The following is a 576,716-nucleotide window of genomic DNA, read 5'->3' as shown; positions in this document are numbered from 1 at the left end:
GTTTTTTAAATTTGATATTTTATTTTAATTTGTTAGGTTTCTTGTCGTTTTATTGGCTGTACACCGCCCTGAGTCTTCGGAGAAGGGCGGTATAAAAATATGAATAAACAAATAAATAAATAAATAAAAACAGAAGCACGTGTTTGTGATTCTGCTGCGGCTGAAAAACATGACGTTGAGATTGGGGGGGTGTTATACCTTCTCTTAGGCTTTGCACTTGAGCTTCCTGTTCCTGTGTAATAACATGTATTCTATTGGCTGTTGTCACACTCCCATGGGGCCCTGTAGGGGTCGTGTTTGTCTGAGCTAAGATTGGTTGAAGTTTGGGCTGCTGATGCAATGTCCTTAGGAGATTGTGCCATGTGGTGAGCTCTGCTGCTAGATGGGTTAATCCTATTATTTCCTGGAGGGTCATGTCAATCCCATCACCCTGGAGCTGGAGGTCTTTTGTAGATAAGCTGGTCCAGTCTTTCTTTTTTTTTTTATATAAATAATTTTTATTTCCATTTTCCAACATCATATTTATGTACAAACTATTATCCATCATTAATCATTAATTTTTATTTATTACTGATTCAGGCCTGCCCGATTGCCACTTCCTTTCTTCACAACCTCCCTCTCTACCCTCTACTACTTTCCCATCCTTCATCTCCTTCACTTTACTACTTCCTCTCCTCCTTCTCCACTCCTCCCTTCTTCCACCCTATCTAACCTTCTTATTCCCCTCCTCCTTCTCTACTCTTTCCTACCTACTTTCTTCCCTCCTTCTACTCCTCTCTCCTTTTCTTCCTGAAATGGCAGTCGAGCATCCCCAATATCATTTAAAAATTTTTAATTTCATATCTTCAAAAATTACTGTACATTAATAATCAATCCATGTATCATTCCCCCCCCCCTTCTCCCCTCCTCCCCCTTCCCCCCCAGACTTCCCAGAGCAAATACCGGGTATTATGACCAACAATCACAAACTAAAGTATACAAAATATACATAATCTCCCACCTTTAAAAATTTAAAACTTTAGATCCCCTCACAATAAAAATAAAAAGATAGGAAAGAATAATAAAAAAGAAAAGAAAAGAAAAGAAGCAATACCAACTTCACACATTACTTCTTCTTACAGTCCATTTTTAAAATTAATCCATCTTCTCAAATTCAATTTTTTTCCCCACTTGTATATTCCTTCAGATTTCATAAGTTCATTTCTCAAATTACTGTCCATCTTCTCGAACTCAAATTTTTATCACTTATATATTTCTTCAATTGCCATAAAAGTTATGGCAATTACTAGTAAAAGTTATGAAGTTAAGGTGGAAATATTATATTTGAGAGATTTTATTTGAAATGATATTTGATTGATGGAGTAGTATTGGAAGATTGGATATTAAATCTTATGACAATTGAAGAAATATATAAGTGATGAAAATTTGAATTTGAGAAGCTGGATTGTAAATTAAGAAATGAACTTATGAAATTTGAAGGAATATACAAGTGGGTGAAAAAAAAATTGAACTTTAGAAGATGGATTAATTTTTAAAATGTCCGTTCTTCTTACAGTCCATTTTAAAAATTAATCCATCTTCTAAAGTTCAATTTTTTTTCACCCACTTGTATATTCCTTCAAATTTCATAAGTTCATTTCTTAATTTACAATCCAGCTTCTCAAATTCAAATTTTCATCACTTATATATTTCTTCAATTGTCATAAGATTTAATATCCAATCTTCCAATACTACTCCATCAATCAAATATCATTTCAAATAAAATCTCTCAAATATAATATTTCCACCTTAACTTCATAACTTTTACTATCTATAAACGTATCATTTAAAACAAATAATCATTTAAACTACATCCACAATATAACAGTAAGCAGTTAAAATCATTACATCCACATTATCTAAATTCATAAATTTCACTTTCCATCCTTCACAATTGAATAATATCATCCCATAGATTTATACCATACAAATAGCAAATAACAAAAATCCTATAATTTATATCCTAAACAAATCAATTCCAAAAATTAACCATAATCATCATATTCACATCTTAAACATTCCTCCCCTCTCCCATTCTATTTTCCATCATTTCCAAACCAATTAACTTAGCATCTAACAACAAAGGATTCCCACTCTTTAAAACATTAATATAAAAATGTCTCGCTTTCATAACTGAATTAAGAAAATACTTTCTGCCTCTAAAATTCACTGACAAACCCATTGGGACTTCCCATCTAAAATATATCTGATGTTTCTTAAACTCATCCACTAAAAAAGCAAATTCTCTTCTCTTTCTTAACATTTTAGGAGGAATTTCCTTCATCATTTTTATATCTTGTCCCAATATTTGAAATTTATTTTTATAAAAGGCTTGCAAAATTTCATACCTAACCTTTTTAGTTGTAAAATAAATAACCACATCCCTCGGTACTCTATTTTGTCTTGCCCACCAAGAATTAACACGATAAATTCTTTCAATATTAGTCTCAAAATCTTCCGGCTCCACACCCTTTATCTGAGCAAGGGCTTGCGTAAAAATCTCTTTTAAATTTTCCTTCCTATTTTGTTTCAACCCCCTCACCCTTATAGCATATTCCATTAATCTATATTGTAATATTACTCTTTCTTCATCTGCCCTATCTACCTTTGCCTGTATATCTTCCATCTTATTATCTAAGTTCCAATTGTTTTGATTTTTTTGAATTTCTTCTATTTTCCTTTGCAACTCTAAATTAGCTTTATTAATTTCTGCAAGATCATCCTCCATCTGAATACAAGAGCTCAATATTTGCGCAATTGCATCCTTTACCATTTTCATTTCCCTCTTCTGCTCTTCCACCACTTCCTTAAAATCCAACATCTCTTTCTCTATTTCATCAAATTTTTGATCTATTTCTAAAAAATGACTCTCCAAAAACTCCTGTAAAGAATTTCTTAATTCCTTTTTAATTTCTTCTTTTAATTTTTGAATCTGAGCTGAGGAAATTTCAAAGTTTTTAATGACTTTTGGCACTATTTGCTTAAAAGCCATTTTTTAAAAAAAAAAAAAAAGCTTAATAATGGATCAAGAAGAAGGGGGGAAAAATTTAAAAAGAAAAATTCAAAAAACTTTTCTTCTAAATCACTATAATCCCAAAGAAGAAGAAAAAATATAAATCATAAGATTCTCGTTTCTTCCATTTAGTCAGTATCTTCCTATATATCTTCTATTTCGACACTAGCTGTTAGTAAGCATTTCTTTAACTTTCGTTTTCAATACACACATTCCACAAAACCGCCATTTGCTTTCTTCTCTCCTATCTTTGCAGCAAATATATCCTCAGGGGCTTGCAGTCTTCTTACAAACAAGTGTTAAAACTCCAGTTTCTGCTCCGTCCACGTTACAGTCCATCATAAATCAACTCCAGCCGTGGAAATTGGACGCTTCGTTTGTCCGCCATAAAGGCAGAAGCCTCGCCCAGCCAGGAGCTTATCAGGCTATGGAAGGAGAACTCCCCGTAAGCCTTAGAAGCTTATTAGGGTGTCTCAACTTCAACCTGAATGCTCATCTTTCCTTCTTTGCCCGAAGGAGAGAATTCCAAGCTGTCGGACCCAGATTTACGATGTCCTGACAGCTCTACTGACTAGGGAGTTAGCAGCTAAATCATAGCTGCTCTCCACGAAGCGGAGCCATACCGGAAGTCCCTGGTCCAGTCTTTCTTAATGGTTTTTTTTTAATATTTCCCAAAATATTTCATTCTTCTAGGAGAGCAGTGGGTGCTAAGTTTCTACAATAGTATTGGGTGTATGTGAAAGCTGAGGGGGAAAAAGTGAGGTGTGAAGCATTTATTATTTGCAGCATCACCAAGAGTGTCTGATGACTTTAGTTTAACACTCTGTTTCCACAGAATCTTGCGTTGTCCTCTGGAGATGATTACCCAGTCTTGTCCTACTGATTTCCATACTGGAAAGCAGGCACAAAAAGCCAGTGATGGGACTAACCATCATTATGGTGATTGTTTTTTCTGTTATGCTAAAAACAAGATGGGTTCCACTAAGGACTGCTAGTGAGGAAATGCTCATAATCTCCCAAAGTGCATTTTTATATAGCAATAAATCATGTATTTGCTACCACAGAATGAAAAATCCTATTGATCAACTGTTCCATTTTTTACTCATGATGGATTTTTCTCCATAGCATAATGTATTGGAGCACATGGTCTAGAGTACTTCTAAACTACTTAATTTGGCTTCATGTTTTTCCCCGGATACTCTTTTGTAGCTCAATACATTTATAAATCCAGAATGAAAAGCAGGAGTTGGTGGCAAATCATCTTGTATTGTTGCCAAGAATAGAGAGTTTAAATAATTAGTAATGTCAATGAAACGGCAACATTAAAAATAATAGAAAATATTGGTTTAATTTCACAGAAAGTTATTTTTCTATCAATATGGTTAAATATAATATATACATCCATCTAAGATACAGCTATCCTCTATAAGCAGCCATCATCTATAGAAGTGTTTCTAAAGCTTGGCAACTTTAAGATGTATGGACTGTGATTCTAACTGCCTGAAGAATTCTGGGAATTGAAGTCCATACATTTTAAAGTTGCTAAAGTTGAAAAACATCACTCTGTCTACAGTCTATGGGGGCTGGTAGCTTCATTATCCATTATGTTTCATCCAGAAGAGGGAATATACTATTTTAAAATTAGAATAGGTAAATATCCTTTTAAGCTGCCTCAGGTATTGTCTTGGAATAGGCTGAAGTCTATGTCTAGAACACATGCATTAAAAATCATTACTGGGGCATATTCATGCTTTTGTTAGAGGGACATGTGGCTACGTCTTTAGAATTAGAGGTAGTCTTCAACTTGCAACCATTCATTTAGCAACCACTTGATGTTACAATGGCATTGAAAAAATTACTTATGACCAGTCCTTGCACTTATGATCATTGCAGCACCCTCATGGTTACATGATCAAAATTCAAGTGCTTGGCAACCAACGTGTATTTACAGTGGTTGCAGTATTCCTGTGTCATGTGATTGCCATTTGTGATCTTTCCAGCCAGCTTCCAAAAAGAAGACTCAGTGGGGGAACCTGGATTTGCTTAGTGACCATGTGATTCACTTAACAACTGCAATGATTAACTTAACTGTGGCAAAAGTGGTAAAGTTGGTCGTAACTCACTTAACAGCCACCTTGCTTAATAATAGAAATTCTGGTTCCACTTGGATCATAAGCTGAAGATTATCTATAGTCTCAAGTGTTTACTATAGAGATCATGCTCTTGTGTTTACTATAGAGGTCATGTCAGTGGTGGGATTCAGCTGGTTTGCACTGGTTTGGCAGAACCAATACCTAATTTTTTTGTTGAGTTTGGCGAATCAGTTATGATAAATCTGTGTTTTCCAGAACATGTCTGGTTTTTGTTCAACTTCCTTCCAGTCAGGAAAAAATCCCTTCCCAAAAGTCCCAGAGAGGAGCGATGGAAACCAAATGGAGATGCAGCAGCTTCAATCATGTCACTCCATTGAAAACTACCGTGTTTCCCTGTAAATAAGACCAGGTCTTTTGAAAAGTCCCATTAGGTCTTATTTGGGGGGGATGTCTTATTTTACAGCAGGCTGCGGGGGCAGTGGGGCCAGAGCATAAGGCGGCAGCCTAGGGCCAAAGTGCTGGCAGAGCACCAGAGGGTCAGGGAGGGTGCTGAAGCGAGTGGTTGTCCTGCCTGCAGCACCCATGCCAGCTGCCTCTTCCCTGGCAGAGCTGCAATGCCACTGCATTTAAGTGCTGATAGATGTCAGCCTTCCCTCTGGCAAGCCCGGACAGTTGCTAGAGAGAGACAGGCCCGTTTCAGCACCTGGTGGTGTCGTGTCCCACTCCTCCGCTGACGGCTGGGTCCGGAAATCCGAATCAGGCTTGCCTCTGCAGCTCTGCCCAAAGTCCTAGCAAAGTCCTCAGAGCAGGCAGGAGACCAGTAAGTGACTTCAGCAAGATAAGTTTGACTTTTGCCTGACTCAGAGACTGCCAGAAAGTAGCTCCTTTATATAGGCCATGGGGTGTGGCTCCATGACTCAGCACTCATTAAGGCCTGCCCCTCCCTTCCCTCTGTTGCCTCCGCCTCTCCAATCTTCTGATGCGAGGGTCACTCCAATCAGCTGTTCTTGGGAGTAAACCCTCCTCAGGCTCACCTGCTGTGGAGGAGGGGGAGGGGTCTAGCTGCTCCGTTTGCCTGGGCATGGAGTCAGGGCTGGGGCAGGGAGATGCTCCTTCTTCTGCAGTTTGTGGGGGCATGGAGCCAGGACTTGGGCCGGAAGGCATACATTCCTCAGTGTTGGGGAGCAGGTAAGAAGGCCCTGGCTGCTCTGAGGGCGGGCAAGACACAACAGGTGGCCAGATTCCCTCATTTCATCCAAGCATTTCTTTGTTAACCTGATTTCCAGCTCTGTCACGTTTCTCCATCGTGTTTCTTGCCATCGGGTGCAGGGAAGCAAAAATTTGTGGGACCAAAAAAAAAAAGTTCAATCAATCAATTCTAATTTCTCATGAAAAAGTCCCACAAACTTTTGTTTCCCTTCATATGATGGTGAGAAATGTGACAGAGAAATGCGACGGAGCTAGAAATCAGGTTAGCAAAGAAATGCTTGGAAGCAAGGGCACCTAGGTGGTGGTGGATGGGCAAGGTCCAGGAACAGGGAGAAGAAATAAGGAAAGCAGCCTCCTCCTTCCCTTGCGTGGGCCACTCCATTTCCCATTTCTCCATTGCAGTGCAGTGCCCAAGATCCACTTTGACAGCGGAGGTGTGTGTTGGGGGATAATCAGTGGTGGGATTCAGCCAGTTCGCACCACTTCGGGAGAACCGGTTGTTAACTTTCTAAGCAGTTTGGTGAACTGGTTGTTGGAAGAAATCATTAAGGCAGAGAACCAGTTGTTAAATTATTTGAATTCCACCACTGGGGATAATCAATCTCCATTCATGGCGTGGCTGCTGACCAATCACTGCATCACCTCTTGGGAGGGCAGCACCAACTGTCAATGCAGCTGCGAGTAAGGCATAAGACAATGCTGCCCAGCAGACCAGCCAAGCAGTACCAAAATGAGCGCTTGAAGCTTCCAGGAACTACAGGGATCCACACTTGCTCTGAGGAGTCATCCTCCTGCTTGAAGTTTTGAGTGCTGGGCAGGACCTCTCCCTGCTTCCCTTCCAGAACAAATTGTCTTTACAGAATCAAGCCGTGGATGATCATGGGAAGTGTGTGTCTAGAAGCAACCTCTCCCTGTAATGAGAATTGCAGGCAATGCTGTGAGGGATCAATGAGAGTTTCTCAGAATGGCAAGAGCTATAGTTCCCATCACCTTCAGAAAGCCTGGGCAATGGAAACCTTAGGCCAGGCTCCTTGCAGCTGAAGCAATGCGGCTCACTCAGGGTCAGGTTGGTCAGTGGGAGGCTTGTCCCACATGTGTGGCGGAGATGGAGGACTGGGATGGGCCATGCCTCTGGGGGCTGCTTTGGGCTGCGGGTGAGAGAGAGAAGCTGAGAGAAATTGAGGCTCCGGCTAGCTCCCACCCCCACCCGCCTACCAGTTTCCCCAATCCAAGGCAGGAATAGAAAAGAGGTAGCCTCTGCTTGCCTCTGCCCCTAGCTCTCTTAACATTCAGGCCACCTCACAGCCCTAACAATCAGACCCTAACATTAACCCTTTCAGTATATCATTTTTTAATACATAAAATGGTCATTAGAGCAGAGAACTGGTTGTTAAATTATTTGAATTCTACCACTGGATCATGTCCTGGAAAAAAAGTAAAAACAAGTTATACTGTGAAGTTTCACATAGTGAATGAAAATATTTATAACAGTTAAGTGTTTTGATTTGAAAATGTGCATACAGTATGTTAATCCCAGTCACTATGGTAACCAACTAATTCTACATAGTGACATACAAGCCAACAGAGCTGATGCATTCCTTAGGATGAGTCAATGTCTCACTGAAATCAATGCACACTCTTGGGGAACTAATCCAACAAATCCATGTTACTTTTAATACAAATCAAATATTCAATACAATTTTGAAGATTACCAAATCTACACTTATCAAAAATATATTCACAGACCAAATGTCCCAATATATTTCAGTACAACTATTTGATATACCTAGAAGGCCAAGTTATTAACTCTGTCTTTGTAATGTGTTTTGATATAACAAGAAATGGAAGCAGAGAATGGCTTGACAAACAGATGAGGTGAGGCTATTTTAGTAGAAATGGAATTGGTTTCCCCTGAATTTTATGGGACAAACTAAATGAGTCACAGTTGGCAAAACTACTTGGGTGGAGCACTTTGAAATCTGATTAATAAATATTATTTCCTGTTCAGCTTCATCAAGCTTTCACAAATAGTGTGATGTTTGTTTATTAAGCCATTCAGAAGCTGTACTTAATGAAAGTGAAAGTGCTTTACTATTAAAGATGTCTCATCCTTTTGGTGGGGATGAGATTTATCAGGGTTCCAAGTAACACCCCCAATGAAAGAAAACTCCGATGGCTGAGTTTCCTCAAAGTTACATTTTATTAGAGATGTCATATTGGCACATCTGAGAAAACCTGAATCTGAAAGTTTCCAAATTTCCCCCACCCAAAGAAAAGTTCAAGTCCCTGCCCAACACCATGTCCATCACATGGTCCAATCAAGCATAGTCCCAACTGGAGATGCCTCCCAGGTCCAGGCTGTTGTCCTTGACTTCTTGAGAAAGGAATGTTATTATGACTATATATCACTCCACACAATTCCCACCCCCCAGTTTCCCCCAGTAGTAAATGTGACAGGTCTGAAGCCTAATACAAAAGATGGTTTCCAGGCTTGACAGGCCACCCCCCCACCCCTGGTCAGAAAAATGTATCCTGAAACGAGAGTAGCATAGTAGTTAATCATTCAACATACAAACCACCTCTCGAGAGGTGGGTTGCTACCGGTTCGGACCGGTTCGGGAAAACTATTAGCAGAAATTTGGCATGGTTTCTCAAACCAGTAGTGACCTCTGGCTGGACATGCCCCCGAACCGGTCCCCAGTCCCCACTGACTCACCCAGCCCACCTGATGCTCGCTCTCCCTGCCTGCCCGCCCACCCCGCCCAGCCATTTTTTCATTGGCATCCTTCAGTCTCAAAAGACTATGGTATCGTGCTCTGGAAAGAGATCCTAAAACAGCATCTAGTGTGACTAAAAAGGCCAATTCAAGAGAGGCAATCCCTTCCACACTGAGGGCAAATACATTCTGTCCCCTGTCCAGCCCCCAGATTTTGCTGGTTCCGGGACTGCCTCTTTGCCTCAGCCTGCTGAACAAATGTCTCTTTGAATTGGAGAAGGCCATGCTATGTCTTTGGCCTCCAAGTTGAGCGATTGGAGGTTAAGGTTTCCCAGTTGTTAATGTCCATTCCCAGGGCCTTTAGGTCCCTCTTGCAGATATCCTTATATCACAGCTGTGGTCTCCCTCTGAGGCACTTTCCCTGCACTAATTCTCCATGCAGGAGATCTTTTGGAATCCGACCATCTGCCATTCTCACAATATGCCCAAGCCAGCATAGACGTCACTGTTTCAGTAGTGTACACATGCTAGAAATTCCAGCCAAGTCAAGACTGAGCTATTTGGAACTTTGTCCTGCCAGGTGATGCCAAAAATACGTCAGAGACAGCGCATATGAAAGGTGTTCAACTTTCTCTCCTGCTGTGCGTAAAGGGTCCAAGACTCACTGCAGTACAAGAGTGTGCTCAGGACGCCGGCTCTATGCCCCTGGATCTTTGTATATTCTGTCAGCTTCTTATTAAGCCATACTCTCTTTGTAAGTCTGGAAAATGTGGTGGCCACTTTACCAATACGTTTAGTAAGCTCAGTATCTAAAGAGAGAATGTCAAAGATAGTTGAGCCAAGGTACACAAACTCATGGACGACCTCCAGTTCTTGTGCAGAGATTGTAATACAGGGAGGTGAATCCACGTCGTGACCCATGACTTGTGGTTTTTTTCAGACTGATTGTTAGTCCAAAGTCTTGGAAGGCCTTACTAAAACTGTCCATAAGTTGTTGAAGGTCTTCAACAGAGTGAGCAGTGACCACAGCAGCAGCAGCAAAGAGGAAATCCCGTAAGCATTTCAGCTGGACTTTAGACTTTGCTCTCAATCTAGAGAGATTAAAGAGTTTTCTGTCTGATCTGGTCTGGAGGTAAATACCTCTGTTGCAGTTCCAAAAGCATGTTTCAGCATGATAGCAAAAAAGATCCCAAATAAAGTTGGCATGAGGACACAGCCCTGCTTCACTGCACTTCGAATATCAAAGGAATCTGATGTTAAGCCATCAAAAACTACAGTGCCCTTCATTTCCTCATGAAAGGACCTGATGATGTTGAGGAGCTGAGGTGGACATCCAATCTTGGGGAGAATTTTATAAAGGCCGTCCCTGCTAACCAAGTCAAAAGCCTTCATAAGATCTATGAAGGCTGTGAAAAGTGGCTGTCTTTGTTCCCTGAATTTCTCCTGCAACTGTCTAAGGGAAAATATCATGTCAGCAGTGGAGATGTTGGCTTGAAATCCACACTGTGATTCTGGATAGACTCTGTCTGCAAGAACCTGGAGCCTCTTCAGTACGACATGGGCAAACAGTTTCCCTACAACACTAAGAAGAGAGATGCAGTGATAGTTGTTACAGTCACCTCTGTCATCTTTGTTCTTGTACAGTGTGACAGTGTACAGTGCATCCTTCTTGACCTTCCCTCCAACAAAGACAGAAGATTTCATGCAGTTCAGTGGGGATGTTCTCTTTGCAGCACTTCAGAACTTTGGCAGGGATGTTATCTTTCCCGGATGCCTTGCCAGAGGCAAGGGAATCCAGGACCGCATTTAGTTCTTCCCAGCCACTACTTGCAGAATCTAGCCACATACTTCTGCTTACCACTGCTGGCAAAGCTAAGGCCGAAGGACATGGGCCAGGGGATGGGTGAGGTAGAGGAGAGCTGGGGGAGAGGTGATACCAGCAGTGGGTGGTGGACCAATGCATGCGAGGAGGGAGGCGAGCATATGGGAGATGAGGCACCAGAGCTCTTCCTGTGCATTTTCCCAAGCCAGCCTGGCCTGCGAGGGAAGCACGTGGGAGATCATGGCACCAGAGCTATTCCTATTCCTATTTCCCCGCCGGCCTGACCTGCATGGGAAGCACATGGGAGACCCTAGCTGCAGTTTACTTGTGAGCACCATTGGCCAGGAGAGGCAGGGAGAGAGGCCAATGGTGCTCACGGGTAAATTGAGGCTCCTAAAGGGGGGGGGTCGAGCCTCCCCATCCACAACATCTACACCTGAGGGCATCACTTGCAGACACTTCCTGAGCCTCCTGTCCCATGCTCTTCCTGCTGCTGCTTGACCTCCTCGATGCATGGAAGCAGGAGGCAGTGGTTTCTTTTGCTGCCTGCAAGCTGCTGTCTGTGAGCAGCAGAGTGAGTAAGCCAGTAATCTGCCGGGTGCCAGGTGCCGGGTGCCTCTAATCTGCAGTTTACTTGTAAGCATGGTGCTCCGGTAAAATGCGCATCTCCCACTGGGAGCAATTTGGGGTGGCAGGTGGGGCAGGGGATGGGGGGGCTCGGCAAGCTTTGCAGCTGCATGGCTACAAAAGTTGCCAGGCTGGCTCCCCTCTCCCTGCTGGCCAGCACCTCCCAAAGCCGCCAACATTGCATGCAGCTGCTGCGCTGGGACTGATAGGGACAGCAGCAGCCCTCTCCTGGCTGGGGTGGGAAAAAAAGGAGGGGGACTTCACAAACAAAAGAGAATTCTCTCTTTTGGCACTGGAGCCAAAGCTAAAAGAAACTGGTTGGGAGAAAAAGAGTGAGGGTAGGAACAGGGAAGGGGCAATTTTTTCATTGTTTTAACTCAGTAGCAACATCCTTCCCAGCCACTGCTTTCTCTGCTCAGCAGCAGAGCTGCTTTTTTTTAGGTTAGTCCCCTTCTTCCCAGGAGAGAGAAGAGAGGAAAAAGAAAAAGCAGGGGGTGTGGGATGGTGGGGGTGGGTGGGGGTGGGGGTCATCTTAGTCCCAGCCAGTTGCTGCTTCCTTGGGTCCCCTCAACTTTTCAGTCTCAGAAAGCGGCTGAAAAATGCCCTCCTCCTGTTTTGCAGCCATGCACCATTTTCTGCCCTTGCCTCTTCCCCATTATTTGGTTTTTCCTCCCACCCTGAAAGGAGTTTCAAGCAAAAGGAAGCGGAGGGGGAAGGGGGAAGAAGGAATTGGGAGTGGGAAGGGATTAGGAAGAATGAGAATGAGGAGAGCTTCCCTGTTCAGGGAAGGCTCGGAGTCCGGAATCCAGAGTGCGCCTTTCCCCTTTTCTCTTGCAGTGCTTTTATTTCCAAAGGGTCCCCCCCCCCACAGTCCACTCTCTTTCCCTAAAAATGGAGCTCTTGGTCAGAAGCTGGCAGTGTGTAATGAAAGCAAGATTTAAAGTAAACAAAGTTGAGCTAGTTTGTAAGGAAAACAAACACTGTCAAGGTTCAGTGCAAATCATACTAGTATTTCAAACTAATGAGTGTTAATATCTGGTTAAAATGGGTAGTACTTCCATTTAAAGAAGAAAAGCATAGCTCAGACATTGCTATGATTTTTTGCTCCTATATTCTGTTATTTAAATATAAATTTTGTTAATGTAGAAATTTTACTTACAGCCTATTAAACAACGGAGCTAGCTGTCTACTTGCAATCATGTGTATCTATTAGGAGTAAATCCCACTGAAAGAGTAGCCTTACTGCCAAGTAAACGTGCAAAGGCTTTATGTAGTTGAGAGATAGGGTATTGATTAGTATCAGGTGTATTATAGAGAGAAATGAGAACTTCTGTAATAACAGATATTTTGTGCCCAGACCAGAGGTGTGTGTGTGTGTTTGTGTGTGTGTGTGTGAGTGAGAGAGAGAGAGAGAGAAGAAAGAAACAAAGAAAGAAAAAGAAAGAGGAAGTGTGTGTGAGAGAGAGAAAGAAGAGAGAGAGAGACAAAGAAAGAAAGGGAGAAAGAGACAAGAAAGAATGGAAGGAAGGAAGGAAGGAAGAGAGAGAGGGAAGGAGGGAGGGAGGGAGATAGAGAGATGAGAAAGAGAAAGAAAAACAGAAAGAAAAAGAAAAAGAAAAAGAAAGAGGAAGGAAGGGAGAGAGAGACAAGAAAGAAAGAGACAAAGAAAGAAAGAGAGAAAGAGAGAGAGAGAGAAAGAAAGAGAAAGAAAGAAAGAAAGAAAGAGAAAGAAAGAGAAAGAGAAAGAAAGAAAGAAAGAAAGAGAAAGAAAGAGGAGATATAGAGACGAGAAAGACAGAGAAAGAAAAGAAAGAGGAAGGAAGGATAGAGAGACAAGAAAGAAAGTAAGAAAAGAAAGAGGAAGGAGGAGGAGGAGATAGAGATGAGAAAGAGAAAGAAAACAGAAAGAAAAGAAAAAGAAAAAGAAAGAGGAAGGAAGGGAGAGAGAGAGAGACAAGAAAGAAAAAGAGACAAAGAAAGAAAAAGAGAGAAAGAGAGAGAGAGAAAGAAAGAAAGAAAGAAAGAAAGAAAGAAAAAGAGAAAAAGAAAGAGAAAGAGAAAGAAAGAAAGAAAGAAAGAAAGAGAAAGAAAAAGAGGGAGATATAGAGACGAGAAAGACAGAGAAAGAAAAAGAAAGAGGAAGGAAGGGATAGAGAGACAAGAAAGAAAGTAAGAAAGAAAGAGGGAAGGAGAGAGAGATAGAAGAGAAAGAAAGAGGACGGGAGAGAGAGACAAGAAAGAAAGAGACAAAGAAAGAAAAGAAAGAAAGAGAAAGAAAGAAAGAAAGAGAGGAGAGAGAGATGAGAAATAGAGAAAGAAAAGAAAGAGGAAGGAAGGGATAGAGACAAGAAAGAAAGAAAGAAAGAAAGAAAGAAAGAAAGAAAGAAAGAAAGAAAGAAAGAAAGAAAGAAAGAAAGAAAGAAAGAAACAGAAAGAGAAAAAGAAAGAGAGAGAAAGAAAAAGAAAGGAAGGGAGAGAAAGTGTGTGAGTGAGAGAGAAGAAAGAAAGAAAGAAAGAAAGAAAGAAAGAAAGAAGGAAGGAAGGAAGGAAGGAAGGAGAGAGAGATACAAGAGAAAGAAAGAGGAAGGAAGGGAGAGAGAGAAAGAAAAAACCCTCTGTGCTATTATTTTTAATTGTTCCATTATTTATCATGTGTTAATATTTTACACTATCTTTACACCTAGAGTGATTTTACTGCTTTTCTTTTGCCTGGGACTACCACATATTTTTCAGGGATTTACATGCATTCAATGTCTATAGTCCAGAGCATAAATATGTGTGTGTTTATTTTGTACATCAGGCTGCATAAGTCCATCTTAATATGCTATTCCTGGTATGTGATGTTTTGTATACATACAGAGAAAGAAGCACTCTTGTGATCTTTGACTTTTAGGCTTGCTGTCAAACATCAGCCATAATATTAATTACTGTTTTGAACAACATGCAGGTTGTATTACATGAATGGCTATTTTATATGTGAAATTATGATCGAAATATTTCTGCACCTATATTGGTTCTCACTGCCAGGAAGTTTCTCCTTAGTTTTAAGTTGCTACTCTTTGTTCAGTTTCCATTCATTGCTTCTTGTTTGCCTTCTGGTGCTTTGGAAAATACATTGCCTCCCCTTCTTTCTGGCAGCCCCTTGAAAGCCTTTTGCCTTGAAAGCATGTGAGCCATTTCCTCCTTTCAATGGTCCATGAAAGTACATCTATAGTATGTAGATAATAAAGTTGAAGAAAGGTGAACAACATTTTTACAGAACTATAGATACATTGAGGCTGGATGTGACAAGGAATGCCTGGGAGGGGAGGGGCCAGATGAGGCACCCCATGACATGAGTGACATTGAGTTGGCCACGCGCGCCCAGCCACATGACCATCAAGCCATGTCCACTGTCACATGACTATTAAGCCATGCCCACAGAACCGGTAGTAAAAAAAAATTAGAACCCACCCCTACACCTCTCCCTCCCCCAGGGGGACTCTTTGGTTTATCAGGAAACATCAAGGAATTGCTTTACTAGTCTATCTGCTTTGACATTCCAACTTTTAACCCTTGTGGCCTCAAATAAAGGGTACCCTTTCCAATGTACTAAATATTGTAATCTACCTCTATACAATATAGAGTCTAAAATTTTCTTTACTTCATAATTTACTTCTTTACTTCATAATGGGTTTCTCCTTGCACTACAATAGGTTTAGGGGGTGCTTGCGTTGTAGTCTTAATCTAGAGTTTATGGCTGGCTTTATTTATTTATTTATTTATTTATTAGATTTCTAGACCGCCCTTCTCCCGAAGGACTCAGGGCGGTGTACAGCCTTATTAAAACACATAGGTACACAATAAATTTAAAATACATTTAAAATGAAATATTTAACCGGCCAAATTAAAACTAAAAGCGGTCAAAAGACCTATATAAAACCCTAAAATATAAAATTATAAATAGATTAATACAGTTTAAAATTCAGTTAAAACTAAGTTAAACTAAAATATCAAATTAAAATAATATTTAGGCTAGTCCCGCCTGATTGAATAGCAGAGTCTTCAGTTCCCGCTTGAAGGTACGGAGGTCGGGAAGTTGGCGTAACCCAGGAGGTAACTCATTCCATAGGGTCGGTGCTGCCACAGAGAAGGCTCTCCCCCTGGGGGTCACCAGCCGGCACTATTTGGCTGATGGCACCCGGAGCAGGCCTGCTCTGTGGGAGCGCACAGGTCGTTGGGAGGCTATCGGTGGCAGAAGGCGGTCTTGTAAATAGCCCGGTCCTAAGCCATGGAGCGCTTTAAAGGTGAGCACTAACACCTTGAATTGCACCCGGAAGGCTACCGGCAGCCAGTGCAGGCCGCGCAGGATAGGTGTTATATGGGAGCAACGTGATGCTCCCACAATTACCCGCGCAGCCGCATTCTGGACTAGCTGGAGCCTCCCGGTGCTCTTCAAGGGGAACCCCATGTAGAGAGCATTGCAATAGTCCAGGCAAGAGGTAACGATGGCGTGAGTGACTGTGCGTAAGGAGTCCCGGTCAAGAAAGGGGCGCAACTGGCGCATCAGGCGATCCTGATAAAATGCTCCCCTGGCGACGGCCGTCAAATGTTCTTCTAAAGACAGCCGATCGTCCAGGAGAACGCCCAAGTTGCGCACCCTTCCCCTGGGGGTCAGAACTTCACCCCCCACAGTCAGCGAAGGCGTAAGCTGACTGTACCGGGACACTGGAACCCACAGCCACTCTGTCTTGGTAGGGTTGAGTTGGAGCCTATTCCTCCCCATCCAGACCCGCACGGCCTCAAGACACCGGTCCATCATCTCGACAACTTCGTTGGGGTGGTTCGGGGTGGAAATGTACAGCTGCGTATCATCAGCGTACAGATGATAATCCACCCCGAAACCACGGATAACCTCACCCAGCGGCTTCATATAGATGTTGAACAGGAGAGGCAAGAGAACCGACCCCTGAGGCACCCCACAAGTGAGGGACCTAGAGGTCGATCTCTGCCCCCCTGCCAACACCGTCTGCGAACGGTCAGAGAGATAGGACGAGAACCACCGATAAACGGTGCCTCCCACTCCCAATCCCTCCAACCGCCGCAGCAGGATACTATGGTCAATGGTATCAAAAGCCGCTGAGAGATAAAACAGGACCAGGACAGAGGAACATCCCCTGTCCCGAGCCCTCCAGAGGTCATCCACCAACGCGACCAAAGCCGTCTCGGTGCTGTAACCAGGTCTGAAGCCGGACTGGAATGGGTCTAGAAAGACAGTTTCTGTCGTGTCCCACTCCTCCGCTGACGGCCGGGTCAGGGAAATCCGAATCAGGCTTGCCTCTGCAGCTCTGCCCAAAGTCCTAGCAAAGTCCTCAGAGCAGGCAGGAGACCAAAAAGTGACCAGCAAGATAAGTTCGACTTTGCCTGACTCAGAGACTGCCAGAAAGCAGATCCTTTATATAGGCCATGGGGTGTGGCTCCATGACTCAGCACTCATTAAGGCCTGCCCCTCCCTTTCTTCTGTTGCCTCCGCCTATCCAGTCTTCTGATGCGAGGGTCACTCCAATCAGCAGCTGTTGGAAATAAACTTTCCTCAGGCTCACATGCTGTGGAGGAGGGGGAGGGGTCTAGCTGCTCCGTTTGCCTGGGCATGGAACCAGGGCTGGGGCCGGGGGGTGCTCCCTCCTCTGCAGCCTGCTTGGGCATGGAGCCAGGGCTGGGGCTGGGAGATGCCCCCTCCTCAGCCTGTCTGGGCATGGAGCCAGGGCTGGGGCCGGGAGGACATTCTTCAGCATTCGGAAGCAAATAAGCAGACCCCAGCTGCGGTGAGAGCGGGCAAGACACAACAGTTTCCTCCAGGTATTGGGGAAGCTGATATGCCACCACACTCTCAACAACCTTCGCCAAAAAGCAAAGGTTGGAGACTGGACGATAGTTCGCCAATACAGCTGGGTCCAAGGAAGGCTTCTTGAGGAGGAGCCTCACCACCGCCTCTTTCAGGGCGGCAGGAAAGGTGCCCTCCAACAAGGAGGCATTGATAATTCCCAGGAGCCAGCCTCGTGTCACCTCCCATGTGGCCAGTACCAACCAGGAGGGACACTGGTCCAATAAACATGTGGTGGGATTCAGCCTAGCTAACAACCTGTCCATGTCGTCAGGAGTCACAGGATTGAACTCAGCCCAAATAATATCCACAGGACTTGTCCCCATCCCCTCGCCTGGATCTATCCAGTGTCCAGCCCATCCCGAATCCGAGCGATTTTATCGGACAGATACTGTACAAAATCCTCAGCACGCCCCTGCAAGGGGTCCTCCCGAGCCTCCTGCGAGAGCAGGGAGTGGGTCACCCTAAACAGGGTGGCTGGGCAGTTATCCGCCGATGCAATAAGAGCAGAGAAATAGGTATATTTCGCCGCTTTTATCGCCACTAGATAGGTCTGAATACATGACCTAACTAGTGTTCGGTCAGATTTGGTGCGGCTGGACCTCCAGGCACTCTCTAGGCGTCTTTTCCGGCACTTCATCTCCCTCAACTCCTCATTATACCAAGGAGCTGGGCGAATTCGGCGCCGGGTCAGAGGCCGCAAAGGCACGACACAGTCCAAAGCCCCGGCAGCCGCCCCTTCCCAGGCAGCCACCAGTCCTTCGACCGAGTCGTGAGCTAATTCCCCAGGAAACGGCCCAAGCTCCGTCAGGAACCTCTCCGGGTCCATCAGGCGCCTGGGACGGAACCATCGAACCGGCTCCGGCTCCCTTGCTCTCTTTAGCAAGCTACAGTGGAAAACTGGATGTATTTTCCCTAGAATGCTTGGAAGGTTCAGATGAACTGTCACTGGGTTAATTACGTTCACTATTGGGAAAGGACCTAAGAATTTAGGTCCCAACTTCTTGCTAGGCAGCCTATGTTTTATGTATTTGGTTGACAGATAGACCTGATCTCCCACACAGAAAGTGGGTTGAAGAGATTGGTGTTTCTCAGCTTGTTTTTTTTATGCTTCAGTAGCTTCTGCTATTGCCTTCTTGGTGTTCTCCCAGCCTTTTCTCAACGACTCCATCTACTCATTCAGGGACATAGAACAGGGAGGTTCCCTGGGCAGTTGAGGCATAGTCACAAAGTCCATTCCGCTGGTAACCTGGAAGGGGGTTACTTCGGTGCTGCTGTGCACAGCGTTGTTGTACGCCACCTCCGCAAAAGACAATAGGTCCACCCAATTCTCCTGTTGATAATCCACATAGCATCCCGAAGAAGCTGTAAAGTGGGCTTGTTTTGAAAACAAATCAATTACTGTCCTAAGGTAGTTTTTTTCCTGCTTTTTAAATTTATTCTTCTATGTGAATGTCTATGGATGATTTTATTCTTTAACTTGGACTGGACTGGACTGAAAATTTCCATTTTATTCTTTTTTAATTTTTCAACTCTTAGTGCCTTTTTAGAACAATTTTTTCCTGGCTTTGTTTTTTGTCTATTTTTCCTTTTTCTTTCTTTCTATTTTTATTCTTTTGTGTATTGTGCAGTGGATATGAAAAGGAAGGAAAGTGGAGAGAATAAGCAACATTGCCATCTAGTGGACTGAGAATATTGTTTCTTTTTCTTTTCTTTGGTTTAAGAAAGTAACAACTGTGTTCACTTCAAGGACTCTGAGCCTACTTTAGATAAGATAGTGGGGAGAGCATTAAAGACTTGTTGCAAGATTGTTTATTCAGGTGTTCTTCTGGGAACTATCAGTGGCAGGAGTCTAAAACTGAAAAGGAGAAGATTGCAGTGACTCTGGAAAGAGAACTGTAAATATTATTTGAGAATTAACAAAAGAATTTTTCTCCTTTCCCTCTTCAGCCTTTCTCTTTTTTCTTTCCTTTTTTTTTTTTTTTTTTTTTTGAGACTGAACGTGGCTAACACCCTTCTGGTTAATTGGATTAATACATTCAAGAGTCTGAAGATTTTTTCTTCTACCTTTTTGTCTTTCTTGTTCTTTTTGGTTTTTCCCTTTCTTACTGTTATCTGGAAGAATTTTTGCTTTACTTATAAGTGGATTAAGGTATAGAAGAACCTGAAGACTACGTCAAAATGAGTAGAAAGACAACAACTATAGGTTCTGCTGCATCAACTCCCTCTTCTTCACCATCTGGGGGACAACGATCCATACAATGTCGCAACAGGAAAAAGAATGAGAGAAGGAAAAGGAAGTGCAATAGCAGATGATCTGGCAAGGAATTCAAAAAACCCAAACAAGAGTGGAGAATATTGAGCAAAGAACAGAAAAAAAAGATGAAAAAGTTGAGAAAATACAACAATGATGAAAAATGAGGATAGACTCCAGAAGATCGAGGAGAAAGAAGAACAAAGAGATAAAAAAATCAGAGACACTGACAGTAGATTAGATGAGGTTGAAAGAGACAAGAGCGTCATACTGGGATGGGAGATGGATAGATCAGAATTTTACCTCAGATTTCAAGATATAGAAGAAAAGGGAGAAAACTTGGCAGAAAAAAAAATGATAGAAATTTTAGCAGAAGCACTAGAAATTAGTAGAGAAAAGATGACGGATGGCATAGACAAGGTATTTTGAGTATATACAAGATATGCAATGAGAAACAAACTACCAAGAGAAATCCACATAAGATTCACCAAAAAATTGATTAAAGCACAAATACTGCAAATTGCAAGAGAGAAAACATTGAACTATAAGAAGGAAATTGTGGTTCTTAAGCAAATACCAAGAAGAGTGAGAAAGATGAGAAGAGAATATCATTTTTGACCAAAATACTACTTCAGAAAGGCGTGAACTACAGATGGCTGAAACCAGAAGGCTTGGTGTTTACATTGCAACAACAAAAATATAGAATAGATTCAATTGATAAAGCCAAAGCATTTTGTGCAGAATACCTCAGAGAGAAAGAAGTGGAGATAAGAAGAGAAAACATACTGATTGAATTACAACAAGAAGAACTATTAGCAATGATTGAAAAAGAAGACGGTGCAGTGGGTGGTAATGTGGAATATAGAGAACAACGTGAACCGAGAGCAAAAAACCCTTCTTATAAAGTATGAACATGGGAGAGCTTCCCGGGTGGCGTCACGTTGGTGTGGAGAGGAAGACGGGACTCCGTTCTTTTTGCCTGATTTTTTGGGTCTGGAGACCAGCAACGGTGAAGTTGGACCCTGTAGAGGACAGCAAAAGAAAAGGGAACATTTGGAGGCAATGGGGTGAAGGGGTGAAGGGCGATCCCCTGCTACGGAGGGTGGATTCCCTGAAATCCGACACAGAAGAGACCAGCTGCTCCTTCAGCTAGGTACAGAAGCATGATGGCCTGAGCAAATGGCGAGGAAGTGAAAGAGTGATAAACAGCAGGAAGTATCATCGGTAAAAGTTTAAGCAGAAATAGGACACCGTACTACTTCTCTAAGCTGAGGAAATCTGCCAAGAAGTGATTGAGTGAGTTCCCAAAGTGTGAAAAGCAGTGCCTAAGAGGTGGGAACAGAAAAGGGGGGAAAAAGTTAGCAGAAAGACACAGTATCGAATGGACCGAGAGTGAAAGTATTTACGTATTGTGAATGGTGATCTGAAAGACTGCCGTGCTTAAAAACTGGGAGATTTGCTGTAATAGAGAAAATAGTGTGGGATTTTATACTGAGAGCAGAGGAACAACAGATCATTTTTGAAAAGGAAAAAAAAGAGAGAGACGAAGAAGCTGTGGAGAAGGGACAGTGACTGTGCAATAGCAACCATTTCCCACTTTGAAGAACACTAAGTAGCAGTGAATTTAGAAAGCATAAAGATTAAGGAAAGAAAAAAAAACTGATTACTAGGGTGATAACTCTGGAGTGGGATTTAATTATAATCAATTGACTATCTTTTATATATTTTATATATTGATATAGTTCTATACCTTTTATTGAATAGATTCTAATATATTAATTATTCCCCCCTCTCTTTTTCTATATACCTATATTTAGTTAGAAAATACTTTCTTTTCTATAGATTTATAAATTGATGATAGAATTGGTCTTGCTTCTTTTTTCATTATGTTTATATTTGTTAAACTGGATTGATTTAAGATATTAATTTAGGATTAATTTAGGATATTGTATGTTTGATTTCAAATAGAAAAAATAGGTAAAATTAGTGCTGTATATAATATTTGACTGGTATATTACTAGTGGATAGTAAACAGATTTTACATTTGATTAGATTACATTTGCATTTTATTTAGTATAATCTTTGGCAGAGATAAAAGGTAGACCTTTCTATAATATAGGATTAAACTCTGTATGGTACGGTGGAACAATTTCTTTCAGGTACTCAAAATGTCAAACACATCCAAAGTTATGAAAAAAGCTAAGAAAGCAACCCCAGGAACAGCCTCTCCTGCAGGACAAAAATTAACAACGGATATGTCAAGTGCTAAGAAACCAGGATCAGTCCCAACACTGCAGAATATACAAATAGCATTAAACATGATTCAGGAAGTAATGATGAAAACCCAGGAGTCGGTGACTAACAACCATGAAGAAATGAAAGGAGACATTAAAAAATTGGATGATAAGGTGGAAAAGATTCAAGAAATGATAGCAAAAAATGAGCAAAGAATTTAACAGGTAGAGGCAATAACAGAACAAACTGAAAAGAAGCTGGAAGACATGGCAGAGAAATTAATAGCAATAAACAGAGAGATGGAGGAGACAATAATCCATTTAGAGTTAGAGAGATCTTTCAATTTAAGATTCCAGAACGTAAAAGAAAATAAAGAAGAAGATCTGTGTAACCTCATGACGGAAGTGTTGGTGGAGTCACTGCAAATGAATAAACAGGAAATCCAAAATAATATTGTTGAAGTATATCGTGTACATACCAACTATGCGCGACAACACAGACTTCCTTGTGAAGTCCATGTAAGGTTTACAAAAAAAATCAGTACGAGATGAAATTTACAGAAGAACAAGTTAGGAAAGTTATTTACATCATTAGCCGAATCCAAAAAATGGGGAATAGTAGCATACATAAAGAAATGGCTAAGGCCTAAACAATTGTTCGCAGACAAATAGGGAAGGACATTACTGATAGAAATTTATATAAAACAAAAAAAAGAGTAGTCATTGCAATTTTATATGCACCAAATATAAAACAGAAAGAATATTATAGCAGATTATACAATTAATTACTAACACTAGAATCTGATAATATTTGTATACTAGGAGACTTTAATTGAGTGGTAGATCCAAAAAAAGACTATAAAACAGGAACAAAAAAGAATCACAATAGGAAAACCCTACCAAGGGGTATTTTTCAAAGAATTAAATTTGAAAGATACATGGAGAGAAAATAATCCACAAAGACCCAATATACTTTCTTCTCCAATTTCCACCAATCGTGGTCCAGAATAGATATGGCAGGGATGGACCTGGAAACAACAAAAGAAATATTGGAAATAGAAATTGCAAAGGACATCTGGGCAGACCACAGTCCAATAAAAATTAAATGGAAAGGAGAAATAAAAAAGAAAGGGAGGTGGACCATGAACCAGAGGGTGATTAAGGAAAAAAGTTATATTATATATGTAAAAAAAGAGCTTGAATTATTTTTAAAAGAAAATTGGAACGAACAAACTACCACCCAAAACCTATGGGACACACTAAAAGCACACGCGAGGGGTATATCGGTTGCATATACAGCCCAAAGAAGTAAAAATAAAAAGAAGCAATATAGAGACCTCCAGGAAAACTGGGAGAATTAGAACTTAAATTACAAGAACAACCCTTAAATCAGGAAATTAAAGAACAGAAAGAAATTACCAAACACAAATTAAATCTAATTACACAGGAAGAAGTGGCGCAAAAGATTAGAGTAGTCAGACAAAACTATTTCAAAAATGCCAACAAACCGGGTAGATGGCTTGCTCACAAACTAAAAAAAGAAAAGGAAAAGAAATTAATATGAAATTTAGAAGATGAAGAAGGGACAGTACACTTTCAGAAAGACAAACTGAAAACCATAGTGACTTTCAAGCCCTGTATAGACAAGAAAAAATAGATGAAAATGATGTTGAGATATTTTAATAATAATAATAATAATAACGGAGTTGGAAGGGACCTTGGAGGTCTTCTAGTCCAACCCCCTGCCCAGGCAGGAAACCCTACACCATTTCAGATAAATGGTTATCCAACATTTTCTTAAAAATTTCCAGTGTTGGAGCATTTACAACTTCTGCAGGCAAGTTGTTCCATTGATTAATTGTTCTAACTGTCAGGAAATTTCTCCTTAGTTCTAAGTTGCATCTCTCCTTGATTAGTTTCCACCCATTGCTTCTAGTTCTACCCTCAAGTGCTTTGGAAAATAGTTTGACTCCCTCTTCTTTGTGACAACCCCTGAGATATTGGAACACTGCTATCATGTCTCCCCTAGTCCTTCTTTTCATTAAACTAGACATACCGAGTTCTTGCAACCGTTCTTCATATGTTTTAGCCTCCAGTCCCCTAATCATCTTTGTTGCTCTTCTCTGCACTCTTTCTAGAGTCTCAACATCTTTTTTACATCGTGGCGACCAAAACTGAATGCAATATTTCAAGTGTGGCCTTACACTTGGAATAAAGTGGTATTAACACTCCACGTGATCTTGATTCTATCCCTCTGTTTATGCAGCCCAGAACTCTGTTGGCTTTTTTGGCAGCTGCTGCACACTGCTGGCTCATATCTAAATGGTTGTCCACTAGGACTCCAAGATCCCTCTCACAGTTACTACTATTGAGCAAGGTGCCACATATATGGTACCTGTGCATTTTGTTTGTTTTGCCTAAATGTAGAACCTTATTTTTTTCACTGTTGAATTTCATTTTGTTAGATAGTGCCCAATGTTCAAGTCTGTCAAGATCTTTCTGTATCTTGAGCCTATCTTCTGGAGTGTTGGCTATTCCTGCCAGCTTGGTGTCATCTGCAAATTTGATGAGTTCCCCATCTATCCCCTCGTCCAAGTCATTGATGAAGATGCTGAAGAGTACTGGGCCTAAAACAGAGCCTTGGGGTACTCCACTGCATACTTCCCTCCATTTACTCCATCCCTCCTATTTAAGAGAGAGGAGTCACCCAACTATACCAGACCTAACTAAAGAAATATTAAATGGGAAAATAACAATTAGCTGAGTTGAAAAGGGCAATACAAAAACAAAAAAATAACAAAACTCCAGGCCCAGATGGAATCCCGGCTGAATTTTATAAGAAATTCCATGAATGATTAGATAAATTATTATTACAAACATATAATGAAGTATTAGAAAATGCAAAGATACCAAAATCCTGGACAGAAGCTTTAATAACACTTATTCCCAAAAGTAATACCGAAAAACATAAGATTCAGAACTATAGGCCGATCTCACTGTTAAATGCTGATTACAAGATATTTATGGCCATAATAGCAGAGAGGATTAAAGGTATATTAAACGAAATTATTAAACCAGACCAAAATTAGTTTTTGCCCAATAGATATATCAAAAATAATATGAGAACCATCATAAATGTACTTGAATATTATGAAGCCCACCCAGATAAGCAAGTAGCTCTGATATTCTTAGATGCGCAGAAAGCTTTCGATAACCTGAACTGGGATTTTATGATCAATCAATCAATAGAAATGAATTGGGGGGAAAACTTCATAGAAATGATTAGAGCAATTTATTCCACCCAGAGAGCAAAAATAATTATAAATGGTGAATATACAGAAAGCTTTAATATGAAAAAGGAGTATGACAGGGATGGTCTCTGTCCCCCTTATTATTCATTCTATCCATAGAAATATTAATGTCACAAATTAGAGAAAATTCAGAAATCAAAGGATTAAAAATTAAACCACAGGAATATAAAGTCCAAGCATTTGCCGATGATCTGGTATTAATTATTGAAGAGCCCCTAGAATCTGGACAATTACTAATTGAAGATATAAATCAATTTGGCAAAGTGGCAGGGCTCAAAATAAACAAGGATAAAACTAAAATGTTGACCAAAAATCTAACAAATAAACAAATTGAGAAATTAGAGGAGAAAGTGAGGATTTTGAGTGTCAAAAAAATTAAATATTTAGGAATACAGATATTGGCAAAATGCACCACAATAAAAAAAGATAATTATGACACACTGCTACAAAAAAATAAAAGGATTTAGAAACCTGGTCTAAATTGCAAATAGCGATGACTGGTAGAATTTCAACGATTAAAATGAACATATTACCCAGATTGTTATATCTGTTTCAAGCTATACCGATTAAATTAGAGAAAAATTTCTTCAAACAATTAAATAAAACCACAACAAAATTTGTTTGGTCAAGGAAGAAACCTTGTATCAAATTCAAAATATTGCAAGATAGCAGAAGTAGAGGCGTCTTTAGTCTCCCAAATTGGGAGCTCTACTATCAGGCCACAGTGCTAACATGACTTAAAGAATGGATCCAGCTACAAAATAAACGAGTACTAACGATAGAAGGCCATGATCTCCCGATTGGCTGGCACAGTTTTCTCTGGGATGGGAAAAATAAATGCCATACATATTTTCAAAGACACATATTAAGAAATGCCCTTTTACAAGTTTGGGAGAAAATTAAGAAGGATCATTACACAAAAGTCCCAGTTTGGCTATCAACTATGGAAGCAATATTACACCCAAATACCATGGATTTGAGCAAAATGATAAGGTATGCAGAGCTAGTCAATGAAAAAGGGAATTAAAATCAATTCAAGATTTGAAACAACAAGGATTAAACATGAATGGTGGCCATATCTACAAATAAAAACCAGATTCAAGAAAGATCAGGAATTTAAAATTGTATTATGAAGCAGTTGTCTTATCATTAATTACTGATTGGATTAATTTAACTGAGGAAAGAGTTTTGAATATAGAAGGTTATGGTTTGTTATATGGGTGGCATGCCTATTTATTATATGATAAGAAAGTAGATAAAATATTTAAAAATAATATAATTAGAAAATGCAAAGATACCAAAATCCTGGACAGAAGCTTTAATAACACTTATTCCCAAAAGTAATACCGAAAAACATAAGATTCAGAACTATAGGCCGATCTCACTGTTAAATGCTGATTACAAGATATTTATGGCCATAATAGCAGAGAGGATTAAAGGTATATTAAACGAAATTATTAAACCAGACCAAAATTAGTTTTTGCCCAATAGATATATCAAAAATAATATGAGAACCATCATAAATGTACTTGAATATTATGAAGCCCACCCAGATAAGCAAGTAGCTCTGATATTCTTAGATGCAGAAAGCTTCCGATAACCTGAACTGGGATTTTATGATCAATCAATCAATAGAAATGAATTGGGGGGAAAACTTCATAGAAATGATTAGAGCAATTTATTCCACCCAGAGAGCAAAAATAATTATAAATGGTGAATATACAGAAAGCTTTAATATGAAAAAGGAGTATGACAGGGATGGTCTCTGTCCCCCTTATTATTCATTCTATCCATAGAAATATTAATGTCACAAATTAGAGAAAATTCAGAAATCAAAGGATTAAAAATTAAACCACAGGAATATAAAGTCCAAGCATTTGCCGATGATCTGGTATTAATTATTGAAGAGCCCCTAGAATCTGGACAATTACTAATTGAAGATATAAATCAATTTGGCAAAGTGGCAGGGCTCAAAATAAACAAGGATAAAACTAAAATGTTGACCAAAAATCTAACAAATAAACAAATTGAGAAATTAGAGGAGAAAGTGAGGATTTTGAGTGTCAAAAAAATTAAATATTTAGGAATACAGATATTGGCAAAATGCACCACAATAAAAAAAGATAATTATGACACACTGCTACAAAAAAATAAAAGGATTTAGAAACCTGGTCTAAATTGCAAATAGCGATGACTGGTAGAATTTCAACGATTAAAATGAACATATTACCCAGATTGTTATATCTGTTTCAAGCTATACCGATTAAATTAGAGAAAAATTTCTTCAAACAATTAAATAAAACCACAACAAAATTTGTTTGGTCAAGGAAGAAACCTTGTATCAAATTCAAAATATTGCAAGATAGCAGAAGTAGAGGCGTCTTTAGTCTCCCAAATTGGGAGCTCTACTATCAGGCCACAGTGCTAACATGACTTAAAGAATGGATCCAGCTACAAAATAAACGAGTACTAACGATAGAAGGCCATGATCTCCCGATTGGCTGGCACAGTTTTCTCTGGGATGGGAAAAATAAATGCCATACATATTTTCAAAGACACATATTAAGAAATGCCCTTTTACAAGTTTGGGAGAAAATTAAGAAGGATCATTACACAAAAGTCCCAGTTTGGCTATCAACTATGGAAGCAATATTACACCCAAATACCATGGATTTGAGCAAAATGATAAGGTATGCAGAGCTAGTCAATGAAAAAGGGGAATTAAAATCAATTCAAGATTTGAAACAACAAGGATTAAACATGAATGGTGGCCATATCTACAAATAAAAACCAGATTCAAGAAAGATCAGGAATTTAAAATTGTATTATGAAGCAGTTGTCTTATCATTAATTACTGATTGGATTAATTTAACTGAGGAAAGAGTTTTGAATATAGAAGGTTATGGTTTGTTATATGGGTGGCATGCCTATTTATTATATGATAAGAAAGTAGATAAAATATTTAAAAATAATATAATTAGAAATGCATTATTGAGGGTTTGGAGGAAATATCAATATAAATTAGATGGAAAGATTCCAATATGGGCAATCCCGAGACACATGATAGAAAATATAAATATATATCAAAAGATGGAGGTAGTTACCTATAAAGAACTTCTTTGTATGGAAAAGGGGGAATTACAATTAAAATCTAGAGAAAAGATGGGGGAAGAAGGGAAAAATTATACATGGTTCCAATATGGACAATTACAAGCTAGATGGAAATTAGATCAAAAAATAGGTGCTAAGCAAATTGAGGATAATTTGTTAAAACAAATGAGAGATCAAGGCCAACAGCATATTAAGAGGTTGTATAATGTATTAGTAGAAATAGACTCAGAGACTGAATTGGTTAAGGATTGTATGATTAAGTGGGCACAAAATTTTCAGCAACCAATAATGTTGGAAACTTGGGAAAGAATTTGGGTGAGGAATGTTAAATTTACACAAGCGCAAAATATGAGAGAAAAATTTTATAAGATGTTTTATAGATGGCATTTAGACCCCAAAAAATTGTCATGTATGTATCCTAATGTACAGGAGATGCGATTGTGAAGATGCCACTTATTATCAATATGGTGGACTTGTAAAAAAGTTAAAGCATTTTGGATTAAAGTATGGTGGATCATGTAGAATATTTTGAAAAAGAAGATTAAGTTTACCCCGCAGTTCTTTTTACTAGGAATAATTATGGATTGTACAGCTATAGAGACTAAATTGATTTTGAACTTAATAACAGCCGCAAGACTTTTGATTGCCCAATATTGGAAGAAAGAAGAATTACCTACAATTGAAGAATGGACACTTAAAGTATCAAATCTGGCATAAATGGCAAAAATCTCTGCTTACTTGAAAAACTATACACAAGAAAAATATATTTTAGAATGGAAAATGTGGATTGATTATATTCAAAATAAGTATCAGATAAAAAAATATCGAATAGCATATGAGTAAATTTAGGAAATAATTTGTATTAGATATATTTCTGAAGGAGAGGGGAATTGAGAGTGTGCCTAAGTGTGGAGAGACTAGAGATTATAATTTAGGAATTATTTAGATTATGATTGTTAGTTTTGATACCCTGCATTTTGTTCTGGGAAGTCGGGGTGGGGGGTAAGGGGGAGGGGAATTGGGGGGTTGAGGCTAGTGATGGAGTGATGGTTAATGTACAGGGATTATTGAAGATGTATAAATATAATTAATGTAGGGTCGGGTCTGCCCAGTTGTCATTTTAGAACGGTGGGGAGGGGAAAAAAGAGAGAGTAGGAGGTAGGAAAGAGGAGAAGAGGAAGGAAGAGGGGTAGAACAGGGAGAAGGAGTGTAGGGTGGAGGGAGGAGAGGAGGTAGATAAGAGAAGGAGAGGAAGGTTTGGAAAGTAAAAGAAGGTAGAAGAGGGAAGAGTGTTAAAAAGGGGGGGGGTGACTGGGCAGGCCCGACTAATTGTATATAACTGTACATTGGATGAATTATTTGATATGATTGTAAAAATAAAACTTTTTTATAAAAAAAAAAAAGAAAGAAAGATCAGGAACAATATGGCATAAATAGAGAACAATTGGATATAGACAAAATTCTATTAGGATTGGGGGGGGGAATGATCACAAAAATTTACAATTTCCTCTTAAAATACAAAATGAAAGATGAAACAGTAAAAGAAATGATGATCTGTTGGGCAAAAAACTTCGGGCATAATATAGAATTAGAAAAGTGGGACAAATTGTGGGATAAAAATTATAAATTAACAATGGCAGTAGCCTATAAAGAAAATTTGTATAAAATGTTTCATAGATGGCATTTGGCACCAGTGAGATTGGCCAAAATGTTCCGAAATTTACCACTGAATTGTTGCAGATGTGGGTACAAGCTAGGCACATGCTACCATATGTGGTGGATGTGCCCTAAGATAAAAAATTTTTGGCAAAAAAATAAAAATTGGCTAGAGGGAATTACCCAACTAAAAATGGAATTTAAACCGGAATTCTATTTATTAGGAATAATTAACCCAAAAATAGATAAATCTTTGCAATACCTAATACTTCATATATTAACGGCATCAAGGATCACTGTCGCATATGGATGGAAACAAAACAATGTTCCAGGAGAGGAAATAATAATCCAAAAAATCTTACAGCGTGCAGAAATGGACAAGATGACGCTCGAAATTAAGGAATGGGAAGAGTTGGAATACTACAAAGTGTGGAATAAATTATATGATTGGTTAGAAAAAAGAAATCAAAATAATAAATTGGAATGTTAACCTAATTAAGTTAAAATTAGGAAGTGTAAATCATTGAATAGTTTTCTGGATAAGGATGGATTAGTAAATAGATACCAATGTACCATAAGCATGTAAAGGATCAATTGAATAAAAACAGAGAATATATATTTATGTCGATACGGCAAGCTGTAAAATAATATATGATGTAATGCTATGTCTGTTATGTGTTTTTATGTGTTTTTGTTTTTTGTTGTATTTTTCTTTCTTTTTAAAAGTTGAGTTTAACAAAAATTATTTTTTTTAAAAAAGTATGAACATGGAAGAGAAAAAATTGATTGCAATAAACATAAATGGACTTAATTTAGCTACCAAAAGAAGAAAAATATTCCATAAATTAGAGAAACTAAAATCTGATGTAATCTGTTTACAACAACTACATATCAAAAAACAACATGAACATTTATTGGTACAGCCAAAGTTGGGGAAAATATTTGCTTCATTGCCACAATGTAAGAAAAGAGGAGTAGTCTTATATATAAAAGATACAATCTCAGCGGAGCAAGTTTATGCAGATGAAGATGGAAGAATCTTGATGGTGGAAATAACAGATAACAACAGGAAAATACTGCTAATAGCAATATATGCTCCAAATGACAATCAAGAAGATTTTTATAGAAAACTATACATGAAAATAATTGATTTGTGTTATGTATTTGAATTATTGGAGGGAAATTTGGGCGGGAAAAAGCACGTTTCTGATTGGCTGATGCCTCAGCCAAAATACTATATAAGGAGGACTGTTTGCCAGTTGCTTTCGCTGGGTTCTCACAATAAACTTAAGAGCTGTTGTCACCAATGAATGTCTCCTGCCTCCTCATTGCCCAAACATAACAATGGCGACGAGGATGGGATGAAGTTGGCAGTGAGACCGAAAAAGAGCTGAAGTGGAGAAATAGATTAGAACCCAACCAGTTTTAGGGCGGCCGTGTAGATATGATCGGAAATGTCTAACTACATGCCGCCAGCGCCATTTGACCCAGCCAAAGAGAAGTGGGGGTCATACATGGCTCACTTTGAATGTTTCCTTGAAGCTAACGAGTTGCAAGGGGTATCAGACAATCGGAAGTGCACATACTTCTTGAGCCATTGCGGGCCAGAAGTATTTGACACCGCCGAATCGTTATTGGAACCGACGCCTGCCCAGTCAGTGCCCTGGCCAGTGTTACAGACAACGCTCAGAGCGCACTATGCCCCGGTGCCATCAAAGTTCATGCAGAGATATGAACTCCGACAGAGAGTCCAACGCGAGGGCGAATCAATCAGCGTGTACATGGCTGCATTGAGAAAAGGGCCGTGATAGCTCAGGCTGGTAAGAAGCCTGTTATTAGAACACAGCAGCCTGCAATTACTGCAGGTTCAAGCCCGGCCCAAGGTTGACTCAGCCTTCCATCCTTTATAAGGTAGGTAAAATGAGGACCCAGATTGTTGGGGGGGCAATAAGTTGACTTTGTAAATATACAAATAGAATGAGACTATTGCCTTATACACTGTAAGCCGCCCTGAGTCTTCGGAGAAGGGCGGGATATAAATGTAAATAAAAAAAAAAAGCCGCAACCCACTGCGAATATAGGGATTTAGAGGATTCCCTCTTAGAGCAGCTTATCTGTGGAGTTCGGGACATTCGGTTGCAGTGGCGACTCCTCACCAAAAATAACTTGACTCTCACGATCGCCCTAGATGAAGCTAGGGCACATGAACTTTCCACTAAAGCTGCTGAAACTTTACAAAAGTCAAAGTCGTTGAACTCATCAGCTAAAGCGACACTAGTCCACAGTGAGGAAATCCAGTCCGAGTGCGATGGTGAGAGTGAGGAAGAGGTTTTCCAAATAGGGAAATCAGAAAGGAGTGACAACGATGAGTGCGCGAGTTGCCGAGGCCATCACCAGCGGCAGAACTGTCGTTTTAAAGAAGCCATCTGCCGCAAATGTGACAAAAAAGATCACCTGGCACGTGTGTGTTTGGCTCTTCAGCCATGCCGCCAAAAGTCCCGAGCCGAATTTAAACCAGTCTATCAACAAAATCCCAGCTCTGCGAGACGGCCACCTATTGGCTCAATCAAAAAGGACGCGAAGTCCAACCACACCACAGTACGAGTGGGCCAAGCCTCAACGAAACCAGAAAAAAAGATTTTTACAAGAGCCTGCATAGAAGGGGTGCCATGTAAAATGGAAGTCGATACCGGATCATCAATCACAATCATGTCCTGGGATACGATCACCAAGAACCTCCCAAGCGTCACGAAGCGTCAATTGCAACCTCAGAGACTGAGAGTCCAGGACTATCAGGGAAACCGGATCCCTGTCCGAGGCATCACCACAGTTCGAGTCAAGTATGGACAATATACAAAATCTCTACGAGTCACCATCGTAGATGGACATCTGCCGAGTTTGTTAGGTCTCGATTGGTTCTAGGCCCTAGGAATGGGCATCACCGGAGTCTACAGTGTCGGAGGCGACCTGAGAGAGGAACTGCTACAGGAATTTGAAGACGTGTTCCAGGACAGGCTGGGCAACTATGTGGGGACCCCCATTTCGCTGTTTGCACTGGCTTCCTGTGATCTTTCGGGTGCGCTTCAAGATTCTGGTTACCACCTTTAAAGCGCTCCATGGCTTAGGACCCGGGTACTTACGGGACCGCCTGCTGTTACCTTTTGCTTCCCACCGACCCGTACGCTCACACAGAAAGGGTCTTCTCAGGGTGCCGTCCGCCAAGCAATGTCAGTTGGCGGCCCCCAGGGGAAGGGCCTTCTCTGTTGGAGCTCCTACGCTTTGAAATGAACTTCCCCCTGGTTTACGTCAAGTGCCTGATCTTCGGACCTTTCGCCGTGAGCTGAAAACGCACCTATTTATTCAAGCGGGACTGGACTGAAATTTTATTGGGGTTATTTATATTTTAAGATTTTAAATTGTTTTAAAATTTCGGCCACATTATAATATGCTTTTTAATTTCTCTTAATGTTTATATATTGAATTTTACTTGGCTGTACACCGCCCTGAGTCCTTCAGGAGAAGGGCGGTATAAAAATCGAAATAAATAAATAAATAAATAAATACATTTCATTTAATTTAGATCCAAAAATAGCTCCGATTCGGCTTAAGGCCAGGAGGGTTCTCTTTGCCCTAAAACCCAAAACTGATAAAGAATTGGACAAGCTAGTTAAACAGGGCATTGTAATTCCAGTTGACCACGCCAAGTGGGAGACACCAATAGTAACACCAGTTAAACCAGATGGATCTGTCTGTATTTGTGCCGATTACAAGGCAACACTAAATAAGGCATTGCAGAAAAGCACATACCCTGTCCCCATAGTACAACACTTGCTGCATTCGCTAGGACCAAGGCAAATCTTTGCCAAACTTGATTTGACTCAGGCTTATCAGCAGTTGCCTGTTGATAATGACACAGCTGAGGCACAGATGACAGTTACACACAGGGGTGCGTTTAAGTGCACCAGACTCCAGTTTGGGGTCAGTGTCGCCCTGGATTGTTCCAGAACCTCATGGAATGTTTATTGCAGGGACTACCAGGGGTAGTTCCCTATTTTGACGACATTTTGGTGTCAGCTAGTGACAGGGAAGAGCTACAAGAAAAATTGCGAAGGGTGTTGTCCATTTTCAGAGCTGCTGGACTTAAGGTCAAGCTCAATAAGTGTCAAATTGGAGTGCCCTCAGCTGAATTTTTAGGATATCAAATAGATAAGGAGGGCATTCATCCAATAGAGAGCAAGGTACGGGCAATTCGGAAAGCTCCCCCACCAAAAAACAAAGCAGAGTTACAAGCCTTTCTAGGACTTTTGAACTTTTATGCAGTCTTTTTAAAGGACAAGGCAACCGTGGCTGAACTATTGCACAGACTGCTCGCTAAAAATACCCTGTGGACTTGGGGCAGGACTGAAGCAGTAGCTTTTGAATCTGTAAAAAAGCTGCCTGTCTAGTGACAATCTATTAATTCAATATAATGGGACTTTGCCTCTCGTCCTGGTATGGGATGCATCACCCTATGGAGTAGGAGCTGTCCTCAGCCACAAGCTGCCTAATGGGGCAGAAGCCCCAATTGCATACTTCTCCCGCACTTTATCGGGAGCCGAAAGAAACTATAGTCAATTAGACAGAGAAGCTTTAGCAATAGTCTCGGGTGTTAAAAAATTTCACGAATATTTGTTTGGGAGGCATTTTGACATTGTTACGGACCATCGGCCATTGTTGGGTTTGTTGGTGGGAGACCGCCCTACGCCGATTGCCTTGTCTCCCAGACTGACCCGCCGGACTATATTCCTGGCAGCATATTCATACCGCCTGACCCACCAACAGGGCAAGGAATTGGGACACGTGGATGCTTTGAGCAGGTTTCCCTTGCCGGACACGATTCAAGACCCGACTCCGGGAACCCCAATTCTACTAATTGACTCTTTGGACACTGGCCCTGTCACTTCTGCCAAAGTGGCTAAGGCATCATCTAAAGACATTATTGTCCGCACTGTAATCGGCTGGGTGCAGAGGGGATGGCCCGTTACAAAGGGCGAGGAATTTAAACAATTTGCGACCAAATGTTCTGAATTGTCTGTGCAAGTGGGATGTTTATTATGGGGTGATAGAGTGGTTATCCCATTGCAGTTGAGGGGAAATGTATTGGATTTATTGCATGGGGGGCATCCGGGCATTGTACGTATGAAAAGTCTAGCACGGAGTTATGTTTTGTGGCCCCCTTTTGGACAAAGACATCAGTGACCAGGAAGGCAGATGCCAATCTTGCCAGGATTCTAGGCCGCTACCCCCCACGGCCCCGGTGAGAGAATGGGAGAAACCCCAGGGACCGTGGTCTAGAATTCACATAGACTTCACTGGCTCTTTTCATGGGCAAACGTTCTTAATTACAGTAGATGCTTATTCCAAGTGGTTGGAAATAATATTAATGAAAACCACAATTGCCAAAGAAGTCATAAGGGTTTTGCGGCGACTATTTGTAACACATGGTTTGCTGGACACACTAGTCTCGGATAATGGCCCGCAGTTCACTGCCACTCAATTTGAAGGATACTTGGCCGAAATGGGCATCCAACATGCCCTCTCAGCACCATTCCATTCGGCTAGTAATGGCCTTGCAGAACGTTTTGTAAGAAGTGCCAAGGAGGCACTGTCCAGGATTAGCCCAGGGGACTGGCAAGCCAAAATTGACACCTTCTTGGCCGTATAGCATGGGACACCTTGCATAGCCACCGGCCGCAGCCCAGCGGAGTTATTAATGGGAAGGAGACTCCAATGCCCATCAGATAGACTAAATCCAAATTAATCCCCTGATTGGTATCCAACAACAAGAGATAAAACAAGGGTTTTTACAATAGGTGATCCTGTTTTCGCCAGGAATTACAGTGAGGTCCCCTTTGGTTGGCGGGAACAATTGTAGAGGTCACAGGTCCCAAATCTTATTTAGTTGACATGGGCGATGGGAGGGTCTAGAAAAGGCACATCTATGAAAAAGATTGGAAGCCAAGATAGCTACAGAACAACCAGGCCCTGACTACCAAATGCTTACACCAACAGCTAACTCAAGCCCGAGGTGGCTGGAGGACTTATCTGAAAGTGGCGAAGTCCAGCGACGCCCCACAATCCCTCCAGAAGCCAGCAGGGATGACTCTGCTACTAATCCAGGGCCAGAGGGCCAATTGGAGGAGCTGGGAGGAATGGAGAGTCCCTCTGACCAGCTCGACTCCCCATCAGGGAATGAATTGCACAGGTCAGCCAGGCTCAGGAAATGCCCCGGCTACCTGCATGATTACATTTGTAAATAATATGTAAATATTAGTGTGTTCTGGGAGGGGAGGACTGTTATGTATTTGAATTATTGGAGGGAAATTTGGGTGGGAAAAAGCATGTTTCTGATTGGCTGATGCCTCAGCCAAAATACTATATAAGGAGAACTGTTTGCCAGTTGCTTTTGCTGGGTTCTCGCAATAAACAAGAGCTGTTGTCACCAATGACTGTCTCCTGCCTCCTCATTGCCCAAACATAACAATTTGGACTATGATAATATTTGCATGATGGGAGACTTTAATGGTATAGTGGACGAGAAATTAGATTACAATACACAGAAGACAACAAAGCAAAGTAGAAAGACTCTTCCAAAATCTTTTTTTAAATGATAGAGGAAATAAACTTAAAGATGTATGGAGAGAAAGAACTATAGAAAATAGACAATATACTTTTTATTCAAATAGACATTTATCATGGTCTAGAATAGACATGATATGGATGACAATGGAATTGACTTCTAATACAGAAGAAATTAATATAGAAACCAATACCTGGGCAGACCATAACCCTATGATGATGAAATGGAAAGGACAAAGGAGAAGATCTAGATGGACCCTAAATAACACAGTATTAAAAGACAAGGAATTTGTACAGAAAATAGAGAAAAAATTGGCTTTCTTTTTGAAAGAAAATAGAAAAGAGGACACATCAATATAAAATTTGTGGGATACAATGAAGGCCTATGCTAGAGGTCTGATTATTGTATGACTATACAAGGAAAAGAAATATTAAGAAAAGACAAGCTTATAAAATACTAGAGGATGATCACAAAAAACTGGAGAAAGAATTACAAAAATTTCCACAAAAAAGGACATTAAAATAAAAATGGACACAATTAAACATAAAATTAGATTAATAGAAAAAGAGGACTTAGCGCAAAAAATTAGAAGTGTGAAACAGAATTATTTTGAAGATGCTAATAAACCAGGTAGATGGTTAGCATACAAATTGAAAAAAGAGAGAGAATCAAGAAAAATAACACGGCTAGTGGATGACCAAGGACAAATCAGATATGGGAATAGAATAGAATAGAATAGAATAGAATAGAATAGAATAGAATAGAATAGAATAGAATAGAATAGAATAGAATTTTTTATTGCCCAAGTGTGATTGGACACACAAGGAATTTGTCTTGGTGCATATGCTCTCAGTGTACATAAAAGAAAAGATACCATCATCAAGGTACAACATTTACAACACAAATGATGGTCAATATATCAATATAAATCATAAGGATTGCCAGTAACAAAGTTACAGTTATACAGTCATAAGTGGAAAGAGATTGGTGATGGGAACGATGAGAAGATTAATAGTAGTGCAGATTTAGTAAATAGTTTGACAGTGTTGAGGGAATTATTTGTTTAGCAGAGTGATGGCCTTCGGGAAAAAACTGTTCTTGTGTCTAGTTGTTCTGGTGTGCAGTGCTCTATAGCGTCGTTTTGAGGGTAGGAGTTGAAACAGTTTATGTCCAGGATGTGAGGGATCTGTAAATATTTTCATGGCCCTCTTCTTGATTCGTGCAGTATACAGGTTCTCAATGGAAGGCAGGTTGGTAGCAATTATTTTTTCTGCAGTTCTAATTATCCTCTGAAATCTCTGTCTTTCTTGTTGGGTTGCAGAACCGAACCAGATAGTTATAGAGGTGCAGATGACAGACTCAATAATTCCTTTTAGGACTGGATCAGCAGCTCCTTGGGCAGTTGAGCTTGCTGAGTTGGTGCAGAAAGAACATTCTTTGTTGTGCTTTTTTGATGACATTTTTGATGTTAGCTGTCCATTTTAGATCTTGCGATATGCTAGAACCTAGAAATTTAAAGGTTTCTACTGTTGATACTGTGTTGTCTAGTATTGTGAGAGGTGGAAGTATGGAAGGGTTTCTCCTAAAGTCTACCACCATTTCTACGGTTTTGAGTGTGTTCAGTTCCAGATTGTTTCGGTCGCACCACAAGGCTAGTCGTTCGACCTCTCGTCTATATGCGGATTCGTCATTGTCTCGAATGAGACCAATCACTGTTGTGTCATCTGCAAACTTCAGTAGCTTAACAGATAGATCGTTGGAGATGCAGTCATTGGTATACACAGAGAAGAGAAGTGAGGAGAGCACATAGCCTTGGGGGCCTCCTGTGCTAATTGTACAGGTATTTGATGTGATCTTGTTTAGCTTCACCTGCTGCTTCCTGTTTGTTAGGAAGCTTGTGATCCACTTACAAGTCTGTTCAGGTACCTGTAGCTGGTTTAGCTTAGTTAGAAGAGTTTCTGGAATGATGGTATTGAATGCTGAACTAAAGTCTACAAAGAGGACCCTTGCATAGGTCTTTGGAGACTCAAGATGTTGTAGGATGTAGTGCAGAGCCATATTAACAGCATCATCTGTTGATCTATTTGCTCGATATGCAAATTGCAAGGGGTCTAACAGCGGATCCATGATGGTTTTCAAGTAGGAAAGCACTAGCCTTTCAAAGGTTTTCATGACTACAGATGTTAAAGCAACTGGTCTATAGTCATTCAGTTCCTTGATGGTGGGCTTCTTCGGCACTGGGATGATGGTAGAGCATTTGAAGCAAGAAGGAACATAGCACATCTCTAGTGATTTATTGAAAATATGGGTGAAGATGGGGGTCAATTGGTCGACACAGATTTTTAAGCAAGAAGGAGTTATCTTGTCTGGGCCTGGAGCTTTTCCTGGCTTTTGTCTGTGAAATAGGTCTTGCACTTCCTTTTCTGTCATCACTAGGGGTTGTGAACCCAATGGGATGGGGTCAGTTGTAGGAGGCTTGGCTGTTGTTGGTGTGTCTGAGATGGGGGTTATGGAGATAGGTGGCTGTAGTTTCCTTTCAAACCTGCAGTAAAACACGTTCAGGTCATCTGCCAGTTGTTGATTACCTTCAGCCTGGGAAGGAGGTTTGCCATAGCCAGTGATATTTTTAAGAGTTTTCACATGTTTGCTGGTTCATTTGCTGAAAACTGATTCTTTAGCTTTTCAGAGTAGCTTCTTTTTGCTGCTCTGATCTCCCTTGTTAGTGCATTTCTGGTCTGATTGTACAGCATTTTATCACCTTTTCTGTAGGCTTCCTCTTTGGAATGGCGTAGCTGCTTAAGTTTAGGTGTGAACCAAGGTTTGTTGTTACTGTATATTCGCAAGTTCCTTGTAGGTACACATAGGTCTTCACAGAAGCTGATATATGATGTTACAGTGTTGTGTCTCGTCCGATCTCACCACCACAGCCGGGGTCTGCTTATCTGCTTCCGAACGCTGAAGAATGTCCTAGCATGCCTCCCGGCCCCAGCCCTGGCTCCATGCCCAGACAGGCTGAGGAGGGGGCATCTCCCGGCCCCAGCCCTGGCTCCATGCCCAGACAGGCTGAAGAAGAGCAAGTATCTCCAGCCCCCAGCTCTGGCTCCATGCCCAGGCAAACGGAGCAACTAGACCCCTCCCCCTCCTCCACAGCATGTGAGCCTGAGGAAGGTTTATTACCAACAGCTGCCGATTGGAGTGACCCTCGCTTCAGAAGAATTGATAGGCGGCGGCGTCAGAAGGAAGGGAGGGGCAGGCCTTAATGAGTGCTGAGTCATGGAGCCACACCCCATGGCCTATATAAAGGATCTGCTTTCTGGCAGTCTCTGAGTCAGGCAAAGTCTAAACATATCTTGCTGAAGTCACTTTCTGGTCTCCTGCCTGCCCTGAGGACTTTGCTAGGACTTTGGCAGAGCTGCAGAGGCACACCTGATTCGGATTTCCCTGACCCGGCCGTCAGCGGAGGAGTGGGACACGACATACAGTATCTGTGAGTTCATCCAGGTCTGCAGAGGTATCTTCAAAAATATTCCAATCAGTGAAGTCAAAGCATGCCTGTAGCTTTAATTTTGCCTCCTCCGTCCAGGTCTTCTCTGATTTAATTGTTGGTTTTGTTGTTTTAAGTCTTTACCTGTAAGCAGGTACAAGGTAAACCATGCAATGATCAGAGTTTCCTACAGCTGCACGTGGTAAAGACCGATAAGCATCTTTTAGTGTTGTGTAGCAATGGTCTAGAGTATTCTTGTCTCTGGTGGGACAATTGACATGCTGAAAGTATTTTGGTAGCTCTTTCCTTAAGTTTGCCTTGTTTAGATCTCCCAAAATAATGGCCAGTGAATCAGGGTGTTTGGCTTCAGCCTCCATGATTTGGTCAGCTAGAGTTCCTAATGCCTTGTTTACACAGGCTTGTGTGGGACATAAACAGCAATTAGAAGAAATGAGGAGAATTCACGAGGTGAATAGTATGGTTTGCAGTTGATAATTAAAGTCTCTAAATTGTTGTCACAGAATTTGTAAATTACTTTTAAATCTTGACACCAGTTGTTGTTAATATATAGGCATAAGCCTCCTCCTTTCTTTTTACCAGATGTTTCTGTAATTCTGTCTGATCATTCAATCTGAAACCCTGGAATGTACAGGCTGCTATCTTCAATTGATTCATTTAACCAGGTTTCAGAGAAGCATAGGACTGCTGAATTGCGAAAATCAGAATAGTATTTGTTTAAGAGGAGTATTTTATCCATCTTATTTGCAAGTGAACATACATTTGTTAGGAAAATTGAAGGCAGAGGAGTTTTAATGTGATTTCTTAATCTGTTTAAGATCCCAGCTCGTTTACCTCTCTTCCATCGCTTCTGTCGTTTGGTTTTTTTGGTAATCCATGGCTCCATGGGAATTGCCTCCTCCTGTGTTAGAATCTCCTCCGTGTTTGTAAAGACAGGCGGGGGTGAGATCAAAGAAAGCTGCTCCTGAATAGAATAGAATAGAATAGAATAGAATAGAATAGAATAGAATAGAATAGAATAGAATAGAATAGAATAGAATTTTTTTATTGGCCAAGTGTGATTGGACACACAAGGAATTTGTCTTGGTGCATATGCTCTCAGTGTACATAAAAGAAAATGTTAAAGAAATGTTGCTTAATTTTTAGCAGATGGTCTCGTGAGTAGGAAATCTGTAGTGAGTCGCAGAGAACAATTAGAAATAAAGAAACCATAAGAGAAGAAAACAATTATACAAGACTATTATAGAAAATTGTATTTTATTTATTTATTTATTTATTTATTTATTTAATCATATTTATATACCGCCCTATCTCCCGAAGGACTCAGGGCGGTTAACAGGCACTTAAAAAACATATAAATACATAAATACAACATAAAAACAATTAAAAAACTTATTCTAAAAGCCCGATAGTTAAAACTATGATTAAAAATATAAAACTAAAACCCAATTTAAAACCCATAAATTTAAAATCTAACTCAGTCCCGCACAAATAAGTGTGTTTTAAGCTCGCGGCGGAAGGTCCGAAGGTCCGGAAGCTGACGAAGTCCTGGGGGCAGTTCGTTCCAGAGGGTGGGAGCCCCCACAGAGAAGGCCCTTCCCCTGGGCGCCGCCAGACGACATTGCCTCGCTGACGGCACCCTGAGGAGTCCCTCTCTATGAGAGCGCACGGGTCGGTGAGAGGTATTCGGTCGCAGTAGGCGGTCCCGTAAGTAACCCGGCCCTATGCCATGGAGCGCTTTAAAGGTGGTCACCAAAACCTTGAAGCGCACCCGGAAGGCCACAGGTAGCCAGTGCAGTCTGCGCAGGATAGGTGTCATGCGGGAGCCACGAGGGGCTCCCTCTATCACCCGCGCAGCCGCATTCTGGACTAACTGCAGCCTCCGGATGCCCTTCAAGGGGAGCCCCATGTAGAGAGCATTGCAGTAATCCAGGCGAGACGTCACGAGTGCGTGAGTGACCGTGCATAGGGCATCCCGGTCCAGAAAGGGGCGCAACTGGCGCACCAGGCGAACCTGGTAGAACGCTCTCCTGGAGACGGCCGTCAGATGATCTTCTAGAGACAGCCGTTCATCCAGGAGGACGCCTAAGTTGCGCACCCTCTCCATCGGGGCCAGTGACTCGCCACCGACGGTCAGCCGCGGACTTAGCTGACTGTACCGGGATGCCGGCATCCACAGCCACTCTGTCTTGGAGGGATTGAGCTTGAGCCTGTTTCTCCCCATCCAGACCCGTACGGCTTCCAAGCACCGGGACAGCACTTCGATAGCTTCGTTGGGGTGGCCCGGTGTGGAAAAGTACAGCTGGGTGTCATCAGCGTACAGCTGGTACCTCACACCGAAGCCACTGATGATCTCACCCAGCGGTTTCATATAGATGTTGAACAGAAGGGGCGAGAGGATCGACCCCTGCGGCACCCCACAAGTGAGACGCCTCGGAGCCAACCTCTGCCCCCCCGTCAACACCGTCTGCGACCGGTCGGAGAGATAGGAGGAGAACCACCGATAAACGGTGCCTCCCACTCCCAATCCCCCCAACCGGCGCAGCAGGATACCATGGTCGATGGTATCGAAAGCCGCTGAGAGGTCTAATAGGACCAGGGCAGAGGAACAACCCCTATCCCTGGCCCTCCAGAGATCATCCACCAACGTGACCAAAGCCGTCTCAGTGCTGTAACCGGGCCGGAAACCGGACTGGAACGGGTCTAGATAGACAGTTTCATCCAGGTGTAAGGGAAACTGATATGCCACCATACTCTCTACAACCTTCGCCGCGAAGCGAAGGTTGGAGATCGGACGATAATTACCTAAAACAGCCGGGTCCAGGGAAGGCTTCTTGAGGAGGGGTCTCACCACCGCCTCTTTCAAGGCGGCCGGGAAGACTCCCTCCACCAAGGAAGCGCCAGAATTGCCTGGAGCCAGCCTCGTGTCACCTCCTGAGTGGCCAGCACCAACCAGGAGGGGCACGGGTCCAGTAAACACGTGGTGGCATTCAGCCTACCCAACAGCCTGTCCATGTCCTCGGGAGCCACAGGGTCAAATTCATCCCATAAAATGTCACCAAGACCACCCTCAGCCGTCTCACCCGAGTCACCGCAATTTTGGTCGAGACCATCCCGAAGCTGAACGATTTTATCGTATAGATAACCGTTAAACTCCTCAGCACGTCCCTGCAGCGGGTCATCCCGCCCCCCCTGGTGAAGAAGGGAACAAGTCACCCGAAACAGGGCGGCTGGGTGGTTATCTGCCGATGCAATGAGGGAGGAGGCGTAGCTACGCCTCGCTTCCCTCAATGCCACTAGGTAAGCCCTATTATAGGACTTCACTAGTGTCCGATCAGCTTCCGAACGGCTAAACCTCCAGGAACTCTCTAGGCATCTTCTCCGGCGCTTCATCCCTCTCAGCTCCTCGGAGAACCAAGGAGCCGGTTGGGACCTGCGCCGGGTCAGAGGCCGCAAAGGCACGACACGGTCTAAGGCCCCCGCCGCGGCCCGTTCCCAGGCCGCAACAAGTTCCTCAACCGAGCCGTGAGCCAGCCCCTCAGGAAGTGGCCCAAGCTCCGTCCGGAACCTCTCCGGGTCCATCAGGCGCCTGGGACGGAACCAACGTATCGGCTCCGTCTCCCTGCGGTGTTGAATGGCAGTCAGAAAGTCCAGGCGAAGGAGAGAGTGATCTGACCATGACAAAGGTTCAATGACTATTTCCTTCAAGTCCAGATCTCTCGACCACTGACCAGAGACAAAAATCAGGTCCAGAGTGCCACCCCCAATGTGAGTAGGGCCATCAACTACTTGGGTCAGGTCCAAGGCCGTCATTGAAGCCGTGAACTCCTGAGCTGCTGTCGATGACGAGCCGGAAGATGGCAAGTTAAAGTCCCCCATGACTAAAAGTCTGGGGGTCTCAACTGCCACCCCCGCAAGCACCTCCAGGAGCTCAGGCAGGGCAGCTGTCACGCAGCAAGGAGCCAGGTACGCGACCAGCAAGCCCATCTGACACCTATGACCCCATCTCACAAAGAGGGATTCGCACCCGGCAATCTGAGGTACAGTGGTCTCCTTCGGCTCTAGGCTCTCTCTAATCACAACCGCCACCCCCCCACCCCTACCCTGAGCCCTCGGCTGATGGAATGCACCGGAACCCGGCCGGCACATCTCAACAAGGGCACGCCCTTCCGTGCCCAACCAGGTTTCAGCGCCTATAAGGTCCGCAGTGCCCCCCTGAATAAGATCGTGTATTAGGGGGGCCTTATTGACTACGGACCGTGCGTTGCATAGCATGAGCCGAAGGCCCAGGCTCTGAGGGTCTTGACCATCCGGGGAACGGGAAAAGGACGGGGGATCGGGGCGCGCGATCGCCTGCAAACATCGAACGCGCACCCCTCCAGGACGATATGATCCCCCCCTTCCGCCATATCTGCCCCTCCCACTTACCGTGCAAATAAAACCACCCTCACCAACAGGAACGCAATCTCCCCCCCTAACCTCCGAACCCATTAAAGGACCGTCGCGAGCGCGCGCAAGGACTGGCTCCCCACCCGACGGGCTACCCCCAACGCCCACCCTAACCCTCCCACCCCTTAAAAAAGCCCTATCTAAAAAAAACCAAAGGCTCTTTTTCTTTGCATGCCACCTCTGTGGATCCCAAGACCCGTCATTGAGGCCGGCCCTTGATAATGAAGCGGGCCATTCCTGCGAGGCGGGGGCACCTCGCAGGCGCAAGAGTTCTAAAGCAGAGTATCGCATATAAATAAATTAAAAGCATAAACAGGAGAAAGAAGACGACGAGAGGTAGTAATGTCTGGGATGGCAAGATGTAATGCCAAGTCCAAGTGGATACCCATCTTCCAATATGTCTTAAGATGGTGGCTGGCTTAAAGCTGGTACAAGATGATATGATAGGCAGAAGTAGTCTGATGGTAAAATTATTGCTACTCTGCACAAAGCTCAGTCCTGAAATCCATAACCTAGAAGAGGTGGTACTTCTCTCCCCCGTCAGCGGCGTCACAGATATTTCCAAAATAGATGTTTCCAAAGTAGGTGTTTCAAAATAGGGCTCCGGTACACCAGTCGGTCTCCAATCATCTTCCCGGAAAGTTCCAAAAATGGCCATGACCTAAAAGTCTCAAGCCAGCCATATAAAATACAAGATGACAAATGCAGATGACCCATGTTACAGATGACAATGTAACTTCTGGTCCCGGGAAGAAGCAGGCCCAGCTAGGCCAGACCAGGCCAAACTAGGCCGGGACACCTCCAGCAGGGGCCGCTAGGGGGACCCTTCACAGCCCTTCACCCCAGGCCCATCCACCGAATCCAGAAGACGACCTGGGAAAAACCAGGAAGAGCCGGAACAGACCCGAAATAGTCCGGGAACGCCAGATGTCCAAAACGGGGTGAGAAACCCAGCCGCGGCTTCCCAACAGCCAAATACAAGCCGCAGCCTCGTCCGTAACCTGATGGCCGCCATCCGCAGCTCGCCCATCCCCGGTCTCGTTCCCGGCAGCCGAGAGTCCGAAGAGGCCCGCAGACCTCTCCCCCAGCTGTCCGAGAGATGATATACCTGACCGGGGGGCGAAAACCGCTTGGCAAGCCACCTGGGTACCGCCGTCCTCTCCTCAATCTTGCTTTCGTCGTCGGCTCCCGCCCGGCCGAGTGATAAGATGGCCGCCATTCGCAGCTCGCCCTCCCCGGTCTCGTTCTCGGCAGCCGTGGGTCCAAGGAGGTCCGAAGACCCCTCTCACGGCTGATCAAGAGATGGTACGCCAGACCGGGGGGCACAGACTGCTTGGCAGACCGCCTGGGCGTCGCCATCCCCTCCTCACACAAACGTCGCCGTCTCCGGTCTCCTGTTAAGCCGCCATCTTGCGCATGCGCAGAGCCTTCACTCTATATTCACAAAAAGAGAATATAGAGGAGGAAAGTGTTAAACGATACTTGCAAAAAGTGAATTTACCTCAGATTCCTAAAGACACTGAAATGATGTTAGAAGGAAATATAACGATGATGGAACTAACGGAAGCACTTAAAAAACAAAAGAACGGAAATGCACCAGGCCCAGATGGATTACCAGCAGAATATTATAAGACATTACAGGAATCGTTGAGTCTCCCATTGTTAGATGTCATGAATTATGTTAAGGATGAAACTACCTAAGTCATGGTCAGGAGCTTATATTACGCTTATTCCAAAGGAGGATACTGATTTACAGCAAATTAAGAATTACAGGCCTATATCTTTGTTAAACTCAGACTATAAAATCTTTGCTTCAATATTGGCAGAAAGACTTAAAAGATATTTAAATAATTTTATACATTCTCATCAAAATGGGTTTCTGCCAAAAAGACAGATTAAAGATAATATTTTTTATTTTTTATTTTTCACATTTGTATACCGCCCTATCTCCCTAGGGACTCAATATGAGGATAATTCTGGATACCTTGGAATACTATGAGGCACATCCTGAAAAGGAAATGGCTTTGATATTTCTTGATGCACAAAAAGCTTTTGATAACATGAATTGGCGATTTATGCTATTATAATTGAAACAGATGGGCTTCAGTAGAAAGTTTATCCAGGCCATAGAAGCCATATACTACAAACAAATAGCAAAAGTAATGATAAATGGAGAGTCTATTGAAATAAAAAAAGGAACAAGACAAGGTTGTCCACTGTCATCTCTGTTGTTTGTACTAACATTAGAAGTGTAAGAGACAATGATTGCTTGGGGGAAAAATTTTGGGCATGGGATTGATTTAGAGGCATGGCAAAAATTGTGGACGCAAAATTATAAGATGACAATGTCTACTGCATATAAAGACAATTTGTATAAGATGTTTTACAGGTGGCACTTACCCCCAACAAGAATAGCCAGAATGCTCAAGAATAAATCAGAAAATTGCTGGAAATGGCATCAGATACCTGGTTCTTATTACCATATGTGGTGGACATGCATAGAAGCTAAAAGAAATTGGATTAAAATCCACACATGGTTGGAAAAAATGATAAAAAAGCATATAGACTTTAAACCAGAAGTTTTTTTATTGGGGATTATATCTGAAATTTATAATAGAGAATTGAGATACCTGATTGTGACTGTAATAACAGCAGCTAGGATTGTATTTGCTAAAAAGTGGAAAAATGAGAAACTACCAAGACGAAATTATTAAGAAAATAATGGAATGTGCAGAAATGAGTAAACTGACATTTGAAATTAGAGAACAGGAAGATAAGCAATATTATAAGATATAGGATTTATTTTATTAATGGCTAGAAGGGAAAATATATTTAAAAAGATTGGAGTTTCTTACAAGGGAAGATTTACTGAATGATACAATTGATTTAAGATGATGGAATAAATGATGTAATAAGATAAAATATTGACTTAGAATAATTTACATGAAATGAGAGAACAAAATACTATAGTTAATTAAAGGATCAATTGATTAAAATATTTGGATATATATTGGATGATAAAATGTAAGATTAGATAAATCAATGATATACATATGTTGAAATTATGTTGATAAAAACCTCTGAAATTCTCCAAAGTCAATTTTAATTAAAAGTCATATTTTTCTCTATTTTCTCTATTTAATTAGGGCTCTAGACTTAGGTTCCAAGCCAACTTTTGTCAGGTTTTAGGTATCATTAATTATTTCCTTCTGTTTTCATTTCCTGTTTAAATTAGCTGCTATTTCTCAATTTTTCTTTAAATGCTTGTTGGCAAAATTACTCCACGTGCCTCTTCATGAGCTGGTTTTAACTCATCCGGCTTCAATATCTTGTTCAGTACTTATGCTTTATCCTCCTGCCCGTTCTTTTTTTTTTATTCAAAAAGTTTTTATTAGTCAAAAAAAAGGTTTATACAAATACATATCAGGTATGGTAAATTTTCATTTTTCTTATCTAAAATAAGAATTTTACTCAAATTTTTTAACACATACAACAGCCATATGGCAAGCAGGTAACACGAAGTAGCTAAGTTTAAAAATTTTAAATACGTAATAAAGAAGGGTCAAGAATAAACAGAATATCGTACTAAAGAGAATAAGGAAAACCAACACAATCAATATCTTTATCACTTCCTAGTTTTGGATCTCAGAACTCTGGGTTCAGCATGACCCAACTCCAGGGCTGCAACAGCGGCAGCCGCTTCCGCCCCATGATCTATAACCTCCCCTTCTTCAATTCCTGGGTCATCTGATTCCAGGAGGGCTTTGTGTTCCTCCACATAGGCCGTAGCCTCCGCAATTGTACTAATTTTTTTCATAATGCCCTCCCGGAAAATCATCAATCCCTCTGGCATCAGCCATCTGAAGCCCACTCCTTCTGGTACAATTTGCTTGACAAAAATAATATTTCTTTCTTTTTCACGTACCTGTCTGGGAATCTGCCTCAGAATGGCTATCTCCTGCCCCTGTAAATCAGTGCCCCACTCCTATGTTTTCTAAGAATTTCATCTCTCGTCTCTTCTCACAAATTTGACATGAACCTCTCTGGGAACTGCATGCGATGCATATTGCGAATTAACTCTATAAACTCGATCCACATCCCAATTCATGAAATCAACACCTCTCCCAAGTAATTCTCCCAACAATTTAGTCACAACATCTCTCAAGTCTTCTTGGTCCACTTCTTCCAAATTTTGAAACCTAAGGAAATAAGACACTTTATCCATCTGTAGTCCAAGCACAGCATTGCCTGTCGCTCCTCTCTTTTCTGCACTGCCCGCATCTCACCCTCCAAACCTTCCACTTTCTGCTTGTTTTCTGCTGAAACTTGTTGAGTATCCTTTAAACTTTTGGATAGTCACAATTTCTGCTCTTATTTCATCCAATTTCTTGTCCATATTAGATAACTTTTCCAAAATTCTTCCATCTCTCCAGCAGTTGGTCTCTGACCTTTTGCCATTAAGGAAAAAAAAAATACAAAATCCTCAGGCAGGCACAGTATCCTTGTAATTTCCTCCGATCCACCAGGGGCACTCACAGGAGCAACGAGTCCAGAGTACAGTTAGTCAACCAGGAAGTCAAGGGAAGTGATGTCATCAAAATTCTCATAGTGAAGGCGGAAGCTGGACGCCACCACTGTTCCCCAGAAGGAGGGGGCCTCAAACCTTCCCTCCTAAATTTCTCCATCACCTCTTCTCCAGAGCTCCACAAAACCGTAATCTTCTTATTTTAAGTTCTCCTCTCCAGAATAACTCGTGCTCTTCCAACCGCAGGGGAGAAAACCCCCGCACCGGAGCACTCCACCACGACCGATATTCCCTTCCCTTCTCCTCCTCAATTCTTCTCCGTTCCTGTTCACCACCAGGCTGCTGCAGTTATAAATCCAATGCCCGGTGTCACGAACTGGCAGCAAGCGGCGACCAAAATAATGGCCGCCTGGCCTCAAACCCCGCCAAGCCTAGACGCCAGCATCGGTCCCCACAGTCCTGTATGTCGGCTGGGAGACCCCTGGCGAGCCGTCCGTGCGGCAGGTGTCCTTTTCGGAACACCTGGCCCCTGAGGGCCTCGGCGGCGGCCGGATTCGGGCACTGGAGGCAGGAGAAGCCTTCCAGACGTCCGTTGCCGCTGGACACCGGAAGTCGTCTCCCTCCTGCCCGTTCTTGTGGCCATCCCGACTTCAGGCAGCTGGTGATGGGTGCGATCCTCCTCGCTGGGTTGAGGGAAAAAAGCCGGAGCTACAGGGAATTCCCTGTCCACTCCAGCGGCTCCCTCATTCTTCGCTGCCCCTGCAGGGCAGCTATGGTCCAGACCGGACCCCCATATCGAGGTGATTTTCGGCACTCACCCTGGAGCTCTCGGGGTTCGTGTCCATTCCGTCGCGATGCTGGCCATGCCTCCTCTGAAGCCATCCCTATCATACCCCTTCTCTCTATCGCCTCCTCTGAAGCCATCCCTATCATACCCCTTCTCTCTATCAGGCTTGCTCCACAGAAGCCTCCTCTATCCTATCACCTTCTCTCCCTCAGCCTTGCCCCACCGGAGCCTCCCCTATCCTATCCCCTTCTCTCCCTCAGCCTTGCCCCACAGAAGCCTCTCCTATCCTATCCCATTGTCTCCCTCAAATTTGCTCCACAGAAGCCTATTCTATCGTGTCCCCCTTCTCTCCCTCAGTCTTGCCCTACCGAAACTGTTGTGTCTTGCCCGCTCTCACCGCAGCCGGGGTCTGCTTATCTGCTTCCGAACGCTGAAGAATGTCCTCCTGGCCCCAGCCCTGGCTCCATGCCCAGACAGGCTGAGGAGGGGGCATCTCCCGGCCCCAGCCCTGGCTCCATGCCCAAGCAGGCTGCAGAGGAGGGAGCACCCTGCCCCAGCCCTGGCTCCATGCCCAGGCAAACGGAGCAGCTAGACCCCTCCCCCTCCTCCACAGCATGTGAGCCTGAGGAAAGTTTATTTCCAACAGCTGCTGATTGGAGTGACCCTCGCATCAGAAGACTGGATAGGCGGAGGCAACAGAAGGAAGGGATGGGCAGGCCTTAATGAGTGCTGAGTCATGGAGCCACACCCCATGGCCTATATAAAGGATCTGCTTTCTGGCAGTCTCTGAGTCAGGCAAAGTCGAACTTATCTTGCTGAAGTCACTTTCTGGTCTCCTGCCTGCTCTGAGGACTTTGCTAGGACTTTGGGCAGAGCTGCAGAGGCAAGCCTGATTCGGATTTCCCTGACCCGGCCGTCAGCGGAGGTGTGGGACACGACAGAAACCTATTCTATCCTATTCCCTTGTCTTCCTCAGCCTTGCCCCCCAGAAGCCTCCCCTATCCTATCCCGTTTGCTGCTGTGAAAGTAAAACTGAAACTGAAATTCCTCTCCTCTGCTTGTGTTTTGCATTAGGAACATATTTCTTTTCAGGCGGGGAGGGGGAGTAGAACTTCTTAGCATCAGAGCATGTTAATAATAATATAGAAAATACTAATGCTCTGATGGTCATTTCGAAAAATCCTTCCTTAGTGAGCACCTAGAAGCCAACAGGAACATACATGGCAAATTTCAAGTTTGTAGGCTTTACGGTTCTGAAGTTTTTGCGATGATGCGTGAGTGGTGTTTCACTTTTATATATATAGATTGAGATTTTTTAAAATTCTAAATTCAGTGTCTCTTTTCTTCATATGAGTACAGATAGTCCTCAACTTACAACTACAATGGAGCCCAAAATTTATGTTGTTAAGTGAGAAATTTGTTAAATGAATTTTGCCCCATTTTATGACTTTTGCCACATTTGTTAAGTGAATCACCACAGTTGTTAAATTAGTAGCACAGCTGTTACATGAATCTGGTTTCCCAATTGACTTTGTTTGTCAGAAGGTCGCAAAAGGGGATCACATGACCTTGGGGCACTGCAATAGTCATAAATATGAGTCAATTGCTAAGTATCCGAATGTAAATCATATGACCATGGGGATGCTACAATGATCTTAAGTGTGAAAAATGGTCATAAGTTCCTTTTTTCAGTGCTGTTGTAACTTTGAATGGTCACTAATCGAACTGTTTTAAGTTGAAGATTACCTGTATTCCATGTCAAAGTGCTATGACAATATGACAACTGATTTGCTGAGGGCTGTTTCACTTATGCCAGAAATGTATGAATATAATTCTTCATGCAGCATTTAAGCATTTGTTGTTTTTAAAACTGAAGCTTTTTTTTACTGAAATTTATCACAAAATGCAAAGAAACAAGCAATACAATTACATAAAATTTAATTGTATTAAAGTGCACATGAACACCTGCAGACCAACACACACACCAAGCATCAAAACTAAAAAAAAAAGCCTTGGGGAATAAGAAAAAAGGGAACCTGTAGTAAGGCTAGCACAATCTAATGGCCATTCGTGTGGATAGCTTTAAAATAAGATTAGAAAAAAATCACAATAGTTAAGGCCATTGATAGCTAGACATCCTGCTTAGCAGTTGCCTCCAGGATATTCAGATTACTAATTGTTTGAAAACAGCAGTAGGAAAAATGTGTCCCTACTTCCTTTTTTGTGAACAACTAGTTCGTTACAGTTGAAAGCAACACCTTTCAACTTTTTTTTTAAAAGTAGATATGATTGATCTCCTTGGCCTATTCCTCCAGGGAGCTTACTTTTTAAAATCAGTTTTCAAAGATCAGGCACAAACTTGACTACAATGAAACAGAACAAAAGAGTGTTTGCTAGCTTTGACAATGGCTTTTTCTAAACCATTGGTTTAGAAGTGGTTGAATATGAAGTCAAGGCATAATAATGTTTTCTTTCTGAATAAAACAGTTTACCATCTGTCTGCTAATTAAGCCAGGTTTTATATAATTCTCAGCTGTGTCAGATATTAGAGAATTATTGTCAACTGATAAAATACATGATACTCATCCTCAATGCTTTGCTGGTATGCATGACAGAATGCACTGGTGTACTTAGCATACAAGGCTAATAGATAAAGGAATAGTAGACTTATGCCAGGAAATAAAATTTGCATTTAACAAGAATGAGTTAATATATAATCAGCTTGGCATACTTCATTGACACTTACTGTTAATCTGGCTTCAGCCAAAAGGATTTAGCTTTTTGATGCCATAACAAGGATGAAAATCTTTAATGATGTATTACTCTTTCAACAGTCCTTTGTATTGTGTTCTCTGTTGTGCTGTAAATTCTTATAAAAACAATGAAGGTGAGAAATATTACTCTGTAATATTTTTATGGGAGAGTGGAACCTAGGCTCAGAAAGAGAGACTCACCTGGTTCTGATAACAGCATGGCAGCCATTCCTAAGCACAACATTGTTATTCATTAACATGTTATATAAGTGGAACCAAGGCCTTAATTCTTTTTCTAAGCATATGACCCTGAGTTTATAGCTGGAAGAAATAAGGTGGCATGGTTGTCAGAATATTTTCTTGACTTCTCAAGGTGTGAGCTCTGAAAGAAATTATAGTTAGCCCTCAATTTACAACACCATTGGGACCAGAGGTTCATTGCTAGGAATATGGTGATTGAGCTGTACCCCATATGATGGTCTTTTTTATCATGATGATTAAGTAAATCCAGCTTTCCCCATTGACTTTGCTTGTTGAAATCCCACTGCCAGATCCATGAATCTGACATTCTTCAGGGGAAATGAGGAGCCCTATACTTCCTTTAGACTTTTCTATCCTTCTTTCCTAGATATCCTGTACCATGTAATTAATTGCTTTATAACTTCTAGCCTGGAACCTAGAGGCCTGGCACTTTCTCACCTTTTGGGGAATGGATGGGGAGGGAAGGCCATGTGGATTGCATTGCTCAGAAAACAAGCCTGAGAAAGTCTTATCACTTTCCCAGAGCACCCCTTACAAAAAAACATCACACCTGCAGATTGGCTAAATCCACATCGGACAGTTGGGAGGGGATTCTAACTTCTTTTATTCCTATTGTATTGCCTTAAGGACCCCAGATCCTGCTTTGCTTTTGCCCAACTATCACTTTTTTCTCAATAAAAGGATCCTTTTGAAATGCAAAGTTTCAAGAATCTTTACTTCCTTGATTAAGGGGGAGAGGCTGGGCCTTACATAAAGCAGGATCTACAAAAGTGATTAACTCGGGGAGAATTTTTTTCCCTTCTAATGAGGGGATCCTGCAAATCATGTCTGAACAGAGCAGCGAGCAGGGAGAAGGCAAATGTTGTGGGGAGACATCGACGACCCCCAACCAGAGATCAGAGCCACTTGTCCCATCGAAGACATCAAGGTGGTCCTGGAAAGCTCCAACAAGTCACGATGGTTGATTGGGGTGGGGAAGAAGGATAGCTGGGATGGCAGAACCAGGGCGGTCACCTTCACCCATGGCAGCCAAAAGCCAGATTGGAAACTGGAACTGGAGGCCTTATCCTATCAAGAGAAAGCGATCAAGGAACCACTGGGTGAGAGTCAACTTAAAAGACACGTCAATTGACTCGTGATGGAAGCATTGGAGAACTTAAACGCCAATGAAGGGGGTGGAACATGCGCCAACCAGAGATGTGGGGGAGCTGCCACCCCAGCCTCAGATCGAGCCAACATGGCAGTTGGGTCAGTTGCCAGACCAGTGAACCTGCCACCTATCGGGCCATCCCAGGAGATTGTCCCCGGTCAGCCCAGACTAGAGAGGAAGACTCCCCCCCAGATGTCAAATACAATGGAGATCTCCAGAAGTTGGGATTCTTAGCCCAAGTCCTCATGTACATGCAGGACTACGGGCGAAACTTCCCAACCCATGGGGCTCGAGTTCAAGTAGTGACCCTAGCATTAGAAGGAGCAGCCGCTCGATGAATGGTGAGACTCCACAATGCTGACACTCTAAGCTAAGAAATTTTGATCGTTTCATGATGGCCCTCTGATGCAGATTTGAAGACCCTTTGGCTGACCACAAAGCCTGGGATCAAGGCTCCAGTGACGTCACCCTCCTGCTGGGTGCTCTAACAGAGCACTCCGTGTTAGAAGATTGTAAAAGTCAGTGAAATAGAAAAAAAATCACTGTTCACTGAGTTTAGCATACCCTCTGGGTGAAAGAGGGTTATCAGAGTTGTGGAATAGTGGCAGGTCTGACAGGGGGTTTGCTCTTAAGAGCGAATTTTCCTGGATTTATGACCCCACCAAATTCCACTCCCTCCAACTTCAACACGCTCCTGTTTTTATCAGGAAAAAGGAGTGGGAAAGTCGCTTCTGCTCAAAAGGACTTATTAAATTGATTGATTTTCTAAGCAGACGGGAATTTCACAAGCGCTCGATCTTTGATGTAGAATCAGCAAGGCAAGTACCGACTCCCTTTTTGAAACTTGAAACCTTTCTTTGTCTTTGATTAATTGACTTTTAAAATGGCATCTGAAAGTGAAAGTAAAAAAATTTTAGTACGATAAAGTAGCGTTATTTGTGGATTGTTACAAACGGAGTTTTTTTATACTGAAAGGAGGGAAGGAAAGTTATTAAGTTTGAATTCCTGATTCTTTTGAAGACAGAATGGCAGCTAAACCTTTAAAGCCTTCTGGAAGAAGGGGATCTGAACCAAGTCTTGAGGAAATATTGAAAGAACAATTAAAACTTTCTGAAGATAGGCAAAAAGAGATGATGGAGAATTTTAATGCAAAAATAAGAGAAGATATTCTCATGGCAGTTCAAGGACTGAGTAAAAAATTGAGGATTGGAAGTGGAAATGCAACAGATCTCTCAGTCAAATAAGCATTTAGAAGACAAAATGAAAGGTGTTCAGAAAAAAGTGGATCAAAATGAAGATCAGGTTGTGATATTACAATATAAACTTATGGAAGGAGCTCTTAGAATTCGTGGTATGCAAGAAGAGCGAGGAGAAGACTTAAGAAAAATTATATCAGAAGCATTGGCTGAATTTATTGAAGTGGAACCCCAAGAGGTAGCTTACCAAATTGATAAAATATATAGAGTTAATTCTTGGATTGCAAGACAGAGAAAGCTTCCTCGGGACATTGTGGTTTATTTTGTGAAAAGGACTATGAGAAATCAGATTCTGCAAGTTTCATATCAGACAACTTTAAAAATTGGAGAACAGGAGCTGAAGGTGTTGAAAGAGATTCCTTCAAAGATGTTAAGAGAGAGGAAGGAATTTGCTTTTTTTACACAAGTACTTAAAAAACATCAGATTCAATTCAGATGGGAGGTGCCAGTTGGAATGACAGTATTCTATCAAGGAAGGAGATATAGAATTGACACTGTTTTAAAGGCAAAGGATTTTCTTTCTACAGTTTTGAAAGTCGAAATAGAAGTGATAGAAAAACTTCAAGAGATTCAAGAAGGCGTGGTGATCCAAGAGCCTTCATTGCTGCCAGTATTAGAGGAACCACAAGAGCAAAGGGTGACAAGAGGAGCCCTTAAGCGTAAAGAAGAGCAACAGTCTCAAAGTAAAAGCCAGGATCCCAGTATGGAAGCTGTGGGAGGAGCTAGACGGAAGATACCGGAGGAGGAGTTTCCGTTGTCTGCTTCAAAGCTTCAGGAGGCCAGTAATGGCAAATAGAATTTTGTCATGGAATGTTAATGGCTTGAATTCAGCTCAGAAAAGAAGGAAAATATTTCACTACTTGAAACAATTTAAAAATGATGTGATTTGTTTGCAAGAGACACATATAAAATTATCAGACCAAAAATATTTAATTAATTCAAAATTGGGTAACCATTTTGTTGCATCAGCTTTGGAAAAGAAGCATGGAATTGTTGTATATATCAGGAAGGATATACCAGCTAAGTTAATTGAGGCAGATATTCAAGGAAGATTTATTGCTATTGAACTGGTGATAGATGCAAAAAAGACTTTGCTGATAGGTATTTATGCACCTAACCAGCAACAAGAAAAGTTTTATAAAATGTTACATGAGAGGTTGACCCTGGGATTATAGTTCGTTATTTTATTAGGAGACTGGAATGGAGTAATTGATACAAGAAGGGATAAGAGAACCTCCTCCAAGAAGATACCTATACATGCAAAACTACCAAAACCCTTTTTTGAAATGATGGAAGACTTTGAGTTTAGAGATATATGGAGGTTACGGAATCCAGATGAGAGAGATTTTACCTTTTTTTCTGATAGGCATCAATCTTTTTCACGTATTGATTTTATTTTAATTTCTAATGACTTGCTTTCTAGGGTGAAGAAAACGAAGATATTTCCGAGGTGTTTAACTGACCATAGCCCAGTATGGATGGAATTATTACAAGGGAAAAAAGGTGGTAGAACATGGAGGTTGAATGAAAATCTGTTTAGATATGAGGATAATGTAACTTATTGTAAGAAACAGTTGAAAGAATTTTTTGATTTTAATATGTACAAAGGGACACCTATAAGAACTGTGTGGGAGGCGAGCAAAGCGTTTATTAGAGGGATATTGATTTACTTGGACAATAGGCAAAGGAATAATAAACAAAGGCAGTGTAGGTACTTGGAAGAAGAAATTCAAAGGAAGCAACAGTTATTAATTCAAAACCCACAAGATTACAAACTTAAAGAGGCTATAAAAATATTACAGAGTCAATTTAATATGTTAATGGCAGACCAGGTGGCAACGAATATACAATATGCTAAACATAATACCTTTTGTAATGCAAATAAACCTGGGAGATGGTTGGCATATAACTTAAGGAAGAAACAGAAAGCACGTGTCATACAAAAAATAGAATATAAAGGTAAAGAGATATATCAACAGGATAAAATTAAAAAGGCATTCTCAGAATTTTATACTGCACTATATGCAAAAGACAAAATATTGAATAGGGACATTTATGATTATTTGAAAGATTATAAGGTTAATATTCTAACATTAGAACAGAGGGAGGAGCTGAATTGGCCGATAGCTACTGGAGAAATAGTGGAGGCAATTAAACAATTAACAATGGGGAAAACCCCTGGTACAGATGGTCTTACAGCAACTTATTATAAAAAAACACAGGATGAAATAAGAAGAAGATAAAGTTCCTCCCACAATTTTTCCTTTTGGGAATTATAACGGATTGTACAGGGATTGAGACTAAATTGATTCTGAATTTAATAACAGCAGCAAGACTGTTGATTGGACAATACTGGAAGAAAGAAGAGGTACCTACAATAGAAGAATGGATACTGAAAGTCATTAATTTGGCTGAGATGGCTAAAATTTCAGCGTTTTAAAAGACAACAATACGCAGGAAAGATATTTAATTGAATGGAAAAAATGGATTGATTATCTACAAAACAGATATCAGATTAAGAAATATCAGATTGCCTTTGAATAATTAGAAAGTTATTTTATGTAATGGGGAGGGGGTTGGGAGATGAAAAGCTTTGGATGTGGTTATTTGGATTGGAAGGGAAAATTTTATTCTATGTTTGGTTTATGTATAACAATACCTTGTGATTGACCCGGGAAGCCGGGGGGGGGAGGGAGGGGGGAAGGGGGGTTTTTTTGGGAGGGAGGGGGGAAAAAGGGGGGAAATGTTTTTGTTTTTTAAAACTCTTTCAATAAAAAAAAAAAAAAAGCCTGGGATCATATCAGGATGGTGAAGCAAGGTCGCAGACCAGTAGCTCAATAGAATTTTTAGATGTTTTATGGGTTTTAATTTTTAATTAGTTTTTTGGGATTTTAAATGTATTTTAAATTTGGGCCAAATTTAAATAAGTTTTTTAGCTATTGTTTTATTTGTATCGTGTGTTTATGATTGTTGTTTTTATATGGCTGTTCACCGCCCTGAGTCCTTCGGGAGAAGGGCGGTATACAAATTAAAATATTATTATTATTATTATTATTATTATTATTATTATTATTATTATTATTATTATTATTATTATTATTATTATTATTAATACACCATGGAATTCCTAGACCTTGCATGCTGTGTGGATTGGCCAGAGGACATCTTGGTGATCTGGTTCAAAGACCGGCTGAATGATGACCTGTACACTGCCCAACGGGCTCCTCACTGCTCACACGAGTGGTACTTCATGGCTGAGGAAGCTGAAATAGATATTGCCAGAAACCAATACCAGGCTAGACAGATGTGGAGAAGATCATCGCCCCCGAAGGGAAAAGGGAGCCATGTAAACCACAAATTACCCCAGTGCAAAGACCATTAGCTTGCTTCAGTTGCAGGAAGGAGGGGCACTGCACCGCTGAATGTCACTCAAAAGACCCCGCTAGGAACCACAAACACCCATCTGATGGGAAACCTACAAAATTGATCCCCCGAGGGAAGGAGACAACACTGAGAAGCCGAGAAGCTGGGGAATTTCCCCCTTCCCCAACTCTGGGAGAGGAAACTCCATCACTCCCCTGAGACAACCAGAACCTATCTGAAAGTGATCCAGATGACGATCTGCTGGAAAGCAAACCTATTCAACCACTCACCCTATCTCTAAGACTGTTTATCCCTAGATGAGGGAAGTGGGAGAAAGTATCAGTTCTGCTGGACTCAGGGTGCACCTGATGCTTAATTAACCCCACCATGGTAGGAAGGCTGGGGACCTACTTGAGGAAACTAAAAAGCCCCATCATATTCTGCCAACTCAATGGGTCCATAGTGGTGGGGGGGAACCAGCAACTTTTACCACTGAACCCTTGCAAATAAGCCTAGGATGCTATAATGAGCTTTAACCTTCATAGTAGCCCTCAGAATAGAATGGCCGCTAGTCCTGGGACTCACATGGCTGAAGAAATGGAACCCTAGAGTAAATTGGAAACAGGGGTCTATAAATTTCCAAAAGCATGTGACGTTCTCAGAGACCTCAAGGGCAGAAAAAGAAAAGGGGGAAGGGAACAAAACAGTAATGACTGGCCAAGCGATGGTGACTACAGGTATCCCAGGGACTTAGTGGAGGTTTTCAGCAAAGAGCGCACAGACGAACTACACTCCCATCATGCCACAGATTACACTATCAAGATCTTGCCATGGGCCAAGCTACCAAAGCCAAAAATGTACTGTATATTCCCTAGAGAGCTCAAAGAGCTAAGCATATACAGTATATTATTGTATTTAAGATGCTTTATTAATTATCAACAGAACAACTGGACAGACCTCCTGCCATTTGCTGAAGTAGCATACAACAACTCAGTACACACCAGCACAGGGTTTACCCCTTTTCAAGTGGCCACGGGCCAGCAATTCAACCCCATGCCTGAGCTGCCCTCAGAGGACCCAAAAATCTCCTTTCTTAAGGAGTGGATCAACAATCTACAAGATACATGGCCAGTTGTCAGATTGGTCCTACAAGAGGCTAGGGCAGCTTTCAAGGCCCAAGCAGACAAAAAGAGGGCTGAACCAAACCATACAAAGTGGGAGGAAAAGTCTACCTCTCCACAAATTTTTACAGTCACTTCAACCCTCAAAGAAACTGGGGCCAAAGTTCATAGGCCCTTTCCTCATCACAAGGTTTATAAATCCAGTCACCATGTAACTACTCCTACCCATAACACTTAGACAGGTTCACCCCATTTTTCATTGTGGCCTATTAAAACTGGGGGTGACCTCTACCCTCAGACCACCTGAACCCATACCTCCAATCCCCATTATGATAGAGGGTGAACAACACTTTGAAATCAAATAAATTCTCGATTCACGCATACACCATGGATTCACTCAGTACCTAATGGCATGGAAACACCTCCCAACCTCCCAAAATGAATGGGTGGCCAAAAGACATGTTAAGGCTCCTATGCTGTTAAGGAAATTTTACCTGAAATACCCTTCTAAACCTTCCTAATAATGTGTTGTGTTTTCTATTTTCCAAGTGGACTATCCCTTTTTCTAAGGGCAATATGTCAGATCCCTGAATCTGCCATTCTTCAGGGGAAGGGCGGGGCTTATATTTCCTTTAGATTTTTCTGTCCTTCTTTCCTATATATCCTGTACCATGTAATTAATTGCTTTATAACTTCTAGCCTGGAACCTAGAAGCCTGGCACTTTCTCACCTTTTGGGGAATGGGTGGGGAGGGAGGGCCATGTGGATTGCATTGAGAAAGTCTTCTCATCACTTTCCCAGAGCATCTTACAAAAAACATCTTCACACCTGAAGATTGGCTAAATCCACATCGGATGGTTGGGAGGGGATTTTAACTTTTTTTATTCCTATTGTATTGCCTTAAGGCCCCCGATCCTGCTTTCTTTCTCAAGAAAAGGATCCTTTTGAAATGCAAAGTTTCAAGAATCTTTACTTCCTTGATTAAGGGGGAGAGGCCGCTCCCTACATCCCCTGAGAAAGTTGCAAGTGACATGACGTCAGGATGCCACAACCACTGTAAATACATACTAGCTGCCAAGCGCCCAAATTTTGATCACACAACCCATGGAGTCACAGTGACAATTGTACATTGAGGTTTGGTTTAGTCATAAATCAGTGCTGTATTAACTTATTTTTTTATTTATTTTATTTGTCACAACAGTATATATAAGCAAAAGCATGAAATAACTATATGATATATAAGCATAAATATAATCATAAATATGTAATAACTATATGAAATTGGATAAAATCAAAGGGAACATTAAAACAGGAACGGTAGGCACGTTGGTGCTCTTATGCACGTCCCTTACAGACCACTTAGGAATGGGGTGAGGTCAATAGTAGATAGTTTTTGGTTAAAGCTTTGGGGATTTTGGGAAGAGACCACAGAGTCTGGTAGTGCATTCCAGGCATTAACAACTCTGTTTCTGAAGTCATATTTTCTGCAATCAAGACTGGAGCGGTTCACAGTAAGCTTAAATCTATTGTGTGCTCGTGTATTGTTGCAATTGAAGCTGAAGTAGTCTTCAACAGGAAGGACATTGTAACAGATGATTCTATGAGTTAAACACAGGTCATGTCGAAGGCAGCGGAGTTCTAAATTTTCTAAACCCAGGATTTCAAGTCAGGTGGCATAAGGTATTTTGTTGTAATCAGAAGAGTGGAGAACTCTTCTTGTAAAATATTTCTGGGCACGCTCAATTGTATTAATGTCCGAAATGAGGTATGGGTTCCAGACAGGCGAGCTGTATTTGAGAATTGGTCTAGCAAATGTTTTATATGCTCTGGTTAGTAATGTAGTGTTTCTGGAGGAGAAGCTACGCAAGATTAAGTTTACAACTCTTAAAGCCTTTTTGGCAATGTAGTTGCAGTGGGCTTTGGCACTTAGATCATTTGATATGAAAACTCCAAGGTCTTTAACGGGGTGAGGGTCATCTACAAGGTAATGTCCATCAAGCTAGTATTTAGTGTTCTGATTCTTTTTTCCAATGTGTAAGACAGAGCATTTGCTGATTGAGATTTGGAGTTGCCAAGTTTTTGGCCATTCCAACACAAAGTCAAGGTCTTTTTGAAGGGTAGCTGTATTGTTGGTAGTGTTAAATAGTTTAACATCGTCAGCGAAGAGAACACAATTACTTATAATATGGTCACAGTGATCATTAATGTACAATATGAAGAGTTTTGGTCCAAGAACGCTGCCTTGGGGAACGCCGCTATTGACAGGAACAGGATTTGATAGAGCACTGCCTATTTTGACCACTTGTTGTCTGTTTGACAGGAATGCTGTTATCCAATTGTGGACGGGTCCGGAGATGCCATAGGATTTTAATTTTAGGAGAAGTTTGTCACGCACCACAGAGTCAAAAGCTTTACAGAAGTATATGTAAATTGGATCTATTGCTTTGCCCTGATCAAGATTTGTAGTCCATATGTTTTTGCAGTGCAGAAGTTGTAAATTACAGGATAAATTTTTTCTGAAACCAAATTGTTTATTAGAGAGTAGGTTGTTTGTTTCTAGATGGAGGATAATGGATTGATGATTAATTCCATTACTTTGCAGGTGACGCAGCATAAAGAGATTGGTCTGTAATTTTCAAATAGGCTGGGGTCTCCTTTTTTGAAGACAGGGATGACGTGGCTAGTGACCAAAGTTTGGGAAGGGAGCTGGTCGTGAAAGCTTTTTCAAAGATTATGCTTAGGGGTTCTGTTATATTAGTGGAAAGCTTTTTTAAGAAGTATGCACATAGGCCATTGGGTCCAATAGATAATGGTTTCAGTCTGCGAAGGGCCTTTTCAACATTATCTTCTGTGAAATCTATTTGTGTTAGGTCATTGTACTCATTGTTGGTACAACTGGGGAATTTTGGGTGTGAGCCATTACTGTTAACAAAGACTGAGCCGAAGAATGTGTTAAAGAGGTTTGCTTTAACTGTTTCATCATTATGTTCTTTGCCATTAGATCCTTTTTGTGGTGGGATGGATCTCGAGTCTTTAAGTTTGTTGTTCACAAAATTATAAAAAGCACGATTGGATTTTGTGCGCAGAAGGTCTTCTTCTTGTTTGGTGTGGTAATCGGTGCATTCAATTTTTATTTGGTTGCACATATATATATATCAGAGAAGCCATTGAGATAGAAAAACGCCCACACAGCATGAACAAACGAGATGACACCTCCCGCCTACCAGCCATTTGGAAACCCGCCCTTATTGACAAACGAGTCCCTAACACGAGGAATGACACCAGACCCACACTCACAAGGTCCGCACAGGATGTCACCACCACACATCCACCCAGAAAGCAGACCCAAACCCACACTGATCATGAAGCACAACCAAGGACCAGAAGCCAGACCGCAGCTGCAACATTAGCCATTTCAAACCCCTTCAATCCATTCATGCAGCAGACTGACACCCACTATGAAGATGTAGCACGACCACAAAGCCAAACAACAGCTATGCAGCTCACCAGCTCAAATCCCCCTGCAGCACAGACTAGACTGAGCACAACCAAGCCCCCACCAACACAGGACACACCCCCAGCCAATCAGAGCACAGAAAAACCCCCATCCAATCAGAGCACAGCCAAGCTCCCACCCAATCAGTTCAAACCCCCACTAGCAGTTAAAAGGAAGAAACAGCTGCGATCACACATTGCTCCCAGAAGCACGAAGCTGAAGCCTGAAGATGACGAATGAGACTTAAACGTCGCCAAGACACTTCCAATTTTACACGGGAGAAAACCCGAACAACCAAAGACCTATATACAAACACCGTGAAAACCTCAGAAAACAAATATATATATATATATATATATATATATATATATATATATATATATATATATATATATATATATATATATATATATATATATATATATATATATATATATATATATATATATATATATATATATATATATATGTAGGTCTCAGAAAACTAATTTTAATATATATAAACTAAAATTAATATATATATTAATTGAAAAGTTTTACAAAATTTTCACCCACTTTTCCCCTCCATCCCTCCCCCCTTCCAAAACCACCCTCCTCCCTCCCCCCACCGACTTCCCAGAACAAACACAAGGTATAGTTCAAAAGAAAAAACAATCATTCACTAAATTTTCCCTAACACAAATTATAATCCTTCCCTTCTTCTCAAATCCTAACTTCCCCCATACAAATCAAAGATAAATACATCCTAATCATTCAAAAACAGTCTGATATCTCTTAATCTGATATCTATTTTGCGTATATTCAATCCATTTTTTCCATTCAGTTAGATATTTTTCTTGTGTAGTGTCTTTCAAAAAGGCTGAGATTTTAGCCATCTCCATGTAGTTCTCCATGATGGGGGTATTCCCCCTGCTAATTGTATCTGATTAAATAATTCCTTAAGTGGACCTACTATCTCATTCTGTAAATTTTTATAATAAATTGCTGTAAGTCCATCCGTACTGGGGTTTTTTCCCATTTTTAATTGTTTTATTGTCAAAATAATTTCTTCAGAAGTTATAGGCCGATTCAATTCTTCCCTTTTTTCTAAGGTTAAACCTTTAGCCTTGTATTCTTTCAAATATTTATCAATATCCATGTTCAAGATTGTAACTTTAGCATATAAATTTGTATAATATTCTAAAAAAGCTTATTTAATTTTATCCTGTTGATATCTCTCTTTACCTTTATATTCTATTTTTTCTATAATATGTGCTTTTTGTATTTTCCTTAAGATATATGCTAACCACCTACCAGGTCTATTTGCATTACAAAAAGTATTATGTTTAGCATAGTGTATGTTTGTTGCCACCTGGTCTGCCATTATCATATTAAATTGACTCTGTAGTATCTTTATTGCATCTTTAAGTTTTTGATCATGTGGATTATGTATTAATAATTGCTGTTTCTTTTGGATTTCCTTTTCTAAATACCTACGCTGTTTTTGTTGTTTATGTCTCTGTTTATTATTCATATATATTAAGACTCCTCTCATAAAAGCCTTACTCGCGTCCCAAACCATTTCTATCGATGTTCCCCTATTCAAATTATCATCAAAAAATTCTTTCATTTGTTTTTTACATTGATTTACATTATCTTTATATCTAAACAAATTTTCATTTATTCTCCAGGATTTTCTACCACCTTTTTCTTGTTGCAATTCCAACCATACTGGACTATGGTCAGATAAACACCTTGGAAATATCTTCATTTTCTTCACCCTAAGAAGCAAATCTTTAGTGATTAATTTAAAGTCAATACGTAAAAAAGATTGATGCCTATCAGAAAAAAAAGTAAAATCTCTATCTTCAAAATTCCGCATTCTCCATACATCTCTCAACTCAAAATCTTCCATCATATCAAAAAAGGATTTGGGCAGCTTTGCATGTGTAGGAATTTTCTTAGAGAGAATTCTCTTATCCTTTCAGGTGTTTATTTATTTATTTTGTCACAACAATATATATAGGAATCATACAAGAGATTATATAGTATATAAACATATATGGGTAAATATAAGGAGGTATAAGCATATATATAGAAAGAAGAAAAGAAAAACAATAGGACAGGAACGGTAGGCACGTTTGTGCGCTTATGCATGCCCCTTATGGTCCTCTTAGGAATGGGGTGAGGTCAATAGTAGAAAGTTTTTATCTATTACACCATTCCAATCCCCTAGTATAATAAACGATTTATAATCCCAAAGAGTCAGTTTATCATGCAACATCCTATAGAATTTTTCTTGTTGCTGGTTAGGTGCATATATACCAATCAAGAGTGTCTTTTTTCCTTCTAATACAAGTTCAATAGCGATATATCTCCCTTGGATATCTGCTTCAATTAATTTGGCTGGTATATCTTTTCTTAAATATACCACTATACCATTTTTCTTATCCAAAGCTGAAGCAAGTGTTTACCTAATTTTGACTTTATTAGGTATTTTTGATCTGATAGTTTAATATGTGTCTCTTGTAAACAAATCACATCATTTTTAAATTGTCTCAAATAATGGAATATTTTTCTTCTTTTCTGCGCTGAATTCAAACCATTAACATTCCAAGTCAGGAATTTATTTGCCATCAATGGCCTCACGAAGTTTTTGAGCAATCAGCTGAAGATCCTCACTCCCCTTTGTCTTCGGCCTTGCTCCTCCCACTGCTTCTGCTTTTGTAGTAGAATCCTGACTTTTACTTTGAAGTTGATCCTCCTTTTCTTTACACTTAGTAGCCGCCCTTGTCATCCTTTGTTCTTGTGGCTGTTCTTGGGATAATAACATCAAAGGGGCCATATCAGCTTCCATACTCATTTGCCTTTCTTGTGGGCTTTTATCTGTTGCTTCGGGATCAACTTTCAGCACATTAAAAAGGAAGTCTTTTGCTTTCAACACAGTTTCAATACGATATCTCCTTCCTTGAAAAAACACTGTGAGACCAGCTGGAATCTCCCATCTAAATTGAATCTGGCATTTCTTGAGTTCTTGTGTGAAAAATATAAACTCTTTCCTATCTTTTAACATCTTAGGGGGAATCTCTTTCAGAACCATCACCTCTTGTTCTCCTATTTGCAACTTTTTCTGATACATGGCTTGCAGAATTTGATTTCTCATTGTTCTTGTCAAGAAATAAACCACAATGTCCCTTGGCAATTTTTTTTTGTCTAGCAATCCATAAATTAACCCTATATACTTTATCAATTTGAAAAGCAACCTCTTGTGGATCACGTTCTAGCATTTCAGCCAAAGCTTCTGATAGGATTTTCTTAAGGTCCTCATCCTTTACTTCCTGCAAGCCTCTGATCTCAAAGCACCTTCCATTGCCCAGTATTGTAACACCACCACCTGATCTTCATTTTTATCCACTTTTATTTGCAATTCTTGCATTTTATTTTCCAAGTGCTGATTAGATTGATTAATTTCTTCCACTTTCTCTTCCAAAACTTCCAAATTCTTTTCCAAACCTTGAAAAGCCATCAAAATATCATCTCTTATTTTTTTTATTATTTTCTTTCATTTCCTCTCTAGTAAGTTCAATATGGTTCATAACTTCTTTAAACCTTTCTTCAAATATTTTGGTCTGTTCTTTAAACATATCTTCCATACCCACTTCAGATCCACTTCTTGTTGTAGGTTTAGGTGGTTTAGAAGCCATTTCAATTTCCAAGTTAAAATTCAGTTATAAAGTCAGAATCAAAGATATAAAATTAAAAAAAAAATTCCTATCTTTCTTCCTTTCAATATAGAAGAGCCTCCACTTTGTTACAATCCACAAATACAGTCTCCACTTGATTACACAAACAGCTTCCAACTTTCACTTCCTCTCAGATGCCATTTTCAGCAATCTTAATTAAAACAATAGAAAGTTTATTTTCTTAAAGGGTAGAAATCAGGTTCAATACTTGCAATCCCAATGATCAATCACTTGTGTTTGTTCCGTCTGCATCCAGAAATCCAAAGAAAAATCACTTGAGCAGAGGTGGTCACTTTCTTCGTTTCCTGCTACTGCAGGAGTGTGCTGGATTTGGAGCTCAGTGGAGTTCCCTCTGAGACTCAACCCTCCAAGGCTTCACTTTCACAAAGCAAAGCCTCTGGGGAGTTCTACCACTTTTCCGCTGCTCTTTCCCTTCCCTTTCTCCCAGGGAGGGTACTTCAAGCCAGCGAGCAGCTGATTTTAGCTGTTTTTGCCGGCTTTTACGATACCTCAGCATGGGGCGCATTTTCAGGCATCCAGCAAAGAAAGCGGCGCCACCGGAAGTCCAGTTGTATATATTTTTGTAGCAGTTTCTGAAGTTGGCTACATAGCCAATTTTGTTTCTTCACCAGAGGGATTTTTTGGGGGGTATTGGACCTTTTTTATTGATATGGGTAATTTGTTTTTTCTGATTTTGGTGGTAGTTTGTGGTACGTATAGTTTAATGACTATATTGACTTCAAGTAGGAAAACTCTATAGTGGTCTTCAGCAGTGATACAGGTTGAGAATAGAATTTGCCAGTCAAGAAATGAGAGGTAGATGTTTATAAGGTTATAGTTGGCTTTTTTGAAAGTAGTTTGGAATACCATTATTATGAAGATTTTTGTAAGGGTGTATATTGAGACAAAATTCTATCATGCTGTGGTCACTATTGGAAAAGGGTTCTTTTATTTGTCGTCCATAAATTGAGTTTGCGTTGTTGTAGAAGATGAGGTCAAGGCAGTTGTTGAGTCTTGTATTGTTAGTTACTAGTTGATCAAGACCTAGATTTGTAACAGCATTGTACAGGGTAGTATGGATGGATTCAGTTGTGCATTTGTTTGTTATCCAGTTAATAAGAGGTAGATTGAGGTCACCCAGGAAGATGAGAGGATATGGGCAAGAGGCAGCCCATGTTAGTAGTGTGGTTAACATGTTCACATGTTAACTTCAAATGGTTTATTTATTTATTTATTTATTATTTATATTTTTATACCGCCCTTCTCCGAAGACTCAGGGCAGTGTACAGCCAGAATAAAACAGTAACACAACAATTAAAACAATATATCACTAAAAATCTAATTCAATTTGGCTAAAAAGTTAAAAATAATAAAATTAAAATTATAAAAACCCTATAAAACCCCATTAAAATTCCCATTAGGCCAGCCCTGCTCTATGAAATAAGAAAGTCTTGAGCTCGCGCTTAAAGGTCCGGAGGTCAGGGAGTATGCATAGCTCCATAGGTAGTTCATTCCACAGGGCAGGTGCCCCCACTGAGAATGCTCTTCCCCTGGGAGCCGCCAGCCAGCATTGTTTGGCTGACAGCACCCTAAGGAGGCCCTCCCTGTGAGAGCGCACAGGTCGATTGGTGGCAGTAGGCGGTCCCGTAAATATCCCGGTCCCAAGCCATGGAGCACTTTAAAGGTGATAACCAACACCTTGAACTACACCCGGAAGACCATCGGCAACCAGTGCAGCCTGTGCAGGAGAAGTGTTATATGGGAGCTACGAGATGCTCCCTCTATCCCCCGCACAGCCGCATTCTGTACCAGTTGGAGCCTCCGGGTGCTCTTCAAGGGGAGCCCCATGTAGAGAGCATTGCAGTAATCCAGGCGGGAGGTAACGAGGGCATGAGTGACTGTGCATAAAGAATCCCGGTCCAGGAAGGGACGCAACTGGCGAATCAGGCGTACCTGATAAAAAGCTCCCCTGGCGATGGCTGTCAAATGTTCTTCTAAAGACAGCCGTTCATCCAGGAGAACGCCTAAGTTGCGAACCAACTCCCTGGGGGCCGACGACTCGCCCCCCACAGTCAGCGATGGAACCAGCTGACTGTGCCGGGACGCCGGTATCCACAGCCACTCCGTCTTGGATGGGTTGAATCGAAGCCTGTTCATCCCCATCCAGAGCCGAATGGCCTCCAAACACCAGGACATCACATCAACGGCTTCGTTGGGGTGGTTCGGGGTGGAAATGTACAGCTGAGTATCATCAGCATAGGGTTGACAACTCACCCCAAAACCACGGATGATCTCCCCCAGCGGCTTCATATAGATGTTGAACAGGAGAGGTGAGAGGATCGACCCCTGTGGCACCCCACAAGTGAGGTGCCGTGTGGCTGACCTCTGCCCTCCTGCCAACACTGTCTGCGAGCTGTCAGAGAGGTAGGAGGAGAACCACTGAAAAATGGTGCCCCCCACTCCCAAACCCCCCAACCGCCGCAGCAGGATACCATGGTCGATGGTATCGAAAGCCGCTGACAGGTCTAATAGAACCAGGACAGAGGAACAACCCCTGTCCCACGCCCTCCAGAGATCATCTACCAACGCGACCAAAGCCGTCTCCGTGCTGTACCCAGGCCAGAAGCTGGACTGGTACGGGTCTAGATAGACAGTTTCCTCCAGGTAGCGGGGAAGCTGCCATGCCACCACACTCTCAACAACCTTCACAATAAAACAAAGATTGGAGACCGGACGATAATTAGCCAATACTGCTGGGTCCAGGGAAGGCTTCTTAAGGAGGGGTCTCACCACCGCCTCTTTCAAGGCAGGTGGGAAGACACCCTCCACCAAAGAAGCCCTAATAATTCCCAGGAGCCAGCCTCGTGTAACCTCCTGCGTGGCCAGTACCAGCCAGGAGGGACACGGGTCAAATAAACATGTGGTCGCATTCAGTCTCGCCAGTATCCTGTCCATGTCCTCGGGAGTCACAGAGTCGAACTCCCCCCAAGTAATATTCTCAAGAGCTACCTCCGTCGTCCCACCTGAATCCACCCAATCAGCATCCAGCCCGATTTTATCATGCAAATACAATCCAAACTCCTCAGCATGTCCCTGCAAGGGGTCCTCCTGAGCTCCCTGAAAAAGAAGGGAGCGAGTCACCCTAAAAAAGGCAGCTGGGCGGTTATCTGCCGATGCGATAAGAGCGGAAAAGTATTCCCACTTTGCCACTCCTATCGCCATTAGATAGGTCTGAACATGCGATCGTACTAGTGTTCGATCAGATTCGGAACGGCTGGTCCTCCAAACGCTCTCCAGGTGCCTTTACAGGCACTTCATCTCTCTCAGCTCCTCAGAAAACCAAGGAGCTGGTCGAGAACAGCACCGGGTCAGAGGCCGCAAAGGCATGACACGGTCCAAAGCCCCCGCCGCCACCCTTTTCCAGGTGGCGACCAGTTCTTCGGCTGAGCCGCAGGCTAGATCCTCAGGAATCGGCCCAAGTTCCATCAGGAACCTCTCCGGGTCCATGAAGTGCCTGGGACGGAACCATCGCACCGGCTCCGGCTCCCTGCAGCGTGGGTTTGTGGTTCGAAAGTCCAGGCGGGGGAGAGAATGATCTGACCCAATTCCAGTTCATTCAGCCACTGTCCCAAGACAAAAATCAAGTCCAGCGTGTGCCCCCCCCCATTGTGCGTAGGACCATTCACTAACTGGGTCAGGTCCAAGGCTGTCATGGAAGCCATGAACTCCTGAGCTGTCGATGATGCTTCGCCTACCGACGGCAAGTTGAAATCCCCCATGCCTAGGTGTATCAACCGCCGTCTCGGCTATCACAATGAGCAGCTCGGGCAGGGCTGCCGCCACGTGGCAGGGAGCCACGTATGTGATAAGCAAGCCCACCTGCAACCCCTGGCCCCATCGCACAAAGAGAGACTCACAACCGGCTATCTGCGGGACAGTGACCTCCCTCGGCTCCAGACTCTCGTTAATAATAACCGCTACCCCCCAACCCCAGCCTTGAACCCTCGGCTGATGAAATGCTCGGAAACCCGATGGGCACATTTCAACGAGGGGAACCCCCCCTTCTGTGCCCAACCAGGTCTCCGTAATGCCCATCAGGCCCGCACCCACCTCTTGAGTCAGATCTAAAATGAGGGGGGCTTTATTCATCACAGACCTGGCATTGCATAGCATCAGCTGGAGGTCAAGGCTCTGAGGATTCCAGCCACCTGGGGAACGGGAAAAGACAGAGGGACCGGAGCATGCAATCGCTTGTAAACAGTGAGGGCGCGCTCCCCGAACATGATATGGACTCCCGCTTCCGCCATATCTGCCCCTCCCATGAACCGTGCTGATTGAATAGCCCCCCTGGGCTCGGGCACTAGCCTCCTCCCCCAATACAACCTCCGGACCTACCTTTATATCGCGAGCTCTTGCAAGGTCTGGCCCCCTCCCTGATGGGTCTCCTCCGCAACCCATCCTAACCCTCCCTCCCCTTAAAAACCCTTTAAAAGACTTAATTAAAAAGCTCCTAAGGTTTCGTTTCGCCACATGCCACCTCTCGGGATTCCAAAATCCATCATCAAGGTAGGCCCTCGATAGAGTATTTATTTATTTATTTATTTATTTATTTATTCGAATTTTTATACCGCCCTATCTCCCAAAGGACTCACGGCGGTTCACAGCCAGATAAAAACATGCAAATAATACAGGTAAAAACAACAATTAAAAAACTTATTAATTAGGCTGAATTAAAAATATAGAATAAAATAATATAAAACCCCATTAAAAACTAAATTTAAAAACTAAAACCCTAGGCTAGCCCTGCGCAAATAAATAGATGTGTCTTAAGCTCGCGGCGGAAGGTTCGGAGGTCAGGAAGTTGACGAAGCCCTGGGGGAAGCTCATTCCAGAGAGTGGGAGCCCCCACAGAGAAAGCCCTTCCTGGCAGATGGCACCCTAAGGAGTCCCTCTCTGTGAGAGCGTACGGGTCGGTGGGAGGCGATCGGTGGCAGTAGGCGGTCCCGTAAATAACCCGGCCCTATGCCATGGAGCGCTTTAAAGATGGTAACCAAGACCTTGAAGTGCACCCGAAAGGCCACAGGTAGCCAGTGCAGTGCAGAGTAGAGCCAAGAGTTGTGCAGGTAGGTACATAATGTCTTGGAGGTAACGGAAAGGTTGTTAAAAGAATAGTCATATGTCTAGTGGTCACCACCAGGCACAGATAGGCACAATATGTATCAATTTTTAAGGATTACATATGTAAATTTATAGTATAAATGAACTTTCATTTGCTGACCTCATTTCTGCAAATGATTCTACAGAATCATGGGGCCATCGAATCATCTCTGTTTTTGTATTTTGTATTTGTATTTCATCTCTGGAAACTTTGATGATTTCGTCACGGGAGATGGTTGGTGTATTATGGCTGCTAATGATATTATGAACCTTTGTGATATCAGGTTCATTTGTGTCATCCAATCCAAATAATATAGCATTTTGATGTTTTTGTTCTCGCTCAATGGTATCTTTGATGATTATAGAGATGTTATTTGGTTGGTTGGTTGGCAGATATTTGTGGTTTTGGTTATGGTTGAGGTAATGTTTGTTGAACTGGGACAGGATTTTGATCTTTTGAGTTTTCATTTTTCTATGCTGTAATTTTTTTTCAAGATATATAAAACATGATTCTAAACATGCTAGTATATGCGCTTCTAAACTTGTCTCAATGGAATCTATGGTTGTTTGCTGTGTCTTTATAGTTTTTTCTATGGTTTGGACCCTATCAGATATAGCAATTAAGTTGTCAATTTTTGGCAAACATGATGGACATAGATGGAGAAATGTAGGATGTGCTTGTAGGAAATTGGCTACCTGTTTGTTTATTTTCAGGCAGGTGTGGTGGGCATATTTGGTATGTAAACAACATTTCTTGAATTCATCATATTCGTTGATAGATTCATTACATTTATAGCTTGTGCTGGAGTCATTGGGGTCATTGTTGATAAAGATATCTTTCGTTTGTGGGTGTTTGATGGTGGATTTTTTGGAGTTTTTGCCTGGCATGGTCAATGATCAGTCAATGTTTGACAAAATTAATTAGTCAATATCAATAATAAATCAATATCTAGCAAGTAATTAATCAGTAAACAAATTAATTAATCAATGTCAATAACTAATCAATCACACTAATTTTTCAATATGATAGTCAATTGATCAATGCTGCACTAATCACAATAATTACAGTCATACAATAAATCAATAATTAAAGTTACTCTTACCAGTTAAACTAATATATTAGTTTACTGGACAATTAATCAAGTACTATCAATCCATTACATTAATCAATAGATCTAAAATCAGTGAGTCTGTGTCAGGGATATCAGATATTTTTGTAACAGAAGCCTTGCCCTGGTGCTGGGGATGAAGCTCTGCCTTGATGTTGCGGTGGGAAGATGATCTGATGATCTGGTGATCTCTCTCACATGCTGGGATTTCTCCTTTGTTCTTCCTTAGAGCCATGTGGTTTGTATTTTGTTTTAATGGCATCTGGATCAATAATGAAATGTTTTTTGTTTTGGCTTTTGGAGTTTTCTTATTTGTTTGAATTTCTAGCCAGATTGTTTCCTGGTGAGGTAGAGGATATTAGTGGAGTTTTTGAGGTAGTTGAGAACTATTGGTCAGAGACTTCAGAGAAGTCTCCAGAGATGGACCTGAATACAAAAACAGCGATGGCTCAGTGGCACCAAAATTATGTAGAGTCATCTGCATAAATGAGATTAGCAAAAGAAAGTTCATTCAAGCCATAAACAAAATTGCCAGAACCAACCTCAGCCTCAACAAACTTAGAGCAAGACCTGATCTATGTTTTCTTCAATGGATTCGCTCCCGTGAACTTCGCACAGAACTCAAACGAAGGCAAGACAAAGGAGAAACCAACCTTTACATTGACTACCATGCTGACTGCATAAAAAGAAAAACTTACAACCAACTGGCCAACATCCAATCCCACACCAATCAAAGCATCCAACCAACCATCGCACTGAACTTCCAATCATTCGTTATACAAAAATCTCAACCAATCATCACCCAACCAACTAACCTCCATCCACCCGTACATCCACCCATCATACAGAACCCCCAACCACCCACTGTTCAACCACCCATTTATCAACAAACCGTCGCTCAACCAACCAACCTCCAACTGCCCGTTGAACAAAATCTACAACCATTTGTAGCTCAACCAACCAACCTTCAAATGCTCGTTGAACAAAATCTGCAACCATTCGTAGCTCAACCATCCAACCTTCAAATGCCCCTTGAATAGATCCTCCAAACATTCGTTGATCAGAACCTTCAACCAACTATCATCAATAAATAGGTACGCATGCCCCTTAATTCCTCTTCAACAAACGTAGCAGATCTTAAATGCAAATTGATAAATGCAAGAAGCATTTTAAACAAATTGCCTGAATTTATCCTCATGTTAAACAATAGTACATTTGATATTATATTTGTATGTGAAACATGGCTGAACTCATTCATCCCTGACTCCATTATTTCAAACAAAGAGTACCATGTTTTTAGATCAGACCGTGAAGCCCGCAGAGGAGGTGGAGTTGCTATCTTTCATAAAAGGTCCCTGAATCTAAAAAATGTTCGTTGCACATAAATTTGCTATCCCAGAAACTATTGTATGCGACCTGTCCCTTAACACCACACTTCGATTCCTACTATGCTACAGAGCCCCTGATTACGACATCGCACATGTGAACATGTTAACCTCACTACTAACTTGGGCTACCTCTTGCCCATATCCTCTCATCTTCCTGGGTGACCTCAATATACCTCTTATTAATTGAATAAATAACAAATGTACAACTGAACCCATCCATACTACCCTATACAACACTGTTACGAATCTCGGTCTTGAACAGCTAGTAACTAACAATACAAGACTCAACAACTGCCTTGACCTCATCTTCTGTAACAACTCAAACTCAATTTATGGACTACAAATAAAAGAACCCTTTTTCAACAGTGACCACAGCATGATAGACTTTTGCCTCAATATACGCCCTTACAAAAATCATCATAATAATAGTATCCCAAAGTACAATTTCAAAAAAGCCAACTATGACCTTATAAACACCTACCTCTCATTTTTTGACTGGCAAAATCTATTCTCAACCTGTATCAGTACTGAAGACTACTACAGAATTTTCCTACTCGAAATCAGTAGAGTCATTAAACTCTACGTACAACAAACCACCACCAAAATCAGGAAAAACAAAGTACCCATATCAATAAAAAAAACTTCAATAAAAAAAATCCCTTTGGAGAAAAAACAAAAAGGGACATGTAACTAATTTCAAAAACAGCTACAGAGATATATGCAATCAAATAAAAATTGAATGCACCAATTACCAGACCAAGCAAGAAGAAGACCTTCTGTGCACAAATTCCAATCGTGCTTTTTATAATTTTGTGAACAACAAACTTAATGACTCGAGATCTATCCCACCACTAAAAGAATCTAACGGCAAAGAAAATAACGATGAAACAGTTAAAGCAAACCTCTTTAACACATTCTTCGGCTCAATCTTTGATCAGGGCAAAGCAATAGATGCGATCTATATTGACTTCTCTAAAGCTTTTGACTCTGTTGTACATGACAAACTTCTCCTAAAACTAAAATCTTACGGCATCTCAGGACCCCTCAAAAATTGGATAACAGCTTTCCTGTCAAATAGACAACAAGTGGTCAAAATTGGCAATACACTATCAAATCCTGTTCCTGTAAAGAGTGGCGTTCCCCAAGGCAGCGTTTTTGGATCAACACTCTTCATTTTATACATTAATGATCTCTGTGACCATATTACTAGTGATTGTGTCCTTTTTGCTGATGACGTCAAACTATTTAACACCACCAACAATACAACTACCCTTCAAAAAGACCTTGACTTTGTATCTGAATGGTCTAAAACGTGGCAACTTCAAATCTCAACCAGTAAATGCTCAGTATTACATATTAGAAAAAAGAACCCAAACACTAGGTACAAGCGTGATGGACATTACCTTACAGATGACCCCCACCCTGTTAAAGACCTCGAAGTTTTCATATCAAATGATCTAAGTGCCAAAGCCCACTGCAACTACATAGCAAAAAAGGCTCTAAAAGCTGTAAACCTAATTTTGCGTAGCTTCTTTTCCAAAAACTCTACACTACTAACCAGAGCATACAAAACATTTGCTAGACCTATTCTTGAATACAGCTCACCTGTCTGAACCCATACCACATCTCTGACATTAATACAATTGAACGAGTCCAGAAATATTTTACAAGAAGAGTTCTCCACTCCTCTGTAAACAACAAAATACCTTATACCGCCAGACTTGAAATCCTGGGATTAGAAAACTTAGAACTCCGCCAACTCCGACAAGACCCATGTTTAACACACAGAATCATCTATTGCAATGTCCTTCCTGTTAAGGACTACTTCAGCTTCAATCTCAATAATACAAGAGCAAACAATAGATTCAAACTTATTTGGGCAATTTGAGGATGGGTTTTGGAGCTGGGCGTCTTCGGGGGCGATGGGAGGAGCCCCGGAGGGGCTGCACCCCAATGAAGATCTGGAGGGCCGCCCGGGGTCCATCGGCCTCTTCGAACTCGCGGCGGCGGCGGCGGCGGCCTGGTTCTCTTCGTCGGGCGTTGGCGCCGGTGGAACCCCGGGACTGCTGGCGGGACTTGGCGACTGGTGCCCCCTCCCGGATGGTGGGGATTTCAGTGGCCACTTTCCCGGTGGTGGGGCTTTCCCGGCGGTGATGGCCGGGCGGAGGCGGTAGGCGGCGGCGGCCTGCCCCGGTGCTTTGAGGCGGCGGATGGCCCGGTAGGCCCAAGGTGGTTTGTGGCCTTGCCCTAGTGGTGTGGATATCTGGTGGTGCCTGAGGAAGGCCCACGGGCCCAACGGATACCCCTCCATTATTTAACATCTTTAAATAACATCTTTATCATCGTTCCTCCCCCCCTTCTTCCATAGTCCACCCCTGGTTGCTTGTATGGGGTGGTGAATTGACTGAGTCAGCGGTTTGGTCATCTACCGCACATGGATTACCTCTAACTGTTTCCCATCAGGACAGACTGGTCATGGTCACTTTACCATCTGCTTTGTCATCTGCTATCATCTTGACCAGCCCAGGATGGGCCTTTTGCCGGACCTTCTCAGTGATGCGAACATTTACTGCGGCTGACCTACTTGCCCTGCGAGATGCCCCTCTCTGGGTTTGGCCTCAGATTATCGAGGCCCACCTTGAGGACGGGCTTTGGAGTCCCGAGAGGTGGCATGAAAAATAGGAGGCTTAGGGGTTTTAATTAGTTGTTTTAATAGATTTTTAAGGGAGTTTTAATGGGGATTTTAAGGGTTGGGAGGGAGGATTTGTGGTAGGGGAGAGAACCCGCCGGGAGGATCCAGCCCCTGTGCTTGTTCGCGACATTGTTACATCTGGTCTGAAGGCAGGGGAGGTTCTGTTCCAGGACTAGAGGCTGTCCAATCTGTACGGTAAGTGGGAGAGGCAGATATGGCGGAGGGGGGGGGCGTATCGAGTGTTGGGAGCACGTGCTCGATGTTTGACGGCGATCACGTGCTCCGGCCCCTCAGTCCCTACCCGTTCCTCAGGAGGCCATGATCCTCAGAGCCTGGATCTTCGGTTGATGTTATGTAATGCCCGGTCCGTGGCTAATAAAGCCCCCCTGATTTGCGATCTTATTCAGGGGGAGTCCGCGGACCTTATGGGCATTACGGAGACCTGGTTGGGTCCAGAGGGGGGGGGTTCCCCTCGTTGAGTTGTGCCCTCTGGGTTTCCGAGCATTTCATCAACCGAGGGCCCAAGGTAGGGGTGGGGGGGTGGCGGTTGTCATTAAGGAAGATCTAGAACCGAGGGAGGCCACTGTTCCTCAGATTGCCGGTTGTGAATCCCTCTATGTGAGGTGGGGCCATAGGAATCAGTTGGGCTTGTTGATCGCGTACCTGGCTCCTTGCTGCGTGACCACAGCCCTGCCCGAGCTGTTGGAGGTACTTGCCTCTGTGGCGGTTGAGACCCCCAGACTTATAGTCATGGGGGACTCCAACTTGCCATCGGCTGGCTTGCTATCGACTGCAGCTCGGGAGTTCCAGGCTTCCATGACGGCCTTGGACCTGATTCGGGTAAATGATGGCCCCACGCACATGGGGGGAGGCACACTGGACCTGATTTATATCTCTGGTCAGTGGTTAAATGATCTGGAATTAGATGATTTAGTAACAGAACCGATGTCATGGTCCGATCATTTTCTCCTTCGACTAGACTTCCGAACCGCCATCTACCATCGCAGGGAGACGGAACCTATACGGTGGTTCCATCCCAGGCGCCTGATGGACCCTGAGAGGTTCCGTACGGAGCTTGGGCCATTCCCTGAGGATCTGGCCCACGGCACGACTGAGGAACTAGTTGCGGCCTGGGAGCGGGCCGCGGCTGGGGCCTTGGACCGTGTCGTGCCTTTGCGACCTCTGACCCGGCGCAGATCTCGTTTGGCCCCTTGGTTCTCTGAGGGGCTGAGGGAGATGAAACGCCGGAGAAGACGTCTAGAGAGCACCTGGAGGTCCAGCCGTTCTGAAGCTGATCGGACACTAGTTAGGTCCTATTCTAGGACCTACCTAGTGGCAATGAGGGAGGCGAGGCGTTCATATGCCTCCACCCTCATTGCGTTGGCAGATAACCGCCCGGCCGCCCTGTTTCGGGTGACCCGCTCCCTCCTTCATCAGGAGGTGCGGGATGACCTGTTGCAGGGACGTGCTGAGGAGTTTAGTGGTTATCTATACGATAAAATCGCTCAGCTCCAGGATGGTCTGGACCGAAATTGGGATGATCCAAGCGAGGGAGAGGAGACACGTCTTGTTGAGTCCATTTGGGATGAGTTTGACCCTGTGGCTCCTGAGGACGTGGACAGGTTGTTGGGGAGACTTCACGCCACTACATGTTTACTGGACCCGTGTCCTTCCTGGCTGGTACTGGCCACTCAGGAGGTGACACGAGGCTGGCTCCAGGAGATTATCAACGCTTCTTTGTTGGAAGGGGTTTTCCCTGCCACCTTGAAAGAGGCGGTGGTGAGACCCCTCCTCAAGCCCTCCTGGACCCAGCTATTTTGGGTAATTATCGTCAGTCTCCAACCTTCGCTTTGTTGCGAAGGTTGTAGAGAGTGCTGTGGCGCGACAGCTACCCCAATACCTGGATGAAGCCGTCTATCTAGACCCGTTCCAGGCCGGCTTCCGACCCGGGTACAGCACGGAGACAGCTTTGGTCGCATTGGTGGATGATCTCTGGAGGGCCAGGGACAGGGCTATTCCTCTGCCCTGGTCCTATTAGATCTCTCAGCGGCTTTTGATACCATCGACCATGGTATCCTGCCGCGCCGGTTGGGGGGATTGGGAGTGGAGGGTACCGTGTATCGGTGGTTCTCCTCCTATCTCTCTGGCCGGTCACAGGCAGTGTTGACAGGGGCAGAGGTGGGCGCGAGGGACCTCACTTGTTGGGTGCCGCGGGGTCGATTCTCTTGCCCTTCTGTTCAACATCTATATAAAACCGTTGGGTGAGATCATCAGTGGCTTTGGGGTGAGATACCAGCTGTACGCTGATGACACCCAGCTGTACTTCTCCACCCCAGGCCACCCCAATGAAGCTGTTGAAGTGCTGTCCCGGTGTGTGGAAGCCGTACGGGTCTGGATGGGGAGAAACAGGCTCAAGCTTAATCCCTCCAAGACGGAGTGGCTGTGGATGCGGCACCCGATTCAGTCAGCTGCAGCGCTGACTGTTGGAGGCAGTTATTGGCCCCAAAGGATAGGGTGCGCAACTTAGGTGTCCTCCTGGATGAGCGGCTGTCGTTTGAAGATCATTTGACGGCCGTCTCCAGGGGCCTTCCACCAGGTTTGCCTGGTTCGCAGTTCGCCCTTCCTTGATCGGGATGCCTTGTGCACGGTCACTCATGCGCTCATTACCTCTCGCTTGGATTATTGTAATGCTCTCTACATGGGGCTCCCCTTGGAGTGCACTCGGTGGCTTCAGTTAGTCCAGAATGCAGCTGCGCGGGTGCTAGAAGGGGCTCCGCGCAGCTCCCATATAACACCGCCTCCTGCAGACTGCACTGGCTACCTGTGGCCTTCCGAGTGCACTTTAAGGTGTTGTTTACTACCTTTAAAGCGCTCCATGGCTTAGGGCCTGGATACTTACGGGACCGCCTGCTGTTACCACATGTCTCCCACCGACCCGTACGCTCTCACAGAGAGGGACTTCTCAGGGTGCCGTCCGCCAAGCAATGTCGGCTGGCGGCCCCCAGGGGAAGGTCCTTCTCTGTGGGGGGTCCCACCCTCTGGAACGGACTTCCCCCCGGTTTACGCCACATACCTGACCTTCGGGCATTCCGTCATGAACTGAAGACACATCTTTTATTCGCTGGCTGGCTTAAAGTGATTTTAACAAATTTTTAAATTCTTAGAAATTAATTTTAAATGGGGTTTTTTAGCTTATTATATATTTTACTTCTCAGGCCAATTTTAAAATAAGTTTTTTAACTGCATTTTAAATTTGTATATTGTACCGTCTGTTTTATTCTTGCCTGTACACTGCCCTGAGTCCTTCGGGAGAAGGGCGGTATAGAAATCAAATAAATAAATAAATAAATAAATAAATAAATGTTATCCGCTTCAATCTTGATTGCAGAAAATATGACTTTTGTAACAGAGTTGTTAATGCTTGGAATACACTATCTGACTCTGTGGTCTCTTCTCAAACTCCCAAAAGCTTTAACCAAAAACTGTCTACCATTGACCTCACCCCATTCCTAAAAGGACTATAAGGGGCGTGCATAAGTGCACAAAAGTGCCTACCGTTCCTGTCCTATTGTTTTCTTTCATTGTATGTGCTTGTTTATAATGTTGTGACAAAAAAAAAAGATATCCGGTATTTTTGTTGCAGAAGTCTTGCCTTGGTGCTGGGATGAAGCTCTTCCTTGATTTTGCAGTGTGGAGATGATCCAATGATCTGACGATCTCTCTCACATGCTGGGGATCTCTCTCACATGCTGGGATTTCTCTCACACGCTGGGGATTTTTCTCTTTCAAGCAACAAATCACCGAACACCTTGGTGCTGGGGATGAGGCTGCGCCTTGATTTTGCAATGGGAAGATGATCCGATGGTATGGCGATCTCTCTTACAGGCTGAGGATCTCTCTCACACACTGGGATTTCTCTCACATGCTGGGGATTTTTATCTCACGCTGGGGATTTTTCTCTTACGGTGGGTATTTTTCTCACATGCTGGGGTCAGGATTAGGATCAGGAGTTTCAGGGCTCTGGGGAAAATGATCCGGCGATCTGTTTTACTTGCTGGGATCAGGATTGATATCAGGGGCTTCACACTGGGGGATCAGGGGTTTCAGCACACAGGCGCTCTGCCGAGCATCAGGGCTTTTTCCCACTCTTTCCCATGGGAATTAAGTGTTCTGCTGAGGAATCAGGGGCTCCAGCACTCCAAGTTACTTACTGGAATCAAGCACTCCAGGAATCAAGTGCTCTACCCAGGGATCACTCGCTAGGGAATTCTAGGCCGGAGGGTCTTGGGATTTATTCGGAGATGCTCTGTTGATCAATTCTCTTCATTGATCAAGGCTTCAAGGTAGGGACAAGATGGGAGCCTCACTCACGATCTATTGACCAGCAGGAGCGAGAGCTTCACCTTCCTATCTGAGTGCTGCCATAATAATCACACAATAGATACAAACTCATGGTAAACTGATACAAATTAGACTGCAGAAAATACAACTTCAGTAACAGAGTTGTCAATACCTGGAATGCACTACTTGACTTTGTGGTTTCTTCCCTAAATCCCCAAAACTTTAACCTTAGACTGTCTACTGTAGACCTCACCCCATTCCTAAGAGGTCTGTAGCGGGCGTGTATAAGCACATCAGTGGGCCTACCGTCCCTGTCCTAATGTTTTCTTTTATTCATATCCTTTTCATGTATTTATAATTATGTTTACACTTGTATCTGTCATAAAATACATGCTTGACAAAATAAATAAATAAAATAAAAATAAATAGAAACAAATTCTGTTAACAAAGGAATTTGTAGGGGATGGGAAATTTGGAGGAGCTGAAATTGCTGTTTATTTCTTACATTATCCCTAGCTTCTGCTGCTTCATCCACTATTAATTTCATTTTAGAATGAAAAGGGCTTAAAGTTGCAAAAATAATACTTCTATACTAAAGGGGCATTTCTCAGAATTCTGCATTGTCTATTTAATGTAACCACATGGGATGATCACAGAACACATAACATAACATAATAACAGAGTTGGAAGGGACCTTGGAGGTCTTCTAGTCCAACCCACTGCCCAGGCAGGAAACCCTACACCATTTCAGACAAATGGCTATCCAACATTTTCTTAAAAATTTCCAGTGTTGGAGCATTCACAACTTCTGGAGGCAAGTTGTTCCACTTGTTGATTGTTCTAACTGTCAAGAAATTTCTGGGCTTCCAGTCGGCGCCATCTTCCTCACTGGGTGCCTAATTAAGGCGCTCCGCACTGGATATCATAAAAGCCGGTGAAAACAGCGAAGAACAGCTGTTCCCAGCTTCAATTTCCCTCTCTGGGTGAAAGAGAGAGAATAGAGCAGTGGTGGGGAGTGGTAGATTCCCCCAGGGGCTTTGTTTTTGTTATGCAGAGTCCCGAAGAGTTGAATCCCATTGAATCCTGCTAATCTCTGGTCTTCAGAGCACTCCTGCAAAAGCAGGAAAAGAGGAAGGTGTCCACCTCTGCTCAATTGATTTCTTTTTGTGGATTTCTACATGCAGACGGAAGAAGCACGAATGAACAATTACTGGATTGCAAGTATTTTTGATTTCCTGACTTCTACCTTTTAAAAAGAGAAACTTTTTTTCTCCTTGTTTTAACTGACTGTTTAAAATGGCGTCTGAGATGAAGTGAAAGTAAAGTGAAATAAAGTGAAAATGAGCAGGCTGCGTAACTAAGAAGCTAGGAAACATTATTTCTGGATTGTAACGAATTGAGCTCTCCTATACTTAAAGGAGAAAGAAGTTTTTAAACTTAAATTCTCTGACTTTTAAAAATTGAAATGTCTTCTAAACCACCTAAGACTGCTGGTAGAAGGGGTTCTGAAGTAGCTTTGGAAGATTTGGTTAAAGAACAAGAGAAAGTCTTTGAGGAGAAGTTTAAGGAGATGATGGAGGACATAAAAGAAATAAAAGAAGATAATAAAAAGATAAGAGAAGATATTTTGATTGCTTTTCAAGTTTTGGCAAAAAGACTGGAGGGGGTGGAGGAGGAGGTGCAAGAAATTGCCCAGTCAAACCAGCAACTAGATAATTGAATGGGAGGAATGCAAATAAAATTGGATAAAAATGAAGATCAAGTGGTGGTGATGCAGTATAGAATGATGGAAGGAGCTTTGAGAATTAGGGGGTTTAAAGAAGAAAAGGGGGAAGACCTAAAATAATTTTTATCAGAAGCCTTTGCTAAATTTATTGAACTTGATCCACAAGAGGTTGCTTATCAAATTGATAAAATTTACAGAGTTAATTCTTGGATTGCCAGGCAGAAGAAACTTGCTAGAGACATTGTGGTTTATTTTTTGAAATGGACAGTGAGAAATCAGATTTTACAAGTTGCATATCAGAAAAACCTGAAAATAGGAGAACAGGAGCTGAAGGTTTTGAAAGCGATTCCTCCCAAGATGTTAAGGGATAGGAAAGAGTTTATATTTTTTACACAAGAACTTAAGAAGTACCAGATTCAATTTAGATGGGGAGTTCCAGTTGGTTTGACAGTATATTATCAAGGAAGAAGATATCGTATTGAAACTGTGCTTAAGGCCAAAGATTTTCTTTCTACTGTGCTGAAAGTTGAAATAGAAGTAATAGAAAAAAGAATTCAAGAGACTCAAATTGGTGTGGAAGCTGAGGTGATCCCAGTGATGTTACCATCTGAGGACCAACCACAAGAACAAAGAGTGACGAGGGGAGCCCTCAAGCGTAAGGAAAAGGAGCAACAAACTCAAAGTAAAGCTCAGGATTCTGCTACAGAAGCGGTGGGAGGAGCAAGGCCGAAGATACGGGAGGATGATCTTCAGCTGATCGCTCAAAGGCTTCAGCAGGCCAGTAATGGCAAATAAAATTTTGACACGGAATATTAATGATTTGAATTCAGCTCAGAAGAGAAGAAAAATATTTCATTATTTGAAACAATTTAGAAATGATGTGATTTGCTTACAAGAAACACATATTAAATTATCAGATCAAAAATACTTAATAAATTCAAAGTTAAGTAAACATTTTGCTGCCTCTGCTTTGGACAAAAAACATGGTATAGTTGTATATTTGAGAAAAAATATACCAGGCAAGTTAATAGAGGCAGATATTCACGGAAGATATATTGCCATCGAACTTATATTAGAAACAAAAAAGATTCTTTTGCTTGGTATTTATGCAGCCAATCAGCAACAAGAAAAATTTTACAGAATGTTGTATGACAAGTTGATTCTATGGGATTATAAATCATGTATTATATTAGGAGATTGGAATGGAGTAATAGATACACGAAAGGACAAGAGAATTTCTTCTAAGAAGATACCTGCACATGCAAAGCTGCCTAAATCTTTTTTTTTGAGATGAGAGAAGATTTTGAATTGAGAGATGTATGGAGACTGCGGAACTCGGAGGAAAGAGATTATACTTTTTTCTCTGATAGGCATCAATCCTTCTCACATATTGATTTTATTTTAACTTCTAATGATTTGCTTTCTAGGGTGAAGAAAATTAAGATATTCCCAAGATGTTTGTCTGATCATAGTCCTGTCTGGATGGAATTGCAATATGGAAAAGAAGGCAGAAGAACATGGAGATTAAATGAAAAAATTTTTAGATATCAGGAAAATGTAAATCAATGTAAAAAGCAGATGAAAGATTTTTTTATTATAATTTGAATAAGAAAACATCGATAGAAATGGTTTGGGATGCCAGTAAGGCCTTTATGAGAGGTGTATTAATATATATTAACAATAGACAGAGAAATAAGCAACAAAGACAGCGTAGATACTTAGAAGAGGAAATTTATAAGAAACAACAATTACTAATATATAACCCGCAGGACAAAAAGATTAAGGATGCAATAAAGATATTACAGAGTCAATTTAATATGATAATGGCTGACCAAGTGGCAACAAATATACAATATGCCAAACATAATACCTTTTGTAATGCAAATAGACCTGGTAGGTGGTTAGCATACATTTTAAGGAAAAAACAAAACAACGTATTATAGAAAAAATAGAATATAAAGGTAAAGAGAGATATCAACAGGATATAATTAAGAAAGCCTTCTTAGAATATTACATAAATTTATATGCTAAAGATAAAATACTGAATATGGATATTGATAATTATTTGAAAGATTACAAGGTTAAAAGTTTAACTTTAGAAGAAAGGGAAGAATTAAATCGGCCTATAACTTCTGAAGAAATTATTTTGGTAATTAAACAATTAAAAATGGGGAAAACTCCTGGTACAGATGGGCTTACAGTAAGTTATTATAGGAACTTACAGGATGAGATGTTAGGTCCACTTAAGGAATTATTTAATTAAATACAATTAGGAGGGGGAATTCCCCCTTCGTGGAGAACTTCTTTTATTTCATTGATACCAAAAGAGGAACAGGATTGTTCTAAACCTGTGAATTATAGGCCAATTTCACTTTTAAATAATGATTATAAGATTTTTGTTAAAATAATAGCAAACAGATTAATGTTAGTTTTACAACGTAGAATTCATACTGATCAATCTGGATTTATAAAAGGGAGACAGATGAGGAATAATGTTAGGCAGATTGTAAACTTATTGGAATATTTAGAAAAGAAAAATTTTATATCAGCAGGATTTATCTTTTTGGATGCAGAGAAAGATTTTGATTGATTGCATTGGGACTTTTTATTTAAATTAATAGAAAAAATGCAATTTGGAGATGGTTTTATAAGAATAATTAGAGCAATTTATGGAGAGCAAACAGCCCAGATAATAATTAATGGTAACTTAATAGAAGCTTTCAAGATTGCGAAAGGAACAAGACAGGGATGTCCTTTATCACCATTATTGTTTATTTTAACTCTGGAGCCACTATTGGATAAAATACGAGAATCAAAGGAGACAGAGGGAATTAAAGTTAGACAACATGAATATAAAGTGAGAGCCTTTGCAGATGATTTGGTGATTACTCTAACAAATCCTATAAATTCAAGTGTATCTCTGTTGGACATAATTGATCGATATGGAAAGGTTTCAGGGTTTAAGGTAAACCAGGATAAAACAAAAGTGATAATAAAAAATATGACCAAAATTATTTTTTTGGATGCGGAGAAGGCCTTTGATCGATTGCATTGGGATTTTTTATTTAAATTAATAGAGAAAATGCAATTTGGAGATTGTTTTGTTAGAATAATTAAAGCGATTTATGGAGAGCAAACAGCTCAGATTATAATAAATGGTAGTTTGACAGAAGTTATTAAGATTGCGAAAGGAATGAGACAGGGATGTCCCTTATCACCACTATCGTTTGTTTTGAGTCTGGAACCATTATTAGATAAAATACGAGAATTAACGAAAATAGAGGGAATTAAAATTAGACAATATGAGTACAAAGTTAGAGCTTTTGCAGACGATGTAGTGGTTACTTTAACAAATTCTATAAATTCAAGTAGATTTTTGTTGGAAGCAATTGATAAATATGAAAAGGTATCAGGATTTAAAATAAATCAGAATAAAACAAAAGTGATAATCAAAAATATGTCTATACAACAGAAACAAGAACTAGAGGAAATAACAGGATTTGAGGTGCTAAAAAAGGTTAAATACTTAGGGGTTTATATCAGCTCATCGAACAAGAAACTTTATAAGAATAATTATGACTTGTTATGGCAAAAAGTTCAGAATGATATGAGTGTCTGGAAAAAATTGCAGTTGTCGCTATTGGGGAGGATTGCGGCTATTAAAATGAATGTGTTACCTAGATTTTTGTTTCTGTTCCAGATGATACCAATAATTAAGAAAGATAAAAATTTGGAGGATTGGCAGATTGGGATTAATAAATTTATATGGCAGGGTAAAAAGGCGAGGGTTAAAATGAAAATAATACAGGACTCACGGGAAAGAGGTGGTTTAAAAATGCCTAATTTTAAACTATATTATGAAGCAGTAGCCCTTTCAGTAATAAGTGACTGGTTTAATTTAACGGAGGAAAGAATTTTGAACATAGAAGGTTATGACTTGTTATATGGATGGCATGCGTATTTATTTTATGAAAAAAAAGTGGATAGGGCTTTTAAGAATCATGTGTTGAGAAGTGCTCTTTTGCGGATCTGGAAAAAATATTCTTATAAATTAGACTACAAAATTCCTATATGGGCGAGCCCCAGACATGCAATAGAGAATATAAATATAGAACAGAAACAGGAAATGATTACTTATAAAGAACTTTTGTATGCTGAAGGAGGTAGATTGCAATTAAAATCATTACAAGTATTAAATGAAGAAGGGAGGAATTATACTTGGTTTCAATATGGGCAAATAAGTGCTAGATGGAAAGAAGATCAAAAAATTGGTATAATGCAAAGGAAGGAAAATTTAATAAAGCAAATTAGAAATCAGACCCAGGAGCATATAAAGAGATTGTATAATGTGTTGCTTGAAATAGATTCGGAAAAGGATTTGGTAAAGGACTGTATGATAAAATGGGCACAGAATATTCAGGAACCAATAATGTTGGAAACATGGGAGAAAATCTGGGTTAGAAATGTTAAGTTTACACAAGCACAGAATTTAAGGGAAAATTTTTATAAGATGTTTTATAGATGGCACTTACAGTAGATCCCAAAAAATTATCATGTATGTATCCTGATATCCAAGTGAAATGTTGGAGGTGTGATTGTGATGACGCTACATATTTTCATATTTGGTGGACTTGCAAGAAAATTAAGGCCTTTTGGATAAGAATTTGGTGGATTATTCAAAATGTACTGAAGAAGAAGATAAAGTTCCTGCCGCAATTTTTCCTTTTGGGAATTATAACGGATTGTACAGGGATTGAGACTAAATTGATTCTGAATTAAATAACAGCAGCAAGACTGTTGATTGGACAATACTGGAAGAAAGAAGAGGTACCTACAATAGAAGAATGGATATTGAAAGTCATTAATTTGGCTGAGATGGCTAAAATCTCAGCTTTTTTAAAAGACAATACGTAGAAAAGATATTTAATTGAATGGAAAAAATGGATTGATTATCTACAAAACAGATATCAGATTAAGAAATATCAGATTGCCTTTGAATAATTAGGAAGTATTATTTTATGTAATGGGGAGGGGGTTGGGAGATGAAAAGATTTGGATGAGGTTAATTGGATTAGAAGGGAAAATTTTACTCTATGTTTGGTTTATGTATAACAATACCTTGTGATTGACCGGAAAGCCGGGGGAAGGGAGGGGAAGGCGGTTTTCTGGGAGGAGGGGAAAAAGGGGAAAATGTTTTTGTTTTTTAAAACTTTTTCAATAAAAAAAAAATGACCAAATAACAGAAAGAAAAATTAGAGGAAATAACAGGATTTGAAATTGTAAAAAAGGTTAAATATTTAGGGGTTTATATTATACCATCAAATGTGAAATAATAATAATAATAATAATAATAATAATAATAATAATTATTATTATTATTATTATTATTATTATTATTATTATTATTATTATTATTATTATTATTATTATTATTATTATTTTATACCGCCTGTAATGTATCTTTAAGAGTTTTGGAGGGAAAACTGAGCGGGAAAAAGCATGTTGCTGATTGGATAAAGCCTCTGGCTAAACTGTATATAAAGCGAGGATTTTCCCAGCCCGAGCCGCTGGGTTCACCATATAGTAAAGAGCTGTTGTCACTATCCTGGTCTCCTGCCTCGTTATTGCCGAACTTAACACTGGCGGCGAGGATGGGATCTCGAGGCTAGGCGCCAGGAAAAGCTGAACTCACCAGGAAGATGAACCCAGCAAACAAGGCGGAAAGCAGCGATGTCCAGCTACACACCAGCGCCATTCGACCCAGCTAAGGAAAATGGGGTCATACATGGCTCGTTTGAGTGTTTCCTCGTGAGCGAACTCAAGGAGTCTCAGACAACAGGAAGCGGCGTATTTCCTGAGCCACTGCGGTCCAGAGGTTTCGACACACAGAATCGTTGGCGAGCCAGCGCCCGTCGGTGCCGTGGCAGACTCTACAGACCGTATTGAAAGCCCATTATGCACCAACGCCGTCCAAGTATGTGCAGCGGTGCAGATTCAGGGGCGTAGGCAGCAAGAGGCGAGTCCATCAGCGTACATGGCAGCCCTGAGAAGCCTCGAACCATTGCAGTGCGAGACTTGGAAGAGGCATTACTGGAGCAACTCATTCGTGGGGTCAGGGACATCCGTTTGTGGCGGCTGCTGTCCAAAAGCAACACGCTGGCAAACGCCTTGGATGAAGCCAGGGCTCATGAGATGTCTACCAGCGGCGGAAACCCTACAAAAGCAGGTCGCACCAACGGCTGGTGCGAAATCAACCCGGTCCACAATGAAGAGGTCCAGGCCGAGTCGGACGGTGAGGAGGAGGAAGGAGTCTTCCACACGGGAGGCGGAGAAAGAAGACCGGGGTGACTGCGCGAGTTGTGGAGGGCAACACCAACGACAACAATGCAAATTTAAGGATGCGACTTGTCGGTGCGAAAGGAAGGGCACATAGCACAGGCCTGTCGAGCACCCCAACCTTCCAAAAATTCAAACTGACCAACCAGAGCGGAACGCGAAGCGCCCGTGATTGGTCAATTCAAAAAGGCGAAGTTGAATCAGACTGCCGTGAGTGGGTCACGCAGCAACACGCCTAGAAAAAATCTTTACGAAAACAAAGATTGAGGGGTGCCGTGCCGATTGGAGGTGGACACCGGCTCAGCGATCACGATCATGTCCTGGGACACTCTCGTGAGCCTTACCCGCCATCATAAGCGCAAGCTGAAACCACAGAACTTAAGGTACAAGACTACCAAGGGAATCGCATCCCTGTTCGAGGGGTAACGTCCGTCACGTCGGTATGGACAATACAAGAAAACTCTGCCCATCACCATAGTCGATGGGACCCTGCCAAGCTTGTTGGGACTGGACTGGTTCGAGCATTGGGCATGGGGTGACTGGAATCTTCAGAAACGAAGTCAACCTCAAAGGCACTCATGAAGGAATTTGGGGCGTTTTCAGAGACTGCCTGGGCAAGTACACGGGACCCCTATTTCTTTAACTTAGACCCACAAGTTGCCCCTATTCGTTTAAAGGCTAGGAGGGTCCCGTTCGCCCTAAAGCCCAGGATTGACCGGGAACTGGACAAGCTAGTAAACCAGGAATTCTAGTGCCAGTTGACCATGCTAAGTGGGAGACCCTATAGTCACCCCAGTCAAACCGGACGGGTCGGTCCGGTTGCGCTGACTATAAGGCAACGCTTAACAAAGCGTTGCAAAGAGTGCTTACCCGTCCGGTGGTACAGCACTTACTGCACTCAATGGGGCAAGGGCAGGTTTTGCCAAGCTAGACTTGCCCAAGCCTATCAACAGCTGCCTGTAGATAGCAGCACAGCGAGCGCAGACAATTGTGACTCACAGAGGGGCTTTTAAGTGTACCGGTTACAGTTTGGGGTTAGTGTGGCTCCAGGGTTATTTCAGAACCTAATGGGCGGCTATTGCAGGGACTACCAGGGTGGTACCATACTTTGGACGATGTACTGGTATCCGCTGAGAATCTAGAGGAATTAGGGGTAAGGCTGCGAAAAGTTTTGGGCATTTTCCGGTCTGCGGTCTCAAAGTTAAACTGAACAAATGCCAGATCGGGGTTGAATCTGTGGAATTCCTAGGCTACCGGATAGACAGGAAGGATTCACCCACTGAAGCAAGGTACGGGCCATCAGGAAGGCCCGGTTCCAAAGAACAAAACGAGTTGCAGGCATTCTTAGGTCTGGTCAATTTCTTGCGGTATTTTTAAGAAATAAGGCAGCAGTAGCCGAGCGCTTCATAAATTACTAGCAAAGACGGCTGCATGGTCTTGGGGAAAGGCGGAAGCTAGGGCATTCGAAGGGTAAAGAATCTCCTATCGGTGATAGCCTCCTTATCCAATACAATGGCGCTGCCATTAGTGTTAAGCTATGCATCTCCCTATGGGGTGGGGCTGTGCTCAGCCACAGGTTGCCAAATGGCACAGAAGCCCCTATTGCATATTACTCCCGAACAATGTCATCAGCTGAAAGGAATTATAGCCAGCTAGATAGGAAGCCTTGGCTATAGTCTCCGGAGTAAAGAAATTCCATGAATATGTATTTGGTCGTGATTTGAAATCATCACGGACCATAGACCTTCTAGGCCTGTTGGCAGGTGACCAACGCCCGTGCTTTTCGCAGACTGACCAGATGGACTATCTTCCTAGCGTATTCTTACAAACTACTACACCGGCCAGGAAGGAATTAGGGCATGCGGACGCCCTGAGCAGATGCCCGTTACCAGAGACTATCGAAGACCCCACTCCGGGACACCAGTTCTGCTAATTGACTCTTTGGACTCTGGCCCAGTCACATCCAAAGAGGTGGCTCGGGCCCGTACAAGGACATTACAATAAGGACTGTAATTGGTTGGGTACAAGAGGTTGGCCCCGCTGCATGGCGTTTTAAAGAATTTGTGAAAAATGTGGGAACTCTCAGCTCAAGGGGTGCCTGCTATGGGGGATCAGTGGTGATCCCGGAGAAATTGAGGAAAAGGTATTGGAGCTCCTTCACGAAGGCCACCCAGGGATCGTGAGAATGAAGGGTCTAGCGAGAAGCTATGTGTGGTGGCCCTTAATGGACATGGAAATTGCTGAAAGGGTAGGAAATGCCAGGCCTGCCAGGAGTCAGACCGCTACCCCCAACGGCCCGATTCGAATGGGAGAGACCCCAGGGCCCTTGGTCTAGGATCCATATCGATTTTGCGGCCTTCCACGGCCAAACCTTTCTGGTAGTAGTCGATGCCTACTCCAAATGGCTGGAAATCATTCTCATGAGATCCATGACAGCCGAGGCCGTGATTTCAGTCCTCTGGCACCTATTTGTAACCCACGGGTTGCCCGACACTTTAGTCTCCGATAACGGCCCGCAATTCACGGCAACCCAGTTTGAGGGTACTTGGCAGAGGAGGGCATCCGGCATGTCCTCTCGAGCCTTTCCACCCTGCGACGAACGGCCTTGCAGAGCGTTTCGTTCGGGCGCAAAGAAGCATTGTCCAGAATCAGGCCAGGCGATTGGCAAACAAAAATCGATACATTCCTAGCAGTCCAACACAGAACCCCTGTGTAACAACTGGCCAGCCGGCAGAGCTATTAATGGGTGAAGCTTAGGTGCCCACTAGACCGTTTAAACCCAAACTACACCAGAGTTACAAAGGGGCACACGGTAAAACAAGAGGATGGCAGTAGGCGACCTAGTGTGGGCACACAACTACAGCGAGGCCCGACCTGGTTAGCAGGAAAAATCCTAGAGATAACAGGACCAAAATCATATCTAGTAGAGATAGAGGATGGCGGGTATGGGCGCCACATAGACCAAATAAGGAAGCATAACGGTAAATCAGAATCAGGCGAAACAGGCCCTGACTATCCAATGTTTGAATCCACAGCTGACTCAAACCCGGGCAAACGCGGACTTATCTGAGTTCAGGAGGTCCAGCGGCGCCAACCGGTTCCTCCTGAAGACAGCAGGGCGACTCTGCAAATAATCCAGGGCGGATGGCCTAGAGGAGGAGCTGAGAGGAACAAACAGTCCCTCCGGTCAGCTCGACTCACTCCCAGAAAATGAATTGCGCAGGTCCGAAAGAGTCAGGAGACGCCCAGTCTACTTGCGTGATTACGTAGAAAAATAAGATGTTAATTCTATGTAAATATTGGTAAAGTGTTCTCTGGGAGGGAAGGAGTGTAATGTATCTTTAAGAGTTTTGGAGGGAAAACTGAGCGGGAAAAAGCACGTTGCTGATTGGATAAAGCCTCTGGCTAAACTGTATATAAAGCGAGGGTTTTCCCAGCCCGAGCCGCTGGGTTCACCATATAGTAAAGAGCTGTTGTCACTATCCTGGTCTCCTGCCTCGTTATTGCCCGAACTTAACACCGCCCTTCTCCCGAAGGACTCAGCCAGATAAAATCAACAATCAATGGATACAATACAAATAAAAACAGTGCTAAAAATCTTATTAAATTTGGCCCCTAAATTAAAATACATAAAACCATAAAACCCCATTTAAAATTAAAAATACTAATACTAATTCTATGCCAGTCTCGCGCGGAAGAATAAATACATCTTCAGCTCAGCTCAGGTCCGGAGATCAGGAAGTTGACGAAGTCCTGGGGGAAGCTCGTTCCAGAGGGTAGGGGCCCCCACAGAGAAGGGCGTCCCCCTGGGGGTCGCCAGCCGACATTGTTTGGCTGATGGCACCCTGAGGAGGCCCTCCCTATGGGAGCGCACGGGTCAGTGGGAGGCAAACGGTGGCAGAAGGCGATCCCATAGATAACCCGGTCCTAAGCCATGGAGCGCTTTAAAGGTGGTAACCAACACCTTGAAGTGCACCAAGAAGACCACAGGCAGCAGTGCAGCTTGTGCAGCAGGAGAGGTGTTATATGGGAGCCACGAATGGCTCCCTCTATCACCTGCGCAGCTGCATTCTGAACCAACTGAAGCCTCCGGGTGCTCTTCAAGGGGAGCCCCATGTAGAGAGCATTGCAGTAGTCTAGGCGAGAGGTGACGAGGGCATGAGTGACCGTGCATAGGGAATCCCGGTCTAGAAAGGGGCGCAACTGGCGAATCAGGTGTACCTGATAAAAAGCTCTCCTGGAGACGGTCGTCAGGTGTTTTTCAAAGGACAACCGCCCATCCAGGAGAACGCCCAAGTTGCGCACCCTCTCCATCGGGGCCAATGACTCGCCCCCAACAGTCAGCCGCGGCTGCAGCTGGCTGTACCAGAATGCCGGCATCCACAGCCACTCCGTCTTGGAGGGGTTGAGCTTGAGCCTGTTTCTCCCCATCCAGATCCACACGGCCTCCAGACACCGGGACAGCACTTCGACAGCTTTGTTGGGGTGGCCTGGGGTGGAAATGTACAGCTGAGTGTCGTCAGCGTACAGTTGGTAACTCACCCCAAAACCACCCAGCGGCTTCATACAGATGTTGAACAGGAGAGGTGAGAGAACCAACCCCTGTGGCACCCCACACATGAGGCGCCTCGCGGTCAATCTCTGCCCTCCTGCCAACACCGTCTGCAACCGGTTGGAGAGATAGGAGGAGAACCACCGAAAAATGGTGCCTCCCACTCCCAAACTCCCCAGCCGGCGCAGCAGGATACCATGGTATCAAAAGCCGCTGAGAGATCTAAAAGGACCAGGGCAGAGGAATAACCACTGTCCCGAGCCCTCCAGAGATCATCAACCAATGCAACCAAAGCCGTCTCTGTGCTATACCCAGGTCGAAAGCCAGACTGGAATGGGTCCAGATAGACCGTTTCATCCAGGTACTGGGGTAACTGACGTGCCACCACACTCTCAACAACCTTCACCACGAAGCGAAGGTTGGAGACGGGACGGTAATTTCCCTAAACAGCTGGGTCCAGGGAAGGCTTCTTGAGGAGGGGCCTCACCATTGCCTCTTTCAAGGTGGTAGGAACAACACCCTCCATCAAAGAAGCATTAATAATCCCCTGGAGCCAGCCTCATGTAACCTCCTGTGTGGCCAGCACCAACCAGGAGGGACACGGGTCCAATAAACATGTGGTGGCATTCAGCCTTCCCAGCAACCTGTCCACGTCCTCAGGAGCCACAGTGTCAAACTCATCCCAGATGTTCTCAACAAGACTTGTCTCTGTCATCTCACCTGGATCTACCCAATTGTGGTCCAAACCATCCCAAAGCTGAGCGATTTTATCATGCAGATACTTACTAAAATCTTCAGCTTGCCCCTGTAGCGGGTCATCCCGAACCTCCTGATGTAGGAGGGAACGGGTCACCCGAAACAAGGCAGCCGGGCGGTTATCTGCCAATGCAATCAGGGAGGAGATGTAAATACGCTTAGCCTCATTCAATGCCACTAGATAGGTCTGAATAAATGACCTAACTAGTGTTCGGTCAGCTTCCGAATGGCTGGACCTCCAGGCTCTCTCTAGGTGTCTTTTCCGGTGCTTCATCTCCCTCAGCTCCTCGGAGAACCAAGGAGCCGGTTGAGTTCTACACCGGGTCAGAGGCCGCAAAGGCATGACACGGTCCAAAGCCCCAGCCGTGGCCCGTTCCCAGGCCACGACTAGTTCTTCGGCCGAGCCGTGGGCCAGATCCTCAGGGAACGGCCCAAGCTCCATCAGGAACCTATCCGGGTCCATCAGGCACCTGGGACGGAACCAACGTATAAGAATAATTATGAGGTCTTATGGCAAAAAGTTCAGAAGGACTTGATGGTTTGGAAAAAATTGCAGTTAGCGTTGTTGGGGAGAATAGCTGCTATTAAAATGAACGTTTTACCTAGATTTTTATTCCTCTTTCAGATGGTACCAATAATTAAGAAAGACAAAAATGAGGAATGGAATTAACAAATTTATATGGGAAGGTAAAAAGGCCAGGGTTAAAATGAAAATAATTCAAGATTCACGGGAAAGGGGAGGCTTAAAAATGCGTAATTTTAAATTATATTATGAAGCAGCTGTTCTCTCTGTGATAAGTGATTGGTTTAATCTAATGGAGGAGAGAATTTTGAATATAGAAGGTTGTGATTTATTATATGGATGGCATGCATATTTAATTTATGATAAAAAAGTGGATAAGGCTTTTAAAAACCATGTGTTAAGAATTGCTCTCTTGCGTATCTGGAAGAAATATTTTTATAAATTAAATTATAAGGTTCCCATGTGGGCAAGTCCTAGACATACAATAGAAAACATAAATTTAGAACAGACTCAGGAAATGACTACATATAAAGATCTTTTGTATACTGAAAGCGGTAGTTTGCAGTTAAAATCTTTGCACGTATTAAAAGAAGAAGGGAAAAATTAAACTTGGTTCCAATACTGGCAATTACGTGCTAGATGGAAGGAAGATCAGAAAATTGGTATAGTCCAGAATGAGGAAAATTTGGTAAAGCAAATTAGAAATCAATCTCAGGAACATATAAAGAGATTGTATAATGTGTTACTTGAAATAGACTCTGAAAGGGATTTGGTAAAGGACTGTATGATAAAGTGGGCACAAAATTTTCAGGAGCCAATATTATTGGAAACTTGGGAAAAAATTTGGGTTAGAAATGTTAAATTTACACAGGCACAGAATTTAAGGGGAAAATTTTATTAAATGTTTTATAGATGGCATTTAGATCCTAAGAAATTATCGTGTATATATCCAGATATGCAAGCAAAATGTTGGAGATGTAATTGTGATGACGCTACATATTTTCATATTTGGTGGACTTGTAAAAATATTAAGGCTTTTTGGATAAGAATTTGTGGATTCTACAAAATGTTCTGAAAAAGAAGATAAAGTTCCTACCGCAAGTTTTTTTGCTGGGAATTATCACAGACTGTACAGTAATTGAGACTAAGCTGATTTTAAATTTAATAACAGCGGCAAGATTACTAATAGGACAGTATTGGAAGAAAAAAGAAGTACCTACAATAGGAGAATGGATATTGAAAGTTGCCAATTTGGCTGAGATGGCAAAAATCTTAGCCTTTTTGGAAGATAATACGCAAGAAAGGTATTTAAGTGAATGGAAAAAATGGATTGACTATATTCAAAACAGATATCAGACCAAGAATTATCAGACTGCCTTTGAATGATTAGGATGTATTATTTTTGATTGTTTTGGGGGAAGTTAGGAATTGATGAGAATTGAAGGATTATAATTTAGTTAGGAAGGAACATTTTTTAGTATATGTTTGCTTTATTTTTACTATACCTTGTGTTTGTTCCGGGAAGTCGGGGGGGGGAGGGGTGTGTGGGAAGGGAGTGGGGAGGGGGGAAAGGGGGAAAAAATTTTGTAAAACTTTTTCAATTAAAAAAAAAGAAATTTCTCCTTAGTTCTAAGTGGCTTCTCTCCTTGATTAGTTTCCATCCATTGCTTCTTGTCCTGCCTTCAGGTGCTTTGGAGAATAGCTTGACTCCCTCTTCTTTGTGGCAGCCCCTGAGATATTGGACCACTGCTATCATGTCTCTCCTAGTCCTTCTTTTCATTAAACTAGACATACCGAGTTCCTGCAACCGTTCTTCATATGTTTTAGTCTCCAGTCTCTAATCATCTTTTTGCTCTTCTCTGCACTCTTTCTAGAATCTCAATATCTTTTTTACATCGTGGCGACCAAAACTGAATGCAATATTCCAAGTGTGGCCTTACCAGGGCATTATAAAGTGGTATTAACACTTTATAATGTTCTTGATTCTATCCCTCTGTTTATGCAGCCCAGAACTGTATTGGCTTTTTTGGCAGCTGCTGCACACTGCTGGCTTATATCTAAATGGTTATCCACTAGGACTCCAAGATCCCTCTCACAGTTACTACTATTGAGCAAGGTACCACATATACGGTACCTGTGCATTTTGTTTGTTTTTTGCCTAAATGTAGAACCTTACTTTTTTCACTGTTGAATTTCATTTTGTTAGATAGTGCCCAGTGTTCAAGTTTGTCAAGATCCTTCTGTATCTTGAGCCTATCTTCTGGAGTGTTGGCTATTCCTGCCAGCTTGGTGTCATCTGAAAATTTGATGAGTTCCTCATCTATCCCCTTGTCCAAGTCATTGATGAAGATGTTGAAGAGTACTGGGCCTAAAACAGAGCCTTGGGGTACTCCACTGCATACTTCCCTCCATGTGGATGTAGTTTCATTGGGGACTACACGTTGAGTGTAGTTGGTCAGCCAGTTATGTATCCATTTGGTGGTGATGCTGTCTAACCCACATTTTTCTACTTTATCTAGTAGTAGGTTATGGTCTACTTTATCAAATGCTTTACTAAAGTCCAAGTAAATTATATCGACAGCATTCTTCTGGTCCACTAATTTTGACATTTTGTCAAAGAATGCAATGAGATTAGTGTGGCATGATCCATTTTTGACAAACCCATGTTGGCTTTTGGTTATTACATTGTTTGCTTCTAGGTGTTCAGTGATTCGTTGCTTGATTAACATTTCCAGAATCTTCCCTGGTATTGAGGCTGATAGGTCTGTAGTTTCAGACCTATCAGACCTGTAGTCAGGCTGATAGGTCTGTAGTTTCCTGGATCTGTTTTTTCCCCCCTTTTTTGAAGATGGGAACTACATCAGCTCTTTTCCAGTCCTCTGGCAGTTCCCCTGTGCTCCAGGATCTTTGAAAGATATAGTTCAGTGGTTCTGAGATCTCGTCTCCCAATTCCTTCAGAACCTTGGGGTGTAATCCATCCAATCCTGGTGATTTGAACTCGCCTAGGGTAGACAGGTATTCACTTACCATTTTTTCCCCTATTTTAACTTGTGTTCCTAATCTGTTTTTTGTGGTGCTGTTTTTGATAGGTTGGATTGTTTTTTCCTTTTGTGTAAAGACAGATGCAAAAAATGAGTTAAGTAGATTTGCTTTCTCCCTGTTGCTTGTCACCTTCTTGCCACTTTCTCCCAGCAATGGACCAATTGTTTCCTTGACTTTTTTCTTGTTTTAAACATGTTGGAAGAAGCTATTTTTTATTTTTGTCGCTAGCCTTTGTTCGTTGTGAGCCTTAGCTTTCCTCACTTCATCTTTACAGGCTTGGGCTATTTGCTGACATTCTGCCTTAGTTATTTGCCCCTCTTTCCACTTTTTATACTTGTCCTTTTTGTCTTTCAATTTGTCAGATAGTTCTTTATGCATCCATGCTGGTTTCTTTTGAGATTTATTATTTTTCTTCTTCATTGGTATTGTGCTAGACTGTGCTTTTATAATCTCACTTTTCAAAATTTCCCAAGCTTCTTGAGTTGTTTTCCCCTTGAGGATTCTCATCCATGGAATCCCTCTCAAGCTCTAAGTTTATTGAAATTAGCTCTCTTAAAGGTCAAGACTCTAATTTGATTTTGTTCTACTACTTGTGTTTGCATAATGTTGAATTCCAGTATTGCATGATCACTTGCCCCCAAAGTTCCTGTAACTTCAACACCTTCTATCATTTCATCTCTGTTAGTGAGAATTAAGTCCAATATGGCTGATCCCCTTATTCCCTTCTCTACTTTTTGGGAAACAAAGTTGTCTGCTAGGTTTGTTAGAAACCTATTGGATCTTCCACTTGGTGCAGAGTTTGGCTCCCAGTTGATGTCAGGGTAGTTAAAATCCCCCATTACTACTGTGATGTGCTTCCTACATACCTTAGTTAACTGACTAGCAAAAAGTTCATCTACTTCCTCTGTTTGGTTGGGTGTCCTATAGTATAGACCTATGGCAATAACATTTCCCCCCCACTTTAATATTGACCCAAATGCATTCAAGATAATTTTCATCATTGTTGTGCTCTATTTCTGTAGAGATGTAGTTATTTCTTATATATAGTGCAACTCCACCTCCTCTTTTATTTGGTCTATTTCTTTTAAATAATTTATATCCCTCTAGCTGTATGTTCCATTTGTCAGTTTCATCCCACCAAGTTTCTGTAATGGCAACAATATCATATCTGCCCTCATTTACTTGAATTTCTAATTCACCCTGTTTATTCCTCATACTCTGTGAATTGATGTACAGACATTTGAGTTCATTTTGATTGACCTTGTGTTTACTGTCTCCATAACCTGTGTTGTGCCTGACTGCCCCTACTTTCTTGCCACCTGTTTGACTAGTGTAACACAAACGTATAAATTGGTAACTTCCCATGTTGTACTTTTCAGCTCTAGACAATCATAGTATTTGCAGAGTCCTTGGGGGAAAGGTATTGGTGGGGAAGCATATTCCTTTTTTGGAACCACTCATCAAACAAAGAATCAGAACAAAAAAGGTATCTGGTCCCTATACAGTGGATTCAAAGCATCCTTAACTTTGTCTTTTCCTCCAAGATATAGGCTATGTACCAATAGCTTTGCCCTCCCCCCCTTCTTATTTTGAATTTTCTGTCCAAATGTAATTGGATTTTTTGACATGGAACCAAAAGTATCAAGGCTCAGACTGTCCCTTCTTCTGTCCTGGACAAGACATTTTATGATGATCCAGTTTTCTTCCAGATAAATATTTGATGGGTATTTAGTTATGGGGAAGGTGATGTCTCTTTCAATAATAGAAATGAAAACTATTTTATTTTAACCAGAAAAGAAATAAAAATATACAGAGAAAATTTGGATAAGAAAATGAAGAGAAAAATCAAGAAATGCTATTACAAAGTTTTTCTTTTGTATTGTTGCTAAACTTAATATTTCAAAAGCAGAAAAAAAATGAAGGGGCATAAAAGTGCGTTTATCATGTTTTTCTTAGAACAATTCGCTGAACTCTACCTTGTTCATCATTATTTTAGGTAGTAATTTATCAAATCAAAAACACAACATGCAAAATTTGCAATAATCTTTATATTTTGGTCACTTGTAAGTTCAAAAAACAGAGGTGAATTTTTGGTATGGAATCATTTCTCAAATGAAGCAGCTCAGTGAAACAGAACAGTTGCTAAGCAAATGGTTGTAAATCAAAGACTATTAGTATTTACATAAGGTGCTTGGGCAACCCCATGCCCAGCCATTCCACAAGCTTAAGTGATTTAAGATTGGTCTTCGCACTTATGACCATTGCAGAATCCCTGCGGTCGTGTGCTCAAAATTCAGGCACTTGGCAACCAGCATGTATTTATGATGGTTGCAGGGTCCTTGGGTCAAATGATTGCCATTTGCTATCTCTTCTTGCTGTTGGCTTCCAACAAGCAAAGTTAGTGTAAAAAACTGGATTCACTTAACAACCATGGCAGTTTGCTTAACAACTGTGACAAAATAGGTCATAAAATTGGGTACAACTCATTTAATGACTGCCTCACTTAGCAACAGAAGTTCTGATCCTAATTGTGGTTGTAAGTTGAGGACTACCTGTACAGTTTTAATAGATTGTAGTAATGGGATACGGTTGGTACAACTAAAGAAAGATTTGTAGAACTTTGATACCTGACTCATGGAGGTGGATTAGGTTAGTTAAATCAGATTTAAACCCAAGTGTCTTGGAATCAAATTTTTGCGAAAAATTTTTGGAGATGAGGTGAGGGGCTAGGTGAGATGAGTGGCCGGGCAAGGCAAGGCCGCTTCAATATGAGTGATGTCGAGTTGGCCATGCCCACCCAGTCACATTCCCACCTAGCCATGCCCACAGAACTGGTAGTAAAAAAAATTAAATCCCACCACTGCTAAGATAGAACTAGAACTCAGAGTCTTACAGTTTCTAGCCTGGTGCTTTAACTGCTATACGAAACTGTCTCTCCCATAAATGAGAGGGGGGTATTTAAAGTATTTACAGAAGAGTTTCTTCTAGTTTAGTTTAGGCAACTCCATAGTTGTATACATGGATTATATCAGTAGGTGCTGTCAATGAAGTTGCCTTCTGGAACCAGATTATCTACTCCATTGATTCATGATTAGATTGTACTCAATAATTCAGTCTGCAAATGCAAATGTCAACCATCCCAGCTGGCACATCCCAAAAAAGAAACTCCTGGCATGTAAGAACTACCAAGAGTAAAACTTTATTGAGAGATCCATTTAAGTACATCAGAAGCAAAGTCAGCTCTGAGGTTTTCCCTCAAAAACCCACATAGGTAAAACCAGTGGTGGGATTCAGCCAGTTCGCACAAACCAGTAGATGTGGGACCCGAGGTGGAGGGGAGGGCGAGCGGGCACTGATCGAGGCACTGCCATCAGGGCTCCATTGGGAACCGGAGGCGGCAGTGCCAGTTTCAGGACTCCTGAGCAGGTCCTTAAGCAGGGCTTTGTGCATCCTCAGGAACCTCTTTAGGTTCCTAAGACAGTGCCTCTGGGCACCAACACTGCCTCAGATACTGCACTTTGTCACTTCATTGCCATCACACACACCCCAGGTCCCCTTCGCTCCCAGCATCAAGTTTCTGGTTTGGTGGAGGAAATGGGGGCAGCTCAGCCCAGTCTTGTTTCCAGGCTGATGAGGCTGGGTCACTGGGAACCATTTCCAACTTGCTTCTCTTCTCAGGAGGTGAGCTTGGTGAGAAAAAGGCCATCTCCCCCTCCCTCCTTAATACACCATTGGAGGCTGGGGTCGTGATGTTGATTTCCACCTTCTTCCACCTGCTTCCAATATCTCTCAACACCCTGTAACTTTCTCACCTGGCTGGAAAGCCTCTCCCTTCCCCATCCCGATCCAGAACTGGAAGTCATCACACCAGCCTTCTGCTTGGGACCTGCCAAGGGCTACTTGCCTTGCCAACCCTTGTGAGCAGTGCTGTGACCGGGTCTGCTCCACAGCGGTCTAGCAGGGGAAGAAGGGAAAATGGAAAAAAAGTGCCTTGCCCTGAACACACTGTTAAGTATTTGAATTTTTGGAGGCAAATTTGGGCGGAAAAAAATACGTTTCTGATTGGCTGATGCCTCAGCCAAAATACTATATAAAGAGGACTGTTGCCAGTTGCTTTCACTGGGTTCTCACAATAAACTTAAGAGCTGTTGTCACCAATGACTGTCTCCTACCTCCTCATTGCCCGAACATAACATTGGCGACGAGGATGGGATGAGGTGGGCAGTGAGACCAAGAAAGAGCTGAAGCAGAGAAATAGTTTAGAACCCAGCCAGTTTTAGGGCGGCCACATAGAAACGATCAGAAATGTCTAACTACACGCCACCAGCACCATTTGACCCAGCCAAAGAGAAGTGGGGGTCATACATGGCTCGCTTCGAATGTTTCCTTGAAGCTAACGAGTTGCAAGGGGTATCGGACAATCGGAAGTGTGCATACTTCCTGAGCCATTGCGGGCCAGAAGTATTTGATACCGCTGAATCGTTATCGGAACCGACGCCCGTCCAGTCAGTGCCCTGGCCAGTACTACAGACGACGCTCAGAGAGCACTATGCCCCGGTGCCTTCAAAGTTCATGCAGAGATATGAACTCCAACAGAGAGTCCAACGCGAGGGCGAATCAATCAGCTTCTATATGGCTGCCTTGAGAAAAGACGCAACCCACTGCGAATATAGGGATTTAGAGAATTCCCTATTAGAGCAGCTTATCTGTGAAGTTCGGGACATTCGGCTGCAGAGGCAACTACTCGCTAAAAATAATTTGACCCTTACGATCACCCTAGATGAAGCTAGGGCACATGAACTTTCCACCAAAACTGCTGAAACGTTGCAAAAGCCAACATCACTGAATTCCTCAGCTAAAGCGACACCAGTCCACAGTGAAGAAATCCAGTCTGAGTGTGAGGGCGAGAGTGAAGAAGTGGTTTTCCAAACGGGGAAACCAGAAAGAAATGACTGCGATGAGTGCATGAATTGCGGAGGCCAGCACCAGCAACAGAACTGCCGTTCTAAAGCCATCTGCGAGGTGTGACAAAAAAGGCCACCTACCATGGGTGTGTCGAGCTCTTCAGCCGTGCCACCAAAAATTCCAAACCAAATTTAAACCAGCCTATCAGCAAACCCCCAGCTCTGCGAGACGGCCACCTATTGGTTCAATCAAAAAAGGCACGAAGTCCAACCACACAACAGTACGAGTGGGCCAAGCCTCAACGAAACCGGAGAAGAGATTTTTACAAGAGCCTGCATAGAAGGGGTGCCGTGTAAAATGGAAGTCAATACCAGATCATCGATCACAATCATGTCCTGGGATACGATCACCAAGAACCTCCCAAGCATCGCAAAGCATCAATTGCAGCCTCAGAGACTGAGAGTCCAAGACTACCAGGGAAACCGGATCCCTGTCCGAGGCATCACCACAGTTCGAGTCAAGTATGGACAATATACAAAATATCTACTGATCACCATCGTAGATGGAAGCCTGCCCAGCTTGTTAGGTCTCGATTGGTTCCAGGCCCTAGGAATGGGCATCACTGGAATCTACAGCGTCGGAGGCGACCTGAGGGAGGAACTGCTACAGGAATTTGAGGACGTGTTCTAGGACAGCCTGGGCAAGTATGTGGGGACTCCCATTTCATTTAATTTAGATCCACAAATAGCCCCGATTCAGCTTAAGGCTAGGAGGGTTCCTTTTGCCCTGAAACCCAAAATTGACAAAGAATTAGACAAACTAGTTAAACAGGGCATCTTAATTCCAGTTGACCACGCTAAGTGGGAGACACCAATAGTGACACCCATTAAACCAGATGGATCTGTCCGTATTTGCGCCGATTACAAGGCAACACTCAATAAGGCATTGCAGAAAAGTGCATACCCTGTCCCCATAGTGCAACATTTGCTGCATTTGTTAGGACCAGGACAAATCTTTGCCAAACTTGATTTGGCTCAGGCGTATCAGCAGTTGCCTGTTGATAACGAAACAGCTGAGGCACAAACGATATTTACGCACAGGGGTGCGTTTAAGTGCACCAGACTCCAGATTGGGGTCAGTGTCGCCCCGGACTGTTCCAGAATCTCATGGAATGCTTATTGCTGGGTCTACCGGGGGTAGTTCCCTATTTTGATGACGTATTGGTGTCAGCAAGTGACATGAAAGAGCTACGAGACAAATTGTGAAGGGTGTTGTCAATTTTTAGAGCTGCTGGACTTAAGGTCAAGCTCAATAAGTGTCAAATTGGAGTGCCCTCAGTTGAATTTTTGGGATATCAAATAGATAAGGAGGGCATTCATCCAACAGAGAGCAAGGTACGAGCAATTTGGAAAGCTCCCTCACCAAAAAACAAAGCAGAGTTACAAGCCTTTTTAGGACTTTTGAACTTTTATGCAGTCTTTTTAAAAGACAAGGCAACCGTGGCTGAACCACTACACAGACTGCTAGCAAAAAACTCCCTGTGGACTTGGGGCAGGACTGAAGCAGCAGCTTTCGAAGCTGTCAAAAAGCTGCTGCCTAGTGACAGTCTGTTGATTCAATATAATGGAACTTTGCTTCTCATCCTGGTTTGTGATGCTTCACCCTATGGAGTAGGAGCTGTTCTCAGCCACAAGTTGCCTAATGGGGCAGAAGCCCCAACTGCATACTTCTCCCGCACTTTATCGGGAGCAGAGAGGAACTATAGTCAATTAGACAGAGAAGCGTTAGCAATAGTCTCGGGTGTTAAAAAATTTCATGAATACTTGTTTGGGTGGCAATTTGAAATTGTCACCGACCATCGGCCATTGTTGGGTTTGTTGGCGGGAGACCGCCCTACGCTGATTGCCAGTCTCCCAGACTGACCCGTTGGACCATATTCCTGGCAGCATACTCATACCGCCTGACCCACCGACCGGGCAAAGAATTGGGACACACGGAGGCTTTGAGCAGGTGTCCATTACCGGACACGATTCAAGACCTGACTCCGGGAACGGCAAGTCTATTAATTGACTCTTTGGACACTGGCCCTGTCATTTCTGCCAAAGTGGCTAAGGCGTCATCTAAGGACATTATTACCCACACTGTAATTGGCTGGGTGCAGAGGGGATGGCCCATTGCAATGGGCGAGGAATTTAAACAGTTTGCAACCAAATGTTCTGAATTGTCTGTGCAAGGGGGATGTTTATTATGGGGTGATAGAGTGGTTATCCCTTTACGGTTAAGGGAAAATGTCTTGGATTTATTGCATGTGGGGCATCCGGGCATTGTACGTATGAAAAGTCTAGCACGGAGTTATGTGTGGTGGCCCAAGATGGATAAAGACATCAGTGACCGGGTAGGCAGATGCCAAGCTTGCCAGATGCCAGGTTACCCCCCACAGCCCTGGCGAGGGAATGGGAGAAACCCCAGGGACCGTGGTCTAGAATTAACATAGAGTTCGTGGGCCCTTTTCATGGGCAAACGTTCTTAATTGTAGTAGATGCTTATTCCAAGTGGTTGGAAATAATATTAATGAAAACCACGACAGCCGAAGCAGTTATAAGGGTTTTGTGGCGACTATTTGTAACACATGGGTTGCAGGATACACTGGTATCGGATAATGGCCTGCAATTCACTGCCACTCAATTCGAAGGGTACTTGGCCAAAATAGGCATCCACCATGTCCTCTCAGCACCATTCCATCTGGTTAGTAATGACCTTGCAGAACGTTTTGTAAGAAGTGCCAAGGAGGCACTATCAAGAATTAGCCCGGGGGACTGGCAAGGCAAAATTGACACCTTCCTGGCTGTACAGCATGGGACACTTTGCATGGCCACCGGCCGCAGCCCAGTGGAGTTATTAATGGGAAGGAGACTCCGATGCCCATTAGATAGACTAAATCCAACTTATTCCCCTGATGGGTATCCAACAACAAGAGATAAAACAAGGGTATTTACAACAGGTGATCCTGTATTCGCCAGAAATTACAGTGAAGGTTCCCTTTGGTTGGAAGGGACAATTCTAGAGGTGACAGGTCCCAAATTGTATTTAGTTGACATGGGCGATGGGAGGGTCTAGAAAAGGCACATCTACGAAAAAGATTGGAAGCCAAGATAGATACAGAACAACCAGGCCCTGACTACCAAATGCTTACACCAACAGCTAACTCAAGCCCGAGGTGGCTGGAGGACTTATCTGAAAGTGGCGAAGTCCAGCGATGCCCCACAATCCCTCCAGAAGCCAGCAGGGACGACTCTGCTATTAATCCAGGGCCGGAGGGCCAATTGGAGGAGTTGGGAGGAACGGAGAGTCCCTCTGACCAACTCGACTCCCCACCAGGGAATGAATTGCGCAGGTCAGCCAGGATTAGGAGACACCCCAACTACCTGCGTGATTACGTTTGTAAATAATATGTAAATAGTAGACTAAGTGTTTTCTGGAAGGGGAGGAGTGTTATGTATTTGAATTTTTGGAGGGAAATTTGGGCAGGAAAAAGCACGTTTCTGATTGGCTGGTGCCTCAGCCAAAATACTATATAAAGAGGACTGTTGCCAGTTGCTTTTGCTGGGTTCTCACAATAAACTTAAGAGCTGTTGTCACCAATGACTGTCTCCTACCTCCTCATTGCCCGAACATAACATTGGCGACGAGGATGGGATGAGGTGGGCAGTGAGACCAAGAAAGAGCTGAAGCAGAGAAATAGTTTAGAACCCAGCCAGTTTTAGGGCGGCCACATAGAAACGATCAGAAATGTCTAACTACACGCCACCAGCACCATTTGACCCAGCCAAAGAGAAGTGGGGGTCATACATGGCTCGCTTCGAATGTTTCCTTGAAGCTAACGAGTTGCAAGGGGTATCGGACAATCGGAAGTGTGCATACTTCCTGAGCCATTGCGGGCCAGAAGTATTTGATACCGCTGAATCGTTATCGGAACCGACGCCCGTCCAGTCAGTGCCCTGGCCAGTACTACAGACGACGCTCAGAGAGCACTATGCCCCGGTGCCTTCAAAGTTCATGCAGAGATATGAACTCCAACAGAGAGTCCAACGCGAGGGCGAATCAATCAGCTTCTATATGGCTGCCTTGAGAAAAGACGCAACCCACTGCGAATATAGGGATTTAGAGAATTCCCTATTAGAGCAGCTTATCTGTGAAGTTCGGGACATTCGGCTGCAGAGGCAACTACTCGCTAAAAATAATTTGACCCTTACGATCACCCTAGATGAAGCTAGGGCACATGAACTTTCCACCAAAACTGCTGAAACGTTGCAAAAGCCAACATCACTGAATTCCTCAGCTAAAGCGACACCAGTCCACAGTGAAGAAATCCAGTCTGAGTGTGAGGGCGAGAGTGAAGAAGTGGTTTTCCAAACGGGGAAACCAGAAAGAAATGACTGCGATGAGTGCATGAATTGCGGAGGCCAGCACCAGCAACAGAACTGCCGTTCTAAAGAAGCCATCTGCCGCAGGTGTGACAAAAAAGGCCACCTACCATGGGTGTGTCGAGCTCTTCAGCCGTGCCACCAAAAATTCCAAACCAAATTTAAACCAGCCTATCAGCAAACCCCCAGCTCTGCGAGACGGCCACCTATTGGCTCAATCAAAAAAGACACGAAGTCCAACCACACAACAGTACGAGTGGGCCAAGCCTCAACGAAACCGGAGAAAAAGATTTTTACAAGAGCCTGCATAGAAGGGGTGCCGTGTAAAATGGAGGTCGATACCGGATCATCAATCACAATCATGTCCTAGGATACGATCACCAAGAACCTCCCAAACGTCACAAAGCGTCATTCGCAACCTCAGAGACTGAGAGTCCAGGACTACCAGGGAAACTGGATCCCTGTCCGAGGCATCACCACGGTTCGAGTCAAGTATGGACAATATACAAAATCTTTACCGGTCACCATTGTAGACGGTAACCTGCCCAGTTTGTTAGATCTCGATTGATTCCAGGCCTTAGGAATGGGCATCACCGGAGTCTATGTCGGAGGCAATCTGAGAGAGGAACTGCTACAGGAATTTGAAGACGTGTTCCAGGACAGCCTGGGCAAGTATGTGGGGACTCCCATTTCATTTAATTTAGATCCAAAAATAGCCCCTATTCAGCTTAAGGCCAGGAGGGTTCCTTTTGCCCTGAAACCCAAAATTGACAAAGAACTAGACAAGCTAGTTACACAGGGCATATCAATTCCAGTTGACCACGCTAAGTGGGAGACACCAATAGTGACACCAGTTAAACCAGATGGATCTGTCTGTATTTGCGCCGATTACAAGGCAACACTAAATAAGGCATTGCAGAAAAGTGCATACCCTGTCCCCATTGTGCAACATCTGCTGCATTCGTTAGGACCAGGACAAATCTTTGCCAAACTTGATTTGGCTTAGGCATATCAGCAGTTGCCTGTTGATAGTGAAACAGCTGAGGCACAAATGATAGTTACACACAGGGGTGCGTTTAAGTGTTCCAGACTCCAGTTTGGCGTTGGTGTCGCCCCTGGACTGTTCCAAAATCTAATGGAATGCTTATTGCAGGGTCTACCAGGGATAGTTCCCTATTTTGATGACGTATTGGTGTCAGCAAGTGACATGAAAGAGCTACGAGACAAATTGTGAAGGGTGTTGTCAATTTTTAGAGCTGCTGGACTTAAGGTCAAGCTCAATAAGTGTCAAATTGGAGTGCCCTCAGTTGAATTTTTGGGATATCAAATAGATAAGGAGGGCATTCATCCAACAGAGAGCAAGGTACGAGCAATTTGGAAAGCTCCCTCACCAAAAAACAAAGCAGAGTTACAAGCCTTTTTAGGACTTTTGAACTTTTATGCAGTCTTTTTAAAAGACAAGGCAACCGTGGCTGAACCACTACACAGACTGCTAGCAAAAAACTCCCTGTGGACTTGGGGCAGGACTGAAGCAGCAGCTTTCGAAGCTGTCAAAAAGCTGCTGCCTAGTGACAGTCTGTTGATTCAATATAATGGAACTTTGCTTCTCATCCTGGTTTGTGATGCTTCACCCTATGGAGTAGGAGCTGTTCTCAGCCACAAGTTGCCTAATGGGGCAGAAGCCCCAACTGCATACTTCTCCCGCACTTTATCGGGAGCAGAGAGGAACTATAGTCAATTAGACAGAGAAGCGTTAGCAATAGTCTCGGGTGTTAAAAAATTTCATGAATACTTGTTTGGGTGGCAATTTGAAATTGTCACCGACCATCGGCCATTGTTGGGTTTGTTGGCGGGAGACCGCCCTACGCTGATTGCCAGTCTCCCAGACTGACCCGTTGGACCATATTCCTGGCAGCATACTCATACCGCCTGACCCACCGACCGGGCAAAGAATTGGGACACACGGAGGCTTTGAGCAGGTGTCCATTACCGGACACGATTCAAGACCTGACTCCGGGAACGGCAAGTCTATTAATTGACTCTTTGGACACTGGCCCTGTCATTTCTGCCAAAGTGGCTAAGGCGTCATCTAAGGACATTATTACCCACACTGTAATTGGCTGGGTGCAGAGGGGATGGCCCATTGCAACGGGCGAGGAATTTAAACAGTTTGCAACCAAATGTTCTGAATTGTCTGTGCAAGGGGGATGTTTATTATGGGGTGATAGAGTGGTTATCCCTTTACGGTTAAGGGAAAATGTCTTGGATTTATTGCATGTGGGGCATCCGGGCATTGTACGTATGAAAAGTCTAGCACGGAGTTATGTGTGGTGGCCCAAGATGGATAAAGACATCAGTGACCGGGTAGGCAGATGCCAAGCTTGCCAGATGCCAGGTTACCCCCCACAGCCCTGGCGAGGGAATGGGAGAAACCCCAGGGACCGTGGTCTAGAATTAACATAGAGTTCGTGGGCCCTTTTCATGGGCAAACGTTCTTAATTGTAGTAGATGCTTATTCCAAGTGGTTGGAAATAATATTAATGAAAACCACGACAGCCGAAGCAGTTATAAGGGTTTTGTGGCGACTATTTGTAACACATGGGTTGCAGGATACACTGGTATCGGATAATGGCCTGCAATTCACTGCCACTCAATTCGAAGGGTACTTGGCCAAAATAGGCATCCACCATGTCCTCTCAGCACCATTCCATCTGGTTAGTAATGACCTTGCAGAACGTTTTGTAAGAAGTGCCAAGGAGGCACTATCAAGAATTAGCCCGGGGGACTGGCAAGGCAAAATTGACACCTTCCTGGCTGTACAGCATGGGACACTTTGCATGGCCACCGGCCGCAGCCCAGTGGAGTTATTAATGGGAAGGAGACTCCGATGCCCATTAGATAGACTAAATCCAACTTATTCCCCTGATGGGTATCCAACAACAAGAGATAAAACAAGGGTATTTACAACAGGTGATCCTGTATTCGCCAGAAATTACAGTGAAGGTTCCCTTTGGTTGGAAGGGACAATTCTAGAGGTGACAGGTCCCAAATTGTATTTAGTTGACATGGGCGATGGGAGGGTCTAGAAAAGGCACATCTACGAAAAAGATTGGAAGCCAAGATAGATACAGAACAACCAGGCCCTGACTACCAAATGCTTACACCAACAGCTAACTCAAGCCCGAGGTGGCTGGAGGACTTATCTGAAAGTGGCGAAGTCCAGCGATGCCCCACAATCCCTCCAGAAGCCAGCAGGGACGACTCTGCTACTAATCCAGGGCCAGAAGGCCAATTGGAGGAGCTGGGAGGAACGGAGAGTCCCTCTGACCAGCTCGACTCCCCACCAGGGAATGAATTGCGCAGGTCAGCCAGGATTAGGAGACGCCCCGGCTACCTGCGTGATTACGTTTGTAAATAATATGTAAATAGTAGACTAAGTGTTTTCTGGGAGGGGAGGAGTGTTATGTATTTGAATTTTTGGAGGGAAATTTGGGCGGGAAAAAGCACGTTTGTGATTGGCTGATGCCTCAGCCAAAATACTATATAAAGAGGGCTGTTGCCAGTTGCTTTCGCTGGGTTCTCACAATAAACTTAAGAGCTATTGTCACCAATGACTATCTCCTGCCTCCCCATTGCCCGAACATAACACACACCACGCTTTCCCTTTGCCTGAATCCATCTGTGAGTCCCAAAGCTGGGAAGAGGATCATCACCCACTTTCTTTGTAGTCAACCTTATTTTGCAGCAGTGGCATGTCTGGGTTGGGGGGAGGGGTTGGGGGAGACTATGAAGTAAGCTGAGTGTGTGTGTGTGTGTGTGTGTGTGTGTGTGTGTGTGTGAGTGTGTGTGTGTGTGTGTGTGCATTCGCGCGCTGTCTCTCTCTCTTTTTTCCTCTCCCTCCTTTTTTGTTCAGGAGAAATCTTGATGAATCAACCCAATTAAAACCAAAGCCGTGAATTAAGCATCCCCCCTTTTTTATGTGCAACAAATTGCAAAACTTTCTACATTTATTCCTCCCTCTGTCTCCATTAAATTCACCAGAAACATTGTTAAAAAGAGGGAGGGTGTATTTTGCCTCTAGCTGCCAGCTCTCTCTCTCTCTCTCTCTCCCTCTCTCGTGACTATCAGGGTCTCCCATTTAGCATGGTCTACAGACTCTAAGATCCCTTGCACAATTAGCTTGTCTAATTGGGCATCTATCTTGGGCCAGAGAGCAAGAGGAACCCTCCTAGGCTTCATTCTAATAGAAGCTACGTTGGGGTCAAGGTTAAAAGATATGGCTTTCCCCATGTACTTGCCCAAAGTCCCACCGAACACCTCTGCGAACTCCTTCATTAAGTCCTTGATGTCATTGTCATAGATGGCATGAATGCCCATCATGCCCAGGCCCAGGGTCTCGAACCACTCCAACCCCAGCAGGCTTGGTAGGTTGTTATCCAAGATGGTCATCTGCAACTGCCGGAGAATTCTTTGAAGCTGATTTGGAAAGAGCTGCTTCCCTTGGTAGTCTTTTAAGATCATCCTTTGGGGTTTTAGCTGTGTCTTTCTCACCCCAGGGACTCCTACCTTGATTGTTCACCAGGATACCATGGTCAGGTACGATCCAATGTCCACTTCCATCTTGCATGGGTGTCCTTCGATGTGTACCTCGACGTGGATTTTTTTTCCTTTGTTGCCGTTGGAATGGCTGATAGTTGTCTGATGGGCTTCCTTGGTGTCTCTGGTTCTCTCTTTTTGGCGGCTGATCCTTTGGAACTGTGGTCTCCTGGGTCTGTCTGGGTTCTCAGTCTGCCACATGGTCTGTCAAGGTCTGTACATGGCTGGCTGGCTGGCTCGACATGCTCTGGCGATATGCCCTTTCCTTTCGCACCTCTAGCAAATGGCGTCCCGGAAACTGCAACTAGAACTGGGATGATTCTCTTCACAGCCTGTGCACATCTGCGGTCTCTCCCTCATCTCGGTTCTCAGGACTCTCTTCTCAGACTGCATCCGATGTATGTCCTCGTCGTCATTGGTAGACTCATCAGTTTCCCAGTGCTCCTGGTTCATGCTGGTGGTTTTCAGCTGCCCGTTGGTGCCTCCTGTCTTCTGGATAAGCTGCTGTCATTCGATCTGTGGCTTCAGCTGCACAGTCACACTTTTTCTAAAGCGATTTTGAATGTGAGGTTCGGCCTGGATACTAATCGCCTTTGCAATTGCAGGTTTCTGAGTCCAAAAACCAATTTATCCATCATGGCCTCCTCTATGTTGCTGAATTCACAGCGCGCTGCAGTCTTCCTTAGGGCTTCAACATATTGATTGATGGTCTCACCTTTCTCTTGGTCCCGATAGTAAAACTCATGCTTTTAAACCATCGGAGAGGATACAGGAGCGTAGTGAGCCTGGAATGCTTCTTGCAACATCGGTCATGGCACAGTCTGCAGGTCAACAGGTTCTGAAATGGCTTTGGCCATGTCAAGGACTTCGGGTCTGCAGTAAATCAGGAAAAGTGCCCTTTTTCTGTTGTCTGAGAGTCCTAGCAGGTCGTTGGCTTCCAGAGAACAATGGAATTTAAGCATGTATTTTTTCCATGTTTCCCTAGCCGGATTGAATGGAGCTGGTGGAGCATAAGTCGTCATCCTGGTTTCGATGTGGTTCAGCTGCTGGATAATGGTGGATGCCACGTGTTGCTCCTTCTGTTCAGCCTGAGTCCTTCGTCCTTTTCGATCCCACCTTCATCACCAGTGTTAGATCGTGGGAGGCAATGAAGAGGCAGGACGACAGACAATAACTTCATCTCTTTATTTGTCGTGCCCCACTCCTCCTCTGACGGCTGGGTTGGGGAAGTCCGTATCAAGCATGGCTGCAAAGCCTCTGCAGCTTTGCCAAAGTTCTGTCAGAGTTCTTAGGGCAGGCAGGAGACCAGGATGTGACTTCAGCAATCCAAGTTAGACTTTGCCTGACTCAAAGAATGCCAGAAAGCAGATCTTTTATATAGGCCATGGGGTGTGGCTCCATGACTCAGCACTTATCCAGGCCTGCCCCTCCCTTCCTTTTGCTGACGTTGCCTCTCCACTCTCCGGAAGCGTGGGTCCCTCCAGCCTCCAGCTGCCAGTAATTCCAGCTCGTGACTGGCTTCACACTCCCCAGGCTCACATGCTGTGGGGGAAGGGCCCAGCTGCTCCGTTTGTCCGGGCATGGTGCCAGGACCGGGGGCTGGAGGCATGTCAGGCCATTCGTCTTGCTCGGTCTGTCTGGGCATGGTGCCAGGACTGGGGGCTGGAGGCATGCCAGGATATTCTTTTGCACTATCAGTGTCCAGCAGGAGATGAGAGGGGCCCGGCTGCAGAGATGGGGGCGAGCGAGGCACAACATATTTAAGTAAGTGACTTCTGTAAAGGCTTAGCCGGTAGCGCTCCCTTTTAAAGGGAGCTGTCCCACCGATTCAGCCACTGACAACGCTTTACTTTTCCCTCCATTTGAATCCACCAATCAGTGGCAGGCCCTGTTTGAATCCACCAATCAGAGGTAGGCATGCAAATGTCCAGCTAAAGCTGGATCTGAGTGAAGACTACATCCCTAGCTTCATTCACTATTTACATATGTAACAATGGGGTTACTGGACGTGTCAGAGTTTGTCACAGAAATTAAATCCAGAAAGCACAAACAGGCAGACTAATGCAGCAGAATTCATTAACTTCTTTATATACATAATAAAACATGAGGATAAATGTACAATACCAATACAGATTCTTTTTCAATGTAGCAGTTACAAGCAAAACACACAGGCAGCAGTACAGCAAAGATGCAAATTCAGACTGGTTTCAGGTTCATTTCGCAGCACAGCACAGCACAGAGCTGAGCCATGCCCAGCCTCCAAACTGTTTCAGCTCCCATTGGCTAACTTAGTTGCTATGCCTATTCATTGGCTGGCCTTGTTACCATACCTCTGCCAGTTCATGAATAATCTGACAGGATGCTTCTGTCCCTGTAATGTTTCCTTTATATATATTTATCTTTCAAAGCAGATTGGGATGTGTGTGTGTGAGAGAGAGAGCAAATTAGTGGGGTTTGTGTTTGTCTGCTTATAGACAATCTCAATGGGGTTTATATAATTTGAAATATGTTCGTTTTAAATAAAAGTAAGAAATAATATTGCTGGAACTAGTAACAAAAGGTCATTCCATGAGTTAAATGCATCAGAAATCAATTTACATAAAGGTTTATGGTGCATTCAGAGAAATGCAATGCTAACGGCTTTTAGAGTGGTTCTCTTTGCCAAATCTTGGGGTTTTTAGTTATAGTCTTCATTAATGCAGTTCTCAGTCTGGTTCATTGTGTGGTCATCTGAAACATATGATCAGGAGTTATTTTGAAGGAAATCCTGTTTTATTCTTTTTTTAATGGCCTATTTTAAGGAACCTGAAGCTGCTGCTGTAATGAAGTTAGGCAAGTGACAAGAAAGTTTGTGCTCTTTTTCCCTTGGGGACGGGGTTCTAATTAAATAGATAGATGCCTTAGGTCCATGATGGCAAACCTATGGCATGTGTGCCAGAGATGGTACATAGAGCCCTCTCTATGGGCATGCGTTGCTGTATCCTGAGACATTGGCCTAACCCAGCCGTGGCCGATGCCAACCTTGATAACATGAGGCCTGGCAGGGTGGGAATGGGATCTGGGAGGAGAGTATGATGGAAATGGGGACAGGCCTACAGCTGAGGAGCGTGACCCCCTGGCCGGCTGTTGCGGGGCCAGGAGGGTGCACACAAGCTCAGATACTCTCCTCAAATGATCAGCCAGGCTTGGCCAAAGTACAGCAAAGGCATGCGAGGTGGGCGGGTTGACAGCTGATGGGTGAAAGTCTTTGGTGAGAGTGCTTCAGCTTTTTCCAAGCCTTGGGTGGGGGGAGGCAAGGAGCAGGAGACCGGTAAACACTTTTTGTGCCGAGAATAAAAGTTTCTGGGACCCTGACTCTCTGCAACAGAAGATGGGTGCCTGAATCTGTGTGATATTATAGTACCCAGGAGCACCCATTCTCGGCACAAAAAGCATTTCCTAGCCAACTCTCCTCTCCCTTCCTCAAAGACAAAGAAACAGAGACACAAGAGAGGAGACAAATGTTTGCAAGGTAAGTGAGTCCTTGTGGCAGGAAGGGAGGGAGAAGCATGAGGTATCTTAGTGGGTTGGGGAGGCCTTGAGGGTCTGTTCTATCACTACCCCCCCCCCAGTCCCCTTCCCCATCCTCATGTGCACATTGGTATTCTTGAATTGTGAAGAAAGTATCCCCTCCTTATGTGTTGCAAACAGCTATTTTCAGTGGGGAAAACAGGACAAAGCAAGTGGGGAAAAATAGTTTCCTTTGCTATATTTCCAGTCTGAATTAGACCATGGCAGGGTCCCTACAGGAGAGCCCTTCTAAGGATTATGTATTAATAGAAAAGCAGCTAACTTACCTCTGTTCTTAAATGCTAAAGCTGTTGCAAATAAAAAACAGAGGAGCTCTGATCAACTATGAGAGCCATCATTTTGACAGTTTTGCTGTACTGTAGTCTGTGGACGCCCCCATGAAAGGCAAGCATGGGATCAACTGACCCTGATTTGTTTTCAGTCTTTTAAGTGGCTACAAACTACTAGCAAAAGGGTCTGCCTTCGCACTTGACCACCACCAGCAGCCCTGCTGCCTTTTGCCATCCCCTTGTCCCCTCCTCCTAACTTTCCTGGTGGTCTCCCATCCTATCACTGAGGATGTTTTGGTTACAAAGCCAGGTCTCCTCATAAGGAGAGGGAGTCGGCCTCCCTCTGACCCACATACTTTGCCCTCCTGCACATACGAGCAACCTGGCTAAGGAGAGCAAGCAGTGGGAGCTGGCCATGCCCACCATGGCCACGCCCCCCCGCAAAGTCAATCACAATCCTGATGCGGCTATCATTAAAATTGAGTTTGACACAGGGATGAAATGCTTCCGGTTCGGACTGGATTGCCCAATCCAGTAGCAATGGCAGCAGGTGGTTCGGAGAACTGGTAGCAAAAATCCCTGCCCCACCCCCACGTGAGCCACACGATCATCAGAGGCTTTTTTTTAACTTTTAAAAGCATTTTTTCTTCGGCCGAAAAATGCTTTTAAAAGAAAAAAAAAGCCTCTGATGATTGCGCAGCTCAGCTGGGATCATAGAACCCTTTAAAAACATTTTTTCTTCAGCCGAATGGGCTGTAAAAAAATGTTTTTAAAGGGTTCTGGAGATCAGGCAATTCAGCTGGGATCGTCAAAACCCTTTGAAAGCATTTTTTCTACAACCTCTTCCATGAAAGAGGCTGTAAAAAATGCTTTAAAAGGCTTCTCTGGCGATCCCAGCTGAGTTGCCTGATCATCAGAGGCTTTTAAAAGCATTTTTTCTCTTTTTTGGCAGAAGAGGTTGTAGAAAAAATGCTTTTAAAAGTAAAAAAAAAAGTTGGCCACCCCCATTCAGTCACATTACCCCCCCCCCCCAAGCCACACCCACAGAACCGGTAGTAACAAATTTTACATTTCACCCCTGGTTTGACACCCCTGGACTAGCAGATGACCTGAGTGCTGCATGTGTTGCTCTTAAACTTAAAAAGTATGAGCCAAGGTTAGAAAAAATATCAGCATGCATACAACAAAAGTCACAATCAAAAGCATGCCAAATGCAAACTTTTACCTTTCAATAAAAAGTTGTTTCATTCATTGAAACCTCTGTTATTGTGGTTTTTCAGAGAAAAGACATTAATCACGTATGAGTTTTTCTTTTCTAAACTAAAACCTCATTATTCAGGTTAAATTGCTGTGTTGGGCACTTTGCGATAAATAAGTGGGTTTTGGGTTGCAGTTTGGGCACTCGGTCTATAAAAGGTTTGCCATCCCTGCCTTAGATTGAGTAAGTACAGTTTAGGAAGGACAAAGGCAAAATGGACTAATAAATTGGCCACGTCCACCCAGTCACATGACCACCTAGCTTCGCCTACCCAGCTGGTCATAAGGGCACAGAACCAATTGTTAAATTATTTGAATCCTACCACTGGGTAAATTTATTTATTTATTTATTTATTTATTTATTTAGATTTTTATACCGCCCTTCTCCCGAAGGACTCAGGGCGGTGTACAGCCAAATTATAAAAAACAACACAATGTACAATTAAAACAAAAACTTAAAACAAGCATAATCCATAAATGGCCGAAATTTAAAACAAACAAATTTAAAACCCTTAAAATTTATAAATAATAACCCCGATTAAAATTGTTTAGAATTAAAAATTTAAGCCAGTCCCGCTTGAATAAACAAATGCGTTTTCAGCTCACGGCGAAAGGTCCGAAGGTCGGGTAATTGGCGCAAACCAGGGGGAAGTTCGTTCCAAAGGGTAGAAGCTCCTACAGAAAAACCCCTTTTCACCCCGGGCTGCCCACAGTTCATTGTCCACCAGTTGCAGTCAGTATTTTTGTTTTGGGAAAGCAGTCTGCAGCAGCTAGTAACTCTGAGAACTTGGCCTTGGTCAGTATCTCCTCTCTGGTGGCAGAAGACTCTCATGCATTCCTTAGCCCTCCCCCCTCCCTAGGAATTTACCAAGCCCCCTCCTTTTTCTGTTTGACAAAATGCAAGCTAGAAGTTGATATAGGCCAGTGTTGGCGAACCTATGGCACGCGTGCCGGAAGCAGCACACGAAACTGTCCTGTGCCGAATGTGCGGCCTCGCCAGCTCCCCGTTGCATTCCTGCACTCAAATGTACACTGGTCAGCTGACTATCCAGTGTGCAGTGCCAGCGGACCCCAGAAGTGCGGTGGTCCATCGCACATGCGCGAGCCAGCACCCGGCCTTCCAGGTTGGCATGCGTGATGGATCGCCACACTTCCGGGGTTGCCAGCACCGTGCTGCAATGGCCAGCTGACCAGTGCACGTTTGAGCGCAGGAACACGACGGGAGCCAGCAAGGCCATGCATTCGGCACGGGACGGTTTCGTGTGCCACTTCTGGCACGCAGACCAGCACGCAAGAATGCCAAAGGTTTGCCAACACTGATGTAGGCAATGATGAAAGTGAGTCAGCTTTGAAGGAAATTGCTGCAAAGCTTATTCTATTGCTCTTCTTGCATGCTATTGTACTGAAAGAATTAGAGCATACACAGGGTGTAACCTAACTCAGCTTTTGTTATTCCTGCTATTCCTGCTGAGGTGAAGCTCCATTGTAACCTAATGTACCACCAGCAAAGATAAAGCCTCCAGGCTAACTGCCAAGCTTAGCCTTGCTAAGTAACCTTGTAATGTTAAAATGTGAATTCTGTCTCCTGTAACAATCTAATGTGAGATAACAACCCTAGCAAGCTCTGGAAAATGTGTATTCCTTTTCTTTTCTTGTTCTATTGTTCCCAAGCGCTGGGAAAATCATGAGCTTTTGCATGAATTAATGCAGGAGTTGGCAACCTGTGAGTCCGGAGCTGCAAGCGGCTCTTTGGGCCCTCTGCTGCAGCTCCCTGTCCCATCACTGGTTGCCCCCCCCTCTCACCCCTCTTATTTCTTTTTTGAACTCCAGCCCAAAACGGCAGGAAGCGAAGGCTGCCTTACGCACAAATGTGGCACATGCGCACGCTCCTGGCTCAGCCAGAGCTGGCCAGGGAGTCACAAGAGGGGAGGGAGGAGAGTGCAGGAGTGAAGCTGCCTTGTACCTGCCTTCATGCCACATTTGCATGTAAGGCAGCCTTCACTTCCTGACGCTTTGGGCTGGAGTTCGCACCCTCCGCGCTCAGCCGAAAAGCTGCTGGGGGTGGGGAATGACACGGCAAGGTGATGGCTGGAGCATTAGTGCAGGAGAAAAGCTGTGTCCTGTTAAGACCCTCCTAAGAAGCAGCCGCCCACCCCGCACGCACCTTTGCTGCACTTTGGCGCTCGCTTGAGGAGGGTCTCCCCGCCGGGTGAACATGCTCCTGACTTAGCCACAGCTGGCCAGGGGGTTACAAGAGGAGAGGGGCGGAAGCGGATGGTCACCCGTAGAGAGGGGGAGAGAGGGTGGGGAGATAGGGAGAGTGATATAGAGAATGGTTTTGTGGCTGGGTAGGCATGGTTAGAGGTCATGTGACTGGGTGGGAGTGAGTGACATTGAGTTGGCCATACCCACCCAGGTTTTGTGGCTCCCTGTGTGTGTTTTTTTCTGTAGGAAACTGGTCCAAGTGGCTCTTTGAGTGTTTAAGGTTGCTGACCCCTAAACTAATGGATAAGAAATTATGTTTCTAACACAGTGATGGGTTATGTATGGACTATATGTAAACTATAAAAAGAAAAAAAGTTTTAGTTAGTGCACAGCCTTTCTTTTTCTCTCTGTCTGCTCTGTTTAAGGCAGGAGATTAAAGAGTCTGGCTTTACTTTTGATCAATAATAAAGCTGAGTATCAGTAGCCTTGGTGAGTATGTTCATATTCAGAGTTTCATTGGATTAATTCAGATTCTGAGTTGCACAAACCTAACAGAACTGTTTTGAATGCAATCCACCCTGGTAGTATTTTTATTAGAGAATACCATAGGAATTGTTCAAATAGCAAAATAAACATTGGATATTAACTGGTGCCTTCACTAGCTAGACATATATTTCAAGTGGCATTTTTTTCATGTGAAAACTCCAAACCCATTTGGAGAAAGAAAAGCATAGTTCTTTTACTATTTAAATCTTCTCTTTTCCTATCTTCCTTTCTTTAAAAAGCAACCAAAATAAGGCTACAACTAAATAACCACATGGTTAGTATCTACATCCTGCAACGGTGCAAAAAAGACGTTTATCCTCATCTCCTTGAAGCTAGGAACAATACGCCTTCTGGCTACTCATTAGGTGCGTGGAAATACGAGAAACACCAGAAGCACGAGGCAGAATCGTGCGATCCGATTCTGAAACGCCGGCAGGAGCGGTGCTTTCCTCCTGCGCTCGCTGGGAACACATTTAAACGCGGAGAAAAGGGAAGCGTTGCACATTCGCACTGTTGCCCCCTCGCGTCGAAGGCAAGCGCAGCAACCACGCCGGGGAGGGCGACGGTCGCCTCTCGGGATCCGCAGGGGGGCAGGCGAGAGCCACTTGGCTGTCACTCTGGGCAAAGGGCTCGTCTGCCCGCCAGCGTCGAAGAAGGGCAAGACGCCGAATCCTGAAGGAGACTCCGTCTCCGGCCTTGCTCCAGTAGCTTACGGCCGGCGGGGACCCGGCACACTCCATGCGCAAGATGCTGGCCGCCCTCTCCCGCCTACTGCAAGGTACGGCCGCCTCAAGACCGGTGAGTATCCCGGGGACAGGAAGCGTCGGCAGTGGCCACCGCTCGCAGGCACCCGGTTCCCTGTGGCTGGAGCCCCCTGGGATAGCCCTTGCCCGAGTGCGTGGGATTCACACGATCCTGGGTGGGCGCCTTGCATAAGCGCGCGAAAAGCGGCTCCGTTCTCCTGCCACTGTCGGTACCACCTCTGGCCTTGGTTGTATCCCGTCGCCACCCAAGCGGCCTGAGACACTTTGCCTACTGGGGCTTTCATAAGAAAAGAGAAAGAAAGCAAGGCCCGGCTGGGGCCGCGACTGGCTTGGTGTGGACCCAATTGTAACTTTTCTACTGTACATTCCCCCTTTCCATGTCCCATTACTGATAAAAAAGCTTGCACTGAAAGCCAAATCTGGCCCTAGGTTCTGACCAGGGGTGAAATCTCGGTTTTTTTTGCTACTGGTTCTGTGGGCGTGGCTTGGTGGCCATGTGACTGGATGGGCGTGGCCAACTTGACGTCACAGCATTCTGACACAGAAGCACATTCTGTCTTTCACAGAATGTCACAGAAGCCATGAGCTGCACAAAAGCACATTCTTTTTTTTATTATTATTTATTTACATTTATATCCCGCCCTTCTCCGAAGACTCAGGGCGGCTTACAGTGTGTAAGGCAATGGTCTCATTCTATTTGTATATTTACAAAGTCAACTTATTGCCCCCCCAACAATCTGGGTCCTCATTTTACCTACCTTATAAAGGATGGAAGGCTTAGTCAACCTTGGACCTGGTGGAATTCGAGCCTGCAGTAATTGCAGGCTGCTGTGTTTTAATAACAGGCTATCTTACAGCCTGAGCCATCACGGTCCTTCATTCTGCCTTTCTGAAGCTCCCAACACTTTGCGTTTCCTTCTGGCTGACTGCCCAAGCGAACCTCGGAGTCTTCTCTTGCCCTGCTCTTCATCCCTGAGGGCCGCACATCCCCCCTCCCCCGCCAATCCTCTGTAAAACCCACCCACCCTGTTTCTTCCCCCTTGCAGGGCGATCCAAAGAGGGGAAGGCAGAAAAAGCCGCCTTCCATCCAGACCTTCTCCTGCAGCCAAACGTGGCGAGCTGTGCGTGCCCTTTCCTCAAATGGGCTGTGCATAGGGCACTTGGAGAGAGCGCGAGTAGTAGAGCTCTCAACCTCTGTTTTTGTGTATGTGTGAAAGAGAGAGGGAGCAATCTGAAGGCGAGGCACCCAATCTTCTGGCAGCGGCAGGGGCGACTTCTGAGCAGCCCTGAGTCAGCCAGCTCTACCTGACCTACTCCCTGAGTCTCACCATTCTCCTTGCCCCCCCTACCCCATTCATTTTGGAACCCCGAGAGATGGCATGCCAAAAATAGGAGACTCAGGGGATTTTTAACTAACTGTTTTAATCGGCTTTTTAAGGGGAGTTTATAGAGTTTCGCGCCATCTACCTAAGATGGCGCCGACGGCTGCTTCCGTGAAATGCTCTCTAATTGTTTCTTTATTTCTAATTGTTCTCTGTGACTCACTACGGATTTCCTACTCACGAGACCATCTGCTAAAAATTAAGGAACATTTCTTTAAGGAGCAGCTTTCTTTAATCTCACCCCCGCCTGTCTTTACAAACACGGAGGAGATTCTAACACAGGAGGAGGCAATTCCCACGGAGCCATGGATTACTAAAAAAACCAAACAACGGAAATGAAGGAAACGAGGTAAACGATCTGGGATCTTAATCAAGCTAAGAACTCGCACTAAAACTCCTCTGCCTTCAATTTTCCTAACAAATATACGCTCACTTGCAAATAAGATGGATGAAATACTCCTCTTAAACAAATACTATTCTGATTTTCGCAATTCAGCAGTCCTATGCTTCTCTGAAACCTGGTTAAATGAATCAATTGAAAATAGCAGCCTGAACATTCCAGGATTTCAAATTGAACGATCAGACAGGATTCCAGAAACATCTGGTAAAAAGAAAGGAGGAGGCTTATGCCTATATATTAATTCAACCTGGTGTCAAGATTTTAACATAATTTACAAATTCTGTGACAACAATTTAGAGACTCTAATTATCAACTGCAAACCTTACTATTCGCCTCGTGAATTTTCCTCATTTCTTCTAATTGCTGTTTATGTCCCACCACAAGCCTGTGTAAACGAGGCATTACGAACTCTAGCTGACCAAATCATGGAGGCTGAAGCCAAACACCCTGATTCACTGGCCATTGTTTTGGGAGATCTAAACAAGGCAAACTTAAGGAAAGAACTACCAAAATACTTTCAGCATGTCAATTGTCCCACCAGAGGCAAGAATACTCTAGACCACTGCTACACAACACTAAAAGATGCCTATCGGTCTTTACCACGTGCAGCTGTAGGACACTCTGATCATTGCATGATTCACCTTGTACCTGCTTACAGGCAAAGACTTAAAGCCATAAAACCAATAATTAAATCAGTGAAAACCTGGACGGAGGAATCAGAATTAAAGCTACAGGCATGTTTTGACTGCACTGATTGGAATATTTTAAAGATACCTCTGCAGACCTGGATGAACTCACAGATACTGTAACATCATATGTCAGCTTCTGTGAAGACCTATGTGTACCTACAAGGAACTTGCGAATACACAGTAATAACAAACCTTGGTTTACACCTAAACTTAAGCAGCTACGACATTCCAAAGAGGAAGCCTACAGAAAAGGTGATAAAATGCTGTACAATCAGGCCAGAAATGCACTAACAAGGGAGATAAGAGCAGCAAAAAGAAGCTACTCTGAAAAGCTAAAGAATCAATTTTCAGCAAATGAACCAGCAAACATGTGGAAAACTCTTAAAAATATCACCGGCTATGGCAAACCTCCTTCCCAGGCTGAAGGTAATCAACAACTGGCAGATGACCTGAATGAGTTTTACTGCAGGTTTGAAAGGAAACTACAGCCACCTGTCTCCACAACCCCCATCTCAGACACACCAACAACAGCCAAGCCTCCTACAACTGACTCCATTTCATTGGGTTCACAACCCCTAGTGATCACAGAAAAGGAAGTGCAGGACCTATTTCACAGACAAAAGCCAGGAAAAGCTCCAGGCCCAGACAAGATAACTCCTTCTTGCTTAAAAGTCTGTGCTGACCAATTGGCCCCCATCTTCACCCATATTTTCAATAAATCACTAGAGATGTGCTATGTTCCTTCTTGCTTCAAACGCTCTACCATCATCCCAGTGCCGAAGAAGCCCACCATCAAGGAACTGAATGACTACAGACCAGTTGCTCTAACATCTGTAGTCATGAAAACCTTTGAAAGGCTAGTGCTTTCCTACCTGAAAACCATCACGAATCCGCTCTTAGACCCCTTGCAATTTGCATACCGAGCAAATAGATCAACAGATGATGCTGTTAATATGGCTCTGCACTACATCCTACAACATCTTGAGTCTCCAAAGACCTATGCAAGGGTCCTTTTTGTAGACTTTAGTTCAGCATTCAATACCATCATTCCAGACATTCTTCTAACTAAGCTAAACCAGCTACAGGTACCGGAACAGACTTGTAAGTGGATCACAAGCTTCCTAACAAACAGGAAGCAGCAGGTGAAGCTAAGCAAGATCACATCAAATACCTGTACAATTAGCACAGGGGGCCCCCAAGGCTGTGTGCTCTCCCCACTTCTCTTCTCTCTGTATACCAATGACTGCATCTCCAATGATCCATTTGTTAAGCTACTGAAGTTCGCAGATGACACAACAGTGATTGGTCTCATTCGAGACAATGACGAATCCGCATATAGATGAGAGGTCGAACGACTAGCCTTGTGGTGCAACCAAAACAATCTGGAACTGAACACACTCAAAACCGTAGAAATGGTGGTAGACTTTAGGAAAAACCCTTCCATACTTCCACTTCTCACAATACTTGACAACACAGTATCAACAGTAGAAACCTTCAAATTTCTGGGTTCTATCATATTGCAAGATCTCAAATGGACAGCTAACATCAAAAACATCATTAAAAAAGGACAACAAAGAATGTTCTTTCTGCGCCAACTCAGTAAGCTCAAACTGCCCAAGGAGCTGCTGATCCAATTCTACAGAGGAATTATTGAGTCTGTCATTTGCACCTCTATAACTGTCTGGTTTGGTTCTGCAACCCAACAAGAAAGACACAGGACCTGTATACTGCACGAATCAAGAAGAGGGCCGTGAAAATATTTGCAGATCCCTCGCATCCTGGACATAAACTGTTTCAACTCCTACCCTCAAAACGACGCTATAGAGCACTGCACACCAGAACAACTAGACACAAGAACAGTTTTTTCCTGAAGGCCATCACTCTGCTAAACAAATAATTCCCTCAACACTGTCAGACTATTTACTGAATCTGCACTACTATTAATTGTTTCATAGTTCCCATCACCAATCTCTTTCCACTTATGACTGTGTGACTATAACTTGTTGCTGGCAATCCTTATGATTTATATTGATATATTGATATCAATTGTGTTGTAAATGTTGTACCTTGATGAACGTATCTTTTCTTTTATGTACACTGAGAGCATATGCACCAAGACAAATTCCTTGTGTGTCCAATCACACTTGGCCAATAAAATTCTATTCTATTCTAAAAAAAAAAAAAAAAAAGGGGGGAGTTTTAATGGGAATTTTAAGGGGAGGGTGGGAACTGACGGGTTTGGGTTGGGGGGGATGGGGGGGAGGGTGGGGAACCCGTCGGGGAGGGTATGTCCAGTCCCAGCGCGTGCTCACGACATTATTTCAGTTGGTCCGAAGACAGGGGGGGGAGGGGATTGTGCAGAGCAGAGAGTGTTTTTCCATCTGTACGGTAAGTGGGAGAGGCAGATATGGCGGAGGCAGGGGGCCGTATCGATCTTTGGGAGCACGTGCTCGATGTTTAAAAGCGATCACGTGCTCCAGCCCCCCAGTCCTTACTCGTTCCCCGGATGGTCAAGACCCTCAGAGTTTGGGTCTTCGGCTGATGCTTTGCAATGCCCGGTCCGTGGTTAATAAGGCTCCCCTGATTTGTGATCTTATTCAGAGGGAGTCCGCGGACTTTATGGGCATTACGGAGACCTGGTTGGGCACAGAAGGGGGTGTACCCCTGGTTGAACTGTGCCCTCCGGGTTTCTGGGCATTTCATCAGCCGAGGGCCCAAGGTAGGGGTGGGGGGGTGGCAGTTGTGATTAAAGAAAGTCTGGAGCCGAGGGAGTCCACTGTTCCTCAGATAGCTGGTTGTGAATCCCTCCTTGTGAAGTTGGGCCATCGGAATCAGATGGGACTGTTGATCACGTACCTGGCTCCTTGCTGCGTGACTACAGCCCTACCTGAGCTACTAGAGGTGCTTGCTGGCGTGGCGGTTGAGATTCCCAGACTTATGGTCTTGGGGGATTTCAACTTGCCATTGGCCGGCTTGTCATCAATGGTGGTTCAGGAGTTCCAGGCCTCCATGACGGCCTTGGACCTGATTCAAGTAACTGATGGCCCTACACACAGCGGGGGAGGCGCGCTGGACTTGATTTTTATCTCTGGTCAGTGGGTTAATGATCTGGTTTTAGGAGATATAGTGAAGGAATCGGTGTCATGGTCAGATCATTTTCTTCTTCGCCTAGACTTTCAGACCGCCGCCCACCGCCGCAGGGAGATGGAACCAATGCGTTGGTTCCGTCCCAGGCACCTGATGGACCCGGAGAGGTTCCTGACGGAGCTTGGGCCGTTCCCTGAGGATCTTACCCACAGCACGACTGAAGAACTGGTTGCAGCCTGGGAACAGGCCGCGGCTGGGGCTTTGGACCGTGTCCTGCCTTTGCGGCCTCTGACCCGGCGTAGATCTCAATTGGCTCCCTGGTTCTCCGAGGAGCTGAGAGAGATGAAACGCCGGAGAAGACACCTAGAGAGCACCTGGAGGTCCAGCCGTTCCGAGGCTGATCGGACACTAGTGAGGTCTTTTACTAAGACCTACCTTGTGGCAATGAAGGAGGCGAAACGTTCTTACGTTTCCACCCTCATTGCATCGGCAGATAACCGCCCGGCCGCCTTGTTTCGGGTGACCCGTTCCCTCCTTCATCAAGAGGGACGGGATGACCCCTTACAGGGACGAGCTGAGGAGTTTAACGGTTATCTATACGATAAAATCGTTCAGCTTCGGGATACTTTGGACCAAGATTGCGGCGATCCAACCGGGATGACAGAGACACGTCTTGCTGATGTTATTTGGGATGAGTTTGATTCTGTGGCTCTCGAGGACGTGGACAGGTTGCTGGGGAGGTTGCATGCAACTACATGTTTACTGGACCCGTGTCCTTCCTGGTTAGTGCTGGCTGCTCAGGAAGTGACACGAGGCTGGCTCCAGGGGATTATAAATGCTTCTTTGGTGGAAGGGGTTTTCCCCGCCGCCTTGAAAGAGGCGGTGGTGAGACCCCTCCTCAAAAAGCCTTCCCTGGACCCAGCTATTTTGGGAAATTATCGTCCAGTCTCCAACCTTCGCTTTGTGGCGAAGGTTGTAGAGAGTGTGGTTGCATGGCAGCTCCCCCAGCACCTGGAGGTCTATCTAGACCCGTTCCAGTCCGGCTTCCGACCCGGTTATAGCACAGAGACGGCTTTGGTCGCGTTGGTGGATGACCTCTGGAGGGCCAGGGACAGGGGTTGCTCCTCTGCCTTGGTCCTATTAGATCTCTCAGCGGCTTTTGATACCATCGACCATGGTATCCTGCTGCGCTGGTTGGAGGGATTGGGAGTAGGGGGCACCGTTTATCGGTGGTTCTCCTCCTATCTCTGACCGGTCGCAGACGGTGTTGACAGGGGGGCAGAGGTCGTCCTCGAGGCACCTCACTTGTGGGGTGCCTCAGGGGTCGATTCTCTCGCCTACCCTGTTCAACATCTATATGAAGCCGCTGGGTGAGGTCATCAGTGGTTTCGGGGTGAGTTATCACCTGTACGCTGATGATACTCAGCTGTACCTTTCCACCCCGGACCACTCCAACAAAGTGGTTGAAGTGCTGTCCCGGTGCTTGGAAGCTGTACGGGTCTGGATGGGGAGGAACAGACTCAAGCTCAATCCCTCCAAGACGGAGTGGCTGTGGATGCCGGCTTCCCAGTACAATCAGCTGCATCCGCGGCTGATTGTTGGGGGCGAGTTAGTGGCCCCAAAGGAGGTGGTTCGCAACTTGGGCGTCCTCCTGGATGGACAGCTGTCCTTTGATGAACATCTGGCGGCCGTCTCCAGGAGGGCCTTTTACCAAGTTCGCTTGGTCCGCCAGTTGCGTCCCTTCCTTGACCGGGATGCCTTATGCACGGTCACTCACGCTCTGGTTACATCTAGGTTGGATTACTGCAATGCTCTCTACATGGGGCTGCCCTTGAGGTGCACCCGGAGGCTACAGTTAGTCCAGAATGCGGCTGCGCGAGTGGTAACGGGAGCTGCTCGTGGCTCCCACGTAACACCACTACTCCGTAGCCTGCACTGGCTTCCTGTGGTTTTTCGGGTGCGCTTCAAGATTTTGGTTACCACCTTTAAAGCGCTCCATGGCTTAGGACCCGGATACTTACGAGACCGCCTGCTGTTACCTTATGCCTCCCACCGACCCGTACGCTCTCACAGAGAGGGTCTCCTCAGGGTGCCGTCTGCCAAACAGTGTCGGCTGGCGGCCCCCAGGAGTAGGGCCTTCTCTGTGGGGGCACCGACGCTCTGGAACGAACTTCCCCCTGGCTTACGTCAAGTGCCTGATCTTCGAACCTTCCGTCGTGAGCTAAAAACACACCTATTTATTCAAGCGGGACTGGCATAATAGTGTTAAATTTTAATTCGGGGTTTTATTAATATTTTTAAAATTTTAAAACTAAATTTTAATTATCAGCCTTTTTGTAATTTGCTAGGTTTTAAATGTTTTAATTTGTATATATTTCTTGTTTTATCTTGGCTGTACACCGCCCTGAGTCCTTCGGGAGAAGGGCAGTATAAAAATTTAATAAATAAATAAATAAGCAGCAGCTTCCCTGCTCAGCCCCAACAAGCTATGCATCCATGGAGAGAAACAGAGAAGATCATCACTTGCAAGCAGACAAGCAGAGGTTGCAAGCGTACACCACGCTGTTGGAAAAATGAGAAGCCCTGTTGTCCTGCAGAGCCTGCTGCTGCTTGGGGGGTGGGGGGCAAGGAGAACAGTGAGATTCAAGGAGTAGGTCAGGTGACAACTATAATGAATATGTCTATTGCGAAGGCAGGCAATATGGCAATATGGTAGAGCTTCGGGGAAGGGAGAAAGCTGCTAGCTCCTTCCCTGCAGCTCTGTCATGCTTGCCTGCCTTCCACGTGGGCTTCCGCTTGCCTACCTTTGCAAGCTGGCTGCCAGGACGCCGGGAAGGCAGCATGGAAGGCATGCAAGCATGGCAGGACTGTGGGCCATGGACCAGTTCGGACGTGTGACCAGCCAACCATTGCTCCTGGTTCGGCGAACCAGCCCCAATCTCTGTTACCTATTTGCCCGAGTCGGTCCAAACCGGGAGCATTTCACCCCTGGGTCTGCCTCAGTTTACCTTCCCAATAAGCAACTGAGTCGAAAGATCATTTAAAAGCAGTTTATTAGGGTGCCCTGATAAAGTGGGATCTCTCTATGAAAATAGTTACTAGTTATAGTTAACACAACAAAGAAAATGCAAGATTGGACAGGATAAAAGTAACCTCCCCTTTGCATAGGAAATCAGTTACATGTAGTCAAACATGTTACATATTTGCATTCCATAATATCACACGTGTTCATTAAAATGAGGTCTGACGTCAGAAGGGGTGTAATTGTAAGGAAAAGGTTGTTTGGAGTTCACAAAAGAGATAAACCAGGCCCCAATTTGTACTAAATATACTTTCTTATCGAGCTAGTCTCCAGGTTGTTTATCAGTTTAGTAATGTTAAAAGCTAATAAAACTGAACATCATTTTAAAAGAGAGAAAATCCTGTTCGACATCTACATGAAGCCGCTGGGTGAGGTCATCAGTGGTTTCGGGGTGAGTTATCATCTGTACGCTGATGATACTCAGCTGTACTTTTCCACCCCGAACCACCCCAACGAAGCTGTCGAAGTGCTGTCCCGGTGTCTGGAAGCTGTACGGGTCTGGATGGGGAGAAACAGACTCAAGCTCAATCCCTCCAAGACTGAGTGGCTGTGGATGCCGGCACCCCGGTACAGTCAGCTGCAGCCGCAGCTGGCTGTGGGGGGCGAGTTATTGGCCCCAACGGAGAGGGTGCGCAACTTGGGTGTCCTCTTGGATGGGCGACTGTCGTTTGACGATCATTTGGCGGCCGTCTCCAAGAGGGCCTTCCACCAAGTGCGCTTGGTACGCCAGTTGCGCCCCTTTCTTGACCGGGATGCCTTATGCACGGTCACTCATGCCCTTGTCACTTCCCGCTTGGACTATTGCAATGTTTCTCTACATGGGGCTGCCCTTGAAGTGCACCCGGAGGCTGCAACTAGTCCAGAATGCAGCTGCTGGTAATAGTGGGGCAACTCGTTGCTCCATGTAACACCAATCCTGCGCAGCTTGCACTGGCTTCCTGTGGTCTTTCGGTGCGCTTCAAGATTTTGGTTACCACCTTTAAAGCGCTCCATGGCTTAGGACCCGGGTACTTACGGGACCGCCTGCTGTTACCTTGTGCCTCCCACCGACCCGTACGCTCACACAGAGAGGGCCTTCTCAGGGTGCCGTCCGCCAAGCAATGTCGGCTGGCGGCCCCCAGGGGAAGGGACTTCTCTGTTGGTGGTCCTACGGTCTGGAATGCACTTCCCCCCCGTTTACGTCCATTGCCTGATCTTGGACCTTTCGTGAGCTGAAAATGCACCTATTTATTCAAGCGGGACTGGATTGAAATTTTATTGGGGTATTTATGTTTTAAGATTTTAAATGGTTTTAAAATTTCGGCCACATTATAATATTTCTTTTTAACCTCTTTTTAATGTTTATATATTGAATTTTTACTTGGCTGTACACCGCCCTGAGTCCTCCGGGAGAAGGGCGGTATAAAAATCGAAATAAATAAATAAATAAATAAAAAAATAAAATAAATTAAAATACAAAATAACTATGCTAGTTAACGAACTACAAAACCCATGTCATTTGCCCCTCATACTTGTCTTAGATTGTAAAAAGAATATGTTTTTATTTACAATAAAGTGTTTGCAGTATAATACACTCTGCTTTTCTGTGATTCCCTTTCCTATGATGGGTCCCCCCCTTACATATTTTTCATCTGTGGCCAACCTGAAACATCTCAAGCGGGCCATGTGGCCCCAGGTAAAGAATCGTTACTCTAACTGACTTATTTAATAGACTAAGCAATAGCCTCAATACAGTGTGTGAATGCAAATCAGGAACAAGAGTTTCTAACCTGACTGAGCTCTTTCCCGCTCCATTTGCATGGTAGGATACCAGATGTACATTGTATACACAATTATTAGGCAACTGAGTATTTTGACCATAACATTTTTATGCATATTTTCCCACCCCCAAGCTGTATAAACTTGAATGCTTAGTGGATATAAGTGTATAGGGTGAATTTGTGTAATGAGGGCGGGTGTGGCCTAATGAGATGAACACCCTATGTCGAGGTGTGCGTACTTATTAGGCAGCTTCTTTTCCACAGGCAAAATGGGCCAAAAAAGAGATTTAACTGACTCTGAAAAGTCAAAAATTGTAAAAAGTCAGAGGAATGTAGCACTCTTGAAATTGCTAAGATATCGGGTCGTGATCACAGAAACATCAAACATTTTATTGCAAATAGTCAGCAGGGTCGCAAGAAACGTGTTGAGAAAAAATGACGCATATTAACTGCCAAAGATTTGAGAAGAATCAAATGTGAAGCTACCAGGAACCCATTATCTTCCAGTGCTGTCAAATTCCAGAACTGCAACTTACCTGGAGAGCCCAGAGGTACAAAGGTGTTCAATGTTCAGAGACATGGCCAAAGTAAGGAAGGCTGAAACCCGACCACCACTGAAGACACATAAATTGAAATGGCAAGACTGGGCCAAGAAATATCTGATGACAGATTTTTAAAGGATTTTATGGACTGATGAGATGAAGTGACTCTTGATGGACCAGATGGATGGACCCGTGTTTGGATCAGTAACGGGCACAGAGCCCCACTTCAACATAGATGCCAGCATCTAGGTGGGGTACTGATATGGGCTGGTATTATTACAGATGAGCTAGTTGGACCTTTTCAGGTTGAAGATGGACTCAAAATCAACTCCCAAACCTACTGCCAGTTTTTAGAAGACACTTTCTTCAAGCAGTGGTACAGGAAAAAGTCAGCGTCTTTCAAGAAGACCATGATTTTTATGCAGGATAAATGCTTCATTGCAGCATCAAGTACTTCACTGCATGGCTAGCCAGTAAAGGTCTTAAAGATGAAAGAATAATGACATGGCCCTCTTCCTCACCTGACCTAAACCCTATGCTCTCGAATGATTTTATTTATTCCTTTATTTCTAATTGTTCTCTGCGACTCACAATGGATTTCTTACTCACGAGATCATCTACTCACGAGATCATCTACTAAGAATTAAGCAACATTTCTTTAAGGAGCAGCTTTCTGTGATCTCACACCCACCCACCCACCCCCGTTTTACAAATGCGGATGAGACTGGAAGAACAAAGGAAGAGGCAATTCCCCTGGACCCATGGATTATCAAAAAAACAAAACGAAGGCGCAAACGGCTGGGATCTTAAACAAATTAAAAAAGAAAGGAAATAAAACCCCTCTGCCTTCAATTTTCCTAACTAATGTACATTCACTTGCAAATAAGATGGATGAAATACTCCTCTTAAACAAATACTATTCTGATTTTCGCAAATCAGCAGTCCTATGCTTCTCTGAAACCTGGTTAAATGAATCAATTGAAGATAATAGTCTGCATATTCCAGGTTTTCAGATAATACAATCAAACAGGAATTCAGAAGCATCTGGTAAAATGAAGGGTGGAGGTTTATGCCTATATATTAATATCAGCTGGTGTCAAGATTTATTTGTAATTTACAAATTCTGCGACAACTATTTAGAGACTTTAATTATCAACTGCAAACCATACTATTCGCCTCGTGAATTTTCCTCATTTCTTCTAATTGCTGTTTATGTACCATCTCAAGCCTGTGTAAACAAGGCATTACGAACTCTAGCTGACCAAATCATGGAGGCTGAGGTCAAATTCCCTGATTCACTGGCCATTATTTTGGGAGATCTAAACAAAACAAACTTAAGGAAAGAGCTACCAAAATACTTTCAGCATGTCAATTGTCCCACTAGAGGCAATAATATGTTAGACCATTGCTACACAACACTAAAAGATGATTATCGGTCTTTACCACGTGCAGCTATAGGATACTCTGATCATTGCATGATTCACCTTGTACCTGCTTACAGGCAAAGACTTAAAACCACAAAACCAACAATTAAAATTAAAATTAAAGCTGCAGGCATGTTTTGACTGCACTGATTGGAACATTTTTGAAGATACCTCCGCAGACCTGAATGAACTCACAGATACTGTAACATATGTCAGCTTCTGTGAAGACCTATGTATACCGACAAAGAACTTGCGAATATACAGTAACAACAAACCTTGGTTCACACCTAAACTTAAGCAGCTACGTCATTCAAAAGAGGAAGCATACAGGAAAGGTGATAAAATGCTATACAATCAGGCCAGAAATGTACTAACAAGGGAGATCAGAGCAGCAAAAAGAAACTACTCTGAAAAGCTAAAGAATCAGTTTTCAGCAAATGAACCAGCAAACATGTGGAAAACTCTTAAAAATATCACCAGCTATGGCAAACCTCCTTCCCAGGCTGAAGGTAATCAACAACTGGCAGATGACCTGAATGAGTTTTACTGCAGGTTTGAAAGGAAACTACAGCCACCTATCTCCACAACCCCCATCTCAGACACACCAACAACAGCCAAGCCTCCTACAACTGACCCCATTTCATTGGGTTCACAACCCCTAGTGATCACAGAAAAGGAAGTGCAGGACCTATTTCACAGACAAAAGCCAGGAAAAGCTCCAGGCCCAGACGAGATAACTCCTTCTTGCTTAAAAGTCTGTACTGCCAATTGGCCCCCATCTTCATCCATATCTTCAAAAAATCACCAGAGATGTGCTTTGTTCCTTCTTGCTTCAAACGTTCTACCATCATCCCAGTGCCGAAGAAGCCCACCATCAAGGAACTGAATGACTACAGACCAGTTGCTTTAACATCTGTAGTCATGAAAGCCTTTGAAAGGCTAGTGCTTTCCTACTTGAAAACCATCACAGATTCGCTGTTAGATCCCTTGCAATTTGCATACCGAGCAAATAGATCAGTAGATGATGCTGTTAATATGGCTCTGCTCTACATCTCACAACATCTTGAATTTCCAAAGACCTATGTAAGGGTCCTCTTTGTAGACTTTAGTTCAGCATTCAATACCATCATTCCAGACACTCTTCTAACTAAGCTAAACCAGCTACAAGTACCGGAACAGACTTGTAAGTGGATCACAAGCTTCCTAACAAACAGGAAGCAGCAGGTAAAGCTAAGCGGGATCACTTCAGATACCTCTACAATTAGCACAGGGCCCCCCCAAGGCTGTGTGCTCTCCCCACTTCTCTTCTCTGTGTATATCAATGACTGCATCTCTAACGATCCATCTGTTAAACTACTGAAGTTCACAGATGACACAACAGTGATTGGTCTCTTTTTTTTTATTGAAAAAGTTTTACAACAACAATTAAATTTTCCCCCGCCCCCTTCCCCTCCCTCCAAAACCCCCCTCCCCCCCGAACTTCCCGGAGCAAACATAAGGTATAGTTCATTAAACAAACAGTCATACATTAAATTTTTAAAATCTAACACAATTATAATCCTTCTCTCCCACATAACCTGACTTCTTCCATTAAAATCAAAAACAACATCCTTCATTCAAAGGCAATCCGAAATTTCTTAATCTGATATCTATTTTGAATATAATCAATCCAGTTCTTCCATTCATTTAAATATTTTTCTTGAGTACTGTCTTTCAAGAAGGCTGAGATTTTAGCCATCTCAGCCAAATTGGAAACTTTCAATATCCATTCTTCTATTGTGGGTAATACTTTTTTCTTCCAATATTGTCCAATCAACAGTCTTGCTGCTGTTATTAAGTTCAAAATCAACTTAGTCTCAATCACTGTACAGTCCGTTGTTATTCCCAAAAGAAAAAATTGCGGTAGGAACTTTACCTTCTTCTTCAGAACATTCTGCATAATCCATCAGATTCTTATCCAGAAAGACTTAATTTTCTTACAAGTCCACCATATATGAAAATATGTAGCATCATCACAATTACATCTCCAACATTTCGCTTGCATATCTGGATACATACATGATAATTTCTTAGGATCTAAATGCCATCTATAAAACATCTTATAAAAATTTTCCCTTAAATTCTGCGTTTGCGTAAATTTAATATTTCTAACCCAAATTTTTTCCCATGTTTCCAACATTATTGGTTCTTGAATATTCTGTGCCCATTTTATCATACAATCCTTTATTAAATCTCTTTCAGAATCTATTTCTATCAACACAGCATACAATCTCTTTATATGCCCCTGGGTTTGATTTCTAATTTGTTTAACCAAATTTTCTTCATTTTGAATAATACCAATTTTCTGATCTTCTTTCCATCTAGCCTTTAACTGTCCATATTGAAACCAAGTATAATTCCTCCCTTCTTCTTAACAGTGATTGGTCTCATTCGAGACAATGACGAATCTGCATATAGACGTGAGGTCGAACAACTAGCCTTGTGGTGCGACCAGAACAATCTGGAACTGAACACACTCAAAACCATAGAAATGGTGGTAGACTTTAGGAGAAACCATTCCATACTTCCACCTCTCACAATACTTGACAACACAGTATCAACAGTAGAAACCTTCAAATTTCTAGGTTCTATCATATCACGAGATCTAAAATGGACAGTTAACATCAAAAACATCACCAAAAAAGGACAACAAAGACTGTTCTTTCTGCGCCAACTCAGAAAGCTCAAACTGCCCAAGGAGTTCCTGATCCAGTTCTACAGAGGAATTATTGAGTCTGTCATTTGCACCTCTATAACTGTCTGGTTTGGTTCTGCAACCCAACAAGAAAGACACAGACTTCAGAGGATAATTAGAACTGCAGAAAAAATAATTGCTACCAACCTGCCTTCCATTGAAGACCTGTATACTGCACGAATCAAAAAGAAGGCTGTGAAAATATTTACAGATCCCTCACATCCTGGACATAAAATGTTTCAACTCCTACCATCAAAACGACGCTATAGAGCATTGCACACCAGAACAACTAGACACAAGAACAGTTTTTTCCCGAAGGCCATCACTCTGCTAAACAAATAATTCCCTCAACAATGTCAAACTACACTACTATTAATCTTCTCATCGTTTTCATCACCAATCTCTTTCCACTTATGACTGTAGGACTATAACTTTTCGTTGCTATCACTAAGGGTTAAATTGCAACCTATGACCATAATTTGTGTTGTAAATGTTGTACCTTTGATGAAGGTATTTTTTTTTCTTTCTTTCTTTTTCTTTTTCTTTTCTTTTATGTACACTGAGAGCATATGCACCAAAACAAATTCCTTGTGTGTCCAATCACACTTGGCCAATAAATTCTATTCTAATTCTAATTCTAATTCTATTGAGAACTTGTGGACCATTCTTAAAGGGGAGATCTATGGTGAAGGAAAACAGTACATCTCTCTGAACAGTGTCTGGGGAGGCTGTGGTTGCTGCTGCACAAAAAGTTGATCATCAATAGATCAAGAAACTGACAGAGTCCATGAATGGAAGGCTTATGACTATTATTGAAAAGAAGAGTAGCTATATTGGTCACTGATTTTTTATTTATTTTTTTGGAAATAAGAGAAATTTCTTTGTACATTTTGATTTGTTTGTTTATTATTCTCAGTTTAACAAATGCAAATAAAAAAGTGAGATCGGCAAATTTTCATTTTTTATTGAAAATAAAAATATTTTATTCATTTGCATAATAATTCTGCACACTAATAGCTGCCCAATAATTGTACACACATAGATATTCTCCTAAGAAAGCCAAAATGTCACTTTTATTTTCTTAAATATTCAGGTTTGAAGTTTATTAACATTTTGAATTGACTGAGAGCTCTGTAGTTGTTCAACAATAAAATTATTCTGCCAAAATACAACTTGCCTAATAATTGTGCACATAGTGTACATGGAAATATTCAGGCAACGCATATCCGGTAGAATTAGACTTCTGAATCTTTGCTGCCATCTCCTCATCTGGCTTTTTGCAGACTAGAACTGAAGTACAAATTAGGCAAATGAAGGCAAATACAGTATACGTGTCTCAGGATAATGTTGTAGGATCCAAATTGAGTCGGTCATCGGGACTAGAGATTTAGTCTTCCAAGCTTTTGGACTCAAGCTGGAGTCCATCCTCAGGAATGTCTCTCCAGTATGTTGTGGAGCGTCTCTGTCACACACATTCTGGAGAGAGAGACTCATGGGCTCCAACATGAGTCTAAAATAGAATAGAATTGTGATTGGACACACAAGGAATTTGTCTTGGTGCATATGCTCTCAATGTACATAAAAGAAAAGATACCTTCAACAAGGTACAACTCTTACAACACTTAATGATATTCATAGGGTACAAATTTAACACTTAATGATACAACACTTAATGATAGTCATAAGGTACAAATAAGCAATCTGGAAACAATATCAATATAAATCGTACGGATACAAGCAACAAAGTTACAGTCATACAGTCATAAATGGAAGGAGATGGGTGATGAGAAGATTAATAGTGCAGATTTAGTAAATAGTTTGACAGTGTTGAGGGAATTATTTGTTTAGCAGAGTGATGGCGTTCGGGGAAAAACTGTTCTTGTGTCTAGTTGTTCTGGTGTGTAGTGCTCTATAGTGTCGTTTTGAGGGTAGGAGTTGAAACAATTTATGTCCAGGATGTGATGTTTCTGTAAATATTTTCACAGCACACTTTTTGATTCGTGCAGTATACAGGTCCTCAATGGAAGGCAGGTTGGTAGCAATTGTTTTTTCTGCAGTTCTAATTATCCTCTGAAGTCTGTGTCTGACTTGTTAGGTTGCAGAACCAAACCAGGTGCAGATGACAGACTCAGTAATTCCTCTGTAGAACTGAATCAGCAACTCCCTGGGCAGTTTGAGCTTTCCGAGTTGGTGCAGAAAGAACATTCTTTGTTGTGCTTTTTTGATGATGTTTTTGATGTTAGCTGTCCATTTTAGATCTTGTGATATGGTAGAACCTAGAAATTTGAAGGTTTCTACTGTTGATACTCTGTTGTCTAGTATTGTGAGAGGTGGAGGTATGGAAGGGTTTCTTCTAAAGTCTACCATCATTTCTATGGTTTTGAGTGTGTTCAGTTCCAGATTGTTCCAGTCGCACCACAAGGCTGTCGTTCAACCTTTGGTCTGTATGCAGATTCATCATTTTCTCAAATGAGACTGATCACTGTTGTGTCATCTGCGAACGTCAGTAGTTTAACAGATGGATCGGTAGAAATGCAGTCATTGAGAGAAGAGAAGTGGGGAGAGCACACAGCCTTGGGGGAGGGGGCTGTGCTAATTGTACAGGTATCTGATGTGATTCTGCTTAGCTTCACCTGCTGCTTCGTGTTTGTTAGGAAGCTTATGATCCACTTACAAGTGTGTTCAGGTACCTGTAGCTGGTTTAGCTTAGTTAGAAGAGTGTCTGGAATGATGGTATTGAATGCTGAGCTAAAATCTATAAAGAGGACCCTTGCATAGGTCTTTGGAGATTCAAGAGGTTGTGAGATGTAGTGCAGAGCCATATGAACAGCATCATCTGTTGATCTATTTGCTCGGTATGCAAATTGCAAGGGGTCTCACAGCAGATCCGTGATGGTTTTCAAGTGACACAGCACTAGCCTTTCAAAGATTTTCGTGACTACAGATGTTAGAGCAACTGGTCTGTAGTCATTCAGTTCCTTGATGGTGGGCTTCTTCGGCACTGGGATGATAGTAGAGCATTTGAAGCAAGAAGGACATAGCACATCTCTAGTAATTTTTTGAAGATATGGGTGAAGATGGGAGCCAATTGGCAGCACAGACTTTTAAGCAAGAAGGAGTTATCTTGTCTGGACCTGGAGCTTTTCCTGGCTTTTGTCTGTGAAATAGGTCCTGCACTTCCTTTTCTGTGATCACTAGGGGTTGTGAACCCAATGGGATGGGGTTAGTTGTAGGAGGCTTGGCTATTCATTCTTGGTCGTATTTGAGATTTCTAGCTGCAATGGACAGCAAAGCTAGGGTTGACCCCGGGTGCTTCTCTTTGCTAATAGGCAGCCATGCTAAGTGCCTGAAGGACCCCGTCCCATCACTAATTCATATTAGTGGTCCACGGGATTTAAAGTTATGAATTTAGTGGTCCCTGAGGTCTGAAAGGTTGGTAACCCCTGTTCTAAACTATATTCCTTTATTTTGTTCTGAAATTTATATCAACCAGCTAATTTTTTAAAAAAATGTTTTATTCATAGTAACTAGCAAATTAGAACAAAAATTCTTCATTCTACTTTTTGGATTCTTTGAGAGTGAATTTGCAGGATTCCAATAAAAATCCTGTTTAAAAATTCAAGATTTAGGGGCTTAAAGAAATTATTCCCCATAATAAACCTCAATGGTCTTCTTTGTATTTAGGTTTTAATTCCGTACTTTACTAAACCATGATTTTATCAATGGTTTGTTGAATAAATCACAATTTACAAGTTCATATGACACACTGAGCCATGGTACCAACAGTAGTTAAGGTCATACAGAACAAGGAAAATTACGGTTTAACACTAGATGTAAAACAATGGTTGATCACTTTTCCCACTCTTGAAAACAATAGATGGAATTTCAATTGAAGCAAAGGTTTTCTCTATCAATACCTGTATGTTTGTTTGTTTGATTGATTGATTGATTTGCTGCCTATTCTGTTGTGGGGCTACTGTAGGTGGTTTTTAACAATAAAAAAGTTATATAAAATTGTATATATTGATAATACTAAGCCTTAAATCCACACATGACCTCTGCCAAGTAGAAATTACATAAAATGGGAGACAGGCCTGAGCCCTCAATGTCTTATTTTTGCAATGAACAAATTAGAAGGAGTGGAATCTGCAAAAAAAAATTCATTAAAGTTTTTCATTTTATGGACAAACATTTAAAGCATCAACAATTCCTTCCGTATGACGTCTCGGTGTTTTCTTCCTGGCTCCATCATTTTGTTCTTTCTTCTTTCTTCATTTCAATTTAAACTATTACCATTTTCCCACAAATACATTATTATCATTTTCTTACATAATTATCCATTGCTTATCTGTACCTTTCTTCTAACCAATGGTAAAAATTATCCCATATCTTAAAATATTCTGAATTCTCTCTTTCTTTAATCATCAAAGTTAACCTGTTCATTTCTGCACAATCTAAAATTTTTCTAATAATATCTCCTTCCAGGGGTATTTTCTCTGCTTTCCAACTTAGCGCAAAAACTGTTCTTGCTGCTGTAATTACATGTATAATCAAATAAATATTTTCTTCACTGGTAGGATCCCCAATAAAAACAACTCCGGTTTTAAATCAATATGTTGTTGGGTTATTTCTTCTTACCAACCCTTTATTTTCTCCCAATAGTTTTTGGCTTCTGGACATGTCCACTACATATGACAATAAAATCCTGGTAACTGATGACATTTCCAACATTTAGCTGATTTATCTTTAAACATTTTCGCCAGTTTCTCAGGTGGCATATGCCATCTATAAAACATTTTATGTTGATTTTCTTTATATGCAGTGGACATTGTTAATTTATAATTCCGCTCCCATAGCTGTTGCCATTTGTCTAGGTCTATTGAATATCCAAAATTTTTAGCTCAAGGTATCATAGTTTCCTTTACTTGTTCCTCTTCTAACTCAATCCCTAACAAAAAGTTATAATTTTTTTTATTAATTTGTCCTCCGTTCCTGTGAGAATCCTATCCAGCTCAGTCTTTTCTAAATAAAAACCATAAGAGTTTAACATCTTTCTGATATCTTGCTTGTATTTGCATATACATATACCAATCTCACTTTATCCCCTGTTCTTCCAAATCTTGTTTCTGCTTCAATTTCCTTCTATCTGTTAACAAGTCCCTATACCTAACAATATTTCTAAGATTAAAAGTATTTGGATGTATTAAAGCCTCCATTGTTGATAACCATGTTGAAATTTTCATATAGTATTTATTGCTAACCTTCTCCCATGCCATTAGCAATGCATTTCTCATGTAATGTCTATGAAAGTATGTATGTATCTTACTTCTCCCATACCATAAAAAATCATGCCATCCTAGTTGCAAATCATGTCCTTCCAAAGTCAATAATCTTGTATTCCTTAATTCCACCCATTCCTTCATCCAGGTCAGTTCTGCTGCCTGATAATATAGTTCCCAATTTGGCAGTCCAAATCCTCCCCTTAGCCTCGTATCCTGTACATCTTTAGACTAATTCTAGCTTTTTTCCTTTGCCATATAAATCTTGTTATCTTGTTAAGATAACAGGTTGAAAATAAGTTTTTTCATGTTTTATTGATACTGTTTGAAATAAATATAATAGTCTTGGTAATACATTCTTTATAATTGCTATTCTCCCCATGAGTGAGTGTAAAATTGTGCTTCAAATTCTCAATCTTGCAGACAGTCCAGTGGAAAACAGTGCCCGATTCCTTTATACCTTTATCACCTTTCAGGTTTCATCAAATGACACAAGAGCAACTAATGAATCTTCATTCCAAGCCCAGGCCTGAATCCTGATTTAGAGGGATCCAGATAATCAGCAGGAAGATCTTTTTGACTTGGGTTGTGTATATGAAGATTGATGCACAAATACGGATAATTGCTACAGAGCACTTTGGTGCATTAAATATAACAGCATCTGTTCTTTATTATGCTGAAATATTATAATGCAATAACTTTTTAAAGGAAGTTTTACTGTTGCATAAAAAAGAACTCTGTGCTGAATAAATAGGTGGCTGAATAAAATTGGTACTAAAATATATATTTGTAAGGAATCATTTTTCCCATATCTGTATTATGGTAGCTGATATTCTTTTCTGTTTTTGTGTTTCCCAATTCTACTGCTTTAGGGAGCTGTTAGTGAGGTAAGACCAGTATTTTAATTGTATGAATATTCATAACAAGCCATAATCTGTTGTGCAAAAAAATATATTTCGTTCTGATTTGTTAGTTATTTTATTGGTCCATTTATTTTTGGATAGAAAATTGGAATCTTGCTTGGTAGCTCTTCTAATTTTAAGCCATTCAGTTCAGTAAAAGTTATTTCTAGCATAATTATCATGCTAGACCAAAGTTAGGGGATTCAGCATTTCCTGTCAGTAGACAATTCTATTGATTTTTGCACAGTTGAGAAAACAGTTTTTGAATGCATAAAATATGAGAATTTATCTTTTTCTGGAAATGTTAGAAAATCTAAGTAATATAAGCATTGCTAAAAACTTTATCATTGCCTGTATTTTCCTATTACAGTATTATATTTCTTTTTGTGTCCTCTAAATCAGTGGTCACCAACTGGTGGTCCCACTGGTGGTCTGCGAGAAAATTTTGGTGGGCCACAGAAAAAATATTTGCATTTTTTATATTGCACTAAATATTATTTATCTTTTTAAAAAGTCATATTAGTGGTCCGCGGGATTTAAAATTATGAATTTAATGGTCCCTGAGGTCCAGAAGGTTGGTTACCCCTGCTCTAAATCATATATTCTGTGGCATTTTGCTGCTGTAGTAAATCCTGCATGAACACAAGTGGTAATAATCGATTGCACATATATGTTGCAAAATAATCACAACCGGACAGGTGATAGACTGTGTCACGTTGATGTCCTGTGATGTATTGTGATGTTTTTTGCCTTTGAGGAGCTGGGGTGGGCATGGCCTGTGCATTTTGCATCCAGCCTATGGCCTGCCAGTTCGACACCCCTGCTGTAGAGTGTTTAAGGCATTTAGTTTAAATATTCATTTTTCTTACCTGCGTTATTTTAACTTGATTCTGATTAAATTGCTTTTTTCTCCCTGCTTTTTCCATTACAAATCTTCCAAAATAGAAAATACAAATGTGTTTACGAGACCCACATAATTCAGTATAGTTCCTGTAAAATATATTGTTTATTATAATAAGTTCTTAGTATTCTATGAGCTTGATTGTTTACTTGCAGACGTTTTATGAGGCAGCTATGTAACATCATCAGCCTTACACAAATCTAGAAAGCACCAAAAATTCCACAGTTCAAACCTGAATTAGAGATATTTTCTTTTGTTAGTATCTTATAATTAATTTTTGGATTATTTTTATTTTCATATTTTCTTACTTTTATATTGTTTTTTTTTAAATTCACCCACAGTTAATTGGAATCAAGCAGCAAAATGGAATGAATCGATAATAAATACAGACTGAAATACTAGTTATAAAATATCCATTATAATTTTTAACAGTTTAAAATTGTTAGATGTAAGTTGAAATCATCTTGAAGCAAATAGGAATATTTTTTAAAAAATATTATTTTAATTTAACACCCAGCTGTATATCTATTTTTTGCCTCTTTTTTTTTGAAAGGTTGCCCGTGTGGTTGTCACTTCTCGTAATTATGCAGATTTTGCAAATGAGGCTACATTTGAAATTAAGGTAAGCAGATTAATTATTTTAGAAATTTTAGAAAACTAATACTAAACTAAAACTAATACATATTTTAGTGTTGTGCAATATATTAAAGAATCATTTGGATGTATAGTCAAACTCCTTTATATTGAAATAAGATTACAAGATATTACAAGATATATTACAAGATATATTTTTAAGTATAAAATAGAGAACATCATTTCTTGGATTGAAATACACTTACAGGAAAAGTACAAAATAACAATTTTTTAACATGCAATTTAATTATCACTAATTTTATTTTATTATTTAATTTTATTTAAATGAAAGACATATTTGCTGATTCTAAGCCGCACTGTGGTCATTCAGCAAGTTTTATAAATTATGTAAAAATATTTTTATGAGCTGGTATGAAATACTGATCTTACAATTATACTGCAAATATTAGGAGAGAGTATAATGACCATAAATAGGGAATGTGGGAGCCATGGTAAGCCTGTCCTGCTTTCTAATGTAAGAGTCCTGTTAAATTTCATCAGGTTCTACCTTTCATCAATTTCATACTTTTTGGCAAAAGCAGAACATTTCAGAGTAAAGTCTTAACAACTGCCCTGTTTAGCAATTGTTCAAAGTTACATGGTGCTGAAATAATAACTTTATCTTTACACTGATCTTTATACCTATGATAGTTGTAGCATTCCTGTGGTCAAAATCAAGTCTTTTATTCACATGGATAAACAAAAACCAAATGTAATTAGTCCCAACAAACTTGGTTCTGGCCAAGGAATCGGAATTGCTTGCTGTATACTAGAAAACGAATGGTTGTCTGTGATAGCCGGCCACTCCCAAACCCCTAATATTTATTTCCCAACCAAGGAGTGGCTGGCTAGCATCTACGTCTGCTTTTCCCTGAGAGTGGGTTTATTGTTTTCCTTTGATCTCCTCTCCTTTCCACTCTACGCATATGCGCAACTGGGATGGGCCCCATCAGTTCCTTCCTCTCACTCAGCTCACGCCCCAAAGAGAACTGCCTCTCCACCTGGGGGAGGATGGAAGGCTCCACCTCTGCCTCTGCCTCTGTTTCTTTATCAAAGCCTTCCAAAGTCTCCAAAGCGGGCCCAGGTTCTCCCTCAACCTCCTTGTCTGACTCTGCTGTTAGCTCTGCTGGCAGTCAATGGGCTACAACAGCTTCTGATAATTAGAGTTCAATGGAAAAGCCAATAGTAAAATTGGAAGTTGTGGTCATGTGATGTCTTGCTTAACAACTGGATTGCTTAGCAAAGTTGCCAGTCTTAATTGTGACTGTTAAGTGAGGACTACCTATGAGTAGTTTAGGCAGTTACAAAACTACTACAGTGGAGATTTCTATCCAGGACAGGGGTGTCAAACTCACGTTGTCACAGCATCACATGACGTATCATGACTTTTTCCCCTTCGCTAAACCGGGCATGGGCATTGGGCAGTACAGGACGCATCCAGCTCATGAGCCGCAAATTCGACACCCCTAATCTAAGAAGTGCAATAGGTTTTAAGGACGTTCTCTGGGCTCAAATGTGATGCTAGAGTAAATTGCTGTATGATTGTTTGAAAGGAAATAAGATAAGTAAAACAATTTGTAAAAATATTAAGTGTGGAGGAAGTCAGAGGAAGCATTTGGTGATAGATTGTTCACCAAAGAGACCATGATGCCTAGTTCTGGATTATTTCAACATTATATGTTCAAAAAGGTCAGAATTGCTTCAGGAAGCTGTTTAATAGTGCATGAAAATCATAATCTATTTTTGCTCCTAGTTTTTCTTCTCTTCAGAAGCTTATTGTATATCAACCTAATGGTTCCGTTTAGGTACTATAATTTACATTGCTTAACTGATCTGTGAAGTAATCCAGTATATAAGTAAATGGCTATCTCTTCTCCCAAACATTGGGCAGATCATAACCCCTTAAGAATAATATGGAAAGGTCAAAAAAAGAAAATTAGAAGATGGACCTTAAAGCCATAGATATTACAAGAGAAGGAATACATACAAAAGATTAACCAGGAATTGATCTTATTTCTTGAGGTAAATAATAAACAACATACTTCTTTGCAGAACTTACAGGACACGATAAAAGCATATACAAGAGGGGTAACTATAGCATTTACAGCAAAAAGAAATCAGGAAAAACGGAAACAGCAAGACATATTAGTGAAAGAATTAGAACAGCTAGAAAAAAATTTCAAAGAAGGCCAGGTGATGTACAACTAATTGAAGAATTAACGTTAGTAAAACATAGATTAAACCTAATAGAACAACCAGAACATGTTAAAAATATTAAATATGCAAAACAATACCAATTTGAGAATGCAAACAAACCAGGGAGGTGGTTATCATAAAAATTAAGAAAAGGAAAGTAAAGTAAAATAATACACCAACTGCAGGATAAGGTTGGGGAGTTACAAAATAAAGAAGAAAAAATTAAAAGGATTGCATTAAAATACTTTGAGAATTTATATGATCAGGAGGAAACTGAGATAGAAAAAATTAATGACTATTTAAAAGAGAAAAAGATGCCCATTTTAGAGGAAGATAAGAGAATGCTGCTAAATAAGGAAATAACACCAACAGAGTTAAAAGAAGCGATTCACAGACAAAAAAATAACCAGACTTCGGGACCAGTTGATTTACCAAGATAATTTTACAAAAACATGGGGGAACTATTAGAACCTATTCTTTTAGAACTATACAATGAGGTCCTACTGGAAGCAAAAATGCCTGTTTCGTGAAGACAAGCATATATCACAGTGATTATGAAAGAAGATACAGATCCAAATCAAATCCAAAATTACAGGCCAATTTCACTCTTAAATGCAGATTACAAGATCTTTATGGCTATTATAGCAGGAAAGATGAAAGGAATACTGAATGAGATTATTCACTCAGATCAAAATTGCTTTTTCCCTTCTAGACAAATTAGAGATAATACAAGAATAGTACTGAATATATTAGAGTATTATGAGGTGCATCCAGAAAAACAAATTTATTTATTTATTTATTTATTTAATCATATTTTTATACCGCCCTATCTCCCGAGGGACTCAGGGCGGTTTACAGCCAAGTAAAATATACACATAAATACAAGTTAAAACCCAATTTAAAAAACTTATTAAATACAGCCGAATATTAAAACCCCAATAAAATAGTCAAACCCCATTAAAACCAAATATAAAATTTAAAATTCTTGTCCAGTCCTGCGCAGATAAAAAGATGTGTCTTAAACTCGCGGCGAAAGGTTCGAAGGTCAGGAAGTTGGCGAAGTCCTGGGGGAAGTTCGTTCCAGAGGGTGGGAGCCCCCACAGAAAAGGCCCTTCCCCTGGGCGTCGCCAGCCGACACTGCCTGGCTGACGGCACCCTGAGGAGTCCCTCCCTGTGAGAGCGTACGGGGCGGTGGGAGGCAATCGGTGGCAGTAGACGGTCCCGTGAGTATCCCGGCCCAATGCCATGGAGCGCTTTAAAGATAATTACCAAAACCTTGAAGCGCACCCGAAAGGCCACAGATAGCCAGTGCAGTCTGCGCAGGAGAGGTGTCACATGGGAGCCACGAGGGGCTCCCTCTATCACCTGCGCAGCCGCATTCTGGACCAACTGGAGCCTCCGGGTGCTCTTCAAGGGGAGCCCCATGTAGAGAGCATTGCAGTAATCCAGACGAGATGTCACAAGGGCATGAGTGACCGTGCATAGGGCATCCCGGTCTAGAAAGGGGCGCAACTGGCGAACCAGGCGTACCTGGTAAAAAGTTCTCCTGGAGACGGCCGTCAAGTGGTCTTCAAAAGACAGCCGTCCATCCAGGAGGACGCCCAAGTTGCGCACCCTCTCCATTGGGACCAATGACTCGCCCCCAACAGTCAGCCGCGGCTGCAGCTGACTGTACCAGGGTGCTGGCATCCACAGCCACTCCGTCTTGGAGGGATTGAGCTTGAGCCTGTTTCTCCCCATCCAGACCCGTACGGCTTCCAGACACCGGGACAGCACCTCGATAGCTTCGTTGGGGTGGCCCGGTGTGGAAAAGTACAGCTGAGTATCATCAGCGTACAGTTGATACCTCACACCGAAACCACTGATGATCTCACCCAGCGGCTTCATATAGATGTTGAACAGGAGGGGTGAGAGAATCGACCCCTGCAGCACCCCACAAGTGAGGCGCCTCGGGGTCGACTTCTGCCCTCCCGTCAACCCCGTCTGCGACCGATCAGAGAGATAGGAGGAGAACCACCGATAAACGGTGCCTCCCACTCCCAATCCCTCCAACCGGTGCAGCAGGATACCATGGTCAATGGTATCAAAAGCCGTTGAGAGGTCTAATAGGACCAAGGCAGAGGAATAACCCCTGTCCCTGGCCCTCCAGATTGCCCTTGTTTTTCTGGATGCTCAGAAAGCATTTGACAATTTAAATTGGAAATATATGATTAGACAAATTAGAGAAATGAAATTCAGCAACAAATTTGAACAAATGATTGAAGCAATTTATTCGTCTCAAAAAGCAAGCATAATAATAAACGGAGAAATTACAAAAACATTCAAAATAAAGAAAAGAGTCCACCAGGGCGTTCTGTTTCCCTCTTCCAATACTCCCAACAAAAAGTCAGTCAAAGGCCTTCTTTTCAAGTTTATTTACATTTGGCTGGATTCCTTCTGGCACAGAGATGTTCTGGCCACGTCTACCCACGCGCCTGCCAAGTCTCTGGAGATAACTAGGAAATTATAGATAAGGCAAGAGTCACTCACGAATATATTCTTCCCTCCATTGAAACAGTTTGCCCGCGCAACTTCACTGCTTTGTCCAAGACAAAAAGCCAGGAAGCTCCGCCTCCTGCTTTATAGCCCCTGTGGGTGTCACTCCGTGACTCATCATTCTTTGCCCTTGTCCCAATGCCTCCTGTGCTGCGTGTGCCGGTCACGTCTGCGCAGTCTCGCATCAAGCCAAGATTGTTCTTGGGGCGTTGCCAAATCAGAAGAAGACCCGGGGGAATCAGGCCTTGCCAGCCTCTCCTCCTCCTCCTGGGTCGGTGCCAGGGAGGGAGAGGGCCCAGGGGAAGCAGGCCTTGCCAGCTCCTCCTCCTCACTCTCTGAATCCTCCTCCTCCAGGAGTCCGAGTCCGGGAACCTGGGTCACAACACAGGGATTCCCCATTGTCACCTCTGCTTTTCATTTTGACCTTACAGTCGCTATTGACGAAGAGTAGAGCAAATTCAGAGTTTAGGGGAACTAAAATTATAGAATGGAAGAATCTAAATTAATGGCATTTGCAGATGATCGGGTATTCTTTTTGGAAGACCCAAACAGGATCCATATTAATACAAAAAATAGAAAAATATGGGGAGGTAGCAGGTTTTAAAATTAATAAGATGAAATCAAAAATGATAGTTAAAAATGTAACAACACAACAGGAAAGGGAGTTAGAAGAAAAATTGGGATTACAGAATGTGAGAAAAATTAAATACCTAGGAATTTGGCTGACAGCGAGATGCTCTTCCATTAAAGAAGACAATTATGTAAAGCTTATACAACAAATTAAAATTGATTTGGAAAGATGGGGGTATTAAATCTATCCATACTGGGTCGGATTGCAACGAATAAAATGAATATTCTTCCAAAACTGATATATTTTTTTCAAACCATTCCCATAAAATTAGATAAGAATTTTTTCACAGAATTGAATCAAATTACAACAAAATTTATATGGGCAAAGAAAAAAGCAAGAATAAAACTATCAAACCTTCAGGACAGTAGAAGCAGAGGTGGCTTAGGGCTTCCAGACTGGCGACTTTATTATCAGGCAGCAACCTTAGTTTGGATTAAAGAATGGATCAATTTGAGAAATAAAAGATTACTCATGTTGGAAGCACATGATTTTAAAAAAGGATGGCATGCTCATTCATATTTCTTACAACATAAAATAAGAGAAGCCCTAATGCAAACGTGGCAAGAAATTAAGAAAAAACATGAAAATCCCTAATTGGGTTTTGATGATGGAAGCAATGATCCATCCCAATACTCTGAATCTAAGTAAAATGGCAAAATACAGTGAAATTCTAGATAACCAGGGGAATCTAAAAAATAGACAAGAATTGGAAGAACAGGGAATTAATATAGATTTGTGGCCTTACTTACAATTAAAATCAAGATATATAAAAGGTGAATACAGTACTGAAATTCTACCAAAACAATTAGACAAAATATTGACTGGTCTGGATGAAAAATTAATAACCAAAATGTATAATTATTTATTAGAATTTGACAGAGCAGAAGATATAGTAAAGGAACTATGATAGCCTGGGCTAGAAATATTGGGCATAATATAGAATTAGAGGATTGGGAAACACTTTGGAACAAAAATTATAAACTAACCAGATTGGCAAAATACAAAGAAAATCAATATAAAATGTTTTACTATTATAGTAAATAATAGGTATTTAGCACCTTCTAGATGGGCAAAAATATATCCAAATTTAAACCCCAATTGTTGGAAATGTGGACAAAAGCAAGGTACCTTCTTTCATACATGGTGGTCATGCTCCGAAACAAAAAAATACTGGATGAAAATACATAGTTGGATACAGGAAGTAACAGGCTTCTCCTGTACGCTGCTAAGAGAGTCCAAAGCAATGGGTTGTTAACTTCATCTGATTGGCCTGAGACTGAGTTGAATTTGTTTAAACACGCCTCCTCTTCCTGTTTAACTCCAGTTTATTAACTCAGTCGGCCATAGAGAGACTACCTCCTTTAGCTCCATTGCTTTCGACTCTTTTACCAGCACTCAGAACTTCAACAAAATTAGAAAAAAATTCTAAAAAAAGTTTTAAAGTGCCCAATTTTTTTCTCTTCATTGCTGGGAACCGGAGCAGCAGGGAAAGAGGCTCGCGCTTCGCGCGCAGCCCAGCGCCGCACAGCTGAGCCGCCCAAAGGCTGGCAGCCATTTTTTCTTCAATCCAAGCCCCTCAAGCCTCGTGGGATCGCCGGATTGAGGAACGGACATCGCTGGACCTCATCAAACTGTAAGTGGAGTCCAGCGGAGCGCAGGAGAAGCCGTAGTGTCGGCTTCGCGCTTGCAGGGAAGGAGAAAGATCCGTGGTGACGGAGGCTAGTTCCCCCTGCCAACGCTGCAATAAAAAGGGCGCCATAGGAGCAGCGGTGCCTGCTTCAAGCCATTTGGGGACCCCCTCCTCCCCAAGCAACCCCCCATGCAGCTTTGAATGCCTTGAATCCAGCTGTGGTGGCAGCTTGGTGCTAACTGGCCCTTGTGTTTGATCTTATTCCAGGATTCTCAGATCAGGGCCACTATATTATTTGGGCATATATTCCAAGGCCTCTAATAACCACTAGGCCTCACTTCCAAGATGGCGGATCGCAGCAAATCTCCTTCCCAGGCTTCTGCCTCGCCCTCCCCAGGACACCTTACTAACGTGGCTCCTCCCCCTCACAAGAGCAGATCCAAATCAAGGCCTCTGCCACTAAATCCAAGTCTTCTACTTCTCCAATCCTCTGCTGCTGCAGAGAGATGCCTCAGAAGACAACGGGCCTTGGATAGGCAATTTGATAAAGCAAAACAAAGATTAGCAGAGGAAGGCAGGAAACTTCTGTTCCACTAACTGAAGATTCTCCTCTATTAAATCAGCCTGGATGGTCTCCCACTATCCCTAGTGGTTCAGGAGAAACCAGGAAACAATTTGTACAGTTTTGGAGATTCTTCTACAGCCATGCCTGAGCCTCCACATCAGGCACCTTCTGCCACCTTCACTCCCACAGCAGCGGAGTCTCCCACAGAGAGGACAGTAATCCTGCCATTTCTCAGGATATACGCCATCTTATCATGCAAACCATTTCTCAAGGCATTGACAATGCCTTCACTCAGAGAGGTTTCCCAGCTCCATCTCCTTCGGGCAGTTCTGACCAAAGACCCCATTCTGATAGCCACCCACCCAGACCTTGCGCGGCGCACATGATCTCAACCCCTTCACATCATAGTGAGGACTCCTTTTGGGGAGGAAGACATAGCAGAGTATAATCTGTCTGAAGACGAAGAGTCTGCCCCAGACAAGCCTGCTCCTACCGGCCTTTTTCGCCATGAACTTTTTACACATTGCTACACAAGGCAAAAGTTACGGCCAACATGGGGTTGCCTTACGCCAATCTGAGGGAGATTCAGATCCGTCAGACCCCAACAAATTCCTCTTTACTGAACCAGTCTCAGAGCAACGGGTAATTCCTTCACCCAAGCTCTTCTTGGACACCATCCAACGTCAATGGGGTCACCCAGGCGCCATTCCTACCCTAGTGGCTCAGACAAAAGATGTACATGACGGATCAAGATCTTGAGGACCTCCTCAAGGTTCCTACCAGACACCCCAATTGCCACTCTAGCTTCTCCTCCAACATTATACCTTCAGATGCAGCAGAAGGTCTCCGAACGGAGGACCGCAGGGCGGAACTCTCCACCCGCAAAACCCATCAAGCGGCCACTGGGCTATCAGATCTGCCACAGCAGCCTCATTCTTTGCTAGAACCTCTTTGATATGGCTCAGACAAATGCAGGAGAGGATTCCTCAGGATGATTCCAGATTACATCAGGACATAAATAAATTGATAGCGGCTGCTGAATACACTGCGGATGCCACCCTTAACTCTGCAAAATTTGCATCCCGAGCCCTTGCCTCCAGCATCACCTCCAGGAGGCTGTTATGGCTCAGACCATGGCAAGCCGACATGAAGACCAAATGGCGGGTAGCGGCTGCCCCTTTAAGGGTGGATCTCTTTGGTGAAGCCCTAGATCCTATTTTAGTTGAGGAAAAGACAAACGTAAGATCCTTCCCCACGTCTCCAGACGTTTAGACAGACGGCCTTCTCTACCTTACCGCAGACAGCCTTTTCGCGCCCAGGATCCCGGGTTTCAATCCCCGGCCCATCAACGCTCCTTCCAACCTCCCCCTGACAGGTTTCAGGACAGACAGTCCTTTCGTGACAGGACCAGGCAATCCCAGACCAGACGTCCCTACCGTGGATCCGGCTTCCGACCTTATCGCAGGAACAAATGACTATCCCGCCAGGATCCCATCGGCGGTCGTCTCACCAAGTTCGTCCCTACCTGGTCCCACACAACAACCGATGCCTGGGTACTGCAAACCATCACCCTTGGTCTCTCCCTCGAATTCAATTCAAATCCTCCGAGGAGATTCATCCAATGCCAGATTCCCAAAGACCCCACCAAGAGGGCTCAAATGGAAGACGAGATTCAACACCTGTTATCCATCAGTGCCATAGAACCGGTTCCCATGCCCCACCAGGGGACCGGCTTCTATTCAATTCTTTTCCTGGTGGACAAAAAATCAGGCGGCACCAGAGCCATCTTAGACCTGAAGCAACTGAACCTTCACATCAAATACCACAGATTCAAAATGCACTCCCTCAATTCAATCTTAGGAAGCATCAGAAGAGGGGACTTTCTAACATCCATCGACCTCAAGGAGGCCTATCTACATGTCCCCATCAGACCAGCCCACAGACGCTTTCTCAGGTTCAGTTATGCCGGAGCCCATTTCCAATACAGGGCCCTGCCCTTCGGTCTATCTTCCGCTCCTCGTACCTTCACCAAGATTCTGGATGCCGTGGCGGCCCATCTTCGCACAATTCCAGTAAGAATGCAATGTTACCTGGACGATATATTGATTCAGTCGGCTTCCGCCCAACAGGCGTTACGGGACTTACAGGTAACAATTCAAGTCCTACAAGATCACGGTTTTTCGGTCAACAAAGCAAAGAGCCATTTAGTGCCTACGACCGAAATTGTCCATCTGGGAGCAAGAATCAACACCAGATCCTGCCAGGTGTTTCTTTCCCGAGACCGTCTCCTCAACATGAGAGACACGATAAAAAAGGTAAAGGCACTCAAGAGAGTCCCACTTTCACTGCTCTCACAGTTATTGGGAAAAATGGTCTCTTGTCTGTCGATCGTGCCCTGGGCACGTCTTCACTCACGACCCCTACAATGGCTTCTCCCACATCAAAGAACAGGCAACAGCCATACCGAAATCAAAATTCCTCTACCTCCAAAGGTAAGAAAATCTTTACAGTGGTAGCTGTCTCCAGCCCTGACAAAGGGCTGCTCATTCCAGGAACATTGCCGTCTCGTCCTCACCACGGATGCAAGTCTCTACGGCTGGGGTGCCCACCTATCAGACCAGGTGACTCAGGGTCGCTGGTCCCCCAACGACCTCAAGAACGACATCAACTGGCTGGAAATGAGAGCTGCCCATCTAGCTCTCAGGTACTTCCAAGCACAGCTATCAAACCATCATGTGCTACTGCTGACGGACAACACTACCACAAAGGCCCATGTGAACCGTCAAGGAGGCACCCGTTCCCGCATATTGATGAAAGAGGCTGCAGCCATAGGCCTGTGGGCAGAAAAACATCTTCTCTCACTACAGGCAGCCCACATATCCGGAGTCGCCAACACACAAGCGGATTGGCTGAGCAGGACGACCATCGATCAATCAGAGTGGCAACTGCATCCGGATCTGTTTCTCACAATCACGATCAAATTCGGGCAACCCATAGTAGACCTCTTTGCCAGCCCGACCAACAAACAACTTCCAAGGTTCTTCTCCAGGTTCCAAACCCCAGGAGCAGAAGGAACAGATGCCCTACGATGTCAGTGGCCCCGGGGCCTTCTTTATGCCTTTCCTCCGACTCCCCTTCTACCAAGGGTCATACGAAAGATCTTGGAACAGAAGGCAGAAGTTCTCCTCATAGCCCCTTACTGGCCTCGACGGAGTTGGTTTATGGATCTGGTGAGCCTGTCCATCAATCCACCTTGGCGAATTCCACCGGATCAGATTTCACGCCAAGGAGCCATTCTCCACCCAGAACCTCAATGTTACCAACTAGCCGTCTGGCACTTGACAGGAGATACTAAGAAAGAAAAGCATTCCATGGGGTCATCTCCACCCTTCTGGCTTCTAGACGCCCATCCACAACACGTATTTACGAGGCTACATGGTCATCATTCCATCGCTGGTGTCTTAGACATCGAATAGAACCTACTTCTGCCTCCATTAGACATATCCTGCAATTCCTCCAGGACGGATTGGACAAGGGTTTAGCCACCAACACCATCCGCCGCAGGTTGCAGCTCTTGCCACTGTTTTATTCTGTGACGGGACCTCCACACTTTCTCAACACCCCCGTATCCGACGTTTTTTGAGGGGAGCTTACAATCTGCGACCACCTCCGGTACACAGATACCCTACCTGGGACCTAACCCTTGTCCTTCAGAAGCTTACGTCTTCCCCTTTTGAACCCTTGAGCTCCTCCAGTCTCAAGCTCTTAACCTTTAAAGTCGCCTTTCTCATAGCCATAACCTCAGCCCGCAGGATCTCCGAGATCGCTGCCCTTTCGGTTAGGAAGGACTTATGCATTTTTCACTCTGACCAGGTCATTCTACGATTAGACCCTACCTTTCTCCCTAAAATAAACTCAAGTTTCCATAGATCTCAAGAAGTCATCTTACCAGATTTTTGTCCTCATCCCAAGCATCCATCGGAGCGTCGATGGCACACGCTGGACGTAAGAAGGGCCTCATGATTTACCTCAACAGAACAGCTCCTTTCAGGAAGACAGAATCTCTATTTGTCTCCTTTCAACCAAGGGCTCTGGGCACCAAAGTCTCCCCATCCACCATAGGCAGGTGGATAAAGCCTGTATTTCCATGGCCTACGACCAGCAGAAACACCATCTTCCAGGCCGCATCACTGCACACTCCACCGCAGCTGCCACCACAGCTGCCTGGGCCACCCAGGCCTCTATCTTGAACATTTGCAGAGCAGCCACGTGGGCCTCTCCTTCGCCATTTATTAAAAACTACAAGATGGACCAATTTGCCTCAGCCGAAGCCTCATTCGGTCGGAGGGTTCTACAGCGAGTTATTCCTGTTGCTGAGTCTTCCTAATCTTCCGTTCCCGCCCTAGGGATATTAGCTTGGGTATATCCCATTGCTTTGGACTCTCTTAGCAGCGTACAGGAGAAGGAACATTGGCTTACCTGAAGGTTCCTTCTATGTACGCTGCGTGAGAGTCCAACCCCTCCCTATTTAATTTCTTGTTTTTGTCTATATACAGGAAGCCAGAGGTTATCATTCCGTTTTTTTCCTGTTTTCAAATTGAGTTCGTCTTCTCCAATACCGCTTCTTCGTTAATAAACTGGAGCTAAACAGGAAGAGGAGGCGTGTTTAAACAAATTCAACTCAGTCTCAGGCCAATCAGATGAAGTTAACAACCCATTGCTTTGGACTCTCACGCAGCGTACATAGAAGGAACCTTCAGGTAAGCCAATGTTCCTTCCAGATAGAATACACACCAGAACTGTTTCTTCTAGGAATGATGAAAACAAAATATGAAAAAACAACAACATATATTATTTTACATATGACAATGGCGGCAAGATTGGCATTTGTGCAATGCTGGAGAAGCTCAAATACACCCTTTGAAAAGTTAATAATTAGAAAAATATTGGATTGCGCCGAGATGGACAAAATGACACTTGAACTGAAAGGATGGATGGATTCGGATTTTTATGTAATATGGGAGAAATGGTATAATTGGGTCGAAAATAGGAAAATGGAAATAACAGATAGTAGAATTAGTAAAAATTAGAAATTCTAATTAGAATTACAAATATAACTTAGTAAAATTATATAGAATATAGGAGAACACTAATGGGATGATATGTAAATGGTCACAATCATGGAAAAGAGTTGAATGAAAATTGTTTAATTGTTAAAATTCAATAAAATTTATATTAAAAAAATAAATGGCTATCTCTATTATTGTTGGTAATAAAATATATTAATGTGTTGTATAAATAATTGCTTTGGCTCATTCAGAATTTACTATTGACTAATTTGTTAAGTGACCATAAGTGGTAACATTAAAGATATTTTTTTCTCCTTGCCACTTGATCCACATTATATAAATCTGTCATAAGTCAAAATAATCTTATTTTTTAAGTAGAAGAATTTTTCCCCTTGCATTAAGAGCACTAAGTCCCTAAGATTTCACTGCTACTGCTCTTTCTACCCCCAGAATTTACCATCCCTTGGAAAATGGCTATGTTCCAGGATTGTGTGTATTCCATTTTCAAGGTTGGGAGTGACACCAACCTTGATTCTTGACAGAGTTGTGCAGCCCCTACAAAAACAGACTTGCATTCTCAGGGTCCTCCTGATTCACAGCTACTGCTGGAGGAGCAGGTTGAGACCACAACCAGAAGACTTTTATCAAGTTTCAGCATCAGTCAAGCTTTACACAGAATAGGATACTTTGAAGATGGTTACTCAAGCCATCGTCACTTTGCACTTGCATAGTTGATCTGCAAGTTGATCTGCATAGCACTACTTTTGAAAATAAAGTTTACCTACCTCAATTATTACTAATAACACTACCGTAAAAGGAGCTGCATTGATTATTGGTTTCTAAGTGCAGTTCAGGGTGCTGATTATTTCTGTAAAGCCTGCATAATTCAGAGCCTGAGTTTTTTATTAATTCTAAATAATTGTGGCTGCTAAACCCAAATGAAAACAAGTATCTTCTATATATGTAATTATGGCAGGAGATGGCATGTGAAGAGAGGCGTTAACAAGTAAATATCTTGTGGTTGGGGTAGATAGAGGAGGGGTGTCAAACTCAATTTCATTGAGGGCCACATCAGGGTTGTGGTTGACTTTGGAGGGTGGGGTGGGTGTGGCTGGGGTGTGCATGGCCAACTCAACACTGCACATGTTGGGGGATGCCTGTGATTGCCTGGGGGGATCTATTGTCTCCAGCAGAGGACGGTGAGAGGAGGTCAAGCACCAAACCCTTGTACACCAGAAGAGCCTTGCCATCCCTCTAAGGCCATGCGGAGGAACCCTGGATGGTGGTGCGGGCTGCCCAGAATCCTGGGCAGTGGAGGGCAAGTGCCCAGTCAGCCCTCGAGTTGCCAGGACACTGACATCCCACAGCCCAGCCCCTCTTCCCCAAAGGGATGCCTAGCTGCACTTACCTCCTCCTCAAGGCTGCTGCTGTTGTGCTCGCTCTCCTTGACTAAGTTGCTCATGGTGCGTGCAGGAGGGCAAAGTGTGTGGGTCAGAGGGAGGCCCATTATTTATTTATTTATTTATTTATTTATTTTGTCACAACAATATATGTAGGAATCATACAAAAGATTATATAGTATATAAACATATATGGGTAAATATAAGGAGGTATAAGCATATATATAGAAAGAAGAAAAGAAAAACAATAGGACAGGAACAGTAGGCACGTTTGTGCACTTATGCACGCCCCTTATGGTCCTCTTAGGAATGGGGTGAGGTCAATAGTAGAAAGTTTTTGGATAAAGCTTTTAGGATTATGGGAAGAGACCAGAGTCAGGTAAAGTGTTCCAAGCACTGATGATTCTGTTACAGAAGTCATATTTTCTGCAATCTAGATTAAAGCGGTTGACATTAAGTTTAAATCTATTAGTTGCTCTAGTATTATTGCATAATAATTTACCCATATATGGGTAAATATAAGGAGGTATAAGCATATATATAGAAAGAAGAAAAGAAAAACAATAGGACAGGAACAGTAGGCACGTTTGTGCACTTATGCACACCCCTTATGGTCCTCTTAGGAATGGGGTGAGGTCAATAGTAGAAAGTTTTTGGATAAAGCTTTTAGGATTATGGGAAGAGACCACAGAGTCAGGTAAAGTGTTCCAAGCACTGATGATTCTGTTACAGAAGTCATATTTTCTGCAATCTAGATTAAAGCGGTTGACATTAAGTTTAAATCTATTAGTTGCTCTAGTATTATTGCAATTAAAGCTGAAGTAGTCTTTAACCGGAAGGACATTACAGTAGATGATTCTGTGAGTTAAGCTTAGGTCTTGTCGAAGGCGACGGAGTTCCAAGTTTTCTAAGCCTAGGATTTCAAGTCTGGTGGGATAGGGTATTACCTCTTCTTGCAAGGAGACCTGGCTTTGTAACCAAAGCCGCCTCAGCGATAGGACGGGAGACTACCAGGAGAGGTCAGGAGGAGGGGACAAGGGGATGGTGAAAGAGCAGCAGGGCTGCTGGCGGCCAGTTGCTAAGGCAGACTCTCCCTCCCTCTCATAATCTTCCTTCCTTCCCTTTTCTTCTTTTTCCTTTCCTCTTCATTTTCCTTTCTTTTTCCTTTCCCTCTTTCCTTTTTCTTTCCTTGCTCTCTTCCCCTCTCCTTTTTACTTTGTCTTTCCTCTTTCCCTTTCTCCTTTCCTGTCCCTTCTTGGATGCTCAAATGCAAAAGGAAAAACATTTCTCAATGCCTACTTGGCTTGTGATCAAATGCCCCTTTTGCTAGTAGTTTGTGGTCACTTAAAAGCCTAACCAGGTTCAGTTTATCTCAGGCAGCTGGTGACAGCAGTGGGAGCCATCTGAACAGCCATGATCCCCCTTCCCCAGCCAGCCAGCCCCGTTCGACCTACTCCTTGCCCGGCCAGCTGGCCGACACAAAGCTTCACTGCTGTTCTTTTCCTCCCCGTCCTCCCTGCTCAAGTGGTGGAGGGCTCTGCAGGACAATGGGGTCTCATTCCTCCCCTAGTACAGCATGCTGGATAGGGGGCGAGGGGCCTAGCCTCGCAAACCTCGCTCAGTTGAAGGCTTTATTCCCGCCCTAAAACAGGTCGGTGCACGCAGGCAAGGAGTGTACCCGGGCCACAGATGGCATTGGTTCTTGTGCCCAGCCTTAGATCTGACCCACAGGGCCGCCCTGGAGCCCGTGAGCACTCAGGATGCTGCCTTGACCCCATCCCCTGGGTGTCACAAGAGGCGGTGAGCACATGAGCAGTGTCATACTGGTTGAAAGGGAAGCGCTCAGAATGCAATCAGCTTGCAAGACAAGACGGTCCCTGCGCACACTTGCGCATCTGCTGTGCACGCCCAGGGGCAGTGCGGGGGGGGGACCCCTCACTGCCTCCAGGGTAGACCTGCGGATCTAAGACTGACCATGTTCCAGCCCGAATGGTCCCCACCAGGTTGTAGATCAGTGCCTGGTTGGCTTGGGCCAGGTTGAGGCGCTATGGGCCGGTCCTTCGCTGTTTCCAGGGCGGTTCCTTGGGCCAGATCTAACCACATCACAGGCCGGATGTGGCCTGTGGGCCTTGAATTTGACATGTCTGAGATAAAGTATTTGCTAGGAGATTTATGTTATTCAGGCCTTATTGTTCAGAAATCTTTTAGCACAATCAATAGCTTTACAGAGTCAGCCTATTGCCCCCAACAATCTGGGTCCTCATTTTACCCAGCTTGGAAGGATGAGTCAACCTTGAGCCTGGTGAGATTTGAACTGCCAAATTGCAGTCAGCCAGCAGTCAGCATAAGTAGCCCTGCAGTACCGCACTCTAACCACTGCACCACCTTGGCTCCTATGATGCTAAGTGTATGAAGATACTCAAATAATTTAAAAATACAACATGACCACTTGTCTTTATTGTTTGCAGAAATATGACCTCCATCGCTTGGAAGAAGGTCCTCCTACCACAACTGTACTGACTCGAGAACAAGGTCTCCAATACTATAAGACTATGCAGACTATTCGGCGCATGGAATTGAAAGCAGACCAGCTGTATAAACAAAAGATTATTCGGGGTTTCTGTCATTTATATGATGGCCAGGTGGGTAGTAAATTTCATCAGATTTTCTGTTTCATTTTATTTAGGCTGTTATAGTTAAAAGAAGAATTCTGAAGAATTCTATGTCTCGTACAAGTATAAATAAATTCCTTGGTGGTTGAAAACGGTGAATCATTTCTAAAAATGCTGGGATTTTGTGAAGCATCTTCAGTGGGGATAGTTTGTAGTGTGTAGTTGGTGGAAACTGTATACTTTGATCGAATGGCTAATGCCAATATTTTTATTTTAGTCTGGTTACCCATGAATGGTAGAGATAGAATAGAATAGAATAGAATAGAATAGAATAGAATAGAATAGGAATAGAATAGAATAGAATAGAATTTTTATTGGCCAAGTGTGATTGGACACACAAGGAATTTGTCTTGGTGCATATGCTCTCAGTGTACATAAAAGAAAAGATACGTTCATCAAGGTACAACATTTCCAACACAATTGATGGTCAATATATCAATATAAATCATAAGGATTGCCAGCAACAAAGTTACAGTCATACAGTCATAAGTGGAAAGAGATTGGTGATGGGAACTATGAGAAGATTAATAGTAGTGCAGATTTAGTAAATAGTTTGACAGTGTTGAGGGAATTATTTGTTTAGCAGAGTGATGGCCTTCGGGAAAAAACTGTTCTTGTGTCTAGTTGTTCTGTTGTGCAGTGCTCTATAGTGTCGTTTTGAGGGTAGGAGTTGAAACAGTTTATGTCCTAGATGTGAGGGATCTGTAAATATTTTCATGCCCTCTTCTTGATTCGTGCAGTATACAGGTCCTCAATGGAAGGCAGGTTGGTAGCAATTATTTTTTCTGCAGTTCTAATTATCCTCTGAAGTCTGTGTCTTTCTTGTTGGGTTGCAGAACCGAACCAGACAGTTATAGAGGTGCAAATGACAGACTCAATAATTCCTCTGTAAAACTGAATCAGCAGCTCCTTGGGCAGTTTGAGCTTACTGAGTTGGCGCAGAAAGAACATTCTTTGTTGTGCTTTTTTGATGATGTTTTTGATGTTACCTGTCCATTTTAGATCTTGCGATATGATAGAACCTAGAAATTTGAAGGTTTCTACTGTTGATACTGTGTTGTCTAATATTGTGAGAGGTGGAAGTATGGAAGGGTTTCTCCTAAAGTCTACCACCATTTCTACGGTTTTGAGTGTGTTCAGTTCCAGATTGTTTTGGTTGCACCACAAGGCTAGTCGTTCGACCTCTCGTCTATATGCGGATTCGTCTTTGTCTCGAATGAGACCGATCACTGTTGTGTCATCTGCGAACTTCAGTAGCTTAACAGATGGATCGTTGGAGATGCAGTCATTGGTATACAGAGAGAAGAGAAGTGGGGAGAGCACACAGCCTTGGAGGGGCCCTGTGCTAATTGTACAGGTATTTGATGTGATCTTGCTTAGCTTCACCTGCTGCTTCCTGTTTGTTAGGAAGCTTATGATCCACTTACAAATCTGTTCCGGTATCTGTAGCTGGTTTAGCATAGTTAGAAGAATGTCTGGAATGATGGTATTGAATGCTGAACTAAAGTCTACAAAAAGAACCCTTGCATAGGTCTTTGGAGACTCAAGATGTTGTAGGATGTAGTGCATAGTACATTTAAATTCTTCAAATCTTTTCTGGTTGTTTCCCTCCTCCCATTTTTTTTATTTATATGTATTTTGTACCCTTAAGATTTTGCTCCCATAGTATTTGAAGATTTTTAATGATTTTTCCTAATCTGTTTATCATTAATATAATTACTGCACTGCAACTGTCTTTGCTAAGATTACTTATATATCTCTAGACCAGACATGTCAAACACAAGGCCCTCAGGCCGGATCCGGCCCGCAAGGGGCCCAGATTTGCCCTGCGGGACTGCCCTAGAGACAGCAAGGGACTGGTCCCCACTGGGCCCTGCCCACCCCGGCGCACACAGAGGAGGTGGCAAGCACGTGGGGACCAATAGAGTCCAACAACTGCCGCAGCCCACTAGCACACTTGGGTTCCGTAGCCAAGCAGCAGGTAGAGGTGCAGGGGGAAGCTCGTGATCCGGCCTGCTGAATATGCCAGATGTTCAACCTGCTGTTTGTTTTTACTTGCCTGCAGCTATCACAGGTGGAATGGAGCAGGCTACCTGGTTGGCCGAATCACATGCCGCCTCCTGTGCCTCTGCCTCCGATTGCTGCCAGTGCCAGCTGCCACCACGGGGCTTATCCCCCCCCGTCCAAACTTCTCTGCCAGACATGTGGAACAAGCCTCCCATCTGCCGCCCCACCCACAATGGCCCCGGCAAACAGGAAGGGCGGGGAGCCCCCATCCCCAAGAAACAGCTGGGACTCCCAGACCCGCTCTGCCCCCCCGAGCCCTGCCCCATGTGCCCCACACCTGCACATCTCAGGGCCCCACAACCAGGCCACCCCCACTCCACTACCTGCCTCAACTTGCTTCATGTCACAGCAGTGGCACCAGCAACAGGTATCCCCTCCAGCAGGAGCTTCACTGCCCCTCAGCCCTCTCCAGCCCAGAGAGCAAGCACAACAGCAGCAGCCTGGAGGAGGAGGCAAGCAGGGGCGGGAATTCCCCTCTGGGATGCAGGGCTGGACCGCTGGGTCCCCACACCCTGAGAGCTCAAGGACTGGGCACCTGCCGCCCAGGGTCCAGGCAGCCCATACTGCCATCCAGGGGCCTCCCATCCAGCCCAAGAGGATACACAGCAGCCTCATCTGAATAGGCAAAGCATCTGTTTCCCAGAGCTGACTTTTTGGTTTCTTCTGAACCATTGCGCAAACTCAATGATTGATATTTGTAGACAATTGTATACAAATACATTTGTCTACCTGTATGTTATGGTATCATACATGCTATGAGTTGCGGTGGCGCAGTGGTTAGAGTGCAATACTGCAGGCTACTTCTGACTGCCAGCAGCCTGCAATTTGGCAGTTCAAATCTCAACAGGCTCAACACTCAGCCTTCCATCCTTCCGAGGTGAGTAAAATGAGGACCCAGATTGTCGGGGGCAATATGCTGACTCTGTCAACTGCTTAGAGAGGGCTGTTAAGCAGTTTATAAGTCTAAGTGCTATTGCTATTGCTATTTCAATGCTGTTGGTTTGTTTTTCCACAGGAAGCTTGCTGTGTTGGACTTGAGGCAGCCATAAATCGAACAGATCATTTGATCACTGCCTACCGGGCTCACGGCTTTACCTATACACGTGGTATTTCAGTTCGAGAAATTCTTGCTGAACTCACAGGTTTGTCTAGTAGAATGAAATGTAAATATGGAAGGGACGAATACCACTGCAGATAGATCTAGAAGGTTAAGTTCTGATTGCATTTCTACAATAAAAACCATCCTAATTTGCTTAGTATATCTTTGCTCAAGTGGATAACAGAGGTCATCTATCCTTATACCAAGAGCCTGAGGTTTTAATCATTAATTCATTTACTGCTGTAAGTTTCTCTGTATTTAGAGAATTCTCTGCACCACCATTTAAACATTTCTCTTGATGCAGTAACATGTAAAATCTGGCCATTAACAGAAAGCTTATAAAGAATGTTTATATATTTTTTTTACTTTTCGTCTTATTATGGAATCTTATTAAAATTCCAATTAAGCAAAAAAGGATGGCGTGCTAAAAAGTCCTATATACTATTCATATAGAGGGTGCAGTGGCTCAGTGGTTAAAAGAGGCTAAGCTTGTCAGTTGAAAAGCTAACCGCCCTGATTCGAGACCTGAGTGCCACGCAATGGGCTGAGCTCCCATTACTTGCTCCAGCTCCTGCCAACCTAGCAGTTTGAAAATATGCAAATACAAGTAGATAAATAGGTATCACTTGGGCAGGAAGGTAACAGTGTTCTATGCATCTCAGTGTATAATCAGGCTCCCTTGACTGAGAACTGGAGCTGAGTACCATCCCCTAGAGTCAGAAATGACTGGATGGGGAAACCTTTACCTTTATATTATTCATTTGAAGTCTAGTAGAGCCCCAATATATACTCTATTTTTAATATTTCAGGTCGGATAGGGGGTTGTGCTAAAGGCAAAGGTGGCTCAATGCACATGTATGCCAAAAACTTCTATGGTGGTAATGGTATTGTTGGTGCCCAGGTAAGGTTCATTAATCAAAGTAGCTTTTTTATTGAGATGTGGATAAAGCTTTAAATGTTTGTCATATTATATTATTTCATTACCTTTATAATTCTGTGCAGGATGCTGTATCCTGGATACTTCTTTTTTGTAAACGTAACATTAGCTAAATTGCCAATTGCATAATGTGGGAACATTGCCACAAGACATGATGATGATTATAACCAATTATTGCATGACTTTAAAGACGGATTAAATGAATTCAGGAAAAGGCAGATTTATCAAGGGCACTTAATCTTGAGATTCAGTGTTATTTCTGGTTGGTGACAGCATATCTCCATATACCAGCTTGGGGAAAACAATAGGAGATGGATATGGCTGATCCTCTGTGTGCAAGCAGTCTGCACCTGATTGCCATTATAAGAAACAACAAGGTGGTTTAAGATGGTTTACCTACTACATATAATATCTTATAGGTTCCTTTGGGAGCTGGTATTGCTTTGGCATGTAAATACTTTGGGAAAGATGAGATTTGTGTGACATTGTATGGTGATGGTGCTGCAAATCAGGTAAGTTTCCAGGTTTATTCAATTAGATGCATATTTCTATACAGCACTATCCAATTTGACATAATAATATGCCTATACTTGCCTTTAAACAGAATAGGTGTGACAATACTAAGGCAGCTGGTTTTAGCTGGAAATTTCTCTGGAGTTTCTTCCCATGCTGCTATAGCAGTGCTGCCCTCAAGCTCTACAATGTAGAAAATCTGATTAAAGTAGTTTTACATGTAATGAATAAAGCAAGCAATTTCACTGCAGAACTTGCTCATATGCTGAAGGTTTGATTGTAACTTGATTTGGATAATCTTTCCTTGGTTTCCAATAAGAGGATTAGGAATTTCTAGTACTTCAGATAGATACAAGCAAATTGGACAACATCTGACAGTGAGGTTGTATCTAGACTGAAAAGGGGATAATGCCTTAGCTGTATATTTCTTTATAATGAAATAGTCACATTTGCCAACTACAAAAATATATGTAAAGATCTCTAAAATCTGTTAATATTCTTCCAGGGTCAAATATTTGAAACTTTTAATATGGCAGCCTTGTGGAAGCTGCCATGCATTTTTATCTGTGAGAACAATAGATATGGAATGGGTACTTCTGTAGAGAGAGCTGCAGCCAGCACAGATTATTACAAAAGAGGAGACTTTATTCCAGGTCTTAGGGTAAGATATTTACTATTCTCCATTTTTTTAAAGGAAAATGAACATTGTAGTAATACTTTTGAGTAAACTTCTGTTTTGTTTTGCCACTAGGTTGATGGCATGGATGTTCTTGCTGTAAGAGAAGCTACAAAATTTGCTGCTGACCACTGCCGAGTAGGAAAAGTAGGTATGAGTAGAAATGACTAATTTGCATGACTATATAGTGTGTGTCTATGTTTGCATGTTTAAGGTAGGCAGAATTTTAGAGAAATTTATTCTGTTTCAAATACATGTAACAATACTAAAGTAGGAAGTACTTTTAGCCCATTTGCAAACTACCTTGTGAGCTCCAAACCTAGTAATATGATGTAAATAGTATATGAATAATAGAAATCAACTCAAGGCTTGATTAAATCTTGCAGACTTGATCCAGTATCTTTGGGGCTATGATTATTATTGAACAATAAATCAACTTATACTTTTTATAAATAATAAACATGATGCTTAATGGTGTGATTAATTAGCATGGGAATAAGATGAAGAAATGAAGAGGCAGCATACTCAAAAAGGACACCATTAAAATACCTGCTCAACTATAGCAATAGCAATAGCACTTAGACTTATATACCGCTTCACAGAGCTTTACAGCCCTCTCTAAGCATATTGCCCCCAACAATCTGGATCTTCATTTTACCCACCTCAAAAGGATGGAAGGCTGAGTCAACCTTGAGCCAGGTGAGATTCGAACTGCCAAACTACTGGCAGCCAGCAGTCAGCAGAAGTGGGCTGCAGTACTGCATTCTAATCACTGCAAAACCACAGCTCTCAATTATAACCAAATAAATAGTCATATGTATCATTAAAGTTATGATTATCCAATAAACATCAGCATGAAGGCTATGTACACCTGTCATAGGTGAAATGAAGGAATGTTCTGTGGCAATATATGTATCCCAGTATAATATTTCAGGATCCAATCTAAGTTGGTCACTAGACTAAAGGTTTACTCTTCTGAACTTTTGGGTTCATGCTGGAGCCCATCATCAGGGAACTTTTCTCTCTCCAGAAGTGAGTGCAATATTCTGGTTCCTAATGATGGGCTCCAGCACAAGCCTGAAAGATTGGAAGAATAAACCTTTGGCCATGGTGACTGACACAAATTGGATCCTGCAAGATATTTTATGCTAAACTTCAAGAAGGACCTAGTTGCAACATTGAGAAAGAATGCATATGGGTGATGGGAAAGCAAAATTTGGAGAAAAGAAGAACCTAGTATTGCTGCAAAATTTGGATTGGGTAAATGCAATGTGAAAGAATTCCATTATCAGTTCTTACAAGGCAACTTAAACATGCAACTTTACACATGGACGTCACCATCAGTTTGATACCAGGTTATCACAGTAACTTTATATTGTGAACCACATAACCAAACAGATCCTCTCATAACAGTTCCTGGCAAATCAATTTTTAAATTAAAAAGCTCAGTGTAAATACAGGCATTCCTCAACTTAAAAGCACAGTTGGGACTGAAACGTCTGTCACCAAGTAATGTGGTCATTAAATGAGGCATGCCTGATTTTATGACCTTTTACTATAGTCATTAAGCAAATCATCACAATTTTAGGCAAATCATACAGTCAGAAAGCAAATTTGACTTCCCCATTGATTTTGCTTCCCTTTGGGAAAGTCACAGATGGTGATCCCATGACCCTAGGATGCTGCAACTGTCATAAATACATGCTGGTTGCAAAGCACCCAAACACTGATGATGTGGCTGTGGGGACACTGATGTTCATAAGTGCGAGGACTGGTCATTAGTCACTTTTTTCAACATAGCTTCAAATCATTGTAAAATGAATGGTCATAAGTCAAGGTATACTTCTAGATATCTGTCCTTCTCTATTAAATCAGGTTTGAGGGATTTTTCAGTTTTCAAAGCTTTCAGAAAATAGGAATAACAACTGCAATCAACAATTTAGTACAAATTTAGCCAACTCTCAAGAGTAGTCTGTATTTACAACTCTTACAGACAAATTATATAAATCCCAGTTATGCATTCCAAAAATAGGACATAGTATGGTAGTAGATTTATTGGGACCAAGTATAAGTTCCTGAAATTTTATTCAAGTCTAAACATTAAATATTGAATATAAAAAATACTTCAAACATATAACTGTCTTAGGGAAAATTTTTAATATTTTTATTGCTGTCTTGATCAGACCTGTGTTTTTTTAACAGAGTAAAATGAAAAAAGTTGAGAACTACTACTTTAAATGATCATCTTAAACTGTCATGCCTGTATATGTTTAGCAAAATCAAGGCATTATTTTCAAAGTTATTAAAGACTTCCATTTTAACAGGGCCCTATTGTGATGGAGCTACAAACATATCGTTATCATGGGCACAGTATGAGTGATCCTGGAATCAGGTACAGTAATTCTTTACTGTTGCATACATGGTTATTAGTGGTGAGAAAAATTATCTTGAAGCATAGATGAAGAAAAAGCAGAAAATGCAAATACTTTACAAACTAGAGGCATAAAAATTTGGTCAAGAGAATAAGACTACCAATCTCTTTTACTACATCTGTGATGGCGAACCTATGCCACGCGTGCCAGAGTGGCATGCAGAGCCCTCTCTGTGGGCACACATTGCTGCACTCCGAGACATTGGCCCAGCCATGGCCGATGCCGATGTTGCTAACACAAGGGCTGGCGGGGTGGAAATGGGATCCAGGAGGACAGCATGATGGAAAGGGGGACAGGCCTGCAGCTGAGGAGCGAGCACAAACTGCAGCGGTGGCTTCCTCCTTCTCCTCACGTGACCCCCTGGCTGGCTGTTGCAGGGCCAGGAAGGTACGCATAAGTGGGGATGCTCTCCTCAAGCAAGCAGCCGGGCTCGGCCAAAGTGTAGCAATGGCACGCAGGGTGGGCGGGTTGACAGCTGACAAACATCTTTGGCAAGGGTGCTTTGGCTTTTTCTGAGCCTGCTCCCCGGGGTGGGCGTGTGGGGTTTGGCAGAGCCAGTTTCCTTTTCCCACTGCCCTGAGCTTTACTCCTCCAGTTGAGTGGTGCTGGCAGTGGTGTTGAAGTGTGAAGGGCCTGGTGCTTCCTTGCTCAGTTGAAGGCTTAATCCAACCTTCAAATAGTAAGGCTGGCCATGGGATCGGAATCGGCCAGATGCAGGAACCAACGCCGTCTGCGGCCCTGGTGTGCTGCTCACTTACATGTGCCAGCCTTACTGTGTGAAGGCTGAACGAAGCCTTCAGCTGAGGGAGCACTGCCAGGTCAGGCCTTTCACACTCACTTCCAGCCCACTGGAGTTTGCTGGGCCAGGGCAGTAATGAGATCCTGTCCCATGGAGTCCGCTGCCGCTTGGGAGAGGAGGACAAAGACAAAGATGAGAAGAATGTTGAGGCTTTGCGCCAGCAGGCAGGAAACAGGTCAAGTGGGGTTGGCTGGCTGGTTGGGGAGGGGGCAATCATGGTGCTTAGGTGGCTGCCACTGACAGCAGCTTCCATGCCCCAACTGAAGTTGGAATTTATTGCGCTGAGGAAGAAATGAGAGCCCTGCTGTCCTGCTTGAGTTGGGAGGATGAGGAGAAAAATGACTGCTCAGTTGGCTCTTCCACCCCCCACCCTGCCATTGCCAGCACCTTGAATGCCCCAACTAAAGCAGGGATTGCACTCTCTCTCTCATACACACACACACACACACAGTTTGGAGATCCCCCTCCTCTCTCTGTATCGTGTCCCACTCCCCCTCCGACGACCGGGTCAAGGAAGTCAGTATCAAACGTGGCAAAGAAGCCTCTGCAGCTTGCCAAATTCCTTCGAGGTTTCTCAGGGCAGGCAGGAGTCCAAGTTGTGACTTCAGCGATAGAATCCGATATCAGCAAACTAGTTGAGACTTTGCTTGACTCAAGGTTGGAATGCCAAAAGCAGGTCCTTTATATAGGCTGTGGGGTGTGGCTCCATGACTCAGCATTTATCCAGGCCTGCCCCTCCCTTCCTTCTGCTGGCATCGCCTCTCAGATCTCCGGAAGCGAGGATCCTCCCACTTTGAATTCTCTTCAGCTGGATCTGCTGTCAGTAATTCCAGCACGTGGCTGGCTTCCTGCTCACACGCTGTAGGAGTGAAGTTTATCAGGCTTCTCTGTACCTCCTGACATCCTCTCCGGGCACGGGGGCAGAGCCGGGGGCTGGAGGCATGACAGGCCGTTCATCTTCATTATCAGACTCCGAGTCTGATAACAGGCCCTGGTGGAGACGGGAGGGGCCCGGCTGAGGAGAGGAGGGAGGACGAGGCACAACACTCTGTCTCACTGCGGTGGCAGTTGTACGCTTCAGTGCCTGGCTGGCAGGGCGCTCAGGTAAGCTGGTAGGGGGAAGTTCTGCACCCCCCCTTGCCTTCCTTCGTACTCAAACCCCGCCGCCTCGCTGCTCAAGTGTCGCCTGCGCCATTGCCAGCAGTTTGGGTGCCCTGGCTGAAATATGGATTGCTCTCTCTCCCATAAATACACACACATACACAATTGGATTGCTCTCTCTCTCTCTCTCTCTCTCTTTCTGTGTGTCTCACCCCATTTGTATGCAAGCTTGCTCCGTTGGAGATCTCATTAAGTAATTAAGTGGTTGGTGGGGGAGAAGCAGGAGGCTGGCAAATACTTTTCGTGCTGAGTCTGAGTCTTCTTTCAGTATGAGAGTAATGTATGCCCCCATCCATGTACAAATTCCTTTTCTTTTAAAATTGCTTGATTCATTGTCCATCTTAACTTCTTTTTTTGTCCCTTCCATGTAACTTTCATCAGATCTGATCCGCCCATGTTTAAATATTTATTTCTTGTTTGTTAGGTACTAACTCAGCTGATACCCACATCATATCTATTCTAGACCAAGACATGCCTATTTGAATAAAATGTATATTGACTTTTTGCAGGATGAATTCCTCACCAAGCATCTTGGATATTTAGTTCAACCATTTTAAAGAAATTTTTGGGAGTGTTTTCCTGGCTTTTTTATTTATTTTTCTAGTTTTGTAGTCCAAGTCTGCATCTACTATTGCATTAAAATCGCCTACAATGCATACATTTTTATACTCCAATTCTATTATTTTCCTGTGCATAGAAATCCTCTTGATTATCATTGGGGGCATATATCGACACAGTATTTGCTTATAGTTCATCATCATCTTCACCATTAAAATTCTCTCTTCCTCCCTTCCTCATCCATAAAAATTTGTTTGGCCTTTATTGTTTCTTTAATATGCAATGCTACACCCCTCTTACTTTGGTGCATAAGCGAGGCATTTAATCCCTATTTTTGTATATTCCTACAATTTTTTATGTTGCTTTCTGATGTGAATTTCCTGTAAACAAATTATTTCCTGTTTTAGTTTCTCTAATTTATTAAAAGTTATTTTCCTTTTTATTGAGGAATTAAATCCATTTATATTAATTGACATTAACTTTATTTCTTCCTCCATAATTTTACTTGTATTTTATCTCTCTTGGTTCCTTTGCCCTTGCTCCTTCTCTTATTGCTATTTCCTCCTGGTCCCTTAAGTCCTCTTTTTGTTGCATATCTCTTTCTTCCATAAACTCTTCCTCACGTCTAACCTCTCTCTCCTCTCTCAATCTCTCCTCCTCTTGCAATCCCAAATATAGATCGTAAAATTGTTCTGCCTTTTCCATTGAATCTAATATATGCCTTTGCTCTTGCCAGGTCACCAATACACCCTCAGGTATCAACCATCTAAAATTCACTCCTTTTTTAATTAAACACTTTGTCAAAAACTCTTCTAAAGTCTCTAACTTTTCTTGGAATTTGTTTTAACACTACTATTTCTCTACCTTTATACTGCATCAGGATTATCTCTTGCTCTTCAGGATCTCTATTTTATTATTTTCTTGGTGAATCTAATATATGCCTTTGCTCTTGCCAGGTCACCAATACACCCTCAGGTATCAACCATCTAAAATTCACTCCTTTTTTAATTAAACACTTTGTCAAAAACTCTTCTAAAGTCTCTAACTTTTCTTGGAATTTGTTTTAACACTACTATTTCTCTACCTTTATACTTCATCGGATTATCTCTTGCTCTTCAGGATCTCTATTTTTATTGCTTTCTTGGTGAATCTAACATGCACCTCTCTAGGTAATTTGTTTCTCATTGTGTAGCTAGTATGCACTTTGAATATTTCGTCGATCTCATTCAGAATTTTTTCCTTAGATTCCTCCATTGCTTCCGCCAGCAAATCTGGCATTATCTCTGCTAGATTTTCTGCTTTTTCTTCTTCCACATTCTGGAATCTCAAATAATAATCTGCCCTATCCATTTCTAAGGAGATAATTGTTTTTTCTTTATTTTTGTCTGCCGCTGTAAATCTATAATCCAACTCTCCCACTCTTTTCTCTGTTAAGTCTGCTTTTTCTTCTACTTTTTGCATTCGTTGTGCATTTTTCTCCATGATTTGTTCTAAATTTTCTAATTTCCCTTCTCTCCATTCTCTCATCTACCTTGCCTATTCTTTCCTTCAGATCTTCATGAAGAGCTTGTATCATAGTTTTCAATTCTAATTGCATTGCGTTAGATTTTTCTTGTAACATAGCATCCAGTGTTCTCTGGCCAGTGGGACTGAAGGTTGTAGTCAAGGATGCTGAAGACGGTGCTGATGGTGTTTTCTTCATCTTGTAATGTCTTAGTATTTGTAATACACCAAGTATATAATTCCAATTCAGTTATAATCCAAATATAAATCAACAATAAAAGGGAGAGAAAATAAAATAAAATAAAATAAAGGAAAAATGATTTGTAATCCAAATCCGAATCTTGACAATTTATATATCCTTCTTGGGATTTTTCTTTTCAGGTTCTTCAAACCCTAATCCAAATTGCCTGAGGGAGAGGAATTTATAAAATAATAATTTGTAATCCAAATCGGCCCACTAAGCTCCAAAAATAGTTATCCAATATTTATATCCCAAAAAGAGAGTTCACAGAGCAACTACAAGAAAAAAGAACTGATAACAGCCAAAAAAATAAAAAGAAAAGAAAGAAAAAGAAACTTTATTTCAAAGTGCCAGGGAAAATTTCCTCAGTCTGCTTCTGTTTATTTTACCTTTTAAGTTGCAAGAGCTACAGTATTCCACAGAAAAAACAAACTTTCCAGTGTTCTGCTCTCTTATCTTAAATTCTTCAGTCAAAACAACTCCTTATCAAGTTGGTTCACAGGCTCCCAATGTTACATCTTTTCCTTTCTCTTATGTCCTCCAATTTCCATTTTTACCTGTAGATGACACTGTTGCTCTGATTTTCTCTCTTTCGTTCTCTTAACTGTGTTGTCTCAAAACCAATTGTAAAATGCAATATTTATAGAAAAAACAAAGTTGATATAGTCACTTTTATATTAGTACACAATCCTCAACCAACTAACATCCAAAATTAGGTATGCACGCCCCTTACCTCTTCAACACCAATCACTACAGATCTCAAATGCAAATTGATAAATGCAAGAAGCATTGGTAACAAATTACCTGAATTTATCCTCTTGTTAAACAGTGGTACATTTGATATCATATTTGTTTGTGAAACATGGCTGAACTCATCCCTTACTGACTCCATTGTTTCAAACAAAGAATATCTAGTTTATCGATCAGATCATGAAAACCGAAGAGGTGGTGGAGTGGCTATCTTTTACAAAAAGTCACTGAATCTAAAAAACATTCAAGTTGCACATAAACTTTGTCTTCCTGAAACTACTGTATGCGACCTATCCCTTAACACCACACTTCGATTCTTACTATGCTATAGAGCCCCTGACTATGACATTACTCATGCTAATATGTTAACCTCACTGCTAACATGGGCTACCTCTTGCCCATATGCTCTCATCTTCCTGGGTGACCTAAATCTACCTCTTATTAACTGGATAACCAATGAATGTACAACTGATCCAATCCATACTACACTATACAACACTGTTACAAACCTAGGTCTTGAACAACTTGTAACTAACAATACAAGACTCAACAATTGCCTTGACCTCATCTTCTGCAACAACACAAACTCAATTTATGGACTACAAATTAAAGAACCCTTTTCCAACAGTGACCACTGCACGATTGACTTTTGTCTCAATATACGCCTTTATATAAATCGTCATAACAATAGCATTCCTAACTATAACTTCAAAAAAGCCAACTATGACCTTATAAACAACGATCTCTCATCTCTGGACTGGCAAAATCTGTTCGCAACCTGTATAACTGCTGAAGACCACTATAGAGTTTTCCTACTTAAAATCAATAGAGTCATTAAACTATACGTACCACAAACTACCACCAAGATCAGGAAAAGCAAATTACCCCTATCAATAAAAAAACTTCAATCAAAAAAAAATCCCTCTGGAGAAGAAACAAAAAAGGCTATGTAGCAAATTTCAAAAACCGCTACAGAAATATATGCAATCAAATAAAAACTGAATGCACAAATTACCACACCAAGCAAGAAGAGGACCTTCTGCGCACGAATTCCACTCGTGCCTTTTATAATTTTGTGAACAATAAACTTAAAGACTCAAGATCCATCCCACCACTAAAAGATTCTAACGGCAAAGAATACAATGATGAAACTGTTAAAGCAAACCTCTTCAACATATTCTTTGGCTCAGTTTTTGTTAACAGCGATGACACATATCTGACATTCCCAAATCGTACCAGCAAAGAGTACGACTTAACACATATAGATTTCACAGAAGATAATGTTGGAAAAGCTCTTCATAACTTGAAACCATCCCTATGTATTGGACCCAATGGACTATGTGCATACTTCTTAAAAAACTTTCCACTAATATAGCAGAACCCCTAAGCATAATCTTTGATAAAGCTTTCACAACCAGTTCCCTTCCCAAACTTTGGTCACTAGCCACAGTCATCCCAATCTTCAAAAAAGAAGACCCCAGCTTAATTGAAAGTTACAGACCAATCTCTCTGTGCTGCGTCACCTGCAAAGTTATGGAATCAATCATCAACCAATCCATTACCTTCCACTTAGAAACAAACAACCTACTCTCTAATAAACAATTTGGTTTCAGGAAAAAATTATCATGTAACTTACAACTTCTCCACTGTAAAAACATATGGACTACAAATCTTGAGCATATAAAACATTTGCTAGGCCAATCCTTGAATACAGCTCGCCTGTTTGGAACCCATACCACATTTCTGACATCAATACAATTGAACGCGTCCAGAAATATTTTACAAGAAGAGTTCTCCACTCCTCTGAAAATAACAAAATACCTTATCCCACCAGATTTGAAATCCTAGGCTTAGAAAACTTAGAACTTCGTCGCCTTCGACAAGACCTAAGTTTAACTCACAGAATCATCTACTGTAATGTCCTTCCTGTTAAAGACTACTTCAGCTTTAATTGCAATAATACAAGAGCAACCAATAGATTTAAACTCAATGTTAACCGCTTTAATCTAGATTGCAGAAAATATGACTTCTGTAACAGAATTATCAGTGCTTGGAACACTTTACCTGACTCTGTGGTCTCTTCCCATAATCCCAAAAGCTTTAACCAAAAACTTTCTACAATTGACCTCACCCCATTCCTAAGAGGACCATAAGGGACGTGCATAAGCGCACAAACGTGCCTACCGTTCCTGTCCTATTGTTTCTCTTTTTTCTTCATATATATATATATATATATGTTTTCTGAGGTTTTCACGGGTGTTTGTATATAGGTCTTTGGTTGTTCGGGTTTTCTCCCGTGTAAAATTGGAAATGTCTTGGCAACGTTTCGACGAAGTCTCATTCGTCATCTTCAGGCTTCAGCTTCGTGCTTCTGGGAGCAATTGCTCCCAGAAGCACGGCTGAAGCCTGAAGATGACGAATGAGACTTCGTCGAACGTCGCCAAGACACTTCCAATTTTACACGGGAGAAAACCCGAACAACCAAAGACCTATATTTATTTTATATATATATATATATATATATATATATATATATATAAATATATATATATATATATATATATATATATGTCTTTGGTTGTTCGGGTTTTCTCCCGTGTAAAATTGGAAATGTCTTGGCAACGTTTGACGAAGTCTCATTCGTCATCTTCAGGCTTCAGCCGTGCTTCTGGGAGCAATGTGTGATCGCAGCTGTTTCTTCCTTTTAACTGCTAGTGGGGTTTGAACTGATTGGGTGGGAGCTTGGCTGTGCTCTGATTGGATGGGGTTTTTGTGCTCTGATTGGCTGGGGTGTGTCCTGTGTTGGTGGGGCTTGGTTGGTTAAAAAGACCAGAACTATCGCCAAAACTGAACACTTTAACAACAGAATAATCAGAGAAGCCATTGAGATAGAAAACGCCCACAGAGCATGAACAAGCGAGATGACACCTCCGCCTACCAGCCATTTGAAACCTGCCCTTATTGACAAACGAGTCCCTAACACGAGGAATGACACCAGACCCACACTCACAAGGTCCACAGGATGTCACCACCGCACATCCACCCAGAAAGCAGACCCAAACCCACACTGATCATGAAGCACGACCAAGGACCAGAAGCCAGACCGCAGCTGCAACATTAGCCATTTAAAACCCCTCCAATCCATTCATGCAGCAGACTGACACCCACTATGAAGATGTAGCACGACCACAAAGCCAAACAACAGCTATGCAGCTCACCAGCTCAAATCCCCTGCAGCACAGATTAGACTGAGCACAACCAAGCCCCCACCAACACAGGACACACCCCAGCCAATCAGAGCACAAAAACCCCATCCAATCAGAGCACAGCCAAGCTCCCACCCAATCAGTTCAAACCCCACTAGCAGTTAAAAGGAAGAAACAGCTGCGATCACACATTGCTCCCAGAAGCACGGCTGAAGCCTGAAGATGACGAATGAGACTTCGTCGAACGCCGCCAAGACACTTCCAATTTTACACGGGAGAAAACCCAACAACCAAAGACCTATATTTATTTTATATATATATATATATATATATATATATATATATATATATATATATATATATATATATATATATATATATATATATATGTCTTTGGTTGTTCGGGTTTTCTCCCGTAAAATTGGAAATGTCTTGGCAACGTTTGACGAAGTCTCATTCGTCATCTTCAGGCTTCAGCCGTGCTTCTGGGAGCAATGTGTGATCGCAGCTGTTTCTTCCTTTTAACTGCTAGTGGGGGTTTGAACTGATTGGGTGGGAGCTTGGCTGTGCTCTGATTGGATGGGGGTTTTTTTGTGCTCTGATTGGCTGGGGGTGTGTCCTGTGTTGGTGGGGGCTTGGTTGGTTAAAAAGACCAGAACTATCGCCAAAACTGAACACTTTAACAACAGAATAATCAGAGAAGCCATTGAGATAGAAAAACGCCCACAGAGCATGAACAAACGAGATGACACCTCCCGCCTACCAGCCATTTGGAAACCTGCCCTTATTGACAAACGAGTCCCTAACACGAGGAATGACACCAGACCCACACTCACAAGGTCCACACAGGATGTCACCACCGCACATCCACCCAGAAAGCAGACCCAAACCCACACTGATCATGAAGCACGACCAAGGACCAGAAGCCAGACCGCAGCTGCAACATTAGCCATTTCAAACCCCTCCAATCCATTCATGCAGCAGACTGACACCCACTATGAAGATGTAGCACGACCACAAAGCCAAACAACAGCTATGCAGCTCACCAGCTCAAATCCCCCTGCAGCACAGATTAGACTGAGCACAACCAAGCCCCCACCAACACAGGACACACCCCCAGCCAATCAGAGCACAAAAAAACCCCCATCCAATCAGAGCACAGCCAAGCTCCCACCCAATCAGTTCAAACCCCCACTAGCAGTTAAAAGGAAGAAACAGCTGCGATCACACATTGCTCCCAGAAGCACGGCTGAAGCCTGAAGATGACGAATGAGACTTCGTCGAAACGCCGCCAAGACACTTCCAATTTTACACGGAGAAAACCCAACAACCAAAGACCTATATTTATTTTATATATATATATATATATATATATATATATATATATATATATATATATATATATATATATATATATATATATATATATGTCTTTGGTTGTTCGGGTTTTCTCCCGTAAAATTGGAAATGTCTTGGCAACGTTTGACGAAGTCTCATTCGTCATCTTCAGGCTTCAGCCGTGCTTCTGGGAGCAATGTGTGATCGCAGCTGTTTCTTCCTTTTAACTGCTAGTGGGGTTTGAACTGATTGGGTGGGAGCTTGGCTGTGCTCTGATTGGATGGGGTTTTTGTGCTCTGATTGGCTGGGGTGTGTCCTGTGTTGGTGGGGGCTTGGTTGGTTAAAAAGACCAGAACTATCGCCAAAACTGAACACTTTAACAACAGAATAATCAGAGAAGCCATTGAGATAGAAAAACGCCCACAGAGCATGAACAAACGAGATGACACCTCCGCCTACCAGCCATTTGAAACCTGCCCTTATTGACAAACGAGTCCCTAACACGAGGAATGACACCAGACCCACACTCACAAGGTCCACACAGGATGTCACCACCGCACATCCACCCAGAAAGCAGACCCAAACCCACACTGATCATGAAGCACGACCAAGGACCAGAAGCCAGACCGCAGCTGCAACATTAGCCATTTCAAACCCCTCCAATCCATTCATGCAGCAGACTGACACCCACTATGAAGATGTAGCACGACCACAAAGCCAAACAACAGCTATGCAGCTCACCAGCTCAAATCCCCCTGCAGCACAGATTAGACTGAGCACAACCAAGCCCCCACCAACACAGGACACACCCCCAGCCAATCAGAGCACAAAAACCCCATCCAATCAGAGCACGGCCAGGCTCCCACCCAATCAGTTCAAACCCCCACTAGCAGTTAAAAGGAAGAAACAGCTGCGATCACACATTGCTCCCAGAAGCACGAAGCTGAAGCCTGAAGATGACGAATGAGACTTCGTCGAAACGCCGCCAAGACACTTCCAATTTTACACGGGAGAAAACCCGAACAACCAAAGACCTATATACAAACACCCGTGAAAACCTCAGAAAACAAATATATATATATATATATATATATATATATATATATATATATATATATATATATAAATATATATATATATATATATATATATATATATGCTTATACCTCCTTATATTTCCTCATATATATGTTTATATACTATATAATCTTTTGTGTGATGCCTATGTATATTGTTATGACTAAATAAATAAATAAATAAATAAATAGTTAATAGTTCCAAATTTAAAAATTAAGATACACAATCCGGATTTCTGACTTTGCTCTTCAAACAGGTCTTTATGAGTGGATTTTTATTTTTTTATTTTTTTTTTCCTTTTGGCTCCACCAGCCTTCCTATTCCTCCAGAGCCACTATTCCTCCAGAGGTGGAAGGGGAAAACCAATTCCACCTCCTCCTTTTGAGTCACACTCTCCTCTGCTATTTCCAAGGAGGGTCTTTGAGAAGTTTAAAGAACTAAAAATCTTGTATTAAAAGTATTTCACCCAGACCGATCATACCTTTCTTCCATCTTCACACTTTTGCAGTGACTGCCCCAGCTTTGTAGCAGCTTGCAATGGTCACCTTCCCAGCTGCCAGTTTAGGGAGTTTTTCCTGATCAATTAGGGAGTTTGCAGACTCCTGAGATCGACGGAACGTGCTTTCCTTGTTTATCGCTCCTACAAGTCAATTCAGGCCCAAAAAGGACCACCCATCAGCTGGGATTTTGACGGTCCCACGGGAGCTCCCAAGGGACACATCATCTTGCTGTGACGCTAGCCACACACCTCTTTGTTCTCAGTCTTTTAAGTGGCCACAAACTACTAGCAAAGTGGCATTTGATCACAAGGCAAGTAGGCATTGAGAAATGTTTCCCTTTTTGCATTTGAGCACCCAAGAAGGGGCAGGAACGACAAAGAAAAAGAAGGAAAGAGAGCAAGAGAGCAAGGAATGAAAACGATGGAAAGAAGAGAAGGAAGAAGAAAAGAATGAAGAGGGAAGGAAAAAGAAGGGAAGAAGGAAAGAGATTATAATGAGAGAGAGTTAGGGTGTGAGGTAAATCCTGCCTTAGCACTTGACCACCAGCAGCCCTGCCGTCTTTTGCCATCCCTTTGTCCCCTCCTGACCTCTCCTGATGGTCTCCCATCCTATCACTGAGGATACTTTGGTTATAAAGCAAGGTCTCATAAGGAGAAAGAGAGGGCCTCCCTCTGACCCACATACTTTGCCCTCACACACACACAAGCAACCTAGCAAGGAAAGCAAGCACAGCAGCAATGGGAATTGGCCACGCTCACCACGGCCCCCATTTAAATTAAGTTTGACACCCCTGGACTAATAAATGACCTGAATGCTGCATGTGTTACTTTCAAACTTACAAAGGTTAGAAAAATTAGCAGTGTACAACAGCAAAAGTCACATTAATCAAATGCATGCCAAATGCAAACTTTTACCTTTCAATAAAAAGTTGTTTGATTCATTGAAACCTCTGTTATTGTGGGGGATTTTTTCAGAGAAAAGATTTTAATCATGTATGAGTTGTTATTTCTAAACTAAAACCTCATTATTCAGATTAAATTGCTGTGTTGGCACTTAGCGATAAATAAGTGGGTTTTTGTTTGCAATTTGGGCACTCAGTCTCCAAAAGATTTGCCATCACTGTACTACATAATCTTACATTATTTTTAATCAAATTATTTTCTTAAAATGAGGAAATTAAAATAGAGATTTTTCACACTGTGGATTATATCCTCTTCCTACCTTGCAGGGATCACATGATAAAACCTTGTGAGGGCAAGGGAGGTGTTGTCAAAATACATACTGGGCTTTGGATCCTATTTGGCTTGTTCAAACCAGCTACAAGCTTGCCCAGGCAAAATAGGAGTGAGTTTTAACTGCTCTCCCATTTTGCCTGGCATGCCTGCAGTAAATGGTTACATTACTGAAATTCTGAGAAGTCATGTATTAAATTAAAATTTAATTATTAAATTAAGTAGTGTATTTATTTCTTACCCATCCCTACTTCAATAAACAGTTATCATTTTAGTGGGCTTGGCATTGGAGTATTTGCAAACTAATTATAAGGGACTAACCAACGTCTTATGCAAATATGGCCCATTAATATGAATGGTTTGTACACTTTCCTGTTCATCAAAATAGTCAAAGCAAAATATGATTTGGACATGGCTTAAACAAACCATAATCTTACAATTGTATTTGTATGTAAGGTGCAGCTTGCACACAGTCTTCTGCATGAGAACTTAGATGATTGTGTACACGGCATACCTAATCATATTTCAGTTTCTTCCCTATTTTTTCTCCCCTAAATTCTGAAAGTTTTCTCTACTATTTTATAATGCATTTTGTAAATGGCCAAACTCAACCAGATTTAGGACTGTTTTTAAACTGCATCTTTTGCATTGGATTAATTTTTCAAATACTTTTGTTTTTACAATTTGAGGACTTATAGTAGAAACAAATAATATATATTACAAAAGTTTAATAAGCAGTACCACATGTACAAAATGTAAATCTGCATGTACTTTTCTCATTTCACATCAACAATTGGTTTTTAATCAGATGTTTATAATTTAATTGATAGCATTGATTTCCAATCCTGAATACTAATCTTAATTTCCCTTACGTTTGTTTTCGTTAGATCAATGAAAGACAATGAATTTTAAATGTAAGAAGAATCTTTTCCCTGCTGTTTTGTCTATATTCGTATTTTATCTTAAATTATATTCTTGCCCCTGCAAGAACAAAGCCTTGAATATCTTTGCCATATAAATAGCATAAATGACATGATCTTTTTTCATTATATTATTAACAATTTATTGGCAGAAACTGTTTTCATATGGTGTACCCACAGTGGTGAAATGTAAAATTTGTTACTACTGGTTCTGTGGGCATGGTTTGGTGGTGGGGGTGACTTGGGTAGGCGTGGCCAACTTTTTTTTTTTTACTTTTAAAAGCATTAACTTTTAAAAGCATTAACTTTTAAAAGCATTTTCAGCTGAAGAGGTTGTAGAAAAAAATGCTTTTAAAAGGTTCTGACGATTCCAGCTGAGCCATGCGATCATCAGAGGCTTTTTTTTACTTTTAAAAACATTTTCTTGGCCGAAGAAAAAATGATTTTAAAAGTACAAAAAAACCCTCTGATGATCGCGTGGGTCAGCTGGGCATGGGCAGAGCAGGTATTTTTGCTACCGGTTCTCTGAACCACCCGCTGCCATCGCTACCAGATCGGGCAATCCGGTCCGAACTGGGAGCATTTCACTCCTGGTTTACCAGTGTAATTGGCTTTTTTACAGTTACCGAACAAGAGAAGAAATTCAAGAAGTAAGAAGCAAAAGTGATCCTATTACTCTCTTGAAGGACAGAATGGTGAACAACAACTTAGCTAGTGTGGAGGAGCTCAAGGTAATAACCTTTCTTTTCACAGATTGTGAAAATTTAGAAAAAGATAGAAAAAACTTTTTCTCTGAATAATTAGTGATGAGTTGGAGGTACAAATAGTCCTCATTTAATAGTCACTTGTTCAAATCAAAATGTAACTACCTTACTAAAATAATCAACCCATGGATTACTACCTCTTTCTTCTACACGTGGGGACCAATGACACAATAATGAATCTGAAAATAATAACAGATTACAAACAACTAGAGAAGAAAGTTAATGAATTAGGAGCACAAGTGGTATTTTCATATAGACTTCCAACAAAAGGCCAACATCCAATGAGGAAGAAAGGATTTTAGAAATGAAACACTGGCTTAAAAACTGTTGTCTTCAAGAGAACTTGAGCTTCCTAGACTATGATATGCAATACCTACATGAAGGACTACTGGCAAGGCATGGACTGCACCTCACAAGAACTGCAAATAATATATTCAGAAAACGACTGGCCCAACTTATCAAAAGGGCTTTAAACTAAAATTGAGGGGGGAGGGGGCAATCTTTATGACCTTTAAAACCTAATTCCAAGCAAAAACCACTATATAACCAATCACATGAGGTAGGGAGTAAAGAGAAAGAAGAAATTTAAAAAAGAAAAAGATAATGAAGTAGAGAGTGATGGGAAAGATGGAAATCCCAGTTATAAAGTAGGGGATATAAGAAACATACCCAAGATCCATAAAGGACTCAAGTGCCTGAGTGCCTAAACTTTGAGTACAAAGTGCCTAAACTTTGAGTACTATGCTCAAAGTTTAGGGAACATATGGGGTGAACCTGAAGTATTAGTACATGAAGGTAGATATGATATAGTTGCCATTTCTGAAACTTGGTGGGATGAAACCCATGACTGGAATGTACTGATGGAAGGATACAAACTATTGAAAAGAAACAGACCTAACAAAGAGGAGGTGGAGTTGCATTGTCTATAAAAGATCACTATATCTCTACAGAAATACATAAAACCAAGGATCAAAACCTAGAATCCATATGGGTCAATATAAAAAGAAAAAAAATGATGTTGCTATAAGCGTATGCTACAGGCCACTCAACCAAGCAGAAGAAATAGATGAACTCTTTCCTAATCAATTAACAAATGTATGTAGGAAACATACAGTAGTAGTAATGGGAGACTAATTACTGGGAGACAAACTCTGCAGCAAGTCAGAGATTGAACAGATTCCTAATCAAGTTATCTAACAACTTTGTCATCCAAAAGGTAGAGGAGGGAACTAGAGGAAAAGCTATATTGGACCTAATTCTTACTAATAGAGAAGGAGTGATAGAGTTGCAAGAACCTTGGGTGAGAGTGACCATGTCATATTTGAAGTCAATATTATGCAAACACAAGGAATAGAATAGAATAGAATAGAATAGAATAGAATAGAATAGAATAGAATAGAATAGAATAGAATAGAATAGAATAGAATAACAGTTGGAAGGGACCTTGGAAGTCTTCTAGTAAAACCCCCTGCTAAGGCAGGAAAACCTATATCATTTCAGACAAATTGTTATCCAATCTCTTCTTAAAAACTTCCAGTGTTGGAGCCTTTACAACTTCTGAAAGCAAGTTGTTCCACTGATTAATTGTTCGAACCATCAGGAAATTTCTTAGTTCTAGGTTGCTTCTCTCCTTGATTATTTTCCACCCATTGCTTCTTGTCGTGCCCACAGGTGCTTTGGAGAATAGCTTGACTCCCTCTTTGTGGCAGCCTGAGATATCGGAACATGGCTATCATGTCACCCTACTTTTCATCAATTACTTTTTTGTAAACAGATGGAGAGGGGGGAAGCCTAACTCAAAGGCCTACTTTCTAGCGTTCATCATAATTTACAGAGTTTCCTCCCCAAACATAGCAAACTTTCACTTTAATATTTTTATTGAGTTATACAGTAAAATAAGATACAAAATACAAAAGAAAATTGGAAAACAATGGGGAGGGGGGAGAAGAAAACTGAGGAAGGATTAGGAAAAAGAAGTATTGACTTTCGGCTCTCTCTGTTGCAGTAAAATAAGGCATTAACATCAGATCACAACTTTTTGTTTTTTCATAATAATATAAATTAGCCATTTCTATAAGAATCTATCAGTCTAATCGGTAAAACCCAAAATCAAAGTTTCATTCTTTTCCTCTTCAAGCACAAAGTTCAGAAGCAGTCTCCATGTGGAAACAAAAGTATTTATATTCTTTTCTTTAATCAAAATAGTCAATTTTGCCATTTCAGCAACTCCATCAACTTCTGCAGTCATTCATCCACGGTAGGAATCAAAGTGTCCTTCCTTTTTTGGTCATATAATAGTCTTGCTGCTGTAAACATATATAGTGATAAAGGTCCAAATTTTTTCTCCAGGTCTTTTTCCATTAGGCCCAAATTTCTGGTTTCATCTTTATCTTCATTTTCAAAATTTTGTGTCTTAAAGTATGAATTATACTCAAAACTTTTTTTGCTTTATCACATGTCCACCATAGATGATAAAAAATCCCTTTATTTTTTCACTTCCAACATTCGTTTGACATACCTTAGATAACTTATCTGGTGTTAAATACCAGTGATACATCATCGTATTAAATTTTTTTTAGATTATAATTTAATATAAATTTTAAACCTTTCATCCACATATTTTCCCATTATTCAAGCATCACGTTATATCCAAAATTCCTTGCCCACTGAATCATACAATATTTTACATTTTCATTTTCCAAATTCAATTTGAATAACATTTTATAGATCTTAGCAATGTATGTTCATTGTTTCCCCATAGTAAAGTTTCCAATTCATTTTTTAACAAAGTCAAATCCATAACACTTTTTATCTGCTTTAAATCTTACTTACAGTTGTTGATAAGTAAACCAATGACAAACATAACCTTCTGATTCAAGTTCTTCCCTTGGCTTTAATATTGGGTCACCAGAGTTGAAAGATAAAATTTTACCATATGTCAACCAGTCTGGGTTTTCCACCATTTTTTTTCTAAAGAAAGCTTCCTGGGATGAAAGCCAAAGAGGCAACTTCATAGAGAGCCTTGTTTTATATTTATTTCAAACTCTTAGTTTGGCACGTCTAACAAAATGATTACCGTGTTTCCCCAAAAATAAAACCCTGTCTTATATTTTTTTGAACCCTGAAATAAGCGCTTGGCCTTATTGCCATGCACTCAAAAGCCCGATTGGGGTTATTATCAGGGAATGTCTTATTTTGAGTGAAACGGTATTAAAATCAATTTTTACTTTACTTTTATCATACCATAGGTAGCCGTGCCATCCAAATTTTAATTCATGGTTACTCTAATTCAGGTAACCTCTTATTCTAGAGGTTCACCCAAACATTTGACCAGGCCAGACAGCATGCATCAAAATAGAATTTTAAGTATCAGGGTTCCAAATAATAACCCCAAAACTGGTAGACCCAACTCCCCTCTTGGTTTTTTTCCCTTGCCATATAAACTTAGAAATATCCTTCTGCCATTGTTTGAATGGATTTTCGGTTGTAAGTATTATTAACATCTGTAATAGAAAAAGCTTCTTTGGTAAAATTTTCATCTTGATTACAGAGATTGTACCTAATAATGATAAGTGCAGTTTATCCCATCTTTATAAGTCCTGTTTAATATCCTCCAAAGAGGGAGGTAGTTGTTTTGAAACAATTTTATATTTGTATTTGTCAACATAACTGTTCTGACCTGGCTCCCAAACACAATGCTTGCTCCCTTTCCCCCTAAAATGGCCCCAACATACCAAGAGTTTCTGTCTCTCTCTCTTCCCACACTTGGGAAGAGAGAGAGGAAGGTTTGCTCGCTTTCTTCCAGCAGCAGACACACATACACACTCAGAAGGTGCTGTAGATTCCAAGAAGAATTCTGATAATTTCCAGACAGGATTCGGAAGTGCAGGCTATCAGTGGCTGACCGGCAGGGAGATGAATAGTTGTCTGCCACACCTATTCATCGCTGTCTCCTGCCTTTTAATCCCAAAGCTAAATTGGGGCTTTGGTAGCAGTGGTGGTTCTTCTGTCCCAAGGCCCTGCCCATAGATTCCTGCTGCTTTCCTCTGTTTTCTGCACATCCACGCATCAGGCACTGGACCCAGCTGTTCCTTCTTTTCCTCATCAGTCACCTCCAGACCTGGGGGCTGCTGACTCTCCATCTGAAGGCTGATGGACATCCCAGGCTCCACCTCTATCTCTATCTCTGACAGCTCCATTCCCTCTTCCTCCTTGGAGCTCTCAGATTATCTTGATGCTGGCCCTGACTCCTCATCTGATGCCTCGTCTGATTTGGCTGCTGGAGGGGCTGCTGGCCAAAAGGCTACAACAATAACTCCTAAATATTTCATTTTTTTCTCAACCCTAAAACCCGACTTTTTGTTATATCACTGTCCTGCGAAGACCTATTCTTGGTCAGCATTGTTGTTTGTTTATTTTAAAACCTGCCAAATTTCATCATCAAATATTCAATATTGTTTTTCAGGTTCTGTAAAAATATAGCAAACTTTCATACATACTGAACTTAAGGGCCTTTCTACACAGTAAGCAAAAAGAGACTTACACTTTTGGACACCCCACAATGGACTATGTTGTTTTTCATAATTGATTAATAGTTAAAATGGTTAACATGTTAACAGTAATTAACATGGCATTTTGAATTTTTCTATCTATTTGATACATCAGTGTCATAATCGCATTTATTAGAAAAATACCTTCAGAATTTTTTAAACTAGCAATCATAGTTGACAAATGTTTGTGTGTATTTACACCTTATATTTAGTTCATTTTCCTTTTGGCTAAAGATGGTCCTGCAACATTATAATCTATTGCTCTCTTGAATCTTGCTGCCCTTCCCAAAACATTGGTCAAATGGGAAGAAATTAAAGTTCAAAACTTTAGGAGATAATTATTATAGCTAGAGACAGAAACTACTCCTACAATATTATAATTAAATCATATGCAAATAGGTATTAAAATATGAAAATGGCTTAGCACATGTGCGTAACAGATATAAGGCCTACTTTTTTAAAAAATGATCAGGATTAAAATTTTTGTAGCTTGAAGTATCTACACTTATATTAGAACCAGAGGGTGTGGTTTTGATCCAGATTATTTGTTGCAATAACAAGGTATGTATTAGTAATCTAAGTTTAAAGCACTTTACTCTGTATTTTGGAAAGCTTTCTTCTGTCTATTAATATTTTATTGTTTCTTCTGTAGGAGATTGATGTGGAAGTAAGAAAACATATTGAGGATGCAGCACAGTTTGCCACCACTGATCCAGAACCACCTCTGGAAGAATTAGGCAATTATATCTATAATAAAGAGCCACCCTTTGAAGTGCGTGGTCCAAATCAGTGGACTAGGTACAAATCTGTTGGCTAAGAATTCTGATTAAGTAGCTAGTTAAACTGATAGATAGCATATTGGAGTTTAACTGTTACATCTGTTCTAAGTGATAAAAGCCAGATAAGATAAATCATAACATAAATTTTAGAGAGGGTGGGGAAATGAGAAATATGGAATTTTGAAAGAAAGTTATGCAAGAAGTAAATTAAAGTTTATTAAACTTCAGTTTGTTCTGTGTTACTGTATGATGAAAATTAACTTGGCTAAAATGGCATTATTTACATTAATAAAAAAGTTTCATCAAGATTTTCTAAGCATATATTTGCTTTATATATATCTTTGTTTTCTTCCCTTCATTGTTTTTCATGGTTTTGTACATTGTATTTACTTTAAAACTTAATATTTTAATATACTCAAAATATATTGATATATTTACTATAAATAATATATTCAACCTAAATTATTTTTTCTTAGTGGAACCCTGTACAATTTGAAATGCTTTGGGGTTTATCTTGCTCTTACAAAATTATATAAAACCTAATACTTTAAGTTATACAACATCCAAACATATTTTTTAAAAGCAGGCATATTAGGAAAGGTTTACATTTTACATATGAGCAACTGCATTTTGTGAAGTGAACTGTTCATGTACCTAAGCAACTTTTCTAAGTTACTGTACATGTCTAAATTTGTGTAGATTGTTTAAATAATATAAACACACAAAATTTATAATAAACTAGTCATTATTTAATACAAATAGAGCTTTTTAATTGTGCAAAACATGCAAGGCAATCAGTGTATAAAACCTATTTGGAATAAAAAAAAATTCTTACAGTCCATTAGCATCTGGCAAAAGTGAAATGCTAAACCACCATTCCCAAGACTGTATTTTGCTCTCTGTGTTTTAATATTGCATTCCAGATGTGACAGACAAGTCCGCCACTGTATGAGAAAATAAAACATCATCTTAGGTTTGGTCTACTGAAAAGCAATATTTTCTAACATTATGCAATACTGTTCTTATCGGAGTCTGAGCAGTTGCAAATCCTCCTTTGTTATACTGTTTAGAACAGTGGTAGTCAACCTGGTCCCTACCGCCCACTAATGGATGTTCCAGCTTTCATGGTGGGCGGTAGGGGTTTTGTCCGATACTGAAGCACTTTCCTTTTTTTAATTTAATTGACTTTTTAAAAAAATTTCATAGCATTATTTAAAAACATTTTCATTAGGTTTTCATAAAATTCCCTGTGACAATTTACATTTGTATTGCCCGTGCATACATTTAGTTCATGTTACGTAAGTGAAACTAAATGGCGCTATAGTGCAACCGCAAACAAAAGAGTCTCATCCCAGAATAGCTCATGCATCTCCCCCTACACCACCCAGCTGTAACAGACAAGCAGAGCTGGTAGCCGGCGCCCCCCCAGCCCAATCCATGATGCGCGGGAGGCATGCGCAGATGACAATACACGGCACATTACTGTGGAACCACTGGGCGGTTAGAAAATTTTAATACTAACAGAGATACAAAAGTGGGCGGTAGGTATAAAAAGATTGACTACCCCGGTCTAAACGCACAGAAAAAGAGAACACAAATATTCACAAAATTAAAAAAATTAAATGTGATTTGCTTGCAAGAGGTTCATATAAAAAAAGGATTCCAAAAATTATTAGAAAACAAAAAATTAGGAAGACTACATGTATCACTATCACAACAGAAAAAAAGAGGAATGGCAGTATACGTAAAAATAAATAAATTCAGAACTAGTCTATACAGATGATGAGAGGAGAACTTTGATGATAAAATTAGATACGGAATATAAACAAATTCTATTAGTATTGGTATATGCCCCAAATAAAAATCAACAGGAATATTACAAAAAAATGCATAATAGAATAATAGAACAAGAAATAGAAAATGTATGCATAATAGGAGATTAGAATGCCATAGTTGACAGTAAAAGAGATTACTACAGTAATAAGAAAAATAAAAAAGAAGGAAATATTACCTAAAGAATTTTTCAATATGGTATCAGAATTAAGTTTAAGAGATACATGGAGAGAAATTTATAAAGATGAAAAGCAATATAAGTACTATTCCCATCCACATCAATCTTGGTCCAGGATTGACTTGGCCTGGATGACAGCACTATTACAAATAGAATTAGAAAAAATAGACATAGGAATAAATGAATGGGCTGACCACAACCCGATAATTATCCATTGGAAAGGGCAAAAAAGATACAAAAGATGGACTTTAGACCAAAACATATGTAAAGAGAACGAATATAAGCAACTCCTGGAAAAAGAGCTAGAGATCTTCTTAAGTGTAAACAAAAAAGAGGACACATCGACTCAAAACCTTTGGGATACATTAAAAGCGTATATTAGAGGGGTGACAGTCTCATATATGGTGAAGAAAAGAAAATAGAAAAGGTCTCAGCAAAACGAACTACAGGAAGAGCTTAAAAAATTAGAAAAAGACTTACAGAAAGACCCCCAAAATAAAAAAATAAAAGAGGAAAGGAGAACAATCAAACATAAATTAAATCTGATAATCCAAGAAGAAGTGGCATCGAAAATAAAGATGGCTAAACAAAACTATTTTGAGCATGCAAACAAGGTGAGCAGATGGCTAGCCTATACATTAAAAAAGGAAAAGGATAAAAGAATGGTACAACATTTGAAAGATGAGGAAGAGAAAATCCAATATAAAAGAGAAGATAAGAAACGAATAATACATACTTTCTTCTCCAAACTATATACACAGGAAGAAATGACAGAAGCAGAAATAAAAAACTATTTAGAGGAAATAAATGCATGTAAACTTACGGAGGAACAGAAAGAAGTATTAAACCAACCAATCTCTGAAACAGAATTTGGAATTGCAATAAAAAGGCAAAAAAATAATAAAACGGCAGGACCAGACGGAATACCAGTTGAATTATATAGGAACATACAAAAACAGATAGGAGGATTAATGCTGGAAATATTTAATGAAGCATTACAACAAACAAACATACCTTAAACATGGACATAAGCATTAATCACATTTATACACAAGGAAGTTTCAGACCAGCAATTAGTACAAAATTATAGGCCTCTCTCTTTATTAGATTCTGATTATAAAATATAATAATATATAAATATTCAGTCAATTATTGCTGAAAGGTTAAAAATAATCTTAGACAAATACATACATTCGGATCAAAATGGATTTTTGCCTGGTCGACAAATTAAAAACAATACATGACTATAATTGATATACTAGAGTTCTATGAAGCACACCCAGAGAAACAAGTTTCACTGGTTTTCCTTGATGCCCAAAAAGCCTTTGATAATTTGAATTGGAGATTTATGATACAACAAATTAAAAAAATGGAATTTGGATCAAAATTTGAAAAAATGATTGAAAAAATATATTCAAAACAAACTGCAAGAGTAATTATTAATCAAGATATGAAAGACAGATTTGAGATAACAAAAGATGTGAGACGAGGATGCCTACTCTCCCCATTTCTCTTTATACTATCGTTGGAGCCACTCTTAAAAAAATCAGGGAAGATCGAGAGATAAAAGGATTGAAGATAAAAAATGAAGAGTATAAACTGCAAGCTTTTGCAAATGACATGGTTTTTATAATTGAGGAACCTCTAAAATCAGGCCCCAAATTGATTTAAAAAATAGAAGAATTTGACACAGTGGCAGGTTTAAAAATTAATAGAAAAAAATTAAATTGCTAACAAAAAACCTTACAAAAAAACAAGAGACAATTAGAAAATAGAATGAATATTCAGATAAAAAAAAATCTAGGGATTTGGCTAACAGCAAGAGGTTCTTCAATCAAAAAGGACAATTATGATAAACTAATACTGCAAATTGGAAAAGATCTGGAAAATTGGAAAAATCTACAAATTTCATGGATGGGAAGAGTGGCGGCAATAAAGATGAACATCCTGCCCAAAATTCTGTTCCTCTTCCAGAATCAAGCTTTTTTGATTTATTAAACATTGATTTTAATGGCAAGGGAGAAAGCCAAGAATTAGATTAAAAACTCACAAGATACCAGGAATAGAGGAGGAATAGCCCTTCCAGATTGGGAGAGTTATTACCAAGCAACATGCCTAACATGGTTAAAGAAATGGATGGAGCTGGGAAATAAAAGAATGTTAACAATTGAAGGCCACGATTTACAGATAGGATGGCATGCATTCTTATGGGGTGAAAAGCATAAAAACCATGGGTACTTTAGAAGACATATAATTAGGAATTCATTATTAATTTGGAACAAAATGAAAAAGCAACACTACATGAGAATACAATTTTGGATTTTGCCCAATGAAACACTAATGCATCCAAATTTAAAATAATCTGATACAGGGACATATTAAACGAATTGGGAAAACTAAAAACAAAACAAGAATTGAAACAAGATTTGAATAGGGAAGTTGAATGGTGGATGTTTTTACAAATTAGATCAAAATATATAGAAGATACAAAGATTAATCAGATACAACTGGAGCAAAATGAATTGGATAAAATTATATATGGGAGGGAACAAAAACTAATTAGTAAAATATATAAATTTGGGGACCGGTGGGGGAAAGAAGGGAATGGTTCTACATGAGCAGCTGGCAAGTGCATGTGTGCAGCTCTATTTTTGTATTTGCATTTGTCTCTTGCACAAACGGAGCACACATGCATGCACTTGCCTGCTGCTCACACAAGTGGGGATGTGTGCATGCACACGCTCACCCACCTCTTCTACTGCCTAGTTCCAAATGGCTCATGGCCCAGTTAGTGGGCTGTGGCCCAGGGGTTGAGGACTCCTTTGTCTAATAAGCTTGTCAGGTCCCCATAGGGACGCTGCCATTCTGGAGGAGGAAAGGGCTGGTTGTTGGAGCTGAATTCTTTGCATGCTTTCACTTTTGCTGTAACATGTGGGATTTAGGGAGGGGGGCATGTCTATGTGATAGATGGGCTTCCTCCCAGCCAGTTTCAGACTGTTACCAAGGCCGCAATGTCCTGAGAGTGAACTGCTATCAAGCTAATATCTTGGGAGTTCTCAAAACACCTTTGCGGCATTGTATTGGCTACTGATGGACAGGAGGATTGGGGTAGGGTTTGAAGAGGGAAAAATAGCCTAACGCTTTGTGCAGGAACTTCAGATTCCACCTGACTTCTCTGAAATCACTTTCTCTCAGCACAAAGAAAAATTGCCAGTTAGCAATGATGTGGCTGCAGCCTTCAAAAAAGCACTGACAATGAATGGTTTTGAGGACATAGCAATGTCTGCTCTACCCAGGATGGACTGGACTGATTGGGAGGGAACTATATGTGCCAGCCAGCCAGAGGCTCCTGTAGGGTTAATATTTTGTTCATCATGGGTTAATACTTTGTAATCATCATGTGTGTTTTGGAATGTGGATAGCACTCTTATCTCGGATGGCAAACCTCAGTTAAGCAGTGTTCCCAGCATATACAAGGATACAGGATGAAACAAAGTATAACCTGAAACATTTGTTGCTTTATCTTCCTTGCATACACACATATTCACTTGAAAGCCAATGATGTAATAACTAACCAATTGTTGTGCCTTGGAGATTCATTAACCAATAATGAAGTAACACATATGTTAGCTGAACTATGAAAAGCTATATAAACTTCGTGTGATGTTCAAAAGGCTTCGGATTTCCTGCCTGGTCATCCCTATGGCCGGCGATGCAAAGCCCTCATTTGCTCTCCAATCAGGGAAGGCCCTGAGCTGAGCTTTCTCCCCCCTTTCTCTCCTTCATCTTTCTCCCCCCTCTTTCTCTCAATCTTTCTCTCCTTAATCTCTCCTTCTCCCTCCCATCTGCGCAACCAATGGCAAAGCCGCACCTCTCTTTTTGAGAGGAAGCCAGAGGGAGCCAATCACGGTGCAGCACGGGAAGCCGTGACTGGGAATTCTGGGAGTTGAAGTCCACGTGTCTTGAAAGTTGGCGCCTCCGCAGGAAAAAGCGGGGCTTTTTTAAAAGACGCGGGACGCAGGACAAATTTGTCAAAAGCGGGACTGTCCCGCCAAAAGCGGGACGTCTGGTCAGCTTAGGTTATAATCTAAAATTTAACTGGAAGGAGAAATTGTAGCGGTCTACTTGTATTTTTCTCTACAAAATTTAAAGCTAGAAATTCAACAATACTGTTGCAATTGCTGTTAACATAGTAGCTGAGAAGTATTGGATGTTTATGGCCATTCATACAATTGGATAAATAAGTAGAAGGAAACTTCATGTGACTAGAACTGTGAAGGAAAGGGAGGGGGAAAAGTGGATCTGGCTTATGAAATTAATTGACTAACATCACCATACATATTTTCCTTTATTCATTTACCTATTTTCCTCAGTTCCATGAAAGTTTCAAATTGCTGCCCTGAAATTATCAGCAAGACTGCAAGGTTAATTCCAGAATACAGAGTTGACTGGAGCTCAAACCCTTTATGAAACCTGCAGGAACAAAATTTAATCAAATGGGTAACACAAAAAAATAGTTATCAAATCTCAATACATCACTTGTTAGATATTACAGAACTGATTCCATCTGCCCTCCTTCTCCCCCACTTCCCCCCAGGAAAGATAAGAATGCAGCCTTTAGTCATCCAATATAAGGCAGAGAAGAAAAGACATATATAATTTTTAAATTGTATCAAACTGTTTAAACAGTTCTGCCTTAAAGATAATTCTTTTAAATTATTATATAATAATACAGTATGTTTTTCAACTGCTTATTTTTATTTAATTAATGAAATAATTTCCAACATAAGATATCCCCAAAGTTAAAGTTCCAACAAACAGCTTCATTTTTTCCCAGATGGGTCTAAATTAGAACTGGGCTGACTGGGCTGTCACGTTCAGAAGAACCTAACAATGCTGCTTGTAGTGTTGTTTTAAAAAAATATTAAGTATGAGAATTTGCCACCACTGCTGAAAATGGATTTCAGTGTGTTGGAACTAATGCAGAAAAAGGCAAATATTGGACCAGATGGACTATGCGCATACTTCTTAAAAAAGATTTCCACTAATATAGCAGAACCACTAAGCATAATTTTTGAAAAAGCTTTCACGACCAGTTCCCTTCCAAAACTTTGGTCACTTGCCACGGTCATCCCTCTCTTCAAAAAAGGAGACCCCATTGAAAATTACAGACCTATCTCTCTTTGCTGTGTCACCTGCAAAGTAATGGAATCTATCATCAACCAATCCATTATCCTCTATCTAGAAACAAACAACCTAGTCTCCAATAAACAATTTGGTTTCAGAAAAAAAATTATCATGTAATTTACAACTTCTTCACTGCAAAAACATATTGTTCTGTCCCCCCACCTCAGTCCAGGAGGCACGTGAACTGACTCAATTAGCCAGCAATTTAGTCCACAACAACTATCAGCTCCAGCAGCAAACCAGCAAGTGTCTGCCAAGGTTTCCTTTATCTTCCTTGATGCCGGCATGTCAGAAGCTCATTACCGGAGCAACCAGGAAGTCAGGGACAAACATCAATCCAAGCCAAATGTTCAGTCAACTAGTTCAGCTCAAGTTTTCTCCAGTCAGTTTGGTTTGTCCGTCACGAAGTAGTAGAGCAGCCCCTCCTGCTTTTATACCCTGTGGGGTGTGGCTCCGTGACTCAGCACTTTCTAGGCCTGCTCCACCCCTTCTTCTGTTGTTCCCGCCTCTCTTGTCTACGAAACCGGGGATCTAACCAGGACTGATTGTCCACAGCTGGGTCTGGAAGCATTGCCTGGGTGGGGGAGATACAGGAGACAGATGCCTCGTCACCTCCTCCACCTGGCCTGCCTCTGGCTCCTGGAGCTGAGCCAGAGAGGCTGGCCCTGCAGAGGGGAGCCCTGACGGCCCTTCCCTCTCACTCTCTGCGTCACTTTCTAGCAGGGGGCCAGGCCCGGGGGGGGGGCTGGAGCCACAACACATATGGACTACAAATCTTGATCAGGGCAAAGCAATAGATGCAATCTACATAGACTTCTGTAAAGCTTTCGACTCAGTAGTACATGATAAACTTCTCCTAAAACTAAAATCCTACGGCATCTCAGGACCCCTCCACAATTGGATAACTGCTTTTCTATCAAACAGACAACAAGTGGTCAAAATTGGTAATGCTCTATCAAATCCTGTTCCTGTCAAAAGTGGCATTCCCCAAGGCAGCGTTCCTGGACCAACACTCTTCATATTATACATTAATGATCTCTGTGACCATATTACAAGTAATTGTGTTCTCTTTGCTGATGATGTCAAACTACTTAACACCATCAACAATACAGCTTTCCTCCAAAAAGACCTTGACTTTTTATCTGAATGGTCTAAAACTTGGCAACTCCAAATCTCAACCAGCAAATGCTCAATCTTACTTATTGGAAAAAAGACCCTAAACACTAAGTACAAGCTTGATGGACATTACCTTACTAATGATCCCCACCCTGCTAAAGATCTTGGAATTTTCATATCAAATGATCTAAGTGCCAAAGCCCACTATAACTACATCGCAAAAAAGGCCTTAAAAGTTGTAAACCTAATCTTGCGTAGCTTCTTCTCCAAAAACACTACACTACTAACCAGAGCATATAAAACATTTGCTAGACCAATTCTTGAATACAGCTCAACTGTCTGGAACTCATACCACATTTCTGACATCAATACAATTGAACGTGTCCAGAAATATTGTACAAGAAGAGTACTCCACTCCTCCGAATACAACAAAATACCTTATGCCACCAGACTTGAAATCTTGGGTTTAGAAAATTTAGAACTACGCCACCTTCGACATGACCTGTGTTTAACTCATAGAATCATCTATTACAATGTCCTTCCTGTCAAAGACTACTTCAGCTTCAATTGCAACAATACACGAGCACACAATAGATTTAAGCTTAATGTTAACCGCTCCAATCTTGATTGCAGAAAATATGACTTCAGTAACAGAGTTGTTAATGCTTGGAATACACTACCTGACTCTGTGGTCTCTTCCCAAAATCCCCAAAGCTTCAACCAAAAACTGTCTACCATTGACCTCACCCCATTCCTAAGAGGTCTGTAAGAGGTGTGCATAAGACCACAATTGTGCCTACCATTCCTGTCCTATTGTTTCCTTTCATTATATCCAATTAATATAGTTATTATATACTCATACTCATATATATGCTTATATATTGTATAATTATTTCATGCTTATGCTTATATATACTGTGTGACAAAATAAATAAATAAAAATGAAAAAATAAATAGAAAAATAAAGATCATTGAGACAATGACGAGATTATTTTAGAAGCTCAGATTAAACATTTGTATAGTTAACAAAAAGCCAGCTAAACAGAAAGGGAAGTCATAGATTTTTTTAAAAATGGAGAAAGAGAATAAAGAGAAAAACTATTGTATTTCAACATAGAATCATAACTAAAGTTTCATTAGACTTCATGGGAAGTCTTTCTATCATACAATGGAGAATTTTGTGCTTAGGATGTGATGATGTGTACCAGTTTAAATGACTTCAAAAGCTATATATTAGGTATGATAATAATGACTCAAAATTTCAGTTTCTGATAATCAAACAATCCTAGGTTGTGTTTCCTTGTTTTTGGAAGCTGGTTGGCCACTGCTAATAAGAAAACAAGGAGCTTTCATTAAATTCAGAGAGCTTTCCTTGTGATTTTATCTGCATATATTCTCTTATTATTTATTCACTTTTTATGAGATAGGATACTACAGGTCTTGGCTTACGATCATAATTGAGCCCAAAATTTATGTTGTTAAGTGAGTTTTGCCCCATTTTATGACTTTTCTTGCCAAATTTGTGAATCACTGCTGTTCTTAAATTAGTAACAGGGTTATTAAGTGAATCTGGCTTCCCCATTGATTTTGCTTGTCAGAAGATCACAAATATAATCACATGACCTCACGACACTGCATCTATCATAAATATGAGCCAGTTGCCAAGTGTCCTAATTTCTATCATGTGACTGATGTTGTAATGGTCATAAGTGTGAAAAATGATCGTAAGTCACTTTTTTCAGTTTCACTGTAACTTTGAATGGTCATTAAATTAACTGTTCTAAGTTGTGGACTACATATAACTGGTAGTGAATATGGAATTCACTAATAGAATACTCTCCTTTTCTGTTTTTATAGTGGTACTGAACCATTCAACAGCTCTTACCATTCAATGGCTTTGTCTCGGCTACTGTTGTCTTTACAGTCTGAATCAAGAAACATGTCTTTATAAATTCTCCCACATAGGCAAAACATATCTGGTGCTGGATGATCACATGTCTCTATGATCTGGAGCATTACTTGCAGTGCCTTTTCCCGGTCACCCATGATGTTCCTTCTAAAATTCAGACAAAAACATGATTTAATTACACACATACACAAACCACATAGGATGACAAACTTTTTGTTCCTAACAATATTATGTAATTATATTACCCCAATATAATTTATATAGTCTTCTGCAGTAGAACGAATAAGGATTCTTGTAACAATCTAAAGACATTTATTATATTTGTAAATGTTCTACTCCATCACATCTTTCTACTACTAATAGTTTATGCAATAATAAATTTGATGGGCTTAAGGTGTCATCAGACTCCTTGTTCTTCTACACAAACCAATCAATTTTCCATAATTTTCCTCTAGCATTTTTTCAGATTTACATATCTTCTAGAAATAGAATAGAAGACCTATGGAATCTAAAGTGACCTTAGACAGCTCTTTTCCTCTTTTTATGAATGGGTTTTTTCCAGGTATTTTGGAGTGCCAAATGGGCCTTTGAAAGATACAGTTACTGTAAAATATTGCAGAGGTGCTACTTTCTATGTACTCTGAAGTACTGAAGTAGTACATAGAGACTGAATCTAAGGTGCAGCAGAGTTCTAATATTCATTTTGTGCAGCTGTCCCTAACAAAATAAATTCAATGTGTTGCTGAAGATAAAGGTGATTTGAAAACATTTTATTTAATTATCTCAGGTATTTGGCTTTAACTGTAAAATCTTTCAACATGATGTGACAAAAAAATTTCATTAGTACTACTTTTTCAGGATCCAGACTTAAACAAATGCATGTTAATATACTGTACATAAATACCCTTTCACTGTTTACATAAAGATAATACATTCATGTGTAGAAGAAAAAATGCAATTGGCAAGCACTCTGCAGTTTAAAAGATCTTTTACAAAGACTGGTGAAGTGTTATTAACCAAATATTGTTAATGTATAATAGAAAGAAAGTTGCACATTACCAGATCTATAAACAATTCAAGTATCCAGTAAAGTCAATGCACAAACTTCATGATTTAAGGGATTCTGTAAAAGTAATAAACAGCTGGCATATTAGTTTACTAATTAATACTATTCATAACATGCATTGAATCTTTAAACAGCAAGCACACTTTCTGTTGTTAGCTCAATTGTTAAAGAATATGATAAAATTGAGGCATCGGATCAGGATCTTGTAAATGAGATTTTCCAAATCATCCCTCTTTTCTGCAAGTTACAAAAATGTATCTTTTAGAACAAAGATTGAAACTGGGTATCAGGATTAGGTAAAAGAAGTAACAATATTCTCTAAAGTTTGCAATCAACAAAAAGCTGAAAAAGTCCAGGGAATCAAGCAGAAGATATTTGTCACGATATTTTGCACATTAATGGTACTCATGATTCAGCAAGGAACTGATCCAGTGCTTACCAATAATGAATATTTTGAGTAGATTGACAATAGTTTTCAAGACCCCTATAACTACAATAATTTGCTTTAGATAAGTGGCTTAGGTAGTTCAAATGGCATATATTTAAGATATTAAGATATTTAAGGGGAGTGCATAAGCGCACCAGTGTGCCTATCATCCCTGTCCTAATGTTTCCTTTTATATATATCCATTTCATGTATTCATAATTATGTTTATACTTATATATGTTACCTATTACAAACTTGATGAAATAAAATAAATAAATAAATATGTCTTACTCCATAGTTATTGTAAGCACCTTTTGTTTGCTCAGTATATACGGTAGCAAGTTATGGTTTTCTTCTATCCTGAGTATAAATCCTAAGCATAGAGAATCTTGAAAGAAAGCCAGTCTGATCTTCAAAAAGATGGAACAGCATGGCTGTCAGGCCTGGAAACCATACTAGACTTTAGGGTTCCAGACGCTGCCACATTTTTCCCCTGAGGGGAAGAAGGGGGGCTGAGGGGTATGATAACATTCTTCAAGCGGTCAAGGTCGGATGGTGTTCACATCTGCAGGAAGAGTGGCAAGAAGATATTCGAATGAACTGGGAGAACGTGGGACCATGTGACCATCAAAGGGGTCAGGGGAGTGGGACTCTTGGGGTTTGTATAACTGGGAAAAGAATCCGGAAATTCAGTTTTGGAATTTCACTCATCGTGTGCCAGTTTCCTCATGCTAGTAAAGAACTCTGAAAAACAATGGCTTCTGAGTTTTTTTATGCAGAAGAGGTTTTTCTGGAACCTTGACATTATTCCAACCTACAACACCCTCCCACCTACAACACCCTCCCTCTTAAGACCAACCACACCCTCCACCTTTCAGCCTTCAACAATAATCAAATGCTACCGTTGTGGAAAACTAGGACATCGGGCATCAGTTTGCCTAGCCCCAACACCCCTCCCACAGGATCACCCACCAACTGCTACCCGACCACGCAAACCCCCTCGAAAGAATCCGAATACCAGTCGCTTTGCGAGACAAGCCATAGACCTCCCTACTGACCTTCCATCATCTGATTCACCTCCTGACGACTCAAATCAAGCAGAAAATGACCCAATGGTGAGTGCACCCATTCCTCCTTTTGCTATCAAAGTAAACTTAATAATTCCAGGGGGAGGGGCCAAAAAAGATTTAAAGGCTATTGTGGACACAGGATGCACCAGATGCCTAATTTCAACCTCTACGGTCGCCCAACTCCGTATAAAAACATTCTCCTTGAAACACCCAATTAAATTCCACCAAGTAGATGGAACCTTGATTGGTGGCGTTCCAGCGACCCAAATCACACAACTGGTTCGCTTAGAAATTGGAGCCCAACATGAACTTATAAGATTCATAGTAATTCCAAAGATGTCAGAATCCATCATCCTGGGTTTAGCTTGGCTGGACAAATAGGAAACCACAATTTGACAGCCAATGCGAAGAGGTAATACATGTGATGATTCCTGATAGCGAACCAGCCAGCCAAGCAATTACTCGACCGCGATCACGCCGTAGTACTAACATCCCACCAAATAAACTACTAGCGGAATTAAAATCAGCACTCACTGATGATGCTTGGTTTAAAGAAAACTTGCCAGACCTCACCTTAAGGGATGGAATACCCTGGAAGGGAACCAAGATTTATGTACCCGTCGCTATGCGGCTGCCTATACTACAGAGAAGCCACGACTCTCGCCTAGGAAGTCACTTTGGATTTTTAAAGACTCTTCACTTGGCTAGAAGACAATTCTGGTGGCCAAAAATGAAATCAGATGTCGAAGACTATGTCCAGAGCAGTGCTACCTGTGCCACCATGAAGTCCAGACCAGGGAAACCCCCTGGACTCCTACAACCCGTAGCCAAACCCACCAGACCCTGGGAAGAGATTGCCATGGATTTTATTGTTGAACTCCCACCTAGTGGGGGAAATACAGTAATATGGACCGTAGTAGACTTGTTCTCTAAACAGGCCCACTTCACTGTGTGCAGGGGATTGCCATCGGCAAGAAAATTAGCAAAGCTCTTCGTCAAACACATCTACAGACTGCATGGAGTTCCTAAAAGGATAATATCCGACAGGGGTGTTCAATTCACAGCCAAGTTCTGGAGGGAGTTCCTACGGTCCATTGGGTCGTCTCAAGGACTTAGTTCTGGATTCCATCCGGAGACTAACGGAGCGGCTGAAAAATTAAATTTGATGGTGGAACAATACATACGGTGTTATGTAAATTACCAACAAGAAAACTGGTCAGATTTGTTACCATTTGCAGAGGTCGCATATAATAATGCTGTACACAGCAGCACGGGGTTAACCCCTTTTCAAGTAACCACCGGCATGGACTTCGTTCCAATGCCTGAACTCCCTGTGCAACCCCCCACTTCCGTTTCCCTAACGGACTGGATGAATTCGTTGAAAAAAGGTTGGGAGAATACAAAAAAGGCCTTAGCTGTGACAGCTCAGAATTACAAAGCCCAAGCTGACAAACACCGTTCCCTTCAAACCCCTTTTCGCATTGGAGATAAAGTCTTTTTATCTACTAAGTATCTGAGGTTGAGAATACCCAGCAGAAAATTCGGTCCAAAATTTTTGGGTCCTTTCCCCATTGTAAAACTTATTAATCCCGTTACCGTCCAACTCAAGCTCCCTCGAATGTTGGGGAAAATACACCCGGTATTCCATACCAGCTTATTAAAACCTGCTAGACAGTCTGGTCTGAGACCTCAACCTGCCGCTCCCCCACCACCCTTGATAATCCAAGATGAAACCCACTATGAAATCAAGAAAATCCTTGACTCTAGACTATACAGAGGTCAATTACAATATTTAGTTCACTGGAAGGGATATCCATTATCTGAATCTACTTGGGTCAAAAGTTGGAAAGTAAATGCGGACAATTTGATTAAACAATTTCACGTCGCTTTCCCTGACAAACCTAAAAAACCTCTTGGAGGGGGGGGGAGAAGTGAAGTGTGGACCACTGACACTCTTCTTTATCAACTCTTTGTTTTCTTTCCTAGGATATAGCTTCTTTTCCAAGGGGGGGGGGACACCTGTCAGGCCTGGAAACCATACTAGACTTTAGGGTTCCAGACACTGCCACATTTTTCCCCTGAGGGGAAGAAGGGGGGCTGAGGGGTATGATAACATTCTTCAAGCGGTCAAGGTCGGATGGTGTTCACATCTGCAGGAAGAGTGGCAAGAAGATATTTGAATGAACTGGGAGAACGTGGGACTATGTGACCATCAAAGGGGTCAGGGGGATGGGACTCTTGGGGTTTGTATAACTGGGAAAAGAATCCGGAAATTCAGTTTTGGAATTTCACTCATCATGTGCCAGTTTCCTCATGCTAGTAAAGAACTCTGAAAAACAATGGCTTCTGAGTTTTTTTATGCAGAAGAGGTTTTTCTGGAACCTTGACAATGGCCTTGATTCTGGCCTAATTCAATGCAATTCAGGTAGAGAGGAAAAATACATACATCTAAAAAGAGACAGTTTGGTATAGTGGATAAGGTGATAAACCAGAAACCAAGAGACCATGAATTCTGATCCTCTCTTAGGCATAAAAACCAGTTAGGTAACTTTGAAGTTGAACCAATTGCTTGCTCTCTCAGCCCTCCTCATAGGTTATTGTGGGCAGTTGTGCCATCCTTTACTGTGCAATATAAAGGTGGGATATAAATACAATTATTGCTTGCTTGATTTGATTTGATTTGATTTGATTTTTATAGCCACCCATCTCAAGAAGTGACTCTAGGTGATGTGCATCACAAATATGTAAATAAAACAGAAATAACATCAATATTCAAAAATATTGAATTATTTGAAGTACCTCGACATTTTACAATCTGATTTTCAAGAAATGATCAAAAATGATTGCAACAATATCCTTAAATAATCATTTTTAATATTAAAGAATAAAAAGAAATTTGCATTGTTGTTGTTAGTTGCGAAGTTGTGTCCGACCCATCATGATCCCATGGACAACCAGGCCTTCCTGTCCTTTACCATCCTCTGGAGTCCATTTAAGCTCACATCGACTGTTTCAGTGACTCCATCCAGCCACCTCATTCTCTGTTGTCCCGTTCTTCTTTTGCCCTCAATCTTTCCCAGCATTAGGTGAGTCCTTCCTTCTCATTAGGTGGCCAAAGTATTTCAGTTTCATCTTCAGGATCTGGCCTTCTAAAGAATAGTCAGCATTGATCTCCTCTAGGACTGACCAGTTTGATCGCCTTGCAATGCAAGGGCCTCGCAGGAGTCTTCTTCAGCACCATAATTCAAAGGCCTCAATTCTTTGGTGCTCAGCCTTTCTTATGGTCCACCTTTCATAGCCATACATTGCAACTGGGAAAACCATAGCCTTGACTATATGCACTTTGTTGGCAGGGTGATGTCTCTGCTTTTTAGAATGCTATCTAGATTTGCCATAGCTTTCCTCCCCAGGAGCAAGCGTTTTTAATTTCTTGGCTGCAGTCCCCATCTGCGGTGATCTTGGAGCCCAGGAAAATAAAATATGTCACTACCTCCATTTCTTTCCCATCTATTTGCCAGGAATTGAGGCGGCTGGATGCCATGATTTTAGTTTTCTTAATATTGAGTTTCAAGCCAACTTTTGCACTCTCCTTCACCAGCATCAAGAGGCTCTTCAGTTCCTCTTCACTTTCTGCCATTAGAGTGGTATCATCTGCATATCTGAGGTTGTTGATATTTCTCCCGGCAATCTTAATTTCAACTTTTGATTCATCTAGCCCTGCCTTTCCCATTATGTGCTCTGCATATAAGTTAAATAGGTAGGACGACTGTATACAGCCTTGCCGGACTCCTTTCCCAATTTTGAACCAATCAATGGTTTCATGTCCAGTTCTCACTGTTGCTTCTTGACTCACATACAGGTTTCTCAAGAGACAAATAAGATGGTCTGGTACTCCCATCTCCCAGCTGGAATACTATCACCTCCACTAGCTTTGTTGTTGCTCAGATTTCCTAAGGCCCATTTGACTTCACATTCTAGGATGTCTGGCTCGAGGTCAGTGACCACCCCATCATGGTTATCAGGGATGTTAAGCTTGTTCTTGTATAGTTCTTCTGTGTAATTTTGCCACCTCTTCTTAATCTCTTCTGCCTCAGTTAGGTCCCTGCCATTTTGGTCCTTTATCATGCCCATCTTTGCATGAAATGTTCCCTTCATATCTCAATTTTTTTTAAAAGAGATCTCTGGTCCTCCCTATTCTATTGTTTTCTTCTAGTTCTTTGCACTGTTCATTTAAGAATGCATTCTTATCTCTTCTAGATATTCTCTGGAATTCTGCATTCAACTGGGTGTATCTTTCTCTTTCTCCCTTGCCTTTCGCTTCCCTTCTTTCCTCAAGCTATTTGCAAAGCTTCCTCATTTTGCTTTCTTGCCTTTCTTCTTCTTTGGAATGGTTTTAGTTGCTACCTCTTGTACAATGTTGCAAATCTCTGTCCATAGTTCTTCAGGCACTCCATCTATCAGATCTAATTCCTTAAATCTATTTGTCACCTCTATTGTATATTCATCAGGGATATGATTTAGTTCATACCTGAGTGGCCTAGTGCTTTTCCCTACTTTCTTCAATTTAAGCCTGAATTTGCAATGAGAAGCTCCTGATCTTGTTTTTATTGACTGTATAGATCTTCTCCATCTTTGACTGCAGAGCACATAGTCAATCTGATTTCTCTGTTGATCGTCTGGTGATGTCCATGTGTAGAGTCGTCTCTTGGGTTGTTGGAAAACAGTGTTTGCTATGACCATCGTATTCTTTTGACAGAATTCTATCATCCTGTGCCCTGCTTCATTTTGTACTCCAAGGCCAAACTTGCCTGTTATTCCAGTTATCTTCTGGCTTCCTACTTTAGCATTCCAATCCCCCATGATGATAAGGACATCAGTTTTGGGTGTTAATTCTAGAAGGTGTTGTAGGGATTCATAGAACCGGTCAATTTCATCCTCTTCAGCACCAGTGGTCAGGGCATAGACTTGGATTACTGTGATATTGAATGGTTTGCCTTGGATTCGTGAGATCATTCTGTCATTTTGGGGATTGTATCCCAATATTGCTTTTAGTAGTATACCTGATGGTCATCTGAATTAAATTCATCCATTCCTGTCCATTTTAGTTCGCCGATTCCTAAGATGTTGATGTTCAGTCTTGTCATCTCTTGTTTGACCATGTCCAGCTTGCCTTGATTCATGGATCTTACATTCCAGCTTCCTATGGAGAAAAAATCTTTACAGCTTTCACCACCAGATGCATCCACAGCTGAGTATCCTTTCGGCTTTTGCCCAGTCGCTTCACCCTTTCTGGCACTACTAGTACTAGCCCTCTGCTCTTCCCCAGTAGCATATTGGACACCTTCTGACCTGAGGGGCTCATTTTCCAGCATCATATCTTTTTTCTTTCTGGTACTGCCCATGGGATTTTCATGGCAAAGATACTGGAGTGGGTTGCCATTTCCTTCTCCAGTGGATCTCGTTTTGTCAGAACACTCTGATATGACTTGTCTGTCTTGAGTGGCCTTGGATGGCATAGCTCATAGCTTCATTGAACTACGCAAGCCCCTTCACCATGACAAGGCAGTAATCCATGAAGGGGAAATTTGCATTACTGCTGAGAAATGTATTCAATAGTATAATATATGTAAATCTATTTTACTATTAGTTCTAAGCAACTTGTTCATTACACTTGAAATTTATCAGTCTCCTAAATTGAACCCCAATCTAATAGTGTGCAAGGACTGTTTTCAAAGTAGAATTAGTGAAAGTTTATGAGAAATGGCTGAAAATATATAAAAAATGCCAGTTAAACTGAATAAAATGGGATCAGAAAATGATTTTGTTCTTTATGTAAAATTATGGTATGAAAATTAAAAATTAACTAATTGGGAGGATGTTGCCTGTTATTAACAAATATATTGTGAAGTGATTATATCTTTATGAAAATAACATCACTTTTCACAAAATACAGTCACATCATTTGCATAATGGCATAATTATATAAATGGCAACAGAATTTGTGCCTGAGGTCCAGTAAATTTGAAATTTCACTCCATGAAACTTTAACTGTGAAGCTATTTTTGAGATATCCATGGTAGTTTACTAATTGCATAAAATATCTATTTATCAAAAATTAGAATAAAGCACATAAAATTGAAGCTTACCTATTCAGTGCAAAGCCATAGTGAAATTTGATATTGTGCTCATCTGCCAAATCACAAGTTGGGAGCATTTCCAATGTTTCCACTAATTTCACCATAGCATCATAATCCTAGCAGTAGCAAAGGATAATAAAATATTTATAAATAAAACTCATGCATTAAACATTTCTCCTTTTCCTACTTTGCAAATATGGCCATGACCAACAACTCCTAAAAAATTTATACTGGTTGTCCTTAACAGGAGGACAACTGACAGAAAGATGCTCTTTGCTTACAGGGAACAACTATATAACTCTGAATTGGCCAGGATTTAGGAATTAATGCTATCTTGAATAGAATCTATCCTTGCTTTTGGTAACAAATCATTGATGTGACTCTTCTAGATGGATGGTCTTCTCTCGAGTATTTGTAACTAGCAGAAAGTCAGAAGTGAAAATTTAAAAGTAGCCTTATAGATAATATCTTTGTAAGGACAGTGTCAGGCCTGGAAACCATATTAAACTTTAGGTTTCCAGACGCTGCCACGTTTTTATCCTGAGGGGAGGAGGGGGGGTTGAGGGATAGGGTAGCATTCTTCAACGGCTCAAGGTCGGATGGTGTTCACGTCTGCAGGAAGAGTGGCAAGAAGTTCCTCGAATGAACTGGAGGAATGTGGGACCGTGTGATCATCCGAGGGTTCAGGGGGGTGGGACTATTGGGGTTTGTATAACTGGGGAAACGAATCCGGAACTTCAGTTTTGGGAATTGCACTCATCGTGTGCCAGTCTCCTCATGCTAGTAAAGGACTCTGAGAAAAAGAAAGAATGCTTCTGAGTCTTTTTTCTGAACGCAGAAGAGGAATTTCTGGAACCTTGACATTATTCCCAAAACTCAACAAAACTTTCTTTTGCTAACGGTACCCTCTCCTCCTCTCAGAGGGGGCCCGTTAGAGGGGTGCTGGGCCCCAGTCTCCGCAACCTCCACAGCGGTGCAAAGACCCAGTGAAGATGGAAGAGCAGCAAGTTGAAAACGTAGAAGGAGCCACGAAACTGGATTCTAACGATTTAGTAGAAATTGCCTATTTCCCATCTGATGACAGGACCCGAAGCCCCGAAAAGGAAAAACCTGCTTGTCCGTTTGGAGCACGCCCCAAGGACTCTGATTCATGGGTGAGCTGCCAGTTGGGAAAAAACGTTTCCCCGGGGGGGAATGGAGAGCCCCCTCCCTCTTCTCAACCTCACTGGAGGGCAATAAGACCTGGAGAATCGGGAGAGTCCCTGGAATGGGACCTGAGAAACCCCCTGATATCCCAGTCTCTATTAGACCTCCCTGAAACTTTTGAGCGGCTGGAGGTGAGACCTCGAGAGCCTTTAGCTCAGCCTAGATTCACCCTCCCTCCTTCAAACAGCAGGGAATTCAAGCAGCACCAGAAGCTTGGGGGGGATCGCACCTCCCCCCTCCAATTGATCTTTCCCGCCAGCAGAGGCCTACGCTGCCGCCAGCAGCTTCTATCCCACCTGGGTGGGCTTTCTATCCGGGACAAGGGTGGATTCAGTATCAATGGCAACCAGCTAGTTCCGCCCCTCCCTTTCCGGTGGGCCTTATTTCATCTGCTGAAGCGTCTCAAGGACTTAGTTCTGGTTTCCATCCAGAAACTAACGGGGCAGCTGAAAAACTTAATGCCATGGTGGAACAATACATACGATGTTATGTGAATTACCAACAAGAAAACTGGTCCGACTTGTTACCATTTGCAGAGGTTGCATATAATAATGCGGTACACACCAGTACGGGGTTAACCCCTTTTCAAGTAACCAGCGGCATGGACTTCGTTCCAATGCCTGAACTCCCGATAACCCCCACTTCAGTCTCCCTAACGGACTGGATGAACTCATTAAAAAAAGGTTGGGAAAATACAAAAAAGGCTTTAGCTGTGACAGCTCGGAATTACAAAGCCCAAGCTGACAAACACCGTTCCCTTCAACCCCCTTTTCGCATTGGAGATCTAGTCTTTTTGTCTACTAAGTATCTAAGATTAAGAATACCCAGCAGGAAATTCGGTCCAAAATTTTTGGGTCCTTTCCCCATTGTAAAAATTATTAATCCCGTTACCGTCCAACTCAAACTCCCTCGCATGTTGGGAAGAATACACCCAGTATTCCATACCAGCTTACTAAAACCTGCTAGACAATCCCGCCTAAGGCCCCACCCTACCGCTCCCCCACCCCCCTTGATGATCCAAGGTGAAACCCACTATGAAATCAAGAAAATTCTTGACTCTAGACTCTACAGAGGTCAATTACAATACTTAGTCCACTGGAAGGGATACCCATTATCTGAATCTACTTGGGTCAAAAGTTGGAAAGTGAATGCGGACGATTTAATTAAACAATTTCACGACACTTTCCCTGACAAACCTAAGAAACCTCTTGGAGGGGGGAGGGGGGGGTAGAAGGGAATTGTGGATCATTGGCATTTTTCTTTATCGGCTCCTTGTTTTTCTTTCCTAGGATATAGTTTCTTTTCCAAGAGGGGACGCCTGTCAGGCCTGGAAACCATATTAAACTTTAGGTTTCCAGACGCTGCCACATTTTTATCCTGAGGGGAGGAGGGGGGGTTGAGGGATAGGGTAGCATTCTTCAACGGCTCAAGGTCGGATGGTGTTCACGTCTGCAGGAAGAGTGGCAAGAAGTTCCTCGAATGAACTGGAGGAATGTGGGACCGTGTGATCATCCGAGGGTTCAGGGGGGTGGGACTATTGGGGTTTGTATAACTGGGGAAACGAATCCGGAACTTCAGTTTTGGGAATTGCACTCATCGTGTGCCAGTCTCCTCATGCTAGTAAAGGACTCTGAGAAAAAGAAAGAATGCTTCTGAGTCTTTTTTCTGAACGCAGAAGAGGAATTTCTGGAACCTTGACAGACAGTAGATATGCTGAAGGTCATTCAGATTGCATAACAACTGCTTATGTGATCCATTTTCTCAATTTCAATTTAAGGCTGATGAATATCACAGAGAAAGACACAAAATATTTCAGGAAAAGCAATTTTGAATTTAAAACAGATGTTCTTAAAGGGGAAAAATTAAGATCAGACACATCCATTTCGTAAATGGGTAAATTCTGCATTTTCAGGTAAAAGTAACATACCTGTATATCTCTATAGGATAGGAGTAAATTGATCACAATGTCAGAAGTCAGGACTTCAGTATTATCCATACGAAGTTTAATCCTAGTTCTTCTTGATATTTATCTCTAGCTTTTCTGATGTCATTTAACAGACTTTCCTTATAATATGTACTAAGGAATTAAGCACAATAGGAACACAAATTTATTTAACAGATGTCTGGCATATTAAAGTACAAAACACTGAAACCACATACTCTGGTTTCTCTTCAGGAAGTTTATGTTTACATCTTAATTCAATTTACATAGCTGCCCATCTCAGCAAGTTGTTGGTGGGTATCTTCTGAACAGAAATAAGGAATGTTATGAATGGAGAGATCCTATGTTTCTATACCATTATAATAAAAACCCAGCTCAAAATTTAAACTGAGCATGGAATTCTACAACTCTGTCTTCTTGCTTTCTTGACTAGTCAAGGCAATTAACAAATGTAAAACAATGTAACAGGTTGAAAATTAAGATTAAAATTAACAATAAAATAAATACTAAAATCATGAAACAATTCAAATCCTAATGAGGAAGTCTTTATAGTTTTACTAAATAATGAGAGAATGGGACTCCCAAAGGTGCTCCCAAAGAATCTCCATAAACAGAATGAGACATACAAAATTAGCATGCCAGAAACAGAGAAAAAGACTTTCTTATCTGCCAAAACAAGTATCTAACAGGAAAACAGAAGTGGGGTATCTCTTCAAAAAATCCTATGATTTTAACACTCAGTCAGGTCCATAACAGGATAATGGTCCCTTACATGATTAGACCCTAGTCCATTTAGTACATTAAAGGTTTAGATTAATTTCTTAAGGTACGCCGAGGGGGGACAGAGCTAGCCATGATAGACAACGACGGACACTGAATTTCTGTCTTCTCTGGACCATCGCAGAGAATGGATTTTAAAAATACAACACCCATCTGAAGATTATGGAATTTGAGAGATTATAAAATATGAGTTATTTCCCTTGCTTTCTCTTGAAGACTGAATTGTATTTTACTTGGAATTGAACATTTTTTGATATTTTTCAGAGAAGCTGTGAGCTTGGAGGTTTGATTAAGAGTCGTGAGAGGCCTTTGAAGGCGATGGGAGAGGAATGGCCCTATGATTGAAGACTGAGTAAAACTTGGAAAGAGTTTAAAGGAGTATAGCTGAGAAGATATAGCAGATTTATGAGTGTATAGCGTACAGGCTGTGTTAAGTTTGGGCAATGAAGAGGCAGGAGACCAATGAGTGGCAACGGCTCTTTAGTTTATTGTGACCCAGCGAAAAACAACCGGCAAAAACCCCTCTTTAAATACTCTTTTGGCTGAGGCTTCAACCAATCAGCAACGTGCAATTTTCCCGCCCAAAATTCCCTCTCGAAGTTCAAAATACGCTACACTCCTTCCCTCCCAGAACGCTTTGTACCTCTATTTACATAATATTTACATGCTATCTCTCTACGTAGTCACACAGGTAGACAGGGCATCTCCTAACTCTTTCTGACCTGCGCAGTTCATTTTCTGGGAGAGAGTCGAGCTGCTCGGAGGGACTGTTTGTTCCTCCCCACTCCTCCTCTAGGCCGTCCGGCCCTGGATTATTGGCTGACTCGTTCCTGTTGCCTTCAGGAGGAACCGGTTGGCGTCGCTGGACTTCATCAGAATCAGATAAGTCCTCCGCTTGCCTCGGGTTTGAGTCAGCTGCAGATTCAAACAATTGGTAGTCAGGGTCTGGTTGTTTGGTTTCTAGTTTGTTTGGTATACGTTTTCTTAACTGGTCTATGTGGCGTTTCCATACCCGGCCGTCCTCCATGTCTACTACGTATGATTTGGGTCCGGTTATGCCCAGAATTTCCCCTTTTAACCATGTTGGGCCCTCGCTATAGTTGTGTGCCCATACGAGGTCACCCACTATCATTTCCCTGGTTTTTCCTTGAATACCCTTGTACCCGTCTGGGGTATAAGTTGGGTTTAGTCGGTCTAGCGGGCACCTGAGTTTCCTGCCCATTAAAAGTTCTGCTGGGCTGTGGCCAGTTGTTACACAAGGGGTCCTATGTTGAACGGCCAGGAAAGTGTCTATTTTCGTTTGCCAGTCGCCTGGACTTATCCTAGTAGCGCTTCCTTTGTGCTCCGAACGAAACGTTCTGCAAGTCCGTTCGTCGCCGGGTGGAAAGGCGCCGAGAGGACATGTCTGATGCCCTCTCCCGCTAGATACCCCTCAAACTGATTTGCCGTGAATTGCGGGCCGTTGTCAGAGACTAGGGTGTCGGGCAGGCCGTGTGTTACAAATAGATGCCTGAGGACTGTGATTACTGCTTCGGCCGTTGTGCTTTTCATGAGGATTATTTCCAACCATTTTGAGTAGGCATCTACCACAATTAAAAAGTTCTGCCCATGGAACGGCCCTGCAAAATCTATGTGAATCCTGGACCAAGGCCCCTGGGGTTTCTCCCACTCTCTAACTGGGGCTGCAGGGGGTAGCAACCTCGACTCTTAGCAGGATTGGCATTTCCCTACCCTGTCGCTGATGTCCTTATCCATTAAGGGCCACCATACATAACTCCTCGCTAAACTCTTCATCCGCACAATCCCTGGGTGGCCCACATGCAACAGTTCCAACACATTTTCGCGTAATTTTTCTGGGATAACTACCCTATCCCCCCATAACAGACATCCCCCTTGAACAGACAGTTCTGATTGTTTTTTCGCAAAGTCTTTGAAACGCTCGTGAGTGGGCCAACCCTTTGCACCCAACCGATCACAGTCCGAATTGTAATGTCTCTATACGATGCCCTAGCCACCTGCTTGGATGTGACTGGGCCAGAGTCCAAAGAGTCAATTAGTAAGACGGGTGTCCCCGGGGTGGGGTCCTCAATTGTCTCTGGTAGAGGGCATCTGCTCAGAGCATCCACATGCCCTAAGTCTTTTCCTGGGTGGTAGAGCAATTTGTAGGAGTATGCTGCTAGGAAAATAGTCCATCGGGTCAGCCTGGGAGAAAGTGCCACGGGCGTTGGGCGGTCACCCACTAAAAGCCCTAGAAGGGGTCTGTGGTCCGTGACTATCTCCAAATTTTGTCCAAACAACTATTCGTGAAATTTCTTAACCCCGGAGACTATGGCCAACGCTTCCCTATCTAACTGGCTGTAGTTCCTTTCCGCAGAGGACATAGTCCGGGAATAATACGCTATAGGGGCTTTTGTTCCATTCGGTAACCTGTGGCTGAGCACTGCCCCCACCCCATATGGTGAAGCGTCGCAAACTAGTACTAGTGGCAACGTGCCATTGTACTGGATGAGGAGGCTATCGCTGGACAAAAGGTTTTTTACCCCCTCAAATGCCCTAGCCTCTTCTTTTCCCCAGGACCACACAGCTTTCTTTGCTAGCAACTTATGTAGCGGCTCGGCTACTGTTGCTTTATTCTTCAAGAATACCGCATAGAAATTAACAAGCCCCAAGAATGCCTGTAATTCTGTTTTATTTTTGGGGGCTGGGGCCTTCCTAATGGCCCGTACCTTGCTCTCCGTGGGGTGGATACCTTCCCTGTCTATCCTGTATCCTAGGAATTCTACAGATTTCACCCCAATATGGCATTTGTTGAGCTTAACCTTAAGCCCCGCAGACCTAAAAATGCCCAACACCTTCCTTAGTTTTACCCCGAGTTCCTCTAAGTTTTCAGCTGATACCAATACATCGTCCAAGTATGGTACCACTCCTGGCAGGCCCTGTAATAATCGCTCCATTAGGTTCTGGAAGAGCCCTGGGGCCACGCTAACTCCGAACTGGAGTCGCGTACATTTGAAAGCCCCACGGTGCGTGACGATTGTCTGCGCCTCAGCTGTGCTGCTATCTACAGGTAGCTGCTGGTAGGCTTGGGCCAAATCGAGTTTGGCGAAGACCTGCCCTTGCCCTAATGAGTGTAGCAAATGTTGCACCACTAGAACGGGGTATGCACTTTTCTGCAATGCTTTGTTAAGCGTTGCTTTGTAGTCAGCGCAAATTCGGACCGAACCGTCCGGTTTGACTGGGGTTACTATGGGTGTCTCCCATTTTGCATGATCGACGGGGACTAATATTCCCTGGCTTACTAACTTGTCCAATTCTCGGTCAATTTTAGGCTTTAGGGCGAATGGGACCCTCCTAGCCTTTAACCGGATAGGGGCGACTTGGGGGTCGAGGTTGAAAGAAATAGGGGTCCCCACGTACTTGCCCAGGCAATTCTTGAATACATCCTCGAACTCCTTCAGTAGTTCGTCTCTGAGGATGACGTCGCTCCTGTGGACCCCGGTCACTCCCATACCCAAAGCTCGGAACCAGTCCAACCCTAGCAAACTCGGTAGAGTTCCGTTTACTATGGTGATCGGCAGGGTCTTTGTGAATTGTCCATATTTGACTTGGACGGCTGTAGCTCCTCGAACAGGGATCCGATTCCCCTGGTAGTCCTGCACTCTCAGCTTCTGGGTTTGTAGCTGACGTTTAGCGATCGCTGGCAAGTCTCTCACGATGGTGTCCCAGGACATAATTGTGATTGACGACCCAGTGTCTACTTCCATGGGGCACGGCACCCCTTCAACGTAGACTTGGGTAAATATTTTCTTCTCTAGTCGTGTCGATGCGTGGCCCACTCTCACAGTGGTCTCGTTTAACTTCGCGCCCTTTTTAAATGGACCAATCCCTGGCCGCTTCGCTGCTCCCGCGCTCTGATTGGTCGGTTTGAATTTTTGGCGGGAAGGTTGGGGGGCTCGGCAGGCCTGAGCTATGTGTCCTTTTTTTTCACACCGCCGACAAACCGCATCCTTGAATCTGCAGTTTTGCTGGTGTTGCCCCACAACTCACACATCGTCCCGGTCACCTCTCTCCAGCCTCCCGGTGTGGAACACCTCTTCCTCTTCCTCACCTTCCGATTCGGCCTGGACTTCCTCACTGTGGACCGGTGTAGTCTTTGTCCCGGCACCCTGCGCGTTTGGCTTTTGCAAGGTCTCTGCCGCCTTGGTGGACATCTCATGAGCTCTGGCTTCGTCCAGGGCTATCGCTAGAGTCAGGTTGCTTTTAGACAGCAGCCGCCTTTGTAGTCTGATGTCTCTGACCCCACAAATGAGCTGTTCGAGTAAGGAGTCCTCCAAATCTCTGTACTCGCAGTGGTTTGCAGCTTTCCTCAATGCGGCCATGTACACACTTATTGATTCGCCTTCTCGCTGTACCCGTTGCCTCAATTCGAAACGTTGGATGAACTTTGAGGGTACCGGTGCTGTTGTGACCCAGGTTCCTGGACCCAGACTCCTGGACTCGGATGATTCAGAAAATGAGGGAGAAGACCTGGCAAGCCCTGTTTCTCTTGAGCCCTCTCCCTCCCTGGCACCCACTCAAAGGGAGGAGGAGGCCGCACCGCCTGATTCTCCCGGGCCTTCTTCTGATTTGGCAACGCCCCAAGAGCAGTTTTGGAGTGACGCAAGATTACGAAGACTTGATCGACGTGCGCAGCAGCGGAAGAGTTGGGACAAAGCCAAGTCATAATTGTCATGCAGTGACATCTGCAGAGACTATAAATAGGAGGCGGGACTTCCTGGTTTTTTGTCTTGGACAAAGCAATGAATTTGGCGCGAGCTAACTATTTCATGGAGGGAAGAATATATTCGTGAGTAATTCTGGCCTTATCTATAATTTCCTCGTTATCTCCAGAAACTTGGCAGGCCCGTGGGTAGACGTGGCCAGGACATGTATCTATGTAAATAAAAGGGAAAAAAAGGAAGGCCTCTGACGGACTCTTTGCTGGGAGTATTGGGGAAGGGAAACAGAACATTTTGTCCAAGACCTGACTAAAACATCTTCCACCAAAGATGGATCAGCAGCAGGTACAGCAGCAGTTAGAGCAGCTACACGCGGCTAATCAACAGCTCCAGCAGCAAGTGGCTCAATTGGCAGGCCAACTTGCTGCCAGGAATGTGCCTGCAGCCCCCCCCCATCCTCCCACCTCCTCCTCGCCGCAGTGCCCGATAACCGTGCCGGATAAGTTTTCTGGGCAGCCTGAGATGTTCCCGACCTTCTTGGGACAGTGCCAGCTCTACATGGCTATGCGGCCAGAGGATTTCCCAGACGACCGGGCTAAGGTGGCCTTCGTGATTAACCTTCTTTCCGGCTCGGCTGCTCGATGGGCCACGCCCCTCTTGCTCCAGGACAGCCCCCTGCTGGCGGACCAACAGCGTTTTTGGCAGCACCTGCGCACCATGTATGAGGACCCGTTCAATGCTGACGGCAACCAGGCGCCTTAAGGAACTCCGTCAAGGGAAACGCCCCCTGCAGGAGTACATCGCCGAATTTCGTCTTTTGTGCCAGGACTCTGACTGGAATGATGCAGCGCTGGTGGACGCGTTCCAGGAGGGACTCTCAGAGGAATTGCAAGACGAGCTGGCCCGGGTGGAGGCGCCACGGACCCTCGACAACTTGGTGCCCCTTTGTCTCCGCCTCGATGCCCGTCTGCAACGGCGACCGTCCCGTCGCACCCCCCGGGACCCTCCGTCGACATCTGCACCCCCACTTCCTGCACCACCAGCACCCAGGGTCGCCCCACGTTTTGTAACCGCTGCGGAAGAGCCCATGGAGTTGGGAGCGGCCAGACCTCGCCTAACAGCCCAGGAGCGGAACCGGAGGCGCCAAGGGGGATTGTGCCTGTACTGTGGGAGCCCGCCACCGCTGCTTCTTGCCCCAGAAAGCGAAGTGGGGCACGCACGCCGGTCCCCGAATCACAGCGTGACCCATCGGGAAACGGAGCAGGCCCGACCGGGAAACCCTAGGTCGGGCACGCATTAAGCCCCCACTGGACGCTATGGAAGTAGACTCTGGGCCCCTCGGCATCTGATTCTGGACACACGGATATGGTTGGGGAACCAGTTGACGGGCTCCAGGCGCATGCGCTGGTGGACTCAGGGCCACAACAAACTTTATGGACCAGGCCTTTGTGACCCAGTTTGCGGTCCCGTGGTTCCGTGGACCCTCCGATGCGGTAGAGACAATTGATGGACGAGAACTGGTGTCCGCCCCATTAAATTCGCCACCCAGCCTTTGCGCCTGGCTATTGGGGACCATGAGGAGGCGATCCAGTTTTATGTCACGGCGGACCTTCATTTTCCTTGGTCCTTGGGTTGGCCTGGCTTCGGACCCACGATCCTCAGGTGGCCTGGTCGCGAACGCCATCTCTTTCCCGAGTCTGCAGTGCGCCGATCACATCCGCCACACCTGTGCCGCCAGAACGCCCCCACCGCTGCCATCATCTTGCCTCCTGAGCTGACGGACTTCGCCGACGTGTTCAGCGAGAAGGAGGCGGACCGACTACCCCGCATCGGCCCCACGATTGCCCGTGGACCTTCTGCCCAACGCACCACTGCCTGTGGGACGCCTGTATTCCATGTCGGAGCCCGAGTTGGCCGCCTCAGGGACTTCCTGGACAAAAACCTGGCCCGAGGGTTCATCCGGCCTTCAAAGTCCTCTCTCGGCCCCGGTCCTCTTTGTGAAGAAGAAGACAGGGACTTGCGCCTTATGCTGTGATTACCGCCGGCTAACGCCATTACGGTGCGGAATCGCTACCCCTGCCGCTCATCCCGGAGCTACTGGAAAGGTTGCGGGAGGCCACGATCTTCACCAAGCTCGATCTCCGGGGCCTACAACCTGGTGCGGATACGAGAAGGAGACGAATGGAAGACGGCATTCGGCACCGATACGGACACTACGAATACACTGTCATGCCATTTGGGTTGACCAATGCTCTCGCCGTTTTTCAGCACTTCATGAACGACGTGTTCCGAGACATGTTGGATCGGTTCGTGGTTATCTACCTCGACGACATCCTGATTTACTCCCGGTCCAGGAAAGCCACCGCGACACGCCAGTCTGGTTCTGCAACGCTATGGAGCAACAACTCAATGCGGCTGGAGAAATGCGCTTCTTCCGGACTTCCATAGAATTCCTCGGCATATCATCTCGCCCGAGGGCATAGCCATGGACCCATGTAAAGTAGAAGCTTTGTGTAGCTGGGAAGCCCCTCGTCGGGTGAAGGATGTTCAGCGCCTACTGGGCTTCGCCAACTACTACCGGACCTTCATCCCGGGCTTCGCCACACTGACAGCTCCACTTACCCAGCTCCTCAGGAAGAAGGTTGCATTCCGGTGGGGTCCCCCGCAGCAAGAAGCATTCACAGCCCTCAAGAAAGCCTTCGTCACGGAACCCGTCCTGAGGCATCCCGACCCGCTCCGGCCTTTTGTGGTGGAAACGGACGCGTCCAATGTGGCTCTGGGAGCGGTGCTGCTACAGGCTCCGACGAATGGCGGCACACTTTTTCCCTGCGCTTACTCCCGGAAACTCAACCTTCCGAGCGCAACTACACTATCTGGGAAAAGAGTTGCTGGCTATCAAGGCTGCATTCGAGGCTTGGCGACACCATCTGGAGGGCCCGACATCAGGTGGAGGTCCGAACGGACCATCGGAATCTCGAGCACCTCACCACAGCTCGGAAGTTGAACCAGCGGCAGATCCGTGGTCGTTGTTTTGCCGGTTCAACTTCCGCGTGACCTACATTCCCAGCGGTCACAACCGGAGGGCGGATGCCCTGTCCCGCAAGCCAGAGTACCTGCGCCAAGGACCCCTTCCTCCACGGACAGTGCTGCCGGCAGAAGCCTTGGCCGCAGCACGGGAGCCAGTGGACTTGCGGGCCCAGGTGCGAGGCGCAGCGCCAGGACGCCTGGTCGCAGCAAAGGAGAGCGGAGGTGGGCCCCACGTCTCCTTGGACCTTGGAGGAGGACTTACTCAAGTTTGGGGCGATTATATGTGCCCACAGGACCACTCCGAGCCCTCGTCATGACCCAGTGCCACGACAACCCTGCAGCAGGACATTTTGGGTTCTTCAAGACCCTCCACCTGGTGACACGGACCTTTTGGTGGCCCCGAGTGCGGCATGATATACATGCCTACGTGACATCCTGCGTACCGTGCCGGCAAGCCAAGACTGCCACGGGGCCCTCCCGGCTCCTCCAGCCCTTGCCGACACCCGACAGACCCTGGGGGGCGACCTCTATGGACTTCCTGACAGACCTGCCGCCGTCCTCTGGGTTCACCACGGTGCTGGTGGTGGTGGACATGCTCACCAAGATGGCACACGTCATCTCCTGCCGCGGACTGCCCACAGCCGCAAAACGCCCGCCTCTTTCTGCAGCACATCTTCCGCCTCCATGGTCTACCGGACAGGGTGGTTTCGGACCGGAGTTCAGTTCACAGCCCGCTTCTGGAAGAGCCTGATGGCCGCGTTGGAGGTGCAGGTATGTCTGTCGTCATCGCACCATCCGGAGACCGACGGGGGTACAGAGAAGGTCATCGGTATACTGGAACAGTATCTCCGTTGCTTCATCAACCAGCAACAGGACAACTGGGCCGACTACCTGTCCCTGGCGGAGTTTGCTTTTAACAACTCTCAGCACACCTCTACTCAGATGACCCCGTTCTTTGCCAATGTGGGGTACCATCCGCGCTCTTCCTCTGGCACCACCGGACGCTCCTGTGCCCGAAACGCAGACCTTCCTGACGGAATTGCATGCGGTCCAACAGTTGGTACGTCAGCAGCTGAAGCGGGCAAAGGAGGACTACAGAGGGTCGGGCGACCGCTCCCGACGGGCAACGCCCCGCTGGCAGTTGGAGACCGGTGTGGCTCTCCACCAAACACCTCCCGTCCGACCGCCCGGTAAAGAAGTTGGACCACCGATTCATCGGCCCGTTCCCTGTCGAGGCAGTCATCAACCCGGTAGCCTACCGACTGACCCTGCCACGATCCATGCGGATCCACCCCGTTTTTCACCGGTCCCTTCTGGTTCCTGGGGCCACACCGAGTCCCCTTCGGTGCCCAACAGCACCGTCACTGTCGCCGAGGACGGATCGGAGGAATACGAAGTCCACAGCGTACGAGACTCTCGCTGGCTAAAGGGTCGTTTCCAATATTTGATCGCGTGGAAGGGATACGGGACTGATTTCTCCTGGGTAGATGCCTCCGACGTTCATGCCCCTGACCTGGTGCAGGCCTTCCATGAGCAGAACCCAGCCCGACCGCATCCCGATCGTCAGCCCCGGGGGAAGGGCCCTGCGGTGAGGGATAGTGTTGTGACCCAGGTTCCTGGACCCAGACTCCTGGACTCGGATGATTCAGAAAATGAGGGAGAAGACCTGGCAAGCCCTGTTTCTCTTGAGCCCTCTCCCTCCCTGGCACCCACTCAAAGGGAGGAGGAGGGGCCGGCACGGCCTGATTCTCCCGGGCCTTCTTCTGATTTGGCAACGCCCCAAGAACAGTTTTGGAGTGACGCAAGATTACGAAGACTTGATCGACGTGCGCAGCAGCGGAAGAGTTGGGACAAAGCCAAGTCATAATTGTCATGCAGTGACATCTGCAGAGACTATAAATAGGAGGCGGGACTTCCTGGTTTTTTGTCTTGGACAAAGCAATGAATTTGGCGCGAGCTAACTATTTCATGGAGGGAAGAATATATTCGTGAGTAATTCTGGCCTTATCTATAATTTCCTCGTTATCTCCAGAAACTTGGCAGGCCCGTGGGTAGACGTGGCCAGGACATGTATCTATGTAAATAAAAGGAAAAAAAAGGAAGGCCTCTGACGGACTCTTTGCTGGGAGTATTGGGGGAAGGGAAACAGAACAGGTGCGTAGTGCGCTCGAAGTGTTGTTTGTAGTGTCTGCCACGGTACCGATTGTACTGGCGTTGGTTCTGAGAGTGACTCCGCCGTATCGAAGACCTCTGGACCGCAGTGGTTCAGGAAGTATTTATTTATTTATTTATTTATTTATTTATTTAATCATATTTGTATACCGCCCTATCTCCCGAAGGACTCAGGGCGGTTCACAGGCATATAAAAAAGAACATATAAATACAAATTAAGAACACAAGTAAAAAACTTATTCTAACAGCCGAATTATTAAAACTAATATAAATACTAAGACCAATTAAAATCGATATAAATTTAAAATTTAAAAGTTTAAAAATTTAAAAAATCTAGTCCAGTCCTGCGCACATAAATAAGTGTGTTTTAAGCTCCCGACGGAAGGTTCGAAGGTCCGAGAATTGACGAAGTCCTGGGGGGAACTCGTTCCAGAGGGCGGAAGCCCCCACAGAGAAGGCCCTTCCCCTGGGTGTCGCCAGACGACACTGCCTAGCTGACGGCACCCTGAGGAGTCCCTCTCTGTGAGAGCGCACGGGTCGGTGAGAGGTATTCGGTAGCAGAAGGCGGTCCCGTAAGTAACCCGGCCCTATGCCATGGAGCGCTTTAAATATGGTCACCAAAACCTTGAAGCGCACCCGGAAGACCACAGGTAGCCAGTGCAGTCTGCGCAGGATAGGTGTCACACGGGAGCCACGAGGGGATCCTTCTATCACCCGCGCAGCCGCATTCTGAACTAACTGCAGTCTCCGGATGCCCTTCAAGGGGAGCCCAATGTAGAGAGCATTGCAGTAATCCAGGCGGGACGTCACGAGGGCGTGAGTGACCGTGCATAGGGCATCCCGGTCTAGAAAGGGGCGCAACTGGCGCACCAGGCGAACCTGGTAAAAAGCTCTCCTGGAGACGGCCGTCAAATGATCTTCAAAGGACAGCCGTTCATCCAGGAGGACGCCCAAGTTGCGCACCCTCTCCATCGGGGCCAGTGACTCGCCCCCAACAGTCAGCCGAGGACTCAGCTGACTGTACCGGGATGCCGGCATCCACAGCCACTCTGTCTTGGAGGGATTGAGCTTGAGCCTGTTTCTCCCCATCCAGACCCGTACGGCTTCCAGACACCGGGACAGCACTTCGATGGCTTCATTGGGGTGGCCCGGTGTGGAAAAGTACAGCTGGGTGTCATCAGCGTACAGCTGGTACCTCACACCGAAGCCACTGATGATCTCACCCAGCGGCTTCATATAGATGTTGAACAGAAGGGGCGAGAGAATTGACCCCTGCGGCACCCCACAAGTGAGGCGCCTCGGAGCCGACCTCTGCCCCCCCGTCAACACCGTCTGCGACCGATCGGAGAGATAGGAGGAGAACCACCGATAAACGGTGCCTCCCACTCCCAATCCCTCCAACCGGCGCAGCAGGATACCATGGTCGATGGTATCAAAAGCCGCTGAGAGGTCTAATAGGACCAGGGCAGAGGAACAACCCCTATCCCTGGCCCTCCAGAGATCATCCACCAACGCGACCAAAGCCGTCTCAGTGCTGTAACCGGGCCGGAAACCGGACTGGAACGGGTCTAGATAGACAGTTGTATGTATGCTCGCTTCCGATTGTCCGAGACTCCCTGTAGTTCGTTCGCTTCGAGGAAACACTCGAAACGAGCCATGTACGACCCCCATTTCTCCTTGGCTGGGTCGAATGGCGCTGGCGGCGTGTAGCTGGACATCGCTATTTTCCGCCTTCGCAAACTGGCTGGGTTTAGGAATTCCTGGTTCCTTCAGCTCTTTCTTTTGATCTCACTGCCTCAACATCCCACCCTCATCGCCAATGTTAAGTTCGGGCAATGAAGAGGCAGGAGACCAATGAGTGGCAACGGCTCTTTAGTTTATTGTGACCCAGCGAAAAACAACCGGCAAAAACCCCTCTTTAAACACTCTTTTGGCTGAGGCTTCAACCAATCAGCAACGTGCAATTTTCCCGCCCAAAATTCCCTCTCGAAGTTCAAAATACACTACAGGCTGTTACTCCCTTTTTTGAGTTGAAGTGTCGAGGCTCGGAGAAGGTGGAAGAACTAAATATTTTTAAGACAGAGACTTAATAAGGTGTGTGTGTGTAATAAAAAGGTAACTGATGCTATTGGGTTTCATTAGTTTTATTAAGTTGCATTTATGGACATAAGCTGAAAAGGATGAGATAAAGGAGGAAGTGTTGTTTGTGGACTATAGACTGTAAAACTCTTAAAAGGTCAAGAGCTCTTTTTGGATGGTTGGATGTCAAAACATAGTAAAAGTGTGGAAAGTGTTTGGCAAAGACCCAAAGTAGGCCTCAGATCTTCAGAGTTATGCCTGATTCAAGTGGAAAAAGCCTTAGAAATGGATGGGAGTAAAAAAATCACCTGAGAAATCACTGACTCAATCAGATAAATTTGATGTTCTCTTACAAGAGTAAATGAAATAAAGGGGGATTTAAAGCAAATAAATGTTAAAATGGATAGTATGGATGTAAGAATAACAGATTTGGTGATACAAAATCAGGATATGATGCAAAAAATTACAGAAGTGAGGACACAGATGGGAGAACATGATAGGGCATTAAAAAGCCAGATGACTATGATGCATCAGGTGAAAAAGGATTGGATTGAGATACTGGACCGTCAGCACTGTTCAAATTTACAGATACATGGATATCTGGAGAAAAGTGAAAAAAATGAAGCAAAGTTGATTCAAGAAGTATTGGAGTGGGCTACCTCAATCCTCCCAGATGTCCCCTTTACAAGATACGATATTGATGCAATACATAGAGTCGGCCCAAAAAGATTAGGAAGAAAACTGCTGAGAGACATTGTGATAAGATTCTGGTCTTACACAAAGAAAGAACAATTAATGCGTAAATTGTGAAATATCGCACTGATAGTGTTTGAGGGTCACTAGATACAAGTTTTTCCAGGTTTAAGCAGTGAGACTTTACAATGGAGGAGAGAGATGCATCAAGTTTGTCAACTATTGAAGAAACATAATATTAATTATAGCTGGGTTTTTTTTTTAATCCAGGGTTTTTTTTGAGATTTCCATATGGTGGGAGATTTTATAGAGTTGAAATAAAGGAGGAGGCGATGGAGAAATTAAGAGAGTTCAGAATCATTAAGAAGAAAGAAGATCTACAGGAGAAAGGGAGGCTGGATGAAGCAACCGGAGTTGCAAGTTCACTGTAGAGACAGTATATAACTTTTTGTAATAGATATATTAAGTGCTATAATATATGTTTGGGTATAGAAAGAGGGTAAAGTTTGTTAAGGGAGGTGGAGTTGGTGACTGAAGTCCATGTATGGATCGCTCGTCTTCTCTCCCCTGGAGGCCCTATGCGGCAGAGAGGAGGAAGATCTCCTGAAGAAGGGTAGGGGGACAATATATATGTTTATGGGTGGGTAAGAGTTGGGGTAATATGTATACTGTGTAGTTTTAGTTTTATAAGATTTATGTTAGAGCACATATGGAGACCAAAGGGAACTAGGACTTTTTTATTTACAAGTGATTCCTTTCAGCTAATTGCAGCTTCAGCTTCATTTATAGTGATTTCCCCACTGAGAGAGATCCTATCAAGTCTGCAGCAGAGACATGAAAACAGATTGGCTCAAGAGCTCTGGATATTCATTGAATGTTAAATTGGAGAGTGTGACTGTCATCACTCTCCAATTTAACATAGGTCTTTGTCCTAAGTAAAAGAAAGAAAATCTATAGAATCTTTTTTTTATAAACATCTTTCTCCAGTATGTGTACAGGGAATGTATGTATTGCGAACAGAAAACAATTGTATTCCACACACCAGACAAAACAGATGTTAACTTTAAAGAATGGATACATACCATTTGGTAAAATTAACAGCACTGCTTATCAGATATATTGGTTGTGGGATCATATTCAGTTCTTCAATTTATTAGTAACATTAAGGACCAAGGAGAAGAATGTCCATTCTGAATAAAAATATTTTGGTTTAATCTAAGAGTACTGGAAGACTGATGTATGGTTAAAATAGGCTCTTTTTCATATTAGTTGTGTTCTGGAATAATGCTAATTTGAGAATGTTGGCACTATGTACTCTTTCTATGCCTCACAGCATCTGCAATTACAGAAGCAAGTTATTGGTTCTCAAGGTTGTTACCCTAAGAGCACTGGTGGCAAAGACTCTGGTAAAATAACACTGCTATTCCAAGAATACAAAGAGTTAAAACAGAACACCCTCCCGATATCTTTTTTTAAAATGGTGGAGGAATTGAATTTAAAGGATGTTTGGAGAGAAAGGAATCAAGAGAATAGACAGTATACTTTTTACTCTAATAGACACTTATCATGGTCCAGAATAGATATGATATGGGTGACAACAGAAATCAGTCTTAATATAAGAAAAGTAGATATAGAAGCCAATACCTGGGCAGACCATAACCCCATGATGCTGAGATGGAAAGGCCAGAGGAAAAGATCCAGATGGACTTTAAATACTATGATTTTAAAAGATAAAGAATGTACACAAAGAATAGAGAAAGAATTGACCTTTTTCTTTAAAGAAAATAAAAGGAAGATACCTCAACTCAAAATCGTTGGGACACGATGAAAGCCTACGTAAGAGGTTTGATGATAGATTATGTAAGGAAAAGGAACCGGAAGAAAAAACAAGCTTTTAGAATATTAGAAAATGATTATAAGGAATTAGAATAAGAATTACAAACATATCCAGAGAGAAAAGAAATCAAAATGAGAATGGATTTGGTTAAACATAGAACGGCCTTGATTGAAAAAGATGATTTAGCACAAAAAATCAAAAGGGCAAAATAAAATTACTTTGAAAATGCTAATAAACCGGGTAGATGGCTAGCTTATAAACTTAAAAAAGAGAAAGAAAATCATAGAATATTTCAATTGGAAGATGACAAATGTCAAATTCAATTTATGAATGAGGAAAAGAAAAAAGTGGTCCAGAATTTTTATACGCAATTATATCAAAAAGAGGAGATTGATGAGGACGATGTGAAACAATATTTACATAAAGCAAATCTCCTCAGATTCCTGAAGATACTAAAAAGATGTTGGAGGGAAATATAACAATGATGGAACTAATGCAAGCATTTAAAAAGCAAAAAAATGGTAAAGCACCAGGCCCAGGTGAGTTACCAGTTGAATATTATTTGACTTTCCAAGAACAATTGGGCCTCCCATTACTAGAAGTAATGAATGAAGTGATGCAAAAAGGAAAATATCTGAGACCTGGACAGACGCCTACATTACTCTTATTCCTAAAGAGGATTCTGACCTTAAACAGATAAAAAACTACAGACCTATATCTCTGTTAAATTTGGATTATAACATTTTTGAGGCATTCTCATATTCAATAACATTTAGAAAGGAACTTATTGTTAGATATAATGAATTGTTAAATTAAAAGGGTGAGTTAAAAACTAAATCAGAATTAGAAGCAGATGGTATAATAATGAATTGGTTTTCTTATTTGCAAATATGATCCAGATATGAAAAAGATGTTAAAACAGAAGGCTTTTATAATAACGTAACTGTTTTTGATAAGATTTTAACAGGTCCTGATGACAATTTGATTAAGAAACTGTATGGATATTTATTAGAAGAAAAACTGGGGGAAGAACAAGTTAAAGAGACTATGATTGCATGGGGGAAGAATTTTGGTCATGGGATAGACTTAGATGCCTGGCAAAAATTACGGATGTATAACTATAAAATGACAATGTCTACATCATATAAAGAGAATTTGTATAAGATGTTTTACAGGTGGCATTTATCCCCGACAAGAATTGCAAGAATGTTTAAGGACAAATCCAAAAAATGCTGGAAGTGTCATCAGACACCTGGATCATATTACCATATGTGTGGGCATGTGTTGAAACGAAAAGATATTGGACTAAGATACACACGTGGTTGGAGAAAATGATTAAAAAACACGTAGACTTTAAGCCAGAAGTCTTTCTGTTGGGAATTATTCCGGAGATTTATACTAGAGATGTAAAATATTTGATTGTGAATCAACAGCAGCTAGGATTGTGTTTGCTAAAAATTGGAAAAATGAGAAATTACCTTTGCAAGATGAAATAATTAGGAAGATGATGGAATGTGCAGAGATGAGTAAATTGACATTTGAAATTAGAGATCAAGAAGACAAGCAATACTATAAAATATGGGACTTATTCTACAATTGGTTAGAAGGGAAAATATGTTAGAATAAGATATTAGAAAACATATGTATGAAAGAGATGTTTATTTTCAATTTGCACAAGAAGATTTGTAAACATCCCGTCAGCACAATGTAATGGTTTGATGTGAATGGTTTTTTTGTTGTTGTTGTTTGTGGAAAATAAAAAAAAATTATTTTTTAAAAAAGAGTTAAAACAGAACAATTTTTAAAATGTTCAAGAACTGATTACTTCAAAATTAGGACAGAGAAGCAAGTGTATCGCAACATTTAGAAGAGGTAAAGCAGAGTAAAAGAGTGATGCATACTTTGCCCATCACACTACCACTATGATATTCTAGAGGTAGCTGTACTTGAAGAAAAGATTTATGGTTGGCAGCCTATTCCAAATTGTAATGGAAGAAGAGAAGGATTCAAATTTTAAAAACAAGACACATGAAAAAGAAAAGAATTGTTAACAAAAAAAGGAAAAGACCAAAGTATACATGTATGTGTGTCAGTATGCTTGCCATGTACATATACAATACAAAGGCTAATGGAATGTATAATTACAAACATTCCTTAGAAAGCAAGAATATTAATTGGATAACAATTATTTAATTTTTCATGCTGAGATAAGTCTATGGAGATTCTCAATCATCCAGGTCATGATGGTCCCAAAGGTGCTTTTCAAAAACAACTGGACTTTCTTGTTTCTATCAGTTTTTTCTATCTATCAGTTCTATGAACTGAAGAATCTTTTTGGATGAGAAATGAAACATTTTCAAGGAAAAAAACCAAGGAAGTCCAGTTGGCTATTGAAAAGCACCTTTGGATCATGCTGGGATATTTCTTTAAAATCCATTAGGCTGAGTATTTTAATAATTTTATAAAAATCATTTGGAATGGGCATGCACCAATTCAGACTTCAAGGCTCTTTAAATGTCAAAAATGTTGCTGATAAGTCAATCTTTCTTTAAGGCTGTATATTAGTAATCTGTCATTTTAATTGTTTATTTTATAGGAATAAATAAGGATAAAATTTCATTATTAAATTAGACTTTTAAAAAAACAGTAGTAATGAACTTTATTGTAAGATAAAGCTTAATTTAAGTAGCAGTAAGTAAGTTTATTACAGCCATAGGCCAGAACAAATAAAAAACACTCAATAAATATACAATTAAAAATTCAAGAATAAAATAATACATATCAAATAAAATCTATGATAAAAACCAGTTATCTGTTATCTAACTTAAAATTAAAATGGTACTGACATCAATCGTGTCTAGTACCGTTCCTATGATTAAAATACATGATCTCAACCAATTGGGTCCCTTCCTAATTTACATGCATGGAAAACCGTCAGGTATGTGAGTAAATGTATTTTTCCCATAACTGTTATATATATCTCCAAAAAGTTGGCGTCAGTTGGCATCTACAATTCGGTAACCAATTTTTTCTTGTGGACATTGCAGTGACACAAAATTTTGCCACTGCACGTGTAGTAGCTGGATTTGAGTCTTGGAGGAGAAAGTCTACATAAAAGTCGTCTGTCCTCCCTGGCAATCTCACTAGTAAGGGGAGAATATATATTGACCTACATACTCTGTATAACTCACAGTACAATAAGACATGTGAGATATCTTCGACTTCTCCTTTACCACATATACATACCCGTTCTGCTATTGGTGTTTTCTTATATCTACCCTGGAGAAGTGCTGAGGGGAGAATATTAAATCTGGCTCTGAAGAAAGCTATTCTTTGTTTTGGGGAGATCAGATCATTCAGATATCCTGCTGATTCCCACACACCCTGTTCGATTTTATTCCTACTATGGAGAGACAACCTGTTTAATTCTTCTTGGAACTCCATGTCCCTCATTCTATCAATTACCACTTGCTTTGCTTTGTCAAAGCCTAGGGACATTAAGAATATCGGTGAGAGCCCGTAAGAGCCCAGCTTGTGATCTATCACCTGTTTCCAGGGGGAGGGGAAGTTGTCTATCAGCACTAGCGGGAACAGTCCCTCTGGAAAGAAATGAATCTTTAGCCAATAGATGATCATATTCCAGGCTCTTACCTGAATTTGGGGCATACCTGTCTCAATTCTTAAATAGGCATTTGGAGTTCCTTTGGGTGCAGCTAAGATGGCTCGCAGGAATTTGGTTTATATAATTTCCAGCAAGTTTTTCTTTGCAAGGATTCCTGACTGCCCCATAAAGAATCTGCACCAATGTTTTGGCTTCAAAAAGTTTTAGGGCAGCAGGTACTAATTGACCTCCGCCCATATAAAAGAAGTGTTTAATTTGAGGACCTGTTGGCTGCTTGCAATGTCTGCTCCAGGTGTGCCTTCCATGTCCCTTTCGAGTGGAAGATCAGCCCCAGATATCTAAATGTCTTAACCTGTTCCAATCTGTGTCCTTCAATTTTCCAAGCGTATTGTCTTGGTCTTTTAGCAAAAACTAAAATTTTTGATTTATCAGAATTAAGGACCAACTTATTCTGTCTGCAGAAGCCAAATGTTACCCTAATTGCTCTCTTCAATCCTATGGGAGTTTGTGATATAATAGCAGCATTGTCGGCACACAGGAGAATTGGGATTTTGCGTTGTGTTATATTAGGAGGGTGTAGATCAGGGTTCTGTAAAAAATCAATTAGGGGTTAATATAAAAGTTAAAAAGGGAGGGGGACAGGATGCAGCCCTGCCGTACCCCTTTTTGAACCCTTACTGGGCCGGTTAAAATCCCTTGAGGATTACACCTCATTTTCAAAGTGGAATTGGCATACAATTTTTGTATGAGAAAGAGGAGGCGTTTATCAATTGTAGTGCATTTTAGTTTCTCCCATAAGGTGTTCCTGGATAATGAATCAAAGGCCTGCTTAAAATCAAGGAAGGCCACGTAGAGAGAAGATTTTTTTGTGTGCGTATATTTTGCACTAAATGGTGGAGTATCAGAATATGATCTACAGTAGATCTTCCTTCTCTAAAACCGGCTTGTTCATCCTTGATTATCCCCCCTGAGATTAGCCAATCCTGGAGTTTATAGTTTAGGTGTTTAGCATACAATTTACTAATAACACACAGCAAACTAATGGGTCTATAGTTACCAGGATCATTTCTATTACCCTTTTTATGGATTGGTATAATTGCTAATCCCCAATCTCTTGGCATATGGTCTGTTTTATCTATGTATGTAAACAACGATGCTAAAAGTGGCGTCCACCAATGGTGTTATTTTTGATTATTTCTGGGAGGACATTATCAGCACCTGGTGCCTTATTAGCCTTAAGGGCTCCGATCAATCGGGCTATCTCTTCTGGTGTAACAGGGGCCAATCAGCCGTTTGGTCTAAACTAATTTGGTTCTCCTTGGTTACACAGTCGGGGTCTGTATATAAATCTCTAAAATATTCTTCCCAGGCTTGAATCAGTACCTGATTGCTTGGGGGTAAAGGGGATTTCCCCAATCCTCTGGTGATGTACCAAAAAAGGGGTGCATTTTTTGTCTTGACTGAAACAATTAATCTCTGCCAAGACTCCTTCAAAGCTGCACTTTTCTTTTCTTTTAGAAGGGTCTTATATTGTGCCTTCAACTACTTTAATAAGTGAGTGTGATCCTCAGAAAGGTCATTTTTACTTCTCTATACTCATTATTATATATCCTTTTTAAATGGACACAATCTCTATCGAACCATTTTTTGTTCTTTAAAACTGGCTTTTTGGAGTGAGCTAGTGTTCTATTAGTAAGAACCGATTTCAAATTAGAGATAAAATTTCAAACTCCTCTAAGTATGGTCCTTCAAATTCATTACTTAGTAGAGATAAATACAATTCTATGGTTTCAAGGCCTGACATCCATTTAGTAACTTCCTTTGCATTTTCTTCCGTCCATTTTATTTTGGCTCTCTAACCTGGGTAAGTAGATTGAGCCAACCCTTAGTAATTTCTTGCCCCCTGAGGGAGAAGTAAGAAGCTCAACTATAGGGGAGACCAAATCAATTAGAGGTTCAGCTGTGCCGATTATATCCAATAGAGATTTCTTTAAATTTTCTAATTTGAATAGAATGTTATCTTGTTCTTTCCTTGAGAGAGCGCCAAAAGCATTAATGAGACCGGTTTCTGTGTTGTTTACATCTTCACTGGACAAGGCTGGCTTACTCCCACTTTCTTCCTCTCTCTTTTCCAAGGTTGAGAATGCGGAAGAACCAGCAACTTTGGGAGCTCGCATGTTAAAAATTAAGGGTTTAACCCTTTCCTCACAGAAAACTCTGATAGGAAAAATTTGAAAGGAGGCTAGATGTGCCTTCATCTTGAATAACATTAGTGGAATGGTTGGCTTTTTGAAAGATAGAAGTATCCGCTTCCAATTTGGGGCCTCAGGAAGCCACTCCACAGCACGGAGCTCAATCTGCCCCCGGTGACAATGTAGAAGCTGGCTTAGGGAATTTAATATAGCACTCTTGGTAATCTAGCGTCCATGATTAATTCTATTCATATAAATTCTAAGCGCAACCTGATGTGTTTGTAGTAAGCGATCTGATTGTTCTAATTGTAGGGGAGATGCTTTACTGTCTTCCAGTGAAACTCCTCTGTTAATACCTCCTCCTCTTGGTGCCTTGACTGAAAAAGAACTATTTTTCTGTGTGGGCTGCCTCTTTTTGGCAGGCTCTCCAGCTGTTTCCCTGGGTCTTTGCTCCCCTTCCTCCTCCCTATCCTGAGTATGTGGTCCACCCAAGTCTGTTGTATGACCTTTAGTGTGGGTGCCTGTAGTCCGACGTTGTGCTTGTAGAAAAACAGCTTTTTTTTTCAATGTCTCTAAGTCATGTTGGATGGTTATTAGTTGCTTAAATATTGAAACCACGGTTAGTGCTATAATAAGGCATTGTTTTGCCATAAACTGTGTTGTATTCTCCCACGGTAAGCTCTCCACACCCTGGATTAGTTTGTTGTTAACCTTTTTAGACTTTATCTCGGTTTCCATATGAGCTGGAGCTGGACTCGTTGATTGTGAAAACAGCTGGCTGTTATTTTGCTCCCCTCCCCCCAGATTAGGAAAGTCTAGTATCTGCTGTTTTTGTCAAAACTCTTTGCCGGTCCCGTTCTAACCTCTCCAGCTTGTTGGGAATGGAGTGGGGGATATTTTTACTTACAAAACTCTTGTCAGCAAAATGCTTGTCATTTTTTGGTTGTTTTGCATTCTTCATTGGTGGGAGAGATCCCAGGCTGGTGCCTTGTTGCTTCTTTCTTTTCCCCATGCCTTGTTATTTCTTCTCAGCCAAGAACTTGTCTGTGTTGTGGTCTGTGATGATATTGTCTCCAAAACAATATTATTTAGATAAAATGGCTCCAGTGGGTATAATAAAAATTAATAAATAAAATAAACCAAGGGGAGCTGCTGCAAAAACGCTCCAGCAGCAGCAGCAGCCCCGCCCTCCTTTTTTTCAAGTAGTAAAATTGAAACTTTTAAAAGTTAAAAGTTAAAAAATGATTTAAAAGTTGATTTAAGAGTTAAAAGAGTATTTTAGATAAAAATACAATAAAAATATAGAGAGTAAAAAAGAGAACAAAGTTAAAAAGTTAAAAATTGATTTAAAAGTAGAATGTTTTTTAAAAAAGGATAAAATTAGAGAGTAAAAAGCAGAGCAAACCTCAAAGCTGCTGCTCACTCCAGCCATCTTGGCTCCTTTTCCACTTAATCACAATGACCTACTATTTCAAACTCTATCTGGAATGTTGATATAGAATCCAGCTTCAGAATTACTTTTTTACATAATAGTGTATTCATTCAAAACATATGTGAAACTACAGGCGTTTCCAATTTAATTTAACTAAGGTTAATGTCAATGGGGAAGCCAGATTCACTTAACAACCATATTACTAATTTAAGAACTGCAGTGATTCACTTAACAAATGTGGCAAGAAAAGTTGTAAAATGGGGCAAAACTCAGTTAACAAATTTCTCACTTAGCAACATACATTGTGGGCTCAACTGTTAGCGTAACTTGAGGACTCCCTGTATAACATAGCCCACTCTTAACAAAGTTTAAAGAGGTTTAAGTATTTGACATTGCCTGACTTCCATTTTTTTTTCAGTTTCAAAGCATTGGACCAAGCCTACAGCTACTGCTGAATAGGGAAATGAAAATGGAAATGTTTCTCTTTACTCTGCATCAGTTATTTTCAACATTTAGTCTCTTTATCCCTCCCCAATAGAATCTGTACTAGTGTAATAGGTAATTATATAGATCTGCTTTACTTTTTTTTTTTTTGAATAATTTTTATTTCCATTTTCCAACATCATATTTATGTACAAACTATTATCCATCATTAATCATTAATTTTTATTTATAACTGATTCAGGCCTGCCCGATTGCCACTTCCTTTCTACACAACCTCCCTCTCTACCCTCTACTACTTTCCCTCTCTACCCTCTACTACTTTCCCATCCTTCATCTCCTTCACTTTACTACTTCCTCTCCTCCTTCTCCACTCCTCCCTTCTTCCACCCTTCTTCCACCCTATCTAACCTTCTTATTCCCCTCCTCCTTCTCTACTCTTTCCTACCTACTTTCTTTCCTTCTACTCCTCTCTCCTTTTCTTCCTGAAATGGCAGTCGAGCATCCCCAATATCATTTTAATTTTTTTTTTTTAATTTCATATCTTCAAAAATTACTGTACATTAATAATCAATCCATGTATCATTTACTCCCCCTCCCCTTCCCCCAGACTTCCCAGAGCAAATACCGGTATTATAACCAACAATCACAAGCTAAAGTATGCAAAATATACATAACCTCCCACCTTTAAAAATTTAAAACTTTAGATCCTCACATTAAGAATAAAAGATAGGAAAGAATAATAAAAGAAAAGAAAAGAAGCAATACCAACTTCACATATTACTTCTTCTTACAGTCCATTTTAAAATTAATCCATCTTCTCAAATTCAATTTTTTTCCCCACTTGTATATTCCTTCAAATTTCATAAGTCCATTTCTCAAATTACAGTCCATCTTCTCGAACTCAAATTTTTATCACTTATATATTTCTTCAGTTACCATAACATTTAATGTCCGTTCTTCTTACAGTCCATTTTAAAATTAGTCCATCTTCTAAAGTTCAATTTTTTTCACCCACTTATATATTCCTTCAAATTTCATAAGTCCATTTCTTAAATTACAATCCAGCTTCTCAAATTCAATTTCATCACTTATATATTTCTTCAATTGTCGTAAGATTTAATATCCAATCTTCCAATACTACTCCATCAATCAAATATCATTTCAAATAAAATCTCTCAAATATAATATTTCCAGCTTAACTTCATAACTTTTACTATCTATAAACGTATCAATTAAAATAAATAATCATTTAAACTACATCCACAATATAACAGTAAGCAGTTAAAATCATTACATCCACATTATCTAAATTCATAAATTTCACTTTCCATCCTTCACAATTGAATAATATCATCCCATAGATTTATACCATACAAATAGCAAATAACAAAATCCTATAATTTATATCCTAAACAAATCAATTCCAAAAATTAACCATAATCATCATATTCACATCTTAAACATTCCTCCCCTCTCCCATTCTATTTTGCATCATTTCCAAACCAGTTAACTTAGCATCTAACAACAAAGGATTCCCACTCTTTAAAACATTAATATAAAAATGTCTCGCTTTCATAACTGAATTAAGAAAATACTTTCTACCTCTAAAATTCAGTGACAAACCCATTGGGACTTCCCATCTAAAATATATCTGATATTTCTTAAGCTCATCCACCAAAAAAGCAAATTCTCTTCTGTTTCTTAACATTTTAGGAGGAATTTCCTTCATCAATTTATATCTTGTCCCAATATCTGAAATTTATTTTTATAAAAGGCTTGCAAGATTTCATGCCTAACCTTTTTAGTTGTAAAATAAATAACCACATCCCTAGGTACTCTATTTTGTCTTGCCCACCAAGAATTAACACGATAAATTCTTTCAATATTAATCTCAAAATCTTCTGGCTTCACACCCTTTATCTGTGCAAAGGCTTGCGTAAAAATCTCCTTTAAATTTTCCTTCCTATTTTGTTTCAACCCCCTCACCCTTATAGCATATTCCATTAATCTATATTGTAATATTACTCTTTCTTCATCTGCCCTATCTACCTTTGCCTTTATATCTTCCATCTTATTATCTAAGTTCCAATTGTTTTGATTTTTTTGAATATCTTCTATTTTCCTTTGCAGCTCTAAATTAGTTTTATTAAATTCTGCAAGATCGTCCTGCATCTGAATACAAGAACTTAATATTTGCGCAATTGCATCCTTTACCATTTTCATTTCCCTCTTCTGCTCTTCCACCATTTCCTTAAAATCCAACATCTCTTTCTCTATTTCATCAAATTTTTGATCTATTTCTAAAAAATGACTCTCCAAAAACTCCTGTAAAAAATTTCTTACTTCCTTTTTGATTTCTTCTTTTAATTTTTGAATCTGAGCTGAAGAAATTTCAGCTGAAATTTCAAAGTTTTTAATAACTTTTGGCACTATTTGCTTAAAGGCCATTTAAAAAAAAAGGATAGCTTAATAATAAACCAAAAAAGAGAAAGAAGAAAAAATTTTAAAAGAAAATTTCAAAAAAACCCTATGTTTTAAGTCTATAATCCCAAGGAAGATGAAAAAATATAAATCATAAGATTCTCATTTCTTCCAGTTAGTCAGTATCTTCCTATATATCTTCTTTTTCAACACACTTTTGGCACTATTTGCTTAAAAGCCATTTAAAATATATATAACAAGTCAAGCCCAAAAAGAGAAAAAATATAAATCATAAAATTCTCATATCTTCCGTTTAGTCAGTATGTTTCTATGTATCTTCTTTCTTCTACTTCAACACTAGCTGTTAGTAAGCATTTCTACTTTCGTTTTCAGAGCACACATTCCACAAAACCGCCATTTGCTTTCTTCTCTCCTATCTTCGCAGCCAATAAATCCTCAGGGTTTCACAATCTTCTTACAAGCAGATGTTAGAACTCCAGTTTTTGCTCCGTCCACGTTTAAATCCGTCATTAAATCAATTCTTGTCGTGGCGGTTGGATGCTTCGTTTGTTTGCCATGAAGGCAAGTGCCTCTCCTAGCCCGGAGCTTATCAGATTATAGAAGGAGAACTTCCCACCAGATAAGGGCATCTCAACCTCAAATCTAATTGCTCAGCTTTCCTCCTTCGCCCGGAGGAAAGAATACAAGCTGTTGGACTGATTTACGATGTCCTAACAGCTTTTACAGACTAGGGAGTCAGCAGCTAAATCATAGCTGCTTTCTGCACGAAGCAGAGCCAAACTGGAAGTCCAGATCTGCTTTACTTTGATGAGACATTGTCAACAAAATAAAGGGAGAAATTCTGTTGTTTTGAAATGAAATCAATATGTACATATTGTGGAAAGACTGGAAATCACTGAACACTTCACCAATACATTAAATATTAAATTATTTTATATTATAAATATTTTTTCTGGAAAAATAAAATATAAATGTATCCTACTTTGGTAGGTTCTTCACGCACCTTATCATAATGAATTATGGAACAATTATTTCATTGGAATAACAAGTGAGATTTGAACACAGGAAGAATTGACTGATGTGAAGATACTTCAATTAAACAAAGCTACTTTAAATTTATTAAAAACAGTAGGACCGAAAAACCTAGTGCGGAACAAAATCCATTCTTCAGCACATATTTGAATTTACAGTTCTCATGCTATAAGTTCTCTCAAATTACCTATTCTATAGTATTCCCAATGTACATGTTAAAAAATAGGAGTTTGTATACTTACTGTGTTTTTCTGAGATACCACATCCTGAAAAAGAAAACATGCAATCTTATGTAAGTATAATAAATACTGCCTTTAAAAAGGTTGGTTTGAAGACTGGAAATCTTTAAATATGTGACTTTTACTATTTGATAAAAGTATTGCTGGCCTTTTAATGAAATGGATAAGAACTTAGCATACCCATTTGGCTTAAATGAAGATGAAGTTTAATTCTTAAATTAAACTAATAATCTTTTGCTTCATGCAATATCCACTTACAAAAAAATTCTCTTCAACTCTGGAATTTTATTTGAATGTAGAAATACTTAACGTGGGAATACAATAATTCAGAAATGGAAATTTTAAAAAAACCCAGAAGTTAACATTACCCGGGTTTGGGGTTTGTTTTTTGTTGTTGTTGTTGTTAATCTGATTATGACATATAAATTATAGTTATCGATCATCTTTTGTATCTTTTCATCTAATCTGGAATGTTTTTACTCATAACTATATGTTATTTTTAATGTAAATTTTGTTAAATCTCACAAGGAGGCATATAAAATCCTTTATCCATGTACGGTGGTATTACTATAAAGTCCCAAAGTATTGAAAAGTGACATAATAGAATGAAACAGATTTTGAAGTCTCTAATTTATTTATTAACTAGCTGAATACCTGTGTTCTGCTACGAAACTATGTGATCGGGCTTGATAAATCAACACTTACAGCTTGAAAATTAATGAGTAGTTATGATCGGCCTCTCGTCGCCCCTTCTCTCCCTCAGGCTTGCCCCAAAGAAGCCTATCCTATCCTCTCTTATCCTCCTTCTCTCCCTTAGGTTTGCCCCACTGAAGCCTCCCCTATCCTATCCCCCGCTTGTGGCTGTGAAAGTAAAATTGAAACTGAAACTCCTCTCCTCTGCTTGTGTTTTGCATTTGAAACAGATTTCTTTTCAGGTGGAGAGGGGGAGTAGAACTCCTTAGCATCAGAGTGTGTTAATAATAATATAGGAAATACTAATGCTCTGATGGTCATTTTGAAAAATCCTTTCTTAGTTAGCACCTAGAAGCCAAGAGGAACATATGTTTCAAATTTCAAGTTTGTAGGCTTTACGGTTCTGGCGGTATTGTGATGATGTGCAAATGGTATTTCACTTTTATATAAAGAGATTAATCAAATTTATATGGCCACCCACTCATAGGAAGTGACACTGGGCAGCATACAACAATGCAATTTCATTTCAACCAGAGATATTCCTTCCAAATTTCACCAAACCTCTTCCAAATTCACTGAATTAGTACTATATAAATTAACAAATGCAGGGATTTTTATTATTATTATTATTTTATTATTTATTTGATTTTTATACCGCCCTTCTCCCGAAGGACTCAGGGCGGTGTACAGGCAAAGTAAAAACAGGCAATACAATATACAATTTAAAATGCAAATTAAAAAACTTATTTTATAATTAGCCTAAAAATTTAAAATATATAATAAACTAAAACCCCATTTAAAATTATTAATAGAAAATTTAAAATCAATAAAATTTAAGCCAGCCCCGCGCAAATGAAAAGATGTGTCTTCAGTTCGCGACGGAAGGTCCGAAGGTCAGGTATTTGGCGTAAACCCGGGGGAAGCTCGTTCCAGAGTGTGGGAGCCCCCACAGAGAACGACCTTCCCCTGGGGGCCGCCAGCCGACATTGCTTGGCGGACAGCACCCTGAGAAGTCCCTCTCTGTGAGAGCGTACGGGTCGGTGGGAGGCATGCGGTAACAGCAGGCGGTCCCGTAAGTACCCAGGCCCTAAGCCATGGAGCGCTTTAAAGGTCGTAACCAAAACCTTAAAGTGCACTCGAAAGGCCACAGGTAGCCAGTGCAGTCTGCGCAGGAGCGGTCTTACGTGGGAGCTACTTGTAGCTCCCTCTATCACCCACGCAGCTGCATTCTGGACTAACTGAAGCCTCCGAGTGCACCTCAAGGGGAGCCCCATGTAGAGAGCATTACAATAATCCAAGTGAGAGGTAACGAGCGCATGAGTGACTGTGCACAAGGCATCCCGATCAAGGAAGGGGCGCAACTGCCGAACCAGGCGAACCTGGTGGAAGGCCCTCCTGGAGACGGCCGTCAAATGATCTTCAAACGACAGCCGTTCATCCAGGAGGACACCTAAGTTGCGCACCCTATCCTTTGGGGCCAGTAACTCGCCTCCAACAGTCAGCCGCGGCTGCAGCTGACTGAATCGGGGTGCTGGCATCCACAGCCACTCCGTCTTGGAGGGATTAAGCTTGAGCCTGTTTCTCCCCATCCAGACCCGTACGGCTTCCAAACACCGGGACAGCACTTCAACAACTTCATTGGGATGGCCCGGGGTGGAAAAGTACAGCTGGGTGTCATCAGCGTACAGCTGGTATCTCACCCCAAAGCCACTGATGATCTCACCCAACGGCTTCATATAGATGTTGAACAGAAGGGGCGAGAGAATCGACCCCTGCGGCACCCCACAAGTGAGGCACCTCGTGGTCGACCTCTGCCCCCCTGTCAACACCCTCTGCGACCGGTCGGAGAGATAGGAGGAGAACCACCGATACACGGTGCCTCCCACTCCCAATCCCCCCAACCGGCGCAGCAAGATACCATGGTCGATGGTATCAAAAGCCGCTGAGAGATCTAATAGGACCAGGGCAGAGGAGTAACCCCTGTCCCTGGCCCTCCAGAGATCATCCACCAATGTGACCAAAGCTGTCTCCGTGCTGTATCCGGGTCGGAAGCCGGACTGGAACGGGTCTAGATAGACAGCTTCATCCAGGTATTGGGGTAGCTGTCGCGCCACTGCACTCTCTACAACCTTCGCAACGAAGCGAAGGTTGGAGACTGGATGATAATTACCCAAAATAGCTGGGTCCAGGGAGGGCTTCTTGAGGAGGGGTCTCACCACCGCCTCTTTCAAGGCAGCAGGGAAAACCCCTTCCAACAGAGAAGCATTGATAATCCTCTGGAGCCAGCCTCGTGTCACCTCCTGAGTGGCCAGTACCAGCCAGGAAGGACACGGGTCCAGTAAACATGTCGTGGCGTGAAGCCTCCCCAACAACCTGTCCATGTCCTCGGGAGCCACAGGGTCAAACTCATCCCAAACCGGCTCAACAAGACGTGTTTCCTCTCCCTCGCTTGGATCATCCCAATTTCGGTCCAGACCGTCCCAGAGCTGAGCGATTTTATCGTATAGATAACCACTAAACTCCTCGGCTCATCCCTGCAAAGGGTCATCCCGCACTTCCTGATGAAGGAGGGAGCGGGTCACCCGAAACAGGGCGGCCGGGCGGTTATCTGCTGACGCAATGAGGGTGGAAGCGTAAGAACGCCTCGCCTCCCTCATTGCCACTAGGTAGGTCCTAGAATAGGACCTAACTAGTGTCCAATCAGCTTCGGAGCGACTGGACCTCCAGGTGCTCTCTAGGCGTCTTCTCCGGCGTTTCATCTCCCTCAGCCCCTCGGAGAACCAAGGGGCCGGACGAGATCTGCGCCGGGTCAGAGGCCGCAAAGGCGCGACACGGTCCAAGGCCCCAGCCGTGGCCTGTTCCCAGGCCACGACTAGTTCCTCAGTCATGCCGTGGGCCAGATCCTCAGGGAATGGCCCAAGCTCCGTCAGGAACCTCTCGGGGTCCATCAGGCACCTGGGACGGAACCAACGTATAGGTTCCGTCTCCCTGTGATGGTGAGTGGCGGTTTGGTTTATGGGAAGCTATTCTTTATACCTTCTTTGGGAGAAAAACTAATTAAATTATTAAAGTAAATTTTGATGTAAAGATTAACTTTATATATAAAAAGTAAGTCTGATATGTACATAATTTATCATTCTTGTATCATTATGTTATATGCAGTTTTGGCCATGTCTGAGATTTGGGGTTTTTTGCCATATAAAATAATCTTGAATTATAATGTATAATTATAATTTAGTTCTAATTTTTAGTATTGATTTAATATATTGTTTTACTGAATTTATTACTGATATGTATTGAATTATTCAAGTATATTCAATGCAAAATTCAATAGGGATAACTACAGATATGTACCTTATCTTTTGTTTTATTATAAAATAAATTTTTAAAAAATGTAAACATTTTTTAAAAGACACATTTATATTTATTGCAATTGATTATAGTCCAATATTTTTAAATCTTTCTAATGTAACAACAGAATAAAACATACCTTCAGTGACTGAGCAGTATCCACATCTGTATTGTGGTAAAGTATAACATTATTGGCCATGGCAAAACTTTCACGTACCCCAAGGTGATAAAAGAGGGAGGGTTGTCTGGAAAAATTACTCATATCCACTACTGCAACATCTATAATAAGAGCATGGAATAAAACTTGGGAAAAGTGTACAGTGTTATTTCTAAAGTTCTGAGTTCTGAAACTAAAACAATTTGTCCGACGAACAAGAGTTTTCACATCTGTTACTGCCCTTTTGGCAAAAAGAAAGATTAACATTAAATAATTTCTGCACAAACTCCTGAACCTGCAATATAAACTTGTATGGTGAGAGATTTCACATTTTTTAAAATGTTTAAATATACATATTATGTGTATATTTAAGAGTGTGCAACAGTGTGGCATCTGAATATTGTTCGTTTTGATACATAAAAATAGTGTTAATATTGATAATATTAGTTACATTAATAATCTATATATATAAAAGCGAAATACCACTCATGAATCATCACAAAATCTCCAGAACCGTAAAGCCTACAAACTTGAAATTTGCCACATATGTTCCTCTTGGCTTCTAGGTGCTCACTAAGAAAGGATTTTTCAAAATGACCATCGGAGCATTAGTATTTCCTATATTATTATTAACACACTCTGATGCTAAGGAGTTCTACTCCCCCTCCCCACCTGAAAAGAAATCTGTTCCAAATGCAAAACGCAAGCAGAGGAGAGGAGTTTCAGTTTTATTTTCACAGCAGCAAGCAGGGGATAGGATAGGGGAGGCTTCGGTGGGGCAAGCCAGAGGGAGAGAAGGGGATAGGATGGGGGGAAATCTGATGGATCACCTAGGATCATAAATGTTGTCTGATAACTGCTTAAGAGGTGAAAGAAAGTATATTTGATTTTGAATATATTGCCTGCAGTGAGAATATTGTTTGCACAAAAAATGGAAAAGTGAAAAAATCCCTACAGATAAAGATGTGATTAGAAAAATATTAGAAAGTGCAGAAATGGATAAGCTAACATTTACAATTTAGGAAAAGAAAAAAACTGAATATTGTTTGACTTGGGACATTTTATCAATGGCTAGCTAACAAAAACAGGAGCTAGAAACAGGGAAATATATGGAAGGACCAGTGATATAAGGAAGGTATGTTAACTTGGTCAAACAATTATTATTATTGTTGTTGTTTGTTGTTTGTTGTTGTTGTAAACATTATTTCCTAAAATGATTTTTACCCAGACAACATACTGTTCAATTAAAATTGCAATTTTTGTATGTTATAAAATAAAATAAAAACTTATTACAAAAAAAAAGAGAAAGAAAAGTCAGTAGGCTTGCCTCTGTGGGGCAAGGCTGAGGGAGAAAAGGAAATAAGATAGGCTTCTGTGGGGCTAATCTTTATATTTAGATATTAATTTTAAAATATAGGAATAATAATAATAATAATAATAATAATAATAATAATAATAATAATAATAATAATAATAATAATAATAATAATAATAATATATTTACTTTATTCATTAAATATGAAACTCAAGTCAACTGAACATTCAAAAATGCATCACAAATACCATTGACTGGTGCTAATGGTTGATATGGGTTGCTGCCAGCGTCCTAGGTATCAACCAAGTACCTTCTTAAGATGTACGATGTTCCAAGTAGTGCAGTTTTTTGCAGTTCTGCTGGTGTTATTGCAGGAAGCTGCAATTTGTTGATGTATCTTATAAAATTCTTGGACATGGTACCAAGTGCCCCGATGACAATGGGTATCACTGTTACATTTTTCATCCGTAGCCCTCTAGTTTTGATGGCCAGGTCATGATTTTTTCCAGTTCTTTTTCTTTGACTCTGGCATCTACTGGTACCGCGATGTCAATAAATTGTACACTTCGGTTTTTGACAACTGTGATATCTGGCATGTTGTGCTCCAAGTAATGATCCATCCATATTCAAAAGTCCCACAAGATCTTCACCTTCTCATTTTCTATAACTTTTTCCACTTAATGTTCCCATGACCTTTTGGATACAGGCAAGTCGTATTTTTTACATAATGACCAGTGGATTAATTTAGCAACTCGGTTGTGTCTAGCTTTGTAATCAGTTTGTGCGATTTTGCTGCATTCACATATTAAATGTGAAACAGTTTCAACTTTGTTGTTGCAAAGTCAGCAGTTTGGATTGTTGGTGGAATTTTGTATCTTTGCTTTCATGGCATTGGTTTGTAGTGCTTGTTCTTGAGCAGTGAATATTAAACCTTCCATTTCTTTCTTGATGGTTCCCATCTTAAGCCATGCCCATCTAAAGTTGTCATCACATTTTCCTTTAAAGTTTTTCAAGTGCTGTCCATGCAAAGTTTTGATTTTCCATCTATTTAATCTGTCATTCAGCTGTTTTTCCTTATATTCTGCCTTTGTTTCTGTTTTTTTTATAATGTTCTCTGTTTTCACAGCCTACAACCATTTTTCTGCACTTTGGTTCACATAATCATTCAAACCTCATTTTTCTTCTTCTACAGTTTGATGGATTTGCAATAGTCCTCTGCCCCCTATTTTTCTTGTCAGATACAACCTGTCAATGTCACTTCATGGATGTAAAGTGTGGTACATATTCAAAAGTTTGCGCGTTTTCTGGTCCAAGTTTTCTAGTTCAGCCAAAGTCCAGCTGATGATTCCAACTGAGTAGCGTATCACTGGAACTGCCCTTGTATTAATGCCTTTAATTATGTTTCTAGCATTCAGCTTTGATTTAAATATTTTGCGGATCCTCCTGATGTATTCCTTTTGCATTGACTCTTTGACTTTTCCATTCAAGATGTTATCTGCTTCCAATATGCCTAGGTATTTATAACCCTCATCCTTTGCTAATGCTTTTACTATGTTTCCATTTCCCAGTTCTATTCCTTCTATTTTTTCTGTTTTTCCTTGCTGCATGGATAATATAGTACATTTTTCAACTCCAAAATTCATTTTGATGTTGCTGCTGAACAGTTGAACTGAATTTAAGTTCAGTGGGCCTTTCACATACAGTTTTAAGTCATCCATGTATAGTAGATTGTTTATCTTCCCATGTTGGCTTGAGATTTGTTATCTTTGGAGATTTGGAGTTTTGTGTTTTGTAGGATTATTGTCAATGGAATTAATGTGATGTTGAACAGTAGTGGTGAAAATGAGTCCCCTTGGAAGATTCCTCGTTTGATGATGACTTCATCAATGTTCTCCCCATTTGCTGCTAGAACTGTTTTCCATTTTTGCATATTTGCTTTCAAAAATGTACAAATATTTTGCGGATCCTCCTGATGTATGCCTTTTGCATTGACTTTTTGACTTTTCCATTCAAGATGTTATCTGCTTCCAATATGCCTAGGTATTTATAGCCATCATCCTTTGCTAATGCTTTTACTATGTTTCCATTTCCCAGTTCTATTCCTTCTATTTTTTGTTTTTCCTTGCTGCATGGATAATATAGCACATTTTTCAACTCCAAAATTCATTTTGATGTTGCTGCTGAACAGTTGAACTGAATTTAAGTTCAGTGGGCCTTTCACATACAGTTTTAAGTCATCCATGTATAGTAGATTGTTTATCTTCCCATGTTGGCTTGAGATTTGTTATCTTTGGAGATTTGGAGTTTTGTGTTTTGTAGGATTATTGTCAATGGAATTAATGTGATGTTGAACAGTAGTGGTGAAAATGAGTCCCCTTGGAAGATTCCTCGTTTGATGATGACTTCATCAATGTTCTCCCCATTTGCTGCTAGAACTGTTTTCCATTTTTGCATATTTGCTTTCAAAAATGTACAAATATTTTTGCTGATTGCAAAGTTTTCCAAACAGGTGTTAATCCAACTGTTGGGTAATGAATCAAATGCCTTCTTGTAATAAATCCATGCCATATTTAAATTCGTTTTTCTTCGTTTTGCATTTTTTAGTACCATTTTGTCAATGAGCAGCTGATCTTTTGTTCCTCTTGATTTTTTATAATTTCCTTTTTGTTCTACTGGATACAAACTGTTTTTCATCAGATGATTGAATATTGAATTTGCCAGTATTCTTGTAAAAAGTTTGAATGTTGTTGGCAGACAAGTAATTAGGCGATAGTTGCTTGGCTCTGTGCCCTTTTCTGGATCTTTTATTATCAAGTATGTTCGACCAGCATTCTTCGCTTGTTGCATTTTGAAGCATTTGATCAAATTGAGTGGCCATGCGTTGATGGAGGCTGGTCAGGTGTTTTAGCCAGTATCCATGCAGTTTGTCCAGGCCAGGTGCACTCCAGTTCCTGACCTTCTTTGCTTGTTTTGCAGCCATGTCAGTTGTTATTACAACATTTTCCATTTTGTTTTGTGTTGTTTGTTGTTGAGTATCTTTGATCCAGAAGGCAGTGTTGTTGTGTTCCACTGGGTTTTCCCACAGTTCTTTCCAAAAATTCAAAGTTTTTTCTTTACATGGGTGAACATTAGTTTGGACTCGATTTTCATCAAGGGACTGGTAGAAGAGGTGTTGGTTTCTTCTGAACTGGACATTTTCACGATATCGTTTAATTTGTCCTTTGTATCTTTTAATTTTCTTTGCTGTTGCGATTACATGTTGTTTTAGTTCTTCCACGATTTCTGTTATTGTTTTTTCCTCCAGGTTGTATTTATTGTGTAAACTATTTTTCAGCTTTTTATTATTTAATTTTCCTTCTTTCAAGGACTTCAGATTGCTGATATCACCTCGTAGTTTTTTTATTTTATTTTCAAGTCAAATTTTCCACTTTGGTGTTCCAGTGGGTTTATTTTTTAGCATTTTATAACCCAGTTATGCAGTTATAATGGCGGCTGTGCTATACATTAGTTGGTTGGTTTCATATGGTGTGCTGCATGGGATGGAAGTTAAAATGCTGTTCATGGCAGTTAGTAGATCTTTCACTTGTTTGCTATGCATTTTGCAAATGGTAGGTAGTCTTTTTCTTTCTATGTTTTCTTTGATGTGGTTTTCAATCTTTTATTTCAGCATTTTTGCTAGACCATTTAGCTCTACACTTTCGAGTTGTTGCACAGGAGGATTTTCATCCTATATGTTGGCTTCTTCCACTGGTTGGTCAATTTGTTCAGGTGTTGGAACAGTTTCTTCAGCATGTTCTTCATTACCTGTTGTTTTCTTTTTAGCCAATCTTTCTAGATGTTGCATTTCCACATCTGTGAAAACTTTATTACGGATGATGAAGCATCTTTGATCCATTAATCTTTGTTCAGTTACATCACTTTCCGGGTGTTTTTCCTTCCACAGTTACATCATTCTTTTTTGAAATCCCCTGATTGTTGGTTGTGCGGGGTAATAATATTGGATGATTTCTCGATTTTCTTCAGTTGTCCAAGTTTTGTGCTTTTATTTTACTTGCTTTGCAGTTGCACATCTTGTTTCTCTAGCAGTAACAACTGAGCCCTGTAGCCCCTTTTTTCACTGATGTCCAGGAGCCATAACATCTGACGCAGTCTTTATTGACCTGGGCGATGACTAATCCGGTGTGAATGATGATGATGATGATGATGATGATGATGATGATTGTTATTATTATTGTTGTTGTTGTTGTTGTTATTATTTACACAAAATGACAGTATACACAGCAATGAGATAACTATGCTGGATTTTGTATCAGATCACTAGTCGAACACTTCCCAAGCATTTAGGACTGCGTGATGTATCGGCGAATTATGCGAGCAGATCCCAGTAAGGTGGCCTTCTGCAGCTGACTAATGGTGATCTTGTGAGCGCCAATTGCTTGCCTAGGTCTTTAGGTACAGCTCCCAGTGTGCCGAGTACCACTGGAACCACCTGCACTGGTTTATTCCAGAGTCTCTGCAATTCAATTCTCAAATCTTGATATCTGGTGACTTTTTCAAGTTGTTTCTCATCGATTCTGCTGTCACCAGGTATAGCAATGTCGACTATCCACACTTTTTTCTTTTCTACAATTGTGATCTCCGGGATATTGTGTTCCAAAACTTTATCAGTCTGTATTTGGAAATCCCATAGTAGTTTTGCATGCTCATTTTCAATCACTTTTTCAGGCTTATGATCCCACCAGTTCTTTGCTACAGGCAGATGGTAGTTGTGACACAAATTCCAGTGGACCATCTGAGCGACTGTGTTGTGACATTGTTTGTAGTCGGTCTGAACTACTGTTTTACAACAGCTCAGTATGTGAACAATGGTTTCATCCACTTCTCTGCAGAATCTGCATTTGGGATCATCAGCAGATAAAATGTGGATAGTCGACATTGCTATACCTGGTGACAGCAGAATCAATGAGAAACAACTTGAAAAAGTCACCAGATATCAAGATTTGAGAATCGAATTGCAGAGACTCTGGAATAAACCAGTGCAGGTGGTTCCAGTGGTACTCGGCACACTGGGAGCTGTACCTAAAGACCTAGGCAAGCAATTGGCGCTCACAAGATCACCATTAGTCAGCTGCAGAAGGCCACCTTACTGGGATCTGCTCGCATAATTCGCTGATACATCACGCCGTCCTAAATGCTTGGGAAGTGTTCGACTAGTGATCTGTGATACAAAATCCAGCATAGTTATCTCGTTTGCTGTGTATACTGTCATTGTTGTTGTTGTTGTTGTTGTTGTTGTTTTTGTTGTTGTTGTTGTTGTTGTTGTTGTTGTTGTTGTTATTATTATTATTATTATTATTATTATTATTATTATTATTATTATTAACATAATATTACCCCCTTTCTAGTTTTTACCTCTATTCTAATTCTTAATAGAACAAATCTTACATTACGAAGTATTCTATTTCTATCCATCGTCTCTTCCCTTTTTTAGTATTTCAATTCGTTGATTTTTTGGCATGTCTCCCATACTCCTCCCTTCGGATTTTTTATCTCCATGCATCATTCATATTTGATCTAAGTATTTCATCTGTCTCTACATCTACCTTTCGCTACCAAACCTTATATACGCCTATCAGTGACTCTATCCTCACTTCAGGAATGTCTTTCTGTTTATCAAGTTCTATTTTTTGATCTCTTCATGTATAATCTGTTTGATCTGTTTCATAAGTTTTTATTATCATTTTCTCATCTTCTTGTTTCATTTGTTGTTTTATCTGCCCTATCTTCTCCTCTGTACTTTCTATTTTCACCTCCATTTCCTGGGTTTCTTATTCATTTTTTATTGTCATTTGCTGAGAGTTTTCTGGTTCACAGCTATTGTCAGGCCTGGAACCCATATTACCTTGGTGTCTTCAGGATCCAGGCCTGCCACAATCCTACCATGGGAAATTGGGAGGGGGGATTGCATGAGTGAAGTAGAATTAGCCATAATAAAACTTTGCAGAGGAGTTCAAAGCCATGGTGTCCAACAGCTGCGCTGAGAAGAAATTGGAGGTTGCCTTCTGTATGTGAAGGAACTGATTGGAGCAGTGGTGGACATGTGGGAGAAGTGGGCAAGGTTTTGAACTTTCTTTTGGGTGAAGAAAACCCAGAAGCTCTCAGATTCAGGTTTTCCCAGATGTGCCAATATGACATCTCTAATAGAAGTTAGCTTTGAGGAATTGCAAGCCTCAGAGTTTGATTTCATCGGGGGTGTTACTTGGAACCCTGACAACTATAAAATGTATCAGATCCTTTATTTCCCCTTGACTCCTTGTTATAGTTTCATGCATACTTTGAAACATCAATAATATTTCCTTTTGAAATACACTTATTTTTCCTTGTTAAAGCATTTTGCCTTATTTTAATGGATCAAAAATTTACTCAATAATCTACCAAAATCCCCAAATCTCAGTTCACCAAAAAGCCAATACTGGAACAGTTTACTCAGTCCCAAAATTATTCCTCAGGATACATAATATTTATAGTTCTTTATAGTCCTCAACAGGCCAGTTTACTCTTTCTAAGTTCTCCCCACAATTTTTTTTTAATTTTTTTCTTCTTTCACCTCTTAAGCAGTTATCAGACAACATTTATGATCCTAGATGATCCATCAGATTTCCCCCTGTCTTCTTAAGCTACATAGTCAATTCTTCAGTTTTAATGATAATTCATGGTATTTGTAATCCACTCTACTTAGAAATCTTCAAAAGTCTCACAATTTGTTCCCCATCAGCCGTAAAGCAAATAAGTATAAAATAAGGTGCAGATAGGTAGTCTTCCAGGTGTTGCTTGTCTTCACTCTCTTTTCTGCCTTATCAATCTTCCGATTATTCCAAGGTTATTCCCAGCCTTGTAAAAATATAATATATATTCTTTCACGAGTAGGCACCTTCACCTAAAATTTCAATGTTACACAAAATCTAACAGCTGATTGCTGTTCTGATTTTCTTCAAGCAATTTCTTCCAATAGTCAATCAAATATTCCCAGCATTTTAAAATGCCTTTTCAAAATATTACCAATAAAATATTCCAGTCCAGTCTTTCTATGTTTTAAAACTTTATGTTCTCCCCTTAGGTTTCACTTTCTTTAGGATCTGTAAACTTTCCTGAGTGTTTATTTGCTGTTTTCTCATGGCTTTAGAGAGTCTTTCTTTTGGAATTTCTTTTCTTTGGGATTAAATCTCTGGTATAGAAGTTGAAAATCATCTCGCCCAGTTCCAGTCCACTGTTCACAAACTGCTCCAGCACATTTCTTTCCTTGGTTGTCCCAGCTTCATGGCGGCCATAATGGCCACCTCTCCTCTTTGTTGTTAGATGGCAAGGAACATCGGATCGAGCAGAAGAGCTGCCACTCTCCGCGATCTGCAAGGGGCCCCCTCCTTTCTTCATCACCCCTTCAGGGTGACTTTAGCCTCTTAGGATCCTCCAACAAGGAGTATTCGGCCTGGGTTTGCGGACCCCCGCTACCCACAACCCTCCCACAGTGATGCCAAACTGGAAGTCATGCCTAGAAATTTCAGACTTCAGAGATAAATCAGTCTTGCAACTGATAAATAAAATCAAAGATTATTTAAAAAGATAAAAGGTTGACTCAGCCTTCCATCCTTTATAAGGTAGGTAAAATGAGGACCCAGATTGTTGGGGGGGCAATAAGTTGACTTTGTATATAAATATACAAATAGGATGAGACTATTGCCTTATACAATGTAAGCCGCCCTGAGTCTTCGGAGAAGGGCAGGATATAAATTCAAATAAAAATAAACAAAAAAAAATAAACAAAAAAAAACACAATATGGTTTGCAAATATTTGGCAAAACTACCTCCCCCCTAGCCCCAGATTAACTGGTAAATGTTTTTCCACAGCTGGTGACATATGGGGAGATGCTAGAGAAACAATTGGGGAAATTGCTATCCACTTCCTTAATAGGGCCTGTACACTATGGTACCTCGAAGCCACAACAAATAAGGTACTCTGTGAGAGAAGAAAGAAAAGGGCCTGGCAGTGGAACCAGCCAAGTTTATGAAAGTGCAGTTTTCTACTAGGTCATTGACTAATACATAGTATATCAAATTAGCCATGTTGAAGAACCTTAAATTTGGATATACCCCACTGCTTCGGAATTTAAATCCCAAAGGTGCTTCTTCAAAAGAGAAGTGGACTTTGCTTTTCCTTGAAGATGTTTGAAGCTTGAAGCATTCTTGAATGAGAAGCGAAACATCCTCAAGGAAAAACAAAGTCCAGTTGCCTTTTGAGAAAGCACCTTTGGGAGAACCATGATCTGGATGACTGAAAATCTCCATAGTCATTTGGAATTTTAAGTTCTATTGCTGCATTATGCTATAGGTTTGACTTGGAAATTTTAAAAAATAAATGTTGATGGCAATATTGGTTACCATATTATTGTTTATTATTCAAGGGACTGCCTGTCCCCAAATTCATCTACCTATCTCATTAGGTAGATCTCATCTCTGGATCCCATCTGCTAGAAATGACATCTGGTGAGGCCCAGGAAGGGAGTCTTTTCTGTTGTAGTATCTACTCTTTGGAATATCATTACACTGATGATCAAAACAACTTTACGTCTACTGACTTTTCTTTCTTTTTTTTGTAATAAGTTTTTATTTTATTTTATAACATACAAAACTTTCAATTTCAATTGAACAGTGTGTTGTCTGTGTACAAATCATTTTAGGAAATAATAAAAGTGTTTACAACAATATTCATTGTATTAATATCTATTATTATTATTATTATTATTATTATTATTATTATTATTATTATTATTATTATTATTATTATTTAACCAAGTTAACATATCTTCCTTATATCACGGGGCTTTCCATATATTTCCGTTTCTAGCTCCTGTTTTTGTCAGCTTGTTGTTGTTAGTTGCAAAGTCACCGTCCGCTGGGCGGTGGAGCAGAACAGCATGAAAGAAGCTGAGGAGAGAAAAGAGAGTGACTGGAGGAGTTGAAAGGAGGAGAAAAGAAGGAATTTGAAATTCGGTAAAGATTGGAACTAATTGGATTGAGATTTGAAAGTGAAAAAAGGTGGAGTGTGGATAAACAACTTAAGCAAAGAGGCTTGGAGTGTGGATGAGATTGACAGTAACAGTGACAGTGCACATTAAGAGGAATAGACATCTTGGATGAAGGAACTGGAAAGTAGCGAATGAAAGAGGATCTGGCAGTGCAAGGAAGTAGGAAAGTGGAGAACTTGTTAAGAACCACCAAGAAACTTTAGGCTGGGGAGATCAGAAACCAGAGGTGTATATCATGTATAGTATCTATTCAGAAGTAAATAATATGGTATATGTCTAGATTTTATTTTTATTATTGTTATTATATGTTGTTTAATTGACTTGAAAAAATGATATATTATAAATTAGTGTATATAAATAGATAAATCTGATTGAAAATAGGGGTAAATAAGATTTAGATTTGGAGTAATTATTAATATTGTCTCTCTTAGTTTTCTATCTTATCTGAAATAATATATTCATGTTGATTTAGGTATTGTTAATTTAATTTATAGTGGAAATAGATATTAATAAGATTATTTCTTTATTATTAACTATATTATTACATTATTATATAACTATACTATAGTAATTAATTATACTATATTAATATATTACTTTATTATCAACATTATATCGGGTGAAATCTAAAAAATTTCCCTACCGGTTCTGTGGGCGTGGCTTAATTGGTGGGCGTGGCTTGGTGATCAGATGACTGGCTGGGCATGGCCAATAACAATAAATAATAAAAGTAATAAAAAAAGTATACAAAACAATAAGAGGTACCAAAAACCAACTTTCACACTTTACACACACACAACACAACACAACTGACTCATACACAATGAAAAAGCAGCTGCACTTCACCCAAAATGGCCCCTGCAACAAGCAGGAACCTCACACAGCCACAAAAAGCTCAAAAATCAACTTTCACACTTTACACACACACACAACACAACACAACACAACACAACTGACACACACAATGTAAAAGCAGCTGCACTTCACCCAAAATGGCCCCTGCAACAAGCAGGAACCTCACACAGCCACAAAAAGCTCAAAAACCAACTTTCACACTTTACACACACACAACACAACTGACTCACACACACACACACACACACACACACACACACAAATGCCACATACAGCTTTGTGAGATTTTGTGTGTTTGTATAGTTAGAGTGAAACACTACAGAAACACACCAAATCTCAGAAAGCTGCACAAATATTTTATTTTATTATTTTATTTTATTTATATTTTTTAGATCAGGTGTCTCCAATCTTAGTAACTTTAAGGTTTGTGGACTTCAACTCCCAGAGTTCCTCAGCCAGAAAAGCTGGCTGAGGAACTCTGGGAGTTGAAGTCCACAAGCCTTAAAGTTACTAAAGTTGGAGACCCCTGTTTTAGATAAAAGCAGCTAACTTTAAAACTTCCTTAACTTTAAATTGCTGTCTAAAAAACCCCAAATCCTTAAAAAATCCAATTAACTATTTTTTAATAGTTTACTTACCCAATTGGAGGCAGGCAGATTGAGTTGCTAGCCGATGCAACTGATTGCAGCAGCCGAAGCAAAGCAAGGCAGGAGCGAGCCCGAAATAAGCAGCGATTAAGTAAGTGGGGACAGGGCGATTGGGTGGGCATGGGCGAAAACTATTGTAAGAGATTGTTAAAAAAAATGATTTTAAAAGCCTGTGATGATCAGGAAACACAGCTGGGATCGCCAGAGGAGAAAAAGATTTTAAAAGGCTCCTCTGACGATCCCAGCTGAAGTTGCCTGATCGCAGCCCAGAACGTCTTAAAAGGATTGTTTTAACAACTTCTTCAGCCGAAGAGCTTGTAGAAAACATGTTTTTTAAAGGTTCTGGTAACCAGGCAACTCAGCTGGGATCGCCAGAGAAGCCTTTTAAAACCTTTTTTTTTTTTTTACAGAAAGAGTTCTGTTGATCCCAGCTGAGCTGCGTGATCATCAAAGGCTTTTTTTTACTTTTAAAAGGATTTTTTCAGCTGAAGAAAAAATGCTTTTAAAAGTAAAAAAAAACAAGCTCTGATGATGGCGCAGCTCAGCAGGGGCAGGGGTGGGGCCAGGGATTTTTGCTACCGGTTCTCCAAACCACCAGCTGCCAGATTGGGAGATCTGGTCCGAACCGGGATCATTTCACCCCTGCATTAAACCAATTATACTATCTAAATATTTAAGTATCTGATTATTCTAGTTAATGAAATTTTAAAAAATTGTAATTGAGGGAATATTTAACATTTAAGGGTTGATAGTAAACTCCAGGAGGAGAAAGGAAATAGAACTTTGCATGGTCTTGTGGAGGAAGTTCTTTAAGAAACTAGATATGTCAAATAAAACAACAGTGACCAAAGCTCAAAAAAAAGTTACACAAATGACTGCCTTGCCAGCCGGACAAAAACTGATAGGGGACATGCTGGAAAATGAGAAAGCAGGGACTTCAACAAACTTAGGAAGTATGCAGACAACTCGGAATACGATTCAGGAGGTACTTCTAAAAATGCAAGAGTCAACTGGGAAAAATCATGAAGAATCAAAAAATAACGTGGATGAGATGAAAGGCGACATAAGAAAATTAGACGGGAGAATGGAAGAAATACAGGAGTCAATGGTTAAGAACGAACAGAGACTAAAAGGAGTGGAAGAAAGAACACAGCAGATAGAAAAAAAATTGGAAGAGACAGAAAAGACACTGGTGACAGTGATTTGCCACACGGGATTGATGAACTGAATAGGGTGCATACTAACTATGCATGACGGAACAAATTGCCAAGGGAGCAGGGGTGAAATGCTCCCGGTTCGGACCGGCTCTCCCAATTCGGCAGCGATGGCAGCTGGTGTTTCAGCAAAAATCTCTGGCTCTGCCCCCTGCCCCTGCTGTGCCACACCATCATCAGAGGTTTGGGGTTTTTTTACTTTTAAAAGCAGTTTTTCTTCAGCCGAAAACATGCCTTTAAAAGTAAAAAAAAAAGCCTTTGATGATCCTGCAGCTCAGCTGGGATCGTCAGAACCCTTTAAACACTTTTTTTAACAACCTCTTCGGCCGAAGAGGTTCTAAAAAATAGGTTTTAAAAGGCTCCTTTGGTGATCTCAGCTGAGTTCCCCATCACCAGAACCAATGGGAAATTATGGATTTTGGGGAGAAATTTACAGACTTAATTAGAACAATTTATTCAAAACAATCGGCTAGAATAATAATGAATCGCGAAACAACAGAGAAGATTAATATAACTAAAGGGGTAAGAAAGGGATGACCCCTGTCACCCCTATTATTTAAATTGTCTTTAGAGATATTATTAATACAAATTAGGAAAAAACCAAACAATAAAGGGTTTGAAAGTGAAAAAAGGAAAAATATAAGATCCAAGCATTCACAGATGATCTAGTTTTTATCATGGAAGATCCTTTGGAGACAGAAACCATCTTGATAAATGACGTTGAAGAATTTGGTAAAGTAGCGGGGCTTAAAATAAATAAGGAAAAAACTAAAATGTTAGCAAAGAATTGTATAAAAAAACAACATGGTGAAAGGAAACTGGGGGTTCAAATTCTTAAAAGGGTTAAATATTTAGGAATATGGCAAAATGTTCCACAGTAAAAGAAGATAATTATGACAAATCATCACAACAAATACAAAAAGATTTAGATATCTGGGCTAAATTACAGCTATCTTTAATAGGTTGAATAGCCGTAATAAAGATAAATATATTACTTAAATTGTTATATCTATTTCAATTGATACTAATTAAGCTAGGGAAACAATTTTTTGAATACCTAAACAGAATGATAGGTAATATATTCGGCAGGGTGGGTGGAAGGGAAGCCCGAATAAAACATAAACCAAATGAGGCTTTGGCCTACCAGATTGGGAATTATATTATCAGGCAGCCGCAATAACTTGGTTAAAGGATTGGATTCAATTGAGAAATAAGAGAATTTTAATACTGGAAGGCCATGACCTCCAATTGGGATGGCATGTTCCTCTGGGAGGAGAAAATTAAGATGCATACATACTTCCAGAGACATCTAGTGCGAAATGCTGTGATCAATATTTGGGATGTTATAAAGAAAAATCACTATATGAAAGTTCCAGTTTGGATATCATATCAACGATGGAGGCCATAATCTATCCTAATGTATTGGACTTAAATCAAATAGTAAGATACTCAGATCTATTAGATGAAAGTGGAAATTTAAAGTCAGAACAGGATTTAAGAAAACAAAGAATAAAAATAGATTGGTGGCCATACCCACAGATCAGAACAAAATACAAAAAAGATAAGAAACAATTTGGCATATACAGAGAACAATTGGAACTTGATAAGGTATTTCTGAGATCCGGGGAAAAACGATTACCAAAATATATAATTTTTTGTTAAAATTCAAAATGGAAGAAGAAACCATTAAAGAAACAATGATCAGTTGGGCAAGAAATTTTGGACATAATATTTATCTGGATAAATGGGATAGATTGTGGGAGAGAAACTACAAGAGAATGATATCAGCTGCTTATAAAGAAAATTTGTACAAAATGTTTTATAGATGGCATTTGCCACCAGCGAGATCGGCCAGGATGTTTCCAAATAGGTCCCCGAATTGTTGGAGATGTGGTCGGAAACAAGGGACGTTCTACCACATGTGGTGGACCTGTCCTAAGATTAAGAAATTTTGGGGGAAGATGAAAAACTGGCTGGATGAAATAACAGGGCAGAAAATAGGGGGGAAAAAACCCAGAACTATTCCTATTGGGCATTCTGGAAGGGAAAATGGAAAAAAAATATACAATATATCATATTACCAGGGGTGAAATCTAAAAATTTTCCCTACCAGTTCTGTGGGCGTGGCTTAATTGGTGGGCGTGGCTTGGTGGTCAGATGACGGTGGGCGTGGCCAATAACAATAAATAATAAAAATAATAAACAAAGTATAAAAAACAATAAGAGGTACAAAAACAAACTTTCACACTTTACACACACGTAACACAACACAACTGACTCACACACAATGTAAAAGCAGCTGCACTTCACACTTCACACAGCCACAAAAAGCTCAAAAACCAACTTTCACACTTTACACACACACAACTGACAAACACACACACACACACACACACACACAAAATGCCACATGCAGCTTTCTGAGATTTTGTGTGTTTGTGTAGTTAGAATGAAACACTACAGAAACACCAAATCTCAGAAAGCTGAACAAATATTTTATTTTATTATTTTATTTTATTTTATATTATTGTGGACTTCAAATCCCAGAGTTTCTCAGCCAGCAAAGCCAGCCAGCATTAGTTGATCACTGAGAAAATAGATTAGCTAAGCAATTGATTCTGTCTGGCTGAAAGTGAAACTGGGGCTTTCGGGCTGGAAAAAAAACCATGCGTTCATCAGTAATCAGGTAAGTGCCTTAGAATCTCTACTCTTACTTGTAGAAAACATGTTGATGAGGAACTCAGGTGAGATCGCCAGAGGAGATTTTAATTTTTTTCTTTTTTAAAGTTTAAAGTCTCTGCCGATTTTAGCTGAGGGACGGGATCCTCAAAGGCTTTTTTTAACTTTTAAAGGCATGTTTCGGCTGAAGAAAAACCGGCTTTTAAAATTGAAAAAAAAAACCTCTGCTGATGGTGCGGCTCAGCAGAGGTGGGGGGGGGCAGGGGCAGGGATTTTTGCTACTGGTCCTCCGAACCAGCAGCCGCCATCGCTACTGGATCGTGCAAGCCGGTCCAAACCGGGAGCATTTCACCCCTGCATATTACACATATTGACGGCATGTAGAATTGTGATAGAACAGAATTGGAAACATCCAGATATCCCACCGGATCAAATTATAATAAAAAAATATATGAATGTGCAGAAATGAACAGGTTATTGATGGAAATGAAGAAGAGGGAAGATACTAAGTACTATCGAATATGGAATAGATGGTATTCCTGGCTGGAGAGTAAGCATAAAACTTAAGGGAGATTTTTGCCATGAGACTGAATTCTGAATAGAGGTTAAGATAATGTAAATAAGAATGTTGATTTATAGAGATAGTTAGAAGTAGAATCTGTATATAGAGGTTAAATAGGATAAGAGATAACTAATGTAGGAAAAGCTGTTATGAGTAATATAATTTTGATGAGTTTGTCTTCATGTGTTTTTTGTTTTTGTTTTTGTTTTTGTGTATTGTGGTGTTTTTTGTTTTTTTTTGTATTGTGTATTTTAACTTTTGGAAATTCAATAAATATTATTATTATTTTTTAAATAATATTTTTGTGGCTTTGTGAAATGTTTGAAGCATTAATTTTAATTCTGCTTGCATTGTATTCGTGTTCATTTTTTCCTGCTGCAGCATGCTATCCAAAGATCTTTGACTTGCTGGACTGGATGCAGCTACTGCTGCTGCTGAGGGGACAGATGTATTTTTTCTCCTTGCTTTGCTTATATTTGAGGTGCTAGTCATTTTGAGTAAACTTAAGATTGTCAAAACTTTTAAAAAGAATAATCAGCAATAACATATCAATCTTCTAGTATTTCCTCAATCCCCCATCAACTTCCACTTAACATTTTCACAAATCAAGCCACCACCAAAGTCTCCAAACCATTTCAAATTTGTTGTTATTATGGTCCAAAGAAGAGGAAAATCAAAGAAAAAAGGAAGTTCCTTATTAATCTTCAGGTTCTTCAAACCCTAATCCTTTCTTTAGATTTAGTAAATTTAATAAATTTGTAATCCACTTAGGTCTACCAAGCTCCAAAGTTTAACCACTCAGATTCATATATTACCCCCCCCAAAAAAAGTTCAAACAAGAAGGAAAAACTAAAGTTCAAAGAGTTGCACAGTTTAAAATGTTACAGTGTTTCACTCTCTGCCTCTGCTGTTTGGTATAAACAATTTCCTAGAGCAGGTGTTATTGTGGCTAACAAGCTTATCTTCAATATAGTCAAGGTCATGCTTTCACTACTTTCACTTCTCTGCAGTTTTCTCAAGTAGATGTCACTGTTGCTCTATTTCTCTCCTTTCTCTTTTGTTAGCTTAAATTGTATCATCTGCTCCAAAGCTTTTTAAAAGTTCCAGGGGTCCAAATTTCATATTCCAAAAAGTTTCAACTTAGTATTTTAAATCACCAGTCTGACTTTCTAGCTTTTCAGTTTCTTCTCCCTTTTTTAAAAAATTCTCTTTTCTCTACTTCCAGTTCTATAAATAGCTTGCAAATTTGTTCAGCGCTATTTTTGGGGGTGGAAAACAAACAATTCCACCTCCTTCTCTTTGAGTCCCACTTTTACCCAGGCTTTTTTAGGAGGTAAATTCCACAACAGGAGTTGAAAAAATCGCACCCAGATTGGTCACACTGTTCCTCAACTTCTACACTTGCTGCATTGGTCGGCTGTCACAGTTCTGATCAGGGATGCAAAGGTCAACTCCCCCCGCTGCTGGATTGAGAGCTCCTCCATGTCAAACAAGGAATATGCGGTATCCTTGTGGTCTGTGGTGTGTCCCCTCTGTCTTCATCATCCCTCCAGGGTGATTTGGGTCCCTCAGAACCTCCTGGTAGGTCGAATTCAGCACGATTCCATGGAGCCCTGTGGAGATGCGTTGTATCGCTGCAACATCAGCCCCACTTTTCCAAGCCTATCGTTTCATAAATCCTTAAAAACCTGGTTTTGTTATTGGACCTGGGGATCTGGATATGCAAAAGGGCCTGTATAGCACCTAGTTGATTGACTCCGATAGCAACCTCTCAGCTGCTGCCTGTAACTGACAAGACTAGGATTATAAAATTTGGATTTAAAGAACCCTTTTTAGAAAATTTGGATAGAAAAATATAATATAAAAGGGAGAAAAGCAGATGGCAGAAGGAAATAAGGAATATAACCTTGAAAGGCTGAAGATAAAGACTGGCTGTTAAGCAAAGAATATTTGTGGGTTTGTTGTTGTTGTTTTTTGAAGTTTTTTATTGATTTTACAACAGCACAACACAATACAAACATACATAATGCAAATACATGTATTTTCTTTTTACATGTCAGTTTCATTCCACATACTTTCTACTTTATATATTCCCCATTTTTCCTCTCTTTTATTATCTTTATCTTTATCGTCCCTTTATATAGAATAGAATAGAATAGAATAGAATAGAATAGAATAGAATAGAATAGAATAGAATAGAATAGAATAGAATTTTATTGGCCAAGTGTGATTGGACACACAAGGAATTTGTCTTGGTGCATATGCTCTTAGTGTGCATAAAAGAAATCTAGTTTTATTCATTTACAATATTTTATACATTTGTCACATTCTCTTCTCCATCATTTATTCATATTTACTTTTACTTTTCTCTAACCAATCATACCATTTGGTCAATACTTGATAATATTCTGTCCCTTCCTTTTCTTTTATTTCTTTCATTAATTTATCCATCTCCACACAGTCCAGAATTTTCTTGATTATTTCTTCCTCTGTTGGTACCTTTTCATTTTTCCAGAACTGTGCGTAGACAATCCTTGCAGCTGTAATTATGTGTAAAATCAAATACTGAATTTCTTTAGGTTCTGTTTAATATCCCTAGTAAAAACGTCTCTAGTTTCAAGTCCACCTTGTGGCCACTTATCTCTTCAGTGACATCAGCATGGAACGGGCAAGGGGACGATGCTCCGATCCTGAAGCTCAAAATATCTTCACTAGGAGCTCTTTCAGGGCATTGCTGAGCATGCAGAGAACGGCAAATTAAAGAGGAAGCTCCAGAGAAATTGAGTGGAAGGCAAACCCCCAAACAGACAGGAGCAGCACTCTTAAATCCTAGTGAAGAAAGAGCCAGTCTTTAAGATCGGCCTGGAGCACTGGTGGCCGAGAGAGTGGGAAGTGAAAAGTTAAAAGTGACAGCTTCATTGAAGAGATGTGAGATATCCTAGAAAGAGATGAGGAGGTTTTGGCAAGAGACAGTGCAAAATTAGTAAGGTGAAAACGAGGAAAGAAGGGAGTAAAGCCGAGAATGGAAAAATAGATTCCTTTAAGAAAAGCACGAAGAAGGGGAGAGTCCAAATATAGGAGTGGTTAAAATAGACAATATAAAACAAATAGAAAATAGAAAAGACAAAGAACAGATTAAAGAGAGTGTGAATTGCAGAGGAGATGGAAGATGGCATTAGGGATGGAATGACTGAATGAAAAATGGTGATTGAAGGTTTTGAGAATCTGATGTGGAGGATTACAAAAACGTGAAAGGATAATTGGGACTGTGGAGAATTCAACGTCAATAAACTCAATCAAATTTTGAGGAAAGGAAAGAAAATTACAATTAATAATTTACTGGCACCAAGAAGGGGACAGTGTTTATTGAATGTTCTGGAAATTAAATAAACTGGAAAGTGGAAAGAAGATAAGAAGAGGCACCATCTGGTGGACTGGTGGATAGATTAAAGGCAAGGAAAACCTGGAGAGAAGGCTGATGTAACATTGCAATAGACAGGCATGAATGGACAATAAGTTACAAGAAGGAAAGTGATTATAGACACTGATTTAAATGAAATGGTTTGAATGAATTGAAATAAGATATAGATACATAACTTATAACTGTATAAGTGAAGTGAGTGGAGAATAAGTATTGTATTATAAAGAAATATACTTATTTAAATAAGAGTGATAATAGATATTTAGAATATTGTATACCTATAAGTATTGCAAGTAGAGCTATAAAAGTGATAAGAATAATATAAAACATAGCATATAAGTGTGGGATAGAAAATAGGAAAACATAGTTGTTAAAATGTAGTAAAGGCAAACTTCAGCTTTAACGTAAACCTCAATACCGGTATATTGATATATGTTAATGTGGAAAAATATTGTACAGGCAATAAAGATGTCTAATACAGCAACAATAACCAAAACAGGAAAAAAAGCAGCTACAAACACTACACCAACAGACTCCAGCACAACCCAAACATCGATACTGACTATGATAGGGAAAGGAAAAACAGAACAGGCAATGAGCTCACAAAGTGTCCAGATAGCATTACAATTGATACACAAGACAATGATGAAGACCCAGGAGGCAACAGCAGAGAATGAAAGATGAAATTGGGGAAATGAAAAGTGAGATAAAAAACATGAATGATAAGATAAGGAACATACAACAAATAATGATGGAAAATGAACAGAGAATCCAAAAAGTGGAAACAAAAATAGATTAATAATCAAACGGAAATGTGGGAACAGAAATCCATGCAAATAAATAGCGATCTGGCCAAATGGATCGTATTTCTGGAAATGGAGAAAGCTTCTTATTTCCTTAGATTTCAAAACATTGTCGAAGAGAAAGAAGAGGATTTAGGAGAGAAAATGGCAGAAATTGGCGGAGATATTAGGAAAAGATAAACAAGAAATAAGACAAGACATTGATGAAATTTATCAAGTATATACAAACTACTCACAAAGGAATAGGTTGGCGAGGGAGGTACATATTATATTTACGAAATGAACAATAAGAGATGAAGTGTATAAAAGGACAAGAGAGGAAACGTTAACCTATAGAGGCAAAGAAATCATAGTATTGAAACAGGTTCCACGAAGAATAAGAGGCCAAAGACTCAATATCAATTTTTGTCAATTCAACTAATTAAATATAAAGTAATGTTTTGATGGTTGATACCTGAGGTTCTACTCGTGACATGGCAAGAGAAAAAATATAAATTTGATACATTGGAGAAAGCAAAGGAATTTTATGAACACCATTTTGTGCAGGGGGACAATCAAGAGAGCAGGGAAGAATTAGAGACTAGAAGCTATGAGGAAGAGAATTCGGAAGAAGTAGAAAGAGAGAAGACATACAAGAGAAACAAGGAAAAGAAAGGTTAGAAAGAGAAGGAGCAAAAGGAAGGGTAGTAAGAGAGACTAGAAGCACAAGAAGACAGATTAAGTAGAGAATGGGAGAAGCAATTAAGCTTTTCTCGGTAAACATCAATGGATTAAATAATCCCAAAAAAAGGACACAAATATTTAACTAAGGAAATTGGAAGCTGAAGTGATATCTCTCCAAGAGGTTCATATACAAAAAGGATATAGAAAATTATTGGAAAATAGAAAATTAGGAACATTATACACAACTTTAGCAGACAAAAAGAAGGAAGGTATTGCTATATATGTCAAGGAAAAAATAAAATCAAACTTAAGATATGCAGACAATGAGGGTAGAATTTTGATGCTGGAATTGGAGATAGAACAAAAACAAATGCTACTCATAGTAAGTATGAGTTACTTACAATAAGGCCCCCCTAATTCACGATCTTATTCAGGGGGGTGCCGCGGACCTTATAGGCATTACGGAGACCTGGTTGGGCGCAGAAGGGGGCGCAGAAGGGGGCGTGCCCCTGGTACAGATGTGGTACAGATGTGCCCACCAGGTTTCCATGCATTCCATCAGCCGAGAGCCCAGGGTAGGGGTGGGGGGGTGGCGGTTGTGATTAGAGAGAGTCTGGAGCCGAGGGAGACCACTGTACCTCAGATTGCCGGGTGTGAATCCCTCCTTGTGAAGTGGGACCATAGATGTCAGATGGGCTTGCTGGTCGCGTACCTGGCTCCTTGCTACGTGACAGCTGCCCTGCCCGAGCTCCTGGAGGTGCTTGCTGGGGTGGCAGTTGAGACCCCCAGACTTCTAGTCATGGGGGACTTTAACTTGCCATCTTCCGGCTCGTCATCGACGGCAGCTCGGGAGTTCACGGCTTCCATGACGGCCTTGGACCTGACTCAAGTAGTTGATGGCCCTACCCACACTGGGGGTCGTACACTCGATCTGATTTTTGTCTCTGGTCAGTGGTCGAGAGATCTGGACTTAAAGGAAATAGTCATCGAACCTTTGTCATGGTCAGATCACTCTCTCCTTCGCCTGGACTTTCTGACCGCCATCCAACACCGCAGGGAGACGGAGCCGATGCGTTGGTTCCGTCCCAGGCGCCTGATGGACCCAGAGAGGTTCCGGACGGAGCTTGGGCCATTTCCTGAGGGTCTGGCTCACGGCACGTCTGAGGAACTTGTTGCGGCCTGGGAACGGGCCGCGGTGGGGGCCTTAGATCGTGTCGTGCCTTTGCGGCCTCTGACCTGGCGCAGGTCCCAACCGGCTCCTTGGTTCTCCGAGGAGCTGAGGGGGATGAAGCGCCGGAGAAGACGCCTAGAGAGCTCCTGGAGGTCTAGCCGTTCAGAGGCTGATCGGACACTAGTGAAGTCCTATACTAGGACTTACCTAGTGGCATTGAGGGAAGCGAGGCGTTGCTACGCCTCCTCCCTCATTGTGTCGGCAGATAACCGCCCAGCCGCCCTGTTTCGGGTGACTCGTTCCCTCCTTCACCAGGGGGAGCGGGATGACCCGCTGCAGGGACGTGCTGAGGAGTTTAACGGTTATCTATACGATAAAATCGTTCAGCTTCGGGACGGGTTGGACCAAAATTGCGGTGACTCAGGTGAGGCGCCCGAGGGTGGTCTTGGTGACATTGTCTGGGATGAGTTTGACCCTGTGGCTCCCGAGGACATGGACAGGTTGTTGGGTAGGCTGAATGCCACCACGTGTTTACTGGACCCGTGCCCCTCCTGGCTGGTGCTGGCACTCAGGAGGTGACACGAGGCTGGCTCCAGGCGATTAAGATCGCTTCTTTGGTGGAGGGTGTCTTTCCGGCCGCCTTGAAAGAGGCGGTGGTGAGGCCCCTCCTTAAGAAGCCTTCCCTGGACCCGGCTGTTTTAGGTAATTACCGTCCAGTCTCCAACCTTCGCTTCGCAGCGAAGGTTGTAGAGAGTATGGTGGCATATCAGTTTCCCCTACACCTGGATGAAACCGTCTATCTAGACCCGTTCCAGTCCGGTTTTCGGCCCGGCTACAGCACGGAGACGGCTTTGGTCACGTTGGTGGATGATCTCTGGAGGGCCAGGGATAGGGGTTGTTCCTCTGCCCTGGTCCTATTAGACCTCTCAGCGGCTTTCGATACCATTGACCATGGTATCCTGCTGCGCCGGCTGGAGGGATTGGGAGTGGGAGGCACCGTTTATCGGTGGTTCTCCTCCTATCTCTCCGACCGGTCGCAGACGGTGTTGACAGGGGGGCAGAGGTCGGCCCCGAGGCGCCTCACTTGTGGGGTGCCGCAGGGGTCGATCCTCTCGCCCCTTCTGTTCAACATCTACATGAAGCCTCTGGGTGAGATCATCAGTGGTTTCGGTGTGAGGTACCAGCTGTATGCGGATGACACCCAGCTGTACTTTTCCACACCGGACCACCCCAACGAAGCTATCGAAGTGCTGTCCCAGTGTCTGGAGGCCGTACGGGTCTGGATGGGGAGAAACAGGCTCAAGCTCAATCCCTCCAAGACAGAGTGGCTGTGGATGCCGGCATCCCGGTACAGTCAGCTAAATCCGCGGCTGACCATTGGTGGCGAGTCATTGGCCCCGATGGAGGGGGTGCGTCCTCCTGGACGAACGGCTGTCTCTAGAAGATCATTTGACGGCCGTCTCCAGGAGAGCGTTCTACCAGGTTCGCCTGGTGCACCAGTTGCGCCCCTTTCTGGACCGGGATGCCCTATGCACGGTCACTCACGCACTCGTCATGTCTCGCCTGGATTACTGCAATGCTCTCTACATGGGGCTCCCCTTGAAGGGCATCCGGAGGCTACAGTTAGTCCAGAATGCGGCTGTGCGGGTGATAGAGGGAGCCCCTCGTGGCTCCCGCATAACACCCATCCTGCGCAGACTGCACTGGCTACCTGTGGCCTTCCGGGTGCGCTTCAAGGTTTTGGTGACCACCTTTAAAGCGCTCCATGGCATAGGGCCGGGTTATCTACGGGACCGCCTACTGCTACCGAATACCTCTCACCGACCCGTGCGCTCTCATAGAGAGGGACTCCTCAGGGTGCCGTCAGCGAGGCAATGTCGTCTGGCGACGCCCAGGGGAAGGGCCCTCTCTGTGGGGGCTCCCACCCTCTGGAACGAACTGCCCCCAGGACTTCGTCAGCTTCCGGATCTTCGGACCTTCGCCGCGAGCTTAAAACATACTTATTTAATTGCGCAGGACTGAGCTAGATTTTAATTTACGGGTTTTAAATTGGGTTTTATTCTTATATTTTTAATTATTAGGCTTTTAGAATAAGTTTTTTAATTGTTTTTAGACTGTATTTATCTGTTTTTAAATGCCTGTAAACCGCCCTGAGTCCTTTGGGAGATAGGGCGGTATATAAATATGAATAATAAATAAATAAATAATTTATGCTCCAAATAAAAATCAACAGCCATTTTTTAAAGAGGTACAGAAAAGAATATTGGACTTGTAGTATGAAAGGATTTGTATGATTGGGAATTTTAATTCTGTAGCAGATGCTCAGAGAGATTATAAAAGTATTAAAAAACAAAACAAAAAGAAGAAAAGTGTACTACCGAGAGCATTTTTTTGACATAGTATCGAGTCAAATTTGCAAGATATATGGAGAGAGACACATAGAACACATAAACAATATACATTTTATTCATACCCACATCAATTGTGGTCCAGGATCAATATGGCCTGGACAACAGCTGAAATTCAAAATGAAATAGAAGAAGTTGAAATAGGAGTAAACGATTGGGCAGACCATAATCCAATTACATTAAAATGTAAGAAACAAAATAAAAGATGGACAATTAACCAAAACTTGTGCAAAGATAAAAAATATATACAGATGTTAGAGAGGGAATTGAAAATATTTTTTCAAATAAATAAAAAGGAAGATACTTCGATACAAAACTTGTTGGATACCACAAAAGCCTATATAAGGGGATTGACCATTGCATATAATTCCAAGAAAAATAAAGAAAAGAGAGAGCAACTAGAAAGCTTGAGGGAAGAATTTAAAAAAATAGAATATGAAGTACAAAAAGACCCACAAAACAAAAAGAAAAATGGAAAAATGGAATATTACAAAACACAAGATTAATTTGATAATACAAAAAGAAATAGCACAGAAAATTAGGATAGCGAAACAAAACTATTTCAAGAATGCAAATAAAATAGGCCGATGGTTAGCATATAAATTAAGAAAAGAAAAAAGGAGAATAATACAACTATTACAAGATGAAAATGTTATAATACAATCTAGATGAGAAGAAAAAAAGGAAATAATACAAAACTTCTTTGCAAAGCTTTACAAACAGGAAGACATAGCGGATGAGAAAGTTAAACAATATATAGAGGCGACTAAAATGAATAAAATTTCTGAAGAACAAAAAAAAAAATCTTAAATAGGCCAATAACAACAAATGAATTTGAAATAGCCTTGAAAAAACAAAAGAACAATAAGTCACCAGGCCCAGATGGGATACTGATTGAGTTATATATATGAAAAAGCAAAGAATATTTGTATCAACAAGCTGTTTATGTTAGAAAGCTGAGACGGAGAATGAAACACTGAGACTTTTTAAAATAGTGTAGCTCTTGAAACTTAAGTGAAAGCTAAACAGATACAACTAACAAAAGTTGAGAACAGCAAAATATTTTCCTTCTCTTTTATTTTTTGGCTCTGTGAACTTGTTAAGTTTGGGCAATGAAGAGGCAGGAGACGATACAAGTGACAACAGCTCTTTAGTTTATTGTGAAACCCAGCAAAGCCAACAGGCAAACACCTCTCTTTATATAGTATTTTGGCTGAGGCATCAGCCAATCAGCAACGTGTATTTTCCCGCCTAAATTTCCCTCCAAAATTTCAAATACATCACACTCCTCCCCTCCCAGAATGCATTTAGCCCATTATTTACATAAAATTTGCATGTTATTTCTCCACGTAGTCACGCAGGTAGACAGGGCGTCTCCTAACTCTTTCTGACCTGCGCAAATCATTCCCTGGGAGGGAGTCGAGCTGGTCTGAGGGACTGTTTGTTCCTCCCAGCTCCTCCTCTGGGCCCTCCGGCCCTGGATTATTGGCAGAGTCATCCCTGCTGTCCTCTGTAGGAGCCAGTTGGCGTCGCTGGACTTCCTCTGATTCAGCTAAGTCCTCCGATCGCCTCGGGACTGAGCTAGCTGTTGGTTCAAATATTTGGTAGTCAGGGTCTGGCTGTTTGGTCTCTGGATTGTTTTGCACTCTTTTTCGTAATTGGTCTATGTAGTTTCCACCTCGGCCATTCCCCATGTCCACTAAATATGATTTTGGGCCTGTCACTCCCACAATTGTTCCCTTTAACCACGCTGGACCCTCACTGTAGTTGTGTGCACATACCAGGTCGTTGTTCTAGTTTTGTCCCACGTATTCTGGTACCCATCAGGGGAATATGTTGGGTTTAACCAATCTAAGGGGCACCGGAGTTTCCTCCCCATTAATAACTCCGATGGGCTGCGGCCGGTGGCCACACAGGGTGTTCTATGTTGGACTGCCAGGAAGGTGTCAATTTTGGATTGCCAATCTCCAGGGCTAATTCTGGATAGCGCTTCCTTGGCACTGCGCACGAAGCGTTCTGCAAGTCCATTCGTTGCCGGATGGAAAGGTGCCGAGAGGACATGTCGGATGCCCTCTCCGGCCAAGTATCCCTCAAACTGAGTGGCCGTGAATTGTGGGCCGTTATCAGACACTATGGTGTCAGGCAACCCGTGTGTCACAAATAGTCGCCACAAAACTGTTATTACGGCCTCAGCTGTTGTGGTTTTCATGAGTATAATTTCCAACCACTTCGAGTAGGCATCTACCACAATCAAAAAGGTTTGCCCATGGAAAGGCCCGGCAAAATCTATGTGGATCCTAGACCAAGGTCCTTGGGGTTTTTCCCATTCCTTTATGGGGGCTGTGGGGGGTAGTGGTCTTGATTCTTGGCAAGCTTGGCATTTCCCCACCCAGTCGCTAATGTCTTTGTCCATTTGTGGCCACCACACATAGCTTCTCGCTAGACTTTTCATCCTCACAATCCCTGGGTGGCCCACATGTAATAGTTCCAATACATGCCCTCGTAATTTCTCTGGAATAACCACTCTATCCCCCCATAACAAACAACCCCCTTGTACCGACAGTTCTGAACGCTTTTGGTAAACTCTTTAAAATGTTCTCCCGGTGCAGTTGGCCATCCCCTCTGCACCCAGCCGATTACCGTACGGACAATAATATCTTTGTAGGATGCCCTAGTCACTTCTGTGGACGTGACCGGGCCAGAGTCCAGAGAGTCAATTAGCAATACAGGTGTCCCTGGGTTTGGATCTTCAATAGTCTCTGGCAATGGGCATCTACTTAAAGCGTCCGCATGTCCCAAGTCCTTGCCCGGTCGGTGAGACAGTTGGTACGAGTACGCTGCCAGGAAAATAATCTAACAGGTCAGCCTGGGCGATAATGCAACTGGTGTTGGACGGTCCCCCGCCAAGAGTCCCAATAAAGGTCTGTGGTCTGTGACTATTTCAAATTGCCGCCCAGATACTCATGGAATTTCTTTACCCCAGATACTATGGCAAGCGCTTCCCGGTCTAGTTGGCTATAGTTCCTTTCTGTTGCTGACATTGTGCGGGAAAAATATGCGAAAGAGGCTTCCGAACCATTCGGTAACTTGTGGCTGAGGACAGCTCCTACCCCGTAGGGTGAGGCATCACATACCAATACTAATGGCATTGTTCCATTATACTGTATTAAAAGGCTGTTGCTGGACAAAAGTCTCTTAACGCCTTCAAATGCCTTAGCCTCAACCCTGCCCCAAGTCCATACAGAGTTTTTTGCTAGCAGCTTATGTAGTGGTTCGGCTACCGTTGCCTTATTTTTAAAAAATACAGCATAGAAGTTTACAAGCCCCAAAAATGCTTGTAATTCTGCTTTGTTTTTTGGGGGTGGAGCCTTCCTAATGACTCGCACCTTGCTCTCCGTGGGATGGATGCCTTCCTTATCTATCCGATAACCCAAAAATTCGACTGATTCAACTCCGATATGGCATTTGTTAAGTTTAACCTTAAGCCCCGCAGTCCTGAAAATTTCCAAAACCTTCCGCAATTTGACCTTTAACTCTCCCAAATCTGTGGCTGATATTAACACATCATCAAAATATGGGACTACTCCCGGTAGACCCTGTAGGAGCCGTTCCATGAGATTTTGGAATAACCCAGGGGCTACACCAACTCCGAACTGAAGTCGAGTGCATTTAAAAGCACCCCTGTGTGTGACAATTGTCTGTGCTTCAGCCGTTTCGTTGTCAACTGGTAACTGTTGGTAGGCCTGTGCCAGGTCGAGTTTGGCAAAAACCTGTCCCTGCCCTAACGAGTGCAACAAATGTTGTACGATGGGGACAGGGTAAGCACTCTTTTGCAATGCTTTGTTAAACGTTGCCTTATAGTCAGCACAAATACGGACAGATCCATCCGGTTTGACTGGGGTCACTATTGGCGTCTCCCATTTTGCATGGTTGACTGGAACTAGGATTCCCTGGTTTACTAGTTTGTCTAATTCCCTGTCAATTTTGGGTTTGAGCGCAAATGGAACCCTCCTTGCTTTTAGCCTAATCGGAGCTACCTGGGGGTCTAAATTGAATGAAATGGGGGTCCCCACATACTTGCCCAGGCTGTCTTGAAAAACGTCCTCAAATTCCCGCAACAGTTCCTCCTTCAGGTTGCCGCCGATGCTGTGAACCCCGGTAATGCCCATTCCCAAGGCTCAGAACCAATCGAGACCCAGCAAGCTGGGCAGATTTCCATCGACAATGGTGATCGGCAGGGTTTTATTGAATTGTCCATATCTCACTCTGACCGACGTGACTCCTCGAACAGGGATTCGGTTTCCCTGGTAGTCTTGCACTCTCAGCTTTTGGGGTTGCAGCTGGCATTTTGCGACTTCTGGCAGGTCCCTTGCAATTGTGTCCCAGGACATAATCGTGATTGATGAGCCGGTATCCACCTCCATCTTACACTGCACTCCTTCGATGTAGGTCTTGGTGAATATTTTCTTTTCCAGTCGTGTCGATGCGTGGCCCACTCGCACAGTGGTGTGATTTGACTTTGCGCCTTTTTTGAATTGGCCAATCCCTGGACGCCTTGCGGAACCGGTGCCTTGCTGATTGGCTGGTTTGAATTTTTGGCGGCAAGGTTGGGAGGCTCGGCAAGCCTGAGCTATGTGTCCTTTCTTTTCACACCTCCAACAAATTGCGACTTTGAACCAGCAGTTCTGTCGTTGGTGTTGGCCCCCGCAACTCACACACTCATCACGGTCACTTCTTTCCAGCCTCCCGGTGTGGAAAACCTCTTCCTCTTCTTCACCTTCCCACTCTGCCTGGATTTCCTCGCTGTGAATCGGCGTCACTTTCGCCGAGGAATTTGGCGTGTTTGGCTTCTGTAAGGTTTCCGCCGCTTTGGTGGACATCTCATGCACCCTGGCCTCATCTAGGGCTATCGCTAGGGTTAGGTTGCTTTTCGAAAGCAGCCGCCTCTGTAGTCAGATGTCCCTGACCCCACAAATGAGTTGTTCTAATAGAGTGTCCTCCAAGTCCCTGTACTCACAGTGGGTTGCAGCTTTTCTTAATGCGGCCATGTACACGTTGATCGATTCGCTCTCTCGCTGAACCCTTTGCCTTAGCTCGAACCGTTGTACGAACTTCGATGGCACCGGCGTGTAGTGTGCTCGTAGCGTTGTCTGTAGCACTGGCCACGGTACCGACTGAACCGCCGTTGGTTCTGACAGCGATTCGGCGGTGTCAAAGACTTCTGGTCTGCAGTGGCTCAGGAAGTAAGCACGCTTACGATTATCCGATACTCCTTACAGTTCGTTGGCTTCGAGGAAACACTCGAAACGAGCCATGTACGACCCCCATTTTTCCTTGGCTGGGTCGAATGACGCTGGCGGCGTATAGCTAGACATTGCTATGTATCCATCCTTGATAACTGGCTGGGTTTGAAACTAAGTTGCTCCTTCAGTTCTTTTCCTAGTCTCACTGCCTTCAATATCCCATCCTCGTCGCCAATGTTAAGTTTGGGCAATGAAGAGGCAGGAGACGATACAAGTGACAACAGCTCTTTAGTTTATTGTGAAACCCAGCAAAGCCAACAGGCAAACACCTCTCTTTATATAGTATTTTGGCTGAGGCATCAGCCAATCAGCAACATGTATTTTCCCACCTAAATTTCCCTCCAAAATTTCAAATACATTACAGAACTCTCCCTCAGAAGATATAAGGCAGTTAATGGTTGATTTTTGAATTTTGGGGCATAGTAGGCCTATGTGGATTATAAATTTAACAAGAGAGGAAAAAATACCTTTTGAAGAATAAGGAAGTCAACAGTTTAACAACTTTTGGATTACAATTTATATTTTCCCTCTCCTCTTGGATTACAATTAATAGTTTTACTTTCCCTTTTTTGTGGATTACAATTATGCTTAAATTTGTTAAAATATTTCAAAATGAAGAAAACTACATCTGCACCATTTTCAGCAGAAGCAGAAGCATCTAGCCCAGCAGGTCAAAGGTCATTATATGCTATGTTCCAGCAAGAGAAAATGAATGCGATCCAAGCTATGATTCAGACTATGCATGAAGATATTAAGGAAAGAAGAGGAAAAGTAGAGGATAAAATAGAGAATTTTCAACAAGCAACGGCTAAAAATGAACAACGCATTCAGAAAGTAAGAGAAAGCTGAACAGACAGAGAAAAGAGTGAAAGAGGTTGATTAAAAGTGTAGAAGTTCCCCTCCTATTAATTATGGGTGATTCATTTTCCATTATTTTTCAACAAAATATTCTGCATTCCCAGAAAAATTGATGAGTCCAAATCAGGAAGAGTTACTATTCCAAAATTAACAAAGCTTTTGCATGGTTCTCACATGAAACACATACACCACATATATTAAATCAATGTTTTTCTTGCTTTACTGAGATTCAAGGTATTGCAGTATGCCATGTTTTGTTTCAATTGACTTTCTCTATGCCTTTATATATGTCAATCTCCACTGTTGCTTTTACAATTTAAACTATTATCTCAAGGTATATTACAATAATTTCATAAGGGTATGAATTTCAAATTCTTCAAGCTGAGCTCCATCTGTATATCTGTTAATGCTGTGTGTTAGTACATGCAGCGCAAGAGTTTTAGAATAAAAGTATTTTATAGCTTAGTTCCTTTCTCACTGAAATGTCAAAATGAAATACGATAGTTGACATGACTTTTCCAATTATATAAAGGAGTGGCTTTTCACAGATGAATTGGTGAAAGCCAATTACAGACAAGCCAGTCTCAAAACAAATATATGAAGGAAAAGTAAATGGCTTGAAAAGGCAAGGGAGACTGAGAAACAGTTTTTTTCATTGAGCAGATATGTTCAAAAAAGAGTATGAAATTTAAATAACAAAAAGGAGTGTTAAGTTGGGAGAATGAGGAGACTGGAGACAGGCTTCAGACAACAGCTCTTTTATTCAGCAACTATGTACAATCCAACAGCGAGCCTCTCTGACAGCCTGCCCTTTTATAGGGAGCTGTCAGAGGGCTCAGCCAATCAGGTTTGAGAACATTTCCCACTCAAACTGTGGACCAGAGGGAAAACTACACAACTTATCAATATCTAACAGGGAGTATATGAAAAGGTCTATGGACACGGTAAAATTAAGGTAGATTTGCAAAGATTAAAAGATATGGAAAGATGCATTGCTTTGGATAATATAAAATGTGTTCTTTTGCTACATACATAGAAATATGAAGTGATTCCAATTACACACTGAATTTTAGTCCGAGCATGTTATTAAGAAAACAAAGAGCTACCTGAGAAGGGATTAAAATCTGCCTTTCCCATTATTGACCTTGTCTGGCCTCCAAAACTAAGCAAAGACAGATTTAGTAAATGTTTTGACAGAATACCAGTTCTGTAAACTGGACTGGGCAATCAAAAAACATCTTCAAAGGTAATGGAAAAGTCATTCTGTACTGATGCCAAGAAAACTCCATCATTTGGGGAAAATCTTCACCTCACTACCACAATGCAAGAAAAGAGGAATAGTTTTATATATAAGAGATACAATAAAGGCAAAGCTAATATATACAGATGAAAATGGCAGAATTTTGATGGGGGAAATAATAGATAATAATATGAAAATACTTTTAATAGCACTATATGCTCCTAATGACAATCAAGAAGACTTCTACAGAAAATTACATATGAAAATTATTGAATTGGACTATGAAAATATCTGCATGTTGGGTGATTTTAACGGTGTAGTTGATAGGAAACTGGATTATAGAACACAAAAGGTAACAAAGCACAGTAGAAAGATCCTTCCGAAATCTTTTTTTAAAATGGTAGAGGAAATAAATTTGAAAGATGTATGGAGAGAAAGAAATCAGGAAAATAGACAATACACCTTTTACTCAAATAGACATTTATCTTGGTCCAGAATAGACATGATATGGATGACAATGGAATTGATCTTTAATATAGAAGAAATTGATATAGAAGCCAATACCTGGGAGGATCATAACCCTATGATAATGAAATGGAAAGGACAAAGAAGAAGAACTAGATGGACTTTAAGCATTACAGCTCTAAAAGACAAGGAATTTGTACAGAAAATAGAGAAGGAACTGGCTTTTTTCTTTAGGGAAATTAAAAAAGAAGATACATCAATACAAAATCATTGGGATACAATGAAGGCCTATGTAAGAGGCTTGATGATAGACTATGTAAAGAAAAGAAACTCTAAGAAAAGACAAGTCCATAAAATGCTAGAAAATAGCCACAAGAAACTACAGGAAGATCTACCAAAATTTCCAGAGAAAAAAGATGTTAAAATGAGAATGAAATTAATTAAACATAAAATAGCTCTAATTGAAAAAGAAGACTTAGCACAAAAAATCAGAGAGGGGAAACAGAATTATTTTGAAAATGCTAATAAACCAGGTAGATAGTTAGCATATAAACTGAAAAAAGAGAAGGAATCCCGGAGACTACAATTAGTGGACAATCAAGGTCAGGTCCAATATGGGAATGAAGAGAAGAAAAAAATTGTGCAAGATTATTATAAGGAATTATATGAGCATGAAAATATCGATGAGGAAAATGTCAAGCATTATTTACAGAAAGCGAATTTACCTCAGATCCTCAAAGATATTGAAATGATGTTGGAAGGAAATATAACAGTGATTGAAGCACTTAAAAAACAAAAAAAACTGGAAAGGCACTGGGCCCAGATGGGTTGCCAGCAGAATACAATAAAACATTTCAAGAATCGTTGAGCCTCAGGGGCTTCCGGTGGCGCCACTTTCTTCGCTGGGCACCTAATCAAGGCGCTCCATGCTGAAACCTCGTAAAAGCCGGCAAAACAGTGAAAATCAGCTGTTTGCCGGCTTCAACTTCTCTCCCTGGGAGAAAGGGAGAGGACAGAGCGGCGGGAGAGTGGTAGATCTCCCCAGGGGCTTGGCTTTGTGAAGCAGAGCCCCAGAGGTCTGAGTCCCACTGAAATCCTGCCGAGCTCCGAGCTTCAGCGTGCTCCTGCAGAATCAGGAAAAGAAGAAAGTGTCCATCTCTGCCCATTTGATTTTTTCTGTGGATTTCTACATGCAAATGGAATAAACGCGAGTGAACAATTATTGGATCGCAAGTATTTCTGACTTCCTGACTTCTACCCTTTAAAAAGTGAAAAAATTTTTTTTGCCTTAACTGACTGTTTAAAATGGAGTCTGAGAGGAAGTGAAAGTGAAGTGAAGTGGAAGTGGAAGCTGGCTGTGTAACTAAGAAACGTTATTTGTGGATTGCAATGAATTGAGGTCTCCTATACTTAAAGGGGAAAAGAAAAGTTTTAAAGTTAAATTTTGTGACTTTAAAAATTGAAATGGCTACTAAACCACCTAAGACTGCTGGCAGAAGGGGATCTGAAGTAGCTTTGGAAGATATGCTTAAAGAGCAAGGGAAAATGTTTGAAGAGAGGTTTAAGGAGCTGATGGAAAATAATGAGAAGATAAGAGAAGAAATAAATGAGAATAATAAAAAAATAAGAGAAGATATTTTGATGGCTTTTCAAGGTTTGGCAAAAAGACTGGAGGGGGTGGAGGAGGAGGTGCAAGAAATTGCCCAGTCAAACCAGCAATTAGAAAATAAAATGGGAGGAATGCAAATAAAATTGGACAAAAATGAAGATCATGTGGTGGTGATGCAGTATAGGATGATGGAAGGAGCACTGAGAATTAGGGGATTACAAGAGGAAAAAGGTGAAGATTTTTAAAAAAATTATCAGAAGCCTTGGCTGAATTTATTGAACTTGAACCACAAGAGGTTGCTTATCAAATTGATAAAATATACAGAGTTAATTCCTGGATAGCTAAGCAGAAGAAACTCCCTAGAGACATTGTGGTTTACTTTGTGAAAAGAACAATGAGAAATCAGATCTTGCAAATTGCATATCAGAAAAAGTTGAAAATAGGAGATCAGGAGCTGAAGGTTTTGAAAGAGATTCCTCCCAAGATGCTAAGGGTTAGGAAAGACTTTATATTTTTTACACAAGAACTTAAAAAGTACAGCTTCAATTTATATGGGAAGTTCCAGTTGGTTTGACAGTGTATTATCAAGGAAGAAGATATCATATTGATACTGTGCTTAAAGCCAAAGTTTTTCTTTCTACTGTGTTGAAAGTTGAAATAGAAGTAATAGAAAAAAGAATTCAAGAGAGTCAAATGAGTGTGGAAGTTGAGGTGACCCCAGTGATGTTATCATTTGATGAACAACCACAAGAACAAAGAGTGACGAGGAGAGCCCTTAAGAGTAAAGAAAAGGAGCAACAAACTCAAAGCAAAGGTCAGGATTCTGCTACAGAAGCAGTGGGAGAGCAAGGCCGAAGATACGGGAGGAGGATCTTCAGCTGATTGCTCAAAAGCTTCAAGAGGCCAGTAATGGCAAATAAAATTCTGACCTGGAATGTCAATGGTTTGAATTCAGCTCAGAAAAGAAGAAAAATATTTCATTATCTGAAACAATTTGAAAATGATGTAATTTGTTTACAAGAGACACATAAGTGATGTCCTGGTGTCTGGAAGCTGTACGGGTCTGGGTGGGGAGAAACAGGCTCCAACTCAACCCTTTCAAGACCGAGTGGCCGTGGATGCCGGCTTCCCAGTACAGTCAGCTGACTCCATTGTTGACTGTTGGGGGCGAGTCGTTGGCCCCCATGGAGAGGGTTCGCAATTTAGGCGTCCTCCTGGATGCACAGCTGTCTCTAGAAAATCATTTGATGGCCGTCGCCAGGGGGGCTTTTTATCAGGTCCGCCTTGCGTCCCTTTCTAGACCGGGTTTCCCTCTGCACAGTCACCTGTTGCATGGGCCCAGAGGCTGAAGATGATTGATAAGATTTTACAGCAAACAATGTCCAGAATCAACAGCATAGAAAGTCTAGAATCAACAGCACTTTATTGAGCATCAGACAAAGTTTATATAGTTTCTCAGTTTCTCATTTCTCACCTAACATACATGTTATTTCATTATTGGTTAACTGGTCTCCAAGGCACAATAATTGGTTAGTAATTACATCATTGGCTTTTCGTGTGAATATGTGTTTATGCTAGAAAGCAAATGCAACAGTGTTTCAGGGCTACAACTTTGTTTCATCCTGTATTCTTGTATATGTTGGGAATGCTGCTTAAATGAGGTTTGCCATCCAAGATAAGAGCGCTACCCGCATTCCAAAATGCATACATGATGAATAACAAAATGTTAACCTTTCACAAACCCTTCAGTCACCCATGCCCTCGTTACGTCCCACCTGGACTACTGCAATGCTCTCTACATGGGGCTCCCCTTGAAGGGCACCCGGAAGCTCCAACTGGTCCAGAATGCAGCCACGCGAGTGATAGAGGGAGCGCCTTGTGGTTCCCATGTGACACCTCTCCTGCGCGGTCTGCACTGGCTTCCGGTGGTCTTTTGGGTGCAATTCAAGGTGTTGGTTACCACCTTTAAAGCGCTCCATGGCATAGGACCGGGTTACTTATGGGACTGCCTACTGCCACCAATAACCTCCCATCGACCTGTGCGCTCCCACAGGGAAGGTCTCCTCAGGGTGCCATCGGTCAAACAATGTTGACTGGCAGCCCCCAGGGGGAGGGCCTTCTGTGTGGGGGCTCCTGCCCTCTGGAATGAACTGCCTCCAGGGCTTCGTCAACTCCCCAACCTCCGAACCTTTCCCCGCGAGCTGAAAACTTTCTTGTTCCATTGTGCAGGGCTAGCTTAACTGCAGTTTTTAATGGGGTTTTATTTTTATTTTAGTTTTTTGGCCATTAATTGATATAGTTTTTTATATTGTTTTTAAATTTGTATTATATGTGTCTTTTAACTGGCTGTTAACCGTCCTGAGTCCTTCGGGAGAAGGGCAGTATACAAATCTAATAAATAAATAAATAAATAAATAAATACATAAATAAATACATAAATAAATAAATATTAAATTATCAAATCAAAAATACCTAATAAACTGAAAATTAGGTAAACATTTTGTTGCTTCAGCTTTGGATAAGAAAAATGGCATAGTGGTATATTTAAGAAAGGATATACCAACTAAGTTAATAGAAGCAGATATTCATGGAAGATATATTGCTATTGAACTTACATTAGAAACAAAAAAGATTCTTCTGCTGGGTATATATGCACCTAATCAGCAACAAGAAAAATACTACAGAATGTTGTATGATAAATTGATTCTATGGGATTATAGATTGTATATTATATTAGGAGATTGGAATGGAGTAATTGATACACAAAAGGTTAAGAGAATTTCTTCTAAAAAGATACCTGCACATGCAAAGCTCCCTAAATCCTTTTTTGAGATGATAGAAGATTTTGAGTTGAGAGATGTATGGAGATTGCGGAACTTGGAGGAAAGAGACTATATTTTTTTCTCTGATAGGCATCAATCTTTTTCATGTATTGATTTTATATTAACCTCTAATGATTTGCTTTCTAGGGTAAAGAAAATTAAGATATTTTCAAGATGTTTATCTGATCATAGTCCAGTTTGGATAGAATTGCAGTATGAAAAAGAAAGCAAAAGAACATGGAGATTAAATGAAAATTTGTTTAACCAGACTGCCTTTGAATGATTAGGATGTATTATTTCTGATTGCATTGGGGGAGGTTAGGATTTGACGAGAAATGTAGGAGTATAACTGAGTTAGGAGGGAAAATTTTTAGCATATGTTTGTTTTATTTTTAACTATACCTTGTGTTTGTTCCGGGAAGTTGGGGGAGGGGAGGGGATTTTGAAGGGAGTAAGGGGGAGGGGGGAAGGGGGGAGGGGGGAAGGGGGGAAGCCTTTTTTTGTAAAAACTTTTTCAATTAAAAAAAAAAGAATCGTTGAGCCTCCCATTATTGGAAGTTATGAATGAAGTGATGCAAAAGAAAAAAATACCCAAGACATGGACAGAGGCATATATTGCACTTATCCCAAAAGAGGACAAAGATACACAATGAATCAAGAATTATACATCTACATCTCTGTTAAACTCACACTATAAAATTGTTGTTTTAATACTGGCAGAAAGACTTAAAAGATATTTAAATGATTTTATACATTCTGATCAAAATGGATTTCTGCCTAAAAGACATATTAAAAATAATATGAGGATAATACTGGACACTCTGGAATACTATGAGGCCCATCTGGAAAAGCAGATGGCCTTTATTTTCTTTGATGCACAAAAAGCCTTTGATAATGTTAACTGGCGTTTTATGCTTTCACAAATGGAACAAATGGGCTTTGGTAAAATAATTATCAAGGCTATAGAAGCTATATATCATAAGCAAACAGCTAAAGTAATGATAAATGGAGAATTCACAGAATCGATTCAAATAAAAAAAGGAGCAAGACAAGACTGCCCGCCATCATCTTTGTTGTTTGTATTAACACTGGAAGTGCTAAATAGAAATATTAGAGAAGGAGAAGAAATAAAAGGTATGAAAATTCAAAAGGAAGAATATAAACTGCAAGCATTTGCGGATGATTTGGTTTTTATTATTGAAGATCCATTAGAATCTATAACTATATTGATAGATAAAATAGGAGAATGTGGAAAAGTGGCAGTAAAATAAATAAAGATAAATAATAATAATAATAATAATAATAATAATAATAATAATAATAATAATAATAATAATAATAATAATAATAATAATATTTTAATTTGTATACTGCCCTTCTCCCGAAGGACTCAGGGCGCTTTACAGCCAAGATAAAATACAATGAAAACACATACAATACTAAAAACAAACATTAAAAAACTTATTCAATTTGGCCCCATTTTAAAATAAAATCAACCCTGTAAAATTAGTAAAAATTTAAACCCATAAAATCAGCTAAAAATTTAAAAATTCAAGCCAGTCCAGCAAGACGGAATAAATAAGTCTTAAGTTCGTGGCGAAAGGTCCGAAGGTCAGGTAGTTGTTGAAGTCCAGGGGGAAGTTCGTTCCACAGGGTAGGAGCCCCCACAGAGAATGCCCTTCCCCTGGGAGCCGCCAGTCGACATTGCTTGGCTGACAGCACCCTAAGGAGTCCCTCTCTGTGAGAACGCACCGGTCGCTGGGAGATAGAAGATGGCAGTAGACGGTCCCGTAAGTATCCTGGTCCTAAGCCATGGAGCACTTTAAAGGTGGTCACCAATACCTTGAAACGCACCCGGAAGACAACAGGCAGCCAGTGCAGTCTGCGCAGGATGGGTGTTACATGGGAGCTCCGAACCGCTCCCTCTATCACCCACGCAGCTGCATTCTGGACTAACTGGAGCCTCCGGGTGCTCTTCAAGGGGAGCCCCATGTAGAGAGCATTGCAGTAGTCCAAGCAAGAGGTAACAAGAGCATGAGTGACCGTGCATAGGGCATCCCGGTCCAGGAAGGGGCGCAATTGGCGAATCAGGTGAACCTGATAAAAAGCTCTCCTGGAGACAGTCATCAAGTGATCTTCAAAAGACAAGCGCCCATCCAGGAGAGTGCCCAAGTTGCGCACCCTTTCCATCGGAGCCAATGACTCGCCCCCAACAGTCAGCCGCGGCTGCAGCTGACTGTACCGGGGTGCTGGCATCCACAGCCACTCCATCTTGGAGGGATTAAGCTTGAGCATGTTCCTCCCCATCCAGACCCGTACGGCTTCTAGACACCGAGACAGTACTTTGACAGCTTCGTTGGGGTGGCCTGGGGTGGAAAAGTACAGCTGCGTGTCATCAGCGTACAGTTGGTACCTCACCCCAAAATCACTGATGATCTCACCCAGCGGCTTCATATAGATATTGAACAGGAGAGACGAGAGAATCGACCCCTGAGGCACCCCACACATGAGGCGCCTCGGGGTCGATCTTTGCCCCCCTGCCAACACCGTCTGCGTCCGGTCAGAGAGATAGGAGGAGAACCACCGATAGACGGTGCCTCCCACTCCCAAACTCCCCAGCCGGCGCAGCAGGATACCATGGTCGATGGTATCAAAAGCCGATGAGAGGTCTAATAAGACCAGGGCAGAGGAGTAACCCTTGTCCCTGGTCCTCCAGAGATCATCAACCAACGTGACCAAAGCCGTCTCCGTACTGTATCCGGGTCGAAAGCTGGACTGGAACGGGTCTAGATAGACAGTTTCATCCAGGTATTGGGGTAATTGACATGCCACCACACTCTACAACCTTCGCCACAAAGCGAAGGTTGGAGACCGGATGATAATTTCCTAAAACAGCTGGGTCCAGGGAAGGCTTCTTGAGGAGGGGTCTCACCACTGCCTCTTTCAAGGCAGCAGGAAAGACCCCCTCCCGCAAAGAAGCATTTGTAATCCCCCGGAGCCAGCCTCGTGTCACCTCCTGCGTGGCCAGCACCAACCAGGAGGGGCACGGGTCCAGTAAACATGTGGTGGCATTCAACCTCCCCAGCAACCTGTCTATGTCCTCGGGAGTCACAGGGTCAAAACTATCCCAAACAGTCTCAATAAGACGAGTCTCGAACCTCTCGCCTGGATCTACCCAATTTTGATCCAATCCATCCCAAAGCTGAACGATTTTATTGTATAGATAACCATTAAACTCCTCGGCACGCCCTTGTAATGGGTCCTCCCGCACCTCCTGTTGAAGGAGAGAGCAGGTCACCTGAAACAGGGCGGCCGAGCGGTTATCTGCCAACGCAATGAGGGAGGAAACTTAAGAACGTTTCACATCCCTCAATGCCACTAGGTAGGTTCTACTATAAGACCTAACTAGTGTCCGGTCAGCTTCCGAACGGCTGGATCTCCAAGCACTCACTAGGCGTCTTCTCCGGTGTTTCATCTCCCTCAGCTCCTCGGAGAACCAAGGAGCTGGTTGAGACCTACGCCAGGTCAGAGGCCGCAAAGGCACGACATGGTCCAAAGCTCCAGCCGCGGCCTGTTCCCAGGCTGTGACTAGTTCTTCAGCCGTGTCGCGGGCCAGATTCTCGGGAAACGGCCCAAGCTCCGTCAGGAACCTCTCTGGGTCCATCAGGCGTCTGGGACAGAACCAATGCATTGGTTCCGTCTCCCTGCGGTGGTGAGTAGCGGTCCAAAAGTCCAGACGAAGAAGAGAATGATCTGACCATGACAAGGGCTCAACAACTAAATCATTTAAAATCAGATCATTCAACCACTGGCCAGAGATAAAAATCAGATCTAGGGTGCCTCCCCCGATGTGGGTAGGGCTGTCCACTAATTGAGTCGGGTCCATGGCCGTCATGGAAGCCATGAACTCCCAGGCCGTCAAGGATGCCACGCCAGTTGATGGCAAATTGAAATCCCCCATGACCAACAGTCTAGGGGTTTCAACTGCCAACCCAGCCAGCAACTCCAACAGCTCGGACAGGGCTGTTGTCACGCAGCAAGGAGCCAGGTATGTGATCAACAAGCCCACCTGAGTCCTACGACCCCACTTCACAAAGAGGGATTCACAACCAGCTATCTGAGGCACAGTGGTCTCCCTCGGTTCCAGGCTTTCCTTAATAATGACCGCCACCCCCCCACCCCTACCTTGGGCCCTCGGCTGATGGAATGCTCGGAAACCTGGTGGGCACATCTCCACTAGGGGGACCCCCCCCCTTCTGTGCCCAACCAGGTCTCCGTAATGCCCATAACGTCCGTGGTCCCCTCCTGAATTAGATCTGAAATCAGGGGGGCTTTGGTAACCACGGACCTTGCATTACATAACATCAGCCGGAGGCCCAAGTCCCGAGTACTCTGGCCACTCGGGGAACGGGAAAAATCTGGGGGACCGGAGCACGCGATCGCTCTTAAATAGCGAGGGTGTACCCCCGAAACCTGATATGCCCCCCCTTCCGCCATATCTGCCTCTCCCACTTACCGTATCGATAACACAACCCTGATAAACTGGAACAAAACACTCCCCTGCCACCTTCGGACCTGTTAACTTAACGCCGCGAATGCACATTGGACTTGGCTCCCTCCCCGATGGGTTCCCCCACCCACCCATCCTCCCCCCAACCCAAACCCGTCAATTCCCACCCTCCCCTTAAAATTCCCTTTAAAACTCCCCTTAAAAAAATCGGTTAAAACAATTAGTTAAAAATCCCCTAAGCCTCCTAGTTTTGGCATGCCACCTCTCGGGGTTCGAAAACCCGTCCTCAAGGTGGGCCCTCAATAATGTAGAGGGCCAAACCTGCGAGAGAGGGGAATCTCGCAGGGCAAGAAGGTCAGTCGCTGAAAATGTCCACATGACAAAAACCCGGTTAGCGGCCCCATCCTGGCCGGTCAAGATGTCACCGCCGGCTCTCCGGGTGAGAACAGTCAATAAAGTCAGTCTTAGGCGGTAGATGGTTCAAAACCGCCTAGACCAGTTACTATACCAGCATCTCCTGGACAATCCAGGGTAGTCCAGGGTGGTCTACAGAAGGGAGCAGGAACAGGGGGAGGAAGAAAGTCCTCCAGTGTCGTGGGCTCCATGGGCTTCGCCTGAGCTCTACATGGGGGTCTCCGAGGCACAGATCTTCATTTAGCCTCATCATCCCTCATCATCATCGAGACGCAATGTGGCAGAAAGATCACAAACAATCCGGGAGGGGGCATAAACAGCCAAAACCACACCCCTATTGGACACCAATATCAGCGCTCCAATGCGTCGCCGCCCACATCCATCTCTCGCGACAGCAGCAGCGATGTCGATGGCCAAGCCCTCGTGATCATAATTCCACGGCCCAGCCAGCTCGAAAAAAAGGGAGGAGGGGGCACCCCCGTCAGCACCGTTCAGCATCCCCATCAGGTTCCTTATCACCGATGATGACCTCAGGGCCATCGGAGCACTCAAGCAGCGGACAAGTCCAACTGCCCCAGCCACTGCCGGCTTCTGGGCGTCGCCAACAACACCCAGAAAATGATGTTACCGCTGATGGCGCTGACCTCCAGGCCGGGCCGCCCATGGGAGAACACCCCAGTCCAGGACCGTCTTTGCCTCTTTCGGTTGGGGGGGAGAAACACCCCATCACTCAAGCGGGGGGCCTAAGGTCTCACCAGGTCCCCCCAGCTCAAGCTAGTCCAAAAGGGCTCAGCCAGTCCGAAAGGGCTCAACCACCGCCAGGCCCTACCAATGCCGGCCAACGCTGGCACCGCCCATCCAGGCGCCGGGCCAGACCGGCCCGCCATTTCCTTCGGGGAAAATTACCTCTCCCGTGGAGCTGGACGGGGACCCACGGTCTCCAAAAGGGTCCCTCCATAGCCGGTCTGTAGTTGTCTTCCTGAACAGCCCGATTAGCCTAGAAACTCGAGCCGTTCACTTGCCAGTAAAGCCTGACTGCTGCCGCCACCACCAGAGTGCCGCTGAGGAGCGCCGCTGAGGAGAAGATATTCTGACACTCCTCCGGCGCTCCTCCGAAGCCGCTCAGCCCCGACAACACCGCTCTCCAGCTGGGAAGCTGTTCTCCATTCGGAAGCTGTTCTCCATCCGGGCAGGGACCCAAAAAATTCTAAAGGGTCCCTTCTAGCCCGGACTGATCAGGATGGGCTGCCGCCACATTTTCAGATCAGCAGCGTGGCGCCATCTTGGACATGCGCAGTCTTCAACTATTGCCTATAAAATGAAGATTTTAACAAAAAATATGTTAATGAAGCAGAAAGTTAAACTAGCAGAAAGATCAGAGATGCAGATTACAAATAAGGTTAAATATTTGGGAATATACTTGACAGCAAGATGCAGTACATTGAAAGAGAATAATTATAGTAAACTCAAACAACAGATCGTGTTAGATTTGGCAAAATGGGAGAATTTACAATTATCATTGATCGGAAGAATATCAACAATTAAGATGAACATATTGCCTAGAATTTTATATCTGTTCCAGACAATTCCAATTAGACTGGGGAAAGGATATTTTGAGGAATTGAATAAAATAATGTTGAAATATTTTTGGCAAGGTAAAAAAGCGAGGATAAAATTAAAGTTATTGCAAGATGCAAGAATAAGAGGAGGTTTTGGACTACCCAATTGAGAATTATATTACCAAGCAGCAAATTTACTGTGGATCAAGGAATGGATAACTTTAAGCAATAATAGAATATTGACTTTGGAAGGGCACGACTTGTTATTGGGATGGCATGCTTTTTTATGGTATGGACAAGCAAAAACATGGGTATTTCAGAAGACATTTCATAAGAGAGGCTTTGTTATTAAACTGGGAAGGGATTAAGAAAAGCCACTATTTAAAAATTCCAGTCTGGGTTTCAACTATTGAGGCTTTTTCATATTCAATAACATTTACAAAGGAACAAACTGTTAGATACAATGAATTGTTGAATGAAAAGGGTGAACTAAAAACTATGCAAGAATTAGAAACAGAAGGTATAAAAGTGAATTGATTTTCTTATTTGCAAATACAGTCCAGATATGATAAAGACTCTAAAATAGAAGGCTTTTATAATAATTTGACTAGTTTAGATAAAATGTTGACAGGTACTGATGATAATTTAATTAAGAAATTGTATGGATATTTACTAGAGGTTAAATTAGAAGAAGAACAAGTTAAAGAGACGATGATTGCATGGGGGAAGAATGGTATGGCAAAAATTGTGGACACAAAATTATAAAATGACAATGTCTACTGCATATAAAGAGAATTTGTATAAGGTGTTTTACAGGTGGCATCTACCCCCTGACAAGAATTGCTAGAATGTTTAAGGATAAATCTGAAAAATGCTGGAAGTGTCCTCAGATACCTGGCTCATATTACCATATGTGGTGGACGTGCGTGGAGGCTAAAAGATACACACATGGTTGGAAAAAATGATTAAAAAACACATAGACTTTAAACCAGAAGTTTTTCTACTGGGGATTATACCTGAAACATATAGCAGAGAATTGAGATATTTGATTGTGAATGTTATAACAGCAACTAGGATTGTGTTTGCTAAAAATTGGAAAAATGAGAAATTACCTATGCAAGATGAAATTATTCGAAAAATAATGGACTGTGCAGAAATGAGTAAATTGACATTTCAAATTAGAGAACAGGAAGATAAACAATATTATAAGATATGCGATTTATTTTATCAATGGCTAGAAGGGAAGATACAATAAAATAGATTTGAGAAAGGTTATTATAAGGGAAAATTTTGAATTAAATTGATTGAAAATAATGGGATGAATGATGTAATAAGATAAGATTGGCATAATTTAAGATTAGATAAATTTATGAAATGTATATGTTGAAATTGCACAAAGGATTTGTAATCGGCCCACCAACACATTATTTTTGGATTGAAGATTTTTGTTTGTTTGTTTGTGGTAAAAAATTTAAAAAACTTTTTACAAAAAAAGAAAAGAAAACTCCATCAATTGGTCCATGAAGTCACCAGGAATTCAGCTCAACTCAAACAAAACTTAATTTTCCCTCCATATAAAATCAATTCCCTTTCTTCTTTTGAGCTAAATTCACATATGATATTGCAAATTATGTAATTCACTTATTTTTGGCATCATTTGTTGAACAATCATAGATAACTTATGGCTAGGCACAAGCTTTCCCAAATATTCTTCAGATTCACATGTCTTCAGGCTTGTATATAATATGCCTTCTTCACTGCTTTCAAGCTGCATTCAGAGAAGGCGTTTAAAGCAAAAAGGGGTGATCAGAGAACAGACATTCTTCTTTAGTTCCTAAGTATTACTTTGTAACAAAGAGATAGATATCCTGCATACCTGAGCTAAAAGCAATAAAGGAATAGAGATGGCCTGGATCAAATAGAATGTGTATTAGATAACTCCTGAAACATTCATTCACCAAGGTTTAGGAATAGGGATGGCTAGAGACCAATAGAATGAATTGTTAGATCATTACTAAAATGTTTATAGATAATATTTCTTATTATCCTACCTTGTCCCGCTTTCTTCTTTAGTGAAATTGTATAAAGCTTTCTTAATCCTTTGTTCTGGGTTCTTGGCATTTTGGGCAGGACCCCTTTTCTTGAAGCGCTTAAATGAACGGCAAGAAAACCTGCATCTCATGTCTGGCATCCTTCATCGGCCTCAGCACCAGGCTCAGACCCAAATTGGGGACAACACACATGCCCAGAGTACCATTACTCCCTCTCTATTGCAGGTAGCACACTTCTGAAGAATTCTAAAGATTGCATTATTACCTACTGGCTTTCTTTCTAGTGAGTCCCTGAACAGACAGTTCACAGATAATGTAAACTGAGGCCAAAGTAGCCCATGTGATTTGCTTATGGCTCAGTGTACTTTGAACTGACCACATACTTGGCTAGACTATTCATGCATATTGTGCAAAGTCAGCAACTGTTCACAAACTCCAAGGAGAGAATGCTTTTATTGCAGACACCCAGACCTAGGCTGCAAAAACCTGGAGGAGTCCTCAAAGGCAGAAAAAATCAGTATGTTTGGTATTTGTTGGTGTGTGTGTGTGTTGCTGTGCAGAATGGCATTTTAACCTTACATGCAATAGTTGTATATGTGGGGGATGTATTTTTATTTATAGGTATTTAATGTTGAGAAAAGCTACACCTTACATGTTCGGTTTTCTCTGCCACTATTACAGAACCCCTCATGCATAGGTCAATCTGTGGTTTATCTACAATTAGCTAATCTCGGGATTATTGATCAGGGCTAAAAGTGGTGTAAATTAATCCCAGAAATTTTTTTTTTCTGTCCACCCTCTTCCCTTGCTTCTTTTTAAGAATCCAGTAACTGAATAGTTGCCTTATCTCGTGGCAGTCAGCAGACTCGGAGCTGCTGCTTCCTATGGCAGCTCATTCCATCTAAGAGCTCTAACCTGCCTATTATTGAGGACAGAAAGATGTGTGACTGGGCGAGGACTGGAGCTGGAACGCCCTCGGAGCGGCTGGAAGTTCTACCTGGGACACCTTTCTCCTCTCCCCGCCGCCACCTACTCACCTGCGTCGTAGAAGATGTCCAGCACGGCCGTTTCGCTGAAGTCCAACTTTCCCAAGTTGAGGGTGGTCAGCTGTGCTCCAGTGGCCTCATAAGCTCGCACCAAGCACAGCAATGCCCTAACTTCAGGACTCCATGCCCCAGAGCTTCCTTTCGGATTCTCGTTGACCACATACATGGCTCGGAGCGATCGCGGGCGCATGAGAGGGCCATTGCTCGCCTCTCCGCCGCCATCAGCAACGACCCCCGAGGGCTCTTCGGAAGCCATTAATGCTTTGGCGCCTTTCGGAGAGCTAACCTGCTTGGCGTCCCCGCTAAGTCCCGGCTGCTCGCCACTGCTCACATGGTTTTCCATGGGGCCTGTAGCCGGTGCTACATGGGTCAGGGCACGCAGCTGGATGCTGAACCCCGCACGCACGCCTTTCTGCCTCGAGTCCTTTTCTAAGGCTGCAGGGCGCCAAGCAAGAGGGGCAGCCGAGCAGGGCAAAAAGCAACTTTTCCAGTGTGTAGCTGAAAGTCGAGGGAGGGAAAGAACGGTGGCACGCTAGGCGGTGCCTTTCTCCTGCTGCTACTTGGAGCTGAGCTTTGGAAACCTCAGGGAGTGCATCTGTCGCTTAGCGAAATAGGGCGCTGGCTGTCGCCTGCTAGAACTTTGCTTCTAAAAGAGGTTCTCGGAGTGCAGCATATGCAGCCATGCCTTTTTTTGGCAACAGAAAATCGTTGCCTATTGGCTGTGATGTTTCCCCTTAGCCAGCAGGAAAAATGAGCAGCTGTCATTGGCCAATAGTTGACTGCTGCTATATAAATAGCAGCTGTGAGAGAAAGTTGCGTACTCTCGGTAATACTGCCTTTTTACTTGCCGTTCGTTTGTTCCTTTTGCCTGTTAGTTGTTAATAAAGAGTTATTGCTTTACCATCAAGCCTCCATTCCTTCCTTCATTCCTTGAATGAAGCACTGGCAACGAAGGTGGGATTCCTGAAGCAATGGTAGAGGGCTGGTCACAGTAGGGGAGTTTACTTATACTCTGTTCCTGTCAATCCGCATCATTCCATGGCTAACAAGGCATCTTTCGCTCCATATGAACTGGCTTACAAGACGTGGGACGTGTATGTCGAGCGATTTGACTGTTATATTCAAGCCAACGATTTCACCGAGCTCTCAGGAGATAGGAAATGTGCACATTTCCTGAATGCCTATGGCCCACAAATATTTGCAACGGCCAGAGCTCTGTTGGCTCCTCAATTGGTTTCTGCGGTGCCTTGGGTCACCTTGATGGGCACATTGAGGGCTCATTATGCGCCGGCTCCTTTGCATATTTCCAGACAGTTTACCTTTCGACAGAGGCTCCAAATGGAAAGGGAGTCCATCAATTCGTATATGGCTTCTCTCCGGACCACTGCTATAGAGTGTGAGCTCCCTAACTTGGATGACTCCCTTCTTGAGCAGCTAATATGCGGTCTGAGGAGTTTGAGATTGAAACGCCATCTCTTATCTAGAACAGACCTTACCCTCCAGTCCGCCTTGGATGAGGCACGGGCCTATGAAATCTCGGAGAAGTCTTGGCAGAGATGCACAGGGCTCTAGCCACGCACGCGGCAGCCCACTCTGCTCCAGCCACGCACGTGGCAGCTCACTCTGCTTCCATTCACCATGACGATGTTCTTTCCGATGAATTCAAGGGTGAGGAAGACAAGATGGGTCGCCTCCGAGTAGCCCCGGGAACCAAGTGGCCAATAAGCGGAAACCACAGACGGCGCCTTGCCTGGGATGCGGAGAGAGTCACCCTTGCTCGTTGTGTCGCTTCAAAACTGCAGTCTGCCGCAGATGCGGCAAACGGGGACACCTGGCTAGAGTCTGTCGTTCCACCCCACTGGACAACACTCCATCGGGTCCTTGTCCGGCTAGATGGTTCCAGAGAGGTCCTCCTGTGTACCAAGATGATTGTTTCACCATGAACCAAGGAAACACCAACCCTGCAGTGTCGATCAGCTAGGCTTCAACTGGCTCTAACAAAAAATTTTTTTCTTACTATCAAGTTAGAGGGGGTGCCCTGTAGAATGGAGGTGGGCACAGGCTCCTCTAAATCTATTATTGCCTGGAACACCTTACAAAAGATAGCTCCAAACTTCACTAAAGGTCAGTTGAATGCCTGCACCAACAGGCTGAAGGACTATCAAGGGAACAACATTCCCATTCTTGGGGGTGCCCACCTCTGGGTAGAGAAAGGTGTTTGTAGTTAAGGGTAACTTACCCAGCTTACTGGGATTGGATTGGTTCTTGGCATTGGGCCTCAACATCACAGGCATTCATTCTACCACCACAGATGGGTTCGAGGCCCTGATCTCTGAGTTTGCTGAGGTATTCGATGATTCCCTGGGTCAATATAAGGGCAACCCTATCTCCTGGAACTTTGATCCCCAAGTGTCCCTTATCAGGCTTAAGCCTCGACGGGTGCCTTTTGCGCTACGTTCAAAGGTGGACAAGGAACTGGATAAATTGATTGTGCAAGGGGTGCTGGAGCCCACCAACCACTCTAAGTGGGAGACTTCTGTCGTCACTCCCATTAAGCCAGATGGTTCAGTACGCATCTGTGGTGATTTCAAATGCACATTGAATCGTGCTTTGCAGGCACACCCTTATCCATTTCCTATAATCCAACATCATCGCCACTCTTTAGGCCAGGGGTCTATCCTTGCTAAGTTAGATATGGCCCAAGCATATCAGCAGCTTCCTGTGGATGATGCCACGGCAGCTGCCCAAACCATTGTCACTCACAGGGGTGCTTTTAAATGCCGCCGCCTGCAGTTTGGGATTAGTGTGGCCCCCGGGTTGTTTCAGAGCCTTATGGAGTGGCTCCTGCAGGGCATACCTGGAGTCGTTCCATATTTTGATGATGTGTTGGTCTCTGCCACCAGCCAGGCTGCCCTCATTAGCCGCCTGCAACAGGTTCTTACCCGTTTCCAATAAACGGACCTTAAGCTGAAAAAGTCTAAGTGTAAATTCAGGGTGCCTAGGGTTGAGTTCCTGGGGTTCCTAATTGATGCTGACGGGTTGCATCCAACCCCGTCGAAGGTGGAGGCAATAAAAAATGCCCCTACTCCTACATGCAAAGTGGATTTGCAGGCTTTCTTGGGGCTCCTTAACTTTTATAGCGTGTTCCTGCCCCATAAGGCTTCTGTGGCGGAGCCTCTTCATAGGTTACTCGATGTTAGGACTCCTTGGTCATGGGGTAAGACCCAGGCCTCTGCTTTCACTGCTGTCAAGGCTCTCCTCACCTCGGATGCCGTGTTGGTCCAATATAGCGACAGTGTCTCCCTTACTTTAGCTTGTGATGCCTCTCCATATGGCATAGGGGCTGTTCTGAGCCACCTACTACCAAATGGATCTGAGTGTTGTGACACAGGTTCCCGGACTCGGACTCCTGGAGGAGGATGAGTCAGAAAGTGAGGAGAAGGAACTGGCAAGGCCTGCTTCCCCGGGCCCTCTCCCTCCCTGGCACCCACCTAGGAGGAGGAGGAGGAGGAGCTGGCAAGGCCTGATTCCCCTGGGCCTTCTTCTGATTTGGCAACGCCCCAAGAACAATCTTGGCTTGATGCAAGACTGCGCAGATGTGACCAGCATGCACAGCAGAGGAGGCGTTGGGACAAAGTCAAAGAATGATGAGTCACGGAGTGACATCCACAGGGGCTATAAAGCAGGAGGTGGAACTTCCTGGCTTTTTGTTTTGGACAAAGCAGTGAATTTGCGCGGGCAAACTGTTTCAATGGAGGGAAGAATATATACATAAGTAACTCTGGCCTTATCTATAATTTCCTAGTTATCTCCAGAGACTTGGCAGGTGCGTGGGTAGACGTGGCCAGAACATCTCTGTGCCAGAGGAATCCAGCCAAATGTAAATAAACTTGAAAAGAAGGCCTTTGACTGACTCTTTATTGGGAGTATTGGGAGAGGGAAACAGAACATTGAGGCTCCAACTGCCTACTTTTCTCGGACTCTGTCATCGGCAGAGCGGAATTATAGTCAATTAGATAAGGAGGCTCTGGCCATTGTAGCTGCCGTTAAATGGTTTAATGACTACATTGATGCCGTTTTTTCCAATTGATCACTGATCATAAGCCTCTTTTGGGGTTGTTAGCCAGTGACAAACAGACCCCTCAGATTATGTCTCCTCGCCTATCTAGGTGGTCTATTTTCTTGGCAGCATACAATTATCAGTTGATCTATCGCCCGGAGAAAGAGCTTTCCAATGCAGATGGACTTAGCCGTTGTCCTCTCCCTCTGGGTGTCGAGGACCCTGCCCCTGCCTCATCCGTTTTCTTGGTGGATGAGCTTCCTGCCCTGATGACTGCAGCTGATATTGCATATAATTCCAAGCGTGACCCTACTCTTGTGCAGGTTCTCGATTGGGTACGACAGGGGTGGCCACGGGACCGCCTGCCGGGGGAGTTTCAACTCTACAAGACTAGACAGCATGAGCTGTCCGTCTTGAGGAGCTGTTTACTGTGGGGCAGTCGGGTAGTGGACCCTCATCCCTTACGCACCTCTGTATTACAATACCTACACGAAGGACATCCTGGCATTGCCAGGATGAAAGCTCTAGGCTGCAGTTACGTTTGGTGGCGTAGATTGGATCAGGCCATCTCAGAATGGGTAGAGAATTGCCGGAGTTGCCAACTGTCCTGGGCAGTGCCACCCATGGCCACGTCTATGAAGTGGGAGGCCCCCGGGAGTCCTTGGTCCCGGGTTCATATTGACCTGGCCGGCCCAGTCCATGGACACAACTTTCTGATAGTGGTTGATGCATACTCTAACTGGGTGGAGGCAGTTCTCATGGCATCAACCACTTCTGAGGCTATCAATATGGCGCTGAGCAAACTGTTTGCCACCCACGGTGCCTGATGTGGTAGTTTCAGATAACGGGCCACAGTTCATCTTGGCTGTTTTCCAGATGTTCATGGCTAGTTTGGGCATCAGGCATGCCCAGGTTGCGCCCTAGCATCCGGCCAGCAATGGCCAGGCTGAACAAGCTGTCTGGTCTGTTAAGGATGCCCTGACCTGGTTCGGGTCGGGAACATGGCAGGAGAAATTAATGAAATAGTATGTTGTACTACCCCATACTACCCCATGCCTGATGACCAATCGCAGCCCAGCCGAGCTTCTCATGGGCCGGCGCCTGCGAACGGCCCTAGACAGGTTGCATCCCAATTATGCCTCTGATACCCCATTGGACTCGACCAGCCGTATCAGGACCTTTACTGGGTTTTTGTCCAGAACCATGGGGGTGATCCCTTGTGGTTGCCAGGCCAAATTGTCCAAGTAACGGGGCCCCATTCTTACAGGGTGGAGCTCGAGGATGGGTGGATTTGGTGGCGTCATGTGGACCAGATTCGGGGATGTAAATTCACTGCCCCTGTAATACCCCGAGATTTGCCGGGCAGGACTCCTGATGGATTACCTTCAGTTCCTACTCTTCAGCCAGTCGGCAATTTTGACATTCCGCTACAAACAAATTTCCCGATGGCTAACTTACTGGATGGTTCAACTCTTCCATCGGCCAGCCCTCCAGAGGTGCCGCCCTCCAGCCCTCCAGAGGTGTCACCCTCATCGACCCCGGTTGTTCCTGCGGTTCTAGAGCTACCTCCTTCTGCTCAACCTGGCGGAAGCCCTGAACTGTGTCGATCGGGACGATTGCATAGGTGCTCCACATATTTGCAGGAGTATGCATGTGCCATCCAAGGGGGGAGGAGTGCAGCGTATGCAGCCACGCCTCTTTTTGGCAACAGAGAATCGTTGCCTATTGGCTGTGACGTTTCCCCTTAGCCGGCAGGAGAAATGAGCGGCCATCATTGGCCAATAGTTGACTGCTGCTATATAAATAGCAGCTATATAAATAGAGACTGGTGTCGTTCCAGTTTGTCAGGGTCGAGCTATTACTACAGTAAGTGGGAGAGGCAGATATGACGGAAGGGGGGGGGCACATCAGGTTTCGGGGGCTCGCCCTCGCTGTTTACGAGCGATTGCGTGCTCCGGCCCCCCAGGAATTTCCCATGACCCGAGTGGCCAGAGTAATCGGGACCCGGGTCTTCGGCTGATGTTATGTAATGACAGGTCCGCGGTTAATAAAGCCCCCCTGATTTCAGATCTTATTCAGGAAGGGACCACGGATGTTATGGGCATTACGGAGACCTGGTTGGGCACCGAAGGGGGGGTCCCCCTAGTGGAGATGTGCCCACCAGGTTTCCGAGCATTCCATCAGCCGAGGGCCTAGGGTAGGGGTGGAGGGGTGGCGGTTATTATTAAGGAGAGTCTCGAGCCGAGGGAAACCACTGTGCCTCAGATAGCTGTGTGTGAATCCCTCTACGTGAAGTGGGGTCGTAGGACTCAGGTGGGCTTGTTGATCACGTACCTGGCTCCTTGCTGTGTGAGTACAGCCCTGCCTGAGCTGTTGGAGTTGCTGGCCGGGTTGGCAGTTGAAACCCCCAGACTGTTGGTCATGGGGGATTTCAATTTGCCATCAGCCGGCGTAGCATCTTCGGCAGCTCAGGAGTTCATGGCTTCCATGACGGCCTTGGACCTGATTCAGTTAATTGACGGCCCTACCCACGTCGGGGGAGGCACCCTAGACCTGATTTTTATCTCTGGCCAGTGGTCTAATGATCTGGTTTTAAATGATTTAGTTGTTGAACCTTTGTCATGGTCAGATCATTTTCTCCTTCGTCTAGACTTTCTGACCGCTACCCACCACCGCAGGGAGACGGAACCAATGCGCTGGTTCCGTCCCAGGTGCCTGATGGACCCGGAGAGGTTCCTGACGAAGCTTGGGCCGTTTCCCGAGCACCTGGCCCACGACTCGACTGAAGAACTAGTTGCGGCCTGGGAACGGGCCGCGGCTGGAGCTTTGGACCGTGTCGTGCCTTTGTGGCCTCTGACCTGGCGTCGGTCTCAACCAGCTCCTTGGTTCTCCGAGGAGCTGAGGGAGATGAAACACCGGAGAAGACGCCTAGTGAGTGCCTGGAGATCCAGCCGCTCTGAGGCTGACCGGACACTAGTTAAGTCCTATAGTAGGACCTACCTAGTGGCAATGAGGGTTCTTGGCATTCCTCGTTCCTCCCTCATTGCGTCGGCAGATAACCGCCCGGCCGCCCTGTTTCGGGTGACCCGCTCGCTCCTTCAACAGGAGGGGCGGGACGACCCCCTGCAAGGGCGTGCTGAGGAGTTTAACGGTTATCTATACGACAAAATCGTTCAGCTTTGGGACGGATTGGATCAAAATTGGGTAGATCCAGGCGAGGGCTCTGAGGCCCGTCTTGTTGAGGTGGTTTGGGATGACTTTTATCCCGTGACTCCCGAGGACATGGACAGGTTGCTGGGTAGGCTGAACGCCACCACATGTTTACTGGATCCGTGCCCCTCCTGGTTAGTACTGGCTACTCAGGAGGTGACATGAGGCTGGCTCCAGGGGATTACAAATGCTTCTTTGCGGGAGGGGGTCTTTCCCGCGGCCTTGAAAGAGGCGGTGGTGAGACCCCTCCTCAAGAAGCCTTCCCTGGACCCAGCTGTTTTAGGGAACTACCGGCCAGTCTCCAATCTTCGCTTCACGGCGAAGGTTGTAGAGAGTGTGGTGGCATGTCAGCTACCCCAGTACCTGGATGAAGCTGTCTATCTAGACCCGTTCCAGTCCGGCTTCCGGCCCGGATGCAGCACTAAGACAGCTTTGGTCGCACTGGTGGATGATCTCTGGAGGGGGAGAAGGGCGGTATACAAATTAAAATATTATTATTATTATTATTATTATTATTATTATTATTATTATTATTATTATTATTATTATTATTATTATTATTATTATTAGAGAGAAAGTTGCATACTCTCGGTAATACTGCCTTTTTACTTGCCGTTCATTTGTTCCTTTTGACTGTTAGTTGTTAATAAAGAGTTATTGCTTTACCGTCAAGTCTCCATTCCTTCCTTCATTCCTTGAATGAAGCAAGGAGCATGACTGGCAGCAGCGCCTCGCCCTCCTCCGTTCAGCCTTTCATCCAGACAGTGCCAGGCGCCTGCGGTTATTAACGCCCAGCTGAGTTTGAGGGGTTTAAAAGAGATGGAGTACAGTCAGAGTTAAGGGAGAGGGCAGGGGAAGGAAAGTCGATTCGGCTCCTCCTAGGACTAGGTCCTTGGAGGAAGACCTGTCTTTCCACACACTGTACGTTGTTCTTAATATGAAAAGTTGTCATTAGACCCATTTCAGTTATTCTAGGAATGGCTAATGGGTGTCCCCCACGATGAAATCTTATAATGCGGTTATTAATTTAAAAAAAAAAAAGAGATTTGATTAGGGGAACTGATTGCTTTCAAACTGGCTGATTACTAAAATCGCTAATTTCAAAATAGGAAGTTGCAATAGGTTTCTGAGGAAAAATAAAGCTTGAAAAAGGTTACAGTGCAAAGACAAAGTAGTTTAACTTTGCTGGGGTCCTGATTCCTGTCCCTATTCAGAAAAATTCAAAACAGCATCCCCAAACCATAATCAACTTACTGCCGTAACAATCGTATTTTATAGAATTAGGAAAAATACTTTATCAAAGGCAGCCAAGGAAATATCATGCAATGATATCTTCAGTACATTCATTAGTTTCCATTAGAGCTTCAAATATAAATATGAATATTAAATATACAACATTATTTTAATAGTACTCTACAGATTCAACAATTTTATTTAATAGTTGGAATCGGTTAAGGGAGACATAAGCATGTTAATTTTTTCAATTTTGTCTTCGCTAAGGTGGAAAGGTAAGACTAGTTTTCTTCATCTACTTTTGTGGCAGGTTTTAATCTTCCCATTGTGATGAAAGAGTAGATTGTTGCATTGGTTAATAATATTAATATGAAATATTTAATTGATCTGTTTTTTAAATGAAGCCTTATGGTTTGTAGCTAAAATTATTTGAAAGCCAACTTTAATTTGGTAAAAATACTGCATCCTTTCCCAAAAAAGAAAATGAAAAGTGGGGAATCTGATTTATTTGACCAAAGATGACATATTTTTTTATGTTTAAAATCTTGCTAGTTATCTCAAACAGTCTACATTTTCCTCCCCTTATGAGGTAGCATCATACTGAGGACAGAGATTATTATATTCAATCTCTTGTTTATCACAGATCCAGTGTCTCTCTCCTGTGTTGATCCATGGCTATTCTGGTGGCTGTGAACTCAAGGGCTGCCTCTAGCTATTAATTTGCTCCAGCAGCATAAAGTTAGGGAAGTCCATTATAACAAGGTGGTAGCAGCTCAGGAGGGATACTATTTTTTCAGCAAGAAGATGGATACAATAGTGACAGCTTGTTCCTACAGCCCAGTTGTAGAAACAAGGCCTCACATCTGGTTGTCTTTGATGAAATGTTTAGCAGGCATTGGGTGCATTGGGGAGGAAATGGGAAGCTGGGGGGTGGGGGAACCCAACTCAGCCAGTAGAGAGGGGCAAGTATGTTAAAGAGATTTGGACTCTCAAAAGACACTGCCTTAATTTTTATGCTACATTGATTTGGAGAATTGATTCAGCAGATTTTCAAAATTGTTACATTAATGTACTAGATCTTTCCAGAAATCCAAATGATTGTTTCCTGAATTTGACAGCAACACAGGGTTTGATATTATCTGTGCATCAATAACTTCACTCACTAGTATTTCTCAAGTGACACTTTCCAACTCTTCTCCTGCCATGAACACATGGTTAATGCCATTTCCAAAACCCCAACAAGCTCATTTCCCACTCCCAACCCATTCAGGTCTCAATGATAAAAAGGTTCATCTTTCATCTAGACTCAAATCACAGATGAGGTTTTTTTATAACAAATCTGGCAGCAGCCATAACCCAAAGCTCCCAATGCTCAGTCAACCTGGATGCTAAACTAAAATAAGGGGCGGTTTCAGATTTCTAATCCTGAGATCAAACTTGCACCATATTTCTTTTGCCAGCAACCACCATTTTTCTTGGCTCTAATCCCTGTTGTTATCTGAATTTCACAATTCAGCAGTCCTATGCTTCTCTGAAACCTGGTTAAATGAATCAATTGAAGATAGCAGCCTGCATATCCCAGGGTTTCAGATTGAACGATCAGACAGAATTACAGAAACATCTGGTAAAAAGAAGGGAGGAGGCTTATGCCTATATATTAACAGCAGCTGGTGTCAGGATTTAACTGTAATTTACAAATTCTGTGATGACAATTTAGAGACTTGTCACCGGCTATGGCAAACCTCCTTCCCAGGCTGAAGGAAATCAACTGCAAACCATACTATTCGCCTTGTGAATTCTCCTCATTTCTTCTAATTGCTCTTTATGTCCCACCACAAGCCTGTGTAAACAAGGCATTACGAGCTCTAACTGACCAAATCATGAAGGCTGAAGCCAAATACCCCGATTCACTGGCCATTATTTTGGGAGATCTAAACAAGGCAAACTTAAGGAAAGAGCTACCAAAATACTTTCAGCATGTCAATTGTCCCACTAGAGGCAAGAATACTTTAGACCATTGCTACACAACACTAAAAGATGATTATCGGTCTTTACCATGAGCAGCTGTAGGACACTCTGATCATTGCATGATTCACCTTGTACCTGCTTACAGGCAAAGACTTAAAACCACAAAACCAGCAATTAAATCAGTGAAGACCTGGACTGAGGAGTCAAAATTAAAGCTACAGGCCTGCTTTGACTACACTGATTGGAATATTTTTGAAGAAACTTCTGCAGACCTGGATGAACTCACAGATACTGTAACATCATATGTCAGCTTCTGTGACGACCTATGTGTACCGACAAGGAACTTGCGAATATACAGTAACAACAAACCTTGGTTCACACCTAAACTTAAGCAGCTATGTCATTCCAAAGAGGAAGCCTACAGAAAAAGTGATAAAATGCTGTACAATCAGGCCAGAAATGTACTAACAAGGGAGATCAGAGCAGCAAAAAGAAGCTACCCTGAAAAGCTAAAGAATCAGTTTTCAGCAAATGAACCAGCAAACATGTGGAAAACTCTTAAGAATATCACCGGCTATGGCAAACCTCCTTCCCAGGCTGAAGGAAATCAACAACTGGCAGATGACCTGAATGAGTTTTACTGCAGGTTTGAAAGGAAACTACAGCCACCTATCTCCACAACCCCCATCTCAGACACACCAACAACAGCCAAGCCTCCTATAACTGACCCCATCCCATTGGGTTCACAACCCCTAGTGATCACAGAAAAGGAAGTGCAGGACCTATTTCACAGACAAAAGCCAGGAAAAGCTCCAGGCCCAGACAAGATAACTCCTTCTTGCTTAAAAGTCTGTGCTGACCAATTGGCCCCCATCTTCACCCATATTTTCAATAAATCACTAGAGATGTGCTATGTTCCTTCTTGCTTCAAACGCTCTACCATCATCCCAGTGCCGAAGAAGCCCACCATCAAAGAACTGAATGACTACAGACCAGTTGCTTTAACATCTGTAATCATGAAAATCTTTGAAAGGCTAGTGCTGTCCCACTTGAAAACTATCACGGATCCGCGGTTAGACCCCTTGCAATTTGCATACCGAGCAAATAGATCAACAGATTTATTTATTTTATTTATCAAACTTATATACCACACGATCTCCCGTAGGACTCAGGGCGGTTCACAGGCATATTAAAAACAATATAAAAACAATATAATAAATAAACATTAAAACCCAGTTAAAACTAAATATTATCATACCCTGATCACTAAAACAGTAAAAACCAGTAAAACCCCCATTAAAATTTAGCTAAAACATTTTGTTCTTAGGCTAGTCCCGCACGCTGAAATAATAGAGTCTTCAGTTTACGTCTGAAGGTCCGGAGGTCGGGGAGTTGTCGTAATCCCGGAGGAAGCTCGTTCCACAGGGCTGGTGCCGCCACAGAGAAGGCCCTCCCCCTGGGGGTCGCCAACCTACATTGTTTGGTCGACGGCACCCTGAGGAGGCCCACTCTGTGGGAGCGCACAGGTCATTGGGAGGCAATCGGCGGCAGAAGCGGTCTCGAAGGAAGATGATGCTGTTAATATGGCTCTGCACTACATCCTACAACATCTTGAGTCTCCAAAGACCTATGCAAGGGTCCTCTTTGTAGACTTTAGTTCAGCATTCAATACCATCATTCCAGACACTCTTCTAACTAAGCTAAACCAGCTACAGGTACCGGAACAGACTTGTAAGTGGATCACAAGCTTCCTAACAAACAGGAAGCAGCAGGTGAAGCACAGGGCCCCCCCAAGACTCCGTGCTCTCCCCACTTCTCTTCTCTCTGTATACCAATGACTGCATCTCCAACGATCCATCTGTCAAACTACTGAAGTTCACAGATGACACAACAGTGATCGGTCTCATTCGAGACAATGAATCTGCATACAGACAGAAGGTCGAACGACTAGCCTCGTGATGCGATCGAAACAGTCTGGTACAGAACACACTCAAAACCATAGAAATGGTGGTAGACTTTAGGAGAAACCCTTCCATACTTCCACCTCTCACAATACTAGACAACACAGTATCAACAGTAGAAACCTTTAAATTTCTAGGTTCTACCATATCGCAAGATCTAAAATGGACAACTAACATCAAAAACATCATTAAAAAAGAAATGTTCTTTCTGCCCAACTCAGAAAGGTCAAATTGTCCAAGGAGCTGCTGATCCAGTTCTACAGAGGAATTATTGAGTCTGTCATTTGCACCTCTATAACTGTCTAGTTCGGTTCTGCAACCCAACAAGAAAGACACAGACTTCAGAGGATAATTAGAACTGCAGAAAAAATAATTGCTACCAACCTGCCTTCCATTGAGGACCTGTATACTGCACGAATCAAGAAGAGGGCCATGAAAATATTTACAGATCCCTCACATCCAGGACATAAACTGTTTCAACTCCTACCCTCAAAACGACGCTATAGAGCACTGCACACCAGAACAACTAGACACAAGAACAGTTTTTCCCCAAAGGCCATCACTCTGCTAAACAAATAATTCCCTCAACACTGTCAAACTATTTATTAAATCTGCACTATTAATCTTCTCATCGTTCCCATCACCCATCTCCTTCCACTATGACTGTATGACTGTAACTTTGTTGCTGGTAATCCTTATGATTTATATTGATATTGATTGTTTCCTGATTGCTTATTTATACCCTATGATTATCATTAAGTGTTGTATCATTAAGTGTTAAATTTGTACCCTATGACCATCACTAAGTGTTGTAAGTGTTGTACCCTGATGAAGGTATCTTTTCTTTTATGTACGCTGAGAGCATATGCACCAAGACAAATTCCTTGTGTGTCCATCACACTTGGCCAATAAAAAATTCTATTCTATTCTATTCTATTCTATTCTATTCTATTCTATTCTATTCTATTCTATTCTATTCTATTCTATTCTAAAGCAATTATCTATCTCTCATCTCCATTTATATACCTAACTTTTTCATTGGTATCCTCACTTAGTCACTACATGTCTAGTTACACTTGCTTAGGTACATATATACACTGACTTTAGAAACAATATTTAGATTTCAGAATAATATTTTGACTTGTTTTATCTGGAAGACAAAATAAAAGTGGAAGATAAACCAGAGATATTAAAAATAATGTTTGTGATAAAACCATTCAGTGTAAAGTTTTCTTCTATTAAATAATACAACAATTTAGATATGAAATACAAGAAATAAAAGAATAAATGGAACTAACATTAACTGCTACTTTCTATCTTCTGAATACAATTTAGTCAAATTCAAAGAAAAAAGTTTCCAAAATTATGTTTACTCACAGGTCTGTCAATTTCTTTTAAAAACTTGAAAATAGAATTTCACTGTAAAATATTTTTCATCTGTAAATATGCAAAATAATTATTCCAATTCTAAAAAAAATCAATGCACTGATCAAAGAATTTCCATAAAATCTCATTTAATCTTATTTTACAAATCACAATACAATGGACTTCTCGATACAGATTTATAAAATGACAATTTACCAACATAACAGGAAGAGAAAAAGGAATTAGAATCCTGATTTCAGGGCAATCAATGCTGAACTCATTTTTCTTTAAAATAGGATTTTAAAATGTCTTAGTATTCAAGGCTTTATCTTTCAATCTACATTGTAACAATTCACAGTAAGTTTTTCAAGTGAATGAAATCAGAAACCTGTTAAGCTATTTCAAGTTATATATATATATATATATATATATATATATATATATATATATATATATATATATATATATATATATATATATATATATATATATATATATATTGTTTTCTGATTGCTTATTTATACCCTATGATTATCATTAAGTGTTGTATCATTAAGTGTTGTAAGTGTTGTAAGTGTTGTAAGTGTTGTAAGTGTTGTAAGTGTTGTAAGTGTTGTAAGTGTTGTATCATTAAGTGTTGTAAGTGTTGTAAGTGTTGTAAGTGTTGTAAGTGTTGTAAGTGTTGTATCATTAAGTGTTGTATCATTAAGTGTTGTATCATTAAGTGTTAAATTTGTACCTATGACCATCACTAAGTGTTGTATCATTAAGTGTTGTATCATTAAGTGTTAAATTTGTATCCTATGACCATCACTAAGTGTTGTAAGTGTTGTAAGTGTTGTAAGTGTTGTAAGTGTTGTAAGTGTTGTAAGTGTTGTATCATTAAGTGTTGTATCATTAAGTGTTAAATTTGTACCTATGACCATCACTAAGTGTTGTATCATTAAGTGTTGTAAGTGTTGTAAGTGTTGTAAGTGTTGTATCATTAAGTGTTGTAAGTGTTGTATCATTAAGTGTTGTAAGTGTTGTAAGTGTTGTATCATTAAGTGTTGTAAGTGTTGTATCATTAAGTGTTGTAAGTGTTGTATCATTAAGTGTTGTAAGTGTTGTACCCTGATGAAGGTATCTTTTCTTTTATGTACGCTGAGAGCATATGCACCAAGACAAATTCCTTGTGTGTCCATCACACTTGGCCAATAAAAATTCTATTCTAAAGCAATTATCTATCTCTCATCTCCATTTATATACCTAACTTTTTCATTGGTATCCTCACTTAGTCACTACATGTCTAGTTACACTTGCTTAGGTACATATATACACTGACTTTAGAAACAATATTTAGATTTCAGAATAATATTTTGACTTGTTTTATCTGGAAGACAAAATAAAAGTGGAAGATAAACCAGAGATATTAAAAATAATGTTTGTGATAAAACCATTCAGTGTAAAGTTTTCTTCTATTAAATAATACAACAATTTAGATATGAAATACAAGAAATAAAAGAATAAATGGAACTAACATTAACTGCTACTTTCTATCTTCTGAATACAATTTAGTCAAATTCAAAGAAAAAAGTTTCCAAAATTATGTTTACTCACAGGTCTGTCAATTTCTTTTAAAAACTTGAAAATAGAATTTCACTGTAAAATATTTTTCATCTGTAAATATGCAAAATAATTATTCCAATTCTAAAAAAAATCAATGCACTGATCAAAGAATTTCCATAAAATCTCATTTAATCTTATTTTACAAATCACAATACAATGGACTTCTCGATACAGATTTATAAAATGACAATTTACCAACATAACAGGAAGAGAAAAAGGAATTAGAATCCTGATTTCAGGGCAATCAATGCTGAACTCATTTTTCTTTAAAATAGGATTTTAAAATGTCTTAGTATTCAAGGCTTTATCTTTCAATCTACATTGTAACAATTCACAGTAAGTTTTTCAAGTGAATGAAATCAGAAACCTGTTAAGCTATTTCAAGTTTTATATATATATATATATAAATATATATATATATATATATATATATATATATATATATATATATATATATATGTGTGTGTGTGTGTGTGTGTGTGTGTGTGTGTGTGTGTGTGTCTGTGTGTGTGTGTCTGTGTGTGTCTGTGTGTGTCTGTGTGTGTGTGTGTGTGTGTATGTATGTATGTATAAATTAGAAACACTACTTGTCCTCCTGTTGGATTCCCACAGTGTTGAAGCTAGTAGCTATACATCTTTATTGCTAGAAAACCTCTAAGAGAACTAGAAAGGTCTAATAGGAAAACTGGGGCAGTCTGTTCAGCCTTATATTCAGGCTCAATGACTGTTGTCATGCAAGAGACACTTCCAGACAATCAGGGTCCACTTCACACTGGCATCTTAGTTACAGCAGTAGAGCAATGTTTTCCTGGTTATATAGGCTGCACTTGAGTGTTGAGTGGCAATGTTGGGGCGGCTCTTCACATGCAGAACAAGGACAAAAACTTTATTTAAATTTATTTTTTTAAAATAAATATATTATTATTACACCCAACATATTTCATATTTTAGTTTCTGCCATGTTGAAATTACACTCAAGTACATTCCATGACACAGAGATTACTACATCCAAAGGAGAATGATGTGGACACTCAAAGAAACCAAATACTCCTCCTAAAATATTCATTAGGACAGCAATATCTGATGCAAAAGAAAATAGTTTCTTTGCTGCAATAATGCCTCATCAGCTCTCCATCTCACAGTATTTTTAATAATCTTTCCCACCAATTTCCACAGCTTGGTACACATGCATTTGCATGTAAAAACACTTATTTCCACAAAAACATTCAGAATGGCATGCCAATAAAGAAATGCCATGACTATGGACTTAGGGCATTTCAAGGCCCAGAGCCTTTTATCCACTTTAATTATTTAAACTAGTGTCTATAAATCATAATACTATAACATTGCCTAGATCTCTTTGTTGCAGCACAATATCCTACACTCCTAGATTATGACTGGAAATCAAATTTGTTTTGAAAAACAAGAAGGGCTAACACTGATTTATTACATGAATGTTGTGAGGACAAAGAAATTAGTTCCATGATTTACTTTCATGCTTCAATGTAAAACACTCATCAAGATGATTTGGTCATTTTAATACAGAAATCCTAATGTTATGTTAAAATCCTGAAAGATATCACAGCAACACATTTTTTATTAGTGTGCTTGTATCAATGTTAATAAAAGAAAATATAAATGACTGATACAAGTATTTGGATGCATTTTTAAATCTCTAGCCTGAATGTTCTTTCCTGATATGAAGCTATTATTAAACACAATTGGTGGACATTTTTGGGTGTCATGGCAATACTTTTAAGTCTCCTTATCCAATAACAAATAGAGAAGTTAACAACCTTAAATGTAGATAGTTAAATGATAAAATATTAAATGTTTATATTTGATACGATAAAGTCATGTGATATTTCGTGTAAACTTCATAGTCTGTGAAAAGATAAATACTAGAATTCTATTATATAACCAAAGATGGATATTTCAGCAGGACACATATCTCACCTATTCAAGAACACTCAAGTGCAATCCTATGCATGTTTATTTACATGTGAGTCTTACTGTTTTTAATGTTTATTCTGTAGAAAGGGTACTAGGATTGTGAAATCAGACTGCAATCTTACATACCATTATCTGATAATATATTTTACTGAACTGAACAAAACCCATTCAAATACACATGTACAGGATTGCACTGTTAATGTACTATGAAAATTAGAAATCCAGCTATAATTTTGTTACAAGCACTTTTCAGAGATTGCACATATATTATGCAAACACATATACATTCCTTAGCTTTTAAAAGCTGAAATCTTCACTATCTGTTTAGAGATGTAAACACTGCTTTGACCTAAGTCATTTGGTAAGATGCCAGTATAGAAACCATTTGCCCCAAATTTGCAGGCTTACAATTGTTTAAATGAAGTTAATAGTTCTCTGCATATAATAATATAATTTTCTCGTTAATTTTATTTACAAGCACTTTTCAGAGATTGCACATATATTATGCAAACACATATACATTCCTTAGCTTTTAAAAGCTGAAATCTTCACTATCTGTTTAGAGATGTAAACACTGCTTTGACCTAAGTCATTTGGTAAGATGCCAGTATAGAAACCATTTGCCCCAAATTTGCAGGCTTACAATTGTTTAAATGAAGTTAATAGTTCTCTGCATATAATAATATAATTTTCTCGTTAATTTTTATTTTATCCTTGTTTGGTCTTAGATGATGCATATTCTGCTTACCCAAGATGTGCAAAATTGGAGATAAAAGTGGGTGTTTAACATTTGAGGTGACAGTAAGCAAAGTGAATTTTCAGAATAATCATAATATGCAATACTAGTTAAAATAAAGCTGCCTCAAACTCAGTGTGATTATTACATCATTAAGTTGAATCAAATCAGATCAAAATGGAAGATTTTGATGAGCAAGCAGTTAAAATGCTGAAAGACTGACCTCTAGTGGATAGACAGGCCTCATTGTGATAGCTACATTTCTAAAATCTGGCCTACAACTAGTTCCAATCCATGTTTGGCAAAAGAAGGCACAAATCATTGCAAAGACCAGATTTTTCTTTTTAAATATATTCTTTGTACACAAACTTAAGATTCATCTTGTCGTTAATTTTTGGACATAAGATTGCATAAATAATTGTATTTAAAATAACACACATTAAGCCGCTTTAAGAGAAACAAACCCCCTCACCCAATATCCACATTCATTTCTGGATATGCAATACAAACATTTTAAGAATCTGTGACAAAAGACAATTTAAAAAGTCAAACTCATGAAACCTATAAACTGATAAACAATTTACTTATGGAAAATATCATTAAAATAGTACCACTATGAACTAAACTGCCTGAGTTTTCAATTTGCCTATGAACGTGAAGCAGAGAAGATTTTAGCACAATATGAAAAAATTCAGTCACAACCAGTCCCATTTCAAGAAAGTGTATCACATAGAAATTTATGTTCTTCACTGGAATTTGTGTTGTGCTATTCAATTCTTGTGCTTGTTGTCCAAACAAAGAAATGTAGGCAGATCTTTTAATCATTTGGCACAAAGTTATTTTGTTTGAGGCATAAGTCTCTGTCATTATGACTTAATACATCCATCCAGAATTCACTTTGATTGAAGAACTTTCTTTATATCATTGATTTCCATCTAAAAAGAAGAAACACAGATTAAATTATATCCAACTCATTATTTTATCAAGCATTTAGACTCTCTTAATTCACTGTTCAGTCTTCATCTTCAATTTAATCTGAGAAATTATTAAGAAAGGGAATAAAATCAATATGTATAAACTGACACTATCAACAACAGGAACTCACAAGGAGAAATTTATTTTAGTTTGGCTTAAATCAAGAAAATATTGAAAGAGTTTTAGGAAAGAGACTATAAGGGGAAAATTTGACACAAGGTATCTATGGCTAGATTTTTCTTTTTTAGTTCAAAGGAGCTGCTTGGAAAGGGAGTATTGAAAGAAAATTTAAAAATATTTGCCCATGCTCTATTTTTCACACAAACTGTCTATAAAGCTATTATTTGCCTAGCCAGAAAAGCATACAGAAAACATCTAAATATTTTCTCTGCAGAAAATAGCCTATTGGTTAGAAAATAATACAAAGATGAAAAGTTTCTCTGAATAAAACACCATCTTAAATTTTACTGATTTTAAGCCTCTCAAAATGCTTTTAGATAATATTTTCTTGGCTGTTGTAAAACGTTTTTTAATAAAGTTTTTATTTTTTAACACACAAACAACATACAATGCATTTTTTCTGAACAGAATATCGGTCAGGTTTCATACAAAGTTCAGTTCTTTCCCAACACATCTTACATGCTTACATACATTTTCTCTCATTTAATTTTCCTTCTTTTATTTATCTTTCTATATCTGATCTTACCCTGGATTTCGATCTTTTATCAAACTTTTTCTCTCCCCCCTTTCTATATTAAACTCTTTTATTCCCATTTAATATTTTTACTCTTTTATATCTTCTACTTATCAAACATCAAAATCAATCATATATTTACAATTCAATGACAATTGATATAATATTAACTATAATCAAAAAAAGAAAAGAAAGTCAGTTTTTCTTTATAATGTCATTTCTAATACTTTTAGTAAATTCCATAATAATCTTTAAACACTTATGATTTCAAGTTCCATTATCAATGTTTAAATCATTTAATATATTGCCAACTCTTTTTTATGCTTTCAACTTCATTTGTGCTTCAACCAGTATGTATTTCAATTATTTTTTATTTTCCTCTTTTTTCTCTTCCTCTTCTTTTTTCTTTTTTTCTCTTAAAATTCTCTACTCTCTTTGCTTGTCCTGTATTTCCATCTACTCTCCTCCTCCCCTCTTCCCCCACTTTTATCTTTTCTCTGTTAATCCCAATATGATCATTTAACTTTGTATTTTTTCTCTTCCCTTCTTTCTCTCCTTTTCTCTTTCTTCCCTCGTTTTTGTTTGCCCTCCTAATTTGTAATATTTTTCCAATTACTCTCCTTGTTCTCCTTTTAAGAATTCCTCTTTTGCCACTGTCAATCCAGTGTAATTCTAAATCTTTTGTGCTTTTTCTTCCTTCTTCTCCTTTATCTCTTTGCACCTTTTCCCTCCTTATTTTCTCTTCCTCTTTTTCTCTTCCTCTTCTTTTTTCTTTTTTCTCTTAAAATTCTCTACTCTCTTTGCTTGTCCTGTATTTCCATCTACTCTCCTCCTCCCCTCTTCCCCCACTTTTATCTTTTCTCTGTTAATCCCAATATGATCATTTAACTTTGTATTTTTTCTCTTCCCTTCTTTCTCTCCTTTTCTCTTTCTTCCCTCGTTTTTGTTTGCCCTCCTAATTTGTAATATTTTTCCAATTACTCTCCTTGTTCTCCTTTTAAGAATTCCTCTTTTGCCACTGTCAATCCAGTGTAATTCTAAATCTTTTGTGCTTTTTCTTCCTTCTTTCTCCCTTTATCTCTTTGCACCTTTTCCCCCTCCTTATTTTTCTCTTCATCTCTCCCCATACAATCATTTAATGTTTCACAGTCAATATTTTTTCTTTGTCTTCCAAAACGCTCTCCTGCTTCATGGTTTCTCTATTTTCTTGTGTAAGTTCCAGTGCAGCTCCTAATTCTTCTGGTTTCAGTTATCCATCAGGTCTTGTAAATTATTTCTTTTATTTCTCACTTTAAAGTCATATGCATCCTTTTCATCATTTCAATTATTTCCTGCACCATTATGTATTTTCTGGGTTGTATTTGGTCTTTTGTTATCAAAGTCAAACAGCTTGCAGGCACAAAAATCCTCCCTTAAAATTCCCATCAGCCTTATCACTTCAACAAGAAAATTTTCCATAACACATGTTAGTCAGTGTAGTTTTCCCTTCCGCCTGAGGGTGTCTCTTTCCAATCCACAGTTCCAATCAACAATTAGCGAAGGTATCCAGTTGGTTTCTTTTTCTTAAAGCTGCACTTTGTTTTTCTTTTACTTTTTACCTCTCCCAAAAATTCAGTTTAAAATCTATGTCCAAATTTGTATTAAATCCAGCTAACCGGGGGAAAAGGAAGTCAGAGAAATTTCACCAAATTATAGTTTTATATCCCCCAGTCTTTTTTTTTATACTCCAGAAAAGTGTTCTGAAAATCTCCAGACCTCTCCAGCTTCTCCAGACGGGTTTTTTCCCTTTTTCTTCTACTTGGACAATCTCCAATTCAATTTTCAAAAGCCAAATTCCTTTCGGGTTTTAGGGTAAATAATTCCATTTCTCATATTTCTTGCTGTGTCTTCTCTCAATTTAGCCGCTATGCCAAATTAAAATTAAATGTGAGTTGGTGTTCACTCACCCGGCTTCAATATTCTGTCCAAATCACCGCTCCTGCTAAAAATCTTGGTTCGGTTCCTCCAGCTTAATGATGGCCGCTATGGCCACTGCCGCCGAGTTGAAGAGTTTTCTCTGACCTCCGAGGAACTTGCAGGTTCCTCTTGGTCATTCAAGGTGCCTCTCCTTCTTCTCCGTCCCTACAGGACAGATCCGGTCCGAATACCCCTTGACAGCGGTTTGTCAGCCCGGGAATTTGTGGCGCTTGCTCTTACCCGACTGTCTCACCGCAACACTTCCGGTCGTCTCTCAGCTATTGTAAAATTTAATATTGAAAAAACACTTCAAATATATTTTTCTGTTTTATTTCCTTTTTTCCTATATATTAGAATTTGTTTCATATTACAGAAAACTTATTGGACTATGAGATACAAAGTTTCGTTAAAAATCCATTATGAAGCTGATTCATGTATTCATTCATATAGAAGTACCTGTAACCGTAGCCGAATCTTTTTTTCTTCATCTAATTCAGACAACAATTGCTTAATTTCTTTCCTAGGAAAAAAACCACAAAATTTTAATGACCATATTTTCAAGGGGAGGGGACCTGCATTTTTGACAATACGTATCAATGTAAGTTATAATGTAAACTATATTACACCAGCTATAAATTTTTCTAATTTCTTTTTCTAAAATATAACTTCTCTAATGTATTTTCAGACTTTACTTGGCATTTACACACAAAATTACAACTTAGCGGAATTTTTACTACTATATTCAATAAAAGCTAAATTAATTATGAACCCAAACAGACATGATGATAAACACTAAAATCCTTTAAGATCATGTAAAAAAATACAAACATTGCTTTAATCATTCTGAACTATTCATGGTTCTTGAGCACATGTATCATTAATTACAGTAAATAGGAATATTAACCAACTTTCTGATTTCTAAGTATTTTATGGGAATTAGGACAATTCTATGTATATATTAAAAAACTGGCAAATAGAAATTTCATTTTCTTTCAAGTCTGTCAACAACATCTAAATTCAGCCTTAAACTTTAAGACCAATTCATATTTACAAGTGCTGCAAATGTTGTTAGGTAGCCAAAAATGGCAAAAAATATGTAAAAGATATATATCAGCACATTTGATGATACCATAATTAAATTCATACTGTATATAAAAATATTGGTGAGAGAAGTGCATAATGTACTTTCCAAAGTAAAACAGTTAGTTGATCCCTGGTTGGAGAAAATTTTTTTCTGACAGCCCTGCACTTGTAGTTACAATAATGATAAAATAATACAAATTTGATATAATTTAATAATGTAACTTCTTCACCATTTAGTTCTGCCCAGACATCTTAAATGCAAGTTGAGATATGACAAAATCTGAGATATGTTTATTAAATCATTATTTAATTGTTTGTTAATTTTTCATATATTTTATATATTATTTATAGGTTATTTTGCATTAATTAAGTACAGCTTTTGGTTTTCTTTTTGTATGCTGCATAAAATCAAATAATTTAATACAAGCGAAAACACAAAACTGTAATAAATAGACAGAAAAATTATGCTGTGAGATACAGCTTTGAAAGCCTTAAATTTGTAGTATTTACCTGCAGTTCCTAAGTGAAAAAGATACAGTTGAACAAGTTCATTGATAAAGTTAATGGAATTAACAACAACAAAAACCCATATTGCACTACCTGATTAATACAAGGGAAAGTATTGGAACACTCACTTCTGCTGGTCTTTCATTGTTTCAATGATAGTGCGTAGCTCTTTAACTTGTAACCTTAATTCTTCCAAAGCTGTTTCACTTTGGCTTGAATGATCAGTCTTTAGCTTTCCTTCAGTACTGAACAAAGAAGGGGAATTGGATCTGTGACTTGTGATTCCTACTGAAGTTGGATGAAGTATAGATGAAGAAGATAAGGATGAAGATAAAACACTTCCACTTGTTAAACTTCCTGGCTTTGTAGGCAAAGAGACTTTGTTATCAGACACCTGTGAAATGGATAACAAATACATTTGGAAACATACATTTGGATCAGCAAGCTATACTTTTCCAGTTGTGTTGTGTTTCAGCTACATTTGATAGTCATGAAAGAGAGAATACTTTCCCCAAATCTTTTAAGTATTCTTTTATCAACAACTAAGCATGATCTTGAGCCAGACAATCAACCATGAGAATGTTATTGGGCAGGAGAGAACCAGAAGCATTGCGGCGAGACTGGCTGGAAAGTAGCGGATTCCAACGAGCCTGGTGAAAATCCAGCCAGACAAACCACTGTCGGAGGGTCTTTGGACCGGAACCATCTTGTAGGGATGGTGAAGAAGGAGAAGCATCTCAGATGGCTAGGAGGAACATGCAGTTCCTCAGGAAGTCGGAGAAAACTCTTCGATGCGGGGGCAGTGGTCATTGTAACAATCATGAAACTGGGGCAACCGGACTAAGAATTCTGCAGGAGTGAGGTTTTGGACAGCGTATTGGTACCGGGTGAGTGATTGGCCAACTCATACAGGTAATAAAGAAACAATTTGAAATCTTTGAAAAGAGCCCTGGCATGGAAATAGCAGCTAATTAGCACTGGGGAATGTTAACAGAGGGAGAAGAATAAAGTGGAAGTAAAAACACTAAAGCCCAAAATGGAGTTTGATATTTGGATTTGGAGAGCTTAAAAGTATTATAAAAAAGAAACCCAAAAGAAAATAGTAGAGGATTGGATATAAACTTTTAAGAAAAAAATTCAACCTTAAAGGAAGAATAAAGAAAAACTTAAAACAAAAAAGCCTTGTAAATATATTTTAATTGGATTTGAAGTGGAGTGTAAAACTTGGATTTGGAATATATAAAAATTAAGAGAAAGAAGAAATCAAAGAAATATTAGATAAGTGGATTTAATACACAAATTGGATACTTTGTTAAATTGTTGATTTGAAACTTGTGGATTGAAGAGAGACATCTACTGGTGGGAAAAAAGTACTACTGAACATTTTGAAATCTGGAAAAAAAATACAATGACCTTGATCAATGAGTCGTGAGAAGTTTTAAGGAGGACTTGTTTTCTTTTCAGCTCTTTGACTTTGATAATTAAAAGAGGTGACAAACAATACAATTTTAAATTGGAACTAAAACTTAAGCAGTGTCAGCCTCCGCTTTTATTTTAAGTGTATATTTACTTATTGGAGTGTTTTACTGTTTTATTACTTCGTTAAAGGTTTTCTTCTTACTGAATGTCTTACATGATTTATGGGGGAGGGGGGAGGTTTATACTGCTGCCAGCGTTGGCTGTCATTTCAGGTGGAGGAGGAGACAGTCTTTCAAACAGACGTGCAGAGTTTGAACTGATTTGACGTGTGAATGTAACGGAAGTTGCCTGCTTCGCATTCCATCCAGACGATTGACAGAGGGAGAACATCGGAAGTGAAACAACACATGGCCAAGGAAGAAAAGGACATTGGACTAACACTGTTTGAACTCTGGTGAGAGGAGGGCTCTTGGGAGGATATAATTCTGTACAATTACAATTAGTTTCAGTTCTAGCTTTGCTTCTCTTGCAATCTGATGTGTTTAGTAAAAATTACCAATCTCTTCAAAACTGATGGAGTTGGGACTTTATTTTCTTAAACATTGATCGGAGGCAAGCTGACAAGCAGAACGTCAAAATGTGGCAGGAATTAATTGAGTTGGTTAAAATGGTACATGTATCATTTGATTTGGACAGAAAGAAATCAATAATTTTGTCAGAACATATTCAACTGGAGAAACAACCTACCAACGAGAAACAAGAAAACAGCACTGAAGACAAAGATATTGATGAACAATTAAATGATTATATTGGGAGTAACATGAAAAAAAGAGAGATCAGGAGGGTACAACCAACAAAAAAGAAAATTAAGAGAAGGAAAGGAGAGAGGAAAAGATTAGAGAAAAACATTTCTAATGATTACACTGGGATTAACAGTGGGGAAAAAGAGAAGGGGAAAAGAAAAAAAAGGAAAATAGATCAGATGGGAATATAGGACAATATAAGCGAGTAATGGACTTAAAAACTAAAGGAAGGAAACGGGAAAAGATATAATAACTATAAAAAGAAAAAAAAAGAAAAAGAAGAAAATGAGGCAATGGAACAAAAGGAGGGGAATTTTAAGAATTGGTTGGTTAGATGGACCAGGAGAAAATGGTTAAAAGGAATATGATATATGTATGGTAATGCATTATGATTAATATTGGTGATTGTAATATTTGAATAACTTGAAATATAATCTTTAATATCAATGGTAGAATGTAGAAAAATAATGGTTGTGAAATATAAAATGATATATTTAAAAGAGGTTAAGAGATGAAAAGTTAAATTAAATTGAAATGATAATTGTATTATTATGTATAGATTTGAATGAATTGTATTAATAGTAGAATTTAAAAAAATGAAAATGGAAAATGATAATTTGAAATTATTTACTTAGAGGGGAAGATGATTGGAAATGAAATGATGATAAAATTGTGAATATAATGATTTATTTAGAAAAAGAAATTTAAATGAAATGGAAGAACATGTTTTATTTAATAATAAATTCTAAGATTCAGTTCCAGTAAACTCCATGTTGTATGTTAAACATATTTTCTAGGAATCTGAAGATGAATGAAGAGTACCTTTTATTCTTATTACATTACTATGCTCTTGAACTATCATTCCACAGTTACAGAAAATTGTAATGTGTATAAAACACAGAAACTGAGATGTTAAGAAAAAAAATAACTGCAACATGAAATGAAACATCTGCCTGCCAGCTAAACATAAAATTGAAATCTATACTCATTTAATTAATCAGGAATTCAATATGAATAGATTCTATGCATTCGAAAAAAGCAACAATCAATGTCTACCTGAGCAGAAAATTTCTGTTTTCAGATATCTTGGGAGATAAAGTTTTGCTTGTTGCATAATTTGTTTTGTCTACTTGAAGAAGAGGCAATGGTGCAGTCCCTCCTAAATATGCCTTTTCAGTGTTGAGCTATATTAATCAATTACGATTTTGTCTTTAGCCTCATCTTTTTAAGAATGATATAAATGAAATGGATAATAGTCCCCTTTCAGCCAAAATAAGGTCTGGACATGGGACAAAAAGGGCAATGGTCACTCTGGTCAATAATATTAGCCCTACTTGATATAAGGAATCTTAATAAAACCAAAGCCCTACTTCTCTATAGGCAATACTATTAATCTTTTTAAACTGCCTACCAAGGTTAAGGGTAAGATATCCAGTTCTCCAATGGTTCTTCTCTTTCATAAGTAGTTGAAACAGAGTTGGAAGAATAGTAAATATTGCTATTATCATGGTTTTAGTAAGATTCCTTATATTCTGTAAGGGAGAAGCATGAAGCTGATGTAGGATTCGATTCAGTCAAGATGCATATGTGATTTTTTATTTTTGCTTCATCTTATTTGGGAGATGGAAGGATTGCTGGAATCTGAAGTTGAAAAACTACAGTAATATCCTAGCACCTTACAGATGTGCTAGGATTCCAATTTCCATGTTCACTGAGAATTACATGTAACTTAAGTAACTTACAAGTGAAATTGTAACTGTCTTTGCTTTCTTTAATGGCTCAACTACTTTATGTGATAGGGAAACTTGTTCTTCTTTCTCATCTTCAGGACTTGGTGAATCAAAAAAGTCAGGACTAGAAAGTGAAGACTGTGGAAATAAAAGAATATATTCTTTTACTTTCAAGTATTCAAAACATGCACTTACTCTATAACATTTTAGTATTGTTGTAATTAATCTGAAAGCAAAAATAATCCTCTCTTAGTCACACAGCACATAACTTCCCATTAGCTGTATGCTTATTAACATTGACTGTGGTAAGATACTGATGTGGGCCTTCCAACTATGAGTTTTTCCCATCAAAAAGTGCTGAAAGTAAATCCCATCCAGTACGGGTAGTCCTCAATTTATGATCCCAATTGATCCCAAAATCTATGTTGCCAAAATCTATGTTGCCAAGTTGCCAATATTAAAGTGAGCATTGTTCTATTTTATGACCTTTCTTCCACAGTTGTTAAGTGAACCACTGCAGTTGTTAAGTTACTAACGTAGTTGCTAAATGAATCTGCCTGCAACATTGGCTTTGCTTGTCAGAAGGTCACAAAATGTGATTTCAGATAGCAGGACACTACAACGAATTAGTTGCTAAGCATCTGAATTTTGATCACATGATCATGGGGCTGTGGAATGGTCATGTGAAAAATGGTCGTAAGTCACTTTTTTCAATGCCATTGTAATTTTGAACCATCACTAAATGAACTGTTTTAAGTTGAGGATTACCTGTAGTCCAATATCTCCTGTCATCACCATTTGATCTTAAAGGTTTTGCTTTAAGTGAAGTGAAGTATAAGTTCGGCTATCTCATGGACTTGTATTGAGTGGTGCAGTGGCCTAGAGGTGGAGCTCTCGCCTCACAATCAGGAGGCTATGAATTTGATCCTAAGTAGACTGAATATACCAGTGATGGCGAACCTTTTCAGGTGAATATATCAGTGATGGCGAACCGAGTGCCCAAACCGGAATGTGCATGTATGTGCATGCATGCGCTGGAGTGCCTGAGTGCCAGAAACCCAAAGACCAGCTGAAGATCTGGTTCAGAATCACATAACTACAAGGTTACAGTGAGTCAGAAATCCCCCTCTTTCAGTACCATCACAAGTTCACACCATCACTGAATGAATGGACATAAACCAAGGACTACTTGTAGGGATTACACTAATTTTCATCTGTTATCCATCTCAAAGCTGGTCTTCATGGTGTGCATGCGCGTGCCGGCCACCTGGTCTTCGAGTTTCCAGTGTATGTGAAGACCAGCTTTGAGATGGATAACAGATGAAAATTAGTATAATCTCTACAAGTAGTCCTTGGTTTATGTCCATTCATGTCAGAGTTTGTTGCAGAAATTAAATCCAGAAAGCACACACAAGTAAACTGATTCAGCAGGATTCATTAATTTATATACATACAATACATAAAGATAAATGTACAATACCAATATAGATTCTTCTTCAACATAGTAGTTATAATCAAAACACAAGGCAGGAGAGAACAGTTAGTTTCATTTCAGCAGAGCAGAATAGTTTCAGTTTCTCTGCACAGACTCAGAAGCTGCAGACTAAGGCAAGCCCTGGCTCCAGTCTGTCTCAGCTCCCAAACAGCTCTCATTGGCTGACTTAGTTGCTATGCCTATTCATTGGCTGATCTATTCCAGTTTATGAATATTCATACTCTGACAATTAATTCAGTGACAGTGTGAACTTGTGATGGTACTGAAAGAGGGGGATTTGTGACCCACAGCAATCCTGTAGTCATGTGAATCTGAGCCAGATCTTCGGCACCTAGCTCACAATTACAACATCACAAGCCACAGTAATTTAACTGTAATTTCCAACATTCTCTGCTGGCTTCCCACAAACAAAATCATTGGGAAAACCGGTAGGAATACAGATGTTGCAGTCATGTGACTTCTCCACTTAATGACCCATGTGGTCCTTGCTTAACAATAGTAACCAAAAATGCCAGAACTGCAGTTGCTAAGTGGCTCAGTCATGTGATGTCATGCTGTATACAAGTGTTGCTTAGCAACAGCAATTCTGGTCCCAATTACCCTTGTAAACTGAGGGTTATTTGTATTATGAATAAAAAATAATTAAAAACATCACAAAGGAAGTTAAAATATGCAGATGTTACTTACAGATGTGAATGACTGTGATGGAGGTCTTCTGCCAGTAGCTTTTGGTCTTGTAGTAGTTGGATGGCTGAGCTTCTCTGCAACTGGTACTATGGAATCAAACCCTTCCAAATCTTAAAAAACATTGAAGAGATATTAATATTACAAGTACTATGATGAAACTTTTAAAACTTAATTTCCATATTATTTTGCATTAAGTTGATATTATCAAATTGAGACAGAGGGCGGCATCTGTAAGTATTTCTTTACATTAAAGATAATATTTCTGTCTGGTCTTTAGTTAATGCTACACATCATACATCTGAAAATCATTAGATAATAAAATAGTTGAAAACGAATTTAAATATTGTTGTGTTCGGCGAGCCGCCATGTTAAATGAGAGGCGGTATCCTATTGGCTAAGACGCATGGCAACCCAATGCGCGGGAATTCGTAGTGTGTTGATTGGCTCTCCTGTTTGACAGCAGGTTTATATAAGAGCTGTCAAACGCAGGGTGCGGGCATTATTGTTTGAAGTTGGCTTTCATTAAAGGTTGTTGTTACTATGCTCGTAGTCGCCTCAGTAATTCCTCGAACACAATACACAATACTGGCGACGAAGGTGGGATACTGAGGTGATTAGCGTCAGACCGTCCAGAATTTCCCTCTTCCGATTCGAACCGGCCGTTCGATGGCTCCGCCTGTGTTTGCCCCGTTCCTTGTCAGCGCGGAGACGTGGGAAGCATACGAAGATCGTTTTGAATGCTACTTGGAAGCCCACGATTACACAGGTCTGTCCAGCAATCGTAAGCGGGCGCACTTCTTAAACGCGTGCGGTCCTGAAGTGTTTGCCACTGCCCGGGCTCTGGTGGCCCCTCTGTCCGTTCATGATGTTCCATGGGATACCTTGAGGGAGAAGTTAAAGGCACATTACGCGCCAACCCCGTCCCGAATTGCTCGACGGTTTAAATTCCGGCATCGCTTACAAGAAGAAGGGGAGCCCCTGAATCTATATATAGCTTCCCTCCGAACCGCTGCCCTGGAATGCGAATTCCAGGACCTAGATGATGCCCTGTTGGAGCAGTTAGTCTGTGGCGTGAGGGATCTTCGACTGCAGCGGCGTCTGTTAGCGATGAAAGATTTAACTCTCCCGATGGCATTAGATGAAGCACGAGCTGCCGAGATGTCGGAAAGATCTACCGCTGACATCCGGCGCTTCCAAAATTCTACCAGTCAGTCCACGGGGGTGCATCACGAAGACGACGATCCTGCTGACACCTCGGATGAGGAGGCAGAAGTGGACTGCCTGAAGACCTCACCGCCCGGAAAGAAAAGGCTGCAAAAGAAGAAAGTAGCTGCTTGCCTCAGCTGTGGGGAGTTTCATCCTCGTGCATCCTGCCGTTTCCGTTCCGCTATTTGCCGCCGTTGTGGCAAGTCGGGGCATATTGCCAGAGTTTGCCATTCTGCTGGGCAGCCGCCAGATGAGTTAAAGTATCGCGCCCCAGGGAAGCCCCCTATGGGTGAGAACCGTCGTGATGTTGCCCAGGGGCGTGGGCCCACAGAGGTCGTATTCCATCAGCATAGTTCAGCTGATTCTAAGAAACTGTCACTGACTGTAAAACTGGAGGGGGTGGCATGTCCCATGGAAATAGACACGGGCTCTTCACGGTCCATTATTTCTTGGGCTATCCTCAAGCGGGTAGTTCCTTCTTTTCTCTCATGTCGGTTGCAACCCTGCCCCGTCCGCCTTCGGGACTATCAGGGCAAGACAATTCCTGTCATGGGCCAAGGTCGTTTCCATGTGGAGACAAAAAACTTCAAAGGGTCCCTTCCCCTAATTGTTGTTAAGGGCTCCCTCCCAACACTATTGGGGTTGCCATGCGTCTTAGCCAATAGGATACCGCCTCTCATTTAACATGGCGGCTCGCCGAACACAACAAATATAAGAAGCCTTTGACTTACAACCATTTGTTTACTGATCGTTTAAAGTTACAACACCACTGAAAAAAGTGACTATGAGTGTTTTTCATATTTACGACCATTGCAGCATCCATGTGGTCATATGATCAACATTTGAATGCTTGATAACTGATTCATGTTTATGATGGTTGGGGTGTTCTGGGGTCATGTTCTGGGATCACCTTTTGCAACCTTCTGACAAACAAAGTCAAACAGGAAGCAATATTCACTTAACTATTTTACTAACTTAACACCTGCAGTAATTCACTTAAAAACTGTAGCAAGAAAAATTATAAAATAGGGCAAAACTCACTTAACAACTGTCTTAATTAACAATGGAAATTTTGGGCTCAATTTTGGTTGTGAGTTGAGGATCACCTGTAATTTATTTAGAGGTGTTAAAAAGAGTTCTTAAACAATATTTCATCTAAATTAAGAATAGATAAAATAAGATATATCTCCAGTTTTATTCCTAAGTAGGTATTTAAAAATAATTGTTATAACGAAACATGTACGTTTTAAAATTATCACTGCAGTAAGATTGTTATGTTAATTTAATAATAGCATCTTAAAAGCAATGATGAGAAATAGTTCAGAATTTCAAGCACTTACAAAATATCAAAGTAAATGGAATTCACATTTTAACTTTAAAATTGCTATTATTTCCATTAACTTCTCTTTCCACTACACTTATATTATTATTATTATTATTTATTATATTTGTATACCGCCCATCTCCCGAAGGACTCAGGCGGTTCACAGCCAAAAAACAACAAAAAACATATAATACATATAAACAGCTAAAAGAATAGACAGTTAAATTCAATTGATGTCCTAAAACTATAAGTATAAATTTTAAAACCTTATTTAAACCCCTTTTTTAAAAATCCCAATTTAAAAACTACGTTCAAGCTAGTCCTGCTCTTCGAAATAGTAACGTCTTCAGCTCGCGGCGGAAGGACCTGAGATCGGGGAGTTGACGAAGCCCCAGAGGGAGCTCGTTCCAGAGGGTAGGGGCCCCCACAGAGAAGGCCCTCCCCCTAGAGGTCGCCAGCCAACATTGTTTAGCTGACGGTATCCGGAGGAGGCCCTCTCTGTGAGAGCGCACTGGTCGGTGAGAGGCTAATGGTGGCAGTAGGCGGTCCCGTAAATATCCCGGCCCTAGGCCATGGAGCGTTTTAAAGGTGATAACAAGTACCTTGAAGTGAAACCGGAAGACCACCGGGAGCCAGTGCAGACTACGCAGGAGGGGTGTTACACGGGAGCCACAAGGTGCTCCCTCTATCACCCGCGCAGTCGCATTCTGGATCAGTTGGATAGATATAATAGATATAATAGATAGACTAGAATTTCAACAATAGCATCACTTTTGCAAATGTCTAGTATACAATTGTTTCCTCTTTTCTCAAAGAAAACCATAATTCTTTCCTTAGATCTACCCTGTTTTCCCCAAAATAAGACATCCCCTGATAATAAGCCCAATCGGGCTTTTGAGCACATGTCAATAAGGCCAAGCGCTTATTTCAGAGTTCAATAAAATACAAGACAAAGTCTTATTTTCAGGGAAACACAGCATTACCAAAATCTTGCCATTGTATTTTTGACCCTGCCCAATAATGAAGTTAAAAACCGAGTGTTACAAAGCTAAGGTAATATAAAAATGCATTTATAGAATCTAATTAAATTTGTCTTGCTGATGAGCCTCTGATATTAAATTAATATCCTTCAAGAAACATTTTGCTTTGATACTTTCACAATTTGCCAGCTGAGAATGACAGGGCACAAACAAAGTAATTCACAGATATAGCCTGACTCATACTTGTTAGTTCAGGATCTCTTGTATTTCATCCAGATGTTATTATAGTGTTAGTATTAATATTGTTTTTTAATTTAAAAGATTTATAAGGCTACCCAACTCAAATAGTATGACTTTGGGTGGCATAAAAGAAAAAAAATAAAATAGACAATACATTATACTATACATACAATACTATAAATTATAGTATTTATATAAATTATAAATAGAAGGTAACTCCATTTAATTGGCTCCTAATACCTGGGAGCCCTAATACCTGAGAGCCAGTTAGGAGTAGTGATTAAGGCAACGGGTAAGAGAGTGGGAGATTGTGAGTTCAAGTCCTGTCTCAACCATGAAAGCCAGTTGGGTGATTTTGAACCAGTCCTTCTCTCTCAACCCAACAGGAAGGGAGGGAGGGAGGAAGGCAGGCAGGCAGGCAGGCACGCTTTCCTAAAGGCAACAAGAGTTGGAAACTGTGGTATACCAGAGGAGATCATTCCAGAGAACAGGGATAACCACAGAAAAGGCATGCTTCCCAGATTGTATAAGATGACATATAGAACATGAAACTGGGAGTATGCCCTCCCTGTAAGCACTGGGGAACTACTAGAATACTGGAAAAGAGCTGATGTTCAAAAAAGGGAAAAAATAATTCAGGAAATTACAGATTTATCAGCCTAACCTCAATACCAGGGAAGACTCTGGAAAAGACAATCAAGCAACAAATCAGCGAACACCTAGAAACAAACAAAGTAATAATTTGATTTGATAAAGTAGACCACAACCTACTACTTGATAAGATAGAGAAATCTGGCTTACACAGCATCACCACTAAACGGATTCATAACTGGCTGACCAACCATACTTGACATGTAATTCTTAATGGAACTGCAACCACATGAAAGGAAGTATGCAGTGGGGGTACCCCAAGTCTCTGTCCTAGGCCCAGTACTCTTCAATATCTTCATCAATGATTTAGACAGTGGGAACTCATCAAATTTACAGATGACACAAAGCTGGCAGGAAAGGCCAATGCTCCAGAAGATAGGCTCAAGATACAGAAGGCAGATACTTGAATACTGTGCTCTATCTAACAAAATGATGAGAAAAGTAAGGTTCTACATTTAGGCAAGAAAAACCCAATGCACAGGTATAGAATAGGTGGAGACCTGGCTCAATAGCAGTAACTGCAAGAGGAATCTTGGAGTCCTAGTGGACAACCATTTAGATATGAGCCAGCAGTGTGCAGCAGCTGCCAAAAAAGCCAACACATCCTGTATTAACAGAGGGACAGAATCAAGATCACATGAAGTGTTACTATCACTTTGTAATAACTTGTTAAGACCACGCTTGGAATATTGCATCAGGTTTTGGTAAAAAAGATGCTCTCTAAAAAGAGTTTAGAAAAGTGCAACAAAGATTATTAGGGGCCTGGAGGTTAAAACATATGAAGAACAGTTGCGGAGATTGGGTAGAATAGAATAGAATTTTATTGGCCAAGTGTGATTGGACACACAAGGAATTTGTCTTGGTGCATATGCTCTCAGTGTACATAAAAGAAAAGATACGTTCATCAAGGTACAACATTTACAACACAATTGATGATCAATATATCAATATAAATCATAAGGATTGCCAGCAACAAGTTATAGTCATACAGTCATAAGTGGAAAGAGATTGGTGATGGGAACTATGAAACGATTAATAGTAGTGCAGATTCAGTAAATAGTCTGACAGTGTTGAGGGAATTATTTATTTAGCAGAGTGATGGCCTTCGGGAAAAAACTGTTCTTGTGTCTAGTTGTTCTGGTGTGCAGTGCTCTATAGCGTCGTTTTGAGGGTAGGAGTTGAAACAGTTTATGTCCAGGATGCGAGGGATCTGCAAATATTTTCACGGCCCTCTTCTTGATTCGTGCAGTATACAGGTCCTCAATGGAAGGCAAATTGGTAGCAATTATTTTTTCTGCAGTTCTAATTATCCTCTGAAGTCTGTGTTTTTCTTGTTGGGTTGCAGAACCGAACCAGACAGTTATAGAGGTGCAAATGACAGACTCAATAATTCCTCTGTAGAATTGGATCAGCAGCTCCTTGGGCAGTTTGAGCTTACTGAGTTGGCGCAGAAAGAACATTCTTTGTTGTCCTTTTTAATGATGTTTTGATGTTAGCTGTCCATTTGAGATCTTGCGATATGATAGAACCCAGAAATTTGAAGGTTTCTACTGTTGATACTGTGTTGTCAAGTATTGTGAGAGGTGGAAGTATGGAAGGGTTTTTCCTAAAGTCTACCACCATTTCTACGGTTTTGAGTGTGTTCAGTTCCAGATTGTTTTGGTTGCACCACAAGGCTAGTCGTTCGACCTCTTGTCTATATGCGGATTCGTCATTGTCTCGAATGAGACCAATCACTGTTGTGTCATCTGCGAACTTCAGTAGCTTAACAAATGGATCATTGGAGATGCAGTCATTGGTATACAGAGAGAAGAGAAGTGGGGAGAGCACACAGCCTTGGGGGGCCCCTGTGCTAATTGTACAGGTATTTGATGTGATCTTGCTTAGCTTCACCTGCTGCTTCCTGTTTGTTAGGAAGCTTGTGATCCACTTACAAGTCTGTTCCGGTACCTGTAGCTGGTTTAGCTTAGTTAGAAGAATGTCTGGAATGATGGTATTGAATGCTGAACTAAAGTCTACAAAAAGTACCCTTGCATAGGTCTTTGGAGACTCAAGATGTTGTAGGATGTAGTGCAGAGCCATATTAACAGCATCATCTGTTGATCTATTTGCTCGGTATGCAAATTGCAAGGGTCTAACAGCGGATCCGTGATGGTTTTCAGGTAGGAAAGCACTAGCCTTTCAAAGGTTTTCATGACTACAGATGTTAGAGCAACTGGTCTGTAGTCATTCAGTTCCTTGATGGTGGGCTTCTTCGGCACTGGGATGATGGTAGAGCGTTTGAAGCAAGAAGGAACATAGCACATCTCTAGTGATTTATTGAAAATATGGGTGAAGATGGGGCCAATTGGTCAGCACAGACTTTTAAGCAAGAAGGAGTTATCTTGTCTGGGCCTGGAGCTTTTCCTGGCTTTTGTCTGTGAAATAGGTCCTGCACTTCCTTTTCTGTGATCACTAGGGGTTGTGAACCCAATGAAATGGGGTCAGTTGTAGGAGGCTTGGCTGTTGTTGGTGTGTCTGAGATGGGGTTGTGGAGATAGGTGGGTGTAGTTTCCTTTCAAACCTGCAGTAAAACTCATTCAGGTCATCTGCCAGTTGTTGATTACCTTCAGCCTGGGAAGGAGGTTTGCCATAGCCGGTGATATTTTTAAGAGTTTTCCACATGTTTGCTGGTTCATTTGCTGAAAATTGATTCTTTAGCTTTTCAGAGTAGCTTCTTTTTGCTGCTCTTATCTCCCTTGTTAGTGCATTTCTGGCCTGATTGTACAGCATTTTATCACCTTTTCTGTAGGCTTCCTCTTTGGAATGTCGTAGCTGCTTAAGTTTAGGTGTAAACCAAGGTTTGTTGTTACTGTGTATTCGCAAGTTCCTTGTAGGTACACATAGGTCTTCACAGAAGCTGACATATGATGTTACAGTATCTGTGAGTTCATCCAGGTCTGCAGAGGTATCTTTAAAAATATTCCAATCAGTGCAGTCAAAACATGCCTGTAGCTTTAATTCTGATTCCTCCGTCCAGGTTTTCACTGATTTAATTATTGGTTTTATGGCTTTAAGTCTTTGCCTATAAGCAGGTACAAGGTGAATCATGCAATGATCAGAGTGTCCTACAGCTGCACGTGGTAAAGACCGATAGGCATCTTTTAGTGTTGTGTAGCAGTGGTCTAGAGTATTCTTGCCTCTGGTGGGACAATTGACATGCTGAAAGTATTTTGGTAGTTCTTTCCTTAAGTTTGCCTTGTTTAGATCTCCCAAAACAATGGCCAGTGAATAAGGGTGTTTGGCTTCAGCCTCCATGATTTGGTCAGCTAGAGTTCGTAATGCCTTGTTTACACAGGCTTGTGGTGGGACATAAACAGCAATTAGAAGAAATGAGGAAAATTCACGAGGCGAATAGTAAGGTTTGCAGTTGATAGTTAGAGTCTCTAAATTGTTGTATGGCTGATCTAGTCAAAAGAAGTAGTAAGGATGACATGATGGCAGTGTTCTAATATCAAAGGGACTGCCACAAAGAAAAGGGGGTCAACATATTCTCCAAAGCACCTGAAGGCAGGATAAGAAGCTATAGATGGAAACTAATCAAGAATCAACCTAGAACTAAGAAGAAATTTCCTGACAGTTAGAAAAAGTAATCAGTGGAATGATTTGCCTGCAGAAGTTGTGGAGTTCTTAAATACTGGAGGTATATAAGAAGAGATTGGACAACCCTTTCTCTGAAATGTTATAAGATTTCCTACTTAAGCAGGGAGTTGGACTCCAAAGTCCCTTCCAGTTCTGTTATTCTGTTAAAACCTGCTTGCATTATGAGTCATTCCCTATCTTTTTTCTACTTTATTCTCTTGAAACATCTTCTGAGACTTAGACTTAGAATAACTTTATTGTCACTTTGAATGTACACTAATTGGCACACATTAAAATGAAATTTTGTTGCATACAGCTCTCAAACCTCCAATATATACTACATAAACATGACAAAATTAATTAATTAATTAATACAAAATTATGCATATATCCACATACTCTGTTTCCCCCAAAATAAGACATCCCTTGATAATAAGCCCAATCAGGCTTTTAAGCACATGACAATAAGGCCAAGCCCTTATATCAGGGTTCAAAAAAATATAAGACAGGATCTTAATTTCGGGGGAAAACGGTATATTATATGACACAGAGAAACAACATAGTTTAGTTCGGATGTATACATGTACATAGAGAGAAAAACGAATCTTGCGAGTTTACCAGACAGATGGCATAGGGAACAAAGCACTTTGAGACATTTCTTGGAAATCTCACCAAGTATATTCATATTCTAGAACAGGGGTCCCCAACCTGTGGGCCACAGCCCATTACCAGACTGCAGGTTGCATGGTGCACAGCCACACTCATGTGAGCCTCATTGCAGGTGCCCACAGCCCCACTTGCACGAGCCTCATTGTGGTTGCCTGTGGCCCCATTTGCGCAAGCCTTGTTACAGGCATTAGCAGCCCCAATCACGTGAGCCTCATTGGAGGCCCTCATGTCCCCACTCGCGCAAATGTCACATGTGCTTGCCCATCCCACAAAATCACCCCTTCTTTCCCCCCTTCCCCTGCTCTAGGCTGCCAACCCAGAAAGATTTGGGAACTCTGTTCTAGAACGTATCACCATTTTGTTAATGGCTTTTTTATACGGGGACATAATCAAATTAGGAATGGAGAAATCATATGATATCAACAAGAATACCATTCAGAATGCGTAAGCCATAAGATACACATAAGAAAGGTTAAATGATTCTTAGAATGCTGCTGTTAAATGTGGAAAAGATAATTTGTAATTGCCCTTTTCTCAACACGATTGTACAATCTCTTTCAAACCCGACATCATTTGCAGTTCTTAACCTAATAATAAACCCAATGCGAATGTAATAACAAGACAGCAACACAATATGCTCTGTGCTAATCTCCATAATGCCCACCAGATGAGTTGTGATTAAAATTTCCAAAACATACCAAAAACAACCAGTTAAGGAAAACGTCTTTCTCAACTACAGAGTTTGTATCTTTTAAAATATGAACACTGTATACTAAAGAACAAGATAAACAGAATGATGGAATTGCCCAATTCAGAAAGCCTGCTCCTATTACAACAAAAATCCACACTATTTCTTTTTTCTTTTTCCTTTTCTTTTTTAATGAATTTTTATCTTTACATATCTCTATTACCTATTTAATAGATCTGTGACATTATTCATACAATTAGAATCAATATTCAATACATTATATACATTATATGCATTCTATTTCTAAACGTTCTATTCCTTCATGTACATTTCCATTCCTTATTTCTATTACCTATCCATTCATACCATTTCTCCCATACCACATAATATTTCGAGTCATCCTTTCCCTTTAGCTCTAGTGTGAGTTTATCCATTTCCGCACAATCAAATATTTTTTGAATTACTAATTCCTCTGGAGGTATACTATCTTTCTTCCAATACTGCACAAAAGCAATCCTTGCCGCTGTTAATATATATAACATCAAATATTTTATATTTCTATTATATTTCGCCCTAAATATCCCCAGGAAAAATAATTCCGGATTGAATTCTATTTGACATTTAATTAAATCCTGCAGCCATTCCTGTATCTTCATCCAATATCTTCGCTTCGGGGCAGGACCACCATGAGTGAAAGAAGGTACCTTGACCCTGCTTGCATTTCCAACATTTTGGATTTAAGTTTGGATACATCTTGGCCAGCCTTGCTGGCGCTAAATGCCAACGATAAAACATCTTATACTGGTTTTTTTTTTTTTTTTTGAATTTATATCCCGCCCTTCTCCGAAGACTCAGGGCGGCTTACATTGTGTAAGGCAATAGTCTCATCCTATTTGTATATTTATATACAAAGTCAACTTATTGCCCCCCAACAATCTGGGTCCTCATTTTACCTACCTTATAAAGGATGGAAGGCTGAGTCAACCTTGGGCCTGGTGGGACTCGAGCCTGCAGTAATTGTAATTGCAGGCAGCTGTGTGTTAATAACAGGCTGCATTAGCAGCCTGAGCCACTTCCCAGCCCTTATAAGCCACTGATTTAGTTATTGTATAATTTTTATTCCAGATTTCTTCCCAATCTTCTAATTCTATGTTATGTCCTACATTTCTGGCCCAGACAAAAAGGGGTTTTTCACCACCTCCTCTACCCTATCAAATTCTAGTAAATAATTAATAGTTTTCCCTCTGGATCTACCAACAGTTTATATAATTGTTGTGGTTCAATATGGAATCCATATTCTTCTGCATCCTTTTTATATCTAGATTGTAACTGTAGATATGGCCACCAGTCTATAAATATTCCCTGTTTGTTTAACTCTTGATTATTTTTGAGTTTCCCTTGATTGTCTAAAATTTTGTTATATCTGAGCATTTTGCCTACCTCTAGTGTATTGGGGTGGATCATTGCCTCCATAGTGGATAGTGTGCTGGATCTTCATATAGTGCTTTTTCTTTATGTCTTCCCATGTTTGTAACAATGCATCCCTTATTTATGTCTGTAGAACTATGAGTGTGCCTTATTTCCCTTGTCCCACAGAAAAGCATGCCACCCCTTTTGTAAATCATGCCCATCCAATGTTAAAATTCTTCTATTTTTTTAAGTTTATCCAATCTCTAATCCATACTAATATTGCTGCCTTATAGTTCCCACGTCGTGAGCTGTAAGCCATAATCATCAAAATTATGACAAATAAGGCATGAACTATCTTGCTTTGCATGTATCTCATATATTAGTTTCACCTTTTAAGTTGCATTACTGAAATAAATGAACTTTTGCACGATATTTTAATTTTTTGAGTTTCACCTGTATTTGTTTAAAAAAAGAAAAAGATTGTAGACTTTCGTTCTAAAAACACCCAACCAGAATTAAGACTCAAAAATAATTTTTAAGAATGTAATTCCAAATAACACAGCATTATTTTATTTTTTTTCTGCAAAAGCCAACCAAGCAAATTTTTAAAAATACCGAAGAATAAAAGTATTTCCAGGAACTGGCAGAGAGGAAAGTGCCTAATCTGACACTGACTTCAAATCAGTATAGCACACAAGCCAACTAAAACCCTTCAAAACAGACTAAAAGACCCAACAACTCCAGAAGAAAAAACAGGAGTCATCTGCAACAAACAATATAAGGACTAGAACAACCACTATGTAGGACAAACAGGCAGATAACTGGCAGAATGCATCCATGAACACCAACTAGTAGTCAGAAAACGATGAAAATTCTTTAATTTCACAATTTACAGACTGATGTAACCATAGTTTCAATTGGGAAAATGTGACCATCCTAGACCAAGCAAAGTCCAAAAATGCCAAGTATCAGGGTAATGATTTAAAAACTGACCAGCTGCTACAATGATGCACTGATGTAATGATGGGAATGAGACAGCAAGTTTTTTGGTTGTTATCCCTTTAAGAACCTGTATAATAAATAACAAGAGGTCCTGTTAGGGCATCTCTCTCTCGCTGTGTTCTTGCCTGCTGTAATTTACTGATTGTTTGACTTCTGCCTATAGTATGTGTATGTATTGTATATATTCTTTTGTAGATAAAAACCATTATTTATTACAAACCTCTGTTTGCTGTTATTGGTCCAAGGTTGTCTCATGAAATAAAGCTGTGTGCACTCTGACACCAAGGAATTTCTAAAAGCCTGGCACTCCGACAAGTCAGCTATCAATAGACATATAGGCATTAACAATATGTATATGTTTATGCAAAAGAAACCTGTCACCCAGCCAAAAAAGGAACAAAAAGACCCAAGCATCTCTCCTCCAGCAGTTAGCACCCAGATCAGCATAGATTAACTCTAAGGTTAACATCAGACCAACAATCAAGTAAACAACACCCCAATCAAGAAACTGCCAAAGAAACAGGGGTGAAATCTAAAAATTTTCCCTACCGGTTCTGTGGGCATGGCTTAATTGGTGGGTGTGGCTTGGTGGTCAGATGACTGGGTGGGTGTGGCCAATAACAATAAATAATAATAATAATAAACAAAGTATACAAAACAATAAGAGTTACAAAAACCAACTTTCACACTTTACACACACACAAAACACAACACAACACAACACAACTGATTCACACACAGTGTAAAAGCAGCTGCACTTCACTCAAAATGGGCCCTGCAACAAGCAGGAACCTCACACAGCCACAAAAAACTCAAAAACCAATTTCACACTATACATACACAACACAACACAACACATCTGACTCACACACACGCACAAAATGCCACATACAGCTTTGTGAGATTTTGTGTGTTTGTGTAGTTAGAGTGAAACACTACAGAAACACACCAAATCTCAGAAAGCGGCACAAATATTTTATTATTTTATTTTGTTTATATTTTTAGATAAAAGCAGGTAAATTTAAAACTTCCCTTTAAATTTAGACATAGCAATTTAAAGTTAATTGCTATGTCAAAAAAAACTCTTTTAAAAAAACCTAATTAACTATTTTTTAAAGTCCCCCCCAGTTACTTGCCCAAGGGACAAGGCAGGCAGATTGATTTGCTCACCGATGAGATGGATTGCAGGCAGGCAGATTCAGGTGCTAGCTGATGCAATTGATTGCAGCAGCTGAAGCAAAGCAAGGCAGAAGCAAGCCCGAAAGAAGCAGCAAGTAGGCAAGTGTGGACCGAGCGATTGGGTGGGCATGGGCGGGGGATGGGTGGGCAGGGATTTTTGCTACCGGTTCTCCGAACTACCCTCCCCCATCGCTACCTGATCAAGCAATCCAGTCTGAACCGGGAGCATTTCAGCCCTGCAAAGAAGCCAACAGGAAACAGCCCAACCAAATAATCTCTAAGACTACCCCCACCAACACTGATAGGCAAGCCAGCAGAATATAAAGTGACAGCAAACTGCACTCCTTACTAGCATTGACAATGTTACCTAGTTTGGGTAGAATAGAATATAATTTTTTATTGGCCAAGTGTGATTGGACACACAAGGAATTTATCATAGTGTATATGCTCACAGCGTACATAAAAGAAAAGATACGTTAATCAAGAATCATAAGGTACAACACTTAATGATACTCATAGGGTACAAATAAGCAATCAGGAAACAATATCATTATAAATCGTAAGGATACAAGCAACAAAGTTACAGTCATACAGTCATAAGTGGAAGGAGATGGGTGATGGGAATGATGAGAAGATTAATAGTAGTGCAGATTTAGTAATAGTTTGACACTGTTGAGGGAATTATTTGTTTAGCAGAGTGATGGTGTTTGGGAAAAAACTGTTCTTGTGTCTAGTTGTTCTGGTGTGCAGTGCTCTGTAGCGTCGTTTTGAGAGTAATGAAACATCTGCAAAAAAACAAGAGAGAGCACCAAGGACCCCTCATGTCAACCATGAACTACAAATGTTCTCCTTTATTAGCACTGACTTCAAAAGTTATCTTTACTATGGCAGACTTAATACAATATCAAATCCAAAGGAGCATCTCCCCTGTCCCTTGTAAATACAGCAATGAAAAAAAAAAAGGTATTTTTTTAAAACATAAAATCCTACTTTTTGAGATGTCATTTTCTATTACAATTTTCTTTTTTAAATTAAAAACAACTACACTCTTCTCTAGCAGTTTCGAAAGCATGTAAAAATGCAAGTAGAAAAAATAGGAACCACCTTTGGTGGGAAGGTAACAGCATTCTGTGCACCTTTGGCATTGAGTCATGCCGGCCACATGACCACGGAGATGTCTTTGGACAGCGCTGGCTCTTCGGCTTTGAAACGGAGATGAGCACCACCCCCTAGAGTCGGCAACGACTAGCACGTATGTGCGAGAGAAACCTTTACCTTTACCTTTACACTCTTCTCTGACTTAAAATTCAGAAAATAGGAATTAAAGGATATGCAAACCAATTACAGAAAAAAAGACTCATTTGCAATGGTACAAAACATAGTCTAATCATTTCCACAAATGTTAATATGTAAAGTTGAAAAATTAGGCCACCATACTACAACAATTCTGAGCAGAGGCCCTGCTGGCATACAAGGTGCTCTTGTACGGAATTCTACCTAGTGTGTACACTCATCTACTATTAGTCTTTTTTTTTAACCTTCCAACTGGCATATGCCTCATTCAGTGCCATTGTGTGATACATAATTTTATATTCTATAAAATAAATCCATTCTTAATATCCTGATTGACATTTGTTTAACCGATGTAAAATTCATGCTCCTTTTAGAGATTAGGTCATACCTTTAATGAAAGAATGACCTTTAAAATTGGACATCTACAATCAAACTAATAGGTAGTAAGAAAGCTGATGTTATTCTTCCTATTATGAAAGTTTTAATATTATGCTTCCTGGCAATAATCCACTAACAGACCGATTGGTTCTTATTTAAGAGACTCCTGCAAAAACACAGAATCCTTGTAAAATCATTTTATTAGTTCTCAAAATATTGCCGATGCACGTCTGAAGTATTGCAAACATTTTAGTTTATATTAGAAGATGGAATCATTTTTATTAGCATAAAAAATAGGTTTTACTGTTGCTAAGGAACAATGTTATAATAAAGAAGTTCTGAAATATTTTCAGAAGCATTGCACCGGCCAGTATGAAATGGCTCGGTTACTAAAGAATTACAACTACAACAAAGCAAACAAATGGATGCCAAGAGAATGGAGCAGTAGATGCCATTCATTCTCTCTCTTGAAAAAAGACAGGACAGACAGAAGGTGCAAAACAGCCTTACCATCATCAAGTGAAGAAGAATTACCCATGATAAAGGGATGTAAATGGGGAAAGCTTGAAGAAATATGAATGGAAAGAAAAAGAAAGGCACCACTGGAAATGTAGAGAAAAAGAAAAGAAAAAAGTGTGAGGAGAAAAGGAACAGATCTATACACATACTTAACAACAGGACTAACAGTGTTTTTTCCTCCCAAAGCTTTGCAGGTATGAATCATAGATAAAACAAAGAAAAAAGTCCCTTTGATACAACGTTCACATTAAAACAAATAATGCTTACAATCAAACCAAGACATCTTTCACTACTTCTGCTCTAATATAAATACTTGAAAGTCTGCACACCAAGAAAAAAATATTAAATAAATGCATTCTTTCGGGAGCTACAGTCGTGTGCACATGACAATGTCTATATTCATTTGACATTTAAATAAAACAATTCTATAAACAAATTAATCTCACATTTTTAGTTTGTGTACCACAGTGAAATAATATTGCAATACTATACACAGTGCAATACTATGCTTCATTTCCCTCTGTAAGAAATGAGCTGGTAAAATGAACATTTTGTTGTTTTACGATTGCTGAAGTTCAGGCTGCAATGGCTCATGGTATCACTGCCAAGTAAGTTACCAAGACGGTGGTGAGAACATTTCTCACGTCTCATATATTTCACCGTCATCTCCTTTGCCCTCCATCTGTCCTCAAATCTACTCTAACATTGCTCATAAATAATTTAATCTATTTTTATATTTCTTTTTTCCATTTTCAAGTGATTAAAAATTTTAAATATTTCCTCTAGCATCACAACAGATATATAATGCTTTCATTTTTATTATTCTGTACATAATTCTGTATCTCAAAGAAGGCTTTTATTTTCTTTTATTATTTCTAAATCTTACCAAAATATAAAAAGACTTTGAGCAACTTCATAGTATAAAAAGCAATATTAATATTTTAATTTTCTATCATTATTATTCTCATTTAGTACTCTGACCTTCACTTATGTTAACTAAATATTGCAATTGTAATTCTGATTCAAAGACAAGAAAATAATGTCACATATTAGTATTCTATGTTCTTCTCAGTCTAAACTAATGTTACAAATCTGTTGGACTTCATCAACAGCTAATATTTATAAGAAGCAAGTAATCTGGAGAATATCAATTCAAGGCTGCCTTATGGCTAATAAGAATAAATGAACCTAAAACTGCTATACTTCAGTATGTATTTAGCAAGCAAAAAGCAGAATATTAAATACATATTAAAATACATAATTCTTTTGTAATTTCATTTTTTGAAATCATTTTTTGTTAAAAAACTTGGCTTGTTATTTGAACAACGGCCTATTAAAAGCATATTAAAAATATTATCCCAAAATAAAGATTAATTTCTGCCCTATTTTAATTTTAACAGTATCAGCTTCTTGAAGAAATCATATCATAAAAGTAACACAGCATGCTACCAATGTTATGTAGTAATGCTTACAATTTAGAATACAAAGATTCTCCTCTTACAAAACCATGTCTTCTGGAGCCCAGTTGTTACAGAACTGAGTGATTGAAGCAGATGATACTAGAATATTTCCATATGAAAATGACACTTGGTTTGCTAACAGATATGTGATCACAGCAGAACACCTCACTTTCCAGCCTGAGTATACTATCTTTACAATTTAGAACACTTCTTAAGAACAGCAAATTTCTGAAAAATGTAGAAGTATTTAAATTTTCTCAAGCTAGGAAACGTGATTAAAATGCTTCACGAAGTCACCTTAATTCCAAAGTTAGTTATTACAGAGCTCTACTACTTCTTTTGAACTAATAACCATTAAAGATAAATTTTTAAAAACTCTAGTTTTTTAAATAACTTAAATAATAAAATAGCATCCAATTAAGCAAAAATTGCAAACATTTAGAATATTATGTACAACATTATTTGTTTCATCGAGATATAAAAGTATACAATGATTTTATAATAAATATGTCAACTGATTACAATTCAGAAGTACTTTTTTTATATAGCAACCTGATCATATATATGTAAATTTTACTTCAACTTACCAATATCATTGCTTCTTTCAGTGGATTCCTTTTCTAAGGTACTGGACAAAGAACAGCTCACCAAATCTACTTTTGGAATTTCATTCCTGCAGTTAGAAACAAGTGAGATGTTCATTTAAATGCTTCATTCCCACTTTTTAGCTTTGGTGAAAAAGCATTCCTCTATGCCATTCCAGTGCCACCACAAGCTGTCAGAGATATCCATCTCTCATAAAGCAGCACCCTACTTGGATTAACTTATCTTGTTTCTCCTTAACACCTGTCAAAAGAAATTATTTTAGACACACTAATATCCTAAATGATGTCTTAAATATTAGTTGTGCCTTGATACTGAAGATAACTTGTCCGTAATCTGAAAAATATTTTCAGCCTCTCTCAATCATATTAGATGAAGGAAAATTAATTCTGCAAACTCAACTGTAAAATATATGAGGTGCCCAGCTGCAACAAAACGGTTAAACACTCCCTAGGTCTGTTGCTAGAACCTTTAGCATGATTTGTATTGACATTAAGGGTTTGAATTACTAATACCTTTCTACTGACTGTCTGAAATGGGAGCTTTTTGTATTGTATAAATGGGTAGAATTATACAATTATAAGGGTTAGCTTTTCTATAGACACTAATATCTGGGGGTTTCAACTCAGAAACAGGTGGCTATATTTTTGAAAAGGAAAAGGATCATTCACATGTTATAAATTGTGCCATTTATTCCCAGACCAGACCGAACTGATGACTTTTTACTTCCCAAAATCACAAGCTCTTTAACAAAACATCCCATTTTTTGAACATTCATATTTATCTATAGTATGTGAATATTTTGATTATTATTATCATTATTCTTTCTTAAAATAGTTTAGACTCATTCTAGATTGTATGGTATGGAATGTTTATGTTTTCCTTCAAGTTAAAGATGCAGAATAGTCCAGTGCATCTTTTTCACTGGTAGATATAGTATTTATTTTCAGAACATGTCTTCTTTTGAAATGAATTATAGAATATAACATTTGAAAGGGAAGTTGGAGATCATGTAGTCCACTTCACTACCCCATCAGCCATGGTGGCACAGTGGTTAGAATGCAGTATTACAGACTAACTTTGCCCACAGCCAAGTGTTTGCTCCTGACCAGCCCAAGGTAGACTCAGCCTTCCATCCTTCTGAGGTTGATAAAATGAGGACCCAGATTGTTGCGGGCAAACATGCTGACATTTGTAAACAACTCAGAAAGTGTCGAAAAGCACTATGGCACAGTATATAAGTGCTATTGCTATAGGGGATTTAATATTGCAGCATTTTTAATGATCATCTGGCTTCTATTTAAACTCCTCTAGCATAGTCACCATCACCACCAGTCCTTGTAATGCAGCAGCTCTTACTGTTGTATTTACCCACACCCACCCCTCATGATTCAAAATGAAATTATTTAATCCCATTTCACCTTGTCTGGAATAATTCTGACCTGTCTTCCACATAATAGCCCTTCAGATACCAGAAGACAATTGTCATTTCCCCCTATGGTCTTAGCTTCCTAAACGAAACATATCCACTTTTTAATACATTTTTCCTTGCGGGACCCTTATCTCCTTGGCTGCAATTCTCCTTGGCTGCTATTCTTTGGCTGCTATTCTCTAGTCCAGTTCATCAGTTTTCATTCCTAAAATGTGATGATTAGAATTGGACTCAATAGTCTAGGTTTGGTCTATCCAATATAAAATAAAGAACAATGATTCAAAACCTCCTAGGCTATCCTGTTTGTTCAACACTTAGTTAACTGTATCTTCCAACATATTAAAAATGTCATTCCAATAAAACTAATCCTTTTCATACCTAAAAGAACAAGGGCTTTGTTCTTACATACTTACATAGTACTGACAAGAAAAAGAACAGTTTTTATCAATGATAATTGAATAACTATAAACATGACCTGACAATGTCAATTATTTCAGGCCTGACACTTTCCTTTTTGATAATTTAGCACTGATTTCATTTTTAAATATCAATATTACCAGTAATAATAGACATACCTAATGTTCATAGATGTAGACAGATCCTATTAGTTAAACACTGTAGGTAACTTCAGAAACATTCTGGCAAACAGTAGATATAGTGATCATTATGTCATCATCTCTATCAAACAGACCAAACTAATCAGAAGTTCCTTAGGAAAAAGGCTCATATCCCATAACCAGTCAGATTTGGTTATATTCTACATCCTGAAAAATTTTCAGCTATTTGGAGAAGTAGGTTTATTTCACATAAATACTCCTATAAATGGTTTTATAAGTACAATTTTTTTAAAAAAAAATCTTAATTACTACAAAAACTCAGCTAGTCTTATTTGACAATGGAAGATAATAATCATTATGAATCAAAATTATTTTATTTACATTATTTAAGTACTATGTTTGAGCTGGCAATCTTTTTAATAAGGATTATTAAAGGAATTTATATTGTATAAACTATAAAATTATTTTATTAATTAATTTTAACTGGTTTTTCTAAAGACAGGAATCTTGTAAGACCCCAAAAGGAACCAAAGCTTATTTGCTTGCTTGTTTGTTTATTAAATTTAACCACCTTGCCTCAACGTAACTCTATGCAACTCTATCACAAAAAGTCTAACTGGAAACAATAAGTAATACATCTAACTACGTTACATTACATTTTAATATTTTCTTATTGAATTATACATTTAATGTACTTAATGTAGTGCATAATACAGTATATCCTTGGTAGTCATTAAGGCTTTGGAAATGATGTTCAAATGCTGTAGTTAGAAATATCAGATTAATGCCAAAAATGATTTTTCCTGTAACGCTACTAGTGAGCAAATTGGATTTTCAAGAAGTAGGACAGAAAGAGTATAGATGCTTTTGAACTTGGTGCTGGAGTTGAATATAATACTGATAGCTAAGAAAACAAACAAAAAATCAATCCAGAATTTTCACAAAAGCTATAATAACCAATAAAAGCATAACAAAGTTGTATATTTTATAACTGTATTAAGATACTTTTTCTCAGCTCCAATCAACCAGTGTTTTTATTTTATTTATAGTTTAATGATCAAGCTCAAACTACCAAATTATGGATATATTTTGTGAAGACTCAGTACCCTTGAGAAGGCTATAATGCTGGGGAGCAAATGGATGGAAAGAAAAGAAAAGGATGACTGGCAGCAATGGATGAACTTAATAATATCAGTAATGAAATCTAAAATGCCAAGTTGGCAACAGATCATCCTGAATAAAATCTTATATAGTTATTAATGAGTTAATTAGAGAGAGCCAATTTAGTGTAGTGTTTAAGACATCAGGCTAGAAACTGGGAGACTGTGAGTTCTAGTATCAGCTTAGGAACAAAGCTAGCTACGTGACTTTGGGCCAGTCACTCTTTCAAAGCTCTAGGAAGTAAGCAATGGCAAAACTATTTCTGAAAAGCCTTACCAAGAAAACTTCAGGGACTAGTCCAGGCAGTCACCAGGAGATAATTCTGATTTGGGCATCAGAAAAATAAAAAAGGTTGATATCAACATGACAACAGATAATCATTGTAGTTAGAAACAAATTATTAGCTCAAATACCTTGTTTGAATCAGAGGCACAACTGGTCTTTCTGGTCTTCTTGGTGGCAATGTACCAGGTCTGTTCAAAGAGTTTGTTTTTGGTGGTCGAGGTTTCTTGGGTGGTATAGCAGGAACAGAAGGCTTCTGTAAATCTAACGCTTTTTGCTCTCTCTCTGGTCTTTCTTCAAATCAATTTTCCATCCAAAAGAATAAAGACATTTTTAAGCTAAAGGATCATATGCAATAGCTACAATAGTCAACAACAAAAAAACCCAAAACCCTAGCAATTGATTTACTGTCACAGCAAATATATTATAGCTAGCTGCCTAGAGTCACTGAGAGTTGGGCAGCATACAAGTTTAATAAATTATTGTTCATCATACAGTTGGATATGTAGAATGGATTTGGCATTTTTATCCATCTATTGAGTCCGTCCTGAGGAACTGGGATAGCAGATGTTATTTGATGGTATTAAAGGTATTGTTGCAGGATGTAAGCTCTTCCAAGTAAAGCTGTCTTTTGCAATTGATTAATGGTGATTTTGTCAATGTTGATGGTGGTCAAATGATGCTCTAGATGTTTTAAGATTTATCAAAGGCATATATCATTATTGGTATTATCTTTGCTTTCTTTTGCAACAATAATAATAATAATAATAATTAATTATTATTATTTTTATATTATTATTATTATATTATTATTAATTTATATTTATGTAATAATCTCTATTTGCAGATCTTTGTGTTTTGTGATTTTCTCCAATTCTTTCTCCTCTGTTCTGATTTCTTCAGTCTGCTACGTACACTATCCAGACATATTTGTCTTTATTAAATTATTAGTATATTTTTATTAACCAAATTGGATTTTTCATTTATAAGTTTAAAAAAACAGAATTAATTTTCTGATGCTAAAATTTTTCAAAGTTTTTATTTTCAACAATAATAAATGTGAATCTTAATAACTTGCTACTGTTGCTTAATTTAAGAATATTATAAAAGAATTCTTAAAATGTAACTGAAATGTATAAGTAGTTTGAATCCATTTTTCTTATATTCTAAAATATATAATTATCTAATATTTGAACCACAATTTAATGACTGGATGAATTTAATGGGGGGGGCGGTGTGTCAGCCTGCCCCAGATCAGTGTTTGAGAAAATAAAAACCCAACTTCATCATGTTGAAGAATTTGGTAATTTATATCATACAAGTCTGGATGCAGTGGAAGCAAAGCTGGAACTGGAAGTAAATCAAAACCCCAGAGTCATATTCTCTCCTGAACCCTCCCCCTACTAGAGGTCATACAGTAATAGTCCAATGTCTTCTTTCTCCTCAGCCACGTGTAGTTTCACTTCCGATATTCTCCCTCTGTCAATCTTCTGAATGGAATGTGGAATCAGCAGCTGCCGTTTCTTTCACGCGCCAACACAATTCAAACCTCTGGTTTTGAAAATGGCATTTCCCCTCTCCCCCACATACAATGTCAGCCGATGCTGGGAACAGTGAAAACCTCCCCCCCTTCTCCATAAAGCATGTAAGACAATCAGTAGAGCAAACTTTTAACAAGGTAATAAAATAGTCAGATAATCTAGTAGGAGAAATACACTAAATTAAAGTGGAGGCTGACACGGTGGTTTGGAAGGAAGGCAGGCAGGGATGAAATCTAAAAATTTTCCCTACCGGTTCTGTGGGCGTGGCTTAATTGGTGGGCGTGGCTTGGTGGTCAGATGACTGGGTGGGCGTGGCCAATAACAATAAATAATAAAAATAATAAACAGAGTATAAAAAACAATAAAAGGTATCAAAAACCAACTTTCACACTTTACATACACACAACACAACACAACACAACTGACTCATACACAACGTAAAAGCAGCTGCACTTCACACTTCACACAGCCACAAAAAAGCTCAAAAACCAACTTTCACACTTTACACACACACAACTCACACACACACACAAAATGCCACATACAGCTTTCTGAGATTTTGTGTGTTTGTGTAGTTAGAGTGAAACACTACAGAAACACACCAAATCTCAGAAAGCTGCACAAATATTTTATTTTATTTTATGATTTTATTTTATTTTATTTTATTGTGGACTTCAAATCCCAGAGTTCCTCAGCCACCAAAGCAGGAAGTCAAAGCAAGCTTTTTTTTTTCTTCAGTAGCTGAAGAAAGCATGGCACTGCCAGCCTGTAAGAGCAGTAATTATAGGTAAGTGAGGAGGGGGAATTGGCTGGGCATGGGTGGGGGCTCTTGTAAGTGGGGGCTGTTAAAAAGTGAGTTTAAAAGCCTGTGAGGATCAGAAAACTCCTCTGGGATCGCCAGAGGAGGCTTTTAAAACCTCGGGTTTTTTTCTTATTTTTTCCCCCTTCAGCTGAAGAGGGTTTTTTAAAAAAAACTTTTAAAGGGTTTTGATGATCTCTGCTCAGCCCTGCGATCATCAGAGGTTGTTTTTTTTTACTTTTAAAGGCATGTTTCGGCTGAAGAAAAACTTTTTTTTAAAAAAAACACACCTCTGCTGATGGTGCTGATGATGGGGCCAGGGATTTTTGCTACCGGTCCTCCGAAACAGCAGCTGCCATCGTTACCTAATCGGGCGAGCCAGTGCGAACCGGGAGCATTTCACCCCTGAAGGAAGGATATCTCAAGTTTGAAAGCCCATTAAATTCAAATACAGATAATGGACCATGACCTGAAGTGATGTTTTATTCCATTTGCAGAGTTAGGTAATGTAATTATTTGCATAAATTGATCCAACAATTGCATAATAATGCAAATGATATCAATTGTCCATACTGCTTCAGAAGCAAAAGCATTTGCTTGCTTTTTAGAACGGAAGTAAAAAATTTTATGGTTATATCTGGGTTCTTTGGATCAATATCTGGAGAATCAAAAGTTTTATACTAGAATAGCCTTGGATGTTCTCAAGAAGCTTTATTTATATTTCATCTAACATTTGGGGCTTTCTTTTAGAGAGAGAAATAACATGCAGTTTAAAAAAAAACAAAAGAGAAACTCATAGAACCATACTTCATTGCTGATGCTTCTGGCACTATTTTACAAGTAATCATACAAGTGGGAAATTTGGCCGCAACGGAACTGGTGGCATATGTGTCACACTCACAAATGAATTTCTACATGCTGCAATATGGAATTCCCTTATTCCTGTTCCAGAAATTATATATAACAAAGATTTTCTTACCAGTGTTTCTGAGTCTCTGATTAAAATGTTAGAACAGGCAAGATCTAAATGCAACTTGTCTTTTGGATGAAATATTAAAATATAAATGTGGTTTTCAAACAGAAGTACAATTCTTACCTTTTTCTTCTGTTCGATGAGGAAGGCATTCTGGCCTCTCAGGAGGAATCTTTTTAATTTCATGCTTTCTATCTGTAGTAGCTATCAAAAAGCATAATGTTAAACACTTAAAAAGAAGACAATAAAAAATATTTTTTCTGCTCTGCTAATTTAGTAGTTTTTAGCTTAAAATGTGATAGGCTGTTTCTCTACGTATTAGACCTGTTTAGGAATATTTTCATTTCAATTAAACTCTGTTAAACTTGGATTTATTGTGTCAGATACATTGAGTATCAAATAAAGTAAATTTCAACATTTAAAATCACAAAAAGTGATTACCACTGCTATAGCAGTTAACAGGAGTGAAATGCTCCCAGTTCAAACCGGATCAGCCGATATGGTAGCGATGGCGGCAGGTGGTTCAGAGAATCGGTAGCAAAAATCCCTGCCCTCCCCCGGCCATACTCACCCAATTGCCCATTTGCTGCTTCTTTCTGGCTCGCTCGCTTTTCCCACCCAAGTGGTAGGAATAGGTTGTAAAAATGCTTTTAAAAAATAAAAAAAAGGCTCTGACGATCTCAGCTGAGGTGCGCGATCATCGGAGCCTTTTTTAACCTTTTAAAAGCAATTTTTTACTACTTATTCAGGCGAATAGGTAGTAAAAAATGCTTTTAAAAGTAAAAAAAGGCTCTGACGATCTCAGCTGAGGTGCGCGATCATCGGAGCCTTTTTTAACCTTTTAAAAGCAATTTTTTACTACTTATTCAGGCGAATAGGTAGTAAAAAATGCTTTTAAAAGTAAAAAAAGGCTCTGACCATCACGCACCTCAGCTGTGATCGTCAGAGCCTTTTTTTACCTTTTAAAAGCATTTTTACAACCTATTCCTACCATTCGGGGGGGGGAAGCGAGCAAGCTGGAAAGAAGCAGCAAGCGGGTGACCGGGCAATTAGGGGGGAATGGGGGGCAGGGATTTTTGCTATCAGTTCTCTGAACCATCCACCACCATCGCTACCAGATTGGCTGATCCGGTTTGGACTGGGTTCACAGCTGTGGTGCAGGATCGAAGTAAATCAGTTCAGATTTTACCACTGAAAAGGAGATTCAATTCACTCCTTTGGTTTGCTTATATGACAATGATCCATCACTGTAATTCTTATTGGATGTCAGTTTACAAGTGAGTTCAGCAATATTTCAGAAATGCCCAAAGTTTATTTTATCTCTGTTTATTTATTTATTTATTTATTTATTTGTTCGCACTTTTATACCGCCCTATCTCCCCAGGGACTCAGGGCGGTTTACAGCCATATAAAACACATATATACAGAATAAAACACCAATTTAAAAAACTTATTACATAAGGCCGAATATTTAAAATAGGAATATAAATAATAAAACCCCATTAAAACCCGATTTAAAATTTAAAACATTTAAAAATTCTAGTCCAGTCCTGCGCAAATAAATAGATGTGTCTTAAGCTCGCGGCAGAAAGTTCGAAGGTCAGGAAGTTGGCGAAGTCCTGGGGGAAGCTCGTTCCAGAGGGTGGGGGCCCCCACAGGAAAGGCCCTTACCCTGGGTGTCGCCAGTCGGCACTGCCTGGCCGACGGCACCCTGAGGAGTCCCTCTCTGTGAGAGCGCACGGGTCGGTGAGAGGCAATCGGTGGCAGCAGACGGTCCCGTAAGTAGCCCGGCCCTATGCCATGGAGCGCTTTGAAGATCATTACCAAAACCTTGAAGCGCACCTGGAAGGCCACAGGCAGCCAGTGCAGTCTGCGCAGGAGAGGTGTTACGTGGGAGCCACGAGGGGCTCCCTCTATCACCTGCGCAGCCGAATTCTGAACTACCTGGAGTCTCCGGGTGCTCCTCAAGGGGAGCCCCATGTAGAGAGCATTGCAGTAATCCAGACGGGATGTCACGAGAGCATGAGTGACCATGCATAGGGCATCCCGGTCTAGAAAGGGGCGCAACTGGTGAACCAGGCGAACCTGGTAAAAAGCTGTCCTGGAGACAGCCGTCAAATGGTCTTCAAAAGACAGCTGTCCATCCAGGAGGATGCCCAAGTTGCGCACCCTCTCCATTGGGGCCAATGACTCACCCCCAACAATCAGCCGCGGCTGCAGCTGACTGTACCGGGATGCCGGCATCCACAGCCACTCCGTCTTGGAGGGATTGAGCTTGAGCCTGTTTCTCCCCATCCAGACCCGTACGGCTTCCAGACACCGGGACAGCACTTCGATAGCTTCGTTGGGGTGGTCCGGTGTGGAAAAGTACAGCTGAGTATCGTCAGCGTACAGCTGGTACCTCACACCGAAACCACTGATGATCTCACCCAGCGGCTTCATATAGATGTTGAACAAGAGGGGCGAGAGAATCGACCCCGAGGCACCCCACAAGTGAGGCGTCTCGGGGCCGACCTCTGCCCCCCCGTCAACACCGTCTGCGACCGATCAGAGATATAGGAGGAGAACCACCGATAGACGGTGCCTCCCACCCCCAATCCCTCCAACCGGTGCAGCAGGATACCATGGTCGATGGTATCAAAAGCCGCTGAGAGGTCTAATAGGACCAAGACAGAGGAATAACCCCTATCCCTGGCCCTCCAGAGATCATCCACCAACGTGACCAAAGCCGTCTCAGTGCTGTATCCGGGCCGAAAGCCGGACTGGAACGGGTTTAGATAGACGGTTTCCTCCAGGTACCGGGGTAGTTGACATGCCACCACACTCTCTACAACCTTCGCCGCGAAGCGAAGGTTGGAGACCGGACGATAATTACCTAAAACAGCTGGGTCCAGGGAAGGCTTCTTGAGGAGAGGCCTCACCACCGCCTCTTTCAAGGCGGCCGGAAAGACCCCCTCCACCAAAGAAGCATTCGTAATCCCCTGGAGCCAGCCTCGTGTCACCTCCTGTGCGGCCAGCACCAACCAGGAGGGACACGTGTCCAGTAAACATGTGGTGGCGTTCAACCTACCCAGCAACCTCTCCATGTCCTCGGGAGCCACCGGGTCAAACTCATCCCAAATAGTCACAACAAGACAGCTCTCTGACATCTCGCCTGGATCTACCCAATTTTGGTCCAGACCATCCCGAAGCTGAACGATTTTATTGTATAGATAACCACTAAACTCCTTGGCATGTCCCTGCAACGGGTCATCCCGCTCCCCCTGTTGAAGGAGAGAGCGAGTCACCCGAAACAGGGCGGCTGGGCGGTTATCTGCCGACACAATGAGGGAGGAGATGTAGCAACATCTCGCTTCCCTCAATGCCACTAGGTAGGTCCTAGTATAGGACCTAACTAGTGTCCGATCAGCCTCCGAACGACTGGACCTCCAAGAACTCTCTAGGCGTCTTCTCCGGCGTTTCATCCCCCTCAGCTCCTCGGAAAACCAGGAAGCTGGTTGAGACCTACGCCGGGTCAGAGGCCGCAAAGGCACGACACGGTCTAAGGCCCCCGCCGCGGCCCGTTCCCAAGCCGCAACAAGTTCCTCAGCCGTGCCGTGAGCCAGACCCTCAGGAAACGGCCCAAGCTCCATCTGGAACCTCTCCGGGTCCATCAGGTGCCTGGGACAGAACCAACGTATTGGTTCCGTCTCCCTGCGGTGTTGAGTGGCAGTCAGAAAGTCCAGGCGAAAGAGGAAGTGATCTGACCATGACAAAGGTTCGATGTTGTAGCTGAAGCTCAAATACCATAATCATATTTATGCCTCATATTATAAACTTAATTAAAGTCATCTGCCCTATTGCTGGAACAAGAGAATTAAGCTGAAAAAAGTCTGTAATTTCACAACTCAGATACGAAGTGTAGCATCCTAAATCAGTATTTCCTGTGCTTATTAGAATACAGAAATGCTCTTTCTAACTGCCTCTTCAAAACATCCTTCCAGACAACTTTAGTGGATTCATTCAAATGTAGGAAATAAATTGCATGCATTTATTAGCATACAGTTTGGGTGAACCTTTACTCATAATCATAATTATGCATATAAAGTAAGATTCAAAATACAGAGAATAATATATTTAGAACTGTTTGTCTGTTGTTCTTTCCAGTGCCTATACATTTTAATACATGAAACATGTTTTAGGACTTTATTTCATATTTCTTCTCTTTTATTGCTTGGGAGGAATATGAGCTGGTGTAATGATGACAGAAGCATGCTGAATTTAATTGAACATGATTTACTTGAGCTCAATAATAGAGAAATTCCATGTTGAATGGTAGAGGAAAAGAAGTAAGAAATATTACAGGTGAATTATTTAACAAAGAGAACTAATAATTAAATGTATAATTAAAATAGTGAACAGCTATATTTTCCATTTCTAGTAAGTGAAAATCTTAGAATGGAATCAAGATATTTAAAAAGCAAATGAACTTAATTTCAATAGGAACCCTAACAAAGCAACAGCTATCATTATTATGTTCCTTTAACTATAAGATGGCAAATGTCTCGGGAAAGGGGCGTGGCCAGCATTACTGCAGGACGGTGATTCTCGGGGCTCCTCGAGGATCCTGAGGATTGCCGATATTCCTGCCGTTTTGGGGATCCCTTTTTGGGATCATAGCTGTCCTGTAGAGACAGTGAAGAAAGGAGGCACAGATCGGCACGAACAGGGAGATGGCAAATTCCCTGGAGTGCCGACACCAGCCTCCGACCTGGCGGCATGGAAAGGCAGCCATTGAGCTGTCACTAGCAGGGGTGACCACGCTAAAAGATTGGAGCAGGAGAGGTGACCGAATGGAGGATTCTTACCGGAAAAGTGATTTGCCATTATATAGGTAAGAAGAAAAATCACTAAGGCTTGAAATAAGTTTTTATTTTGAATCAGGGGCTAAATTGGCATGTGGAAGTACAAATAGAAGGGGAAAAAATGGAACTTGGAAATTAAAGCCCCAGAAAAACTTTTCATTGAATTTTAATTTGACTGTTGAAGAGACTAAATATTAAAAGGAATAAAAAAATAATAACAAAAACTGAAGTCAGGAAATGATAAATTTGGTGGATTAATAATGGATACTTTGTAGCTGAAATATTTGTGAACTGGAAAGAACTATCTGCTGGAGGAAAGAAAGTATCAGAGCGTCTAGACCAGTAGTAGTCAATCTGGTCCCTACCGCCCACTAGTGTGTGTTCCAGCTTTCATGGTGGGCGGTAGGGATTTTGTTTGATACTGAAGCACTTTCTTTTTTTTTAATTTAACTGACTTTTTAAAAAAATTTCATAGCATTATTTAAAAACATTTTCATTAGGTTTTCATAAAATTCCCCATGACAATTTAAATTTCTGAAAATATACTATTTGTATCACTCACGCATAAGTTTAATTCACGTTACATAAGTGAAACTAAATGGCACTATAGTGCGACCGCAAACAAGAGTCTCGTCCCAGAATAGCTCGCACATCTCCCCCCACACCACCCAGCTGTAACAGACAAGCAGAGCTGGTACCCGGTGCCCCCCCAAACCCAATCCACGATGTGCGACAGGCATGCGCAGACAATGATACACGGCGCATTACTGTGGATCCGGTGGGCGGTTAGAAAATTTTGCTACTAACAGAGTTACAAAAGTGGGCGGTAGGTATAAAAAGGTTGACTACCCCTGGTCTAGACCAGCGTGGGAAAAAAGCATTGTTTGGACATCTGCTGTGAATTTGCAAAAGAAGGAAGGGGAGCAGAACAGATAAATACTTATTGGCATATTTTAAAGACATACTGGGTGGACTCTTCCAGAAATAAAGAAGAAATAAAGAAGAAAAGAAATATATGTACTTAAATTTTGGTTATAAATTGATTTAAAAAGTCTTTCTCCTTGTATTGGAAATATGAAAAATTGGGAGGAATTGTGGGAAATGCTTTTGGTGATCCAAGAGTCTGTGAGACATATGGCTGGAAAAGAAATCAGTGAGCAGAATACAGATGATAATACTGGGATTGATAGTGGAAAAGTAAAAATGAAGAGAAGGAAAGAAATTTAAAAAAAGAGAGAGGGGAAAATGAAAAAGAAAAGTTTGAGAAGGACAATTAAAAAAATTAAAAAGATAATGAGAAAAATAGATGATTACATGATTACACATTAGCAGTGAAAGACAAAAAAGAAGAGGAAGAAATAGAGAAAAATTGAGGGGGGACATCAAAAGAGTGACAACTAGAGAAAAGTGGGAAAGAAGGAAAAAGAAGGGGAGAAAGAAGAAAATGAAAGAAGGGAAGAAAGGGAGGAAAATACTAAGAGAAGGGGTCTGGGAGAGACTGAAAGAAAATGGTTAGAGGTAGGAGAAAAATGGACAAAAGAAAAGAAAGTAGTGATAGATTTGCTTCCTTATCTTTCTTTGTGTGTGTGTGTGTGTGTGTGTGTGGGTTAATGCATGAAATGAAAGATGATCAAAAATCCAGCAGAGGAAATTTGGACTGGTATGGTTTATTAATGAAGATAATTGAATTTTAAGATGCAAAATGGGATAAAATTGAAATGTTTGTAAATCATGTATATTTTTGGAAGAAAATAATAAGTACTGAATTTTGAATAGAAATGTTAAGATAATAAGAGATGGAAAGTTATATTAACTGATTATATGATATAAATGGAATAAGATGAAGATAATGTTAAGGTTTAAAATATAGGAGAGGAGGTTGGAAAAATATGTGTAATAATTAAGAGAATTGGGGATGTCTGGGTATTAGAGAAATTGAAAATAGATACAGCAAGAGATATAAATAAGGAGAGAGGTGGAAGGGAGAAAGAGGGAGAGAGAAAGAAAAAAGGGGAGGGTAGGGGAGGTAAGGTGACGGAAAGAAGTGTAGGAGAGAAGGTTAGAGGGAGGAAGTAGGGTGGAGGAGGAGAAGGGAAAGGGAAGTAGGGAAGGAATAGGAGACGAGGGGAGAAGAAAGTAGGAATGAAGAAAGGCGGGAAGGAAAGGCGTGTAAGAAAAGGTTGCTGTGAAAGAAATGGAGAAATGACAACCCCGAAAATATTTAAAGAATAAAAATTGAAATAGTAAAAAAAAAAGAAAAGGAATGAAAGGGAATGAATATGAATAAAAATGGAGAAATTAGAAAACTAAGGGCGAAAAAAGATGTAATTTGATAAAATAAGCAAAGAAATATTAGGAAAGGAATAAAAAGTTAGGGGAAAAATATATTTTGGCAAAAATTGTAATTAAGAAAAATATATTTGAATAGTTTGAACTGTATATGATAAGGTCACTACATTGTTTATGAATTGTGTTTGTGTGGAGGGGGGAAACAAAAAAATCAATAAAAACTTGTACAAAAAAAGATGGCAAATGTATCATCACCATAGAATAATGGAAACAGTCAATTATACTATTGATATAACTATACAGTGAGCCAACTGCCAAGCAATCACAGGGCTGCAGGAGGGGTGAAGTGGGGCAGCTGTTGGAATATAAATACATCTTGGAGGTCCATTATAATTTTGAATGGTCACTAAGCAGTGGTGGGATTCAATTTTTTTTACTACTGGTTCTGTGGGTGTGGCTGAGTGAGCATGGCTTGGTTGGCGGTCATGCAACTGTGGGCGTGACTTGGTGGTCATGCAACTGTGGGCGTGGCTTGCTGGTCACATGACTGTGTGGGAGTGTCTTGCTGGTCACGTGACTGGGTGGGCGTGGATGGGTGGTCATGTGACTCGGTGAGCATGGCCTAAGATGAAACAGATTTTCTTGAGTTGCTAAAGACAAGTGGCATTTAATTTAATAAATTTAATAAATTATTATTACTATTATTAATTGCATATATGTTTCTCCATGTTTGGTGACAAAAAGACTGCCTGTCTTAACTATTTAGAAGCTTTATTAACCATCATTTAGTTTGGAAGCAGCAGAGCAACTTCTGTTCCAAATCATTTTATCCTCATTAACCACAGACCATAGTCAGAAAAATATATAATCATTATATATGTGTGGTGAGGGTGCATCTGATAGAGTTGGCCTTCAGGAAAGGAAAATTATATGTAAACACTGAAATGAACAGCCAAGGAAAATTTGTGTCTTTTCCTGTCTTGACAGTGACTAAACCTGGTGGAACTATTTCAAAATCTTATCATCAGAAATTTGCAAACATTTGGCTTCTGCATTGAGCCTTTGCTGCTAATCTGGTAATCCTCAGGAAACTACATGTAAATATTTTCTTATTATGCTTGAATAACAAAAGTAATTGGAGGTTTTGATGAACCATAAATCATCTAGGCATCCCAAAGGATAGTGTTAAAGGTCTAAATGACAGGTAGGCCTCAATTTATGACCAAAATTGGGACCAGAATTTCCATTGCTAAACAAGGCAAACATTGTTATGTGAGCCACACATGATTTTACAACACTTTTTCCCATCACTGCTAAGCAATCCCTACAGTTAATTGAATCATGCAGTTGTTAAGCGAATCTGGCTTCCCCTATTGACTTTGCTTGTCAGAAATCAGCTGGGAAGGTTGCAAATAGCAATCACATGACCCCAAGATGCTGCAACCATTGTAAATACATGCTAATTGCCAAGCGCCAGAATTCTGATCACATGACCATGGAGATGCTGCAACAGTCATAAGTGAGAGGATCAGTCATAAATCACTTTTTTCAGAACTGTTGTAACTTTGAATGAAGACTAGACAAATGGTTATAAGTCAAGGACTATCTGTATCTGCGGCTTTAACCTTCCAATTAGCATCTAACTAGATTTCATCTGCTTTCACCAGGCACAATAGGATAATTTCCTTATTCCCAAAATGCAGGAGAATAACCCAGGCTCACAAGAAGTTGTTGTACTTCTGAGTGTTTTTCAAGCTTAGCAACTTTAAGACATGTGGACTGCAATTCCCAAAATTCCCCAGGCAGCATGAGACCTGATCATTTGATTACTCCCAAATCAGTAACATGGAAGAATTATCAAGTTTAAAGATACTGAGCATTGTATCCCTGTATGAATTGTTTTAATAAGATATAATAATAATAACAGAGTTGGAAGGGACCTTGGAGGTCTTCTAGTCCAGGGGTCCCCAACCTTTTGGACCTCAGGGACCACTAAATTCATAATTTTAAATCCTGTGGTCCACTAATATGATCTGCCTAATGACCGGCTGGGTGGGTGTGGCTAGGTGATCACGTGACTGGGTGGGCTTGGCTAACTCGATGTCACTCACATCGAGGGGCGCCTTGCCAGCCTCTACTCACTACTCCTTGCCTGCCTGCCTGGGCTCCTTAGGGCCCCAGCAGGAAGCAGTTGTTGAAAGCTAAGCAACCACGAGAAAGAGTTGCCAAACAGCTGGCTCAGTTCATATTAGATCTGACCGAGAAGGAGGCTCAGCAGAAGCACCTCACTGAGGACTAGGAGCATAGGCTTTCCAAGCAGAGGGAAGACCTGTGGGAGGGCAAGGCCAGGTACAGGCACCTGGAAGCTCAGCGGGGTGAGATGGTCAGCTAGTTCCAGGCCATGATGCAGCCCCACTAGAACGAGGCGCTCTGGCTCTTTGCCATCAGTGGTACTTCCCTCCAGCTTTCACCCAAAGTCCAACACCAGGAGGCTGAAGTAGACCCCAACTTGGAATTTCTGCTCCTCTCTGACCTGCACAAAAAGACCCTTAAGGGGGAGACTCTCTGCAGCAAACGTTCATTGCACGTATCCAGCCCAAGGACCATAGTTTGAGAACCCTTGGTTTAGTGTAATATAAAAAATGCCAATAATTTTTCTGTGGACCACCAAAAATTTTTCACGGACCACCGGTGGTCTATAGACCACCAGTTGGTGACCACTGTTCTAGTCCAACCCCCTGTCCAGGCAGGAAACCCTACACCACTTCAGACAAAGGGTTATCCAACATCTTCTTAAAAATTTCCAATGTTGGAGCATTCACAACTTCTGCAGGCAAGTTGTTTCACTTATTAATTGTTCTAATTGTCAGGAAATTTCTCCTTAGTTCTAAGTTGCTTCTCTCCTTGATTAGTTTCCACCCATTGCTTCTTGTCCTACCCAGGGGTGAAATCTAAAATTTTTCCCTACCGGTTCTGTGGGCGTGGCTTAAATGGTGGGTGTGGCTTGGTGGTCAGATGACTGGGTGGGTGTGGCCAATAACAATAAATAATAAAAATAATTAGCGAAGTATACAAAACAGTAAGAGGTACCAAAAACCAACTTTCACACTTTACACACACACAAAACAACACAACACAACTGACTCACACACGATGTAAAAGCAGCTGCACTTCACCCAAAATGGCCCCTGCAACAAGCAGGAACCTCACACTTTCACATTTTATATACACACAACACAACACAACTGACTCACACACACACAAAATGCCACATACAGCTTTGTGAGATTTTGTGTGTTTGTGTAGTTAGAGTGAAACACTACAGAAACACACCAAATCTCAGAAAGCTGCACAAATATTTTATTTTATTTATTTTATTTTTTTATTTTATTTTATTTATTTTATTTTATTTTTTTATTTTTTTATTTTATTTTTTTTATTATTATTTTATTATTTTATTTTATTTTATTATTTTATTTTATTTTATTATTTTATTTTATTTTATTATTTTTTTATTTTATTTTTTATTTTATTTTTTTATTTTTTTTATTTTTTTTATTTTTTTATTTTATTTTATTTTATTTTATTTTATTTTATTATTTTATTTTATTTTATTTTATTTTAGACTTCAAATCCCAGAGTTCCTCAGCCAGCAAAGCAGGAAGTCAAAGCAAGCTTTTTTTTTCTTCAGTAGCTGAAGAAAGCATAGCGTTGCCAGCCCGAAAGAGCAATAATTATAGGTAAGCGAGGAGGGGGCATTGGGTTGGCATGGGTGGGGGCTTTTGTAAGTGGGGGCTGTTAAAAAGTGAGTTTAAAAGCCTGCTAGGATCAGGAAGCTCCTCTGGGATTGCCAGAGGAAAAAAAGTTTTAAAGTCAGCTCCTCTGACGATCTCAGCTGAGGTTCCCTCACAGCAGCCCAGAGCCTCTTAAAATAATTGTTTTAACATATAGAAAACATGTTTTTTAAGGTTCTGGTGATGAGGAACTCAGCTGGGATGGCCAGAGGAGCCTTTTAAAGCCCCCCCTTTTCCTTTTTTCTCCCTTCGGCTGAAGAGGTTTTTTTTTAAAAAAACTTTTAAAGTGTTCTGATGATCTCTGCTCAGCCCCGCGGTCATCAGAGGTTTTTTTTTTTTTTTTACTTTTAAAGGTATGTTTTCGGCTGAAGAAAAACTTTTAAAAGTAAAAAAAAACACCTCTGCTGATGGTGCGGCTCAGCAGAGGCGGGGGGGCGGGGCTAGGAATTTTTGCTACCGGTCCTCCGAACCAGCAGCTGCCATTGCTACCTAATCGGGAGAGCCGGTGCAAACTGGGAGCATTTCACCCCGGTCCTACCCTCAGGTGCTTTGGAGAATAGCTTGACTCCCTCTTCCTTGTGGCAACCCCTGAGATATTGGAACACTGCTATCATGTCTCCCCTAGTCCTTCTTTTCATTAAACTAGACATACCCAGTTCCTGCAACAGTTCTTCATATGTTCATATGTCCAGTCCCCTAATCATCTTTGTTGCTCTTCTCTGCACTCTTTCTAGAGTCTCAACATCTTTTTTACATCATGGTGACCAAAACTGAATGCAATATTCCAAGTGTGGCCTTACCAAGGCATTATAAAGTGGTATTAACACTTCATGTGATTCTATCCCTGTTTATGCAGCCCAGAACTGTGTTGGCTTCTTGGCAGCTGCTCCACACTGCTGGCTCATATGTAAATGGCTATCCACTAGGACTCCAAGATCCCTCTCACAGTTACTACTATTGAGCAAGGTACCACATATATGGTAACTTGTGCATTTTTTTTTTGCCTAAATGTAGAATCTTACTTTTTTCACTGTTGAATTTCATTTTGTTAGATAGCATCCAATGTTCAAGTTTGTCAAGATCCTTCTGTAACTTAAGCCTATCTTCTGGAGTGTTGGCTATTCCTGCCAGCTTGGTGTCATCTGCAAATTTGATGAGTTCCCCATCTTTCCCCTCGTCCAAGTCATTGATGAAGATGTTGAAAAGTACTGGGCCTAAAACAGAGCCTTGGGATACTCCACTGCATACTTCCCTCCATGTGGATGTAGTTCTATTGAGAAGTACACGTTGAGTGCAGTTGGTCAGCCAGTTACGAATCCATCTGGTGGTGATGCTGTCTAACCCACATTTTTCTACTTTATTTAGTAGTAGGTTATGATCTACTTTATCAAATGTCTTACTGAAGTCCAAGTAAATTATATTGACGGCATTCCTCTGGTCCACTAATTTTGTCAGTTTGTCAAAGAATGCAATAGGATTAGTCTGGCATGATCTGTTTTAGACAACCCATCTTGGCTTTTGGTTATTATTTTGTTTGCTTCTAGGTGTTCGCTGATTCGTTGCTTGATGATCTTTTCCAGAATCTTCCCAGGTATTGAGGTCAAGCTGATAGGTCTGTAGTTTCCTGGATCTGTTTTTTTTTTTTTTTTTTTTTGAAGATGGGAACTACATCAGCTCTTTTCCAGTCCTCTGGTAGTTCCCCTGTGCTCCAGGATCTTTGAAAGATATAGTTCAGTGGTTCTGAAAACTCGTCTGCCAGTTCCTTGAGAACCTTGGGGTGTAATCCATCCGGTCCTGGTGATTTGAACTCGTCTAGGGTAGACAGGTGTACACTTACCATTTTCTTCCCTATTTTAATTTGTGTTCCTAATCTGTTTTTGATAGGTTGTTGTTTTTTCCTTTTGTGTACAGACAGATGCAAAAAATGAGTTAAGTAGATCTGCTTTCTCCCTGTTGCTTGTCACCTTCTTGCTACTTTCTCGCAGCAATGGGCCAATTGTTTCCTTGACTTTTTTCTTGTTTTTAACATGTTGGAAGAGGGTTTTTTTGTTATTTTTTACTTTTGTCGCAAGTCTTTGTTCATTGTGATCCTTAGCTTTCATCACTTCAGGCTCAGGCTATTTGCTGATATTCTGCCTTAGTTATTTGCCCTTCTTTCCACTTTTTATACTTGTCCTTTTTGTCTTTCAATTTATCAGATAGTTCGTTATGCAGCCATGCTGGTTTCTTTTGAGATCTATTATTTTTCTTCTTCATTGGTGTTGTGATAGCATGGACTTTTATAATATCACTTTTCAAAATTTTCCAAGCTTCTTCTTTTTTTTTTAATAAAAAGTTTTATTTCCATTTTCCCACAACATATTCAATGTATAGTCTCTTATTCAACATTAATCATTAACTTTCATTTGTTACTTATTCGGGCCTGCTCAGCTATCACTTCCTTCCTTAACACAACCTTTCCTCTTCCCTTCTCTACCTTCTTCTACTTTCTCCATCCTTCCTCTCCTTCACTGTTCTACTTCCTCTCCTCCTTCCCCACTCCTCTCTTCTTCCACCCTTTCTAACCCTCTCTCTTTCCCCCTTCTTCCTCTCCTTTCCCCCTCTTCTATCTCTCTCTTTTCCTACCTACTTTCTTCCTTCGCTCTCTCTACTCCTCTCTCCCTTCCTTCTGAAATGGCAGCTGAGCAGCCCCGATTTCATTTCAAATTATTTCTGTTTTTTAATTACATATCTTCAATCATTCCTGTACATTAATAATCCTTCATCTTCCACCCCCTCCCCCTGTTCCCCCACCTTCCCCCCAAGACTTCCCAGAACAAAGTACAGGGTATAAAATTAACAATCATAAATTAAAATACAACATAAGTCATAATCCTTCTTCTCCTCACCCTTTGTACCCTCAACTCCTCTCCCAATTAAACATATAGACTAATAAAATACAATTCCTAAATTCACTCGTAAGCTATTTGGTACTTTTTAGTCTGATACTTATTTTGAATGTAATCAATCCACATTCTCCATTCTGATACATATTTCTCTTGTGTATAGTCTTTCAATTACGCAGAGATTTTAGCCGTCTCTGCCAAATTTGATACTTTAAGTGTCCATTCTTCAATTGTAGGCAAATCTTCTTTCTTCCAATATTGTGCAATCAAAAGTCTTGTGGCTGTTATTAAATTTAAGATCAGTTTAGTCTCTATCACTGTACAGCCTGTGATTATTCCCAGTAGAAACAACTGTGGAGTAAACTGAATCGTCTTTTTCAAAATATTCTGCATAACCCACCATACTTTAATCCAAAATGCTTTAACTTTTTTACAAGTCCACGATATATGATAATAAGTTGCTTCTTCACAGTCACATCTCCAACATTTAGCTTGCATATTCGAATACATACATGCCAACTTTTTAGGATCCAAATGCCATCTATAAAACATCTTATAAAAATTTTCTCTCAAGCTTTGTGCTTGTGTAAATTTAACATTCCTCACCCAAATTTTTTCCCATGTTTCCAACGTTATAGGTTGTTGTAAATTTTGTGCCCATTTTATCATACAATCCTTAACTAATTCCGTTTCTGAATCTATTTCTATCAATAAATTATACAACCTCTGAATATGCTGTTGTCCTTGATCTCTGATTTGTTTTACCAAATTATCCTCATTTTGCCTAATACCCATTTTCTGGTCTATTTTCCATCTAGCTTGCAACTGCCCTACTGAAACCATATATAGTTTATCCCTTCTTTCCCCATTTTATCTCTATATTTTAATTGTAATTCCCCCTTTTCCATAAAGAGAAGTTCTTTATAAGTAATCACTTCCATTTTTTGATATATATTTATATTCTCTATCATATGTCTAGGGATTGCCCATATTGGTATCTTACCATCTAACTTATATTGATATTTCTTCCACAGCCTCAAAGTGCATTTCTAACTATATTACTTTTAAATGTCTTATCAGCTTTCTTATCATATAATAAATAAGCATGCCATTCATATAACAACTCATAACCTTCTATATTCAAAATTCTTTCTTCTGTTAAGCTAAACCAATCACTGATTAATGAAAGAACAACTGCTTTATAATACAATTTCAAATTAGGCATTTTTAAACCTCCTCTTTCACGTATATCTTGCATTATTTTTAACTTTATTCATGGTTTTTTACCCAAATAAAATTACTAATCCCTTTTTGCCATTCTTGCAAATTTGCATCCTTTTTAAGTATTGGAATCATTTGAAACAAAAAAAAAACCTAGGCAAAACATTCATCTTTATGGCTGCTATTCTTCCCAACAAAGATAATTGTATCTTTTTCCAGTTCTCCATTTCCTTCCGTACTTTCTGCCACAATACCTCATAATTATTTTTATATAATTTCGTATTCGAGGAAGTAATATATACTCCTAAATATTTAACTTTCTTTTTTTTTTTAGAGCAAAATTTTTTTTATTTTCCATAATAATTCCCACAATTTGACCAGTGTACAATACAATCACTTATCCAACGATCAGTCCTATACTCAAATTATACTCAATCAGGGCTGCTCGACTGCCACTCCCCCCTTTAATCCTTTCTTCCCTTCTCATCCTTCTTAAACTTTCCCCACCACCTTCTCCTCGCTTTCCTACTTCCTCCTCTTCCCACTTCTCACTACCATCCTTTCTAACCTCTATCTTCTCCTTCTTCTCCTCCCTATCCTTTCTTCTCCTCCTTCTTTCCTCCCTACCCACCTGCCTACCTACTTTCTTCCTTCTTTACTCCTCTTTCTTACCCTTTCCTTCGGAGTGTTTGCCGAACAGTCCCGTCATTACACCATTCCAACTTGTTTAATTCTACCATTATTCCTGTACAATGGCAACCAATCAGTTTATAGTCTTCCCTTCCCCCTCATTCCCCGAGACTTCCCAGAACAGAATACAGGGTATTGTAACTAACAAACATAATCTAAAATATAACATAAAACATATTCCATTTCACACCATCACACTATCAATTCCCTTCTTTCTTAAACTAATACATAGCAATTCCTAACTTCACTCAAAAACTAATTGATATTTTTTAATCTGATACTTATTTTGAATATAATCAATCCACTTCTCCATTCCAATATATATTTTTCTTGTGTACAGTCTTTCAAGTAGGCAGAAATTTTTGCCATTTCTGCTAAATTTGATACTTTACTAATCCATTCTCCAATTGTAGGTAAGTCTTCTTTCTTCCAATATTGTGCAATCAATAGTCTTGCAGCAGTTATTAAATTCAGAATCAGTTTTGTCTCTATAACAGTGCAATCTGAAATTATTCCTAATAAAAAGAACTGTGGAACAAACTTGATCTTCTTTTTCAAAATGTTCTGCATAATCCACCATATTTTAATCCAAAAGGCTTTAACTTTTTTGCAAGTCCACCATATATGATAATAGGTAGCATCCTCACAATCACATCTCCAACATTTTGCTTTCACATTTGGATACATACATGACAGTTTTTTAGGATCTAAATGCCATCTATAAAACATTTTATAAAATTTTCTCTTAAATTTTGTGCTTATGAATTTAACATTCCTCACCAAAATTTTTCCCATGTTTCTAACATTATAGGTTGTTGAAAATTTTGTGCCCATTTTACCATACAATCTTTAACCAACTCCATTTCTGAATCAATTTCAACCAATACATTATATAATCTCTTTATATGCTGTTGACCTTGATCTTTTATTTGTTTTACCAAATTATCATCACTTTGCCTTATACCAATTTTCTGATCTATTTTCCATCTAGATTGCAATTGTCCATACTGGAACCATGTATAATTTCTTCCTTCATCCCTCAATTTCTCCCTAGATTTTAACTGTAATTCCCCTTTTTCCATAGTCAAAAGCTCTTTGTAAGTGATAACTTCCAATTTTTGTAATATATTTATATTCTCTATCATATGTCTGGGGATGATCCATATTGGTATCTTTCCATCTAACTTATATTGATATTTTTTCCAAATCCTCAACAACGCACTTCTGACCATATTATTCTTAAATGTCTTGTCAATTTTCTTGTCATATATTACATATGCATGCCATCCATATAACAAACCATAACCTTCTATATTCAAAATCCTTTCCTCTGTTAAATTAATCCAATCAGAAATTAAAGTTAAAACAACTGCATCATAGTACAATTTCAAGTTAGGCATTTTAAACCCCTCTTTCCTAACGTCTTGCATTATTTTTAACTTTATCTCGGTTTTTACCCTTCCATACAAAATTATTAATCCCTTTTTGCCATTCTTGTAAATTTGCATCTTTCTTCAATATTGGAATCATTTGAAACAAAAATAAAAATCTAGGCAAAACATTCATTTTTATAGCTGCCACTCTTCCCAACAATGATAATTGTAACTTCTTCCATTTCTTCATTTCTTTAATTACTTTTCCCCACAATACCTCATAATTATTTTTATATAATTTTACATTCGATACTGTAATGTATACTCCTAAGTATTTAACCTTTTTAACTGTTTCATATCCAGTTATTCTTTCTAATTCTTCCCTCTGATGTGTATTCATATTTTTAATTATCATTTTGTCTTCTGTTGATTCACTTTAAACCCAGATACCTTACTATACTGATCAATTGTCTCCATCAAATATACAGCTGAATGTATTGGTTGAGATAAAGAACAACCAAATCATCTGCAAACGCCTTAATTTATAATCTTGATTTTAATTCTAATTCCTTTTATTCGATCTAAACCACGTATCTTACTCAATAATATTTCCAAAGTTAGAATGAATAATAATGGTGACAAGGACATCCTTGTCAGTCCCTTTCTCAATCTTGAAAGATTCTGTTAATCCACCATTTACTATTATTTGAGCTGTTTGCTTTTGATATATAGCCTTAATTGCTTGAATAAAATAATCCCCAAATTGCATTTTTTCTATTACTTTAAACAAAAACTGCCAATCCAATCTATCAAAAGCTTTTTCAGCATCCAAAAAGAGGAATGCTGCTGAAACCTGGCTGTTTCTTTCCAAATATTCAAGTAAATTTACAATTTGTCTCATATTATATCTCATCTGTCTCCCCTTAATAAATCCTGATTGGTCATTATGAATTAATTGATTCATCAGTGGCATCAATCTATTCGCTAGTATCTTAGCAAATATCTTATAATCAGTATTTAAAAGCGATATTGGCCTATAATTCTCTGGTTTAACACCATCTCGATCTTCTTTAGGTATTAATGAAATAAAAGCTGTCCTCCATGAGGCAGGAGCTTCTCCCTTTGTATTCTGTTAAATAACTCCTTAAGTGATACAATCATCTCATTTTGTAAATTTTTATAATAAGTAGTTGTCAAGCCATCTGTACCTGGTGCTTTATTCGCTTTAAGCTGCTTAATTGCAAACACTATTTCCTCTGAAGAAATTAATTGATTCAACTCTTCCCTTTGATCTACTGTAATTTCTAAGATACCGTGGTCCTGTAAATATCTATCTATATCTTTATCATTAATCACATCTCTAGAATATAACTTAGTATAATATTCTAAAAAAGCTTTTTTAATCAAATTTTGCTGATATACTTCCTTACCTCTATATTCTATTTTATCAATTATACGTTGTTTCTGTTTCTTTCTTAATAAATATGCTAACCACCTTCCAGGTTTATTAGAATTATTAAACAAATTATGTTTTGCATATTGTAGATTAGTTGCCACCTGATCTGCCATTAACATATTAAATTGACCTCTTAATATATTTATTGACTCTTTTATTTTACTATCTCCTGGATTACATACCAATAACTGCTCCTTCCTTTTAATTTCCTCTTCTAGTTCTTTTCGCCTTTTGTGCAGTCTATTTCTATATTTATTATTCATCTCTAATAAAATTCCCCTCATATAAGCTTTGCTGGTGTCCCAAACTATCTCTATAGGTGTCCCTTTATCCATGTTCAAAGAAAAAAATTCCTTCATTAGAGTTTTACATTCATTTACATTTTGTTCATATTTAAACAAGTTCTCATTCATCCTCCACGACCTCCTGGCCTCTTTTTCCCGATCTAACTCAATCCATACCGGGCTATGATCAGACAAAGTTCTAGAACAAATTTTTGTCTTCTTCACTCTGAAAAACAAATCATTAGTAATTAAAATGAAATCGAAAAAGATTGATGTCTGTCAGAAAAAAATGTAAAATCTCTCTCTTTTTCATTGCGTTCTCGCCATACATCTCTCAATTCTAAATCTTCCATCAAATCAAAGAATGCCTTTGGCAGTTTTACACGATTGGAAATATTTCTAAGACTTCTTTTATCTTTCTGGGTATCCATCACTCCATTCCAATCACCCATTAATATATAAGTTTTATAATCCCAAGATATTATTCTTTTATGTAAAAACTTATAAAATTTTTCTTGTTGTTGATTTGGTGCATAAACTCCTATTAAAAGTATTTTTCTTTTTATTTTCTCAATAAAAGTTCAATAGCAATATATCTTCCTTGATTATCCGCCTCAATTAATGTTGCAGATTAATTACTCTTTATATAAACAACTAGTCCATTCTTCTTTTCTGTAGCAGATGCAACAAAATGTATTCCCAATTTTGAATTTATCAAATATTTCTGGTCTAATGTTCTAATATGTGTTTCTTGTAAACATACAATGTCATTTTTAAATTGCTTCAAATAATGAAATATCTTTCTTCTCTTTTGTGGTGAGTTTAATCCATTAACATTCCAAGATAAAAGTCTAATTGCCATTATCAGCAATCGAAACTTTTGAAGCACCAGCCGCAAATCATATCTTTCTTTGGGCCTTGCTCCTCCACTGTTTCCGTCTTGGTAATAGCAGATTGAGCCTGTTGAGCCTTTTCTTCTTGTTCCTTACATTTGACAGCGCTCTTGTCATCCTTGGCTCTTTTGAATCTCTGATCCCATCTTAGACACATCCAACACTTGTAAAAGATCTTCTTCCATTACTATCACTTCTTTTCTTTAATTTCCTCTTCTAGTTCTTTTCGCCTTTTGTGCAGTCTATTTCTATATTTATTATTCATCTCTAATAAAATTCCCCTCATATAAGCTTTGCTGGTGTCCCAAACTATCTCTATAGGTGTCCCTTTATCCATGTTCAAAGAAAAAAATTCCTTCATTAGAGTTTTACATTCATTTACATTTTGTTCATATTTAAACAAGTTCTCATTCATCCTCCACGACCTCCTGGCCTCTTTTTCCCGATCTAACTCAATCCATACCGGGCTATGATCAGACAAAGTTCTAGAACAAATTTTTGTCTTCTTCACTCTGAAAAACAAATCATTAGTAATTAAAATGAAATCGAAAAAGATTGATGTCTGTCAGAAAAAATGTAAAATCTCTCTCTTTTTCATTGCGTTCTCGCCATACATCTCTCAATTCTAAATCTTCCATCAAATCAAAGAATGCCTTTGGCAGTTTTACACGATTAGAAATATTTCTAAGACTTCTTTTATCTTTCTGGGTATCCATCACTCCATTCCAATCACCCATTAATATATAAGTTTTATAATCCCAAGATATTATTCTTTTATGTAAAAACTTATAAAATTTTTCTTGTTGTTGATTTGGTGAATAAACTCCTATTAAAAGTATTTTTCTCCCCTCCAGTAAAAGTTCAATAGCAATATATCTTCCTTGATTATCCGCCTCAATTAATGTTGCAGATAAATTACTCTATATAAACAACTAGTCCACTCTTCTTTTCTGTAGCAGATGCAACAAAATGTATTCCCAATTTTGAATTTATCAAATATTTCTGGTCTAATGTTCTAATATGTGTTTCTTGTAAACATACAATGTCATTTTTAAATTGCTTCAAATAATGAAATATCTTTCTTCTCTTTTGTGGTGAGTTTAATCCATTAACATTCCAAGATAAAAGTCTAATTGCCATTATCAGCAATCGGAAACTTTTGAAGCACCAGCCGCAAATCATATCTTTCTTTGGGCCTTGCTCCTCCCACTGTTTCCGTCTTGGTAATAGCAGATTGAGCCTGTTGAGCCTTTTCTTCTTGTTCCTTACATTTGACAGCCGCTCTTGTCATCCTTGGCTCTTTTGAAATCTCTGATCCCATCTTAGACACATCCAACACTTGTAAAAGATCTTCTTCCATTACTATCACTTCCTTTTCTTTAATTTCGCCTTCCTTTCTCCTACCATCCGAAGATGGTGGACTTTCAGCTTTAAGCACATAAGCATAAAACTCTCGTGCTTTACTGACTGTATTAAGACGATGTGCTTTCCCTTCATAGTAAACTATTATACCAGTTGGGATGTCCCATCTATACTCAATCTGACGTTTTTTAAGTTCGTTCACCAAAAAAGCAAACTCCTTCCTACCTCTCAACATTTTGGGGGGAATTTCCTTTAGTATTAAAATATCTTGGCCAGCCGCTTGAATCTTGTCTCCTTTAAAAGAAGCTTGTAAAATCTCATTTCTCACTGTTCTAGTAGTAAAATAAATAACAATGTCTCTGGGAAGATTTCTTTGTCTTGCTATCCAGGAATTCACACGATAAATTTTATCAATATAAAAAGCCACATCTACTGGCCGAACTGCCAAAATCTCTGCAAAGGCCTCCGAAAAAATTTGCTTCAAATTCTCATTTTTACATTCTTTCAGTCCACGGATTCGTAAAGCAAGTTCCATAGCTCTATATTGTACCAAAACAATTTCATCATCAACTTTATCCATTTTACATTGAACTGCCTCAATCTTATTTTCCAATTTTAAATTAACTTTCTTTATTTCTTCTACTTCCTGCTCCAGTAAAATCACATTTGATGCCAGACCCTGTACTGCTGACACCAAACCTTCTTTAACTTCTTTATTTCCAGTTTGAATTTCTAACATCTGTTTTTTCATCTCTGACATTTCTTCTGTAATTAATTTAAACTTATCCTCTATCTGGGAAGTTTGCCAGTTCATAGCATCGTTAAGAGATTCTTTCATAAATTCTTTCAGATTATCCTGAAGTGCTTCCAAATTTAGTGATTTTGTATCTGCTGTATGTGCTGGAGACTCCGGTGTTAATGTTCCTGGGGTTTTGTAACAGTTGACTTTAATTGTTTTGCTGCCATCTCTTAAAATTTCTCTTTAACTTAATATTACGTATAAACCTTTTAAGTCTTTTTTTTTTTTTAAATCAGTCTCAGTATCTCTTCTCCCTTCTCATTACAATGTTTAAAAATTTTTTCCAGCTGGCCTTCAGCAATAAACAGCAGACAGTGAGAATTGTAACACTTTCGTTTTCAACTGCGTAGCTCATTAAAGAACAATCGCCATTTTCACTTTGAAGTCAAATCCAAAATTAAAAAAAAAAATAACAGGGAATTGATTGATTACTTGCTTTTATAATTAGAGCTCTCCTGTTTCTGTTCAGTCCAGTATTATCTTCTTTAAGTTAAAATTGGTCCCGGCTAATATTACGTATAAACCTTTTAAGTCTTTTTTTTTAAAATCAGTCTCAGTATCTCTTCTCCCTTCTCATTACAATGTTTAAAAAAAATTTCCAGCTGGCCTTCAGCAATAAACAGCAGACAGTGAGAATTGTAACACTTTCGTTTTCAACTGCGTAGCTCATTAAAGAACAATCGCCATTTTCACTTTGAAGTCAAATCCAAAACTTAAAAAAAATAAATAACAGGAATTGATTGATTACTTGCTTTTATAATTAGAGCTCTCCTGTTTCTGTTCAGTCCGGTATTATCTTCTTTAAGTTAAAATTGGTCCCGGCAGTTGGTCGCGGCAATTAGGTCTGCCGGAGCAGGAAAAAAGCCTCAGATCTGGAGCACTTTGAAGTTCTGAGGGGGCTTAACTCTTCGAGCCCCCTGGTATCTTCCAGGAGCTCTAGGGAAGCTCTACCTCTGCTTCTTTTTGCTCACCTCCGCTTCTTCTCCCGAAGAGGGGGATTTCCGAACTGCTGATTGTCGCTGTCTTAGCAGTCCAACACGATCCAGAGGTTGGTGACCAGAAAGATCACCTCCATTGCCAACGGAGCCAACCAGGAAGTCCAATATTTAACTTTCTTAACTATTTCATATCCAGTTACTCTTTCTAAATCTACTTTTTGATGTACATTCATATTTTTATTTATCTTTGTCTTTTGTTGATTCACTTTAAAACCAGATACTTTACCATACTGATCAATTAACTCCTTTAAATATACAGCTGAATATATTGGTTGAGATAAAGTAACAATCAAGTCATCTGCAAACGCTCTTAACCTATATCCTTGATGTTTAATTTTTATTCCCTTTATTTGATTTGAGCCATGTATTTTATTTAATAAAATTTCTAAAGTCAAAATAAACAATAATGGCGACAAAGGATATCCTTGTCTTGTCCCTTTCTCAATTCTAAAAGATTCTGTTAATCTACTATTAACTATTATTTGTGCTGTTTGCCTCTGATATATTGCTTTAATAGCTTGTATAAAATAACTTCCAAATTGCATTCTTTCTATTAGTTTAAATAAGAAATACCAATTCAATCTATCAAAGGCTTTTTCAGCATCCAGAAAGAAGAGCGCTGCTGGAACCTGGCTGTTTCTTTCCAAATATTCCAATAAATTTACAATTTGTCTCATATTATTTCTCATTTGTCTCCCCCTAATAAATCCTGATTGATAATTATGGATTATTTGACCCATAACTGGCATTAATCTATTTGCTAATATCTTAGCAAAAATCTTATAATCAATATTTAAAAGCGATATTGGCCTATAATTTTCTGGTTTATTACAGTCTTGATCTTCCTTCAGTTTTAGCGAAATAAAAGCTGTCCTTCACCAAGGAGGTACTTCTCCAAATTGAATTCTATTAAACAATTCCTTAAGTGGTTCCACCATCTCATTTTGTAAATTTTTATAATAAACAGCCGTTAAACCATCTGTTCCTGGTGCTTTACCCATTTTAAGCTGTTTAATTGCTAAAATTATTTATTCTGAAGTTATAAGTTGATTCAATTCCTCCCGTTGCTCTACTGTAATTTCTTGAATACCTTGCTCCTGTAAGTATCTTTCTATATCTATATCTTTAATACAATCTCTAACATATAACTTTGTATAAAATTCTAAAAAGGCTTTTTTAATCAAATTTTGTTGATATACATCTTTACCTCTATATTCTATCTTACCAATAGTACGTAGTTTCTGTTTCTTTCTTATTAAATAGGCTAACCACCTACCAGGCTTATTAGCGTTATTAAAGGTATTATGCTTAACATATTGTAAGTTAGTTGTAACTTGATCTGCCATCATCATATTAAACTGCCCTCGTAATATATTTATTGATTCTTTTATTTTTTATCTCCTGGATTATTTGCCAATAACTGCTCTTTCTTTTTAATTTCCTCCTCTAACTCCATTCTCTTCTTCTGCAATCTATTTCTATATTTAATGTTCATATGTATTAAAACTCCCCTCATATAGGCCTTACTTGCGTCCCAAACCATCTCTATAGATGTACCCTTCTGCATATTCATAACAAAAAATTCTTTCATTTGTTTTTTACATTCTGTTACATTTTGTTCATATTTAAACTAATTTTCATTCAACCTCCATGATCTTCTAACTCCCTTTTCCTGATCCAATTCTATCCAAACCGGACTATGATCAGATAAAATTCTTGGACATATCTTGGACTTTTTCACCCTAGAAAGCAAATCATTAGTAATTTTAAAAAAATCAGTCCTAGAAAATGATTGATGTCTATCAGAAAAAAAGTAAAATCTTTCTCTTCCATGTTACGTTCTCGCCAAATATCTTTTAATTCTAAGTCTTCCATCATATCAAAAAAGACCTTTGGTAATTTCGCACAACTTGAAATCTTTTGTAATCCTTTTTTGTCTTTTCGAGTATCCATCACTCTATTCCAATCACTCATTTATATAATGTGATCTATAATCCCAAAGTATTATTTTATTTTGTAGAAATTTAAAAAATTTCTCCTGTTGTTGATTAGGTGCATAAACTCCAATTAAAAATATCTTTTCCCCCTCCAATAAAAGTTCAATTGCAATATATCTTCCTTGATTGTCCACCTCAATTAATTTTGCTATTAAGCCCTTCTTTATATATATGACAATTCCATTCTTTTTCTCTGGAGTCGAAGCAGCAAAATGTGTACCCAGTCTTGAGTTTATCAAATATTTTTGATCTGAAGTTCTAATATGTGTTTCTTGTAAATAAACTATATCATTTTTAAATTGTTTCAAATAATGAAATATCTTCCTTCTCTTCTGTGGTGAATTTAAACCATTAACATTCCAAGATAAAAGTCTAATTGCCATTATCTGTAGACTGAAACTTTTGAAGCACCAGCCACAAATCATATTTTGTTTTGGGCCGTGCTCCTCCCACTGTTTCAGTTGTGATAGTTGCCAGTTGAGCTTCTTGGGCCTTTACTTCTTGTTCCTTATGTTTAGCAGCTGCTCTTGTCAACCTTTGTTCTTTTGCACCTTCTAATCCCACTTTAGATATATCCACCACTTGCAGCAAGTCTTCTTCCATAACTATAACTCCAGCTTGTTCTTGTATCTGTTTCAGCTCTTTTCCCTTCTTTGCTTCATCCTCTTTCCTCCTACCTTCTGGTGAAGGTGGACTTCCAGCTTTAAGTACATTAACATAATAATCTCTTGCTTTCCAAATAGTATTAAGACAATGTGCTTTGCCTGCATAATAGACTATTATTCCAGCCGGAATATCCCATCTGTACTCTATCTGTCACTTTTTAAGTTCATTCACCAGAAATGCATATTCTTTTCTACTTCTCAACATTTTAGGAGGGATTTCTTTTAATATTACAATTTCTTCACCAGCAGCTTGTATTTTCTCCCCCTTATAGGAAGCTTGTAAAATTTCATTTCTCACTTTTCTTGTTGTAAAATAAATATGTCTCTCAGCAACTTTCTCTGCCTGGCAATCCAAGAATTCACACGGTAAATTTTATCAATTTGAAAAGCCACATCTGCTGGTCGGACTGCTAATATCTCTGCAAATGCTTCAGAAAATATTTCTCTCAAGTTCTCCTGTTTATCTTCCTTTAACCCTCTAATTCTTAAAGCAAATTCCATCGGCCTATATTGTACCAAAACAATTTCATCATCTGCCTTCTCCACTTTAGTCTGAACCTCCTCCATTTTATTTTCCAACTTTAAATTAACTTGCTTAATTTCCTCTACCTCTTCCTCCAACAAAATCACATTTGATGCCAAACTTTGAACTGCTGACACGAATCCTTCCTTAATTTCTTTATTTCCTAGTTGGATTTCTAACATCTGATTTTTCATTTCCGACATCTGATTTTTCACTTCAATCATCTCATCTGCCATTTGTTTAAATTTCTCTTCAATAAGGGAAGTTTGCAAATTTATAGCATCATTCAGAGATTCTTTCACAAAATTTTTCAGGTTTTCCTGCAATACTTCCAAATTTAATGCTTTAGTATCTGCTGTATGAGCTGGGGATGCTGCTGGGGATACTCCAACACTTTTAGAAGCAGTTGTTTTTAATTGCTTGGCTGCCATCTTCTTTTAAGCTTTATTTCTTAAAGTTAAAATTAGTAAAAAGTCTTTTTAAATTTTCTGCAACCACAGTCTTAAAATCTCTTCCTTTATCCTTTTATAATTATATTTAAAAATCTCCAACAGTCTCTGGCAGAAATAATAACTAATTATATTTCTTCCAATTAATTCCAACTGTCCATTATCAGATAGAAACAGCAGCTTTAAACATCACTAAAAGCACTAATGGCTTTAACAAGCAGCTCTTTAACTTTCACTTTCCTTTGTGTATTGCAAGCGCCATTTTAGGTCCGCTCAAGTTGACAGTTAGTTCAAAGGAAAGCTATTTAAAAACAGAAGTTAAGGTTTGTTACTTGCAAATCCTCTTGCTAGTCCTCCTGCTTCGTTCTGTCTGCATTGAGTTCTCTTTAAAAATAATCCTTGGCACAGAGATGGTCGCGGCTTCTCATTCTGTGTAAACAGAAGCACCCTGGGTTCGGAGCTTCGTCAGGCTGGCGGGGGGCTCTCAACCTTCGGGCCCTTGGTTTAATTCCAGGGCCTCCCGGGGACCTCTACCCAAACCTGACCACTCTTCTCTCCCCCTTCTCCCGGGGGAAGAATTTTCAAACCGTCTGACAGGCAATTTGCGCTGTCAGAAATGGTTTGACGAAACCTCAGGGCAGACGATCCCAAAGGGACGTCCACGAAGCCTGCATTGCCACCGGAAGTCAAAATTTTCCAAGCTTCTTGAATTGTTTTCCCCTTGAGGATTCTCATCCATGGAATCCTTCTCAAGCTCTAAGTTTATTGAAATTAGCTCTCTTAAAGTCCAAGACTCTAGTTTGATTTTGTGTTGTGTTTGCATAATTTTGAATTCCAATATTGTGTGATCACTTACCCCCAAGGTTCCTGTAGCTTCAACACCTTCTATCATTTCATCTCTGTTAGTGAGAATTAAGTCCAATGGCTGATCCCTTTGTTCCCTTCTCTACTTTTTGGGAAACGAAGTTGTCTGCTAGGTTTGTTAGGAACCTGTTGGATCTTCCACTTGGTGCAGAGTTTGTCTCCCAGTTGATGTCAGGGTAAATAAAATCCCCCATTACTATTGTGGTGTGCTTCCTACATACCTTAGTTAGCTGACTAGCAAAAAGTTCATCTACTTCCTCTGTTTGGTTGGGTGGCTTATAGTATAGACCTATAGCAATGTCATTCCCCCCCCCTTTAATATTGACCCAAATGCATTCAAGATAATTTTCATCATTGTTGTGCTCTATTTCTGTAGAGATGTAGTATATATATTTCTTATATATAATGCAACCCCACCTTCTCTTTTATTTGGTCTATTTCTTTTAAATAATTTATATCCCTCTAGCTGTATGTTCCATTTGTGAGTTTCATCCCACCAAGTTTCCGTAATGGCAACAATATCATATCTGCCCTCATTTACTTGAATTTCTAATTCACCCTGTTTATTCCTCATACTCTGTGCATTGGTGTATAGACATTTGAGTCCATTTTGATTGACCCTGTGTTTACCGTCTATATAACTTGTATGGTGCCTGACTGTCCCAACTTTCTTGCCTCCTGTTTGATTAGTGCACATGGTATGGCACTCACTATTAAATGCTTGGTTTTGCTTGACAACAGGGCTGTCCATATTAAGATTCCATGGTAAGATTCCATACTTACCACGCTTGTGTCTCTGCTTGGACAGAACCATCAAGACACTTCTACTAGATTGCCCCTTGTACCATTTTGGGGGGCTCTGATTTAATATTGCCACCTCCACCTCACTAAATGCATGGATTGACCTCAAATGGATGTTACCTATTTTCTACTGGTGGATCAAACTGTAATATAAACTGCCCTTTCATCACAAGGACATAGCTTTAAAGAGTAAAGGTTTTTTTCCTCCTAAATATCTCTTCCAGGATGGCTGTTCCTAGTCCATTAAAATGGTCTAGAGTTAGTGCTGTCTTAAATTTAGAGATAGGTATTTGGTTTAATTATATTAGTAGTGTAAAACAGCAGAGATTGACTACCATACCTAGGAAGGCCAGCAAATCTAACTGTCTTCCTACCTCTATAACATAATTTTAAGGCTGAATATTACCTGTTTCTAGCCCATCATAAGCACTACATCACATGAAAAGCCATAACACAGCAATTTCCAATGAATTACTCAATTAAATAATAACTTTAAATTACTTTCTCTCCCGCAATCTGGGCTAAAGCAGAATTAAACCATATCTGCACCTTTGTGTTTTCTGAATCGGTTTTATAGGAAGGAGGCTTAATTTCACACCCACATCCACCAGATCTACCTCATTTAGGAAGCATGGAGGAGGTATTCAGCAACAGCAAAACTCAATATCTTAAAATGCTTTAAAGCCCAGCTGTTCAACTCCAGCAGCTTCCAGTTCCAGCTTCCTGGAACTTTTTCTCCTTGTAGCATTGAGCTCATTGGCTTTTATTTTGAAATCCAGCACTCTTGGATTTCAAGAGTGCTTGGCAGTGGTGAAATCTGAACCGGTTTACTACCGGTTTGCTGCTGCGCATGCGCATGCGCATGCACACTGTGCACCGTACACCAAATGTGAGGTGCACATGCACGCAGTGCATGCCAAAAGGAGGCATGGGGTAAGTAGAACAGCGCGCGGGGGGGGGATCAGCTCTGGCGCACAATCTTTTTACTTTTAAAAGCATTTTTTTATATTCTGCCAAATAGGTTGTAAAAAATGCTTTTAAAAGTAAAAAAAAAGCTCTTAGGATTGCACAGCTCAGCTGTGATCATCAGAGCCTTTTTTTTTAACCTTTAAAAGCATTTTTCAAAAGAAGCGGCAAGTGGGCAAGCATGGGCGGGGAGGGCAGGGATTTTTGCTACAGGTTCTGTGAACCACCACCTGCCATTGCTACCGGATCAGCTGATTCAGTCCAAACTGGGAGCATTTCACCCCTGGTGCTCAGGCTCGGCAGCCGGAGAAGCAGTGCTAGATTTAAAAAGGCAAGCAGCTCAGTGCTATAAGAAGTGCCAGCATGGCTAAGAGGGGCAAGGGGCGTGGCCGGGTGTGCAGCGCTACTGGTTTGGGTGAACAGGACAGGACGACTGAATCTCATCACTGTCACTAAGTGAGGACTACCTGTAACTGCACTTTTAACCATTTAACATGGTATGGTATATATACACAGTAGTTGAGAACATGTTAAGAGACTCCAAATGGATTGTTGTGTATTTAAGAATATATTTATTGGTGCTGTAAATTACCTGATCCTTGTTTGAAAGGAGCTGAAGGAGGTGGAGGCTTTTTAGGTCTCTAAAAGTAAAAGAAAATGAATAAATGATTATTAACAAAGAAATATTCAAGTAAGTAAAAGGAATACTTTTTTCCATTTTTGGAAATATCCAATGAGGCTATGTATCAGTAAGAAAATATTAATAGTCCTCTTGGAAGTAAAATTTGCAAGAAATATTCTACATAGAATCTGCTTTTTTCCATTGCTATTTTAAGGCATAATTTCATTAGAATAATGTATTACCATATCCAGATATTAGAGCTCTGTTTTCAGGGTAGAAATCCATTATCTGTTCTTGTTTTTTCTCTTTTAAAACCAGACATTTTATTTAGAATGTCCAGTTGATGGAAGCTTTCACAGAATAAAGTCTTAAGAGTCCTGAGAAAGCTCAATGAAAGGTGGCACCCGATAGGCAAATGATGCTATAAAATATTAATATTTATCAAATATAAAAAATGTTTGATATTGTTTTTAGAATGCCAATATGCAGATTTTATTTTATAAAACTTTGTATAGTTTTTACAGTTATTTCCATTAAATATGATTTTTTTTAAAAAAATGAATGTTTTATTATGGTTTAGATGGGCAACATTTGTAAATGATGTAAAAGTTAATTTGCTTTACAATAATAGGCAAGTTGTTCCTACCTCTTTTTCAAAATCAGGAAGTAATAGTTTTACAAAGTTATCAGGGAATACTCCTTTTTTACCATTAAGTTCTCCTTCCCACCAGCCAGCATCAATGCAATCCTATGATACATAAGAGAAAAGTATATATTGAAAGACAATTATTCTAATTTCTTGCAAATTGACAATAAACAGACAAATACTTTGAAACAGTAGTTATATGTTTACATCACATTTCTGTATAATTTTTTGACCTGAAACTCATAGCGCTTACTTCAGAAAGTGGATTTTTCTCCACATGCAATGTGCTGTTCTTACCAATATATGAAAGATCTTACTGCCATTCTCATTCTTCATTTTGTGAAACATTGGATTATTACAAAATAAGTAAACCCACAATTTGTCAGGGTTCCAAGTAATAAATCCATAGCAAGACAGACTCCGAGGCATGTAGATTCCTCAAATAATACTTCTATTTGGAATTATCATATTGGCACATATCTAGTGAAAACCAACTCTAAGGTTACTGTGGTTTTCACCTAGTTAAAAGAGAAAGTTTTTCCTCAAACCCAAAACCCATGGACAGGTTGCTGGGTAGGTTGAACGCCACCACATGTTTACTGGACCCGTGTCCCTCCTGGTTGGTGCTGGCCGCACAGGAGGTGACACGAGGCTGGCTCCAGGGGATTACGAATACTTCTTTGTTGGAGGGGGTCTTTCCGGCTGCCTTGAAAGAGGTGGTGGTGAGGCCTCTCCTCAAGAAGCCTTCCCTGGACCCAGCTGTTTTAGGTAATTATCGTCCGGTCTCCAACCTTCGCTTCGCGGCGAAGGTTGTAGAGAGTGTGGTGGCATGTCAGCTACCCCAGTACCTGGAGGAAACCGTCTATCTAGACCCGTTCCAGTCCGGCTTTCGGCCCGGATACAGCACTGAGACGGCTTTGGTCGCGTTGGTTGATGATCTCTGCAGGGCCAGGGATAGGGGTTATTCCTCTGCCTTGGTCCTATTAGACCTCTCAGCGGCTTTTGATACCATCGACCATGGTATCCTGCTGCACCGGTTGGAGGGATTGGGGGTGGGAGGCACCGTTTATCGGTGGTTCTCCTCCTATCTCTCTGATCGGTCGCAGACAGTGTTGACGGGGGGGCAGAGGTCGGCCCTGAGACGCCTCACTTGTGGGGTGCCTCAGGGGTCGATTCTCTCGCCCCTCTTGTTCAACATCTACATGAAGCCGCTGGGTGAGATCATCAGTGGTTTCGGTGTGAGGTATCAGCCGTACGCTGATGATACTCAGCTGTACTTTTCCACACCGGACCACCCCAACGAAGCTATCGAAGTGCTGTCCCGGTGTCTGGAAGCCGTACGGGTCTGGATGGGGAGAAACAGGCTCAAGCTCAATCCCTCCAAGACGGAGTGGCTGTGGATGCCGGCATCCCGGTACAGTCAGCTGCAGCCGTGGCTGACTGTTGGGGGCGAGTCATTGGCCCCAATGGAGAGGGTGCGCAACTTGGGCGTCCTCCTGGATGGACGGCTGTCTTTTGAAGACCATTTGACGGCCGTCTCCAGGAGAGCTTTTTACCAGGTTTGCCTGGTTCGCCAGTTGCGCCCCTTTCTAGACCGGGATGCCCTATGCACGGTCACTCATGCTCTCGTGACATCTCGTCTGGATTACTGCAATGCTCTCTACATGGGGCTCCCCTTGAGGAGCACCCGGAGACTCCAGGTAGTTCAGAATGCAGCTGCGCGGGTGATAGAGGGAGCCCCTCGCGGCTCCCACGTAACACCTCTCCTGTGCAGACTGCACTGGCTGCCTGTAGCCTTCCTGGTGCGCTTCAAGGTTTTGGTAATGATCTTCAAAGCGCTCCATGGCATAGGGCCGGGCTACTTACGGGACCGTCTGCTGCCACCGAATGCCTCTCACCAACCCGTGCGCTCTCACAGAGAGGGACTCCTCAGGGTGCCGTCGGCCAGGCAGTGCCGACTGGCGACACCCAGGGGAAGGGCCTTTTCTGTGGGGGCCCCCACCCTCTGGAACAAGCTTCCCCCAGGACTTCGCCAACTTCCTGACCTTCGAACCTTCCGCCGCGAGCCTGAGACACATCTATTTATTTGCGCAGGACTGGACTAGAATTTTTAAATTTTTAAATGTTTAAATTTTAAATCTGGTTTTAATGGGGTTTTATTATTTATATCTCTATTTTAAATATTCGGCCTTTGTAATAAGTTTTTTAAATTAATGTTTTATTCTGTATATATATACGTTTTATATGGCTGTAAACCGCCCTGAGTCCCTAGGGAGATAGGGCGGTATAAAAGTGTGAACAAATAAATAAATAAATAAAACAATCAGTCATGTGGTCCAATCAAGATGCTGTCTAGTCGTTGGGAGACCTCCCTCCTTCTTCCAGTCCAGGTGTGAGGATGTCCTTGGTTCTCAAGAGAAAGTATTTTATTTTGGCTACACAAACCCCTCTATCTCTAATCCCTCCTTCCTAACCCTCAGCTCCAGTGTGGCAGTGAAGCTCCAATATCCGGTCAGGTCAGCTTCAGGGTTGACATTATTATAGAATCTAGCTATATAACTTTTAATGCCACTGATTTAGTTATATAACTGATAGCTAAAGAGATTGATAATAAAATAAACTATAATAATAAATGCTGTATATCAGCACATTGTACTTTCTATGGAGATTCTCAATCATCCAGGTCATGGTTGTCTCAACGGTGCTTTTTCCAAAAGGCAACAGGACTTTCTTGGGTTTTTTTTCCCTTTGAAAACAATTTTGTTTCTCTTCCATGAAGCTTTTTCAGTTCTAACTTAAGAGTGAGGAATGGAAGGATGTTGTTCTTTGTAGTCATCTGGTTGTTAGTACTCTGAAGATCAGTTGTTAACTCTCTGAGAGTGATTGAAGACAATGAGTGCTTATCTGTATCCTCAGAGTCATCTGAATCACTAAATGAGTCATTCTCATTGGCATCCTCCATTCTCAAAAGACTATGGTATCATGCTCTGGAAAGAGATCCTAAAACAGCATCTAGTGTGACTAATAAGGCCAATTCGAGAGTGACAATCCCTTCCACACTGAGGGCAGATACATTCTTGTCCCCTGCCCAGCCTCCAGATTTCTCTGGTTCCAGGACTGCCTCTTTGCCTCAGCCTGCCAAACAAATGTCTCTTTGAATTGGAGAAAGCCATGCTGCGTCTTTAAACAGGAGATAGGTGATGTTATATCCCTTTCCCTCCATTGAAGGATGGCTGTTCAATCTTAAAAATGGTGACCTCTTTCAAACCAGTGGTCGTCTCTGTCCAAAACAAGAAAGTCCAGTTGCTTTTTGAAAAAGCACCTTTGGGACAACCATGACCTGGATGACTAATCTCCATACACACTTCAAAGGAGTCCTGGACAGAGAGAACCACTGTTCTCCACACCTGTTTACAGTCTGATTCTGATTCGGGTGATTCTGAGGCTACAGATAAGCCTCTGCATAACTCTTAAGAGTTAACCTTGCAATCTTCAGTGTGCTAACAACCAGATGACTGCTAAAAATATAAATCTTTCTATTCAGCATCAGTCAGTTAGAACAGAAGAAGCTTCTTGGGTGAGAAGCAAAATGTTTTCAAAGGCTAACATGCTGTTGCCAAGTTTGAAAAACAAAACATTGACAACACCTTCAGTGAACTGTTACCATTACTCTTTCCTCATCAGTCACTGCTTAGCTCTGATTCCATTTATTTATATGTATAGTTTACATTTTTGGCACTACTTTGTGTCACCTGAATGACATCTGCCGTTTTTATGCCTAGCCCCTAATGTGCAGGCATCACCTTGAAATTCTTTATAACCTGTTTTTGTTTTTATCACTCTGAACAATGTAGTGTCATCAGCAAATTATTCCATTAATGACGCCCAATTCCAGATCCAAGTTAAAAAGGTCCACTAGTACACACTTTAATAATGAGAAAAGCCTATTTATTCCTGTTTAATACTCTTTAGCCATTGCTTAGCCACAAGACAGCCTGCCCTTTTATTCCATGGCTACTAAACTTACTGAGAGTTGTTGATAAGGGACTTTATCACAGGCTTTTTGAAAATCTAACTAGATAATGTCTAATGGCTTGTTCTTATCCATATGTTTATTCACATATTTAAAAAGCTCTAATAGATTCATTAATAGGTCTTCACTTATTGAAGCCATGTTGGGTATCCTTGAGCAAGATTTCCTGGATCTCCCCATGAACTCTTCTTAACAATTAAGAGTTATGTTGACCACCTTCCAGACCTCAGCTACAGAAGTCCAATAGAGACAGGTTGCATATTTGAATTATGAAGTCCATAATCTCAGCTTTATGTCTGTTTGCTCAGCTTTCTTTTTCAACAGGATTTTTAAACTTTTCAGAACTAGAAAAGTCCTAATTGTCTCTTGAAAAAAGAGAGGAAATAAACTCATATTGAAATAAAATAGCCTGAAAATACCTTTTAACCTTATATTTAATATGTATTAAAAGAATTGGTTTGATAGGCAGTTCTAGATTCTGATAGTAAATTATTAGCTAATTAATTCCGTATTTTATTTTAAAAGCAACAAGAAAATCTTCCAACTATCTTCAGTAATATACTTAGCTGGGAACTAATGGTTCTTCCATATGGCAGAGTTCAATTACTTGTTTGTAATGCATAAAGAAATGAAGTTCACCCAGTTTCAGTCTGTTCTCCCACTCTGGACGCTGTGATATTTTCTTATTATATAAACTCTTGAAACAACCCACCCTAAACATTAGACATCATGCTCAAACAAAGTATTTGTTTGATTAGTTCATCCAATACAGTGTTTTTCTATAAAATGGTGTGACTGTTTATAAACAAAAATTATATATTTACCTTATTGACGAGAGTAACAATATCACCTTCTTTGATTGTTAATTCATCTTCATTCTGTGCTTCATAAGGAAATATAACTTTGCAATGCTCCTTCACTAAAAGGAAAAGTGGTGTATTTCAATACATTTCAACAACTTTAGAAGTAAATGTGAAGAAATCAAACTTGCTAGGTCAAGAATTAGAATTATATTAAAATAATTTTCAATAAACAGTAATGAAGATTTCAGCAGAAATAGCCATTGGCTACAACACTAGTTGGAAATGTTTTGTTAAACCTTGCTTTATGCCAATACTGCTCTCTTCCTGAATTTGATGCTCTGAGGAAGAATCTTTACAAATAGAAAGTGGGGAAATTTCTCCAATACTTTTATGAATATTCTGGTTTATAAAATGACTATAAATGCACCCAAATTCTTTAGAATTCAACCATGTTATTCCATTTCTTATGAGAATAAAAGCATATAACTGTAAAATTTTTAAAGAAATTTAGAAGAAGAAATTTTAAAGAAAAAATAAAGAAATAAAAGAAAAATGCACTTTAAATGTGTTTTCAGTTCATGTTCTGCTTTGGGGGAGATGAAGGAAGACAGAATCTCCAATTTTTTTATTAGTTTATAGTATAAAATATATAGTATAAATATACAAAAGCATATAGTAAGACACAAAGGGAAGGGAAGGGGGAAGAGAGAAGCATGGAAGAAAGAGGAAAAAGAAAAAAGGCTTTGACTTCTATCTCCCTCTGTTGCAGCTTTTTCCTTATCCATAAAAGTATAAACCAGCGGTGAAATCTGGCCGGATCTATCCGGCTCGTGTGAACCCGTAGCTCCGGCGGTGGGAGGCTCCGCCCACTTGCCGGGATGTCATTATGTCCCATTTTTGACCCTCGGCGCATGTGCAGAAGAGGCACGCACTCACATTCGGTAGCGAAGGTAAGTGCATTTCATCGCTGGTATCAACTAGCCATTTTTAGGGGTATATGCTTTATTTACAGTTTTTCTTTAACAACGAACATTTTTTGGTAGACAGTGTAATGACTGGGTTGACATATTTTTCACACAATGCTCACGGTTATAATACAATTACATATACAGGATTTTTATTTTCCAACTTCTAGCTTTAATGTGCTCATTATAATTATATTCTTTTATATATTGATTGATATTATACTAATATTTTCCCAACTTATCACTCAGTGTTCCTCCACATTTTCAATATCTCAACTTTCTAAAAATACCAATAAAACCAGTTGTCAATAAAATTTAATCAGTCCCAAGATTATATCTCTAAGTCCCCTGAATTTATAGCCCTTGCAAACTATATTTTCCAATATATTTTTTACATCCTGTTGATCATAATACCTTTAAATATACCTAATCCTGGGGGCGTGGCCAGTGTCGCGACGAAATGGATGCTCATCCCGAAAGCTCTGGGGTGACCACTGAAATCCCCCCCGAAATGGGGGTCCGTTGTGGACCATAGCTGCCTCGTAGAAGGCAGCGAAGAATGGGGGAGCTGCCGGAGTGACCAGGGAGGTTGCAAACTCCTTGTAGCTCCGGTCTTTTCCCCCCAACCCATTGGGGAGGAACAGCAGCCGCCATCAGCTGCTACAAAGTCGAAGACGGCCACAAGAACGGGCAGGAGGAAGAAGCACTTTTATAGAACAGAAGATTGAAATCGGGTGAGTTGTTACCAGCTCACGAAGAAATATTGCTTTTAAAATAGGCACAAGCATTGAAGAAATGTGGAACTAGCGGCTAAACTTAATGGAAATTGAAAACGGAAGGAAATAAATACCCTAAATTCTGAAAGAGAGGGCTTGGAATAGAAGTCTAGAGGCCTAATTAAATACTAAAGGAAAGTAAACTATTTTTCCAATTAAGTAAACTGCCTTGGAAGTTTTGATTGACTATTTAAAATTTATACAAAAAGAAAAAAAAGAAAGGGTATAAGAGAAAGGAGTTAAAGGAAATATTAAATTGACTTTGATGGAACATCTCAAATCCCTCTAACCTCTATATGTTGGGACTGAAACTATTAAAATGTGAGAAGATTTTGAAAAAGAGAAATAAGCAGAGATAAAGGCAAGGAGTGGTTTAACATTACAGAAATAAAATGGAGACTGTGCTAATTGAGATTGTAAATGAAAAAAGGATATTTAAACGCAGAGGAAGAAAGAGAAGAGAAATCATCTTTGTGAGTTTAAGATTATTCCAAGAAAGACTGATACACTTGTGTGAAGGAAAGACTGTGGATAAGAAAGTTGATTTTTATGATTTAAAATCTTTAAGCACAAAAGAAACTAAATTGCAATTTAGGCACGACAGAAACAAAATGGCCACTTTGTTATTTGTGAACTATAATTGTGACTAAAGAGTGACATCCAGAGGCAGAGGAAAAAATGCAAGAATCAAATGGTCTTTGTGATTTCAGCACTATTCCCAAGAAGATGGATACATTGGCGTGATCAAAAAACAGCTTTAAGAAAGGACCATGGAGGGCTGACCTCAGATTCAAATATGTCAAAGAATTAAGCAGAAATGACAATTATAGAATAATTACTAATGATTCCTTGGGGAAGGGAGGAAAGGATTATAGAAAAAGGGGAAAGAGGAAATGAGTGTTAAGGAATTTATGTTGTGAAATCTTTCTTATTTTTATTTTTTTTCTTTTCTCTTTCAAGAATATGCAATGTAATTTGAAATGATTTGTGATAAAACTTCCAAGAGAATAGTTGAATATAATGAGAGTAATTATCTGGAGAAATAAGATACCTACCCCTTTAAATTTTTATATTTCTTATTGAGAATTGATTATAATGACTTTTAGCATATGTTATTTAGAGGCAGAGCAAGATGAGAAGGGGTCTTTGTGATTTCAGGACTATTCCTAAGCAAAATGGAAATGTCAATGCGATTGCAGGGCAGCTTTAAGAAAGGGTTTTTAGATGGTCTGACCTCTGATTTAAAAGTAATAAAGAAAATGTTCAGTCCTTTTAAATTTAAGAAGCTAATAGAGAATTATTAATGGTGTATGGTTATATTTGGAACAAAGCCGGGTAGAGTAAAAAGGGTTTAAAATATGGGGACCAGACTAGATTTAAATGAATTTCAGAATGGGGGGATGAATCAGAATTGTTTTTTACTAGATATGTGTAAATAATAATAAATTCTAAGAGGGAGAAGAAAATACATTGATACAATACATGGGGGGGTGAAATTTGAAATATTTTTGAATATTGAACATATTTTATGGATGTACCTGAATTATATCCTATTCAAAATGATTCTTTTTTATGTGTATTAAAAAAAATAAATATATATATGCAAATTAGGTATATATATATACCTAATCCTAGTCTTCCACCTCCTTTGGTGCAACCAAAACAATCTGGAACTGAACACACTCAAAACCGTAGAAATGGTGGTAGACTTTAGGAAAAACCCTTCCATACTTCCACCTCTCACAATACTTGACAACACAGTATCAACAGTAGAAACCTTCAAATTTCTGGGTTCTATCATATCGCAAGATCTCAAATGGACAGCTAACATCAAAAACATCATTAAAAAAGGACAACAAAGAATGTTCTTTCTGCGCCAACTCAGTAAGCTCAAACTGCCCAAGGAGCTGCTGATCCAATTCTACAGAGGAATTATTGAGTCTGTCATTTGCACCTCTATAACTGTCTGGTTCGGTTCTGCAACCCAACAAGAAAAACACAGACTTCAGAGGATAATTAGAACTGCAGAAAAAATAATTGCTACCAACTTGCCTTCCCTTGAGGACCTGTATACTGCACGAATCAAGAAGAGGGCCGTGAAAATATTTGCAGATCCCTCGCATCCTGGACATAAACTGTTTCAACTCCTACCCTCAAAACGACGCTATAGAGCACTGCACACCAGAACAACTAGACACAAGAACAGTTTTTTCCCGAAGGCCATCACTCTGCTAAACAAATAATTCCCTCAACACTGTCAGACTATTTACTGAATCTGCACTACTATTAATCGTTTCATAGTTCCCATCACCAATCTCTTTCCACTTATGACTGTATGACTATAACTTGTTGCTGGCAATCCTTATGATTTATATTGATATATTGATCATCAATTGTGTTGTAAATGTTGTACCTTGATGAACGTATCTTTTCTTTTATGTACACTGAGAGCATATGCACCAAGACAAATTCCTTGTGTGTCCAATCACACTTGGCCAATAAAAAATTCTATTCTATTCTATTCTATTCTATTCTAATCTTAAGGTATCTGTATTTATAATAAATTCCATTTTATGTCTATATATATACTACTATTTTCCCAGTTTAAACTTATTTCCATTGTTACCATATTGCAAAATATTGTATCTCTATCCATCATCTCCCCCTTCATGGATTACCTGAAGCCATGAGCTATGCTGTGCAGGACAGGTCATAGCAGAGAGCTCTGACAAAATATGATCCACTGGAGAAGGAATTGGCAACCCACTCCAGTATCTTTGCCATGAAAACCCCATGGACAGTACAAAAAGGAAAAAAGATATGACGCCAGAAGATGAGCCCCTCAGGTCGGAAGATATCCAATAAGCTACTGGGGAAGAGAGGAGGGCTAATACTAGTAGCGCCAGAAAGAATGAAGTGACTGGGCCAAAGTCGAAAGGACACTCAGCTGTGGATGCATCTGGTGATGAAAGCTGTAAAGATTTTTTTCTCCATAGGAACCTGGAATGTAAGATCCATGAATCAAGGCAAGCTAGATGTGGTCAAACAAGAGATGACAAGACTGAACATTGACATCTTAGGAATCAGCGAACTAAAATGGACAGGAATGGGTGAATTTAATTCAGATGACCATCAGGTATACTACTGCAGCAAGAATCCTTCAGGAGAAATTGAGTAGTTTTCATAGTCATTAAAAGAATAGGAAAAGCAATACTGGGATACAATCCCCAAAATGACAGAATGATCTCAGTTCGAATCCAAGGCAAACCATTCAACATCAGAGTAGTCCAAGTCTATGCCCCATCCACTGGTATTGAAGAGGATATAATTGTCTGGTTCTATGAAGCACTACAGTACCGTATAGAATCAACACCAAAAAATGATGTCCTTATCATCATGGGGGATTGGAATGCTTAAGTAGGAAGCCAAAAGATAATCAGAATAACAGGCAAGTTTGGCCTTGGAGTACAAAAGCAGGGCACAGGCTGATAGAATTTTGTCAAGAGAATACGATGGTCATAGCAAACATTCTTTTCCAATAACCCAAGAGACAACTCTACACATGGACATCACCAGGCACAGAAATCAGATTGACTATGTGTTCTACAGCCAAAGATGGAGAAGCTTTATACAGTCAATAAAAACAAGACCAGAAGCTGACTGTGGCTCAGATCATGAGCTTTTCGTTGCAAAATTTAGGCTTAAATAGAAGAAAGTAGGGAAAAGCACTAGACCATTCAGGTATGAACTAAATCATATCCCTGATGAATATACAATAGAGATGACAAATAGATTTAAGGAATTAGATCTGATAAACAGAGTGCCTGAAGAACTATGGACGGAGATTCGCAACATTGTACAAGAGGTAGCAACTAAAACCATCCCAAAGAAAAAGAAAGGCAAGAAAGCAAAATGGCTGTCTGAGGAAGCTTTGCAAATAGCTGAGGAAAGAAGGGAAGCGAAAGGCAAGGGAGAAAGAGAAAGATACACCCAGTTGAATGCAGAATTCCAGAGAATAGCTAGAAGAGATAAGGATGCATTCTTAAATGAACAGTGCAAAGAACTAGAAGAAAACAATAGAATAGGGAGGACCAGAGATCTCTTCAAGAAAACTGGCGACGTAAAATAGATGCTGAGACTCTACAAAAAAATGCAGAGAAAAGCAACAAAGATGATTAGGGGACTGGAGGCTAGAACATATGAAGAACGGTTGCAGGAACTGGGTATGTCTAGTTTAATAACAAGAAGGACTAGGGGACATGATAGCAGTGTTCCAATATCTCAGGGGTTGCCACAAAGAAGAGGGAGTCGGGCTGTTCTCCAAAGCATCTGAGGGTAGAACAAGAAGCAATGGGTGGAAACTGATCAAGGAAAGAAGCAACTTAGAACTAAGGAGAAATTTCCTGACAGTTAGAACAATTAATAAGTGGAACGACTTGCCTGCAGAAGTTGTGAATGCTCCAACACTGGAAATTTTTAAGAAAATGTTGGATAACCATCTGTCTGAGATGGTGTAGGGTTTCCTGACTGGGCAGGGGGTTGGACTAGAAGGCCTCCAAGGTCCCTTCCAACTCTGTTGTTATTATTATTATTAGATATGAAGAGAACGTTTCATGCAAAGATGGGCATGATAAAGGACCAAAATGTCAGGGACCTAACAGAAGCAGAAGAGATTAAGAAGAGGTGGCAAAATTACACAGAAGAACTATACAACGAGCTTAACATCCCTGACAACAATGATGGGGTGGTCACTGACCTCGAGCCAGACATCCTAGAATGTAAAGTCAAATGGGCTTAGAAAATTTGAGCAACAACAAAGCTAGTGGAGGTGACAATATTCCAGCAGAACTATTCAAAATCTTAAAAGACAACACAGTAAAAGTGCTACACTCAATTTTCCAGCAAATCTGGAAAATTCAACAGTGGCCACAGGATTGGAAAAGGTCAGTTTACATTCCAATTCCAAACAAAGGCAATGCCAAAGAATGTTCAAACTATCGCACCATTGCACTCATTTCCCATGCTAGTAAGGTTATGCTTAAAATCCTACAAGCTAGGCTCCAGCAGTATGTGGATTGAGAACTATCAGAAGTAGACTTCCGCTCTGGCTCCGCTTCGTTGAAAAAGCAGTCTCATTTAGACTGCTAACCCCGCAGTCTGTAGAGCTGTCAGGACATCGTAAATCATCGTCCGACAGCTTGTAAGTCTCTTCCCTTGGGCAAAGAGGGAGAGATGAGCATTCAGGCTGAAGTTGAGACACCCAAAAAAGCCACAGAAAGTTTCTGGAGGCTTGTGGGGAGCGCTCCTTCCATAGCCTGAAAAGCTCCAGACTGGGGGGGCTCCTGCTTTCTTGCAGGAAAAAAAGTAGCGTCCAGTTTCCACGGCAGATTTTGATTTATGATGGATTGTAACGTGGACGGAGCAGAAACTGGAGTTCTAGCATTTGTTTGTAAGAAGACTGCAAGCCCCTGAGGATATATTTGTTGCGAAGATAGGAGAGAAGAAAGCAAATGGCATTTTGTGGAATGTGTGTAATGGAAACGAAAGTGAAAGAAATGCTTATTAACAGTTAGTGTACTAGAAGATATATAGGAAGATACTGACTAAATGGAAGAAATGAGAATTTTATGATTTATATTTCTTCTTCTTCTTTGGGATTATAGTGATTTAGAAGAAAAGTTTTTTGAATTTTTCTTTTTTAACTTTTTTTTGTCCGTTATTAGGTTACATTTTAAAAAAATGGCTTTTAAACAAATAGTACCAAAAGTCACTAAAGTTTTTGAAATTTCTTCAGTTCAGATTCAAAAATTAAAAGAAGAAATCAAAAAGGAATTAAGGAATTTTTTACAGGAGTTTTTGGAGAGTCGTTTTTCAGAAATAGATCAAAAATTTGATGAAATAGAGAAAGAGATGTTGGATTTTAAGGAAGTGGTGGAAGAGCAGAAGAGGGAAATGAAAATGGTAAAGGATGCAATTGTGCAAATATTAAGCTCTTGTATTCAGATGGAAGATAATCTTGAAGAAATCAATAAAGCTAATTTAGAATTGCAAAGGAAAATAGAGGAAATTCAAAAGAATCAAAACAACTGGAACTTAGATAATAAGATGGAAGATATACAGGCAAAGGTAGATAGGGCAGATGAAGAAAGAGTAATATTACAATATAGATTGATGGAATATGCTATAAGGGTGAGGGGGTTGAAGCAAAGTAGGAAAGAAAATTTAAAGGAGATTTTTACGCAAGCCTTTGCTCAGATAAAGGGTGTGGAGCCAGAAGACTTTGAGATTAATATTGAAAGAATTTATCGTGTTAATTCTTGGTGGGCAAGACAAAATAGAGTACCGAGGGATGTGGTTATTTATTTTACAACTAAAAAGATTAGGTATGAAATTTTGCAAGCCTTTTATAAAAATAAATTTCAAATATTGGGACAAGATATAAAAATGATGAAGGAAATTCCTCCTAAAATGTTAAGAAAGAGAAGAGAATTTGCTTTTTTAATGGATGAGTTTAAGGAACATCAGATATATTTTAGATGGGAAGTTCCAATGGGTTTGTCAGTGAATTTTAGAGATAGGAAGTATTTTCTTAATTCAGTTATGAAAGCAAGACATTTCTATATTAATGTTTAAAGAGTGGGAATCCTTTGTTGTTAGATGCTAAGTTAACTGGTTTGGAAACGATGGAAAATAGAATAGGAGAGGGGAGGAATGTTTAAGATGTGAATATGATGATTATGGTTAATTTTTGGAATTGATTTGTTTAGGATATAAATTATAGGATTTTTCTTATTTGTTATTTGTATGGTATAAACCTATGGGATGATATTATTTAATTGTGAAGGATGAAAAGTAAAATTTATGGATTTAGATAATGTTGTGGATGTAATGATTTTAACTGTTTACTGTTATATTGTGGATGTAGTTTAAATGATTATTTGTTTTAATTAACACATTTATAGACAGTAAAAGTTATGAAGTTAAGCTGGAAATATTGTATTTGAGAGACTTTATTCGAAATGATATTTGATTGATGGAGTAGTATTGGAAGATCGGACATTAAATGTTATGACAATTGAAGAAATATATAAGTGATGAGAATTTGAGTTTGAGAAGCTGGATTGTAATTTAAGAAATGGACTGAAATTTGAAGGAATATACAAGTGGGGGGAAAATTTGAATTTTAGGAGATGGACTAATTTTTAAAATGGACTGTAAGAAGAATGGACATTAAATGTTATGGCAATTGAACAAATATATGTGATGAAAATTTGAGTTCGAGAAGATGGACTGTAATTTAAGAAATGGACTTATGAAATTTGAAGGAATATACAAGTGGAAAAAATTTGAATTTGAGAAGATGGATTAATTTTAAAAATGGATTTTAAGAAGTAATATGTGAAGTTGGTACTGCTTCTTTTCTTTTTTATTATTCTTTCCTATCTCTTTATTTTTATTGTGAGGGGATTTAAAGTTTTAAATTTTTGAGGGTGGGAGGTTATGTATATTTTGTATACTTTAGCTTGTGATTGTTGGTCATAATACCCGGTATTTGGTCTGGGAAGTCCGGGGGGGGAAGGGGGAGGAGGGGGAGAAAGGGGGGTAAATGATACATGGATTGATTATTAATGTACAATAATGTTTGAAGATATGAAATAAAAATTTAAAATGATATTGGGGCTGCCCGACTGCCATTTCAGAAAGAAAAGGAGAGAGGGGTAGAAGGAGGGAAGAAAGTAGGTAGGAAAGAGCTGAGAAGGAGGAGGGGAATAAGAAGATTAGATAGGGTGGAAGAAGGGAGGAGTGGGGAAGGAGGAGAGGATGTAGTAAAGTGAAGGAGATGAAGGATCGGAAAGTAGTAGAAGGTAGAGAGGGAGGTTGTGAAGAAAGGAAGTGGCAGTCGGGCAGGCCTGAATCAGTAATAAATAAAATTAATAATTAATGATGGATAATAGTTTGTACATAAATATGATGTTCGAAAATGGAAATAAAAATTATTATTATTTTTTTTTAAAAAGAGAACTACCAGAAGTACAGGCAGGATTTTGTAGAGGCAGAGGAACTAGAGATCAAATTGCCAATATACGCTGGATCATGGAGAAAGCTAGGGAGTTCCAGAAAAAGCATCTATTTCTGCTTTATTGACTATGCTAAAGCCTTTGATTGTGTGGATCACAACAAATTGTGGAAAGTTCTTAAAGAGTACCAAACCATCTTATTTGTCTCTTGGGAAACCTATATGCGGGTCAAGAAGCAACAGTGAGAACTGGACATGGAACCACTGATTGGTTCAAAATTGGGAAAGGAGTCCAGCAAGGCTGTATACTATCGCCCTGCTTATTTAACTTATATGCAGAGCACATCATGGAAAAGGCAGGGCAAGATGAATCAAAAGTTGGAATTAAGATTGCCGGGAGAAATATCAACAACCTCAGATATTTATTTATTTATTTATTTATTTATTTATTTATTTATTTTTTTATTTATTTATTTTTCAAATTTTTATACCGCCCTATCTCCCGAAGGACTCAGGGCGGTTCACAGCCTTATAAAAACATAAGAATAAAAACAAGTTAAAACAACATTTAAAAAACTTATTACATTAGGCTGAATTTAAAACTATCATTAAAATAATACAAAACCCCATTTAAACTTTAAAACTAAACTCTAGGCCAGCCCTGTACAAATAAATAGATGTGTCTTAAGCTCGCGGCGGAAGGTTCGAAGGTCCGGAAGTTGGCGAAGTCCTGGGGGAAGCTCGTTCCAGAGGGTGGGGGCCCCCACAGAGAAAGCCCTTCCCCTGGGTGTCGCCAGTCGGCACTGCCTGGCGGACGGCACCCTAAGGAGTCCCTCTCTGTGAGAGCGTACGGGTCGGTGGGAGGCAGTCGGTGGCAGTAGGCGATCCCGTAAATAACCCGGCCCTATGCCATGGAGCGCTTTAAAGATGGTAACCAAAACTTGAAGCGCACCCGGAAGGCCACAGGTAGCCAGTGCAGTCTGCGCAGGAGTGGTGTCACATGGAGCCACGAGGAGCTCCCTCTATCAGCTGCGCAGCTGCATTCTGAATTAACTGAAGCCTCCGGATGCTCTTCAAGGGGAGCCCCATGTAGAGAGCATTGCAGCGAGATGTGACGAGCGCATCCAAGCGAGATGTGACGAGCGCATGAGTGACCGTGCATAGGGCACCCTGGTCTAGGAAGGGCGCAACTGGCGAACCAGGCGGACCTGGTAAAAAGCCCTCCTGGAGACGGCCATCAAATGATCTTCAAAGGACAGCCGTCCATCCAGGAGAACACCCAAGATGCGCACCCTTTCCATCGGGGCCAGTAACTCGCCCCCAAGAGTCAGCCGCGGCTGCAACAGCCACTCCGTCTTGGAGGGATTGAGTTTGAGCCTATTTCTCCCCATCCAGACCCGTACAGCTTCCAGACACCGGGACAGCACTTCGATAGCTTCGTTGGGGTGGCCCGGGGTGGAAAAGTACAGCTGAGTATCATCAGCATACAGATGGTACCTCACCCCAAAGTCACTGATGATCTCACCCAGCGGCTTCATATAGCTGTTGAACAGGAGGGGCGAGAGAATCGACCCCTGAGGCACCCCACAAGTGAGGTGCCTCGGGGACGACCTCTGCCCCCTCCGTCAACACCGTCTGCGACCGATCAGAGAGATAGGAGGAGAACCATCGATAAACGGTGCCTCCCACTCCCAATATCTCCAATCGGTGCAGCAGGATACTATGGTCGATGGTATCAAAAGCTGCTGAGAGGTCTAAAAGGACCAGGGCAGAGGAATAACCCCTATCCCTGGTCCTCCAGAGATCATCCACCAACGCAACCAAAGCCGTCTCCGTGCTATAACCGGGTCGAAAGCCGGACTGGAACGGGTCTAGCTAGACATTTTCATCCAGGTACCGGGATAATTGACATGCCACCACACTCTCTACAACCTTTGCCACAAAGCGAAGGTTGGAGACTGGACGATAATTTTCCAAAAAAGCTGGATCCAGGGAAGGCTTCTTGAGGAGGGGTCTCACCACCGCCTCTTTCAAGGCGGCAGGGACGACCCCCTCCAACAAAGAAGCATTTATAATCCCCTGGAGCCAGCCTCGTGTCACCTCCTGTGTGGCCAGCACCAACCAGGAGGGACACGGGTCCAGTAAACATGTGATGGCATTCAACCTCCCCAGCAACCTGTCCATGTCCTTGGGAGCCACAGGATCAAATCCATCCCAAACAGTCTCGACAAGACGGGTCTCAGACATCTCACCTGGATCCACCCAATTTTGATCCAAACCATCCCGAAGCTGAGCGATTTTATCGTATAGATAACCACTAAACTCCTCGGCACGCCCTTGTAACGGGTCATCACGCACCCTCTGTTGAAGTAGGGAGCGGGTCAACCGAAACAGGGCGGCCGGGCAGTTATCTGCCGATGCAATGAGGGAGGAGACGTAAGAATGCCTCACTTCCCTCAGTGCCACTAGGTACGTCCTATTAAAAGACCTAACTAGTGTCCGATCAGCTTCCGAATGGCTGGATCTCCAGACACTCTCTAGGCGTCTTCTCCGGCGTTTCATTTCCCTCAGCTCCTCAGAGAACCAAGGAGCTGGCTGAGACCTACGCCGGTTCAGAGGCCACAAAGGCACGACACGGTCTAAAGCCCCGGCCGCGGCCAGTTCTTCAGCCGTGCCATGGGCAAGATCCTCAGGGAATGGCCCAAGCTCCATCAGGAACCTCTCTGGGTCCATCAGGCACCTGGGACGGAACCACCGTATTGGTCCTGTCTCCCTGCAGTGTTGGGTGGCAGTCTGAAAGTCCAGACGAAGGAGAGAGTGATCTGACCATGATAACGGCTCAGTGAGTACATCTCCCAAAACCAGATCACTTATCCACTGTCCAGAGATGAAAATCAAATCCAGTGTGCCTCCCCCGATGTGGGTAGGGCCATCCACTACTTGCGTCAGGTCCATGGCCGTCATGGAGGCCATGAACTCCCGAGCCGATGTTGATGACATGCCGGTAGAAGGCAGGTTAAAGTCCCCCATGACCATAAGTCTAGGGGTCTCAACCGCTGCCCCGGCAAGCACCTCCAACAACTCGGGCAGGGCTGTTGTCACGCAGCAAGGAGCCAGGTACGTGACCAACAAGCCCAACTGACCCCTATGGCCCCACTTCACAAGGAGGGATTCACAACCAGCAATCTGAGGAACAGTGGTCTCCCTCGGCTCTAGACTCTCTTTTATAACAACCGCCATCCCCCACCTCTACCTTGGGCCCTTGGTTGATGGAATGCTCGGAAACCCGGTGGGCACATTTCCCCAAGGGGCACCCCCCCTTCTGTGCCCAGCCAGGTTTCCGTAATGCCCATAAGATCCGCGGAGCCCCCCTGTATAAGATCAAAGATGAGGGGGGCTTTGTTCACCACGGACCGTGCATTGCACAGCATCACCCGAAGGCCCAAGCTCTGAGGATCCTGACCATCCGGGGAACAGGAGAAGTCTGAGGGGTCGGAGCGCGTGATCGCTTTCAAACATTGAGCACGCGCTCCCGAGAATCGATATGACCCCCCACTTCCGCCATACCTGCCCCTCCCACTTACCGTATCAATAAAACCACCCTCACAAGTAGGAACATAATCCTCCCCCACAACCTCCGAACCTAATAAAGAACCGCCGCAAGCACATGTAGGGACTGGCCCCTCACCCGACGGGTTACCCCCATTACCCGACCTTACCCTCCCTCCCCTTAAAAATTCCCTCTCTAAAAAACCCCACAAGTTCTTTTTTTTCGCATGCCACCTCTGTGGGTCCCAAAACCCGTCATAGAGGCCGGCCCTCGATAATGTGGAGGGCCATTCCTGCGAGGTGGGGGCACCTCGCAGGCACAAGAGTTCACAAGAAGTGTAGTGCATAGCAACTGGAGATAAAAATCGGCAATGCAGAGGCTCCATCTCCGGATGGCCAAGATGATAACAGATGATCAAGACAGAGTGGTTGTGGATGCCGGCGTCCCGGTACAGTCAGCTAAATCCGCAGCTGACCATCGGTGGCGAGTCATTGGCCCCGATGGAGAGGGTGCGCAACTTAGGCGTCCTCCTGGATGAACGGCTGTCTCTAGAAGATCATTTGACAGCCGTCTCCAGGAGAGCGTTCTACCAGGTTCGCCTGGTGCGCCAGTTGCGCCCCTTTCTGGACCGGGAGGCCCTATGCACGGTCACTCACGCCCTCGTGACGTCTCGCCTGGATTACTGTAATGCTCTCTACATGGGGCTCCCCTTGAAGGGCATCCGGAGGCTACAGTTAGTCCAGAACGCGGCTGCGCGGGTGATAGATGGAGCCCCTCGTGGCTCCAGTATAACACCTATCCTGCGCGGTCTGCACTGGCTACCTGTGGCTTTCGGGTGCGCTTCAAGGTTTTGGTGACCACCTTTAAAGCGCTCCATGGCATAGGGCGGGTTATTCTGGGACCGCCTACTGCGACCAGATACCTCTCACCGACCCGTGCGCTCTCACAGAGAGGGACTCCTCAGGGTGCCGTCAGCTAGGCAGTGTCGTCTGGCGACGCCCAGGAAGGGCCTTCTCTGTGGGGCTCCGCCCTCTGGAACGAACTTCCCCCTGGCCTACGTCAACTTCCGGACCTTCGAACCTTCCGTCGCGAGCTCAAGACACATTTATTCATCTGTGCAGGACTGGCTTAGTTTTTTAGATTTTAAATTTAGAGGGGTTTTTAAATTGATTTTAATATCTATATTTCTTACTTTTAATTAATTGGGCAGTAGAATAAGTTTTTTAATGTTTGTTTTAATTTGTATATTGATGTTTTTATATGCCTGTGAACCGCCCTGAGTCCTTTGGGAGATAGGGCGGTATATAAATTCAAACAATAAATAAATAAATAAATAAATAAATGATAATAGACCAGAATGAGGACGGGCACAGGATGGAAACAACGAGATGACAGTCTAGATGGTAATCTGTCAGGTGCCTAGTCCAAAACATCCTGGAACAGGGGGTGGGGGTACTCCTGTCGCTGGCAATGTCTTCCTCTGTCCCCAAGCAAATCTCCTACCTACTCCCAAGGTCCTAATAGGACCAGCAGCGGCCATAAAGATCCCAAAAGGCCGGGGAGAGGCATAGATGATGTTATAACAATCAAAAACTGGCTACACGGGGACAAATCGAAAATACCTCCATCGCCTCCCCGCAGTCCTCCAACAACCACCTCCAAGCATGGCCAGAAGCAAATCCCAACCATTCCGGGGGCCAAGTCTCTCCAAACCTCTCCTTCCAAGAAGCCAGGCCTATCCAGAGGGCTGAACCTCTCCGAGAGGCCGGAGGATATGAAGGACGCCAAGTTCGCAGTCTGGCAGCAGAGAAAAAGCCAGAAGAGCCGAGGCAACGAGGCAGATGGAATAGATGGAATAGATGAAACAGATGGAATAAATGAAACATCTCCGCCGTCATCCAAATCGTCCAAGAAGCGATGGACCCAAATCGCAGCGGAGAGAACCCAGAGAATCCGGACAACACAGCCAGAAAGCAGACCGAAGGCCAACCAGAGGAACCGGCCAAAAAATCGGCCGAAAAACGGCCGAAGAAAAAACGCCGATTCATCGCCCACCTCCAGGCCTGAAAAAACATGGCCGCCGGAATCCACCACCTGCCTACCCGGCCTCGCTCTCAGCAGCTGTGAGTACGAGAAAGCTCGAAGACCTCTCCCACGGCTGCCGGAGAGATGGTCAACCGGGCCGGGGACAGCAAGCGGCTAGGTGGGCGGCCCAGGCGTCGCCATCCTTGGAGGGCCTCACAAACGCCGAAGCCGAATCTTCAGCGCTGCGCCGTCTTGCGCATGCACAGTCCTTGAGGTTCAGATATGCAGATGATACCATTTTAATGGCAGAAAATGAAGAGGAACTAAAGAGCTTCTTGATGCGGGTGAAGGAGGAGAGTGCAAAAGTTGGTTTGAAACTCAACATTAAGGAAACTAAGATCATGGCATCCGGCCCTGTCAATTCCTGGCAAATAGATGGGGAAGAAATGGAGGTAGTGACAGATTTTATTTTCCTGGGCTCCAAGATCACCACAGATGGGGACTGCAGCCAAGAAATTAAAAGATGCTTGCTCCTGGGGAGGAAAGCTATGGCAAATCTAGATAGCTTACTAAAAAACAGAGACATCACCCTGCCAAAGAAAGTGTGTATAATCAGTGTTATGGTTTTCCCAATTGCAATGTATGGCTGTGAAAGTTGGACCATAAGAAAGGCTGAGCACCAAAGAATTGAGACCTTTGAACTATGGTGCTGGAGAAGACTCCTGCGAGTCCCTTGGACTGCAAGACAATCAAACCGGTCAGTCCGAGAGGAGATAAATGCTGACTGCTCTTTAGAAGGCCAAAACCTGAAGATGAAACTCAAATACTTTGGCCACCTAATGAGAAGGAAGGACTCACTGGAGAAGAACCTAATGCTGGGAAAGATTGAGGGCAAAAGAAGAAGGGGATGAGAGAGAATGAGGTGGCTGGATGGAGTCACTGAAGCGGTAGGCGTGAGCTTAAACTCCAGAGGATGGTACAGGTTGTCGTGTCCCACTCCTCCGCTGATGGCCGGGTCAGGGAAATCCGAATCAGGCGTGCCTCTGCAGCTCTGCCAAAGTCCTAGCAAAGTCCTCAGGGCAGGCAGGAGACCAGAAAGTGACTTCAGCAAGATATGTTTAGACTTTGCCTGACTCAGAGAATGCCAGAAAGCAGGTCCTTTATATAGGCCATGGGGTGTGGCTCTATGACTCAGCACTTATCCAGGCCTGCCCCTCCCTTCCTTCTGTTGCCTCTGTCTATCAAGTCTTCTGACGTGAGGGTCACTCCAGTCTGCAGGTGTTGGCAATTGACCTCCCTCAGGCTCACATGCTGTGGAGGAGGGGGAGGGGTCTAGTTGCTCCGTTTGCCTGGGCATGGAGCCAGAGCTGGGGGCTGGAGATACTTCCTCCTCTTCAGCCTGTCTGGGCATGGAGCCAGGGCTGGGGCCGGGAGGCATACTAGGACATTCCTCCGTGTTCGGAAGCAGATAAGAAGGCCCCGGCTGTGGTGAGATCGGACGAGACACAACACAGGTCAGGAAGACCTGGAGGAACATTGTCCATGGAATCACAATGGGTCAGACCTGACTGCACAACTAACAATAACAACCATTGATGTTGATGTTTTTTTGCCATTGGTCAGAATTCTTAAGGTGAACTTAACATGGAAAATGAAATCAAAGGGACATTTCAAATAGTATATATCACTTTAATCAGTGCCTTTGCATTCCTTACATGTATTACATCGTTGTGCACTAGATTATTGCATTAGAACAGAAAAATATTCTGGATTTAGATTCCCAGGATCAAATGTAGAATATGTAAGAACCATTAGAGTCAGTTTGGTCTAGTGCAGTGATGGCTAACCTTTTTGTCATTGCATGCCAAAAGTGGGGGTACTGCGGGGGGGGGGGGAGTTCACGCACATATGCCCACACCCATAATTCAATGCCCCCCCCACGCATGTGCACACCATCCCCCCATGCTCCCCAGGTTTTTAGAAGGTGTTGGCCAGGTGGGCCCGATAGGCCTGTTTTTCAACCTCTTCCAGGCTCTAGAAGCTTTCTTGGAGCCTGGGGAGGGTGGAATGGCCTCCCCCCCACCCAGAGACCTTCCGGAGGCTGGAAATGGCCTGTTTGCTGACTTCCAGTGGGGTTAGATTTAAAGCGAAAGAAAAATCATCTCTCAGTTCCAACACGGCTCACCTTCTTCTCTCCAGCACCAGTCTTAGCTGTTGTTCTTCGGTTTTCCCAGCTTTATAGCAGCCATCTTTAGGCTGCTTCTTGCTGTGGCTAAGAGGGAGAAAGAATCCCAGGCTGGACCGGAGAGCTGTGACTCTCCCTGACCTCACATGCCCCTCTTTGCTTCATCGCCCCTTCAGGGCCCTCCAGAGCCCACAAACATGAAGAATTCAGCACAGGAAATGCAGAGACCCACTGTGTCTGTACTGCCGCGACGTCAACCAGAAGTCCTAAAATCTGTCACAAGTTTCAATATTTCCTCCTCACCAGAAAATTCATTGCATTAAAAGTTTTTCCTATATAAAATTTTGCAAAATTAAGCAAGCAGTTCTCTCTGATGTTAACCTGTTCATAGAGCATCACCATTATTTGGGTAGTTTGCACTTCTATAGTGTGTCCCCAAATTTCTTTAACCAGAATGTAATAAAAAAACCAGGAAGACTTACTCTTTGTTCTGCTATCCAATTCAATTTTTCTTGCCTCCTGGACTGTTGTAGCTGTGGGCATTCTTTTTCCAACTGTCTGTAAATATAAAAATAATTAGTCATTTAAAAAGTAACACCACTAATTATTTGCTCATCCAAATCATAATAGTTAATGAAAATATGAAGTAACTGATTTAATTCATTACCTGCCACAATATCTTTAGTTATTTTAATTTAAACATATTTTAAAATAACAAATATATTTAACTAGTTTTTGGTTCTTTGTGATTTTATTACATATATGTGTAAAAGAAATTATCAAAGTTATATAGTCACCGACATCACTGTGGCTACTCAGTAAATTATGGTATTTGCAATCATATTAAGGTTTTTTTTGATACTCGCTTGTTCCAAAGTAACTATTAACTATATTTTATTTTGATTATTTATTAACTATATTTAAGCTCTTAGTATTCTCAGTAAAAATAAAATTGTTTAAACAGAATTTAATAATTCCAGGCACCAATGCAAGGGTAGTTGCCTCTCATTGAAATACAAGAGGAAAGAATAGATATTAATAACAGAATGCCATCTGAATTCTAAATCCTTTAACCAATAACTTTATAAGTTCTATACAGTTGTTAAAAATAATAAATTTATATTCTATGGAAGCCACAGATTCAAAAGAAATCTTAGCTATTCAAAATAACAGCATTAAATTTACATGAATTAAATTACTGGATGACAGAATTTCCAAAATTCAGAATAAACAATACTTTAGTCTACATTCTTCAGTTATACACAATGTATACGTATTTCAAAGAGGAGCTAAAATAGCCAAACAACACATTGGATTACAGAGAGGAATAAGAGAAAATAGTTTTAAAAAATATTTTGGGGTGATTTTTCATTCCAAATGGATTTCGGATACACATAACCATTATTTCTCCCAACTGACCTAAAGATCATTGACCAACATCAAGCACTTTTTTTCTTTTCTACTAAAATTGCAGCATCAATAGTGCAGCACTAAGTTCTTTGAAGCAAAAACTCCGTCCAAATACTAAATAATGAACAATGTACTGAAAAGTAGCATATTACAGTAATAAAAATAAAATTAGAAGGAGAGTAAATGGTCAGCTCAGATTGGAGATACAACAATTGAGATACAACTGATTGAAGATCCAGTTTTTCCATAGAAGTTAATTGCATCTAGTTTTTGTTGATGATTATTGTTCAAATTGGAAAATTACAGTAGAATAAATACTAGAATTGTATAGGTTATCACCAGCATGTTTTAAAGTCTTCGTCGTATGAACAAACATTATCTTGATCAAATGATACGGAGCATCAGACTGAAGTCAACAAGTTATCATAGAGCGAAATAATTATTTGGGTTACAAAGGGTATTTGGAAACCCACAAACTATTGAATCATGCTCACCTTTCCCAAGCCAAGGAAAGTGTTTTTCAAAGCCAGAAACAACATGTTTCCCTCTATGTTTCTGTAAGATACTTAAAATTTCTCTAGCTGAACACATCTAGTCATGTGAAAATGAAACTACTAACCATGTACCACTATATTGTATTATCAATTCCTATAGCATATTTTATAGGGATATCCAGAAGAAGCTGTATTTTTTGGAGTATAAGACACACTTTTTTCCTCCCTAAAAGAGGGTGAAAATTTGGGTGCATCTTATACACTGAATGTAGCCAAAAACGTGAGGCATGGAGGAGGCGATGGTCTGTGGCAATCCCTGCAGCCTGGAACAGCTGATTGGGGGTATTCCAGGAGGCTGATCAACCCGCCAATCAGCTGCTCATGCTGAATCAGGCTGCAATAATGTACTGAAGCTGATCTGGCTGTTTGCTATTTGCTGCAAGGATGTGTCAGAGTTTGCAGCAGCAATCACATCCAGAAAGCACACACAAGTAACTGATTCAGCAGGATTCAATAACTTCTTTTTATATATAATATAACACATGAATAAAAATACAATACCAAAAGCAGTTTTTCCAATGTGGTAGTAAATACAAGCAAAACACAAGCAGAGGAGAGGAGTTTCAGTTTCAGTTTTAGTTTCAGAAATCAGCACAGCATGCAGCTTTAGAACAATTGAGCTAAGTGGCAATGATCAGGCTCCTTGCTGTCTCCTTCCTTGTTGCTCACACAGCAAATACTGTTTCAGTTTCCAAACAACCCGCAACTCTCTCACACACTGATAGGATGCTAGTCAGATGAATACCGATGGATACTGGTAGGCAGAGGCAGATTTTTTTTTCTTATTTTCCTCCCCAAAAACTAAGGTGCGTCTTATATTCCGGAGCGTCTTATACTCCGAAAAATATGGTATATATTATCTTTGCTGTCACTTTCAAAGAAGAATGAATAATTATTGAGTGAATGTCATTCTCTCATATACAAGAACTAAATATTGTGTGGCCACAATAAGATGACACCTCATGAAAGGCTGAAAATTTGTTTATTCTTTTTTGTTATGCTTTTATGTAATGTGCTGATGATCAAAATAAAATTGTTCATCAAGGAAAACCATTGTAATAAAGATGATATTTATACAAAAAACACATGTTCATGAAAAATATCACTAATCTGAAGCTGATATAAGATGGAGCAAATTTATGTTTAAAAAAACCCTATAAATGCAAGATTCAAATCAGATTGTGTATCCCTGAGAGATATATTCAATAAATATAACATGATAACTAGAAAACACATAATAAACCATCAGTTCTCTCTTTAGCCACTTGCTTTTTCAACCTATTTTCCATTTATAGATAGATAGATAGATAGATAGATAGATAGATAGATAGATAGATAGAAATATAGATATAGATATATATTTGTTTTCTGAGGTTTTCGCGGGTGTTTGTATGTAGGTCTTTGGATATTCGGGTTTTCTCCCGCATAAAATTTGAAGTGTCTTGGCAACATTTCGACAAAGTCTCATTCGTCATCTTCAGGCTTCAACTTTGTGCTTCTGGGAGCAATGTGTGATTGCAGCTGTTTCTTCCTTTTAACTGCTAGTGGGGTTTGAACTGATTGGGTGGGAGCTTGGCTGTGCTTTTAGGATGCGTTTGGCGGCTGCAGAGTTGGAGTGAAATCCCCTGCAACTCAGACTAATCTGAGCACAACCAAGCCCCACCCAAACAGGACACACACCCATCAATCAGACACAGCTACCACCCAATCAGTTCAAACCCCCACTAGCACGAAGCTGAAGCCTGAAGATGACGAATGAGATTTCGTTGAAACATCGCCAAGACACTTCCAATTTCTGTGGAGAAAACCCGAATAACCAAAGACCTACATATATATATATATTTGTTTTCTGAGGTTTTCACAGGTGTTTGTATGTAGGTCTTTGGTTGTTCGGGTTTTCTCCCGTGTAAAATTGGAAATGTCTTGGCAACGTTTCGACGAAGTCTCATTCGTCATCTTCAGGCTTCAACTTTGTGCTTCTGGGAGCAATGTGTGATTGCAGCTGTTTCTTCCTTTTAACTGCTGGTGGGGGTTTGAACTGATTGGGTGGGAGCTTGGCTGTGTTCTGATTGGATGGAGGTATTTTTGTGCTCTGATTGGCTGGGGATGTGTCCTGTTTGGGTGGGGGCTTGGTTGTGCTCAATTTAGTCTGTGTTGCAGGGGGATTTGAGCTGGTGAGCTGCATAGCTGTTGTTTGGCTTTGTGGTGGTGCTACATCTTCATAGTGGGTGTCAGTCTGCTGCATGTATGGATTGGAGGGGTTTGAAATGGCTAATGTTGCAGCTGCGGTCTGGCTTCTGGTCCTTGGTTGTGCTTCATGATCAGTATGGGTTTGGGTCTGCTTTCTGGGTGGATGTGCGGTGGTGACATCCTGTGTGGACCTCGTGAGTGTGGGTCTGGTGTCATTCCTCATGTTAGGGACTCGTTTGTCAAATGGCTTTCCAAATGGCTGGTAGGCGGGAGGTATCATCTCGTTTGTTCATGCTGTGTGGGCGTTTTTCTATCTCAATGGCTTCTCTGATTATTCTGTTGTTAAAGTGTTCAGTTTTGGCGATAGTTCTGGTCTTTTAAAGTCAATATCATGTCCTGTGACTTTAAAGTGTTGGACCAGGGAAGAAGTTAGTTCCTCTTTTGACTGAGTTCTTGTGTTCTTCAATGCGTGCACTTATTCTTCTGTTGGTTTTCGCCTCTAAAAAAGGGTGAAAATTTGGGTATATCTTATACACCGAATATAACCAAAAACTCAAGGCATGAAGGAGGCGATGGTCTGTGGCAATCCCTGCAGCCTGGAACAGCTGATTGGGGGTATTCCGGGAGGATGATCCACCCGCCAATCAGCTGCTCGTGCTGAATCAGGCTGCAATAATGTGCTGAAGCTTATCTGGCTGTTCGCCATTTCTGCAAGGACTGTCAGAGTTTGCAGCAGCAATCTTCATCCAGAAAGCACACACAAGTAACTGGTTCAGCAGGATTCAATAACTTCTCTTTATATATAATATAACACATGAAGTAAATATACAATACCAAAAGCAGGTTTTCCAACATGGTAGTAAATACAAGCAAAACACAAGCAGAGGAGACAAGTTTCAGTTTCAGTTTTAGTTTCAGAGGTCAGCACAGCATGCAGCTTTAGAACAGTTGAGCTAAGCCATGCCCAAGCTCCTTGCTGTCTCCTTTTTTGTTGCTCACACAGCAAATACTGTTTCAGTTTCCAAACAACCCGCAACTCTCTCACACACTGATAGGATGCTAGTCAGATGAATACCGATGGATACTGGTAGGCAGAGGCAGATTTTTTTTTCTTATTTTCCTCCCCAAAAACTAAGGTGCGTCTTATATTCCGGAGCGTCTTATACTCCGAAAAATATGGTATATATTATCTTTGCTGTCACTTTCAAAGAAGAATGAATAATTATTGAGTGAATGTCATTCTCTCATATACAAGAACTAAATATTGTGTGGCCACAATAAGATGACACCTCATGAAAGGCTGAAAATTTGTTTATTCTTTTTTGTTATGCTTTTATGTAATGTGCTGATGATCAAAATAAAATTGTTCATCAAGGAAAACCATTGTAATAAAGATGATATTTATACAAAAAACACATGTTCATGAAAAATATCACTAATCTGAAGCTGATATAAGATGGAGCAAATTTATGTTTAAAAAAACCCTATAAATGCAAGATTCAAATCAGATTGTGTATCCCTGAGAGATATATTCAATAAATATAACATGATAACTAGAAAACACATAATAAACCATCAGTTCTCTCTTTAGCCACTTGCTTTTTCAACCTATTTTCCATTTATAGATAGATAGATAGATAGATAGATAGATAGATAGATAGATAGATAGAAATATAGATATAGATATATATTTGTTTTCTGAGGTTTTCGCGGGTGTTTGTATGTAGGTCTTTGGATATTCGGGTTTTCTCCCGCATAAAATTTGAAGTGTCTTGGCAACATTTCGACAAAGTCTCATTCGTCATCTTCAGGCTTCAGCTTCGTGCTTTTGGGAGCAATGTGTGATTGCAGCTGTTTCTTCCTTTTTAACTGCTAGTGGGGGTTTGAACTGATTGGGTGGGAGCTTGGCTGTGCTTTTTAGGATGCGTTTGGCGGCTGCAGAGTTGGAGTGGAAATCCCCCTGCAACTCAGACTAATCTGAGCACAACCAAGCCCCCACCCAAACAGGACACACCCCATCCAATCAGAGCACAGCCAAGCTACCACCCAATCAGTTCAAACCCCCACTAGCACGAAGCTGAAGCCTGAAGATGACGAATGAGATTTCGTTGAAACATCGCCAAGACACTTCCAATTTTACGCGGGAGAAAACCCGAATAACCAAAGACCTACATATATATATATATTTGTTTTCTGAGGTTTTCACAGGTGTTTGTATGTAGGTCTTTGGTTGTTCGGGTTTTCTCCCGTGTAAAATTGGAAATGTCTTGGCAACGTTTCGACGAAGTCTCATTCGTCATCTTCAGGCTTCAACTTTGTGCTTCTGGGAGCAATGTGTGATCGCAGCTGTTTCTTCCTTTTAACTGCTGGTGGGGGTTTGAACTGATTGGGTGGGAGCTTGGCTGTGTTCTGATTGGATGGAGGTATTTTTGTGCTCTGATTGGCTGGGGATGTGTCCTGTTTGGGTGGGGGCTTGGTTGTGCTCAATTTAGTCTGTGTTGCAGGGGGATTTGAGCTGGTGAGCTGCATAGCTGTTGTTTGGCTTTGTGGTGGTGCTACATCTTCATAGTGGGTGTCAGTCTGCTGCATGTATGGATTGGAGGGGTTTGAAATGGCTAATGTTGCAGCTGCGGTCTGGCTTCTGGTCCTTGGTCGTGCTTCATGATCAGTGTGGGTTTGGGTCTGCTTTCTGGGTGGATGTGCGGTGGTAGTGACATCCTGTGTGGACCTCGTGAGTGTGGGTCTGGTGTCATTCCTCATGTTAGGGACTCGTTTGTCAATAAGGGCGGTTTTCCAAATGGCTGGTAGGCGGGAGGTATCATCTCGTTTGTTCATGCTGTGTGGGCGTTTTTCTATCTCAATGGCTTCTCTGATTATTCTGTTGTTAAAGTGTTCAGTTTTGGCGATAGTTCTGGTCTTTTTAAAGTCAATATCATGTCCTGTGACTTTAAAGTGTTGGACCAGGGAAGAAGTTGGTTCCTCTTTTTTGACTGAGTTCTTGTGTTCTTCAATGCGTGCACTTATTCTTCTGTTGGTTTGTCCGATGTATGTGGTGGGGCAGGTGGTGCTCTGCCACACATGTGTGTTCTGGTTTGGATACTCAGTACCGAAAAGGTTCATCACTGGCCTATATGGTTGAACTTGGAGGCCTGGTGGGCCTAAGTGGATTATAAATTTACCAAGAAAATAAAAAATTAGGATTTGAAGAACCTGAAGAATAAAAAGTAACTTTTTTTCTTTTTTTTTTTGGATTACAACAAGTATGAAACCATTTGGATAATCTGGTGGTGGTTGGATTTGTGAAAATATTTTTTTAGTGGGAAGTTGGCGGGGAATTGAGGAATTATAAGAATAATACATGTTATTACTGATTATCTTTTTCAAATTTCTTGAAGATTTTAAGAGTATCCAAAATGACTAATGTTTCAAATGTAAGTAAATTGGGGAGATCACTAAACTCCTGGTTGTAGTCAGCCACTGGTCTCTTCCCTTGCCTGATGGTTTTCATCTGGCCTTTGGCCTTCTGCTCTGCCAGGGGGTCCTCGAACCTCCTCCTCAGTGCAGTCATGAAATGCTCGTAGTTTTGCAGTAAGGGGGAGTGCCCGCTGTATAACGACACAGACTACACAGCTGCTCTTCCAGTTAGGTTCTGGGTCACAGCTCTAACTTGCGCTGCCTGCGACCAATATTCTTCCCCCCAGTCCATCATATGGTTATTCACTAATGCCAGGAACAGTCCTAGCTCCTTGGCATCGCCATCGAATTTCCCAGATGGGGGGGAATTTTAGGCTTTTCTCCTCCTCTGCGCAGCCTCACTTGGCCAGCAGGTGGCGTACGCCCTCCATCCTACTCAGCTGCCTCTGGGAAGGGGATTTCTGGTTCTGGTTCTTCCAAAATCTCTATGCATTGGGAATCTCCCCCAGTTGCTACCCTGGTAGTTCTTCATCCTCTTCTCCCTCCCCACTGGAGGACCGAATAGGGGATTCATACCTTTGGCGAGCTGCTTGCCTTACTTTCACCTCTCGGTAAAGACGCAATGCCTCGTCCAACTGGAGCCTGTCTCTGATTTCCTGCTCTTGTTTCCAATCTGAAAGCCTGGCCTTCCCCTTTCTCCTTTTAGTCACTCCAGAGGGAAGCTCTTCAGGATCTGGCTGCCACATTTTTTCTTCCAGCTGCAATTGTTCCATCCACCGGGCTCTGCAATCCTCCAGTTCAGGGTTAAAACTAACAGAAGAAATACCTCCGGGTGGCTCCTCCAGTTCAGAAGCTGGCTGGCTTCCCATCAAAGTTTTCCTTTCGACCCCCGCGGTATTTAGGTTTAAATCCTGGTTGGTCGATATGGTGAGATCCATCTTAATGTCAGGCTGCCACTGATTATATTTAGGAAAGAATACACCTTGACTTCATTTGAAAATAAAGAAAAGTACTTTTACTAAATACATCCGGACTACAGCTGTTCAAAGTTGAATCTGAGACAAAATATGACTAACATCCCATATCTGCTCGTTAGTCCCTCCTTCTCACAAAAGGTCAGGCAGGCCTGGTCCAATGCCAGCTCCTTCTTGCCCCCCGTGGTAATCTTCTTCCGAAGGTCTCCGGCTGTTTATCATCTCAGGAATGCAGGGTTCGTTGGAAAGCCCGCGCGTCTGGCGTTTATGCTGATTTCAAATCTTACTCCCCCCTCCCTCCTTCTTTTATGTCAGACGACACTCTTAAAGGGCCCTCTTCTGTTAACCTGAATAGGATAGTATACATCTTAGGTCCATGGCTATTTTACATTAACATACTGACATAGTAATCTAACTACTGAATACAAATTACACACATATAACACAAATAGAGTGAAACTTGGAGTGGAGGCTGACAGTGGTATTAACACTTCACGTGATCTTGATTCTATCCCTCTGTTTATGCAGCCCAGAACTGTGTTGGCTTTTTTGGCAGCTGCTGCACATTGCTGGCTCATATCTAAATGGCTGTCCACTAGGACTCCAAGATCCCTCTCATAGTTACTACTATTGAGCAAGGTACCACATATATGGTACCTGTGCATTTTGATTTTTTGGCCTAAATGTAGAACCTTACTTTTTTCACTGTTGAATTTCATTTTGTTAGATAGTGCCCAATGTTCAAGTCTGTCAAGATCTTTCTGTATCTTGAGCCTATCTTCTGGAGTGTTGGCTATTCCTGCCAGCTTGGTGTCATCTGCAAATTTGATGAGTTCCCCATCTATCCCCTTGTCCAAGTCATTGATGAAGATGTTGAAGAGTACTGGGCCTAAAACAGAGCCTTGGGGTACTCCACTGCATACTTCCCTCCACGTGCATGTAGTTCCATTGAGGATTACACGTTGAGTGCGGTTGGTCAGTCAATTATGAATCCATCTGGTGGTGGTGCTGTCTAACCTACATTTTTCTATTTTATCTAGTAGTAGGTTATGGTCTACTTTATCAAATGCTTTACTGAAGTCCAAGTAAATTATATCAACAGCATTCCTTTGGTCCACTAATTTTGTCACTTTGTCAAAGAATGCAATAAGATTAGTCTGGCATGATCTGTTTTTGACAAACCCATCTTGGCTATTGGTTATTACTTTTTTGCTTCTAGGTGTTCGGTGATTTGTTGCTTGATTGTCTTTTCCAGAATCTTCCCTGGTATTGAGGTTAGGCTGATAAGTCTGTAGTTTCCTGGATCTGTTTTTTTTCCCTTTTTTGAAGCTGGGAACTACATCAGCTCTTTTCCAGTCCTCTGGCAGTTCCCCTGTGCTCCAGGATCTTTGAAAGATATAGTTCAGTGGTTCTGAGATCTCGTCTGCCAGTTCCTTCTGAACCCTGGGGTGTAATCCGTCTGGTCCTGGTGATTTGAACTCGTCTAGGGTAGACAGATATTCACTTACCATTTTTTCCCTATTTTAACTTGTGTTCCTAATCTGTTTTTTGTGGTGCTGTTTTTGATAGGTTGGATTGTTTTTTCCTTTTGTGTAAAGACAGATGCAAAAAATGAGTTAAGTAGATCTGCTTTCTCCCTGTTGCTTGTCACCTTCTTGCCACTTTCTCCCAGCAATGAGTCAATTGTTTCCTTGACTTTTTTCTTGTTTTTAACATGTTGGAAGAAGCTTTTTTTGTTATTTTTTTACTTTTATTTCTAACCTTTGTTCATTGTGAGCCTTAGCTTTCCTCACTTCGTCTTTACAGGCTCGGGCTATTTGCTGATATTCTGCCTTAGTTATTTGCCCCTCTTTCCACTTTTAATACTTGTCCTTTTTGTCTTTCAATTTGTCAGATAGTTCTTTTTTTTTTTTTGTTTACATTTATATCCCGCCCTTCTCCGAAGACTCAGGGCGGCTTACAGTGTATAAGGCATCCATGCATCCATGCTGGTTTCTTTTGAGATTTATTATTTTTCTTCTTCATTGGTATTGTGCTAGACTGCGCTTTTATAATCTCACTTTTCAAAATTTCCCAAGCTTCTTGAGTTGTTTTCCCCTTGAAGATTCTCATCCATGGAATCCTTCTCAAGCTCTCTCTGAGTTTATTGAAATTAGTTCTCTTGAAGTCCAAGACTCTAGTTTGACTTTGTTCTACTACTTGTGTTTGCATAATGTTGAATTCCAATATTGCGTGGTCACTTGCCCCCAAGGTTCCTGTAGCTTCAACACCTTTTATCATTTCATTTCTGTTAGTGAGAATTAAGTCCAATATGGCTGATCCCTTTGTTCCCTTCTCTACTTTTTGGGAAACGAAGTTGTCTGCTAGGTTTGTTAGGAACCTGTTGGATTTTCCACTTGGTGCAGAGTTTGTCTCCCAGTTGATGTCAGGATAGTTAAAATCCCCCATTACTACTGTAATGTCACAGAGGTTTTCTATGTTTTTTGCCAGTTTCCAACAATTCCTTCTGCTTTCCGGTTAAAAATGTCCATTGGGGAAAACAGACTTGTTTAACAACCACAGTGTTTGCTTAATGACCACAAGGCAGGGGTGAAATGCAGCTGGTTCACACCGGTTCTGGCATTTGCGTAGAGAAAATTTTAACTGGTTTGGAGAACTGGTAGGAAAAATTTTGATTGGACCTGCCCACCTGTGTAGAGGTAAGAGGTCGTGGTATAGGGCCGTGTGCAGCAAACTGCTACGGACTGACTGCCTACGCACCTTGCATCTCTGCATTATCTCATTCTGGCTTTGATTTGCATTACCTCACTTTGACTTCACCACCAGGGCCCCTGTTTGGTATTTCAGGGGGGAGAGGAATCTACCAATGAAAACACTGTTACCTGTTTGCCTTATTCTGCTTGTAAAAATTCTATTGCATCTTCACGGCCGCTGTACACCCGCATTAGGCAAGTTTTAAAGCAACAGTTAGACAAGGGGGAGAAAATATAGAAGAAATTGTTGATATGTTTTCTGTTTGTCTAGTACACATTATGGGACAAGTAGATCAGAATATCACCCTTTGTCATATGCAATTTTAACAGAACTTAGAAAAGGAATTAGAGATATGGGGTTGGGAAGTACCTATATGCAGGGAATGTTGGAAGCTACTGGAAAAGATCCTGATTAGGCAGATATGATTAAGGCATGTCAAGATATAGGAACATCCTCTTACTAAACCAATTTGTTAGCAGCTGCTTTATCACGAGGCAGCAAGCCTCAAAGAAAGTGTTATAAAGATCTTGATAATTTACCATTCTCAAAAGAGCCAGAGAACTCTAAAAGAATTAAGAATAAAAAAGAAAAATATCTTGGCCCTACTGGGCCTCCAGAAGTTCTTTTTTCTTTTTATTGAAAAAGTTTTACAACAACAATTAAATTTTTCCCCTCCCCTCCCCCTCCCCCTCCTTCCCCCCTCCCTCCAAAACCCCCCTCCCCCCGACTTCCCAGAGCAAACACAAGGTATAGTTCAATAAACAAACAGTCATACATTAAATTTTTAAAATCTAAAACAATTATAATCCTTCTCTCTCACATAACCTGACTTCTTCCATTAAAATAAAAAACAACGTCCTTCATTCAAAGGCAATCTGAAATTTCTTAATCTGATATCTATTTTGAATATAATCAATCCAATTCTTCCATTCGTTTAGATATTTTTCTTGAGTACTGTCTTTCAAGAAGGCTGAAATTTTAGCCATCTCAGCCAAATTGGAAACTTTCAATATCCATTCTTCTATTGTGGGTAATTCTTTTTTCTTCCAATATTGTCCAATCAACAGTCTTGCTGCTGTTATTAAATTCAAAATCAATTTAGTCTCAATCACTGTACAGTCTGTTGTTATTCCCAAAAGGAAAAATTGTGGTAGGAACTTTATCTTCTTCTTCAGAACATTCTGCATAATCCACCAAATTCTTATCCAGAAAGACTTAATTTTCTTACAAGTCCACCATACATGAAAATATGTAGCATCATCACAATTACATCTCCAACATTTCACTTGCATATCTGGATACATACATGATAATTTCTTAGGATCTAAAGGCCATCTATAAAACATCTTATAAAAATTTTCCCTTAAATTCTGCGCTTGCATAAATTTAACATTTCTAACCTAAAATTTTTCCCATGTTTCCAACATTATTGGTTCCTGAATATTCTGTGCCCATTTTATCATACAATCCTTCATTAAATCTCTTTCAGAATCTATTTCTATCAACACATTATACAATCTCTTTATATGCCCCTGGATCTGATTTCTAATTTGTTTAACCAAATTTTCTTCATTTTGAATAACACCAATTTTCTGATCTTCTTTCCATCTAGCCTTTAACTGTCCATATTGAAACCAAGTATAATTCCTCCCTTCTTCTTTTAATGTCTCCAAAGATTTTAGTTGTAAATTTCCCCTCTCATTATATAAAAGATCTTTATAAGTAATCATTTCTTGTTCCTGTTCTATATTTATATTCTCTACTGCATGCCGAGGACTTGCCCATATAGGAATTTTATAATTTAACTTATAATAATATTTTTTCCAGACACGCAGAAGAGAAATTCTCAACACATGATTCTTAAAAGCTTTATCTACTTTCTTATCGTACAATAAATATGCATGCCAACCATAGGGGCCGGGATAGCTCAGGCAGTAGAGAAGCCTGTTATTAGAACACAGAGCCTGCAATTACTGCAGGTTCGAGCCCAGCCCAAGGTTGACTCAGCCTTCCACCCTTTATAAGGTAGGTAAAATGAGGACCCAGATTGTTGAGGGGGCAATAAGTTGACTTTGTAAAAAAATATACAAATAGAATGAGACTATTGCCTTATACATTGTAAGCCGCCCTGAGTCTTCGGAGAAGGGCGGGGTATAAATGTAAACAAAAAAACAAAAACAAAAATATATATAATAAATCATAACCTTCTATATTCAAAATCCTTTCCTCCGTCAAATTAAACCAATCACTTATTACCGAAAGAACAACTGCTTCATAATACAGTTTTAAATTAGGCATTTTTAATCCTCCTCTTTCCCATGTATCTTGCATTATTTTCATTTTGACTCTCGCTTTTTTCCCTTCCCATATAAATTTATTAATTTCAATCTGCCATTCTTCCAAATTTTTGTCTTTCTTAATTATTGGTATCATCTGAAACAAGAACAAGAATTTAGGCAAAACATTCATTTTTACAGCTGCTATTCTCTCCAACAAAGATAATTGTAATTTTTTCCAAGTATTCATTTCCTTCTGAATTTTTTCCATAACACATCATAATTATTCTTATACAATTTTACATTTGATGAAGTAAGAAAGACTCCTAAATATTTAACCTTTTTTACAATTTCAAATCCTGTTATTTCCTCTAGTTTTTCTTTCTGATTCTTAATCATATTTTGGTTAACACTTTTGTTTTATTTTGATTCACTTTAAACTAGGGGTTTATCTCCTAGGGGAGACATGATAGCTGTGTTCCAATATCTTAGGGGCTGCCACAAAGAAGAGGGAGTCCGACTGTTCACCAAAGCACCTGAGGGTAGAACAAGAAGCAATGGGTGGAAACTGATCAAAGAAAGAAGCAACTTAGAACTAAGGAGAAATTTCCTGACAGTTAGAACAATTAATAAGTGGAACGACTTGCCTTCAGAAGTTGTGAATGCTCCAACACTGGAAATTTTTAAGAAAATGTTGGATAACCATCTGACTGAGATGGTGTAGGGTTTCCTGCCTGGGCAGGGGGTTGGACTAGAAGGCCTCCAAGGTCCCTTCCAACTCTGATGTTATGTTAAACCCTGATACCCTTCCCTATTGATTAATTACTTCCAACAAATATACACTCGAATTTATAGGCTGAGTCAATATAACAACCAAATCATCTGCAAATGCTCTGACTTTGTATTCATGTCTTCTAATTCTAATACCCTCTATCTCCCTTAACTCTCTTATCTTATCCAATAAAGATTCCAAAGACAAAATAAACAATAAAGGTGATAAAGGACACCCCTACCTTGTTCCTTTCGCAATTTTAAAACTATCTGTCAAACTACCATTAATTATTATCTGAGCTGTCTGCTCTCCATAAATTGCCCTAAGTATTCGTATAAAACCATTTCCAAATTGCATTTTGTCTGTTAATTTAAATAAAAATTCCCAATGCAAACGATCAAAAGCTTTCTCTGCATCCAAAAATATAAACGCTGCCGGAATCTGATTTTTCTTTTCCAAATATTCCAATAAATTCACTATCTGCCTAACATCATTCCTCATTTGTCTCCCTTTTATAAAACCAGACTGGTCAGTATGAATCCTTTGTTGTACAATTTCCATTAACCTATTTGCCATTATTTTCGCAAAAATCTTATAATCATTATTCAAGAGTGAAATCGGTCTATAATTCCCAGGCTTAGTACAATCCTGATCCTCTTTTGGTATCAATGAAATAAAAGTAGTCCTCCATGATGGTGGCACTCCTCCTCCCATCAGTATCTGATTAAATAACTCCATAAGTGGACCAACTATCTCATCCTGTAACTTTTTATAATATATTGCTGTAAGTCCATCTGTGCCCGGGGATATCCCTATTTTTAATTGCTTTATTACCAAAGTAATTTCCTCAGAAGTTATAGGCCGATTCAACTCTTCCCTTTGTTCATTAGTTAAACCTTTAACCTTATATTCTTTCAAATATTTATCAATATCCATATTCAATATTGTATCTCTGGCATATAAATTTGTATAATATTCCAAGAAAGCTTTTTTAATTTTATCCTGTTGAAATCTCACTTTACCCTTGTATTCAATTCTTTTTATATTAGTGCTTTCTGTCTTTTCCTTAACATATAAGCCAACCACCTCCCTGATTTATTGGCATTACAAAAAGTATTATGTTTAGCATATTGTATATTGGTTGCCACCTGATCTGCCATTAACATATTAAATTGACTCTGTAATATCTTTATCGCCTCATTAATTTTTAAATCATGTGGATTATATACCAGTAATTGTTGTTTCCTCTGAATTTCCTCTTCTAAATCCCTACGCTGTTTTTGTAATTTTCTCCTCTGTCTACTATTAATATATATCAAATTTCCTCTCATAAAGGCCTTGCTAGCGTCCCACACCATTTCTATCGAAGTTCCCATATTCAAATTATAATCAAAAAATTCTTTCATTTGTTTTTTACATTGATTTACATTATCCTCATATCTAAACAAATTTTCATTTATTCTCCATGATCTTCTTCCACCTTCATATTGCAACTCCATCCATACCGGACTATGATCAGTTAAACACCTTGGAAATATCTTTGTTTTCTTAACCCTAGAAAGCAAGTCATTGGTAATTAATATAAAATCAATACGTGAAAAAGATTGGTGCCTGTCCGAAAAATAAGTATAGTCTCTATCATCAAAATTCTGCCTTCTCCATATATCTTTCAACTCAAAATCTTCCATCAAATCAAAAAAAGATTTAGGCAGTTTTGCATGCATAGGAATTTTCTTAGAAAGAGTTCTTTTATCTTTTCTAATATCCATTACACCATTCCAATCCCCTAATATAATAAATGTTTTATAGTCCCAAAAGTCAATTTTTCATGTAACAGTTTATAAAATTTTCTTGTTGTTGATTAGGTGCATATATGCCAATCACAAGTGTCTTTTTTCCTTCTAAAATCAATTCAATAGCAATATATCTTCCTTGAATGTCCGTTTCAATTAATTTAGCTGATATATTTTTCTTCAAATATATAACTATACCATTTTTCTTATTCGAGCAGAAGAAACAAAATGTTTACCTAATTTGAATTAATCAAATATTTCTGATCTGATAATTTTATATGTGTCTCTTGCAAACATATCACATCATTTTAAATTGTTTCAAATAATGGAATATTTTTCTTCTTTTCTGTGCTGAATTTAAACCATTAACATTTCATGTCAAAAATTTATTTGCCATCACTGGCCTCTTGAAGCTTCTGAGCAATTAGCTGAAGACTCTCACTCTTCGGCTTAGCTCCTCCCACATCTTCAGTAGTGGAATCCCGTTCCTGTCTTTGAAGTCGTTCCTCTATCTCCTTACGCCTAATAGCTCCCCTTGTCACTCTTTGTTCTTGAGGTTGTTCTGGAGGTACTGACATCACAGGTGTAGTTTCAGCTTCCCCACTCTTTTTCTCTTGAAGACTTTTATCCACTGTTTCTACATCCACTTTCAATACATTAAAAAGAAAATCTTTTGCTTTCAACTCAGTATCAATTCGATATCTCCTGCCTTGAAAAAATACTGTTAAGCCAATTGGAACCTCCCATCTGTATTGAATCTGATGCTTCTTAAGCTCTTGTGTAAAAAATCTAAAGTCCCTTCTATCCTTTAACATTTTAGCAGGGATCTCTTTTAAAACCAACACCTCCTGTTCTCCTATTTGCAATTTCTTTTGGTATGTAGCTTGCAAAATCTGATTTCTTATTGTAGAAGTCAAAAAATAAATTACAATGTCTCTTGGGAGCTTTTACTGCCTCGCTACCCAAGAATTAACCCTATATGCCTTATCAATGTGAAAATCAACTTCTCGAGGGTCCATTCCTAACATTTCAGCTAAGGCTTCTGATATAACTTTTTTAATATCTTCTTCCTTCTGATCCTGGAGACCCCTAATTCTCAAAGCCTTCTCCAACGCTCTATATTGCAATACCACCGCATGGTCCTCATTTTTATCCACTTTATTTTGGAGCTCTCCAACTTTATTATCCAAATACTGATTTGCTTAACTAATTACTTCCACTTTATCCTCCATTACTTCCAAATTTTTTGCCAAACCTTGAAAAACCATCAATAAATCATCTCTAATTTTTTTATTAGTCTCTTTCATTTCTTCCCTAAGTTGATCCTTCACACCATGAATATTATTCATAATTTCTTTAAATCTCTCTTCAGAAACTCTGTTCTGTTCCTTTAACATATCTTCTAAGTTAGTTTCAGACCCCCTTCTTGTCATGGGAGCTTTTGGTGGCTTAAAAGCCATTTTAATTTAAGTAAAGTCTCTAATTAGAATTGTAAAATCTCAAAGTCTCAAAAAGTCTCAAATTAAAGTTGTAAAATAAAAACTTTCACCTTGCCTCCTATGGAGAGCTTCTATTCAGCTAAAATCCACAAAGATGAACTTCGCTTTCTCTCACAAGCAGCCTCCAATCCACTTCCTCTCAGACGCCATTTTTTCCTTCACTAAGTTAAAGTGAGAAAAAGTTTCCCCCTTTTTTAAAAGAAGTAGAAGTCAGCTCTCTTCTTGCTTCCCCAGTAATCAATCTCTTGCATTTGTCCCCGTTGAGCAGAGATGGGTGTCTTCCTCTTGTCCTGCCTAATTAGCAGGATCGAGCCAAGTCTGGAGTAGGGCTGGATTAGGCAGGCACCCCTCCGAGACTCTGCATAACAAAGCAGAGCCCCTGAGGCAATCTTCTGCTATCCAGCCACTCTTGCTAATCTCTTTCACCCAGAGAAAAGCTTTGAAGCTGGCTAACAGTTGTTCTCCGCTGTTTCACCAGCTTTTACAGGATCTTGGTTCGGGACGCCATTCCAGATGTCCTCTGGGGAAGACGGAAGCCACCGGAAGTCCTGGGCCTCCAGAAGTTCGTTGGATGCTGTCTCCACCCAAGAAGTTCGCCCACCCAGGACTTAGCAGGTAATAAAAAATGTAAAGCCTGTCTAAATTGGAAGACTCAGATAATTTGAATTGATTAATTTGATGTGATTTCTGTTAAAAATTATTTTTTTGATATGTATCTATAATAATAGCATGTAGAATTGAATTGGATTGAATTGATTGTGATATGTCTGGCCAGCCTGCAATTAAGTAAACTTCTCAGCTTGGAGCTGTGGGAAATGGAGAAGGCCCACAATCACATTTATGATTGAACCTGCACTCTGAGTTTTTCCACTGCTTTAAGAATGAGCTATAGGTTGGCCAAGGAAATAAAAAGTGAGGATTTAAAAAACAAAATGCCACAATTCTGGAAATATTGTTTACTGGTATGTGTGTGTATGTGTGTCTATGTGTAATCATTTCCAGACCTGGAAGGAGGATGAAATCCTCTAATAATAGTACACAAAATTATTTAGAAAACAGAGCTCATTGGCTTGTGAAAAAGGTCCCTGAAAGAATTATAATGATTGGTTTGCGTGGAGTGCATTGAATGAAACATTTGTATGTGAAACTGGTTTATACAAAAAAGGTCTGATTGCAGTACAAATGTGCATATATGTGTGAAATGTGCTGAAGCTCATAAGGAATGATAAGGCGAAGTGACCTGTGAATGCCTGTGTGTTGACCCCACCTTAGAGAGATTCCCTTTCGTATAAACAGTAAGTTGTAAGGTTTTGTTGTTGTTATTGTTGTGAAGTAAGTAAAGACCCCTTGGAGAATGTGGGAGATAAATTTGTGGAAAATGTCTGTGAGTTGTTGAGGCTAGAGAAAAATGCAGAGTGGGTTGTTTTGTTGAAAGGACGCTGAGAGGCAAGAGGAGGTGAGAATTCTATGTAGTTTAAACATTTTTTTCGCCCTGTACCTCCCTCCTTCATTCTTTTACGCAAAGATTTTCCGCCCTTGGAGGAGCGGGGGGGGGGGCTGCAGGTTTTTGTTCTTTTCACCATTTTTTTCTCTCTCTGCTGAACCAGCTTGAGAAAGGCAGGGTAAAGGGCGACATCTGATACCTGCCTTTGCAGTTGCACTGTTTTTGGCTCTGAATACAATTTTGATTTTCTTTTTCTTTCTGGAAGTTTTTGAGGTTTCAAATGCTTAATTATATTTTAGAGTATTGGCTCAAAATACCTCATTTAAACTGTTCGTTTTATTTTTGAAGCTGTTTTAGAAGAGCAAAAAGTATTTTGAATGGCTTTGTTTACCCCATACACCATCCCAAAATGTTTTGCCATTTATCCAAGCCATTGCTGAACTTATAACCTTGGGGCACACTCGAGCTTGTTGTAGAAATGGGACTGATTTAATAAATATTGTTCTTCCTATCCTGAAATCTGATTTTCACTTTTATTTTCAGACTAATTTATCTCTTCAGTGTGCTTTAACTGATTATGTGGGCTGTATTGCATATCATTTGCCTAAAGATCCTTGGCTTACTTGTTTAATGACTTCCTCCTTTCGTATAAATAGTAAAGCCCACTGCTTTCTTTCTCTCCATTGTCGCAAGCTCTTACTGTTTTTTCCGATGGAGGATGAATAAGAGGAGCGATGGCTTACAAGGATCCTCATGATGATACCTGGAAAGTGTCTTACACTGCAGTGCAATCCTCGCCACAACGTTCAGAATTTTTTGCTGCTATCTTAGCTTTCTATACTTTTTCCCAACAGCCTTTTAATTTGATCTCTGACTCTCAATATGTGTGTCAACTTATTTTTTAATCTTCCAGGTGCTTATATCACACTCATGATTGACTCCAATCTTATGGCCCTATTTCTCACTTTACAGCAACTGCTACAAGTCCAGAAATATTTGTACTTTGTCTCTCATATATGCAGTCACTCATCCCTTCCTGGTCCTCTTTCTGAAGGCAATAGTCACGCTGATGCTGCTGTTCATGTTTTATCTACTTTGTTCACAGATCCATTTTTTAGTCATCCCTTTTTCCATCAAAATGCTAGGGGGCTGGCACAAGCTTGCTATATTCCACTCGATCAAGCTAAGCAAATTGTTTCATCCTGTCCCCAATGTTCTGGGGCATTTCCCTCAGAAGACACGGGGGTTAATCCCTGTGGTTTCACCTCTAATCAATTATGGCAAATGGATGTTTCCCATGTTCCCTCTTTGGCTCCATGGCTAATTGGTCCTTTAAGGACTGCCTTCACAAACAAAAAAAAATTAAAAAGGAGGGCTCTCTAGTAAACATGGTTAGGACCAGGGTTATGCTGCTGTGCTTGTACCTACAGGACCTTTGTGGATTCCAGCACGTGTTTGCCCAGCCAAGGATGTCCTGGCATCAGCCCCCGAATCCGGTTCCAGAGATGGCAGAGGTGACTCTAGAGACAGTACAGCGACCAATCAGATCCCATTGTGCCAGTCATCGAGTAACATGGGAAGATGTGAAGAATTTGACCACCAAAGTGCAGGCAGTGATGCGGCAGCAACAAGCAGAACAAACCCCTGAGAACTTGTGCGCTGCCATTTTTGCAGTTTTAACTGCCAATTCCTTAGCCATAATTTGTTTGTGCTTGACTGTTAATAACTGTACTTTGGCAACAGCAACTGTCATCCCACCCAAGCATTCGCTCGAACAACGAATGAAACAAAACCTATGGGTGCAGCTAGCAAACATCACAGAAACTGATGCCTTTTGTTTATCTGAAGCCTATGATATGGAAAATTTGCTTTCTACATGTCTAATCTTTAATGGTGCCCCTGCTGCGGTAATTCAAAACTTTACTGGTTTGAGTGGGTTTTTATTAAAAGGGAACTTTAACTATAAGACTATAGCTAGTTGCGGGAAAGTTGTGTATTATTCACCCCCTAATGCAATCACTTTGCATTCACCAGTGGTAGCGATCCCTGAAAATATAACATGTGTAAAAGGAGTTAATTGTATTTCTTCAAGCAAAAAAACCTCACTGTCTTCGCATTAGTTCACCTGTCTTAAACTGTACAGCTTTTGAAGAGTCACAGAACATTCAGCATCAGCTTAACATTTTACACAATTTGGCCTCTAATTTAAAAATTCACACTTTAGGATTTTGGTAAGAAAGTCTTTGATCTTGGCTACCTACAGGTTTATTGGGAAATATCTTACGTTATTCAGTCATCATTTGTGCTATTTTGATTGGTGGATGTTGTTTTGTTCAGTGTTTTCCCTTTTTTTGTAACATATGTATTGCTATATTTTGTCCCAAACCCCCTCACATGCTGCCTAAGGGGTAGGTTTATGCCTTGTATAAGCAACTGCAGGGATATTCCTCTCCTGATCATGACCTTTTTACTAAACCCCTGTAAGGTGATGTTTTGCCAAACAAAGCAAAACAGAGTGGGATGTAGAGGTAAGAGGTCGTGGTATAGGGCCGTGTGCAGCAAACTGCTACGGACTGACTGCCTACGCACCTTGCATCTCTGCATTATCTCATTCTGGCTTTGGTTCGCATTACCTCACTTTGACTTCACCACCAGGGCCCCTGTTTGGTATTTCGGGGGGAGAGGAATCTACCAATGAAAACACTGTTACCAGTTTGCCTTATTCTGCTTGTAAAAACTGTATAAAAGTAATAAACGCTGCGCAGGCAGTGAGAGTCATCTTTGCACCTTGCAAATGCCTGGACCCTGATTACTACACACCTGCCCTCTCCTCATCTCTCCTCTCCTATATTCTGTTTTTTATTAGTTCAGCTGATTCACGCGGCAGAGTGGATTGCCGCCTCAGCTGAGCTAATAAACAGCAAATGAGTCTTAGTCTCATTTGCCCCCAGATAGAATAATAAACTGACACTTTTTGCCGCTTTTTTCCTCTCCCTCCCCCAGCAGGGGAAGGAATACTAGCTTTAAGTAGCTTAAATGAGATGTCTGGGCATTCAACCAAGAGCAATTATCACCTCATTAAAATGTTGCACAAAGTCACAGGGCTAATCTGGAAGGGAATCATTGTGCTGAACCATTGAAAAGTGCAGGTGGTGGTCATTCAACCTCTTTCTGCTTCTCCGGGTCTTTGATTGGGGGTTTCCCCTGGAGCAAAAGCAGAAATTCCAGTGAAGATTTCTCTGTGTCTTCTAATTTTCTTCCAGAGCAGAACAAAAATGCTTCTTCCTGTGAAGGCTTTTCTGGTTCTTCATTCAGATTTTCTCCTGAAGCAAAAGAAAACCCTTTCTAATGCAGTCTTTCCTGTGTGTTTATTCTGATTTTCATCTGGACTGGAGCAAAATCATCTGGTGGCAGGCCTTAAGTAACAATCCCACACTTATTTTACTCCATGCGTGGCCCACCCACTATTTAATTTACCACTTCTGTCTGTGCCTATTTTCCAAACTGTATATTTGTCTCCCCTCTCCCTCCCTCCCTCTCTCTCCCTCTCTCTCCCTCACTCTCTCTCTCTCTCTCACACACACACACACAGAGGTCCATGGTAAAATTGTCTTCCATGAAAATAGTCCCTGGTGCCAGAAGGGTTTGAATTAGACCATGCAGGGTCCCTACAGGAGAGCCCTTTTAAGGATTATGTATTAATAGAAAAGCAACTAACTTAGCTCTGATCCTAAATGCTAAAGCTGTGCACATAAAAAACAGAAGAGCTCTGATCAAATATCACAGCCACATTTTGGATCTGAGTGGAGGGTCTGGGAAAGGTGTCAGAATAACAGAATAACACTTAGAAGGGACTTTGGAGGGGACCCTATACCATTTCAGAGAAATGGCTGTCCAGCCTTTTCTTAAAAACCTCCAGTGATAAAGCACCCAGAACTTCTGGAGACAAGCAGTTCCACTGGTTAATTGTTCACATTGTCAGGAAGTTTTTCCTTAGTTTTAGGTTGCTTCTCTCTTTGTTCAGTTTCCCCCCATTGCTTCTTGTTTTGCCTTCTGCTTCTTTGGAAAATACATTGCCTCCCCTTCTTTCTGGCAGCCCCTTAAAAGCCTGTTGCCTATCACACTCTTGGACAAAGCATGTAAGCCATTTCTTCCTTTCAGTGGTCCATGAAAGTACATCTATAGTATGTAGCAGGGGTTCTTAACCTTTCGGACCTCAGGGACCATTAAATTCATATTTTAAAATCCCGCGGACCTCTAATATGATCTGCCTAATGACTGGGTGGGTGGGCATGGCTAGGTTGTCATGTGACGAGGTGGGTGTGGCCAACTCGATATCACTCACGTCAAGGGGTGCCTCACCGGCCTCTACTCACCCCTCCCCTCCCAGACACTCCTCGCCTCCCCGCCCAGGCTCCTAAGTGCTCCAAAAGGAAGCAGTTGTTGGAGGTAAGAAAGAGTTGGCCAAACATCTGGGTCAGTTCAAATTGGATCTCACCGAGAAGAAGGCTCAGCAGAAGCACCTCACTGAGGACTAGGAGCATTGGCTTTCCAAGCAGAGGGAAGACCTGCGGGAGTGCAAGGCCAGGTACTGGCGCCTGGAGGCTCAGCGGGCTCAGATGGTCACCCAGTTCCAGGCCATGAGGCAGTCCCACTGGAACAAGGCTCTTTGCCACCAGTGGTGCTTTCCTCCAGTCTTCACCAAAGCCCCGCACCAGGACGCTGAAGCAGACCCCAAGTCAGAATTTCTACCCCGCTCCGACCCACACAAAAAGACCCCGAAGAGGGAGATTCTCTGCAGCAACACAAATGTTCATTGCACGTATCTGTCCCAGGGGCTGTAGTTTGAGGGCCCCTGATTTAGTTCAATATAAAAAATGCAAATAATTTTTCTGCGGACCATCAAAATTTTCTCGTGGATCACCAGTGGTCCACGGACCACCAGTTGGTGACCACTGGTATGTAGTTAATAAAGTCAAAAAAAAAGTAAACAACATTTTTACGGAACTATAGATATGTTGAGGCTGGGTGTGACAAGGAATGGCTGGGAGGGGAGGAGCCAGATGATGCACCCCTTAACGTGAGTGACATTGAGTTGGCCATGCCCACCCAGCCACATGACCACCCAGTCACATGACCACCCACCCAGCCACATGACTACCAAGCTACGCCCACCAAGCAAGCCACAGCCACAGAACCGGTAGGGAAAAATTTTGAATTTCAGTACTGCCACAAGGTTCACTTAACAACCATGGTGTTTGCCTAACCACTGTGAATTCCCCATGCTTAGCTGGGAAATTCTGGGAATTGACGCCCAGCCATTTTCAAGTTGCCAAGGTTGAAAATCACTGGATAGAGTCTCGTTCCTTGCTAATGTGAGGCTGGGTCTTGCAGTCTTTCAAATCAAGGTGTACTACAAGAGAAGGAGGGACTATCCTATACTGCGGTCCCCGGGGTTCTATCTTGTCCTGATGGTGCTTAACATCTGCACAGAGGTGCTGGTGGAAGTCACTGGTCCTTCAACTCCCAAAGCTAATTCAGATAAAAATATTTTTTCACTATTCAGATTAAGAATTGGAAGGGACCTTGCAGGTCATCTAGTCCAACCCCCCTCCCAAGCAGGAGACCTTACACCATTTCTGGCAGATGGCAGTCCAGTCTCTCCTTGAAAGCTTCCAGTGATGAAGCTCCCACCACTTCTGAAGACAAGCTAGCTGTTGGTTAATTGTCCTCACTATCAGAAAATTTCTCCTTATTTCCAGGTTGAACCTCTCCTTGTTCAGTTTCCATCTATTATTCCTTGTCTATCCTTCAGGTGCTTTAGAAAATAGCTTGACCCCCCTCCTCTGTGTGACAGCTCCTCAAATCTTGGAGGACTGCTATCATGTTTCCCCTGGTCTTTCTCTTCACTAGGCTAGCCATGCCCAGAGTTCCTGCAACTGTTCATCATATGTTTTAGTCTCCAGCTCCTTAGGATTCATTATGAAGCATGGTGCAATCAATTCTGGAGCAATATCATCCAATATATATTACTGCCTTTGTATGATTCCTTCAGAGATCCTGCTCTGCATTTTGTAGTGATTTGCTTCAATTCAAATGCTTCCATTGTATTTCATACATTATATTCATAATTATCATTTAAAGCAGTTCATTCATGTTATATTGTATCTATATGTTATAAGACTAACTGTAGCAGATGCTTTTATTTTTTCTTAGGATTGTTTGAAATTTAAAATCAGGTTTCTCAGTTCATTAATTTCACTTTTTTATATTTAATCAGAGATCCAAAGCTATCTAAATGAATTCTTAATTAGATGAGTATTCAGTCTTCCTAAGCTTTGTATTTTAGTGTTTATAAAGTATGGAAGAGTATAAAAAGAAAACTAAGTTCTAATTGTACTTACAAGGCTCATTTTTAAAGTTATTTTCATTTAATAATTAAGATGCTATTTCAGGACTTTAAATGAAATAATTTAAGGAAATCTTTGTCTTTGTTTACATGTCTAGCAACAGTCTTTATGCAAAACTCGCACACATTTTAAACTTAATGGTAATTATTGTGTATAACAAACATCCTGTTTATTATGAAAAAATTCTTCCTGAATAAGCTGAGATAAATAATATTTTAAATCATCCTTTACCTCAAGGCTTGTTCTGCTGCTGAAGTGTCTGAGATGAGCAGGTGGCTGAAGTTGAAATTTCTGCCCCCCTCCGACCCACCTGTACTTTGGCAATGGGACTATTTATCTCTTTTCCTGTTTTGTCTGCTGCATTGGCGCAGGGAGATGAACCTAGCTTTGCTGTCCATTGCAGCTAGGAATCTTAAAGCTGAGAATGAATGTTTGGCTACAACCAGCCCCTAGATCGACCTCCTGCAAAATCTGTCTCTCAAGGAGCCCGGCCATAGTTTTGCGCACCACTCACTGAGGCAGACGGAGGGGCTGAAGCTAACAGGTGGCCAAGCTAAGTCCCTGAAGGACCCCATCCCATCATTAGGAGTCCTGGTGCCTCAGCAAGCAAAACTTCAGCCAGGTAGATGACAGAGTTTGCAGGGGGCCTGTGCCTGCCTATCTAGCACCCGGATAGCACAAGCATTCATTCTCAGCTTTGAGATTCCTAGCTGCAATGGACAGCAAAGCTAGGACTGACCCCGGCCATGGCTTCCAGCTTCAAGCCAAAATGGTGGGAATCGAGGGCTGCCTTGGGTGCCATCAGCTGGAGCAAATGTACCATGATGAAGGCAGAATGGGCAGTGCAAAGGCAAGTTGCGCTTTGCTCCTGCACACTAAGGCTTTGGCCATCGCTAATGCTGCTTTGGCCTGCCTGCACTGCCCCCCCCTTGCCACCCTAGGACCATTACCTTTAGGGAACCGCAGTCTCAAAGATCGCGAAGCAAGAGAAAAGGCAGCTGTGTGTGCTGCCACTGCCATTCCAGATGGCTGCCTCAGGAGCAAGAGGGAATAAAGAGACCAGCCAGCAGGCAAAGGTTCACTCATTTGCTTTGCGCTCCCACCTCCACTGCCTTTTCTCTTCCTGGCTCCCCTCATCTCAGCCAGCTTTCTCATTTAGGGAGCTGCTGCAGTCTCAAAGATCGGGAGGGCTTTGTGGCAAGAGAAAAGGCAGTAAAACTTGTAAGAGTGAAGTCAAGACAGCAAAGCAAGCGATGCTTTGGACTGCTAGCTGGCCTCTTTATTCCCCTTTGCTCCCAAGGCAGCCGGGTAGCACAACATGAGGCTGCAGAGGCTTTATAGTGTTTCTGGGACAAGGGGAGCTGCTGCTGCTGCCGTTCCAGAGGGCAGGGGCAGCTGGGAGGACAGGCATTCCCACAGCCTGACCAGGCAGAAGAGCTCGGGCTGGCTGGCAGAGGGCAATCATTCTTTTGCTCATGGTTCCTGGGGGACTGGCAAGGAGTGACCGGTGGGCTCGGGCTAGGCTGGTTGGCTTACAGGGCGGTGGCAGGGATCGCTGCTCGGGGGGGGGTGCCACTGAGCAGCTCCAAAATTAAATAAAGAAAGCAGCATACTGCAGAAGGGATACTGCAACATGGCAAGGCTAGACTTCCTTTTGGGCCCGGCTCTCAGCTGCCACCCTATCACCCTCCCCTCCACCTCGGGTCTGGCATCCAACTTGTGATGGGGCAACTCGCCACTTCTGGATGGCAGGTAAGTGACCCTCGGGGGAGAACGCCATGCTGGGGCACCGTGTGGGACGGCTGAGTCTTGTTATGTCATCTCCCCCCGCTGCAGCTGTTTGGACGAGCACGGCGGGCCCCCTTCTACACTGTCAGCCTTATCTTCTCAGGCCAGGTGAAGAGTGACTTTATGGGAGGCAGCTGGGTGAGGAGTGGAGATCAGCAAAGGAAGGCTCACCACCAGGTAGAAATCAGCTGGGCTGCATGGTCAAGGCAAGCAAGGAAACCAGAGAGCAGCAACAACTATGCCACGGGCGTGACTCAAGACATTGCCCAAGGCAGGTGAGGCACAGTAAGGAGTGAGTGGGAGGGGCAGGGTGGGCAGGAAAAGGCGGGGCCAGCCAAATTTAACAACCAGTTCACCCAAACCAGTGAGAACCAGCTGAATCCCACCACTGATTTGACTGTCTCTTCTTTGTGGTAGTCCCTCAAATACTGGAATACTGCTATGAAGTCACCCCTAATTCTTCTTTTCTATAGACTAGCCAAACCCAAATCTTGCAACCATTCTTCATAAGGTTTAGTCTCCAGACCTTTGATCATCTTAGTTGCTCTTCTCTAAACTTTTTCCAAAGTCTCAACATCTTTTTTGTAGTATGGTGCCCAAAATTGCCTGTATTCCAGATGTGGTCTTACTAGGGTTTTATAAAGCAATAATAATAATAATAATAATAATAATAATAATAATAATAATAATAATAATAATAATAATAATAATAATAATAATAATATCAGGGTTGGAAGGGACCTTGGAGGTCTTCTAGTCCAACCCCCTGCCCAGGCAGGAAACCCAACACCATTTCAGACAAATGGCTATCCAACGTTTTCTTTAAAATTTCCAGTGTTGGAGCATTCACAACTTCTGCAGGCAAGTTGTTCCACTGATTAATTGTTCTAACTGTCAGGAAATTTCTCCTTAGTTCTAGGTTGCTTCTCTCCTTGATTAGTTTCCACCCATTGCTTCTTGTTCTACCCTCAGGTGCTTTGGAGAACAGTTTGACTCCCTCTTCTTTGTGGCAACCCCTGAGATCTGAATCATGTCTCCCCTAGTCCTTCTTTTCATTAAACTAGGCATACCGAGTTCCTGCAACCGTTCTTTATATGTTCATATGTCCAGTCCCCTAATCATCTTTGTTGCTCTTCTCTGCACTCTTTCTAGAGTCTCAACATCCTTTTTACATCGTGGCGATCAAAACTGAATGCAGTATTCCAAGTGTGGCCTTACCAAGGCATTATAAAGTGGTATTAACACTTCACATGATCTTGATTCTATCCCTCTGTTTATGCAGCCCAGAACTGTGTTGGCTTTTTTGGCAGCTGCTGCACACTGCTGGCTCATATCTAGATGGTTGTCCACTAGGACTCCAAGATCCCTCTCACAGGTACTACTATTGAGCAAGGTACCACATATCCGGTACCTGCGCATTTTGTTTTTTTGGCCTAAATATAGAACCTTACTTTTTTCACTGTTGAATTTCATTTTGTTAGATAGTGCCCAATGTTCAAGTCTGTCAAGATCTTTCTGTATCTTGAGCCTATCTTCTGGAGTGTTGGCTATTCCTGCCAGCTTGGTGTCATCTGCAAATTTGATGAGTTCCCCATCTATCCCCTTGTCCAAGTCATTGATGAAGATGTTGAAGAGTACTGGGCCTAAAACAGAGCCTTGGGGTACTCCACTACATATTTACCTCCACGTGCATGTAGTTCCATTGAGGACTACATGTTGAGTGCGGTTGGTCAGCCAGTTATGAATCCATCTGGTGGTGGTGCTGTCTAACCCACATTTTTCTACTTTATCTAGTAGTAGGTTATGGTCTACTTTATCAAATGCTTTACTGAAGTCCAAGTAAATTATATCGACAGCATTCCTCTGATCTACTAATTTTGTCACTTTGTCAAAGAATGCAATAAGATTAGTCTGGCATGATCTGTTTTTGACAAACCCATCTTGGCTTTTGGTTATTATTTTGTTTGCTTCTAGGTGTTCGGTGATTCGTTGCTTGATTATATTTTCCAGAATCTTCCCTGGTATTGAGGTTAGGCTGATAGGTCTGTAGTTTCCTGGATCTGTTTTTTTTCCTTTTTTGAAGATGGGAACTACATCAGCTCTTTTCCAGTCCTCTGGAATGATCTTGATTCTATGCCTCTGTTTATACAACCTAGGATTGTATTAGCTTTTTTGGCTGCTGTTGCACACTGCTGGCTCATATTCAAGTGATCATCCACTAAGACTCCAGGGTCCCTCTCACAATTACTGTTTTTGAGCCAGGTTTCGCCTACATTGTACTTATACCTTTGATTTTTCCTGTCTAAATATAAACCTTTGCTTTTCTCCACATTGAAATTCACTTTGTTGGATAGGGCCCATTGTTCAAGTTTGTCAAGATCATTTTGGATCTTGAGCTTGTCTTCTGGGGTGTTGGCTATTCCTGCCAGTTTATCTGCAAATTTGATAAGTGCTCCTTCTATTCTCTCATCTAAGTCATTTATGAAGATATTGAAGAGTACCGGGCCTAAGATGGAGCCTTGTGGCACCCCACTACTTACTTCTCTCCATGTGGCTGTAGTACCATTAAGAACTACTTGTTGAGTACGGTTTGTCAGCCAACCACAAATCTATCTATTGGTGATGATGTCTATTCCACATTTGTCTAGTTTACCAAGAAGCTTGGCAAGATTGTGCTCTACCATGCCTTACTTAAATCTAAATATAATATGTCCACAGCATTTTGTTGGTCTAGTCATTTAGTGACTTTATCAATTAATGAGATAAGATTGGTTTGGCATAATCTGTTTTTAACAAACCCATGCTGGCTACTAGTTATAACTTTATTTGCTTCTAATTGTTCGCAGATCTGTTTTTTTGATTATCTATCTATTCAGATCTATCCAAAAAATTTATTACTCAAAAGGATACAAAAATGAATCAGCTACCGTTGCAAGCTTTAGTAATAGTAGAATAATGCTACATATTACCATTGTTGACTGAAATTACATATGGATAAAAAGCTTGTGGTTTGACAGATTAAATTAAGTCAAGGAATATTATTCCAACCACAGTGTTACTCTATAGTCATTTGGAACCTTCCTTAATTTCTTGCTTATTATGTATATGATTGATTCCATCACAAACTGCACCTCACTTCATTATGACTCATAATAAATCTTTCAAGCTAAGATATCTACCCACAGTTCACACACTAGTTTTTGGGGAAAAACACAACCATTCCTTGTCTATAGAGATTCTCAGTCATCTACATAGGAGAACAAACATGTCAGGACCATATTCAGCAGTCCATCTGCATTTAAAATACACAGGCCACTCTTTTGAAGATAATGAAGTCCACATTTTGGAAAGAGAGGATCACTGGTTTGAAAAAGGGGTAAAAGAGGCCATCATATGTCAAAATTGAACAACCCTCTCTCAACAGAGGGGGAGCAGTTATGGGATTCAAATTTTTCTACTACCGGTTCTGTGGGCATGGCTTGGTGGGGCAGCACCTTACTGTGAGTGACATTGAGTTGGCCATGCCCACTCAGTCACATGACGCCCCCAAGCCACCCCCACAGAACTCAATAGTAAAAAAATTTGAACTTACAGCTACTGCAGCCTTTCTACCTATTATTTTCTGAGATGGCTAAACTCACAATCTGTCAAAGGCCTTCCGCATGCTGCCCGCTCTCCCTTCACCACGCGTCACCATGCGTCGCCCCATTTTGCCTCCTTCAGAGGCCTTACTCAATCTACCCGCTTCTTCCCCCATCATGACCACCTCTTTTTTCGTCCCACGACCTTACCTTCCTCCCGCAGCTGGCTGCCAGGGAAGGCAAACAGCCCTGAGCCGTCGCTGCTGGGCTCCCTGCCAACCCAAGCCTCCCAGCCACCACCCCTTTGCCAGCCAGAACCGAGCCGGCAGCTGTGGCTAGCTGGAGGCTTCTTGTGCCGAAAAAGAGGTGGCGGCTGCAGGCTTCTTGCACCAATAACTACCGGCCTCTGCTTCTCGAACGCACCAAAAAAGAGCTTCAGTCCTGTGACTGTCACCACCATCGCCACCTTGTTCTTCGTGCCAGCCATGCAGCAGGAGATGGGGATCTGAATGGCACAGTCAGGGCGATGGGGGTAGCATGTCACATTTCTTCTTGCTGAACACCCCTGCCAGGTCTCGGTACTCTGGGAATTAACTGGGTTCCTGGTAGTTGCTCTGAAGTGGCTTTAAGGAGCTTGTTTTCTTCAGTTTCTGCCTGGTGCTAGACAGCTCTTTCCTTCTGGCTGACTTGAGAAGGGAGAGGGCCTCTTTCTAGCCTCATTTTTCTCTCTCCCCCTTCCCCCCAGATCATCGGGTTCCACTTTTCTAGCTGGAACAATCCCAGAATCACTGCCTCTGTCATCTTCAGGACTATTAAAAACTGGATGATCTCCCAATGTCTCCATCTCTTGCTGCATTGGCTCAGTGAGGTGCGTTGCATCACTCTTAGCAGTGATCCATCAACTTGTTCAAGTCTCATGGCTTGGGGTAGTCGCTTTGCTCTGATCCTTAGCTTCAGCACTGTCAGTAGACTAATTAGGCACCTGGTGTAGCCTGAATCTATTAGGGTGTCCTATTTTCCCATGATTCCTGACTTTGGCAGCACAATTCTTGCAGGGATGACAAAGGGCGGATGGCTTCTCTCACCATTGAGTCATTTTCACCCTCATCATCGCTGACATAGGGGACAGGCTGCTGGTCCCTCGGGGCCAGAATTCCTTCTCCCTCTCTTGAAGTGGGGGAGATCTCGATGGACAGCTTCATCAAGCTTGATTTTTCCATTTCCGATATTCCCTGAGTCTTTTTCACCCCTCTGGTATTGTTGAAAAGGTGGCCAGGGTTCAGGACTCCGGGTAAGTTTATGAGATTTGGTTTAATGTCAAGGCTCCGACTAATGAACTCAAGCAAATCAGAATCCTGAGATTTAGCTCCTTTTCAAAAGTCTTCTTTAATGAGTACATCATATCAGCACAGTTTCAATGGAAAATCAAATTTAAATCTTTCCCATGGTTTCAGTATAATTAAACTAGGAAATAACCCCGTTGCTAAGTGTCCCAGATCCTGTTGGCCGATTGAGTTAATTAGCAGGCCACTCCTTTCCCAACCTTATCTATTGCCAGTGGAAATGACCTTGATTCTCATGAGAATGTTGTGTCTAGTAATGCATTCCAACCTCCTTCCCCCCTTCGCCCCTGTGTGGCAACTAAGGAACAGAGAGATGGCTGCGGTCAGGTCCAGTTCGAAGTTGACATCAATCTCAGAAGAATGGAAGGCTGAATCAACCTTGAGCCGATGAGGCTCCAACTTCTGGAAGATAACTGCATTTCTCATTTCTTAGAAAGTAGTCCTTTCAGGCTTCCAGTGACGTCACCGCTCCTGCTGGGTGCTCTAACAGGGCACTCCGCGTTAGAAGATTGTAAAAGTCAGTGAAACAGTATAAATCACTGTTCACTGACCTTAGCATACCCTTTGGGCAAAAGAGGGTTATGCAGAGCTGTGGAAAAGTGGTAGATCTAGACAGGGGGTCTGCTCTTAAGAGCGAATTTTCCTGGATTTATGATCCCACCGAATTCCACTACCTCCAACTTCAAACGCGATCCTGTTTTTTTTTCAGGAAAAAGGAGTAGGAGAGTCGCTTCTGCTCAAAAGGAATTATTAAATTGATTGATTTTCTAAGCAGACGGGAATTTCACAAGCGTTCGATCTTTGATGTAGAATCAACACGGCAAGTACCGACTCCCTTTTTGAAACCTGAAACCTTTCTTTGTCTCTGATTAATTGACTTTTAAAATGGCGTCTGAAAGTGAAAGTAAAATTTTTTAGTACAACAAAGTAGCGTTATTTGTGGATTGTTACAAACGGAGTTCTCTTATACTGAATGGAGTAAAGGGAAGTTGTTATTAAATTCCTGATCTTTTTGAAGACAGAATGGCAGCTAAACCTTTAAAGCCTTCTGGAAGAAGGGGATCTGAACCAAGTCTTGAGGATATATTGAAAGAACAATTAAAACTTTCTGAAGATAGGCAAAAAGAGATGATGGAGAATTTTAATGCAAAAATAAGAGAAGATATTCTCATGGCAGTTCAAGGACTGAGTAAAAAAATTGGAAGAGGAAATGCAACAGATCTCTCAGTCAAATAAGCATTTAGAAGATAAAATGCAAGGTGTTCAGAAAAAAGTGGATCAAAATGAAGATCAGGTTGTGATATTACAATATAAATTTATGGAAGGAGCTCTTAGAATTCGTGGTATGCAAGAAGAGCGAGGAGAAGACTTAAGAAAAATTATATCAGAAGCATTGGCTGAATTTATTGAAGTGGAACCCCAAGAGGTAGCTTACCAAATTGATAAAATATATAGAGTTAATTCCTGGATCGCAAGACAGAGAAAGCTTCCTCGGGACATTGTGGTTTATTTTGTGAAAAGGACTATGAGAAATCAGATTTTGCAAGTTTCATATCAGACAACTTTAAAAATTGGAGAACAGGAGCTGAAGGTGTTGAAAGAGATTCCTTCCAAGATGTTAAGAGATAGGAAGGAATTTGTTTTTTTTACACAAGAACTTAAAAAACATCAGATTCAATTCAGATGGGAGGTGCCAGTTGGACTGACAGTATTTTATCAAGGAAGGAGATACAGAATTGACACTGTTTTAAAGGCAAAGGATTTTCTTTCTACAGTTTTGAAAGTTGAAACAGAAGTGATAGAAAAACTTCAAGAGATTCAAGAAGGCGTGGTGATCCAAGAGCCTTTATTGCTGCCAGCATTAGAGGAACCACAAGAGCAAAGGGTGACAAGAGGAGCTTTTAAGCGTAAAGAAGAGCAACAGTCTCAAAGTAAAAGTCAGGACCCCAGTATGGAATTTGGCTGAGATGGCTAAAATCTCAGCTTTCTTAAAAGACAATACGCAGGAAAGATATTTAATTGAATGGAAAAAATGGATTGATTATATACAAAACAGATATCAGATTAAGAAATATCAGATTGCCTTTGAATAATTAAAAACTTATTTTATTTAATGGGGAGGGGGTTGGGAGATGAAAAGCTTTGGATAAGGTTAATTGGATTGGAAGGGAAAATTTTATTCTATGTTTGGTTTATGTATAACAATACCTTGTGATTGACCCGAGAAGCCGGGGGGGGGGGGAAGGGAGGGGGGAAGGGTGTTTTTTTTTTTGGAGGGAGGGGGGAAAAAAGGGGTGAAAATGTCTTTGTTTTTTTAAAAAAACTTTTTCAATTAAAAAAAAAAAGAAAGTAGTCCTTTAAAAAAATTACTGAACACCTTCCTATAACTTCCTCACTATATAGATACAGTAAAAGCTATTGTCCAAAATAATTTATTAGACTGCATCAGTGAAATTGATAATGCCAACAACTGTACCTTTAAGAAAAGGCAAAACACTTATATCTGAAAAGAATCCATAGTATCAAAATAAAATAAGCCGATTCCATTGAAAGTACTTTCAGAGACCAACAATATGAAAGCAAATCCATAAATGGTGCACATCAAGGAAAGAGCAGCCAAAGGCCAGTTCAAACAACCCATCACCATTATTTTCTATACTCAAGCATTTCTCCAATATCTAAATGTATTTCTTCTGATGATCGTCAGATGGAACTCAGATTTTGAAAGACATTTCTCAAGAGCATATAAGGACTTTATAGACAAAGTCTTTGCTTCTATAAGGACTTTATAGACAAAGTCTTCACTTCTGTGCTATAAAAAAAACTATTAACTTATTGCTTAATAAGTTAATTAACCACTGCGGTGGCGCAGTGGTTAGAGTGCAGTACTGCAGGCTATTCTGCTGATCACTAGCTCCCAGCAGTTTGGCAGATTGAATCTCACCAGGCTCAAGGTTGACTCAGCCTTCCATTCTTCCGAGGTGGGTAAAATGAGGACCCAGATTGTTGGGGGCAATATGCTGACTCTGTAAACTGCTTAGAGAGGGCTGGAAAGCACTGTGAAGCGGCATATAAGTGCTATTGCTATTGCTCTTCTTGTTCAGGTGCCAAAATGATTTCAACGAGGCTCTGTGTGTGCTAGGAAGGAGATACTAGGTTGCATTACTGACAAAGAGCCTTAGACGTATCTCATGAATCTTGAGGACAGAGGTAGAGAAGGAATGGTAAAAGATTTGAAACTGAAAGAGAAAGGAACTGTGCAATAGTGTAGCATAGATTGCAAAAAGTACTATTTTAAACGTAATTATAGTATTATGATATATTCAGGGTCTGCCATTTTGCATGATATATACAACTTACATTGGAAGGTTTAATTCAAAATAAATATTCCATTTTGGATATTAATGTGGAAGTAATCTCACAGATATACAAATCCATTTATAGAATCTGACATAAGAAGAAATTAATTCCACAACAAATTTTGAAAAGTCTAAGAGTTCCTGTAATAATATTAAAACAATCTGTAGAAAGATATTGAAGAATTCTTTATTATAGAAAAGGAATAACTACACATAGGAATGAATCACTGACATATCCTTTTAGGCAATTAGAAAGTTCAATAACATTTTTAAGCAGAGTTCCTTTTTTGACCTTGGCAGAACATCTACTCTTGAGACACAAACACACAAGTCTGAATACATGTGACTAATTTATATACCATACCTTTTCAACTGGCAGAAAATCATTATCTACTTCTATTGACCTTGGACGTAGCTTTATGGGTTTGTCCTTGAAAATGTCGCCAAATCCAATCCCCTTGATTTTCTTGGGTTGGATTGTTGCTGCTTCATTGGCTCCTTCTGATTTTGTGCTACTTGAGTCACCACCATCACTTTCTGATCCTGTAGTATCCCTTAAACCTACCAGAGGGACGAAAGAAAAAGAATCTTACTTTTAAGATTATTTTTTATAACAGTGCTATCAGCAAAATAAAAAAAAATCCCTCATGAACCAGATTAATAGTACAATACTGAAATTAATTTTGAAACATTGTTCCAAGTGACAGCACAGCAACCAGGACCAGTTTTATTATGCTTATAGAGAACATAAGGTAAGATATATATGTATGTATGTATGTATGTATGTATGTATGTATGTATATGTATATGTGTATATGTATATATGTATATGTAGGTCTTTGGTTATTCGGATTTTCTCCCGTGTAAAATTGGAAGTGTCTTGGTGACGTTTCGATGAAGTCTCATTCGTCATCTTCAGGCTGATGTTATCAGCTTCATGCTTCAAGGAGCAATGTGTGATCGCAGCTGTTTCTTCCAGATAACCAAAGACCTACATACAAACACCCACGAAAACCTCAGAAAACAAATATATATATATATATATGTTTTCTGAGGTTTTCACGGATGTTTGTATGTAGGTCTTTGGTTGTTCGGGTTTTCTCCCGTGTAAAATTGGAAGTGTCTTGGCGACATTTCGACGAAGTCTCATTCGTCATCTTCAGGCTTCAGCTTCGTGCTTCTGGGAGCAATGTTAAACTACTAGCAGTTAAAAGGAAGAAACAGCTGCGATCACACATTGCTCCCAGAAGCACGAAGCTGAAGCCTGAAGATGACGAATGAGACTTCGTCGAAACGTCGCCAAGACACTTCCAATTTTACACGGGAGAAAACCCGAACAACCAAAGACCTACATACATACATACATACATACATACATACATACATACATATATATATATATATATATATATATATATATATATATATATATATATATATATTTTTGTTTTGAGGTTTTCGCGGGTGTTTGTATGTAGATCTTTGGTTATTCGGGTTTTCTCCCGCGTAAAATTGGAAGTGTCTTGGCGACGTTTCGACGAAGTCTCATTCGTCATCTTCAGGCTTCAGCTTCGTGCTTCTGGGAGCAATGTGTGATTGCAGCTGTTTCTTCCTTTTTAACTGCTAGTGGGGGTTTGAACTGATTGGGTGGGAGCTTGGCTGTGCTCTGATTGGATGGTTTTGTTTGTTTTTTTGTGCTCTGATTGGCTGGGGGTGTGTCCTGTTTGGGTGGGGGCTTGGTTGTGCTCAGATTAGTCTGAGTTACAGGGGGATTTGAGCTGGTGAGCTGCACTGCTGCTGTTTGGCTTCGTGTTCGTGGTCATGCTACATCTTCAGAGTGGGTGTCAGTCTGCTGCATGTATGAATTGGAGGAGTTTGAAATGGCTAATGTTGCAGCTGCGGTCTGGCTTCTGGTCCTTGGTCGTGCTTCCTGATCAGTGTGGGTTTGGGTCTGCTTTCTGGGTGGATGTGTGGTGGTGACATCCTGTGTGGACCTCGTGAGTGTGGGTCTGGTGTCATTCCTCGTGTTAAGGACTCGTTTGTCAATAAGGGCGGGTTTCCAAATGGCTGGTAGGCGGGAGGTATCATCTCGTTTGTTCATGCTGTGTGGGCGTTTTTCTATCTCAATGGCTTCTCTGATTATTCTGTTGTTAAAGTGTCCAGTTTTGGTGATAGTTCTGGTCTTTTTAAAGTCAATATCGTGTCCTGTGGCTTTAAGGTGTTGGACCAGGGAAGAAGTTGGTTCCTCTTTTTTGACTGAGTTCTTGTGTTCTTCAATGCGTGCACTTATTCTTCTGTTGGTTTGTCCGATGTATGTGGTGGGGCAGGCGGTGCATGCGATTTCATATACTCCTTGATTTTCTAACTCAATTTTGTCTTTGGGGTTTCTTAGGATGGTGGATATTTTTTGGTTTGTGCAGAATGCTGTCTTGATGTTATGTTTGTGGAGGATCTTGCTGATTCTGTCTGTGGTGCCTTTTATATATGGGAGGAGAGCTGTGCCATTTTCTTGTTCTCTGTCTTGGGTTTTAGTGGGGGGTTCTTTTTGGATTAGTTTGGTAATCTTATTTCTCTGGAATCCATTGGATGTTAGTACGTTTGTGAGAGTGTGTAGTTTTCTGAGCGAAAACCTCAGAAAACAAATATATATATATGTATGTATGTATGTATGTATGTATGTATGTATGTTTTCTGAGGTTTTCGCGGGTGTTTGTATGTAGGTCTTTGGTTATTCGGGTTTTCTCCCGCGTAAAATTGGAAGTGTCTTTGCGACGTTTCGATGAAGTCTCATTCGTCATCTTCAGGCTTCAGCTTCGTGCTTCTGGGAGCAATGTGTGATTGCAGCTGTTTCTTCCTTTTTAACTGCTAGTGGGGGTTTGAACTGATTGGGTGGGAGCTTGGCTGTGCTCTGATTGGATGGGGTTTTTTTGTGCTCTGATTGGCTGGGGGTGTGTCCTGTTTGGGTGGTGGTTTGGTTGTGCTCAGATTAATCTGAGTTGCAGGGGGATTTGAGCTGGTGAGTTGCATTGCTGTTGTTTGGCTTTGTGTATGTAGCACGACCACAAACACGAAGCCTGAAGATGACGAATGAGACTTCGTCAAAATGTCGCCAAGACACTTCCAATTTTACACAGGAGAAAACCCGAACAACCAAAGACCTACATACATACATACATACATACATACATACATACATACATACATATATATATATATATGGTATATATATATATATATTTATATATATATATATATATTTTGTTTTGAGGTTTTCATGGGTGTTTGTATGTAGGTCTTTGGTTATTCGGGTTTTCTCCGTAAAATTGAAGTGTCTTGGCGACGTTTCGACGAAGTCTCATTCGTCATCTTCAGGCTTCAGCTTCGTGCTTCTGGGAGCAATATGTGATTGCAGCTGTTTCTTCCTTTTTAACTGCTAGTGGGGGTTTGAACTGATTGGGTGGGAGCTTGGCTGTGCTCTGATTGGATGGTTTTGTTTTGTTTTGTGGTCTGATTGGCTGGGGGTGTGTCCTGTTTGAGTGGGGGCTTGGTTGTGCTCAGATTAGTCTGAGTTCCAGGGGGATTTGAGCTGGTGAGCTGCATTGCTGTTGTTTGGCTTCATGTTTGTGGTCATGCTACATCTTCAGAGTGGGTGTCAGTCTGCTGCATGTATGAATTGGAGGAGTTTGAAATGGCTAATGTTGCAGCTGCGGTCTGGCTTCTGGTCCTTGGTCGTGCTTCCTGATCAGTGTGGGTTTGGGTCTGCTTTCTGGGTGGATGTGTGGTGGTGACATCCTGTGTGGACCTCGTGAGTGTGGGTCTGGTGTCATTCCTCGTGTTAAGGACTCGTTTGTCAATAAGGGCGGGTTTCCAAATGGCTGGTAGGCGGGAGGTATCATCTCGTTTGTTCATGCTGTGTGGGCGTTTTTCTATCTCAATGGCTTCTCTGATTATTCTGTTGTTAAAGTGTCCAGTTTTGGTGATAGTTCTGGTCTTTTTAAAGTCAATATCGTGTCCTGTGGCTTTAAGGTGTTGGACCAGGGAAGAAGTTGGTTCCTCTTTTTTGACTGAGTTCTTGTGTTCTTCAATGCGTGCACTTATTCTTCTGTTGGTTTGTCCGATGTATGTGGTGGGGCAGGCGGTGCATGCAATTTCATATACTCCTTGATTTTCTAACTCAATTTTGTCTTTGGGGTTTCTTAGGATGGTGGATATTTTTTGGTTTGTGCAGAATGCTGTCTTGATGTTATGTTTGTGGAGGATCTTGCTGATTCTGTCTGTGGTGCCTTTTATATATGGGAGGAGAGCTGTGCCATTTTCTTGTTCTCTGTCTTGGGTTTTAGTGGGGGGTTCTTTTTGGATTAGTTTGGTAATCTTATTTCTCTGGAATCCATTGGATGTTAGTACGTTTGTGAGAGTGTGTAGTTTTCTGAGCGAAAACCTCAGAAAACAAATATATATATATGTATGTATGTATGTATGTATGTATGTATGTTTTCTGAGGTTTTCATGGGTGTTTGTATGTAGGTCTTTGGTTATTCGGGTTTTCTCCGTAAAATTGGAAGTGTCTTTGACGTTTGATGAAGTCTCATTCGTCATCTTCAGGCTTCAGCCGTGCTTCTGGGAGCAATGTGTGATTGCAGCTGTTTCTTCCTTTTTAACTGCTAGTGGGGGTTTGAACTGATTGGGTGGGAGCTTGGCTGTGCTCTGATTGGATGGGGTTTTTTTGTGCTCTGATTGGCTGGGGGTGTGTCCTGTTTGGGTGGTGGTTTGGTTGTGCTCAGATTAATCTGAGTTGCAGGGGGATTTGAGCTGGTGAGTTGCATTGCTGTTGTTTGGCTTTGTGTATGTAGCACGACCACAAACACGAAGCCTGAAGATGACGAATGAGACTTCGTCGAAACGTCGCCAAGACACTTCCAATTTTACACGGGAGAAAACCCGAATAACCAAAGACCTACATATATATATATATATATATATATAAACACACACACACACACACACACACACACACAAGTGGAGGTAGAACAGAAATTTTTGTATTTATTTATATCTCCCAGATATTTAGCAGTGTGGAATAGCGTTATTCTAAGATCTTTCACAGGATAATAGAGCATGGTACAATCTGACTAGGATAATAATGCGCCACTATTCTTAGAATTTACACACCTAAAATATGGGCAACCAGAGGAGAGCTTCAGTTAAAATCTCAATAAATGAACACTCAATAAATGAACAAATTCACACAGCTTTTATAAGCTAAACAAATTAACTGAAATAAGCAGAAGTGATTATCAGAATCACCTTGTTCATATGTCATATGTCCATATAGAAAATCCACTAAAAGACATCCATTTTTAAATAACCATGTAATGAAAAAAATGGATATCTATTTGTCAGAAAATCAATGAAATGTTAAATAAGCTATGATTTAAAATATAGGTGAGCTAATCCATATATTGGATCTTATATATATATAAATTACAACCAATTATATAATCAATATTGCAAATTATTTAAGAGAGAAATTATTTAAGACAGAAACAGAAAGCAGAAGTTAGTCAAATATGCAATCAAATGCATATATAACATTATCTCTGCCATTATCTCTGCCAACATATTGAATCAAATATCTACCTGAGGAAATCTTGTTGAAAAGTACATCTACACCCCTTGCACAATAAAATAGATTCCTGTCTGTCCATTAAATCAATCTGATTAATTTTAATATTATCAGTGAAAAAGCCTATTCCATTTCTATTAACTCAGGAAGTAAACTTGTTTTGCCTAGAAATCACCAACCAATTTCACAAGGATACTGTGATAGCTGCATTACAGATAATTCTCTGAGCAAATAAACTCAAGATTTATGTGATCCTTTTCTGTTATAAATGTGTGTTGGAAAAAATGAAGGAAGTGTTTTAATGTGGGTGCCAGTTTGAACCTCTGCTATTCCTATCGTCCAAAAATATTTATAAAACATTAAACCTGAATATATTTGTAACCAAAATGATAGTTTATTGAAGAACTATTTTTAAGATTAAGGATATGATTATGCATAGATTTTAGATAAGCAGAACTAATGATTTAATCTACAATTTATGACTTCAGATGATACTATAAATATTCCAATAGTTCCAACAATAGTTATTAACAAAATATAGGTAAATTCCCTAATATGTAGACATAAGCAATATTGTCCCACTTAAGGTATGAAACCATTTTGAGTTTAATACATTTCAATCTGCGCAGACTGCACTGGCTACCTGTGGCCTTCCGGGTGCGCTTCAAGGTTTTGGTGACCACCTTTAAAGCGCTCCATGGCATAGGGCCGGGTTATCTACGGGACCGCCTACTGCTACCGAATACCTCTCACCGACCCGTGCGCTCTCACAGAGAGGGACTCCTCAGGGTGCCGTCAGCGAGGCAATGTCGTCTGGCGACGCCCAGGGGAAGGGCCTTCTCTGTGGGGGCTCCCACCCTCTGGAATGAACTGCCCCCAGGACTTCGTCAGCTTCCGGACCTTCGGACCTTCCGCCGCGAGCTTAAAACATACCTATTTAACTGCGCAGGACTGAGTTAGTTTTTAGTTTGGGGGTTTTAACTTGGGTTTTAATTTTTATATTTTTTAATTATTAGGCTTTTGAATAAGTTTTTTAATTGTTTTTAGAATTGTATTTATTGCTTTTAAATGCCTGTAAACCGCCCTGAGTCCTTTGGGAGATAGGGCGGTATATAAATATAAACAATAAATAAATAAATAAAAATAAATCTCAAAGTGAAGATTTTGCCTGTTCAAGGCCTAAAATAAAATACATTTTATACATGTTATTTTATACATGTTATGTTATTTTTACTATAGAACACATCATTTTGAACAAAACTTGGAGTGGCACCACAAGTTTTCTTTATGTCCTTTTTTGAAAAAAATATTCTATTTTATTCCTCTTGGGATTTTTTTTGTAAATCGGAATATACTATTCCACTTGCTCTTCCAGTCCTTAGATTAAATACAACAGAGAAAGAGATTTGTTTTGAGAGATTTGTTTGGGAAAGAAGAAACCTTAGGCTGAAGGCAATGTTTTGTCTACCTCTGTGGAAGAAAATGCAAGATTGTTTCTCCTGGGAGAAATGATATGTGGGCAGCTTTTGTCACAGCCAGGCTCAGAGATCACTGATTTTTTTATAGCTTGTCTTCAAGAATCATTATGAAATCAAGGGCTGCCCATTCCTGGCAGTTTAACCAAAAATAATGAAAAAATTAGTAAAATACTTACAATTAAATCAAATAACCATACAGCACGCCTCCATGTCTATGGTGATACTTTTAACTACATATTAAAGATTATACTAAAACACTGTTTTCACTGCCTTCTTGAACTGCATCAGAGCAAATGCCAGCTAAACATATGGAAGTATGCTATTCCAAAAGAAAGGCTGCAACTGTCTGAGCCCAACTCAAAATCTCCTTTTGGAGGGAATGTGTGTGATCTTAATCCCCTTCCCAAGTAAGTATACAGTATAAATTGATTTTACTTGAACATGATAGCCTGGAAAAGCTAAGATTAAACAATCAAAGACTGCATATGTTAAAGCTAGCATTCTGAATTGCCCCTATCAGAAGCCGGTACAGGGATTATAAAAATAATCTTATATGACTGTAAAGGTACTCACCCACCAGGCACAGATCACTACATTTTAGTACATAACATAACATAACATAACATAACATAACATAACATAACATAACATAACATAACATAACATAACATAACATAACATAACATAACATAACATAACATAACATAACATAACATCAGAGTTGGAAGGGACCTTGGAGGCCTTCTAGTCCAACCCCCTGCCCAGGCAGGAAACCCTATACCATCTCAGTCAGATGGTTATCCAACATTTTCTTAAAAATTTCCAGTGTTGGAGCATTCACAACTTCTGAAGGCAAGTCGTTCCACTTATTAATTGTTCTAACTGTCAGGAAATTTCTCCTTAGTTCTAAGTTGCTTCTTTCTTTGATCAGTTTCCACCCATTGCTTCTTGTTCTACCCTCAGGTGCTTTGGTGAACAGCCTGACTCCCTCTTCTTTGTGGCAGCCCCTAAGATATTGGAACACAGCTATCATGTCTCCCCTAGTCCTTCTTTTTGTTAAACTAGACATACCCAGTTCCTGCAACCGTTCTTCATATGTTTTATCCTCCAGTCCCCTAATCATCTTTGTTACTCTTCTCTGCACTCTTTCTAGAGTCTCAGCATCTTTTTTACATCGTGGCGACCAAAACTGAATGCAATATTCCAAATGTGGCCTTACCAAGGCATTATAAAGTGGCACTAACATTTCACGTGATCTTGATTCTATCCCTCTGTTTATGCAGCCCAGAACTGTGTTGGCTTTTTTTATCACCTGCTGCACACTGTAGGCTCATATCTAAATGGTTATCCACTAGGACTCCAAGATCCCTCTCACAGGTACTACTATTGAGCAAGGTACCACATATACGGTACTGGTGCATTTTGTTTTTTTGGCCTAAATGTAGAACCTTACTTTTTTCACTGTTGAATTTCATTTTGTTAGATAGCGCCCAATGTTCAAGTCTGTCAAGATCTTTCTGTAACTTGAGCCTATCTTCTGGAGTGTTGGCTATTCCTGCCAGCTTGGTGTCATCTGCAAATTTGATGAGTTCCCCATCTATCTCCTCGTCCAAGTCATTGATGAAGATGTTGAAGAGTACTGGGCCTAAAACAGAGCCTTGGGGTACTCCACTGCATACTTCCCTCCATGTGGATGTAGTTCCGTTGAGGACTACACATTGAGTGCGGTTGGTCAGCCAATTACGAATCCATCTGGTGGTGGTGCTGTCTAACCCACATTTTTCTACTTTATCTAGTAGTAGGTTATGGTCTACTTTAATCTCCCCATGTAAAACTCTGCAACAATCCAGTATCAAGGTAACAAGGGAATGAGTTGCCATTGCTAAGGAATTCTGTCTCTTCTTGAGCATAGACTTTAAACAGAGGACAAAGAAGTTCCAAAGGCACAATAAACATAATCCAGGTTTGGCTATGAGAATTGGACAGCTAAATTTTAATTACAGCCCTTGATTAACCACTGAAGTAATTTAGTTGAAACTCCGTTTTAGAACAGGCATATGGTCATTTCAGGAGAAGCAATACTGTCGCTAACCAGAAAATAATCTCTGAATTGGAAGGCAGTTATGTTATAAAAGTATTTGTTGCCAGGAAGAAGGAGATGACTACAGGTCTATTCACTTCATTACTCAATTTCTGCTTAGTTAGATAAGCAACTAGAAATATTTTTTCAGAGAAAGAAATTAATGTCTTTCACCCTTATAATGCCAAAAATAAAACAGAAAAACGAAGGATGCACAAGAAATACCATCCATGCTGTTTTCAGTCTGATCAAATCTGAGAATTTACGATAATGATCTATCTGTCATTTATGTAATGGTAGACTTGTTTTCAATTTTGTACAAGATAAATAATGTTGATTGGTGTTTAACAATTGATGTTAAAATGATATGGCTCTAAATTAAACACATAGCTTTATGTGTATGCTAATAATTGTGGACTATTTTTCTTACCTGAAATGATTTTAACTGACTAGGAGATTTGTAAATTACTTCACTGGGATAATTTTATAATCTTATATTATCATTTGAATTTCAAAGAAGTTACACTGTCTTCTCGTACTAGTCATTTTTAAGACACATTTGGATTAATAAATTAGACTTCTAAAACATAGGTCTTTACCATTTATGTTGCAGTGATAAAATGACACTTCTCATATAACATGTAGAAACATCATCTACATTTATAGCTATTGCACTATACAGGTAGTCTTCAATTAGTGACCATTTGAAGTTATAACAGTACTGAAAAAAGTGACTTATGACCATTTTTCACAACTGTTGCAGCATCCCAACAGTTATGTGAACAAAATTCAGACGCTTGACAACTTAGTTCGTATTTATGATGGTTGCAGTGTCCTGGTGTCATGTGATCACCTTTTGTGACCTTCTGACAGGCAAAATCAACCGGGAAGCCAGACTCACTTAACAACTGTGGTACTAACTTAACAACTGCAATGATTCATTTAACAAATGTGTCAAAAAAGGTCATAACATAGGGCAAAATTCACTTGAACAAATGTATCACTTAGCAACAGAACTTTGGGGCTCAATTGTGATTGTAAGTCAAAGACTACCTGTATTTCAAGCAGGTATTAAAACAAACTAACTTTTCTGATTATTGAATTCTTTATTGAGCTTGAACATGTATTACAAATGTTATGATTTGTGTAAATTAATGCAGCTATGTACTATGGTAAAATGCTAATGGAAAATAAATAACAGATGGCATAAAGTAGCCATCCTCTTCACATGTTGAAAATGCCATCATTTTCCAGCCAGAAAGATCAAAGACACAGTTGTGATCTGGTGTCTCTAGAATAATACTGTGTTGAAACCACATATAGAGAAAAATTCACTACTATTAAAAGTTACTTAATTCTGTAATGCTTTGTAACTGAAGACTGAAGGGTAGAATGGACAGAAGGGCAGAAATCCCAAAGCCAGGTTGAAAACCTCTCCCAACTCCAATAGGCTACAACTTGGAATGTTGTGATATACAGAATCTCTTTATAAATCAAATTAATCAATTAATTACAACATTAAATCTTTTTTCAACTGCTCCATCAGAAAAACTTCCCAACCTTTATCTATTGTAATAATCATATCTATTATTTCAAAATACACAGCTTTATTGTTCAAATGTTTTCTCTTTTTGCCCAGAATATTAACTTTCTTTAACTCCTGAATCCTTCTACTTCAGCAAACAGAGTGAAATTAGCATTGCCCTTTATTACAGGATAACATATGTTAATTATTCAGTGCCCTCTAACACTGAACACTCATTCTAATAATGAATCTATTTGTGTGGATGCAGACAGCTTTTACCATTGTGGTACAATTGTTTATGGATGATCCCAGTCTTCCACTTTACTTGGTAAGTTCACTATAAAGTAACACAACAATTGAATTTATGCACATACCAGTTTTTTAAAAAAAAATCAGAAAAAAAGTTTTACATTATTAGTCTCAAACTATTTCTTATAATTTGGAATTGATCTTTTTCCTCCCAGCATTTTTTCTTTTGCCAAAGACTTGAATGATAATTTGATAATTTAACATTTAGACAGGTGGCAGGGATATAATGAGTCTTAATCATTGGATTAGGTTTTTTTCCCCTCTGGAGTATATCTTACACTTGCACACTGTCTCATATTCTTTATTTTTTTAAAAAAAGAAAAACATGTTAATCATGTTTAAGCCTGTCCAATCCTCTTTTAAATCTCAGCAGAATTCACTATGCTACATGGCCTTTTACCCAGTTCAAAAGTAATTCTAAACCATACTTCCCCTTCCCCATATTCAACTGAGTTTCTATTCCTATAATTCATGACTTGTGATTGCAAACTATACTTTGCTAAATGAGACAAATAATTCAGATTTGTTTATTCAGCAGTTAATTAAATTAAGTTTGCTTTAGAGTTAATTCCCAATTCACTGATAATGATAAAAACTTTTAATTTATTTAGCATGGGTGCATGCTGTTTTATAACTATTTCAGTTTACTTTTATTTGGAAGTGCTTGAAAAATTCTTATTTTTAAAGGCAGGACGCACACACACAAATATAAATATAAATATAAATATAAACATACATTTGTTTTCTGAGGTTTTCGCGGGTGTTTGTATGTAGGTCTTTGGTTATTCGGGTTTTCTCCCGCGTAAAATTGGAAGTGTCTTGGCGACGTTTCGACAAATCTCATTCGTCATCTTCAGGCTTCAGCTTCGTGCTTCTTCGTACTTCCTTAAAAAGGAAGAAACAGCTGCAATCACACATTGCTCCCAGAAGCACGAAGCTGAAGCCTGAAGATGACAAATGAGACTTCGTCGAAACAAAACTGAACACTTTAACAACAGAATAATCAGAGAAGCCATTGAGATAGAAAAACACCCACACAGCATGAATAAACGAGATGATACCTCCCACCTACCAGCCATTTGGAAACCCGCCCTTATTGACAAATGAGTCCCTAACATGAGGAAAGACACCAGACCCACACTCACGAGGGCCACACAGGATGTCACCACCGCACATTCACCCAGAAAGCAGACCCAAACCCACACTGATCATGAAGCACGACCAAGGACCAGAAGCCAGACCACAGCTGCAACATTACCCATTTCAAACCCCTCCAATCCATACATGCAGCAGACTGACACCCACTATGAAGATGTAGCACGACCACGACTATGAAGCCAAACAACAGCAATGCAGCTCACCAGCTCAAATCCCCCTGCAACTCAGACTAATCTAGGCACAATCAAGACCCCACCCAAACAGGACACACCCCCAGCCAATCAGAGCACAAAAAAAACCCCAGCCAATCAGAGCACAGCCAAGCTCCCACCCAATCAGTTCAAACCCCCACTAGCAGTTAAAAGGAAGAAACAGCTGCGATCACACATTGCTCCCAGAAGCACGAAGCTGAAGCCTGAAGATGACGAATGGGACTTCGTCGAAATGTCGCCAAGACACTTCCAATTTAAACGGGAGAAAACCCGAACAACCAAAGACCTACATACAAACACCCGTGAAAACCTCAGAAAACACACACACACACACATATATGTGTGTGTGTGTGTGTGTGTGTGTGTGTGTGTGTGTGTGTGTGTAGGTCTTTGGTTATTCGGGTTTTCTCCCGCGTAAAATTGGAAGTGTCTTGGCGACGTTTCGACGAAGTCCCATTCGTCATCTTCAGGCTTCAGCTTCGTGCTTCTGGGAGCAATGTGTGATCGCAGCTGTTTCTTCCTTTTAACTGCTAGTGGAGGTTTGAACTGATTGGGTGGGAGCTTGGTTGTGTTCTGATTGGATGGGGGGGGGTTTGTGCTCTGATTGGCTAGGGGTGTGTCCTGTTTGGGTGGGGGCTTGGTTGTGCTCAGATTAGTCTGAGTTGCAGGGGGATTTGAGCTGGTGAGCTGCATTGCTGTTGTTTGGCTTCGTGGTCGTGGTCGTGCTACATCTTCATGGTGGGTGTCAGTCTGCTGCATGTATGGATTGGAGGGGTTTGAAATGGCTAATGTTGCAGCTGCGGTCTGGCTTTTGGTCCTTGGTTGTGCTTCATCATCGGTGTGGGTTTGGGTCTGCTTTCTGGGTGGATGTGCGGTGATGACATCCTGTGTGGCCTCGTGAGTGTGGGTCTGGTGTCATTCCTTGTGTTAGGGACAAGTTTGTCAATAAGGGCGGTTTTCCAAATGGCTGGTAGGTGGGAGGTATCATCTCGTTTATTCATGCTGTGTGGGCGTTTTTCTATCTCGATGGCTTCTCTAATTATTCTGTTGTTAAAGTGTTAAGTTTTGGCGATAGTTCTGGTCTTTTTAAAGTCAATATCATGTCCTGTGGCTTTAAGGTGTTGGACCAGGGAAGAAGTTGGTTCCTCTTTTTTGACTGAGTTCTTGTGTTTTTTAATGCGTGCATTTATTCTTCTGTTGGTTTGTATGTGGTGGGGCAGGCGGTGCATGGGATTTCATATACTCCTTGATTTTCTTTTTTTTTCCATAAAAAAGTTTTATTTTTACAATCATATCAAACAACTCATCCAATGTACAGTTATATACAATTAGTCGGGCTTGCCCAGTCACCACCCCCCTTTTTAACACTGTTCCCTCTTCTACCTTCTTTTACTTTCCAACCTTCCTCTCCTTCTCTTATCTACATCCTCTCCTCCCTCCACCCTACACCTTCCTTCTCCCTCTTCTACCCCTCTTCCTTCCTCTTCTCCTCTTTCCTACCTCCTACTCTCTCTTTTCTCCCTCCCCACCGTTCTAAAATGGTAACTGGGCAGACCCGACCCTACATTAATTATATTTATACATCTTCAATAATCCCTGTACATTAACCATCACTCCATCTCTACCCTCAACCCCGATTCCCTCCCTTACCCCCACCCCCACCCCGACTTCCCAGAACAAAATGCAGGGTATCAAAACTAACAATCATAATCTAAAATAATTCCTAAATTATAATCTCTAGTCACTCCACACTTAATCACACTCTCAATTCCCCTCTCCTTCAGAAATATATCTAATACAAAATATTTCCTAAATTTACTCATATGCTATTCGATATTTTTTTATCTGATACTTATTTTGAATATAATCAATCCACATTTTCCATTCTAAAATATATTTTTCTTGTGTATAGTCTTTCAAGTAAGCAGAGATTTTGCCATTTCTGCCAGATTTGATACTTTGAGTGTCCATTCTTCAATTGTAGGTAATTCTTCTTTCTTCCAATATTGAGCAATCAAAAGTCTTGCGGCTGTTATTAAGTTCAAAATCAATTTAGTCTCTATAGCTGTACAATCCATAATTATTCCTAGTAGAAAGAACTGCGGAGTAAACTTAATCTTCTTTTCAAAATATTCTGCATGATCCACCATACTTTAATCCAAAATGCTTTAACTTTTTACAAGTCCACCATATATGGTAATAATGGCATCTTCACAATCGCATCTCCAACATTTAGCCTGTACATTAGGATACATACATGACAATTTTTGGGGTCTAAATGCCATCTATAAAACATCTTATAAAATTTTCTCTCATATTTTGCGCTTGTGTAAATTTAACATTCCTCACCCAAATTCTTTCCCAAGTTTCCAACATTATTGGTTGCTGAAAATTTTGTGCCCACTTAATCATACAATCCTTAACCAATTCAGTCTCTGAGTCTATTTCTACTAATACATTATACAACCTCTTAATATGCTGTTGGCCTTGATCTCTCATTTGTTTTAACAAATTATCCTCAATTTGCTTAACACCTATTTTTTGATCTAATTTCCATCTAGCTTGTAATTGTCCATATTGGAACCATGTATAATTTTTCCCTTCTTCCCCCATCTTTTCTCTAGATTTTAATTGTAATTCCCCCTTTTCCATACAAAGAAGTTCTTTATAGGTAACTACCTCCATCTTTTGATATATATTTATATTTTCTATCATGTGTCTCGGGATTGCCCATATTGGAATCTTTCCATCTAATTTATATTGATATTTCCTCCAAACCCTCAATAATGCATTTCTAATTATATTATTTTTAAATATTTTATCTACTTTCTTATCATATAATAAATAGGCATGCCACCCATATAACAAACCATAACCTTCTATATTCAAAACTCTTTCCTCAGTTAAATTAATCCAATCAGTAATTAATGATAAGACAACTGCTTCATAATACAATTTTAAATTAGGCATTTTAAGACCCCCCCTTTCCCTTGTATCCTGCATTATTTTTAATTTTATTCTTGGTTTTTTGCCCATCCATACAAAGTTATTAACCCCCTTTTGCCATTCCTGTAATTTAATATCATTCTTAATATCATTTGAAACAAAAACAAAAACCTGGACAAAACATTCATTTTTATAGCCGCTATTCTTCCCAACAAGGATAGTTGTAACTTCTTCCAACTCTCCATTTCTTTCCATACCTTCTGCCACAATACCTCATAATTATTTTTGTATAATTTGACATTTGAAGCTGCATATATGTATACATATATATATATATGTATATATATTCCTAAATATTTAACCTTTTTAACAATTTCAAAACCTGTAGTTCTTTCTAACTCTTCTTTTTGTTGTATATTCATATTTTTAGTTATCATCTTTGTCTTTTGCTGATTCACCTTAAATCCAGATACTTTGCCATACTGATCAATTATATCTTTTAAACCAGTAGCTGAGTATATTGGTTGGGATACAGTAACAACCAAGTCATCTGCAAAAGCTCTTAATCTGTAATCTTGATGTTTAACTCTAATTCCCTTTATTCGATCGGAACCACGTATTTTATTCAGAAGAATTTCTAAAGTTAAAATAAAAAGTAATGGGGACAGGGGACATCCCTGTCTCGTCCCTTTCCCAATTTTAAAAGTTTCTGTTAACCCACCATTAACTATTATTTGTGCTGTTTGCTTCTGATATATTGCTTTAATTGCATGGATAAAATAATCCCCAAATTGCATTTTTTCTATTACTTTAAACAAAAATTGCCAATCCAATCTATCAAAAGCTTTTTCAGCATCCAAAAAGGAATGCCGCTGAGACTTGGTTGTTTCGTTCCAAATATTCAAGTAAATTTACAATTTGCCTCACATTATATCTCATCTGCCTACCCTTAATAAATCCTGACTGATCATTATGAATTATTTGATTCATCACTGGCATTAATCTATTAGCAAGTATCTTGGCAAATATCTTGTAATCAGTATTTAAAAGTGATATAGGCCTATAATTCTCTGCTTTAATACCATCTCGATCTTCCTTCGGTATTAACGAAATAAAGGCTGTCCTCCATGAAGGGGGAACATCTCCTCCCATTTGAATTTTATTAAATAACTCTTTAAGTGGTTCAACCATCTCATTTTGTAAAATTTTATAATAAACAGCTGTTAAACCATCTGTACCTGGTGCTTTACCGATTTTAAGTTGCTTAATTGCTAACAAAATTTCCTCTGAAGTAATTAATTGATTCAGTTCTTCTCTTTGATTTTCTGTAAGCTCACAAATATTTTGTTGTTGTAAATATCTTTCTATCTCTGTATCATCAATCATATCCCTAGTATATAACTTACTATAATACTCTAAAATGCTTTTTAATCAAGTTCTTTTGATAAACTTCCTTACCCCTATATTCTATTTTATCAATCGTTTGTGATTTCTGTTTTTTCCTTATTAAATAGGCAAGCCATCTTCCTGGCTTATTGGCATTATTAAACGTATTATGTTTTACATATTGTAAATTAATTGCTACTTGATCTGCCATCAACATATTAAACTGACCTCTTAATATATTTATTGATTCTTTTATTTTACTATTTCCTGGGCTATTTATCAGTAACTGTTCTTTCTTTTTAATTTCCTCTTCCAATTCCTTTTTCTTTTTCTGCAATTTATTTTTGTATTTAATATTCATTTGTATAAGATTTCCTCTCATATAAGCCTTGCTAGCATACCAAATCATCTCTATAGATGTCTCTTTTTTCATATTCATAATAAAAAAATCTTTCATTTGCTTTTTACATTCATTTAATTTTGTTCATATTTAAACAAATTCTCATTCAACCTCCATGATCTCCTAGCCTCCTTTTCCCGATCAAATTCAATCCAAACCGGACTATGATCAGATAGAGTTCTTGAACAAATCTTAGTCTTCTTCACTCTAGAATACAAATCATTAGAAATCAAAATAAAATCAATCCTCGAAAATGATTGATGCCTGTCAGAAAAGAAGGTAAAATCCCTCTCTTCTGTATTATGTTCTCTCCAAATATCTCTTAATTCCAAGTCCTCCATCATTTCAAAACGATTTTGATGATTTTCTAACTCAGTTTTGTCTTTGGGGTTTCTTAGGATGGTGGATATTTTTCGGTTTGTGCAGAATGCTGTCTTGATGTGGTGTTTGTGGAGGATCTTGCTGATTCTGTCTGTGGTGCCTTTTATATATGGGAGGAGGCTATGCCGTTTCCTTGTTCTCTGTCTTGGATTTTAGTGGGGGTTTCTTTTTGGATTAGTTTGGTAATCTTATTTCTTTGGAATCCATTGGCTGTTAGTACGTTAGTGAGAGTGTGTAGTTCGGTTTTTAGGTGTTGTTCGTCAGCTAAGCGTTTTGTTCTGGAGATGAGTGTCTTGCCTACAGAGTTGATCTGTGCTGGGTGGTGGTGTGAGAGTGCATGCAGATAGCGGTTTGTGTGTGTTTTGTTCTGGTAGAAAGAAACACCCACCACCTACCTAGAAAAAACCACTAGATCCAAAATAAAAGCCTCCCCCATCAGCGAAGAAATCCAGCAAAGAATCATTCCCAGAGAGAAATCATCCAGATGCCCTAAGCTCTATGGTCTCCCCAAGATACACAAAGAAGGAACCCCACTTAGACCCATAGTCAGCTCCATAGGCTCACCTCTACAAAACCTAGCCAAATTTCTCGCCAAACAACTATAGCCCGATGCAGAATCCATCACCTCACATGTAGAAAACTCATTCCAGTTCATAGAGATCATAAAGAAACAAAACTTACAACCCAGCGATCTACTCGTGAGCTTCGATGTTATATCCCTCTTCACCCAAGTGCCAATCAAAGAAGCCTTGACAGCTATCCAAAACAAATATAGCCTCCCCAAGCACATCCTAGATCTGACCAACCACTGCCTATCCAACACATACTTCATCTATAACGGACAAAAATACAAACAAATAGAAGGAGCACCCATGGGATCACCCCTCTCACCTGTCATTGCCAACCTCTACATGGAACACTTTGAAAACCAAGCACTAGAAAAATCTGATCACAAACCCAAACTCTGGCTCAGATACGTAGACGACACCTTCATAATCTGGCCACACAGGAAAGAAAAACTTGACAACTTCCTCACACACCTCAGTAGCCTACACCCCAAAATACAGTTCACCATGGAAACAGAAGCTAACAACCAACTTCCCTTCCTGGATGTCTTAGTCTACAGGAAACCCAATGGCTCCCTAGGACACACCATCTACCAGAAGAAAACACACACAAACCGCTATCTGCACGCACTCTCACACCACCATCCAGCACAGATCAACTCTGTAGGCAAGACACTCATCTCCAGAACAAAACGCTTATCTGACGAACAACACCTAAAAACCGAACTACACACTCTCACTAACGTACTAACAGCCAATGGATTCCAAAGAAATAAGATTACCAACCTAATCTTGGCAACGTTTTGATGAGGTCTCACTCATCATCTTCAAGCTGGTGCTTTCGGCTTTGTGCTTGTGCGAGCAAAGTATGGTTGGAGCTGCCTATAAATACTAGTGGGGAAGTGGGGAGTGTTGCTGTGAGCGGGTTGGTTGGCTGTGTGGTTTCATCTTGATTGGTAGATGGGGTGGGTGTGTTCAGATTGGTTGGCTGTTTCGTAGCATCCTATGTGGGTGTGGTCTTAGTTGTGTGCCCATTAGTCTTTTGTGTTGTAATGACCTGGTTAATGGGCTGTGTGGAAACATCCTGAGTTCTGGGAATGTGACCTCCTGTAGTGGTAATGGGCTTCTTGGAAATGTCCTGAGTTCTCGGAATGTGACCTCCTGAGTCTTGTGCTGTAACATCCTGGGTGGTAGGTTGTGTCGTAATGTCCTGAGCTTTGTTGTTGTGGCCTCTGGAGTTCTGTGATGTGATGTCCTGAGAAGATAGCTGTGATGCAGCATCCCAGGTTTTGGTTTGGCTCCGAGTCCAAGGTCTTGTCATATGTTCCTGGCGTGTGTCAGCTTGCTTTGTGTGGGGATTGGAGGGGGGCGCAGCAATGGTGGTACCAGCATGGTCTGGCTTCTGGATGGTGGTTGTGTTTCGTCTGTGGGATGGGTTTGGGTTTGAATCTGGTGAGGATGATTGGTGGTGGCGTCGTGTGTTTTCCTGGGTCCAGTGTCAATTTTCGTGGCTGGGACTCGTTTGTTGACTAAGGCTAGCTTCCAGATGTCTGGTAGGAGGGAGGTGTTGTCCCGTTTGTCCATGTTGTGGGGATGTTTCTGTATTTCGATGGCTTCCATAATTATTCTCTTGTTGTAGTGTTCAGTTTTGGAGATTAATTTGGTTCCTTTAAAATCAATTTCATGTCCTTTGGTTTTAAGGTGCGGGAAAAGGGAGGAGGTTTTTTCTTCTTTTCTGACTGAGTTCTTGTGTTCTGCGATGCGTGCATTTATTCTCCTATTAGTTTGTCCAATGTATGTGGCTGGGCAGATTTTGCATGGTATTTCATAGTCTCCTTGGTTTTCTAGCTGGATCTTGTCTTTGGGGTTTCTTAAGATATTGGCTATTTTTTGGTCTGTGCAGAAGGCTGTCTTGATGTTGTGTTTGTGGAGAATTTTGCTGATTTTATCTGTGGTGCCTTTGATGTACGGGAGGAGGGCGATGCCGTTGTCTTGTTCTGTGTCTTGGTTCTTGGGCGGTGTCTCCCTTTGGATTAGGTTGGTAATTGTGTTTCTTTGGAATCCGTTGGAGACTAATACGTTTGTGAGAGTGTGTAATTCAGTTTTCAGGTGGTCTTTGTCGGCTAGGCGTTTGGTTCTGGAGATGAGAGTCTTGGCTATGGAGTTGATCTGTGCAGGGTGGTGATGTGATTGTGCGTTTAAATAGCGGTTGGTGTGTGTTTTTTTCTGGTAGAGGTGTGTCCTAAGGAGCCGTTGGTTTTTTTGTAGATTAGGATGACCTAGGGGAGTTGGTTGTTAGCTTCTATTTCCATAGTGAATTGTATTTTGGGGTGTAGGCTGTTGAGTTGTGTAAGGAAGTTGTCCAGTTTCTCCTTTCCATATGGCCAAATTATGAAAGTGTCATCTACGTAGCTAAGCCAGAGTTTGGGTTTGAGTTCAGATTTATCTAAAGTGTTGGTTTCAAAGTATCCCATGTATAGGTTTGCAATGACGGTGAGAGGGGTAATCCCATTGGTGCTCCTTCTATCTGTTTGTATCTTTATCCATTATGGAAGAAGTATGTGTTGGTTAGGCAGTGGTTGGTCAGATCTGTGTTTGTGGGGGTTGTATTTGTTTTGGATGGCTGTCAAGGCTTCTTTAATAGGCACTTTGGTGAAGAGGGATATGACATCGAAGCTCATGAGTAGGTTGCTGGGTTGTAGGTTTTGTTTCTTTATTGTTTCTATGAAGTGGAATGAATTTTGTACGTGTGAAGTGATGGATTCTGCGTAGGGCTGAAGTTGTTTGGCAAGGAATTTGGCGAGATTTTGTAGAGGTGAGACTACGGAGCTGACTATGGGTCTGAGTGGTGTTCCTTCTTTATGTATCTCGGGGAGGCCATAAAGCTTGGAGCAACTGGATGATTTCTCTGTGGGGATGATTCTTTGCTGGAGCTCTTCACTGATGGGGGAGGCTTTTATTTTGGATTTGGTTGTTTTTTCCAGGTAAGTGGTGGGGTCTATGTTTAGAGGTTTGTAGGCGGGGACTTGGAGTAGGTTGGATAGTTTGGATTGGTAGTCAGATGTGTTCATCACCACTGTGGCGTTACCTTTGTCAGCTGGGAGAATGATTATGTTATTGTCTTTCCTCAAGTCGGTGAGTGCTTTTTGTTCTTCTTTGTGTAAGTTGCTTCTGGGTGGGTTGCTGGAGCAGAGGACGTTGGTGACTTCAAGTCTGATTTTATTGGCTTCATCTGGGTTGATTTTGGTTAGGCTAGCTTCAACTCCGCATATGATGTTTTCAGTGGGGATGTGTTTGGGGGCAACTGCAAAGTTGAATCCTTTGGAGAGAACATTGGTTTCTGCTATGGTGAAGGTCCTGTCTGATATGTTGTGTACTGTTTGTTTCATGAATTGGTGTGGAGGGGGGTTGGGCTTGTGGCATTTTTCTAGTCTGTGGAGTTTGTTGGTGTGTGTGTCCGTCTTGTGGGAGGTTTCTGTTTCGGCTCTCCAGAGGGCTAGTTGTTTAGATTTGTCCCAGAATGCTGGGTGGATTTTGTTGCTGTGTTTGAGGTGCAGAGTGAGTAGGTCCTTGTTGGTTTGGTCTAGTAGGAATCTTTTTCTGATCAAGCCTAATTCTGTTCTTTTCAGGATCCTTTCGGTGGCTGGCGTTTTAGAATGGAATTTTAGTTGGAAGGATGTGGGGATCACGTTCCTGTCTCGGCAGTTGCATAGGAATGTGAGGTCACATAAGATGGTAGCTCTTTGGACTTCGAGTTTCTTGTAGGTCCTATATATATAAATAGAATGCTCCAATCTAATTGTGCTGTTTTTCTCCTGTTGTTTCCTGATAAATGGAAGTATGAAAAAGTATTCCATCCCCCTCTTCTCCACTTCAGATCAAAGCCAGTCTTTCTCCTGTTCCACTTCACAGATGCTTGGTATAGATTTAAATGCCAAGATATAACATTGGGGGGGGAAAGTGGTTGCATTTTCATGGAGCAAGTATAATATTTAAATAGTCAACAGCATTTTGAATAATGATAAAGCTAGGAAAGTCTTTTTTTAAAAAAACGTTTCCTAGCAACTCTAGTAAATCAATCTGGGTAATATTTTAGTTATTCACATCATGCTTTTTAATTAATAGCTGAGAAAATGATAACCATTATCTCATGAATACAAAAATGGAAAGCATCTTGACTATTGGTTAACTATGCTTGATAGCAATTCATGAAAACCAGGCCATCTGCCTTCTTCCTTAGGAATTGCCTGTTCATCCAGGGGATTGATGAGACCCTGGTACCAAGTTACAAACTTACTTAGGAATACTTTTAATGTAGGAAAGGTATTGATAAGATAAAGGCCTTATCATACCTGGTTACCTTTGGTTGAACTAGGTTACTATGACTACTGAAAATGTATGCATATTGGGTTTTTTTTATGATTGGTTCATAGTAATGTACGCTGTTCAATGTTATATAAAAGGTTTATATAAAAGTTTTGAAGCCGGTGTGTACCCACTTTGGACCTTTCCACCTATCTGGAGTCATGATTGGGCCCTTACACCAGGTAAACGGCCCCAAGCTTTCTGGGACAACACAAAGCTACTACATATAGAGATAAAGTTTAGTTTATCTAGCCTACTAGATAATATGCATACTATTACTGTAAATGCCTCAATTAGCAATGTTTGTCCAAGATTTCATGAAAAGCTTCCCCCAAGATTCTTTAATTCTTAGGCTACTAAGCATTAGCTCCATTCTGAGCTCCAAAATGTTGTACTGTTGACCTACAATTCCTACAATCAATCCAATATGCATGTTTTCAGATCAAAATATCTAGCTGAACACTATAGTTTTGGGGTAATTCCCAATACTGCAAATTGTTTCACCCATGTATGTAGATTACATTCATTTTCAAAACACATGGACTGCAAATGAACTGATCATCTCACAGACAACTATGCAAGTAGCCAAACAGTAGGCAACGGGTGAACATTCCTTCATTGGCAGATGAAAACAGACACATTCAAAGAGCAGCCTTAACTTATCATTCTCTCTTTTTTCTGTTAATTAACTCACTGTTATAGCGTCTGCAGCTGTCAATCTTTGTCGGTCCCACTTTATACAGAATTGACCCTTCAAAGGCAGACTTTCCTGACAGCAGAATAAAAGAAAAGGAGAGCAGAACAAAAAGAAAGGATAGGAAAATTGAAGTAATAGCAAAAGTAAAGAGAGGAATAGTTTTTAATCTTGCTGCATTAAAGTTTCATCAGTAAAAGAACAAACTTAATAAGTAATTATAATTTCACCGTTTGCATTTCTGAGAGAAAAAAGTCAAAACTTTGTTCAGATTATGCCATTCAACAAAGAAAACCATGTATTCTTTCTGAACATTTTTAATGGTCAATAAACACCTGAAGTATAATTTCTGTGCAAATTAGCATAGGGTTGGGATGCCTTTGTTTCCTTTTTGCTCATAACACACAACAATTCTGAGTGTTTATCAACAAATTAAGTAGAACCAACTTTTCCCCTCCTCCCAAATCTGTTTTCAGAGGATTGAGAAGCTTCTCCAGAGAGCTGTTATTGCCCCCAAAAATAAAAAAATTAAAAAAAAGCTTCATTGTATGTGAAAGTATTCATGATGCTTAACTTTAACTTCACTCCTCTTTTTATAAAAGATGTAATGTATTAGAATAAAAAGTATTTTATCCTAGTACATTTGCCACTACAGGTAGTTCTCAACTTACAACAATTCATTTAGTGACTGTTTGAAGTTACAATGGCATTGAAAAAAGTGGCTTATGACCATTTTTCACACTTATGACTGTTGTAGCATCTCCACAGTTATGGGATCAAACTTCAGTTGTTTGGCAACTGCTTCTTATTTAGCATATCAGCAGTGTCCCAGGGTCATGTGATCCCTTTTTGCAACCTCAAGCAAAGTCAGTGGGAAGCTAGATTCACGTAACAACCATGTTACTAATTTAACACCTGCAGTGATTCACTTAACAACTGTTGCAAGAGAGGTCATAAAATGGTGCAAAACTCACTTAACAATGTCTCACTTAACTACAGAAATTTTGGGCTAAATTGTGGTTGTAATTCAAGGACTACTTATAGTCTTTAGTTCTTTAAGCACAGCAGAGCATATTTTATACCAAATTAAGTTCAGTAGCATCATATATTTATGAATTCATCAATATGTATTGCTTAGCAAATTTCTGTATTCAAAAAGCAATGTAAAAATAGAATTACTGATTTTGAGATGTCATTATACCTTCATTATGTCAATTTTTAAAAAATAGATATAAAAATTACTGAAAAGTTTAAATTCAGGTTTTGTGAGATTCTGCCTAAAAGACTTGCAATGATTGAAAAAACTGCTTTAATTTAATCTAGAATCCTAAGACTATTCTGAATGCTATCTTTTCAAATACCATAGTATAGTACAAATGATTAAAAAATTTAAGTCAATTCTCTTATTCAATTCAATTTATTATATAGACCAGATCAAATAAAAACACTCAGTAAATATACAATTAAAAATTCTAGTTTAAAATAATAAATAACAGCTAAAATTTATGATAAAATCCAGCCTGTCAATTATACATGGTCTAACGATACTAAAATTACAGTCCATAAACTGGGTGGCCCCGTAGTCAGTTTAATACTAAAAGGAAAAGGAATAAGCAATGCAATGGGTTTGCCACATTTGTTACATAAAATAACTATGGTGGATTAGACACCTGTTTCCGGTGAATCTCCAGTGCTGTTGTGCAAAATCTAGCCATTTGCACTGTAGTTATGGGCTGTTCATCCTTAAGCAGCCACTGGAGATAAGCAGTATTGGAATGACAGGATACCTAGCAATTATTGGAAGAATGTTGTTTTTTTTAATCACTCTGTAAAAGGAACATCGAAAGAGTATGTGATCAATGGTCTCCACCTCTCCTGAGCTAGTCTTTCAGTCAATGGTATCTTTTTATACTTGCCGTACAAGACAGCCACTGGAAGCGCATGGCACCGTGTGAGCAAAAATGCTTTCCGATGGTTTGCTGACTCCAACAGGCTAAGACAGGAGTAACAATATATCTAATAGCATCTGGAGCCAGAAACAATGGAGCTTTCCCTAAGTCCATTTGCCTTTCGATGTCCTCTACCCTTTGTCGCAAGGTTTGTTTTGCTTGGTCGTAGTCCAACTTGAATATTGAGGCTGGGGAGAAGCCTAGTTTGGCAAAGTTGGACTCAACAGCCTTGATTCATGACGAGGAGAATTTGTCTTGGAGATTAATGGAGCAAGGCCTTGCAGAAAGAAGTTAAACTTTAGCCAGAGATTTAAAAGACTCTATAGATTCTTGCTTCGACTTTTCTCAATCCTGTCTCCAGGCGCAGAAGTGCATTTGAGACACAATGCGACATTTGGAGAATTGCTCTACTGAATTTGGACTGAACTTTTTCCAATGGTGTAAAATGTGAAGCTGAGGGTCCAAACAAGGTCCCATAAGAAAACTGTGCTAATGACTTGGCCAGAAAAAGCTTAATTGTGGCAGAGACATAGCACCCTTCCTTTGTGCGGAAAAATTTAAGGATGGTGCTCGCTGATCTTTGGCCCAAGGCAGCCGCATATTCACCATGTGCTTTTCTTCAACCAGTGGCCTGGATGACCCACCTAGGTATTTGAAGGTGGTTACCTGCTCTATATTATGGCCATTTAGATACCATGAATAGAGTTTTGGCCTTTTTGCAAAGGCCATAATCTTTGTTTTCTCATAATTTATGTCCAGTTTATTGTAATTACAGTACTGGACGAGGGCTTGCAAGGCTCTTTTAAAACCTACTGGTGTCCTGGAGAGAATAACAGCATCATCTGCATAGGGGTCTAGGACTTTTTGCCTCGAACTCTTGGCGCTGCCTGTTTCTCCACCAGGGTTTCGCCTCCACGTAATTACACTTAGGCATATTGGGCCATGGCCCCTATGTCCCAGTCCCTTTGCTGTGGCCCATTTGTCATAGTACAGTTTGTGTTGGACTTTTGGGCACACAGGAGAGTTCGAAGCCAGCCAATCAGTGCAAGGGCTTTGGGGCTTTGGGAGTAGAGCGGGCGTTGCAGTTCAGAGGGAGGCTCTGTCAGTTCGGAGCCTCCCAAGGCCACCAAGAACAACGGGCGGGGGAGGATCCAGCCACAAAAGACGGGGGGAGGGGGGCTGTAAAGGAAAATTCCCAGAAAAGGGAAGGCGTTTACTAGGACAAAGCTAAACAGCCTCAGGCACTTGTTAGGAGACGGAAGGGGAGGGGTGGAAACTCCCCTATGTAGGGAATGAGGGAATTCAAAAATAAAATAGTAATGAAGGGAATAGTAATAAACTTGTTATTCTATTGTATATGTTGTGCTGCTATAAAAGTATTTTCTTTTTAAGTATTTATTTGTTAAGCATTTATAACACATGTACCTATGTAAAACGTAAGTATGAAATCAATTGTATCCTTCCGGCATTAAGATCTAAATCCTTCATAAATCCTTTTTCTTTCTTAAATGCCACCCCATTTCCCTAGGACTTAACTAACAATCCACACACCTTTTGCAGGGTTAATAGTGGACCAATAGGAAAACAAAAGGAAGGAATCTGTCTGTTGTAGGGGGATGTAGATCCAGATTAGGGTATATAACTGAGTTTTATAATGTAGTTAGATTATATGCTTTGTGGAAACTTCTTTCCATGCCTATGGTCCATATGCTTGGAGAAGGACATGTCCGCATTATCTTGTTTTTTTGGCATAGGAGAGGGGCCTGTTGAGGGTGCACAGAGACATTCCTTAAAACTGAGAGATGTAGATGTGTAATGGACGGGTACTAAGAGGTACGGGAAGTGCTGAAGAGAAGTAATCTGAGAAAACAAAAAGAGAAATAATGTATTCCTATGAGGCATCTTGGATTAGCTGAAACCCCAGAGGGCCTGTCCAATAAGTCCAAAGGAGGTGGGGCATGGGGGTGGGTGGGCATCGGGATAGGGAACTATAAAATGTAATGCTTTTGAAATTTTACGTGTGGCTTTCTGGCTCAAACTTCTTGTTGAGATCTGCTGGGATACCACCCTATTTTGCATAATTGTTTTTATTCTTTTCTTTTAATAAAGTCTCCCTGACACTGAATGGGAAGAGAAGAGGGGGAGAGAGGGGGAGAGAAAGAAAAAGAAAGAGAGAGAAAGAAAAAGAGAAAGAAAGAAATGCCTCCCTCTGAACTGCAGCCCCCGCTCTACTCCCAAAGCCCTCAAGTTCCTGCACCGATTGGCTGCTTTCAAACTGTCCTGTGTACCCAAAAGCCCGACACTAAATGTACTGCAATGAATGGGCCATGACAAAGGGACTGGGACTGAGGGACCATGGCCCAAAGTGCCAAGGCGTAATAACATGGAGGTGAAACCCTGGTAGAGAAACAGGCAGCACCAAGAGTTCGAGGCAAAAAGTCCCATTCTGTCTGCATAGAGCAGCAGGGCAATGCTTCAATCATCTATTTTTGAGGGGTAGTAATTTGGTTTATTTAACATTTTACCATGTCATTTATATAGAAGTTAAAAAGCAAGGGGGACAAAATGCACCCGTTTAACCCCCTTTTGAGTTTTGACTGACTTTGAGAGGGACCCATGCATATCACACCTCACCTTGAGGGATATTTTAGTATGTAAGGCATGTAATAGATGAAAAAGACTGTGGTCAATTGAGGCAGCTTCCAGCTTCTCCCATAGCTTAGTCCTGGTAACCGTATCAAAGGCTGCCTTGAGATCTATAAAGCTGGCGTATAATGATACAGGTCTATTTGATACGTATTTTTCAATCAGATGATAGAGAATTAAGCATTGATCTATGGTGCCTCTCCCCTCTCTAAACCTGGCTTCAGCAATCAAGTTCTCAAGATCCAGCCACTCCTTTAATTTATCTTGGAGGTGTTTGGCATAGAGTTTGCTGATTATATTGGCAGGATCATCTCTCTTTCTCTTTTTCAAAATTGGGACTACAATTGCCAAGCCCCAATCTTCTGGGAATATGGCCAGTGGAATCGATGTAAGTGAATAGCACCACCAGGACTGGTATCTACCACTCCAAATTGTTTTTTAATATCTTATTTTTCGGACTATAAGACACACCTTAATTTTTGGGGAAGAAAACAAGGAAAAAAGAATTCTGCCTTTGCCTACCAGCATCAGGATCAGCGGTGTCCTCACTTCCACTCGGATTTTGATAATGAGTAGCACAGATCTTTTTATCTGTTTAAAACAAACCCTATCATTCTATATGCATTTAACTGGAGCAGGTGGGGTGGGATGGGGGATGATTTTCATGGGGACAGAAGAGGGACTTGGCACCAAAGGCTCCCCTCTCGAGACACCTCCATCTTCCTACCTATAGCCATAGGCATTGAAAGACTGGCTTTCTCACAGCAAGGCCCAATAGAGACACAGCACTTCAGTCCTCCTGGACACTGCCATCTCGTAAACATGGTCCTGGGCTTCCCAGCAAGCCCCCTGCACCTTTGGAGCCTGATTCTGGAAGAGGCCTGGGGAAGCGCGGAGGTTGGGACTCGGTTGGTGAAGTGGGTGCTGTGCAGGGGGCGTAAGGCAAGGCGCTGCCACCTGAAAACACTGTTGCTGTGATCTCCGCTGCCTGGAGATCCCAGCTGCCTCCCCGATTCCAAAAACAGGGCGTGCGGAGGCAAAACAAGAGCGTCACATTTTTGGGTGGTTCCAGGCAGCAGAGATCGTGGCAACAGTGTTTTCGGGTGGCAACGCCTTGCCTTACGTCCCCTGCGCAACACTTGCTTCGCCAACATTTAGTGATAAAATATAAGCGTCGCGAGACCAGCTGGAAAAATTGTAGGCTCCGACGAGCTCCACGAAAATCCAGCCAGACAAACTATTGTCGGGGGTGGGGATGGGGTCTTTGGACTGGAACCATCCTGTAGGGACGGTGAAGAAGGAGAGGCGTCTCGGATGACCAAGAGGAACAGGCAAGTTCCTCAAAAGGTTGGAGGCAGCTCTTTGGACTGGTGGCGGGGGTGGCATGACCACTCTGAAGCTGGGGCAACTGGACTAAGTTTTTGTGCAGGAACGGTGTTTGAAAGAAGTACTGTACCGGGTGAGTGATTAGCCAACTCACAGGTAAAAGAAAATTTCAAATTGGAACATTAAAAGGTGTCCCAGAGCTGAAATGAGTGGCTAATTGGCACTTGGGAAATTCTATGGAGGGAGAAGAACAAAGAGAAGGCTAGAATACTGAAACCCAACAAAAGTTTTCGTATCTATAATTGGATTTGGAGAAACTAAAAATAATAAAAGAAAAGAATCTGAGGAAAAGTATTTTTTTATGTGGATTTAAAATATTTTTGACAGCTTTGACATTTAGTTGGTTTGAGAAGATTGTGGATTTGTGTAGACATCTGCTGGCAGAAAGGAAGTACTGCAATATTTGTTGGAAGATAAAAGACAAAGTACAGCTGTGACCTTGACTACGAAAATATAATTTGGAAACTGTGGGAACTTTTAAGGAGTATTCCTCTTTCTACATTGCTTGGTTTAGATTCTCAACAGCTGTGGAAGATAGCAAATCCTTAACTTGGAGTGGACTGGATAAATACTTGAATTGGATATTATTTGAAAACAAAAAGAGACTATATGGATTTTAAATCTTAATTAAATGTGACATAATTCAAAAGTGTTAACAATTTCTTAAATTGGCAATATGGAGTCTTGGATGTGTGATGAATTAATTGAGATGTTTAAAAATATGTGTGAATCACTATAGGGTAATAAAAAGTCAGAAATTTTGCTGGAACACACAGAACAGGAAATAGGGGAGGTGGTAAAAGAGAGCATAAATGAGGAACAAGAAAATAATACTGAGAGACGACTTCCGGTATCCAGTGGCAACGGACGTCTGGAAGGTTTCTCCTGCCTCCAGCGCCCGAATCCGGCCGCCGCCGAGGCCCTCAGGGGCCAGGTGTTCCGAAAAGGACACCTGCCGTACGGACGGCCCGCCAGGGGTCTCCCAGCCGACATACAGGACTGTGGGGACCGATGCTGGCGCGTCCTAGGCTTGGCGGGGTTCGGAGGCCACAGGCCGCGGCCATTATTTTGGTCGTCGCCTGGGCCGCTGTGCCCGTGACACCGGGCATTGATTTATAACTGCAGCAGCCTGGTGGTGAACAGGGCACGGAGAAGAATTGAGGAGGAGAAGGAAGGGAATATCGGTAAACGTGAGTGGAGTGCCCGGAGTGCGGGGGTTTTCTCCCGCGGTTGGAAGGAGCACGAGTTATTTTGGAGAGAGGAGAACTTAAAATAAGAAGATTACCGGTTTTGTGGAGCTCTGGAGAGAAGAGGTGATGGAGAAATTTAGGAGGGAAGGTTTGAGGCCCCTCCTTCTGGGGAACAGTGGTGGCGCCCAGCTTCCGCCTTCACTATGAGAATTTTGATGACATCACTTCCTTCGGTTTCCTGGTTGACTAACTGTACTCTGGACTCGTTGCTCCTGTGAGTGCCCCTGGTGGATCCGGAGGAAATTACAAGGATACTGTGCTTGCCTGAGGATTTTGATTCTTTTTTTCAAATGGCAAAAGGTCAGAGACCAACTGCTGGAGAGATGGAGAGAATTCTGGAAAAGTTATCCAATATGGACAAGAAACTGGATGATTTGCAAAGAGGCCAAACGGAAATAAGAGAAGAAATTGTGACTATCCAAAAGGATTTAAAGGATACTCAACAAGTCTCAGCAGAAAACAAGCAGAAAGTGGAAGGTCTGAGGGTGAAATGCGGCAGTGCAGAAAGAGAGGAGACGACAGGCAATGCTGTGCTTGACCACAGATGGATAAAATGTCTTATTTCCTTAGGTTTCAAAATTTGGAAGAAGTGGACCAAGAAGACTTGAGAGATGTTGTGACTAAATTGTTGGGAGAATTTCTTGGGAGAAGTGTTGATTTCATGAATTGGGATGTGGATCGAGTTTATAGAGTTAATTCAATATGCACGCACGCATGCAGTTCCCAGAGAGGTTCATGTCAAATTTGTGAGAAGAGAGACGAGAGATGAAATTCTTAGAAAACATAGGAGTGGGGCACTGATTTACAGGGGCAGGGAGATAGCCATTCTGAGGCAGATTCCCAGACAGGTACGTGAAAAAAGAAAGAAATATTATTTTTTGTCAAGCAAATTGTACCAGAAGGAGTGGGCTTCAGATGGCTGATGCCAGAGGATTGATGATTTTCCGGGAGGGCATTACGAAAAAATCAGTACAATTATGGAGGCTACGGCCTATGTGGAGGAACACAAAGCCTTCCTGGAATCAGATGACCCAGGAATTGAAGAAGGAGAGGTTATAGATCATGGGGCTGAAGCGGCTGCCGCTGTTGCGGCCCTGGAGTTGGGTCAGGCTGAACCCAGAGTTCTGAGATCCAAAACTAGGAAGTGATAAAGATATTTGGGATTGTGTTGGTTTTCCTTATTCTCTTTTGTACGATATTCTGTTTATTCTTGACTCTTCTTTATTACGTATTTAAAATTTGCAAACTTTGCTACTTCGTGTCACCTGCTTGCCTTATGGCTGTTGTATGTGTTAAAAAATTTGAGTAAAATTCTTATTTTAGATAAGAAAAATGAAAATTTACCATACCTGATATGTATTTGTATAAACCTTTTTTGACTAATAAAAACTTTTTGAACAAAAAAAAAAAAAAAAAAAAAAAAGAAAATAATACTGAAGAAAAAGGAATTGAATGCAAAAATCAGTTAGATGATTTCGCTGGGATTTACAGTGGCAAAAAAGGAGTGGATGGGGGAGAACATCCCCCAAAAAAGATCAATCAAAGGGTAAAGAGGGAAATAGTGGAAAGAGATTAGAAAAAACCTTAGGGAGAACTACTCAAACAATATATCTTAAAGTGATAAAAAGGATTCAGAAGAAAATATATAATAAATATAAAAAGAAAAAAGAAAAAGAAAAAAAAGACGTTAAGAGAATGGGATAAAAGGAGAAAACTATCAAGAATTTTGGAGAGACGAAGAGAAAATGGTTAGAGAAGGGAAGATTAGTGGAAAGGAGGAAGGGAAATCAGGTATATACTAGTAGATTTAAGGGAACTGTATTAATATTATTAATTGGGGATGTTCAACTAAGTTAAAGGGTTTTAATGTAAGATTTGAAAATGATGATGTATATTGCTTATAGTAAAACAGAATAGCAGATGAAATGTGAAATGGCAATTTGGTTTAATTTTGAAGACAATTTAAATTAAGAGACAAAGTTGAAATGTTAAAAAGTGGGATGGGGATTTTGAGAAATATATTCTATAATGGAGAAGTAAGATAATTAATTGATGTTATTGTAAGAGATTAGGAATTAAGGGCGGATAGTGGTACTGTGTATGTATTATATATCAAGAAGAAATTAAGATAAGATAAAGCAGTATGGAAAAAGAATATTATGGCTGAAATTGGAAACATGTAAAATGGACTTGGAAAAAAAAGAATAATATGGCAGAAGCTGAAATAACAAGATATGGTAAAAAATGATTAATTTGTGATAAAGAATTATATAAAAGAGATGAATATGGAAAAAATGGGAAGATTGGAATAAAGATTTATATATATAAGATGTATAAGATGTGACCCGGTTAACACTCTGTTCATAAAATATGTATGATGAAAGAAAAATTCTAATAAAACTTGTTTACTAAAAAATTTTTTTATAATTCATCATCATCTGGAAGACCAAACAAATCCTTCATTTCTGCTTCATAATACAAATGAACCACACATATTACATTTATGGGGAGTTTTTAATAAAAGTATACTAAGCAGTGCTGCAGTAGTTAATTTTATATGCTAGTTAATGATCCATTGAATACAAAGTAGCATAATTTTGTGACTTAAAAACACAGGATATTGTAAAGCAAAATAATAAAAATGATATATCTAGCTGTGTCCAACAGCATACGCTATTTTTAAAAAATCAAGAATTCAAGAGATCTGACACCCTAAATAATCAATAGCCTCTTGGCTTAGCTTGCCACAGCGTTGCTAGTGACCATCTTTTGCATAATTCTGAAGACAATTCCTTGGGTTTACTGACCTAAACCTGAGTTCCAGGAACAGCAGCACAATTGATAGAAAAAACTAAAATACTAAGTGTCAGGCAAAAGAAAAAAAAAAAAGCTGTTGCAAATGTACTATCATTCTTTTAACTATAATCCATCGGTAAACATTAAAAGATAGGAGCATCATTACCAAGCATAGTTCAACTGAATTTCCGAATTAGCATTTCTGTTGTGACTCCGGCTCCCGAGCCTGTCCTCACGGAGGAGGATGACTCTGAGAGTGAGGGGGAGGAGCCGACAAGGCCTCCCTCTCCAGGTCCCTCCTTTCTGGCAACGCATTAGGTGCCAGTTGAAAGCCAGGAAGAAGGTGTGTCGGAGCCCCCACTGACAGAGGGTGAGGAGGATCAATCTTGGATTGATCCCAGGCAGCATCGGAAGGAGAAGCATGTGCAGCAAAGGAAGAGGTGTGGCAGGCCCAGAGAGTGCTGAGTCACTGAGCCACACCCCACAGGGGATAAAAGCGGGTGGAATTGCTCTGTAGCCCCTGTGACGGACAAAAATTGCAAAGCATGAACTTCAGATCAGTTGTTTTTGAGTTAAGGTCTGGACTGTGTGAAGGAATTAATCTGTGTACTCTTGGCTGCCTCGGCAATGGCCTACGGACAAGTGGACTCCCGTCTCTGACAGCGATAAGGAACTTGGCAGGCATTTGAACTGTAGCTGCCAAGTCTTTTATCCACAAAGGAAATTCAGGTCGGTTGTAGAATAAATGACTGTTAGATGCTCGCTCCTGCGTTCTTCTGTGTGAGGTGGGGAGTGGGACAGAACAATTTCAGAACTTTTAGTGATGAAATATAATGGCAAATGATGGCTAAGGAAAATGAACAAAAAGTCATTCAATCAGAAAAACAACAACCGGGGAGTTTAAATATATGTGGCTTGCTAAACTTAATTTAATATTAATTCAGTTTCACCTGGCACAATTCACTGCACAACTTCTACAAATCTGTTAGATTTTGTTCATTAAAAAGGAGAAAAAGAAAATCCATTCTATAATGAAAGAATCCAGCCAAAGCTAAAATAAATGAATGCTTATACGCTTACTCGGTTTTATCAGGTGCTCTTCATGGACAATTCTAGTATCATCAGAATCAGAAAGCTCCTTTATGAAATTAGAAGGGAACATGCCAGTCTTCCCATTTAGCACTCCTTCCCACCAACCTTCTTCTACCTGTACCAAGGAAGAGAACATAGTGAATACCTACTTTTAAACCTACAGTGACAACAACAATTTTAGTATTATTACATACAAATCTCTAAATATCTATGGACAATCACATCATTTCCAATATCTTGTAAGATTTTATGGTATATGGTGCCATTCATTTGAATACACTGACATTATTGAATAGAAATATATCTCTATACCCATCAAGTCCGTAAGCAACTGTTTCTGGATGCTATTTTGGTAAATGAGAGGAGTAAGAGACTGAAGTTTAAACTACACAAAGTAAGAGGTATAGGCCTTCGAATCCTGGAATACCATAGTAATGGACCATATATGATATCATACGCCCTTAAAACAATAACCAACTTTTCACCAGTCCAAGATTTCAAGCTGTCTCAGTTTCTAAGAATATTTGCTAATTAGCTTAGCTATGTGCCTTCCTTTCTTTCCATATCTGTTATCCATACTTTGATAGCTTTCACTTTGATCATAGTGATACATTCAAGATAGCTCAATTGCCAAAGAAGAGTGAAAACGCTGAAGCATTGTAGTTCTCGACTTACAACAGTTTGTTTAGTGACCATTTGAAGTTACAATGGCACAGAATAAAGTGACTTGTGACCATTTTTCATACTGATGACTATTACAGCATCCACATAGTCATGTGAGCAAAATTCAGATGCTTGGTAACTGACTCATATTTATGACGGTTGCAGTGTCCCAGGGTCATGTCATCACTTTCTGCAATCTTCTGCAATCTTCTGACAAGCAAAGTCAATGGGGAAGCCAGATTCACTTAAAAACATCTTCATAACTTAAGAACTGCAAAGATTCATTTAACTACTGTGGCAAAAACCTAAAAAGTCTTCTTCTTGAAGTCTGGAGCCTGCATTCCAACTCACCCTTTCCTCCCCCCTTGTTCTTTGGCAAGTTGAGAAGTGATAATGGTTGCAACAGCATAAGCGCACTTCGAGGTTTTTTTTGTTTTTTTTTTTTACATTTATACCCCGCCCTTCTCCGAAGACTCAGGGCGGCTTACAATGTATAAGGCAATAGTCTCATTCTATTTGTATATTTTTTACAAAGTCAACTTATTGCCCCCCCAACAATCTGGGTCCTCATTTTACCTACCTTATAAAGGGTGGAAGGCTGAGTCAACCTTGGGCCGGGCTCGAACCTGCAGTAATTGCAGGCTTTGTGTTCTAATAACAGGCTTCTCTATTGCCTGAGCTATCCCGGCCCCTTGACACTTTTAAGCGGAAGAGATGTATTGTTGTGATGGATATTAGAGTAGGTTTAACACTTTCTTTACAGACACTATTACAAAATTTGATATAATTATATTCTAAACAAATCAGTCTAAAATTATGGCAAATATCCTAATAAAATATACATTACAGCTAATGTTTAATAAGAGAGAGGTTGATATTTATCCCTCTTCCTCACTCTGAACATATAGATTGAATAATACAGAACAATATAATTATATTTAGCAGCAAGACTTAACTAAACTATAATTAAGATATTTAGTTAAAGAATAATTAATTGATCAACAATTGATTCAAGTAGTCATCCAAGGATTATAAATCGGTTTATTTTACTAGCTTGTTAATTAACATTAAAGAATATATTTGAGTAACAGATAATTCTGTTTGAATGTGTGCCAGAATACTTATGCCAAAGTTAGCATGCAATTGATGGGCTAAATTGTAATGATCTTCATCTACAGCTTCATGAACCATGCCATGTGAATAACTGTACCAACATTTCAAAATGGCCAATATAACTATCCACCCTGTAAATCTCACAAAAGACTTGGGTTTATCAGTGATTTATTTCCTATGTTTTCTGTAGCGATGCATTATACTGATTATGCCTATATACAATAGCAAAAATAACACTATCAAGCCTCATATTTCTGTCTGGATTCATTCCTTTTTTTTTAACTTATTTTTAACTTTACAAACCATACTATTGCTTTAAATATTCTGCTCTAGTAATCCATCCATTCAACTATACAGTAATAATAATAATAATAACAACAGAGTTGGAAGGGACCTTGGAGGCCTTCTAGTCCAACCCCTTGCCCAGGCAGGAAACCCTACACCATCTCAGACAGATGGTTATCCAACATTTTCTTAAAAATTTCCAGTGTTGGAGCATTCACAACTTCTGCAGGCAAGTCGTTCCACTTATTAATTGTTCTAACTGTCAGGAAATTTCTCCTTAGTTCTAAGTTGCTTCTTTCCTTGATCAGTTTCCACCCATTGCTTCTTGTTCTATCCTCAGATGCTTTGGAGAACAGCCCGACTCCCTCTTCTTTGTGGCAACCCCTGAGATATTGGAACACTGCTATCATGTCCTTCTTTTTATTAGACTAGACATACCCAGTTCCTGCAACCATTCTTCATATGTTCTAGCCTCCAGTCCCCTAATCATCTTTGTTGCTCTTCTCTGCACTCTTTCTAGAGTTTCAACATCCTTTTTACATTGCAGCGACCAAAACTGAATGCAGTATTCTAAGTGTGGCCTTACCAAGGCATTATAAAGTGGCACTAACACTTCAGGTGATCTTGATTCTATCCCTCTGTTTATGCAGCCCAGAACTGTGTTGGCTTTTTAGCAGCTGCTGCACACTGCTGATTCATATCTAAATGGTTGTCCACTACGACTCCAAGATCCCTCTCACAGGTACTACTATTGAGCAAGGTACCACATATACGGTACCAGTACATTTTGTTTTTTTGGCCTAAATGTAGAACCTTACTTTTTTCACTGTTGAATTTCATTTTGTTAGACAGTGCCCAATGTTCAAGTCTGTCAAGATCCTTCTCTAATTTGAGCCTATCTTCTGGAGTGTTGGCTATTCCTGCCAGCTTGGTGTCATCTGCAAATTTGATGAGTTCCCCATCTATCCCTTTGTTCAAGTCATTGATGAAGATGTTGAAGAGTACTGGGCCTAAAACAAAGCCTTGGGGTACTCCACTGCATACTTCCCTCCATGTGGATGTAGTTCCATTGAGGACTACACGTTGAGTGCGGTTGGTCAGCCAGTTACGAATCCATCTGGTGGTGGTGCTGCTAACCCACATTTTTCTATTTTATCTAGTAGTAGGTTATGGTCTACTTTATCAAATGCTTTACTGAAGTCCAAGTAAATTATATCGACAGCATTCCTCTGATCTACTAATTTTGTCACTTTGTCAAAGAATGCAATAAGATTAGTATGGCATGATCTGTTTTTGACAAACCCATGTTGGCTTTTGGTTATTACTTTGTTTGCTTCTAGGTGTTCGATGATTCGTTGCTTGATTATCTTTTCCAGAATCTTCCCCAGTATTGAGGTCAAGCTAATAGGTCTGTAGTTTCCTGGATCTGTTTTTTTTTCCTTTTTTGAAGCTGGGAACTACATCAGCTCTTTTCCAGTCCTCTGGCAGTTCCCCTGTGCTCCAGGATCTTTGAAAGATATAGTTCAGTGGTTCTGAGATCTCGTCTGCCAGTTCCTTCAGAACCTTGGGGTGTAATCCATCCAGTCCTGGTGATTTGAACTTGTCTAGGGTAGACAGGTGTTCACTTACCATTTTCTTCCCTATTTTAACTTGTGTTCCTAATCTGTTTTTTGTGGTGCTGTTTTTGATAGGTTGGATTGTTTTTTCCTTTTGTGTAAAGACAGATGCAAAATATGAGTTGAGTAGATCTGCTTTCTCCCTGTTGCTTGTCACCTTCTTACCAGTTTCTCCCAGCAATGGGCCAATTGTTTCCTTGACTTTTTTCTTGTTTTTAACATGTTGGAAGAAGCTTTTTTATTTTTTACTTTTGTCGCTAGCCTTTGTTCGTTGTGAGCCTTAGCTTTCCTCACTTCATCTTTACAGGCTCGGGCTCTTTGCTGATATTCTGCCTTAGTTATTTGCCCCATACAAATACTTTGTTTTTGGTTTGGATAACAATTCAATTATTATTTTAAATGTTAAACTCTTTAGATTGGTATCTTCTTATTTGGTACTACATATTATTACTAATAAATCAATATAGGATATTTTCTTTTAATATATGCCACCCAAAGTTATTCTGGAGTTGGGCAGTTTTAAATATAATAAAAAAGTAACATATTCTTCCTCTTCAATCAGCCAAGCTATACATATTCTGTAGAATAAACAAACTTAAAAAAAAAAGGCTAACTCACAAATTATGGGAAATGTGCATAGATTTCCATTTTCCTAGCATTTTTCCTACACCAGTATAGCAACAGAAATAATAGGAGTCTCTTTTGCTTTAGAGGGGTGCTCTGCATCTTCTCATTGAATTTATTTATTTTACAATTTATTTATTAACTATGATCAGGAACTGTATTCAAAATATAAGATAAATTTGGATGCTGCAAAGCTTAAAAGCGCTACTTACTTCTCCCACTACCTCAATGATATCTCCAACTTTCAACTCCAGTTCATCTTCATTTTGAGGCATATAACTGAAAGCCACCTGACATCGTCGCCGTCTATTTCGTTCACCTACAATTGAATAAGATCCCAATATTTTTATTATTAATTTTAAAGTGAATATTTAAACAGATAGAGATGACAGAAAGATTGGATTTTACCCCTTTGAACACACATTTGAGTTCAACTTAGCACGCTATTTCTCAATGTCATAAAGACAGTCAGGCAACTTGCAATGACTACTGTTTGTCAAGCTGATAAATTGGTCCCTAGTGTTAAACTTTATAAATGATATAAAATTTGCTAGAAATCAATTTGTACTCATAGTGAGTTTTTTTTATAGTGTCTTGTATAGTGACTTGCACAGCTTTTTTCTGAAATGCCTTCCAGTCTAACCTATAATCCTGCAATTAGAATTGAAATCTCCACCAAGTACTAACCAAACCCAGTCTTGCTGAACCTCTAAGCCCAGAAAAGGGTCAGCCCAAATGTGTATTAGTGATCACTGTCTGGTCTTAGGCTACATGTTTGAATTAAGGTAGCAACGTCATGGACGTTCAGCAAAACCAGGCTTGACTACCAGTAACTAAAGTAAGAAACTACCTGCTTTAATATAAAACTTTCTCAAAGCAATGTCTATTTATTATTCCTTTGCCTTGAATAGTTATTATCTGACAGATAGGTTGTCAGGCCTGGAAACCATACTAGACTTTAGGGTTCCAGACGCTGCCACATTTTTCCCCTGAGGGGAAGAAGGGGGGTTGAGGGGTATGGTAACATTCTTCAAGCGGTCAAGGTCGGATGGTGTTCACATCTGCAGGAAGAGTGGCGAGAAGATATTCGAATGAACTGGGAGAACGTGGGACCATGTGATCAGCAAAGGGGTCAGGGGGGTGGGACTCTTGGGGTTTGTATAACCGGGAAAAGAATCTGGAAGTTCAGTTTTGGAATTTCACTCATAGTGTGCCAGTTTCCTCATGCTAGTAAAGAACTCTGAAAGATAATGGCTTCTGAGTTTTTTTTATGCAGAAGAGGTTTTTCTGGAACCTTGACATTATTCCAAAACTCATAACTTTCTTTTGCTTAACAGTACCCTCTCCTCCGCTCAGAGGGGGTCCGTTAGGGGGGTGCTGGGCCCCAACCTCCGCAACCTCCACAGCGGTGTAAAGACCCAGCAAAGCTGGAAGGGCAGCAAGCTGAAAGCGTGGAAGTAGCACAGAAGTTAGAATCTGAGGACTTAGTTGAAATCACCTACTTTCCATCGGAAGATATGACTCAAAAACCCGAAGTGGTAGAGCCTGCTTGTCAGCTTGGTGCACGGCCCAAAGACTCCGATTTATGGGTAAGCTGTCGTTCAGGAGAAAACATTTCCCTGGGGTGGAATGGAGAGCCCCTTCCCTCTTCTCAACCTCGATGGAGGACAGTAAAACCCGGAGAATCGGGAGAGTCACTGGATTGGGACCTGAGAAACCCCCTGAAATCCCAGTCCCTATTAGACCTCCCAGAAACTTTTGAGCGTTTGGAAGTGAGGCCTCGTATAAGCTCAGCTCACCCACCTCGAGAGCCTTTAGCTCAGCCTAAATTCACCTTCCCTCCCACCAGAGAGGGAGAAATTACTGAAGCTCAAAGCCGTTCCGATGAACGCAGGAAGACCTCCCTTCCCTCCTTCAGATGGCAGGGAGTTCAGGCAGCACCAGGGACTTGGGGGGGAAATCGCAACTCCCCCCTCCAATTGACTTTTCCCACCAACAGAGGCCTACGCTGCCTCCTGCTGCTTCTATTCCTCCTGGTTGGGCATTTTATCCTGGACAAGGATGGATCCAATACCAATGGCAACCAGCAAGTTCAGCACCTTTCTTTCCTGGGGGCCCCAGGCCGATTTTTGCCTCGTCAGCTGAAGCATTTCAAGGACTTCCTTCTCAGCAGCCAGGGGGAATTCCACCCCCCTTTACAACTTAGCAACCAGCCACAATAGCAATGGCCCTCCCACAAATCCCTCTTCAACCGCAAGCAGGCCAGCTAAACCCACCTGCACCCCCTCACCCAGCCCCTCCCCTTTTCAAACCAACCTTTGATGGGAATCCACACCACCTGGCTTACTTTCTCAGCAGAATTGAGACTTACGTTGAACAATATAGACATCAATACCCATCAGAAAGAAGCCTAATCAACGCCATCTCAGATGGTATGAACGTGGGGCTAGCCTCAGAATGGATAGCTCAACTACACAGTGAACGTGCACCAGAACTAAACAATGTTCACGGATTCATGGCACTGCTTCGCAACCGGTTTCAAGATGATGACCTAATTGCAGAATGTGAAACCACCTTAAAAACGATGAAGCAAGGTAACAGGCCTCTAAAACAATTTGTATGGGATTTCAGAAGGGTTGCTGGTAATCTTAGACATTGGCCAGATCGCATCCTCCTCCACTACTTCAAAGAGGCAATCGATCAAAAAATCAGAAAAGCCTGCTCCACCAGAGGAATCCCAGAACAACTAAATGACTGGTACAACGTGTCCATAGCTCTGGACAGAGAATTCAACCCCCTCCAAAGCCAATCACCAACTACAACTCCATAACGACCATCTACAAGACCCTCCCTCTTAAAACCAACCACACCCTCCACCTTTCAGCCTTCAACAATAATCAAATGCTACCGTTGTGGAAAACTAGGACATCGGGCGTCAGTTTGCCTAGCCCCAACACCCCTCCCAGAGTATCGCCCACCAACTGCTACCCGACCACGCAAACCCCCTCGAAAAAATCCGAATACCAGTCGCTTTGCGAGACAAACCATAGACCTCCCTACTGACCTTCCGTCATCTGATTCACCTCCTGACAACTCAAACCAAGCAGAAAACGACCCAATGGTGAGTGCACCCATTCCTCCTTTTGCTATCAAAGTAAATTTAATAATTCCAGGGGGAGGGGAAAAAAAAGATTTAGAGGCTATTGTGGACACAGGATGCACCAGATGCCTAATTTCAACCTCTACGGTCGCCCAACTCCATATAAAAACATTTCCCTTGAAACACCCAATTAAATTCCACCAAGTAGATGGAACCTTGATTGGTGGTGTTCCAGCGACCCAAATCACACAACTGGTTCACTTAGAAATTGGAGCCCATCATGAACTTATAAGATTCATAGTAATTCCAAAGATGTCAGAATCCATCGTTCTGGGTTTAGGTTGGTTGGACAAATGGGAATCCACAATCAAATGAGAAGATGGATTCAGGAAAATTATATGGACTTTCAGACCCTTAGACCCAATTCCCCCTGCCGAAAAAAACCTTATCCAAAATGACCACCAGAGGGAACCAACAACCACCATATCCAATCCATCTCCTAATGAACCACGCATCCGTAAAGCATACATGGATTTATCAGACGTTTTTAGCGAGGATGAATGTAACCTCTTACCCCCCCCCCCGACAAACTGACTGCGCAATTGAATTGCACCCGGGGGCAAAATTATCAAAACCCAAAATGTACTCAATGACGCCAGCCGAAATGTCTGAACTAAGAAAATACATTGACACTAACCTAGCCAGAGGGTTCATTGAACCAGCAAAATCACCTGTAGCTGCGCCCGTGTTATTTAAACAAAAGAAAGATGGTTTGCTTAGATTGTGTATTGACTACAAAAATATCAATGCAATTTGCATACAAAACACATACCCTTTACCACTTATGCACGATTTGTTGAACCACTTATCAAAAGGCAAAATTTTCACCAGATTGGATTTAAGGGAAGCCTATTACCGGGTCCGCATCAAGGAAGGTGATGAATGGAAAACGGCTTTCAACTGCCCCTTGGGCAGTTTCCAATACCGTGTCATGCCTTTTGGCCTCTAAGGGGCTCCAGCTGTTTTTATGCAACTAATTAATGAAACCCTGCACCCCCATCTCTACAATGGGGTTCTTGTCTACTTAGATGATATTCTTATCTACACAAACAATATCGAAGAACACATCAAATTGGTCAGACAAGTCCTTAAAAAGCTCCTAGCGGCCAAGCTATATGTCAAACTCTCCAAATGCGAATTCCATAAGGAATCCCTAGACTACCTAGGTTACCGGATATCAAACAAAGGTATCGAAATGGACCCAGGAAAAGTAAAAGCGGTGTTGGATTGGCAACCGCCACGCACACGTAAGCAACTTCAAAGTTTCTTGGGATTCGCAAATTTTTACCGCAAATTCATTCCTTCTTTCGCAGAAGTAGCTCTACCATTAACAGAATTGCTAAAAACTGGGCCATTACTCGCCAAACCCAAACCTAACCAACCCCTACCTTGGACAATGGACTGCCAACGTTCCTTTGAACACCTGAAACACCTATTCTCGATGGAACCAATTCTTCAACACCCGGATCCAAATAAACCTTTTGTGGTCCAAGCTGATGCAAGTGATGTAGCAGTAGCCGCTGTCTTATTACAACGGAATACTGACAACAATCTTATGCCCTGCGCGTACGTGTCTAAAAAACTGACGGACACTGAACGCAGATGGGCAGTTTGGGAAAAGGAAGCCTTTGCAGTGCGCTGGGCACTCTTCTCCTGGAGACGCTTCCTTGAAGGGGGAAAGGAACCATTCGAGGTGTGGACGGACCACAAAAACCTTGAATACTTAAAAACCCCTCGAAAGCTTTCTCCCAAACAAGTTCGATGGGCTCAGTTTTTCAAACGGTTCCATTTCACCCTCAAATACATCCCCGGCGACTAAAATCTACTGGCTGACGCCCTATCTAGGAAACCACAATTTGACAGCCAACGCGAAGAGGTAATACATGCGATGATTCCCGATAGCGAACCGGCCAGCCAAGCACTTACTCGACCGCGATCACGCCGTAGTACTAACATCCCACCAAATAAACTACTAGCGGAATTAAAATCAGCACTCACTGACGATGCTTGGTTTAAAGAAAACTTGCCAGACCTCACCTTAAGGGATGGAATACCCTGGAAGGGAACCAAGATTTATGTACCCGTCGCTATGTGGCTGCCTATACTACAGAGAAGCCACGACTCTCGCCTAGGAGGTCACTTTGGATTTTTAAAGACTCTCCACTTGGCTAGAAGACAATTCTGGTGGCCAAAAATGAAATCAGATGTTGAAGACTATGTCCGGAGCTGTGCTACCTGCGCCACCATGAAGTCCAGACCAGGGAAACCCCCTGAACTCCTACAACCCGTAGCCGAACCCACCAGACCCTGGGAAAAGATTGCCATGGATTTTATTGTTGAACTCCCACCTAGTGGGGGTAATACGGTGATATGGACCGTAGTGGACTTGTTCTCTAAACAGGCCCACTTCACTGCGTGCAGCGGATTGCCATCAGCGAGAAAATTAGCAAAGCTCTTCATCAAACACATCTACAGACTGCATGGAGTTCCTAAAAGGATAATATCCGACAGGGGTGTTCAATTCACAGCCAAGTTCTGGAGGGAGTTCCTACGGTCCATTGGGTCATCTCAAGGACTTAGTTCTGGGTTCCATCCGGAGACCAACAGGGCGGCTGAAAAATTAAACTCGATGGTGGAACAATACATACGGTGTTATGTAAATTACCAACAAGAAAACTGGTCAGATTTGTTACCATTTGCAGAGGTCGCATATAATAATGCTGTACACAGCAGCACTGGGTTAACCCCTTTTCAGGTAACCACCGGCATGGACTTCGTTCCAATGCCTGAACTCCCCGTGCAACCCCCCACTTCCGTTTCCCTAACGGGCTGGATGAATTCGTTGAAAAAAGGTTGGGAAAATACAAAAAAGGCCTTAGCTGTGACAGCTCGGAATTACAAAGCCCAAGCTGACAAACACCGTTCCCTTCAACCCCCTTTTTGCATTGGAGATAAAGTCTTTTTATTACTAAGTATCTGAGGTTGAGAATACCCAGCAGAAAATTCGGTCCAAAATTTTTGGGTCCTTTCCCCATCGTAAAAATTATTAATCCCGTTACCGTCCAACTCAAGCTCCCTCGAATGTTGGGGAAAGTACACCCGGTATTCCATACCAGCTTATTAAAACCTGCTAGACAGTCTGGTCTGAGACCTCAACCTGCCGCTCCCCCACCACCCTTGATAATCCAAGGTGAAACCCATTATGAAATCAAGAAAATCCTTGACTCTAGACTATACAGAGGTCAATTACAATATTTAGTCCACTGGAAGGGATATCCATTATCTGAATCTACTTGGGTCAAAAGTTGGAAAGTAAATGCGGACAATTTGATTAAACAATTTCACGAAACTTTCCCTGACAAACCTAAAAAACCTCTTGGAGGGGGGAGAGGGGGGTAGACGGGAAGTGTGGACCACTGACACTCTTCTTTATTAACTCTTTGTTTTCTTTCCTAGGATATAGCTTCTTTTCCAAGGGGGGACGCCTGTCAGGCCTGGAAACCATACTAGACATTTGGGTTCCAGACACTGCCACATTTTTCCCCTGAGGGGAAGAAGGGGGGTTGAGGGGTATGGTAACATTCTTCAAGCGGTCAAGGTCGGATGGTGTTCACATCTGCAGGAAGAGTGGCGAGAAGATATTCGAATGAACTGGGAGAACGTGGGACCATGTGACCAGCAAAGGGGTCAGGGGGATGGGACTCTTGGGGTTTGTATAACTGGGAAAAGAATCTGGAAGTTCAGTTTTGGAATTTCACTCATCATGTGCCAGTTTCCTCATGCTAGTAAAGAACTCTGAAAGACAATGGCTTCTGAGTTTTTTTTTATGCAGAAGAGGTTTTTCTGGAACCTTGACATAGGTTATGCCAATCTTTATTTATCTAGTCTAGAACTGAAGCTTTTGCTGCTCATGCTCCTTCTGGTCCACAAGAGAATTATTATAGGAGGGGTTTTTTAATATGAAATGCTAAAATTGTAAGTAGTGGTAAGAGTCATGATCTAAAGCAGGGGTCCTCAAACCCTGGGCTACGAACCACTACCAGTCTGTGGCTTATTTGAAACTGGGCTGCACGAGCTGTGGGCTGGTACAAATGAACGTGTGTGCAACTTGACTTGTGTGAGTGGTGGGCTGGTGCACATGCACACATGTGCACATTACCCTGTCAGTTATTCCCCTCTACCCCCCTCCAGCCAGTCCACCAAGACGCAAAGATTGGGAACCACTGAAAGAAATCTGCAGGGCTAGAGTAATCTGGACTTCTATAGCTCTACATGCTGCATGACAACTTTCCAAACTAAGAAGTGTGTCAAAAGCACTTGTTGATAGTTTTACTTTCAGGTAATCAGAAATGCAATGTTAGCATTATGAAATTCTTAAATTAGCATGTAGGACCTTTAAACTGAGAATGTTTTTTGCTCATAGTGAAAGACTAAAAATAAATTCCCATGTTTAAAGTAGAAGTTTTAAAGATATATTTAACATAATTTGTGATGCTGTATCCCAAGATGGTGAAGCTGACAGCATTCTCGGTGAAATGCTCTCTGATAGTTTTGCTGTTTTTTCTCAAGACTTAAAATGGACACCTAACATCAAAAATGTCATCAAAAAAGCACAACAAAGAATGTTCTTTCTACGCCAACTCAGAAAGCTCAAAGCTGCTAATACAATTCTACAGAGAAATTATTGAGTCTGTCATCTGCACCTCTATGACTGTCTGGTTTGGTTCTGCAACCAAACAAGACAGACACAGACTTCAATGGATAATTAGAACTGCAGAAAGAACAATTGCTACCAACCTGCCTTCCATTATTGCACAAGTCAAAAAGAGGGCTGTGAAAATATCTACACATCCTGGACATAAATTGTTTCAACTTCTACCCTCAAAACGACACTATAGGGAACTGCATACCAGAACAACTAAACATAAGGACAGTTTTTTCCCTTCATTCCATCACTCTACTAAACAAATAATTCCCACAACACTATCAAACTATTTACTAAGACTGTATTACTATTATTCTTCTCATCCTTCCTATTACCTATCTCCTCCCACTTATGACTATGTATTTTTACAATTTATATTGTTTTAGTTAGTTTCCTAGTATGATTTGATTGCTTATTTAGTATCCTATGACTATCACTAAGTGTTGTATCTTATGATTCTTGATGAATGTATTTTTATGTACATTGAGAGCTTCTGTACTGAAGACAAATTCCTTGTGTGTTCAATCACACTTGGCCAATAAAGAATTCAATTCAATTCTACTCTACTCTACTCTACGCTACTCTACTCTACTCTACTTTACTCTACTCTATCCTATTCTATAACAAAATACAACATATTGTATAGTGTTTAAATATTCTTGATGTACTGTCATATATTTATTTATTTATTTATTTATTTATTGTTTAAATTTCTATACCGCCCTTCTCCCAAAGGACTCAGGGCAGTTTACAGCCAGAGTAAAACAGTTAATACAAAAATTAAAACCAGTTTAAAAAGAAAATTCAAAATTGGCTGAACACTTAAAACCAATAAAAAACCCATTTTAAAACCCATTAGGCCAGTCCTGCACAATGGAACAGAAATGTTTTCAGCTCTCGTCGAAAGGTCCGAAGATCAGGGAGTTGGCGGATACCTGGTGGTAGCTCGTTCCAGAGGGTTGGTGCCCCCACAGAGAAGGCCCTCCCCCTGGGTATCGTCAGCCGACATTGTCTGGCTGACGGCACCCTGAGGAGACTCTCCCTATGGGAGCGCACTGGTCGATGGGAGGTCGCTGGTAGCAGCAGGCGGTCCCGTAAGTAACATGGTCCTATGCCATGGAGCGCTTTAAAGGTGGTGACCAACACCTTGAATTGCACCCGAAAGACCACCGGAAGCCAGTGCAGCCTGCGCAGGAGAGGTGTTATATGGAAGCAACGAGTCGCTCCCTCTATCACCTGCGCGGCCGCATTCTGAACCAACTGGAGCCTTCGGGTGCTCTTTAAGGGGAGCCCCATGTAGAGAGCGTTGCAGTAGTCCAGACGGGAAGTGACGAGTGACTGTGCATAAGGAATCCCAATCTAAGAAGGGACGCAACTGGCGTATCAGGTGAACCTGATAAAAAGCTCCTCTGGCGACGGCCGTCATATGCTCTTCCAATGACAGCCGTGCATCCAGAAGGATGCCCAGATTGTGGACCCTCTCTGTGGGGGCCAATGACTCGTCCCCCACAGACAGCGATGGCATCAGCTGATTATTCCGGGACGCCAGCATCCACAGCCACTCGGTCTTGGCAGGGTTGAGTCGGAGCCTGTTTTTCCCCATCCAGACCCGCACGGCCTCCAGACACCGGGACATCACTTCAACGGCTTCACTGGGGTGGTTAGGGGTGGAAATGTACAGCTGTGTATCATCAGCGTACAAATGACACTGCACCCCAAAACCACGGATGATCTCGCCCAGCGGCTTCATATAGATGTTGAACAGGAGAGGCGAGAGAACCGACCCCTGAGGCACCCCACACAAGAGGCACCTCGCGGTCGATCTCTGCCCCCCTGCCAACACCATCTGCGACCGGTCAGAGAGGAAGGAGGAGAACCACCAAAAGACGGTGCCCCCCACTCCTAACCCCTCCAGCCGCCGTAGCAAGATACCATGGTCGATGGTATCAAAAGCCGCTGAGAGATCTAATAGGACCAGGGCAGAGGAACAACCCCTGTCCCGGGCCCTCCAGAGATCATCCACCAACGCGACCAACACCGTCTCTGTGCTGTACCCAGGCCGGAAACCGGACTGGAACGGGTCCAGATAGACAGTTTCATCCAGGTACTGAGGGAGCTGATGCGCTACCACACTCTCAACAACCTTCGCTACAAAACGAAGGTTGGAGACCGGACGGTAGTTCGATAAAACAGCTGGGTCCAGGGAGGGCTTCTTGAGGAGGGGTCTCACCACAGCCTCTTTCAAGGCTGTAGGGAAGACACCCTCCCTCAAAGAAGAGTTAACAATTCCCTGAAGCCAGCCTCGTGTAACCTCCTGTGTGGCCAGTACCAACCAGGAGGGACATGGGTTCAATAAACATGTGGTTGCATTCAGCCTCCTCAGTTTCCTGTCCATGTCCTCGGGAGCCACAGTGTCAAACTTCTCCCAGATGACAGGCTCAAGAACCACCTCCGTCATCCCATCCGAAACTACCCAATCTGTGTCCAGCCCATCCCGAATCTGAGCAATTTTATCGTGCAGATATTGTCCAAAATCCTCAGCACGGCCTTGCAAGGGATCTTCCCTGGCTCCCTGAATAAGAAGGGAGCGGGTCATCCTAAACAAGGCTGCTGGCCGGTTATCTGCCGACGCAATAAGAGCAGAGAAATACTCACACTTCGCCGCTCTTATCGCCACTAGATAGGTCTGAATATGAGATCTTACTAGTGTTCGATCAGGTTCAGAACAGCTGGCCCTCCAACCACTCTCTAGGCATCTTTTCCGGCGCTTCAGCTCTCTCAGCTCCTCGGAATACCAAGGAGCTGGTTGAGATCGGCGCCGGGTCAGAGGCCGCAAAGGCACGATGCGGTCCAAGGCCCCCGCCGCCGCCCTTTCCCAGGCAGCGCCGAGTTCTTCAGCCGAGTCGTGGGCTAGGTCCTCAGGAAGTGGCCCAAGCTCCGTCAGAAACCTCTCCGGGTCCATCAGGCACCTGGGACGGAACCAACGCGTCGGTTCTGTCTCCCTGCGGTGCGGGTTGGCAGTTTGAACGTCTAACCGAAGGAGAGAATGATCCGACCATGACAAGGGTAGAGTGACTAAATCTCTTAACCGTCCAGAGACAAAAATTAAGTCCAGGGTGTTTCCCCCAATGTGAGTGGGACCATCAACTAACTGGGTCAGGTCCAAGGCCATCATGGAATCAGGTATGTTGATTTCTGAACATCATCACTGAATGTGAAAAACTCTCTAATTCCAAAAATCACATAATTATTTGTTGGTTCCATATAACCATGCTTTTAAGCCCGGGACCCTTGGTAAAAAACTGACATTGAGAAAACTACAAGGAGGTGGCCAAAGTCAAGGAAGGCCTGTGTGTACTGTACTCCATATTTTAGATTCGACTTACGTTTGATACTTTAACCATATTGAGTGCCAAAAGTTAAATCACAAATATAAAATGCATGAATATAATGCATATGCTGTAGAGGTTTTATACAGTGGTGGGATTCAACTAATTTAACAACCTGTTCTCTGCCCTAATGATTTATTCCAACAACCAGTTTGCCAAACTGCTCAGAAAGTTAACAACCCATTCTCCCGAAGTGGTGCAAACTAGCTGAATCCCACCACTGGTTTTATATTTCTCTGAAACCTGTCTACAGCAGTCTTTCCTCACAGTCCTAAACACATTTTTATTTATTTCTGTTTTTTATCTTGGTGGACTACATTCCTTCAATCTGAGATACTGCCCATCTTCTTGAAAAGTGATACACCTGCCTACAAAAACCCTTTCCTTTATATCTTGATTTCTTCATCTGCTTCCAGCCAGGTTCCCTCTTCCCAGTATAATTACATGCAGTACCTGATCACTTTAGAATTTCAGTTATTTCCTGGCCCAATGCCAAAGCTAATTCCAAAATATTGGCACAATGGCATTTAAAACCTTAGGTTTTCTTTTTTCTTTTTTTTTAAAAAAAGGAAATATGTTTCTCAATGCTTAGTAAGTTCTGTAATTGTTCTATTCCTGAACAAGGGCTGACAGACTGAGGCGAGACAGCAGTATAGGCTAATAGTTTATTCTGGCTAACATAAGTCTAAGAGGCAGCTGCTTGGCTCACAACAACAGCAGTAGCTCGGATCTTTTGACAGCTTTATAGATGGCATCAGGGCATAATGGCTTTTTAATTTTGCCATTAACATCTCCCATGCCATGAAATGTATTTTTTGGGGTGCTAGTAAGTTTCTAGCTGTCTTGAACACCTCAGATCCACAAAATGTTAAAAAATATGCTTTTCATCTATCATTTGAAATTTCTGTGTACTTGTTTGCTAACAAAAAGCACTCAAATTTATCTAGGTATGTGTCCCACATTTCTGTTGCTGGGCTGAATGTGGCAAAAGAGGGTATTGCTGCCATTCTTGTTGGGGATAGGCACCTTAGTTCTCAAAATTTCTGGATCATTGTAAGGTATTACGACTTATCGTTGCTTTTGACTCCAGCTCGGGATAGTGTCAGCTCTTGTTTCTGGGACACATCCCACCTTCGTCGCCAATTGTTCTATTCCTGAACAAGGGCTGACAGATTGAGGCGAGACAGCAGTAAAGGCTAACAGTTTATTGTGGCTAATATAAGTCTAACAGGCGGCTGCTTGGCTCACAACAACAGCAGCAGCACAGATCTTTTGACAACTCTTTTATACTCGGCGCCAACTGACACGAAACCAATCAGAGCACACCTTCGTTCCCATCACAGGAACGGAGAGGAATGGGAACAGGACGTAGCAGTAATCTTTCTTCCCTGGAACAGATAAATTAAAACAAAAGCAGCAAAATGATCTCTGGTCAAGCCAATGAGAATAGGGCCCTACCCAGTGGTGGGATTCAAGTAATTTAACAACCGGTTCTCTGCCCTCATTATTTCTTCCAACAACCAGTTTGCCAAACTGCTCAAAAAGTTAACAACCGGTTCTCCTGAACTGGTGCGAACTGGCTGAATCCCATCACTGGCCCTACCCAGAAAAATAGTTTAGGAAATTCTGATTCCATGTTGAGGGGCAAATGACATGGGTTTTGTAATTTGTTAACTAACATAGTTACTTTATATTTTAATGTGATTTGTTTTCTCTCTTTTAAAATGATGTTCAGGTTTATTAGCTTTTAACATTCCTAAACTGATAAACAACCTGGAGACCAGCTCCAGATAAGAAAAAGTTTGTTAGTACAAATTGGGGTCTGGTTTAATCTCTTTTGTGAACTCCAAACATCATTTTCCTTACAATTACGCCCCTTCTCATGTCAGACCTCATTTTAATGAACACGATATTATGGGATGCAAATATGTAACATGTTTGACTACATGTAACTGATTGCCTATGCAAAGGGGAGGTTACTTTTACCCTATCGAATCAACTTTCCTCTTGCATTTTCTTTGTAGTGTTAACTATAAAAATGAATGAAACATGGGGCTCAGGGCTCTCTCTCCTTTTTCATAGAGACATCCTATTTTATCAGGGTACCCTAATAAACTGTTTTTAAATGATCTTCTGACTCAGTTGCTTATTGGGAAGGTAAACTGAGGTAAAACCTAGGGCCAGATTTAGCTTTCAATGTAAATGCAAAATCCATGTATGATTTCATAGAGATCATGATTAACTTTTTCAGAAATATGCTATTTATTTATAAAAATGCTATTAGCTGCATCTTCTGGTAAATCCTAAGAGAAAAGGTTAACAATTCAAATTAAATAAAACCAAAAGAATTCTAACTGTAAAGTAAACCAGAAAATATTCTGGGCCTGCTACGATGGGGCTTGACTGGTATCAGCTGAAACAGTTTATAAAAATGGGTGCGTTCTAAATGACTCATATATGCCTTTCGCCTCAGTGACACGATGGGTTATAGCTATCTGTTTGATAGCAATTTCAGGAAAGCTAAAATCAGCAAAATACAGTGCTATATTTATGCTAGCAGTTGACAAGTTTACAGCAAAGAACTCTGCCCCAAACAGACTTTAAACACTTAGTGAAGAATGAGAACTAGGACATTTGACCTCTCCCACTGGTTTTGTTGGAGGATGACTACTTTTCTCTCCCTGAATTATTTTCATTATTTCTAATTTTATAAGAACCACCTTCATCTTCCCTAAATTGATGCTTTCGAGATGAGTTGGATATCACCCCTGAGATCAGCGTCAAAACTGTTTTTAAATCACCACTGGTTAACTAACACCATTTTATGAATAATATTCAGAACTGAGTAATATGTAATAATCTGTTGTCTGTTTTTAATATATTTTGTTAAAAATTATTTATTCTTTATTATTACATATTTTGTTATAATATAAAATGAAGTATTGTTAATTTTAACTATATTAAGAATATTAGTCAATCCATATATAGTACTTCTAAACATTCCTTCCTGAAGCTGCTGAATGCTAGGTCCTATACTGCTTATAGTAATCTAAAGTGGAATGGTTTGGGAGTTCCATTCCAACTAGAGGATCCGAACCCCACAGACTAACATTTTGCTACCTGTGTTGGAGGAGTCCCAGTAAAAATGAAACAAGTCATAGATAAAACTGAAAATAATATAAATATTTATTTATTGTGTAAACACATTTTGTCTCCCCACACACACATATACCAAATCAGGTGTGTGTAAGTCATGCAAAATCTTGTAAATGTGGACAGGTTATAATGTAATACCCGAATCTTCTCTGAGAGCTTAAGAGGAGGTAGACAGTTTATACCAGGAGTCACCAACCTTTTGGACCTCAGGAACCACTAATTTCATAATTTTAAATCCCATGGACCACTAATATGATCTGCCTAATGACTGGCTGGGTGGGCATGGCTAGGTCATGTGACTGGGTGGGCATGTTCAACTTGATGTCACTCACGTTGAGGGGCACCTTGCTGGCCTCTCTTCGCCCTTCCCCTGCCAGCCACTCCTAGCCTCTCCACGTGGGCTCCTTAGGGCCCCAACAGGAAGCAGTTGGAGCTAAGCAGCTGTCAGATTTGGAAGCCACGAGAAAGAGTTGGCAAAACAGCAGGCTCAGTTCAAATTAGATCTGACCGAGAAGGAGGCTCAACAGAAGGACCTCACTGAGGGCCGTGATAGCTCAGGCTGGTAAGAAGCCTGTTATTAGAACACAGCAGCCTGCAATTACTGCAGGTTCAAGCCCGGCCCAAGGTTGACTCAGCCTTCCATCCTTTATAAGGTAGGTAAAATGAGAACCCAGACTGTTGGGGGGGCAATAAGTTGATTTTGTAAATATACAAATAGAATGAGACTATTGCCTTATACACTGTAAGCCGCCTTGAGTCTTCGGAGAAGGGCGGGATATAAATGTAAATAAACAAAAAACAAAAAAAACTGAGGACTATGAGTATAGGCTTTCCAAACAGAGGGAAGACCTGCGGGAGTGCAAGGCCAGGTACTGGCGCCTGGAGGCTCAGCAGGCTGAGATGGTCAGCCAGTTCCAGGCCATGATGCACCCCATTGGAACAAGGCCCTCTGGCTCTTCACTACCAGTGGTGCTTCACTCCAGCATGCGCCCAAAGCCCCACACCAGGAGGCTGAAGCAGACCCCAAGTTGGAATTTTTCCCACCTTCCGACCCACACAAAAAGATCCAGAAAGGGGAGACTCTCTGCAGCAACACAAACATTCATTGCACGTATCTGGTCCAGGAGCTATAGTTTGAGAACCGCTGATTTAGTGTAAATAATTTTTCTGTGGACCACCAAAATTTTCTTGTGGACCACCAGTGGTCCACGGACCACCAGTTGGTGACCACTGGTTTATACTATTCTGAAAACTTTCTTTAAAATGGCTACATTAGGATAAATTATTTTTCATTCAGCTAAAGTGCTAATTTATATTGACTATGAGTTGCATTATGTTCATTGCCTCTGTCACCGTATATGTGGTACCTTGCTCAATAGTAGTAACTGTGAGAAGGATCTTGGAGTCCTAGTGGACAACCATTTAGATAGGAGCCAGCAGTGTGCAGCAGCTGCTAAAAAAGCCAACACAGTTCTGGGCTGCATAAACAGAGGGATAGAATCAAGATCATGTGAAGTGTTAATACCACTCTATAATGCCTTGGTAAGGCCACACTTGGAATATTGCATTCAGTTTTGGTTGCCGCAATGTAAAAAAGATGCTGAGACTTTAGAAAGAGTGCAGAGAAGAGCAACAAAGATGATTAGAGGACTGGAAACTAAAACATATGAAGAACGGTTGCAGGAACTGGGTATGTCTAGTTTAATAAAAAGAAGGACTAGGGGAGACATGATAGCAGTGTTCCAATATCTCAGGGGCTGCCACAAAGATGAGGGAGTCGGGCTGTTCTCCAAAGCATCTGAGGGTAGAACAAGAAGCAATGGGTGGAAACTGATCAAGGAAAGCAGCAACTTAGAACTAAGGAGAAATTTCCTGACAGTTAGAACAATTAATAAGTGGAACAACTTGCCTTCAGAAGTTGTAAATGCCCCAACACTGGAAATTTTTAACATGTTGGATAACCATCTGTCTGAGATGGTGTAGGGTTTCCTGCCTGGGCAGAGGGTTGGACTAGAAGGCCTCCAAGGTCCCTTCCAACTCTGTTGTTATTATTATTATTATTATCTCTCCCCCCACCCCGCCCCATGAACTTAATTCCACACTGTTTTTTCTTTGTTTTGTGAACCTCTTTAAGACAATTCTCTTTATGGGGTTAGCATATACCACAACAATGGAAATAGGTTTTAAAAAAGTGACTGTAAATAAATCTGTATTATCAGACTAAAGGAAACAATAAACTATAAAATAAAGCCAGCAGAAGGAAAAAAATAATTTGCAGTTATCATAAATATTACATGTTTTAGCAAAGCAAATAAATATGATTTTTCTCTTTTTATTAGATTCCTTTTTCATTTGATTTGAAAACTGTACTGCAACATTTAAAAACATCTTATATAAAAGCAGGACTGCAGTGGACATTAAAAATTAAATGGCTAGTAAAAGTTCATGGCTATAAAAACACTATCAAGAATGCTTAGGACTTAAAATTGCTGCTGTTATAACAGAACATGCTTCCTTTTCATTTCGGGGCCTTTAGAACCCAGAGGCCTAATCCCCAATTTCATACATGGCCTTCCCATTTGCTTCCATAAATCCAATTCAAAAAGTAATGCCAAGTCTTTTAGAACACTAGAATAATCTTGTAAAACTACCACTGCAAAATTGAACCAGTAATTTTGGTTCTCAGGGTTTATATTCTGGAACTTGCACATCAATTATTATATTTTATTTCGACCCTAGTGCCCTAATATTTTTCTATCTTTATCTTTAATTAGGGACTCTAGTGCCCTAATATTCGTCTATCTCTACCTTTCTTTTGTCAAAACGTATATAACCCCTTAAGAGGATCCCATCCAAGGATGACTTTATTCAAAGATTCCCAGGTTGTTCATTATTCCTACATTAATTTTTTCATTTCCCTACATACAGAATTTTCTGAACAAAATAAGAAAGAGCTGACAGCTGTTAAAACCACAATAGCTGGAGGTATATTTTTAAATATATATATAGCATAAGTGCATGGTAAAGAACACAGCTGTTTCAGCTTGTAGTTTTAAAACCAAAGCTGTTGTAGAGGCTCATGCTAGAAATTGTTAGACTTTTTAAAACTGAATGCCACAAAGATTTTAAAAAAATATTTCAAATCCTTCCACAATTTTTAGGTACAGGTGTTTAACATAACATTAAATTTATGTAAATAATTTAATAGGTTTGATATATTGTCTACATGTTTGTTTCTTATAACATTTGCCTCTTTAAGGTCTTAATGTTGGATTAAGATGTTGCAAGCTTTGTATAATTAATATTAAAAAGAATCAGCATTCTGTGATTTGGGAAGAATGTACTAAAAAAAAACAAATTTTCTAAAGTCAACACTGTCTTTTGTTCTGTCAAAACTGAATTAATTACAACTAGTTCTAGCAAAACAATGTATTTATAAAATACAGACTAAGTTAGTAAAAGGTGCACCAAACTGGTATTCTAATTCCTAGACCCACAGAAGACAATGCTGGACCTCAGAAAGCAGACCTAATTTTAAACCAATAATAATCTAAAATAAATTCTTATGGGAGAAATGCATACCAATCATTGAACATCAATTAGTTCTGTTTTAAGAATTAACAGGTATGTGGGATAATTCCAGATTAAACTGCTGCAATGCACCCCAGATACAGGTATTGTAAATGCAACAATACCTTTGAAGCAACTTGATTTCTAATTTTTGAAAACAAAACTCACACAAAGAAAATAACTTAATTTGAGACCTCAGGTCCACATATTCCCTGGAGAAGCTTTGTGTGTGACCTCTAAATAATTTCCAATTGTAGTTTGTAATGTGCCAGAAAAGAAAACTTTCATGACTGGTGATTAATTGATGTTCAATTAATTTAAATAGAAATATTGATGTGGGTAAAATGGTTAAATGTAAAAGAAATGCAATATAATTATTTTTAACCTGAACGCATACACAACTTTGAATGCAACTATAAGATAGTTACAGACAAAATGTGGCCCTCAGCTTGAAGGCAGTTGGGCATCTCAATATAAAAGATCTTGTGAAATTCAAACCACTAGTTCATGTCCTGTCATATTCTCTAATGTTAGCATTATTTCTTCCTTTTTAACCCAGCTAAAGCCAGTAATTACTTATAAAAACATTTGCTGGATTCTTATAAAAACATTATTGTCTGTCACAAACAACACTGAAATAAGAAACTAACTGCATCATAAATGTAATAAAAAAGGGATTTACGAAAGTTCATGTAGAGTATCTAGCATTATAGAAAAAAGTTACACCAGACGTTTACTGAATATATTTGTCTCACTTCATTAAACCTGTCTTCAAAATACAACTTGTTTGGTCATCTTTTGAACTCCTGTTTTCCATGCCCTGTATAGTTGTGGCTATGTTCTGTTGGAAGGAAAATCTAAGCTGGGAGAGAGACGCTGGAAATAAAATGGAGGCTGCCCACAAGGAAAGAAGGTCCGTTTATTTAGTTGCCAGAAACTTTAGTGACAGAAGCATATTTCTGCAGTGGCTGACAAATTAGCTTGGTGAGTGTAAGGATTTTTATACAGTTTTCAATATTTTGTTAATTTTGTGGTTTGTTTTGTGTGCTTTTATTATTTGATTGCTTTTACTTTTTTCCCAAAGGCTCATGGTGGATCTTAATTATCACCTTGGTCCTAATCCTGTCAGGCATATGTAATTGATTTTATCCTGTTATCTTGACCTGAACGTGTTTTACTGCAGGTTTGAAAGGAAACTACAGCCACCTATCTCCATAACCCCCATCTCAGACACACCAACAACAGCCAAGCCTCCTACAACTGACCCCATCCCATTGGGTTCACAACCTCTAGTGATCACAGAAAAAGAAGTGCAGGACCTATTTCACAGACAAAAGCCAGGAAAAGCTCCAGACCCAGACAAAATAACTCCTTCTTGCTTAAAAGTCTGTGCTGACTAATTGGCCCCCATCTTCATCCATATCTTCAATAAATCACTAGAGATGTGCTATGTTCCTTCTTGCTTCAAATGCTCTACCATCATCCCAGTGCCGAAGAAGCCCACTATCAAGGAACTGAATAACTACGGACCAGTTGCTTTAACATCTGTAGTCATGAAAGCCTTTGAAAGGCTAGTGCTTTCCTACTTGAAAACCATCACGGATTTGCTGTTAGACCCCTTGCAATTTGCATACCGAGCAAATAGTTCAACAGATGATGATGTTAATATGGCTCTGCACTACATCTTACAACATCTTGAATCTCCAAAGACCTATGTAAGGGTCCTCTTTGTAGACTTTAATTCAGCATTCAATATCATCATTCCAGACACTCTTCTAACTAAGCTAAACCAGCTACAAGTACCTGAACAGACTTGTAAGTGGATCACAAGCTTCCTAACAAACAGGAAGCAGCAGGTGAAGCTAAGCAGGATCACATCAAATACCTGTACAATTAGCACAGGGGCCCCCCAAGGCTGTGTGCTCTCCCCACTTCTCTTCTCTCTGTATACCAATGACTGCATCTCCAACGATCCATCTGTTAAACTACTGAAGTTCGCAGATGACACAACAGTGATTGGTCTCATTCGAGACAATGATGAATCCGCATATAGACGTGAGGTCGAACGACTAGCCTTGTGGTGCGACCGAAACAATCTGGAATGGAACACACTCAAAACTGTAGAAATGGTGGTAGACTTTAGGAGAAACTCTTCCATACTTCCACCTCTCACAATACTTGACAACACAGTATCAACAATAGAAACCTTCAAATTTCTAGGTTCTATCATATCGCAAGATCTAAAATGGACAGTTAACATCAAAAACATCATCAAAAAACGACAACAAAGAATGTTCTTTCTGCGCCGACTCAGAAAGTTCAAACTGCCCAGGGAGCTGCTGATCCAGTTCTACAGAGGAATTATTGAGTCTGTCATTTGCACCTCTATAACTGTCTGGTTCGGTTCTGCAATCCAACAAGAAAAACACAGACTTCAGAGGATAATTAGAGCTGCAGAAAAAATAATTGCTACCAACCTGCCTTCCATTGAGGACCTGCATACTGCACGAATCAAGAAGAGGGCCATGAAAATATTTACAGATCCCTCACATCCTGGACATAAACTGTTTCAACTCCTACCCTCAAAACGACATAGAGCACTGCACACCAGAACAACTAGACACAAGAACAGTTTTTTCCCGAAGGCCATCACTCTGCTAAACAAATAATTCCCTCAACACTGTCAAAATATTTACTAAATCTACACTACTATTAATCTTCTCATCGTTTCCATCACCAATCTCTTTCCACTTATGACTGTATGACTGTAACTTTTTGTTGCTATCATTAAGGGTTAAATTGTACCCTATGACCATCATTTGTGTTGTAAAGGTTGTACCTTGATGAAGGGTTTTTTCTTTTCTTTTATGTACACTGAGAGCATATGCACCAAAACAAATTCCTTGTGTGTCCAATCACACTTGGCCAATAAATTCTATTCTTCTTCTATTCTTCTTCTTCTTTGGTCTGTTTACTGCCTCTTGCATGCCTTTGTTAATGGATGGGCAGGCTTGAGTAATTGTTTCTCAATGACTGGGGTTACTCAAGTTCACAATTGCAACATTGTTTCTCTTTCACAGCTTGAGCTTTGTCTGGCTGTTTGCCTACAGCTGCTTTCTATTAGGGGAAGAAGGAAAAAATTGAGCTGGTGTTCTTTTACTTTTAGCAGCTTCTGTATTTCTTTTCCTGGTTTTGAGTTTTATTTTTACTACTATTTTGGGGCATTAGTCAAAGGATTGGGATGGGGTGCATTCTTACCACAGTTCTACCACATAAAACTGAAGCAACTTTATTATCACTTCCATACTGTTACTATTAACTTCTCAAGAAGAAACCAATCCTCCAGGTATGCATAAAACACTATAAATTTTTATATACAGTACGTATCTATACGTATGCAAACACACACATTTATGCTTGAAGATAAATTAATGGAAAGTTGAAAAACATCTGATCTGCTTGATAATTACATATGTCCTTATCCACCCCCCCCGCTCTCAATATTTTATATATACACAGTGTTATATTGTGGGTTCAGGTGCCGGCAAGGTGTAGGCAAAACTCTGGATAGCAGGTATTTTACTTTATTAACCTTAACATATCTAACAGCAGTGACAAATACAAACTAACAAAAAACTTTCTCCCTCTCTGTTGACAGCCCTTTTATACCTGCTGTCAACAGGCTTAGCCAATCAACACAGAGAAGTACTATCCTTGTTCTCCACTAGGGGAACGGACCCCGGGGGGGGGGGAAGAAGAACTTAGAACACGACACCCCTTCCCACCACGTTTGCGCAGACATAGTCTCGAAGATACGCTGGGCGACACCTGAATCAGCTAGAACATCGGGGCCCTGAAGCCTGCAACAACTCGTTTATTGATGGTTTCTCGCCCTGTGCTGGATTATCACTAGGTCTCTCATCTATTGGATAGTCAGAACTTTTGGGACTCTTCCCGCCGGTGGCAGGTAAGTGTCCTGTTTCACGTTCCTCTGCTTCTCGGAGTTCAGCTGGGTTTGGGTTGCTCGTGGCCTCACTATTCGGTTCTATTGGCGTTCCCTCTCCCTCGTTATCATCACTTTGTTGTTGTGTTGCAGCAAGCAATCTCATCCTGAGTTGATCCCTATGGCGCCTCCAAAACTGGCCCTGACCTATATCTACCCTAGAATAGAATAGAATAGAATAGAATAGAATAGAATAGAATAGAATAGAATAGAATAGAATAGAATTTTATTGGCCAAGTGTGATTGGACACACAAGGAATTTGTCTTGGTGCATATGCTCTCAGTGTACATAAAAGAAAAGAGACGTTCATCAAGGTACAACATTTACAACACAATTGATGGTCAATATATCAATATCAATCAATATAAATCATAAGGATTGCCAGCAACAAGTTATAGTCATACAGTCATAAGTGGAAGGAGATTGGTGGTGGGAACTATGAGATGATTAATAGTAGTGCAGATTCAGTAAATAGTCTGACAGTGTTGAGGGAATTATTTAGCAGAGTGATGGCCTTTGGGAAAAAACTGTTCTTGTGTCTATTTGTTCTGGTATGCAGTGCTCTATAGCGTCGTTTTGAGGGTAGGAGTTGAAACAGTTTATGTCCAGGATGCGAGGGATCTGCAAATATTTTCACGGCCCTCTTCTTGATTCGTGCAGTATACAGGTCCTCAATGGAAAGCAGGTTGGTAGCAATTATTTTTTCTATACGAACATGGCCCGGTTATTTCTACTATTTTTCCAGGTATCCAAAATGGTTGCCCCCCCATAGTTCCTGGCGTAAACCGTGTCATTTAATTGAAATGGCTTGTGCATGCTGATTGAATCTAATGGTTTGCTAGGGGCATACTGGGGATGGAGCCGGTCTAGTGTGATTCTTAGTTTCTGGCCCATTAGAATCTTGGCTGGACTCTTGTTAGTGGTCGGTCATGGTGTGGTATGCTGCACTAACAAATACTCATCAACCCTTTCCTGCCAATTTCCTGGGCCCAGTCTCTGTAATGCTTCTTTTGCAGACCTAACGGCTTGTTCCGCCTATCTGTTACTACGGATGGAACAGGGCAATCAAATAATGTCTAATTCCCAGCCTAGCCAAAAATGTTTCAAATAAGGTGGCCGTAAATTGGGGCCCATTATCTGACACTAGTATCAGGTAACCCATGCGTGGCAAATATTCTCCAGAGGGATTTAATTATGACCTCTGCTGTGGTAGAGTGCATAATAACTACCTCCACCCACTTCGAATAAGCATCAGCCAACACTAAGAACATCTGCCCCTGCATAGGTCCCACCAAATCAATATGTACTCGGGACCAGGGGCCCCTGGGCTCCTCCCATTCCCTCGGTTGGTCTTTGGGTGGCATAGATCTAGTTTCTTGGCACTTTTGACAGGTTGAGACCCATTGGATGATATCCCTGTCAAGATGGGGTCACCACATATAACAGCGGCCCAGAACCTTCATCCTAACAATTCCAGGGTGGCCCTGATGTAATGTAGTCAGCACCAATTTCCTCAGAGGGGGAGGAACCACTACCCGATGACCCCATAAGAGGCATCCTCGTTGAGCTGATAGCTCCATCTGCCTCGTTGCATACGGCTGCAACTCCAGCTTGAAGGGACCCTGTGGCCACCCCCTGTTGACCCAGTCCAGGACTTGGGAAATTACATTATCTCAAGCTGAAAAACGGGCAATGTCCGCAGCTGATACTGGGAATGGCAAGTCATCTATCAACAAGACTTGGGAGGCTGGCACAGGATCTGTCAGCAATGTTGGCAGCAGGCAATGGCTCAATGCATCGGCATCGGCCAGATGTTTTCCGGGCCGGTGGCTTAAAGTGTACGAGTACGCAGACAGGAATATTGTCCGAGTCATCCGCGGTGGCAGAATCTGCGGGTTTGTCGATCGCTAGATAGGATCCCTAGAAGAAGCTTGTGGTCGGTAATTAACTCAAAAGACCATCCATATAGATAGTTGTGGAATTTCTTCATGCCGGACACCGGAGCCAAAGCCTCCTTATCCAATTGGGAGTAGTTCCTTTCAGCCGGAGCCAATGTACAGGAGAAAAATGCCACCGGAACTTCCCTTCCATTCGGCAGTTGGTGACTCAGGATGGCGCCGACCCCATATGGGGAGGCGTCACATGCCAGCAATAAGGGCAATCGATCACAATATTGGGATAATACAGAGTTAGAGACAAGATGTTTGACAGCTATAAATGCTGCAGCCTATTTAGTACCCCACTTTTAGGGGGCCCCACTGTCCAGAAGCCGGTGCAATGGCTCGCTAATCAACACAGAGAAGTACTATCCTTGTTCTCCAATAGGGGAACGGACCCCGGGGGGGGGGAGAACTACACCCCTTTCCACCACGTTCATGCAGACATAGTCTCGAAGATAAGCTGGGCGATGCCTGATTCAGCTAGAACATCGGGGCCCTGAAGCCTGCAACAACTCGTTTATTGATGGTTTCTCACCCTGTGCTGGATTATCACTAGGTCTCTCATCTATTGGATAGTCAGAACTTTTGGGATTCTTCCCGCCGGCAGCAGGTAAGTGTCCTGTTTCACGTTCCTCTGCTTCTCGAAGTTCATCTGGGTTTGGGTTGCTCGTGGCCTCGCTATTCGGCTCTATTGGCGTTCCCTCTCCCTCGTTATCATCACTTTGTTTTTGTGTTGCAACAAGCCATCTCATCCTGAGTTGATCCCTATGGCGCCTCCAAAACCGGCCCTGACCTATATCTACCCTAGAATAGAATAGAATAGAATAGAATAGAATAGAATAGAATAGAATAGAATAGAATTTTATTGGCCAAGTGTGATTGGACACACAAGGAATTTGTCTTGGTGCATATGCTCTCAGTGTACATAAAAGAAAAGAGACGTTCATCAAGGTACAACATTTACAACACAATTGATGGTCAATATATCAATATCAATCAATATAAATCATAAGGATTGCCAGCAACAAGTTATAGTCATACAGTCATAAGTGGAAGGAGATTGGTGGTGGGAACTATGAGATGATTAATAGTAGTGCAGATTCAGTAAATAGTCTGACAGTGTTGAGGGAATTATTTAGCAGAGTGATGGCCTTTGGGAAAAAACTGTTCTTGTGTCTATTTGTTCTGGTATGCAGTGCTCTATAGCGTCGTTTTGAGGGTAGGAGTTGAAACAGTTTATGTCCAGGATGCGAGGGATCTGCAAATATTTTCACGGCCCTCTTCTTGATTCGTGCAGTATACAGGTCCTCAATGGAAAGCAGGTTGGTAGCAATTATTTTTTCTATACGAACATGGCCCGGTTATTTCTACTATTTTTCCAGGTATCCAAAATGGTTGCCCCCCCATAGTTCCTGGCGTAAACCGTGTCATTTAATTGAAATGGCTTGTGCATGCTGATTGAATCTAATGGTTTGCTAGGGGCATACTGGGGATGGAGCCGGTCTAGTGTGATTCTTAGTTTCTGGCCCATTAGAATCTTGGCTGGACTCTTGTTAGTGGTCGGTCATGGTGTGGTATGCTGCACTAACAAATACTCATCAACCCTTTCCTGCCAATTTCCTGGGCCCAGTCTCTGTAATGCTTCTTTTGCAGACCTAACGGCTTGTTCCGCCTATCTGTTACTACGGATGGAACAGGGCAATCAAATAATGTCTAATACCCAGCCTAGCCAAAAATGTTTCAAATAAGGTGGCCGTAAATTGGGGCCCATTATCTGACACTAGTATCAGGTAACCCATGCGTGGCAAATATTCTCCCGAGGGTTTTAATTACGACCTCTGCTGTGGTAGAGTGCATAATAACTACCTCCACCCACTTCGAATAAGCATCAGCCAACACTAAGAACATCTGCCCCTGCATAGGTCCCGCCAAATCGATATGCACTCGAGACCAGGGGCCCCTGGGCTCCTCCCATTCCCTCGGTTGGTCTTTGGGTGGCATAGATCTAATTTCTTGGCACTTTTGACAGGTTGAGACCCATTGAGTGATATCCCTGTCAAGATGGGGCCACCACATATAACAGCGGCCCAGGGCCTTCATCCTAATAATTCCGGGGTGGCCCTGATGTAATGTAGTCAGCACTGATTTCCTCAGAGGGGGAGGAACCACCACCCGATGACCTCATAAGAGGCATCCCCATTGAGCTGATAGCTCCATCTGCCTCATTGCATACAGCTGCAACTCCAGCTTGAAGGGACCCCCTGTTGACCCAGTCCAGGACTTGGGAAATTACATTATCTCGAGCCGAAAAATGGGCAATGTCCGCAGCTGATACTGGGAATGGCGAGTCATCTATCAACAAGACTTGGGAGGCTGGCGCAGGGTCTGTCAGCAATGTTGGCAGCAGGCAATGGCTCAATGCATCGGCATCGGCCAGATGTTTTCCGGGCCGGTGGCTTAAAGTGTACGAGTACGCAGACAGGAATATTGTCCGAGTCATCCGCGGTGGCAGAATCTGCGGGTTTGTCGATCGCTAGATAGGATCCCTAGAAGAAGCTTGTGGTCGGTAATTAACTCAAAAGACCATCCATATAGATAGTTGTGGAATTTCTTCATGCCGGACACCGGAGCCAAAGCCTCCTTATCCAATTGGGAGTAGTTCCTTTCAGCCGGAGCCAATGTACAGGAGAAAAATGCCACCGGAACTTCCCTTCCATTCGGCAGTTGGTGACTCAGGATGGCGCCGACCCCATATGGGGAGGCGTCACATGCCAGCAATAAGGGCAATCGATCACAATATTGGGATAATACAGAGTTAGAGACAAGATGTTTGACAGCTATAAATGCTGCAGCCTATTTAGTACCCCACTTTTAGGGGGCCCCACTGTCCAGAAGCCGGTGCAATGGCTCGCCAATCATCACAGAGAAGTACTATCCTCGTTCTCCACTAGGGGAACGGACCCCGGGGGGGGGGAGGAAAGAACTTAGAACACTACACACAGACTGGGGAGGTGGGGGAAGGGGAGAAGTAGGGGTGAGATCTAGCAGATTCTGACAGGTTCTGGAGAACCGGTAGCGGAAATTTTGAGTAGTTTGGAGAATCAGTAGTGGAAATTTTGAGTAGTTTGGAGAATTGACAAATGCCCCCTCTGGCTGGCCCCAGAGTGGGGTCCGAAAGAAGATTTTGCAATATCTTTCCCCCAGGAGTGGGGAGGGATGGGATTTTGCAGTATTCTTCCCCTGCCACGCCCACCAAGCAACAGCATGCCCACAGAATCGGTAGTAAAAAAAATTGGGTTTCACCACTGGTGAGAAAGGTGTTTGTGCTTATGTGTATTTGCATTATATAATGATGTATGTATATGGTACTCCCTTTCAGATTCTGTGATTAGGTGCTGATAAAACAAAAAAAAATCCCTCCATTGTCTGCTGCACTGATTCCTTACTGTAAGCACTAAAGGCATTGCAAAAATAATTAGATCCCACAATCGTGCAGGGTATGCACTAAGAAAAACAGTAGCACAGGAAAATTGGTAGAAAGTTGAGTACCATTTGACAATGGAAACAGTGGAAAGTTTTAGTTTTAATATAGTGTTATAGAAAAGGTAGCAAAGAGTATAAATAATAATCTATAATCTTCATAAAATGTATGCTAATATACATTAGAAGCAAAGTGTTTGATCTATGAACTATGGAATAATCAATGGTGAATGCCATTTATTGGTGTCCATTTCAGCTTTATTTCATGACAAATTGGAATTCTTTAGGAAAAAGTAGAAGGGTAGCAATTCCTATAGTTGCAATTGTATTCAGCATTCTCTGTTAGCAAACAATAGCAATCAGTTGGGTACATTTAAATCAGTATTTTGGTCAATAGCAGTTTTATCCCAAGCATTCTCATCCTACTCAATATATGATAGGATCTCTAATCTAGGACCATACTGTTGTCTCTATTATAGCAAATATGAGGGACAAGAAATAAATTGAGATACCTAGGACACACTTAAAGTATCTGGTATAATTTGTCTTTATTAAAGTTCTACAATTAAAATGTATTACCTTTTTTGGAGGTTCTAATAATTGTCTCAGACAATAGTAAAGAATTTCCATTAGAAACTTCATGCATAGATAATTCTGGTGCTTTGCTGGCAAAACTTTCTTTCTTCACTTCTTTTTTTATTTCCTGTGTAAGAAATAAAAACAAATGGGGGGGGGAGTGCCTTTTAAAATTCACATCCATGAACAGAGATGAATCATGTGATAAACATTGGAGTCTCCAAATCTGGTAAACAACTAAGAAACTATAGTATTTGATGGTACTCAAGGCTAAATAAAATAAATCAAACCATTGATTATACTGTACATGCTGGTTTCCATAATGAACTCATAAGTAGAATTATTATGTGGAAATGCAAAACTGTAGCCTTTAAAGTAACAACCTCTGAATGTTTATTTGGGAATTAGTTCCATGTCTTGCTATAGTAAGAGGAGAAGTTTTTGTCCAGAGCTACATTAAACAAAATATAAAACCCCAAACTATTATTTCTTGTGTTTCTAGCGAATGCTAGGGCTATGAGAGTTACAACACTAAGTAAACAGGAACAAACATTTTAGTTTTTTTTCTCTCTTGCGTGGGGGGTGGAGGGAATGAAAAATATACAAAACATATGTAATCGCAGAGATCTAATTTATTCTAAGGTTTAAATAATCAAAACCAAAAAAACAATAATTCAATTGAAAAATGCTATCTTTAAATGCTGTGATCTTAAAGAGCCTTGGGGCGGCATAAATGGATTTGGTAGACCAGAAGCAGCCTGTGGGTTATTCAACATAAACACAATGCCTTCTTCCACACAATTATATTAAATTAAAGAATCAGCAAGTGACATTAACAAGAAAAATAACTCTGACTGCAGGTGTATAATGCAAACTACCATCAAGGAGCCAGAGAAGAAGCTGTCTGGCAGTGAGTATGATATTTCTTATAGCCTCATCAACTGCAGATAGAAAGCACAAGCTTTGAAGAGATCTTGGTGACCAGAGATATATGGAATTGGAAGGAAGAATTTGAAGTAAATGTGCTAAGTTTTCAGTTTCTTTCTATGGACTGTGCCCCTCAGCTACAGCAAAAGTCATTCATGGAGTTTTAGAAAGAAAGTGCTGTTAAAGAAAGTCTGACACTGAACTTTAGAGTTTTTTAAAATTTTATTCTGGGCAGTTTTATCCAACATTCAATTCTTCCTGCAACCAGAATGATCTTCCTCTCTCATTTATACATACTGAGTCAAAGGATCTTCATAACAATGAACTATTAATCAGGCAGAAACAAAAAGAAAACCTTAAAATGGCAGAAACGTTATGCTAATAATGAATTATAAATTATGGTTGCTGCATTGATGTTCCACTTCTTTAAATAAATCATCAGATTTTCAAGTTTAAAAATGCCAGAAAACTACCAGCATGCAATGAATAATTTAATTGAGTATTTCTCAGTTTTGGTAACTTCAAGATTTACAGACTCCAGCTCCCAGAATTCTCCAGCCAGCATGTTGAAATCCACACATCTTAAAGTTGTCCAAGTTAAGAAACACTTAGATAATATGGAGATATATTTTGTTTATTTAATCATTTGGACTGTTTCCAGTTATGCTTTCAATATCGTTCATATGACAAGACTTTTTTTAATAAAAATTGTCAAGAATCTATTATAGTCACTACAAAGAGCTATTTAAAAAAGGCAAAAAAGGAATTTATATAACAATAAATTGTCTGAAGATATTTTAATGAATCTCACTGGCTGAAGGTTGATTCAACCTTTCTAGGTCGGTAAAATGAGGACCCAGATAGTTGGAGGCAACATGCTTATTCTGTAAACCACTTAAAGAGGGCTGCAAAGCACTATGAAGTGGTATATAAAGCTAAGTGCTATTGCTGTAGTTGTTCAAGCATTTCATTATATACAAATTACCATTAAAATCAGTCAAAACAGCTTTAGAACAATATCTAGCCCACCAAGCAGCCTTGTATGACCTGCTAGCTGTTTTGAAGGCTCAATATTGTACAACCATTGTGCCACCACTGTAATAGATGCATGGATAACCTTGAGGAAAAGGAAGAGGAGATTCCCCTAGGAAACTATCAGACAAGAAAAGCAGGAGTCGCAATTGTTTAATAGTCAAAGCAAGTAACTTAGGAAGGACCCACCATAATGTGATAGGCAAGAAATTTGTACTTTCAGACTTACAAGAGTTTGTTAAGGTAGCCTTACAATAAAGTAGAGTTAGCTCATAGAGTCGCGTTTCCTGTCAGGTTACTCACAAAGGCTGATAGCCACCAGGAAGATTCAACCAGTGCTACTATGCTGAAAGACACACTGCCACGCACTTCCAACAATTCTAGGTCTTACTAAAACTACCAGCTTTCTTTCTTTATGCTGTGCTGCTAGCTGCCAACAGCTGATTGGTACACCTGCTATTCAGTGGTGGGATTCAAGTAATTTAACAACTGGTTCTCTGCCCTAATGATTTCTTCCAATAACCAGTTTGCCAAACTGCTCTGAAAGTTAACAACCGGTTCTCTCAAAGTGGTGCAAACTGGCTGAATCCCACCACTGCTGCTATTACTTTGTGAGTCATGAATATTTTTAATATATAAATATAGCTCCTTCTCCTCTAGTTGTGCAGGCCTGCTATAACTAGCACCAAGCAGACATTCTCATGTTTTAAAAGCTAGAAAAACAAATATCAAATAACGTTATAATCTATCTTTCCTTAATTCTATAAAAATGTTTAAAGTTTGCCTATGCATTTCTTATTCATGTTTTAATCATTCTTATTCTAGAAATAGTACTGTTAAAAACTGGAATCCAATGCAGTTAGTTATATGCAGTAAATGCTTTAGTTTTTATTGTGGTTCTTTTTTACTGTAAAGGTTTAACATTGATATAAAAGATGCCATGAGATAGCAACATTACCTGGCAATTTCACATTCTACCTTCTGTTTGCTTAATGGAACTTTACTCCTACCTTGAAAAGATTTCAATAATTTGCTGTTTTTGATTTACTTACATTTTATTTTAGTTGTACATTTGGGACAGAATAGAAATTAAAAACATGACAATGTCAGGGTTCCAAATAACAGCCCAGATGAAATCAAAATTCCAAGGCCAGAGGCTTCCTCGAAGTATAGATTTATGGAATTAATAGAGGTGATTAAGAGACAAAAAACAATAAAACACCAGCACCAGATGGATTACCGGCAGAACTTTATAAAGGCCTACAAGATACTTTAGGTATTCCAATGTTGGAAGTCTACAATGAAGTATTGTAAGAGGCTAAAATACCAAATACATGCAGGGAAGCAAATATAACTCTAATATTGAAAGAAGAATCAGATAGTACAGGGATAAAAAATTACAGACTAATATCACTATTAAATGCAAATTACACGATATATGCTTCAATAATTGCAGAGAGATTAAAAATATTCTTGAATGAATTTATACATCCAGACCAGAATGGACTATTACTGAAAAGGCAAATTAAAAATAATATGAGAATTATCCTGTAATACATTCCGAAAAACAAATGCCATTGATATTTTTAGATGCACAGAAAGCATTTGATAACATAAACTGGCAATTCATGTTACTACAATTAAAATATATGGATTTTGCAGAGGAATTTATTAACATGATAAAAGTAATATATGTTAAACAAACAGCAAATGTGATGGTCAATGGGGACATGACAGAGAACTTTAACATAAGGAAAGGCATGAAGCAAGGATGCCCTCTGTCCCCTTTACTATTTATATTAATATTGGAAGTATTAAATAGAAGTATTAGAAAAGACCCAGAAATAAAAGGAATGGAAATAAAAACAGAAAAATACAAATTACATGTATTTGCAGATGACATGGTGTTCATTTTAGAAGAACCACTGGAAACTGGTCCCAAGTTAATAAAAATGATAGCAGAATATGATGAAGTGGCAGGACTGAAAATGAACAAGAGAAAACTAAAACATTAGTCAAAAATTACAGAGAAATAAAAAAAGAGCTGGTGGAGAAGATAGATATTCAGATAGTGAAGAAAAATATTTAGGAATTCAGTTAACAGCAAGATGAGCAACTATTAAAGAAGAGAACTATATGAAATTGTTACAACAAATTAAATTACACTTGGAGAAATGGAAAAATCTGTAGCTATTGATAAGAAGAACAGCTAAAATAAAAATGAATATTGCCGAGACTATTATTCTTATTTCAAACAATTCTGATAAAACTAGAAAAAAATTATTTGAAGAACTAAGCAAAATGATATTAAGATATATTTGCCAAGGGAAAAAAGCAAGAATAAAATTGAAACTGCTACAAGATACTAAACATAAAGGGGGCTTTGGGTTGCCAGATTCGGAGCTACATTACCACACCACTGCACTTGCCTGGGTAAAAGAATGGGTAAATTTGAGACATAAAAGATTATTAAATTTGAAGGGGCATGATCTCCAATTGGGGTAGCATGCTTTTTTATGGTATGGCAAAAATAAAATACATGGATACTTTCAAAGACATTTTGTTAGAAATGCATTATTGTTAGTACGGGGGAAAGTTAAAGAAAGACATTATATGAAAATACTAGTCTGGCTGAAAAAAAGAAGAAAAAACCATAGAGAATTAAATCAACCCCGTTTCAGCCTCCCCAACCTCCTCCCAGCAGTTCCTTGGGCTTCCTGGTCTACTTGTTGTGAAACTGCTTGACTAATCTATCAGCTTTCATATCCTAACTTTTCACCCAGGTGGCCTCAGACAGGGGATAGCCTTTCCAGTGGACCAAGTACTGCAGTCAACCCCGATTCAGGTGTGAATCCAAAATTTTCTTTACTTCATAGTGGGTCTCTCCCTGCACTACAATAGTTCTTGGGACTGCCTGGTCAACTGGTCTTAGCTGGGAACCTACTGCCAGTTTTAACAAGCTGCTATGAAAGACTGGATGCACTTTCCCTAATAAGTGTGGGAGTCTAAGCTGTATGGTTTATCACTTTCACTATTGAAATGGCCCCAGAAACTTAGGACCTAGCTTTCGACTTGGCCACTTCAATTTCAAATACTTTTTTTTCCCTTCAAAATATTTTTATTATACAGTTTTCTTCAGAGATGGGATTCAAATCCCGGTTCGCTATTGGTAGCATGCAAACTCGCACCCTCACTTTGCGAGCGTGTGGCACTTCTGCGCATGCTCAGAGTGTTTTTGATGGTGTCTGGGCAGGTAGGCGGAGCCTCCCACCATTGCTGCTACAGGTTCGCCCAAACCAGAGCAAACTGGTAGAAACCCACCCCCGGTTTTCTTCATTTTACCTTACAATCTTTGCTTTGCAGCAGCACTATACCAGTGTGCATCTACAGTTTTTTACTCTTATATATACTAATATATATACAGTATATAATTATCATTCTCAATATTTTTTACATCTTAAATTTTTGTAACATCTTACCATAATATAATAATATATATAATATATATATATCATTATTTTTATACTTATTTCACATTTCTAATTTGTTAATTGTCTTTCCTCATTTATTTTCTAATCTTTGCTTCTACTATCTAACCAATTATATCATACATCCCAAATTAAATAGTATTCTGTTTCTCCTTTTTCCTCGATTTCCATTTCAAATACTTTGTTGACCGATACACTTTGTCCCCAACCCAGAAAGGAAGTTGGGAGGAGCAGTGCTTGCCGGCTTGCTCTTTATAGGTCCTTGCCACTTCCCACAGGGCTTGTTTGGTATTTTCCCATCCTTTCTTCAGAGAATCCATCCAGTCATTCAGGGACATGAATGATGGTGGCTCTGTGGGCAGTTCTGGCACAGGGACAAATTCCATGCCATCGGTAATCTGAAGTGGGGTCAGGCTGGTGTTGCTATGCACGGTGTTATTATAGGCTACCTCCAGGAAAGGAAGCATGTCTGCCCAGTCAGACTGCACATAATTACTGTTCAATCATGGTGTTCACTTGTTCCACTGTTCCATTTGTGCTGAGATGGAAAGCCGAGCTGAGGCCCAGGCTGGACCCTATGGCCCTCAGGAACTTCCTCCAGAACTTTGCAGTAAATTGGACTCGCCTGTTGGAGATGATTCGTCGGGGGACCCCATGCAACCTATAGATTGATTTTATGAACATCCTGGCCAACTTCCTGGTGGAGGGCAGACCCATGCAGACACTGAAGTGGGCTTGCTTTGAGAATGTCAATCATGATCCAAATGACCATGTTCCAGCCACTGTCAAGGAGCTCAACTATAAAATCCATGGCCATTTCCTCCCAGGGATGAATTGGCTCAGCTACTTGCTGAAGGGCCTCTGGTGGCGCAACAGGCTAATGCAGCCTATTATTAACAGCAACTGCTTGCAATATTGCAGGTTCAAGTCCCACCAGGCCCAAGGTTGACTCAGCCTTCCATCCTTTATAAGGTAGGTAAAATGAGGACCCAGATTGTTGGGGGGCAATAAGTTGACTTTGTATATAGTATACAAATGGATGAAGACTATTGCCTGACATAGTGTAAGCCACCCTGAGTCTTCGGAGAAGGGCGGGATATAAATGCAAAAAAAAAAAAAAGGAGCCTAGGGGGCTTCCCTGGTCTCTTTTTCATGGCTGCAGAGGTAGTGCAGCTTTATACATAGTCCTCCATGTCTTTTTTCATTTTTGGTCACCAGAACTGTCATCTGGCTAGGTGCAGTCGAGATAACCAAAGTGCCCAGTCAATTTAATGTCATGGCTGCACTGCAGGATCTGGTGTCTCAGGCTGGTAGGGACATACAGTGTGGTCCCTTTCCATGCCTGTCCATCCTTGAGGGTCAAGGTGTCTTTCTTGTCATTGAACCAAGGGTCCACGGAGAGGGCTGTCTTTAGTTCCGCTGTTAACTGGTCACCTCAGTGGGTGGCTGTCATCAGGCTTGACCTCGGGTGGTGACTTGGGCCGCTAGCTAGGAGGTGGGGTAACAACATGGATGATCTCCTCTCGTTGACTGTTGAATTGTGAATTTCTGTATATGGCATCAACTAGAACGTTCTTTCCTCCTGAGATGTATTTTAATTCAAAGTCAAACCATTTGAAGTATTGTGCTCACCTAACTTGCTTGAGGGAAGTGTTTTTGGGGTGTTTTTAGTGCCTTTAGATTTTTGTGATCAGTCCAGACTTCGAAGGGCACTTTACTCCTCTCTAAAAAGTGTCACCAGGTGAGGAGAGCCCAGCGGATGATGTAAGCTTTCTTCTCCCAAAGTGTCCAGCATCTCTCGGTGTTGCTGAGTTTTTTGGAGGTGTAGGTGCAGGGCTGCAGCTAGCCTTAGGGGTTTGCTTGTAGCAGAACCGCCGCTATGGCCACGTTGCTGGCATTTGCTTGGACCATGAATGGTTGCTCTGGGTCAGGGTGCTTGTGGATGGGTTCCTCTGTGAATAACTTTTTAGGGCCTCAAAGGCCTACTGACACTCTAGGGTCCAGGCCATTGGTTGACTTGGCTTCGGCTTGGGGGTCCCCCCCTTTTAACAGTTCTGTGAGGGCGAGCATCTCTTCAGAGAAGGCAGGGATAAATTGTCTGTAGAAGTTGGCAAAACCTGAGGAAACTCTGAAGTTGCTTGCAGGTGCGTGGGGGTTGCCAGTCTAGGACAGCTTTTACTTTTCCTGGGTCCATTTCGATCCCTTTGCTTGACACTCAGTACTCTGGGTACTCCAGGGAGGTCTTGTGGAACTCACATTTTGACAGCTTCATGTAGAGTTTGGCTGTGAGGAATTTCTTTAGGCCTTGATGCACTAGTTTGATGTGGTTTCACTGAAGATGAGAATGTCATCTAGGTATACTAGAACTACCTTGTAAAGGTGCTCATGCAGCACCTTGTTGATTAGCTGCATGAAAACTGCAGGAGCTCCTTGTAATCCAAAAGGCACCACTTTAAACTGGAAGCTGCCTAGCGGGCAATTGAAGGCCATCTTCCATTTATCTCCTTTAATGCGGACTCTGTAGTACGCTTCTTGCAGGTCTAGCTTGGTGAACACCTTCCCCTTTGCGGTGGGCTAGCATCTCCTTTATTAAGGGCAAGGGGTAGGTGTTTTCCAAGTAGATGGTGTTGATCCCACAGAAGTCCATGCAGAGCCTCATCGACCCATCCTTCTTTTCTTTGAATAGCACCGGTTCTGTGACCCTGGATTTGGCTGGCTGGCTGAAACCCCTTGCCAATTTGATGTACAGCCAATAAAACAACAGAAATCCTAAACAAATTAAAATACTATAACAAGTTTAAAAATCTGATTCAACCGCTGTATACTTAAAATATTAGCTAATTTTTTTTCAAAAACTAAAACCCTATTAAAACCCGCTAAAACCCCCCATACTAAAATCAATCAGGCCAGCCCCGCTTGGTGAAAAAAGAGTCTTGAGCTCGCATTTAAAAGTCCAGAGATCAGGGAGGAGACGGAGTCCCACCGGCAGCTCATTCCATAGAGCCAGGGCCCCCACAGAGAACGCTCTTCCCCTGGGGGCCGCCAGCCGACATTGACTAGCCGACGGCACCCTAAGAAGGCCCTCCCTGTGAGCGCGCACTGGACGTACCGGACAATGGGAGGTAACTGTCGGCAGCAGGCGGTCCTGTAAATATCAGGGTCCAATGCCATGGAGCGCTTTAAAGGTGATAACCAACACCTTGAAGCGCACCCGGAAGACCACTGGCAACCAATGCAGCCTGCGCAGGAGAGGTGTTACATGGGAGCTACGGGGGGCTCCCTCAATCCCCCGCGCGGCTGCATTCTGTACCAGTTGGAGCCTCCGGGTGCTCCTCAAGGGGAGCCCCATGTAAAGACATTGCAGTAATCCAGATGAGAAGTGACGAGGGCATGAGTGACCGTGCATAACGAGTCCCGGTCCAGGAAAGGGCGTAATTGGTGAATCAGGCGAACCTGATGAAAAGCTCCCCTGGCAACGGCTGTCAAATGGTCTTTGATCTTGGTGCCTGGGACGGAACCAACGAACTGGCTCCATCTCCCTGCGGTGAGGGTCTGAGGTCCGAAAGTCCAGGTGAAGGAGACAAGAACCTGAAGATTTTAGATTGAATTTTGATTTTGACTTTGATCTTAAATTTGGATTTAATTTGAAAGCGGAACTTGATTGCTTTGTGATGGAACAGAGTGGAAGTGGATCAATTTCAATATAACAAATGCGGATTACAATTAAATTCAATATTTGGAGTATAAATTTTGAAATTTGAAAACAAAGAACAAGATGAAGAAAGTAACAGCACATTTATCATCATCATCAATAACAGCAGCATCCAGCTCCACGGCACAAAAGGTAGTAGATACTACAACAAAACAATAGAAAGCTAAAATGGAATTAAAAAATATGTTACAGGCAATGCATGAAGATCTTAAGGAACAAATAAACAAAGTAGAAGAAGAAATAAAAGAAGTCAAAGAGATGATGGGGAAAAATGAACAATTACTGAAGATAGTGGAAGAGAAAGCAGAATCAACAGAGAAAAAAGTGGAAGAGATGGATTATACTTACAACAAAAGACAAAAATCAGGAAAAGACTATAGCATTACAAATGGACAAGGCTGATTTTTATTTAAGATTCCAAACTATTGAAGAAGAAAAAAGGAGAGAATCTACCCCAAAAAATTGTGGTGATATTAGCAAAAGCAATGGAAGAGAGTACGGAAAAGATATTAAATGGGATTGATGAAATTTTCAGAGTACATACAAGATATACAATGAGAAATAATTTTCCTAGAGAGATACATGTAGATTTACCAAGAAAACATTGAGAACAGAGATTTTGCAATTTATGAGAAATACGACAATAAAACACAAAGGTAGAGAGATAATGGCGTTGAAACAAGTTCCGAGAAGGGTTAGAGACTTAAGAAAAGTACACCAGTTCCTGACAAAATATTTGATTAAAAGAAAAGTGAATTTTAGATGGTTGGTTCCAGAAGGTGAACTGGCAGGAACAGAGAGATAGATTGGATACAATAGAGAGGGTGGAACTATTTTATGAACAATATATAGGATTCCAAGAAGAAGAGAGATTGAGGGAAGAAAGAGGAGCTAGATATCAGGAAGAGAAAAAGGAACAACCAAAAGAGACAGCTAAAGAACAAGATGAAAGAGCAATTAGAGAAAGCAAGAGCGAAAGAAGCAAAAGAACAAAGGGAGATAAGAGCAACTAGATCAGGGGTCTGCAACCTTAAACACTCAAAGAGCCATTTGGACCGGTTTCCAACAGAAAAGAAAACACTGGGAGCCACAAAACCCTCCCTGTGCCTGACTATTTCTTGAGCGGCCACAAAACTAGCATATGTAGTTGAATTAAACCTTCTGTTTTCTTCTGAAACTTTTCGTTTCTTGGATTTATCCATGGTTGGCCTACTGGGGGTTGAAAAGCTCAATAAATCACGTGCTGGCAGGTGTCGCACATTGGCGGTTGTGATACATATTTTGAGTGACAGGAAGCCACAGCAGAGGGGTGAAAGTGCCACATGATAAACAGACTAAGAATTTGATGGATTTGCAAAACCATAAAATGAATTTAATGGAAAATGAAGATTTGGCAAAGAAAATAAAATATATAGGATTCCAAGAAGAAGAGAGATTGAGGGAAGAAAGAGGGGCTAGATATCAGGAAGAGAAAAAGGAACAACCAAAAGAGACAGCTAAAGAACAAGATGAAAGAGCAATAAGAGAAAGCAAGAGCGAAAGAAGCAAAAGAACAAAGGGAGAAAATGAAAAAATTATGAGGAAGAAACAAGAGGAACAAGAATACACTGCTGAAAAGGAAATAAGTGAAGATAAAAACATAGATGATTACACTGGGATTGACAGTGATGGAACAGAAATGGAAAGGGGGAAAGATATTTAAAAAAAGAAAAGAAGGAAATGGGAAAAGATTGAGGGGAAAAATTAAAAGAGTAAAAAATAGATGATTACACTGGGATTGGCAGTGACAGACTAAAGAGAAGAGGAAGAAATGGGGAAAGATTGAGGGGGGAAATCAAAAGAGTAAAAATTAGAGAAAGGAGGTGGAAAGGAAGAAATAAGAAAGAGAAAAAGAAGAAGATAAGATCAAGGTCTTGGTGACTATCTTCAAAGCGCTCCATGGCATAGGGCCGGGTTACTTACGGGACCGTCTGCTGCTACGGAATACCTTCCACCGACCTGTGCGCTCTCACTGAGAGGGACTCCTCAGGGTGCCGTCGGCCAGACAGTGCCGGCTGGCGACACCCAGGGGAAGGGCCTTCTCTGTGGGGGCCCCCACCCTTTGGAACGAGCTTCCCCCAGGACTTCGCCAACTTCCCGACCTCCGAACCTTTCTCCGCGAGCTTAAGACACATCTATTTATTTGCGCAGGACTGGACTAGATTTTAAATTCAAATTGGTTTTAATGGGGATTTTATTATTTTTATTACTATTTTAATTATTCGGCCAGTTATAATAAGTTTTTTAATGGATGTTTTAATTGTATTTATATGTATGTTTTTATTTGGTTGTGAACCGCCCTGAGTCCCTAGGGAGATAGGGCGGTATAAAAATATGAATAAATAAATAAATAAATAAATAAATAAATAAATAAATAAATAAGAGAATGGGAGAAAGGGAGAAAAATACTAAGAAATAGAATTTTGGAGAGACTGAAAGAAAATGGTTAAAAGAAGTAGAAAAATGAGTAGCAGAAAAGAAATTATAGTTGTAGAAATTTTAGGTAAGATGTAATTTAGAAGAAATATATATTATTGTAAAAGGAAAGTAAAAAAGGTTGAAAGGAAGTGAATGTAAGAAGTAAAAAAGAAGAAATATGCTGTTTAATGCAAAATGGAGAAGTAGATGAAATGTGAAAGATATAATAGGATATATGTTTTATTATCCGAGAATGCATGGAATGTGAGAGAATTATAGTGGATGGTAAAGAAATATATTTTAAATATGGAAAAGAATAAAGAATATGATTGAAATTAAGATATAAAACTGGGAAGAAGTAAAAAAAAAAGTCCGAGCAGTCCTGAACAACCTGAGCCGCCAAACTCTATGCAAAACTCTGTACATGTGAGTTCCACCAAGAAAAAATAGACTGCCTTGATTATGGAATATCTCACGAGGGGATAGAGATGGACCGAAAAAAAGTGAAAGCCGTCATCAATTGGAAGCAACCTCGCACACACAAACAACTACAAATTTTCCTGGGCTTTGCAAATTTTTACCGCCAATTCATTCCGGCTTTTGGGAAGATTGCCCTCCCCATTACGAACTTGTTAAAAACAAAAGGGGGGGGGGACAAACCAAAACCGAGGCAACCACTTAACTGGACAATGGAATGCCAAGCGGCATTTGAAAAGCTCAAACAGCTATTCTCAGCCCAACCGATTCTGAAACACTTGAACCTAGAGGAAACGTTTGTTATCTAGGCAGATGCCAGTGACATGACAGTGGGGGCTGTCCTACTCCAAAAGAATGAACACGGCCAGTTACAACCACGTGCCTACACCTCCAAAAAAATTAACTGAAATGGAGCAGAGGTGGGGTATCTGGGAAAAGGAGGCATATATAGTAAGGTGGGCACTCCTCACTTGGAGGTATTTCCTGGAAGGAAATAAAATCCCATTCGAAGTTTGGACTGATCATAAAAACCTAGAAGCCCTGAAAACTTCAAGAAAACTTTCCCCCAAACAAGTACACTGGGCACAATATTTTAAATGTTTTGACTTCACACTTAAGATTTCACACTTTCCCAGGGGGGAAAAACCTCTTAGCCGATGCCCTATCCAGAAAACCTCAATACAACAGCAAAAAGGCTGGAATTGTTAAAACTATGCTTCTTACATCCCAACTGGCCACAAAAGTAATCCCCTGGGCACAGGCAAAAGAAGACCAGCCCTGTCAGGTATGCCTCCGTTCAAAACTCAAGAAAGAAAAACCCAAACTCCATGTTTGTAGAGAAAGGTACTTTTACTGAGTATGAACTGATAGTAACGAAAGAAAAGCAAGATCTGAGGCTAAAGGCGCGAAAATTATATATTGAAAGTATTCCCAAATCCCTCTCCCCAAGGACCCTGGCTGAATGTCCAATCCCTAGCCCATGGTGTCATCTGAGGTACATCTTCAGTTGGCTCCATCCATCTGGTATGCCAGAACGGTTGACCTTGACAAGTCTATTTAGTTGCGCAGAAGACAATAAGAGCATCTCTCCCTTTTCCTCCCTTTTCAGTCACATCACGAGACATCTCCACCAGCTCGCTTCCCCACCAAATACCTATACCTCCCCCACCCACCCGTTACTATGGTAGCCAATAGCAAGCAAGCATCAGTGGCTGACAAGCCCACCGATAATACGACGGCTCAGAAATTTAAGGACACACTCCTTAAAGATGACTGGTTTCAAGTACACAGAAACAATTGCCTAATTAAAGACAGGTTAGCCTGGGTGGGAAACAAATTGTATGTCGATCTGATGCAACAATGCTACGATTCCAGACTTGCTGGACATTTTGGATTTGTTAAAACCCTGCATCTCATCAAAACACAATTCTGTCTTTTGCCATCTCTTAAAAAACATTGAAAGCTACGTAGCCAGTTGTCCTATCTGCGCAGCCACCAAGAGATGCCAAGGAAAATCCCCGGGACTCTTACAAACTATAGCTGAACCTTCAGCACCCTGGAGAGAGATTTCCATGGATTTCATTATAGAACTGCCAGAAAGCATGGGAAACACCGTTATTTGGGTTGCTACGGACCTTTTTTCTGAACAAGTCTATTTTATACCCTGCCAAAAAATCCCATATGCAAAAGCTCTAGCAAAAATGTTTTTTGGTGCACATTTACTATTTTCATGGTGCTCCTCAACGAATTATTTCAGATAGAGGTGTTCAATTCACTTCAAAATTTTGGTGGGCTTTTAAAAAATTTTTAGGCACCAGCCAATGCTTAAGCTCCTCTCATCACCCCCAAATGAATGGAGGGAGGGTGTTGAACGTCCTAATGGGGTGTTAGAACAATATTTAAGATGCTTTATAAACTATCAACAGGCCTATTGGACTGACCTACTACCATTTGCTGAAGTTGATTACAATAACTCAGGTTTCACCCCATTCCAGTAGCCACGGGTCAGGAATTCACCCCCATGCTAACACAGCAGCCTGACAACCCCTCCCTTAAGGTGTGGATGACAAATTTACAAACCACCTGGCCCATAGTAAGACTAGCTCTCAAAGAGGCTCGAGCAGCTTTTAAAGCCCAAGCAGACAAAAAGAGAACTGAACCCAAACCATTCAGAGTGGGATATTGTGTACACTTATCCACAAAATTCCTACAATCCTTACAACCTTCAAAAAAGCTAGGGTCCATTCACTGGTCCATTCCCCATCAAAAGAATCATCAATCCAGTTACTGTGGAATTACTCCCCCCTAAAATACTTAGACAGGTTCATCCAGTATTTCACTGTAGCTTACTCAAGCCTGAAGTCACCTCTAACATCAGATCACCATTACCCACATCCCCAACGCCCCCTTATGGTAGAAGGAGACCAACACTTTGAAATCAAATAAATCCTCAAGTTCCACACAAATTATGGGCTCCACACAATATCTAGTCACCTGGAAACACCTACCCTCATCTCAGGACGAATGTGTAGCCAAAAAACATGTTATGGCCCCTACTCTATTATGGAAATTCCACCTGAAATACCCCCACAAACTCTCTTAATTTCCTACTGTATTATATATTTCTTCTGTTTTGTGTCTTTCCAGGTGGATTATCCATTTTTCTGAGAAGGGCAGTATGTCAGATACATGATCTGCCATTCTTCTGCAGAAGGGGCTGGATTTTATACTTGATACATTTACTTTCTTTTCCTTTCTACGTATCCCATACCCTGCTTGCATTCTTGTACAACCTTTCACCTGATTTATAACTGTTGCCTGGCACCATAGCTGCCTGGCAGTTTCTCATCTCTTGGGGAATGTAAGGGAAGGCCATGTGTGCTGCAGCACCGGTAGATGGCAAAAGAAAGTTCTCTTACCTTTTTCTCAGAGCGGTCAGTACAATAACATCTTCATACCTGCAGATTGGCTGGATCCACATCAGACTGTTGGGAGAGATCTCTAATTTATTTTATTCTAATTGTATGCCCTGATGGACCTCAGAGCCTGCTTTGAATCTGCCTTGCTATCAAGTTTGCTCTAAGTTTCAAGAGTCTTTTCTTTCTTAAATAAGGGGGAGAGGCTGGGCCTTACAGCATGGTTATTTTTCCCGCTAGGGTGGGGTGGCAGCAGGCCCACCCCTATTCTTAGCTTCCTATCCTCCTACGTGATGGTGGGTGCCCATTTGTCTAACCAGGTTAGGCCCAGGATGATTGAAGTCATTGTCAGCACAACCATGAAGTGGATGAGTTTCCAGTGGCAACCCATTTCCAATCTCACCAACTCGGAATTAGCATGGCTGTTGTCCCTCCTATTACCATCCCATCGACTTGTCTAAAGTATATGGGGAGCGCCAAGGACAAGGCTATCCCTAATCTCTGGACTGTAGGGAGGCTAATCAGGCATCTAGTGGGGACTTCTGGTTTGGCGTTGTGGCAACACAGTCAGGATAGCGGGGCATCACAAAATCCTGGCTGATACCTCTTTTTTGGGGGGCCCTAAGATGCCAATGTCACCCTGGAGGGGTGACAAAGAAAGGAAGGATCCCTTGCACTATCGTATTGACACAGTGCTTAAGGCCAAAGATTTTCTTTCTACAGTGCTGAAACTTGAAATAGAAATAATAGAAAAAAGAATTCAAGAGACTCAAATGGGTGTGGAAGCTGAGGTGATTCCAGTGATGTTACCATCTGAGGAACAACCACAAGAACAAAGACTGACGAGGGGAGCTCTTAAGCGTAAAGAAAAGGAACAACAAACTCAAAGTAAAGTTCAGGATTCTGCTACAGAAGCGGTGGGAGGAGCACGGCCGAAGATACGGGAGGACGATCTTCAGTTGATTGCTCAAAAGCTTCAGCAGCCCAGTAATGGCAAATAAAATCTTGATTTGGAATGTCAATGGTTTGAATTCAGCTCAGAAGAGAAGAAAAATATTTCATTATTTGAAACAATTTAAAAATGATGTTATTTGCTTACAAGAAACGCATATTAAACTATCAGATCAAAAGTACTTAATAAACTCAAAGTTAGGTAAACATTTTGTTGCTTCAGCTTTGGAGAAAAAACATGGCATAGTGGTTTATTTGAGAAAAGATATACCAGCCAAGTTAATAGAGGCAGATATTCACGGAAGATATATTGCTATTGAACTTACAATAGAAACAAAAAGGACTCTCTTGTTTGGTATATATGCACCCAATCAGCAACAAGAAAATTTTTATAGAATGTTATATGATAAATTGATTCTATGGGATTATAAATCGTGCATTATATTGGGAGATTGGAATGGAGTAATAGATACACGAAAGGACAAGATAATTTTTTCCAAGAAGATACCTGCACATGCAAAGCTGCCTAAATCCTTTTTTGATATGATAGAAGATTTCGAGTTTAGAGATGTATGGAGACTGCGGAATTTGGAGGAAAGAGACTATACTTTTTTCTCTGATAGGCATCAATCCTTCTCACGTATTGATTTTATTTTAATTTCTAATGATTTGCTTTTTAGGGTGAAGAAAACTAAGATATTTCCAAGATGTTTGTCTGATCATAGTCCTGTTTGGATGGAATTGCAATATGGAAAAGAGGGTAGAAGAACTTGGAGATTAAATGAAAATTTGTTTAGATATCAGGATAATGTAAATCAATGTAAAAAGCAGATGAAAGAATTTTTTGATTATAATTTGAATAATGAAACATCGATAGAAATGGTTTGGGACTCAGTAAAGCTTTTATGAGAGGTGTATTAATATATCTTAATAATAGACAGAGAAATAAGCAACAAAGACAGCGTAGGTATCTAGAAGAGGAAATTTATAAGAAACAACAATTATTAATACATAATCCACATGATCAAAAACTTAAAGATGCAATAAAGTTACTACAGAATCAATTTAATATGATAATGGCTGATCAGGTGGCAACAAATATACAATATGCCAAACATAATACTTTTGTAATGCAAATAGACCTGGTAGGTGGTTAGCATACACTTTAAGGAAAAGACAAAAACAACGTACTATAGAAAAATAGAATACAAAGGCAAGAGAGATATCAACAGGATAAAATTAAAAAGCTTTTTAGAATATTATACAAATTTATATCTTAAAGATAATATATTGAATAGGGATATTGATAATTATTTGAAGGAATATAAGGTTAAAAATTTAACTTTAGAACAAGCGGATGAACTGAATCGGCCTATAACCTCGGAAGAAATTATTTTGGTAATTAAACAATTAAAAATGGGAAATCTCCTGGTACGGATGGGCTCACAGTTAGTTATTATAGGAATTTACAGGATGAGATGTTAGGTCCACTTAAGGAATTATTTAATCAGATACAACTAGGAGAATTCCCCTCATGGAGAACCTCTTTTATTTCATTGATACCAAAAGAGGAACAGGATTGTTCTAAACCTGGGAATTATAGGCCAATCTCACTTTTAAATAATGATTATAAGATTTTTGTTAAAATAATAGCTAATAGATTAATGTTAATTCTGCAGCGAAGAATTCATAATGATCAATCTGGATTTATAAAAGGGAGACAGATGAGGAATAATGTTAGGCAGATTGTTAATTTACTGGAGTACTTAGAAAAGAAAAATTTTATTCCAGCAGCATTTATTTTTCTCGATGCAGAGAAAGCTTTTGATCGATTGCATTGGGATTTTTTATTTAAATTAATAGAAAAGATGCAATTTGGAGATGGTTTTTAAGAATAATTAGGGCAATTTATGGAGAGCAAACAGCACAGATTATAATCAATGGTAGCTTAACAGAACCTTTTAAGATTGCGAAAGGAACAAGACAGGGATGTCCTTTATCACCATTATTGTTTATTTTAACTCTAGAACCATTATTGGATAAAATACGAGAAGTAAAGGAGATAGAGGAATTAGAGTTAGACAATATGAATATAAGCTAAGAGCTTTTGCAGATGATTTGGTGATTACTTTAACAAACCCTATAAATTCTAGTAAATCTTTGTTGGAAATAATTGATCAATATGGGAATGTTTCAGGGTTTAAGGTAAATCAGAAAAAGACAAAAGTGATAATAAAAAATATGGCCAGACAACAGAAAGAAAGACTAGAGGAAATAACAGGATTTGAAATTGTAAAGAAGGTTAAGTACTTAGGGGTTTATATTACATCGTCAAATGTGAAATTGTATAAGAATAACTATGAGGTTTTATGGCAAAAAGTTCAGAAGGAGTTGATTGTTTGGAAAAAAATGCAATTATCTTTGCTGGGGAGAATTGCTGCTATTAAAATGAATGTTTTACCTAAATTTTTATTCCTCTTTCAGATGATACCAATAATTAAGAAAGATAAGAATCTTGAGGAATGGCAGAAGGGAATTAACAAATTCATATGGGAAGGTAAAAAAGCTAGGGTTAAAATGAAAATAATTCAAGATTCTCGGGAAAGGGGAGGTTTAAAAATGCCTAAATTTTCAGGAGCCAATATTATTGGAAACTTGGGGAAAAATTTGGGTTAGAAATGTTAAATTCACGCAGGCACAGAATCTGAGGGAAAATTTTTATAAAATGTTTTATAGATGGCATCTAGATCCTAAAAAATTATCGTGTATGTATCCAGATATGCAAGCAAAATGTTGGAGATGTAATTGTGATGATGCTACATATTTTCACATTTGGTGGACTTGTAAGGACATAAAGGCCTTTTGGATAAAAATTTGGTGGATTTTACAAAATGTTTTGAAAAAGAAGATAAAGTTCCTGCCGCAATTTTTCTTGTTGGGAATTATTACGGATTGTACAGTAATTGAGACTAAATTGATTTTAAACCTAATAACAGCAGCAAGATTACTAATAGGACAATACTGGAAGAAAAAAGAAGTACCTACAATAGAAGAATGGATATTGAAGGTTGCCAATTTGGCTGAGATGGCGAAGATATCAGCCTTTTTGAAAGACAATACGCAAGAAAGATACTTAAAGGAATGGAAAAAATGGATTGACTATATTCAACGTAGATATCAGATTAAGAGTTATCAGACTGTTTTTGAATGATTATGATGTATTATTCTTGATTGTTTTTGGGGGAAGTTAGGAATTGATGATTGTAGGGGTATAATTAAGTTGGGATGAAATTTTTTTAGCATATGTTTGTTTTATTTTTAACTATACCTTGTGCCCGTTCCGGGAAGTCGGGGGGGGGGTTGTGAAGGGAGGGGAGGGGAGGGGGGGAAAGGGGGAAAAATTTTGTAAAACTTTTTGAATAAAAAAAAAAAAGTGACAATGATATCTCATCATAACATTGATAATAAACATATGACATCAGTGCTTACATTCATTTACTACATTTTTACAAAATTAGTAATTCTCTTGTATTTTTAAAAAATCTAACTTCTGTTTCTGCTCAATAACCATTGATAGAACGAATCCCATATTAAGAAATAGTCAGTGTCTTCCCTTCTTTAATTTTAAGTGTTAATCTGTCCATTTCTGCACATTTTAGTATTTTTTAAATTACGTTCTCTTCTGTAGGGATCTCTATGCTCTTCCAGTGTTGTGCAAATATAATTTTAGCCGCTGTTAACACATTTAGTATTAAGTACATACTCCCTTTATTATATTTTTCTGGTATGATGCCCAACAAAAATATTTCTGGTTTTAAGTCTATGAGTTCCTTTATCATTTTTTCTATCCAATTTTTGTCCAATTTTTTTTAGCTTTGGCCATGTTCACCACATGGTAATATGAGCCCGGTGTCTGGTTACAGTTCCAACACTTTGCAGACATATCCTTGAACATCTTAGCTGTTCCAGGCTGTTGGAAATCTCCACTACCCATTGCTGCCACCCATTGCTGCCGCCTCTCGGCGTCTCCATGCGCCCCATTTTTGGCCTCTATATGCCCCATTTTTGGCCTCCGCGCATCCCATTTTTAGCCTGTGCACATCCCATTTTTGGCCCATTCCAGGTGGCAGCACTTCGTCAACATTCGCTCTATAAGACGCACAAACATTTCCACCCACTTTTGGGGGGAAGAAGTGCATCTTATAGACCAAAAAATAAGGTAAGTTTTCTTTATATGCAATTGACATTGTTAATTTATAATTCCTCTCCCACAACTTTTGCCATTTATCTAATTCTATCGAGTGGCCAAAGCTTTTAGCCCACACTACCATTGTTTCCTTTACTTGTTCTTCATTCATTCTAATGCTCAGTAGATAGTTCTAGAAAAATTTATTAGCTTTTCATCTGTTCCTATTAGGATCTGATCTAATTGTGTAGGTTCTTTATAAAAACCATATGTTTTGACATCTTTCTTGTATCTTGATTATATTTGTACCTGCAGCCACCATGCTATATCAATCCCTTGACTATTCAATTCCTGTTTGCTTTTAAGTTCCCCTTTCTCACTCAGAATGTTGTTATATCTTATGATTTTTTCCATGTTAATCACATTCTGTGTATCAGTGCCTCCATCATGGAGAGCCAGACTGGTATTTTCAAATAGTGTTTTTCTCTAATTTTTGCCCATACTAAAAATAATGCATTTCTAATATAGTGTCCTTGGAAGTATCTATGTACCCTATTTTTCAGCCTATAAGACACACTAGACTATAAGACGCACCTTAATTTTTGGGGCGGAAAACAAGAAAAAAAGAATTCTGCCTCTGGTTACCACATCAGGATCAGCGGCATCCTCACTTCCACTTGGATTTTGATAACAAGTAGTGCAGATCTTTTTATCCGTTTAAAACAAACTATCATTCTATGCGCATTTAACTGGAGGGGGTGGGGTGGGGGATGATTTTCATGGGGGCAGAAGAGGGACTTGATACCGAAGGCTCTACTCTCGAGATGCCCCCCTCATCCTACCTATAGCCGTAGGCATTGAAAGCCTGGCTTTCTCACAGCAAGTCCCAATAAAGATGCAGCACTTCAGTCGTCCTGGATGCTGCCATCTTGTAAACATGGTGCCGGGCTTCCTGGCAAGCCCCTTGTGCCTTTGCTGCTCGGTCGGAGTCTGATTCCGGAAGCGGCCCAGGGAAGTGCAGAGGTCGGTGAATGGTTGGCGAAGCAGGTGCTGTGCAGGGGGCATAAGGGCGCTGCCACCCAAAACCACTGTTGCCAAGATCTCTGTTTGCTGGAGATCTCCGCTGCCTCCCCGATTCAAAAAACGGGGCATGAGGAGGCAAAAAAAACAGCATCACATTTTTGGGCAGTTCCAGATGGCGGAGATTGCTGCAACAGTGTTTTCAGGTGGCAGCGCCTTGCCTTTCACCCCGTGCAGCGCCCACTTCACCAACTGAGTCCCGACCTCCATGCTTCCCCTGGCCTCTTCCAGAATCAGACTCCAACCAAGGCAGCAAAGGCGGAGGGAGCTTGCTGGGAAGCCCAGCACTGTGTTTATGAGATGGCAGTATCCAGGAAGACTGAAGTGCTGCATCTCTATCGGGCCTTGCTGCAAAAAAGCCAAGCTTTCAATGCCTATGGCTATAGGAAGGAAGACGGGGGCATCTCATGAGTGGAGTCTTTGGTGTCCAATCCCTCTTCTGTCCCCATGAAAATCATACCCCACCCCACCCCACCCCCTCCAGTTAAATGCACGTAGAGTGGTAGGATTTGTTTTAAACAGATAAAAAGATCTGTGCTGCTCGTTATCAAAAACTGACTGGAAGTGAAGATCCCCGCCACCTGGAACTGCCAGAAAATACGACACGTGGAGGCCGACAACCTGCAAAGGGTGGGGGCCAGCAGGTTGGTGAGGCTACATTCGGTGTATAAGACGCACCCAGATTTTTACCCTTTTTGTGGGGGGGGGGAGGTAAGCCTTATACTCCGAAAAATATGATATTTTATTTTTCCCATATCATAGGAAAACATGCCACCCCAGTTTCAAGTCACGTTCCTCTAAAATTAATAATCGTTTATGTCTCAGATTTATCCATTCTTTCTGCCACGTAAGTGCAGATGCCTGGTAATATAACTCCCAATCTGGCAACCCAAAACCTCCTTTCTTTTTAGAATCTTGTAGCAATTTCAAACTTATTCTTGCTGACATTAATCTATTTAGTTCCTCAAAATATTTTTTTCTACTTTATTATTAACTTTCAAGACTTATAAACTTAAATAATTCAGAGGGAGTAAAATAACAGGCTTTGAGGATTACAAACATTATGGACTTTGAGGAACAGTTCAGTGACTGAGCAAATTCTTTTAACATTGACTTTTTGATATTCTTGAAAACCTGGGACACTGGGATTTGGATGAATTATTGAATACCTTTTAGTCAACTAAATAAAGTAAAATGTTACAACAAGAAGAAATAAATATACCCCAAATGGAAATACTATTAATGTTTCAAGATATCAAGGAAACTATAAGAAATCATAGGGAGATGATGGAATTGATGCATGATACGGATTGGAGATTGGGAATCGCCAACAAATAATAATGGATGATCAACAAAAAATTCAAACAATATAGGAAAATTCAGAAGGAGCAGAAGCAAGGAGAGAGGAGAGAAACCAACAAATGACACAAGCTGATAAAGACATAGTAAAAATAAAACAGATAAATTATTTTTTAAGAAGCCAAAATGTAGAAGAGAGCAAAAAGAAAGATTCTTTAGCAGAGACCAAAGAGATTCTGATGGTTATCTTACAGTGCAGACAGCAAGAGGCAGAGAAGACATTTAGATTAAACCTGAGTGATGTAGAGAGATACAAGATCCCAAGGGAGGAGCAAGGGAGACTGATTAAAAAATCAGTAAGAGTTGAAATACTAAAAAGGGCAAGAGATGATGGATAGATATAGAATACATCTTAATATGGGATTTGTTTTAGTAAAGACTAAAAAATAGAGCTAGAAATTAAAAACTGGAAAAAATCTTATTATGCATATTAGAAACTATTATAGTTAATATGTATAAGTAAATATTAGTTACTATTATCGAGGCTTAAAAAGTAAAAAATAAGGGATGATAGATACATAATACCCCTTAATATGGGAATTGTTGTATCAGAGTCTGGTAATAAGACACAGAAAGTAGAAATCGGTAAAACTATTTCATATACTGCCGTAATTATAATTATAATGTATATGTAAATCTGAGAAGCTGAAAGAGTATTAAAGATAAAGGTAAAGGTTCCCTTTGCACATACTATATGTGCTAGTCGTTCCTGACTCTAGGGGGCGGTACTCATCTTCGTTTCAAAGCCGAAGAACCAGTGTTGTCTGAAGATGTCTCTGTGGTCATGTGGCTGGCATGACTAAATGCCGAAAGTGCACAGAACGCTGTTACCTTCTCAACAAAGGTGGTCCCTATTTTTCTACTTGCATTTTTTACATGCTTTCAAACTAGGTTGGCAGAAGCTGGGACAAGTAATGGGAGCTCACCCCATTATGCGGCACTAGGGATTCGAACTGCTGAACTGCCGACCTTTCGATCAACAAGCTCAGCATCTTAGCCACTGAGCCACCACGTCCCTGAACATAAATATTATGTATATTTAATTAATATCATCATTGTTATCAAGATTTTGTATAAAGTAAATTGACCCAGACAATGTACTGTTCACTAAGTATTTTGAAGTAAAATTTAAAAATATATTTTAAAAAAGGCATCTAGCGCACCCAGTGTCTATAATGGCCTCTATGTCTCCTTAGGTCTCTGTTCTGGGCACCACTATTCAGGATTTTTTGGTATAGGGGCACTGTCGTCAGTGCTGTCACCTGCGGTGTTGGTAGGGTTCGTCGCTGCCGGAGTTTCCTTGCTCCCGGTTGGGGGAAGGGCAACTTCAACAGCATTCCAGGTGAACTTCCCCTTCTTAGCTGGTTTCCACAGGGTTTTCTTGGGCCTTGCCACTGTTGGAGTCCTAGTCTGAGGAACCAGAGCTGGAGCAAGGTATTTAGATGCTTGGTGCCCCTGCTGGCTGCACCGAAAACACTTAATGGTTACAGCTGGGGTCAGCTTTATTTCCTCTGGATGTTGCAAACTGGACAGCTCTTTTCGACTTCTTCTGTGAAGTGGACTTACAGTGTGGGTGGACCTCCGGGTCCACAACCACTGCCATCCGGTACCACTCCTGTATATGCTCAGGAGTGTCTCAATAAACTCAGGCTTACTGGAGGTCTAAGTCCAGGGCTGTTCTGTTTCCTTCCCCCCAATACTCCCAGCAAAGAGTCAGTCAGAGGCCTCCTTTTCTAATTTACTTACATAGATAAATGTCCTGGCCACGTCTACCCATGGGCCTGCCAAGTTTCTGGAGATAACGAGGAAATTATAGATAAGGCCAGAATTACTCACAAATATATTCTTCCCTCCATTGATAGTTTGCCCGAGCAAATTCATTGCTTTGTCCAAGACAAAAAACCAGGAATTCCCGCCTCCTATTTATAGTCTCTGCAGATGTCACTGCATGACAATCATTACTTGGCTTTATCCCAACGCTGCTTCTGCTGCGCGCGCCGGTCACGTCTGCGCAGTCTTGCATCACTCCAAAACTGTTCTTGGGGCGTTGCCAAATCAGAAGAAGGCTCCAGAGAATCAGGCCTTGCCGGCCCCTCCTCCTCCCTTTGAGTGGGTGCCAGGGAGGGAGAGGGCTCAAGAGAAGCAGGGCTTGCCAGGTCTTCTCCCTCACTTTCTGAATCATCCGAGTCCAGGAGTCCGGGTCCAGGAACCTGGGTCACAAAAAGGGCCTTCTTGAAGTAGTGGACCAAGAGGCATTCTGGCCAGTCTCGCAGTTTTCCTGCCAATCTCTGGAATTCCCACAGCAGCTCCTTCACAAGGTGGCCTTTCTGTTTGAAGTCTTTGATTTTCGGCCTCAGCCTCCTGCTTTGGCTGATGTTTTCGAACTGAGTTCTTAATGCTTCCATGAATTAGTCATCATCCCCAAGCTCAAGGGCACCTTGATTGTGCAGTTGGGCTATCCAGTCAGCCGCCTCACCCTCCATGTTGTCAGCTATAGTTGAGACCATGTCTCCATTGGACTGATACTGGTTACTGTAGCAGTCAAGGTGGGACCAGATCCGGTTTAGAACGTACGAGAGCTTCCCAGGGGTTCCATCAAATGTGGCTCTGAATCATGGTGGAGTAGCTGGGGTTGTGGTCGGTGGCACTGGTGGCGGTGGAGCTGCTGCTGGTTGAGGAACTTGTGCTGGCACGCATTAACACTGGACCCACCCCTGGCCAGGATAGAAAGCCAAACCAAGGGTTGGCTGGCGGGATACTAAGGGGTGGTTGGCACAGCAGGCCAGCCAGCCCCGGCAGTCTAGAGACTGCTCTTTGCAACAGCGAGCTGGATTGGTCTACGGGCCCAGTTGGTGAATTGACAGCTGTCAATACGGTAGATTGGGGCTGCCGTGGGAAATTTTGGCATGATGTGCTCTGCACCGAATGAAACGAGGGGATGGTGGCATTGACACACCATGCAGCCTCCTGTCCTGTTGCGGCCAAGAGCAAGCAGAAGAAGTGGGCCTCCTGTACATGGGGGGGAAATTAGGACATCCCTTGAAAATAAGCCCTAGTGCTTATTTTGCACCCCCAAAAGATATAAGACCAAGTCTTATTTTAGAGGAAATACATATCAAGTCAGCATGTTCTTTGCTTGTTCCTTCTTCTTCCTTTCTCCAATGAATGTGCATGTATGTCATAGATGTAGTAAATCAGACTTAATTTTATGATTTAGCTTCCAGTGTTGTGCTTGGTTTTATAACATTTAACACCTCTCTGTTAGTTACTCTGGCTGTCCATGGTATATACAATAATTTACCCCTGAATAATTTAATTACACTGTAATTAGAATGCCACATAAATAGTATTTGGTTCTTAAGCTTAACTTTCTTCAGACAGCTCGCAAATATAACTGATTATCTTCTACATCCAATAACTATATTACACTCCTTGAAATCTAGCACAATGCAAAAACAGTTTCATGAATAAAATTCTGCTAATTCTAGTTATCTATGAATATATAGCAATTCTGTGGACAAGGCAATGGCTTTTTCCAATGGATTTAATTTTTTCCTGAACATATTTCAAAAAAAAAAAAGGATTAGGTTTTGAGACCTGCCATGTCTGTTTGAAAGTTTACACTGTACTAAATAGAAAGGTCCAGCAAACATATAAATGCAAATATCATTGGCATTCTTCAGTCTCAAAAGGCTATGGTATTATGCTCTGGAAAGTGGTCCTAAAAACAGCATATAGTGTGACTAAGAAGGCCAATTTGAGTGGCAATCCCTTCCACGCTGAGGGCAGATACATTCTGTCCCCTGCCCAGCCCCACAGATTTCGCTGGTTCCAGGACTGCCTCTTTGCCTCAGCCTGCCGAACAAGTGTCTCTTCAGATTGGAGAAGGCCATGCTGCGTCTTTAGTCTACAAGCTGAACGATCAGAGGTCAAGGTTTCCCAGTTGATAATGTCCATTCCCAAATCCTTTAGATCCCTCTTGCAGATATCCTTATATCGCAGCTGTGGTCTCCTTCTGAGGCTCTTTCCCTGCACTAATTTTCCATAAAGGAGATCTTTCGTAATCCGACCATCAGCCATTCTCATGACATGCCCAAGCCAGCGTAGACATTGCTGTTTCAATAGTGTATACATGCTAGAAATTCCAGCACATTCCAAGACTGCGCTATTTGGAACACTGTCATGCCAGGTGATGCCAAGAATATGTCGGAGACAATGCATATAAAAGGGGTTCGGCTTTCTTTCCTGTCGTACGTAAAGGGTCCAATACTCACTGCAATACAAGAATGTGCTCAGAATGCAAGCTCTATAGATCTGGATCTTTGTATGTGTTGTGGTCCACCAGCAGCCTATGGAGCTGGCAACGAAATCAAACAGCAATGAGGCTGAGGAAAAACATGGACCAGTCCTGGAGGCTAGGGAAGGCCCAGATGAGGGCTCTGCATCAGAGGTCAGAGGCAGGGCCAGGGTCATTGGGGAGCGATGTGCAGACTCCAGAGCCTCCAGAGGCTGACAGTAGTGAGGCAGAGGAACAGGAGGAGCCTGTTCCTAATGCACATATGAGAAGAGCTACCAGAAGGCAAGAGAAGCTAAAACAAAGAGGACGACTCAAGAATAGGGCCAAGAGATGATTGGCCCCTCCCATAAGGCTTAAAAGTCCAGCAAAGGCATTTGGGGTCTTTGCCAGAAAACAACGTTGATAGCTTTGTCTTGTTGCATTTGTTTTGTGTTGGTGTCTTCTTTCTTTTGCCAAGAAAGGCCTTTGGGTTTGCCTAATTGGACCAAGGTTGGTTATAAAGCTGAGGAATTGTATTGGGAGGAATTTGTTTTAATTTAATTTGGACTAGGCTGAGAATGAGTTAATTCTCAGCTGTGCTAATAAAGTTTGTTTGTTTTTACATTGACTCAGTTTCCTACTACCTACTTGGCCCTGGGTCACAACAGTATGTTCCATTAGCTTCTTATTAAACCATATTCTCTTTGTAAGTCTGAAAACTGTGGTGGCTGCTTTACCAATACGTTTATTCAGCTCAGTATCTAAAGAGAGAGTGTCGGAGATAGTTGAGCCGAGGTACACAAAGTCATGCATGACCTCCAGTTCTTGTGCAGAGATTGTACAGGGAGGTGAATCCATGTCCTGACCCATGACCTGTGTTTTTTTCAGGCTGATTGTTAGTCCAAAGTTTTGGCAGGCCTTGCTAAAACAGTCCATAAGTTGTTGAAGGTCTTCGGAAGAGTGAGCAGGACCAGCAGCATCAGCAGTGAAGAGGAAATCACATAAGCATTTCAGTTGGACTTTAGACTTTGCTCTCAATTTAGAGAGATTAAAGAGTTTTCCGTCTGATCTGGTCCGGAGATAAATACCCTCTGTTGCAGTTCTAAAAGCATGTTTCAGCATGACAGCAAAAAAGATCCCGGATAAAGTTGGCATAAGGACACAGCCATGCTTCACTCCACTTCGAATGTCAAAGGAATCTGATGTTAAGCCATTAAAAACTACAGTGCCCTTCATTTCCTCATGAAAGGACCTGATGATGTTGAGGAGCTGAGGTGGACATCCAATCTTGGGGAGAATTTTATAAAGGCCATCCCTACTAACCAAGTCAAAACCCTTTGTAAGATCTATGAAGGCTACGAAAAGTGGCTGTCTTTGTTCCCTACATTTCTCCTGCAACCTTCTAAGGAAAAATACCATGTCAATAGTGGACCTGTTGGCTCAAAATCCACACTGTGATTCTAGATAGACTCTCTCTGCAAGCACCTGGAGCCTCTTTAGTAAGACACAGGCAAGCAGCTTCCCTACAACACTAAGATAGATGCCGCGATAGTTGTTACAGTAACCCCTGTCACCTTTGTTCTTATACAGTGTAACAATATTTGCATTCTTCATGTCCTGTGGTACTCCACCTTCCCTCCAACAAAGACAGAAGATTTTATGCAGTTCAGTGGGGATGTTCTCTTTGCAGCAGTTCAGAACTTCAGTAGGGATGTTATCTTTCCCGGGTGCCTTGCCAGAGGCAAGGGAATCCAGGGGCGCATTTAGTTCTTCTAAAGTTTGTTCACTGTCAAGCTCCTCCAAAACAGGTAGGCACTACTGTAAATATTATTTAATGCTTCTTTAATTACCACATTTTCTCTGGAATGTAACTGAGAGTAGTGCTGCACACATCTGCTGTGCTTGGTCCTGGATAACATCAGCTGTAGCAGACTTCAGAGGGGCAGATTTCTTCTGTGTTGGACCTAAGGCCTGCTTGATGCCATTATACATCCTCTTGATGTTGCCTGTGTCAGCTGCTATCTGGATCCGAGAACAAAGCTGCAGCCAATAATCGTTAGCACATCTCCTGGCGGTCTGTTGGACTTTGCTACAAGCAGCTTGCAGGATCTGTAGGTTGCTCTCACTGGAACAGGCTTTATATGCAATTAGAACTCTCCTTTTTGCCTCAATGGCTGGCGTCAGCTCCTCCAAATGGGCTTCAAAACCAATCTGCTGTCTTTCTGATCTCCTTACCAAATACTGACAAGGCAGTGTTATAAACAGCATTCTTGAAATATTCCCATCGTTCAGGTGCATTTGCTTCAGCCAGGCCTGGGAGAATTTCCTTGAGTTCTTGTGTACATTCTTCCACTTTGCCCTGATTGCGGGTCTTGTTGATGTCAATTCGTGGTCTTCCTTCCTTCTTTGAGTGATGCAATCTCTTTGTTTGCAGTTTTATTCTACTGCACACCAAGGAGTGGCTGTATCACAATCAGCACCCTGATAGCTGTGTGTGATTGTAATATTGGGAAGGTTGGAATGCCTGATAAGAAAAGTTGAGCTGGTGCCAACGCTTCAATCTTGGATGTCTCCAAGAGACTCTGTGTTGAGGCTTTGTTTTAAAGTATGTATTGCTAATGTAAAAAAACGTAGTAGCAGCAAAACTCCAGCAGGTGTTGGCCATTTTCATTCATCCTCCCAACGCCAAACTGACCTAAACAAATGGGCCAAGAACTATAATCAGCTCCAACTCTGGCATTAAAATAGGCAAGGATAAACAATGGTTCTTTCTCAGGGATTTTCTTGATAGAAGCAGCCAGATTATCGTAGAATTTGTTTTTGGATTCTACTGAAGTTGATAATGTCAGTGCATATGCACTAATAAGTGCAACCAGCCCTGCTGATGAGTGGAGCTGCGAGGAACAGGGCAGCTCACAAAGTGGTTCAGGGGAGTGGAGAGAAAGTCCAAGCTGAGGCCAAGCCTCACTGTATTGAGGACCCAGAGGTCGCTCGTTATCATCTCCCATTGGGGGGCAAATAGAGCCAATCGGCCAACAATGGGGGCTCTGGACATGTAGTCATCATGGTCTACGAAAGGTGCGACCTCCTGACCCTCAAAAGGGCTGTTTGCTCTGGAGGGTTTGCCTGGGCTGGGTGCGGTACCCTGCCCTATCCTGTTGGCATTCTGCTCGCTGAGGAAAAAAATCACTGAGTCTGCTGAAATGAAGAACTGGAATCAGATCGATATGAGGGCTTGCGATAATATGGAGTAATGCGCCTTTCCCCCTTTTTAAAGGAGGATGGAAGGACCTTTCGTTTGTCCTTATCCTCTATCAGGACCGGTTCCAGAGCCTCACCAAAAAGGGTGCCTGCCTTATCAGGGGCCGAGGCCAGCCGCCATTTGGATTTGCTTGCCAATTGCAGAGCCAAAGCATCCTCCTTGATGTTACGAAGGAAGCCAGTGCTCTAGATGCATACTTGGCTGTGGATACGGTTGCATCCATGGAAAATTGTGTGGCGGCAATCAATTTATGTAGGTCCTGGTGGAACCTGGTTTCATTGGGTAGAACCCTCTGTTGCATCTGTTGCAACCACAGTAACGATTAAAAAATGAGGCTGCAGATGCGGCCTTAATCGCCCAGTCTGAGGATTTGTGTGCCTTGCGCAATGTCAACTCCACTTCCTTATCCTCTGGCTTCAGTCCCTCCGCTATATCTCCTGATATTAATGAGGGAGAGACAAGCGATGCCATTGCCAAATCGATATTGGGCAATTGCAGATGGTCCTCCAAGCTGGTGCTAGATGATAAAAATGGTGGTCAAGGCCGTTTGGAGTAGAGAAGGACCCTGGCTATGCCCATTGTTGTTGCACCATATCAATGAACAATTGTGGAGCTGGAACATATTCCTGCACAGTGGCCGGTTTGGAAAAAAGATGATCACTGGGACTTGTAGGTCCCTGTGTGCTGAGTGAGGGGTCTAACCCCATCCCTGCAGTCACCCAAGCCTTGTGTAGAATAGAGTTAAACATGGCAGGAGGAAAAAGTCCGGAGAAAGCCGGCACATCGGGTACTAACACTTCATCCTCCGACAAGTCTACATCACCTTGACTCCCTTCTTTTATTAGTGAATCCTCTCCATCAGAAGATCCATCCTGGGATTGGGACTCCTGCCAATAGGACTGATCCCTTGCATGCTCTCCTTGAGGAAGACTAGTGGAAGACTCCACTGGAGGGACTACAGGCTTGGGATACTGTGCAATTTATCTTCAATTGCTTGAGAGACTGTCAAGTCTTGAGAGCGCAATGAGCAATTTAAAATCAGCAGGTAAATTAGAAATACAGGCCTCACCCTGCCTCAAGCCATCTGCAGTCAGTGTAAATGTTGCTAAGACCTCCTTCCTAGAGGTGGAAGGTTGAGATACAGCAGCAGTAGAAGCTGGACAAAAAACCAGAATCTTGCAGAAAAGCAGAATCAGTATTAGGAGACAAGTTAAAAGAATGCTCACTTGCTCCCTCTGGAGACAAAGGTTAGGCAGTTACAGGCAGCAACCTCTCAGTAGAACCAAAGTGGAAATTATCCCTTTCAGCCCTGTTAGGGGCTTGCTGGGGCTGCTCTTTTTCAGCTCTTTGAAATTGTTTCTCCAGAGCTTTATGTCTCCTGCTGGCTTCTTTTTCAGAAGCTTTATATTGCTTCTGCTTCCCCTGGGCCCCAGATTGGGGTGTGGCCTCCTGGAGGATTGCAACATTTGTATCCAGAATCAAATTACTGGAACGTTGTTTCTTGGATCTATGCCCAGCAACGCTTCCCGCCATTTTGCAATTTCAAAAAATGCAACCATTACAGAAACTGTTTGCAACCTCCTGTAGCCCAAAGGCCTCCTACAATCAGTATACCTAGCCAAGACTAGGCAGGGACTTAAAGCCTACCAGGCTAGCAGGAGCAAGTTGAATATGCCTAGCCTAAACTAAGCAGGGACTCCAACTGCCTCCACTGAGGCTGTGGCTCCTAGGTATGCCCAGAAACCACTAGGCAGGGACTCCATACCTCTCCTGAGGTCTCTGCCACTGAGTATGCCTAGCCGAAACTAGACTCCTTCTCGCTCCAGTGAGGAAATTAGGCCCACAATAACTTACCCAGCTCCACTGTTTGATCTGTGGGCCTGGGCAAGCAATCCGCTCAAATTCAGGCTCCTGGGGCCTTCAATATAAGTTTGCCTAGCCAAAGCTAGGCAGGGACTCTGATTGCGCTGCTGAGATCAACAATGGGGCCTCCGACGGCTCCCGCAGCCCACCTGATTAACAAAGGGAGTTGATGGTCCTGACGGCTCCCTGGCCCTTTCTCGCAGCACTGCTTCAATCCAGGCTGCTAATGGCCTAAAAGGAGGAAATCCGATGGTCCCACTGGTTTCCTGCTGCAAGCAATTGGCCGCCGGCAACTGTGAGCCTGCAGTTGCTCAGCCCTTGTCTTAAAAGGCCGATCGCAAAACATGTGATGTCAAGCCACTGCTATAAAAGGCAAACATCACTTTCAAAGTCAAAACACAGATAAACTATAAAGAAATTGAATTCTCACAATCCTGCAGGTCAGAAGTGGCCAGGAATGCTTTGAAACATCTCGTTCAGATTAAGACCGAGCCAAAACTGGGGCACGAAGGTGGAATCTTCTGGTTGGAATCATCTCAGTGGTGTGGGCAAAAGTGAATGGTCTCTGTTCCTAGAACCTGAATTCTTCACGTTTTGGGGACCTTGTGGGATGCAAAGAGCCAGGAGGGCTTTGCGGACTAGAAGGGAAGTCCAGAATGCAACAAAGTGAAAGGCAATCACTTGTTGCATGGAAGGACACCCCTGTCAAACCAATGTGAATGTGCCTGCCATTGTGTTATGGCAGACCTGAGGCTGCGATGATCCAGAGAGCAAAGGGAAGAGAAGATTTTCATAGCAGACTATGACATTTGGAATGGCTGATTATCCTGAAAATTGCAAGGCTGACAATTGCTAGGAAAAGTGAGTCCTGTTTACTTGAGAATAATTATGGAAGCCATCGAAATAGAGAAACACCCCCACAACATGAACAAACGGGATGACACCTCCCGCCTACCAGACATCTGGAAACTAGCCTTAGTCCCAGCCACGAAAATTGACACCGGACCCAGGATAACATACAACGCCACCACCAATCATCCTCACCAGATTCAAACCCAAACCTATCCCACAGACGAAACACAACCACCAGACCATGCTGGCACCACTGGCTGCTGCGCCCCCCTCCGATCCCCACACAAAGCAAGCTGACACATGCCAGGAACACATGACAAGACCTCGGACTCGGAGCCAAACCAAAACCCGGGATGCTGCATCACAGCCATCTGCTCAAGATATCACATCACAGAATTTCAGAGGCCACAACACCAAAGCTCAGGAACAAAAGACTAGGACCACACTCACACAGGATGCTACGAAACAGCCGACCAATCTGCAAACACCCACTCCATCTACCAATCAAGATGCAACCATATAGCCAACCAACCCACTCACAGCAACATTCCCCACCTCGACCAATATGCAAACACCCACTCCATCTACCAATCAAGATGCAACCACACAGCCAACCAACCCGCTCACAGCAACACTCCCCACCTTCCCACCAATATTTATAGAGAGACGACAGCTCCGATCACGCTTTGCTCACAGAAGCACAAAGCCGAAAGCACCAGCCTGAAGATGATGAGCGAGACCTCGTTGAAACGTCGCCAAGATACTCTCAACCTTACACGGGAGAAGACCCGAATATGCCAAGATCTACATACCTATACCCGTGAAAACCTACAAAAACAAATATCCCACCTCATGGGGAGGAAACCTTCCGACTGACCAGGACGTACGAAAAACTTGAAGTCCAAAGAGCTACCATCTTATGTGATCTCACATTCCTACGCAACTGCCAAGACAAGAACGTGATCCCCACATCCTTCCAACTAAAATTCCATTCTAAAACCCCAGCCATCAAAAGGATCCTGAAAAGAACAGAATTAGGCCTGATCAGAAACGAACTCCACAGGAAAAGATTCCTACTAGACCAAACCAACAAGGACCTACTCACTCTGCACCTCAAACTCAGCAACAAAATTCACCCAGCACTCTGGGACAAATCCAAACAACTAGCCCTCTGGAGAGCTGAAACAGAAACCTCCCACAAGATGGACACAAACACCAACAATCTCCACAGACTAGAAAAACGCCAGAAGCCCAATACCCCTCCACAGCAACTCATGAAACAAACAGTACACAACATATAAGACAGGACCCTCACCATAGCAAAAACCAATGTTCTCTCCAAAGGATTCAACTTTGCAGTTGCCCCCAAACGCATCCCCACTGAAAATATCATATGCAGAGTTGAAGCTAGTCTAACCAAAATCAATCCAGATGAAGCCAATAAAATCGGACCTGAAGTCACCAACGTCCTCTGCTCCAGCAACCCACCCAGAAGCAACTTACACAAAGAAGAACAAAAAGCACTCACCGACTTGAGGAAAGACAATAACATAATCATTCTCCCAGCAGACAAAGGCAATGCCACAGTGGTGATGAACACATTTAACTACCAATCCAAACTATCCAACCTACTTCAAGACCCAGCTTACAAACCTCTAAACACAGACCCCACCACCTACCTGGAAAAAACCACCAAATCCAAAATAAAAGCCTCCCCCATCAGTGAAGAGATCCAGCAAAGAATCATCCCCAGAGAGAAATCATCCAGTAAAAGTAGTCTTCTAGCTATGATAGAAAGAGCCTGTCAATAAACACATGATTATGGTTCTATTAGCATAGATTTATTTACATGTCAGGACAACATCAAGTCTTTTGATCAATTCAGAAGCCAAAATATTCAAATGATTCTATTTAGAGATTTAAAACTATGCATCTTTTATAATTGTATGTCTATTATTCTGTTTTTTTCAATCAAGCATTTTGCTTTTTTTCAGTTTACTAGGACCTTATTCCTATGGAAACTTACTGGAGAACTGCATTATAATAAAAAGATTTTGGAAAAGTTAAATTATTATTAACATTAAAAAGAGCAGTGACTATAAAATGAAGGGTGTTGATAATTTCTGAATAAAAAAAATCATTGGCCAAATTACATTTAACAGAGCTAAAACTGGAGACATTATATGAGCCTTCTCCATTTCAAGGTGCTTTTTTCCAATAAAAAATACAGTGTAAACAAAATGAGAATCACAGCAACATTTTAATAATTAAACAAACAACTAGAAACCAACAGGTTTTGTTTTCATCATCAGGGAATAGTTTTAAAAAGTCTAGAACCTTTTAGAATAGAATAGAATAGAATAGAATAGAATAGAATAGAATAGAATAGAATAGAATAGAATAGAATTTTTATTGGCCAAGTGTGATTGGACACACAAGGAATTTGTCTTGGTGCATATGCTCTCAGTGTACATAAAAGAAAAGAGTTTGGAGTTTGATATCTGAAAAAAATCTAGCTACAAAGAATTTTCTCAAAAAGGAAAAATAAATCTTCAATATTTAATAAAGAAGTAATTGGAAATGTTGGGAGCAAAATCATCTCAGAAGTGCGAGCTTTGGTTAGTGAAAAAGACTGGAAGGCCTATAAGAGACAATATTGTAATTTACAAATGAAAATATTCCAGCTGGGCGCTCAATTACCAATCATTATCCCTATAAACAAGACTCTTCTTCTTTTCTCATGAATCAGGACTGCAGTGCTAGAATCCAGTTATCGATTTCAAGAGGAGAATAAAATGACAAGATGGCTACAATCCAAGATGGATCATCAAAATACTTGAAAGGAACGTTGTAGTCACCTGAACGTTCGTTCTACATGTGCTGCTTAGAGAATCCAAGCAATGGGTGATAACCTTGTCTGATTGGTCAGAGACTGAGTTGTAATTTGTTTAGTCATGCCTCCTCCTTCCTGTTTAGCTCCAGTTTGTTAACAATGGTCTGGGTCTGGAGAAGACGTAACCTGTAATAAAAAAAACCAGACTCTCCCGGACCCTGGATCCCCTCTGGAATGTTAGGGAAGGGTTGGACTCTCACGCAGCGCACACAGAATGAACGTTCAGGTGAGTACAATGTTCCTTCTCCTGTGTGCTGCTTAGAAAGTCCAAGCAATGGGATATGCCCAAGCTAAGTATCCCTAGGGTGGGGAGTAGAAACCTCCAGGGACCTGTCGACTGGTAGAACCTGCTGCAAGACCCGTCTCCCAAAGGCCACCTCTGCCTCTGTCAAGTTTGTAGTTTCTGATGAAGGGATATGCCCTGCAGATCTCTAGTATAGAGGCCGTTGTGGCTGCACTTCTTGTAGAATGGGCCATAATGTGGCCTGGAATAGGTCACACCTGATGATCGTAAGCTAGAGAAATACAGGCCTTGAGCCAGTGACCAATGGTGGATGAAGTCACCTTCATGCCCAGAGACCTGGGCTGAAAAGAGGCGAATAACATCTCTGTCTTCCTGAACAGTGCCGTATATGTGCTGGGCTCTATATACATCTAAGTTGTGCTACTGGCATTCTCTGGGGTGTTTGGGATTTGGACAAAAAGCCAGTAAAATGACCTCCTGGGCCCAGTGGAACCAGGAGTTGATTTTTGGCATGAATGTCGGGTCCAGGCAGAGGATGACTCTGTCAGGATATATAATACACAGATCCTTCCATATTGAGAGAGCTGCCAGTTCCTAGATTCTTCGAGCAGAAGTGATGGCGATAAGAAAAGCGACCTTAAGGGTCAGAAACCTGAGGCTGGCGGAACTCTATGGCTCAAACGGAAAGGACATGAGTGCCTGAAAGACTAGCGACAGATCCTAAGATGGGTATCTGTGAACAGGCAGAGGTTGCAGATTGAAAGCCCCTTATAAAAAGCTACGAACCCCGGGTGTTGAGAGAGGGTTGAAGCTCCCTTGCAGGAAAGAATAGTTGCCAAAGCAGCTACTTGTCTACAGAGGGTATTAACCACTAATCCTGCCTCTAACCCTTCCTGCAGGAAGTCCAATACCTGAGGTACAGAAGCCAATGTTGGCTTAGGGCCGAGTTACTTACAGGACCGCCTACTGCTACCAATTGCCTCCCACCGACCCGTGCACTCTCACAGAGAGGGACTCCTCAGGGTGCCATCCGCCAAGCAATGTTGGCTGGCAGTCCCCAGGGGAAGGGCCTTCTCTGTGGGGGCTCCCACCCTCTGGAATGAACTTCCCCCAGGACTCCGTCAAGTGCCTGACCTTCGGATCTTTCGCCGCGAGTTGAAGACATATCTATTTATTCACGCAGGACTGGCATAGAATTTTTAGTAGTTTTTAATATTTGGATTTAAATTTTATTGGGTTTTATGGTTTTAAATGGATTTTAATTTGGCCTTATATTTAATAAGTTTTTTAATTACTGTTTTTATTGTGCACTTTTTACTGTTTTTATTTGGCTGTGAACTGCCCTGAGTCCTTCAGGAGAAGGGCGGTATAAAAATTTAATAAATAAAATAAATAAATTTAATAAATAAATGTTGAGGCTAGCACCTTTCTAGAGCACCAGCAGCAAAAGGAATTCCATGTGGCATTGTATATGCGGGCTGTTGACGGACGCTGGGAAGCAAGGATGGTAGAGATTACCTTCCTAGAGAATCGGTCCTTTTTCTGGATCTCCCTCTCAAGTGCCAGATGGCCAGCTGAAACCATTGAGGTTCTGTGTGTAGCACTGCCCCCTGGCTGAGGGAGATTCTTTCTGGAGGGAGCCTGCAGGGAGATGATATTGATAGGGTGATATTGAATAGGTCCGCAAACCATGTCCGTCTGGGCCAGTGAGGAGCTATAAGGAGAACCTCTGTTCCTTCCTCCAGGATCTTCCTGATGACCCTCGGTATTAGAGATATTGGGGGAAATGCATACAATAGGCCCTGGGAACATGGACAATGGAGTGTGTCTATCCCTTCGGCTCCTGGGGATTGGAGTCTGGTGTAGAACCATGGAAGTTGTGCATTCGCTGGGTTGGCAAGGCAAAAAGGTCTACTACTTGGTGTGGGCCGAATTTGATTGACAGCTGGAGGAACAGATCTGGATGAAGTTTCCATTCTGCCTGATCGATGGTCTTTCTGCTCAACCAATCAGCTTGGGTGTTGGAGATGCCGGAAATGTGTTCTGCCCACAGGAAGGAAAAGTGTTTTCCCGCCGACAGACCTATCACAGCAGCCTCACGCATCAGTGCCCAGGAACGGATGCCTCCCAATGGTTCATGTGCGCTTTGACTGTGACATTGTCCATCAGTAACAGCACGTGATGCCCTGACAGTTGATCTTGGAAATGGCAGAGCACCAGATGAGCAGCTCTCAGTTCCAGGCAGTTGATGTCTTTTTTTAAAAAAAACAAGTTTTTATTGATTTTTTAATTTCCCCCTACACACATACATAGTTTATAAACAGAGTATTGGCCATATCATATCATATACAATTTAACATATTCAAATTACAATTTTTGCCAGAATATTCTTTTATCATAATTTTTATCCATATCCTAATATTTCCTTGCTCATTTCAATAAGTCACATCTTCTTTCACCCTCAAGTTCTAATTTCTCCATTTTTATTATTTATTCTTTTTCATTCTTTTTTTAAATGCTTCAATTTTTATCCTAATATATTCAAATATATTCGGGATTGCCTTTCTTCCATTTCATCTTTTACATTTTACAGCAATCCTTTCTTCTCCTTCTCACTCCTCTTCCTCCTTTCTTTTATCCTACCTACTTTCTTCTCTCCTCTCCTACTCCTTCTCTACTTCCCCTTCCTTTCTCCCCCTCTGCCTCACTCCCTCCCTGTCTAACCTTCTCTCCTACTCTTATTTCCCCTACCTTTCCTCCTTTCCTCTTCCCTTTCTTCTTTCTCTCTCCCTCCTTCTCCCTTTCCATCTCTCTCCTTCTTATCTCTCTCCATTGCTGTATTTATTTCATTTCAATATTTTTGGTGTCCAGACAACCCCGATTTTCTTATTTATTGAGTATATTTCTCAAACTTCCTCTCAGATATTTTAGTTATTAGCATTGTCTTCATCTTATTCCATTTGTATCTTACAATCAATTAATACAACATTCCACCTCTTACTTTCTTAAAGTTTTTGTTCACAAGTCAATAATTCTTCCAATAGTATACATCATTTACTAACATTTCAATTTTATTCCCTTTTACATCTTAATTTCAATCATTTTCACTTATAAACCATACTGTCTTTCACATTTCATCTGCTGGACTATTTTTTTTTAAACAATGTACTTCTTTTTTAACTTCTTTTCAATTTTATATCTTGACTTCATTTAATTTTTCCATTCTTTTCTATATTTAAATTTTATTTCTTTACCATCAACTATAATTCTCCCTCATTCTGTGCATTCTCAGACACAAAAAGAAAAAGCAAACATATATCCCATTATATCTTTCACATTTCATCTACTTCTCCATTTTACATTAAACAGTGTATTCCTTCTTTTTTACTCCCTTCATTCACTTCAACATTTCTTACTACCCTTTTACAATAATCTATATATTTCATCTAATTTCCATCATTCCTAAAACTTCTACAACTATTTTAATTTCTTTTCTGCTATTCATTTTTCTCCTCCTTTTAACCATTTTCTTTCAGTCTCTCCAAAATTCCATCTCTTAATATTTTCTCCCTTTCTCCCATTCTCTTATCTTCTTTTTCTCTTTCTTGTATCTTCTTTTCCACCTCCTTTCTCTAATTTTAACTCTTTTGATTTTCCCTTCAATTTTTATCCTAATATTTTCCTCCTTTCCTCTTCCCTTTCTTCTTTCTCTCTCCCTCCTTCTCCCTTTCCATCTCTCTCCTTCTTATCTCTCTCCATTGCTGTATTTATTTCATTTCAATATTTTTGGTGTCCAGACAACCCCGATTTTCTTATTTATTGAGTATATTTCTCAAACTTCCTCTCAGATATTTTAGTTATTAGCATTGTCTTCATCTTATTCCATTTGTATCTTACAATCAATTAATACAACATTCCACCTCTTACTTTCTTAAAGTTTTTGTTCACAAGTCAATAATTCTTCCAATAGTATACATCATTTACTAACATTTCAATTTTATTCCCTTTTACATCTTAATTTCAATCATTTTCACTTATAAACCATACTGTCTTTCACATTTCATCTGCTGGACTATTTTTTTTTAAACAATGTACTTCTTTTTTAACTTCTTTTCAATTTTATATCTTGACTTCATTTAATTTTTCCATTCTTTTCTATATTTAAATTTTATTTCTTTACCATCAACTATAATTCTCCCTCATTCTGTGCATTCTCAGACACAAAAAGAAAAAGCAAACATATATCCCATTATATCTTTCACATTTCATCTACTTCTCCATTTTACATTAAACAGTGTATTCCTTCTTTTTTACTCCCTTCATTCACTTCAACATTTCTTACTACCCTTTTACAATAATCTATATATTTCATCTAATTTCCATCATTCCTAAAACTTCTACTATTTTAATTTCTTTTCTGCTATTCATTTTTCTCCTCCTTTTAACCATTTTCTTTCAATCTCTCCAAAATTCCATCTCTTAATATTTTCCTCCCTTTCTCCCATTCTCTTATCTTATTCTTTCTCTCTTTCTTGTATCTTCTTTTCCACCTCCTTTCTCTAATTTTAACTCTTTTGATTTTCCCCTTCAATTTTTCTCCATTTCCTCCTCTTCTCTTTATTCTGTCACTGCCAATCCCAGTGTAATCATCTATTTTTTTTACTCTTTTAATTTTTCCCCTTAATATTTTCTTCTTTCCTTTTTTCCCTTTCTTTTTTAAAGTATCCTTTCCCCTCTCCATTTCTATTCTCTCACTATCAATCCCAATATAATTATTTGTATTTTTATCCTCACTTATTTTTTTCAGCATTGTATTTTTGTTCCTCTTGTTTCTTCCTCATAATTTCTTCATCATTTTTTTTATTCTCAAGCCACTTTTCTCCTTCTTTATTCCCTTTAAAGGATTCTTGTACCATTTGAAGCATCTCCAATAATTTCTCATACTCATCCTCCCCACTCTCCATATTTTCAATATAAGGAGAAAGGATTTTTAGATTTATTTAACTTATATATAGTTCAAATTCAGATCCAAAATATTGTCTTTTTTTTTCCCCTTTCCCTTTTTTCTGTTTCCAAAAGCAGGCCAGTTCAGATGTTATTTTTTTAAGTCATTCTAGTTCAAGTCCTTGATCTTTCCAGTCTTTTGAAGCTGTGCCACAGCTGTTTAAACAAACACTCCCTTGGTCTTTCCCATAGTAGCCTAAATAAGGCAATGCTATTTTTTTCCCTCTCCAGCAACGTTCATCTCCAATTCACAAATCCCGGCAACAAAATGTCACTTGTTAATCCACAGAAACAATTGCTTCGTCTTCCTCAATTAAATCCTTTTCTTAGTAAAAGATGCTTTCCCTAAATTTTCTTCTCCTTTTAATATTTATAATTTTTTCCAAATCCAATTTTAAATACAGATGGAATGTTTTCTTTTAGGGCTTTTGTCTTATAAATCCTCTTTGCTGTTTGTTTCCTCCCGCTTTAAGTTTCCGCGTGCCAATTAGCCGCTAACTTCAAATTGGAAAATCTTTTCAGCTTTAAAAGTTTTTTCTTCTTACCTGTGAGTTGGCCAATCACTCACCCGGTATAACAATACTCTGTTCAAATCTCCACTCCTGCTCAGTGTGGCCATCCCGACTTTGGCAACTCCTAATGGCTGCCTTTCTTTGTCACTGGGTCAAAGGCTAGGTGCTGGCACTGCAGGAAATTCGCAACTTCCCTGTTCGCACCAGCCAGTGACTTCTTTCTTCGCTGTCGCTCCAGGACAGCTATGGTCCATTAAGGACCCCTGAAATGACTGGAATTTCGGCGTTCATCCCAGGTTCACATCGTCTCATTTCGACACTGGCCACACCTCCTCAGTTGATGTCTTTGAGGAGGCCATTTGGAGACCACTGACCTTGGATCACTCAAGATTGTAGATGAGCGCCCCATCTGAAAAGGTTGGTGTCTGTGGTCATGGTTAGGTGGGTGTGCTCTTTGAAAGAACTCCCCTGCTCTATGACTGGCGATGTCCATCACTCCAAGGATCTGATTACCTTGAAGGGAACACTGATCTGTTTGGGGGAGTTGCTGAGGCCCTCCCATTGACTTGGTAATAGAAACCATTGAAGAGGGCAGGAGTGCAACCTCGCCTAAGGTACAATCTGTAGGCAGGAAATCATTTTGCCTAACAGTTGGGAAAGACATATCAATGATCCCCTTTTGAGGGTTTTGATTTGCCTGATGGTGGTACGGATGCTGCAGCGACGCTCCTGGGAGAGGAAGACGAGGCTGGCCTGAATGTTGATCCTTGCTCCCAGATTGACCAGGTTGGTAGAAGGGGTCATGTGACTCTTCTCCCAATTCACAGTGAACCCGTGTTCTTGGAAGGTTTGAACCATGATCTTGAGATCTAGACTTGCCTGCAGAGGGGATGAGGACAGGACCAAAATATCATCTAGATAACATAACAAATTTATGGGTTTTGTCCACAAGTGAGCAGCCACCGTGTCCAGAAGGTTTGTGAATACTCTGGGGGCAGACAATAGTCCAAAGGGAAGAGCTTTGTATTGGTAACGTAGTCCCATATAGGAGAACCTGAGAAATCTCCTATGGGACAGTCTGATGGGCACATGCAGATAAGCCTCTCGTAGATCTATTGATGTCAAGAGATCTCCCTGTCTGATGCAACCCAGAATGGTGTGCAGGGATTGCATTTTGAAGCATTTGTACTTGATGTGTACATTCAGCTTCTTCAGATCTAGGATGGCTCTGCTTCTGCCCAATTTCTTTTGCACCAGAAAGAGTATCGAATACAAGCTGAACCCCTGATGTTGAAGACGTACAGGTTCTATGGCTTGAATGGCCGGCAAATGCTGGATTTCGGCTTCTACCATAGTCCTCTTGGTGGGATCCCATGAGACGGAGCATTGGATGAACCACTGAGGAGGTTTTGAACTGAACTCTAGGGTAAGACTGAGTGTTATTGTCTGTAATGCCCAGGCATCTGAGGTCATGTGTTGCCAGCAGTTTGTGAATCTGCCCAGGCAACCGCCTATGGATACTTGTTGGTACAGTCATTTGTTCTGACATTAAGGTCGGTAGCCAGCTCCCTGAAAGGGACATCTGGTCTGTTGCTGTCTAGAATGATCCCGAAAGGAAGGTCTGTCCTGCGGCCTGTCCGCAGTTGGTAGAAATGACCTTTGGTAGCCCAGGCTTTGAAACTCCATGTCAGAAGCACGAAAGGGCTGTCTACAGTAAGGAAAACCGCTCTGTCTGTCTGCTCACTTGTAGACATGGGGAAGAACCTTCCTCTTATCCTTACCTTATACCAAAACAGGGTCTAAGGCTTCCCAGAAGAGAGAGCTGCCCTTGAATGGAGCTGCCACTAGCCGCCATTTTGTTTTCATGTCAGCCTGCCAGTGCCTTAGCCATAATAGGCATCTGGAGGTGACATTGCTGAACTGAGGGTCGCGTCTGCTGAACATTCTGTGGCAGCAATTAGTTTATTTATGTCTTTTTGCAAGCAGGATAATTAGAGTAAGTCTCTCTAGGCCCACTGAGTTACAAACTGGAGCTAAACAGGAAGGAGGAGGCGTGACTAAACACATTACAACCCAGTCTCTGGCCAATCAGACAAGGTTATCACCCATTGCTTGGACTCTCTAAGCAGCGCACAGGAGAACACGCAAGGTTGTAATGCTTTCATACATTTAATTCTTTCCTCAACATAAATATAAAACACTATTAATCAATGGATATGCTGAAAGTTTATTAGGATAATTAAAAAACCCTATTCCAACTGAAAATGTAAAACAAAACAAAATAATTTTCTATAGTTTAAATAAACTTTTAAGGTATATTAAAGCCAAACCTAGTTCAGTTTGTCTTAAGCTTATTGTCATGCCTTGAAGCCATATTACCTCTGTGCCTTCAGGATCCAGGCCTGCCACAATCTACCATGGAAAGTTGGGAGTGGGATTGCATGTGCCAATATGACATCTCTAATAAAAGTTAGCTTTGAGGAATCGCAAGCCTTGGAGTTTGATTTGGTTGGGGGTGTTACTTGGAACCCTGACGAGTGCCACACGAGCACCTATACAAAGGGGTCCTAGTTTACCTTGATGACAGTCTTACATTCAGCAAAATTCTCAAAGAGCATGTAAAGATGGTGTGGCAAATGCTGAACAAACTCCTGGCTGCAAAGCTCTACATAAAGCTGTCAAAATGTGAATTCACAAAAGCTTCCTAGATTACCTAGGTTACTGAATATCATGTGAAGGGGTAGAAATGGATACAGGGAAAGTGAAAGCGATGTTGGACTGGCAACCCCCATGACCCGCAAACAGCTTCAAAACTTCCTGTGTTTTGCAAAATTTTACAGACAATTCATACCAGTCTTTGCAGAAGTTGCCCTGCCCTTAACAGAACTATTAAAAACAGGCCCTTCTCCCACAAAACCATGCCCGAGTCAACTGCTTGCCTGGTCAATGGACTGCCAAAGAGCCTTTGAGAAATTAAAATGGCTCTTTGTCAAGGAGCCAATCCTCCAACACCCATACCTAGAGAAACAGTTCATCATCCAAGCAGACACTAATGACGTAGCAGTGGCAGTCATGCTCCTACAGAAGGGCTCACAAGGACATCTCCTGCCCTGCGCCTATGTGTCCAAGAAGCTCACCAACACCAAGAGGAGGTGGCTATATGGGAGAAAGAAGCCTACGCAGTCCGCTGGGCCCTCCTCTCCTGGAGACATTTTCTTGAAGGGGGTAAAGTGCCGTCCGAGGTCAGGATCAATCACAAAAAACTTGAAGCTCTAAAAACCCCCAGAAAACTATCTCCCAAACAAATTTATTGGGCACAATACAAGAGCTTAGCTTGGCTTTCCTTCTGAGCACAAGCGGTGGGGTGGAACTCATGAATGTGATGGTGGAGCAGTACATAAGATGCTATGTGGATTACCAACAAGAGAACTGGGCAGATGTGTTACCATTTGCAGAGGTGGCTTACAACAATGCAGTGCAGAGCAGCACTGGACTGACCCCTTTCCAGGTCACCAGCAGCATGGAGTTTGTTCCCGTGCCTAAACTGCCAAGAGAACCCCCTTCTTCTATGAATTTGGCAGAATGGATGGAGACTTTGAAAAGGGGGTGGGAGGACTTCCGGTTGCTCCGCTTCATTGATGGCGGTCTCTTTTAGACCGCCAGCTCTGTGATTCTGTAGAGCCGCTCAGACAGCGCTAATCAGCTGTCTGGCGGCTTGAAAATCTCTCCCTTGGGCAAAGAGGGAGAGGTGAGCATTTGGGGTGAAGTAGAGCCCCCAGGAAAGCCCCAGGAAAATTTCTGGAGGCTTGATGGGAACGCTCCTTCTATAGCCCGAGAAAAGCTCTGGAATCAAGAACGCTTCTGCCTAATGGCGGAACAAAACGCAGCGCCCATCTCCGTGACTGAAATGGATTAGTGATGGAAAGCTAACACGGACAGAGCAGAAACAGGAGTGTTGGCATTTGTTTGTAAGAAGATTTTAACTCCCTATCAGAGGCAATATTTGTAGTCAAGATTGGAGATGAAGAAAGGAAATGGCGTTTTGTGTATTGAAAGCAAATGGTGCTTTGTATATTGGAAGTGAAAGTTAAGGAAATGTTTATTACAACTGCTGGCGTGGAACTTATAAGAAGAATATAACAAGATATTTTTTAAATGAATAAGAATTGTTTATGATTTTTTTTTACCTTTTTCTTTTTATTATAGTGTTTAAGAAGAAAAGTTTATCGAAGCTTCTTTTTTTTGGTTGATCACATAGTTTAAAAATGGCTTTTAAGCAAACAGCATTAACTACTACTAAAATTTTGGAAATTTCTTCAGCTCAGGTACGGAAATTAAAAGAAGATATCAAGGAAGGTTTAAGGAATTTTTTACAGGAACTTTTGGAGGCTCATCTTTTAGAAGTAGATCAAAAATTTAATGAAATGGAGAAAGAAATATTGGATCTTAAAGATGTGATGGAAGAGCAGAGGGGGGCTATGAAAAAGATAAAGGATTCAATTACGCCATTATTGGTATCTAGTATTCAGATGGAGGAAAGACTGGAAGAACTTAACCAAATTAAGTTAAGATTTGCGAATGATAATAGAGGAAGTTCAAAAGAATCCAATTAATTTGAATTTAGAAAATAAAATAGATGATATCCAGGTTAAGGTGGACAGGGCAGATGAAGAAAGGGTTATATTACAATATAGATTAATGGAATATGCTATAAATGTGAGGGGATTAAGAGAATGTAGGCAGTAAAATTTAAAAGAGATTTTTACTCAGGCTTTTGCTCAGACAGAGGGAGTGGAACCAGAAGATTTTGAAGTTAATATTGAAAAAAATCTATCATGTTAATTCTTGGTTGGCAAGGCAGAAGCATTTGCCAAGAGATGTGGTTATTTATTTTACAACCAAGAAGATTAGGTATGGAATTTTACAAGCATTAAATTTCAAATATTAGGACAAGATATAATAATGATGAAGGAAATTCCTCCTAAAATGTTAAGAAAGAGAAAAGAATTTGCGTTTTTAGTGGATGAGCTTAAGAAACATCAGATATATTTTAGATGGGAGGTTCCAGCTGGCCTAACAGTGAATTATAAAGAAGAAAGTATTTTCTTAACACAGTTGTTAACACTAAAGATTTCTATACCACTGTATTAAAGATTGGAAATCCTTTATTGTTGGATGTTAAGCTGGGTGAGCAGATGGTGGAAAAAGTGTAAGATAGAAGATAAGGGGAGGGAGAATGTTTAATTCTAATAAATTTGAATATGGTTAATACCATGGCATAGGGCCGGGTTACTTACGGGACCGTCTACTGCCACCGAATGCCTCCCACCGGCCCGTGCGCTCTCACAGGGAGGGACTCCTCAGGGTGCCGTCGGCCAGGCAGTGCCGACTGGCGACACCCAGGGGAAGGGCCTTTTCTGTGGGGGCTCCCACCCTCTGGAACGAGCTCCCCCCAGGACTTCATCAACTTCCTGACCTTCGGACCTTCCGCCGCGAGCTTAAGACACACTTATTCATTTGCGCAGGGCTGGACTAGATTTTTAAATTTTTAAATGCTTAAATTTTAGATTTGGTTTTAAACTGGGTTTTATTATTTATATGTCTATTTTAATTATTTGGCCGATATAATAAGTTTTTTAGATGAATGTTTTACTTTGTATATTTATGTGTTTTTATATGGCTGTACACCGCCCTGAGTCCCTAGGGAGATAGGGCGGTATAAAAATATGAATAAATAAAATAAATAAATAAATAAATAAATAATAATAAATGATTTATTTTGGATTTAAAAGTGTAATGTTAGGGGTATTATTTGAGGAGGATAGACAGTAAAATTTATGAATTTGGATTAAATATTATATTTGAGAGATTGCTTATGGATGTAAAGATGTTATTTGGTTATACAGAATTTAATTGTTATAATTGATATATTTTGGATATAAATAGGTGTAATTTTAATACTGTTATCTGACATATGTAAGCTAAATTGAAGATTTTAATTAGTACAATTGACATATTGTGGAGGATTAATATTAATATTAGCAATGTTATTTGATGTATGTAATTGATACTAAAGATATGAGAAGATAGAATGTCATTTATTTTTGGAGATTGAAAAAATTAAGAATTTAAGTTGGAAATATGAACTATTTTTGAGAGACTGTTTAAGGAAGAAAGATATTATAGAAGAATTCCTGATGAATATTGGAAGAAGGAACGTTGTTTAGGTGTTGATCGATGAAGATTGGATATTAAAAACTGTCAGCCTGCCCCAGATCAGTGTTTGAGAAAATAAAAACCCAACTTCATCATGTTGAAGAATTTGGTAATTTATATCATACAAGTCTGGATGTGGTGGAAGCTGACATTCGGCCCTCCTTCGAAAGAAGGACGTTAGTCCTGGAAAAGGAAAAGAAAAGTTAGGGTTTATCCGGATATTTGTTATAAAATAGTGCCAGTTTTTTGGGGGCCCGAATATCTTCTTTGTTAACCCATTCAGCTTGTGATAGAGGGAAGTGTTTCCATGCTACTAGATATTGGATTTTATTTCTATGTTTTCTAGAGTCTAGAATTTCTTTAATTTCAAAATGTTCTTCCCCGTTGATGAGGATAGGTACAGGGGCCTTAGTAGGATTTGGTCTAAAGGGGGATGTGTGCTCAGGTTTGAGCAAACTAACGTGGAAAACTGGGTGAATTCTTTTGAGAGATTTAGGTAGTTCCAGTTGGACCGTTACCGGATTTATGATTTTCACGATGGGGAATGGGCCCACATATTTTGGTCCAAGTTTTTTAGATTTTTGAGTTGTTTGTAAATATTTAGTAGATAAGAAAACTTTATCTCCTACTTGGAACTTTTTCTCAGGAGCTCTCTTTTTATCTGCTTGTTTTTTGTGTGAGTGATGAGCATCATCAATTGCTTTTCGTGTAATCTTCCATGTACTTTGCAATTGTTCTATCCATTCAGCCAGGGACGGAATCAATGGTTTTTGTTCAGGGAGTTCGGGAATGGGGACAAATTCTTGACCAGAGGCAATTTTAAATGGGGTGAATCCAGTGCTGCTATGAACAGAATTATTGTAAGCTACTTCCGCAAATGGTAATAAGTCTGCCCAATTATCTTGTTGATAGTTAATGTAACATCGTAAGTATTGTTCCAGTACTGAGTTCGAGCGTTCACAAGCTTAATGTCAGCTTCCACCGCATCCAGACTTGTATGATATAAATTACCAAATTCTTCAACATGATGAAGTTGGGTTTTTATTTTCTCAAACACTGATCTGGGGCAGGCTGACATTAAGCTGGAACTCACCCAAAATCAGTCATCCCGGATCACAATCGAGGGGACTGAAAACTTTTTTTCCCCTTAACGATGTCGGAGCACGAATGCGAACCTAATGAGGAGCAGCTGGCAGACATCTCATCCCAGGACTATCATAGAGGAGTTGATAACGAATCTTTTCTGGGGAGAAAGCCAACCTCAGAAGATGAGCTGGAGGAGACAGGAGCAGCCTTGGCAGCCACAACGGACCCTCCCAAATACTCAGAAATTTCTACAGAGTGGCTGGGGACACTGAAAAAACTACATAAGAAAGTCTCTGCTTGGCGACAGGAGGAGCAAATTAAGGATAAATTACAAATTGCAGAAGCCGTCAGACTGTATCGTGAGGCAAAAGAGCGACAGAGAGAGCGTGAAAGGTATGAAGACCCCACCCAAAATCCCTGGGGGGAGAGGGAGGATGTGGAAACAGAAATTTTGATGGCCACCGGGGAAACACCATACAGCAGAAATATTCAGGAAGAACGAGAGCCTGTGCTGCGTTCTCCAGGGGCCACAGAGCTGGGTAGGGGTCAGGGGACCCCCACTGCACAAACGGGGGAGTTAAGGTTTTAGAGAAAGGAGTGACTATGGATTATGACTCATGTTGTATTTTAATCTATGATTGTTAATCTTATACCCTGTATTCTGTTCTGGGAAGTCTTGGGGGGGAGGGAGGGGAAGGGAAGGGGAGGGGTGGATATGGGGTGGGGAGAAAATCTTTTGTAAAACTTTTTAATAATAAAAAAGGGGGTGGGATAATACCAAAAAAGCATTGTCAGAAGCGGCAGAAGAATATAAAAAATGGGCAGACCGTTTTCTCCAACCCCCTTTCCGTGTAGGAGATAAGGTTTTTCTATCAACCAAATACATATGGTTGAGGCTGCCTAGCAAGAAATTAGAGCCAAAATTCTTAGGTTCTTTCCCAAGAGTTAAAATAATTAATACAATGATAGTTCAGCTTAACCTCCCCCGCATCCTAGGGAACATACATCCTGTATTTAACTGTAGCCTGCTGAAATCAGCAGTTGGGTCCAATCTAAGATCTCAGTCCCAACCATCTCCTCCTTCTATAGTTGTACAAGGAGAAACCCATTATGAAGTCAAGAAAATTTTAGATTCTAGGCTATATAGGGATCAATTACAATATTTAGTATACTGGAAAGGGTACCCTTTGTCTGAAGCTACATAGGTCAAGAGTTGGAATGTAAAGGCAGATAAGTTAGTCAAAAAATTCCACAATAAATACCCTGATAAGCCAAAGGGTCCCCCTAAGGGGGGGAGAGTGGTTAGGAGCATGACTGTATTATTCTCTTTCCAGGACATGCTTCTCTTCTGATGGGGGGAAGCCTGACAGACCTGGAAACCATCTTTTACCTTTTTTTTTTTTTTTTTTAAATTTTTTGCATTTATATCCCGCCTTTCTCCGAAGACTCAGGGCGGCTTACACTATGTCAAGCAATAGTCTTCATCCATTTGTATACTATATACAAAGTCAACTTATTGCCCCCCAACAATCTGGGTCCTCATTTTACCTACCTTATAGGGATGGAAGGCTGAGTCAACCTTGGGCCTGGTGGGACTTGAACCTGCAATATTGCAAGCAGTTGCTGTTAATAATAGGCTGCATTAGCCTGTTGCGCCACCAGAGGCCCTTTGAGCCGTCAAGCCTGCCACAAATTCTACTGTGGGAAAATGGTAGGGGGAATTGTATGGAGTGAAGATGATATGTACTCAAAATAATATTCTTTCAAGAAAGTCAAGGCTGTTGTGCCCTGCAGCTGTACTGAGAATGAGGAGGTATCTTCTGTTCCGGAAGGTACTTGATTGGTTCGTGTGATAGACATATGGGTGAAGGGCAAGGAGTTGAACTTTGTTTTGAGTAAGGAAAACCCCGAAGCTCTCAGATTCGGGTTTTCCCAGATGTGCCAATATGACATCTCTAATAAAAATTAGTTTGAGGAAACTCAAGCCTCAGAGTTTGATTTCATTTGGGGTGTTACTTGGATCCCTGACAGAGTGGTACAAGGGAAATCCATTATGAAGTAAAAAGAATTTTAGACTCTAGATTGTATAGAGGTCGATTGCAATATTTAGTTCATCGGAAAGGGTACCCCTTGTCTGAAGCTACCTGGGTTAAAAGCTGGGATATAAAGGCAGATAGGCTAGTGAAGCAATCCCATGATAAATATTCTGATAAGCAAAAGGGTCCCCTGGGGGCGGGGAAGAAAGAGATGGTTAGGGAATATTGGTTTAACCCCCTATGTTCCTCTCGTTGCAGGACATGATCATCGATTGAAGGGGGCGGCCTCCTAGAAATGAATTTAAAAGAAGGTACAGGAAAGACAAATATGCTGATTCTTCTAGGACAGTTAAACTAGTAAGTCTCCTTCTAGTCCAGGGGTCAGCAACCCCCTCTGAAGCCGCATGTGGCTCTTTCATTCCTCTCTTGTGGCTCCTTGTTGCTGGTCGGCTCCACAGTTGATAGGGCTTTCAGTTAGGACAGGTAGAGGAAAAAGAATGCCACGCTAGGAAGCGACTCTATGGTGGGGGGAACTGACTTCCAGTCAACAGAGGAAAAAGGATGCTGTGCTAGGAGGAGACTATGATGGGGGAAATGGACTTCCAGTTGGCTCCAGAATTGAATGGGAGCTTCCGGTTAAGACCTTTGTGGCTCTTTGAGGGTTTAAGGTTGCCGACCTCTGTTCTAGTCTAATAGACATAATCTTAAATCTTAGTGCTTTCACAAATTGTTTTTAATTGATAAAAGGGCACCCTGCTTGTATGAGTAAATTACAGATAAAATCATAAATAGTAAGAAAATCTAGGAAGTGGAAGGAAATTGGGGCCACATAAATGATATAAGAGTTAGTTAAGGTATGTGGAGGACTGGTTCTAGACATTTTGGTGCAGATAAGTTATGTCCTGATGCCCCTACAATTTGGCTCATTTTCCAATTTTGTTACGAATTTCAAAAAGATACCTTCTGGTTTCTTCTTCTTTTTCATCATCATCATCATCATTATCCAGGTTTTTGAGTTTTACAAATATGATTTTCATGCCTGGACATTTTTTTTCTTTTCTTCGATCTTTTCAGTGTATTTACACTACAAAATTTTATTTAATCCTTGACTGAGCATGCTGGCTCACATGGGATGCTTACTGCTTTTTTCCTTTTTTATTGCGTTTTTCAGAAATGTTTTCAATTTTGGTGTTTTATAAAATTTGGTGTCCCTATGCCTGTACCTACTTGGCCTAAGCCCAGAGCCCTGGGTTCATGGATGGTAATCTTCTACACCTATACCTATCACTATAGACATGGAAATAAATACAGTAGATTCTGATACTGATGAATGATATGTTGGAGCAACAAAAAACATTGAGTGAAAAGTTCAAAAAAGTGGGGTGATCACATATGTTATGGATTTTGCAGAAAAGCATAAATTGAAGACTTGTTTTTCATTCCAAAACTAACTAGGAAACTATAGGACCTTAAACCAAAATCTGCCGAAAAATTATTGGGGGGGAAATAGACTCAATATTTACAAAATTGGTATCTCTGCCATAGGAATCAAATGCCTTTACTCCAATAACTTCAACTCTTAAAATAGTCAAACTAAACAGCTACAATCCAAATACATTTTTCAGAATTATTTGAGTAGTTTGATTCAAATCTTATATATTACAGTTTCTATTATTACTACAACTTAGCCCAACATTGTGACTAAGCTCAACTTTCAAAACTGTCTGAGGCATGCTACATATGTTACTATTTTATATGACTACAACTGAGTATATGTGACTGCAACTATAATATATCAAAAGTCTTGCTGTCACATAACTTTCTCATTTATGAACATAACCACAGTTATTATGAAATTCATTTCCCTACAAAATTAATTGTCTAAAAACACTGGGCTGAAGAAATTCGAGCCCAAAACTGACCATTACAGGAAGCAACCAATCCCAATTTGTAGAGAATAATATATTTAGTTAGGTTGCTAATTGTGAAAAACTACCACAACAAGACAGGACAGAAGTCCAAAATGAAGCATTTGCTTGAACTGAGAAAAACCAAGTATTAATTGGTTCAGAAACAGCTACTTCTTTTATTTCCCACATACATCTCTCGCTGGAGAATTATGTACAACTGTCAGGTGTACCTCCCTTCAAAACTCAAGAAAGGAAAACCCAACTCCATGTTTGTAGAGAAAGGGACTGAATTTGAACTGATAGCAACGAAAGAAAAGCAAGATCTGAAGCAAAAGGCGTGAAAGTTACATGTTGAAAATATCCCCAAATCCCTCCCCCCAGAGACCCAGGGTAAATGTCCAATCCCCATCCCAATTGGTGTTATGTGGGCAGAATCTTCAGGTGTTTTAATCCATCTGTTATTCTCGGATGGTTGACCTTGACGGGGCATAAACAAGTCCATACAGCTGCGCAGTAGAATATAGGATCAATCCTCCCTACTTGTTCACCCAGGACAATCTCTGTCCAGCTCACATTCCCCACCCAAATGCCAACCTTCCCCCACCCATTACTATGGCAGCCAATAGCAAACAAGCATCATAGAGGGTGACATTTGGCCCTCCTGCAGGAGAGATGTTAGACAAGATAGGAACAACGTAACAATCCAATATACAAGATATTCTACAATAAAGACAAAGGCTTATCAGGATACTTAGTGTGAAACAGTTGTAAAAGTTTTGGTGCTCTGACATCTTGCTCATTCACCTATTCAGATTGAGAAGGTGGAAAATGTTTCCCAGCAACCAAATACTGTACTTTCCCCCTATGTTTCATTGAGTCGAGGATCTCTTTGACCTTGAAATGCTTCTTACCTTCTATGAGCAGGGGTACAGGAGAGGTAGGTTGCCCTGGTCAGAGAGAGGAGGTATGTTCAAGTTTCAATAGGCTAACATGAAACACAGGGTGAATCCTTCTAAGGGTTTTTGGTAACACTAGCTGAACCATGACCGGGTTGACAATCCTGACAATAGGGAAAGGGCCCACATACTTAGGCCCCAATTTCTTTGACTTCTGGGTAGTCTGTAAGTACTTAGTGGACAAGAAAACCTTATCCCCAACCTGGTAATCTTTCGGCATAGCTCTTTTCTTGTCAGCATATTTCTTAGGTGCTCAATGAGCCTCCTCTAACGCCTTACAAGTAACAGGACAGATAAACTGAAGCCACTCAATCCAATCCACTAATGAAGGGATGTGTGGCTTCTCTTGTGGCAGCTCTGGAATGGGTACAAAGTCCTGACCAGAAAACACGGGGTGAAACCAGTGTTACTATGGATAGAACTATTAAAAACTACCTCTGCAAAAGGCAATAAGTCGGCCCAGTTGTCTTGTTGATAATTTATGTAACATCTGAGTTACTACTCTAGAACTGAGTTAGTGCATGGGGGAAGAGCTTAGGCCTTGGGCAAAGCCTAACACCTTCAGGAACTCGCTCCAGAAGAGGGAGGTGAATTGTACCTCCCTATCCGAAATAATGCATTTGGGAACCCCGTGTAACCTATACACATGTTGAATAAACAGTTTAGCTAGCGTTTTTGCAGAGGGAATCTTGGAACAGGGTACAAAATGCACTTGCTTCGAAAATAAGTTGGTGATCACCAAGTGACCATATTTCCCCCACTCTCAGCAGCTCAACGACAAAGTCCATTGATATTTCCTTCCACGGAGCACTAGGGCTAGCAATATTCTGGAGTAATCCAGGTAGTTTTCCAGGTGGCCTCTTTGCTGAAGCACACACAGGACAGCTAGCGACATAGGCCTCTATGTCCTTTTTCAAAGATGGCCACCAGAACTGCCATTATAACTAAATGTAATGTTTTCACAAACCCAAAGTGTCCAGTGGCTTTCATGGATCATGGGCCTGTTGTAATACAGCTCCCCTAAGACTGGAGGGAATGTACAATTTAGCTCCCACCCATGCAAGGCCATCACAAACAGTACACTCATTTGTGTGGGATATGAACCAGTCATCAGTTTTTAGCACTTTCTTTAGCCGCTCACTTAAATCAGTGGATAGATCCAGACCCACCTTTCCTGGGTTCTGGTGACCACGGGAGGAACCAATTGCTAGGAGGGAATAACTGGGTGGATTACTACTAGCTGTGTGCTATTATACTGGGGAAATCTAGATAGAGCATCTGCCATAAAGTTCTTCACCCCAGGAAGGTAGTGTAGAGAGAAGTTAAACCGATTAAAGTGTGTGCCCAACAAACTTGCTTGGGCGACAACTTCTGGGTTGTTTTTAAAGCCTCTAGGTTCTTATGGTCTGTCCACACCTGAAAATGGTGTTTTGCCCCTTTGAGGAAATGCCTCCAGGTTATCAGGCCCCATCGGACAGCAAAAGCTTCCTTCTCCCAAATTGCCCACCACCTTTCGGTTTCAGTTAATTTACGGAGGTGTAGGCGCAAGGTTGTAAAGTTCCAGCAGTGTTTTCTTGAAGAAGTACTGCCCCCACAGCCTTGTCACTGGCTTCGGCTTGTACTATGAAAGCGGCATCCATGTCGGGATGGGCTCAGCCGCAAAAAAATGTTTCAGCTTCTCAAAAGTTGCCTGGCAATCCATGGTCCACTCAAGGGGGTGGCTAGGCCTTGGCTTTGCTTCTCCCTTTGTCTTTAGGAAATTAGCAATGGTCAATACAATTTTAGCAAAAGAGGGAATAACTTGATGATAAAAATTAGCAAAGCATAGGAAGCTTTGCAGCTGCTTGCAGGTGCATGGGGCTGTCCACTCCATGACTGCCCAGATTTTTTCCGGGTCTATTTCAACACCCTCATGCAATATGAGGTAACCCAAATAGTCAATTTTAGTCTGGTGAAATTTGCACTTCGACAACTTGGCATAGTTCAGCAGCCCCGAGTTTTTTCAGGACTGAACTCACTATTTTCACGTTTCTCCATGGTTTCTGTGTAAATAAGAATGTCATCTAGGTAAACTAGGACCCCCTTGTAAAGATGTTCATGCATTTATCAATTGCATGAACACAGCCTATACCCCCGTAGGCCAAATGGGAGCACCCTAAACTGGAAACAACCCAAAGGGCAATTAAAGGCTCTTTTCCACTCATCCCCTTCCTTAATTCAAATTCAGTAGTAAGCCTCTCTCAAGTCCAGTTTAGTGAAAATCTTCCCCTTGGCCAGAAGAATTGGCTTAACGAGAAACACACCTTCTCATTGAGTGGAGACAGCAGCCAAGTATGGGTTGTTCTCGCCTGTTCAGATTGGAGGGTTGAGTCTGCAGAGTTGTTAAGTCCCGTCCTGGTAGCTAGAGGCCTTCTAGTTTTTGGTGAAGACGAAGATACAGACTCGACGTGTAGGGAGAAGACGGAAAGATTAGCAAAGAAGATCAGACTGCCTAAGGGTGGGGCTGGCTGCTGTCTCCACTCAACAAGAAGGTGCATCTCAGGTAAGCCAATGCCCCTTCTCCGTATTGGTGGAGACAGCAGCGAGGCATGGGACATATCAAAGCCCACTGTCCCTAAGAACGGGTGGAGGCAGTTTGGTCAGAGGCCTCCCCACTGGCATGAACCCTCTGCAACACTCGATGTCCAAATGCCGCCTCCGCTGAAGCATATTTGTCCACTTTATAGTGCTTAATAAATGGAGATAGGGAAGACCAAGTCGCCGCCCTGCAGATTTCAGTCAATGATGCCTGTGTGGCCCACGCTGCAGATGTGGCCGCACTACGAGTAGAATGTGCTGTTAAACGCGCCAGTCTTGGCAAGGAACGCATCTCATATGTTTTAGCAATCATTTGACGAATCCATCTGCCGATCGTAGCAGAAGTCACCTTGGCACCTAAGGAAATTGGAATAAAAGAAAAAAACAACGCCTCTGTGCAGCGTAAATCAGCAGTTCTTTTAAGGTAAGTAGGGAGAGCCCTCTGAATATCCAGTGTGTGCCAACGGCACTCCAAAGGATGAGCTGGACTGGGACAAAAATCAGGCAAATCAATTCTTGCATCTGATGGAATGGAGAATTAATCTTAGGAATGAAGGATGGATCGAGACGAAGAATCACCCGATCAGCGTGGAACACGCAGAGGTCACTCCGCATGGAAAGAGCAGCTATCTCCGAAATTTGCCAGGCAGAGATAATCGCTACTAGAAAGGTGACCTTACACGTTAAAAGACAAAGGCTGATAGTCCGCAAAGGCTCATATGGAGCCTCTGTAAGAGAGTTCAGAACGATGGTCAGATCCTAGGTGGGATATTTGTGCAGGACTGGAGGACACAAATTAGTGGCACCCTTAAGGAATCTACGAATAGTGGGATGCTGAGATAGTGACGAAAAAGACCCACAAGTCAGAACCGTTGACAGAGCCACCACTTGTCTCCCAAGGGTGTTTGGTGATAACCCACTGTCCACCGTCCTGTAGAAATTCCAGGATCTGAGGAATCTATGTCTGGAGGAGAGAAAAACCCCCACGGTCACACCAGGAACAAAAGGCCTTTCAAGTAGCCAAATAAATACATTCAGTAGAAGGTCGTCTGGAAGCTTGGATGGTTCTAATGACCCTGGAGGAGAAGCAGTCCCTTCTCAAAGCACGCCGCTCAAGCGCCAAGCGGTCAGTTGAAGCCACTGAGCGTCTGAGTGCTCCAACACCTCTTGACTGAGCAAAATCACATCCTGAGGGATCCGCCAGGGAGGGGCCACCGACAAGGCCTTGAGACGGCCATCGAGGCCAATGAGGTGCCACAAGCATGACCTTGGCCCATTCCTCCAGAATCTTGCGCACCACCCTCAGAATGAGAGGAAGAGGAGGAAATGCATACAGGAGTCCTGGAGGCCATGGACTGAGAAGAGAATCTACCCTTTCTGCTCAAGGAGCCGGAAAACGGGTGAAAAATCGAGTTAGTTGAACATTCTGTAGGGTTGTGAACAAATCCACCTCTGGAAGACCAAAACGGTCTGTCAGGTCTCTGAAAAGCGAGGGGTGCAGATGCCATTCTGCATGGTTTACAATGGAGCAGCTCAGCCAGTCCGCCTGCATGTTGGATATCCCGGATATATGTTCCGCTATCAAAGAAACAAGATGGCGCTCTGCCCAGAGTCCCAGTCTCTTGGCTTCCAGCATCAGACTCACTGACCTGGTGCTCCCTTGTCAATTGATGTGCGTCTTTGTGGCCACGTTGTGGGTAAGATTCAACACATGGTTGCCTGAGACCAACTATTGGAAATGACGAAGAGCCAAGTACACTGCTCGGAGTTCCAGCCAATTGATGTTTCATTTTTGATCTCAACCCATCTGCCTTGCGTAATCAGAGACTGAATGTGAGCCCCCCCAACCTAGGAGACTGGCGTCTGTCATCAAAACCACACGTTGAGGCTTGTAAAACAGCCGCCCCTTGGAGATTGCCAGAGACCTCCACCAGTTGAGGGACTTGCTGACTCCAGGAGTGATACAGACCTTGGTTGGAAAATTGCCTTTGCCTGCCTTCTGAAAAGGCAAGGGAAACCACTGAAGATCTCTGGCATGTAATCAAGCCCAGGGGGTAACATGGATGGCTGAAACCATTTGCCCAGGAGCGTGCACAACAGTGCCAAGGGAACCTTACACTCACCTTGAATCCTACCAACTAACTCTTTAAGGCTGGTCTGTCGCTCCTGTGATAAGTAAACTCTACCTTCTAAGGAATCTATTACAGCCCCCAAATGAACCAAACTGGTCAAAGGAATGAACTGCTCTTCTCCCTGTTAATGGAGAAACCGTGTTCCGTCAGACAACTAATAGTAACTTGGAGATCCCTAAATGCCGTCCTTCTTGAAGAAGACTGAATTAAAATGTTGTCTAGATAACATTGGACCCGCCCTCAGGAACAGCCCTGAGATTGGCTGCCAAGGCTGCTAGCACCTTAGTAAAGGTGCAGGGAGCAAAGGACAAACCAAAGGGTAAGGCCCAGTATTGGTAATGAAAACCATCATAAAGAAACGTAAGGAACCTGTGATGTGGCAGACAAATTGGAATATGTAAATATGCCTCAGTAAGATCAATAGATGTGAGGAAGTAACTGTGAGAGGGATCTTGGAGTCCTAGCGGAGAACCATTTAGATATGAGCCAGCAGTGTGCAGCAGCTGCCAAAAAAGCCAACACAGTTCTGGGCTGCATAAACAGAGGGATAGAATCAAGAACACATGAGGTGTTAATACCACTTTATAATGCCTTGGTAAGGCCACACTTGGAATATTGCATTCAGTTTTGGTCGCCACGATGTAAAAAAGATGTTGAGACTCTAGAAAGAGTGCAGAGAAGAGCAACAAAGATGATTAGGGGACTGGAGGCTAAAACATATGAAGAACGGTTGCAGGAACTGGGTATGTCTAGTTTAATGAAAAGAAGGACTAGGGGAGACATGATAGCAGTGTTCCAATATCTCAGGGGTTGCCACAAAGAAGAGGGAGTCAAACTATTCTCCAAAGCACCTGAGGGTAGAACAAGAAGCAATGGGTGGAAACTAATCAAGGAGAGAAGCAACTTAGAACTAAGGAGAAATTTCCTGACAGTTAGAACAATCAATAAGTGGAACAACTTGCCTGCAGAAGTTGTGAATGCTCCAACACTGGAAGTTTTTAAGAAAATGTTGGATAGCCATTTGTCTAAAATGGTGTAGGGTTTCCTGCCTGGGCAGCGAGTTGGACTAGAAGACCTCCAAGGTCCCTTCCAACTCTGTTATTATGTTAAGTTGCCCTTTCTGACGCCAGCCAAGATAGATTGCAAAGACTGCATCTTGAACCATTTATACACAATGTAACGGCTCAGCCTTTTAAAGTCAAGAACTGGTCTCCATCCCGCCGAGGACTTTGGAACCAGAAGTAAAAGAGAGTAGAAACCTTGCCCTGCCTGATCCTCAGGTACCTTCTTGATAGCTTTAATGTCCGGAAGGTGCTGCACAGCCAAATCCATGAGGACCTTCTTGTGTTTATCTTTAGAAAGAGGACAAGGGATAAAGCACCTCGGGGGAGTGAAAAGAAATTCAAGGGATAGACCAGATCTTACCATATCCCTGACCCAAGAGTCCGACGTGATTTCGTCCCATTGGTCAGTGAACAGGGCTAACCTGCCCCCGATGGGAGGAATGGACTCACGCTTAACGCTGGTGATGGAATGACCAACTTCCTCCCCCTCGAAAGGGCCGCTTGCCTGAAAAGGGTCTACCACATGATGTCCTGTCCTGGTATCCCCGCTGCCTAGGCCCAAAAGACCCCTGGGAACAGGAAGGTCCTGCATCGCAATCTGATCCCCAAAGAAACAGCCTGTGGAAAAATGGGGAAAACAGAAGTCAGCTTTACATTGAGATGAAGATAAAATCATTCTCTTGTCCTTTTATCCACCAACAAGGGATCCAATGAAGATCCAAACAACTTATCCTCCACAAAGGGAGCCGATGCCAAGCACCACTTGTGATGGGTATCCGCTTGCCAATGTCTCAGCCAGACTAATGGACGAGCTGCCAATGCAGATGCCATTGATTTGGAGGCAAAGCAAGCCGAATTCAGAGTGGCATCTGCCAGGAATTGGACAGCCCCTATGATCTTAGTAAGATCTGTCATGTCCCACTCCTCCGCTGACGGCCGGGTCAGGGAAATCCAAATCAGGCGTGCCTCTGCAGCTCTGCCAAAGTCCTAGCAAAGTCCTCAGGGCAGGCAGGAGACCAGAAAGTGACTTCAGCAAGATATGTTTAGACTTTGCCTGACTCAGAGAATGCCAGAAAGCAGATCCTTTATATAGGCCATGGGGTGTGGCTCCATGACTCAGCACTTATCCAGGCCTGCCCCTCCCTTCCTTCTGTTGTCTCCGCCTATCAAGTCTTCTGACGCAAGGGTCACTCCAGTCTGCAGCTGTTGGTAATTGACCTCCCTCAGGCTCACATGCTGTGGAGGAGGGGGAGGGGTCTAGTTGCTCCGTTTGCCTGGGCATGGAGCCAGAGCTGGGGGCTGGAGGTATTTCCTCCTCTTCAGCCTGTCTGGGCATGGAGCCAGGGCTGGGGCCGGGAGGCATACTAGGACATTCCTCCGTGTTCGGAAGCAGATAAGAAGACCCCGGCTGAGGTGAGATCGGATGAGACACAACAAGATCCTGCTGGATTCTGGTGTCCTCAGGTGGCAATTTGTCCTGTAGTTGATGTAACCAAAGCAAGGTTGCTCTATTGAAAAAGGATGCTGTGGTCGCGGCCCGAATAGACCAGGCCGCTTCTTGGTGCACCTGCTGAAGAACCTGATCAGAACGCCTCTCTTCCGGACGTACCCTTTACTCCAGGATGCCTGGAATGACTGAGTTTGGCAACAAGGCAGCAATAGGATCATCCACTGCTGGCACCTGAAGTAAATTGGCCAAATCTGATGCCACATTAAAGAAATGTCTGCCCAAAGATGAAGGAGACGGTGCAGTCCCCGGTGAAGTCCACTGATGCTGAATCACATCAAGAAATAAATGCAGTGCTGGAATAGCGTCCACCTGCTTAGTCAGTTCTGAAAACAATGGGTTTTGCTGTTCGTGAGAAGTAGAAGCCTCCTCCCTCGCAGAAGGGGAGCCAAGTTGAGCTGCATTAGATGCCTTAAAGAGTAACAACTTGAAAATGGCAGGAGGAAAAAGTCCAGTAAACGCTGGTTTTTCCAGAGAAATCCCTTCATCATCAGAAAGGTCAGGATCCTGATGATCATCCCCTTCAAAGAGAGAAGGATGACTCCCTTGTGAATGAGGAAACTCAGGATCCTGCTGCAACAAAATATCCTTTTTGTAATCATGTCTAGTAGATGCAGAAATGATGTTTCGGCCTCTTTGTCAACCTGAAGGACGATCACGGGCCATGTAGGCACCTTTTTACCATCTTCGAGGATGCCCATGGGCTGGCTGCAAGGGGATCTTCTGAAGACCTTTGGTCCCCAGCTGGGGGAATTGAGGATGGTCCTGGACAATCCTAGCTTGTCTATTGTAGGACTATATCCTTCTCCCCCCCCCGCGCCCATAGACCACCCCTCGGGATTGGAGATGAGGGGTTGGAGCTCTGACTGAATCATGGCGGTTTGTTTATCTACCGCCCAAGACCTATATCCCGTCTGTCTTCTACTCGGAATTACTGGTGCGTCAATTTCCATCTTGACAGGTCCAGGATGGGTCTGTTGCGGACTTTTATCATGCGGACATTTACAGCGGCTGACCTTCTTGCCCTCGAGATTCCCTCTCTCGGGTCTGGCCCCCACATTATCGAGGGCCCATCTTGAGGACGGGTTTTGGAACCCCGAGATGGCATGCCAAAATAGGAGACTCAGGGATTTTAATTAATTATTTTAATCGGGTTTTAAGGGAATTTTAATGGGAATTTTAAGGGAGGTGGGAACTGACGGGTTTGGGTTGGAGGGGAGGTAGTGTCGGGTGGGGTGGAGGGTTAGGGCGGGTGATGGGGGTAGCCCGTCGGGAGGGAAACCAGTTCCAGCGCATGCTCGTGGCGACTATCAAATGGGTTCGGAGGTTATGGGGGGGGAGTGTGTTCCTTTGTGTGAGGGTGAGTCTATTTGCACGGTAAGTGGGAGGGGCAGATATGGCGGAAGGGGGAGATCGTATCGACATAGGGGGTCACGCGTTCGATGTATGCAGGCGATCACGTGCCCCGATCCCCCTGACTTCTCCCGTTCCCCGGATGGTCAAGACCCTCAGAGCCTGGGCCTTCCTCTGATGTTATGCAACGCACGGTCCATGGCCAATAAGGCCCCCCTAATACATGATCTGATTCAGGGGGGTGCCGCGGATATTATAGGCGTTACGGAGACCTAGTTGGGCACTGAAGGGGGTGTGCCCCTGGTCGAGATGTGCCCACCAGGTTTCCGTGCATTCCATCAGCCGAGGGCCCAGGGTAGGGGTGGAGGGGTGGCGGTTGCTATTAAAGAGAGTCTAGAGCCGAGGGAGACCACTGTACCTCAGATTGCCGGGTGAATCCTCTTGTGAGGTGGGGTCATAGATGTCAGATGGGCTTGCTGGTTGCGTACCTGGCTCCTTGCTGCGTGACAGCTGCCCTGCCCGAGCTCCTGGAGGTGCTTGCCGGGGTGGCAGTGGAGACCCCCAGACTTTTAGTCATGGGGGACTTTAACTTGCCATCTGCCGGCTCGTCATCGACGGTAGCTCGGGAGTTCTTGGCCTCCATGACGGCCTTGGACCTGACTCAAGTAGTGGATGGCCCCACTCACATCGGGGGAGGCACACTGGACCTGATTTTTGTCTCTGGTCAGTGGTTGAGAGATCTGGACTTAAAGGAAATAGTCATTGAACCTTTGTCATGGTCAGATCACTCTCTCCTTCGCCTGGACTTTCTGACCGCTACCCAACACCGCAGGGAGACGGAACCATTACGTTGGTACCGCACCAGGCGCCTGATGGACCCAGAGAGGTTTCGGACGGAGCTTGGGCCACTTCCTGAGGGTCTGGCTCACGGCACGGCAGAGGAACTAGCTGCAGCCTGGGAACGGGCTGCGGCTGGGGCTTTAGACCGTGTCGTGCCTTTGCGGCCTCTGACCCGGCGCAGATCCCAACCGGCTCCTTGGTTCTCCGAGGAGCTGAGGGGGATGAAACGCCGGAGAAGACGCCTAGAGAGTTCCTGGAGGTCCAGCCGTTCAGAGGCTGATCGGACACTAGTTAGATCCTATACTAGGACCTACCTAGTGGCACTGAGGGAAGCGAGGCGTTGCTACGCCTCCTCCCTCATTGCGTCGGCAGATAACCGCCCAGCTGCCCTGTTTCGGGTGACCCGCTCCCTCCTTCACCAGGGGAAGCGGGGTGACCCGTTGCGGGGACGTGCTGAGGAGTTTAACGGTTATCTATACGATAAAATCGTTCAGCTTAGGGACGGTCTGGACCAAAATTGTGGCGATTCAGACGGGGTATCTGAGGGCGGTCTTGGTGATGTTGTTTGGGATGAGTTTGACCCTGTGACTCCCGAGGACATGGACAGGTTGCTGGGTAGATTGAATGCCACCACGTGTTTACTGGACCCGTGCCCCTCCTGGCTGGTGCTGGCCACTCAGGAGGTGACACGAGGCTGGCTCCAGGGGATCACGAGTGCTTCCTTGTTGGAGGGAGTCTTTCCGGCCGCCTTGAAAGAGGCGGTGGTGAGGCCCCTCCTCAAGAAGCCTTCCCTGGACCCGGCTGTTTTAGGTAATTATCGTCCGGTCTCCAACCTTCGCTTCGCGGCGAAGGTTGTAGAGAGTATGGTGGCATATCAGTTTCCCCTGCACCTGGAGGAAACTGTCTATCTGGACCCGTTCCAGTCCAGCTTCCGACCCGGTTACAGCACTGAGACGGTTTTGGTCGCGTTGGTGGATGATCTCTGGAGGGCCAGGGATAGGGGTTATTCCTCTGCCCTGGTCCTATTAGACCTCTCAGCGGCTTTTGATACCATCGACCATGGTATCCTGCTGCGCCGGTTGGAGGGATTGGGAGTGGGAGGCACCGTTTATCGGTGGTTCTCCTCCTATCCGACCGGTCGCAGACGGTGTTGACTGGGGGGGCAGAGGTCGACCCCGCGGCGCCTCACTTGTGGGGTGCCGCAGGGGTCGATTCTCTCGCCCCTTCTGTTCAACATCTATATGAAGCCGCTGGGTGAGATCATCAGTGGCTTCGGTGTGAGGTACCAGCTGTACGCTGATGACACCCAGCTGTACTTTTCCACACCGGGCCACCCCAATGAAGCTATCGAAGTGCTGTCCCGGTGTTTGGAAGCCGTACGGGTCTGGATGGGGAGAAACAGGCTCAAGCCCAATCCCTCCAAGACGGAGTGGCTGTGGATGCCGGCATCCCGGTACAGTCAGCTGAGTCCGCGGCTGACTGTCGGGAGCGAGTCATTGGCCCCGATGGAGAGGGTGCGCAATTTGGGCGTTCTCCTGGATGCACGGCTGTCTTTTGAAGACCATTTGACGGCCGTCTCCAGGAGAGCTTTCCACCAGGTTCGCCTGGTGCGCCAGTTGCGCCCCTTTCTAGACCGGGATGCCTTGTGCACAGTCACTCACGCCCTTGTGACGCCTCGTCTGGACTACTGCAATGCTCTCTACATGGGGCTCCCCTTGAAGGGCATCCGGAGGCTGCAGTTGGTCCAGAATGCAGCTGCGCGGGTGATAGAGGGAGCCCCTCGTGGCTCCCAAGTGACACCTATCCTGCGCAGGCTGCACTGGCTACCTGTGGCCTTCCGGGTGCGCTTCAAGGTGTTGGTGAACGTCTTTAAAGCCCTCCATGGCATAGGGCCGGGTTACTTACGGGACCGCCTGCTGCTACCGAATACCTCTCACCGACCCGTGCGCTCTCACAGAGAGGGACTCCTCAGGGTGCCGTCGGCGCGACAGTGTCGTCTGGCGACACCCAGGGGAAGGGCCTTCTCTGTGGGGGCTCCCGCCCTCTGGAACGAACTCCCCCCAGGACTTCGTCAACTTCCGGACCTCCGAACCTTTCGCCGCGAGCTTAAAACTTACTTATTTATCTGCGCTGGACTGGGTTAGTTTTTTAAGTTATGGGTTTTTAATGGGTTTTATCTCCAAATTTTAATTGTGGCCAATTTAAATAAGTTTTTTAATTGTATTTTAATTGTATTTATAGTGTATTGTGTATTTTTACTTGGCTGTGAACCGCCCTGAGTCCTTCGGGAGAAGGGCGGTATACAAATTTAAATAATAAAATAAAAAGTAAATAAATAAATAAATAAATCACAGAAGAATCTTTATAAAAATGATGGAACCCCGCAGCTAGCAATTATTGCACAGCTTTGGCAATAAGCAGCTGAAAATTATCAGGCAGTACAAAGTCCTTGTGTTGATCAGGTGTTGCATCAGCATGCTCTTCTGGATGTGAAGGAACCGCCTCTGTAACCTGAACCTGCTCAGAAGATTCAGCACCTGCAGGAGATAGAGCCTGAGAAGAAGCTGGCACACACAAGGTGGCCTTAGAAATAGAAACAGGACAGTCTCACAATGAGACCTGGTCAGGGGTAACCACAGGATCAGTCTCCTGAGGAGAAGGCCTGGCTGGCATAATCGACGTTCCCAAAGCTCCCAACTCAGAAGCTGTGGGTTTGCTGGCCTTGTCACAAAGCTTCTGCAAAGTATGATGTCTACGCTGCTTATCATGACTAGAAGACTTGGAAACACTGTGGGCCTTGTGATAGGGATGTGAGCCTGTACTGCCTGAAGTCTCACGCCAAGGGGTCGAACGTTGAGCAGTCCCAGAACCAACCTCCACCACTGTCTTTTCAGCCATCTTGGCTGATGCCGCTACTGTAACTCTACAGCTATGTTTGGACTTGCTCAGAACCTTAGGCATGATGCTGTGCACAATCAAAATTAACTCCTGAAAAAGGAATATGTACAATACAATATAGGAGGAACAATACTCCTGTTTTACTCCTTTTTTCTTTTTAAATATTAAACTATATACATATGTCAAAAAATAACCCCAGCTTGTATCCTAATGTCCATATCAAGCTGGCTCTCCTCAGCTGTCAATCTAGTGATAATCTCCTCGCCAGGAAATAATAAAAAAACTAAAGCAACGAAGGCTTCATTTTCGTCAGCCGGTCACTAATTGTAAGGCAATAAAAATGGAGTGCAAAACTCCTATATATTTATCGCCATCTCCTGTTCAGGTGGGAAGGCTGAAATTGGCCGCTAACCAAGACTGCCGATGCCCACAAGCCGATCTAATTCAAAACTCTATCAGGCCAATCAATCCAGGCATGCGAATCCAAAGATCCCAAGGCTCTGGAGAAACATGGTCGCCCACAAAATGGCGTCTGGCATATGTTGGAGCGCAAGACTCCTCCCAATGACCTCACAAAAGAATGGTGGTTCTTTCACATGGAGCGCGGAGCTCCTGATCAAAAAATGCTGAAATCAACTTCAATACCCCTGGTCACAGCTGCAAACTCAGGGACGCACAGGGCTGTAAATTTTTAAAATGCAGGCAAGTTATTTCAGAACACGAAGCTCTTGCAACAATTTTTTGAGCGTTTCCTCATAAAAACAAAATGGCCACCCGACTAGCCCTCAATAGAGCGCGAAGCTCTCCCAAGCGCTTAAAACAAGGAATAGTGCTCCAAACACTCACACTGTGAGTCCCAGCCCCCAATGGAGAGCAAGACTCCTCCACAACTCCAGAATGCCTGCTATCAACGGAGTAATCAAGCAAGAAACCATAAAAATATTAAGGAGCTGGGACATCCTGAGCCAGGGTAAAACAAATAAAACCAATTAAAAAATCAAAATTGTAGCTGCCACTACCAGCCAGTAGAGCAGTATATCACTCAAATACACAGTTCAATAAAGGATCAGAAAGAGACCAAAGATTGAAAATTGCCAGAAATTTTAAGCAAGTTGTTGCCACATGTCTGTCCAGTCTGAAGAACTGAGTCAAAAGCTGGAAGGCCCCTAGCTACGAGGGCGGGATGTAACAACTCTTCAGACTCAGTCCTCCGATCTGAACAGACAAGAACAACCCATGCCTGGCTGCTGTCTCCACCAATATGGAGAAGAGCTATCATGTCCTTCATCAGGGGTAATGGGTAAACATTTTCTATGCAAATGGCGTTGAGATTTTTATAATCTACACAAAAGCAAAGAGAACAATCTTTTTTCTCATGGAACAACACTGGGGTGGCCTAGCTGGTTGGATGAAACCCCATTCAGGGTTTTATCAATAAAGTTTCATAATTCCTCCAGCTCATGAGGGGTCATGGAGTAGATCTTTGGTTTAGGGAGTTTCACACCTGGGAGGATTTCTATACTGCAGTCCGTGGGGCGATGGGGTAGGAGTACATCTGAAGCCTTCTCGCTGAATGCCTCCCTGAGGTCCCCATATTCCCTAGGGATTTTCTCCTCCCTAGCAATGCATTCGCTCACTGCCGCTGCCAGCTTCTTTGCAGCTTTGGCTATGCAGAGGGGTTTTCCCCCTTCCTTCCCCTGCTGGGTGTAGCAGATATCCAAAACCCCCTTCCTCCAATTCACATTCCATTTTCAGAGCCTGGGTAATCTGAGCAAGAGGGGCCGTTCCATTCCAGGGACTACAATAAAACTCAAAGACTCTCAGTGGTTCCCCATCTGCAACTCAACTGGTTAGATCACAAAATGGGCTGCCTCCCCCCCAGCTACTGACCCATCCAACTGGCAAAATGCTATGGGCACTTTCATTGTCCTCAGTCTCAGTCCCATTTTTTCCACCACCTCTGGGCTGATTACCCACCTAGTATACCTAGTCTAAAAGGGCTGGCATCTTCCCATGTGCACCAGATGAAGGCACCCTTAACTCCACCGGAATGATCATGGGGCCCACATGCTCACTTACCAGGGGGTCATCCTTGGATTTGGTTTTGCTGTCCTCCGGGGAGGTCAGAACTCCCAACTCCTCCAGGCCTGGAGGAGTGAACTCTATAACTTCCACACCTTTCAGGGCCGTTTCTGGTTCTTTGCTGGCGGCTTCTTGGCTCTTTTCCCTCCTGCAGGGGTCAGCTTAGAGCCAGGCTTGATGAAACTATCAGCAGCTCAGTGCCTCTCCTTCCCACATCTGAAGCATGCTGTGGGCTTGGATGCTGGCCCCCCTTTGGCAGCTCTAGGGGTCTCTTTCAGGGCAAAAGGGGAAGGCTTGTTCCAGCTGCAGCCCTCATGGTACTGATCTCTGGCCAGGTCCATTTCCACCTCAACTGCTAACACATACCAGCACTGCAGGTCTCAGGGGGGCCCTCGGGAACAACAGTTTTGATAGACATCCTCATTGAGGCCATCCTTATAACATTCCATCAGGGCCTCCTGGGACCACCTCCGCATGTGGCAAACCAGCTCGCGAAACTCCTGGGTGTATTCAGCTACCGATCTCTACTCCTGGGTTAGGGCTTTCATCCTGGTTCTAGACTTTCATTCAGCTAAGGGGTCATCAAGGCGCACTTGGAGGGCCATTATAAATCAGTCATAATCTCTCTCACCTTGAATCGCACCCGGAAGACCACCGGCAACCAATGCAGCCTGCGCAGGAGAGGTGTTACATGGGAGCTACGAGAAGTTACATGCTAGCTGAGGAACCTTTGGGATTCAGTGCCCCTGGGGGGGCTACCCCCCCCCTTCACTGGGAGGACTGGGTTGCAGCTACCGCTTGAGTTCCTGCAGCTTGCATTGGCTCTGGCCGAGCTCTAGAAATCTCTTCTGGGTATGCAGGGGTTTCTGCTTCCTCCCCACCCCCCGTTGCTCAGCCTTCTCACCCGCAGGTAAGGCATACTTTTCACATGTTCTCCAACTTCCAAGTGTTTTTTGCAGGAGATGCAGGGCTTGAGTCAGCAGGAGGTCTTCTTTGTCAGCTTCCTGCCAGGCAGCCTCTCTACGCCAGCTTCTGGCAGCTATTACCTCAGGGGGAATCTCCTCCAGAACCTCCATCCGTCCTACGCCCAGTGACCATTTGGCTCAGACCGAACCAGTAGCTGGGAAGTGGTTCACCAGGCTAATGTAGCCTGTTATTAACACACAGCTGCCTGCAGTTACAATTACTGCAGGCTGGAGTGTCGTGTCCCACTCCTCCGCTGACGACCAGGTCAGGGAAATCCGAATCAGGCGTGCCTCTGCAGCTCTGCCAAAGTCCTAGCAAAGTTCTCAAGGCAGGCAGGAGACCAGAAAGTGATTTCAGCAAGATAAGATAGACTTTGCCTGACTCAGAGAATGCCAGAAAGCAGATCCTTTATATAGGCCATGGGATGTGGCTCCATGACTCAGCACTTATCCAGGCCTGCCCCTCCCTTCCTTCTGTTGATGCCGCTTATCAATTCTCCTGAAGTGAGGGTCACTCCAGTCTGCAGCTGTTGGTAATTGACCTTCCTCAGGCTCACGTGCTGTGGGGGAGGGGTCGGGGTCTAGTTGCTCCGTTTGCCTGGGCATGGAGCCAGGGCTGGGGGCTGGAGGCGCTGCTTCTTCCTCAGCCTGTCTGGGCATGGAGCCAGGGCTGGGGCCGGGAGGCATGCTAGGACATTCCTCAGCATTCGGAAGCAGATAAGAAGGCCCCGGCTGCGGGGAAAGCGGACGAGGCACAACATCGAGTCCCACCAGGCCCAAGGTTGACTCAGCCTTCCATCCTTTATAAGGTAGGTAAAATGAGGACCCAGATTGTTGGGGGGGCAATAAGTTGACTTTGTATATAAATATACAAATAGGATGAGACTATTGCCTTACACAATGTAAGCCGCCCTGAGTCTTCGGAGAAGGGCGGGATATAAATTCAAATTAAAAAAAAAAAAAAGACCAGCTTTTCCTCAATCTGCAGTTCAGACATACACTCCAAAGCTTCCCAGCTGAGCGGGACTGGGGGGAGTCAAGCCAGCAGTTCCCATGTCCTCCTTGTCGCTGCCTTGGTTAGACATTTTCTGCTCAGCCCCCACGGTACGAGTTTTCTCTGGGATGGCTGATAATGCAGATCTTGCTTAACATCAGGTGTGCCTCCCTTCAAAACTCAAGAAAGGAAAACCCCAACTCCACGCTCTAAAATGCATGCAACCAAAGCAGAATAAAGCATATCCTTTACTTCTGCTGATTGATCCTAGGCTTTTAACTGCCATATATCATCTTTCATTTCTTTTCTTTTTTTTTCTTTTTTTGTTTACATTTATATCCCGCCCTTCTCCGAAGACTCAGGGCGGCTTACAGTGTATAAGGCAATAGTCTCATTCTATTTGTATATTTTTTACAAAGTCAACTTATTGCCCCCCCAACAATCTGGGTCCTCATTTTACCTACCTTATAAAGGATGGAAGGCTGAGTCAACCTTGGGCCGGGCTTGAACCTGCAGTAATTGCAGGCTACTGTGTTCTAATAACAGGCTTCTTAACAGCCTGAGCTATTCCGGCCCCTTAAGTCTTTTTCAGTCATCTACAAGGTTTTCACCAAGATAATAGCAAAAAGAATATTGAGAACATTAAATGCTGCACAGCCAAGGGAGCAGGCAGGGTTTGGGCAGTTTGAGCTTACTGAGTTGGCGCAGAAAGAACATTCTTTGTTGTCCTTTTTTAATGATGTTTTTGATGTTAGCTGTCCATTTTAGATCTTACGATATGATAGAACCTAGAAATTTGAAGGTTTCTACTGTTGTTACTGTGTTGTCAAGTATTGTGAGAGGTGGAAGTATGGAAGGGTTTCTCCTAAAGTCTACCACCATTTCTACGGTTTTGAGTGTGTTCACTTCCAGATTGTTTTGGTTGCACCACAAGGCTAGTCGTTCGACCTCTCATCTATATGCGGATTCGTCATTGTCTCGAATGAGACCAATCACTGTTGTGTCATCTGCAAACTTCAGTAGCTTAACAGATGGATCATTGGAGATGCAGTCATTGGTATACAGAGAGAAGAGAAGTGGGGAGAGCACACAGCCTTGGGGGGGCCGTGTGCTAATTGTACAGGTATTTGATGTGATCTTGCTTAGCTTCACCTGCTGCTTCCTGTTTGTTAGGAAGCTTGTGAACCACTTACAAGTCTGTTCCGGTACCTGTAGCTGGTTTAGTTTAGTTAGAAGAATGTCTGGAATGATGGTATTGAATGCTGAACTAAAATCTACAAAAAGGACCCTTGCATAGGTCTTTGGAGACTCAAGATGTTGTAGAATGTAGTGCAGAGCCATATTAACAGCATCATCTGTTGATCTATTTGCTCGGTATGCAAATTGCAAGGGGTCTAACAGCGGATCCGTGATGGTTTTCAGGTAGGAAAGCACTAGCCTTTCAAAGGTTTTCATGACTACAGATGTTAAAGCAACTGGTCTGTAGTCATTCAGTTAATTGATGGTGGGCTTCTTCGGCACTGGGATGATGGTAGAGCGTTTGAAGCAAGAAGGAACATAACACATCTCTAGTGATTTATTGAAAATATGGGTGAAGATGGGAGCCAATTGGTCAGCACAGACTTTTAAGCAAGAAGGAGTTATCTTGTCTGGGCCTGGAGCTTTTCCTGGCTTTTGTCTGTGAAATAGGTCCTACACTTCTTTTTCTGTGATCACTAGGGGTTGTGAACCCAATGAAATGGGGTCAGTTGTAGGAGGCTTGGCTGTTGTTGGTGTGTCTGAGATGGGGGTTGTGGAGATAGGTGGCTGTAGTTTCCTTTCAAACCTGCAGTAAAACTCATTCAGGTCATCTGCCTGTTGTTGATTACCTTCAGCCTGGGAAGGAGGTTTGCCATAGCCGGTGATATTTTTAAGAGTTTTCCACATGTTTGCTGGTTCATTTGCTGAAAACTGATTCTTTAGCTTTTCAGAGTAGCTTCTTTTTGCTGCTCTGATCTCCCTTATTAGTGCATTTCTGGCCTGATTGTACAGCATTTTATCACCTTTTTCTTTTGCATTTTAATGCAAAAGCCTTCTTTCTAACAGTCTTCATTGTCTGTCGTTTATCACTCTTTATTTTTGTTTTTTGTGACGTCTTTATCATTTTCATACACTTTTTTTTGACAGTCTATCTTCACTTTAGCTTGTACCATTCTATAGTTATTTCCAATGTTAAAACGATTGATGACAGTACAATTGCAGACTATGGTTTTATCACTTGACATAATGTAGTCAATTTTGCTTGTGTACCCAGATGGACTCTTCCATGTCCATTTTTTGGACATTAGCTTTTTTCTTGTAAAATGAGTTCATGATATAAAGTTCCTGTCCTTCAGCAAAATCTACCAGTCTGTTACCTCTATTATCTCATTCACCACTTCCATATGGGCCAATCACTTTTTCTTCAGGTATTGTTCTTCCTATTTTTGCATTAAAGTCACCCATTAGTATTTTGTATCAGCATTTTTCTTTGTCTTAAAGGTGGGCCACATCATCATAAAACTCTTCAACCTCATCATCACTATAGCTTATAGTTGGTGCATAAGCTTGGGTGATTTGAAGCTTGCACTGTTTGTTCAATTGGGCTATTCTGTCTGATATACTTTCAAATTTTACTACAGTCTTTCAGTTTTTGGTTGATGAGAAAACCAAGTCCGCCACATCATCCAACTTTGGTATTCTAATGTAGAGTAAATGCCCAATCATATTAAGTTCACCTAAATTTTTGCATTTTTGTTATGTTTCACATAGTCCAATGATATCTCAATGCATACTGTTGAGTTCAATCAGCAGTTCATCTACTTGAGCATCTGTTTTCATTGTTTGAATGTTAACCATTCCTATGTCCAAAGTCCAAAGGCAGACTGACTTAACCCGGTGAGTCTTAGCACCCTCTGCCTTCACAAATCTCTATTATGTCTTAAATGCAATATTTTAAATAATATCTTAAAAATAAACTGGCTATAAGTGCTATATATTATTGTGATTTTTATAAAATAGTTAAAAATATCTATACTATGTAATTGTGTTCTGTTCTTTAAAGATATTTTATGCTCAAATTTTAAGCTTCAATTTGATAAAGTCATTGCTTACTTTTTTTGTATACTGCCACAACTGAACCTGATTCTCGATGTTTTACATCAATATTAATACAAATGAAACACTAAATAAATAAACCTAAACAGTTATTATGAAAATACCAAAAAAACAATACATCTGCAGCAATTATAACCAAAAGAACAAGTATCATTTCATTTTTTTCATAAAGCTTTTGAAACAATTCAGTTTTCAGAAGATTGCAGAAAACTAACAGTATGAAGATAAATCTGACTTACAAAGTTTTCTTGTTTGGCTGCTAATATTGCAAACCTGTATGTCAACAAGATAATGTGATAAGTTGATCACATAAAACAATTAACAGTTTTCACTTTGTACTCACTCTTACAAAGTTGTCAGGGAACAAACCTCTTCTGCCTTTGAGCTGTCCTTCCCACCAACCTCCATCTTCTTTTCTGATGTTGGTGATGATGTCACCTACAGTGATTGTCAGCTCATCATCATGCTGAGCTTTGTAGTCAAACTCCACTATCGCCTCCACTAGAAGGGAAAGCATAATGATACAGTACAACATTAGGGGGGGGGAAAAGTAAGATTCCTGTAATTTTAGAGGATTAAAATACATGAATGAATATCCATAATCCCAAAAGCAACATTTAACGAACTACCAAGCTGTCCAACAGAAAAAGAGTCAAAGTAAAATAAAACTGTTTCTAGTAAAAGGGACTGGTGGGGAGAAAGTTGCATCAGGCAACCTACCTAAAGTTAGTTTTCTCTCCATTCCCTTCAAAAGACCCAAAGATGCTAACTAAACTATGACATTTATTAAATAGTTGTAAAGAAAGAAGGCTTCATGCAGCCCAAAACAGCCTGGAGTAGGTAAGTAAATAAATAAATAAATAAATAAATAAATAAATAAATAAATAAATAAATAAATAAATAAATAAATAAATAAATAAATAGCATATCGCAGATCTCGGAGAGCACTGGGCCACAGGGGAAATCATGCCATTCCCAAAGGCTCACGCACCTTGGAGAATGAAGCAGCCTTGAACAGCAATGGTGACACTAGGACTGAAGCTGAAGCCCAGGCCTCAACTTTTGGCCCAGTCTCAGTACTGCCAACAAGGGCCATTGTTCAGAGTGGCATAGATTGAGAGGGACATAGAGAATTGGTTCTCTTTTGTTTGCGGGTGGGTGGATGTGACACACCAGAAGAGCCAAGTTAGGCATTCTATGACTAAAAGATTCCATGCCCAAAAGATTTAGTGTTACTGACATAGCATGGCAGTATCCATTCCTTCTAGTTTAAAATATTATTTTAGATTCATTAAAACTAAAGAATGTTTATTTTAACTCAGAAGGATTGCATAGTATCAACCTTGTTTCTGAGACAAAAGAAAATATGTTTAATTCTCACAACTCCTTACAATATTGCTCAAAAAAGCATCCTGATTCAATGCCAGCTGCTTAAAAATTGCATTTCCAAAGTAGATCAGGCAATAGTTTCAAAGGAATTTGAAATCTAGACAAAAATTATTAGAAGAAAAAATCAAAATTGACTGTTGGCCCTATTTACAAATTCAAACAAAATACAAAAAAGACTTAGAAGTATATGGATTCCAAACTGACCAACAGGAAATGGATAAGATATTAACGGGGACTGAAGAGAAAATAATCACCAAAATATATAAATGCCTCCTTCCGTTTAAAATGGAGGAGGAAACGGTGAAGGAAACAATGATAATTTGGCAAAAAATTTTGGGTATAATATTGAATTAGAGGATTGGGAAAAATTATGGGGAACAAATTATAAGATGACGTTGTCAGCCACCTATAAAGAAAACACAAAATGTTTTATAGGTGGCATTTACCCCCGGCCAGATTGGCTAAGATTTCCCTGAAAAATACACCAAATTGCTGGAAATGCAATTATCAACATGAGATATACTTCCATATGTGGTGGACATGTCCCAAAGCAAAAGCATACTGGTTAAAAATTCAAAATTGGATAGAGGAAATGACAGGGGAAAAAATTGCCATGAAACCTGAATTATTTTTATTGGGAATTATCAAACAGAAGATTAGAAAAGAAATCTACTACCTCATACTACATATAATTATGGCCGCCAGAATTTCATTTGCACAAAATTGGAAGCAAAAATCTGCTCCATCAAACTTGATGATACTTAGAAAGGTGCTAGAATGTGCAGAAGCAGATAAATTAACAATGGAATTAAAAGACCAAGAGGAGACGATACACTATGAAACATGGAATAGATGGTATAACTGGTTGGAGAAAGAATCTAAAATTAATGTATAAATGTATAAACATAAGAGAACATATTATAGAGGAATGAAATAGATAATGTGTAATAGATAGCTATAAAGTGTAATGAGTATAGAAATTAGTTAGCAATATATGAAATGTATATGTATATAGTTTGGTTAAAAGTTTAAATGGATGTTATCAAAGATGACGGTATCAGAAAGCTGCAAAAATGTAACAATGATTTTAATGATGTAAATACTGAATAAAAACTATTTTTTAAAAAAAATGCTATCAGGAACCCGCCTGATTTCATTTCATATTTACTAATGCTGGACAATTCTTTCAAAAGCAGAGGTTTGGAAGACACCAGAGTTCCCTCTCACAAAGCACCTCTTGGGAATAATTAAACATAGGAGACCCATGTTAGCCAATGGTGGCCAAAAACCAGAAGGAATCTGATAGAACTTGATACCAAGTTAACAAATTTTATTAAAAGGCATAAGACTTGTAGCTCACTCCCCAAGATACAAGACCTACTAAATTTACTCTTGATCTTTTTTGCCTACATTGCTGTCGAATCAGTACAGGTTTATGACCATAATTGGGAATGGAATTTCCACTACTGTAATACAGTATATCATCTTACCATGTCAATCATTGAAGCAGCTGTCTTCTATAAACTGAATAAACAATTTCTACCTTTACCTTTAGAAAGCCAGTTTGGTACACCAAGCAAGAAATCAGGAGACCATAAATTCTAGTCTCAGGCCTGCCTTAATTCAAAACCCAATAAAGAAAACCCCCAACTCCGTTGAACTAGGGAAGAGGTACTTTTACTGAGTTTGAAATGATAGCGGCTAAAGCAAGGCAAGATCTGAACCAAAAGGCGCAAAAGTTACAGGTTGAAAGTTTCCCCAAATCCCTCCTTCCCAGAGTCCCAGGCTGAATGTCCAATCCACATCCTGATATGAAGCTCATCTTCAGGTATTTCGCCCATCTGGAGTTCTAGGATGATTGGCCTTGACAGGATGTAAACAACTCCACTCAGCAGCACAGTAATTCTTGATAGCAAACCTCCCTTTTAGTTCACATGGGCCTTCACCACACCAGCTCACTTCCCAAACCCAAATGCCATTCCCCACTCCCATTACTATGGCAGCTGATAGCAAGCAAGCATCAGAGGAAACTGGATACTGGAGTCATGCCAGTTTAGGCATGAAGCCAGTTAAAGTCTAGGCAAATCACTCTCTTCCAGCCCTGGGAAGAAGACCACGAAAGTCACTTTTGAAAATGTCACCAAGAAAACTGTCAGGATTTGACTGAATTGAATGTACACTCCCATAAACCTCTTTATCTGAGTCAATTATTATGATGTGGATCATCATCAGTACATGGATCATACTCCAGTAGTTACTAATAAACATTAGAAGATAGTGGTTCATCAAACAGATGAATCCTAGCACATTTTATGAATAAGAAGGATATTCTGGCAGTTCGACTTATTTTAGCCTCTCTATGTATATCACATCATATTTCTAATAGTATGTGGGAAAGATTATAGAAGATGGGACAAAAGACACTGACAAGGGATTGGTTAGATAAAAAAAGACATTGCTCATAGGTGGATAGTAGATGAGGGGAAAGGCTCAGAAGAGATCCTACGAAGTTTTTTGGGCTGTAAAGGAGACGGCGCAGAATTGTACTTTCAAACTTGCAAGATTCTGTTAATGTAGTTTTACAATCAAGTACAATTAGTTCATCTGGTCATTGGAAAAAAGAATCTAAACACTAAATACAAGCTTGATTTACATTGCCTTACAGATGACCCCCACCCTGTTAAAGACCTTGGAGTTTTCATATCAAATGATCTAAATGCCAAAGCCCACTGCAACTACATCGCAAAAAAGGCTTTAAGAGTTGTAAACCTAATCTTGCGTAGCTTCAAAAACACTACACTACTAAACAGAGCATATAAAACATTTGCTAGACCAATTCTTTAATACAGCTCGCCTGTCTGGAACCCATACCACATTTCAGACATCAATACAATTGAACATGTCCAGAAATATTTTACAAGAGGAGTTCTCCACTCCTCTGAATACAACAAAATACCTTATGCCACCAGACTTGAAATCCTGGGTTTAGAAAACTTAGAACTCCACCGCCTTCGACATGACCTGAGTTTAACCCATAGAATCATCTATTACAATGTCCTTCCTGTTGAAGACTACTTCAGCTTCAATTGCAACAATACACGAGCACACAATAGATTTAAACTTAATGTCAACCGCTCCAATCTAGATTGCAGAAAATATGACTTCAGTAACAGAGTTGTTAATACTTGGAACACACTACCTGACTCTGTGGTCTCTTCCCAAAATCCCCAAAGCTTTAACCAAAAACTGTCTACTATTGACCTCATCCCATTCCTAAGAGGTCTGTAAGGGGCATGCATAAGAGCACAAGCATGGCTACCATTCCTGTCCTATTGTTTCCCTCCATTATATCCAGTTAATATAGTTATTACATACTTATGCTTATATATATGCTTATATATTGTATAGTTTTTTCATGCTTATGCTTATATATACTGTTGTGACAAAATAAAAAAATAAAATAAATAAATAAATAAATAATGTTTCCTGCATGGTCCACCTTGCAAAGCTTATAGTATTAGACTTCTTAGTGTTTACATATGGGCCTGCTCATCAGAACACAACATTATAGGAATAAGAATGAAATGTTGGTGATTTATCTTGATATATGTTTCAGCCTGCATGTATCAATGAACATTAGACTTCTTGTTTAAATAAGGACCTAAATTTCAACATATTAATTAAAATTCCTGTCTTTCCCCACTTAGCTTAAAATATAATATTGCTATACTATTTGTAGAACTATTTTCATATCTAATTTTTTACTCTCTTTCATTATTACTTCGTCTACTGCAAAATATACATTTGGACTATTTCTCTGACTCTTTTGGATCCAAGATTTTTTGAAGACATGCTTCAGCATACTTATTTAAAGAGCAAGTCAAGAAATGGCAATAATGTCCAGTTTTCAGTGCAAATATCTATGCAATCCATTTCCATAGGACTTGACAGGAAAACATGCAAAGGAAACCATCAGGGACATTCAACTATAACAATGGTTAAATGTTGTACAGTTGCTATACTTTATATGGCCATTCGTCTATTATGTACCAGTTGAATACATCAACATTCACTGTGGCATACCAGTCTACAATCTAGCCTGTTCTGACACTTCAAACTGGAAAACTGTTTGTTCTAAAAGGGTTTTGTTTTGTTTTTGCCATACAGTACATATTCTATTACCATTTTTTCCACAAATACATTATTATCATTTTCTTACATAATTATCCATTACTTATCTGTACCTTTCTTCTAACCAATAGTAAAATTTATCCTATATCTTAAAATATTATGAATCCTCTCTTTCTTTAATCATCAAAGTTATTCTGTTCATTTCTGCACAATCTAAAATTTTTCTAATAATTTCTTCTTCCAGAGGTATTTTCTCTGCTTTCCAGTTTTGTGCAAAAACTATTCTTGCTGCTGTAATTACATGTATAATCAGATAAATATTTTCTTTACTAATTTTCTCTGGAAGGATCCCAAATAAAAACAACTCCAGTTTTAAATCAATATGTTGTTGGGTTATTTCTTCTATCCAACCCTTTATTTTCTCCCAATAGTTTTTGGCTTCTGGACATGTCCACCACATATTCCCCCCGGTTTGCGTTTAATATCTGACCTTCGGACCTTCCGCCGGGAATTAAAAACTCATTTATTTGTTCAAGCGGGACTGGACTGATTTTTTAAATTTTTAAATTTTAAATTTTAAATTTTTTAATCTTTTGTAATTTTATATGGGGTATTTTAGGTTGGTCAATCTGACGGTTTTAATTTGGCCACTATTGAATAGGTATTTTAAATTGATATTTTAACTTTGTATATTTACTGTTTTTTATCTTGGCTGTACACCGCCCTGAGTCCTTCGGGAGAAGGGCGGTATAAAAATTTAAATAAATAAATAAATAAATAAATAAATAAATAAATATGATAATAAGATCCTGGTAACTGATGACATTTCCAACATTTAGCTGATTTGTCTTTAAACATTTTCGCCAGTTTCTCAGGTGGCATATGCCATCTATAAAACATTTTATATTGATTTTCTTTAGATGCGGTGGACATTGTTAATTTATAATTCCTCTCCCATAGCTGTTGCCATTTGTCTAGGTCTATTGAATATCCAAAATTTTTAGCCCAAGCTATCATAGTTTCTTTTACTTGTTCTTCTAACTCAACCCCCAACAAAAAGTTATAAATTTTTTGATTAATTTATCCTCTGTTCCTGTGAGAATCCTATCAAGCTCAGTCTTTTCTAAATAGAAACCATAAAGTTTAACATCTTTCTGATATCTTGCCTGTATTTGCATATAGATATACCAATCTAACTCAAACTCCTGTTCTTCCAAATCTTGTTTCTGCTTCAGTTCCCCCCATCTGTTAACAAGTCCCTATATCTAATAATATTTCTAATATTAAAAGTATTTGGGTGTATTAAAGCCTCCATTGTTGATAACCATGATGGAATTTTCATAAAATCTCTAATCTTCTCCCATGCCATTAGCAATGCATTTCTTATGTAATGTCTATGAAAATATGTATGTATCTTACTTCTCCCATACCATAAAAAAGCATGTCATCCTAGTTGCAAACCATGTCCTTCCAAAGTCAGTGATCTTGTATTCCTTAATTCCACCCATTCCTTCATCCAAGTCAGCACTGCTGCCTGGTAATTTAGTTCCCAATTTGGCAGTCCAAATCCTTCCCTTAGCCTCGTGTCCTGCAACAACTTTAGACTAATTCTAGCTTTTTTCCTTTGCCATATAAATCTTCTTGTTATCGACTTCCGGTTGGCACCACCTTCCTCACTGGGTGCCTAATTAAGGCGCTCCATACTGGATATAATAAAAGCCGGTGAAAACAGCGAAGAACAGCTGTTCCCGGCTTCAATTTCCCTCTCTGGGAGAAAGGGAGAGAAGAGAGCAGCGGGGGAGTGGTAGATCTCCCCATGGGTTTTGTTTTGTTATGCAGAGCCCCGAAGGGTCGAATCCCATTGAATCCTGCTAAGCTCCGATCTTCAGTGCGCTCCTGCAAAAGCAGGAAAAGAGGAAGGTGTCCATCTCTGCTCAATCGATTTCTTTTTGTGGATTTCTACATGCAGACGGAACAAGCACGAGTGAACAATTATTGGATTGCAAGTATTTTTGATTTCCTGACTTCTACCTTTTAAAAAGAGAAACTTTTTTTCCCTTGCTTTAACTGACTGTTTAAAATGGCATCTGAGAGGAAGTGAAAGTAAAAATGAGCAGGCTGCGTAACTAAGAAGCTAGGAAACGTTACTTGTGGATTGTAATGAATTGAGCTCTCCTATACTTAAAGGAGAATAGAGAAGTTTTTAAACTTAAATTCTCTGGCTTTTAAAAATTGAAATGGCTACTAAACCACCTAAGATTGCTGGTAGAAGGGGTTCTGA

General features: G+C 41.1%; 2 protein-coding genes across 14 annotated transcripts; one reads left to right on the top strand and one right to left on the bottom strand.

Moving 5' to 3' along the window:
* Nucleotides 1–120,958: 120,958 nt before the first annotated feature.
* Nucleotides 120,959–188,033, top strand: PDHA1 (pyruvate dehydrogenase E1 subunit alpha 1). Of its 8 annotated transcripts, none has more exons than XM_058185840.1 (14): nucleotides 120,992–121,124; nucleotides 142,362–142,376; nucleotides 143,846–143,914; nucleotides 145,817–150,920; nucleotides 156,039–156,242; nucleotides 160,420–160,593; nucleotides 163,706–163,832; nucleotides 164,599–164,690; nucleotides 165,146–165,238; nucleotides 165,745–165,900; nucleotides 165,991–166,062; nucleotides 168,240–168,307; nucleotides 182,255–182,363; nucleotides 187,599–188,033. In XM_058185840.1, exons 5-14 carry the CDS (start codon nucleotides 156,183–156,185, stop codon nucleotides 187,761–187,763), a joined length of 1,116 nt encoding a protein of 371 aa, XP_058041823.1. In that variant the 5' UTR covers nucleotides 120,992–121,124; nucleotides 142,362–142,376; nucleotides 143,846–143,914; nucleotides 145,817–150,920; nucleotides 156,039–156,182; the 3' UTR covers nucleotides 187,764–188,033. The 8 variants fall into 8 exon arrangements, with proteins under 8 accessions (XP_058041817.1, XP_058041818.1, XP_058041824.1 ...); XM_058185838.1 differs by having other exon boundaries at nucleotides 121,005–121,144; nucleotides 145,817–145,947; XM_058185837.1 differs by having other exon boundaries at nucleotides 121,005–121,144.
* Nucleotides 188,034–305,234: 117,201 nt separating this feature from the next.
* On the bottom strand, nucleotides 305,235–569,416 carry SH3KBP1 (SH3 domain containing kinase binding protein 1). 6 transcript variants are annotated; one of them, XM_058185828.1, is made up of 18 exons: nucleotides 569,285–569,416; nucleotides 495,678–495,801; nucleotides 467,907–468,013; nucleotides 463,382–463,508; nucleotides 452,275–452,349; nucleotides 429,516–429,712; nucleotides 394,073–394,148; nucleotides 376,094–376,188; nucleotides 371,237–371,338; nucleotides 370,561–370,609; nucleotides 340,939–341,019; nucleotides 337,634–337,796; nucleotides 334,055–334,140; nucleotides 316,848–316,957; nucleotides 314,678–314,803; nucleotides 310,842–311,107; nucleotides 309,580–309,643; nucleotides 305,235–306,433 (listed from the first exon to the last, which is right to left on the bottom strand). In XM_058185828.1, exons 1-18 carry the CDS (start codon nucleotides 569,321–569,323, stop codon nucleotides 306,392–306,394), a joined length of 1,929 nt encoding a protein of 642 aa, XP_058041811.1. In that variant the 5' UTR covers nucleotides 569,324–569,416; the 3' UTR covers nucleotides 305,235–306,391. The 6 variants fall into 6 exon arrangements, with proteins under 6 accessions (XP_058041811.1, XP_058041812.1, XP_058041814.1 ...); XM_058185829.1 differs by having other exon boundaries at nucleotides 340,939–341,010; XM_058185831.1 differs by having other exon boundaries at nucleotides 467,907–468,015; nucleotides 495,679–495,801; nucleotides 569,259–569,395.
* Between the last annotated feature and the right edge of the window lie 7,300 nt (nucleotides 569,417–576,716).

This window comes from Ahaetulla prasina, chromosome 5, assembly GCF_028640845.1.
Source record: "Ahaetulla prasina isolate Xishuangbanna chromosome 5, ASM2864084v1, whole genome shotgun sequence".
Taxonomy (NCBI): Eukaryota; Metazoa; Chordata; class Lepidosauria; order Squamata; family Colubridae; genus Ahaetulla; species Ahaetulla prasina.
The sequence above is the reverse complement of the archived record's forward strand: the minus strand, read 5'-3'. Positions and strand labels throughout refer to the sequence as shown.

Excerpts from the sequence above, each read along its gene's own strand:
- PDHA1 (XM_058185834.1), top strand. The coding sequence starts at position 121,085 with ATGCGCAAGATGCTGGCCGCCCTCTCCCGCCTACTGCAAGGTACGGCC. Across the intron at positions 160,594-163,705 it reads GTCATTTATATGATGGCCAG|GAAGCTTGCTGTGTTGGACT; the intron begins GTGGGTAGTAAA and ends GTTTTTCCACAG. Across the intron at positions 165,901-165,990 it reads ACTTTATTCCAGGTCTTAGG|GTTGATGGCATGGATGTTCT; the intron begins GTAAGATATTTA and ends TTTTGCCACTAG.
- SH3KBP1 (XM_058185828.1), bottom strand. The coding sequence starts at position 569,323 with ATGGAGGTTGGTGGGAAGGACAGCTCAAAGGCAGAAGAG. Across the intron at positions 334,141-337,633 it reads GTGCCTCTGATTCAAACAAG|GAATGAAATTCCAAAAGTAG; the intron begins GTATTTGAGCTA and ends TTCTAACTGCAG. Across the intron at positions 314,804-316,847 it reads CATCACAGTCATTCACATCT|TCTTCACTTTCTAGTCCTGA; the intron begins GTAAGTAACATC and ends TTATTTCCACAG.